The sequence below is a fragment of the Stegodyphus dumicola genome, chromosome X1, assembly GCF_044657685.1.
Source record: "Stegodyphus dumicola isolate Sdum_Otavi_A_Nest chromosome X1, ASM4465768v1".
NCBI lineage: Eukaryota > Metazoa > Arthropoda > Arachnida > Araneae > Eresidae > Stegodyphus > Stegodyphus dumicola.
Genome location: NC_140780.1, coordinates 54,940,620 through 55,517,335, shown reverse-complemented (window position 1 = coordinate 55,517,335; position 576,716 = coordinate 54,940,620). Strand labels below are relative to the sequence as shown.

The window sequence follows — 576,716 nt, the reverse complement described above, 5'->3', positions numbered from 1 at the left end:
TTCTACAAGAAACTTTAGGTAATTAAAATTTTTCATGTGTGTTCTTATTATCTAGTTGTTTCTGAATATTCTCTTTCTGCCTCTCGTACTAGTAACGCCCCTTTGGGCGGGTGATAACGCCCAAATTTGGAAGCTAAACTTTAAAGCGACATTAGTTTAATAATTTAAAAAGATAATTGTCATTAAAATAAAATATAAGGTATTTCCATCACTTGATTTAAATGAAAAAGAAATGAACACAAAAATGATTCATTTCCATTGCCTGATAGTGAGCTAACCTGTTCTTTCTACGAACCTTGGGTGCGATTAGCCACTGCGGTAAAATGCTGGTACCTGGGCTGCTTGTGCGCATGCGCGAAAGTAGGTGGTGTGAATAGCCTGTTAGCTATTAGCACCTTCGGTGCAATTAGCCACTGCGGTAATTATTCATGCTCGTTCTGGATGAATATCTTTAGTGCGCGTCATTGCAATCTTGAGCCTGGAGTCGGGGTTAGAAGCCTGCTTGTATTGCTGGTAAATTTGGTAAATTTCAGTAATGAACTCAGTGAATTCTTCAAAGGATTGTTTTTCTATGTCTCTGTTTACTGATTTTCGTTTATTTTTGGAGGATTGGTCTTCTTTATCGTTATTATAGATTTCTTATTCATAGATTTCTTGAGGAATTTCCTGTCGTTAACCGTGTTTGGATTGCTCTTGGTAATCGCCCCATATGATTGGTTGTACGGGGCAGTGCCCAAATTACGTGATTGGCTGAGAGTAGAGTGAGTCTGTTGATTTTGCATATTTGGGGAATTGTTTGGTGTATCTTCATTAATTTTTCAATATCTATATTTCCTCGTGTTTTGGGGCATTCCTTACTACAAGATGCATGTCCTCCTCCACAGAGGACACATTTCGCAGAAATTCTTTACCTGTTTGATGGCACTGGAAGGATTTGAGATTCTCGGCGCATCTGACGTTTTGTCAACGAACGTTTCTTCTTAATACGTGACATAGCTAAAGCCTTTGACAGGGTTTGGCATGACGGACTTATTTACAAGCTCATGCGACTTGGGTTTCCGGCTCACATCATTAAAATTATTAGCTCGTACTTAGCCGGACGAATCTTCCGCGTACGAGTTAACCACGAACTCTTCACTCCCCGCCCGATCCATGCTGGATGTCCTCAGGGCAGTCTTGTCTCACCTCTGCTCTTCAATATCTATATCAACGCCGTGCCTTAGGCACCTAGTATCGATTTAGCTTTATATGCAGACGATACGGCCATCCTAACTCAACATAACAACATCACCACGGTAATCTCTACATTACAGAGTTACCTTTCAGCCTTAGAACTCTGGCTCGGACTGTATAAAATCAAAATTAATGTCGCTAAATTTGATGCCACTTTATTCATCCGAAGAAACATCCCTCGTTTAGATAATCTAATTTTCTTCGGTGAACCTATTCCCTGGGTTACTACTTACAAATACCTTGGTGTTTTACTAGACTCAAAATTAACTTGGCAACTTCACATTCAAAAAATTATTGCGAATGCGGAAGCTGTCAAAGCCAACCTGCGCCCCTTTTTCGCTAAAAATAGCGACCTGTCACTTGATAACAAGATCTTGCTTTATAAATCTATCATAAGGCCTATTCTCACTTACGCGAGTCCCATCTGGGGCTCAGCTGCTCTGACTAACCGTAAACACGTCCAAATTTTTCAATCAAAATTTTTACGGCAGATATTAAACGCTCCATGGTTCATAAGGAACGGTGACATTCATAACTACCTCAAAATTATGCCCATTAATCGCTTTATACAGCGACTTTCGGAAAGATTTTTCAAAAACATCCATCTTGTTGGAAATCCAGTATTACATACCCTGCCGTTATATGATCCTGCGGTTGCCTCTTCTAAAAAGCGACCCAGAGCAATCTTACAAGCTGATTATGCTCAACTACCTTTTAAACGGCGTCGGTATTGGAACACAGACGCCCAAGTGGATGCTTTCCTCTAGTTCCTAAACCCCAACCGCCCCCGCGTTAACAATGCGTAAGGGCATTGACCGGGGGAACCCTGTTCTTTAACTCTTTAAGAAGAGTCTTCTAACGTTTCTTTAACAAGGGACAACTTATCTCCGCAGCCGCACGTGACTGCACTTAATTTCTCAATAGCTTCTTAAAAGCTTCTTTTCCACCCGCTAAACGGGTTGCTTTCGACCCCCTAAGGGGACCTTTTAACGTCGCACTAAATAGCGACCAATAATTTTCTTCTCCTGCTTCAGTGTATCACACTGAACTGCTACCAGAACCCGCCCAACGGGTTTCGCCCCCAGCCCGTTTTGCCCAACTCTCCGGATTGTCCTAAGGATTTTATTTTGCTGTTGATATCAAGAATCAAGGAAATGTATTGCACCTTTTTATTCTTTTCAAAACTTTTTGAATGTTGACTCCTCTTTCAAAATTTATTCCTGGCCCTTTTTAAACACAAAATTTAATTTAAAGACTTTCTAAGAGTTTTCCTTTTTTCTCATGCGGAAGGCATTATCTGAAAAGCTTTTATTTTTATAATTAGGCTTCAAAATTTTCTCTTATTAGATGAATCCCTCTTTTGATGTAATTATTCTATCTCTGATGATGCGGAGTTAAAGGCCTAGCCTAGCGCACTCCGTAAATTAACTTCCTTGATCCTTGATTACGTGATTGGCTGAGAGTAGAGTGAGTCTGGTGATTTTGCATATTTGAGGAATTGTTTGGTGTTTCTTCATTAATTTTTTCAATATCTATATTTCCTGGTCTTTTGGGGCATTCCTTACTACAAGATGCATGTCCTCCTCCACAGAGGACACATTTCGCAGGAAATTCTTTACCTGTTTGAGGGCACTGGAAGGATTTAAGATTCTCGGCGCATCTGACGTTTTGTCAACGAACGTTTCTTCTTAACACGTGTTCCTCAATTTCCTGTACAGGCGGTCACAAAAGTATTCGATTACCGGTACCCTATCAGAAAATGACAAGATGGCGTTTTTTCTCTCTATCTCTCTCGTATTATTCCATCCTAGGTTTTCTTCTTTCCCCATCTTGGAAAAGACTGAAAAATGGTCACTATCTCTCTTTGAATTGGGACGCCATTTTGAGAAAAGCGGACGACATCACCTTGGAGAACGGATATGACCCAAGGAGGTTAGAATATAAGGAGGAGGGTTCGCAGTTTCCTCCACTATCGGGAAATGAAACTCCACCGAACAAGCGGCGTCCATATTTGTAACTCCAAAACATTGCATTACGTCAGTGAAACGTACGTGTTTTTAAGCTGTTCCGTGCATGTATTTTCCACTAAATATATGTAAAATTTATAATGAAATTTTACATATTTTATATATGTTATCTTATAAAGATGATAATAGCCGTAATTTACTAGGTACAGAAAATCATTAAGAAATAGTTCGAAATCTAAATGCATATGCATAACATTAAAGCCTTTAAAAATAGAATTTGTTTAGGTTTTATTAGCAACCTGTTGGGTGTACTTTCCAGTTTTTCCTTTAAGAAGTGATATTTCTGATTTATTCACAGTATTGTAAAATTTTAAAGAATCATTTAAAATATATTTAACCTGAAATTAATAGCAGATAATTATCTAAAAAAATAGTCACAGGTTGCATTTTTTTAAATGAAAGTTTTAAACTCTTTTCACAACTAACAACCTTATAACAACAAGAATATAAATATTAATAAAATAAAACAGATTTATGTGAATTCAGTGATTTCAGTTTATGCGCGTTTCATATTTAAGAATCTGAAAGAAATTGCCTTGAATTAAGCTAAATTAGAGAAATATACCTATATTTTTGGATACATCTTTACACATGTTCAGTTGTGTAAATATTTTACTTACTTTTATTGCTATACTGCCAACAAATTTGTAAATTTATGCAAAAACATTTTAACAACAGAAAAGTTAGTTTATCTTGATCAAATGCACAAATTATATTCTTAACAGTTCAAAAATTTTAAATTGAATAATAATTAATACATAAAGAAAAGCATTACTTTATTTAATACCTTTAAAAACCATAAATATAGTAACAATTGGTGTCTAATTTTTCATGAAAATTATCAAACGAATTACCTAAAACGCTCAAATTATACAGTTTAAATCCTAGCATACATCATTGTGTGTTAAGGAACAAAGATTCCAGCTATAAACAGAAACATTAAAATGTATTTAACATATTTTGATTATTATTAAGTCCCTTTTTTACATCTGGAAAAAAAACAACATGACATTGTGATATTTTTTTTACCATAGTTATCAAATTACATAAAAAAAAAGAAAATCAATACTTACGCGTGAAAAGTAATCCCAGGAATCTTTTTCAAAAATCTTTTTGTGCATCCATATACAACACAAGATGACATGCTTCAAAAAGAAAAGAAAAAAAAAATATTCCAATTACAGACTTCCTTGCACAAGTCACAGCGATAACAGGAACATGGCCGCCAAGCCTCACCGTTTGAGTTGAACCTTCCCTCCTTCTATTCTAACTTCCTTGATATGACCAAAGAATATATATTGTTGTTGCATAGACATTCTTTGATAGTGCTGTAGAAGTAACGAGAAATTGTGTACCCGTATGTATTCGTTACTCGGTGAACCAGTACTCGTTACTATCGTATCGTTACTCGTTACTTTCGGTAAAATCCATCGGTATCCGTATCCTGAGCCTATTTTATCGGTCTACGGCCCTAAAAAGGGCCTTGAAACGTCGCATCGCATTGAATCACATGAGCTTTTCTACCCCGCGGGAACTGGGTAGTGCTGCGATAGGGAGTTTTGCGTCGCATTTTTGAGTAGAAATAATTCACTTTATTCTGGCTATTATTTTTTGGTGCACTGGATATGATTCATTATTAAATTTTCTATTGCTGTCAGGGCTTAGTTTCTAAAGTCAGAAGCGCCTACGGAAGGCCGTCAGGAAAATAGGAAAATATAAAGAAAGAAAGGAAATAAATATTACAATAATAACATTAATTAATAATTAAAATAACAAAAAATTACTTATTAAAAAACTTAATAATTAAAATAATAAAAATAGTGATTAAAATAATGAATAATTAAAGTAACATAATAATTAGCAACTGAAGTATAAAATACTTATAAGTAAAATTTAATAAAAATGTATAAACAAATAAAAATTAAAATAATTTTTAAGTTTATGATGATTAATTAAATAATAAAGTAAAATACCAGATCTTGTCTTATTGGCTTAGTATCGTTTCGTCCTTTCTCATTTCATCCCCAGCTCGAAAAAGTGTTATTTCGTTCGCTGCCTTCCCCCACCAATTCCCTCTTTCCCGTTTCATCCGCTGTTTGAAAAATAAGTGTTTACTTTACGATAAGGCGAACTGTTTACTTCAATTAAAATGGTTTAGAAGAGATGACTCAGGACTTAGAAGACTTCAGGACTTATTTATCCTTGGAGATGACTGTTTCTACTTCGACTTAGCTTTTGATTTTTTAATAATATTTAATATTTTATGCAGACAAATTATGTTGAGCAGAATAATGAATTTCAGACGTGTTCAAAAGGTGTGTATCTGAATATAATAACATTTTTGTTGTATAGTATCCATTTTTTTAATTTCACACATTTCAAAAGCAACGGAAGTACGGTATCACTTTTTGGCACACATATCAAAAACATGTATAATTAAGATTAATGTTACATTCCTTATTAAAAGTAATGGGTCTTCATTAAATGCAACCATTCATGCTTTTAGAGGATTTTACATGTGGTGGTCTTAAAAAGATGATGTTCACTACCAATGTTTGTTTATGTTCCCCAAAATAGAGATCTCTTAAAAGATGACCTTTTAGAGATGCTGGAAATAGATGATTTGCTATAATTATTTTCCAATAGATAATGGAATTAATGTAATTTAATGTCAATAACTCGAGGAAGCAAGTTTAAATACGGTGCGACAAAAATACAGAAGTATTTTAAATGACGAAAATATTCATATTTTGTCAATATCAAATTTAAAAAAGAATTAATTTTGGACAAATTATGAAATCTAACTTTTAATGTCGTCTTCTAGTTTCTATATTTATATCTGGCAAAGTTTTATACTTGTTATGAAAAAATAAAAATGCAAGAAGTTTGAGTCCCGTAGGACAAAGATTGACCGGGAAATTTAGTTTCAAAATTTGCAATGTTTGGTGCCATTTGTAACTTGCCTTCGGGTATCGCTTAATTGAGTTAGAATAATTCGAGGAAATAAGTTTAAATGAAGTGCAGCAAAAATAAGCATAATTTAAATAGTCGTAGAAGGAAGTCATGCGGAATCCATATCAAATTTTCACTTTTTCATAATGACCATAAAACTTTCCCAAATAAAAATACAGAAACTGGGAGACCGCATTAAAGATTAGCTTTCGTTATTTGTCCGTTATTCGTTATTTCGTTTGCTGCTTCCCCCATTCCCTTCATCAGAACCGCTAATGGCGAAAGGGTGAAATTTCCCCGATTCATCCCCTTTCCAAAAACTCCTAGTTGAGACTGTTATTTGTTGAGACAAGGAATGCTATGTTATAAATGTCAACTTGCTTTTTACACTTAACAATATAATCGTTAAAAACATTCGCACATGCATAGGTTAAGTACGAATTAAGAAAGATCTTAAAAGAAATTTAGAAATCTATAAAAGGTAAGGACATTTTTATGTTACTTTATTAGAGATAATAGTGAAGCACTAAATATTTCAATCAATGTTATTTCATAATGCTATGAGTATACCTTTATTCATTTAAAAAATGGCTCATCAGCGGTCGAGCGGTAAAATCGCTGAACACTGGTAGTTCCGACCTGAGTTCGATCTCAGGCAAACGGGCTGGCTTCATAAGCGTTTTGTGGTTTTTTCCCGTACCAGCTTACAAGCCAGCTTACCACGTACCATACGAGCCAGCTTACCACGTACCATACGAGCCAGCATACCACGTACCATACGAGCCAGCTTTCCTAAGAAAGTGGTCTACGAAGGCATTTTTCCTCTTAGGCACATAGCCCCAGTGTGTTTTGTCATAATCAACTAAACCAAATCATTTAAGAAATATATCAGTTGATCACTGCTCAGTGTACATCTGCTGTTTGCTTATAAAAACACTTTGTAAAGACATTTCCACTATTTTGCTAATAATTCTGGAAGGCTCATAGAATCCGAAATTATGTTACACTAGCTAACAGAGAACTTAAGTCTGCTTAATCTGCTTGACTTGCTTTCGTGTCTTTGGGAAACGTAAGTATATGCAGAAATAAATATTAAAATCTATCACGTATATTTGTAAAGATGTAAAGCATACTGTTTTGGTACACAATAATGATAAATATGCATCACGTTACGACAGTTTTAAAAGATCACAAATAACTATACATATGCTAGACTTCTAACAAAATTTCTGTTACAATATGAATATGCATTTATTATTATATGAGTTGTAAAACGGCCCACCAGCGGCCGAGCGGTAAAGTCGCTGAACACTGGTAGTTCGGTCCGAGGCTCAAATCCCGCGAACGATCCGGCTACGTGGGTGTTTTCGTGGTTTTCCCCATGTGTAACGTGTATACAAGCCAGTTTCCCTTAGAAAGTCCTCCACGAAAGCATCCATCCCTTAGGCAGATAGCCATAGTGTGCTTTGCCATAATTAAACACACGCATACACACATGAGGCGTAAAATTCAGTATTCGTCAATTTTAGATTCTAGGTATATGACAAAATTTTTTTTTTAATTTTCGTTTTGTTTTTAAAAATTAATTCACTTTATAGCTTTTCTCCAATTTATTATAAAGGTATAGGAGTTAAATTTTGATTTATATATAATATGATATAAATTCATCATTCATTAATAATATTTTATGTATAACAAAAAAATTATTATTAATGTTCCAAATTTTAATTTTTTTAATGATTTGTCTTCCATTTGTTGTATATTTGTTGAATGCATAGCTAAATATTTCAATTATACACAATAAGATTCTGCAGAAAACAATTCAGCTGGCATGACAGCTAATTGCGAAAGAAAAATTAGAGTCTTATTGCTCTTAACTCTTAGTACAAGCAGCCATTTTAAAATTGACGTTAAAATAAATTTATTCTATGGTCTATTAGAAAATAACTATACTGAATTATTTATTGACGACTTCTAAGAGGTCGCTTTCTGAAAGAAACCTGTATTTTTGAGAACATAAACATACGTTGATATTGAACATCACTTTTTTAAGATGCCAGAGCAAATGCACAGAGCTCCAAAAATCATCTAAAAGCATAGACGGTCACGTTTTAAAAGGCTGACTACTTTTAATAAAGCTTGTATATTAATGTTCATTATACATTTCTCACATTTTTACTTTCTTTCAAAACAGCGATACTGTGGTCAATTACTTTAGAACTATGTGAAACTAATAAAATGGGCCCTATGTTATAAAAACCTAATTATATTCAGATACACACCTTTTGAACATGTTTGATATCCATTATTCTAATCAGAATACTTTGTCTACAGAAAACATTGAATCAATGTTAGAAATCAAAAGCTAAGTGAGATTAAAGTAGGAAGAGTCATATCGTCTCACACATTTTAATTGAAGTAAACAGGTGCTTACTTTATCGTAAAGTGAACACCCGTTTTTCAAACAGCGAATGAAAAGAAAAAAAGAGCCCACCAGAGCTCGAGCGGTAAAGTCGCTGAGCACTAATAGTTCGGTCCGGGGTTCAATTCCCGGCTAACGGCTAACTGCACGGGCGTTTTCATGGTTTTCCCCGTGTGTAACTTGCATATGAGTCAGTTCCCTTTAAAAAATCCTCCACGAAGGCCTCCCTCCCCGTAGGGGCAATAGCCCTAGTGTGCTTTGCTGTAACCGAATAAACCGAAACCGAAAAAAAAAAAAAGAGAATTGGTGGTGGAAGGCAGCGACGAAACGTCGTTTTAGAAGAATGGGCTACATAACCAAATTTCTATCTATACTCTGGTAAACAGTACATTATTTTCTCATCAAAAGCCTAAATTTAACTAATGCTCGGCTTAGTTCTTAAATTGCAATTTTAGCCTCAGCCCCCAAACAAGACGATGTCTGGTATTTTATTTCATTATTTAGTTATTCATCATTAATTTAAGAATTAACTAAATTTTCATTTGTCTTTAAATTTTTATTGAATTATAATAATAATAATTTAATATTCTAGTTGCTAATTATTGTATTATTGTAATAGTTATTTTATTTATTTTTATTTATTTATTTATTTATTCATCTTTCCTGATGGCCTTCCGTAGAGCTCCAGCACAAGTCCGTTACAATTATGCGACTACAAACGCTGACGGTTTACGGAAGTTAGCGGGTCTCACGTGACTGGTGACAACAAAACGTCACAAACTATTTGTCTGGGTTACTATAATTGGCTGTTTTGCACATTTTTATGTGAATTTCGAGAAGTTTAGTTTATAGAAAATCCTTAATATCATGATGTAAACAAACACCGATGGCAAAAAATTATTTTGTAAATACATCCATTACGTATTGATAAATGTTTCGACATGATTACATATAACATGATTACATATAGCATTAATAACCAAATAAAACAAACTTAGATTACAAATGCGTTATGTAATGGAGCATGTAACTAAAACTTCAGAATTGTAGAATCCGGAAGATTTTTTTTTTTTTTTCCGAGTTAGAAGTATAACAAAATACGAGCAGTGTTCTAATAATTTTTAAATATGAATAGAATTTTAAATAATATGAAGATTTAAAAATTATTAGATCTTCATATTCTTTAATATTACTGCTGTTTTTGATAACATGATCATAACATAACTGATGATCATAACATCATTTAAAATAAAATCTAATTTAAAATAAAATCATTTAAAATAAAATCTAGTAATTCTGCTGAATACTGCTTTTCATGAAAGCACGAGAATATTTTAATGGGATTATTAAAGTATCTGTAATAAAGAAAAAAAAAAGTAGGTTAGGAATAAACAGTAAGTAAAAGGAAGATTACTAATAATATATATTAACTATTGTATGTATGTGTAATTTTGTGAATTGTGAAATAATGATATTTGTTCATTTTATAATTTAATAAATAAAAGTTGTAAAAAAATTATATTTCTTCATTTTATAATTTAATAAATATGAAAAAGCTACGTACTTTTTAAAAAATTATTTGCACTTGTTTTTCATTATTGCATTTAAGTTTTATTCATTATTTGAATCAATATATATAAGAATATAAGAGAATCGTATACATTTTACGAGTAAAATATTATACGCAGTATGAATGGAGATATGTTACTGTAAGATCCTAAAGTCTGGTAAATCCTAGGTTTTTACCAGTAAAACCTAGCTTTTACCAAAGTAGCTTGTTAAAAGCTCGAAGTATGCTTTAATATGATTTTACTTCAGCCTTTGAGGTAAAACCGAAGAGTTACCAATGCCTTCTGGTAAAATCCTGAAACGAGGGATTTAAATCAACCTTGAATAAGCCTCTGCACACAAATTCAGTCATGACACTTTTTTGTTCCTGCCTCTCCTTATTTGCACCATTCGCAGTCTAACTTGGACATAATTTAAACAAGTGTAAGCAGCTACGATCTAAAAAAGAAGAAGTTTGGGCGCAAGTGCAGAATCGTCCACTTATCGATGTTCACATGGACAAAGTCAAGGGAGTGCGTAGTGCCAAGTTTGTGTAATTCTCTGATGTTATTTTAAGCAAAAATAGGTCGTTGTGTACATGGACACTGAGTTTGTGCAATTCTTAGACTTGTTATTTTCAAGTTGGCGATTTTGAAAAATGCACTAAGCAGGGGTGATTCTGCACTTTCCCTGAAGTTTGTGTCCATTTTTTCATACTTTGCTTTTTTTATTTTGCTGATGGGAAATGAGTGATGTTATGCGGAAAAAGATTATGACATTTTGTCTGAATTTGTAAAAAATAAGCCTGATAACTGCTTTTATTTAACAAGTGAGAAATATGTGATGGAGAAGTTCATTACAGAAGGTGTTGAAACGCTGTCATATTCTAATTGGAGGAAAGGACAAACTTATAATATCACTATTTGCAAAAATCCTATATTATGTTACAACTGATGAAGTCTTCAACACAGCACTCATATTGCAATTGGCCATGGTGAAAGAACTTGCATGAACTGAATCGTAAGTACAAGAATGTAACAGTAGAACCTATTTTCACATATTTAAGACTATGCGAACCATGTCAGAAGAAACAAAAAACTGTGAAAGATGGGATTGTAATTAAATCAGTTGTGCATAGTGAAATGAATTCTCGATGCCAAGTCAACCTAATAGATATGCAGTCCAATACTGATCATGATATGAAATTCATTTGAGTGCATCAAGATCATCTTACACAATTTGTCCTACTCCGATGTTTACACAGTAAAAGAATTGTTGAAGTAGCATATCACTTTCTGGATATTTTCATAGCTTTTGGAGCCCTGAGCATTCTTCACTCTGATAATAGGAGGGAATTTTGCAACCAAATCAAATCATAAACAGTTTATGTGAAATGTGGAGTGATATAAAAATAGCTCACCGAAAACCGAGACACAGTCAGTCACAAAGTTCTGTCAAACGGGTGAACCAAGATGTTGAGAACATGTTGGAAACAAATAAGATAGGAAATTGGTCAGAAGGATTAAAATTTGTTCAAAAATAAAAAACAAAGCATATCAGGAAGGATTCAAATGTTCATCTTAATGAAGCTATCCTGTGATGTCCTGCAAAGTTGTCTTATGAAGCTAGGACTTGCTAACTCAGTTTTGCCACATAATTTGATTAGTAACATGACCACTGAACAGGATTTAGAAAAAAGTTATAAGTATGTATTACTAATGAATGTGTGATTAATACAGAAAATGGGAAAACTAATCTCGAATCAACAGTTGATTTAGAATTGCAAGATAATAATAATGCATATGAAAAATAATCAGACATAACAATGGAAGCAGATACTAAAGTTTGAATTGAAATGAAAGAACCAGATATATGCTCTGACACAACGGGTGCAATTATCAAGAAAACTCACAATGTGAAAGTGTTTCGAGAGACAGTTAAGGAAGGACTTCAGAAGCAGGCAAAAAAGATGAAGACTGTGTCTACTAAAAACTTTCCGAAACCTACATTTGGACAAATACTTTTGGAAAAATGTTAAAATAAAAGTACCTGATATTGATAGATCAAAAATGGATCCAAAATCAATAATAACTGTTATTAGAGATATTTAAGATGATGAGTTTTTATGTTTTTGATAGTAAGTTCGGTAAATTAAAATCGTTGTAAACAGGAAAGCAGTTGTGCAAATCAGCTGATCTACTTTGTAAATCCAAATGCCATAACAATCAAACTTGTTGTAACAGGTAGTAAAGTGTATTAAAGTAGTAGTACTAAAGAAAAACATGCTACAGTTTTCTTATTTTTTTAGTTACGTGCTTATTTAACTCTACCTTATATGTTGTGGTATTTCAATTCCTAGGTTTTTAATCTTTTTTTTTTTTTTTTTTTTTTTTTTTCCTCGTTTTCAATCTTAGAACTTTGTATTTATCAAGTAATAAAACAGAAGCTGCTTACAGTATCATCTGTATTCAGGCTTACAGTACTGGATATTAAGATCCTTCAAGATTCAGTGTTATTCAAGTTTGGCATGTTTGATAGTGAATACAAGTAAAATATGTTACGAATAAGAAATATTTGAATTTCAGTTATTATACTTGATACTCAAGTCATAAAAATGTTATTTATTCCTTGTTAGTTGAAATCATATTTTAGGATATTATGAGTTAAATTTCGTAAACTATATACTTAAAAAGAAAAACCTTTGAAAATTTGTCCTTAGGTGATAAAACAATATTAAAATATAGCATACAAGCATAAAATTAGAATTCAATATCCAAGCCAGAATTTAAATTACTAAAGTTTAAAATGCTAAATTTAAATTACTAAAGTTTAAAATAGTGTGAAAAAAGTCTCATGTTATTTCGAGCTTCCCAATTATGTTTAAGTAGAGAATTCTTTGTTAGAGCAGGACAAAGAAGGAAGTGATCACTATCCATAAAGCCAGAATGGCAGAGATAATCAAGACTATTAAAAATTCCAGTCTTACTCATGTGGACAGCCCAGCAATGATATTCCACTGCTAATCAAAACACAACTATTGTATCTTCACAAGGGCACCAGTCTAGTAAATCATCAAAATCCTTGAGTTTTTCCCTCAATGTAAATTAAACAAAACCCTGCTGAATTTTAAGCTTTGTGGCTCAAAGTTTATCTGAGACATCTATGAAAGTCTAAGAATGTTGTTGAAACTTGAGTTGGAAATTTGTATCTCATGAGACATGCACAGTTGTCCAGTTCAGTATAAAAGTAACTCTTAGGGTTGTTTTTTTCAATGCCAGTCAAGGTGAAGAATCTGATTTTGCATTTGTTCCAATTTGTTCTTCAAATCCTCAAAGGCAGTTATTAATTGAGTGCTGGAATATTTCATAACAGTAAGTAGGTTTGTAAGTTGTAAATAAAGTGGAAGTCGCAAATCCCCACCTTACTCCTGTTGTTTAATGACATTGAAAAAATTATTTATCTTTAACATTAATTCCTACACCCATTAATTCCAAGACCAATTCCTATTTAAGACAATTACCATGTAGTTAAAAGTTTAGAAACAATTATTTCAATGATAATTCATCCAATCCATTAATTCCAAGACAAATTTCTATTTAAGACAATTCCCATTTAGTTAAAAGTTTAGTATTGAGGCACATGGATATTATTATATAAAACTCCAAGTCAAAAGGCTTGTGACACAATACAAAAGTTATACAGGCAGGCTTTTCTGTTTCTATGCATGTTATTTAATTGGCACCAAGTACTCAAGTCTTCATGACATCATTTAATTAACTATTTCTGTGTACCTTTTTTGAGGATGGAAGACCATGTCACCAAATTTTCAGCATACATCAATACATTTACATCCCTATCTTCTAACATAAATATAAGGTTGTTGACATGTATATTACAAAGAAACAGCTGAACATAGTATCCTAGGGAAGACGGGACTGAAGTTGCTTGTGATGAGATATGAGTAAAGTGTAATGCAATATGTTGTGTTATTCATAACACAGTGCATTTATTATAAGACAGATCATTTAAAAAAATCATTATTTGAGTTTTGCATTTCTATTTTTTATTTTATTTTCTATTACTTGATTCTCCCTTTAAAACAACTGTAATAATAGAGATACAAGACTGAAATAATGATTTTGTTTCTTACCTGCTTTAAAATGAACACACTGTATGTCAGTGTTAGACTAATATCAAATTATATGGAACTAGAAGCATGTCTTCTGTCCTTCATTTCTTTCCAAATTCAGTACCAAGCATCATTTCATCATGTGGTGGAATATGCGAATTAAACTGTTGGTCATACAGGTATAATTCCACTGCGTTAATGCTGCAGCCATCCAAATTTTGATAGAGAACACCCCTGGGGATACATCTGAGTGTCTTCCGTTCCTTCTTTCCAACAAGCTACTCTAATAATTTTGTGGTTCAAATGTTTGTTAAGTTCATAAAAACGTTATTGATGCTTCTTCTAGCTTTTCCACCAAAATTTGCATTAGTGTTATCCTCATAATAGGCAATGATTTTATAGTTCAAATTATTATTTTTTAAAATAGTACTTATTGAATCAAAAATTATTTCTGAAGTTTCACCCGGCAGTGAAATAAAATCTAATATTCTAATTTTAATTTCTGTTTCTAGATCAAAAAGTTTAACAATTGTGGAAAATAATTTTAAATTTTTGTGGTAGGAAGCATCATAATATATGGATATAAATGTGCATTTAAAATCTAATTGTTTCTGCAATTGTGAAAACGAATATAGTCAAAAAACATTACAAATAATTGCTTCAGTTTTTGTCGTTGCTTCTGCAAATTTTTTGTCGTACAATGTTTTGATCATTTACGATGTACAATCAATTGATCTGAAACTTTGATTGTGGTTTATAGTGTGGAAAGCAAATAGCCCTTGAGCTAATGCTAGCTGTTCCTCCATTAACAATAGATATTCCTTGACGAGACGTAACGACAATGATCAAACACCACCGAGTAAGTCTAACTCGTTACATCGCCTATTTTAGTGTACTCTGCATACATTTTATGTGTTTTTTTTATTTATGTATTTTTTATTTCTTTATATTTACTATAATAATTAATAAATAATAGGTAATATATTTTAACAGTACATTTAAAATAAGAAATGCAGATGTTTTCTAAAAAAGCGGGACATTTTTAAAAATCTGTGGGGCATGGGATAGTCCTCCAAAAAGCAGGATTGTCCCACCAAAATCAGGACATGTTATCCTAGTAATTTTGACATTAGTAATAATGAGAGCAATAATTGCATTGCTTTAGCATTTTTCTCTTCATAAAAGAAATTGAGTAATGTACTTCAACATTGATGTGATAAGATAGAATTCTTCTGTAAGTGATGCCAAAGAACTGAAAGATCTGCTAGAGAAAGGGGATAATTATTTTATTTTAGAAAATATTCACCAAATCATTGCATCAGGGACTTGAACAATGGAGATCATAATTAATTAATCATAGTGAAGAAAAAGACCATGCATTTTGCTTCTGTTTTAGCTGTTTTTCAGTAATAAAAAATCACTCTCTTATGATGCATATAAGGACTTGGAGCATTTACATCTGCCTCTGAAAGGAAATAAAAGACGTCTAAAAACCACCTGAAACCTCATGAGAGCTGGCACTAGAATCTGTACGGTCACACCAGATGACATTATTTAGAAATAGGGGCCCACCAGCGGCCGAGCGGTAAAGTCGCTGAACACTGGTAGTTCGGTCCAAGGTTCGAATCCCGCAAATGGGTTGGCTGCATGGCCGTTTTCATGGTTTTACCCATGTGTAGAGTGTATACAAGCCAGTTTTCCTTAGAAAGTCCTCCACAAAGGCATCCCTCCCCTTAGGCAGATAGCCCTCAAGGCTTTGCCATAGTTAAATAACCTAACCTAACATGTAGAAATAGTTGAGATTACAACAAGTGGGAAAAAAATCTAGTGTTGAAAAGGCCTAATCGTGAATCCCATAAGAAATGATTCACTTGTAATCTAAAATAAGAGACAGTAGATTCGATGCAATAAAATTATTAAATGTAGGCTTTAGTGTACAAAAGCATAGCAAAACATGTAATGGCCACTTCCCAAAGTTCAGCTGAACTTTTATATCCAAATTGTTACTGAAAATATCTAAAAGACTACTTTAAATAATTTCAGAAAAAAACATTAAAGTAAGTTGGTTTATTTTATTTCTGGGACTAAATAAAAGAAAATAATTTATGCAGAAAAGCAGTAAAATATAATGATTTATTTTGTTTCTGAGAAGATAAAACAGAAGAAAAGTTATGCAGTCAGGAATGCTAAATAATGCGACATATTTTTAGATAATAGTCATTAAATGATATAAGCAAAATACATTATAAGGTTTCTTAATGTGGATGAAGGTATGTTCCATGTATAAAAATTTCTGAAAATTTCACATATGAAAATATATTCTGAAAATTCAATTTAAACTGAATATTTATATTAACAAACATTTATCAGATGCAAATATTCTTGTTCCAAACATGTGTGCTCAAAGTCATGACAATAGATACCACATGAAAAGAATACATTTAGGAGTTCCATAAATAATGCATTAGGGATTTGAAGCACAGAGCTGATTTTTATATTATCTCTTTACGTTCTCTGAATCATAAGAACTGATTGAATTGGAAATAATGCCTCAACGTTTTCTGGTGAGAGGTCTAGAAATTATGTGTTTTTATAATTATAAATATCAATACATATTTTTGAGGTTACACTGAGGAATTTTTAAAACATATATCGCAATGCTGACTCTAACTAAGTAGAGCATTACGTAGATATTTTTTTGCCTTACGCAGAGGCATACCCCTATGTTTATTGAAATTAATGATATTTATACGCTTTCATATTCATTGAAGATAAATATTTCAAATCACAACATTCTAACACTTATAATATGTTCAATCATAGCTTTATATATTCAGAAAAATTATGTTACAATTAATGATCTATATTTATAAACTGAGAAATGTTTAAAAAATAGCAAATATCAAAGAAACAGAATAGATAGCAATGTAAAAAATGCTGTACTAATTATGTAATTTTATATGCAGTCAAAAGTCGTTAATTCGGACACCCATAATCCGGAATGATCTGTAATCCGGACCTCAAATCTACAAACTTTCTGCGCATGCGCGTAAGATTCTTACGGCTGCGAATATGCGTGTGCGCATGCGCATAATACGTTTACGCAAGCGCGTTTAATGTATAACGGACGGTATAAGCTAAGCTGAAATTATCTAATTCAGGTAATGTTGCAGATTGCGTTGTTCCTTAATCTTCGAATTGGATCCGGCTTATTATTTTTTGCAGACTGTTACAGCAATTTTATAAAAGTAAGCTTGAACTTTCGATTATGTCAAATAGAATTTCCGATATATATTTACTAATATGTAAAGGATCTACAAAGCGAAAGTATGTTTCGAAGTCCATTAAACGAAAAGTGGAATTGCTGCAAAAAATGGATAAAGGCATATCCTTTGATTATCTAATCATTCCGAAATATGTTTATCAATTTCACGCTGCTCTGCGGGGGAAGGGAAACGACACGACGCGCAATGAATTGGAAGTTAATCTGTCAGCACTATCCTTATCTTCAGGGCAGATGTTTTTATTTTATTTGTCTTATAATTCCTTACTAAATGAGTATTTTATCTCGATGTACTCCGTCTTTGATATGATTTAAATCAAATTCCTCCTCATTATAATTCGCTTCCGATAGTGAGGAAAGTGACACAGTTATTGAAAACGAAAAAATTTCGATTGACAAATTAGTCGGTATTCTCGACACAGCAATTATAGGACTTGACCAGCGGAACTTTGTAACTGAAGAAGAAATTATGTCTATTTATAGAATTAAAGAGAAAGTATTATTACATAAAACGAAGCAACTTAAACAACTTACATTGAAAGAAATGTTTAATAAAAAACAAATAAATATTAAGCTTTTTTTTTTTTTTTTTTTTTGTCAATTTTGATTTCCTTTAGATCATAATTGTTCTTTATTTCATAAATTACCGTTTCATATTTTTAATTTTATAACTTCTGCATGCCATCTTACCAGATTTAAACTGATGATCTATAATCTGGAAAAATCGATAATTCGGAATCGCCGAAGTCCCGACGAGTCCGGATTAAAGACTTTTGATTGTATATAATTTAATTCTCCTTACCTTTATAGAACAAAATCATCAATATTTTTTCCAGAAGGAATTTGATAGCTTAATTCATATTCTATACAGAGAATAGATGAAGATGTTTCATAATTTTTTCTTATTTTAAGATTATAGAAGCTTCTCTTACCATCAGCAACAGTAACTGGGAATATTAGCCTTATTTCAGCTTCAAATTTCATTATGATTGAACTAGGCTGTAATTAGAGAATTATCTTCAAAAGATTTAAAGCAGTCTTACTGTTCAAATAACTGGTTTTTAAAGCTAGAAAGTTGTGATGAAATTTTTATTTGTATATCATTTATGTATTTAAATACTAAATTATAAGCTTCTTCATTTGGATAGCTTAAATTTTATTAATGTTAATTTTTCACTGATTAGAAAATGAAAGTCAAAAGATAACTCGTTAAATTTACATATCTCAGTTTGTTTTTTTTTTTTTTTTTTGTTGTTGTTGTTGTAAGATTAAAACGTATATTACTTCTTTCATTTCTACTACGAGAATTCCCCCCCCCTACAAAATTAGTTCTTTTATCAATTTATTACATTTTCACCTTCTCTTCAGATTAGGTTACTTATATTTAAAGCTAAATATCAAATTTCTAAAAAATGTTTTCAGAAATAATTTTATGTCTTCATTCTAATCAATGACAATCCCTCTTTTTTATATTTATATAAATAATTCAATTCAGTTGTAGATTGTCAGGATTTCTTTGATATGGGAGATGTGAAAAATTAGCAATGCCTTCGCCGGGACTCGAACCTAGACCTCTCGAATACGCACCGAGTGTACTACCATTACACCACGAAAGCATGCAGAAAGGAGGGGGGAAAATACCTTAGGGAACCCAATCGCCAAATCCTGATCGAAGAATCTTCATCCACCATCTTTTAAGTCGGGGCCACTGTAGAGTCATTAGGTTATTTTCGAGCAAGAGGATATGGGAAATGAGAAATACCCTCGTCCTTTCGAATACGAAACGAGTGTGCTAACCGTTACATCACGAAGGCATGCTGAAAGGAGGGAGAATAACAAAGCAAAATAAAGGAAATTTTCTCCTGGGAAATTCGAAATGAAATTTAGAATGCAAAAGTGGGCTATTGTGGTAATAATTGGCAATTAAGAAAGCATTTTTAGATTTGAATATGAGCTACCAGATTATAAATAAAGGTACAGCAGTGTAAATAAAAACTAAATAGTAGAGTAAAGCAGAAGAATTATTGCTGATTCCATGGACAGATCCCGACTTTTTAAGGGGAATCATAATAACATACATATATATTGGGTTTTAACGAAACTTTCCCGCCACCGCAAATAACGTCTTCGCAAACATAATACGCTGGCGTGTTTAATCATATTTTTTCAAATGATTTTTGGCATTTGAAAAAAAAAAGAGATTTGTTTTAGAACACTCATAGAGATATTAGGTATTTTTGGAAGCAGAACAAGGGAAAAATTAGCAAACACCTTGTCCGGGAATCGAACCACAGACCTCTAGAATACTCGCCGAGTGTGCTGACCACTACACTACGAAGGCACGAGAAATTCTTTATATACTCTCCCTTTTAAAGGGCGTCTGGGGTTTTAGGGGACCCAATCGCCAAATCCTGGGTGTGGAGAATCATCATCAACCACCCTTTTAGTTCGGGCGCCACTGTAGAGATATTAGGTATGTTTTGGGAGCAGGAGAAGTTAAAAATGAGCAACACCTTCGCCGGTAATCGAACCACGGACCTATGGAATAAGCACCCAGCGTGCTGACCACTAAACTGCGAATGCATGCTAATAAGGCGGGAGAACTAGCTTATACACTGCGTTGTGAAATTTGTAAAAAATTATCGTAACTATTAAGTACAAGGTGTCTGAAATAGAACTATCACGCTACCAGATTAGAACCATCATTTACTTCCAATTCTGTTTCAAAAAATCAGCTACAAAATGTCACCAAATCATGTGTTACAGCTTTAGGTACTAATGTCGTAACATATGACACTGTGAAGGTTTGGAACCGAAAGTTCAAAAACAAGGATTGGGCTCAAAAGCAGAGCGCTCTGGCCGGCCTACTGACGTTGATGAGGCCCGCTTGCGAGAACTTGTAGAAGAAAATCAGTATAGAACTCATCGAGAGCTTGCTAAAGAGTTAGACGTTAGTCCCATATCTATTAGCCGCGCTATACGTCGCATAAACTTGACGTATAAGTTCAATCGCTGGGTGCCACATGAACTGTCTAAAAAAGATAAGGATATACGTGTTCGGGCCTGCACTAATCTGCTCGAATATCAACGCAAGGACAAAATTCTGGACCGGATCGTCACTTGTGATGAAAAGTGGATTTACTTCAATAACACAGGCCGAAAAGAGGGTTGTTCTGTGGCCTGTGAGCCCGTTGGCAGCGTCGCAAAGCGCAATTTGACTAACAAAAAGATACCTTCCAGAATACGTTGGCTCATGCGAGCAGTGTGTGGTCGGGCGTTGTACTGCTGATAGAGGGCATTGGCCACTCCCTGAAGGTACAGAAGTGTCAGCAGCCGCAGCACATGATCCACGTATCATTGGGCCGTCATAGTGCTTTGAATACGAACTAGAGGTGACCTGGAATCGTAAGCAGTTGGCACCCAAACCATGATGTCGCGCAGTGGAGCGTTCCACAATTGCTGCCGGGATTGAACCTGTCTCCACATCGACGCCACACTCGTACGCGGAGACTATCATTGGAGAAACAGAAGCTTGTCTCATCCTGAGAACACGACCTTTGTGCCATTCCGTCGTCCACATCGCTCGAGCACGGCACCATTGCAGACGTTGGAGTGTATGATGTGGGGTCAATTGCAGTTTCTTAGCGGACGCCACGAATGCAGGCCACTAGCCACCAATCGACGGCAAATAGCTCTGGTCGATATTGGAGCATGCAGGTTGTCTTGAACATGCTGCAGAATGGAGGTAGAAGTGACTTGCGAGTGCACCACCTCCTGTCGTCGAATGCGTCGGTCCATACGTGCTGACGTCACTCTGGCTGCACCGGCACCCGTCGAACTTGGCACATTTCCTTGTTCCAACCATCGTTGCCACAGCTGGTACTATGGACGCATCAAGGTGTGTGTCAGCTGAGATTTGCCCTATGGACCAACCTGCCTTTCTCAGTCCGATCACCATGCCCCTCTTAAATTCTGCTGTAACTGCCTCCGTTGACGGCCTGGCATTCTCTGCTATTAGACGCGTCCTCTAAGATAAGAACAGATTTTGTACGATGATTTCCCTAGCAGAAATAACGGCACTAAAGTTGAACATTCTGCAGGTTCCTTCCCTTATATCTTTTTCAACGTGCGTTGGAGAGCTGCACATCTCACATCATTCGCATAATTCGGTGAGGTGCGTCTACCCTGAAATTTGCGTAATTTTTAGGCCTGTCCTGCTTGGTGCTGCATTTTCCAATGTTGGGTAATGTATTTTCTCTCATATCCATGTTTTAAACAGTGCAGAATTTCGATTTTTGTACCGTTAGATAGAACGAAAAATAATATTCCAAATCAAGAGTTTTTGGAACTTCTAAAGTAATTTACCAAATTTGTACTTTAAAAAAAAATCATTCAGTTTTATTATTATTATTATTATTATTATTATTATTATTATTATTATTATTATTATTATTATTATGGCGTTATTCTTGATTGTGACGAATTTATGATTCGAAATATTTGATCCTTCGTTTTTAGCAACGTACAGTTTCAAGTGATGGGCATTTAATTTGTACACACATGTAGATTTCAGCAGGTAAATTAGGTACTAATTATGTTAACAGATGCGGGCTTGGAAGACTTTGCCGCGTTTTAAAATATTTTGAATTTTTGGTGAGAGATTATGTTGCAATAAGACATTTTTAATCATCAAAGCGTTCCCTCAAAGCTATCGGCAAATAATGTTTACTTCTTAAATTTTATTTGAAATAAAACAGAGCCTGGTATATAACGCAATTCAAAAAGGAAGAATTTCCATATTAAAAATTAAAGGGCCTGAAATAAAAATAGAATTTTTATCTTATACAAACATACACATATACAAAGTGATTAAAAAATATCAGCCAAAAATGAAAGGCAGATAGAGGGCATGAAATAAAGAGATTTTGTAATGGAATATGTGTGCTTTGAGGGGATACAGGCCGTTGTTGAGCAGTAAGTAAAAGCGTTTAGCTGGCGAAAATCATCGTTACTCTTGCAGATTTGGAGCGGCATGCATCCCTAAAAAAACACGAAATTCGGCGGTAAAGCTCAGAACCAAGGATACTGCCTTGCGGGATACTGGATCTTATAGGTCTTGGAGTTGACTTTTCATTTCCTTGTGCAACGAAGAATGTACAGTTTTGCAAAAAGGAGAAGATCAGAAGAATAAGTTCTCTAGGAAGTCCTAGTTTGATAAGCTTGAAGATGAGCCTCTCATGGCAGAGGCGGTCAAATGCTTTTGCCACGTCCAGCATAAGGAGCGCAACACTTATTGTGAAATGCAGATCAGACGAATTCAACAATTCTCACGAGTTGGCAAGTCATGCTAAGATTTCTTCTGAAGCCTTATTGATCGTTAGGTAAAAGATGAAAATATGGCTCGATTCTTGTAAGTATAATTCGTTCCTAAATTTTTCCTAGGCTGGATAACAGACTGATAGGTCGATATCCGTCAGGTTTGGGGAGAAGAAAGGTCTTTGCTTGATAACAGAGATCAGGAAAGTAATTTAGTGTGAAACAGGCGTTAAGTATGCTGGCAAATTTACTGATAATATTTCTGGGCAAGTTACGAAGCATTTTGTTGGTATCTTATAATGTCGTGAAAGAAAGGAGTGGCACTTAAAAATAAAGGCCATAAATTATTGATGGGTAATTTCTTTTCATCCCCCAAACTTTTTTTAAAATTTATTAAATGATAATAAAACAAATGCATATTGAACTATTATTCTGTATAGGAAGCATATCCAAAATGATATAAGGGAAAAAATATCTGAATAGAGGAGAAACGAACAGTGCGTTTCACAAATGGGATGACAACTCTACGCTGGAAAAATAAGCTTGACATTTTCATGTTGATTCATATGCATAATCTAGTGGTTATACTCTGACTACCAATAAGTATTTGGACACCTATGGAAATGATGATATCTGCGGTCCTAAGGTACGTCACGGACTCCGCAGGTATATATAGTGTAGGAAACAGCATCGGCTTTAGTCGCGTGCAAGGTGCCTCGCAGTTCGGAGCTCTCTTATTTCGAGAAAGGTATAATTATCGGGTATCACAAATGTGGCCGATCCTTAAGGGACATATCTAATGATCTGAAGTACATCGACAGTGGCCTATGTGATTAAGAAGTGCAAGGTGTGCGATGATTGTCGGAATGTGCCCCGAGTCGGCAGACCAACGAAACTGGAAGATAGAGACCGACGAGTGCTGTCCAGAGAAATTCGGAAGAACCACACCCAACCAATGTCCCTCATCCGCGAGGAGTTTCTACAGGCATCCGGGAGTATTGTTTCAATGAATACCATCCGTAAGGAAGCACATTTGCTTGGTTTTAATGGTCGTGATGCTGCCCATAAGCCTTTGATCACAAAGTCCAACTGCGCTGTTCGGTTAATGTGGTGCAAAGCACATCGAAATTGGACCGTAGATCAGTGGAAACGGGTTCTTTGGAGTGACGAATCAAGGTTCACCCTTTACCGTTCGGATGGCAGAGTCTGGGTCTGGCGTCTACCTGGAGAACGTCTCCTGCCAGAATGCATTGTGCCAACAATCAAGTTCGGCGGAGGTGGAATTATGGTCTGGGGGTGTTTCTCCTGGTATGGGCTGGGACCCTTGGTCCCCATTCATGGTAAGCTCAACTCCGACGCCTACTGCACTATTTTGGATGATAATGTGCTTCCTACGTTGTGGCAGTTTTACGGGTTGGACCCCCTGTTACTTTCAGGACGACAATGCCAGTTGTCATGTTTCGACGTTAACCAAGGCTTGGTATGGTGCCAATGGAGTTCATCGAATGAACTGGCCTGCCAAGAGTCCAGACCTGAACCCTATCGAAAACCTCTGGGACGAGTTGCATCGCCGAATTTAGGGGTGCAATACCCGTGCAAAATTGGCGAAGGAACTTCTATGTCTTCTCCAAGCCGAGTGGAAGAATATACCACTAGCTGTCATACAAAGACTTGTGAAAAGTATGCCCTGGAGGGTCCACGCTGTAATTACCTCTCGTGGAGGCTCTACCAATTATTGCTTTTGAATAAAATTATTTTTTCTTTTCTATCACAGGTGTCCAAATACTTATTGGTAGTCAGTGTAGCTGCTGGGAAGTCAAAACTCGAAATTGCAGCTTGTTGCTTTTCCCTCGTGTCTAACGTGATTTATAAGCCGCTTTCTCTCGAAGTCTTCGACGAACTTAAAAGTTAAATTAATTAATTAAAGAAATTCGAGGACTATCTGTGTGGGAAGAGATGCCATCGTAGAAGACTTCCTAAGGAAAGCAGGCACACATTCACGTTTTATATGAGGAAAGCCATGAAACCTTTCATGTTCGCCTGAATTTTAACCCCGGTTGACCTACCAGTGTTCAGCGATCTTACCACTCTTTCGCTGGTGGGTTCCTCCACAAAAGTATCCATATTTTAGGCAACTAGCAATGAACTTCTGAAAACTAATGAGCAGATTTTAACGAAATTTGCTATGAATATACATTTATAACAGAGAAAGAGATGTACTATTCAAAAATCATATCATATATGCGCGATTGTCAATAAAGTTCACGATGCAAGGATGTCGAAAATCCACGTTGTGATATCGAACTAAAAATAAGTGTAATATGGGCTATGTGTCCCTCTCACAGCCAGACAGGTCGCGCAAGGTGACGCCATACTGGACATGAGGCAGTTAAGGAATCCCTGTGTCAGGCGATCCCACTTCTACAGCAAGGCAGTTTTCAACTTCACTTTAGTTCTTGGAGGGGGAAATGGCGAGATTAAACTGGACTACCAAAAGCGTCGTCGAAGACATGTTTTATAGGATTAAGGTGAGGACATCTAGCTGGCCAGTCTATGTTGACAAATATACTTTACTTTACAAGTAATGGTTGACTAGCTGAGCCCTTTATAGACGACCGTTATCGTTTATTAACAGGAACCCACCACCAACTTCGCTCCTGGAAAGTCGAAAAGAGAGCTCTAAGGTCTCTCTGTACCTTGTAATAGTCTGGAAGCATTTGTCAAACACATGCAGGGTGTGTGGCTATTCAACATAATGCCTGTTCAAACCATTACACTTCCACAACCATAATGATCTTTTTTCTGATGAAGAAGGGGTGGTATCTTGTTGCATACTCTCTCCAGATAAAGATACACTAAGAATCAGTGCCCCAGGATGAATCGCGGCTCACCTGTGAAAAAGCACGCTGCTCCGCTGAAATCTGGCTCAAGGCACGTGTCATCTATACTATGCTAAACATGCTCTCTTCCGTGCTGCAGTGAGCAGAACGCAACCAAAGATTTTCCTGGCATACAGCCCTATGTCACGAAGCTTTGAGGCAACTGTAGACCGTAAACCTCGAGTTACATTGACAGCACACATCTCACGTAACAGCTGTAGCGGTCCTGTGTCGCCACCCTGAATGTGCTAAATTATGATTCTTTCATCGTTTTAAATGTTTGTGGACCTTGTCCAGGTCTTCTTGATATAGATCCATTGTGTACTTTTCGGAAGTGCATATAAAATAGGAACGATATAGATCCATTGTACTGAAACTACTTCCGGAAATTGCAAATGACACTGGACTTTACATTGCGCTTTTGACTGTCCTATCTCCAATCTACTGATAATCCCCCCCCTTATTCCATCATCTATACATTCTTGGCTACTAATTTTACCTGATACGTCATAAAATTTACCCCCACTCTTGCGAGAAACACAGCAAATGTTGTGAAGAAGTACAAGTACACAAATCGCCGAAAACCCTTCGTGCGGCCTAGATACCCTCCGCAGATATGCGTACGCTTTATATTCGACATGTTTCATCATAATTCTTTAGAGCCATAATTAGTATCTTTGGTTCAATACTTTTTGTAAAAATAGACATAATTTGCAAATTTTCTTAATTTTGCACTTCAGTGTAGTTATGCCAAGGCCGTCTTAACGCATGTGTCCGCTGAGGAACACATGCGTAACCTCAAGTGCATACGCCCTATAGCCCCAAGTGCGTACGGGCCCTATGCTTATGCGTTTATATTTCACTTACATTTCATTTTTCTGAGCAGTGGCTAGCTACATATCTCTTTAGGTGTCAAACTGATGTTACGAAATTTTAGAATTTTTTTCATTCTGTAAATTTTACTACTTTCATGGAGAGGGCAAAAATAACCACTATAATGGTTTGGTTTATTAGATTACGGCAAAGCACTCGAAGGCTATCTGCCTTAAGGGAGCCTTCATGGAGGACTTTTTATGGGAAACTAGCTCGTATACACGTTATACATGGGGAAAACCACGAAAACGCCCATGCAGCCAGCCCGTTCGCGGGATTCGAACCTCGGACCGAACTACCAGTGTTCAGCGGCGTTAGCGCTTGGCCGCTGGTGGGCCCCTATAATGACTCTTCTCATTAGGGAACAGTAATAAAGGAGGGCAGAAAAGTGATTTGGATCGTGCCTTTCTAAAGGGCTTTACAACCTTATTTTCGCTGTTCTAAAGGATGTTTTCCACGAAAAAGCGCGAATTAGGGAACTCAACAACATGTTTCAGCTGTTTTTAGAATGATGTCTGTTTGTGTGTGAAAATTTTTTCATCAACAATAACGCTTGCTGGAACTTCCAAAAATTCCCATTTTCCATATTTAAGCTTTCTACATTCGTACATAAAGAGTTGATTAGATTTTGGGCAAAATTGGACAACTAGAAGTGGTACTTTGCTTGAAGCTCATAAGGCCTGTTTACACTACATATACTCCAACCAAGAGCAAAACTTGTCAGCAGTCAATGTGTGAATGACATTTTTACAAATTTGAAAATGTGCATATAAAGCATATTTTTATTACCCATTTATTAATTTTTAATTAAATCATTAATTGTAATCCATTTAATTAGATTAGCTTAAAATATCTCTATATATAAAATTGAATAAATAAAAATCTTATAAATTATATGCATATTTCATTAGAAATTTTCCTTTTATTAAAGCAGAAATATCAAAATTTACTAAAACATTATTGATGCAAATATTTTAAATCACAAATAATCATAGAGAAAATTAGAATCCATAAATCATATATATTTAGGTTTCTGAATTCTGATTTCTACAGAAAAATAAAATTTAAAAAAAAATTGAAATTTAGATACAGAAGAATAGTACATATAATGATCATAAAATTACTTATAATTTCTTTACAAATAATGAATATAAATATTTATAGGTAGCATGCTTAGTAAGATTAAGCTCTAAATTATGGAATTTTTTAAATAAAGTTTCTTTTCCCATTATATTTAACTTTTCAATTAGAACTGCTTCAAGAGTTTTATGCCTAAATATGGTTAAAATCCGGTTTTATCTTTTTTTTCTTTTAATGGAAAAAAATTCTTTTGCAAGCTGTATTGGAACTTAGTATAAAAAAAGATATGAATGGGTGCATTAAATACAAAGTAATGCTTTTTGCTTTAATAATAAGCAAAAACCACTACTTTGTATTTAATGCACCCATTCATATCTTTTTTAATTTTACAGTTTTTCTCCATACTATATCAAATCTGCATCTTCTTACTTTCCAGTTTTGGCATTTAAGACTTTTATATCAATGGGAACAACTAGATTTTTCTTAATATTAATACACTGGAAGTGATACTTTTAACACTTGGAACAAGCTTTTGTAAAAAGACAAGAGAAACTTCTGAAATTTGGTATTTAAAATAGGTACGTGATTGAGAACAACATACAGTCAAAAGTCGTTAATTCGGACACCCATAATTCGGAATGATCTATAATCCGGACCTCAAAACTAAAAATTTTCTGCGCATGCGCCACGTTGACACATGCACATAGGCGTTTACGCGTGCGCGTAAGACCTTTTACGACTGCGCATATGAGTGTGCGCAAGTGCAGAATACGTTTTCGCGTGCGCGTTTTATGTATAATGGACGTATAAGCTAAAATTATCTAATTATCTATTTCAGTTAATGTTGATGATTGCGTTGTTCCTTAATTTTCGAATTGGATCCGGCTTATTATTTTTTGCAGATTGTAAGAGCAATTTTATAAAAGTAAGCTTAAACTTTCGATTATATCAAATAGAATTTTCGATATATATTTGTTAATATGTAAAGGATCTAAAGCGAAAGTATGTTTTGAAATCCGAAATCTGTTTATCAATTTCACGCTGCTCGGCGGGGGGAACGCCACGCGGCGGGCGCGTAATGAATTGGAAGTTGATCTATCAGCACTATCCTTATCTTCAGGGCAGATGTTTTTATTTTATTTGGCTTATAATTGAAGATCAGATGTTTTTATTTTATTTGGCTTATAATTCCTTACCAAATGTAGTATTTCATCTCGATATGCTCCGTCTTTGATATGATTTAAAACAAGTTCCTCGTCATTATAATTCGCTTCCGATAGCGAAGAAAAGTAACAGAGGTTATTGAAAACGAAAAAATTTCGATTGACAAATTAGTCGGTGTTCTTGACACAGCAATTATAGAACTTGAACAGCGGAACATTGTAACTGAACAAGAAATTATGTCTGTTTAATAGAATTAAAGAGAAAGTATTATTATATGAAACGAAGCAAAACTTAAACAACTTACATTGAAAAAAATGTTTATTTAAGTAAACAAATAAATATTAAGCTTTTTCTTTTTTCAAATTTTGATATTCTTTAGATCATAATTGTTCTTTATTTCATAAATTACGGTTTCATATTTTTAATTTTAGAATTTCTGCATGCCATCTTACAAGATTTAAACTGATGATCTATAATCCGGAATCGCCGAAGTCCCGACGAGTCCGGATTAACGACTTTTGACTGTATTATATTTATAAGCGTTAAATGTATTTTGGAATTGTGCTAAATGCTATGAGAATAAATTCATTATGAAGCAATTAAATGTATTAGCCTTAGTCTATAATTTCATATTTATTTCACTTTTCCAATAAAAATGCTTCCACCAAATGTTACTGTTATGTGTTATTTTTAAGGATACAATTTAGCAACTACACAAAGAAATGGACTGACATAGTTGACACTATATTGAGAATTCTAAAGATTTAAAAAAATATATGATTAAGTCATTGATTTGTGAATCCGGAACCATATATGACCACAGGATGACTTCATGTATCATTATTTTATTTTTTATATTTGATGGGAGGAATGAATACTAAAAAATGACTAGTGTTTATAATTAAGACTCAGCCATAAAGTTAACAAATTAATTAGATTTCATTTATAAATGATCAACTAGACACTGATAGTTCACTTAAAGCTCGTTATTATTCTGTCAATTCCACGTCTCAAAATAGTTAGAGATGTGCTGGCCACATTTCTTAAATCTGAGGAATATTTATAGTTGCAATATTTGAAAATAACAGAAATCTGGAATAAAAACAAGTGAAACATATCATCCATCTTCTGTGAAATATACCATCTGCTTTTTTAACAATTAACAAGAATTCAAATGTAACTTTACCAGATGTTCTTTAAATTCTATATGGGGAACATATTTTTATATGTCCTAAAAGCAATTATTTTCTGAAAGCTTTACAAATATATTGCACAGTCAATCACAAAAACAATTGCCATTGGGACTTAATCTCTTCTTATACTGGCATGGCATCCATCCATATAAGAGATCATTCAGCTACCATGCAACTAAAAAAAAAATTATTTCAACAAAAAAGTGTTTTAAAGCATAAAAAAATATGTTACATAAAGACAATAAAACTTAAATTTATAATTTCACTTTTAATGTTACACAAAATTTAAATCCTTAATAACAGCACAATCAAGATTAAATATCCTGTTACATTAAAAACTTCATTAATATCTAATTCATCAATCATCTGTATATTTTGTATGTAATCAGCCTTTATGAAACCAAATTAAAAACTTCATTAATATCTAATTCATCAATCATCTGTATATGTTGTATGTAATCAGCCTTTATGAAACCAGTCATACAAGAAGAAATTCCCAATAAGTTACCGAAAAATAGAAATCTGGTTTTCATATAAAAAGCAGGAAATTATGCTTAATTCTTTTCAGTCATTTCCTAAAATATATTTGAAAATTCCAGAACAAGTTAAAATAGGTTCCCGGATAAAAGACCACTGGACATTGTGATACTTGCCCGTGCAACAAATACCTATGTTGATAGCAGCCAGTGACACACTTATGAATATAATTTACTGAAATAATTATTAAATACAGCAATATTATATATCCATAACACTTAAATGTTAAAATACAGTAAAAGCTGGACTATCAACTAACTGGAAAATTTTTAATTTCAGAAAATTTAAGTGACATATAAAGCAGGGACAGGCCTCCAGAAACCCTGCTGATAACTTCTAAATTGTGAACAGATTTACATTTACACACCTTTCTTACATTCCCTCTTCCCCACTGTTATCATCCATCTGTTCATACATCATACTGTTCTAAGAATTCCTCCAGAGAATAGGCCTCACCCAAGGCTAACAGTAACTATAATAGTCCTTATTGTTGGCTCTGATTCTTCTCACCAGTTGTGGGAAGTTACACAGTTCAGTTCCCATTAGAAGTCCTTTGTTACTACTAGAGGGGAACATAGATTTCTTGTGGTGAGCAAAAAGGACCAAGGTCACTGCATAGAGTGGAATTTGGAAGTGCACTTGAACACAGGTGTTCTATCAGAAATTGTTTTCACCTGTTTTACTAACAGATTTTTCATTAAATTGGTCCTCAAGTTGAATAGGCTATAGGTAACAATTTCTAAACATCTTTTAGTGTGACAGGAAATTAATATTGTATCTATTTTGATTAATTATCCATATACTGACTGAAAATCTTTGCCAGAACTTGACTGCAAAAACGGAAAATTCTTTAACATATAAAAAACAAAATAATTAAGTTTTGAAAAGGTGAAAACAAGCAAAATTTAATGAAAGACTTTAGCATCGGATTAATTATAATTTATGACATTAAACTGGGAAAGGATGAATGAACAATGGTGATACAAAGTGCAAAATTATCATACAAAATTTAAGTTTTTGATATGCTATATCCTTAACTTGAATCATGATATTAAATAAAAATTGGCCATTTTCTTTAAGCTCCCACTGGAATGAATGGTGCAAATTTGGCAACATCTCCTTTAATTTTCATGATGACATTTAATAAGAAGATATTTTAATTTCATATGCCAAAAGCATAGCAAATACATACAAATTTATGTGTGAAGTTTTTTTTAAACATTACATGATTAATTGTAGGCTTTTGATTAGAAGCTGATAACAAATAAGAAGACAGTTTTTATAGTATTAGACCTGAAATTTCTTTCTCCATTAACAGGACTTTTTGCCAATTGCATTTTATATATTATTATCCGGAAATTTTATTTATCAAGAATTTGCATATCCCAAGCATTTCATAGTCCATCTCTTACTGTGTAATATATACGAGAGTCAAAATATGTATTATTATAGTAGCAAATGTGCTAATGAAATAGCAATAAAATCATAAACTTAATTACTGCAGTTAAACCGATTTTTACCATTTCATTGAAATTTTATTATCATTTTCACATATTCCTTTAGTTAGGGATAGATAAAAGAGAAATCTTAAAAATTGCATCCCTGATGCTTAGTGAATATACAAATTTTTAGTAAATGTGCAAATAAAATAGCAATAAAATCATACAAACTTAATTACTGCAGTTAAATCAAATTTTACCATTTCACTGAAATTTAATTATTTTCACATATTCCTTTAGTTAGGGATAGATTTTTTTTTGTTGCCTACATAAAAGAGAAAGCTTAAAAATTACATCCCTGATGCTTACTGAATATACCAATTTTATTTCATTTATGTACTGAATTTTTTGATATTTCAATCTTCACTTAAGTTACATGCTCAGATTTATTTTGAAAGGAAGAATGCCTGGAAGTAAATAATTTTACATTTTACTCAAGTTGGCTCAATCTTGAAGGAAATAATTCTTAATATTTCTTCTTTATTACCTATTGCTATGTAACACTTCAAGAAGCGTTTTTTTTGCGATTCTTATTTTAAAGTTATTGGGAAAATGCTTTCAGTTTACTTACACAGAGCATATTTCTTTATACCCTATGCATACATGAACTGATTTATTAGCTTAAAAACTGATCCAATATACATTCTTCCACTTATGGAATTTTTCAAAATAAGATGAAGACTGACTCCAAGACATTGAGGATTTTGATTAAAAAAATAACTTTTTCTATAGCTCCCAGAGAGAAAAATCTCCAATCAGCAAAATATGCACTGATCTGTTAAAAAAAATTCTATCTATGTTAGAACTTTGCAAAAGTTAATGTTTAATTGATTAACAGAACAGGGCATTGTAACGGCTTAAGCTATTGTATCGACCACCACAACATTCTGAGAAAAAGAATGGCGGCTTTGAAAGTTCCCATGGACAGAGCATTTCTTAACGAATTCTCAGAAAGAAAGTGACCAGCAGCCACAAAACAAACTCAAGTTTTTGTTCCTCTTATAGTTGTCGGAAGGGAGACATTGTTCTGTTCCCTTTCATCAGTTTATAGGTGCGTTGTCTCAGACCACCTGGTTTGAGTCTCCAGGCTGTCTTCATTATATCCGGTTTTTAATCAAGGTTCTCTTGCCAGTCAAGAGGCACTTTTAAAATTACGAACAAATGAGGATCCTCAATATTTTTTCAACATGCCCAGGACAACTGGAACAAAATCACGGAACACAGTTTTAGAGAAGGAGTGAGAGTGAGTTACAGTAAGTGAAGAGAGAAACATTATCTTGGTTTTTCCAGCTTGGCCATGCGCAAATTTTATTTCGCTCTGCGTAGAGTGACATTAGTATCTCTGCCAAGAGTTTACAGTGAGGTAGCAGGGGTCGCGTTACCTTACCAGACAGCATCCAACTCAGTCCAAGAACCACTGACTTGGAGAGACGATTAATTCTAAACAGCCTCGTCTTGAATTATTTTGAAACAGGAGCTTTTATCTAGAATCAGTGCTAAATGGAAACTATTCACAATGTCTGGTTGTTATATTTCTCCCCCCTCACCCTACAGTGAGTTTATTTATTTTTGCATATAGCCTAGAAAGAACCCCAATAAATTTATTTACACTACCTATTGCCTTCTGAATTCGTCACAGCATGGAGGACTTCATAAAGACTGGCTCATATTTACATACACAGTATGAGCAAAGCTATAAAAGCAATGTGAAACTAACCTCTTTGCCAGCATTCAAACCTTTGTTAAGTGATAAAAGTTTAGAGCTGTTTTATTCACTTAGCCACAGGTAAAACTGATAGGGTCAACTACCCTCAGGATGTTTGTGACAGCAGTCGTATGCTTTTTTTTTAATCAATTAACTGAATATTAAGAAGTTTTTATTGTGAAAATAGTACTTATTACAAACTAAGAGTCATCTTTTTTGAAAGTCGAATTCCTTGAACTAAAATTTTTGGTAAGCTGGCCCTTTCTTGAATTGCTTTATAACTGTTTTCTTACCTTCCTTTCTTGCTAAGTCAAAATCAGACAATATCCTTTTGCATTAGAGGTCACATAATGTCCTTTGTGAAATTTTGAAATACGAAATAGTTTATCTTGTGATCTTTTAAGAGAAGCTGCATGCCTTCTTGTGGCAATTCAAAAACGTATTAAAAGGTAGTTTTATAAATACAATCTACATTTCCTCCATTTGGAACACCATGAAAATTAACTGTTTTAAATCTGCATTTTTATCCTAAGCTCTAAAACATTAATGCCCTAATTGCCAAATTTTTTATCTTGATGATAATCCCCAACTCTATGCAAATACAAATACCTTATTGTATTTTATTAAAATTAAAACATTTAAAAGTTGTGTTTTAGCTTCACACTGCTGGCAGTTACTGTTTCACTCTACAGATAGCTACTGATAAACATATATTCGATTACCTGCTGGGTTTTAATGGTTCATTTAAAAAAAAACAGAAAATTTAAAACTAGTATATGCACTTTTGATATATAGCTATAAATAATAGATTTGATTAACAACTTGTCTTAATTTAAAAATGTCAACGAAATAACATCTGCTAATGAGTTAAGAAAGTATATCTGACAAGTCAAAAATTAAGACTACTCAGTCAGTTTAGGACCACCGCCGACTCTCCCAATATTAGTAATAATAAAAATTAAATTGAGATATTACGAATTTTCTCAGGGGGATTATTGAATACATTTTCTTCTTTGAAAAATAAAAATAGAATTCTATTAAAAGGAATGAATTTACTCATTAACATATTTAAAATGGAATTAAAAGCGAAGTGCAATCAACAAACCAAGTAATTATTGTCCTGACCAGAAATTAGTTGACTTTTATAATTAATAGATGCGAAAGAGTTTCATCTTTTTCTCCAGTAAAAATCAAGATTTAAAAAGCTGTTTAGTAAAATTATTCAAATTGCTCATGAAAAAACAGAAACTGGTCATTCTATCAAACTTGAAATGCAATCTTCAAATCAGAATATATAATTCTTATAAGAGCAAGTTTTATTTTCTCACCTGAAAAAATTGCTCTATGACACTTCTGCCTTTGATTATTTAAAAACAATGCAAACTTCGTAAAAACAAGTGTACAAAAACATATTCTCATAAGACAAAAATGAAAATTTAACATTAAGAATGTATGAAAAAGAAATTTTACATGTACATTAAATATATTTATGTAAATAAAATTTAAAAAGTAAATTCTTCTAGCTATTGCCTATGAGCTAAAGTGATACTTTGGTTCTTTTGCTAAGTAGTATAAACACAAAGTAAAGATTCAATTGTAATTCAAAAAGTAAAAACATAAAATATATGAAATAATAGTTAAGAAAATTAGAAAGCTTAACTTGATTTAAACTTAAAAGTTAATACGAGGGCTATCCAGAAAGTAGATTACGTTTTGGAATAAAAAAATAAACAAAGTATAGGAAACAAATTTTATTATATACAGATGAAAGCCACACTCAAATACTATTTTTCTACATAGTCACCGTACAAATTAAGGCATTTATCGTAGCGATGTACGAGCTTGGAAATTCCTTCGTCGAAAAATTCGGCCGCCTGCGCCTTCAACCACTTCGTTACCTCTTCTTGCAGCTGTGCGTCGTTTGAAGTCGCTCGGTGCCAGGTCGGGACTGTACGGCGGATGAGGAAACAACTCCCACTTAAAAGATTCAAGAACTTTACGAGTGACATTTGCCGTGTGGGGCCGGGCGTTGTCATGAATCAACAAGATCTTAGAGCTCAACATTCCTCTGCGCTTGTTTTGAATTGCTCTTCTGAGTTTTTGGAGAGTTTGGCAATACCTTTGAGAGTTTATTGCAGTGCCTCTTTCCAGTAAGTCCACCAAAATTACACCTTTTCTGTCCCAAAAAACAGTCGCCATCATCTTCCTTGCCGACATTGTTTGCATGCATTTCTTGGGTTTTTGGGGAGAACTTGTGTGCCCCCACTGCATTGATTGCAATTTCGTTTCACAGTTCACATGTTTCACCCATGTTTCGTCACCAGTAACGATGGGATCGAGTAAAGAGTCACCATCCTTATGGTAAGCGTCCAAAAAGTTCAACGCTGCAGCCATTCGCTGATTTTTGTGGTCCTCTGTCAAGATTTTTGGAATCCATCTTGCACAAAACTTGTGGTAACCAAGCTTTTCGCTGATGATTTCGTGCAACAAACTTCGCGAAATTTGTGGAAAACTCAAAGAAAGTTCCGTTATTGTGAAATTTCGATTTTCACGGACTTTAGCATCGACTTTTTCGAGAAGTTCGGCGGTCACTATGCTGGGTCTCCCACTTCGATCTTCGTCGTGAACATTGGTTCGGCCATTTTGAAATCTTATGACCCACTGACGCACTCCACCTTCAGTGATAATGTTGTCCCCATACACTTCACGAAGCTGCCGATAGATTTCTATCGGTTTACAGTTTTTTGCAGTCAGAAACCTTATTACTGAGCGCACCTCGCAGGATTTTCAATTAACGCAGACATTTCAAACCGTCACAGTATCTGAACGGAGCACAACACGAACCTCTCACTAGCACGGCTAGATGCAGACTGAGCTGCGCAACGCTCTGACCCCAAGATGGCCGCGCTAGCTCCGCCCCTAGCGGACACAGACGGAAACGTAATCTACTTCCTGGATGGCCCTCGTATGTAGAATAAAGTTTAAGCTATCTCAAAACACATTAGAAAAAATACTACCCCCCCAAAAAAAAACTACAGCTAAGCAGCGTCGCCTTGCATTTTCCCATTTACCGCTGCTTAGTAGTAGTTTTTGTTTTTTAACATTTTTTATACTATTTTTTCTAATATGTTTTGAGATAGCTTAAACTTTATTCTACATGCATATAAACTTTTAACTTTGAATCAAATTAAGCTTTCACCATTTTCTAATTTTCTTAATTAGTATTTCATATATTTTGAGTTTTTACTTTTTGAATTACAATTGGATCTTTACTTTGTGTTTATACTACTTTGCAAAGGAACCGAAGTATCACTTTAGATCATAGGCAATAGCTAGAAGAATTTACTTTTGTCGCATAGGCAATAACCACAGTGGGTTTATTTTTGGTGCTTTTATCCTCCTGTCACTGTTAAAAGGTTATAGTACTAGAAAAGCATAAAAACAGTATTTTAACACATAACACATTGTGAAAATCTAACTTAAGCATTAACTATAAAGAATACTTAAATTTTTTTTTTTTCAAATCCATTGAGACAATATAAAAATACACAGGTTTCCATGCCACCCAAGAGGTACTGTGCAAGCTCGTTACCATGCTGGTTCCCCTAAACTAACATTTTTACATAGCTGCTCTTTTGGTAACGTCAATTCTGAACATTCAAAGAAAATTATATCAGCTAGTTGAAAGAAAAATGATAATTTAAGGCCTATATAAAAACTATGTTACAAGGCTTTAAACAGACAATTTTGAAGCTAAGTACCATCAAGTGTTACTAAAAATAACAAGACAAGACCAATTTAATACGGGAAATACATTTCGGAATTAAATTTTACAAACACTGAATTTAAGGTTTAAAGCAAGAAAAAAGAAAATTCATACTAAATGCAGTCTTTGAATTTACAAGTTACGACAGTAAAATATATAAAAAAGCTTAGGGCACAGGAAACACAAGATAAAATACTACCTACGTGAGTTTAATGCTATATCAATAGGTCAGAAAACAAAAATTAAATAATATTTAAAACAAATGAATTATATATTTAACATCTACATTTTCACAATCTCTCCACCTAATTGTGTAAAAATAAACTTCCTAAATTCATATGAATTTAAAGCCTGTTTAGCATCTAAATTTCTGCTAATCTGATAGGCATAATAACAAATGAATACTCCACAACTCATGCCATCATTCTGAATAGCGTGATTGGGAAACGAACAATACCAATTATCACATGTATCTAAAACATTATTAAGGATACTTTGCCACAAATGAATTAATGAATACACAGAATTTTGAACGGCATTAAAACCAAGTGGATCATAAAACTGAAACATTCTATCTTTAATCTTTGCAACAAGTAAAACCCAATGATTATTATTGATAAGAGCTGGAATAAAAAAGAAATCAACAGATGCAAAATCAGCTTTTTTCCATACATTTTGAGTTTTATTACCTGACTGAAAAAATGGTGTATGGTAACATTTGGCAGCTATGGAAGAAGTATTATGAAGAATGGTAAAAAAAAAAGCATCAATAATATTGTCACCAAGCCAGCCAAGCTGAAAATTATTATTTACAGCCTTCAGGGCTAAAATTTCTTCATTTGAAATATAAGGATCAAGAGATTTTATATCGAGAAATGTTAGAAGTGTTTCCCCAGCTCGCAGAACACATTTTGAAATATCGGATACATTAAGCTCAGAGGTAAAAGAATTATATTTAAGTAAATTGCTACCCTTAATTGTGGTATCCTGTGATGATTTATGATCATTCACATTAATAGTATTTGATAACCCTAACAAACCTTTCTTGACATTTTTTTTATTATAAGTATCGGGATAATCTAGAATTTTACGTTTTATACCTTTCACAGATGTTGTACGAAACAGAGTTTGACGTGATAATTTTAAATTTGGAGCAACCTGAATAAATAGCATTTTATCAAAAAAATCTTTCAAATGGTTTGATTTTATTGCACCTTTACAATTAGAAACTATATCTTTTAAATTCTTTGTTATACTAGGTATTAATATCTTTTGGATTGTCGGATGCGGCAACATAACTAATAATTCAGACATTAAAGTCTTACAAGTGTTAATTTTAGGTTCAGTGTTACACACAACAGTATCTGAAATAGCATTAGATTTTTTAATCAATTCTAGAGGGGAGGAGTTTTCTGCTTTAAGGATATCTGTTGCAATTACAGAAGGACTTGGTTGCCTGCATGTAATTGAGTGTATTTTATGTACGTGTTTACATAGTGTACTGAAATCTGGACAATTACAATTATAAAAATGATGACACAGATTTAGACAGGAGAGGTTAATACACTTTGAATAACAATGATCTGTTTCTGAACATATTTCATGCAACCACTTAACTGTATATTGAATATTTTTACGTGTCTGTGATTTTATAGACCACAAACAAGGATGTGTTTCTGTTACATCACTATCAGGTATTTTCATTCCAGATTCATGTCATTTATTATAAGTTGGCAGGTAGATGCTCTCTTTACAGTTAATTTCAACTTTATACTTATAAGCCATGTAAATATCTTCTTCAATTTTTAAAAGCACATTAATTAAATTATCGAGGCGTCTGTTAAATTTACGTTTTAAGTACATAGTTTTCAATTTATTGTGAAATGACTCGCAATACATGTTAGTATCTGTGAATGTTTCTGTATGCCATTGACCACAGATAATAATACTCCTCAAAATAATTTACAAACGATGGTGCAACAGCTCGAAACTTTTGAAGGAAATTATCCATCATAGAAATAAATAAAGAAGAATTAGTTTCTTCAAGCAATATAACTAAATTAAAATTAATTTCATCCCTAAGTTTTTGACTTGAAACCATTCGAAATAAACTACGTTGCCATGCACGATGTACATGCCATTTACATAGTATATGTTTAATACCTGGACCAAATGGTTTTTCAAATGCAGGATGTGTAGTTTTATCATCATCTGTCATTAAACAATTAATATTAAACTCGGGTATTACACATTTGATACTAAGAAATAAATTGTACATCGTATCCTGATCCAACTGATTTGAAATAAAATGTGCTACGGGGTAACCACTACCAAATTCATCTGGGACAATTAAATTTAGCAAATAAAAATAATACTGATTTGTTTTGTGAGTAGAATCTATACATAAAATCCTGCTACAACCTTTAATCATCATTTCTTTTTGTCTGCAATCCTAGTGCAAAAGACAGTGTGTCACGGCCTTTCGGACCATACAATGTTGGTTTTCCTTGAGGTTTGTAAATAAGAATAGGGTCATACGATTCCTGCCTAAGTTTCTCAACTATGGCAGCAACAGAAAGTGAATCATCACTAAGAGAAGAAATCATTACACGCTTTACATAGTAATTTATAGTCCTACATGTTACAAAATTATCTTTAATACTTAAGATCTCTCTATTATCATGTGATCCACTTCCATCTCAGATAAATTCTTGAATTTGATCGGTGGAAACACCTAACTGAGCATAAGTTTTGATTTGATCACGACAATTCTGACTAAGCTTTTGAAATTTGGTATTTTCAAATGACAGCTCATGATTGTGACCTGAATAAAAAATAGCTGTCGCAAGATCTTGTTCCTCAGAAACTAAAATTCTGGATGGACATCTGAAGCCTAATGGTAAAAAACCTTTAAGATTTTTTCTACTTGAAATTGGCACTGGTTTTTTTTTTTTTTTTGTTACAGTGAAGTGACAACAATAATAATGGTATGCTTTATTAACTTTATGTTTACTCCCAGAACACTTCTTAAAAGAACTGAATGTTTCCTTAGAATGACATTCTAATCACAGCTGAAACTCCACCATTGATGAAAATGTAAGCTCCTTCACATCCATCTCAGAATTGTGAAATTCAGCCAAATGTTTATTATGATCACTAATAAACTGGAAGGATGCCTTGCAATCAGGAAAAACACACGGTTTATGAATATTTAAATTATTTTTAGAACAGCAAAACTTCTTTGATGAAAAAGGTTACTGCGGATTTTACAGTCTATTTCACAGTTGTCACAAATATATGATTTTGAATCAATTTTAGAAGACACAGATTTACACCTTTTTTTATGATTAAAAAATGACCGTCTTGAAGCATATGACTTCATGCATACCTCGCACGTTCTTGGATATTTATTTTCTATTTCATCATTCTTTATGGTAGTACATAAATTATCCTTATTTAAAATTTTACAGTTACGTTTGTGTCTTGATAAAGTTTCTTTAAAAGAGAAATCTTTCTTACAACATGGACAAATTATAGTCTTTTTATGTATCACGTGAGTGTCATTCGGGTAGCTGGCATAGAGCCAATTTTCGCAGCTCCAATTTGATTGTCTTTTAGAAAGGCAAAGCAACTTTCCCGCAACTTTTGGTTTCCACTATTCTCGAGAATCGCATGTGCAGTGCATGAACTAAAGAAAGTACCTGTTCTCGCATAAAACAAAATGGGTTTAATCCTAGTATACAGTACCATGGAGGTTAGCATCAAAGAATATGTATTGTAAAGAAGGAAAACCTCTCTGCAACAGACGTGGCTCCGTTCCATCAAAGAGGGAAACAGCTGTGCATGTCTGATATATCTGTCGTCGAAGTTCGAAGGTCACGTTATGAAGAGTTCATAAAATGAATATCGTTTAAAATTTCTTGAACGACTTGCGCTAAAAAGACGTGCCACGCACGTCGAGATGCTTTTGTCTCAAACCGTGAGCGACGTGAACACCACGTCGATAAGCATTTATCGCAAAAATGAAAATAACGTGGTGCACACGTCGCCTAACAATGAGATTGTTTATTTCTCGAGTTACAGCTCTGGATTGCACTCGCAGATGCGGAGCGGCGTAAATGAGACACTTTACCGCTTGTTATATTGTAGCGTACTGCACCCCAACCGTGAAGTTTAGTCTTAGCGCAAGTGGTTAAACTCTAAAGGAAAAGAAAATATTTTTTGGCGCAAGTAAATTAATTCATGGATTAGTTATTTTCAGGGGAAAAAAAAACTACGAAAATCCGTTTTTAAAATTATTGCGTGGATTTTTCGCAATAATTTTAAAAACGGATTTTCGTAGTTTTTGTCAAAGAGCGTTTCTTCTTAACACGTGTTTCTCAATTTCCTGTACACATCGCGAAGAGAGAAATTCTGGCCGCCAGGTTCCATCGCCAAATCCCTTGGCAAATTTTCCCTCCGCATTCTAACGGCGTAATAGCATTTTACTTGTATGGAACCTTTTCTTCTTTACATAGACTTTCTTGGTTTAGAATAATAATGAGATTTGGCGACATCATGATGCGCAGTAAACGGGTCATTTTGGTCTTGGCGACAATTTTCAAAATCGTGCCAAAGCCTTACCGTATACTAGAATTTTACCGCAAAATCTTTTTAAACCTTTTTTTTTTCTTTTTAATAAATACCTTGCCATTTTGCAGTAAAATAAAAAAATAGTAATCAGTCATCTAGGCTAGCCATGTAATATAACTATATTCGCTAAAATATCGTTGATTATTCTAATTCAATTTTTAAGTAATTATTTTTATGTTATTCATATAATTCAATGTTGCTTCTTCCCTCTAAATTTATTTATTATTAGTAAATAATATTTCCAAATTTCAGGAAATTTTCTCTGGCATAATCCTAAAATTAATTATAGCAGTATGATGACATACCATCACGAAATTTAATGCACATATTTTTTCCTTATGTATGCTGCAAAATAAATATAAAATACCTCAATTTATTAAAATAGATTTCTTTCTTTCGTTTAGCTGCAGAATGTCTGCAAAAAAAGCCTTATTTTATTCCAGATTGGGAAGATTCTAATCTCAATCTTCAGTGGAGAAAACAACAACTATTATAATTATATTTGTGTTTTCAAGTGTTAAGGTGCCTTTTAAGAACATACCTCACGCAAATTAAATTTACCTAAAATCTAACCTAACTATTTAGCATTGCGTTGTGATTTATAAGGACCGGATTAGCCTCGTGTTGAACTGGTGATGATCATGAGTAATAATTAAATAAAACATACATTTGTTATCCAATGTATATATCTTAAATTTTAAGTGGAAAACTAAACAAAATTATCAAACAAAGTATACCAAGAATAATTAAGAATAAATGTCCTCTAGGATTTATTAAATAATTGGTTGATCTTTACATTACGGTAACTTGGCGATCAACTCCCCTACAGCAACCCTCTATTTTTTTTTTCCCCGCCGCCATTTTGTCTTCACGAAGTAAAGACATGTTTCTTTTCTTCTTATCTACTGAACACTTCTTCCAACAATCTACTAGCCGAATTACACTTATGCTAGAAATTTTATCAAACAAAACTGCTTAATCATGACAAATATTCACTGCAAAATTCGGAAAAAGTGCACAATACCATACACCTTACGCGTTTTTCAAAATAACACATACACATAAACCATGTACACGCTGACTTATTTTTACTTAAAAAAACATCCCAGAATTGCACAAAAATGGCATTGCGCACACTCTTCACTATATCCATGTACACTGCTTTTTTCTCATAAATTCGAAAAATTTCACGAAAATACATGACAATTTTCTCAATCTTTAAACCCGGTAAAAAGAACATATATGAAATTACATGATCGCGAAAAAGTATTTACCCTTTACAAATATGAACATTTCCACATATAAAATAAATAAAATATCCAAAAACTTTTACCTCTAAATCATCTATTACATTATACACGTCACCAAGGAATTCATACATGAAGCATTACAAATATTTAAATTATTTCCATGCACGTTTATTTCAACTTAAACGTAAACCAAATTCCTACAAGCATAAAATTCACAAAATAACTATCATTTCATTAAAATATCACTGAACCATGTACACGTCGACTTATTTTTACTTAAAAAACATCCTAGAATTGCACAAAAATGGCATTGCGCACACTCTTCACTATATCCATGTACACTGCTTTTATCTCATAAATTAAAAAAATTTCACGAAAATACATGACAATTTTCTCAATCTTTAAACCCGGTAAAAAGAACATATATGAAATTACATGATCGCGAAAAAGTATTTACCCTTTACAAATATGAACATTTCCACATATAAAATAAATAAAATATCCAAAAACTTTTACCTCTAAATCATCTATTACATTATACACGTCACCAACGAATTCATACATGAATCATTACAAATATTTATTATCAAATATTTAAATTATTTCCATGCACATTTATTTCAACTTAAACATACACCAAATTCCTACAAGTATAAAATTCACAAAATAACTATCATTTCATTAAAATATAATTAAATTCAAAAACACCACTTAAAATATACATGAGCACATACATTCAATTAATAAAAATTACCTTACAATCCTAATTACTTTAAACTAAATCATTGCTAATAACAATTTTCCCAATAATACCAAATTCCTTTCCACCTTACATTTCCAACAATGCATAAAAATAATTAAAAATACTAACTTACCTAATCTCCTTCAGAATCTTCATTACGTGGCGGATACACTTTTCTTCATTCTCTTTCAGAATCTTTAAAATCATACTTATCTTTCAAAGCAAGATACCCGGTAAAATAAATAACATAATAAAACATGTTTATTTCTCTCTCACACAACCTTAAAAAACATTTCTTACTATCCTTTTCAATACCACTAAATACCCATTTCGAATTCACTTTACTTACGGCCATGGGATCCAAAAATTCACAAACACTATTTCACACAACACAGAATAAAGCCAAATACAAAATTTCCAGATTTTTTCCCGATTAAAGAACCGTAATTCGTCCATTAATATCACATGACATATCCCCTGATCTCTCATTTCCCCCACACAAAATAATGCGTAATCGGAACTCAGTACTGCTCACATTATTGCCAAAGTCCCAGGTAGTAACCTTTATCGCCTCCAAAATGTCGCCAAACTACCAGTTACCGTAATGTAAAGATCAACCAAATAATTAAGTGAATTTGCTACACAATACAAGTAATACCATAATTAATTTACCTCTTAGCACAGCCAACGTACATTACGCGGGTAGACTGGAATTTTCTTGAAACACACCTGGAAAACCTGGAAAAGTCAGGGAATTTCATTCTCCTGTTTGAGTGGCAACCCTGAGAAGGAATACTGGTTAATGCTGGGAAACTGCTAAGGGATGTAGAACAAAATGAACATCCCTTACCTCTGCAACAGTCAAACTTATCCTGATATCTTTTACAAAAATTTTCCCCAGCTGCTGATTACCTCTCCGATTTAGGTGTAAACCGTCTCTGGATAAACAAGTACTCCAAGAATAGTCAAAAGAGCTGCAAAAGAAAAACCCATCTTTACCTTCGTATGTTGCGAGAAATCTTGAATTTATGTTTAGTATCTTCCTATTAAGTTCTTGTAGGCGATACGTGTTACAATCTCGATATAAATCCGGGCATCGTGGGAGAACAATTGAAAACAGAATGACCTTCGGGTTTAATCGTTCAATTTCCTTATATAGACAAACATATTTACGATGAATTTCATCTAAATCGTCATTTGAATTATTGGTACCAACGTGGACAAAAACTAAATGAAAATGGTTGTTCATAAAGGCAATCTCACGTGTCAACCTTTCAATCCTAGCTCCTGAAAAGCAACGAAAATCAACTTCGTAATCAGGTAAATTCGCAGACAAATATTCTTGTAAATATTTAATCATAGAATCCCCTATTATGAGTATTTTCATCTTTTCAGATTGCTTAGACAAACACATAACTAAAATAAGATAATTAAAACACAAAATATCAGCGCTAATACTACGAACCTTGCTTCCCTCACAGCAGCACGTGCAAGCAAAATGGCGAAAACGTGTATTGCTTACTTCGAAAAATTACATTTGGCTTCATTTTTCAATTTTGGCGCAAATTACGGTAACCTCTTAGTGTTGCCATCGGTCACGTGAGACCCGCTAACTTCCGTAAACTCTCAGCGTTTGTCGTCGCGCAAACCTCCTCCAGCACTTCTAATTTTAAAAATTAAGTCCTGACTACAACCAATGATTGCGAAAATAAAAGTCAAGTAACTTATTTAGTGATAATTAAATAAAATAAAAGCCAAAGCTTTTATTATATATATATATATATATATGTTTGTGTGTGTGTACTTTAAATTTAATTATAAGGACATATATATATGTACTTTACATTTAATTATAATTTATTTGATATATATATACATATTTACGTTTGGTAGCATTACCAATTGCAATAAAAAGGGAGGTGCACATCTAGATGTTATAACGGACCCATATACAAAATTTCAACGTTCTATAACTAATCGTTTTTGAGTTATGCAAAATGCATACATACGTACTTGCACATCACAAAAAAAATCCCTTTCAAGTATCAACTTAGAGTCATAATCATTAGTCATAAGTATCAGCTTAGAGTAAATGGGATTACATTTAACAATAAGTTTTTTTTTGAAAAAAAAAAAGAGAGAGAGTCCTTCATTGTGTTCGTACGTACAGACGTCACCCCAAAAAATAATTCACATGGATTCCGTAATCGTCAAAAACGGATATTTCCGTTAAAATATGATACCCAAAGTTTTCTCGATTACAATAATTACTACCATTTTATTTGATACAAGGAAGTAAAGAACCTATATTAACCTACATATTCTTATATAAACAATACCTAAGTGCAGTATATAAATATTTCAAATCAATAAAATCTCACTATGGCACGTTCAAGAAAATAAATAAATAAATAATCATCTAAATTTTCAAATTACAAACATAAATAGCAATAGTAAAAAGCAAATACAAAATAACGCTTCCCGCTATCAAAATTGCTCATCTTCTTAAATATCAACAACGAAACTAAATAGATTTCAACTAAAGCACATAATGTAAACAAGAATTTGCCCGATGCCCAAAAAAATTCAAAATTATCTATGAAAAATATGAGCACATTGTAACGCAACCGCATCATTCTCATTCGCATAGAAACCGCATCATTCGTATTCGCATAGAAATCGCATCATTCGTATTCGTATAGCAACCGCATCGTTCGTACTCGAACAAACCGCATCGTACGACAGATGCGAGTAAGGAAATGAATTTGTGAGTACCGAATCGGTACTTCGAGTCAACTGATGTACCCGTTACTCAGTAACGAATACATGCGGTTTGCTCCAGCTCTAATAAACAGTACTTGACAAGCGCCTGGTCCCAGCCACCACCCCTGTTCTTATTGGTTGCCGTTTATGACGTCAGGCTGAAAAGATTCCATTATCTGTTTCGTTTGAGTTATGTCAAGGGGAACTTATAACTACTTTGGTTTTGATTCTTTCCTGTGTTAATGTGAATTTGTGCAATGTAACAGAATATTTGCAATTAAAACGAACCTAACAGTATAAGAAACTATATCGGCACTTTTTATATAAATTGTTTAATCATGTTAATGGAATAGATAAAACTTTATAATGCGTAAATAGTGTTTGGCTATGCAACCTGTATTCAATGCAATTCATAGCGCTATACTGATATTTAAGAAATGTATTTTATAATTTCATATAAAAGGAGACCATTAACAAGATTTGCTTCGTCAGCAATGTCAAGAAATAGCACTTAACTCTTACTGTGTAAATAATGTCTGCCGCAGTTTTCATGAATTAGCGGTTTATTTTACAGAAAAGTGTTTTTAAAAGTGATATAAATGTAAAATTTAGTTCTTTCTTTATAAAAATGAACTGTTTGATAAATAAATAACCTTCCTTTCATTTATTGCTTGTTATATAGAGATTGTGTTTGGTATCAAAATTGTTCGTTAGTCAGATTAATTTTTTACTTTCTAATCCTAGGCATTAATTTCTCCTCATTTATGGTTAAAAATAAGATAAAGTGATAAGATACTTTTAAATCGAAAAATACTTATAATATCGTTTAGACTTCGATATTCGTCTAATGACCAAAATACTGCTAAACGGTTATCGACTGCACATCGAATTGCACCTTTTTTCTAATATTATGTATATTAACAATATATTTCTGAAGCTGCTTTTTATTTTTGTAATTTTTTCGCAAATATGGCAAATTATTCCATTGCTTCGTCTGTTTCAGCGCTAAAATGATCTCGAGCTCAAGCTTTTGGCGCACAAAAATGCTGCAGAGAATTCTTTTCATCACTGTATGACATCAGAAGTCGTGTCCAATAAGAGCTAGGGGTGGTGGCTGGGGCCAGGCGCTTGTCAGAACTTGTGGCTTGCACTTGTGAACTGTATGAAGTATGTTGTCTGAAAGTTTGACTGTTTCTGTAATAAGAAAACTTCATTCAGATAAAATTAATTTTAATATTATTATTATCTGGTTATAGGATTATACGATATGCTGAATACTCTAGGTACTATCGTAATCTTTCACATTGGAGTTTGCCTTATCATTGTAAAATATATTGTATTATAAAGATTAAATCAATCCAAATTACTGTTAGAGATGTGAATGTTCTAACTGAATTTTCTTTTTACAACTCATTATTTATTTCCGCTTGAAAACACATTCATATCTGACAAGTAATTATCTCCGCAGAAAATTTTTTGATTGTTTAAAAACTATATTTGTCAATAATGCAATAAAAACTCACTAATCTAGTGCTTCATAGATCAGTATGACAACGAATTCAAAATGTTTTAAAAACAGTTCTTTAATCTTTAGTTTGTAGTAGATGCAACTAATGTCACAGAGAAAAAAATATTTCAATAAAAAAGTTCTCCATGTTGATCCAGTAGAAAAATTATTTCTATTTCAGTGAGAAAACCACTTTCAATGCTTATATAACAGAAAGATGTAACATAAGCATTTTAGAAGTTTTATGTAAAAAACGTAATAATTTACTTTCATTCCTTTTAAATCGGCATATTCGTTTCCAGTAGATAGCTAAAATTTTTGGCAAGTTAGAGACTTAACTTGAACACACAGTATTCTGTCACTTAAAATATCAATTAATTGTTCTTTTTCATTTAGAGATACATTGGAATTGAAAATACCAAAGGCAAAATGGGTCACAGATCCAACCTAATTCCTTATTTGGAAATTTTTCAAAAAATTTTCTGTCAGTTTTATCATATGTTGTTTTAAACAAGAAATCTGTATTATTTTCTGTAGTAAATTCTGAAGAACATGTTTCTGTCGTTTTTGTTCAATTCTCCTTGCCAAAGTATTAGCTTAACCCTTGATTTTGCCTTTTCTATATTTTCGCCTTTGAGTGAGTGGTGTGATTGCATTCTAATTGACTTAATTACCATGAATGGTCTTACGGCATAAAATTTAACTATCTTGTAAAAATTCTATGTAATTGTATGCCAGTATTGAAAGAAACAATCAATCTGATAAGAAATGGCTGCGACATGTTTTGAAAATGAGGCGGAAAAGGTTGCCAGCGAAGATATTTCATTTGGCATCAGTTGTACCATTGTTGGCGACTTTATCGTTTGCGCTTGCAAAACGGAAAAGTACCGTTTCTGAATGTGTTTTTAATTTTGCAGGTTTCAAGCTTTCCATATGCCAAGTTTTTACTGCATTTAACACACAATGGCTATTCATTTTCCATTAATAATGCAACATGTAAAACAGTATAAAATAAACTCTTCTTGATATTTACTCAATTTTTTTTAGAAGCAGAAAGAGAACCAGTGGATTCATTTTTGTTTTCATTTTCATTAATAGTTTTTCTCTAAGTTTTTTTGATGTTGGTACATCCATCCTTTTTCTCTTGTGAACATTGGGTATCTATTTTGGGCCATTTAACCATCAGGAACAAAATTGCAACTAAAACAAAATTGTTTTTATTATCCTTAGACACTACTGAATTTTCCAATACTTAGGAAATGTTAAGTGCTTACTTGACAACAAATTTGATTAGAAATAAGAAACATAGTTTATAAATGATGCGTATTACAATTACAAATTGCATGCAAGACACTACTAAGATAGTAAAAAAAAACTACATCTTAGCTGCGCGTATGCAATTGCTTTGAAATTTGATTCGAGCTGTTTGGAAATCATCAAGCATAACACACAAATCAAGTGGAAAGCAATAAAATCAAAATTAAAATATGGAAATGTTAAAAAACATCAAAAATTCTCTTCAAATTCTGTATATCTTTTATTATCAAATAAATTTCTTTGAATTTGGTGACCCCCACAAATTTGTTCATGACTCCCAGGTTTAAATTTTGTAAAAAAAAAAACAATACAAGTTATCAATTGCATTTTGAAAAGAAAAAAAAAAAAAAAAAAAAACATTGGCTGTCCAATGTGAAAAGTGAATTATGGTTTAATATGTTATGTCCATAGCTTGTGTATTTTGATTATCTAATTAAATACAGAATGATCAGTTCCTTCAAACTTCTGCTGGAATAACTGCTAGAAAATCTATCCGATTTCAGATGAACAGAAAGCAAGTGTTGTATTCTTATTCAACAATTAAAGTACTCTCGCATAATACTTACAAGGAACAAGTTAGGTTATTTAACTAAAGTGCAATCAATTTTATTCCTTATTTGCATGAATGACATATCACACAATGCTGTGTAGGCTGGTGACCTAGCGATGATGACTCAAAATGCATCTCTGCATTCAGGCATACACTCCTTACAAGAATATTACCATGCACTGGAGTCCTAGCTTCAGCAGGTACATTTTGTTGTGCTATGCAATCTCTGTGGATCCTAAATTCTAAAAACTTTTTCACTTTTTTTTTTTTTTTAATTTCAAAAATTTTGCTACTTGATATTTCTGTGAATTCCAAAATTTTGCACACCTGCCATAACCACACTGGCTGTGGCCTCAGTTATCCAATGTTCTAGCAAGATCAAATATTGTAACGTTATTTTAGACCAGACTTTCTTAAACTGTAGATCGCAACCCCCATCTACAGCAGGGGGTCGCAAAAATTTTTAGTAGTTTTGTTATTTCTTAAACTCAATATAATAATTTTCAATTACCCAATATGTTTACACAATGTATCTGAAAATAGATAAAGATAAGACAATACAGACAAAGAGAAAGACAAAAATGTTTCAATGCATTCTTTTTATAATATAAATGTTCATTTTACTTGCTTTGCACATGACGCTGTCATTTCATCTGTTACTTAATTAAAATTTTAACATTGTCTTAAAATGAGATATTAAAGATAATAACCTAAAACTGCAATACTATCTTACAGTACAAATGAAAAAATTGACAGTTTCACTCGCGCATTTCGGATTTTTGCAATGCTTATGGGGTCCCACAAAATTTTCGTAAATATTTTGGGGTCATGAAAAAAATCTGTGATAAAAAAGGGTCACGACTAAAAAAAAGTTTTAAGAAGCCCTGTTTAGACCAGTTTCCTGACGGGAACCCATTTTTGGCCTGTTTTGTTTCTCAGCCGAATTATGTTTCTGTGGGAATTTTTCTATATTTTTACTGTTTCAGCTGAATGGAAAAACACGCTGAAATGACTATAAGGGGAAGAGGATCAAATACCTCACATTATTATCATCTCTATTTATCTCCTGTTTCGGTTGAGTTGAATTATGTTTTTTGATAGAATTTTTCCATATTACATATTTCAGTTAACAAAAAATCAACTTTTAAAATATTGAGGAAAAGCATGTACTAAAATGTTTCAAAATGAAAATGTGGGATAAATAAATATATGAATTCGTTTTTTCTAGTTCTTAGAGATATATATGTATAAAGAAATTTAGAACCAACTTTTCACAAAGACTAAAAAACTGAAGTTCAAATGATCTTCATAAAATCCTATCTAAATGTAGAATAAGAATACTTTAAAATGTAAAAATTAATACGTTGACTGCCGCGCGCATTTTACGTGATTTGCCCATGATGCCAACTTGAAATTTTTATTATGCGATATATATTATGTTGAAATATTAGCTACAGAACATAATGTTATATATAATCGTGCTTAATGCATTTTTCATGCTGGCCGTCACCGGCGACCCCCAAACATATGTAGACCATTTTTGTGATTTATAATTTAAATTTTTACGATTTATTATTCTTCAAACCATTATAGTAACAATGGTACTATTTAAAAATTTATCAGTATCAATATTTATTTTAAGTTTGTATTTTACTATTGGTCGCATTGCCGGTGGCACCTGGGGCACTGTAGCCAAATCGAGTGCTGGTCACCGGTGATCCCCACAGCAGTCAACATGTTAAAATAAACTATCACAAGAAAAACAAAAAAGAAGTATAAAAGAACAAGAAAGGTGAGGAATCCAACCAACTTTAACATAATATCGTCAAGAGGAGGTATGTCGAATTTAATTAATTTCCCCTTTTAAAACAAAATCCTTGCTTCTATGTATCCAGAATCAGCTGACGAACCATTTCAATATATTTTTTATCTTAATAGTTCACCAAAAAATTCTAGTCCTCCTCAAAGCGAAGGAAAATCATTGAAAATATCTTCCGATTTAAAAATATTTTTCTAATCTAAAAAAAAAGAAAGAAAGAAAGAAAGAAAACATGCCCTTAAAAATGTAGAAAAAATTAAAATCCTGCAGTGGAAAATCTTTTAAAGTTCAAAATAATCTTAACACAAAACTTTACTAGAACCTCTTATCAAACAGCAGTAGCAAAGGAAAATAAGGGGGTGGGAGAAAGTAAAATCATTAAAATATCTTTTAAAAAGATTTTACTAGTCTAAAAAGAATATTTGATATTCTACATTTACAGGATTTTATCAAGTTAATTTGAATTTCAATTTTTATTCTTTCTGAAAAATTGGTTCTAAATTTCTTTATTTGTATATTTACTGATCAAATTTTAGCAGCATAATGCAAGAAAATTTGTGGAAGGATTATAAATTTTCCTTTAAAAAAAATATTTGTATATACATAGTCCAAACACATCTGTATACAGTGGAATACGTTTAACGTGAAAACGCTTAAGGCGAAATATTGGTTAACACGAAATAATGCAACGGTCCCGACAAACAAAAACTACAGTCAAAAGTCGTTAATCCGGACTCGTCGGGACTTCGGCGATTCCGGATTATCGATTTTTCCGGATTATAGATCATCAGTTTAAATCTCGTAAGATGGCATGCAGAAATTCTAAAATTAAAAATATGAAACCGTAATTTATGAAATAAAGAACAATTATGATCTAAAGGGTATCAAAATTTGCAAAAAGAAAAAGCTTAATATTTATTTGTTTACTTTATTAAACATTTCTTTTAATGTAAGTTGTTTAAGTTTTGCTTCGTTTCATGTGATAATACTTTCTCTTTAATTCTATTAAACAGACATAATTTCTTGTTCAGTTACAAAGTTCCGCTGTTCAAGTCCTATAATTGCTGTGTCGAGAACACCGACTAATTTGTCAATCGAAAGTTTTTCGTTTTCATTAACCTCTGTTACTTTCTTCGCTATCGGAAGCGAATTATAATGACGAGGAACTTGTTTTAAATCATATCAAAGAGAGCACATCGAGATGAAATACTAATTTGGAAAGGAATTATAAGCCAAATAAAATAAAAACATCTGCCCTGAAGATAAGGATAGTGCTGACAGATCAACTTCCAATTCATTACGCGCCCGCTGCGGCGTTCCCCCCGCCGAGCAGCGTGAAATTGATAAACAAATTTCGGATTTCAAAACATACTTTCGCTTTAGATCCTTTACATATTAACAAATATATATCGGAAATTCTATTTGATATAATCGAAAGTTTAAGCTTACTTTTATAAAATTGCTCTTACAGTCTGCAAAAAATAATAAGCCGGATCCAATTCGAAAATTAAGGAACAACGCAATCATCAACATTAACTGAAATAGATAATTAGATAATTTTAGCTTATATAAAATTATACATAAAACGCGCACGCGAAAACGTATTCTGCACTTGCGCACACTCATATGCGCAGTCGTAAATGGTCTTACGCGCACGCGTATGCGCATGTGTCAACGCGGCACATGCGCAGAAAGTTTTTAGTTTTGAGGTCCGGATTATAGATCATTCCGAATTATAGGTGTCCGAATTAACGACTTTTGACTGTACTATGTATTTTCATGCATTTTGTTTCTCTTACAACAAAAATTGTTTAACATGAAAAGGTATCCTTTCTGGAAATGAACAAAATACAGAAAACACTGGCATCGCAGGGGAGATTTAAGCGGAGTGTGAAATGAAAGAGAGGTGGTTTCACGTTTCCTTAGAAAAGAGGCTAATTTGGCTTTGAAATACCCTCGAAATAGCCTGTGATACTAGCCAGTTTTGTTTATCTATGCTACTTTTGCCTTCCACCTCTACAAACATCTCATCTCTCATCAGTTAGCTTTGGAATTTGGTGACGAGTACATGGTAGTATGAGTAAAAATTAGTGAGTTTTGTGCATATGATGCATTGCATGGAATTCAGCGATTCTAAGCATTAATGAAAATTCTTTTCATTACACACGATTCTCAAAAGTATCGTTCTCTGGCGCCAAAAAAATGGAGAAGTAGGATATTGAAACTGAGCTGACGCTTAATGAAATGTTTGAGAAAGTTTCTGTATTAATGAACTGTCTTACTGTCTATCGGAAGAATTTGTTGCAGCAGTTTACGATAATGTGTGTACAGCCCCAATTATGGCAGACAAAGTTATTTTAGAGTTTGTTCAAAGGTAAAAAAATATCATTGATGCAGATTCTGATGACGAAAATAAATGAATAATGCAGTTCCTGTTCCCACATCATCTTAAATGAGGAACATCATAAAAAGTATGGACAATTATACAGGTGCACATTCCAATGGTGAAATGAATAGCAAAATGTTCGACATTGAACAATTTGATGCTAAAAAAGACAATGCAAAGAAAAATATCAGATTATTTTCCCCAAACTCAATAAATGTTTTTTTTTTTCAAAAAACTTGAAAATTTTGTATTAAATTCCATTAAGTTCTTGTGGATGTTTTTGTTTCATTGATTTTTATTAAAAATATGCATATATACATATCTATGTAAATAATATGTACTCTAATAAGCTTAATTTTGTTGAATATATGTTTTTTTTTTTTTTTTTCAATATTCTTTAACACGAAAAAATATTTCAGTCCCCTCTGTTTTGTGTGATGATGATTTTTGCTGTATATCTATTGCACATAAATCCCTTTCTTACATAAAATATAAATGTACGTATAAAATAACTAAATAAATTGTAAAGGAAGTTTAATTAGCAACAATGAAATCTTAAAAATGTAGTATGAAATTTATAATGGCAAACATTAAAATAGATGAAAGTAAATAAAATTTAAATTATAGAATTTACTTTATACAATTAATAACAAGTGGTTAAAAATATGTATTTTAATTGCTTAAAACATGGAAGTTATTTGGCAGAGATTGTTGGATATAAAATTACAATTTCAAATTTTCAGATTACTATTGTTCATATTTAAAGTCTCAATTTGCAGTCTTAACAACCATTGTAAAAATAACCCGTTATCATATTCCAAAGATCAGCAGCATACATTTTTTTCAAAATCGTGCATAATATTAAATATTGGCTTTTGATAGTCAAGTTGATACAAATAAGATGAACTGTTTTTATGATTTTAGACTAGTAGTTTATTCTTCCATTCACTTATTACAGTATTTCATTTTTTATATGCTTGACTATCCAAAATTTCAAGAGCTTTCCGAATATTTTTTAGTTGAATTTTTACTGTACACACATTTCAGTATTTATATCGTCAAAATTGCACAGACACACACTTGAACTTTCTTTTTCATTCATTACACAAACATGCAATCACACTGCACAAGCATGTATGGAAATTCTTAACACATTTAGTAATCCTGATAATTGATTACACATTTAGTAAATAAAACAAAATATTTTAATGTATAACAAATGAATAAAGTTATAAAACAGAGCATAATACTACAGTTACGAAGATACTTAATGTTATAAAAGTTAAGTAATTTTAGTTTTTCACCAAAGCAATGAAATATTTTGATAATTATGAAGTTCCTTGTATATCTTTATAAATGAACTTTATTGCTGTTTTAAGCAATTAAACAACTGTCCAAGTTATTTTAATACTTTTGAAATATATACACTAAAAGAAACATTAAAATTTATTAATCTATTTGTCAACCTTGATTTTGGTATAGTCTGCAGAATGCTTCGTAGTTTTTAAGCACACAGAGGCACTGCAATTCTTTCTTATTCCTTGATCTAAAGTTTTCTGCAAGTTTGTTTTTTTTTTTTTTTTTTTAATTTATTTATTTATTAAAATATCTGGGTTGGCACACATACAATTTTTGTATAGTGACTTCAGATGTGGATAAGTTTTGCGAACACTCGTTTGTTTTACTGGCTTCGCTGAATTTTGCGATGAATGCATCACATTTCCAAATTTTTCATACTGTTAATGCATCAGCAGTGAATTATTCAGCTCTTTCCTCAAGTACACTACGGCGATAAACAACTATTCACTAAAGATTTTGCTTAAATTTCCACTCATAATAATTTAAATTGCGAAAATCTCACAATTAGCACCCAAACACACTAATCAACACCACAATTCTTTCGAAAACGCGCCGTAGTAGTCAAAAGTGGGGTACGCCGTCTTGCCAGGTGAAACTAGACGATATTTCCGTGACGTCAAAAATTCGAAAAATGGGGTAGGGTTTGGAAATACGCGTCCCGTTCAGGGTTTTCTTAGTTATACTAAATTACAGACTGTCAGATTGAGACAAATTACTAAAAGCAGAGGGTTGGTGCCATAAGATGTCGTGTACCAAGGAGATTAGAATAGAAGGTATCACGGAGTATCCGTGGGAGGTATTCTAACCTCTTTGTCGTGTACTTTCTTAAAAAAGCCAACTGTCGCCACCAAAGCCATTCTCTCTAATCATATAGTGGTTTAAAATTTGTGAAATATAAAATATTGGCTAAAGCAAAAAGCTGCTAAATACTCATTACACAAAATGTTCCATGCGTCGTCCCTTCTTAATCATTTATCTTCCGCACACCAGTTTAAAAGTCAAGGTTGAGGAATGCTTCATTTAAGATTAAGCATTTCCTTCCTTCTACTACTAAGAACATATAGTGAATATGAGTTTCAGAAAGCAGCGCCTCCTTTTTCTCTGTATCAGGTGAAGATCTTCCATCTGAATTTGCGTAATTTAAATTAGAGCTTGCTTGGCCACTGTATCAAAAATGAGCGGGGAGTAAAACAGTCATTTTGAGCCGGATAATTATTAAAATGTGAATTGTAAAATAGTGATCTTATAGCTAGGAAATGAATTCTGCAATCAAAAAACTATATTATGTTTGTGGCTGTAATGAGAAACTGCCATTTGCAAGACATTGATCCTTTTTAACTGACTCTGTGATCTGTCACCCGCTGCTACATCTTGTAACGACACTGTCCTCACCCCCCTTTCGCCGCCGCTAGCGCGGACCTGACTCTCTTTTTCTTCCCTCCCACACCTCCTACCACACTTCTCCTCTTCCTTCTCCTTCCAGATTCTTATCAGAAGTCGAGTGAAAGATGTTTCAACATCTTTTGATACTCGAAAATAAAATACGATCTGTAGATGTAGTATTACTCTGGCCGATGCTATTCGCACCACCGGTGCAAATAGCCGCTTAAGCTATTCACACCAACATTAACTACGCATGCGCATTGAGTTGTCAAACGCGGGTTTCTACCTTGGCGTAGTTTATCATTTTTTAAGCGTTGGAGACTTTCAAAAGTTTAGAAAGGAAAATGGGTTCCTTTTCTTATAAAAAGAAGGAACACATTTCCTTTCATTAAAGCATATATAAAAAAAGGGAGATTTTTATGTTCGCAATGTTTATCCTTTTCCTGAACGGTTTGAATAGTTTAAATAACTGATTTGAAGGGGAGGCAAAATCGTGTTGACATTTTTTGTACTTCATAGAATACATTTAGCTTTAAAGATGTGTTTTGCTCAATCAAGCCTTTAATTCATTCCTCTTTGAAAAATTTCGTCCGATAAAAGACACTCACAATTAGACAGCGGATTTCTGTGTAGAAAATTGGACATGAAATAAGTTAAAAGCGATTATAGGGATTATTCTGTATGCCTGCTTATTATTTTTTTTTTTATGGAAATACTTGGCATTTTCAGGACACAAAAGGTGCTTCAAAGAACTTTGAAATAATAGTGCAAACACATTAATCAATTAAATTGAAATAAATAATGGGATGTAATTTAAAAGACAGAAATAATTTAATGTAAGAGATTTAGATTTAAAAATTTGCACACACAAATGATTTATCAGATTTAATATGGTTTTTATTTTATAAATAACTTTGATATTGTATCCACTCATGTTAACCTATAAACATGAGTGGATACTGAAAACGTGATGAATATATAAGAATATTATAATTTTCACTAAGTTTTCTTATTGAATAATAAATTCTGACAGTCCAATGCTACAAGACTAGGGTCTAAGTTTGCATAAAAATTCCTCTGTTAAATAAAAGAACTTAAGTAATTTTTTTAACTAATTACTCGTCCTCGCTTGCAATTAAAACCATCATTAAATTCCTATTTTATCTAATCATTTCCTGAACATTATCATGTATATAGATTGAATTCGTCTTAGTAACTGATAATTATTACTTGCAAATTATTCTCTTGCTGGTGAACTATTAACAACCCCTTCTATTGCTGAGTTAGGGTTAACAACTATCGCTCTCACTACCGCCCAAGGAGGTTAGAATATTCTAACCTCCTTGCTACCGCCTGCCTTACAGAAATCGGCATGAAACCGCTGGTACCTGCGCTGATTGTGCGCATGCGCGAACGTAGGTGGCGTGAATAGCCTGTTAGCTATTGGTACCGTCGGTGCGATTAGCCACTGCGTTCACTCTCAGTACTGCCTGCCGTGTACCTCGGCTGCTTGTGCGCATGCGCGAACGTAGGTCGCGTGAATAGCTTGTTACACTTGTCGTGTGAATAGCTTGTTATACCGTCGGTGCGATTAGCCACTGCGTATTACTATATGGTCGCTTCGTGATAGCTAAGGGCTTTGAGTATTTGATTCAAAGAAAGAACGACGAAAGAAAATTCCGTCGGGCAGAAAGACTGGGATTTAGATACATGTTTGAAGCGTTTGTTTAGTCAAAGTGAACAGATCTTCGTGTTTCTGAGTTGTGCTTTTAATTTATAATATAACATCTTGTTTGTCTTGAAGAATATAATATATGCATTATAGGTATAGCATATCCGGATCAAGAAATGTAATTTAAACTTTCGTAGAAACAATTAGAAGAAATTAATTTAGAAACAATTAGGAAATACAGCGAAGCAAAATGTTTAACTGTGTCCTTTAAACTAGAATTTTCGGATTTGATTTTAAGTGGTTAAAGTATGATATAGTGATTAATCTTTGTATTTGCTATGGCATCTTAGGAGAATATCGAATGATCGTAGAGGGAGTAAGTACATTCCTATGATTTTTATTTTAATTCCTGTAATTTCACTCGTAACCGGTTAGGTGCTATTAATTAGACACTCATTTCACTTCTAGTAATTTCAAAATAAGCACCCTCTCTCTGTTATGAGTCCATCTAATTCTAACCCATAGGTGCGCAGAGAACCCGTTGGCGCCAATGCAATTTTTACTCGCCAAGGGATGAGCAGAGCCGTAAACGTGATTTTAAGTGCATGTAAATTCAAGTTAGCAGACAAAACAATATATTAAGCATATGGTAGTAAAAATTCACAGATAATAAGCATGCAGATGTAAAACTAACCGGTTAAACGTGATATACGAAAATAAACCTGTCTTTTTTATAATATATTTCACAATACTGATAACCTTCAACAGTAATCAAATTTTCTTTAGTAGCATTGTTAACAAAACTAGAACTTATTACATTTTATTATTTTTCAAGAGTTATTTGAACTGTTTTCCTTACATTAACAGTGTTTTGCTAATTTTGATGACCATGGGGATGCATCAAACTACTCTGTCATCTTAGATAATCAATAATATTTTTTATTTCAATTTAATCAGTTATTTATGTTACACCTGCCATCCTCGGAAAGGTTATTGTTAGAAAAGCATTAACAATATAGTATCTTGTTGAAATTTTACGCCATAAAAATTGGAGTCGAGAACCGGCATCTATTGACGGAAACTTCTTTAATTATACGAAAATATGGTTAATCTTTGAATTATGGTAATTTGGCGATTTTTTTTGCGAAAGTTTGGCGACCAACTCTGCTACAGCAACACTCTGTTTTTTTTTTTTTTCGCCATCATTTTCTCTTCATGAAGTAAAGACATGTTTCTTTTCTTTTTATTTACTCAAAACTTTTTCCAAGTTTTGCCTAATCTGCTAGCCGAATTACACTTATGCTAGAAATTTTATGGAACAAAACTGCTTAACTGTGACAAATATTAACTGCAAAATTGGGATTGGAGGCGATAAAGGTTTCTACCTAGGACTTTGGTAATAATGTGTACTCATTCATTAATATATTAATATTCATAATGTGTACATTCCAAGTACTCAGTTCCGATTATGTATTATTTTGTGTGAGGGAAATGAGAGATCATGAGATATGTCATGTGACATTAATGGACGAATTACAGTTCTTTAATCGGAAAAGGGGGGAAATTTGGAAAAATATCTGCAGTACTATAGTATTTTGTATTAAGCTTCATTGTGTGTTGTGTGAAATAGTGTTGATTAATTTTCGGATTGCATGGCGCTATATAAAGTGAATTCTAAATTTTTAATGCGTTTATCTGATAATAATAATAAGTTGAGATTGTGTGAAAGGAAGGATATTACAGATAAGTTTGAATGGTGGTGCAAGAAATCTGGTGAAAATGGACATTTTGTGAAACGGACTGTAAGGAAGGGTACGTGGTTTGCTGAAAGTAGTTTGAGTATGGGTGAAATTTTATTAATTTCTTATTACTGGGTGAATAGACTGCCAGTTGACTACTGGATTTCAGATTTAGAAATTAGCAGTAGTACTGCAGCCCATTGGAACTCTTCCTGTAGGGAAGTGTGCATGCCACGTAATGAAGATTCTGAAGATTAGGTAAGTTAGTATTTTTAATCATTTGAGGATATTATTTTTATGCATTGTTCTAAATGTAAGGAGTAAATAAATTAATATGGTATTATTGGAAAATTGTTATTAGAAATGATTTAGTTTAAAGTAATTAGGATTGTAATCTAATTTTTATTAATTTAATGTATGTGCTTATTTATATTTTAAGTAGTGTTTTTTAATTTAATGATCGTGATTTTGTGAGTTATATGTTTGTAGTATTTTGGAATACGTTTGAGTAGAATACGTTGAGTATTTTCATGCATTTTCGTGAAATTTTTCTGATTTATGAGAAAAAAGCAGTGTACATGGATATAGTGAAGAGTGTGCGCAATGCCATTTTTGTGCAATTCTGGGATTTTTTTTAAGTAAAAATAAGTCAACGTGGGTAAAATCCTAGTATACGGTGCAGCCTTGGCGCGATTTTGAAAATTATCGCCAACACCAAAAATGACCCAAAGAACGTCTATGTATATACTATACACTATTTACTATCACTATATACATAGTATATACTGTGTATAACTATATATATTCTTTGAATGACCCGTTTACTAATCGTATATGTCCCGTTTTTACTGCTCATCATAAAGTCGCCAAATCCCGTGTGCACCGGATACTAGGATTAAACCTCAACGTGTACATGGTTTAGTTATATTTTAATTAAATGATAGTTATTTTGTGAATTTTATGTTTGTAGCAATTTGGTATACGTTTCAGTTGAAGTAAACATGCATGGAAATAATTTAAATATTTGACACTAAGTATTTGTAAACATTTTTAATGTTTGCGGTAGAAATTCGTTGGCAACATTTATAATATAATAGATAGTTTAGAGGTAAAAGTTTTTGGATATTTTATTTATTTTATACGTGGAAATGTTCATCCTTGGAAAGGGTGTATACTTTTTCGCGATCAGGTAATTTCATATATGTTCTTTTTATCGGATTTAAAGATTCACAAAATTTTCATGCATTTGCGTGAAATTTTTCTAATTTACGACAAAAAAGCAGTGTACATGGATATAGTGAAGAGTGTGCGCAATGCCATTTTTGTGCAATTCTGGGATGTTTTTTTAAGCAAAAATAAGTCGACGTGTACATGGTTTAGTGATATTTTAATTAAATGATAGTTATTTTGTGAATTTTATGTTTGTAGCAATTTGGTATACGTTTCAGTTGAAGTAAACGTGTATGGAAATAATTTAAATATTTGACACTAAGTATTTGTAACTATTTTTAATATTTGTGGTAAAAATTCGTTGGTGACGTTTATAATATAATAGATAATTTAGAGGTAAAAGTTTTTGGATATTTTATTTATTTTATACGTGGAAATGTTCATCCTTGGAAAGGGTATATACTTTTTCGCGATCAGGTAATTTCATATATGTGCTTTTTACCGAGTTTAAAGATTCAGAAAATTTTCCTGCATTTTCGTGCAAATTTTTTTAATTTATGAGAAAATAGCAGTGTAGATGGATAAAGTTAAGAGTGTGTGCAATTCTGGGATTTTTTTTAAGTAAAAATAAGTCGACGTGTAAATGGTTTATGTGTATGTGCTATTCTGAAAAACGCGCAAGGAGTTTGCGATTGTGCACTTTTTCCCAATTTTGCAGTTAATATTTGTCATGATTAAGCAGTTTTGTTACATAAAATTTCTAGCATAAGTGTAATTCGGCTAGTAGATTGTTGGAAAACGTGTTGAGTAAATAAAAAGAAAAGAAACATGTCTTTACTTCGTGAAGACAAAATGGCGGCGAAAAAAATAGAGGGTTGCTGTAGCAGAGTTAATCGCCAAAAAATCACCAAGTTACCATAATCCAAAGATCAACCCCACATATAAAATAAATAAAATATCCAAAAACGTTTACCTCTAAATTATCTATTATAAATGTCACCAACGAATTTATAACGCAAACATTAAAAATGGTTGCAAATACTTAGTGTCAAATATTTAAATTATTTCCATACACGTTTACTTCCACTGAAACATATACCAAACTGCTACAAGCATATAATTCACAAAATAACTATCATTTAATTAAAATATAATTAAACCATGTACACATCGACTTATTTTTACTTAAAAGAAATCCCAGAATTGCACAAAAATGGCATTGCGCACACTCTTCACTGTATCCACGTGCACTGCTTTTTTCTCATAAATTAGAAAAATTTCACGAAAATGCATGAAAATTTTGTGAATCTTTAAATTCGGTAAAAAGGACATATATGAAATTACCTGATCGCGGAAAAGTATATACCCTTTCCAAAGATGAACATTTGCATGTATAAAATAAATAAAATATCCAAAAACTTTTCCCTCTAAATTATCTATTATAAACCTCACCTGTCAATTTATAACGCAAACATTAAAAATGGTTCCAAATACTTAGTGTCAAATATTTAAATTCTTTCCATGCATATTTATTTCTACTCAAACGTATTCCAAAATACTACAAACATATAACTCACAAAATCACGATCATTAAATTAAAATATAATTAAATTAAAAAACACTACTTAAAATATAAATAAGCATATACATTAAATTAATAAAAATTCGCTTACAATCCTAATTTAAACTAAATCATTGCTAATAACAATTTTCCAATAATACCATATTAATTTATTTACTCCTTACATTTAGAACAGTGCATAAAAATAATATCCTCAAATGATTAAAAATACTAACTTACCTAATCTTCTACAGAATCTTAAGTGTATGGCGGATCACAAAATGTCCATTTTCAACAGATTTCTTGCACCGCCATTCAAACTTATCTGTAATATCCTTCCTTTCACGCAATCTCATTTCATTCCCACATGTTGGACATTCATACTTATCTGCAATTAATCCTACACCATTCAACCAATTCTTTTGGATTTTCAGATAAACGCATTAAAAATTTAGAATTCACTTTAGATAGTGCTATGCGATCCAAAAATTAATCAACACTCATTCACACAACACACGATGAAGCTTAATACAAAAGACAAAATAGTACTGCAGATATTTTTCCAAATTTCTCCCCTTTTCCGATTAAAGAACTGTAATTCGTCCATTAATGTCACATGACATAGCTCATGATCTCTCATTTCCCTCACACAAAATAATGCGTAATCGGAACTGAGTACTTCTCACATTATTCCCAAAGTCCTAGGTAGTAACCTTTATCGCCTCCAAAATGTCGCCAAACTATTTGTTACCATATTCCAAGCCCACCAGCGGCCGAGCGGTAAAGTTGCTGAACACTGGTAGTTCGGTCCGAGGTTCGAATCCCGCGAACGGGCTGGCTGCATGGGTGTTTTCGTGGTTTTCCCCATGTGTAACGTGTATACGAGCCAGTTTTCCTTAGAAAGTCCTCCACGAAAGGCATCCCTCCTCTTAGGCAGATAACCCTAGTGTGCTTTGCCATAATTAAATACACACACACACACACCATATTCCAAAGATTAGCTGAAAATGGTTCTATCTATTCGTTGTTAAAAAATTCAGAAAAAATAATAATAAATAAGAGAAGAAGAATATAAATCTCCAAATGCGAACAACGACAGTGATAATTCAAGAAAATGAACTCAAGGGGAATGGTTGCAATCTTCAAACAAGCGAATAGGATGTATCCGATAGGTTACCAGGTTTGAACTATTATCGCTAAAGTTGGCGATGTTTACATTTACCGGGTTCTCTGCGGAAGTGCTTTCCCTGCCTTCTTTTCAGTGCATACGCAGTATAAATATTTTAAAGAAGGAAAAAAAAAAAAAACTTTTTATCACAACGTATACAGATAGTGAGTTTATGCTACAAGTTCTGATAGCCATCTACATGGGCGCATCGTCGTCAAAGTAATGTGCATCATAGCCATAAAGTCTTTGAATAAATTCTGGTGTATACATAATAGCAGTTTGGGCAATATTGGGGGAAAAAAAATCTTGACTTGCAATTGCAAAAAATTATTTTTTATGCAGGTACATATTTTGTGTCTTAATTAGGCATTTATCTGAAAATCTATCAATAAACCGGGTTTTCATCCGCAGAGAACCCGTTGGCGCCTTGCATTTTTAATCGCCAAGCTCGTGGTTCATCGACGATGAGCCGAGCCGTAAATGTGATATTTTGTAAACGTGATTTTTAGTGCATATAAATTCAAGTTAGCAGACAAAACAATATATTAAGCGTATGGTAATAAAAATTCACAGATAATAAGCATGTAGATGTAAAACTAACCGTTTAAACATGATATACGAAAATAAATTTGTATTAAATTCAAGTTAGCACAGAAAAGAATATATTAAGCATTTATAACGGAAATAAAAATTCATTAAAAAAATATAAATTAGTATTACTGAAATTAACCGGTTAAACGTGATATACGAAAAAAATTTGTCTTAAATTCCAGTTAACACAGAAAACAATATATTCCTTACACCAGCAGTGGTTTGCTAATTTTGATGACCATGGTGATGCATCAAACTATTCTGTCATCTTAGATAATCAATAATATTTTTATTTCAATTTAATCATCTATTTATGTCGCACTTGCCATCCTCTGAAAGGTTATTACTAGAAAAGCATTAACAATATATTATCTTGTTAAAATTTTACGCCATAAAAATTGATTTTTTCTCATAATTTTAGATGACAATAACCAGTAATAAAAATAAAAGCATTAGTTAATTATTTAAAATGCACATGCACATTTTTGCGGTCTATGAAAACAAATTATTTTAGAGGTTGAAAACCTCATGGTTCTTAGAGCTGTTAATAATTAAGAACACAACGTGAACAGCCGTGATACAAATTAGCATTCACCCCTCTTTTCATCCCGAACCGAGATACGGCATCAATCTACGAAAATATTTCTATCTATATGTTGTTAAAAAATTCAGAAAAAATAATAATAAATAAGAGAAGAATAATATATATCTGCAAATGCGAACAATGACAGTGATAATTCAACAAAATGAACGCAAGAGGAATGGTTGCAAACTTCGAACAAACGAATAGGATAAATCTGATGGGTTACTCATGCGTAACATGTATACGAGCCATTTTCCCTTAGAAAGTCCTCCACAAAGGCACCCCTCCCCTTAGGCAGATAGCCCTCTTTTGCATAATTAAATACACCCCAACACACACCCCGATGGGTTACTAGGTTTGAACTATTATCGCCAAAGTTGGCAATGTTTACATTTACCGAGTTCTCTGCGGAAGTGCTTCCAATAAACCTACTTAAAAATGCATTTTTAGTCTCCAGTGTAGAATTGGGTTCCCCATCTATTAGTGACAAATTTTGTTCAATTTTGGTGATGAAACCCCATTTCTGGTTACCACGATAGTTTTATCTTTGTTTTAGCTTCTGGATTTTTTTTTAAGTGAAAATAGATCGATGTATACATGGACACCGGTTTGTGCAATTTTTTTACTTCTTATTTTGGTTTTGTGTAGCAACCATCTTGGAATTGTGCCTTGCTGTCACTGATCTTGGCAAAAAAAAAAAAAAAAAAAAAAAAAAAAAAAAAAAAAAAACAAGGGGTACCCAATTGTAAACTTTTACCCGGTTTTTAGTATCTTAATTAGCCCTGTATACAGTAAGTAACCTCTTAAGACCAATGTTTGTTTGTAGTAAATGTTACACATATTGGTTTACTTTTGTTGGCTAAACCAGGAAAAGGCTGCAGTGATGATGCCCCATCATAATTCAGTTAGCGGATGGTGACATATAATACTGTATTAGATCTAGAAAATATTGCCCAGTTGTGATGAATGGGACAAGGAGATTATTGAGAATGAAAATATTTCAACTGATTACTTAATGGGAATATTCGATGTGACAGTTACAGGACTTGAGCAGTTAAACTTTATAATTGAGAAAGAAATTATGTATCTCTATAAAATTATAATGAACATATAAATACATAAATGAAACTGCTTAAACAATTTTTAATGAAACAAAACAAATGTTAACATGGAGATAAATTTTAGTTTCCATGAGATTATAAATACTTCATTATTTCACAAACAGTCTTTGATATTTTTAATTTCATAGTTTTCACATGTAAATTCACTAGTTTTAAATTGATGATTTGAAAACTGGAAATCTCCAAAATCCAGAATCTCGTAAATCCTGGTGAATTCCGGATCTCTGATTTTGTACTGTATTATTTGTTATGCTTATATGTAATAACTTTCCTTTCAAAAAGAGTTATTAAATTATTTCATTCAATTTTATGCATTTGTAATTCTTAAACATTTCTCTTAAATTCTGTAATTAAAAAGTTATACAAAGTGTGAAATTTTCTGATGTAGTGATTAATTTTTCTAAAAGTTTTACTTTTTTTCATAGTATTTGTGAGCTTTGTGCATCCTGTTTATAAAACACAGGCATTTTCCATGGTATTTCTGTCCTAAAGTGAAAGTATTGTAGGATCTTAAACCCATGAAACATATTTTCCCGAGTTTAAGATCTTCTGAGTTAAGGCTTCTTTAATTTTTGAACACTTTTTTAGGTGTTTATGCTAAAAATATTAATTAATGATGTAACAAAGTTATAACCATATAAAAAAATTTTTGTCATTTTGGAACATTGATAAAAAAAGTTAATGGTATTTGTTAATACATGATCATTTATGAAAAATCCTGCCAACCTCTATCTCTAAATCCTACAATAGACTTAGATGTATTAGCTTCTGGTTATATTGGCTTATGATTTTCTCATGTACTGGTTTTATAAAATTTGAACCATTTTTGTTACATTAGCTTGGTAAAAATATATTTATAGGTGTCCCTTGACAATGCGATAATTTGTAGTACATGGACACCGAGCTTGTGCAGTTCTTTGACTTGTTATTTTAGCTTTGTGTTGCAGTGATTTTTGCATCAAAAATCTCCTCTACACAAATCCAAAATAACAAGTCAAAGCATTGCACAAACTCGGTATCCATGTACACATCGATCTATTTTCGCTTAATAAAAATCAGGGAATTGCACAAACTTGGCATTGTGCACTTCTTTGACTTTGTCCATGTACGCATCAATCTATATTCACTTGAAAAGTCAAAGAAGCAGCGAACAAAAAATATATAATGTCAATAAATTACATTTTAAACCGAATGATGAAATAACATAAAATAGGAAATTCATCTTAGCACACAAAGGAAATATCCGCTTACCTTATTTACAAATTTCCGTGTCTTCAGTCAAACAAAATTCTTTAACAGCATCCAAAAACTTCCTAAAATTATCTGAACTAGAGTATGTATATTGGTGTCCTCACATAAATTTACAAAAATAAGAGTAAAAAATATCCTCCAACGTTTGACGATATAATATTTCCTTACAAACAGGGCACTTAATGTTGGATACTAAGTAAACCTTCATTTACACACCAGTCAATTAATGCTTTTTTCCCTTTCGTTCTAAATCCTAGATAAACTTCAAATTAATCTTACCACATTCTGCCAATTATGTAAACCACAAATCAAGCAATGTATTTCCTAACCAACACACACCACAAGCCCTTACAAATCTTTCCCATCATTCAAAATTTACCGCAACTGGTTACATCATAATAAAGTTTTCATACTAAGCACTTTAGCTCTGGAAGCTACTAAGTACACTTTCATTTATACACCAGTCAATTAACGCTTTTTTCCTTTTGTTTCAAATCATACAGAAATTTGGAATCTTACCACATTCAGCCATTCAAATCACAAAATAACAGCGTACTTCTCATTCAAAATCTGACACACAAACAAGCCTTTTGAAATCTTTTCCCATCATTCAAATTCACCTCAATTACGTCATTATAGAGTTTCCATAACATTCAACTACTCAGGTTACCATAAATGAAACAACAACTCGGCGATAATCCAAGGGGCACCCTTAAATCTACTCTAACCCATTAGCTCTTTTTCTTATTTTTAATTGGACATTTGTAATCAAAGACAAAATACTTAACTCTATCATCAGAGTCGCATGTATATTTAAAAATAGTGTGGCACCTCAATGTATGTATTAACTCATTCCAAATCCTTGGCTATGTACCACACTAGGCATATAATAAGCAAATATTTCCTATAAAAAATAAAGAGAAAATAATTAATTCATTTTTATAAAAAAGTCCAATTGTTATTAGTGTAACACCATTTAATACTAAAATACAGATGCATTGAAAGAAATACTTACTGTATATAAATGAAGCACTTCTCATGATCCTGTACGTAAATGTTTTTGTGCTATCTAGATAAAAAGCAATTTTTTTCACATGTTGTAACAATTCTGGTCTTCGTCCCTTTTGACAATGTTAGCCAGTTTAATAATGTCTTTGTTTTTCACATTCACAGATACCATGTAGGCATGGTATACAATAGGTAAGTTCTGGATACCCATGCTATATTCATACTTTCTAACAATCTTTCCCCCCCCCCCATCTGCATAGTGATCAACAGTTTTCTTTGTTGCTTAACTTTCCTGAAACTCTTGAAATTACAAAACATTTACTTGAAAAACACGAAATCACCTGAAAACTCAGAGTTATATGCAGATTGTTTACTGAATAATAACAACAGGTGTACTGAATTTTATGGGCCGTCATAGCATTATCTCAAAAGAGGTAAACAATTGTAGTTCCCACTGTAGTGACTCATCAAACATGAGTCATATACCAAACAAAAACTTTCTTGTTTAAACAAGATGAGTATCAAGTTCGATGTATTTCAAGGCAAACATATTACAAGGTACCATTGGATCAATGAATAATTTATCTTTAGACCCGGATTGAAATCTCGGATATTTGTATCTGTGGAGTAAGTGTACCAGTAGTTGTCAATTTAAGTGCATTCATTGAAATTTTAAAGGCTTCTAACATAACTATATTTTTATCATTTAATATCAAATCAGTCATAATAACCCCATCAAATCACAAACAAAATGATCAATATTTAAAGACTTTAAAAAAAAAATTCACGCTCTAGTAGTGGACGTTAATTTTTTTCACATCAGACCTGCTTGAAATGAACTGCTTAGATGTGTAAGATTTGAAGAGAAAGAAGTTAAATTTTTCTTTGTATTGTTACCAGTGTAATGGCTTAAATAGCAACTGATGACAAAATGTAAAATTTGTTTTACAACCAATTTTACTGTAACATGTGTACACAATATTTTTTTATTCCAAGTAGGTTCTTGAGAATAATTCACTGTCTATTATTATGAGCGAGTTCTGGTTAAGAGATGAACTTATCAACAAAAAAAATTCATTGCAGAAATGAACTTCTAGTGTACTAGTTATGAGCTATCTGGTACTTGTCTGGAATATCTTAAAGCAGACTGAATTAAAAAGAGGCTTATTAGAAATAAAATTAAATGCTGAGCTTTCTAATTTAGAATGACTATGCTTTAATAGGGGTAAGGCGAAATCTATGACACTTGTCAAGCAACTTAGGCATGAGTTCTCCTTTCTGTTCATCTTTTCTACCTGGCTATGCACTGCTGCATTTTTACAACTGACTATGCACTGCTGGTGCATGCTTGCTAAGTGTTAATTTCAGTACACAGTGCTACTAGTGTTTAATTATTGTTGCGAGCTAATTTCCCCAACTCTGAATAGCATTCGTGAGCTGATTAATGACTAACTTTTTGCTGAGCCATTAAGAATTCTATCCAATCAATAAAATAATAATAATAATGAATCAATAAAATTCAGAGAGCAAGAAAAATTGGTAATGAAACGCAGTACATTCTGATTATTCACAAACCCTCATCCCCCCCCCCGCACAACAAAAAGCCACGGAAAGGTATTCATGAAACAAAGCAGTATGTCACCAAAATGTTATTGTTGTGAGCTAATTTGGCCAACTCTGAATAACATTCTTGAGCTGATTAATGACTAACTTTTTGCTGAGCCATTAAGAATTCCATCCAAGAATAATAAATCAATAAAATTCAGAGAACAAGAAAAATTGGTAATGAAACACAGTACATTCTGATTATTCGCAAACGCCCCCCCCCCACCGAAAAGCCACGAAAAGGTATTCATGAAGCAAAGCAGTATGTCACTAAAATGGTTATGTAACAACTCGCAGTATCAAAAGTATTTATGCGGCAACCCACACATATGCATGTAGTGTCTGGTGCTCACTGCTGTGTTTGTGCAATTCATTAATTTTTTGTGTGTACATGGGGAGGACAACATCAAAAAATTACAGAAAGATCTCTTAAAAAAGGTTTATCCAATCTGATTTATTACTATTGTTTCTTGCTTTTAAAATTTTTTTGATCAATTGCTCTTGTAAGGAATTCTTAGTGTATCACCATTTTGAAAATGGTTGCTGCCTTTTGTACAACAGCTTTACCAAAATTAGTTGCCACAGAGTTCACGAATGCTCTCCAAAGTAAGTAACAACTTCTCAACTTTTTGGTGAGGAGTGAATAATCAGAAAGGGCAAAAAGGTGTACCACAAAAAACATATAAACGTCTTTAATTAAAAATAACAGGTGAGTAATTGTTACTCATTAATATGATTCGTTGTTATTGGGAGTAGTTCTTTAAATATGAAAATTGGTTAACATTGTCTCTCACTTGCCCCCTTCCCAAATATCTTGTGATAGTCTCCGACAGCTTCTTGAATTTGCATTTTTCAACTTTCGTGAAAGGGTAAGTGTTTTGAACCATATTTTGGAGTGTCACAATTTAATATAGAAAATACTTCAAGTAATCATTTTGTAGTAAATTGTTTCAACATTTTCTTTTTTTTTCATTTTCATCATTATTCTTTCCTTGTACAACTATTTCATTTTGGAAATTAATCAGATTGTCACAGTCAGTAAAATCTTCACAACCCATCAATTCTTCTACACCCTCCATTCTAGTGTCTAGATACAGTGTAAAACCAACAATTTCTTCATCAGTTTGTTTCAGGATATCTTCTTATTATAGTTTTCCAGTTACCCCTGCAGCACCAACTTATTTCAAATTCCTCACATGCATTGTTTTGAAATTTCTTTACATAAAGTTCCAGTGTTCATGATATATAAGCCGATATACTTTTTTCAAAACGTGATATTAAGTGTCATTTTCAGCTACTGTCATTGCTTCAAAGAAAATGTAGTATTGTGAATTTTGTATAATGTAACATGACTTGCATGAAGGAAGCAAAGCTTTGCTGGGAAAATAAGAAGTCTATTTGACATTGAGATAAGTGGCAATCTCACTAAATTGGTGATGGTTTTGGCAAATATTTTTTTTGGCCAAATTTGGCAAACAATTGCGAGTAGTCTCCAAACTTGGCAACCATTTAACAACATTTGTGTCCAGTCCCTGTCTGACTATAATTAGTACTGTATTTGATCACTACATGTAACTGTGACCAGCCCTTAGATGCAACTTTATATGCTTTTCAGTGGTTTTGAGAAATGGAAAGTACTGGAAAGTGCTCGGCGGCCTTGGGAGAACTATATAAGACCGGAGAGAGCATTAGTTCTCAGTTTTTAGTTCGGCATCAATTTTGGAGTATTAAGATGTGTGAGCTTTGCTGTTTAGGATGATTTGCATTGCATCGTGTTTAACATCCTTAATAGTTTGAAGTGGTAACTACTAATTGTGTTCTGTCGTACTGGAAAGAGCTGTACAAGTATTTTTGTGGAAAGTTTCAGAACTGTAAAGTGTTTCTTTCGGTAAAATAAATTTTATGAAGCTGTCATCAATTCTGTGTGCACTCAATCCAAACCCATGTGCACATAATAATAGTTTGTAAACAACATCATTTGAATGTAACCATTAAACCTTGATCCATAATTTTAATCATAACTGTTGTGCTCATACATATATCACATTTATATTTTTGTTTAAATTGCCAATACAAAGTGAATTTCTTGGAATGGAGCTACAAAAGAATTTTGAAAGGAATGTTTCAAGACCGTATGCACATACGTCTAGAATAAAATGATTAAAAAATCAGTTCTCATAAACAACTGTCATCCAAGCTTCGGGATAGACTGGCAATTTTATTCTTGCCAGTGCTTTAAATACTTTATAACTGGGCACAGATGCAGCTGCTTTCTAGGTGAAAGTTTCTTGTGACAATTTCTTAGAGCAGTCCAGTTTTAAGTATGTTTGACATATGACCTTCATCTTTTATCACTTTATATAGACTTTTCCTAAAATTTTCAGTAGCTTTAGAATCAGCAACGTTTTCTGTTATAAGTGTATTATGTAAACTATATTGATTTTTAAACTGATAAAACCAACTTTTGCTATAGTAGATACCGTTTAATGTAAATTGCAGTTAAAATTGTTATTTGGATACGGTTATTGAATTCCTGATGTCCTGCCAGTTTGCATAAGAAAACATGGAAAATAAATCGCATTTTATGATCAATAATTTGGTTATTATTATTAAATTGTTTTCAAATGAATTTTTCAGACCAAAGTAAATTCTCCAGATAAGGTCAAAATAAATTTTAAAAATTGCCAAATGGCTGAAAAATGTCATGGAGTAAGAGCTTAATTCAACAAACTTTCTGGATTTTATTTTAGCCAACCTTTTAAAAAATTAAGCAAAAAAGCAGCCTTTTGTTTGTTTTGAAGTAGAGTTTTAATAACTTTGTTGATTTTCAGAAGATAAAGTACAGATCTTTCTTTTTTAGATAGAAGATACCTACCAGGTACTTTCCAAAAGAAATTTAGGTATATGATGTAATAAACTGTCTGAAGAATGCAAAGATGAAATCAGTGAATTTTCTACAAATACTGATACAAGAAATGCCGTACGAGTATTAATATTAGAAGTACAACATTGGTTAAATAATTTCCCAAAACATTAGACACAGTTCATAAATGAACTTCGGCATAACATTAATTAAATTCTGTAGCTGATTTGAAGGATATTTTCTCATCGTTTACTGTTCTCAAATGTGGACTAGCTGTGGGCAAATATGATCACATTAACCAGCTCCTGCTGTACCATTAAATGTTTGTTTTCTCTATTTATTGCTTGTAAGCTTTTTAATTTATTAACTAGGTTGGGGTGTTTTTATATGGTCAATGAACTCAGAATATCCTTGCTAATATTATCATGTGTCCACATAATTTACAGGTTTTCCATTTCATGAATGGCATCTTCTCCCCTTACCCCTTTTTTGTAAGTGTGTCATCACTGCATTTTTAAATATCTTTTTTATTCAGATCGCACCTTTTATTACCACTAAAATGGTTGAATATCATACTTTTTCTTCACAGGCTATTTCTGAAACTTTTTCTCCATTCTTTTAAGCTCTGATAGTCTTTTAATCTGAATTTGCAGCCTCCCTTGTCTTCTATACTATAATGGAATTTGCATTAGTATTAATTCATTTACTAGATATTATGATGAGATAAAATAATTGCAACAATACTGACATACTCTTTGAATTCAGAGAATATGCTAAAGTATCAAAGATAGGAAAACATTTCAAGTGGATAGGTTTTTAGCAACTGCTAATAGGCTTTATGTAACAAGTTGATTTGAATTTATTTTGCTGTTAATTTGTGTTAGCCGTTCAGTAGGTATAATGGTTAATGACATGTACTAACATACCAATAGGCTGATTTTGAATATCAGAGAAGGCATGGATGCTTGTAAGCATGTACTGTCTGTGTGGCTAAAATGCACAGCAAACTGAAAGTCCATTTGATAGGTTGGTGGTAGGGGAAGAGGAATAAGAGACTCTGGGACTGCTCGTATGGGTATTTTCTTCAAAATTGGGATAGAACTTCTTAGTTAGTGTGCAGAACTATAACTGTATGACCAATGATGGACTTCTGATATCTCGTCCACTTCTGCCTATACATGTATGTATTAATTTTTATTATCCTGCTGACAGTGTCGTCGCAAGGTTATCCGGCATCCGCCTACAAAATAGCTGAAGTCACCCCCCCTTTTTTTATTTTTGTATAGGAAAAGGAAGTTTTGAAGAAAGCATTTATTGAAATTTTTTTAACAATTTATCGAGAATAGTTATTTTTCTGCATTTTATATTTATAAATTTTTCTATAATTTCTTTTGCATCTATCTCTTGACAGATTTTGTTTTCAGTGGCAATCCAAGCTAGATTTATGAATCTTTCCTGTGATATACTTGACCGTAAATATGTCTTGATCAATTTTAATTTGGAAAATGATCTTTTGCTACTAGCAACTCTAACAGGAATGCTATGTAATATTGTCAATATGATCTTCCAAGTTCGGGAAACACAAATTGTTTGACACAGTTAAGTTCAGAATATCGAATGGGTTATTCATACCGGCTGTAAAAATATATCTTTCGAAGCTACTATTTTGTTATGGAGTACTTCTGCATCCTGTCTTTTATTTCTTCATGTTTTCGTTCTTTTTCTTTAACTCCGTTAGATGTTTCCTCCATCATTTCTTGATCTTTCTCAGGCAATTCATTAGCTACTTCCTTCTTTTTTTCATCCTTTGATTCTTCAGATGCCACTTCTCTCATTTCCACATCGTCTTTTATGCCTCCAGTTTCTTCTGTAAGCTCTACTTTTAGCTTTTGGAGTTGCTCTCACACATTTTCTTGGCCGCCATTTATCTCTTCTCTTTGGCCTTTCTTCTCTTTTAGTCCGGCTTTGATCTCAGCTGTTATCTCTTTATGTCCAGCTTTTATCTCTTTATATCCAGCTTTTATCTCATCATATCCGGCTTTTATCTCAGCTTATCCGGCTTCTATCTCAGCATATCCAGCTTTCAACTTCTCCTGTCCAGCTTCCATCTTTTCATGGAATTCAGCAAAGGCAGTCACGAGCTGTCTTAATAGATCTTCCATTGGTCTTGTCACTGGCATTCACCCTCAAATCCCACTTCTGACACCAGTTGTTACGTTTTTCCTTTTCTGAGACCAGTTGTTGTGTTATGTGTTATTTTCTTCGTTCACGTTCGTATGGGGTTCGTGGATTTGGAGTGAATAACGATGATACTTGATGAAGTATCGAAACACACTTTATTTAGCCAATGTTAATAAGGACAGTAATAACACTTTTTACAGTTGTCGGAGATCTACTATAAACACGTTGGAACAATCAGTGACACAGCCTTCACACTGTCAGGCAATAACGATGGAGACAGCTTCACTGCAAAGCAGCCGAGTACAGCTCCCAACTCTGCTTGGTTGTTCTCGGAACTCCACGTACTCTCGAGACTCTCCACACGATGCACTCGACGATACACAAGAGTATAGCTCTCGACTCAGCACAGTTTAAGACAAAACTCGACGATGCAGTAATTTGCGATGCACTAAAAGACTCTCCTGATGCACTCGACGACGACCTCGGCGCTAGACTTCAAGACACTCGCTCAATGACTATCAGCTCGCTAGACAAGGCACACACACTAACTGACTGCAGGCCAACAGGGTTTATATAGCTTTCGGCTTGTGTTCGGGAACATTCTGGGCTAAACCGGTAAGAGTTCGTTCCAGAAGGTTCTCCAACCGTTCATGTTATATCGCCAAATGTGCAATTTCTCGCCAAATGTGGCAACCCTAAAACTGCTTTGCAGGAAAGCCATCTTACTGCTCCTGTACATTTCATAACAATATTTATTGTCGCCACATTGTAACAATTTTTCTAATTTACTGCATTTTATTTTCAAATTTACATTATCGATTTCTGATAAATTACTCAGGAAGCTAAAATTATCGCATTGATTTTTCATTGCATCATATCTTTCATTTAACAATGCCCAGTCAATATCCAAAATTCTAAAAAAGACATTTGCAATAACTTCTTTCCTGGACATTAAGTAGATTTGTCTGCATTTTTGTAATCGATGTGACATTGCTTTCTCCTTCGTTGGACTTCTTCAACAGTTTTAAACTTATTGCCTTTAAGGCTACTGTAACACTCACACCCTTTTCTTGCAATTCTGCTGACAGGATTAATCCTGTTAAGCAAATCATGCCAAAGTGTCAAGGAACAAATAAATTTATAATCCTTGATTTTGGCACACAGAATTTGTGCTTCATGTTGCACTTCTTTTGAAAAGCATTCACGTTTGGATATTTAAAAAAGAGCTTCATAGATTTCTCTTTGCTGATATCTTAATGGCTTCAATTTTGCTTTCCCATCGAGTGTCTGAGAGGGGTTTTAAGGTTGAAAAGGAAATATTTATCAAAAGAACTGCCCATCATTTAGGAGGAGAAGGAAATAAAGTGTATAATTCTTGAATTGTCAAAAAAGAACTAACTGTATCTGCACTCACCTTTACAGCATCATTAATCATTAAATTTAAACTATGAGGGGCATGAGGAACACAAAATGCAGTAAAATTTATTTTTAAGATACAGTACAAAGTCCGTAATCCGGACGTCCATTATCTGGAATGATCTGTAATCCAGACCTCAAAGCCACAAACGTTTTCTTTTTTTTTTCTTTTTTTCTTTTTTTTGTATGCTTTACACATGCAGGTTTAATGTATAACAGACAGCATAAGCTAACTTATTCCACTTCGTAGTAACTGCAGGTCGGATATTCATTCAGTAGTATAAGCTAGGCTCCAATTATCTTTTCTGATTCTAAGGCATTTCAATTAATGTTGCAGATTGCACTGTTCCTTAATCTTCTGATTGGATCCGGGTTATTATTTTTTGTGGACTGTTAGAGCAATTTTATAAAAATTAATCTTGAACTTGCGATAATGTCAAAAAGAGTTTCCAATTCTGGCGCTGCCAAAGGATCTACAAAGCGAATGCATGTTTCGATGTCCAACAAACAAAAAGTGGAATTGCTGCAAAAAATGGATAAAGGTATATCCATCTCAAAATTATGCAAGGAGTGTGACATTGGAAAGTCAACTGTATATGACATAAGGAAAAAAAAAAAGGAACTTTTTGAATTTTTTTGTGGATTCCAACACCCCACTTGCGATGAATAACAGAAAAGAGGTTCCTTATACTAAAAGTGACGATCATGATAAAGTGATGGTTGAATGGTCAGACAGCATCACAGCGAGGGCGTGCCATTGATGGGTCCAATGCTAATGGCTCAAGCCAAAATATTTCATGAAGAAATGAACTTAAACATTGAGTGCTATTCGACAGGTTGGTTAACCAAATTTTAAAATCGCCATGGTGTAAGACAATTAAAAATTTCAGGTGAAAAAGCTTCAGCTCATACTGAAGCTCCTGAACAATTTGCAGATGAATTCATTGAACTCATTACTAGTGAACAATTATCTCCAGAACAAATTTACAACGCTGATGAAACTGGTCTTTTCTGGCAATATGTACCGCAAAATATCTTGGCAACCTCTACAGAAAAGGCTCCAACTGGTGTCAAAGATTCCAAAGCGAGACTAACAATTGTAGCGTGCGCAAATGCTGCAGGAACGCACAAGTGCAAACTTTTCGTAATCGGAAAACATGCACGACCTCGAGTATTTAAAGGAGTAACGATTTTCCCCGTTATATATGGCGCAAATAAAAAAGCATGGATGACACAAGCGTTGATGAATTATTGGTTTGAAAATAATTTTAGACCCGAGGCTCGGCGACATTTGAATTCGGTTGGTTTACCTGTTGACTCAAAAATAGTCCTGATTGTTGACAACTGTTCGGTGCATACTTCACTTAAAGTTTTAGTGAAAGATAATGTATCCGTATTATTCTTCCCTCCAAATCTTACGTCTATCATTCAGCCTATGCATATGGGAATAGTGCACATGCTGAAATGCAAATATAAAGTAGCATTTTTAAAATCTGTGTTAAATTTCTTGAACAATGGCAAGACTATTCAAGACTTTTTGAAATTTTTTAGCATAAAATCTGCTGTGTGGAGCATCGCAAGATCGTGGGAGGATGTGTCTCCAGATATGTTAAAAAATGCTTGGCATAATTTATGGCCAGCTACCATAGTTCATGGTGAGGACGATGAAGATGATAACAGTGAATTTGAAGGTTTTCGGGCATCGCAAACTAAAGGTGAAATTTTCCAGTTTTTGGATTTTGTAAAGAAATGTCGAGAAGCGGTAATAAATGAAGATGATATAACAGAAGTTTTTCATTGTGACGACAATGCCCCAATCATCAATCTAGTAACGGACGGCAAAATCTGTAGTATGATTGTAGATCCAGAAAATACCGCTTCCGATAGTGAAGAAAGTGACAGAGAGGTTATTGAAAACGAAAAAATTTCGATTGACAAGTATTTGGTATTCTCGACACAGCAATTACAGGACTTGAACAATAGAACTTTGTAACTGAACCAGAAATTATGTCTGTTTATAGAATTAAAGAGTAAGTATTAGCACAAAAAACGAAGCAATTTAAACAACTTACATTAAAAGAAATGTTTAATAAAGTAAACAAATAAATATTAAGCTTTTTTTTGTACATTTTGATACCCTTTAGATCATAATTGCTTTTTATTTCATAAATTAAATATTTTTAATTGTATAATTTCTGTATGCCCTCTTAGCAGATTTAAATTGAGGATCTATAATCCGGAATCGCCGAAGTCCCGACTAGTCCAGATTACGGACTTTGTACTGTATTATTTTGAAGATAATTTTTTATCCCTTTCATACAGGGTGTGATTCAAAAGTTTCAAGACATCAACACAGTGCGTCTTCGACTTTTTGTAGCCCTTCTGGAAGGCCTCGAGTGTCATGCTGTCAAGGGCTCTTGTCGAAGCCTGCTGGATGGCTTCGATGGAGTCAAATTGCTTCCCTTTTAGGCCTGTCTTGATTTGGGGGAAGAGGAAAAAGTCACTTGGAGCCAAGTCGAGGCTGTAGGGTGGCTGCAACAGTGTTGTCACGTTGAACTTGACCAAAACTTTAAAGGTCGCGTTGTCGTGGTAGAGAATCCAATCGCCCTTGATCGCCGTGTAGATGCGGCGGACTCGATCCCTCAAGAGGCGGAGCACTCCAGCATAAAAGTCACCTGTGACAGTCTGTCCATGCAACAAGCAACAACAAACTCCTTGTGAATCACTCCTTTACCATAAAAAAAAATCAGCATGCACTTAACACGTGGCTTGCTCATGCGAGCTTTCTTGGGCTTTGGCCAGAAAACAGTGTGCCATTCTGAGCTTTGACGCTTCAACTCAGGATCGTACTCGTAGACCCAGGTCTCATCACCAGTAACCACTTTCTCCAGAAGGTTCGGATCAACATTCAACCATTGGAGCATTTCCTAGGAAACAGACATGCACCATTTCTTCTGATCCACCGACAAAACTTTTGGCACCAGTTTGGCACACACTTCGCATCATCAAATTCTCTGTCACAATCCTCCACACCATACTCTGATTGAGTCCCAGTTCATCGGCAGTTAATCTAATACTAAGACAATGGTCATTGTTTAAAAGTTCCCGCACTCTCTCCACATTTTCATCCGTTCGGCTTGATGATGGCCTTCCAGAGCAGTAGTCATCTTCAACATTCCCGTGGCCATCTTTGAAATGTTTGTGCCACATGAAAACCATTGCGCGGGACATGGCTTCTTCCTTAAAGGCCTCTTGAATCATACCGAGAGTCTCCATTTCAGTTTTGTTCAGTCGCACGCAAAACTTAATCACATAACATTGCTTCATGTGCTGCTGCATTTTCGCCTCTCCCAATTTTTGACCGATGTCAATGACACACACTCACGCTGCAAGCGATGCCCACTTTCCAGGGTTCTGGAGGAAACTGCCACAGCGTCAATTCGTTCCCTGAGACCCCCCACTACTTTCCCTACCCGACGGAACCGGTCCCCTACTCACAAACGGTGCTCCCCTACTCACAAATGAACCAGTCTTGAAACTTCTGATTCACACCCTGTATTTGCATCGTTTTCATATCCCTGGCCTCTCATATCATCAAGGGGAATGTTCCACATTTTCAACATTTCCATTATTGTCTCACATAGGCCGTTACCTGTCGGAGCATCAACCTTAATAAAGCCTAAAAAATGCTCCTTGATTTCTGCCGCTCGATCACTGCAGAGGACAAAACGTATGAGGACACTCATTTATTCAGTTTTGCTAATATCTGGAGTTAAAATTATAGAATAATATTTGGCTTTTCGAAGAGATAGTACAATTTTCTCTCTTATACTATCAATAGTTTGCAGTATTTCATTTTGACTATCAAATGCAGCATTTCCCAGCGGAGTATGGGCAAAGCCCGTGAAGCCAACTTAATGTTCAAAATGTAATAAAGATTCTTAAATGAAAATAACTGATTATAAAACTTCAGTTCTTTACCTCTGGCACCCCTGCATGTCTAATGGGTAAGTTCTTCAAGTGGCTTTTTATATGCTTTTTGTCTTTCTGTACAAACGCATGAACGAACACACCAAGATGCTTAATTGGGGAGTCTAGTCATTAAATAAATTGTATAAACGTTGAGACTTTGGACTTAGAATATAAACCCCTGTGATGTCGTCCCCCACCAAAGAGAAAATAAATCCTTTATACGACTTTGAATTTTCGTCCATGCAAATCTTGCCTCCCTTTCCATCTCCCGCTTTTGCTGGCCCTGCTGATTATAATGCAGGAAGAATTTAAGGGTTGCCACACTACCTGGAAAACCTGAAGAATCGGGCAAAGTTAGGGAATTTCATATGGCGGTTCTCCCAAAAAACGATTTTTTAGCAGATTCTAATCAAGAATTTTCAGCGGAGAAAACAACTATTATAGTTATGATAGTAATGCTTTGGGGTTAAGTCAATATGTAATTGCCAAACTTTTGTATTTTCAAATGGCACCATAATTAATTTACCTCTCAGTACATCCAACGTGCACTACGTGGATAGACTGGAATTTTCTGAAAACATACCTAGAAAAGTTGGGGAATTTCATTTTCCTGTTTGGGTGGCAACCCTGTTTAAAGCACTTTGACTGTGATGCTTCGTACCAGTATACATTAAAACAAAAAGCAGTTATGCAAGAAATGTCGAGCTCATCCATCTCATTAATTCCAATCAATATTTATTTAATTTTTAGTAACTAAGATAAAGATTCTCCAAACTCTTATAACCTTGAACTATTAAAAACGGATATAAATTTTCTTCTGTTAACAAAATTATTTAATAGCATTATAAAATTAAACGTATTTTGAAAATGTATGCATACGGGTATAGTAGAAGTCCAGAAATCCAAAAAGCTTCGGACCAGAGGTTGTGCAGATTTCAAGGCAGAAAAGATAATATTCAGACTAAAAGTGCAAAATAAATAAGGCATATTAGATACATTTAATTAAATTATTATATGCATTAATACATTAATTTATTATATGCATTAAATTATTATTATATATATAAACAGATTATATTATTAATTTACATTAGGCTCCTCTATTTTTGGAACTACTCTTATATACGCCCTCGCTTGGTTACATTTTGGTGAGAAACACCACGGTTTCATATTACTATCTAAATTTTTTGTGTACATTTCGAAATTTAAGCTTAAAATGTGTCTAAAAACGCGGCACCTGCAAAAACCATGTTTTGAACACACAATTTAAGCTAAAAATGCAAAACAAAAACAAAAAAATTAGATAGCGGAAACGTAAAGTTTAACCAAAAATATTTGACAAGAATCCATGTACACAGCGATATGTTTTAGCTTAAAAAAATACACAGAATTGCACAATCGGTGCAGTGAAGGAGTCTATGAACTACGCACACCTCACTTAAATAAATTAACATAACAACAATGAATTTCAAAGAATGCCATGTACACAGCATTTTGTTTAAAGTTAAAAAAAATCCACGAAATGCACAATCTAGGCAGCAAAGGAATCTACGAACTATGCACACCTCGCTTAAATAAATTAATATAACAACAACAAATTTCAAAGAATACCTTGTATACAGGTTTTTGTTTAAATTTTAAAAAAAATCTACGAATTGAGCACTAATCAACAAAATAAACCAAAATAACTAAAATAGATTACAAACAAAAACAACAGAAAGTCATACTTAAAAACAATGAACATAACATTCTACAAAATAAAAACAATAAAATGCACTTACCATAATGAATGCGTCTTCGAACAGCAGAAATATCAAGAACATACAAAATCCAGCATACATTCGTGAATAAAATTTCGCCAGTCACACAATGTCTGTGAACAAAAGTTCCATGATTTTGTGATATCACACGTCTTTCTGTAATTCAAAATTCCAAAGGTAACGATAAAAAACTTCTTCTAAAGTTAACTTACTACACAAAAACCACACTTCAAATCTTAAACTCCGCTGACAGCCACATACTTTACCAGCAACTATATGCCTGCAAACCCACACAAGTCTATCAGAAACGCCCCTCTTCGTACAACTGCTCATATCAGCTCCGCACTTTTTACACGCCAAACTTGGTTTCAGAAGTCCTGACTCCCACAGGAAATCCAAAAATACACTTTGATCCACATAAACACACCCGTGAACAAAAGACTCATTAACAACTCCAACATCGTACCTTTTAATACTAAATTTACTTAGCACACAATCTAAAATACATGACTGAAATTTTCCCACCACATCTTCATTGCAACATTCCATGTCAAAACCCGCATGACACGAACCAACGTGCAAATAAAAGCACTGCAGTGAAAGAGTAAATTTCAGCATCAAAAGGGTTGCCATACAAACAACATCATCCCCAAACCATCGCAGAACATGCAGTCGTGCCAAAAACCAGCGCAGGACACATATCACCACAATTGGCAACGTGAGGGTGCACATAAGAGTAGAGCCCTATTTTTAAATCAGCATGAATCTGATTCCCCTTTTCTCTTAGGATTAGTCCTGAAATTGGTATCCCATCACTCCGCCACTGCTGGAACCACTCGTACAAGACAGCATCGAGGTTTGCCGATTTCGCCTCGTGTAAAGATTTCCGGTTTCGGATTCGGGTGTTAGAATCACTGTTGCTGTAAAATTTCAACAGCTTTTCTTTATTTTTCCATATATCGTATACAGTCCGTGTCGCAATTCCGTATGATTCTGCTATAAACTGAGGAGTAGCGCCTGCCTCCATCTTTTGCAGAATTTCCACTTTTTGCATAACTGTCAATGCAACGTGTTTACATTTTTCAACGTTGCAAGCAGTAAAATCACAAGTGCGTTTCTTATCTGTCGTATTAAAACGCACTGTAATTTAAAATATTCTTAATTTACCCACAAAATTTCCGGATAAAAAAAGGGCAACACTAAACAATCTCGTGAAATAACAAAGCTCAGAAAGTAAAACAACGTGAATCGTGAACTTGAAAGAAGAGTAGAGTTAATCATCATCTTTTTTACCTCAATGCAGATTGGAGGGGGAAAAAACTTTTATCATGATGTCAATAATTTGGTATTTCCGTTATGACTCATTATTATTCGATAAATATGATTGTTGAGATATTTGTAGTCGCATTCTTACTGGTTAAAAGGAAGTATAGCTTTCTGTCACGTCCGATACATTCATTAGCTTTCAGTCAGGTCCAAATTATTCTGAAACTTAAATCTCATTCTGTATGTTACTTTTGATTGGTTATTTATTGTGTCTTGTTTATGATTTGTTAAACCATGATCTGTTGTAAAGTTATATATATGACCTCTGTAACCGCTTATCCTTGCTTGTATTACTCTGCTTGTATTATTCTGCTTGCTTGTATTTCTTTGCATGTAACTCTGCGTCTGCATATCTCAGTAATAAATATTTGTTTTGCGAAGCACGGCATTTTCTATGTTTAACAATGATGTCATTATCCGGTAAGTTTTTTTTAGTCGATATTTCATACTCCATGCTGCGGTTTCCGGAACCCATAAACTAAATATTTATATTTTGAGAGGCAACGCTGATTTCAGGTTTGCGGACTTTCAGTGTTTGACTGTAGTAACATATGTTAAAAAAATTACTTTCGAAGGGGACAAGAGTAAGGCGGTCTGCAGAACATTCTATTTTATAAAAGTATTGCCAACTAAAAAAAGTGGGAGGGATACTGTTGTAATGGTAAATTTATTCCTGTTATATGGCTAGATTTGGGCTAACTGTCTGTTGGCAAATCTGCATCTGACTGATTTAAGTCAACAAAAGTTCAGAAAGCAATTGATGTTGACATAGCATTAGACAAAATAATGCAAGTTTTCCTGTGTGTAATTTGTGAATGCATGTAACATGTATTTTAACTAGCTTACGATTTCATTATTTATTAAATACTAGCTGCTATGCGACCAGCCTTCATCTGGCTTTTAAATGTACTGGGGAAATACCTAAAGGGAACCCCAAAAATTAAATTTAAAAACTGCACAGAATTTTACTTTGCAAAATATATTTTATCAAAAATAGGAAAAAAAAGAAAAAAAAATTGTATTACATATAAAAAAATTTACAGTGAAATAAGCAATGTCCCTTAATACAAATATTAACCCTTTGTGGTCGGATTAAATTTGGAGATGGGTATTGTGCTGGTTGGAATTAATTTCCGTCGATAGAGCAGGGATACATAACACGCAAGTTTACAATGCATAAACAAGATTTAGTAATTCTTTTGTGAACTTTAGATATATCTTTATTCAATACACTCATCTATTGATATGTTTTTATATAAAAATTATGTTTTTTATAATTCTCCGTGTGATATTTTTCTTCTGTCCCGTCGAAAATTAGTTTTTGATTGTGGCTGATCTGTGTACGTAACGTCTCTCCAAGTAGTAAATTCGTTTATATTACTATTCTCATTTTCTTCTTGTTTCCCTGTCGCTAGATATTATTAACTGCCTTACTTGTCGCTTCACAGGAACTATGTCACTATCAGAGTCACTGCAATCGTTATCACTTTCTCTATCAGAGTCAGTATTCAAGAGGCCAAAATAAAACTCTTCATCACTATTGTCAATTTCATCGAACACTTCTTGCGGTAACTTTCTTTTTGCCATTTTGGGGAATTATTTTGGAATATTTTAAGAAGAGAGAATGTCTAATTACTGTTAAATACAATTTATAAAATATTCTTTGGAATTCTACATGGTATCGTCGAATGTTGTTGATTTCATTACGTTCAAAAGACGACTCACTCGCCACTACGTCTTGCATGGTGAGCGCTGGGTCACAATTTTTGTTTAGATTAGATTACGTTATCTCCAAGTCGATGCAAACGATTATTTATCTCCAATCGATGGATCGTTTTCTCCAATAGAACTGTATTGGTTCGTGAATAGATTCTTTAGGCATTGAGGTTTGTATAGGAAAAGTGTAAACTGATACACGAATGCATACAGTATACGATTCGTATAGTTCCTTGCTGTGGTGGCTGAGAGCAGCTATACGACCGGAATGGTAAAAAGGCTATGGTGGCTGAGAGCAGACATACGACCGGAACGGTAAAAGGCTTTGGTGGCTGAGAGTGGACATACGGCCACAAAGGGTTAATTATCGTAATAAATACACTGCTGGCCATTAAAATTGCAACACCATGAGGGAAAGCAAATACAAACAAGATATTTATTGCACGTAAACAGTTATGGCGTGAAGACAAAATGATTAAATTTGTAAGCAATTTGGAGGTTTACAGGGGTGCGAAAATAATAGAAACAGCTGCCATTCCTTGGCAGCTAAAATGGCCCTTACCCCATTAGGCATGGAGTCGAACTGAGCTTGGATGACAGAAACGGGCAATTCATACTGCTTCATGTCTATTCCACACTTTATCAACCATATTAGTTGGAGAGGGTTGGTGGGTCAGTCCCTCAGCAGTCCATGACCAGATGTTTTCAGTGAGTGACAGATCTGGAGACTATGCAGGCCAGGGCAGCAATCGAATACCCTGTGTATCGAGAAAGATCAGAACACAATGTGCAACATGTGGTCTTGCATTATCTTGTTGGGATACGGGATTTGGAGGCATCGAACATGGGCCACAACCACTGGACGTAAGATGTCAGAAATGTACCCATCTGCGTTCAAGTTACCATCCATCCAAACTAGAGATGTGCATGTCATCTACCCTATGGCTGTCCCAAATCTTCACACTAGGAGCAGGGCCTCTATTTTGATATCGAAGGCAAGCAGGCGACTTTCGGTCTCCTCGGACACTCCAGACACTCATACGACCATCAGAATACTGCACGTAGAACCGGGACTCATTTGAAAAGGCAACATTTTGCCACTCCTGTACCCAGCTTTGTCGTTTGGAGCACCAGAGTCGCCGCCTCTGTCTATGCTGCATTGCCAAGGAAAGCTGAAGTAATGGTCACCCTGTTGATAGTCCACGTTGCTGCAAACGTCGACGCACCATACGAGCTGATACTGGGCATGCTGCAATAATGCTCATTTCCTGATTAATGGTCCGTGATGTTGTTGTACGTTTTGCAGGGCATACCTCACAATATATCTGCCTTTTCTGGCATTAGTCATGGGAGGGCGTTGAAATCCTGTATGCCGCTCAGTATGACCCTCAGCAATCCATTGATTCCATATTTGCATGACAATGGTTGGATATTGACCAGTGCGACAGGTGATATCATGGAACGATAATCTACACTTTTGATAAGCAACAATCCTGCCTCTATCTAATTTTGAAACTTGCTGGTAAGCATTTCCTCTTCTTATTTGAGGCATACCATGATATTGTGAGCAAATTCCAACCTCACAAAGTGCTTTCCAAAAGAAAAATTCACTACACAACTTTTCATTTATGCAGTGCTTCAGATGTCGTTTCTTCCTCCAGCTTTGTCTAAATACGCTGAAAAAATAATCATTTGCATATCCCAAATTCTTCTTCCTTTCATGTGATTTTGACATTCGTCAGATCATTCGTTATTGGTGTTGCAATTTTAATGGCCAGCAGTGTAAATTAACGAACTTCCCATTGCCTTCTCTCCACAAACCTTTAGTATCCAAGAGAAACATTAAATTTAAAAACTGTGCAGAATTATCACTCTTATTTTCTGAGTGGCAACAGTGCTGATATAAACATCAATGTCAACAGTGATATATCATCAACAACGTGAGCATTTGTTGCTGATATAATGAGAGAGAATTATCAATTTGATGCAATTTCATCAAAAAACATAAAATTTAAAAAACTCATTAGAATTTTGAAAAAAAAATTGCTTCAAGGAGCACTGGCTCTTGTCTAGATGCACCTGTGTACCAAATTTTGTAGCCCTGGGTCTATTAACTTATACACAGCACAAACGAAAGACACACACAGACAGACTCTTCCCTCTATTATTATATGCAGAGATTTCTTTCAGGGAATGTTATAAAACTGTCTGACCTTTGGGCCCATAATGCTGTTTAAATGCAAACTACACTGGTGTGCAAAAATTAAGGACGAGACGATTTTTTCAATATAACTTTGTACAAAAGCTTTCCAAATCAACACATTTAATACCGTAAGATCCCCAATACATAAGGACATGAATAATGTAAGCAACACTTACTAAAAGAGAAATCAGAGGGATAAAAAGAAGCTTTATTGAAAAAGTAGCATGGAGCGCAATGCGATTGAAGGCCGAAACATCCATGTGGTGGGTGTCCAGCAAGAAACATCCGGTCTTTAATAGGGGATATGATCTCCCCTGACTGCTAGGCAGGTTTCACAGCATCTGCCCATGCTGAGAATGAGGGTGTCAATGAGTTGTTATGGCATTGTTGCCCTTTCATCTTGCAGCGCCAATCGAAGCTCCGGAATCGTTACTGGTGGTAAGGTACGAGCTGCCAAGCGTCTGCCTAGAAAATCCCATACATGCTCCATGGGATTGAGATCCGGAGATCGTGCCGACCAATCCATACGTTCAATATCCTCACTCTCTAAGAGCTGTTCGGCAGCTACTGTGCGATGACATGGTTCATTGTCGTCCATGAAAAGGAACTGCGGACCCATAGCGCCTCTAAAAAGATGCACATATGGAAGAAGAATCTCGTTAGAATAGCGGGTCTCGTTGACTGAACCTGCGTCGAAGATGTGAAGGTCTGTACGACTACCAAGCATGATGCCTTCCCAAACGAGAACACCGCCACCTCCATACCTGTCCCTTTCAATGATGTTCGAGGGATGATTGCTGCATCCCCGCTCTCTCCAGATGAGTATGCGATGAGAATCGCTACTCAGACTGAATCTGCTCTCATCTGTAAAGAGTACTCGTCCCCATTCATTGTCTCTCCAATTCCGGTGTTCCCGGCACCACAGAGAACGCCATACCGTACAGGGCATCGTGCAAACAGACCACCACCGTGCAGTCTTCTGGCCACGGTAAAATGCGATATCGGTCGTCTAGTCGCCTGTGTCGTGTGTCTAGCGATTTCTCCCGCTGTCTGCCGCCTGTTTCTTCTGGCCTGTAAGGCAATATACCGGTCATCTGTGGGTGTGGTTCCTCGTGGACGACCACTACTAACCCCCCGGATAGCTGTTCCTGTAGTTTGAAATTGTCTCCAAAGTCGTGAAACGATGCTGTGAGCAATTCCGAACTCTGCAGCCATACTTGTCACACTGCGGCCTTCCTCCAACTTCCCAATGATTCGACCTCGGGCAAAAGCATCCAGATGGCGTCTAACAGAATGATTATTCGCCATTTCTCGCTGAGGCAGCAACTCGGTGTGATTTTAACTGCTATATGGCGTGCAATCTCTTTGCCAGAAATACTGATCTTACACCGACAACATGATTTATACTACTCAGACACTCCCCCATTACGTCTACCTGCATATTTGTGCATGTGCTACCGTACATCACCTTACTTAATCTCCTGATTGGTCTTTCTGTCCGCTCTGCCTCTTCGTTCATCTGATATGCTAATTTTTCGACTTCGTCCTTAATTTTTGCACACCAGTGTATGTTTACTCATGTAATTTGATTGCTGGGAGCTAAAAAAAGTATCTAAGAATTTAAGTTGTTATAATGTTGTTTTCTGAATTGCTTACTTTATGCAATTCAGTGGATCAATATAATCAGTTAAAGTTGTTTGAAAGTGACCAGACCATACATGCTACCATAAAGTTGGATTTCTAATTCATTTTTGAGTTTTTAAATTTCTAAATTAAAAATACAGAGGTGATGGATTAATTTTATCCTTATTCAGATGTCACTGAGTATGTCTTCATTTATAATTTCTAAAAATACTATTTTCTTAAAGTGATTTATTGTATCACTTAACTTGGAGCACTTAGGTTTCTCAAATTTTTTGTCAGCAGTTTTGAAATCTCCTTTTGTTTCTGATACAGTTCACAGAGTGCTTAACAGTATCTAGATTTCGGTTTGGTAATTTTTAGGCAGAAAATTTTAATCTGTAAACTGTGAACTTAAAAGAGCATTGTTTGTTAAATGTAGAGCATTGTTTAAGCATGAAAATAAATTACTGGAAAAACATAGTGGCACACTTTGCCATTATGCTGAAGAAACCACTGCTAACAATTTTGATTGTTATTTCTTTTCAATTAGAAAAGTCATATTATAAGTTTTAATAGCCATCTAGACAGTATAATGACTAGTAACGTTGATTTCCATACTGTAGGACCCAGGTTCAAATCCCAGAGAAGATGTAAGTGTATAGAGTTTACTAAGGCAACTTACCAGTTACTAATACAACCAGTTGTATCCTATTTAAGCGAAAACATATTGCTCCGTACATGTGATACTGACAGCGTGCACAGTCCCAAGGTGAGTGCGATGCTGGGTTTCTGCAATTATCTAATGATTAGGCTAAAACAGTTTTCTGTGTACATGGGTAGAACAGCAGTTTATGGATATTTCTTGCATTTTGAATTTTTTTAATTACTTACTGTTTTGTGTAATTTTTAAAATGCTATAATTTTTTTTTAAATGGCTGTTGTCTTTCGCATCTTAGCTTGGCGAAAAATTAGTCATCAATGTTTTGAAGATTTTGGGAATGTGGTGCAGATAATAAGAAAGTACTAGAGTGTACAATACGGAATAATGCTTTTTTTTAAGTTTTATGGTTCTTCTGGGCATAAAGTTTTAAATTAATTATAAGTGTTATGATATCCATCAGATTAAATAAGTGTTTATTATCACATGAAAATTTTGTCCAGTCTTTATGCAGTGGACAAGAATCCATCATTTAACATAGTAGTCTTCATGCTCAGAATGTGATAACCCCCGTCATGATGACTGTTTTCTTAAAGTCATTATTTCTGGAAGTGATTAATATATCTGAGAAAACAAACACTAGAACTGAATTTCACCTCTCTAAGACCACTACCACTGATCATGAACAGATTGGTGTCTTACAGAGGATTATAATTTTTTTTTTTTTCCATGCTTAGTCAATTTGAATGAAAACCTAGACAGGTCACTGATATATATAGTATGCAAATTTTGCAATTATCACATATACGTAACTTACGCAAATTGTACACTGGTACAGTATGTAGCACCAAATGTGATTTCAGCGCATTGTTAATAATTATGATGGTCAAATGAGAAGAAAAACAAGCCAGTGTAAACCCAAGACAGCAACCTTATGTTTGGCGTAGATTTTAATCAAATCTCTCGATTTCAAGGGCAAACAGGCACAGGTCTGTCTTCGTCAGGAGAAGGGGAAAAAACTCTTTTCCTTTTCAAATTATGATGGTATTTATTTGTATTACTTAAAATAGATTTATTAATTTTTTAAAGTTTGTTATTATTTTTATTTATTTGTTATTGTTCCGTGTTCTGAAGATGGGCCCTTCTGCTTATGATCCTCTTATTTGTGTATTCATTAATCTGGCAGTACTTGAAAACTATGTATTCTCTTTACAGAGGTAGGATCAATTATGTAAAAAATGTGTAATATTAATGCAATGTAATAGTGTGTGTAATGTTTATTTTCTTTTAGGTGCTGTCAAAATGCATAAATTTTCTAGATTACGGAATTTATTGCTGCATCAGATGTCATCTTTTCCTACTACCAAAAAAATTGATCCTCGATTTAAGAACCCATGTAGTGAACTTCAGCAATTTATAGAAGTCCCTTTATTTAAAGATAATGAGATTCCATTTAATCCAAGCATTCAAGATATGAAAATGGCTCAGAAGCTTTTCATTCCCGACAAGGATCATGAAATCAAATTTTTAGCATGTATATCTGAGACTGAAAAATTTCCTGAACATAATTTACCAGAGGTTAGTATTTTTTATTAAATGCCTTTTACTTCAAGGACTTGTTTAAAGTCAAACACAAGATTTTAGTAATATTTTTCTGTGTTAAATATGTGCCTGACAGAGAGAATGCAATACCATAAAGATCTTGCCATAGCATTAGGTAAATTATAAGAAATATGTAACTCCATGTTCTATGCAAAGGGTCTAAATTGCAAGTTGGTTTCATGATTATTGAACAAGATGAAAGAAATAAAAAAAAAGTCCGATGGGCACACATTTGTCATTTTTTTCCTGTTTGCAGAAGTCTCTTTGTACTCTGTTTTTCTTATCAGTATAAATACCAAGTTAAATACATGCTTGTGACATTGTGCAAAAATTTTCTGATGATTTAGCAAAAAGTTTCAGTGTAGTCTAACATACTGCTGATTAGTTATACTGTTATCACATCTGAAGTGCATCAAACTCTTTATATTAACTCAAGTTTGGAGATGACGGATTAAGGAAAAGAATGGGATTTGTTATAAATGTGCAAATGCATTTAGATAGAATGCTTGGAGCAATGCATCTGAAAAATGTTGTCATGGCCCCACAGTCTATTACTGTCAGTATTCTGCAGTAAGTACAGAGAGTTTCAGATGCTGTAATAGCGACAAGAAAAATTTCCAAAATATTAGTTATAAGTAGCTGACACGCGTCATCTTCTGCAAACATTATACTTGCATTGCAACATTGTACTTTAACAAACAAACACATTATTTTGTACTTTAACATTTAACTATAACATTATACTGCAAACTTTAGTAATATTGAGACCAAAACTCTTGATGTAATGATGACAAAGGGGTATGTTTAATGATGAATCTCTTTCTGCTGGCTAATGATAGTTACAGAATGGGAGTCTCCTGGCAATATAGAAACTGAATACTACTGCAGTTATTAAATCCATATTGTGATTCAATGTAGCATCATGGTTTGATATGCCATCATCATCATCAGTCAAATTGCATTCATATAAAAGTTACTCATTAAGATATGGAATACCATTATCTGTACATTAATTTTTTATAACATTCGGCCTACTTTTTCATGATGTTGCATTTCCTCTATCAGGTAATGTAATCGAGCTCTTGGAAAGTAAAGGAAAAATTTTATTGTTTTTATAGATTTGCAGATTTTTGTTTTCATTATGGAAGGTCTCCCAGAATAAAGTTGGTAAATGCCAAGAGTATATTCTACTGCCAAAGTTATGCAAAACATATCGTGTGAGCTTATGGGGGATTCATAGTTTATGAGTTAATGTAATATTGAAAATCTGTGAAAAGAGGGTGTGAAAACTAGCTGCAGTCAGTTTTATAATGATGCCCTTATCAGAATGTTACATATGCCTTTATGCAAGCCAGCCACTCTGAAAAGGCAGAAATTTTCATAAGGGTGTCCTGGCATAAAGGCCCAGATACCTTAATGCTGGGGCATCACTACACTAGTCTAATTTTCTTTGTTTTGCTGATAAATTAATTAAACAGTATGAAATAAATCTTTATTACCTTTATCAAAATTAATTTCACTTGCACAAAGGTGTGGGCACCTTTATGTAAAAGGGCTTTGCATAAGTGTGCCTGTATCTTTATGGAAAATGCTGAATTAGCATGAATGTTCTTGTGCTTTAACAGAGAAGCCAGGGTCTTATTTTAGAGGTGCTGATGTTTTTGTGTTGGTTGAATTGAACCCAAAATAAAATAATGTTGTTGTTTATACTTGTTGGACGGGAACTTATGTATTGGAATAAATATGTTACTATTTAATGTGATAATGTAACTAAACCTTATTTTTGACCAAATAATAACTGTTATGCATGTTAAGGGTGGAAGGGCTTTATTTAATTTTTTCTTTAATTATCTTTCTTCTTTGGATCTGAAATAAATGTGGTGTACAAATTTAGTACAATGATTTATATCTTATCTTTGGTACTCTAAGGTAGAGGTCCTTTTAACTCATCTTAAAATAAGTCACTGTTGAGCTATGCATACCTTCTGAAAGCCAAGAGTGAACCTACTTATTCAAAGTATAATACTCTTTTATCAGTTTGCCATATTTTAATAGAATGCTCATATTTTAAGGAAGTTTGTTTTAAGTTTTTTAGTACATATGACATCCCTCTTCACTGCTTGATTGGGAAAGGGGTGAATGTTAACCTTTTTTCATATCTGCAAAAGATTAGATTTTATAATTTAATTTGACTTGCTTACAGCTTTTAGATTTTTAGATATTCTGTATATTTTAAAATGTATTACATGGCTAGATTTTAGTTAGTTTTCATGTATGCATTCATCTTTCATGCCTCAGTCATTCAGCTTTTAAGTTTTTATCATTGTGATGTGCATATTTTATTTTAATAGATTTTATGTGTATATATTCAAAATTGAAATCCTTCATCATCCGTCTTGCGCATTATATCCTTTAAGGTTATGTGCCATGGAAAAAACTAATCTAACCTAACCTTTGGTATTCTATCTAATGTTCAGATTTTTTTTTTTTTTTTTTTTTTGTATTCTTTGTATCTGATTTTCTCTCAGCTTTCAACCTGGATCTTGATTTCAAATATAAAAATGCACTTTTGCTGTTAATAGCAGAATGTTTAACTCCCTAGCCCTTAGTATTTTTTCTGGTTTAATGTTTCTTAATTTTTTTTAACATTGGCACCTACAAGCACATATTTTTTCTTCAAAGAGAGAGGAAGAAAATTATGTAAATAATGAACTAATAATAAATATAATTAATTAAAATTTTGAATTATTGGCAACTTTTCTGCTTTCCTTGAGAAGCCAGTTAAAAAATTAGAATAACTTAAAGTTGATTTTCTTTTTCTTTGATTTCATTCAATGGTATTCTTTTGTAATTTGCTAGCGTGTCACATCCTGGTATTTATATTTTTATTACATATGATGTGCCAACAATATTTGCATGTGTATAGGAAAAACTCGTTAAACTAGAAGTATTTTTAATTTATGCAAATAATGTTAAAAGTTAGACTGATATTGAAGCTTGCTATTGATTTTTGGAATAAAAATTTTATATAAGATTCAGTGAATAAGATCTTAATTTTGACGAAAAATATATTGAGCTATACTTGTCACATAATCTGTTAACCTAAGAAGCTTCTTTTAAAACTGATATTTCATTTTTTGTTAAGTACAAACACAAACATTTTAATCTTCAATTTGTGTATGACCCCTGAATATGATATCAAGCTTTAGTCAGTTTTTATCATACAAGAGTCAAACATTTTTTGTTTTATTTTTAGAAGTATGAACTTTAATGAATATAACTGTAGGGACAAGAAATTTCACACAAAAAGTTATGTTTCATAATTTTTACCAATTTTTTTTTAATTTAGAAAATGAAATAACATAAATATTTTTCTCAATTTAAGCATTTTCTGTAATTAGGAGGGTACTTACATATTAATGCAACCACCTTGGCGATTTTTTACAGATGAAAATGGAAAAGTTATTTATCAAGTGCAAGTTGGTCATTTCCGCAAATTTTCTCAGAGCTTCCCAAACTATTGATATTTATCATAGGTTGGCAGACATTATCAACATATGGAAATGAAATTACCTTTAGCAATATAAAACACAGATTTTAAATATTAAATTAGTATTACATGATTTATTAAAAAAAATAAACCATTTACATTCTTCACCAAATATTTACGTAATTTTCTTGCGCTCTTCTTTTCTCCAAGGGCACAGTAATGTGTTTTCACTTAAAAATGCATCAAAGATGCACAGATCTGGCATCGTGCAGATCTCAGGAGTACTGACTGTGTACTAAACTTACCTCCTTGTTACTTCCTTTAGACATTTTGCTCCAAAATTCTCCATTCCTGCAGCTTCTTCCATTGCTTGAAAATTCCGCAAGCATATATTTTAAAATTAAGTGGTAAGCAAAAAAGGTCATGATTTGTTTACAAAAACCGTTGGTATTTGGAATTCAACAAAACGAACGCATACAAAAATGGTGATACGGCTTAACTGAAGGATTGTTATCAGCATGATTTCCAGAAGAATGGTTATGCGCATGGTTGCCAGAGTTTGCCACATTCTGAAATTCTTCTACTATACTGGTACTGATAACTCATATGTACCATTAGAAGTAATACAAGTATGTCTGTAACCAGTGGTTGTGGACATAATGATCTCATAATGCTCAGTACTGTTATGGATACAGTGTCCCTCTCTCTCTCTCTCTCTCTATATATATATATATATGTACAAGTGAGAGACACTGTAATATATGATTTATTTAATTGTTGATAACTTAATATTATAAAAGAGCTTGATTAGGGAAGGCACCAATTCATGTTTTAATTACAGCCAAGATAACTTTGCAGGTGATATCTGTGATAGACAAATGTTTTGTTGCATAGATGAAATGACAGACTTATAGACAGATGGGACTGAGCTCAACATAATTTTATTATAGGATGAAACATTTCTGGAAACACAGTATTTGCTTCACACAAGATATCCCCACAATTTTGAAAACTTAGCCTGTCTTTAGACAACAGACAATACAGCGAACTGAGCACTGCATGCAAACTAAAGCAAAGTGACAAAAGAAAATGCGCAGAAAGCAGCTGAAGTATTTATAACTAGGAAATTCTTTCTTTGGGTTCTGGATAGCAATTGGGAAAATTTAAAGATCTATTGGCAATTAAGTATCTTTCAAGTTTTATATTTTACACACACACATATATATACACACACAGAGAGAGAGATGCATATACTGTATGTGTATATATGTACTGGGTAACTGTAAATGTCAGGCATGTTTGGCATCTGTTGTAACATTCAAGCTGCTGTACACCATTTGTATTCATGTCCAATAAACGTTTCAAATTAATGGTTCTTGTTTCTTTTACCATCTTTTACTTCTGTTACCAGTATACCACTGACATTTCCGGGCATGGGTTCCTATGAAATTCTTATGATGTGCCCTACCTCCCCTAGAAGTTTGTCGAAATATTTACGGTACACCGTGTATCTATAGAGAGAGACAAATATATTTGTAAGGCAAAATATTCAAAATTGGGGCTATGGGCTTTATTTCCATAATTCCTGACTGAGTACTTCTAGTTAGTAAGTTTCTGAAAACAAAATACAACCTTATCCAAACATTTTTTGCATCTGGCACTAAGAGATTTTTGTTGACATTTTCTCTCTTTTCTGACCATAAAATCTTATCAAGCCTAGAAACTTTATTTTGAATTTTATTTACTTGTTATTTATGGGTAACGGTCAATGCCTGTCATTTGTTTAGGCCTTAAACATCTTATTCATATGACAGTATGAATGTTCTCACTTCTGTCCCTATTTTGAAGGAGAATCCATGGAGGAATGGATCCAATGGTCTCCTTCCCTTTTTACCAGCCTCTCAAGAAGACTTTTTTTGCTTGACAGTATTATGAGTGCTCCCTATGCTCAACTTTTTTTTACCCATGTACTCCTTTCACCATTACTGGAAGGCTATTCTCTGTCTTCTTTACAAACCTTGAAAAATACTTATGTATACATAAAGTATTTTTAAAATGTAAATTAAACAACAAAAAATGTACAAAATGTTGGTAAATACCGAAACATTAATAAAGGGATTTTTTTATTTTCATGTATACTTTAGCAGAAAAATAATATGCTGCGCCATTGCTCCCCCCCCAAAAAAAAACTGTCAAATTCCTTCCTAGTGGACAACCCAAAACTTTGGCAACCAACTTCATTACCACTATGCTAGAGCTGCAAACTTTAATTTTCACATTGCCCATGTACACTGCGCAAAAAAAGGGGGCCAAAATACCATTCTTGTAGGCCAAGTGACGAAATTCAGATTGCATTTTTCATGTCTCGAAAGTGCGATTTAGGATATATATTAGATTTATATATAGCATTGTTCTAACGTAGGTATTTTGACATAAAATCGGACTGTTTCTGAAATAACTTGCCAATATTTTTCCATATTTCGAGTTTATGATTCAAATTTTGCCTCGATATTAAATTTTGTAAAATTTGTTGCGAAATTTAGGGAGAAATTCACAAATTTGTCTTGGCATAATTTTTTCAGTTTCTACCATGGATTCATTAGGCGAACTTCTTGATTTTCCTTCAACCTATTTTCCTTTCCCTTCCATTGTGCAGGACCAGAAAAAAAGTGACATCGTTCCTATCGTTTTATATTGTGTATGAGCGGAAAAAATGTCACATCGTTCTTTTAAATAATTTTAACGAAGTTTTTACCACATTTGATGTTATTATCGCTTTCAACAAATATGCCAAATTTAAAAGTGCGCCAATATATAAATTCACGTATATCTACGGAAATTTTGAATAAAAAATTGTAATTTTTTGCAGGTATGCTTAGAAATACATATACTTTAAGATGATGGTAAAAATTTTATAGATTATAATTCAAAATTTGTTTCAAAAAATTTATAAAAATAATTTTAAAATACAAGTTTTAAAAACAAATCGTAAAAAATGGGCGAATTTTATTTGAAATGAAGCTAAATTTCGAAATGTAAAAAGAAGAATCAAATAAGTTTAATAAAAAAGAGATATTAATAAATATATATATATATATATACCAAACTCAATTAACAATGAGGAGCTAATTGTTTAAAAGCTACTTGTGCGATTTTTACAAAACTTGGCAGTTTGGCATAATTTGAGTGGTAGAATCGAAATATGGAAAAAAATTAGCATGGCGTTTCAGAAAAAGTCCAATTTTGTGTCAAAATACCTATCTTAGAACAATGCTATATACACTGCTCGACATTGAAAATGCAACACCAAGAAGGAATGGTCAGAAAGTGATGAAATTTGGAAAAAAGACAGAGACAGCAAGCAGCAATAAGTGATCTTTATTTCAAAATGATAGTCAGAATACAGAGCGAGAACAGCGTCGGCTATGTAGGATGTAGGACCACCACAGACGGTGATGCATGAAGAAAGACGTCTAGGCATAGAATCAATAAGAATGCGGATGGCTCTCCATTCCCTTTCAAGCATTTGCCACAGTTCGTGTTCTGAACGAGGCAGGGGCAGAGTCTGCAAACGGCGTCCAATCACATCCCACACATGTTTGATTGGTGACAAGAAAGGAGAGTACAGTGGCCAGGGAAGCATTTGTATACCTTGCAGAGCATGTTGGCAGATGCAAGCACTATGTGGTCGGGCGTTATCCTGCTGAAAAATTGCATTAGGCAGTCCCTGAAGGTAGGGGATTGCCACCGGCCGCAGTATTGTTGGGCCGTCATAGTGCCCTGAATACGAACTAGAGGTGATTTGGAATCATAGGCAGTAGCACCCCAAACCATTATGCCACGTTGTCGTGCGGTGGGACGTTCTACACTTACTGCCAGATTAGATCTGTCTCCACGTCGACACCACACACGTATGCGGCGACTGTCACTGGATAAACAGAAGTGTGACTCATCTGAGAACACGACGTTTCGCCATTCTGTCATCCACATCCCTCCATTCCGGCACCATTCTAAACGCTGGCGTCTATGCTGTGAGGTCAATGGCAGTCTTCTTAACGGACGCCGTGAGTGCAGGTCATGTTCAACCAATCGACGGGTAATGGTTCTGGTCGGCACGGGAACATCCAGGGTATCTTGCACATGCTGCAGAATCGCAGTACAAGTGACTTGCGGGACCACCACAGCTTGTCGGCGGATGCGTCGATCCACACATGCTGACATCAGTCTGGCTGCACCTGCACCCCTCCTTCTTCCCACATTTCCTTGTTCCAACCATGTTCGCCATAGCCGATTCACCGTGCTTGCTGTGATTTGACGTAAGGACCAACCCGCCCTTCTCAGTCAGATCACCATACCCCTCGTAAAATCGTGTGTCTGCTAGAAGTGCCTTCGTTGACGGCGGCCTGGCATTCCCTCCTATTGCACGTATCCTCAGGGACAAAAACCAACTTTCTTCGATAATTCATCTGGCAGAAATAACGACACGAATATTGCCCATTCTACACATTCCTTCCCTTATATCTTACTTCACGTGCGTCGGAGAGCTGCACATTTCTGATGCTAAAGCAAAGTTTAAAGTTTAAAGATATTAAACATTTAGCAGTATTAGCAATGATAGCTCCCTGAGTTATGCTGTGCAGACATTGAAGACAATAAAAGATTTTGAACTTAACCAATTTATTAACAATATAATAAAAAAATAAAAACACATAAAATAAGTTTCAACAATATTAGAGTATTAGGCAAAACATAACATAATCATCATTCATCAAATATTTTTACCTGTACTCCAAAACACTGGCATTCTATACAAAAAAAAAAAAAAAATAAATAAATAAAAAAAAATAAAATAAAATGAAAAAGTCCTAAATAGTGACTATGCCACCTAAAAATAAAGCAGGCTATCCATTCCATAAGTTCATAATCAATGGTCAAGAAAACACCTGAAAAATTTAAATGTGAAACCACTTAAAACCGGCCTAACGCCGTTTGCACTTAATTCCACCCTCCTTGAAGAAACATGGACGTTGCCTACGGCAGTCACTCACAGGACAGCCCCCGGAACTGAAGAACTTCAATCTGGAACCATCATCTTGTAAACCGGAATCAAGGCATCCTTTCACCGGACTGCAGGCATCCTTTGGAAGGGGCTGGAAACCGCTCACACACACCAGCCGGTAAACCAGGAACTAGAAGCAGGGTTGAGCCAGAGCGACGCGAGATACTTATAGCAGAAGTAGGAATGACGTCATCTCACGGCAACCAATCAGCTATCGGCACGAATCGGCTTTTCAGATGACGTAACATTGTTTCGTTTTTGCATCTCAATTAGGTTGAGACAGTCCGTTTTCAATGCAAACAGTGGCAGCAAGAAAAAGAAGTAGAAGTAACTACTATGTTATATTAAAATAAGGACTAAACTAAATAAACATTTCAAGGAGGAGAGATGATGCATTAAAAAATTTAAAAATAAGCTATATTTTCCAACAAATGCATCCCACATCATCATCTCCGACCTGAAATAAAAACCGAATGCCAGTATCTTTACAAAATTCAAAACAAGAATAAATAAATATCACAATTTCATTCAGAAATTTTTAAGAACATTTTTCTTTGGGAAAATCTTATCCCATTATTCAAAAATTTTACCGTAGCAAGAAAGTCCAACATGTTACAAAACAATACAAAGTCATATATATGATCATACGCTCAATACATTTACCCAGGGCCCTGGTCACTCATACAACATTTTACACTATACAATTTTACATTTACCTAATATCCATCATATATGACTTATAACATATTTTTCAAATTAACAAAACTCTTAATTTAAATACACACTTAAACAAATTTCATAGGAAAATTGTTCCACAAAATTTTACCAAATTATGCTTAGTCAGCGGTTTTGTCATGGGATCAGCCAGATTATCTTTACTTGGGACATATTTTAAATCAAAAATTTCCCTGTTCAATAGATCACGAATGAAAAATAGTTTCACATCTATATGTTTTGTCCTTGAGTTTTCAATGGGTGATTTTGTAAAACATATAGCAGCCATGTTATCAGCAAACAATGTTGGCCTCGAAACATAGTTACTTGCAATTTTAAACTGAATGCATTCATCCAAAATGTTTTTAAACCAAACTAATTCTTTTGCTGATTCAGTCATGGAGATAAATTCAGCCTCCATAGTAGATAAACTCACTCCCCTTTCATTAAACGTACGCCAAGATACAGGTGATTCTCCCAACAAAGCTATTTGTCCACCAATAGGCACCATATCATCCCTGCTTGAAGCAAAATCCGAATCTGAATATATATTGAGCTTCAGTTCCTTGCATACCAGCTTGAGTTTGTGCTGTCTGGTATTGGAAACGTACCCTAAAAGTTTAAGTAATCCTTCCCAGTGAAACTTACCAGGATTGCTTTGGAACTGAGAAAATATATTAACAGCATAAGCTATATCCGGACGAGTACGATTGCAAAGAAACGATAGACATCCCAAAACATTTCTATAAGGATAATTCATCATTTCAATTGTTTCTTCTTGTGTACTGGGACTTTGAGACTTTGAGTATTTCACACCTTTAACTATTGGAAGGGAAGTAATTTGTATTTTAAAAGACTTAAATCGATTAACTATGTCTTCTATATATAATTGCTGATGAATTAAAACACTATTTTTCTCATATTCAAATTCCACACCCAGAAGCTTTCTTGTTTTACCTAAAATTTTCAAATCAAAATGTGAACTCAGGACTTTTAATATCCTTTTGGCCTGAACTTCACTTTTCCCAAACACAACTATATCATCAACATAAACCAACAGAATGACAAAATCTTTAAAACGATAGACACAATTACACCACTCAAACTTGATGAACCCTAGGTTACATAGTGTTCTATCCAACTCGTAGTACCATAATCGGCCACTCTGATGTAAACCATACAAGGCTCTATCTAATCGACACACAAAAGTTTCTTTATCTCGCTCTACAAAACCCTGTGGTTGGGACATGTAAATTTCCTCTGATAAAGGAGCGTAGAGATAGGCACTTTTCACGTCACATTGTATATTTGCCCATCCTAGGTGTGCAACTAAAAGGGAGAAAAAGAGCCTTATTACTGAAAAGTTGACTACAGGAGAGTAGGTTTCATCATAGGTGTCGTATTTAATTTGCCGATAACCCTGAGCCACTAAACGAGCTTTAAAACGAACAATGTTTCCAAATTCGTCACGTTTAATGTTAAAAATCCACCTGCAACCAAGTGGAGTCTTGTCTTTAGGAAGTGGAACCAGATGCCATACCTTATGCTTTCGCATGTTGGCCATTTCCTCTTCCATTGCCTCTATCCATTTAAGCTTTTCTGTGGATTTCATTGCCTGGTTATAAGTGTTTGGAATTGAAACATCTAGTCAGCTATCTCGGGTATACGACGTTGAAGGAGTACCAGTTGGGTCGATTTCACCACTATAAGTATTGCTTCCCTTGAAATCAAACAAGGTAGGATCATACTGAATGTTATGTTCAGTGCAATACCTTTCTACATCATTTGGTGATCGTAGTCTTTGATTACACCCCCTCTCAAAATAATACACATCCGTACGAGTGCCGTCTGGCCTTGGAACAGGTTTACGAAGCCAAGTTACTTGTCTCAATGTAGATTGAGTGTCAATGCCAATTGTAGAAGAAGGTACATTGGTATCGGTTCTTTCCTCTATTTCAGGAAAATAGCCAACTGGAATGTCAGTAGATTGGAACTCTACCCTTTCTTCAGATTCCAAATCAGGTAGGGTGCCCAGTGCAGCTCCACTGCCACTTTTCTGCATTCCAATCGACTCTTTAAAAGTAGCATTTAGGGTTTCTACTACCTTTTGCTCATTTTCCAACCAAATCGTGTACCCTTTTCTTCGTACACTGTACCCAATCAATCGGCCCTTTGTTGCCTTTGGATCGAGTTTAGAATTTCTTTTAGCCTTTGGAATTCCCACATAGGCAATCGTTCCAAATGCCTTAAGATGACGTACTGATGGTTTCCGCTTAGTGTATAATTCAAATGGGGTTCTATCTTGGCCCTTATGACAAATTCTATTAAATGAATATGCAAAATACATTACTGCATCTGACCAAAATTCAGAACTCATTCCACTATCGTGTAAGATTGCACGTACATTATTTAGAGCTGTTTGATTAAATCTCTCACAAACTCCATTCTGTTCTGGAGTATAGACATCTGTAAATTCGTGCTTTACACCATTTTTATTACAATATGACCTGAATTAATCATTATCATATTCTCGCCCATTGTCAGTCCTAAAGTATTTCAACTTAAGGTTCAAAGATCTTTCTGCACGTGCTATATGCCTTTCAAATACTTCAAACACCTGACTTTTCTCCACAATGGGGTACACTACCACATAACGAGAATATTCGTCAATAAAGGAAACGAAATAACGTTCACCATTCCTACCTGGAATGTTAATAGGTCCCCATACATCAGGGAAAATACTTGAATACCTTCTAAAGGTCTATAGGAGATTCGTCTTTGCTTATTGATTTGGCAATGTTCACAAAACAAATTAGGTGAGTGCTTTAACACAGGAAGACCTCGAACTGAATGTCTCTTACTAGTCCTGACAATAGTATCATAATTTAGATGACCAAACCGACCATGCCATAATTCACTGTTATTATTCTGAACTGCGGATGCCTCAAATTTTACAGATTTGCCCCCCTTTTTGATTATTTTCGGGAACACATGATAGTTACTTCCTATCAACTTAGCCTTGTACAAAGTTGAATTCTCATCATCAGTAACTTTAATTTGCCCATTTTTACCATAAAATCTTGCTCCATTGATATCCACCCTAGGTCCAGATATTAAATTTCCTCTTAGTTCAGGTGAATATAACACATCTTTAAGCAAAATAACCGTATCCCCAAATTTCATTTTAACAGTACCCTTCCCATGAATTGGAAAAGTTACCCCATCAATAGCTACTAGCATATTCTCATTTTTCACAGGAGAAAAAGTATCAAACAATTCACGATTTTTACAAAAATGATGAGATGCAGCCGTATCAAAGATCCAACTATCATCATTTTCTTCCAAATTGTTAACATTGGCTTGAGCTATAAAATGGGACTGTGCATGGGAATTATTACTTTTACTCAACTTGGGTTTATTCTTACACTTAGAAGATGTTTTATTACTACTAGATACAGCTGAGGAAACAGAAGAAGCAGGTGAGGGTGATCTGGAAAAATTACCTCTCATTCTACAGTATTTTTTAATATGACCTGGACGGCCACAGTTATAACACTTGAGCCCTTTAATCTGCTTAAATTTGGGTTCACAGTGAGTACTTTTAACTTCTATAGTCTTATTGGAGTTTTCTCTATCCATCTCTCTTAAATTAAGACGCGTTTCCTCTGCTAGAATTTCAAGTTCAACATTTTTAAAAATGAACTTTTCATCTGGCCACCTCAAAATATTCTGAACTACTTGATCAAATTTATCTGGAAGAAACCTAAGAAACTGGAAACATATATATGAGTCTCTTACAGCCTGATTAATATCAGCTAACTGTTCAGTTACTCGTTTTAATCTAGAAGAAAAGAAACTAATACTTTCATTTGGCTTGATTTTACAATTTAAGAACTCTGAAAACAGGGACATATGTCTTGACTTATAATCTGGCTGGAAATATTTGGCAAGCGTATTCCATGCCACTACTGGGTCATCAATTTCACATATCAAGTTTCTATATTCAGGGCTTACATTCATATAAATTAACGATAATGCCAATCGACTTCTATTTTGAAAGTCGGCAATAATTTCTTTTGCAATACCCTTAACATCATCTAAATCAGGACATTTCTCAACACCTTTGACCAAAAGCCATGCATTTTTTTCATTCAAGACAAACTTCATATCTTTGGACCATGTAAAATAATTACATGCATCAAGTTTAGCAATATTATGCATGACACAAACAGTAGCCATATTTGAATTTTAACAAAAACCGCCCCCCAATCTCTTAAGTCCTAAATTAACTTTAAACTTCAAAAGTCTGCACTAAAAAATAACTCAGGAGCTACTGGGCCCATAACCAAAATGATGCTAAAGCAAAGTTTAAAGATATTAAACATTTAGCAGTATTAGCAATGATAGCTCCCTGAGTTATGCTGTGCAGACATTGAAGACAATAAAAGATTTTGAACTTAACCAATTTATTAACAATATAATAAAAAAATAAAAACACATAAAATAAATTTCAACAATATTAGAGTATTAGGCAAAACATAACATAATCATCATTCATCAAATATTTTTACCTGTACACCAAAACACTGGCATTCTATACAAAAAAATAAAAATAAAATGAAAAAGTCCTAAATAGTGACTATGCCACCTAAAAATAAAGCAGGCTACCCATTCCATAAGTTCATAATCAATGGTCAAGAAAACACCTGAAAAATTTAAATGTGAAACCACTTAAAACCGGCATAACGCCATTTGCACTTAATTCCACCCTCCTTGAAGAAACATGGACGTTGCCTACGGCAGTCACTCACAGGACAGCCCCCGGAACTGAAGAACTTCAATCTGGAACCATCATCTTGTAAACCGGAATCAAGGCATCCTTTGGAAGGGGCTGGAAACCGCTCACACACCAGCCGGTAAACCAGGAACTAGAAGCAGGGTTGAGCCAGAGCGACGCGAGATACTTATAGCAGAAGTAGGAATGACGTCATCTCACGGCAACCAATCAGCTATCGGCACGAATCGGCTTTTCAGATGACGTAACATTGTTTCGTTTTTGCATCTCAATTAGGTTGAGACAGTCCGTTTTCAATGCAAACAGTGGCAGCAAGAAAAAGAAGTAGAAGTAACTACTATGTTATATTAAAATAAGGACTAAACTAAATAAACATTTCAAGGAGGAGAGATGATGCATTAAAAAATTTAAAAATAAGCTATATTTTCCAACAATTTCACATCATTCGCATAACTCAGTGACGTGCGTCTACTCTAAAATTTGCATAAATTTTTGACCACTCCTTCTTGGTGTTGTATTTTCAATGTCGAGCAGTGTATAAATCTAATACATATCCTAAGTTGTGCTTTCGAGACATGAAAAGAGCAAGTTGAATTTCGTCAATCGGCCCAATAGAACAGGAGATATAGAACTGTCCCATATTTTTTTTTCATGCAATGTACAACAGAAAATGCTGTTAGTGTGTGCTCATCACATGTTATTTAAATCTATTGTGAAGTTCCACACTTTTTGCATGCAAAATCTGTTGAGGCAATTGTAATACTTTCATGTGGCCAGCTGCATATTCATTCACCCTGCTGTTTTACTCAGTATGGAATCATTAATTGCCTGGTGAGCAGTATTTGTTTGTAACTTTCCTTAAAACTAAATGAAGCTCTGAAAGACAATCTCATTTAGTAAATTCCTTCTTCAGCATTTTCTCAGATTTTTCATCTAAAACTATGAAAACTTTGCATATTTAATTTAAAAGAATAATATGTGTTTAATTACCTGGAATTTTTACTGCAAAACATTCTTTAAAAAAGTTAGCATTTTGTATTTTCGAAAACCTTCTACCTTCAACTTTGAGTTCGTTTTTATAAAATTCTCTGTTTTATTTTGTGAAACCTTGGAAGTATGAAGTGAATTGGAAGTATGTTTTGTATGAGCATTTAACAAAATGAAACCTCTCTCTTTTTTTTTTCCAACACTCTGTTTGCTGACAGTATTGTTTATAACTATTGTATGAAGTTATATCAATTATATGCATTTTTGAAACTTTTTTATAATCATTTTGGATTAGAGCCTTGCATTTATTTTTTACATGTGTTGGACTTTCTGTTGTGTTTTATTGAATTTTCAATATTTTAATTTTTCTAAACCTTAAGGTGACTTTTATTGGCCGTAGTAATGTTGGGAAATCCTCTTTATTACGAGCTTTATTTGTAAAAGTGCCTGGCTTGGTTGTAAGAACTACTAAAAAACTGGTAAGTATATATTTTCTAAATTAATTTTCAAGCATTTTTAATAGTCTGATGAATTTGTGTATTATGGATGGTTAATTTTTGTAAGCCTTACTAAAGAAAAATGGTGGTTATTCATATTCTAAGATCATACTTTTCAAACTGCTGAATAAAATCTAAATAAGAAAGGGTAGGCCAAGAATAATTTAAGTTAAATGCATAAGAATAATCCAATGAATAAATTATTATTTTTTGTGAGAGATATTGAGGAAATTTTCTATCTGCTTCAAGATAACACAAAATAAAATCTGCACACAACTCAAGAAGATGATCTTAAAAAACTTAAGTGTACATGGACAAAATGTGACTGTATATGCTTCCTACTTAAATATGCTTAAAATATGTTTTTTTAACATGATAAAACAAACTCTAATATTAAGAGAAAAAGATTTTGTTTGTATTAAAAATTTCAGGAAACATTATTTCAAAATTTGAATAAAAGAAGCCACCTGGGTAAAAGTATAGTTTAGGGTACCCCTTGGCGATTTTTGACGGTACATGGATACCGATTTTGTGCGATTCTTTGACTCGTTATTTTGGCTTGCGAAGAGGCGATTTTTGCACCAAAAATCGCCGCTGCACAAAGTGAAAATAAGAAGACAAACAATTGCAAAAACTCGATATCCATGTACACATCGACTTATTTTCACTTTAAAAAAAAAACCCCGAATTGCACAAAAGTGGCATTGCGCACTCCTTTGACTTTATCCATGTACATGTCGACCTATTTTCACTTAAAAAAAAATCCCCGAATTGCACAAAAATGGCATTGCGCACTCTTTTAACTTTATCCATGTACACGTTGACCTATTTTCACTTACAAAAATCCCAGAATTGCACAAACTTGCATTGCGCACTCCCTTTACTCTGTCCATGTATACATTGATATATTTTCACTTAAAAAGTCAAAGGAGCACCAAATTCTACAATATAGGCAACCAAAAATACATAATCTCAATGAAATACATTTTAAACCAAACAATAAAATAACATAAAAAAGGAGAAACATGTTATACATTTAAGAACTACCAAAAGCAAATATTCACTTACCATGAATTACGAATTCGCTTCGTACACCCAGAGCCACGTAAAAATCAAAATATCAATCATACTCAAACGACTTTTTTCAAACCAGATACTCTTTCTGATCAAACGCTTTACATAGTGACCATCTGAACCTTCCTTCCTACAAACCCATTCAAATCCATCTAAATGGTTTTAACACACACCACAAAAACGCTTACAAAACACCCCATGATTCAGAATTTCCCAGAATCATGCACCCGATTATGTCACAATAGGGTTTCCATAAAATTCAACTACTCAGGCTACCATAAATGAAACAACAACTTGGCGATAAATCAAACAACTTCGCCATAATACAAGGGGTACCTTAAAGTACCCCTTGTACCACTACTCTACCTGCCACCTGAATTATGAAATCAAAGAAATATAGTTACATTATATCAGATAGAAAAATTGTCCATTAATTCTATACAATATACCTAAAGTTTCTAATATTGTTAATTCATCTTTAATTTCAGTATTTAATAATAAATGGTCAGTTTGAATCTAGTCTGAAGGTCATTGATTTTGCAGGTTATCTGAATCCATCCTGCATGTGTAAAGTTTTGTGTGCCATCAGAACCATAAAATTTTGTATGTTGTAGTTTAGGAAAACTTTTTGGATGAAACAACAAAGAACATTTTCATATTAATTAATCTTGTCAAAGTATTATGGTGCTGATCTGTGATAGTGTTCATGCTTGTACAGAATTCAGTGAAAGTAAAAAGAGTAGTAAGTTTTAAAGTTAATTTTAAATTAAAATTATGAATGAACTATAAAATCCTACTAGAAAAAGGTGTGATAAGTGTCAAATCTTCCTGGAAGAGTTAAAATATGAAAGTCTGTTTGAGAACTACATCAGACTTTCAGAGGGAGAATTAAAGTGAGTAAAACAGCATGTGTAATGGTGAGACATCAATGATAGATTGATAACAGTGTTGTAATAGAGCAGTAATATAAGGCCAAAAGCTAAAAATATGTGAATGAAATGAATACAAGGAAATTAGCTAAAGAGAATGGTAAAAATAAATTTATTTTCAGCTAAATGTCAGTGTGTAATTAGATTTTTCCTGTATTTAAATAATTTGTTGAAAAATATTTTCTTACTTTAATTTGAAACAAAAAATATTAACAAACCTTTAAACAAGTTTGACAGATTTCGAAACCGGTAAATTATGAAATTACATCCAGATGATTACTGATGCTATTTCAAACAAGTAAATTTATTTGTGAAGTATGCATTTGAAATCTCTCTCAAGGAGGCATTAATAAATGCTCGTTTTTTTTATGCTAGTGTTATCTCTGCTTTTAGAAATGCAAATGTCCAGAATGCTATATTCTAAAAAATAGACCACACTGAACTTTTTAAAATGATTCAGATTGCTATATTTATTAAAATTCTACATATTAATAAGTCTAGCCATAAAGACAGTAAACCATTGCTGAGTAGAGACTTGTGGAATGCGATTTTGCTTATACATTGGTATATTAATTGTATCTATTTGACATGTCCAATTGCTAGAATTTCATTCATATATGATTCAGCGTTTATTCATCGATACTGAATATTTAGTTTAATCAGCTCTGGCCAGAACTTAACAGTTTTAAAGGATTTCCATTGACTGAAAATGAAGCCTAAGAAATCATACAAACTGCAAAACCAAAAGCGATGCAAAAGTCCCAGATATGGAAGAAGGAGAAGGTCAAAGAATTAACCCCTTAACTGTTGCGAGTTTATATATACGCCTTGCTCAGCCGATGCGTTAACTGCCCCGGACGTATATGTACGCCCTTCCAAACTACTATCATTTGCTTTGCGCTGCTACCCGTAAAATTATTTGCAAAGCTTTGGAATGCAACACCACAATGATCTTGACAAAGTATGCAAAGAAAGATACAATTTCAGAAAAGTTGGGGGAGAAATTGGAGAGAGGGGTGTGTCTAAAGCGGTGAAAGTAATGACTGTGCGGTATTGGCTAGTGTTGTTGGAGTAGAACGTATTTTTTTTTAATTCTGTGTCCTCCGTTTTTGTTTAGTTTTTGTAGTAGGTTCCAGGAATAAAGAAAGATATAACGGATGTTTCAAATCCATTTATCTTTTTTGAATTATTTTTTGATGAACTGCTCATGCTTCACATTGTTACTGAAACTAACCGTTTTGTAGACGAGTATATGAACCAACACCTTGCAAACGAAAAATTAAGAACAAAATCGTGGCATTCAACCAGTTCAGAAGAAATGTATGTTTTTTTAGCCGTACTGATTTCACAAGGTATGACACTGAAACATGAAATTCCACTTTACTGGTCTAAAAAGGAATTGATCAAAACTCCATTTTATGGATAATTTTTATTATACTTACATCTTTTTATTATACTTTTACTCAAAACATTAAATTTTGTGCATTCATTTTTCTCTTTTACTTTTTATTTTGTGAAAGTAAACAGTTTTTAGAATGTAAAACTTGCACTTATTTTCCTCCTAATACATCACATAACTATGCGTGCCTGTGTGAAAAACCGTGGCACTGGGAAATGAATCTTGTACATTTTCCGTGGCAGTTAAGGGGTTAATAGAGAAATGATGAATGAAGAATTGGGTTATCTTACCACTCTGGCTGACAGTGAAAGCAGTGATAATGAAAAAGTTAAAACACTTTAAATGACTTGTTAAAAGAGGCATGTGAAGTGCCTGATTTTGCTATGGAGATTGAATTAAATGAAAAAAGAAGCATACATTCTAGGAGGGACATTGAAGAACTCTGCATTCTTTACTGCGAACCTTTTAAAGACTTGCATCACGTATCCCAAACATCCATTGTGTTCCTAACAAAATTCACCAGTTTTTAATACATTTCATATAGTTATTAAACAGCAATAAAAATTCTTTTAATGAACATTCTATTCACATTTTTCCCTTTTAAGTACAGTAATTGATTGTTTAAACTACACATAATTTCTTAATCTGAATTATATCTAACACATCTTTTCCATAGAAAGTTAACTTTTCAGAATGAAATTTTTCTGTATCCGCAATATATTAATGATATAGCTCCCATGTTTGGCAAGTTTATGTTACTTTTGGGGATCATACCATTGTTATATTTAAATTGCATGAAATTATGGTGGCAGATATTCTTTGCAGGAAATCTAAACTGCGATTTTTTTGGCGGGGTCTGTGATATTCAGTAAAAATTATGCATTAAAGCTGCATGTCTGCAAATTAAGAGCATTGTACCCCCCCTTTTTGTGTAACAGTGATATTTGAAATTTTCGGTTCCGTGTAAATACTGACGTACTTTTTCCCTTGGCGTGTATGCTATTATATATGCGGCCGTTTTTATTTGTATAAAGTATTTCGGAAGTTTTATTCCAAAAATTTGTTGCAGTCTGTGAATTAGATGAAAATTTACAAGTAATAAATTCCTAAAAATTGTATTGAAATTCGATTTGTATTGTAAGCGTAGTCAGACCATTTATTTTAATGGAAAAACTTTTAGTTTGAAAACTTATTGATTCATGATGCTTCACAAGATAATCAGAGGAGTCAGTTAAGAAAGAATTGAATGCCCACTTGAATCTGTTCCGAATCTGTCCACCAGAATTTGATTCATCTCTAAGAAATAATATAAGATAGCATATTTTATACCAGAGTTTCTAGGTAATATTTTATTAGTGAACAGAATGACAGCATTAGAAGCTTTGCAGAAATAATGTAAGGAAGAAGTGCTTTCTTATCTCATGGCTCCCATCATAATGGTTCCAAGATTATAGCATACTTCTCACATACAGTTCCTGGTATTAAAGTGTTTTCTCATCCCAATTACTTTCACCACTTGAATTCTGCGATGTAGGGCTCAAGATGATGAAGAACATGCTTTTTTGCTTCTTAGTGCAAACCCGCAGTTTTTCAACATTATGTTGTACAAGCAGAAATTTTCGGATCCTGGAAATGGAATTTATAATTCATATTAAAGTGAGCATGCCCTTCTTTTTACAGTTCTGTTTTGTATACTTGCCAGTAGTCTGAAGAAATCACCAGCCCTCTTGTACCTAATCCATGATTTTTGCCATGAATGTGGTTGCCTTTTTATTTGGAAACTCAGCAAGAAAATATGTAGCAGTTTCTCAGCATAACCTACCAAATATTGACTGTTGTGGAAGAAACCTGCCACTTAAAAAAAATTTTTTTTTATGAATAACAGACTTTTATCTATTTCGACAATTTTCCCAAAACCATTTATTTGCTTATTAATTGGTTGTTGCATTAAATAAATTTTTATGAAGCTATTCCACTTAACAGTTATATTTTTAGAATGTTTTCTCACACTACTTCATTGATGTCACGTCCTCTGACCAAGAGTAAATAAATACCAGCGGTGTTACAAATATATTCTGGAACCAGTTGCCAAAATGTATGCTTTTCTTTCACTTGTGACTTTTTACATTGTACCTCCGAATGCTTTCATTGATATATAGTTTCATTTCATGGCCATTTTCACATACTTGAATATGTGGTAAAATGCATCCATCTTGGAAGAATGATAGATCTTCCTCAGTTGTTAGTAAATAAAAAATTATTATCATTAAAAAGAAGAGAAAATGCATTTAAATGTGGCCTACTGCTTATCTTTCTCAGTCATCAATAAGTCAAATATTATTATAATATTTTTGAAGAAAGAAGATATGCTAGCATGCTGTCTATTTGCAGCTCTTCTCATAACAAATAAATGAATAATTAACGTAAGCATTGGTCCAGCTTTCATATGTAATAATCATAAATAATGGTGATTCCGGTAAGAATTATTAAAGTTGCATTGCAGAATAAACAATCTCACACACAACAGAAATCATTTTACAAAATTAATTTATCACCAATCTGTTCTTATCTTTTGTGTTTGTGATCAAAAGCTTATTCATGCAGTGACTAAACAGCACATACACTTTTATCTTGTCAAATTTAAGTAGTATATACTATGACTGTTTTTGGTGATTTATTGCTATTCTTGGCAGCACTTTAAATTTTGAGGTTGCTGAAAGGAACGAGTACCTAAAATTATATCACCAGTTCATTTAAACTCAAATAGAGTCTACCACAGCTCGGCTCCGGTTCTTCTGCATTTTTAAGTGAAATTTTAGCTTCAGTTGGAGCAGACCAGTGCCTCAAGTCATGGACCTTATAAGAAATAGACCAATCCCCTTGACCACATCCAGAGGGGTAGGGACGACTTGCAGAAACTTAAAAATGGTTGGCTATTGTAGTGCATATAATTGTCAAGGAAAAGCTCATTGTAGCGCCTCTGTTCACAAATTAGATTTTTTATTTTTGAAACAGAGATTAATTTCTAAAAATTTAGCATATTTATCAAGCATAATTAATGTTCCAAAAAGTTATAAGGCTGTTGCATGCTTTCAGACCTGGATATACACTCTTGCAAAAAAATCGAAGCATCAAGAAGGACTTTTGCGATCGTGATGAAATTTGCTATACAAAAACATCTTGTTCGAACTTGCAAATGAACAGGAATTGCGATCACAGCACGCATTTTTAATGCGCAATTCGAAAAGTATAAAACCAGTAACAGAGGTGGCAAATTTCTTTTCCATTGTAATTTCATAAAGAAGCAACTAAAGATGCCATTATGACGATATTGAAGACCTTACAGACAACTAAATGACTTTGAACGTTGTCGCATTGTAGGGTTGCCTGAAGCTGGGTGGTCATACCAAGCAATAGGCCGCCACCTGCACTGCTGTGCAAAGATAGTGCCAGCAAAGATTGCTATAAGGAAATTGCCGACGAAATGAAGGCTCTGGAAGGCTAAGGATCACAAATGTGAGGCAAGATAGGATGATTGTTTGCCGGGCCCGAACCGCCCAAACGGTATCACTGTCGCCTATTCAACGCACTACAGCCACGTCTATATCTCCCGTGGTTCCGTCCACCATTTCACGGCGCTTGTCTGAGGCGGGGTTACGCTCCCAGAGGCCTTTAAGACGTTTGCCTTTGACACCACAACATCGGCGGAGTCGTCTGTAGTGGTGTCGCAGCCAATCATCATGGCTGCCATCAGCCTGGCATCGTATAGTGTTCAGTGATGAATCCTGCTTCACTCTTGAAGCAGATGACCACCGTGTTCGTGTCTGGAGAGGACGGGACCAACGGTCCCAATCAGCCTTTGTTTTACAAAGACATACAGTTATAACCCTTGGTGTGATAGTGTGGAGTGCTATTTCTTATGACAGCAGGTCGTCTTTAGTCATCCTTCGTACATCTTTGACAGCTCAACAATATGTTGATATCATACTGCGGCCAGTCACATTACCCTTCAGGGTACGTCATTCTGGGGCCATATTCCAACAAGATAATGCCAGGCCACATACCGCTTGCATATCTCTGGACTGTCTCCGTGCATTTGATACTTTTCTTTGGCCAGCAAAGTTACCAGACCTTTCACCAATGGAGCATGTCGGGGGCATGGTAGGCTGCCAGACGGGCACCACAAAATATCGCAGATCTGCAGTGACAATTGATGAATGCCTGGCAGAATGTGTTGCAGGATGACATTAGGAACCTCTACCACTCTTTGCCTCGACGAATTCAAGCATGCATTGCCGCCAGGGACAGTTCAACCAACTACTAATTGGAACACTCAATGGGTGATTGTGAGCCGTGAACAGATGCTATGACCTTGACATTTTAATCATTTTATTATCTGTGTATGAGCTATACACATATTCAGTTTCATCAAAAACAACCACTTCCTTCATGGTGCTTCGATTTTTTTATTTTTATTTTTATTTATTTATTTAATTTTATTTTTATTTATTTATTTATTTATATTTTTTATTTATTTTTTTTTTTTTTTTTGCGAAAGAGTGTATTTTAGTTTTTCCTATGCTGTAAGGAATTTGTAACTACTTCTTGTAGAAAATAATATTTTAAATCTGAACTAATAGAAAATTTCATACAAGCAATTTTCTCTTACAATTTTTATGTTTTTATTAGTGTAAATAAGCAAAAAATACTAAAATACCTGAAGATGAATTTTCAATTGTTTAAAATTTTAAAGTGTATTGCTTTTTTAAAACTATAGGTGGATATTATAGTATAATTTCTATAAAGGAGTTTTATTTCAATTATATTTCATAATACATCATAGTGATATACACTTTTAACACCTTAATAATATTTTTACATTTATTCTAATGTTAAAATAGTACAGTCAAAAGTTGTTAATTCGGACACCCATAATTCGGAATGATCTATAATCCGGACCTCAAAACTAAAAACTTTCTGCACATGGGCCGTGTTGACACATGCGCATAGGCGTTTACGCGTGCGCGTAAGACCTTTTACGACTGCGCATATGAGTGTGCGCAAGTGCAGAATACGTTTTCGCGTGCGCGTTTTATGTATAATGGACATATAAGCTAAAATTATCTATTTCAGTTAATGTTGATGATTGCGTTGTTCCTTAATTTTCGAATTGGATCCGGCTTATTATTTTTTGCAGACTGTAAAAGCAATTTTATAAAAGTAAGTTTAAACTTTCGATTATATCAAATAGAATTTCCGATATATATTTGTTAATATGTAAAGGATCTAAAGCGAAAGTATGTTTTGAAATCCGAAATCTGTTTATCAATTTCACGCTGCTCGGCACGTAATGAATTGGAAGTTGATCTGTCAGCACTATCCTTATCTTCAGCGCAGATGTTTTTATTTTATTTGGCTTATAATTCCTTACCAAATGTAGTATTTCATCTCGATATGCTCCTTCTTTGATATGATTTAAAACAAGTTCCTCGTCATTTTAATTCGCTTCCGATAGCGAAGAAAGTGACAGAGGTTATTGAAAACGAAAAAATTTCGAATGACAAATTAGTCGGTGTTCTTGACACAGCAATTATAGGGCTTGAACAGCGGAACTTTGTAACTGAATAAGAAATTATGTCTGTTTAATAGAATTAAAGAGAAAGTATTATCACATGAAACGAAGCAAAACTTAAACAACTTACATTGAAAGAAATGTTTAATAAAGTAAACAAATAAATATTAAGCTTTTTCTTTTTGCAAATTTTGATACCCTTTAGATCATAATTGTTCTTTATTTCATAAATTACGGTTTCATATTTTTAATTTTAGAATTTCTGTATGCCATCTTACGAGATTTAAACTGATGATCTATAATCCGGAAAAATCGATAATCCGGAATCACCGAAGTCCCGACGAGTCTGGATTAACGACTTTAGACTGTATTTAACATTAATAATTAATTGTGCTAATATTTTGTACTGATTATTTTTTAAATTTATTTCTAGTTCTGCTTAAGATTTTTTTATTTACTGTGAATTTAATTTAGTAGCCCAGAAAGGCTATTAGTTTTGAAACGGCATATGCGCTGTTTCACTATAAATGTCCATTTCACTTCGCAAATTGTTGCCACCAAATATTATCGCCTGTGTTTTATATTTAAATAAATTAAATAATGAAGAATCTGCATGAATACAAGTATGTTTCTCACACTGGGAAGAAACGCCAGTATCTAGAGCCATAAAATTTTGAATAACGTAATCCTCCACCAGAACATGGCACCTGGATGACCGAATTTCAAATTTGTTTTTATCCATTTCATATTTTGTAAAACTTTAACGAATTTTTGATTAACAAACTCAACAAGTTCAAAGCAAGTAATGCAACACTGTACGGAAAATAACATTTTTATTACCATCCTGGAAGTTCTAAAGATGCTGTTTTCATATATTTTGTGATATTGCTGTTGAACTGAATTTTATATGTGTGTATTTTATTTATTTATGAATTTTATTTTATGTGCGAAGAACACGGTATTCAATAAATAAAGGTAACACACAAAACATTAAAAAAAAGTCCCTTTGGGCATAATGTAAAATTTGAGTGCTTTCAGATTTTATTTTATTTTATCTTCCCCCCCCCATTACACTCAGAAAAGTTTATGCTCCAAATTTTATGAATTATTAAAATAAGTAATCATCTTATGGTCATCTTATAATGTTAATAATTAATGATCATATAATCAAATAAATGATCGTCTTGTAATGTTATAATAATTTTAAAAACCATTGCCTGAAAATGCTCATAAAAATTTTAAAAAATTATCAGATCTTGTTAAATTTTACCTTATTTGTTTCAAAGCATCATGTACTGTCAATCTTGTTTAATATTACTTTATTTGTACGCAAAAGTAAGTTCATAAATTTTGTGTTTGGAGTTTTTACTGTTTTACCAAAGTAAAGATGTTGTTTATACAAGAATTACATGTGGGAAAAAAAATGTGTGAAATGCAGTAAAAAGTGCTTTAATGAGATATATTTGAAAAAAACTGTGGCTTTCATTTTCTCATCACTGTACAATGTATCGCATTTAATAATTAAAAACAGTTATGTGGTACAAACTCCATAGGGTTCAGTGTTAAAGTAAACCAGATCATCCCTGCTCCTTCTTGTGGGCATGTGGGGGACACTCGCTCTGCCCACTGGGTTGGTCTATCTCTTATAAGGTCCATGCCTCAAGTAAGATGAACTCAGGCAATTTATTGTATGATGGAATTAAAATACTTCTAGAAAATTCTGTTATTATACCATTTTATTTATCAGTTACTAAAACTGATAATGACTCTAGATATTAAAGGTATGCCCCTTTTTTCTTAGAATAGCAAAAATACTTTAAAACATTAAACCTTGAACAATTGAAGAAGAAATTATCCATGTCAGAATTTGATGACATTAGGAAGAAATTTTATGGACTTTACACACTTGATGAAGAAAACTTTAAATGGATTAGAAACCAAAATAAGGAAGCAGTTTCTGTGACCACAAAAAGAATATTGTTTAAAATATTTATCTTTCTTTTCTCCTCAATATCATATCTTTTTACGATTAAACTACCCGTTACATTTGTTTTATTATTTTGTTTGATTTTTATGATAATTTTTAAGCTTGTTAATTTACTCACTTTTCATTTGTTATTTTATTTAATTCTCATATATTTATCATTCATTTATTAATATCTTTATTTTTCTACATGTTATGAAGTTTTAATTATAGAATACTTATTGTTTTATTATTTATTATTTTTATTCTTTGCTCCTGACAGCCTTCCTTATGGCTCCCCCATTCCTAAGTTCAGAAATTAAGCCCTCTCTATCACATGTGCTACTGAACCTTATCAGAAGATCTCTGAAGAGCATAGTCATTTGGAGATGCAAATGCTTAGATGACTTCAATTAATTAAAAGGGTACATACACAGCAGCAATGTCTGCATCAAGTTAGCAAGCTTAAGTGAAATTTGCTTACTCTTATGCCCTGAGGAAATCCTTTGGTGCTAGAAAAATGAAACTGGAACTAAGAGCAGTGTAGTTGCTGAAAGAATATTCTATTACTGATTGCTGTCATTAGCTTGGTATGCACATTCAGATTTACTGTACAGAATGTTTTTTAATCTTTCACTTCATTCGCATAAATTTTTGGTGATATATAAATACAAACCAAAACAAGTCATAATGCATGCTCTAAACCAGTGGTCTTCAAAGAAGTAGGTTCACAATCACTTTCGAGTATATGATCATGTATCATGTGAGTGTAAGGTTCTCTAATTGGCCACTGTGTCTAGTTTCACTAGTGTAGCAACATCATAATTGCAGCAGCTTTTAAAGTGCATGCATGTTACATTATATTATGTTATGTTGCATTATATTGCACTGCATTATCTTGTATTATATTGCATTACAATATACCATGTTATATTATATTATATGGGGTACAACTTATAATTATTTTCATCTGAGGGATATGGGATCAAAAAGTTTGAAGATCATTGCTTTAAACTCTATGCTTTGTATAAGCAGTGCAACATTTTTATACCTCAGATCACTGTAACACCGAGGGTGCTTATGCAAATGCACCCTCGGTTAAACTTTAACGAATTTTGTGAATAATTTGTGGCATTCAGATATACACAGGAATGCATCACTATGATCATGGCATTTGCATATGGAGCATTATATGTATTACTTTTTTTTTATTTAAATTGTTAACATATGTTTAATAATTTTTTTCATTTCGTTAAATCTTACATAATGCTTAAAAAACCGAAATGAGCAAGTTAAGATTCACATGCTTTGTTTATTGTACAATGATACATTAACATTTTTTATGTTTCTGTAATAGATTCAGGCAATTGAATGCTGAAATTATTGTAAGTTAAATACTTTTAAATAGAAGGGCAATTTCTGATTGTATAATTTAGTCATGCAACGATAAATTTATATTATTTTTATTTTTAAATATAAATCTGTTGTGTGCACTTGCTGCGTGTAATGTTGTTGTTCACATATTTATTCATTCACATATTTGACTCAAAATTCATTTATAAATAAATTCAGTTTCATGTCTTTTCAATTACATCCTTTACTAACATTAAAGTTTATGCAAATCTTTTGGAAAATATTTTGCTTTTTTTCAAAATACATCTTTCGTTTGTTTATTTTCTGAGTTTGAAGAAAACACTGGTGGTTGCTCAGAGTGGAAAGATTGAAACTGCTAGAGGACTTTCTATTTCTTCATATTTTGTACAGTGTATAATTCATGTTATCTTTCTCACTACAGTACAGTGCATGATTTCTTGAATTTTTCTTTGTAATTATTGCACTGAAAGTTGCAATCCAAAAATTTTCCAAATTTTCTGCTATTAAACTTATTTACCTTTGAGCCCCAAGCTCCACAAAGGCTTTAATAAAGAAACATCACCCATTAAAGATTCTCAAATAAAGATGTTTTTATTTGCAGCATATCAGGCAAGTTGAGAGCACCCCACATTTTAGTACATAACTTTTTAAAGCATACCCTTTTTAGAACAGCAGTAAACTGAAATTCAATTCTGTTGCCATTCACAAGTTGTATTAATAACATATCTTTGGCAATTATGTAAAGCTAACTTGTTTATATTGAAATGAATAAATACTTAACAAGCAGGCGATAACAGCACGATCTTTGGTGCTTCAAAGTGCAGAAACATTTACCTCTTTCTTTCTGTCAGAAACTGAAGTGATTGTTTCATGTGATGTGGACAGAGAAAGCTCCCTCTTTTCTGCTTGGAAATGTTAACTCATACAACTGTTTCATATGAGTTGTTGTTCATCTACTCATGTTAAAGTGATGCTACATCATTCATCATGAATGAATATAGTGTAGCTTCACTGATTCCTTTGAGACCTGTATTGTTCTTAGAACTTGCCCAAGAACTGATTCGAAGACTTCACCTGTGTTATTTGATCCTTCTGTGTGAGTAAGTTGAAAGAAATGTGCTAACTTATTATTTATTATTATTATTTACATGCAGTTATTATTTATTATTATTATTTACACGCAGAATTTGACATCCAGCTCACATTGCATCACACATAAATGTCTGATAGAAATATTAGGGGAACATAGACTTATCAATCTTCTTTGCAAGATTTCTTAGCCTCTCTAGATTTGGCATCATTTGATTTCAGGATGTAATATTTAGAGATTGGAATTCATCAGTCATCCTGTTCCATGTTATTGGAACTCAATGATGCTATTCACCATAAAATTTGGACTGCACTTTGAAGTTATCTCTACATATAATAAAAGGAAGAGTCTGTGTGTCTCTTTCGGTCATTCTGCACATAAGCTAATAGACCCAGAACTATGAAATTTAGTACATAGGTGCATCTGCACAAGAGCCAGTGCACCTCAAAGCGATTTTTTTTCAGAACTCGAATGAGTTATTTTTTTTTATTTTTTTAATTATTATTATTATTATTTTTTATTTTATGTTTTTTGATGAAATCGCATCAAATTGGTAATTCTCTCTCATTTTATCAGCAACAATGGCACACAGCCATTGTTGCTAATATAATGAGATTGCTGATATAGCACTGTTGCCACTTGGGAAAAAAAATGAGGGCGATAATTCTGTGCAGTTTTTAAATTTAATGTTTCTCTTGGATACTGGACATTAGACTATTCTTGGATATTGGAAATCTGTGCAGTTTTTAAGTTTAATGTTTCTCTTCAATACGACGTTTGTTTTCCTATACATTTAAAAGCCTAGCGGAGGCTGGCCGCATAACAGCTGGTTTGTAATATATATTTCATGAATTATGCTACACCTTGAGGTTGATGTGAAAAGTGTTTTCTTACTCTCACTTGTAAGAGTGCACTTGTACAGTAATTCTGTATTATTAATTTAGCTACTTTTACAAAAAGAGGATTTGGAATTTGGTGATTTCCATTCTTTCACAGAAATATAATGACTTTCTAAAGGATTAGGAACTTTATTTATTTTTCAATTTCTTACTTCAAAGAAAAGTTGTATTATGGTCAGAAATAAATTTTGCTTATAATAAGAAGTCAAAATGTAGTAAATTGTATTTCTTACTACTTTGATTGCAAAATTTAATGAATTTGATTGAAATCACTATATTGCTCAAATGATAAGTGCAGTGAATTCATTCAGTGCCAGATCTGTACTATAGAAGTTGCATCTAATAAGAAACTTTTTAATCACATTTTGGGAGGTTTGAAATCTAAAATAATGACTAATTTTTTTATTTGGTTTCACATTCGCACTGCATACAGAAAAGCTCTTGAAAGAATTTAAATTATATATTTTTTCGAATTTCCTGACTTTAGTTCTTTTAGTCTTCTTGTAGTTTTCGCTGATCCTTACATCAATCATTCCCTTTATTTCACGCTTTTGCATATCTGATGAAACAGTAATTTGTTTTCAAATCACTATTGTGAAAGATTTGGAAATTCTAACTATAGATGCTGACATTTTTTTTAACAAAATCAGAACAATGAGACCTTGTGTAAAGTAATGAAAATAACTATTTTTATGTAGATAAAAAGGAGTTTTTGCAAGTATACTGTACTGTATTTCTTGATTTAAAATAGAACTTAAAAAAAATTCAGTTATGGAGCAGCGTTGTCAAATCATGCAATATTTGGCAAATTTGTTACCCTTGACAAGCTTGTGCTATTAAAATTCGTATATATATGATTTGTGAATTTTCTGCTACTCTATCATTTCCTTGTGCTACTTTGCACTACTTTAAATTTTTTAATGCATCTTAAAATATATGTATGTTAAAAATAGAATGTTTTAATTTGTAATTAAAAATATTAATTTATGTAGGCTCAAATAATGGTAGTCTTGTGATTGTAGCCCATGAACGCAAATACATTCAGTTTTCAACACTAGTTTCCGTTGTTTTCACATGTTTCACTGTTTATTTTATTTATTTATGTTTTCCTTTTTTTAACATTTCACTCATCTGTGAGTAGGACTACAAAGATTATTGCTACTTTGTAATTTACAAGTACTGCAAAAAAAATTGGCATCACCTTTCAAAATGTTTGGCTTAAAATTTCCATGTTTGAGAATTGGCTAGAAAAACTGAAAACAGAAAAGACAAAAACTTATTGCAAGTATGTAAATGTAAGTTGAGGTTGAATAACATTGATTTATTGAATCATAGAATGGAAATAAGGCTTATGTTTGAAAATGGGTGGTTGTTTTAGAGAGTCTTCACTGTGTTTGTTCTGTAATATATTTTCTTTCAAATGCTACTTAATTAAATTGAAAAATGTTTTACAATAATTGATGTGTACTGTCTAAATAAAACAGTGGCAAAATTATAGAAGCTAAGCTATCAATGTTTGTTTGTAACTGAAATAGCTATCTTATTGTAAAAATATAAAAGTGTCTCATTGATGAAACAAATAAACCAAACTCAAAAGAATTAGTACAGCAATGTTAACAATCTGGATGTGACAAAGAATCTAACAATAAATATGAATAAATTAACAAAAGCTAATCTAAATTTACTGAGAATCAATTCGAAGAAGAAATGGAGCTTCAAACAGTGTTAAATTAGCTATTTGGTTTTCATCAAAACTAGACCAAGAATCGAATTACAAAGCCCACAGAGACTCTGAATTTGTAATGATGTCAGAAGTCATGCAGGCAAAATACTTTTGCCATCATGTGCTGCTTTTTGCTCCTTTTTATTCTTATCTTGCTATTTTAGCTTAAAGATTTCTGGTCATACTGGCATGGAGCATGTGTAATTTGCTGAATGCAGATCACTGCTTAAGAGTTGGAAATTTGTTTTCATTAGAGGTGGCTATAACCACTCTTTTATGGGATCAGATCAGAACCATTCACTCATTTAACTGAATCAGTTCTTTATTGATATTTACCACTCATTAACAATAACCTTGATGGATAACATTGGGAACAGGAAGTGAATCAAGTGTGGTGTCCAAGGATGGAGCAAAGAATGAAAAGAATCAAGCCAGAAGTGGGACTGGGAAAATCAGCTCTACTAAAGAACTAATGCATTAGAGTGATTTCTTGAGATTCCCTAAAACCTTTCTACGTAGAATTAAATGAAATTTGGGAATAAAAAGTGTGTAGAAAAAGAAGTGTAAAAGTTAGTACATAAATATTGATTCAAGTATTTAAATTTTATAAGCAGGAATTTGAATTCATAAATCCAATTGTGTGTATAGGATATACATGACTAAAATGGGATGTAAATGAAGTGACTTCCCCATGCTTAAAAAATTTTAAGATATTTAATACTGATCACTGCTTCCTGTATCAGAAGACTTGACTTATTGCTTTAAAAAAAAAAAAGAAAAAAATGTGTCTGAGTTTGTATGTTATTTTTATCTTCCTGTAATCTCTGCTATACTTTTTGACTGATTACTTTAACCCCTTTGACGTGCGGTGGTCGCGCCCTGAAACCACCATTTTCCAAATTTTTTTTCTGAAATTTATGAGTGAAAATGAATTGATTACTGATCTTTTACATCTAAATAACACAAAATGACTGTGGAATCATATATGTTTTAGGTATTAATACTTCAGATCGGATGACTTTTAAAATTCATTTTCGATGAGACAAAATAACTTCCTTTTATTAATATAAACAACTTCAAATTTCAAAAGTTAGTCATCGCACATCATGATTTCTATCATAAACAATAAAAAAATTGCAGCAATTAAACTGCATATATAAAAAAAAACCTCTATATGTATGGCATTTGCTATGTGGTTTCAGGGTGCGACCACTGCCCCAATAGAGCATTGTGTCACAATGCTTACAATCCTCCAGAGGCTCGGTGGTCACGCCTTGAAACCACTGGCGTTTGCTTGCTTTTCAAATAGGAATGTTTATTTTTACCCGGATATAGATAAAGGGCTTTGAAACCACAGAGTTATTTTATTTCTAAACAATACATGCACCTGCCCAGTAAAAAGGTCTTTCTTTTCCAAATACTTGAACTCTGACATCAACACACTTGCTCCCCAAGCTAGTATTGTGATTTTATAAATTATTTCCTGTGGTTTAAATTTAATGTAAATATACTTTGCTATAATTAAAAATAGGAATTGCGTAAAAGTTTTATTTAAATTAAAAATATTTTCTGAATATTTAGGGATGAAATACGAATAAAATAAGTATGAATGGGAAACGAACGATCCGTACAAAGCCAAAAAGACTAAGACCCCCCCCCCATTAACATAAAAAACCACAAATTTCATCTGCCAGATGAAAAGAAACTAAATAACGCTGGACATATACCAGTGAAATTTAAATCCAGGCAGTGTACATTTTGTATCACAAGGAAGAAACCTCAAAGAACAAGATGTATGTGCAAAACGTGCAATGTGGGTCTATGCATGTACCAAAAAGACAAAACATGCTTTGAACAGTGTCACAAAAAAAAAAAAAGTTCTTTGAAATAAAAAAAAATGTTCTTTGAAATAAAAAAAACACCGAGTTCTTTTTTATCCTTATTTTATTGAATTTTTTAATCCATTTATCCAAATGTCCTTATTATGTAGGTACTTATATTTTCACTGCTATAGAAAAATTACATAAATGTTTATTTTTTAATTTTTTCTGATGATTTACTTTGTAAAATAATGTAAAAAATTACATATAATGCAATTCTCACATACATTTTTTTTAAATCCGTAAATTTCGTCATATATTGGAAACGTGCGCGGAAAATGGTAAGTTTTTTCCCCTACTACATCAGTAAGTTTCATCTGCCATTACATCAGTAAGTCCTAGATGCGCAGTGGTTTCACAGTGCAACCACCACCCACAGAACAATGGGAAAGAGTAGATTTTTTTTAATTCATATATTATTTGTGTCTAGGATCATAATATTCAATTTCTAGAGTTTTTAGTTAAAAAAATTGTAAAAATAATGTTGCGCGCGTCAAAGGGTTAAATGATCGATGTCAAAGAAAGTATGCTTTAAAAAAAAAAAAAACTGCTCGTATATAGTTAAAATATTACTTGCATTTTATTGTTCAAGTTTTTGTAAATACTTTATAGTAGTAGCTTAAATAAATAACAATTCTCAGAGTGATCAATAAAGCAGCAATGCCTGTTAAAGTATGACTTTAAGAAGCTTGCATTCAATAGGATCAACACTGCACAGAAACAGAACTACTCAAGATCGACACTAGTTACTAGCATACGAAAAAAATTAAAAAGTAATTAAAACAAGTGATAAAAGGGAGGATTTTGATCATGTTGTAATAATTAGCAACAAGATTAATGTGCATTTTTCACTTACACAGAGTTGTTGCAGGGATACACTTGACAGTGAGATACCATCAACATGGGATCATTTCAGACACAGGGTTAATGCATAAGATCAGCACCAATGCAGATTTGATAGTGGCATACAATTTGCATTGGCATAGCAAAGATAACGCTTGTAGTGTATAATCAAGAAAGGCATTGGTTGCTTGGGATTGATACTGTGTAGGATATAAAATGATTTTTATATGCCATGTTGACCATATGGCTCTGGGTATTGTCTCTGTGCTCTTTACAGAACCAGGCATAAAGCCAAATCTTAATGATTATGCTCCTATTGTTGAGTAAGTCATTACAGTCAAAAGTCGTTAATCCGGACTCGTCGGGACTTCGGCGATTCCGGATTATAGATCATCAGTTTAAATCTGGTAAGATGGCATGCAGAAATTATAAAATTAAAAATATGAAACCGTAATTTATGAAATAAAGAACAATTATGATCTAAAGGGTATCAAAATTTACAAAAAAAAAGACCTTAATATTTATTTGTTTACTTTATTAAACATTTCTTTCAATGTAAGTTGTTTAAGTTGCTTCGTTTTTTATGTGATAATACTTTCTCTTTAATTCTTTAAACAGACATAATTTCTTGTTCAGTTACAAAGTTCCGCTGTTCAAGTCCTATAATTGCTGTGTCGAGAATACCGACTAATTTGTCAATCGAAACTTTTTCGTTTTCAATAACCTCTGCGTTATTTTCTTCACTATCGGAAGCGAATTAGAATGACTAGGAATTTGATTTAAATCATATCAAAGACGGAGTACATCTAGATGAAATACTACATTTAGTAAGGAATCATAAGCCAAATAAAATAAAAACATCTGCCCTGAAGATAAGGATAGTGCTGACAAATCAACTTCCAATTCAACTTCCAAACGCGCCGCGGCATCCCCCCCCCCAAGAGCAGTGTGAAATTGATAAACAGGTTTCGGAATGGTTAGAGAAACAAACCTTTATCCATTTTTTGCAGCAATTCCACTTTTGGTTTAATGGACTTCGAAACATATGTTCGCTTTGTAGATCCTTTACATATTAGTAAATGTATATCGGAAATTTTATTTGACATAATCGAAAGTTCAAGCTTACTTTTATAAAATTGCTCTAACAGTCTGCAAAAAATAATAAGCCGGATCCAATTCAAAGATTAAGGAACAACGCAATCTGCAACATTAACTGATTTAGATAATTTTAGCTTAGCTTATACCGTCCATTATACATTAAACACGCATGCGTAAACATATTATGCACATACGCACATGCATATTCGCAGCTGTAAAGGTCTTACGCACATGCGTCAACACGACGCATGCGCAGAAAGTTTGTAGCTTTGAGGTCCGGATTATGGGTGTCCGTCCGAATTAACGACTTTTGACTGTGTTTGTAATTTTTTTAAGTTAATGTAATCTTGCAATTTTTTAATTTTTGAAATTCCAGATTAAATGTAAAAATGGCATAAATTAAGTAGTATAGTTTCATTAGTAATTCAGATAAAACCTAATATGTAGGTGTATTAATGATGTTGCAACTGATGTTAACTGCACGTAATTGTTGTTTTTCAGGGGCAAGAACAAACTGTGAATTTTTTCCAAGTTGGAAATTGTCTTTGCCTTGTTGATATGCCTGGATATGGATTTAGGCATCCAGAGAGCTTTCTTAAAGCAGTGGAAAATTATCTAAAAACTAGGAAAAAGTAAAGTTTAAGATATTTTATGCATTTTGTACCCCTTAATTATACTGTAAAATGCTGTTTAACCTCACTACTTACTACAGATTTTTGATAACACGTAATCATTACATGCTAAAGTATATTGAAATTTACCACATATGTCTTTTCAGTTTTGAACACAAATTTTTTATTCAACAACCCTTATATGAAGAATTGCTTTCAATAATGAGGATCGCTTTTTGAGGATTTAGTGAATTTGAAATTTAATTCTCAGAGAGATTTAATTCTTCAAATAAGTTCCCTACATGCTGAATATTTTTATTACTTGTTTCCTAATCCTTAAAGGTGAAATTTTATTGGGTGTTCATGGGTTCTGTTACCTTTTGAAAAAGTATTCCTCACATTTTTCATTTGTATCAGTACTCAAAGAGGTGACAAGTAATATTTCATTGATGTCAGAAAACTCTTGAATGGATTTTTCATTACTAAGTGTGCCAACAATGTGCAGTGCAGTTATCAGGGAATAATGAAATGTTTTCCTTTAACTTTTTATTTTCTAGTCAAGGATTTTCACCCATTTTGAAAAATGTTGCTTTTTTTTTGTCTATTTTATGGAGTATATGCAAAGGTAAAAAATCTTTAAATGAGAATGGATGCTGGGATTCCGTATGTCAAAAGGAGACTCTGCTCCAGACTTTTGGCAGCCAATAATACTCATGTTTTTCTTAAGGTGTTTACTTTATCTCTTCTTTAAAAGTAAATAATCCACAGTAATTCTTTTTAACATTATGTCTGCATTAAATATATTATTTGTATTAAATTCATGAAAGAAATTCTTGCTTCTGGTCAGTGTTGAATTTTTTCAGTATTTACAGAAATGCTTAACAGATGATTCTGTTGATTATGTTTTAAATACATTTTTTGGTTTATTCTTGCTTGATAAATTGTATAATTTATAGTTTGATATTGTGTGGCAAGTCAGCAACTAACTAAATCTTCAAACTGATATTTGTACTATGGAATTATGTATAATAACGATGAATTATTGCAACACAATGCATTATCTTATGATTCGTACAAAGTACAAAGTCTGAAGTCTAATATGATCTAATATCCAAACCTCCAGTTCAATAAATAAATAAAATAAGCAGTCCCCCAAGTCAACAAAAGTGATACTCATCAAAAAGAAGCAGGTGTGCCACCAATGTGATTTTTCTCACAAGATTCCTCCTTATAATTTTCAAACGCTGTCTACAGAGTTACACTGTGCTCAGTAACAATAGATTGATTGACTCTGCATTGATGTTGGCCCTTTAATAGCTCTAGGGAGGTGACATTATACATTTTCCCACCCGCTGCAGTCTCCCCAGGTTCTAATTCCACTGTCTGGCACCTTTATTAGATTCTAAAAATTTTGCCATCCCTAGTTTTTGCTGCTTGTTGCTCCTGTAAATTAAAAAATTGTTTGTCTACCTTTTTTGGGGGGGCAGTTTGCACTGGCTCCATTGGCAGCCTTGTGTGGGGGTTAGCATTTTTCTTTCTACATGACCTAAACAATAAGTAAAGCCTCAAAACTGCCATGTGTGCATGTCATCTTACTAGACTTAAACTGTTGAACTAGACTAAAACCAGGGAACTTGCAAAATCCTGACGATACAATAAAAATGTTGGCACAGTGCGTATCACTCTAATAACAGATGCATCTAATTCTGCTGTTAGCCCAGTGATCTATCTCAACTATATAATGGTGGAAATGTTGATCACTATCATCAGCTCAGAGAAACTGCACTCATACTTACACTTATGATTGAGAATTACGTGCAGTCTACCTAGCCATAAGGCAGCTTAACACATTCTGGGAGGACGATCACTATCTTCACTGATCATAAACCTATCACCTTTGCCTTCCAACAGAACTTAGATAAAACCTCTCCAAGACAAGTACAGCAACTGAACTACACTGCTGAATTCACTACAGACATATTCCGGAGAATAAAACATCGTAGCAGACACAATAACTACATAGAATTGAAACTCTTTCTACTCCAGCTCCAATTGATTATACAATTATTGCAGGTTGTCAGGAGGATGAAGACCTTTAGCTTTTAAATTCAAATTCCAGTTTCAGGGATAGTACAAATTCCTATTCCAGACAGCAATAAGAAAATTTACTGTGATACATACACTAATTTTAACTGGCCATACATTCCGAAAGAATTTTGTTATAGAATATTTTTCTCTATACATAATTTATCCAATCGTGAAAGTCATGCAACAATGAAGCTAGTGACAAAAAGATTCATTTGGCCTGGCATAAACAATGACTGTCAACTGCAGACTAGAGAATGCTTGGCATGCCAATGAGCCAAAGTTCACAAACATACCCAATCTCTAGCTGCTGAACTCAAAATTCCAAATGAACATTTCAAGCACCTTAACATTGATATCGTTGTCCCTTTACAATCTTGCAGAGGTTTTGGTATTTGCTAACTATCATTAATAGATTCACTCAGTGGATCTATTACACGTAGTGATTTTCTCGGCCAACTTATCTGGCCGACAATATCTGAGATAGCTCGCCCTTCCACACGGAACAATTTTCTCGTTAGTACAGGAATTCACTCAGCCACTCACTATGAAAGGAAGTGTTCTCGCCCTCTACAGCATCACACTGTCTACGATTTGTAAACAAAGTTTATGGTATTGTCAAAGAGTCAAAATAATGGATGAGTATTTTAAATTGCTACTATAGATACAGCTACAATTTTGAACTTAGCTACTGCTACAGAAGGGGAAAAAATGCATTTGAACCAGAAATTGGGTCAAACGATGAGAAATTCATAGTGCCTTCGTAATTCCCTGCTCCGGGAGTTACGTATTGAAGACACAGTACAATTCAGAAAGTATTTATGGATGATGCCGCATGATTTTGATTTTTTGCTAAATTTAGTTTGCAGAATTTTTTTTTTTAATGCTTTTCTTTTGTGTATCGAGTACACAGATTACTCCTTTTTTAGTTTATTTATTTATTTTTAAATTTCACTTTCTGGCACTCCTATTTGTGCATTTAAATCTTGAAATAATAAAATAGCCATGTTTCAGAAAAAATAAGTAACTACTGTGCTTTAAATCAAAACCTATATTAATGAATAAATAGACAATATATCATGAATATCAACCCAATATGAGTAAAAAGTATTAATAAAGAATAAAGATTACTACATTACAAAGCAACAGTGTAATTTCAGTGCAAAATTTTAAATTAGAAATATCATAAAGGTGCAAAGTCTTAAGTAGTATATTTATTGAACATTAAAAAACTAATATCAGCATAATTAAATAACTAATACAGTCTGAAAATTATGATTCTATCAGTTAATCAGCAAATAAAATTTAGCAATATTGAATTAAATTGGGCTGTAATTTGCTTTCGCAAAATTCAATTAACACAAAACTGAGTTTGTGACTTTTGACTTTCTTTTAACCGGTAGATCCAAAACACGTGCCAACGGCCATTCGAAAAATAAAAAGACGTTAAAATTCAATAAACACCCCACCCGTATGCGAAAAAATAAAACTTTACTTTTAAGTCATGCAGTTCGAATTTAGTGATAGATAAACTAAATTAAAAAGTTCTTCCAGGTGCAGAAAGTCCAAAATTAAGGTGGGGAGTCGAACCCACGATCTCGACGTACGAAGAAAACATAGTCTGCTCTTTACCACTAGGCTATGATCGCTCATGTAGGAGCTGTTGGAAAAGCTATGTACATCTTCACCTGATTAACTCCCATTTTCGGCGAAGTCAATTGAGTCACTGCGCTGCTTTATTCTCGACTGGAGATTTTGCTTTTTGAATTTTTTCAATAAGTGCGACCACAGTTTCAAGTAGTTTCTGAATATTTTCATTTAGTACCCATGACGTGGCATCACTAATAGTTTTTGGAACTTTTCTTGGGGGAGTTAAAATCATTTTCACCCGGAATTAGAAAACATTTGAATATATAAAGTAATGGTGAAGACAAATCTTATCAAAATAAGAGAATCCCTTAATTTTTTATTTTTAAAATTTACATTACTCGTGTGCCACAACACAACATTTTCTTTATAGAAATCTATTAGTTGAGTTTCGCTCCAACGAAATGCAGCCATGTTCATTATTCCAAATGAGGAGAAAAGCACGTGATCACTCAAAGCAATCTTATTGGCTAGAGACTCCGATTCTATCGTACGCTAGTGAGCAGTGAACACCAGGTCTGAAATCGTGGCAGAGAACATGACCGATTTTTGGCGCATACGCAGATCCTTAAAATTTTTGCTCTACGAGAAAGTCGGCCAAGAAAATCACTTTGTGTAGACGGGCCTTTAGTTTTACTCCCAGTTTCCAGAAATGTTTTCTATGAGAACAGCTTTCTTGAGAATGAAAAAAATCTTCAATCTTCGTTGTCGTTTTAATGTGATATACTTTGCTTTTATAGCTCAGAGTTTTGGATGTTAAAAGCAATTTCCAATAAATATATTACATGAAAGCTTTGAAGTGGAGTCTCACTGGGGAAATATTAAGATAAGGTAGTGTAAAAAAGGGAAAACTTACTAGGCAAACATCCAATGGTGGGATTCACCTATCTCGAAGGAAAAATCAATCCTGATAGCTTGTGCCATCTAACTTCCATCCAAATCATCGTGACAGAAAAATAAATCAATTAACATTTTTCACTTAGCTTTTCCATAAGCTCATATCTTCATTGTTCAGTCTGTTAGTCTGTTTTATGATTGTAACACAATGAGTGTGCACAAGCTGAGCTCATGATATTATGCTGGATGTGTCGATTCATCTCTGAGTTCCTAAGGGAGCTGGCTTGCTGGAAGGAAAATTCCTAAATCTCTGCCATGTGAAGTCTAAACCTAATGGCCCACATGCACATAAGCATCAGAGCAGCTTGAAATCGTGCTTGTAATTTTTCTGTTGCTGATTAGTCTTCTCTAATTTTACTATATGGAAGACAATCTTCCCGAGAAATTTCAGAAGTTTTTCAAGCAGCCAGTTAAAGGCATCATTTGGATCTTGAGGGGTGTGTGTGTGTGTGTTAATTTTATCTTTTAGTTTTTCGCTGTAAAGAGGTTTCTTTTGTGTCTTTTCAAGTTTTTCTACTATTCTATTGAAGGCTGGAAATTCTTTCATCTTGGGAACTATTGGTTGTTTTGGAATTTGCTTTCTTTCAAATTTCTTTTTGTATGCTTTTCATCCACGATAACTACTTACATGTTCCTCACTGTAGAAAATGTAGGAAGTTTTTTTTTTTTTTCCTCAGGTTTTTCAGACCAAGTCCACTTCGATGTCTTGATGGCCACATTTACAGCATTGTTCTTGTCTGTTACATAAGTGCCCATACTATTAGCATCTAAAGTATTGAGTAGATTTTTTTTTCCCTTGGGGCTAACCATTAATAAACAAAGTTACGCTGAACATAAGTATTTTTTTACACGTAGCTTGAGTTACCGCTGTATTTTCCTTCCAATCAAGAAAGAAGATGGAGAGCTTCTCAGTAGTGCCATTTTTGTTTTTGAAAATTGTTTTACCTTTACAGTGGGGAATTTCCTTCTTTCTAGATCATTAAAAATTGCTTTTTCATGAATGCTGGTAAGTTCTTCAGTACAGCTCTGAGATGTTTTTCCCTTTGCACTTGGTATGTGTGGAAATTGATTTTCCTTTCTTGGAAACCCTTGTCATTTTTCTAAAGTCCTTAGTATTTTTTACATAAACAAAAACTGATTGTATTTTTGTATGCGCTTATGTTCTTTGTCAGTGAATTCCAGAAAAGTTCATCAATTTTTAGCTTTTTAATTGAGTTATGAGCTAAAACAACTGGCAGAATCTTGTGTTTCTTCATTTTTCTGTTCTTGTTCTTTTAGGTTGTCTAATCTGTGGAATAAATTTTTCTGGTAACTTTCACCAGCTCTGAATTTTTGGGAGCTCTAACATGAATTTTTTTTGGGGGGGGAGGGGTCTTTCATTCATGCTCTTTTTCAGTGTATGCTTCTGCATCATCTATTCGGGGATTTTTCGGTCTTGATTTTGCATCATCTATTTGGGACTTTTTCGGTCGGGATTTATATTCCTTTTCGTCAGGCTAACTGATATCACTCCTTATTGTAGAACGTCATCAGCTCCATGAAACTCTACCATTACCATCAGTTAATTGATCCTTTTGTCTGCTTCAAGTTGGGCCTTGTAGTCCTTCATTTTCTGCTTGGCTGAGGCTTTATAGTATAACCCTAAAGCTAAACTGCTGCAAATCTGCAAATAAAATAAAGTTGTCGATTCAAGAGAACTGAGCTGCGTTTAACATTGACAAGTTACCTGTTCGAAGTGGCCTTAAGAGTAGGCATCACATTTCTTTTATCTGTGCAATGGAAAGAAAAAAAAAAAAAAAAAACTTTTTGTAGTTTGGTGGCAGCAAAAATAATCACAAGACAAATTTGGAGAATACGTGCGATGACTGACTATACAAACTTATTTTTTTACAGAAGCAGCTCTATATGATTGTTAATCACTGGAAAGGTACATATCATGCAATACCGCAGATTTGGAAAGTAGTGCTTTGAACTGAATAACATAAGATTAAAAATCATCTGTTTAAGTCATTTACTCAACCAAACATTGAAAATTTGCAGAATTGTTTTGGCCCCTTGCAGTGTAAGATAAGCTAATAGCTAATGTAAAAGACTTCTTTTTAATCTTCTCAGAATGCAGAGAAATCATCCTCTGATCTGTAGCTTAGATTCCAAGAACAAGTAAAGGAATATAATAACAGCAAATGTAACTGAAAATTCATTTGCCGTATGGCATGATAGTTTACAAAGCAATGCATTAACAAAACTTAAACTGAGATTTTTGTGTCTGAGAATATACACTGCTGGCCACCCAAATTGAAACACCAAGAAAGACAAGAGATATCACAACAAAATTTATCTAGTAGATAACATGTTGATCAAGTATCAAATGATTAAATTTATAAACTTCTGTGAAGTGTAATTCCTTCCAGCATCAGTAACCAGAGCAGCCGCCATTGTTGGAGATCACCGCTGCCACATGCCTCGGCATTGATTCAAAGAGATTTTGGATGTATTCTTGGGGTACAGCAGACCAAGCAGCTTTCACATGTTGCCAAAGTTGATCTGGTGTAGCAGCTTGGGATGTAATCTGGGTCAATTGTTCAGCAACTATGGACCACATGCTTTCTATCGGCAAAAGATCCGGAGAGCGAGCCGGCCAGGGAAGCAATTTAATCTGGTGATTGACGAAGAACCCTTGGACAATGCGTGCCACGTGTGGTCGCGCATTATCCTGTTGAAATAGGGCTGTGGGCAAGCTCTGAAGGTAAGGAAGGACAACTGGCTCCAACACCTCAGAGATGTAGCAATAGCTGTTTAAAGTACAGGCAATGCGTACTAGAGAAGAGCGAGAGTGATATCCAATACTGCCCCATACCATAATACTCAGTGCAGGACCAGTATGGTGGTACATAACGCAGCTCTTCAGCATCCTCTCTCCACGGCGTCTCCAAACTCGAATCCAACCATCGTGGTGTTGCAGACGGAAGCATGACTCGTCAGTAAAGATAATTTCATTCCATTCTGCCGTCTACATCCTTCTTTCATCTCACCATTGGGGGCGGAGACGTCTGTGGTTCTGCGTCAAGGGTAGGCGAAGCAATGGACGTCTTGCAGACAGACCACTCTGCTGCAAACGGTGTCGAATGGTACGTGCAGACACTGCATGATGTTGTTACAAACTGAATGTACTGTGCTGTGGTTCGTGATGTGACTGAGCGATCCATCACTGCCATGCACACAATGTTCCTGTCATCACGTGAGGTGATTCACTGAGGTGGGTGCGATCGAACACATCGGTCCATTGTATATCCAACAGTCACACATCCACATTACAGTTGTTTGGTTTCGTCCAACATGACTACCGATTTCCCTGAAAGATAATCCAGACTCTCGGTAGGCCATTATCCTTCCTCTGTCGAACTCAGATACTTGATCAGATGATGATCGCTGTTTACAATGAGGCATAATTCATCGTGTTTTTTTTTTGAAAAAGAAAACAAGAAAAGCACAATTTCCGATAGCGCTTTGAAGTGGCACCACAGACGTGCGGGATGTGTGTCTGCACTGAAATTCTAATCATTTGCATATCTCACCTCCGCTAATGCATGTTTAAATTTCATGTTATTTGCATGCTTCCTTCAGGGTGTTGCATTTACGGTGGCCAGCAGTGTATTTTAAGTAAATTAATTACTAAATTAATTTAAGCAGCTTCTATTTCTAATTTAGGAGGGCCCCATCAATTACTGACCGCGGCCCACCAGTGGCTGAGCAGTAAAGTCGCTGAACACTGGTAGTTTGGTCCGAGGTTCGAATCCCGCAAACGGGCTGGCTGCATGGGCGTTTTCAGGGTTTTCCCCATGTGTAACGTGTATACGAGTCAGTTTCTCTTAGAAAGTCCTCCACGAAAGCATCCCTATCCTTAGGCAGATAGCCCTAGTGTGCTTTGCCATAATTAAACAAACCAAACCAAACCAGACCAATTACTGACCGCATAAATACTACTGAATATTGAAATTTCATCCTGGGTTCAAACCCAGGTGAACAGCCTGGCTGCAGTTTTGTAGTTACCCTATGTGTAATATGAATGGGAACCAGTTTCCCTTAGAAAGACCCTCCATAAAAGCATCCCTTTCATTAGGCTGATAGCTTTTGTGTGCTTTGCCATATTCAAATAACCTAACCTAGAAAAAGAGAAATTTTGAAAATTTAATTTAACCCAGTTTAAAATCAAAACACTGTTGAGTTTTTTTTAATGATGAATAGTCTTTGATTTTAAAATAGTGCAGATATGAATATTATTAATTCATGTATTTATCAAGTGCCTATACATACGTAATAACGAATCTTAAGTTCTTTGAATAATTCCCTGCTGTATTTGTTTGGATATAGCCATGAAAAGTATATTCAAATGTGTGACTTTTTACATGGACTTGCATGTAGTGCTACAATCTATATTCATATTCTGACTTTCTTTCTAGAGTAATTTAGGAACTGATACTAGTATTAAAAAAGTTACACAATGTGGAATATCTACTGTTACAAATTGTTTCATATGTAGTATGTGTACAAGCCAATTTACCTTAGAAAGTCATCCACAAAATCATCTCTTTACTTAGGCAGATAGCCCTCAAAAGCTTTGCCAGATTAAAATAAACCAACCCAGACCTTTCATATGTAGCATTTTGAGATAGCAATAGTAATTGGTTATGTATTTTAAATTTTATTTTAATTGTAGAATAAAGCTCTTTAAATACATAATAAAACAAATTTAATTTACTTACCATTAATCAATATAATTTTTTTCAGAAATTACTAAAGTAGTACTGAATTAGTATAGTTTTGGTACAACAAGTTACGTATTTTAAGAAACTGAATCATTTTAATTAATCAATTACTTTTTAAAATTTTGTTTTCAAACCAACTTTCTGAGTTTTAGAAAATTAAATTTAAATGAAGTTAAAGTAAAAATAGCAGAAAATATTCACCATGTTTACTTTAACAAACATGGAAATAAAAAAAAAAAAATTAAAAAATTATTAATTATACATTCATTAATATTCTTTATAATTAAAAAAATTGCTTTCCATGCATTATTAATAAATATATATTTTGTATCATTAGTAAAAATGAGAATAGATTCCATATGAATAATTCTCAGTAAAAATTTATTTTGAAATTTGTGGGAAGTTCAAAATAATTGTGGCAATTTATTGAAGATTGTAACAAAGTGCATAACTCACATTTGGGGTTTTTATCGCTTATAACAAAGATGCCAAATTTTGAAAGCCATGAATTTATAAATTCGCATTTATCTTCGGATTTTTTTAATAAAATCTCTGATGTTCTGCATATTTGCCTAGAAATACATCTACTTTAAGCGGATGTAACAATTATCAGTTTTAATTCAAAGATATTTTTTTTTTGAAAAACTTATAAAAGTTATTTAGAAGTACAGATCTTTCAAATAAATCAGAAAAAAAAAAATGTGTACAACCTGTCTTCTATTTCTGTCTTTTCTTCCCCTTCCCCCCCAGAATTCTTTTTCATTATTTTTATATGCAAAACTAGTTTATCAAATGTAAAAAAATTGCATTAATCAGTCAGTCTACTGTGTACAACTGATATAGCTTGATCAGTATGTGTGACTGGTGAATCTAGGATTTTTGGCTGGCCCAATTAGTATAATTTTTTTTTTTTTTTTCCTTTATCTGAGCATGTGCTTTGATTCTAAAATGAAAGTTTAATTTTTAAATGGTTATTATAAGTGATAATTGTGCTTTAAATTAGAATATATGTAATCAAATATTTTTTAAAAAGACATAATCAGCATTTTCTGAGCTATGAGAGTGATTATTTATATGCTTAGTGATTACTTGTATTATGAATCAGGTTCCTAAAAAGTGTGTATATCAGGTAAAATGTATGAAATAATAAATAGACCTGTAATAAGATGAACATTTGTGTGAGAGACATGACAAGTATCGTAAGTGTGAAATTAAGTATCTTTTTCCTATCATATTGAGGAAAGTTGAATATTAAATAATAATAAAAAAATACATAGCTTGTTTAATGTTACAAAAATTTTGCTTCAAAGTTTAAATTGTTATGATTTACTTTCAAAGAATGTTAAATTGTGTTTGAATTAATAATGTTTATTCCAGAATGTTATAAGAATATATTCTGTTAAAAGAAGGTAGAATTAAATTTTTCTGATTTATTTAATTATATTTCTGATTTATTTGCTTTGCTTAAATATTAAGATTCCATTATTTTGATTCTGCTTTAATCTCTAGTTTAAAAAGGACATTTTTGCTAGTTGATGGTAAAGTTGGTTTCCAGAAATGGGATGAAGTGGCATTAGATATACTGGAAGACTTTAAAATTCCATATGGAGTAAGTGTTTTTATTTGTTTTTGGAAAAGCAAAAATTATTACTTTTTTGTTGAGAACATTAGTTACTGTGTTCAGCTCATGATTAATCAGGCTGTGGATGAAGTGGGCAAAAAAAGTTTCTTTATTAACCGATAATGGAAAATTTTCTATCACAAATCATTAGCATAAAACAAAACTGTCTATATAAAAATTTTTTTAAAAGTTGCATGTGAAAGCAGGTGATGTCATAGAATATAAGGTTTTTTTTTTTTTTAATCTACAGTAGTACTTAATTTAATTATGCACAATCAGTAATATGTAGACATTGTTAAATCATCTATTAAAAACAGCGCTCATTCACAAAAATAAATAGAGTATTTAATCTTCCATTTCACTGATGCCTATCAGAATGCAAGAGTAATGTAAATGACTACAAGTGGTGAGGAAGAAGCAGAGAAAGAAAGCTCAAGAGATAGAAACTTTGAATATTGTTTCATGTAGCTAAATAAACTTATTTCTGCTGATTAAATTTCTTGAAAATGCAAAATAATTTCTGATAATATTTTTTTGTTAATTATAATATGGGTTATTCTTTTGCCCTGCACCTTTAACTGCCTTCAGACTAATCATAATTTTCAAGTAACATACATATTATTCCTGATATTATCACAATTAAATGGAAGTTGAATGTTCTCAAAATATGCTGTAACATTTAAATATATAATAAATGTGCCACTGATATGCAGTTGATTTTTAAATTTTTGTGTTTAGCTTATCATTCATTATTTATTTCAGCTTATTATGACTAAAATTGACAAAGCTATACCATCTCAAAGATTAAGGAACATGTTATTCCTTCAACAAATAAGAAACAAATATACATCAGTTCATTGTTTTCCACAACCTTTTATGATCAGGTATTCTTTATTATTATGCATCATTTTTAATTCTTATTCTTGTTTTTGGAACAAAATTGTAAAATTTTATTATTATCTTGATTAGTTTATTTCATTTTTCTGTAAGTTCACACATAAATTGATCATGTATGCAAAAGGTATTTTAAAATGTATTTTTCTGAAGAAGGCTCAACCTTTAAAAAGCCACTGAAAATACTGTATCGTAATTAATCAATGAATTACCTGTATTTTGTTTTAAACATAAATATTTAGTTTATAATTAAACTGTCCACTTTTGTAGGGGTATAATGTTTCCATCTGTTGAATGGAATTTCAAGTTTTATTATGGCATTAAAATTAAAATAAGGTTACATGTTTTTTCAGACTTGATACTAATATCAAAATAACTTAGATTTCTTGGATTTAATGGTAAATATTTCTGGATAGTCAAGTAATCTTGTTTTGTGATATTAATTTTATACTTCAAATAATGTGTCACTTTATCTTCATTTGGTTATTAAAAAATAGTATTTTTTTACCTTTACTCAAGAATTTTAATGTGTAATATTTTACAGTATAAAGTAAGCATGTTCTGTATCATGTAGAGTAATCTGTATGCTTTTTGAAAAATTTAAGTATTAATTTATATAATTTTACATGCATTTTCACATTTTTTCCCTCTCTAATTTTAGCTCTATAACTGGCGAAGGTGTAGCATATCTGCAAGCCTATATTGCTCATATAACAGGCAATTTATCTCTTCAAACTGAATAGCAAAATGTTATTGAGGATGATTCCTTTTTATGTTTTGTGCATGGATAAACTAAACTGGGAGTACTAAATTTTTTCCCTCAAACTTTTGAATGCAACATAAACTATATAAGTGTATAATAATACATTTTGTTGCTAAAATACATATAACTGTATTACATTTTGTTGCTAAAACATAAAATGCACTTTGCTTGAATTTGTTTCTCTTAATATTCCTGAAATACAGAATGTGACTTTACTCAGCAGCATGATTGTATAAGTAGTAAAGAAAAATTTTAATATGTATATGCAGTAGCTTGAAAACTGTTGGAAGCTTCTTATTTCTGGTCTTTGAAATAAGTTAAGCTATTTAGTTATCTTTAGTGCGATGAACTACCTGTATGCACTGAATATCTGTAATTTTAGAACGTAACAAAAAATGTTCTGTTTGATGTTCGTGATTCAGTTTTTTTTGGGGGGGGGTAATATTTCAGTGGGGCTTTAAACCATAGAAACAACCATTTTGAATCTCCTTTATTCTTTCTAGATTGTATTGAATATTTTCGGCACTTGATTACTTTTATTCTTTTTCTGTGTAACTGTATGATATAAATTATTTAGTAAGAAAATTTTGTACCACAATCTTTTAAAACCTTTAAGGCTTAGATTAGATGTTTTCAAATCTGGAAACAGTTTTGATTTATCACCTGAAACATACTGTAATAAAAGTCATTCTTAATCATTCATTGTAAATGGAGTAATGTGGTAATGCCATGTTTCTTATGTATTGTAAAATATATTTGATAATCTACATTCATTATGCATAAAATATATTTATTTACTCTGTAATTTGTCATATTTTATAAATATCTTTTAATAGTTTAAAACAATATCTGCATATTTGTCTTCCATGTCTATACATTAAAGCTCATCTCTATATTATAATATGTATTTCCTGTGAACTGTGATATGAATATATTTTGTGAAAATATTTATTAATGTATAGTTATTTAAAATGCAATTTTATATTGATAAATATACGTAGATAAATTATTTATAGAGATTAACATGTTATATCAATTTATCTTTGCAGAAATTTTAATTCTTGTGTCATAAGCATTGCTAAAGAACACTATCCATTATCACCATGATGTACAACTTGCATATTAAAAATGTATTCTCATTCCATATAAAATACTTATCCTGCTAATATGAGTTTCAAATAGTACTTTAAGGCTAGTTGTGTTAAAAACTAAAAAAAAAAAAAAAAAAAAATTTTTAGAAAACCATATAGTTAATTGAACAAAACTTCAGGATGTATGTGTGGAAAGGGGCAGAAAACAAAGCTACACCTATATACGTTGAAATCTCTCTAATTCACTATCTACAGTTCCAGATGATTTAAGGTTTCTTAGGAGCTGATGTTTAATACCGCTATTTCATTGCATTCTCAGAAATACTGATCGATGTTAAAGGTAGTCATTATAAAAGCTTTACTGTTGTAACTTAAAGAAAAAATACTGAGAATCATTGAATATACCATTTGAAATATACATTTAAAACACTTGTGGGATTTGAATTAATATAATGCATTGTGGATAGTGGAATTTTTTAATTTTTAATTATTTTTAATAGCCATGTTCTTAAATAAATATGCTTATTTATATGGTTATCAGATTAAACTTTTAAAAGTATTCCATAAAATCTGTAATAAAGTGTAGTGTCAACATATAAAACATATATGCATTCATTAAAGGTACTAGTTCTTAGCAATACTAACATGCACACTGGAGATTTCAAGCATATAAAATAATTTGTCGACTTGTGAACATGGAAAAAAATGTAAGAAATAAAAATATTTGAATTAAATGTGGATTAGTTCTAATAAGTATATAATGTTAGCATATAATTTGCATAGTGGTAAAAACATTCAATATCAGCATTGGACTAAAAAATGTTCTAATAGTAGATTTTTTTTAAAACAATCTGGTTTAGATTAGTTTAAATTCTGTATGAGAAATTCTTTTCATGTATGAAAATATTATATGCAATATACATTTTTTAATGCATCCGAATGAATAGTTCTGACAAGAAAAATCCCACAAAATAATCCACAGGAAAAGTCCTCCAATCATGTTTACCTGCACAGATATATCCTGAATGCACAAGAAAATTTTCGAATTAATTTTAATTTCTATAAAGCCAAGTCTTACTTCAAAATTTCATCACTTTTTGTGTGCCTTAAAATAGAAATAAAATCTTTAAATTATGCATTTTGTTTTTATTAATATAAACTATATGTATATGTAACTTTTTATTATATTTAAATGCTGAATAAGTTTGTTAAAGAACAAGTAAAAGAAATGAGTTTTGTCTCCATTTTCCGCAAGGCCTATAAAATTTTTAAGGAATAAAATTGCATATAAATATGTATCATATCTGGAGAATCATTATTACTACATTATAAAAAAATTCAGAAAATTGAATGTATACTAAATTTAATGCTCCAAAATTAAAACTCAAACTTTTTTTCAGTGAAAGTGATAGTGTCCTAGTTTAATGATGATAATATTTGTTTGCACAGTTAGAAATATTCTTGTAACAATGAATTTAAAAGTAAGGTTTAAAATAATTTAGCTAATTGGTATGCTTTTACATAATTTAACATCATTCCCACTTCATATTTTATTGATAAAATAATTATGTGTAAAGTTTTCAGTAGTACTAACATTATTTTGCAGGGTTTTTTTCTTTGTGGGGATTTGATCATGGGGCCTTTTCTCGTGTAATCCTTTAAGTATGTACCAACTATGCATTGTTCACACTGCTACAGTGTATGTCTGTGTTGTGCAGGGATTTGATTATGTAGGCTTTTCTCATGTAGTCCTGTAAGTATCTACTGACTATGCATTGTTCACTGTGCTACAGCCAATGTCTGTTTTATGTTTTCTTTCATTTCCACTGAGTGGAAGAAGCAATTAAAGTAAGGAGAGTTTTGTTTAATTGCTTTAAGTCCATTCAAAACTATGAAAAAAATGGAGGTTATTTTGTACGCCTTGACCATTATTAGCCTTTAAATCAATCGTTTGAAAGTAATCAATACCTATTCTCAAGGGAGAGGTTCAGTTAGAAGAATTGCTGGGAGTAAGTAAGAGCTAAATTTATCCTTAGGAGGATTTTGGAAATTTGAATAAAAAACAGTCAAATCCGAAATTTCACTTGTAATCCATTTTCTATTTTCATTTAATATAGTTTGGGAATTATTGTATCTTAGGATTTTCTTGTATATCAAATATTGTATAAATTGTCAACAACTAAGAAAAGAAAGAATAAAAATATTGTTGTAAATAATGTGGAAATTTTGGCTAGCCATTTAAAAGGGAAAGCACTAGACTTCTAGGCCTGCAAAATAGGCTTGATTGGATTGTATCTTGTTTTGATTGTTATATAAATTGAAACATAATACAGAATTAATCTTTAATGAACCTAATTATATTAATGCAAAATTGTTGTTCAAAAATAAGATTATTAGATTATTTTGAAGAAATGAAATAATAATATAGGAAGAAGAAAAAAAGTGTTTTTAAAATTTATGTAATTTTTTAGAAGGAAGACCTATGATTTCTTGCCATAAGTATCTAATCCAATTTAAAATAGTAATAATAATTAAATAAAGGCAGTATTTTTTAGTTATCATGCGGAAGCTCTTGCTGTACATTGTTGTTCAAAAATTCTGTTATACATGCAAAAATAATTGATCCAATTTTTTTATTAATAACATATAACATATGTCTGTCACATTTCTTGATATTAAAGAAAGTAATTCTGACTACATACCCAAATGAAAAGAAAAATAAAAATTAATGAAAAGTATTTCTGAGTAAAACGGGAAATTTGCGGATTTTGTGAAATTTGGGTTCCAGCTTAGTGAGACAGGTACAAAACATCATTAAAATATACATAAAATAATTATGTGACTTTCAAAACTGATATTTTCTTATTCAGCATTTAAAAAAGTCAGATTTCTGAGTTGATATCAGTGGTTAGTAAATTAAAAATGAGAATTTACTACAGCAGTTTTTCTCACATTCTGTTTAACAGTTGCACCTAATAAAAATAATAAACATATGTATGCATATATATGCGTGGTGTCCTTTTGATTTGGAAATAAGAAATCCAGTATTCTAGACTCGCTTATTTATTTAACGATACAATAAATACAATTAGAGTTGGTTTAAAATATGTAGAAGTTTATGTGAAGACCTTTACTGTGATGGCAGGTACATCTATTGATGGAGAAAGGAGTACGCTCCCATATATATATATAGGATTGGATTGAATTCATTAGATTATGGCAAAACACACTAAGGCTATCTGCATACAAATAGGAGTATCTTCTTGGAGGACCTCTCTAATGGAAACTGGCTCATATTCATGTTACACATGCAGCCAGCCCATTTGCTGGGATTTGAACTCATGTTTAGTTATCTTTTATGTATACATAAGTATGTATCTCTTTCTGCATCTGTATATATATAACAAGAGTGGCCAAACTTCAAGAGAGTAGGAGCCACATGTTAGGATTGAGGATTCAAGAGCCACAACTAGATTTTATAAATGTCGCAATTTCTTTTTACATTGTTTTATAAGTAATGAAGTAGATTTTCATGAAAAGAAACATTTCAGGTAAATTAATGAGAATTTCACATTTTTTTGAGTAATTAATGTGGATGCATATAAATATAAACAAGGAATTTTATTTTTCCTGCTGTATTCAGTAAAATAACTTTCTATGATATATAGATTTCAAACTGTGGTGGTTTAGAACTGGTCTTTTTTTTTTTTTTTTTTTTTTTTTTTAGACAGAAAGCCAAGCATTTCTCTCATCTTTTCTGCCTCTGTTTATAATTTTTGAATTGTTTAAACAAAAATAAAATGAAATTGAAGGAAAGTATTAGAGTGGTTTTTGCGAGTACAGCAATGTAAGAAAGCTGTTCTTATGAGTGAAGAGTAAAGCACCAATTTTAAAAATATATCCGATGATTTTTCTTTAGTTTTAACTTACATGCTCTTCTCTGGAAGGAATAAATAATTGAAATGGGACAGCATGAGAAACTGCAATTCGAGAAAAGTTTGAGCTTGACAAAGCCAACAAGGATTAGCTGCCGAAGGGGAGCGATGCCTTCGTGAAGAATTTTCTAAAGGAAATTGGTTCATATATATGCTTATCGAGGAAGGAATATTATTTTAAAGTGTTAGCTTTTTTAAAGAATTCTACATAAAAATAATAATTTAGTTTTTCCAATATATAATTGACATGATGAGGAGCAACATACTGAGATAAACTCTAGCCCTAAATATACATGTGATTTAATTATATAGAGGCGAGTTGGATTATCAGTTACCTTTTACTAAGGTTAAGACATTCAAGCCCTCTGAGACTACAAATCTTTGAAAAGATCTGTATTTCTAAAACTCGAATTAGCAGTTATTAGTATTATTATTTTGAATCCTAGCCTAAGATATCGCCGAACTTTTTTAACTCAAAATTTTGGGAGGACTAGTTTTATTGGTTAATTAAAATATATGTGTGATTGTTGCAGTTTCAGTGGTATCTGAATCACTATCATTTACCTCATGACTGTCCTGATGGCATCCGACGAAGTTTGCCAATAATCGGTGCATTACTCTTTTTTGAAAATTCTCAAATTATCTCGATAATTATGGACATAGGAAACTTGGCTCTCAGATGTTTCTAAGATCCTATGTTATATAAACTTGTAGTCACGAAGAGGGTAGGTGATACAGCCTGAAGGTGCTCTGTCTCCTTGCTCGTGTTACTGTGCTTTCTCTGTCTTGTGATTTTGTTCTTGTAAAAGTCACAAAACGTTGGCAAGCAGAACCTGTGTTTAACAAACAATAAAACAGCCTTCGACTTTGCTTATTTTCCTGGCTGCGTTATGGAGCAGATTTTTGAAAACCTGTTCAACGTCATACGGCAAGCTCTTACTGCCTTGGAATTTCAACACGATGGAAACAACCCTGATGTAGAACCTGCAATTCAGATGCTGCAGCAGTTCAATAGTAGACTCTGTAAAAAGCTTTCTTCTCTCCCTCAAACGTTTCAGGAACTTGCAGACTTCCTTTCACTACCTAGCTCTGATGAAACCTCCATGCAAGTTGATGGCTAGAGCTTAAAGCACTAGAAGAGGTCGCTGTTCTTAATTTTCTGAAGGAATCCTCTCACTCAAAACTCTGATGATGACTTATCTGGTGTCAAAACAGTTAAAAAGCATAAAAACAAGGCTAAACAGCGCATTCAACACAACTTAAGGACGTCCCTAGCCAGCCAAGCTCCACCCATACGGCTGAAGATTCGACCGCTAATGCTTACCCAATGACTGGAAGCCATGCATAACGAATCGGATATTTCACCCGGAAATGCCAAAGCCTCCCAGCACAAGCCAACAGAAACGACCTGTAGAAAGCCACGGGTACCTTTAATTTTCATCAAAAAACCCAGATTCCTGTGGAAAGATCTTGAAAAAATGATGGCTAAATATGGTCTGAACGCCGATGATTACAGAGGCGAAGACACTAGAGAAGGAATAAAAATACACATCAGGCAGTCTTTCCTCTACAAAAAAGTGACGAAAGCCTTCCTTGAAGACGGAATCAGATATAGTTTTAAGCTAGAAGACAATTAGAACGTGAAGGTTGTAATCAAAAACCTACCGTCCTATTTTCTACTGGAAGACATCTAAGCGAACTTGCAAGACAAAGACACCATTATCAGTGTGCTTCAACTTAAATGACGTAAGAATGGAGATATCACTAATCTACCTCTGTTCTTAGTCACCGTACCGAAAACAGAGTGCAGCAAGCAAATTTATGATGAAACATTTATTTTATGAATAAAAGAGAATGTGAAACAATACAAAAAAATGTGCGACCCTCGCAGTGCTATCGTTGTCAAGGGTTCTACTGTACGCAAAGCTACTGCATCACCAGCCGCGTTGTGTCCATTGTAGAGATAATCATGAGACTTTAGAAGATAGAATACAAGAGTTTGAAGCCATGAGGCCATCACGGGGGAGGGGAATTTACAGAGGAACACGTGGGGTTGCTACGTCATCAAGCACGGATGCGTTGCATCCTGTTCCTGATTTCATCATGCATTATCACCGGATTATCTTGCTACATCTGCCACATGCTTCATCCCATTTGTGTTGTAATTCGGTTTCATGTCCGCGCTTATCGATTGACTTAGAACTCCCCACTGCTCTGATGTCATACTAAATCCGCATCCTGATTGCAGCATGTACATACATGTTAGGATTTCTAGAACATTCTGTTTAGTTCAGCAACGACCGCTAGAGAATGAAGAATTTTCTTCTCTCATTTCTTTTTTTTATTTTCCTCTTAAGGTTTTCCTTAATGTTTAAAATACTTATTGATGTTACACCTCCATTTCTTGAAGCGTAAAGTTACATATAGTATATTTCTCTGTCTATGAAATTTAAGCTGGAACTTACACGCATATAATTTCCCTCTCGAGGCTTATATTTTCTGTAAATTTAAACCAATAAGTACGATGTTCCTTCCATATAACTTACTTAGCATATTATATTTCTTATTATTTTTTACGCTACTAATACTTAAGATATACAAAACTTTCTCTTCTAATGTATTACACCATACTACTAACACTTAACAGGTGATACTCCGAACTTTCTCATCTAATGTATTATACTCATTTTTTGAAATATTATACAAAACGTCGCGGATTCTCTTTTACACATCTCATTTTTGTTCAAAGGATTCATGAAACGTGTCAAACAAATGTAAATTTTAAACTTTCTATTTTCCATTTAGACATTTTGCCTTGCATTTAACCTTTATCAGGTTTTTAAAACATATCCCTGTTAATATTCCGATTCTTTTTTTTCCTAAAAATAAATGCATACCTATACGGATTTTTTAAAGATCTACTGTGAATTAAACCTTCTAATTCAGAAATAATAAATTTTCACAACATAAAATCTACTTGAACTAATATATGGACATCTATAGCCAGTTTAGTTCAAATATATACGAAACAATATGAAATTTTTTATTATTGTCTACCCCAGTTTAATATGTACCAACAGCATTTCATTTCATGTTATTTTACACTATAGACATTTACATGAATATATTCTGAACACTCCTTTTTATTGAGCAGGAAGTTTCAGATATGTTACTAACACAGATTGACTCTTTGAAATATTTCACAAAAATATCTTGGATTTTCTTGTACACATTCTATTTAAATCACCGAACATACGTTAAATTTTGATTTCTATCATGTGAAAACTTCACCCGGATTCTTAATGTGATCCCACTATTTACCACAGACCTTCATAAACACTGCTATATTTGTTAATGTTGCTATATTAATTAACCAAGAGTACAACGGAGTACATGTTTAAACTATTTTGCTAACCAGTTATGAACGTTTAAGTAGGATATATCCAGAATCTTGAAAATTAGTAATGAAACGTTCAGATTTTACTAAAGAAGTATCTGTAATAGTAAAATGCTCGTTCAAATTGTGCTGACAGAAGGAAAAAATGTGCCTTTTTTATAATATTCGCATGATATGTAATAAAAGTGAAAGCATGGCCCCGGTTCAGCAATGCAATGCGTTAAGTAAGAAAAGGTTGTTGTTTTTGTCACATACGAAAGGCACTGAAAAAGCGAAAATTAGCAATATATTAGCACTGGACTAGGAAACAAATTTTCAAAGATAATGAAGTGGTATGAAAATTAATTAAAAAGTACAACGTGTGCAAAATTTTCTTCACAATAACTTATGAATGTTTCCGTTTCAGTAGAATGAAGTCGGAAAGTACAAATTCGGTAATGAAGCACTCATTTTAGCCTTTGAGATTTTATCAAAAAGTGCAATTGTAGAGACATTAGGTATTTTTTGAAAGCAGACAAGATGAAAAATTAGCAATCGCCTTCGCCGGGAATCGAACCACGGACCTCTGGAATACTAGCCCAGCGTGCTACCGTTACACCATGAAGGACTCTAGGGAAGTGGGAGAAATACTTTATGTACTCCTCTTTTTAAAGGGCGACTAGAGTTTTAGGGGACCTAGTCGCCAAATCTTGGGTGCGGAGAATCATCATCCCAACCCTTTTTTAGTTCGGGCGCAACTGTAGAGACATTAGGTATTTTTTTGAAAGCAGACAAGATGAAAAATTAGCAGTCGCCTCCGCCGGGAATCGAACCACGGACCTCTGGAATACCGGCCCAGCTTGCTACCGTTACATCACGAAGGACGCTAGGGAAGTGGCAGAAATACCTTTTACAATAAACACATGTGTGTGTTAGTAAAATTCTACTTGAAAAATGAGCATTTAGGGGAAAACATGACTTTCTTCTCATAGTCACTTAATATGTACTACAATAAGTTAAAATATAACACTGGTTCATCAGTACAATATATCACTTATGTATGGTTAGTTGTTCATTTAGAATATGATAAAGAAGAAACTTTTGAGTCAAAGAGAAATATATTTACAAAACAATGATTCTTAGTTTCCTAGTAATTTAAATCAAGGTGCTGATGTTTCTCATGAATGTTAGATATTTTCTTAGACATGTTTCTAATGAAATTAGTATATAAGCTTCTTTTGAGAAAGAAATAGACTTCATGAGAAAAATGTATGATAGTGCAAGTCAGTGATTCTAGGTAACTTCGAGAAAATATTCTGTATGAGCTGGGTTAACATTCTCTATTCCCATAGCTAAGATAAAAAATTCCATTGCTTTTCTTAATTTTCTGATTCACCGTGGTAGTGTTATTAAAGTTAAATCTTCCAAATGTGCAAAACGTTATTAAATGAAACAATATAACTATTTAATAAAAGTTTATTCTCAAATCTTTACAAGGCAATGTAAAAGATAAATAAGAAAATATATAAAAATTCAATGATTTGCATTGGCCGTAACGTTAAAAATTGGTAATACTCAAAGTTTTCAAAAGGTTTATGGAAACACGATAACATAGTCATCCGGAAATAACTTCTATCAAAACTGAAAACTTTATGCACAAAATTTACTTGGAATGCAGGAAACAAAACATTAGAGGATTCAAAATGAAGATACATTCCGGAGTGAAATGTACAGTATTTCAGGAAGTATTTACTTAACTTCTAACTTGGTTGTAATGAGCATATGTGAGACACGAAATGCATTTTGGATGCGAAAAAAAATAACAAACATTTAACTATCTGGCAATGAATCAAATTTTATTGGAAATGTAATGGCATGAAAAGCAGAAAAATATATCTGAGTAGAATACCTTGATGATAATATCTGAATATTTTTTTTTTTTTTTTTTTTTTTAAGGCGAAAAATGTTCACTGCAGTTTCCGTTAGGGCTCAAAAGAAACAGTTCGCTTTTTTGAGTTGGAAAAATTTTCACTTTAATATTTTAAAACGAAAAATCTCCACTGTTATTTCGTCTATGGGAAAACCCATGTTAATTTCAAAATGTAGTTAGAAAAATTACACTTTGAGTTTAAAAACATGAAAAAAAAAAATTCGTTTAGATTCTTTTAGGTCAAAAAAGTTTCACTTTAATTTTTTTAGGGAGAAAAATCCCCACTTTTATTTTGTCTATGGGAAAACCCATGTTAAATTGAAAATGTAAGGGGGAAAATTTACACTTTGATTTTGAAAAGTCAAAAAAAATTCAGTTAGATTATTTTAGGTCGAAAAAATTTCACTTTAATTTTTTAGGGGGAAAAATCTCCACTTTGATTTTGAAAAGTCAAAAATAATTCATTTAGATTTTTTTTTTTTTTTTTTTTTTTGTGGAAAAAGTTTCACTTTAATTTTTTTAGGAGGAAAAACATTTTTTATTGATTACGGTATGCTTCATTCTCGCTCTAACCTTTTTTCTTTTGAGTTGCAATATTTCTGAACCTGAATCTTCAGTAAACGAAATGTAGAATATAGTCTTCAAACAGAATATTTTAGTATAAATAAATGAGTTTAGACAAAAATAAGATTAAAAATACTTCATTATTTTTCAGGCCCTATTCCTGAAATTGGTTCAGGTTCTTACCCCTGACTTATCCCATTCGGAACATTTTCAGAAAAGATATTCATTCCTTGTTCATGTTTTCCATACTCAGACATTTTTTCCCCTTCTTATATGTTATATTTCACTATTGCTCTTTGGCTTGGTAGGAAGTTTTTTCATGGATATTGCATACCTCTCCTATACGTCTGAGGCTGTTCTAATAAATTACATTACCAGCTGGTGTAAATAATATCTCTAGATATATAGGTATTCTCTTGAATGTTTGCTTAATATGTAAATTTGTGAAGCATTTCTGTTTGAATACTTGCATTTGCATTTTTCTTTTTAAAATTAATTCATACTAAAATGTATTAAAAGTTCCTTTAAGTTATCGATGTTGGACCCATGATATGGAGTTCATGTCAGTATTATATGTCTTGTATGGTATTTATGCAAAATGATTTGATATCTGTGAAAAATTAATTATTAGATGCACTCAAAGATCTGTAAGAACTCTTAAGTAAAGTAATGTCAGTTTGATATGCACATCTTCAATTAAATTGAATATATTAAAGTTAAGTTGGATTATTATTTGGAATTCATGTGAATATTTCCTGTTGTACAGGATTTTATTTGCTATATCTAATAACTTAAAAATCCTTCTCAAAAAGCTGTAAGAGTAATTTGAAATGCATATCTTAAGTTAGAAGGAATGTATTAAAAAGCTTCTAGATTTGTAAAAATAATTATAATACTCTTTGAAAAAAATATTTCGAGTTGAGAAATTTTTATATTCTAAGATGGCAAAAAGATGACAAAGTTTCACTTCCGTGACTGAACATTAATTCCATGTGTATTATAGACATCCTTTCTTTTTAGATGTTTTATACAAATATGGCTCTATAGCGAATTTAAAATATTACATTACAATGTGGATATTCTTCTCTGTAGTTAAAAATTCTGTAGCTTGTTAAAAAATTATGGCTGTGTTAAGTTCAAATATAGCAGTGTTTATGAAGGTCTGCGGTAAATAGTGGGATCACATTAAGAATCCGGGTGAAGTTTTCACATGATAGAAATCAAAATTTAACGTATGTTCGGTGATTTAAATAGAATGTGTACAAGAAAATCCAAGATATTTTTGTGAAATATTTCAAAGAGTCAGTCTGTGTTAGTAACATATCTGAAACCTCCTGCTCAATAAAAAGGAGTGTTCTGAATATATTCATGTAAATGTCTATAGCGTAAAATAATATGAAATGAAATGCTGTTGGGATATGTTTTAAAAACCGGATAAAGGTTAAATGCAAGGCAAAATGTCTAAATGAAAAATAGAAAGTTTAAAATTTACATTTGTTTGACACGTTTCATGAATCCTTTGAACAAAAATGAGATGTGTAAAAGAGAATCCGCGACGTTTTGTATAATGTTTCAAAAAGTGAGTATAATACATTAGAAGAGAAAGTTTTGTATATCTTAAGTATTAGTAGCGTAAAAAATAATAAGAAATATAATATGCTAAGTAAGTTATATGGAAGGAACATCGTACTTATTGGTTTAAATTTACAGAAAATATAAGCCTCGAGAGGGAAATTATATGCGTGTAAGTTCCAGCTTAAATTTCATAGACAGAGAAATATACTATATGTAACTTTACGCTTCAAGAAATGGAGGTGTAACATCAATTAGTATTTTAAACATTAAGGAAAACCTTAAGAGGAAAATAAATGAAAGAAATGAGAGAAGAAAATTCTTCATTCTCTAGCGGTCGTTGCTGAACTAAACAGAATGTTCTAGAAATCCTAACATGTATCTACATGCTGCAATCAGGATGCGGATTTAGTATGACATCAGAGCAGTGGGGAGTTCTACGTGAATGGATAAGCGCGGACATGAAACCGGATTACAACACAAACGGGATGAAGCATGTGGCTGACGTAGCAAGATAATCCGAGGTGATAATGCGTGATGACGTCAGGAATAGGATGCAACGCATCCGTGCTTGAGCCGCGTGGTTGATGACGTAGCAACCCCACGTGTTCCTCTGTAAATCCCCCTTGTGAACGCATCATGGCTCCAACTCTCGTATTCTATCTACTGACGTTCATGTGTCTGGAGAACAATTCTGAACCTCCCAAACGCGCTAATTGCCAACAAACAGGAAACACAGCCAATTTTCGCGGAAGCGAAAACTTTCCAAAGCAAAATAATTGCTCCTAAATTTAAGAACTTTCCTGGTCCCCTATGTAACCAACAAAACATCTAACGAAACAAATCTGTGCGCACGTAAACGCTGAATACTTCTCTCACCACAATCAATCATGGATAATCACATCAAATATTGCAGTATACAGGATGATAAAACTGTATGTCAGAAATGTAGAGGAGACCTGAATAACCAAATTTCGTATAGGAATGTGTGTGTGGTAATGCTGCATTAAAGCACTAGCACGTAAAGCAGTATGAATCGCAGGAAACTGAAAAGACAAAAGAAAAAATATTAGCAATTTACAATAGGTGCTCGAAAGAGCCACCACCACCAGCAATACAAGGTTGACAGAGGCGGCGCATCGATCGGCGTACATTAAAAAAGACGTCGGGCACTTGTCCAGTAGCAACAGACAAGCGGCTAACACGGTCTTCTGCAGGTGTGACGGGACTCTCGTACACGAGGCCTTTAATATGACCCCAAACGAAGAAATCCAAGCCAGGGAACTGGTCTGCCCCGTCCTATCCAATGCTGGCTGTAGACGGTTCCAGCTGAAGTGAGCTAGGGCTGCACTGAGGTTTAAGCACATTCGCCTGCGAACAGCTGGAGGAACATCAACGAAAAGTTCAGATAAGACCTATAAGAAGATGCTGCACGTGTGGCCAGTGGGCACAATGCGTGCCTAAACATTAATGGAAAACGTTTCTTGGTAGGCGTATGTTATTGTGCCATGTGGGTTATCATGAGCCCACAGGTGAGAATTATAGATGTTAAACATACCCGATCGCGTAAACGTAGCCTCATTAGTGAATAAAACATCTGCAGGGAACGTTTGATTGCCTGCAGTCTGCTGTAGGTACCAAAAGGAAAATTTGAGACATGGAAGATAATCGTCACGGGTCATTGCCTGCACTCTGATACGGATGCATTCCATCTTCAGGTAAAGTCCTCAAAACAGTTGCCCACACCCAAAGCACGTCCTACAGAAATCCAAAGGAAAGGACTCGGCAGCACTTTTAAGCCTCCCTATATAGTTTTATCGTCCAGCCTTCGGAGGGGCGCCACTCCCTCCAATCAATTCACGGGGAATTTACATGTCGCCATCACCCATCGCCGAGCCTTGACCGGGGCCCAACCCTTCCCCGGACAGCCCTTAATATCTACATGTAGCGTCCCCGCAACCAAGGTCACAGACACAACAGTACCAATACGGTCCCTGCCAAGCCTGAACCTACCACCGATTATACGATGGCTCTACTCCTATGAAGACTAATTATTTACTCTGCAGGCCGAAGCTGTCTAGCCAGTTGTCTAGAAGAACCCCGGGCCTCCTCCCATTAAATGGTCGGTTCCGAAAATTCCGCCCAGTTGGACCACAGCGATATTTGTCCGCCGGTCTGGTTGGTTCCAGCGAGGGCCACGAGGAAGCCGATTGCTGGAGCATGTCTTACAGCTCTCGAGCTTGAGGAACGATTATTCCCTACTGTGTTTAGCAGGAATTCTGCGATATCTTCCAATGCCAGTATCACGTCTGGACGCATAAAGTGATCCACTTGTGCTTATTTCCCGATGAAGATGTTCGAATGTTCTATCATCCGGCAGATTTCTATCCGGAAATCGCTCCCTGTACATCCTTTGAGCAGCTAATCAATTTCCTTGTGCAGCCCTATGCATGAAATACATGTCGGCAAGCTCCGCATTGGTGTAACGACGCATGCTGCTCGAGATCCGTGCGAGAAATAAAGAATACTTTGATTCTGCAATGTTTATACTAGCCTCTACCACATTAAAGAGGTACTTCCCAGTAAGCTAAACGAATCCCCGTGGGGGCATGACGGTGTAGTTACTTGAGATAAATCCTAAGAAGAGGAGGACTTCATTAGTAAACAAGGGAAGCAGCCTTAGCTCCGTGAAACAGCAAACGAAGAATCCTTTCCTTTTCCCACTATTGTTCTGTGTAAGCTTGCCAACCTATGACACTCAAAAATCAGGAGATTTTTTTTTTAAGAAATCGGGAGAGTTTTCACATTGTTAAAAAGACTTTTTAAATGATGAAAATGTAGTTTTTAATAATGAATTAACTTTAAATAATAACTAATTCTTAAATGCTAGCAACACAAAAATACCTTACACATAAAAAACATTTTTATTACTTGCATCGTTTAAGAAAACAAACAAACAAACAAACAAAAAAAAAAAAAAAAAAAAAAAAAAAAACCACTTTAATCAGTTTTCGTACAAATGTTATAAACACGGCAGATTTTGCTTTCTTTAAGAAGGAAACTTCATAATTTTGTTCATAGCAATTGCCACGTAGGCCTGCTTTCGCTAATAAAAGTTTTTCTAATGTGTCATCACTAATATTAGATCTAAATTTAGTCCTCGTTTTCGCAACAACACTGAAAATTTTCTCACACTCTGCATTACTATGGAGAACTGTCAAGATGGCCAACATAATTCTAGACATTTCACTATATTTTAAAATTCCATCAGCATCTTTCAGTTTTCCAATTAAACTCCACTGGGTGTCAATCCTAGCTGATTTTATAACTTCATCCAAGTTTTCTAATTGTAAACTGCTGTTATGCAGCTGTTGGAACTGTTTCAATATTTCCTTCCTTTTAGAACTCCTTTCAAGATAATAATAAATATCAACAATATATGCATCCACATTTATTGGTAAAGAAGCTGCCCCTTTTTCAGCTGCTAAATTTAAGAGGTGACAGGTGCACCTCATAATCTGTAAATCTGAATTTTCCTTTCTTAAGATGCCTGCAACACCAGTCTTCCAAGCCTACCAATACTCGTGCATTATCGGCACCAAGTGCTAAGCAATTATCCAGAGGGACTGCATTTTCTTTTAAAGTTTTAATAATTAGCTGTGTTATATTAAAGCCTGTCAAATGTCCTTCTAAAGTGGTGACAGAAAGTAAACTGCACTCAATATCTGAAGACTCTGGATTAAAAAAAGAAACAATAATTGGATACAGTTTTGAATCGGTATTTTTGCTTCCATCCGTAGATAGACAGAACGGAGCTGTTTTAATGCAATCAATAACTGAAGATTTATTTTTCAAATCCATTTCTTTAACAATTGCACTTGTTTTGGTTCTTGCACTTGAGTATTTCTTAGCGATTTCACTATCGGGAAACATTTTTCTAAATAAAGCTGCAGCGTGATCCTATGCATTCAGTGGCAGGTTGTGCTCCAGTAAAAAGGCAGAGAACAGACATTCTGCATTAATAACTTTTTAGTCCTCTGTTTCCGAAGAAAAATTTGATTTTTTTTTTTCTTTTTCTTTTTTTTTTTTTTTTTCAAAACAACTCATGTTGTCCTTGTGTTTTTGTGTACGCACATGTTTGAGAACATCCGCCCTTCCACCATGCGAAATCGAAAAATCGCAACGACAGGCGGTACACATCGCAAATTTATTACATTTCCTTGAGGAAATAATGGAAGGACAATCAACTGTGTACGATTTTTGAAACGTACACGAGTATTTCACCTTTCTCGCAGACATAACAAAAGATGATAATTTCTAAAACTATTTCCCGAAGGCACGTATACTCAGACGTCCAAAATCACTTTTTTTTTTGTTCATATGACAAAGTATTAAGCCAAGTTCCATAAAAATCGTGAGAAATTTTAAGAATAAGAAAAAGTCGGGAGAAATATATTGTAAATCGGGTTGGCGGAAGAGCGGTCGAAAATCGGGAGTCTCCCGCCTAGATCGGGAGGGTTGACAACTCTGAAGCTGTATACCGGTTGTTATGAATTAATAAGTACACTGCAGGTATAGCAAATGCGTGAGTGTGGCCGGAGGGCAGGATGCAAGGTGAGAGACCGTGACTACTTTTAACCTGAGGCTGTCGCGGCATCTGGTAGGCTGGAGAGATGCTAGTCCAAGTTTCAGGAACAGTGTGCATTTTTACAAATATTCAGTGCATAAACTCATCAAAGTGCACTTTTCTCACAATTGGAAAGACTATATACAAAAATAAAATAAGTATTTATAAGTTAAAAGGAGTCCAGCAGAAGCAGTCAAAGATATATCACAGTAGAGATCTTCTGATTGGCTGTTGTGACGAGTAAGCGAAAATCATGGAAAATTTGCTATTTACAAAAAAAATTTCAAATGCAGAGACATAAAAACATATTTCTCCAGTAAACTAGAAGAAACGAAGAATCCAGCTAGCGCATGACTTTTATACGGCGTAATCATCAGTGCTCTCTACCGGCTCCATGCGGCATTACCGCACACACATTCCTATACGAATTCTGCTTATTTAGGCCTCCCCCATCTGCCTTTACATTTTTGGCACATAGTTTTGAACCACCCTGTTACACTAAACCCAACAATATTTGAAGATTATCCTAAATACATGCAACCAAACTTTCAGACAATTAGAAGGCAAGTTAACAAAGTTCAAAGATTCAGATGAGACACTGACTTGCAAATCAAGTTAAGTATTATTTACTTGTAAATTAAGTTTTGTTTTTATAGGCTTATCTACATATTATCAGTTGCCAGTAAGTAAGCTGTTTCTTCGCTACAGAATTAAAAGGGGCTGAATTATGTAAAATTACTTTGAATGTTATGAAAAAGCTGGAATATTTAGATTTTAAAGTTATTCACTTAGTGGCTGACAGCAGCAAAGTTAATGTATGTTGAATTCAGTATGTTATCTAATGGTCTTGTTACTCATCCTTTCAATGCAGAAAGGCCATTGTTTTTGAGTTATGATAATTGTCATATAATAAAAAAATATTCATGCTTTATTTTTCTAGAAAATTCAAGATGTGTGGAAATATTCTTTCAGCTAAATGTGTCAGAAAACTTTATGAATTACAAAATAAAGATGTAATTTAAATTGTTAATGTTTACCCAAGTAATTTTGAAGAAAATGAACGTTTGTTGTACATTTGAGCTCTTTTCGACAGCTGGACTGCGTGTTTTGCAAAAATATGGCCCTGAGTTTGGTATTGAAGGATTTTTCCCCCAGATGCTGTACCGACAATTGAATTTATGGAAAGAATGTATAAATGGTTTACTCTTCACAATATTCAAAATGCACAGTATTATATACTTTCTAAGAGAGAAGATTGTAAACCATATTTTTCCATAGCTGATGACCGCTTGAATTGTCTTAAGACTATATTTTTACCTTTTTTTAAGAGGACTGGAAAATGTTTTGTTCAGAACCAACAGAATTTTTCAATATGTAAACTTAAAACGCCTTATCTATAACTACCTCGTCAGCTGTCAAATGTGTTAGTTACTTGCTTGAAAATGGTTTTCAATATGTATTACCAAAAAAATTTTCAAGTGATTCTGCTGAATCATTTTCCAGCAGTTTGAAACAATTAAATGGATCAAATGACCAAACAACAGCGGTTAAAGAGATTCATAATTTAAAAATGAACTATGGTAACCGATATCTTTTCTGCATCTAAATATGCGAATGTGGATTCTGATAAACTGTGTTCACCAAGTCATCAAAAGAATCTAATTAGGAAGGAAAATTTTGGAAAATCCTGTTATTGAAAGTAATGTGAGAAAACTAGAGGAGATGTAAATATATAGAATATATAATATGTATCACAATATAAAAGTAATTAAAATTAATTCAACAGATAAATTCTAAAAATGTGAGTTTTAAATACTGTCATGGAAATGAAAAAGTCACTACATGTAAAAGTTTATTTTCATATAGTAATATTAATTGTTAAAGTATGAGCTATTTTTTCAAAATTTGTTAATTATTAAAATCTAACCTCGTTGGGCAATTCATATATAGCTGACAATTAAAATTACAGGATGGTTCAAATATCACCAGAATTGATTTTTTCCCCAAAAAACCTTTATCGTTAATGAAAGAGTTTGATTGGAACAGGTATCGCCGCGATGTTTCCGGCTTGATAAAATAGGGCCGCATGGGCACATAACGTAAAGCTGTCATGAACGTGGCATCCCAAAGGAAGCGCATAAAGTATGAGGGGGGTGTGATAGACATGCAAGAGGTAACTAAGGAGACCAACAAAAAGGCATAACAGGACGGTGCGGTGAGATAATTAAGTACAAAATAAATCAATTTTGTTAGACAGCAAATATAACTGAAAAAAGCATATTTCCTACATTTCGAATAAATGTGAGAGACTTCAGCGTAGAGGTAACCAAGGAGACCAACAAAAAGGCATAACAGGACGGTGCGGTGAGATAATTAAGTACAAAATAAATCAATTTTGTTAGACAGCAAATTAAACTGGAAAAAGCATATTTCCTACATTTCGAATAAATGTGAGAGACTTCAGCGTAGAGGTAACCAAGGAGACCAACAAAAAGGCATAACAGGACGGTGCGGTGAGATAATTAAGTACAAAATAAATCAATTTTGTTAGACAGCAAATTAAACTGGAAAAAGCATATTTCCTACATTTCGAATAAATGTGAGAGACTTCAGCGTGGGCTGAATCGAATTGCATGTAATAGTTTTGGTGTTAAAGTTAGCGCGATTATTTATAAACAAGGCATTGTACCCTTTATTTCATATGGGATGTAGAGCTTGGGGATTGCCTCTAAAAAAAATTAACTCTAAATCGCCTACTTTGAGTTCAAAGAGGAATTTTACTGCGAGTTATAAGGGGTTACCAAACTGCTGTTTTTTCTCTTGCCGGATTTCCACCGCTAGATTTGTGTATTCTGATCTGCATAGATTACAGGAATAGTCTTGCAAACTGCTCCAGTTCTCATTTTGATTGTTTATTGCCCTTGTCTGTTCTTCCACCTCCTTCTGTAAGACAACCAGTAGAGATTCTGGATAGTATGGACACTGATGTAAATCCATTCTCACTTGTGTTCTATACGGATGATAGTAGGATTGATGATAAAGTTGGTTTTGCTTATGTTATTTTTGAAGATTATTTTGAAATTGAGCACCACCAATTTCACATTAGAAATGAATGTACTATATATATTTCTGAGTTTCTGTGTATTAATTTTGCAATTAAATGGATAAATAGCCAGGATGGACGTGGTTCCAGCTACTTAATCTGTACGGATTCACTCTCTTCCCTGGAATCCCTTAAAAATACCTCTTTATGTAATGATATTATTGTTAATATACAGCAGTGTCTCGGAGATCTGGAGAAGAAGGGTATTTCAGTGTTTTTTACATTTGTTTGTGGTCACTCGGGTAATTATGGAAACGAGGGAGCTGATTTGGCTTGCAAAAAATGCAACTAAAAATTATATTAATGTTAATGTAAATATTCCAAAATCTTATTTCAAAAAAACATTCAAAGCTAAAATGACTGAGCAGTGGAAATGTGATTATATCTCTTCTGATAAGGGATCTGTTACAAACGCATTCTTCCCAACTATTTTTGAAAAACTGAAAAGTAAGGATTTGTTGCTCAATTTTAAAGTTATGCGATTTTTTTCTGGACATGGTAAGTTTAAAGTTTATCTTGAATAGTTTAAGCTGATGTCTTCCAATTTGTGTTATTGCAATCTTAGCGTTCAGCAGAGTGTTTTCCACCTGCTTTTTGACTGCCCATTGCTTGATAAAGTAAGAAATCTATTAAAATGCATATTAAAATTAATTGGAATTCATTGGCCGCCGAAATGTAATGATTTTGTGTCTTCAGCTTCGGTCTACAAAGCTATCAACGATTTTGTTGACTTTTATTTTAAGCATTGTAAATGATTTCCTTATACATTTTTATACTTTTGTATTTACTTCTTTTTTTCTTTGTGTATGATTTCGTTGTATTGATAATGTTATTATTTATAATTTTGCCTTTTTTATTTCGTGCACCACGAAGTATCACACGATTTGTAAGTCTCGTGTGATACTTCGTGGTGCACGAGGATTTTTTTTTCTTTAAATAATAATAAAAAAAAACATAATGGCCACGTAAAATACACTCATGTCCATAAATTAAAGATAATTCGGAGTCACGCGGAAATCGAACTCTAAAATAAATATATCACCTGTAAAATCACTACACACATCTTCAAGAATCATATGCAAATTTCAGGAAGTAACCAGATGACACCGATCGTACGTCACAATGACGAGAGTGTAAGAGAGTGATATATAAGGAATACAGGCAAAGAAGTAAAATTGTTCGCAGGCGCTTTATAAGCATTTCAGTGCAATAACCGAATAGTTATGACACAAAGGATGCATTGGGATGATTTGTTACGTGGTAGAATTATCGGCCGTCTGGAATGTGGGCGTACCCAACTGAAAGTATCAGACGAACTTGGAATTGCCCAGAGTGTCATCTCCAGGCTTTGGCAACGATTCCAAAATGATGGTAATGTGAGCAGACGTTACAGCACAGGTCGCCCCAGAGTTACAACGACGAATGAGGACCGGTATTTGGCAGTTACTGCCAAAAGAAACAGTCGGATCACAGCCTCAGACCTGTCTCGTCAGCTCTTCAGCCAGTGGTACGACAATTTCAAGGCAGACCGTGTACAGACGCTTAGGGCAGATTGGTCTTTATGCTCGTAGACCTGTCAGATGCGTTCCACTTACTGCAACTCATGTCGCCTGCAGTTAGCCTGGAGTAGAGGGCATGCATTGTGGACACCATAACAGTGGGCTTGTGTGAGGTTTTCCGACGAGTCCAGGTTTAGCTTGCAGTCTGATTCTCGCCGGACTTTCATACGGAGAGCTCCAGGTACCCGTTACCACCAAGAAAACCTCATTGAACGACACCGTTACGGTGGTGCAGGAGTGCTCTTTTGGGGTGGAATTATTCTGGGTTTCAGAACTGACCTGCATGTTCAAATTGGAACCATGACAAGCCAAATCTATCGGGACGTCATTCTGGAACAACATGTACGTTTGTTTCGGGGCGCCATGGGCGCACAATTTGTGTTTATGGATGACAACGCCCGTCCTCACCGTGCAAACATCGTAAGCGAATGACTTCAATCGGAGGATATCACCCGTATGGACTGGCCAGCATTATCACCGGACTTGAATCCAGTAGAGTTGCAGCCCGTCCTCCGGCCGACGAGTTGCAGCCCGTCATCCTCCTCCCACATGTCTACCGGAACTTCGGAGAGCATTGCTTTTTGAGTGGTGTGATATCCCCCAAGATCAGATCGATAATTTGATACTCAGCATGCCTAGGCGTTGTAAGGACTGTATTGCATTGTCTGGGAGAGATACAATGTATTAACAATCATACCAACCATGTAATATTGGTTTTTTGTAAATAGTTTTTTTTTTTAAATTTGCTCCAGGGAGAAAAAATCCCTAATTTTTTTAATAATATCAAACATATAGCATCTTTTTTGCTCTTTACCTTTTGTTTAATAAATAAGCTTTACAAATAAGTCAAATTTGTTTTGCTTCTAACTCTTCCTTTGCCTGATTTTGCATTATCCTTAATTTATGGACATGAGTGTATATAAGGAGATAAAAGTACTATTAGAGTGCCTGTAAATAACATTGAAGCATATTAGCTGTGCAATTCAAGAAGTAAATACTTAATATCTAATAATGTAAACGTAAGGCATGCTAGTAACATTAGGAATAGGAATGTTAGGTGGTAAAGTTAGAGCGTCGAGTGAGGTGAGCTGCGAGAGGACGAAAATGTTATTATTAAAGAAATTCTCGTTCATTCGGTTTAGATAATCCGTCACTCTTTCAATTTTTAGATCTTTATGTAACGTATCATTACTGACAAAGAAATGGGCGTCAGTAATTATTCTGAGTAAATCGAAGTTTCGCAATGTCTTTGTGAGAGGCTGCCGATGCGTATAAGAATATCGGTTTGATCATGGCCGTGTACGTACGAATTTTTTTTTGTGCAGGTTTAACTTCTAGAAGTTTCCAATGAGCGCTATCAGACTATTAATAGAAGCTACATTCTTTATCCTAGCATTCTTAATATGATTTGACCGCGTCAGCTTATCATTACCAAGATACGTTGCCTTCTTCACGAGGGGAACTTCTTCATTGCGTAGAAATAACTTCTTTTTAATCGGATCATTTCTGCGAGGTTCTTCGGATAATTAATAGCTGTGATCTCTGCCTGTTGGTATCAATTCTCCAACGACAACACCATTCCTCTAATCTAGGCATTATTTCTGAAGCTTAAAAACTACATGATTTGGAGTGCTCGACTTGACAGCCAGTGCCGAATCGACACCTGAGGAACACTAGCACGCAGCTTCTTCTTGTTCGAATTGTCACTTCAAATACAGACGTAGAACGCCCTGTCCTTAAAACATGAGCGCAAAAGTAGAAGCAGTTCTCTGGAGAAGTTTAACTCAACGAGCTTTGAAGATTAGCCCCTTATGCCAGACGTGGTCGAAAGCTTTCGCCATTAGCTCATTAGCATGAGTAAGGCAACATTTAACATGTTATGGAAGGCGCTTCCAATAAACTCAGACAGGCGGACAAGTTGCTTCGTAGTAGACAAATTCTTCCAAAATCCGAACTGTTTTACGGGGAGTTTGTCGAAAAGGGTTGCATTCTGGCCATGATAACCTTTTCAAATATTTTTCCCATACCGGAGGAGACTGGTGGGTCCATATCAGCGGTACTCAACCTGCGGCCCGCTGAGCTGTGTTGAGTGGTCCGGCAAGCTATTCCCCGTATTCAAAATTTCGCTATAAAAATCTCAAATGATTGGCTTATAAAAATAGGCGAGATGCGGACAGGGATAAAGACGAAACCAATGCCCTGAATTTAAGCAGCACGTTCTGCACAAGGCATGCCATTTATTGTGCAGTCCGTCTCAGTAATTGTGTGGCATGAGAAGGTATGCCTAGAATGAATGTAGTCGGGTTGCTGTGGTTGGAAGTATTTTAATACTAGACGTGACAGCCACGAAGACTACAGATTTCTTCCAGTGTTTAACAATGAGAACTAGTCCAAAGCGACACGTCAACAATTATCGTTTGCAAATTGGTGAGCGAGCACGAGTGTCCCCACTTTTACTACCGTTGCACGTCACTAGACCTCTGTGCCACAAGCTCACTTTTAAATTCTTCACGGCAATAAATCATAAAGCAAACGCAATGTTGACGCCAGTGTTACCTGTTAGTAAACTGCTTAAGTTGCAAATCAAACATATATGCAATTACAGCAAAAACAATAACACTACCGGTTTCGTTAAATTTTCCACTGTTGACTGTTAATTCCAAGGGGAAGAACTCAAGTATTCTACCAAATACGGGTTTCTATTTATTACACACGCAACGCGAACTAGCTTCCACCATTTATGTTGGCGCGGCCGCATTAGTGCGCCGTTCCATCCCCTGACTAAGGTCGCTGACAAGTCAGTACGCTTGTTTTGCTTGTGTCGTGCGGGTGTTGTATTTCTGTGTCTGTAGTGAGGGTGAACACTGAGAAAATAGTTATTCATCATGTCAGGAGTGGCTTCTAAGAAAAGGAAAATATCCGATGAAAGAAGACTGTTCAAGATCAGTGGGAAATTGACTATTTTGTAGTGCAAAATAAACATGGGTCAGCAACTTGTTTAATTTGGAAATTAAAGAAATATAATATTGATCGCCATTTTACAACAAAACACGGATCGTTTAGTGAAACCTTTCCTCGAGGATTTACCGTAAGACGGGAGAAACTGGCAGCTTTGAAAAGTTCTTTAGTGTAACAACAAAACGTTATGTCGGCGGTGATGTCACAAGATGCAGCGTTATGTCGGCGGTGATGTCACAAGATGCAGCGTTATGTCGGCGGTGATGTCACAAGATGCAGGCATCATATGAAATTTGTTATATACTTGGTAACCGATGCAAAAATAGTAAAAGAGTGTTTTTTAAATGCTTAAAGTGTACTATTTGATAAATTCAACAACAAAAATCAAGTAATTGGAGAAATTAATAAACTCCAGCTCTCAGATTCAACCTGCATTAGACGTATTGAAGACATAGCACACTATATTCGCGATCGCATAGTTCTTAAAAAACTGCAAGTTCTTCAGCGTTCTTGGCGTGGCAACATCACAATATTCAGTTTTTGTTAGATATTATACTGAAGATAACTCAGTTCAAGAAGATTTTTTAAAATTTCTCCCAATGAAGGGCCAAACCAGAGGCATAGACTATATTGATATTATTTGCGATTTCTTTGAACAGAACAATATAGATATGAGAAAATTTGTTTCTCTGTGCACCGATGGCTGTCCTTCAATGACAGGCTCGGAAAATGGGTTTATTTCTCTGTTAAAAAAAGAAATATGGTTTAACAAATCTAATAACATTTCATTGCATTATTCACCAGGAAAACTTGGCTGCGCGTATTAAATGTCCTGAAATAGACTCTTTGATGAAAACTGTCGTAAGTACAGTGAATTACATCCGAGCAGGAGAACTGAGCCACAGAAAATTCAAAAGCCTTTTGGAGGAAGTGGGCAGTAAATACAGCGATGTTCTTTTACATACTTCAGTTCGTTGGCTTAGCAGAGGCAAGGTGTTGGAAAGGTTTTTTTTCTTTGCGGCAAGAAATTATGCTGTATTTACAGCAAAACAATAAAATGTGCAGTGAATTGCAACATGATGGATAGTGGTGTATTTTAGTATTTCTGTGTGACATTACAGATAAACTTAACTTCTTCAATTTGGACTTACAAGTTGACAATAAAATAATTTCACAGATGGCAAATAAAATATTTGCATTCGAAGAGAAGCTTAATGTGTATAAAGAAGAGATTCAGAACCAATTACTGCAAAATTTTCCAACAATGACTAAAGTTAAAAAGGATGGTATTAATATTTCTTCAGATAACTGTATGAAGATCTCAAATTACTTAATGGCATTATCGGAAGAATTTAAAAGTAGATTCAGCGATTTAAGGAAAATTAAAAGCATGTTGTTAATTCACGAAAATCATTGGCACTTACATCCAACAGTCATATCAGAACTGGCAGGCATATTGGGATGTAGTTACGTACAGCTGTTTGACGAATTTATAGAGTTCAAGAACAACACACATTTGGAAGCTTTATTTAAAGAAAAGAGGGCGGAAATGGATTACGCCGATTTTTGGAAAACTGTGCCTGGACAATACAGAACTGTACAAAAATGTGCTCAAATTTTTCGCATCAACTTATCTTTGTGAATCGTCATACTCTAAAATGAAGTATGCAAAAAATGTATACAGAAACCGGCTCACTGATTATCATTTAGATGATGTCTTACGAGTAGCTTTCAGTAATTGTAAGCCTGATATAGAAAAGATTGTTAAAAAGCGTGCACAATTTCAACGATCTCATTAGTCTTTGTGTAATAAATACATTAATTATGTAATTTATGTTTCTTTTTTATTTTAATTGTATTACTTGTCGTAATTTAGTAAACTGAAATAAAGTGAACATTTTTTTAACAAAAACTAAGAAAATTTTAATTAACAATACGTTCGACGATATTTTAAAAGCTAAGCAGTCAAAAACATACTCTTCTCTAACAATTATGTATTAAAATACATTTTCATGATAAAACAAATGGATGTGGTTATTTTGCATTGTTATCTTGGCCTGTGATAATGTTGCTGCCCACCTGAAATAGCGCTTCCGAGAATGTGGCCCGCTGACGAAAAAGGTTGAGTATGGCTGGCCTATATCCTTCAAGTTTCGTAAGATCCTTCCGAGGTTTTGGTATCAATATCACCTTGGCTTTCTTCCAGATTGACGGAAAGTAAGTATTCTCTAAGCAGGCATTTAAGATGCTAGTATATTAAATAATAATGTTCATAGAGAGGTGTTTTATAGCCACGTTACATATGACATTATGGCGGAGGGCTTTCCGATTTTCTGATATATCCACAAACTTTGTTGGGTGATGTAAACTCAGCTTTATTTTAAACTTAGGGCGCTTAAAGCCATTCCGAAACCAAGTTGTGTACATATTCCATGAGGTCATGATCACAAGGTTTTCCGTTTGACTTGAACTGATTTTCAAGATGGTCTGCAAGTACCGTGACCTTGTCCTTATGTGTAAGAGCAGTTCTATGCTCGACAAAAAATTGGTAGTGTGGTGGTGTATTTAATTATGGCAAAGCATACTAGGGCTATCTGCCTAAGAGGAGGGATGCCTTTCGTGGAGGACTTTCTAAGGGAAACTGGCTCGTATACACGTTACACATGGGGAAAACCACGAAAACACCCACGCAGCCAGCCCGTTCGCGGGATTCGAACCTCGGACCGAACTACCAGTGTTCAGCGACTTTACCGCTCGGCCGCTGGTGGACCGACAAAAAATTGGTCTATTTACAGTGTAATTTTGCTTGTCTTTCGGGAAAAGCCCAGAAGGATTCGTCTTACTCATTAAAGCTACGAATTTTCTCCTCTCATTTTTCTTGTCTAAATTGACTAATATTGTTTTTAATTTTTCTGTTAAGTTCGTTCAGCTCCTTTTTAAAATTCGGGTCCCATGTTAAGCTCCACCTTTCCCTGAGCCATGCACGTTCTTTAATTTGATCCCAAATAAATATCGGGAGTCGGTCTACGTTGTGTTTGGCTGGGATTGTGAGAGTGACAGTATTAATTGAAGTAATGATAGTACATTCAGTGAGAGTATCGGATCGCAAGATCAATATCTTCCGGGGTCTTTAGACAGCTGAACTTAGGAGGGTTACTGGAGAGAAAATTCTTGAAAAGCTTCCATTCCGTGAGCTTCTCCTCATTCCTTATCAATATTTTTAATAGCGCCTACGGTGACAATGATGGGAACATGGTCAAATTCCTGTTTAACACCAAGTGACATTGGGATGTCTCACGAAGTCAGGATAATATCTAATATATCCGCAAATTGCAGGTTTTCTGGATAATAGGTGACCTCCTCAGGGGCGTATAAAGTAACATGATGATTAGTAATGAAATTTTCAAGTTTGTCTCTTTTCCTATTAGATTTTCTGCAGTTCCACATACTATTATTAGCATTTAAATCTCCTGCTAAGATGATTGGCTTGTCTTGTGGGAGAAGTTCGGCGAGTATGTTGTCGTCCAATAGAACTTGCGGCGGGTTGTACATTGCGCAGAAATACAGTCCCATATTTCGGGAGCAGAACTGAAACTGTAACCGATTCGTGTCCGTTTCTACGATCGTTCTGAATGAAGCACAAATGAAGAGAGTTCATAAATTGCGGCTTCTCCAACCCTATGACTCCCTTTATCACACCTGTAACATCTATATAATTAGTAATTTTAATGCTACTGCTGGCCGTAGGATACGTCTCGATGATAAATGCTATATCAATCTCATAGTTTTGAAATAAATTTTGAAGCTTCTGGACTTTGTTGTGAGCGCTGTGTGCGTTCCAAACCATTAATTTGATGGGAGCTTTATTTATGTTGTGTTTCCCCATTAACAATATTATAGGCAGGGGCTTTATCTCGACTAATTTGTTCTTGCAGGAAAAAGCCAGCGCTTTTAGTGACGAGTTCAGCTAAGTCGAGGAAAATTTTCTTAGCTTCATTGAGCGTGCCAGAGTATATTCTAGTTGAGAGTGCTTGAGCATAGGATTTGTTCTCAACCACTCGACTAGAGAACGTTTTAGGTTTGTCATTTTTATTTTTAGGAAACTTCTTACCCCCCTCCTAAAACTGGAGGTATGAGAAGAACCGCATTTTGCACAGCAAAGTGTTAAATCTTTATACGGGCAATCTCTGGAAAAGTGTTCCTGTGCAAATGTCACGCATTTAGGGGTATAGTTGCATACAGTTTGGATGTGATGAAACCCCTGGTACCTGGAGCATTATATGGGGGTCTTGGCGTCTTTTGTATTGTTCGACTTTAAAAGTTAAATCACAGAGTTATTTAACCTGAACTTTGGGAGTGTTATCAGAAAAAGTGGGAATTTTATAACTTCCCCATTGCCTCGTCTTGATAGTTGTTCGATGTCCTCAATAGTGTAATTTAAGAGCCTCTAGTTCCTCCGTGATATCCTCCATTTGTGCATTTAAGGTAAGACCTCGATTAACTGCTTTGAAGTTTTTGTCTTGCGGTAGTACACATGAATGAGGTTTGTTGTCAAGTTCTCTTGTAGAGTCATTAGGTTAATTGGAAGCAGAAAAAATGAAAAATTAGCAACGCCTTCGCCGGGAATCGAACCACGGACCTCTGGAATACCGGCCCAGCGTGCTGAACCACTACACCACGAACGCTCGCTAGGGAAGTGGGAGAAATACTTTATATACTCCCCTTTTTAAAGGGCGACTAGGATTTTAGGGGACCTAGTCGCCAAATCCTGGGTGCGGAGAATCATCATCCACAACCCTTTTTAGTTCGGGCGCCACTTGTAGAGACATTAGGATTTTTTTGGAAGCAGAAAAGAGGAAAAATATGCAACCGCCTTCGCCGGCAATCGAACCACGGACCTCTGGAATACCGGCCCAGCGTGCTGAACCACTACACCACGAAGGTTTCCTAGGAAAGTGCGAGAAATACTTTATACTCTAAATAATCGAACAATGGCTTTGTAATCATCAGCATTTTCCGGAAAAACGTTTATGAAATTTCTAGTGTGCTGTCTTCGAAAACTTATTCTTTTCTGATGCAAGAATTGTTTAATTTGTTTTCGTGTGTATTTATTTTCTTTATGTTTGATTGGGGGAAATGTAGAACCATTTTGGATAGCTTTCATCCTTGCCTTTCTTATCATTACTGTTTTCTATATTAGTGTTTTGATTTTCAACAATAATACTGGTGTCCATATCCTCATTTTTATTTTGGGTGTTCACATATTGTTCACTATAATTACCAGTCGTATGCTTAGTAATAATTGCAGGGAAAATAGCTTGTGTAAAATTGTGTCAAGCTTAACTTTTTTCGCAATATCGCGCTAGTTTATGGTTCGTACTGTTTGATCGCCCCTCGTTTTCAAGGGGGTTCGTCATCCGAACTAGTATCTTTATCTAGCGTAGTTTCATTTTTTTCGGTACTCAGCCCGTCATCGAGTAAAATAATAGGGCTTCTTGCTCTACCGTTCTCATCAAAAGACTTATTACTACACTGTGCGGGTTTCCTGTATCTGGTTTAAGGAAGAGGAAGTCTGACAAGTCTCAGAATTTTGTGTATCTAAAACCTTAATCATATCCAACAGGCTTAATAAAAAGTTGTGCAATTTCTCCTCAGTAACTGTAAACGCGCCATTTTTAACACGCAGTTGTCCCAGTTCACCAATTTGTATTCGCGCCGCTCCTATAAGCTTCTACTTGGCCAGCTAAGAAAACAATCCAAATTCAGAGCCCAAAAGATCGCATAAAAACCTGCGCCCCGGAATAGAGTCTGCACACGACGGTGCCCCTCCTACAGACGGATGGGCACGTTGAAGCTTTCAAGGCCCCTGTCTCAATCACATGACAGTGAAAGCATGGGAGTAACTGTGTAAGTAAAGAAATCCTGCGCAGTTAAGACAATAAAATAAAAGTAAAGAAATTAAAATATAGGAAATTATAGGCATCAAAATAATGGCATAAAAATCGATAAGTAAAATCATCCAGCAATTATTCAGAATGAAGAAACAGACCTACAGAAAGTCTCAAAAGCGCGTGGTCGTGCTCAGTCATGCGTAATACCGCAGCTTTGGGATTGTACAGCAGGTGTTTAGAGAGCGACGAAAGCAATCTTTAAGCATCGCGTCCCCACTCTGAATGAGTTGAACATGTCATCCTTCAACATATTCCCTTCCAGAGTCACTACATTGTTGCCAATGTTATAGAAGCATTTTCATAGACGTTTTGTGGTTGGCTGCGATTCAACCTCTGAACACTGATGACTTCTATTATTCTGAGGTTACGGCCGTCTCTCCCAGGGGGGGCCCAAGAGCGATGCGCAGTGCAGGGAGAAAGTTATGCCACATACGCATGACGTCATGTTGGTGACAGCGTTAGTTCTTGGCGTTTGTTTACTTTCGTTGCATCAACAGTTTGATTTGATTTGTGTTGTTAATTTGCTATTATACCTAGGCGGAAGTGTCAAATTGTGCTATAGCGTTGTGTCAGAATTATACACGTTAATACGTTTCTTGGCGGAAAACACTCTTTACAACCAGATAAAATAACTATTTTTTTAATGAATTTATGTAGTTTTCATGCATAACTGTGATGTAATTTTACATTTATTTTTCATTTTACTGCTATTTTACCTTTAAATTGAAAAATTTCTCATTTTAAATAATTTTTTATCATAATCTTCATTTTGTGTATGAGACATCGTAGTGAGATATTTAAACTCAGTGTCATGTTTACCAATACTGAGTACCTGAATGATTAGTTAATAAATTCGAGTATCCAACTTCATTCACATGTTTTGGTTACTTTCTTTACATCCCAAACGTAATTCTATGTATTGAAGCAGCGTCTGGGTTAAGCTTTGCGAACTAAGTAAACTGATACATGCCTCACCGTGAGGAAAGAACAATTTCTCGACCACACTATGATGCAAACATCGAATGAGTGAGTGACATATTTCCTTCAGTGTTATTTAACTGATGCATACAGGTATGTGTGATGTAATTTAATTGATATAACTTACACATGCTTGAATCTGAAGGAAAACAAATCTGTGTATAATGCTAGCGAAAAAATAGCGAAAGTGTAAGTAAGATATTCTGTTCAGTGTTATTTAACTGCTGCATATGTTTTAATTTTGATTTCATATAACTTGTTTTTAATTATAAGAGAAAGAAAAATAATTCAATATTGAACACATACTTCGAGTATAACAAAAGTATTTTAAGAAACAACCTGATAAAAATACATTAGTAATTAAAAATATTTAATTTGTGTACAGGCTGAATTGAAATTAAGATGTGGTGGTGTATTTAATTATGGCAAAGCACACTAGGGCTATCTGCGCAATAGGTGTGATGCCTTCGTGGAGGACTTTCTCAGGGAAACTGGCTCGTATACACGTTACACATGAGGAAAACCACGAAAACGCCCATGCAGCCAGTCCGTTCGCGGGATTCGAACCGAACTACCAGTGTTCAGCGACTTTACCGCTCAGCCGCTGGTGGGCCGAAACTAAGATGTAGGGCAAGTTTATTATTATTATTATTGTGCGTATATGTGAAAGAAAATGTATTTTAATTTTTCCATTTTTAATGTATGGAAGGAAGAATAGGATGCCAATATCGAAGATTATTTACTATAGCAAATAATCACGTCAGGATAAATGTTATATAGAAATCTTGGGAGTGTAAGGGATTATAAGAGTACTTTTAGATTATACTGAAAATATATGCACTTCTGCTAAAATCTGAAGTGAATCAGTATGAAGTGACTTTTCGCTTTAAAAAGAATGTGATAAGTATACTATTTAAAAGTATAATGACGGATATTAAGAAATTTGTAGAATTTTATGGTATTTAAATATGAATTTGTTAAGTCAAATCTTTTTATATATATTTTTGCTTTAGATATGTAAACTTAAAATCACGATCATATATTTCTCATGGAATGTCAAAGTTCATTTGTGTTAAAAAAAGTGCATGAGCAATGAAAATAAATAGAATAATACTTTTTGATTATGTTTTTACCATGGTCTTAGCAGTTATGCCATCATGTGTTCTGTTCAACAAGATTTATTTAGTGCAAACAATACTACGAAAAAATATTGAAAAATACCTTGTTTTACAATATTTATTTCCCATAATTAACTTAAATATCGTTTTTCATTTTCTAATGCTTTCCTTTACGAAAAGAATTTAATGTTTACAATTATTTTCAGCATTCGTACGAATTCTGTGCATAAAATAAACATTTTCTTTAACAAAATACTTAATCGGAAAGTATATACCCGGTATTTCTGGTGTATCTACCACATATAAAATGATCATTTTGCTTTAGTTTACATTTTTTCCATTACCAAAATCATGTAGCAGACGCGTCGGCCGATGCGTTTTGTCTCCCGGGTGACGTCACTACCAGCAACCAATGGCACGCTTTTTCCGTTCCTGGCCTAACCTTAGTATATTAAAGAAGTAGCGGTTGGCTACTAATTGCCGCCTAGCCATTGACTCGATTTCGATTTCCTGCCCTCTTAAGTGGTACGCTTCTCGGCCAAGAGGATACGAGATCTTAGGTCACAGGAGTTTTACGTCCGATACGACCAACCTCCTTCGGCAAGTCTCATCCACAAACAGGATGCCTTTCAAGCAGTATTTGTACCTGAATTCGGGATTGAAGTACTGGACCCTATTCCACTGACGGTCAGTATGAACAACTAAACATATCCCCTTTATCTTCAAACTGCCATAGGAAAGAACTAGTGGTTTACATGTGCATAACTTTGTTCTTATCTGCTAACCTATTTAAAATCGATCATGGATACATCTTGCCATACTGCAAATGTTTTTTCTCAATGGTTTCTACACTGTCAACACTCAGTGAAACCATCAACACAAATTCTTTGATAGTGATGTGCTGTTTCTAACGAAGAATCGTATTCACACAATCAATGTTTGTCAGGGTGACAAATGTTCTTCACGCACTGTTATCAACAGTGACAACAACAGTCCTGGTCATACTTGGATCCCCTTGTATTTACTTTTAAATTTAACATTGATCTTCCTATTAAATCTATTATAAACAACCACCTTGCTATAATAATATCATATTTTGCTAAGGCAGTTATTATTTATTTGAGGACTGACTGTGTATACATTTGCATATTTTAGTTTAAGTTGTCCAGTAACTAGTATGTCAACCACTAGCATGACTTATATAGCGGGATACTTAATATGCAGCTTTCTTAAATACAGCATTATTATATAGGTACAACATCAGTTGACCATTTTTACTATTTAAGGCATGAGGAAAGGATGCGTGTTATGGAGTCCAAAGCATTTGTTTTCATACGTTTTGTATCAGTGACAGATTTCAGTTATTGAAAAAATTAAATTAAGACTGATTGAAACTGATCTGTTACAACGTAAAACACTGTTACGCAGATGTTCGATTTCATTTATAAGGTATTTCTCGCGCCTTCGTGTAGTGGTGTGCAGGATCAAGGCGTAATTGAGTGGTCCACGGTTCGATTCCCGTCGAAGGCGTTGCATATTTTTCATCTTGCCTGCTTCCAAAAAATACCTGTCGTCTCTACAGTGGCGCCCGAACTAAAAAGGGTGTTGGATGATGATTCCCCTCACCCAAGATTTGGCGATTGGGTCCCCTAAAAACCCGAGTCGCCCTTTAAAAGGGGGAGTATATAAGGTATCTCCCGCCGTCTTAGCGAGCCTTCGTGGTGTAGTGGTTTGCACGCTCAGCGCGTAATTGAGAGGTCCGCGGTTAGATTCCCGGCGAAGGCACTGCATATTTTGCATCTTGCCTGCTTCCAAAAAATACCTAATGTTTCTACATATTACTTACTTTACTTTTTCCTTTCACAGAGCTCCACTACTAAAGACCTACAATTACTTTAGAATTACAGCTATACAAATTGCACCAGTTGTAGAAATACCAAACCATCTTGTACCAAATTACTTTAGAATTACAGTTATCAGGATCTGAAACGAAATCAAGATGTAAATTAGATGATATAAACACAGCTAAATCACTGGTTTCAGATCCATGGAACGCTTGTTTATAAGAACTATATCCCGAAGAGCCACCAAATCCCCACCTTATTGACTGAAGAAAGTTTTCCCTATTATTTTGACTAAGTGAAGTCATAACTCTTTCCTGAACAAAAATAAAACATTCAGCAATGTGTTGAAAAAATGAAATGACCTGTTTCTGTGATAAATATTTATTATCATCATATGACTAAAAGTGCCCGAGCTGATGCGTAAACGATAAAAGATTTTGTTTTTCTTTGTTCTCACTCTTTAAGAAAATCGATTTTAAAATGTCAAATTTTAGTCACTATAATTCAAATGCTTTATTAAGATATACAAAATGGTAAATATATATGAAAACATACATCAATGAGAAAAGTAAAATTAGTTAAAATAAAATGTACGTATATATATATATATATATAAATCAGATCAAACATTATCTTACGAAAACTATAATTTAAGAGTACTCGCGCAGGTACAATCTCCCTTCATTGTGCTAAAATAATAAATTTAAATTTTGAGAGTTTTTAATTTAATGTTTATCTTTTAATACATACTCTTAAAATATTTACTGAAAAAAAAAAAAAAAAAAAAAAAAAACTATGCTAAAGAAGCCACAAAATGCGTTTTCATATGAAAGTACTCACAACCTGCATCCAGAATAGTAATACTATGTTAATTAGAATGAAGGTGCCCACTAAAGTCCGGTACGCGTAATGGCAAACTGCACATTCAGTTGATCAATACTAAACGAATTTCGCATATTGCGCATGCCCAGAAGAGAAGTTGGCGCAATTATGGCTTTGGTATGATTTTAAAAGAAGAAAAAAACGGTGTGTGGTTGATATTCTGTTATCTGGGCGTAAACACTTCGGAGTTTTAAAACTTGCTAGGTTGTAAGTTGCTTCATTACTTATAGTGTAAATATCGATTGTAAAATAAGCAAATTTTGGTTTAAGAATGATTACAAAATAGGAAACATGATAGGATATTATTAGTTGAATCTTTATTGATCATACTTCTGAAGAATAAAAGCAATTGCGTATTTACCAAATGTTCCATTCGAATATACTTCAACAAATTAATGAATAAATTCAGTGTAAATTATTGAATTAAAGTCAAGGAAATTATTATAAATAACTCATACTAAATATAACGTTTATAAGCAAAATAAACCAAAATGAAATGAAACAGAAGCAAATGCATTGAGCACAAACAAATTTCGGTGGTCAATAAGATTTACATGATGAACAGGCTTGTGTAGGGTTGCTTATGCTTAGTTGCCAGCATTTCTTCCCACGCCGACGGTAGACCATTGAACACGTGCAGTAAGCGAAACTCGTTAACATTGATCAACTCAATGTGCGGTTTGCCATTACGCGTCCGGTCCGCCCGCTTAACTGCTGCATCTATATTCATAAAACTGGTGTCTAGGTATAGTAAAGTGACTATGCGATACTTGATGAGAAAGTTTACAACACCACCTGGTGAAAAATGGCGGAGATAGCTTCCCTAGCTCGAAAACAATACGAGACAGGAAGAAAAAGTAAATTACAAAGTTGTAGAGCATCGTTGATTTAGTAAGAATAAACACCTTGAGGATATGAATACTGGAAACGCACATTTGTTTCTTCTAAATTTCCGAAACAGTGACGTCACAAAACTTGAACGAAAGGAGATAAAATTATTTTTCGGATGAAAAACATGCCCATATCGAGGCACAATGATGTTGCTTGTAATTAATTCACAATCGAGAGGACTACGGTTTAAACCCCGAGAGGTGCATCCTTGTAGTGATTCTTTTTACAAACAGAGTAGACAACATACAGATCGTGCACAATTGTGTCGCAAAATACATCAACTCAACGGAACTTGAGCTTGGTGTGCGAATTTGTGCATTTTGCAAATAGTGTATGAAACGTCACACCTGTTCACCGTAGACAGCTATAAAAGAGATATCTCCTCGTGGTTGTATGTTGAAGCTCACGGTCATGGAGGGACTTTCAAAAAGTGATTGTTGTGTGAGTTCTACTTACGGTGAATGTGAGTGCAAGGTATGACCGGCAGGGCGGTTGCATTGGCAGCGTTTTCTTGCAGTCCTGCATCCTTCATACAAAACCATTCTACAGGTTGCGAGACGTTCGGCAGACCAGCTAAGGTAGGGTGGAAAATGTAACCGGAAGATGTCTTATGCGACCTCACATATCCAAACAGCAGCACAAGAGAGATAAGTGAAAACTGTGGCCTCTCAAAATGACGCTGTTGGAAAATCCTAAATGAATTAGGTGCTCATCCATACCGACCAACACATAATCAGGCATTATTGGGCGGGGATGCTGAGAGACGTTTCGTATGGTGCAACTTCGTTTTGAACCAGCCAAGATTCTTGGCAGGTATACCGTGGACGGATGAGGCATGCTTTTCGCGAAATGAAATGTACAATAGGCAGAACTTCCATTACTGGGCATTGGAAAATCCATCATGCTCTGCCGACATTTGACATCAATTACGGTTTTCGATTAATGTTTTGTGTGGAATTTATAATAACAGGCTAATCGGCTCAATATTTTACCAGGGTACGTTAACGGCCGCACAATATTTAGAACTTCTGCAAGACATAGTACGTGATAGAGGAATTCGGAGAACAAATAATCGGGTACTGTGGTTTCGGTCTGCATATTCTTCTGACCTGACTCCAATGGACTTATTCCTGTGCGGATACCTCAAAACAGCAGGTGTGTGCTACCCCTCCACAAACATCGCAGGACCTTCAAGGACGTATTACAGATGCTTATGCAAACCTGTTCCTCATTATGCTAAAACGTGCAACATGAAATTCTAACAAGGGTCCAGATGGGCATTTCAGCTTATGCAGAGAAGTTTAAAATATCGAAAATAAAGGTAGTTTGTGATAACTAGTTTTTTTCTTTCTAAGATCGTTTCGTGACGTCCTGGTTTTGGAAATCGCGAATAAACAGATGCACGTTTAAAACGCTCTATTCTTAACATTCATGTCCGCGAGGTATCTTTTCGTACTAAATCGACGATGCTCTACAACTTTGTAATTCACTTTTTCTTCCTAGCTTATATCGTCTTCGAGATAGGGAAGCTAATTCCGCTATTTTCCACCAGGCGGCGCTGAAACCTATCTCATTTAGTAGCGCATAGCCACTTTACTATACCTGGACAGCATATAGTCTTTTATGACTATAGCCACAGCCGTTCGGCAGTTAAACGGGTGGTACCGGAGTTTAGTGGGCACCCTTTATATGTATCATGGTGGTGTGGTATTTGGTGTTAGTAGAGTTAATGGCAGATAACCAGAATAGTTATAAGTGCCAAACAAACGGTAAGTTACACTGGGATAGCTTTCATACCAACAAAAGTTAATATGAAACACAAATTTAAAACAACCAATTTATAAAATCCAAATGAAATAATAAAATGAATATTAAGATGAATAAGTATTAAAAACTCAGCAAATGATATGCCTCAAGCAATGAAACACATTAAAAATACTCTATAATAAAAACCAAATCAAATTAAATAATAAAAACCTGTTTCTTTCAGGTACTGAAATAAATTACTATTGGCCTCTTTCCCGATTAAACGGTCAAGAGGAAAGTCACACTCGTTAAAATGCTTTAATCCAAGTCTATTAAAATTTGGACACTCTATTAAAAATGACGCACAGATAGAATTCTATCATAGTTGGGAAAAATTGGCTCACTCTCCGCTTTGAGAAGATATATATATATGATGGAAACTATTATATAAATTCTATATTACAGCACACCAAAAATATATAATTAAAGAACTTAAGTGATTAAATTAAAGAAAGTATTTTAGTTTTCTTAAATTAATTAAACCAATTTTAGGTTTGAAAACTAATTTTTTACAAAGGTGTGAACTTAGATATCTTAATTCCACTGACAGATTCATATAATTCAAAATGATAAAAAATTAGCTTTATTTGAAGAAATTATGCTTTGATAAATGCAACCCTGTCTCCCCAAATTCAGAGCTGACTATGCTTCTATACTTCAAAGTGTGTCTTTCAAAGCTATCATATATTCTTGAAACAGCAAGTTCACTGGTTAGTTATTAATATATTATTCATAAGTCATTTTAAGAGTGTAATCAGATGGTATGGTTTGTATACTGTTGAAGGGGAAAGGTATGGATTGCAGTTACTCTCAAAGTGGAGATCACATATCAGCAATAAATAGCCATCTAGTGCATATTTACATATGCACCACCTTTTTAGAATGTACTGATAACATATTATGTTAAAATTTATTTAAATATGGCTGTTATATTTTTTCTACTTTCAGGACTCTTTAAAGAATATAATAGATCTTTATAATACAAAGGAAAAACATTTGTTTAAAATGTTTCCAATACACACATTATCTCTATTTTTTAAAAAAAATATTTATTTAATACACTATTACATTAAAACATTTCTCCTTCTCAAAAAATATATATTAAAAACATTTTTCAGCAATTCAACTAAAATCATCATAGGGAAAGGCCAAATCCAAGGCGAAAAGCAATTTCTACTATATCTTGTTGTACTGAGTCATGGTAACAAACGTATACTTCTCGAGGTTCAGGATTAAAGAACAACCTTCTGAAACCAGAAAAAGTAGAGAAATTAATATAAGCATAAATAAATCTCATTTATAGGTTGAAAAGATGGGATTCTAAAAATACACTGGACTTAAAAAATAAAAGGTAATAAGAAAAAATGAAAATCATGTTCTACAGGATGTTTTTTCATAATAATTTGTCTAAAATACTTTAAAAGCTTTTATCCTATCAGACCTAAACCAGTGATATTGTTAGAGAGGGACGGGCAGCCTTAGGTATCACATTTTTACAAGCAATATTTTTCATATGAAACATACAGGATTAATCATATGGATTTTTGGAGCACAAAGAAAAATTGGGATTTTTATAATCATAGCAGAGTAAACTATAGTTATCTGTTTAAGGGAGGGGAATGAAGAGCTAAAATTCTTCAGAGAGCTTAAAAACTGGGAATTGGCTCATTTCATCACTGAATAGCTATAGCAAATTTGCATTTTTTCAGTTTCCTATTCACATTTACTTAGAATGCAATTTTTATAATACTTTATACTTCTAAATGAGAAATGTATTTTAAGTTTTTTGTATATTGCTGCATGTTCAATAACTTCAATGTTTTATCATAAATGCTTAATCTGCTTGCCAATGAAGCTACAATCTGTATTTATTGGGAAAGTGGGATATATACAGAGGGTGCTTACACATTTCACGATTTTGATAGAATTAAAAAGAAAAAAAGAATCTTTTAAAATAAAAATTTCTGGCAACAGCTTATTACTTAAAATGACAAATATCGTCAGCCACTTTTGAATTTATTCTTCTTTCAAAATATCTCATGTAAATAAGCTGTGTATTGAAAGATATGTTTTCGGAGAAAAATATTTCCATTCTATAATTCAAAAACATTATGAAATACATAATTTGTAAGGTGCAAAATAAGCAACATTATAAATTGGAAACAGAAAAACCGTCAATTGTTACTTCTACACGAAAAGAAGCCTCCAAACGAATACCTGAAAAGAGTATGTACTGCTTCAAATGTTTATAAAGTTAAATCGTTGGCAATAAGAGAAAATCTGCGAACTCAGAAATCAATTGCAAAATTTTTAAATATACTTGTAGCAATAATAAATAAAATAATAAACCGCAATTCACAACTTAAAGAAGCTAAAAAGCATAATGATCAACAGCTTTGGAGAGGCATGTGACTCAATGAACAGTAATTTATAAAATCCCATATGAAATTTATTTAGCAAGCGATAGATGGGAATATACTGACCCTTGATGAAGCACAGGTTTACCTAAATGATTGAAACAAAAAAGATCTATTTATTATCAATTATAAACAGGAAAAAAAAATGTATAAACCTGCTACCATTAATACAAGGAGTTTCAGTAAGGAGTTTATGACTGTCGCAGTATTCTTTTAAAACGGGAAATTAAAAATAAAAAGAGTGGAAAAAATGTTAAAATCAACTTGATGAACTATCAACAGAAAGTTTACATCTGATATTTACAGAATAAATTCCACTACTTTATCCCAATGACTTTTAAAGAGTGCAAATTTTTCAAGACAAAGCAACAAGTCAAAAAGTACCAGTGCATTCCTTGAAAAAATTTTAAAAAGATATTGCATACATATCTGTTCAATGTATTCGTACAAAGTCCCTGATGTTTCACCTATGAATTAATCCTATTGTGCTTTTGGTGTCTCGAAGAAAATAACTCTTTCTTAGCACAAAACCACCATGAGTGATGGGCTCTGGAAAGTAGTGGAAGAGGAATGGAACTGATAACCCCCCTCAAAATTTTATGAAAAGCCCTTCTATTATGGAAATCATGATGCACACTTATAGTCCAGGAAAAAGGCTATCAGATCGAAAATTTTAAAATCGAACATCAGAACTCTTTACATTTTAAACATCAATCAAATGTCCCTGAAACATTCTAAAAATATAATACACATCCTCTTTATTTGATCCTGTACCAGAAGTGGGCAAACTTTTCACCATAGGCCAAAGGTCTTTTTTAATGCATCATGCGGGCAATGCTGTGATGATCTTTTGCAATGTCTCTATTGTTAGCAAGGTATGATGGGGAGAAAGGAACAAAAACATCCCTTCATGGTAGAACATTTTATAAAAATTACATTCACGACTAAAAAATTACAAATATGTCAAAAATGGGATCTGTTCCTATTGATCATCAAATGACTGATATGTATACTGTTTCATTTTCAAATAAAAAGTAAGAGGTGAAAAGTTCAAATTCCCTTTTCTGACCAGTTTTTTATCTTCAGAATATTCATTATCACCATTTAATTCCTAAATTAGGCTGGTAAAAATGATAGCAATTATTCTTTGGCAGATGCACATGCATTCTAACATATCTAGTATTCTCAACTTAGCTCGATCGCTAGTATATTCATGCCTATATATGTGCATATAGATTGCAATAACAGATGCACACTCATGCTGATGATTTGAGTAGTTTGTGCACAAATTTGGGTGGAAAAGAGATGAGCCTATAACTACACAGGTTTTCATAACAAGCCAAATTAAACAATTAAAATGGGCACATTCAGCTCTTAGGCTTGTCTTTTGTCCAGCTCTGTTTGACACTCTCAGAAGGAAAGCTATAAAATTAACTGAGAAATCCCTATAGAGGTGGAAAAAATTGGCTTTGCTGTGAAAAATATAAAAATATGTTCTTTTCATCTTTTGAAAAGTTTTCTTTCTGTATAATAATACCTTTTCAAATATTCCAGATATAAACTGAGAACATAGCTTTGTTACTGAAACTTATTAATTAGGTATTTTATTTTACATTTAGCCATTACATTAACTTGACAGATTCATCATACCTATTTAGTGACAAATTTTGTTTTAGTTTTTTAAGATTTAATTGTTTTTGATTTTTATTCTTAATTTCTGCAAGAAATATATTGTGTTGCAAGAAAAAAATTCATTTTTAATATATAAAACTTGGGGGGGGGGTAGGAGCGAAATTTTTTAACAAAAAATTCCTTAACTAAATTTTAAATTTACCAAATATTTATCTCAATATACATAAACAGTAACAATAATTAAGCAAAGGGGAAAAACTCCAGTTTATATTTATCTGTCTGATATAAAGAGATTTTATCTGCAAAAAACTTCTGTTGGATATGCTTTCTAATTCAAATGTAACGACAGCTAAATATTAAATTTTCAGAATGACATTTAGTTCTAATAATTTTAATCTGCTTAATTAAGTACTAAATAACTTAAACAAATTATGAAAACCTTCCAACTGGGACAAAACGCGAGAAAAAATACTGACTAGCTATTCTCATTCTTTTATGTACAGTAAACTCTTTCCGAATGTGGACTTGCAGAATGTTATTTTGCATTATTTTAATTGTCTCCATTCAATTTGTCTAATGCGAGGATTTCAATTATACACTATATGCTGCAGAGCATTGGCTGCATTGCAATAGTCCTCTTTAATGACTGATTTGAAAATCCAACATTAAAGATGTCAAACCACAGCAAAACCTGAATTTTATAGTTCTCCTTATTCTTGATAATGCTCCAGGACACGATATTGAAGCCCTCAAAACATTGCATCCAAAGGTAGACAAAAGTAGAAGTTTTGTTCCTTACACTGAATGCCACTTCCTTAATCCATACAATGGACCAAGCAATCATAAAAACATTCAAAACTTATTATGCCAGGCATGTTTACATTTCTGAAAATGCAGCACTAGATGTAGAAAAGCACAACGCACTAATGGCACCTAGGAAGCAATTCAACATAAGACACTACATAGAAATGAATAAACTCTCACGGCAGTAAGTTAATTTATCAATATTGAATGCTTACTGGCATCAATGCTGCCCAGATGGTGTCAACAATTTTATAGAATTTTCACTGATTGAAAATGGAGCCAAGAAAACCATACAAATTGCAAAAGCAATTGGTGGTGAAGGACTTTTCAGATAAGGAGGAAGGAGAAATTAAAGAATTAGGCAAGAATGATGATTGTGAAATGATAAATGAAGAACTGGATGACCTCGTAACATGAGGTGATGGTGAACTCAGCAATACTGAAGAAGATCAAGAAGTTATTAATTTGGAAACCTCTTTATCATGAAGCATTTAATCAATTGCATCAGACATTGTGCCAAGCAAAAATGACCAGATATTTAAAAAATAATTCTACCATGTACCTACTTATTAAGCAATAACAGACATCCTTTCAATTAACATTTGTGTCATTTTCCCCTTTTAATAACAATAATATCTAAGTTTGTATAAATTACATATACTTTCTTCATCCAAACTATACTTAACTCATTTTTTCCATAGAAAGTTAATTTTAAAAAACCCCATTTTGCCATACACACTATGTTTTAATAATGTAAAACCCCAGCGTTCGGCAAGGGTTTACTGTAGTAAATTTTTCTTCGATGCATACAGAAAAAAAGACACACAATTATATGTAAATATTTATAAACTTCTTTATTTCCTACTACATTTTTCAGCAACAACACTTCACAGTGTTTCGGTTTTGATAAAGTTTGTAACCTTAAAGAAAAATTATTAGAAACTACTTTCCTCACAAATTGCGGATGCTCATCCGTCACTTTGGTTCTCTTTTTAGACTTATTAATTTTCAAATACTGGAAAAAATGTTCAGAAATAAACGAAATTTTTATTAATCAAAATTTATAATTCAAATGAAATGACAGCTAAATATTAAAATTTTCAGGCTGACATTTATTTAAATAATTGTAATATATTGAAGTAACCACTAAATAATTTTTTTTTTATGTAAACTACAAAAAAATATATGGAAATTTCCCAAGAGAGACAAAACATGAGAATAAATAGTAATAACTTTTTCTCTTTGTTATTCATTACATTTTTCTAGGAAGCATACAGAAAAGAATACATATTTGTATGCAAATAATTGTAAACTTCTTTGATTCATACATCTTTCAGCTACAACATTTCATGGAATTTCAATTTTCATATAATTTGCAAGATTGGAGGAAAATCACTCTAAAGTAACTTCTTTACCCATTTGTAGATACTCATCAGCAGTCTGATTCTCTTTGTAGATTTATTAATTTTTAACTACGGGAAAAAATTGTTCAGATGTATACATACTCCCAAGCAAAGCAAATATTATTGCTGGAAAAATTCGTAACCGGGGATATTTATCTTTGCAAACAAAGGATAATCAAATTCAAATCTTTGAATATGATTTATATCACAGAATAAATTAATCAGCTCTATTTATAGATTTTCTGGAGCAATATTACTCATATTTGTTTCCAGTAGCAATAAAAATAATGTATAGTCTGAGTTCAGATCGTTATAATCTTAAAATTTTTCCTAAAACTTTTGTCATAACACTGCTAATTAATGTATGGAAAATGTGTGTACAGGCCAGGTAAAACTGCTCCGCGGGTAACGAGTTTGAGATTACTGAAGGAATGAATCGTGGGAACAAAGCCTAAATCATGCATTACCAGATTATTAAGAAAATGAGCCACAATTGTAGTGTAATATAAGAAACTATTAAAAAAATCAAAATTAAACTTAAATGCGTTCAAAATGAAACTAAGCAGATGAAAAATTTACTGTATTTTTATTTTAAAAGAAAGGAAGGTCTTTTCATAGGAAATGGATGGTATTTACATTAACCATGGGGAAAACTAAGGTTAATGTGCAGCAACGTTTGCTATTCCCAGTGAGAAATCTTTTAGCGTGTAACATCACCAACTCATATCTGCTGCAAATCAACTATTCTCTACTCCCTTGGTCTCTGGCCCACCAGCGGCCAAGCAGTAAAGTCGCTGAACACTGGTAGTTCGGTCCTGAGGTTCGAATCCCACAAACGGGCTGCCTGCATGGGCGTTTTCGTGGTTTTCCCCATGTGTAATGTGTATACGAGCCAGTTTCCCTTAGAAAGTCCTCCCGTTAGGCAGATAGCCCTAGTGTGCTTTGCCACAATCTCAATAAACCAAACCAAACAAAACCCTTGGTCTCTTCATTTCTCTCACTTCTGTAAGTCAAATGACACTGCTGAGCTTGATTACTGGAAAGAACATAATCCAGTTAGTCTACTGATACTGGAGAACACCACCAAAAATCCTTATCATACCAGTCCATTCAATCATGATTTGAACCCATGATAAACTAGCTGTGTTCAGCACTTTTACTTCTCTGCCACTAGTGGCCTTGGAGATCGAATTCGCTAATTGCTCTGGTGAAAAACAAATGATTACTTTGGTCATTTTTACTGCACTTTTTATTTGTACCATAATTTAATCCATAATCAGCCTATTTATAAAATCATTTCCAACATATCTTGCATCCTAACCTAATTTTTCAAGGATTAAATTTCCATCACTTCTAGTCAACCTTTCATTTCAAATTACTGTCAAAATATGTTTCTTTCATTTTTTACCCCTTTATTAATGAGTTTATATTTTCGTTGGGTGAATTCATCAGTTTGTAACTTTCCACATTTTTAAACCTGCATTTTGAAAAATTTTCAAAGCTAAAAAGTGCTGTATCACTAAATCTCATTATTTCTCATAATTTTATTAACTTCCTATCTATAGAATATTAACAGCTAATTTTTTTGTATTACATATTTCTAGCTCAGTAGATTCATATATATATAGTATATATATAATTTAAGAAAGGAGAACAAACTAAAAAAGACCTTTGTGGTCAAGTGTTTTGTGCATTGAGCTGCAAAAATTAGAAAACAAGGTAAAAAAAAATATTCTTCATGCTTTTGCTTTAAAGCAGATGTGATACTGCGGTTCCGGTGAATAATTTTAACACTAAGTTAAAATAAATTGCAATTAAATTTGTAAATACAAGATAAATTAAATTATCTCAAGAATACTTATAAATAAAAAGCAAATTATTTAAAACTGAAATAAAATTGGAAGTAATATGTTGATTAAAGTTAAAACTAAAACTATCTTAAAACATCTGAACGGAAATACAAAAGTTATTTAAGACATAAGCAAAAATACAAAGATACAAAAAAAGCGGTAAATGGAAAATTAGCCTACTTCGAATCTCATTATGGACTCTTCAAGGAAAATGCACGATGGTTTTCGAATCCAGCTAATTCCATATCGCGTTTTGTCAAAACAGAAGAATTGAGACTGTACATGAAACTTTTTGATTATTTAACTGATAAAATAACCTAGATAAAAACTAAAGTCTCAGTTTCTCTGCTTCATTTCCCTATAGTATACATATGTATATTCAAGAAAACTGAGATTTCAAAGATTTGAAGACTTTATATAAGTGATATTATTACTATTTTTGCAGTACTATATCTAGATTACTATATCCAGCGTTTAAAACAACTCTGTACGGCCTTTACTTCTGCTACCGCATATCGTAGACATATACTTCCAATTACAAAAATGTTTCTAATGATGATTTATATTAAAATAGTTTTAAAGACAAAAGTTAATTTTGTAGGAATTTCAAACTCTAACTTTTATACAGTCTCCCAGTATCTATAGTTATATATAGCAAAAGTTCATACTCATTTTAAAAATTAAAATCCAGACCGTCTAACACACATACAAGAAAAATTGACCACAATATTTAATTTTAAAATTTCAGATTGTATTTCTTTAAAAGTCAAGGATTAAAAAAATTGAAGAACAAAATATTTAAATTTGCACATGACTAAAAATGAAACATCAGTTTAGAAAGGCTTCTGATGTTATTAAGTTAAGTGATAGTGATATGAAGATGGTGTGAAAAGTTTTGAATAATGAAAATTTTGTCAAAATGCAGATTTCATACTCAGAGCTGTATAGAATTCAAATTCCAGAACGTGGTGATAGACCACTATTAGCACATAGCCAGCTCATAATATTACTTGCATAAATGAAAAATAAAGACTATTTCTAGACAAGTGAATCTCTTTTTTTTTTTTTTTTTTTGGTTCAATTATAGACTATGATCCTGTATAAATAGTTAGATACCATAATTTATTTTTTAGTATAAGTATATCAAATTTTACTAAATAACTCTATGGACTGGAGAATCGTATATAATGTTAGATAGCATAATTTTGAGAAAACTGTCTTTTTTAAAGTTAAAAATACTATAACATGAATATTTACATCTCTTAACAATTTTTGTAACTAGTAGTACATCTCTACAGCTAGTTGTTGCAAAATTAAGGGCTGCATAAGGACTTTTATGGACATGCTGCATAACTGCTCTAAGGGTACCACTTTGCAATATCCCAGGGGAGAGAAATAAGGAAAGACACCTGGGAGCACATGATATTAATGGGAATGAGAACTAAACTAAATTATTTTCAGTGTATGGCTGGAAAGCTTAACTTTTTGTTCTCACTGTTTCGTTATAATGTTCCTGTAACAGCATCAGCAATGTATTACATTTCCATAGTGAAATAATACAAGGAAAGTAAGCTAGATATGATTTTCAAAAGTACATGAGTAGTTTATGTACACTGGAAAAAAAAAAAAAAAAAAAAAAAAAAGGGGGGGGGACAGTTCAATATCTCCCATTCTACTGGGCCTCTTGACGAAATTCAAATTGCATTTTTCATGTCTCAAAAGCGCGACTTAGGATAGATGTTAGATTTATATTAAGCACTATTCTAACATAGGTATTTTGACACAAAATCAGACTTTTTCAGAAATAACATATCAATTTTTTCTCGCATTTCAATTCTAAGACTCAAATTATGCCTAAGTATTAAATTTTGTAAAATTTGGTGCAAAATTTATGGAAAATTTCAAAATTTATGTTTGCTCCAAGAATAGTTCACTTGGCAAACTTCTTAATATATGGCAACCTATTTTCCTTTCCCTTTTTACATTGTGTGTAAAAGGAAAAAAAGTCACTTCGTTCCTTCTTTAAATAATGTTCTTTATATTATATTTTTAATCATAGTTTTTATTTTAAGTAATTTTCCCTTTTTCGAATTTTATTTTAATTGTTTAAGTTGCATGGTTTCTTTTCAATAACTGTTTTAAAAATTTCTATTTACTCATTCGAACTGCATAGTTTATTTATTTTTTTTCAAATAATTTTCTTTATACTATATTTTTTAGTCATAGTTAACACTTTGTGACCCAGACTACGATGCATTTGAAAACTACATATATTAAAAGAGAAAATACAGTAAAGCACAATTAACACGCCTTTCAATGTTCCGTTCAGAAAAGATATATAAATAAAAGAGATGTATATCCAACATTTTAACTTAGGATGACTTGCATACATTGCTTTAGACACTTTTACCACCCTAAATTAAATTTCTTAAAATGTCATTCATATTTTAGTGAAATATTTTATTTTTGAAATCGCACGCATCAAATATCATAAAATTTAAGCAAAACACTAAATTTTATGCAAAAATTATTTTTTTCTTTGTAATGGGTCGTTCTTTTTCTTCAGACCTTCTGCAAGTATATTAAAAAGCATCCAGCTTTTTGAAACATTTTGGTATTTCTGACATTAATTTTAAATATAGTTATCGCCTTCCATTTCAAAAGGGCCCACAAATGGCTGAGGGGTAAAGTTGCTAAACATTGGTAGTTCGCTCTGGGATTCAAATCCAGGCGAATGGGCTAGTTGAATGGATGTTTTCATGGTTTTTCTCATGTGTAACATGTATACGAGCTGGTTTCCGTTAGAAAGTTATTCACGAAGGCATCCCTCCTTTTAGGCAGATAGCCCTGCTTTGCCGAAACTTAATAATCCAATTCAATCCATTTCATCAGTATTTAGTCACAGCCTTTATCAGTCTTTAGAGGCTAGGCATTTTGAAGACATGAGATGAAAGGTGTGGTGTATTTAATTATGGCAAAGCACACTAGGGCTATTTGCCTAAGGGAATGGATGCCTTCATGGAGGACTTTCTAAGAGAAACTGGCTTATATACATGTTACACATGAGAAAAACCACGAAAATGCCCATGCAGCCAGCCCGTTTGTGGGATTCGAACCTTGGATGGAAACTACCAGTGTTCAGCCACTTTACCGCTCAGCCGCTGGTGGGCCCCATGAGATGAAAGGAAAGACTGGTTTCATCAAGCAAGAAAGTTGATATCCATATATGTCACAGGATAAATTTCTGAATCTTCAAATAATTCGGCTGAGAAATCATGGGACGCTCCGTTTATGATATGATATGACGTTCTATGAAAAAATCTAAATTTATACAACCATATAATCAAAAATCAGTCGCTCTTAACTTTAATCTGCAATGATATCGTTTTTATCTTTTCCGTTAGCACAAACTCAGTTGCTGCTATTTGCTGGTGTACACGTCCAAGAGTTTTCTTTTTGAACATCCAACTTCCCTGAAGTTAGATTCTCCTTTAGATTTATACTTCCCCCTAATTTACTTCTACATTTGTTTTCAGTGTTGACACAAGATCATTAAGATTTTTCGGTTGTTACACTTCTATAAATTTTGCATTTTTATCAAACTTTTTAAAATAATAGTTGTATCAAATGCGTTTCAGTTGAAGACAGCTTTTCATTTTCTAGATATTTTAACTATAAATAAAGTTCAAAGAATAAATATTTGAATCAAAAGATGTTTGTTAAATGAGGAAGAAATAAATTACTCCAGCAGCACTTATTCTGTATCACCAATTCTTATATCAGGTGCAAACAATCTAAATAATATTATTTAGAGTTTTTAAGCTTAATAATTTCTATATTAAAGAAGATATTTTTATATAATCTACAACATGAGAGAAAATTACTACTTAAAACATACTTTTTAAGAGAATTAATGTAAAAATTTATATTTATATATATATTTTTAAAGCTGGTACATGACCCAAACTGTCAATGTTCTATTTGCTTTAAAACATTGTGAAAATAAACACCAAACTTTCTCAGTTTTAGACAGTTCAATTTAAATGAAGTAAAGTAGCAGACACAATGAAGGTAAAAATTTACTCATACAAATATATTTAAAAAGAAAGAAAGAAATTAAAAATTTGAATAATATCCATAATTTTTAAAAAATAGCTTTTCATATAGGATTAATAAATATTTATTATGCATCATTGAGGGGAAAAAATTTGTATTATTAATTCTCCATAAAACCTTATTTCAAATTTAAGGTTAAAAATAGTTGTGGCAATTCACTGTAACAAATGCATAAACCACATTTGGCAATAAGATTCTTGATCGAAACACATTCTTGATCGATAAGATCAAGAAAAAGATGCCAAATTTCAAAACGCGCCAATATGTAAATTCTTGTATATCTTAGAAATACACCTACTTTAAGATGATTGTAAAAATTTTATAGATTATAATTCAAAATTTTTTTAGAAAAATTATTTAAAAATACAAATTTTAAAAATAAATCATAAAAAATGCATGAATTTTATTTGGAAGGAACCTGAATTTTGAAATGTGAAAGGAAGAATCAAATAAGCTTGATAAAAAAAGAGAGATTAATAAATATATACCAAACTCAATTAGCATTAAGAAGCTAAAATTTTGAGAGCTAATTTTTTAAAAACTACTCGTGCGATTTTTACAAAACTTGGTAGTTTGGCGTAATTTGAGTCAAAGAATTGAAATATGGGAAAAAATTGGTATATTATTTCAGAAAAATGTCAGATGCTTTGTCGAAATACCTACCTATATTAGAATAATGCTATATATAAATCTAATACATGTCCGTGCTTTCGAGACAAGAAAAATGCAGGTTGAATTTTGTCAATCGGCCCAGTAGAACGGGAGATATAGAACTGTCACTTTTTTTTTCGCAGTGTACATACTAAAAACTTTTCTCTAAAAATTTATAAAAATTATTTAAAAATACAAATTTTAAAAATAAATCATAAAAAATGGGTGAATGTTATTTGGAATGAAACTGAATTTTGAAATGTGAAAGGAAGAATCAAATAAGCTTGATAAAAAAAGAGAGATTAATAAACATATACCAAACTCAATTAACATTGAGAAGCTAAAATTTTGAGAGTTTATTTTTTAAAAACTACTCGTGCAATTTTTACAAAACTTAGTAGTCTGGCATAATTTTAAAAATAGAATCAAAATATGGGAAAAAAACGGCATATCATTTCAGAAAAAGTCCAATTTTATGTCAAAATACCTATGTTAGAATGATGCTATATATAAATTTAATACATATCCTAAGTCGCGCTTTCGAGGCATGAAAAACGCAATTTGAATTTCATCAATTGGCCCAGTAGAAGGAGAGATACTGAACTGACCCCCCCTTTTTTTTTGCACAGTGTACCTCAGACAAAAGATTACAAACTTTTAAACTACTTCTCAAAGCATGTGAAATTCACTCTGTTTAGCAACAGTAGGAATGCTAAGAGCAGACTCGATTTTTCTCTGTGCTTACTGGCTGATGCATACTCATAATGACACAACTGCCACTGATGAAAGCCCCCCTTTTTCAAGTAGGCAGTCTAAAGGAGGGATCAAGCATTTTCAGAAAGGAAATCATGTTTCTTTGTGAAAATAACAAAATATTAAGCCAAATTACCTGAAATAGCAAGAAACATCACAAATATGAAAAAGTCAGAAGAAATATGTCGTAAATAGGATTTTGGGAGGACAGTCCAAAATTGGAAAACTGGCATGTCTAAAAATCACAAGGTAAATAAACAAATACATCATATTTACTAAACAAACCCTCGCATCAAAAATGACGTGCCACCCTAGATGGTAGACTAGTTAACAGAGAATGAATGTTCCTTTCCTGACTTCTATTCTTTTCCCCCTCTTCATGATGTAATCCCCTGTGGTGACACACTGGGGACTAGGTCATTCTTCCCTGTGATAAGATGGTTAAAATGCCTATAGGGTGGACCATTCCTGATGGATTCTTGACAAGTGTCCAGCCCTTTGGGAAAGACAAAAATCTGAGAGAGAAGCTTCAACAGAATGTTTAACATAAAATAACTAAAGCAAAATATCGTAGAAAAATTACCCTTTTCATCATAAAACTTAAAAGACTGACACATGCTTTTAGGCTTTGGAAGTTCCTTTTAAATTTGTTTCTTTTTGTTAATTCAGAAGCTGAGCACAGACAATGGGTATTTATTAAAAACAATTACGTAAAAGAACAAGAAAAGTGAATAGTTTTCAGATTCAAAATTTATTAACTTCTCAAAACTTCATGACATGAAAATAACTTTTTTAAACAGGTAGGAAGACATGACACATAAAGCAATCCCTTTTGGGATTATCCTCACAAATTCCCTCTCATGGAGCCCACATATTACGCCAATTATCCAGAAGTTTTGAGTGCATAAAGCTGAACTCTACAACTTAATCGCTCGAAACACTATTCTATTTATAGATCATAAGCTATTCATTTATTCAACATCACATGCTTTAGTATGCCTACCCAGTTTGGGCTTATTCCTGCAAAAGAAATTGTAAACAACTTCAAGCTGCCCAGAACAGCATTCTTCGCAGATTACAGACCCTCCCTGGTATATTCCCAACAGCAGATTAGATGCTAAAAATTGTTCAGCAAAGGTAACATCATTATCATATGGCAAAAGTCACCACAGAAAGATCTAGTCATCCTGCAATTAGAATCTGTTACTACAACTTCAACAACCCAGATAACATCAAAAAGCCCATGGTCGTATTAAACGATCAACTGGTTTATATAAAATGCACATTCTTCGTTCTTTGTTTCATGAATCCTGTTTCTAATTTTCAGATGTATTATGGTACCATCTGGTTAGGACTTACTCATATTTTATTTTCCTGTTTCTGCTCATGTGAACTATATACATGGTTTCGGTCGTGACACTTTTTTTCATCACAAATGACTAAATTATTTTGCAGCAATCTATTTCAAAATTCTAGAGGTTTTTTTTTTTTTTTTTTTTTTTTTTTTTTTTTTTTTTTTTTTTGGAGGGGAAGAGGGTTAGGGCCTAGCAAACTAAGCACCCTAGTGTCTAACACTATTATTAAGCAACATAATAAAGCAATTCAAAATTTTCAATAAAGATTGAAAAATTAGAATAATAAATGAAAATTATATTTGTTGATATATACCTTTAGTACAAGAAATAACTTTTTTCCATGATAACATTTTTTTTTCTTATCATTATCCTATCTTTGAACTAAGCACTGACGTTTTGTCATCCATTACTGAGAAAATTCAGCATAGACAACTTTCCTTTTTAATGCCAGGAAAGTGACAGATCATTTACTCAATTTGCAGCATAAAATTAAAAATTAAACCTTACCTTAGTTTAAACTGCATTTAAATATTTTATTTTAACATTTAACAAATCTAATTTTTCTTAAATAACGGAATATCGAGAAATATTTCCATGCATGCACTTACCCAACAATCCAGAAACTCAACGAATTTTTTTGCTTTGTAGGTTCTTTCAGATTGCAATGAAAAAGAATACCCTGTTCGTAAGTAGTATGAATGAAATTATTGACCCCATATCTTTTAGTTATATTTGCTTTAGTGATTTTCTGTAAGAATAAAATAATTTATATTTCTAACATATTTTGAATATTTTATTTATTTATTTATTTATTTGCATAAAATTACATTATCTTAAAATTACCTCATTCCTTAAAGAATGTGCAAATACAGTCCGCATATTCAGACAAGATCTGTGAAAAGTGTCCAAAATATTCTTCATAACTGATCCTTGAAACAAGTCAGCATCATCACGTACAGGAGCTAAGAAAATACCCTCTACTGGATCCATATGCAAATAATGGAATAAAGTATTTTCACATCCAGCTACAACGCTGAAATTATAAAATAATTATCATATTCAAAATAAAATATTTATTAAACTGCAATATGCTTAAACAATTGACAAACTTTCACAATGGAATGTATTTTGAATGTTCAGCGATATCCAGCAATATAGATAGGCTAGAAGATACAAAATGATGGAACAATGCATTAATTATCTAGATGTTTTCGAATTGAAAGCTTAATTAGCATACATATAAATTGAGGTTGCCAAGTGCTTTTAAACACCTTCAGAAAGATAAATTTTGAAACATAACAAAATTTTTTTGTATGTACCTTACTGCATTTTCACTGAAAAGGTTTTCACATCCAAGAAGTCCAGTTGCATCCGATGCAGTACCGTGTTTAGGTAACTGTACCTGCAAAAGCAAAAGAGATATTCTTATTTCATTTTTAAAAACCAAATAAATATTTTGGTTTCATGTGTTTTAGATTTCTTGAAGCCTCAAAACTTTTGTAACATTAAATATGAAAAATAATACAAAATGAGAGTAATATGGAAGTTTGTGTAAAAGTTTCATATGAAAATACACAGTAACTTCAATAATATGAAATTTTCATTCAGTAAAACTGAATGCTTCATATGTAGAAAGCCACAGCAATACTAATGTTAATTTTCCTCACTACATTCCTTAATTACAACATTTTTGAAGATGCTGAAATTATTTCCTTCCCTATTTTTCAATAAGCTGAGATCGCATATTATTTTCAAACGCAAAATCTTTAAAATGCAAATTAATTAGCTCCTCGTAGATTCTCTGAGCCTTTTAATTAGCCATACAATCTCTTAATTTTTGAGCATTTAAGCTTCATAAAAGGGAATGCAATTTATTTAACGAACACAAACTATGTAATTAAGTATAAGTGAAACATGAATTGTTTCAGAGAACTCATTTATATGCTGCATTTTTAAACTTTTAATACACTTATTTAAGAAATTAAAAAATAAAGCCTTTAAAATAAAATATTGCTTTTATTATACTGTTTATGTCAATATTAACAAGTAATATTTCTGCTGATGCCTGAAATATTACCAAACACAAAGAAAACGTTTCATTAGCTTCCCTTCATGTAGAGACATTCTATCTAATTCTCCTTCAGAACAATATAATTTCAGTGTCATTTTCTTCAGAAGCACTTCCATTATTGTCATCTGTTATAAAATCTTTGACATAATTTAAAATATTGTCATCAGTTGTAATTTTCTAAATAACACCTCCTTCTCAAACAAATGCCTGTGACTTTTTGCTTTAAAATAATTTACTGATTTATTTATTGTTAAATGACTTGGCAACTGTTGCCTAGCAATCGGCCAAATCAATCAGATATTTAATCATTGCATCCCATGAAACATTGAGCAGGATGCACTACAAAGAGTGATCCATATTTCACCAGCAAGGAAATGAGAAAAAAAGCTCACAAGCATGCTTCACATTGGAGTTAGCCTTTGTCCTAGCTTTCCAAGTGGCAGTCAGCCTCAACTAATACTGATAGTGTCCAAGGTAGCATTATTGTAAATAGTTTGTAATGATTTTTTTCAATTATTTTCACTAATACTTTAGATCTTCTTTTCCTTTTAAAATCCCTTCAGCATTATTTTCTCTAATGAAACATTTTAAGTCTGCTCATGCTACTTTAACAAAGATCAGATGACTAGTGAGATCAGCAAATCTCTGCTGTATAAACAATAAAAGTAACAATAATAATAATAACTCATCTTACAAGGATAATTATCATATACCTCTGCATATAAGCCGATCCATCAGAGAGCACTAATAGCAGAATACGTCATGCATATCTGACCAATGATCCATAAATGAAGACATTTTGTGACTAAATAGAATGTTTTCAGTATTCCAATGTCGACACAGACAATTTTGCAACGATTTGTGGATGCAGATTTTGTGTTCAGTCATTCTTTACGGTCTCCATTGACAGCCAGGCGTTATCGTGAAGGTCTGCAGTGTTGTCCTATCAAAGTTGCGTGTAGTTTCGAGAGGATAGTATATTCTTCAGGAATGAAGCTTGCTTATGAATATCAGTTATTGATTGGCAGGTGAATGTAAAGAGTTGATGTGGCCCCCAGGAGAATGAATGTACAATTTTCGAGCGATAACTAGCTTGTCAACGTTCATCTCTAGAATGCTAGCATTACAGGAACATTAATAGGATGCTGCAACTCTATATTCTTGCCTATCTTCAGAGTATCCCCTGAAGCCATTTGTTCAATAACTCCCAGCCACATACTGCTCGACTCAACCTGAATATACTGCAAGATATGGAAGTGGTTCCTTGGCCAGTCAGTCTCTTGATCTCTCCCTAATTGAGCATGGTTTGGTATCAGTTGACTACATCCTTTCTGCCAAGAAATGAAAATAAATTATAAGGCCACATCAACAATGTATGATGCATGACAACCTATGATTCGTACACGCTTTGGTTTGACTGCATGGTTTTCCATTTTTGTAATATTAATACGAGCCAATTTCCTTCAGAAAATCCTTAACGAAGGCATCCCTCTTAGACAGTTAGTAATATTCACACAATATTCAATAATAGTTTATATTAATAATTATAATATAATAATAGTTTGCATGTAATATTCAATTACGTGCAAGATCAAAACTCTTCCTTGCCAAATCTAGATTTTGAAAGCTCTATATCTTTTCCATAATTTTCTTTAAACGGGGAAAACTAACAATTTATAAGCTAGTGAATTTGGTTTGAGATTGATGAGCTCAATGAGGGTCTGCATGTTAAACACAAAACATTTTCACATTTAATCATAAAACTATTAAAAACTCATTAAAATTTACAGCAAAGCTATGTATCAACATTTTATTTCCTTTTTTCTTAGAAAATTTTGCAAGAAGATGAATTTGAGCTTCTTGATTCTATTGTCATCAATATTTTCCTTTCCCTCCATGGCAAGACACGTTCTCGTATAGGATTCATGAGGGGTGGGTGAAGCCCTTGTTCATTTAATCATCTCATTATCAAAAATACTGCTCAGGGTGGAACACAGGAGACAACTAATACTGTTATCAGTTTAAAATAGCATTATCTGGGTCTGATTGACCATCTTCTCAGAATTTAAACTTGATGTTCCAGATATAAGTTCCCTTTCCAAACAGCAGAAATTCTTGTTTAGAAGATTTCTTCTTGATGAGAAAATGAGAAGTTATAAATTGCCCTGGAATTAAACTCTCAAAAGTGGGTTCAAGGAAAATGCCTCAGAGATGTTTGGTTCCAATTAAAGAACACACCGTCATTGAATTAATTCCTGATGAAGGTTTAACATTCAGTTGCACCATTATCAGAATTATATAAAATTGATTTGCCAACTGATGCTTCTGCAGTAAAATGTTTTTGATAAATACACATGTGCAGTCAATTGATTAAAGCTGAAGTCTGCAGCTTTAATCAATCGACAACTGGTGGGCTTGATAACTTCTGAATTTTGAATTTTTAGTAAAATGTTCTTCATATGAAAATTATTTTGAATTGAGTTTTACCTTTTGATGCATGCATCAAACTATGCAGAAGCATGTAAAGAAAATTATTAAAAGCATCATTATTAACATAACTGAATTGTATGCTACATGCAAATTTACAATTGAATTAACACAAAAATTATGATTACATTTACATATTCACTGCTTCCTTGAGAACCATTAGTAGAACCAGTTGAAGTACTGTAGCTCCTAGATCTTTTATCTTGAGACTGTGAATTGTCATTTGAGTCATCTGAATAGTTTGATTCTACATCAGATTCACCATCCGCTGGACCTAAATATACAACATTCAAAGCTTAGAATACAGAGGTTAATAATAAGATATTAAATATATCTAGCTAACTGGAAAACTGAATAACAAATCATTTATGAAATGTGTTGCATGAATACATTGACCAAAGTGTCATGCAAAACTTAAATTTTACACATACACAAAGAGAAAATTCTACAGATCTTGCTTTATCAACAAAAGTAAGAATACAGTACAAAGTCTGAGATCTGGACATATAACATCCGGAATGATCTAAAATCCGAACTTTAAAGTCACCAACAAAAAATTTTTTTAGGATATATTTTTTTATGCTTTAGGCACATGCATTTGATTTTTCCCCCCTGTAAGAACACGTGTGGAAAATTCCGATTTTTAATTTCCCCTAGGAACTAAATAAAACACCTTGTTATTGAAGAAATAATCATTTTAGCATAAATTTGTTTGGTGTGATAAATAATTTGGCTCCAGAGCTGCATATCTGCTTGGTATATATCTCAAATATATTATCTAATATTTTATATACCTGATGCCAACCTGGCGAATCTTTATTTATGATATTTTCCTTTCATCACTGTATGTTTGACAACCTAAGTCATGTAGTGATCCCTAAACAATTTTTTTTTTTTACATTAGTGATTGAATAACAAAGAGTATGGAAAACATTTATGTTGACATGGCTCTTGGTGATGATTACAGATTGAAGTTAAATGTGCTAAATGTTGACAAGGAAAAATTAAACAAAAACTTCTTTCCATATGCTAAAAATAGATTTTGTTAATGATACTCATAGGCCCAAACATTACATTTAGTGCTTTTTGAATTAAAAATAACTTTTTTTATTCACATAAACCCAGAACCGGTGCCAGAGCTCATATAGCCGCACCAGGTGGCAGAATTTAGGGAAGAAAAATTTAGAAAGGAACCGAGCAACAAAATTAAGGGATGATAAAACTAGAATTTAGGGAAAGAACTGGGACCCAAAATTAAGGGATAGCAAAAATTTAGAACTTAGGGAGGCACTTGGTAGAAGAATTTAGGACCCACAAAGACTGCATCAAGCGGCAAAATATCTAGTGCCAACCCTGAGTAAGCTTAAGTATATGTAGGAATTTATTTATTCAGGACTCAGATAAGCCTTAAGTATGTGAAAGAATTAGATGTGAGTATAATATATAACTAAATTAATGCAATTCAGGCTTAACTGTCTCAGTGCACGATAGAAGCAAAGCAAAGTTTAAGGGAACATTTCGTCGCCATGCTACATAGCCAATCATGTATAGCGGACACTGTTAAGCTAGGCTAAAATAGTACCTTACTGATTCCAAAGAAGTTAATACAGCAGATTGTGCTGTTCCTTAACTTTCTGATTTGATCTAGCTCAATGTTTCTTAACTGCCGGTCCGCAAACCGCCACCGGTCTGCAAGAATTACTTGCTGGTCCGTGAAATATCTGTCCAAAACCCAAAGTGTCATCGGCCGACAACCAATATTACAAAAGCACCTACATTACAATAACAATAGTTCACTAGTTTATAAAATAATATGATCAATGATAAAAAATATAACCAACTGGTAACTATGTACCTAATTCGCCTTTCATAAATTGCCGTGCCGTACACTCAGTACATCTGTTAGTGTGACCCTGTCTGCCTTGAGTATCACCAACTATATGAACGCTGAATATCTATCATAGTGTTTAAGGCATCTTAGGTTAGGTTTCACTTTTTATCTTGCTTACATTCTTCTGCAAGCTTGGACAACTGAAAATTATGCATGAGCGTAAGTTTTTAATAACCACTGAATTTAATACTGTGCTATAACTACTATTTCTCTAACTTTAGGTAGATTAAAAATCAATAACCAGGATGAGTAAGAAGGAAATGAAAGGCACATTACTAAATTTCGTGCAAAGAAAGGATTCACCCAAACCAAGCAGGTCGTCCGCCCCTTCGAATACAGCTGAAGGCGAATATAGTCTTTAATCTGCCAAAAAAAGAAAAAGCTTTGAAAGACACTGTATCACAGACTATTTGAAATATGGTTTTGTCCTTTGGCCACAATCAGAATAAGATTGTTCAAAATCTGAATGTGTTATTTGTAGAGATGTTCTTCCCAACGAAAGCTTGAAACCTTCCAAGCGTTCGCGGCATTTACAAATGAAGCACCCACAACTAGAAAACAAACCCCTGGAATTTTTCCAGAGAAAAAGTTTGAAGATGAAAATTCAAAAGGCTGCTTTTAAAAAATGTTTCTCAGTTGATAAATTGCTTTTAAAAGCATCATATTTAGTTGCTCTGTGTATTGCCAAATCTAAGAAACCTTACTCAGTTGCTGAAGAATTCTTGTCAAACCTTGTTTGATAGAGGTCTGTTGTGAAGTGTTGGGCCAATCTACTGCAGATAACATGAAAACTCTGCCTCTGTCCAATGATACTAATGAACGAAGAATATGTGAGTTTCATATGACATAGAAAGTCAATTACTGCAAGATATTCGTAAATTGAAAAGGTTTGCTGTCCAAATGGATGAGTTAATTGACATCTCAAATAGTACCATATTATTATATTATGTTTGTTATATTGACTATGCAATCAATGATGTTGTAGAATAATTGATGTGCTGTATCGAACTGCCATCCCAAACAACCAGTGCTGAAATATTTAAGGCAGTTAACAATTACAGTGAAAATAACTCCATTGACTGGAAAAAATGCATCGGTTTGTGTACTGATGGCACTGCTGCTATGAATAGAAGACATGCAGGTCTTACAAAAAGAATAACAGATGTAGCATCAGAAGAATTAGTAGTCACTCACAGCATTATTCATTGTGAACATTTAGCAGCAAAGGAATTGTCCCCAAAATTGAATGACATTCTTCTAGCATCAGTAAAAATGGTAAATTTTATCAGACGTAACCCCCCTTAATTCAAGATTGTTTACAACTTTATGTCAAGAAATGGGATCGAATAATGTACAATTATTGTTGCACGCCGAAATACGCGGGCTATCCAGAAGAAAAGTCCTTAACCGGTTATGAGTTGAGAAATGAGGTACAATTGTTTTTAAATCAGAAGGGATCATTATTGAGCAGACATTTTTAGAACAAAGAATGGGTAGCCTTGCTTTTACACCTATCAGACATATTTTCACTGACAAACGAACTAAATTTAAATCTTCAAGGTAAAAATAATACTGTTTTCAACTTCTACAATAAGATTGATGCTTTCAAGAAGAAACTGAAACTCTGGTACAAATGTGCGGAAGAAAACACTTCCGATATGTTTGCTTCTTTCTTTGATTACATGTTATGTGTTATTTGCAAAGATGTTCTTTCCAACGAAAGCATGAAACCTTCCAAGCGTTCGCGGCATTTACAAATGAAGCACCCACAACTAGAAAACAAACCCCTGGAATTATTGAACTACCTTCAGATATAGGACTTAAATCAAAGTTCAATTCAGTAAATATATATCAGTTCTGGATAACGACTGCAAAAGAATACCCCAATCTTCATGCAATGGCATTGAAGATTTTATTGCCTTTTCCCTCAATTTATTTGTGTGAAATTACATTTTCGGCTATGACTGTTATTGAGACGAAACATCGAAATTGACTTGCTCTTGCGCCTGCTTTATGTATTGCTGTAACTGGTTTAATGCCTAGGATTGACACTTTAGTCAGCAACAGAGACCAGCAGCAATCTCCTTGATTTTAGTTTTTATTTCCTTTAATTTGGTAAATTATTTTTTGCTTACTTCGTATCTACCTACGCTGTTTACATTTCAATTCATTGTTGTTTTTGCTAATACAGTCAAAAGTCGTTAATCCGGACTCGTCGGGACTTCGGCGAACCCGGATTATCAATATTTCCGGATTATAGATCATCAGTTTAAATCTGGTAAGATGGCATGCAGAAATTATAAAATTAAAAATATGAAACCGTAATTAATGAAATAAAGAACAATTATGATCTAAAGGGTATCAAAATTTACAAAAAAAAAAAAAAAAAAAAAAAAAAAAGCTTAACATTTATTTTTTTACTTTATTAAACATTTCTTTCAATGTAAGTTGTTTCGGTTTATGTGATAATACTTTCTCTTTAATTCTATAAACAGACATAATTTCTTGTTCAGTTACAAAGTTCCGCTGTTCAAGTCCTATAATTGCTGTGTTGAGAATACCGACTAATTTGTCAATCGAAATTTTTTCGTTTTCAATAACCTCTGTGTCACATTCTTCACTATTGGAAGCAAATTATAATGACGAGGAATTTGATTTAAATCATATCAAAGACGGAATACATCGAGATGAAATACTACATTTAGTAAGGAATTAGCCAAATAAAATGAAAACATCTGCCCTGAAGATAAGGATAGTGCTGACAAATCAACTTCCAATTCATTGCGTGCCACGGCGTACCCCCCAGCCGCAGAGCAGCGTGAAATTGATAAACATATTTCGGAGTGGTTAGGTCATTTTTTGCAGCAATTCCACTTTTGTTTAATGGACTTCGAAACATACTTTCGCTTTGTAGATCCTTTACATATTAGTAAATATAGATCGGAAATTCTATTTGACATAATCGAAAGTTCAAGCTTACTTTTATAAAATTGCTCTAACAGTCTGCAAAAAATAATAAGCCAGATCCAATTCGAAAATTAAGGAACAATGCAATCTGCAACATTAACTGAATTAGATAATTTTAGCTTAGCTTATACCATCCGTTATACATTAAACGCGCATGCGTAAATGTATTTTGCACATGCGCACACGCATATTCGCAGCCGTAAAGGTTTAGCGCATGCGCAGAAAGTTTGTAGCTTTGAGGCCCGGATTATGGGTGTCCGAATTAACGACTTTTGACTGTATATTAATTAAAAAAATATCACTGATATTGGAATTTTCTTGAAGTTTTAGTAGTTTTATTATCGATGCAATATTTTAAGTAAGTTGAAAGTACATATGTAAATTATAACAAATAAAATACGTTAAAATTATTTTTGTCTTCATGACTTATTTATGCGAAAAAATTCTGCCAATGGGTCGAATTATTAAACTTACCGGTCCGCGAGAACGTACTGAAATATTTTACCGGTTCTTGGAGTAAATCCAATTGAGAAATACTGATCTAGCTTATTATTTTTTGCAGGCTGTTATAATTTACAGCAATTTTATGAAAACTACAGTTTGAACTTTCAATTATGTCAAAAAGAGATTCTAATTCTGGAAGCTGCAACAGGATATACAAAGTGAAAGCATGTTTGAATGTGCATTAAACAAAAAGTAGAACTGCTGCAAAAAAAAAAAAAAAAAAAAAAAAAAAAAAAAAAAAAAATATGGATATAGAAATATCTGTCTCAAAATTATGCGAAGAGTATGGCATTGGAAAGACGACTGTATATGACATAACAGAAAAAGGAACCTTATGAATTTTTGTGGATTCTGGCTCCTCACTCGCAATGAATAACAGAAAATGTATTTGTTTGCTAAAAGTGATGATCATGACAAAGTAATGACTGAATGGATCAGACAGCATTGCAATGAAGGTGTGCCATTGATGGGTCCAATGCTAATGGCTCAAGCCAAAATATTTCATGAACAAATTGACTTAAAAACTGAGTTCACATATTGGTTAACCACATTTAAAAGTTTCAGGTGAAAAAGCTTCAGCTTATACTGAAGCTGCTGAACTACTTGCAGAGGAATTCATTGAACTCATTAATAGTGAAACGCTATCTCCAGGACAAATTTACAATGCTCGTGAAACTGTGCTTTCCCGGCAAAATGTACCGTGAAATACCTTAACAACCTCTACAAGAAAGGCTCCAACTGCTATCAAAGATTCCAAAGCTAGATTAACAATTTTAGCAGGCACAAATGCTGCAGGAATGCACAAGTGTAATGTTTTCATAATCAGAAAAAATATACAATCTCCAGCATTTAAAAGAGTAATGATTTTTCCATTATATATGATGCAAATAAAACAGCACACATGAGACAAGCATTAATTCATTTCATACCCAAGACTCGGCAAAATTTGAATTTGGTTGGTTAACCTGATGACGTAAAAACTATCCTGATTGTAGATATTTGTTCGGCTCATATTTCACTTAAAATTTTAATGAAAGAAAATGCATCTGTGTTATTCTTTCTTCCAAGTTGGTATCTCCTAATACGGCTATAATATTCAGCCTATGGATATCGGAATATTGTGTGCACTGATGTGCAAATATAAAATCACATTTTTAAAATCCATGTTAAATTTCCAAGTATTGGCAAGATGTTTCAAGAATTTTTGAAATATTTTAGCATAAAATCTGCTGTGTGGAGCATCGTAAGATCGTAGGAGGATGGGTCTTCAGATATTTAAAAATATGCTCGGCATAATTTATAGCCAGTTACCATATTTCATGGTGAGGATAATGATGATGATAACCATGAATTTGAAGGCTTTTGGTTATTGCAAACCACAGGTGAAATTTTCCAGTTAACGGATTTTGTAAAGAAATGTGGAGAAGCGGTAATAAATAAAGATGATAGGAAAAAGTTTTTCATTGCGATCACAATGCTCCAATCATCAATCTATTAAAGGATGGTGAAATCTGAAGTATTGCTCTAGTGGTATTTTCTTGAAGAAATAGAACTTCCAGAACCGATGAAGAAAGTGACTGACAGGTTATTGAAAAAAAAAAAAAAAAAAAAAAAAATTCATGATGCAGCAACTACAGAACTACTTGAACAGTGGAACTTTGTAACTGAACAAGAGATCATGTCTATCTATAGAATTGTTATGTATTAATTGTTATTATTTCCAAGCTTTAAGTTTGCTTACTTAATTCTGTTTTGATCAGTAATTGAAGTTATTAATTTTTGGTTTTGTAGTTAAAGTTGGTTGTAAGTTTAATCTGTAACTTTTGTAAACTTTAGGTTTGTTTGCTTTAAAAGTTTTTTTATGTTGAAGTTGTTTAATTTTTAATTTGAGTTTAGAGACTTGACTTTACTTGGTTTTTGTACTTTTGTTTTGATTCCTAAGGTAGTTTAACTTTTAACTGTAATTATTTTAAAGCTTTGTTGCTGCACATTTGGTGTGTTAATTTTTTACCCCTCTTTCTATTAAAGTTATCGAATACATATTTTCTGACTGGTGGTAAGGTAAATCAAAAGTAATTGAAACTCGATCTGGATAACGAGTGTGTATACTTAATTTCTGCTGAAGAAACAATTTATGTTGTGCTGACATTTTTTAATGAATTTAATTGTTATGTAATAGTTTAATTTTTAATGTTCTAAATTCGTTTATTGTGTTGAATAACTATTCACTGGTTCTAAAAAAATTTTCTCATCCAAACCGTCGGCTTGGAATTCATTCTCAGAATCCCTTATCTGGGGATTACTGTACCCCAAAATTCTTTCGCCCAAGTGTTTGAACACATGTTGGATGTCTTTACGACATGTTCTAAAAGACTGTGCCACGTGCAGTATTTTGCATAAATGGGACCCTGGTTGCTGTGACATCTCTAGCGGGGAAAGGTTCTGTGGAGAGTTTATTTATGAGAGTGAAAAGTCGTTGGATAGGAAGCTCGCAATGTTGGAGTTGCACCTCGAGACGAGGCTAGTTCTCCCCCTTTTCCATCAGCAGAGTGGCCTTGGAGGCCAAATGGTTGAACCACGATAGTTGGCTTTTTCTGGTAGTCGGGAAACCCCTTCCCGTGAAGATTTTTCAGCTTGGGTTGCTGTGCTTGGCATCCTTCCGATCATCTTACTTCGCCAATTTTTTCAAAAGAACGCCAGTTACAAAAGTGGCTGCGCAGTGGATGACGAAAGACAGAGACGGAGTAAAGAAATTTCATGAGACATTCAAAGCACAACAAAAGATGTCAACTTTACCGTTCAGCGTGGAGGGCAACCAGAGATGAGGAGAACAACGTTTAAATAACCTGCGCCGCTGAAGGTTTAATTTTCGCCAAAATTAGAATGACGGGGGGATCAGCAGCCCAGGAGTCTGCCTGAAGAAAATTGCAGAATGGCAGAGTTCCAGGTCACCGCCTCTGGATCAGCATTTGACTAATAGCCTCTTAAGTTTTTTCTTTTGTTTTACAGATTTTCCTTAATGGTTTTGCACCCTACAACTGCAGTATAAAAAATTTGAATGTAAGAAGTGTAATATAGGAGGGCCCTCTCTCATAATTTTAGAATGTTAAATCATTATAAGGTATGTGCCTGTTTATTTTGATATATCAGCCAAAAGTTTTAATGTTGATGATCGCCACCACCCAAATTAAACAAATTGTAATTGTAAACCTTTAATATCTTCAATAAATGTTAGTTTGATTTTACTTACCTTGTATTGTAATTAATTTTACACTGGACCTTAGTCATAGAATGGTTTTTTTTTTTTTTTTTTTTAATGGACACAACACAAACACTTATCTATAATTTAGAGTTGTTTTATTGTTTATGTTCCACTCTGATAATTACATGTATTGCTATTTCTTGTGATTGATACAGTATTGGTTAAAAAAATGTTTTCTTATGTATGCACATATTCACACATTTACCTATTACAATATAGGTATTAACATGAAATTTCAATTGCACAGTAATGATTTTTGGTAGTATCCACTGTAATATCTTACGTTATATTGTTCTATACTTAACATAGAACAGAATTTAAGAGAAAGTATTAGCATAAATAACGAATTTACATTCAAAGAAACGTTTAATCAAGTAAACAAATAAATATTAAGCTTTTTTTTTTGTATATTCTGAGACTCTTTAGGTCATAAATGCTTAATTATTTCATAAATCAGGATTTCATATTTTCAATTTTATAATTTCTACATGCCATCTTACTAGATTTAAACTGATGATCTAATACAATGGTACCTCGACATATGAGTTTAATTCCTTCTGTAACTTTGCTCGTATATCAAATTGCTTGTATCTCAAAGCAATTTTCCCCATTGAAATTAATTGAAATGCCACTAATCCGTTCCAGCTACCAAAACACCACCTCAGTTGTTTTTGTTAAGTTTTTTTGAATAAGAAAAATGTATTTACAAAAAGAAAATTTTTTTTATAAATAACGAACACATATTCCATAAAAACATAATTAAAAGAAAAGGTGAAGTGCTTAAGGAGGCACTTAATTTTCGTCACTGGTTTTCGCTTTTTTTGTCACCTTTGCTCATTTTCACCTGCAGATGGTTTAAAAAAAACTTTCCAAGGAGGTTTGTTTCTTCCTCCCTTTCAGGATATTGCAGAAATGAGTTAGGCAAGTTTCGTTGAACAACTCCGATGCACGACGAGGTGCAACTTTTTCGGGGTGATTATTATCCATGAACTCTACAACTTTCTCCCACATTCCCAAGATCTCCTTTATATCTCTTGTAGGGATAATCTCCTCCATCTCTGGCTCCCCTTCAAAACTAATTTTTTGTTGAGCCACTGTATGCTGCTGTGAATGTAGATTGTGTAACTCCTTGGTTGTCAGCTCCTGAGACTGTTCGTCGGCAAGTTCGTTCACATCTCTTTCATCCACTGCCAGACCCATGGATTTTCCAAGAGAAACAAGTCTAGTCTGAGGTGGGAGAAACTGTTAGACGCCGCACACAACACCAACATGCACGCGCATATTACGGTCGTGTGCAGCAGTGTAGTGTGCGATTCCTCGTATCTCAAATCTTGCTCTCATCTCAAAGAAAAATATCACTCGCTCGGCGGCTCGTATCTCAAAGCACTCGTATATCGAGGTACAACTGTATCTGGAAAAATCCCCAAACCGGATTCACCGAAGTCCGGATTTCGGACTTTGTATTGTATTTTCATAAAATTTAAGGACATCTACACAGTAATATACATGGCATTAGAATGGTGGTGGAAACATTGCTTCAAATCCAAACACCATTTACAAATGAAACAATCATAAAAATATCAAATTATGCTAAAAAAGGCACTAAAATATTCACAAGAAACAAAACATAATATGAAATTACGAAAACGGAACAAAATCGTTCTCAAAACAGATACGTAGAAGCCTTGATACAATTCAGGAATTTAGTTATATTGAAAGCAAAGTACAAAGTCATAATGTTTTGCGAAAATAATTAAGCATTGATAGGCAAAACTCCAAGTTTGTGAATTAGCCTTTTGAAAACTCCATTTGCTCTTTTGAGTACATACAATATTATCTGTGCTAGGAAAAACTTCCACAACTCTTCCAAATTTCCACCACAGAGCGGGGAAATTGTCTTACTTTATGATAACCAAATCCTTGATCTTTAAATTAGGTTACACTTTAAACCATTTTGAATGTCATTGTAAATTTGAAATGTATTCATAGGAGCTACTTTTCCAAAAACTTTGAAGCATTTTCTGAGCAAGCTTCTAACATTGTAAAAACGGGTATTTTTTGATTGTGTTAACTTTCATCAGGCAATGCTTTTAGAGAGGTGCCAATTAAGAAATGACCGGGTGTAAGTGCAGAAAATTCTGATGGATCTTCAGACACTGGACACAAAGGTCGCGAATTTAAACAAGTTTCAATTTGAGCTATCAATGTCATAAATTCTTTTTGCACCAGAAGTTGTTCTCCTATGGTTTGCTTGAGATGTAACTTCATAGATTTGATAGCAACTTCCCATAATCCTCCAAAATGAGGCATTGCAGGAGGATTAAATATCCACTTAATACTCTCACTTGAGCAGCATTTAGAAACCAATTCATTTCCATCAAAGAATTTATAACTCTTTTCATTTCCTTATTTACAGCAATAAAATCCATGCCACAATCACTATGCACTTCTATTGGTTTTCCTCTTTGATATACAAAGCACTTCTAAGTGGCAATGATTCTGATTTTAAATTACCTAGTAACTCAATATATACAGTTCTTGTAGTAAAATACACGAATACACAAACATAGTATTTCATTGGTTTTACCCCTTGACCTCACCTGGGCTTAACCTGAAAGGATACAGTGTACCCAATTCCAACTTTGGAGAAAACCTTCGATGGAACAATTCTACACGACGGTAACATTATCTGGGTAGATGTTTTAAGACGTACACAATGGCATTTCACACATTTCCAAATCAGCTGTCTCATAACGATCTGACATGTATTATCCAATATCCTCTTCTAATCACTGATAGGGGTCCAGGATGAAGATGAGACTCATGAAAATAATTCACTATAACTTCCATTATATGATGTTTCTTCGTCAACAAAATAGGATATTTCGTGTCTTGCATGATGTTGGCTTGTCTTAATATTCCGACATATACAAGACACATTCTTATCGATAAAGGAGTTCAAAGAAAGTATTTTGCTATTTGTGTTTAGCAGTTGGTTCTCCTTCAAAAAATGATATTCATTCAAAATCTCATCCTTTTGAACTATTCTAGGAACTGTATTTCTAGAGTGTTGCAATTCTTTGATTTGATTTTTGATTGGATTCTTTAATCCTTGTTGATATTGATGTACATTTAGCTGAATTTTTAGAAAAATGCAAACATCAAACAATGATTCTTTTTAAGTTTCAAGAATGATGAAACCTCATTAAGGATTGGAATCAGAGAAGCGATTGTTCCAATTGAACAAGAAACACTTTTGCGTTGTTTTTTTTTAAGGACTTTTCTGAAAATAGCTGATAGAGAACGGAATATTTGAACTGAGCCACTGAGGTCCTGTTCACCATAAATGATTAAGCAGAGAGTTCCAAAGGCAAAAGACCTCTTGATGCACAATCAACAGCATTCTCTTTTCCTCTTATGTTAGTCCAATGCAATGAAGGTAGAACAGATTGAATTTCTGAAACACAGTTTGCCACAAAGGTTTGCGAGCACACGAATTCTGATTGTATCCATGACAAAACAATCATTCTATGCATAAATATCATCAACATGAATTAGTAAAGAATTCTGTACAGCTTGAACGAAATGCACTAATAGAATAGCAGAGCAGAGTTCTAAACGAGGAACAGAAATTACTTGTAGGGAAGCTACCCATGTCTTTGATGTTAGCAGCTGCACTAAAACTGAAGAATTATTTGAAGATTTTAAATAAATTATTACGGTGTAAGCTTGCTCTGATGCATTACAGAAGGAATGAAGTTCTACGTCTGTAACTTTGGACAAAGCTCTAGGAATGTGAATGTGTTTAAGATTTGGGATATCTTCACTTTATCTTTTGATTGATTGCATCTCATAAGGGATCATCCCACAAGATTGTAATTTCCATACATTTTGAAGTTTTTTTTTTTTTTTTTTTAGCAAGGCGCTAACTAACCAAGTGGATAGAAGATTTTTGAAATAGAAGACAAGATCATTCTTTTAGTAGAATGCTAATTGTTCTCAAAGACACAAGTAAACTCCATTTGCATTAGATAACACTCCAAACAGAATAATTTTATTGATTTCATATCAACAATTGTACACAAATTAGTGTTCTGAACATTCAATGCAATTTCTAAAATTGAGCGATCATTTGTACACCATTTATGCAATTGAAAACTACTCTTTTGTAAAAGTTCACTCAATTGTGAAATTAAATCTACTGCATTATCTACTGTGTCTGAACCAAATAAGGCATCATCAATTTATGCAATATTATCTCAGCTGCCTTTAGCACCTTTGTCAATTGTTAGTTGTTCGGTACGTCAGTGGTCAAGTAAGAAGCTGTAGCAGGGCCAAATGTAGCTTGTAAGGCAACCTTTAATTCTAAAGGGTTTCAATGGAGCATCTCTCTACAATATTTTTTGTAATTGCGATCTTCATCATGAATTTGAAGTTGTTGATACATTTTCAGTAAATCACTAGCAATGGCTATGGAATAGCATCTAAACCTCAAAATAATAGTTAATATGTCATCTTGTATCTTGGGGCCATTCATAAATGTTACATTAAGTGATATACCAGATGTAATTTTGGCCCTAGCAATTGAAAACAACGCATAGTTTTGTGGTTGATATGATTGATTCCTTTAGCACGTGATGATGAAGTATATAAAAATTTTCATTTACTTTATCTAGATTATGATCTGATAATTCTTATGTGTGTCCAAGTGATAAATATTCAGACAGGAAGTCTGTATTAATATACTTCAAGAGTTTTTGTTCCAGAATTTGCGAAAGGCTGATGGTCTGGAATGGCCTGAAACAGTGGTGGTGAACCTATGGCATGCGTGCCACAGTCGGCACACAGAGCCTCATCAGCCAGCATGAGACTAAAATATTACTTTCTTAATCAATAATCACAATAAAATGATACTATATAATTTAAATAGTCTTATATAGTATAAATGATACTATATAATTTAAATAGTCTATATAATTTAAATAGTCTTATATAGTCTTATATCTATATAATTTAAATAGTCGTGGTCTAAATTATTATTTAATAAAATATTCTCCCTCTGCCTTCTTTGAGCAATTACACGCATAAGTTGTGATAAATTACTATTATACATGCATATGGAATGCAATACTACAGAATTCAAGAAAGAGTGCACTAATGTATCTATACAGATTGCATGGAAAAGTCTGATGGACCAGACTTAGCATTGACTCAGGTCAAAGTAGATAATGCATATTAGAATGCCAAGTTTTTTACTCTTCAGGTTCTGTTACATTAATTAAACAAAAACGTGCCTTTTAAAAGTCAAGATATTAAATGGGTAGTTGGTATTACATTCACAGATATGTATATTACATATAATTGATGAAATTATTATATGAAATGAAAAATTTTACATTTTTTCTGAAATTAATTAATTAATTTATTATTTTAATCTTACATGATTAAAATTTCAATTAATTTTAACCTGTATGCATTGTTTTCATGTTTATTATTATTTTTTTACTTCTAGCATTTAAATACCAAACAAAAGTGAATTCATTCAAGAGAATGAGCTAGATGAATTCCTTTTTTGTTTTATGGGCTAAACTTCACTGAAATCACTTTAAAAACCTTACACACAAATTATTAATTTAAAGCTTAACCCTATGCATAATGAGTTATTATACACATATGAAATCGGTCCCCCCCCCAAAAAAAACTGTTGTGTAAAAAAATTTAAATCACATCTTCCTATTTTTAAATGCATAGCTCCTGAACATTTTATTTTTCTCTTTCATTGTCGCCCCTTTTTAGAGTCAAAAGTTTTTTGCCTTCTAACACCTCTAACCTTGCAATAATGATATATAAGATATCCCTTAACCTAAAGGCAATGGCCGGATATGCATGAACATTTTTAGGTGCCTATTTATTGCACTACAATAAATTTTCAATTAAAGACAGATCATAAAATCCTAAGACATTTTGGTAGTGATTAAAGATAGAGCCAAATTTGGTAGTGATTAAAGGTAGAGCCTCTTCAGCCAAATGTGCTTTTCTCAGGTAATGGTTATGTTGGGCAAAATGCATAGATTCTGCAACTGCATGAATACTAACTTATAAGAATATGCACAAGATAAACTACACATTCTACAAGTAGAAACACTTGGTATTGTTTTTCAAAAAAGATCTAGACTAAAGTTATAATTTGTATGTTCGTCTGAAATGAAAATCAAACCTAGCACAGATGCAGCTGGGACTAACATGCACACAGGACAAATTGGCATGATTTTCTGTAGTCACTTTAAAGAAGCATGACTCCGATGCTTGTGCAATGAAAGGAATATTTATGTGATCGCTTCAAAGACATCCAGGCAATAAAAATGTTCAAGCATGTTCTTATTGTCCACTGGTGGCTCAGCATCTCTTTATTGCCTCTTCAGCCAAATGTGGATTTATAAAATGAGGTACCTACATCACTTGAACTTTTTGACACCCCTTGAAACACAGGACCTCTCACAACTGCATCTTGCATGATCTTATAAATCTACTGCACCCTTTAGAATGCTTTTCTTTTTCATTTTTTTTATATTACTTTAGCAATGTTACAAGTCATTAATAATGACTTTGATAAAATTTTAGAACTATACAGAAAATAAGCATTCATTCTCAAAAGTAATTAATTTATAAAAAACTTGTTTGGAGAATGAATTACATCATAAATTTATCTAAATAAACTTTTATTCTGTTTCCAGCTAAACTGTTTCAAAATGGTTTATAATATAATCAAATTATTTTATATAAAAATGCAAGATTGCAGTTCGTAGTAAAATAGATGTATTTAAATAATACTACAAACAGGAATTAAAAAGGATGCACTGTGCATGTTAAATAGTAGTTTAACAAGCTGACGGCAGCGTGGATATTTATTGTCCTTTTCGTGTGGCGGTGCTTGGATTAGCGGTTCGTTTCGTGGGGCGAATAGAGCAATAAAACTGACAACATATTGTGATAATTATATGGGCAAGTCAGCACTTTGTTTAGCCTGCTTTAAAAAATTGCATAGATAAAATTAATAATTATATTTAATTTATAAGTTACTTGTTTTGTATTGAATGTTTGATTATAATGTTGAAATGTTAATGTATACTGTTGAATAATTAAAATAAAATTTTGTACTCCGTATTTTTTGATATACAAGCATGACCCATTGGTGAGTCATGGCGGCCCGGGGAACAATCAAGCATGACCCACCGGTGGGTCATGCTGTCCCATGGAAAAGACAGGTATGACCCACCCGTGGGTCAGGCTGGTGTCAATGTGTTAAGCAACATTTTTTACTTTATCAATAGAAATAAAGTAATAATAGTAATTTCAGAAAGGGAAACTGAGTTTTAATAATAGTAATAAATTATCTGCACTGTCATTTGAAACACGGATGTTTTAATTACATATGTATATAGTATGTTCTTAATCACATTCAGCTTTTTATTTTACCCTTCCTGTTTGTATCTGATCTACAGTAAGGGCTCTTCCCCTTGTACCTTTCATTTGCCTTCGTCATAATTTTCCTGAATACATATTAACTTTCCTTCCATAATAGCTACTAATTAACTTTCATTGCACTTTCGAGTTTTCTTTTGCATTTTCATAACAGCATTAACACCGAAAAAATTACATACAGATAACACCCCCATAACATACATTAAACTACTTCTTGTAGAAGAGGTGCATTATTTTAAAACATAAAGCTCTTTATCTGATTTGACACATAATTTAGAGTCTCAAAGAGAGAGAGATCTAAATTATTATAAAAGTGCAGAACACAAAAACAGAAACAGCCTATAGAAATGCAGTTTGCAGACGAAAAGATTCAAAAATCACTTTTTTAGCACAGTTTGATAAAAGTGTTGAATAGGTTCTACTAATGGTTCAATAATTATGCAAGAAAATGCAAACTGTATATTACAGTTAGCTGAAACAAAACTTCCCATAACTGTTCAAAGAAAACTCTACAGACGCAATGATAATTTCAAGTGCACTTGCAATTCTCCTTGAGTGCACAAGTTTAAATATTCAAGAAGTGTTTAGCATTCAACAGCTTACAGTTGTCCATGAAAAAGGACGAATCTGTCAATCAGAAAATATTATATTCAAATAGGACATTGAGGAAACCAGTGAACACTATTACACACAAATTTAAATCATCAAAGTTTAGAAAATCTTCATGCAACTTAATACTCAAATCTACTGAATATACACTAAACAGTTTTAGCTTTAGTGCAATGAAGTTTTGTAATAAAATAATAGCAATGTAATCATAATTTGTAATATTTTTTCTTTTGTTCCAAAGTGCATTTCAATACACTGTTTTGTTTTTGCATTATGAATTTACATAACAATAATGATGTTTCTTGGACATACTATATATATTTTTTTGTACAGTACTAGTTAATGAGTGAAGCATCCAGTTTTTTTACGTGATTTCGCATATATCAAAGATTTAATCACAATAATTTATACAATTTCAGGTGAGTATAATTCTTTACCTAGTAAGAAGGCACTCAGTTGATATATATCAAACAAAAAGAAAATTTCTGAAATTTAGAATACTTTGGTCCACAAAATAAATTTTTGTTCATAAGATTGTCATTTCACAAGGTCATACTTTATTACTGGAGTGCTTCTTTGGCCTATATGCATTTTAGATAAGTCACAGTAGGTCTGATAATTTAGTGTTCCACAGCTGGCTTTTCAGCTATCTTAAGCTGTGAAGATATTCAGTCATTTAATGCATTATGGGTGTTGCAATCATACAATTTTCACTTAAATGCCTAAATTATCCCCAAAAGTGCTACCACTAAATCTGTTGAGATAGCAACAAAGGGTATGAAGCATGTACAGCATGAATATGATTATTGTCTTAATACTGTTCATGTCACCGAAGAAAGTTTCAGGGACAAGTAAGGACAGCTTTCCTATAATTTGATGCAATATGTGTCATTCAATGTTAGTAAATTAAAAAAATAAAAGCATTTGAAACTCAGTCATTTTGAATCTCTGTAACATAAAGAAATAACAGACAAAGAATTAATTTACATGCAGTGTAAAGGGAGTTACATAACACTTCTAATGCTAGATTTTTTAATACGAGTATATTTGTATAAAATATTATATATATAAAAAAGCATGGAATAAATTACTTTATTTTATATATAACCTAACAAATAAATTACATTATCTTATGCATCAATATTTATGTATAATCATAGACTTTTTGAAAGCCTTTAGCAGAAAATAATTTAATAAAATTAAGAATTTTGAAACCAACCTCCTTTCTCTAATAAGGCACTAGAATGACCACCGAGATTTCCCACACTGTTAATGTTAGAGTTAGACAAATGTGCATTTCCGGTACTGGTAAAAATGGAAGATAATGGATTCCATGTTGATGCACAATCCTTAAAAAACAGATCAGGGGTAGCAACAGGAGGGAGGCAAATACTAAGTCTTTAAAACACAAAGTTATTTTAATGGTTGGTTAAATGCTACAAATTTAATACAAATGCAATACAGTCAAAAGTCGTTAATCCGGACTCGTCGGGACTTCGGCGATTCCGGATTATAGATCATCAGTTTAAATCTCGTACGATGGCATGCAGAAATTCTAAAATTAAAAATATGAAACCGTAATTTATGAAATAAAGAACAATTATGATCTAAAGGGTATCAAAATTTGCAAAAAGAAAAAGCTTAATATTTATTTGTTTACTTTATTAAACATTTCTTTCAATGTAAGTTGTTTAAGTTTTGCTTTGTTTCATGTGATAATACTTTCTCTTTAATTCTATTGAACAGACATAATTTCTTGTTCAGTTACAAAGTTCCGCTGTTCAAGTCCTATAATTGCTGTGTCGAGAACACCGACTAATTTGTCAATCGAAATTTTTTCGTTTTCAATAACCTCTGTCACTTTTCTTCGCTATCGGAAGCGAATTATAATGACGAGGAACTTGTTTTAAATCATATCAAAGAGGGAGCATATCGAGATGAAATACTACATTTGGTAAGGAATTATAAGCCAAATAAAATAAAAACATCTGCGCTGAAGATAAGGATAGTGCTGACAGATCAACTTCCAATTCATTACGCGGCCCACCGCGGCGTTCCCCCCGCCAAGCAGCGTGAAATTGATAAACAGATTTCGGATTTCAAAACATACTTTCGCTTTAGATTCTTTACATATTAACAAATATATATCGGAAATTCTATTTGATATAATCGAAAGTTTAAACTTACTTTTATAAAATTGCTCTTACAGTCTGCAAAAAATAATAAGCCGGAACCAATTCGAAAATTAAGGAACAATGCAATCATCAACATTAACTGAAATAGATAATTATGTAATTTTAGCTTATACGTCCATTATACATAAAACGCGCACGCGAAAACGTATTCTGCACTTGCGCACACTCACATGCGCAGTCGTAAAAGGTCTTACGCGCACGCGTAAACGCCTGTGCGCATGTGTCAACGCGGCGCATGTGCAGAAAGTTTTTAGTTTTGAGGTCCGGATTATAGATCATTCCGAATTATGGGTGTTCGAATTAACGACTTTTGACTGTACTTGCTACATTTGACAATAAAATATTCCTCAATCATTATAAAATACAACAAATATAGATTGTAAATATACACAAAGAAATTTTAAATGATATTGAACATATTAATTTTTAATACAAATATATACTAATAGAAAACCTTTCCTTATATAATGAAATAGCCAGACAGCTGATGTGTTTCACCTTAATATAACTAAGACATATCTACTTGATACATCTACATGATAAAAGTAGTCAATGGAATTTAAACATTTCAAAAATCACACAAAAAAGTAGTGGATACTTTCCCATTAAGTAAGCAGAAAATGCTGTGTTGCCAAGCATGAAAAGCTGCCAAATGGTTTCACTAATTTTGTAATTAGTTAAAATGAGGAAACCATTTACCCTTAATTATATAGTACAAAGTCTTTAATCTGGACTTGTTGGGACTTCGGCAATTCCGGATTAGGGGTTTTTCCGGATTATAGATCATGAATTTAAGTCTGGTAAGATGGCATGCAGAAATTATAAAATTAAAAATATGAAACCGTAATTTATGAAATAAAGAGCAATTATGATCTAAAAGGTATCAAAATTAAAAAAAAAAAAAAAAAAAAAAAAAAAAAAAAAAAAAAAAAGCTTAATATTTATTTGTTTACTTTATTAAACTTACTTTCAATGTAAGTTGCTTCATTTTTTGTGATAATACCTTCTCTTTAATTCTATAAACAGACATAATTTCTTGTTCAGTTACAAAGTTCCACTATTCAAGTTCTGTAATTGCTGTGTCGAGAATAGCGACTGACTTGTCAATCGAAATTTTTTCGTTTTCAATAACCTCTCTGTCACTTTCTTCACTATCGGAAGCGGTATATCATATATTTTTGACTTTCCAATGTCATACTCTTCGCATAATTTTGAGGCGGATATGCCTTTATCCATTTTTTACAGCAATTCCACTTTTTGTTTGATGGACATCGAAACATGCTTTTGCTGTATATATCCTTTGGCAGCTCCAGAATCGGAAATTTTTTTTACCTAATCGAAACTTCAAGCTCACTTTTTAGAAAATTGCTCTAACAGTCTGCAAAAAATAATAAGCCAAATCCAATTAGAAGATTAAGGAACGGCGCAATCTGCAACATTAACTGAAATAGGTAATTAGATAATTTTAGCCTAGCTATATCGTCCATTATACATTAAATGCACATGCGTAAACATATTATGCACATTCGTAAAAGTATTATGAGCCTGCGTAAACGCATGTGCAGAAAGTTTGTAGCTTTGAGGTTCGGATTATAGATCATTCTGGGTTATGGACGTCCGGATTAAAGACTTTGTACTGTTATATATATAAGAGTATTGCCATCTGCAGAAAAAAAAAATGTATTGCAAGCAAAATTATTATTTTAATAAAGCAATTCTGCAAATTTAAGTTCAAGAATAGTAGAATAACATTTCTGTTAGTAGAATTATTTAGTTTCTAACAAGTTAAAACACAAAACTTGCATTCCATTACATATAAATACAAAACCTACATTCCAATATAATCATATTTAGAAAATAGATCAATTATCTATATTTTGGTTTTTCCCGATATTATAATGGATTAGAAAGAAGCTGTACTTACACAAAATTCAGATTGGGGAAGGTTCTACATATTACGAACCAAAAATAAATTACAGTCATCAGAAAAACAAAATTATTAAAAATAACACTTATACTAAAAGATAGCAAATGATTTATCTTTTGTTAACTCAATTAAAAATAAAAGGTGTAAGGAATACCATTTATCAATTCAACTATAGGTGCAAATGTTTATAAAAATTATGAATTACATACAATATAAATTATATCAAACACAGATTTTATTAAAAATCAAAACAATAAAGAGATAAAATTAATAGCACACATATATGTGCAACAATGCACTAGTATGCAAACAAAAAATAAAAAAATCTCCTCTTTCAATTTACTTTAATGGCAATTTGTGAATGTGGGTATTGAAAAGAAAAGCTTTCTCCAAAATACTGCATCTTGCCTACTGCATCATTTTTGCACTCCTTTCAAGATTTAATTATTGAATGCAATTACTGATGACTGAATTAAGGCAATTATTTTTAATCAATATTGGCACTTTTGTTTTACTCGTGCTTAATCTTCTTAGTGCATTTTAAGAAAAGGCAATCATACTATATTTCCGTATGTTTCTTTTTTGCTTTATTTTTTTATATACACAGATTATGTATGTCCTTCATATATTTGCATTACGTACGGTTTTACTGCTTACACATTTTATAACTAAAAACGTAGAAAAAGAATTATGCACGCATAAGATATACAGTTTCGATTGCTTGTCCTGAAGAAAAACACAACTTTTTTCCCCTATAGATAGAAGCCACATGGTCTCTCTGATTTTGTTATATACATGTAAGATAAAAAAATACGTATACCAAAATTATAATTTAAACTAATGGGTAAATCTTTACTTCCTCTTTTTTAATTTGGTTATTTTCTCTTTTTTCTAAATATAATATTTCTGGACACCGCCATTTGTACATTTGATTGGTTGGTACATTAATTGATTGATTGGTACATTAATTTGGTTATTTTCCCTTTTTTCTAAATATAATATTTCTGGACACTGCCATTTGTACATTAATCTATGCCACAAAGTTTGCATAATGCTGATGACATAGTTATTTCGAAACCTAAACTCTGAGAACTGAAACATTTCTAACATAAACTTCCTCTTTGGTGAGCTGCCATATCAGACAATCTTTCTCTTTGGTGAGCTGCCATATCAGACAAATGCACACTTCACTTGCATCTCCATTGCTGCTTGGATGACATTTCAATTCGTTGTGTTTTCTTCCTATCGTAATAGTATTCAAAAATGTAAATGTTCTGAAAACAGGCACAATTAAAGTGCCAAGTGAACTATGGCTACAAACGGAATTTAAATAAAAGTGAAATTTAATCTGCCTTGACTCCCAGGATTCCTATTCATTATGAATTAGCATTCTACACAATCAGAATTCTTCCTCTTCAATATGCCATCTACATGCTTCACCAAACAACACTGCTATGTGTTTTCCTCTATTTCGTCACACAGACACACACACAAATAGCTTCACCAGTAGCCATATGGTTAAGATTGCTGAATACTGGGAGTTTGACTCAGGTTTGATCCCAGGCAGATAGGCTGGCTGCAAGGTTGGTTGCCATTTTCTTCCCTGTGCGTAACATGAATGCTAGCCAATCTTACCCAGAAAGCCCTCTACAAAGGTATCTGTCCCCTTAGGCAAATAGCACTTGTATGCTTTGCCATATTCAAGTAACCTAACCTAGACTATATACAGGGTGACCTAAAGCCCATTAACATTGGAAAATTCAATAATTCACAGACTAATGTAGGTAAAGAGGTAAAAATTGACACACACACTTGAAATCACATGGGGTTTACTGAAAAAAAAAAAAAAAAAAAAAAAAAAAAAAAAAAGAGGGGTAGCAAAAAATGGACAACCTATGGCACTGGGCTGCAAAATGTCAGTGTTGCTGCATGAGAATCATGTATGAAATGAGCTGTAGTAAGATAGGGAATCAGTTCCTTCAAGACTTTGTCACTTTTTTATCCTTGCTTCATCGTATTGGTCATTATATGATGTGGATTTATCACATCAATCGTAATCGGACTCTTTTTCTTCAAGGAAACGCATGGTTCAGCTATTCAAACTGTCAGTGTGGCAGGTGCAAAGTGCACTGAGTGTACAGAGCTGCATCATTCCTAGTCTGACTGATAAACATCTGTTGGAAGGTATGATGTTTATGCAGGATGGCGCTCCATCCCATATTGCTACGCATGTGAATTATCTCTTGCATACATCGTTTGGAGAGGATCATGTGCTGAGCTGCCACTTGTCTCATGCTTGGCCTCTCAGGTCCCCAGATCTCAATCCATGTGATTATTTGTTGTGGGGTTACCTGAAATCGCAAGTCTACTGCGATTATCTGACATCATTATGGATGCTAAAAGATAATATCCAACAGCAATTTCTTAAACCATATGCTGTACAGTGCTGTTCCCAACTTTGTCACTCAACTACAAGTGTTGTTGATAAATGACGGCCCACATGTTGAACATCTGTTATAAAGAACATAGTCGTTGGTAAAAGTCAATTGTTATGCTAATTATTGCATTCGATATCATACGAAGCGTCATCTGTTGGCCGTTTTAAGAACTTTTCTTGCTTTCAATAAAAACCCATGACATTTCACACATGTGTGTCAGTTTTTACTTTCTACCTGCATTATTCAGTGAATTATTGAATTTTAAATGTTAGCGGACTTTTCGGTCACCCTGTACATACATACATACAAATTGTTACATGTCTATAACATTATAAATACAAAACACAGCTTAAAAATATCCACAATCACTGAATTTTCAGAAAGCTTCTGCTTCAGTGCAACTATTCTGCTGGCCTATTGCATTTTGACACAGCATGAATGAAGTGCACAAAAACTTAAAATTTGCATGAAAGATGAAACATGCTGGGATATGCAAATAGCTAGCATTTCACAACATGCATACACTAAGCACCTCAAAAGAGAAAAAAAAGCGAATTAGAATGCGATTTTTCATTTGGAAATCATGTTCACTTGCCTTTTGTGTTGGAGGTCATGTCATGCCTTATGGAAGATGAACAAACTCTTATCACCCTGTCTTAAAAATTAAATCAAGGAAGAGTTGTAGACAATAGGATTATCATAGCATGGAAATGCTCATTGAGATATAATACCCATTAGTTAAAATTCAATGGCTGTTAGGAGCATTTGCAATCCGTAAGTCCAGGAGGGCTGAACAGATTCACATACAAGATCTCAATGGTCCCCACTCATCAATGCTCAAGATAACAGATATCTTGTTATCTTGTTCACATATCTGTCTGGGATTGTACAACCACACAGTGTATCCTGGGTCAAAAACTGGGTATATATCAGAGCACCAAGTATCTGCATTGCAGTGAAGCAACATCTGAGATGCCAGGGATTGTCAGCAGGGCAATCAATTGCTTCAGTGCTACAGTACAGGGATCAGTGCCTAGAGTTGTGCATTCAACAATACACATAGAGGCATCAATAGCATAACATGTTTTCTGACAAATCACAATTTTGCTTTTATAATAAAGACGTTACATCTGTATATAAATACAAAGAAGGAAACAAATTTGGAAGCTTAAAATTGCTATAATGGCCCAATGCATGGACTAGAATCACTGCCACTGCGTGTACAATCACTTTTCCCTCTAATGTGCATTTCCAGTGCTTTGACCAGACCCAATTAATTTCTGATACTTTAATTCTTTTGCAGCTGAAGCCCCCAAATTGTCTTTACATCCAGTCATCAGGTAGTCGTTGGGCCAGCTGGGTCATTGGTCTTCGTGACATTAACATACTAGTCTCGCAGATTTATCAAATGAAATGCCAGTCTTTCTTTTGTCATTATTGTTTTCCTCACACTAGATGTGGGGTGAAATGGGTTTGCACGATATACCATAATAGGTTAGCTCTAAATCCTTTGGAACGCTTCAGTTCAAAGGAGCTCCTCAACCTTCCTTCGTAAATTCTTATAAAGCTTGCAAATTTTCTTATAGTTTGTATGGGAAGGCATTTACTAGTTGATCCATGGTACAAAGTCCCCCATACTTTTGCCTGTAGCTGTACTGTTGTTATCTGAGCATCTATCTTAAACAGCACTTTGTTTACTTGTTACTTAGCATCCTTAGCATTAATGCTTCCCTTTTTTGTTGCAAATATGTATCATACTCTAATTGCTTCTTGCATTGGTCCACCTTTGCTGCCCACCTGAAGGTCTGAACTGAAAAGTGGCAATACATAACAAAACACTTAATAAGAAAAAACCACTACACTTATGTTGGTAATTGTTCAAATTCACGGCAATTGTCCTTGGAACACCCGCAATATTGCATGTTGCTCAATCATTCCCATTTCCTCAAATCACATGATGTTGGGACTTTTTGCTAAGTTGATGTTTTCATCATAGCTGTACTAGCTGAAAATGTCTGGCCAGTGATTGCAAAGAGAATGGCATCTGCCAGCCAGTATGAGCGATGAACTCTGACATAGTATTAAAGAGGCAGCAGCTGTTATTGTTGCAAGAGTCTAGAGAACCTGCCTTTGTTATCCTGAGCAAGGAAGATTTCTATATATTCTAACCCCTTTTCTCCTTCACTTAATGTAATTTTAAAATATGCATGATTCTTTTGTCTACTGTTGTTCAAGGTGTACAAATTTTAATAGCCAATAATGTATAATTGGATTTCTGTATAACTTTGTTCAGATTAAATTACTTGGTGGACAATGTCTAATCTAGTGTACTAGACAATATCTAATCCAGTGTACTTCCCTCACTTGGTTTTCACGTATTGGGGAGGAAATGTTCAGATTTATAAATATTACTTAAATTGCTTTAAAGCATTACTAACTTCACATGCATAACATATGTCCTTTGCAGTTCTGATTGCTAATTCTGAGACTAATTCAAAATTTTATATGTTTAACGTCATATTATACATTTATGAAATAATTATATTACTTTGGCAACAGAAAATAAAAAAGTACTCTTTATTTTAGATTTTCATTACAGCTGCTTTCATATAACTTTAGAAGCATCTAAAAATATATACACTTAATTCGAGATGAAATTTTCTATGTATTTTTTAGGGTATTTATAGGGTAATCTACCGAAGTATGAATGCCATCTACATGCTTATAACTTTAAGGAATACCTTTTCATGCAAGCCGTTTTCAAAAATTTTCCCTTGTTCTTGGAAAAAAATGGGATTATAATTAGAAAAAATATGCATTAATTTTTTTACAGATATATAAATAAATGGGATATTATATTTTTTGCAAGCTTTACTACCTTTCTATCTACTCTATTTATTACAAGAATTAGGTGAAATTGACTGCACCTAAAAGCAAATATTCCTCTAAATGTAAGAAACTACTAACTGTTTTTGCATGTGTGTGTGTGGGGGGGGAATTCAAAATGCAATTTCATTCTAACTAATTTTCCTCCTCACAAAACCCTAACTGGATTATTAATATTACAGAACATCAGGACTTCGGATATTCTGGATTTTTCTGGATATTAATATCACCATTTTAAATCTAGTAAGATCTCATGTAGAAATTATACAATATGAAATTGTGATTTACAAAATAATGAAGTATTTATGATCTAAAGGGTAAATTTACAAAAAGAAGCTTAATATTTACTACATGTTAACTTTAAACATACTTTTATTAAACATTTCTTTCAATGTAATAGTTGTTTAAATCACTTAATTTTTGTGCTAATACTTTCTCTTTAATTCTACAGACAGATATAATTTCATGTTCAGTTACAAAGTTCCATTGTTCAAATCCTGTAATTGCTGTGTCGAGAATTCTGACTAACTCGTCAATCAAAAGTATTTCGTTTTCAGTAACCTCTCTGCAAAATTCTTCACTATCAGTAGGGGTATAGAACCATTCTACAGATTTTGCCGTCCCTGAATTGGTTGATGACTGGGGCATTGTAATCGTGATGAAAAACTTGTTATAGCATCTTCAATTGATTCCGCTTCTCCACATTTCTTTACAAAATGCATTAATTGGAAACTTTCACCTTTGGTTTGCAATATCCGAAAACCTTCAAATTCCCAGCTCTCATCTTCATCATCCTAACCATGAAATATGGTAGCTGGGCATAAATTATGCCAAGCATTTTTGAAAGCATCTGGCGATGCTCCACACAGCAGATTTTATGCTAAAATATTTCAAAAATTCTTGAATAGTCTTGCCATTATTCAAGAAATTTAAAATGGACTTCAAATATACTACATTATATTTGCATTTTAGAATGCACTATTCCAATATCCATAGGTTGAATGATGGATATATAATTGGAAAAAAGTATAATATGGATATTATCTTTTAAATAAAACTTCAAGTGAAGTATGAGCAGTACAGTTGTCTACAATCAGGACAATTTCTGCATCATTCAGTAAACCAACCGAATTCAAGTGTTGCTGAGCCTCGCTTTGGAATCTTTGACCCCAGTTGGAGCCTTTTGTGTAGAGGTTGCCAAGGTATATCATGGTACATATTGCTGGGAAAGCACAGTTTCATGAGCACTGTAAATTAGATCTGGACATAACTTTTCACTATTAATGAGTTCAATGAATTCCTCTTGAAACAGTTCAGCAGCTTCAGTATCAGCTGAAGCTTTTTCACCTGAAATTTTTAATTGGCGATTTTTAAATGTGGTTAACCAACCTGTTGAATATGTGAACTCAGTTTTTAAGGTAATTTATTCATGAAATATTTTGGCTTGAGCCATTAGCATTGGACCCATCAATGGTACACCTTCGCTGCAACGCTGTCTGATCCCTTCAATCATAACTTTGTCATGATCATCACTTTTAGCAAAACGAATAATTTTTCTGTTATTCACTGTAGGGTGTTGGAATCGACAAAATCTCTAAAATGGTCCTTTTTCCATACTTTTGCCTGTAGCTGTACTGTTGTTATCTGAGCATGTTGCCTTATGTCATATACTCATATACAGTTGACTTTCTAGTGCCATAATACTTGCATAATTTTGAGACAGACATACCTTTATCCATTTTTTGCATTAATGCAAATTCCATTTTTTTTAAAAAATGACATCGAAACATGCTTTGGCTTTGTAGATCCTATACTCTTTTTGACATAATCGAAAGTTCAAACTTTAATTTTTGTGAAATTGCTGTAATAATAACAGCCGCAAAAAATAATAAACTGGGTGAAATCAGAAAATCAACATTTTGACATAATCGAAAGTTCAAACTTTAATTTTTGTGAAATTGCTGTAATAATAACAGCTGCAAAAAATAATAAACTGGGTCAAATCAGAAAATCAAGGAATAGCGTAATCTACTATAATAACTGAAATTCCTTGGAATCAGTAAAGTATAATTTTAGCCTTGCTATACATTATTGGCTAGATATTATTGGCTTATTATTAGATATTATCATGCTATACATTATTGGCTTATCATGAGATTGGCGACGAAAGACAAGTTGTTCCACTAAATTTTGTCTTTTATCTGTCATGCACTGAAACTGAATTGTATTAGTTTAGTTATTTATTACATTTATGTCTATTCCTTGCACATACGTAGGCTTATCTGAGTCTAAATAAATAAATTCCCACATTTAAGGCTTATCAAAGGCCAATGCTAGGCATCTTACTGGCTGATGCAGTCTCTGCGAGTCCTAAATTCTGCTACAATGCCCCTTCATGAGTTTTAAAATCTTGCCGCTCTTACAATTTTGGGTTCCAGTGTTTTCTCTAAATTAAAAAAATTTTGTCACCCTTAATTTTGTTATTCCGTGCTTCTTTAAATTCCAAAAATGTTGTCTTCCCTAAATTCTGCGGTCATACAAGCCTTGGCACCAGGTCTGGGTTTACGTGAATGACAATTCATTTACTCTTAATTCAAACAGCACTAAATGTAATCTTTTGGCCTATGAGTATCATTAACAAAATCCACTTTTTAGCATATGGAAAGAAATTTGTGTTAAATTTTTTCTCATCAACATTTCTTAGCACATTTAACTTATATCTGTAACCATCGCCAAACGCAATGTCAACATAAAAGGTTACACTCTTCGTTATTCAATTACTAATATAAAAAAAAAAAATTGTTGAGGCATCGCTGCATGAGTCATTACTTAAGTTGTCATTTGTGATAAACATGTGGTGATGAAAGCAAAATATAATAAATAATGATTTGCGAGGTCGGCTTTTCAGGGATATAAAACATTAGTAGGTGTAAAATAAAAAATGTTTCTAAGTAGAATGTTTCAGTTTGAGATGTGTGCCAAGCAGATACGCAGCCAATTTATTGATCACACAAATTTATGCTAAAGTGTTGTTTCTTCAATAACGAGGTATTTTATTTAGTGCCGAAAGGAAATTAAGAATTGGGACACTCCGCATGTTTTATGATGGGTTGGGGGAAATATCAGACGCTCATGCATAAAGTATACAAAAAAGGGGGCGTTGTTAGTGGCTTTGAGGTCAGGATTTTAGATAATTCCGGTTATTGGATGTCTCGATCTTGACTTTGTACTGTACAATTACAATGGTACTACAGAAGATTTTGTATCAGATTAAATTTTCTCATATAAAATGTACAGTATTATACTCTAATGAATAGTTTTAAAATAAAAGTCTCAGCCAAAACTTGTGAGCCTGAGCTAGAGCACAAACAATTATTTTGCTGTAAATATCAGAAAAATGAACAGTAAATTTAAGAATTAGACACATTTTACTGAAAAATATACAAATAATTTCTTCTTTGCTAAATGAAAGACATCTAACAGCTATAATGACATGAAATTCCAGAATTACTTACATATTATCAACAGCAGATGCTATTCCACAATCATGCAAAATAATTAAAGTATTTTCAACTTCTTCCACATAGAAGGGTTCAGGAGGTGGAAAGCCTTCAACTCTTATAAAAAAAAAAAAAGTCCAGTGCTAGTGGATAGCAACACTATGAATTAATCAAATTCTCAGAGAAAGAAAAATGAATTCTTAAGAATGTTGTCACTATTTAAGAATCTTTTAAACTTCTGCAATAATAAATTTCAACTAACTGCCTAAAATGATAAATAGCATATTTAGGAAAATTTAATAGAAATAAAACTAAATTTAGATTTTATGATTAAAACTTATAATAAAAAAATAATTTCAGATGTAAAATTAAGCTCTTCGGCAAAAGCATTTTTGAAGTATTTCTAAAAGATTCCTTTATCAATAGCAGAAATCATGTAATTTTTTATGATTCTTGGTTTGGTTTAATTGATCATAGCAAAGCACTCCACAGCTATTTGCCTAAGGGAGGGGATGCCTTTGTTTTTTATTCTTACTATTGGTCAAAAATGCTGTCTGAGATTTCAAAATAAATACAAAAATTTCCTTTAGGCGGGGGAATCATGAAAACTTCATACACATTTAACACATTTTTAAATAATCTTACGTTTTTGGGTACGACTCTTAGTGCGAAATTCAGTTTGGCACACAATTATTGTGGTGAGAGTTTTATATATTTAAACATCTTAAAAACTTCATGCTGATTGGATAAGCATAAGATTTTTACGAAAAATTAATTAAATCGAGAGACATGAAATTTTACAAAGAATGTATGTTTTAAATACAGTCAAAAATCGTTAATCCGGACTTCGACGATTCCGGATTATAGATCATCAGTTTAAATCTGGTAAGATGGCATGCAGAAATTACAAAATTAAAAATATGAAACCGTAATTTATGAAATGAACAATTATGATCTAAAGGGTATCAAAATTTACAAAAAGAAAAAGCTTAATATTTATTTGTTTACTTTATTAAACATTTCTTTCAATGTAAGTTGTTTTAAGTTGCTTCGTTTTATGTGATAATACTTTCTCTTTAATTCTATTAAACAGACATAATTTCTTGTTTAGTTACAAAGTTCTGCTGTTCAAGTCCTATAATTGCTGTGTCAAGAATACCGACTAATTTGTCAGTCGAAATGTTTTTGTTTTCAATAACCTCTCTGTCACTTTCTTCACTATTGGAAGCGAATTATAATGACGAGGAACTTGATTTAAATCATATCAAAGACGGAGTACATCAAGATGAAATAATAAATTTAGTAAAAAATTATAAGCCAAATAAAATAAAAACATCTGCCCTGAAGATAAGGATAGTGCTGACAGATCAACTCCAATTCATTGTGTGCCGCGGCGTTTCTCCCCCCCTGCCGCAGAGCAGCGTGAAATTGATAAAGAGATTTCGGATTTCAAAACATACTTTTGCTTTGTAGATCCTTTACATATTAGTAAATATATATCGGAAATTCTATTTGACATAATCGAAAGTTCAAGCTTACTTTTATAAAATAGCTCTAACAGTCTGCAAAAAATAATAAGCCGGATCCAATTCGAAGATTAAGGAACAACGCAATCTGCAACATTAACTGAATTAGATAATTTTAGCTTAGCTTATACCATCCGTTATACATTAAATACGCATGCGTAAACGTATTATGCGCTTGTGCACACTCATATTTGCAGCTGTAAAGGTCTTACGCGCAAGCGTAAATGCCTATGCGTATGCGTCGATAGATCATTCTGGATTATGGGTGTCCGAATTATCGACTTTTGACTGTAATAACTTAAGTGAACACATTTTGAAAATCAAATCGTACTTTAATATATCTGAAAATTTGTACTACAGATATGACTACACGTGATCAGAGATAATAATAATAAATGGAAGAGAAATTTATACTGCCTATAGTAAAGATACAATTACATATATGTGCGTAAACAATAGAGTAGAAGCAAAAGCAACATTACAATAAATTAATTATTATTCTGTGTAATATCGTGATCTAAAATTCCTTTATATCTGCAATTTCTTAGAAATCTGTAATATCCTGACCTAAAATATCTTATTACCTTAAAAATATCTGACCTAAAATTATGTAATACATTCACATATATTCAGTTTAAAAAATCTAAATACAAGTAATTCAAGCTTTAATTTTGTATCACGATAATAAAATTGGGGAAAATTTTTAACAATTTATTTGTACAAAGAAAAGCAAAGGGCTAATACATTAATTTCCTTTTATTTTAAAATGCAATTCATATTTTATATCTGTAAACAACACATACTTCATAGCGCATCCACCTGCTTCCAATAAGACCGCAAGAACACAATGATTCTAGATAAATTTTCAAAATTAGAAAAAAGAAAAAATATGCCACAAAACTATAAAAAATAAAAATTTATACATAACTAATATCTTGTCTAGCTGATAGACTATTCACTTACATTATCAAAAAGAGCATTTCAAGCAGATATTTTTTACAGAACTATTGAACAATAGTTATATATGTAAAATAAATTATTAATAATCTAAGCCAATTTTCCAGATTTTTTTATGCCCCACACCCCTAAGATAAGATTAGTGGCTGCAATACCCTACAAAAATAACATCAATTTTACAATGTAATCCAGGCCTAACCTCTACAGAGTGTGGCTCATTACTCATCATTTAAGGTAATGCATTATGAACGAACAGACAAATAAGACAAATATCTAAAGCTTGTAATTCAGAAGCGCTGGCTTCAGTATGGAAAAAATAAAAGCAAACAAAAAATATAAAATAAATTTATGAAAATTTTAAAAATATGCTTCAATAAATCTTTAATAAAAATATAAAGTATTTATATTATTTTAAATTAATGTGAAAATAATAATGCATAAGGTAATTGGACTTAGTGTTATCTATTGTACCAGTATGTACTGTTAAGTATATGTACCAATGTATGGTAACTCCAAACATGCATACCCTGAGTATTTTGGACCAGCTCTTACACTATTGTTTGTTTATGATAGTAGTTTTTTGCATTAGCAATTTTGATTTTTTTTGTGCCAATTCATTATTCCCAAACTGAACATGACAGAAAATGCAGTACCTTGGATGACCGGATAGAATTTTGGAAGCACAACTAGTTTAGGTGTTAAAAATAATTTATTTTTGGATGACGAATTTCTTAGCACAAATCCTCTTCACTGGTAGAACACTATGGATAATAAATGCACCCCACAATTTAAAGATATACAGTTCACATTTTACATAAAGGAGAATAGTTAGCAGATACTAAGCGATACGTTGCCAGCAGGAAGGAGAAGTGGTGAAAGAGAATGAGTAGTTAGTTGTAGTACTTACTACTAATAACCTTCGAAAGTCTTTTATTTTAATCCTCAGCAGTGATTAAGACTGCAATATGCAGTCTTGAAGAGGGGATGTGTACAATTAAAATTAAGAATTTAAAGGACTGTTCCAATTAAATTTAATTTGGTAATACATTTTTCTTCATATTTTGATATCTTATAAATTCCTCTTCCCCTGCCTTCAAAGAGAAAAAGGCTTTAAGAGAGAAAAACCTTTTGAGAAGAAAGCATTGAAAGCAAAAAGGAAGGTGTTAGCAAAGGAAGAGAAATTTTGTAGAATATTTATAATTTCAATGAGAAAACATATAAATCGCTTCAAGAAGTAATTTAGGAATTATAACGAAATATTATTTAGAGTCCAATTTGAAAATCTCTAAAATACAAATTAGTAACTTTCCTGATGTGGCTCGAGGATCATATAAGAAATACTTTCAGTCTTGTGAAAATCTTTAAAAATAAGATCTTAATTTTATTTTCTTATTGCAGACTGTAGAGGAATGTAATAATTAATACACAGATGCGAAAAGCACAGCATAATATAATAGTAATCTCTGATTAAAATGGGCAGGTCCTCATGAAGCTAATGAGTGTTACGAGTTGCCTCATGGCTGTGGAATGCATAAATACAACTGACTTTAAAACCTCCATTCCTTAAAAGGAAATGAGAGTTTGCGCTTACTTTTTATGGCCATAAAATTTTTTTATAGAATGTATTTGTAATAAAAAATAACTACAGAAAAATTACAATTCAAGTTAAGATGAATAACTTGTACAATCAAGTTAAGTCTTAGAAATTTAGTAAACATAATTTTAAATTAAACCACATTAATAATTTTAAGAAATGCTTTTAGTTATAAAGAAGTGAGATTGTGGGAAAAAAAATCAACTTTGGAAGTAAAATTCTCATAGTTAATTTTAGAATCTTTATAATGATACTTGCTTAGGGAAGGCTTTTTAAAAGTTTCTGCACAATATTATAAATATAAAAATTATAAATTCATCCATTAATTATTGTACATAATCAAAATTTATAATTAACTTTCATTGTATTTAATATAATTTGATAGAGTTTTATCGACATTATGCTTATTATTAATATTAAGATATTTCATATTAAAACTGGAAAACCCAACAGCTTACTCTTAATGCTAACATGTAAATCTTATGGGCAAATCCATTAAAACAAACTGATGTTATGCACCAGTAACCAAGGGGTGCTACTCAATTATTTCTAAAAGGTTTCTTCCTGCTTTAGAGGCAACTCGCCTTTTTGAACTGCGCTAAAACTTTCCATTACATATTAAAAAAATAAAAACAAAAATAATTCTATTTAAAAAATTCCATTTTTTTATAAAGTGGGAACCTTCAAAATTTATATTCACTTCATTCTTCAAATAATTTAAAAATTTCGAATTCTGATTTTTTAACAATAATTTCATAGTGAAAATAATTCAAACATTCAAAATATTAATTCAAAGGAATTTTACACAATAATGCAAAAAATATATTAATCTTGTTAAACCAAATTAGTAAAATTCAAATTTCTAATACCATATAATTTTTAATCTTCCATTTTTCAAAAAATAATGCTATACTTTTAATCCAATATAAGAAGAAACAGCATTATTTACTCCAGATTTTCAATATACAGTGATAAAAAATTTATATTTTTAGTTGCACTATTAAGACTGTACCTTTTTTAAAATTAACAGCCCAAAACTCAGAAATCAAAAGTACATGAATAAATTGTGCAAGAAAAATCAATCACATTTTCCAAATAAGCTTAAAGAGGGAAAAAAAAATAGAACTTCCTTTTAATGAAGAAAATTGTTGACACATAGTTTATATGATGCAACTGCTGTAGTAATAAATTATTCATAGAAAGAGTGATAACCTTGATATACACTAGACTATGCAGTTGAAAATCGAAATGCGCATATACATTAATTCACTTTTATTACGCTAGATTAATTTTCGAAGATTTTTCTTTTCACTTTAAATATTTACACTTGTTTTACAAACAAATAAACAAAAACAGTCATGCTAGCAAGTTCTGAGTTTGACAGGAGAAGAACTGAAGCTTATGGAGACTGTGAATTATCCTTCCGAGGAATAGGTTTTCGTGTTAGATGAAGTCAAGTTTCAGTGATGCAAATACGGAATCGGTGAGTACAAAAGGCAAGGACTGATCAACAAGAATGACTGCAGTAGCCTTGTTGCTCTACCTAATGAAAAACAAGCATCTTATGTGCAGGGAAATGGTGGATTGCAGAGCAATATCAAGAATCCTAGCACATGAATTCACATCTGTTGCACAGCAGTATGTGTCAGCACGTATCATTCAGCATTGTTTGCAAAGGAAAGGAATCTTTTCAAGTCATCTATTGCTGTGATTACCATTGACTTTCCACCACATGCCTATGCAGCTACAATGGAATGTCCCAGATAGATACAAATGAATGGCACAACATTGTCTTTTTAAACAAATTTCATGCCTACCATTGGCCATGTGGTTAAGTTGCTGAATACTGGTAGTTCCAACTTGGGTTTGATTTCATGCGAACGGTGTAGCTGCATGGGTGTTTTTTTGGTTTTCCCCATGTGTAATGTATATATGAGCCAGTTTTTATTAGAAAGTCCTACACGAAGGCATCCCTTCCCTTAGGCAGATAACCCTAGTGTGCTTTGCTGTAATCAGATAAACCAAATCCAAACCTTTAAACAAATTTCAACTCAGCTGACATTTCCATGTTAGTTAGTTTGATTCTGACAGCACCAATGTGACAGATATCATGATCCTTGCATTATGCATCACTGTACTGATTTGTCACCTGGAGTTTACTGATTTGTCACCTGGAGTTATGGTCTGGAGTGACATTGGAATTTATTTCTGTGCATACCTAACATCACTGTTACATCTCTAAAGTTTTAAAGCTTGTTATGTTCCCTTACCTTCAAAGTCTTGCCCATGACCATTTTTCAACAAACTTTGGCTGGTCAGCTTTCACAGTTTTTTACTTATCGAACATGTCTAGTTGATAACTCGCATCAGATCAAAAATAATACATTATCTAAACTTCACGTGATATGAAGGAGCTTCTGACTCTTTGTGCTTCCCTGCTGTACAGCCTCATAAATATCAACATCCCAGGTTGCATTATGGGACCTTATTTTCAGCTATCTGTGCAATCACAGCATGCAAATCGCCACCGACAAAGTAGTACTGCTTAAAAAAGGGAATGGAGGCTGCTTACATGGTTCATGCCTGGGACTCACAATGTGGAATCTAGTGGCCAACTGTGCATTCTAGATCTTCAGTTATAACCCTGATGTAAATACCTTATCATACACAGATAACTTGACTGTAGTGATTAAAGGAAAATCGAAAAAAACGGACTGAAGATCTGGCCAAAACTAGTCTCAGAGCTTTTGATAAAAGGATGAAGGCTCAAAAACTCATAATATCAGCTAACAAAATGCAGGTAATTGAAATCAGACATGATCACAGACTCCAAAAAAATTCATGCTTTCATCTCAGTGGAACTCTGGTTAAAATCATCTAATTAAAATATCTAGACATCATGGTCAATCGTAGTCTTTCATAGTTGCCTCTTCAGCTTTAATATTTTAGACAATTGCATGATAAGGACAGTTACTCTTAGTCATGGCATCTCCACTAACATATTATGCATTTGGTATACAAGGGTTGCCAAGCACATTGCTCTGTTTGGGCCTGAGGCTTTAACCTTATTATACAATTGAAAAACACTTGCTGTCGACTCAGAAGCCATTACTGTACAGGATCTATAGGGTATATAGAACATTACCTACTGCTGCACTTTTAAGTCCTGGCTGGTCTTCCTTCATTAAATCTGGCTGTAGAGAGGGAAGCTAATTGTCAGCATCACAAGACTTGCAAGTACTACCATGCTATGGGGTTATGTCTTCACTGCTTATGAGAAATGTATCTCACTGATTATGAGAAATGTTGCCTGCTCTCTCTATACTCATATATCTTCTCTAACTATGAGAAATGCTGCTCGATCTTTCTATGCTATTTTGACAAAAATGACTTACACCTGATGCTGAACAATTCTTCGTCTGACACGACCCAAATTACAGTTTGCACTGATGGTTCTAAAGGAGATGCTGAAACAGGTTGGGGCACTGTGGGATGAATATAGCTATACATTTTTGCTATTGTAGATTATCCAATAACAGTTCCATCTTTCAGGCAGGTTCCCATTAGTGCAGCTTTTACTCATGCCACATCCCTCTCCTCAGCTTACTCATTTTCTCCCACTTGGCTTCCAGCCTAGCAAATATTGCAAGGAACAAAAACAACTTTTTTCATTTACTATCTCCAAAAGGCCATACTTGAGTAGAGCACTGGCTCACATAGGAATAGAAGGGAACAAAAAGGCTGACAAGATAGACAAGCTTGCAGTCACATTCCCAGATGCTTCTACAGAGACCATCCTACCCATCTCCCATCTAAAATAAATCTGATGTGGACACCACATGATTTCCTTGTACGGAGCATTGAATTATACACATTATTTTGCTGCACTTATTTCTTTGAATAAATGTATTTCTTCTTAAACTTATTTCTTCGAATTATTCTACCTTAATTAACTGAACCCTTAATGCAAAGTTTAAAGTGACACAAAAAATTACAAATCTTGAAATTAAATATCCCAGTCATCTTTGTCATATGGGGGTCAAACGTCGTACAATTTTATTCTTCCATGACGAGTATAAAACTTTCCTAAATATAAGTATAGGTACTGGGAAACTGCATTAGAAGTTAGATTTTGCTATTTCTTGAAAATTAATTATGTTTTTACATTTGACATTTCTAAAACACGAAAATTTTCATCATTTTAAACAATTCTGTAAGTGGAAGTATATGACTAACGATTGTGAAAACAAAGGATGTGTTCAATTAATAATTTTTATTCATGAGTATTTCCCAGGAAATAAAGAATAAAGCTACTGTAATTGATTCTTTTCAAATTTAAAGTTAATTCTTCTGAATAATTTATATCAAACTATTAAACATGTAATATCCCTAGAAAAAGTTTAAAATTGTAAAGTTAATCATAAAAAATTCAAAGTACAATATATATGTCAATTTATATTAAAATATTAAAGAAACAAGAAAATTAAGATTAAATTAAAATAATTATAATCACTGTTGATTTCATGGAAGAAAGCTGACTTTTCAAGTGGAATAAGCTTTTAAGTTTTTGCTTATTTACTTTTTGAGTTTCATATATATATGTGTGTGTGTGTGTAAAAATATATATACCTTTCTAATAATAAATTAACAATAACTCTTTAACTCCCCTCTTCATTATAAAAATAACAAATAAATAATTTTTCTAACATAATCTTTACTCCCTGCAATTCTGAAAACAATCTGTCACCTAATCCGTATTATGCAATTATTTCTGGAATGCAATGAAATCTTAACCCAGCATCCAGATGATAATCTGTTACATGTTTCGAATTGTAATCTAGTATAAAAGGTCTTTGCTGTGCACAGTGGCGTTGCGCAGGTAAGACAATGAACATCTGTTCCCAAGCACAGCCTCCAGGGGACGCCAAATTGATGTTTTGAAGTTTTACAATAAAATGAGTCACAAATTCAAAATTTTAGAATAAAATGGCACACAGAAGGGAATGCAAAATATTTAGCTGCCCTGGGCACTGAAAACTTTAGCTGTGGCTCTGGCTGCTTGATCTCTTTTATTCTGATTCTTCCAGGCCACTCGTTGGTTCATTGCTCTCTGTGCTTTGTCTTGCTGCTAACTACGTCATTATCCAAAATGTGATACATTATATAAAACTGTGGGGTGTATATTGTGACTATGATGATGTGTGAAGAACAATATGTTTTGATAATTAGTTCATTGTACAGCAATAAAAATTATGTCAGTTCGGTCACGTCTGTCTACAAGTTTCTCCTTTGTTATGCATCATTCAAACTACACAACAAAAGAAGTGTCCAGATCTGTTACAATTTTCACCCAGTCAAGATAATTACAGTTATTATTATTACACACACATATATAAATGCACATGCACACATATACACACAGGGTCTGCTTGTTATAACAATGAATGCCATCATTTTAACAGAGAGAGATCTCTTGACAAGCAAGCAGTCAAGGATATAGTCTCTTCATAAACATCAGGATAGATTATTTGAATCGCTTAAATTATGGTAAAACATATGAGAGCTAACTGTCTAGGTGGAGGGATGCCTTTAAGGGGGACTCTTCAATGAAAGCTTGCTTGTATTCATGTTACACATGTGTTAAACATGCAACAATTCGATGCAGCAGCTGTTTGCCGGGATTTGAACTACTGGTGCTCAGCTCTTTCATCACTTAGCTGCTCTGGACAGAACTATTGTTAGGATCATTAATACTACCAGCACAGTTATATAGAAATTGATCAACAATTTTTCATGGATAAATTGCTAGAAGTGTTACATATTTATACTTTAAAAATAATAATAATCATATTATAAACCTTTTTTCAGTAAGCACACTTAAAAAGCATAATATTTAAAAGAAATTCCCAGGACTCAGATATTTTATTAAAACCAAAAACGGGCTGAATGGGAACCACAGATTATTGACAACAAAGCAACATGCAATACTTTGTGATTGACAACATATCTTAAGAGCTGAATAAGTTCTCTCAGTTGTTCATCACAAAACAATATATATTACTTCCACTCTGTTAAATTTTCTTCAACTTGTCTCTACTCTACCTTTTGCAACATATCTGAATAACTGAATACACTTTAAAAGTGTACTGTTATACAAAGAACTTACATATAACATTACTATAAATTCTATTAATGTTAACGAATTTATTCAATAGCATCTCTTCACAAAATTCTGAGCTTCTCCTCCCACCAATGTTGCAAAAAATAAAATTACTTCCATTTTATTGCACACATCAAAGCAAATAACTGTTCTGTCCATAATGTACAACCTTACACAATCAGATTTCAAAATAATATAAAACTTCTGAACATCGTATATCTACATCTGCTTGCCAGATTACTATGATTGCTTGACTACAAAAAACCTAACATTTAAAAGCATACACTTTTTCTATACTATAGCAGCTAAAACTAGGATTAAAGTATAAGCTTCTTCTGCACAAAAATATTAATAGTAATAGACATTTTGCATAGTTACCATTGCCACTATTAGCATGAAATATCTACCAGATGTTTCCTGGAAGTCTGGGTTCACTACAGAAGGTTCTTGGTGCCTTGAAGGGAATACTTCATGCCAAATGATGATCTTAGATACAGGCTGCATTCTTGTTAATTTTAGTATATGATGGTGATGGAGGAATAAGTGAAAATCTAGCAAATCACTTTTAGGAAGGTGATTGCTCAGCAAATATCCCTGAGCAGAATGAAAAATATTTCAGTGAACAAATAATTAAAAATCAATAACAAATAATAAAACTGTAAAAAAAGCGAATGAAAATTGAAAACTACATATACTTAAAAATAAAAGGTTTAAGGAAAATGATCAGGAAACAGGAATTAAGTCGAAACAGATAAAACAGTTCTAATTTGGTACATAAATTATGATCAGGGTGTCTTAGAAAGGACTGACTGTTTTTTAAATAGACTAACTGTTTTTTAAATAGACTAACAAGTGAACAATAACAGTTATTATTGTTATTCAATTATAATGTCTAAGGTCATGAATTTTTCTAACATGCTTTATGTGTTAGTACCAAATTTTATTAACAGAAAGCCTGGAAACTTTTCCACACAAAATCTAAATGGCATCAAAGAAGAAAAGACTCATTTTTACAAAACTTATTAATGAGGGCAATATTGATGGAAATTGCATATGGTTTTCCTGACGAAGCACTTTTTTATATGGATTAAGTTTATTAACAAATAGAAGTCGCAGATCCAGGGAAGGGAGATCATATATTCATTCCATGATCACCGAATGCATAAAAATGATTGTACTGGTAACTTTATCTAGCAAAAGTATCACTGGGCTCAGTTTCTTACAGGAGAGAGCAAATTCAAATCTTTACATTCAATCTTACACAAATTTAAGTACAGTCTAAATGCTTTGCATAACTGACCCTAAAGTCTGGTTCATGCAAGATGATACGAGACTTCATTAGTATGAAGTTTCTAGGAAGGAATGAAACTTTCCTGGAAGAATATTTCGATAGTTGTGTCAATGAATTTTATGTACTACTCCATGCAATCAAAAAGGGTGATTGGCCATCACATTCAGCGGCTCTTAATCTGTGCAACTTCTTTGAGGTAACTTGAAAGATATGACGCACTGATAGACTTTCTCCTCAGTTGCAGAAATGGAACAAACCATCTGTCATGAATGTGAGAAGCCATTCAAGTAGCAATGTTGCAGAATCAATCACTTAAATTCACTCTTTGTTTATGATAAATGTTTGGTGAATGGTGCACATTTTGAGATAATTTTGATGTTACTTCCAAAAGTAAAATGATTAATAATTTCAGAAACTGAAGTGTCACCTCTTGGTGACATTTGGCACTGTACAATGAAGCACACGAAATTTCCTGATCTTACCATTAATCTCTTGTAAAAATTCTTTTGATGCCTATCATCAACTGCTCATTATTACATTTAAGCAACCATCAGTCCTTTTTGGACACACTATAATTATTCCATAAACCATGCAGTTCAATAGTTTCAAGAACACAACATTTACAGTAATAAACTTCATTCAATAGCTTCTCAGCAATTCAAAATCATAAGAACTGGAAAACTGCTCAAATTACCTAAAGTATTCTCAAAATTCAGTTCTGAAGGTGTGAAAAAATAAATAAGAAAAACAGCTTAAAAAGGGAAATAAAAATAAATATACAGTTTTAATTTACACTTCTTTTGTAGAAAGCTTTATCAATTTGTACATTTCTATGAAAAGAATTCATTAAAATTATTTCATCCCTATTTATTTTAAATATTTTAATGAATTTTTCAATTTGTAACAAGCCTTGTAGTCCTTTGACTAATGAAGGCTACAAAGGAATGAATGTAAGCAAATACTTGATTGGCTATATACAAGACTTTTCTGTGGCAGTAATCAGGCCTCAGAAGTACGGACCAATTCTTCAGTTATCAAGTTCTTTGTTTTGATTTCACATTTCATGAATAGCTTCAAGAATTTTATTGAATCACATGGTTATTCAAAATCCAATATCAATTACAATATAATACATGTAAATTACACTACCACATTTGAATGTTTCATAAAAGTTAGGGAATGACTTTATCATTCATGTAATCCATTGAATGAGATTGGTAGGATGGAAACTGACAGTTATTACTGCAAGTCTCACAGCACCCCATGCAGCATACAAATCACTGATAGCTTGCACTAATTTTAAGCCATAACTTTCATTATAATCCATTGCTAATAAAATCTGTTCCAAGAGTATCTTTGATATGATTTTGATTTTTAATTATATCTTGATCCATGAGATTTAGTTTAATAATGATATTAGATGGCAGATATTCAATATTGTTAACATTCTGATCAATTAATTTTGTCAATTGACACATTACTTAATTCGTATGATAATTTTCCTGCTTCAGAGGGAAAACTGTTTCTCCGCTTCTTTTAAGAAGTTAGAAAACGAACTTCTATTTGCCATAGAATATTATGCTTGGTCTTCAGAAGAACAAAGAAAAAAATCTGGATACATGTTATCTAACATAATGATTGCACATCAGAGTCACAAGGTTGTCACACTGAAACATTAGATCCTTTATGTACGGTATCCATTACCGAAGCCTCAGGAGGAAGTTTCACGATCTGCAGTTGTTTTTGTTGACTTGTCTACACAAGACTATATTTTCTTTTCCAGTGACAGCCTTTATAGCATTGGCCACTACAAAGACCAGAAGTGGTGGTCACTTTATTAAGGAGGCCCCTAATAGGTGTGCCACTATTGCCTCCTATGAAGGAAACAATATACATCCATGCCTTCTCTGGGATTCGAAACCAGACCCTTCGGTAAGGTGAAGTCAGTCACTAACCCCTTTTCTGTCTGAGGGGCTCACTCAGGAATATTCTGCAGTAAAAAAAAAATGAAGTCAGCTGAGCATCTCAGGTTATCCAATGACTGTCTTATTCCATCACTGGCCATTTCCTGCTCTGATGTAGTGGTGTATACCTGAATGATGATGTTATGATTCATCAAGCTCGAATTATGACAAAACTGGTTTGAAGTGCATGAGACACTATTTCAATGTATGGTATATGGATCTGCCATGCTAAAGTTCTGAACTATATCCAGTGGAAGATACGTAGGATAAACTTCAGAAGAATCTAAGGAGTGCTTCAATTCTTTCTTTATTCACTGAGCCCCTTGTAGAATTGATGCAAATTTGATCAGAAATAACTAAAGGAACTGTGTATAAACCCACTGAAACAGCCCAACAATTTATGCCCACTGTAATTCATGCTAAAGATGCTCAAGTGAAATATTTATGTGTATGACCATTTTTTCCCTCATTAACCAAACAGTATATTAATCCATAATTTATTTTTGATATGTTCATTACAGCAACACCATTACAACAACCAGAGCAAAATGTCACAATCTGATGATAATATATTGATCTCTTATTACAATGTCCACTTCTTTGTGAACAAAAGGATTGTTACAATGAGTTTCAACTATATTAAGCACATTTAAAAGATTCTAGTTTAATAAAATTTCTCAGTATACCATAGATTCTAGTCTTAAAGTTGATAACAAAGATACATATAAGCGGAATATAAGGGATCTAACCTTGTAAAATATGCAGGATCCCAAAATGCCATAAATTCTTTGATTGCCATAAAAACCATGACACTGAAATAAAACAATTTTAATTATATGGCTTATAAAAACGGGAAAACATATTCTTACACAGTAAGTTAAATTAGTTATGTTACAAGAACAGGGAAAAAAAAAAAAAAAAAAAAAAAAAAAAAAAAAAAAAAAAAAACTTTTTTTCAGCAACTTCATTACAAAATACACTAATATCTAAATCATAGTAAATATATTCTATAGTTATTTACAAAATTCATCTTAAAATGCAGTTTTTTTTAACATACAGTTTTGTTAAAGCATAAAAAGTTATTTTTATGAGCTACACTAAAAGTGTTTTAATAGTTTTGTTTATTTTCACTAGTGAGAAAAATAAAAGGAACATCTACAGAAAAGGTGCTTTATGTTAATTCTATTAAATGAAGCCAATTGAAAGGCAGATGGCTGCCAGCTCGAGGACAATGTAGTCCAATTGGTTTCATCTTCACTACACAGAAATCTTCAAATTTTTTGGCCCTTTTTTCAGTTCATGTGGAAAGGGGTGCAAGAGGGTGCTTCAAATTCTAATTTCAAGGACCAAACGAGTAGTTGGATAAAATTTTCTCATATGGATGGTGAAACAGGTTGTGAAGAAGGCAAATGGCTTGTGATTCAGAAACTGAAAGCAGCACAGACACTGCCACAGATCAGTAAAGAGCCAAACATTGCAAAAAACATTACGTCAAGAATCTGGAAGTGGTTTAAAGGCACTGGTGTTGCATGCAGATGATCAGGTCATGGCAAAAAATGTTCCATAATAAGATTTGCAAAACTGTTATTTGACGAGTGTTAAAAAAAAATAGACAACTGACGCTGGTCCAGAATGGAAGAAATTCGCTGCAGCTGTAGGAAAAGACTAGTCAGATATACCCTAACAGACAGGCTGCATAATATGGGGTTTTATACAAGGAAAGCTATGATAAGTGTGTCATTAATTCATGCTGCAAAATGTTAATCGATAAGGAAGAATTGATAACTTTCTCCTAATGGATGATAATGCTCATTTTTATTGCGGAGAAAAGAACGCAACAAAAAGAGTGGCCATATATTCTCTGAATTTCAATCCGTCAGAACATGTGAGACTTACTACGATGCCAGCATTATTTCAGCAGCCAAACTTAGTACTCCCCAGAAGCTTCAAGGTGCTATTTACAGTGAATTATTTTGTTACTGTAGAAATTCCTGTACAAGGTAACACACAACATGGAAAATTGCAGTAAAGTTTACATTTTGGTAAGGGGTGACCATGTACCTTATTAAGTTGTCTCTACATATCCCTGAAAAGTTGTAACATAGACTTTTCCCTACCACACTTTATATTACATTTTTCTGTATTCTTATTCAAATTCACTTTTACAGAAATAGGAAATTCTGCATTTTGAACATATGCCAGGAATGAGAAAATAAAGATTTTATGCAAGATCCATGTTCATAGCTGCAAAACCATTTAAATTACATGAATTTTTACAATTATTCTTTCAATTTTTCCTGCAGTGTAAGTGTTAGTTTAAAAGATTGCTTATTAACAATGATTCGAATTAACATGAACTAAAGAAAGAGCACAGAACACTATTAAGGAAATACCGTCTGCTTTTGCGAAACTGTTCTCTAATTTCTTTCTTTTTTTAAAGTGCAATTGTTTAAAAAATATATTGCACAAAAAGCATCTTTTCACATTCATATTTTGAAGCATGTATCGCTGATCTTAAAAAAATCAAGAAACGAGAACAACATTGATTTAAGAAAATTATACCACAAAGACAGTTTCTATTCTTAACTCTTATAGAACTATGACTAAAAAAGATTATTATGCCATAAGTACCTACAGTACAAAGTCCGTAATTCGGACGTCCATTATCCAGAATGATCTATAATCCGGATCTCAAAGCCACAAACTTTACGCATGCACGTAAATAATGCGCATACATTACGCATGCACGTAATGTATGCTTTATGCATGCATGTGTTAAAAGAAATGTTTAATAAAGTAAACAAATAAATATTAAGCTTTTTTTTGTAAAATTTAATACCCTTTAGATCATAATTGCTCTTTATTTCATAAATTACGGTTTCATATTTTTTTAATTGTATAATTTCTGCATGCCATCTTACCAGATTTAAATTGATGATCTATAATCCGGAAAAATCCCTAATCCGGAATCGCCGAAGCCCCGACGAGTCTGAATTACAGACTTTGTACTGTATATTATAAAGAAGTACAAAAACTTCAGCTATATAGACCTGGAAAAATTTAAGAAAAATATACACAGCATGTTACACGTGATATTAACTGAATCTAGAAAACATATGGCACAAAATTGGAATCATTTATGATAATTAGATTATGATCCTCAAGTATAAAACTGCAGGTCAAGAGCAGTTACATATTTTTAGCATTTGGAAACTTAAAAATTCTTGAGTAAAAGTTCTCCTGGCATACTAAATTGAACAAAATTTTAAATTAAAGAATGATACACTGCAGCAAAGAAAAAAAAGGGAGGAGCATTTTTATATCTTCCGTTCTACAGGGCCGATTGACAAAATTCAAATTGCGTTTTTCATGTCTCGAAAGCGCGACTTAGGATATATATTAGATTTATATATAGCATTGTTCTAACATAGATATTTTGACACAAAATCGGACTTTTTCTGAAATAACATACCAATTGTTTTCCATATTTCGATTCTACAAATTAAATTATGTGTAGATATTAAATTTTGTAAAATCTGGTGTGAAATTTACGGAGAAATTCAAGAATTTATCTTGGCTAAATTTTTTTAGTTTGAGCCAAGAATAATTCACTTGTTGAACATCTTAATATATGGCAACAAATTTTCCTTTCCCTTCCATTATGGCAAAGTGGAAAAAAAGGCACCTTATTCCTACCTTTTTACATTGTGCATAAACAGAAAAAAGTCACATCGTTTCTACTTCCAAATAATTGTAGCAAATTTTAGCAAATCTGATGTTTTATCGCTTTCAACAAACATGCCAAATTTCAAAACGTGCCAATCTATAAATTCCCGTATATCTTCGGAAATTTTGAATAAAAATTGTAACTTTTCGCAGGTATGTTTAGATATACATCTACTTTAAGATGATGGTAAAAATTTTATAAATTATAATTCAATATGTTTTTAGAAAAATTATTTAAAAATACAAATTTTAAAAATAAATCATAAAAAAATGCATGAATTTTATTTGAAATGAACCTGAATTTTGAAATGTGAAAGGAAGAATAAAATAAGCTTGATAAAAAAAAAAAAAGATTAATAAATAAATACCAAACTCAATTAAGATTGAGAAGCTAAAACTTTGAGAGTTAATTTTTTAAAAACTACTCGTGCGATTTTTATGAAACATGGTAGTTTGGTGTAATTTGAGTCAAAGAATTGAAATATGGAAAAAAATTGGTATGTTATTTCAGAAAAAGTCAGATTTTTTGTCAAAATACCTACCTATATTAGAACAATGCTATCTATAAATTTAATATATATCCTAAGTTGCGTTTTCGAGACAAGAAAAACACAGGTTGAATTTTGTCAATCGGCCCAGTAGAATGGGAGATATAGAACTGCCACTTTTTTTTGAGCAGTGTACATACTAATAAATAAAAAAAGGAATATTACTGAATGATATTAAATGGGAAAAAATCCACCTTAAAATATCCTAATTCACTTTTTAACCAACCCCTAAAGGAAAACAATAGAAATATTTTTTTCCCACACTCGAAAATAGGCAAATATTCCAAACTTTGAAAGTAAATATCCTTGTGTAGTCAAACCTTTCATGCTTCACTTTTCAAATGATGAAGTCTAGCGTTAGGAATGGAGACAAATAAATAAGCAGAGATTCATCTGGATTAACATATATTGAAATACAAAATCATTATAGGCACAGCAAATGTTACATGGTACGCATAGTAAGTAAAACAAGTGACAACAACTGAAAATGTTGCCAAAAACAAGAAATAAAAATCGTGTTGCCACACATGTTGCAAAATACAAATGGAAAATATAATCATAAATTAGTTATGATTATATTTCTATATTATTAAGTAAGTTATTTGCAACAAAAATCCACCTTAAAATATCCTAATTCACTTTTTAACCAATCCCTAAAGGAAAGCAATAAAAATACTTTTTTCCCACATTCGAAAATAGGCAAAAATTTCAAACTTTGAAAGTAAATATCCTTGTGGAGTCAAACCTTTCATGCTTCACTTTTAAAAGGGAGTATAAACATGTATTAAATATAACTTATAGGGATTGAGAAAGCCGTAAAAATATTAGATTTTGCAATTTTTACAAAATTGACTTTGTAAACTTAAATATTATAACATAAATATTTATGTTGATCAAAAAGTTTTTGTACTTGAAAGTACATGTCTATGACTAAAGTTTAAGAAAATAAAATGCACATAAGGACTTTTACGGATATGGTGCGTAGCCTAAAAAGTCATACCTTATATTTTCAAAATAAGTATAATCACACTGAATGAGCAAGAAATAGGCAATTCTCACACTGGAACTGGTGTAAGAACTGGGATGAAAGTAATTAATTTTACCAGATTCATAGCACATGTATATCAAATATACAGGCCAAGTAGAATAATGATTATGTAATGTAAAAGAAAATTTCATGAAGATTGCATCACACCAGTGTTAATAAGCATCCCAGATTTATTTATTTATTATTATTATTTTAAGATTATTTGTGGTTCTATGACTTGTATTGGTTTGATAAAATTTGTTTTTATAGTCTATAAACAGTGGAGCTTAGAAAAATATTTTACAGCACCTCTTGCATGATTATTAAGAACAGTTTCAAACAACACATTTGTGTTTCGAATGATAGTGCTCCATTATAGATCTCAAACCGTTACAAGCACAATTATCGGTATGGGAGTTAACAGTGCCAGTTGCTCTACTGTTGGGCCTGGGTTCAAATTAGAGACGGGCAAAACTGCTTCTTTAAGAGATCAGATCAGAACTGTCCTTTCACTGAAGTAATTCAATTCTTTTTAAAGATTCATCGCTCACTAACAATGATCTTGATGAATGTGTTTGGAACAAGCATGGATCAAGAGTGGTTTGCAAAGATGGGGGAAAAGCAAAAAGCACTGAACTCAGAAATCAACTCAACCAAAATGCTCACTCCCTGGACTGATTTCTTTCAACTGTACTAGTGAGATTCCCTAAAAAACTTTCTACATGGAACAACAATACAGTTTTGGAATTAAAAAAATTCTAAAAGTTAAAAAATAATGAAAACTAAACTCACTTTTGTTAAAGAGTATATTATTTTATTACGATAATTGATATTTTATTGCTACTACAAAATCTAATGTAAATATAAATTTTTAAATTGGAGGCAGATTCCAAAAACAGGAAATTGTCTGCTGATAATACTGGCATTTTCTTGTTATCTAATTTGATAAAATGATACCAAATATTTCTCAAGGTTCTTCTATTTGGTAGGTTCTACATTTTGTTCTGAAGCCTGAAAAAAATACATTAGATGGGAAAATTTATGTGTATAAATATATACTAATTCTAAAGAAGATCAAAGAGAAATGCACAGCTTTTGATTACAAGATGTTAGTAAAATAAGTAAATAAATACTACAGCAATATTGTATAAAATAGGTAATACCTAATATAAATAGCTATATTATTACAAAGTATTTAAAGAATTGAAATGAAACCAAAAGAACAGCCCCGAGGAAGCGAAAAGGGCAAATACCATCAAGACTATGCAGGAGCCAGATTTGAAAGAGTGAATAATGAAGACTCTGTCAGAATCAGATCGGCAGCTAGAGCAGGAACATGCTAATAATCACGACTCTGAAGGAACAAGATCTGTGACTAGTGTCACAGGGCCAGAGCACTGACAACTAGTCCCTACAATCTAGCCGCCCAGTCGGTATAGTGGTCAGGGAAGCTGACTGCAACACCAAAGGGCCTGGGTTCGAATCCCGGAGATGGTATGGTTGTAACTGTCCGTCCCTCCATAGGAAAGGCAATGGTGACTACCTATTAGGTGCCTCCATAATTAAGAGACCACCACATCTGGCCAGCATCTATAGATTAATGGACTGAGTTACATTTTGTAATTGTTCACAATCTGCCATTGAAAAAAAAAAGTTCCAACAATCTACGTAATTTAAACAGATCCTTGCACTGTCAGATGGAAAAAAAAAAAAACAAACAGGGGTAATCAGTTTTGCTGAGATGCATCAGTTTATTTAATGTTTTATTTTCTAAAAACTAGATGGAACACAAAGATGCCAAAAGCACACACATATACATACATAACACACATAAAAAAAGATCAGAGATGTTTCTGATAAAATAATAAAGGAAAGACTTCTAGTGTTTACATAAGGAGGCATCAAATTTTTGGCACACTTTCCAACAACAGCTTTCAGTGAACTGTTAAAGAACTGCCGTTCCATTTTCGCTGGAGCACTGATCATTGGTTCAGTAAACTGAATTGGTCCTAGCGAAGATTGTTCATCTCTATTTCAAATCCTGGAGAGGGCATGGGTATTTATAAATGTATAATATGTTTTAATTTATAAATGTAAATGGGCATGGGGGGCACTTAAAATACCATCAAGCTGAAATTACCCTAGAGAAGTTGGCAGTAAAAGAAGTGGTAGGATACCCTTAGATTCTGTCCCATGGCATGTTTTCCATCAAAACTGGGGCAAAGATGCCAAAATCAGACTGTCACCTAAGGTTGGTGATGAAGAAAAGGGCCATCTGAAAACTGATGAAACTCCCGTATCTGAGCCAAGTTATGTGATGATGACACAAGTGGTCTGAAAACTTCGTGTTGAGCCCTATGTCTGAACGGACATGAGTTTCACTTGTGGCTCACGTTACTTTTTGGTGAAACGCTACATTCGTGCAGCTATTCCACTAAAGGGACACCCCTTTCGATTGAAGGGTTATAATGGCCCGTCACTTGGTGACGTTGGCCGATTAAGGTAGCTTTATCAGTGGTTCGTCATATTAATGACACAAAAGCCGATTCTGAGAACTCCTAAGCATTAACTACATCTGTTCCGAGACGGGGATATTATGGTCTTGACCACACAATGAATAAAAAGCTTGCTTGAGCTCCATGCGTTAGGATGCGTTTTATCCGAAGGAATTACCGCTAAGAGTACTCAGGGACCCTCGTATGGCCTGCTCCTTGCTTATTTGTACAGTGTCAATAGAGTCAGTGGCAATAGCTATAAGACTCGGCCACGGATCTGTCGAGCTCCCGGCCTCACGGTCGTGATGGTAGTAGTGAATACTACCTAGAATACACCGCAAATCCCTAATAAACAAGTAATTTTGCACAATGGGGGTGTAGTTCTAGTCCTAGTTGTCACCTAAGGTGTCCAAAGCTTTGGTCAATGAAAGGCACTCTCTTCCTTTCGGTCACAACACATTCATGAACCTGATCGAGATCCTCCGAGATCTAGAAGATAAGTAACAAAAACCAAGAATAACAGAAAATCAAATGTAGACATTGTTAAATAACCTCAAAAGTGGCTACATTTCAATTTTAAAGAACAATATTAGAATATTTGTAAAGGAAATGGGGCCTCAGAATAGGTATCAAAGGCACTTATATTTCGACACTAAGATTCTTATCCATCAGGGATAAGAAAAGTTAATACAGTCAAAAAGTCTTTAATCCGGACTCGTTGGGACTTCGTCGATTCTGAATTATCTTGTAAGATGGCATGCAGAAATTATAAAATTAAAAATATGAAACTGTAATTTATGAAAAAAAGAGCAATTATGATCTAAAGGGTTTCAAAATTTACAAAAAAAAGCTTAATATTTAGTTGTTTACTTATTAAACATTTCTTTCAACGCGCCCATGCGTAAAGCATACATTACGTATAGTCGAAATTAGAAAATTGCAACCAGAAAACTATTTGATGTGTACTCGTGATATTTATAATGACGAGGAATTTGATTTAAATCGTATCAAAGACGGAATACATCGAGATGAAATACTGCATTTAGTAAGGAATTATAAGCTGAATAAAATAAAAACATCTGCCCTGAAGATAAGGATAGTGCTGACAGATCAACTTCCAGTTCATAGTGCACCGTGAAGTCCCCCCCCCCGCAGAGCAGCGTGAAATTGATAAACAGATTTTGGAATGGTTACAGAAACAAAGGATATGCCTTTATCCATTTTTTGCAGCAATTCCACTTTTTGTTTAATGGACATCGAAACATACTTTCGTTTTGTAGATCCTTTGGCAGCTCCAGCATCGGAAATTCTATTTGACATAATCGAAAGTTCAAGCTTACTTTTATAAAATTGCTCTAACAGTCTGCAAAAAATAATAAGCCAGATCCAATTCGAAGATTAAGGTACAACGCAATCTGCAACATTAACTGAAATAGATCATTTTAGCTTATACCGTCCGTTATACATTAAACGCGCATGCGTAAACGTATTATGTGCATGCGTAAACGCCTATGCGCATGTGTGAATGCATTACGCGTTGATGCATGTGCAGAAATTTTGTAGCTTTGAGGTCCGGATTAACGACGTTTGACTGTACTTTCAATTCAAAATTTATGTTTACTGTCTTGAAAGATTATGTGTTATAATGAAACATTAAAAATGCAACGGTATAGTATTTATGTCTTATTAGGAGAACATATTTTGTATTTTGTTTGTAAATAACTGCATTCATTAAGTATTCCTTAATAATTTATTCAACACATTTCCTATTCATGGACTGTTTTACTGCTTCTGAATGATATAAATATCTGATACCTTTTAAATATTTCTAAATTCTAATATGTGGCTTTTGCAGAAAGAGATTTGCCACCTCTGGCTTAGAGTGATGTGCTACTGAATTTACTATTCAGTGTTTTGCCTTTGACCTGTGCATGATTTTGTAACTTGCAGTATTCACGTGTTAATTTCAGCATTATCTCTCAATTCTCTATGAACTATTTTTAACTCTTTCTTTATCTGTGAAAGAGTTCTTGTTTCAAAAGGAAATACAAGTGCTAATCTGTGACATTTTATTTTAACTTAGAGTTAAAACATTGATTTGCCTTTTTTGTACACATCTTTCCATCATGTACTCACTCAGTCCAGATAGATCATTCAGATCTGATTAGAGAGCAGTTTAGTATAAAGTGAGGAAAAGAATTTGTAACCGTTTGGAGCTGTAAGAGCAAAATGTTTGGTTGAGGACACAGCTGTCACACTTGTCTGCTCTTCAGAGAAGGCTCTGGGAAACCTGATTACTAGACATTATCCAGGTGGTAAATTTAATCTTCATTTAGATTTTAGTTTGTCCAATCCAGAGTGTTGCAGCCTTAATAGGAAATACTTGGATTATATCGAAGATAATTTTATGTTCCAGCATTTTTCTCAAGACTGATAATTTGCTTTGCACTGTTTTAATTTGCTCTCACAAAACAAGTGAATTAGAATTACGTTCAGTTCAATTTTATTTATTTGTTTATTTGCGTTTCCACAGATACGTCAAGCTACAGGAAAAAATCCCATAACAGTTTTAAGATAACAATGAGGTGGAAATTTGGTTTCATGAAATTAATTGGTAGTTATAAGTTTTCCTCCTCATATAGTCTGGTTGTACAGTTCCCCACTACTCTAAACATTAACTTTTAGAGCCGTAAATAATGATAGACGACTTATTATCCCAACTTACTTCTAAAATACAGTGAATACAGCTCAGAATGAAGGTTTAACTTTTTTGACCCGACATTTGCATGACTAAAATTTAACTATGAAAAGCAGTTTAATTGAAAGTTAACATACTAAAAGAAGTGTAATATGAGTTTAAAATTGTTTACTTTTTCTGTTTCCTGGAAATCTCCTGAGACAATATATTCCAATTGTATTGTCAACTGGGACTATTTACACCAATCGTCTAGGATATTGTGATAATAACCTTACACTGCATCTGAATAAATAATAAAGTTAAATGAAATGTACTGAATATTTTATTCTTACAGTACAAATTAAGTACGCTATGGTGTAAAGTACAACCTAACCTTTACAAAGTACAACCTGACAAATTTGGAAAATAGGCCACATTTTTTTAATCATATATTTGTTCCCTAATTCCTTAAAAACACTGCAAGCTTAAAAATCCATTTAAAAGTGGGTTTTATTTACCCAATAGGGAGTGAAATCTAATCTCTGGGATATATGTGCTCATTAGGAATGAAAGGGCTAAATCAAACCTTTTATATACTTGTTAGCTTGACAGTTACACAAGCTGCCCAATAATACAGATGATACTACTAGCAGAAAAATACTGAATAAGTATTCAAGCCAAATTAAAATATTAAATGCAAAGTTATACATGTCTAAAAGACTTTGGTACAGACCTCAATATTATCACAAAGCAGTACCAGATGGCAAAGCCAACTAAGCAATTCAAGATAGTAACAGGAAGTTGTCACAGAGTAAACTGACCAGTGATGGCTGCCAACACTCTCTCTTGAACTCAAGAACTTGGAGCTATAACCAATATGCAACCTAGTGGGTGTTGATGGAAGCAGAAGTGAAAGTAAAGGGAAGAAAATAATATAATAAAAATTAACATAAAACCCTACATGATATTTAAGAATATTTTGATGATCCCATAGCATGTAACAAAATAAATAGCCTTTATATTTCCACAGAAAAGGAGAATAAAACTTAATCTTGGCTTACTTAGCTGTCATAAACGAATTGACACTAATTCTCACTAAAATAATTTTTGCTCCAAAATTTTAATCATTTGCATATCTCCTCAAACATTACATACATGCTGAATATTAGGGCTGCAGCTCAATTTCATATGGTTGCTTTATTTTGGTAATACAGTATATTAAACTCAAGTAACAGAATATGCAGAATACAAATATAATATCGAGCACAGATACAGAACACTCGAAACAATAATATTTACCATGCCCAAAAAAGTCTTAAAAAATTACCAAGTGGTGCATGTGTGAATAGATGATTAAAAAAATGAATGAACTGAATAGATGATAAAAAATCTCTTTTCCCGAAAAAGGACAGAACAAGTAATTAAGGCTTTTTTTTTACATTTCTTCAAACAAAATAAATAAATAAATAAAACAATAAACATTGACAGCACAAAATAATAAAGACTATGCAAAAATATACATAACTTACTGAACTCTCAAAATCTGATGATTCTAGTTCACTTAGAATGTCATCGATTTCAGTCTGAAAAATAGTTAAATGCATTGATACATTATCTTTATTCTTCTTTTCACAAGACTTTTAGCACAAATTAAACAGTTTTAATTTTTAAAACGACAGAAAACTCACAAAAAGAAACTTGGAACATTATGCTAGAGAAACTATGCTTACTAACAGCTATAAGTTTTGCATTGTTAAATCTGCAAAAATTAAAAATGTAGAATAGATTTTCTTTTCTGATGAAAGAATATACATCCGAAGCTTAGCTTGTTTCTAAGGTCTTGGTAGTTTCCTTTACTGCCAAGCCAACAAGATAACAGACATATGGCACTACATTTTGTTTTCATTTTCTTTGCCCATTGCTTACAGTATAAAAGGATTATCACTATTACAACCTAAGCACATTTTTTTTTTTTTCTGTTTAAGGACCTATGTTTAATCACCCTTGAAATCGACAGTTCTATTAAAAAAATCTATGCGAAAGCAAGGTTTTTACCCCCTTTCTTTGTGTATGTGTGTGTGATTTTAAAGGCTAATAAATATCAGTTAGATCTTAACGCAAAATAAGATTCACTCTGATTGAAGCCACACAGCCTCATCAAATGAGTGACCATGAATGCTTACATTTTTGCTTTTCCTCTGAGAGAAGATCTCTATCTTTCCTGTACTCATGCACATACAAATGCATATTGGTATTTTTCATTCCATCTAAACGTTCTTTATTTCTTCCTTATTGTTTGTAGTTTCTCTTGAATTATGGTTACTAGAAGATGGAACTATGAGAGTGAAGAGTGCTTCTGAAATATATGAGTGTAGGAAGCATGTATCACATTGGTTATCTATGATAGTTGTAGCTGAATGTAATGTTTTGTAAAGAGTATGCATTTTGAATAACTTAATATATTGTGGCTGGGATAAAAGTATATTAAAGTTTAAGTCAATTTTTTTTTTTTTTTTTTTTTTGAATACCACCAATAAACAACTCTCTTATGTTTATGGCCGTGCAAGCCTGGAGTCTTTGAGGAAGAAAGATGTTAAAGTCCCAAATAACAAAATGTAAGGATAAATTTAATACAGAAAATGTTGGCTTACATGCATGAGAAGTATGTGGGAAAAGCGTAACTCATTCTCTAATGAACTGAAAGAAATACATGATTAGCTGACTGCTACGTGTAATGAGAAAAAATCTTTGAAATTTTTTTGATGAGCAGTTTAACATTAGAGACAATTTAGATGAAATTACGCTAAAATTAAACAGGAAATCTGAAGCGCAAGAATCAGTATTTGAAATCTGAGATAAAAGCTGAAGGAACTTCTTTAAAAAGCGCTGAGCTCTCAAAATTAAATTTGCGAACATTTAGTGAGAATTTACAAAAGCGAATAGCTTTCAATCAATATTTCAAAGTTTGCATGCATAATAATCCCAGTTTGTCAGACGCTAAAAACTACAATATTTAAAAACCTTCATTAACCTTCCAGCACGTGCGTATGCGCAAAATTTATGACAAATCCAGTTTTTAATGCCCATTTTTTGCATATCAAAGTTGAGACGTCTGAATGTCATTTCTATTCCTCCTTTCTACACTTCCCCACATCATGGAATGTGCCCACAGGAAGTCATTTGACTTTTTTTTTTAACTGGGCATTTGTGCTATGTGGCAGCTTTTTCCGTAAAAGTTAAGACACGTGCGTGTTCGTGGGTGAAAATTCGGAAAATATTTTTTCTCAAATATTTTATAATTTTGTGTTATTATTCGCCGTGTATTATTTTAATTCGAATACATTTGGCTCTGTAAATTTTATATCAGGTTTCATGGCAAAAAAATACGTGCAACCAGCTGATTTTGCTCGCATTCTTCAAGAATTATCTGATGAAGAAAAGGAAGACAAGGAAACCTTTGGATGGGAGAAAAATAGCGATTTCCATTCCTTATTTTCTTTTATTTCTATTTTTTTATAAATAAATAAAAATATTAAAGCTTGTTTAAAGTGCGTTTTTTGTAACCATTAAGAAGTAAATTTCCTTGCAGAAGTGAGTAATGCTAAACTTACTTTTTTTCCCACCAAGGTGTCTTCCTTTTTTATTTGTCTATACTTGCCTTTGATGAATATTAAAATTAGCTCCGATTTTAAAATATAATTATTAAATAATAAATTTAAAATGTTCAATAATGAAATACATCATTGCATTTCCATCTCCCTAACATAATAACTTAAAAACAATTTACTTATATTTGAATGCGATATCATTTGTATTTTGCTAATAAGATCAATATTTTATTTCTTACCAAATTTATTATTAATATTCACTCATTTCTGTCGTTTTTTATGCCAAAAACGGTAAAGTAACGGATGTAAAAAAAATACGACACGCGCATACTCATGTAAAATTGCTAAGCGCGCGTGCTAGAAAGTTAAAAAGCGATGTTTAGTGTACTGTGTAATCATTAACAACACCAGATAATAATTATACTACAGCATGAGAGTTGTATTGCTATTCTACTAAGTACAAGTTAATATTCACAAAAGATAGAAGATTCATGACGTTAAACTCAATTTAAAATGAACTGGCTTTTACAATTATGAGTTCAGTTGATACAAGAATGAAGTTATTCATAACTTAGAGTGTATGCAACAAAGATAAATAACTTTAGTGTCGTGTTATTGGTTTATGCAATTTTGCAAAAATTAGATTCAATGAGTTCTAGTGGGAAAGACAGTTGATGGGATGAAACTCCAAGGTTATATGAAATGACCGATTTTTTTTTAAAGAATTATGCAAAGACATCATCAAATAATAAAGTGCCAGCTAGAAAATGTTATAAAAGACAACAAAGTAAATATGTTTCCAGCAAATTCCAAATGTACCTACTATCAAGAGGATTGTTAAATATTTGCATAATCGCCTGTGGTAACGGCAACCGCCGTCAATAAAAGGAGGTGCTTTCCTTAGTGGCACCGCAGTTCATTTTAGTTCGAGCCAGAATAGACCTACCCGGGGAAGAAGCCAGGGGATGAGCGATTCCAGTTCCCGTCTTGTTCCGGATCCAGTCCTGTTCCAGTGCTATTCCAGTTCCAGTCCAAAACACGTAGGAGCTGAAGTCTGAATCCAGCGAATGGAGATATATGCCGAAAGGGCTATATGGATTTTGTCTTTTAAAAGAAAGTGTTCTTCACCGTTCCGGCATAGCTGTTACTTTAAAGCATTATGAATATTTCCACCTAAGATGTTAAGTTTTCGTTTATGATGTTAAGTTTTCATCATTGTTGAAGTTCCAGTTAAATAAACCTTTAAGTTTTAGACAAGGTTTTTGTGTTCTTCAGAAAATTTTAGATTCGAAGTCAGATATATCACATAGGATTTAATGGAAAAATCAACATTTGGCGCCAAGCGACAGGACATTGTCTGCAAAGTAAGCGATTTTTTTATTTTTGAATCATGGAAGCCTTAAAGTTAGCACAAACTCAATACGGAAGATTATTTAGCAAAGCGTGTAATGAATTTGACAATGAAGAAACTAAATTTAATCAGGAAGAAAAATTAATTAAAATAAAAGTTATTGCCGAGAAAGCTAAAGTTTTGTTTGATACTGAAATGAAAATACGAGAATTAATGTTTAAAGAAATTACAGATGAGACTTTACTTATTAAGGAAATAGATGAATCTGAATTATATTTTGATAGGTGGAGACTTACCGAAAGTAAACTAAAAGATCTTACTTCTGGTACCCCAAATGTAACTTTAATTGATCCATCCTTTGTTCAGAATAAAATGTTACATTGTCCGAAGATTAAATTGCCTATCTTTGATGGCAACGTGAAGAAATGGCTAGGATTTTGGGGGCAATTCCAAAAGATTGATAAAGATCCTACATTAGATAATAATGATAAATTTGCTTATTTGGCACAGGCTATGGAGAAGAATTCTCCCGCAGAGGAAATAGTTAAAAGCTTTCCGCCAATTGGCGATAGTTACAAGAGCGCAATTGAAGCATTGTAAACGCGTTTTGGTAACAAAGAATTACTAACGGAGATTTATATTCGTGATTTGTTAACCCTTGTTATTCAAAAACAAGGTACACACTCTTTGCGGAAACTATACGATGAACTCGAATCTAATCTAAGAGCCTTGGAGATATTGGGAATAAATAGACGCAAATATTGCACGATATTATATCCATTGGTAGAATCAGCATTGCCGAATGAAGTCTTAAAAACGTGGGAGAGACTTAGGTTTTCGCGTAAAGGATCAGAAAGTTTAACCGGCGAAATCGCCGAGTTAAGAGAAAGGGAATCTGACCTTGAGCGCCTTTTATGTTTCTTGCGCGGTGAAGTTGAAAGTGAGGAAAGAATTTCTTTAGCAGCTAAATCTTTCAATGTTTTCGATCGATTGGCTCATGGTAATAAGAAAGGAAATTTGGGTTTGAAGATAAGAGAACCTCACTTAAAACCTACGGCAGCTGAACTGTTTACTTCTTCTCATGAAGCTAGAAAAGGCTGCATAGTTTGTTCCAGTATAAATCATGGTTCTGCGGAATGTTTTCAAGCTCGTAACTTATTGTTGTCGGAAAGAGAAGTTTTGGTCCAAAGGACACGCTCTTGTTATCTGTGTCTGAAATCTGGACATTCTGTCAGGAGGTGTAGATTAAAAACAGTTTGTTTTACTTGCGGCAAAAGGCATCATATTTTTTTATGTAAGGGCCATTCACAAATGAGTGAGACAAGGGCAACGGAACAGCCTCCAAATCAGGCTGAAACACTCGCCAACATTTCTTCAAGGTCCCCTAAAGTTTTGCTGCAAACAATAAGAGTAATAATTAAAGGAGATAAAAAATCTCGTTCGGCTCGAGCTATAATTGATACTAGTTCTCAAAGGTCATATATTCTGCAAAGCGCAGCTCAAGATATGGGTTATAAGTATACGGTAAAGGAATACCTTAGCCACGCGTTATTTGGCGGTACGACGACCAGTTTGTGTGAACATCAAGTTTACAAAATTCATTTATCTAATACGTCTGGCTCGTACAGTTGTAATTTTGATACGTTAAGTCAGCCTGTTATTTGTAATAATATACCTTCTATTGGACAAGGAATATGGCTTAAAGAGCTTGCTGACTGTGGAATAAGTTTAACAGATCATTTAGAAGGACCTATAGAAATTTTAATAGGAGCCGATGTTGCAGGACGATTATTAATGGGGAATCGTAAACAAATTTCAAACGGTCTTGTAGCTATTGAGACAAAGTTAGGATGGACGGTTATGGGAAAAACCGGGGAGTTGAATAGTGAAGGTTCAACATTCTTAGTTACTTCAATGTTGAATAAAGAGGCTTGTATTTCTGATTTATGGGCCCTTGACTCGCTTGGTATTATGGACCCATCCGAGCAAAAGAGTAAATTGGAATTGTATGAGGCTACCAGGCAACATTTTCTTGATACTGTAAAAATAGAAGATAACCGCTTTGTAGTGTCTTTGCCTTGGTTGGAAGGGCACCCTCCCCTGTCGGATAATTTTGAGTTATCGCTTAAAAGGTTGCACGGTACGATTAGGCAACTTGAACTGGATAATCTTCGCCAAGTGTATGAAAATATATTCCAAGAATGGCTCAAAGAGGGCATAATAGAGGAAGTACCCGTAAATGAATTACTAGATTTACCCCATCATTATTTGCCACATAGACATGTTGTTAAGGAACATAGTACTATGAAGTTACGGCCAGTATTTGACGCTTCGTCTAAAGCAAAGGGTTCTCCGAGTCTCAACGATTGTCTTAAAAAAGGATTAAACCTTATTGCATTTATTCCTACAATCTTAAATAGATTTCGCCAAGAAAAAATAGGGGTGATTTCTGATATTCGTAAGGCCTTTCTACAAATTGGCCTGAATTCTAGTGACAGAAACTTCCTCCAATTTCTTTGGATAAAGGGTGAAGATGGCTTGAAGTATTTTCGTCATTGTCAAGTGATATTTGGTGTAACCAGTAGTCCATTTTTACTTGGAGCTGTTATTCAATATCACTTAAATTCAATTTTAGAGAAAAATGATGCAGATTTAAAATATCCTTCCAACATTATTGTTAAATTAATGAATAGTTTCTATGTTGATAACTGTGCAACAAGTGTCATAAGTGAAAATGAATTGCAGCGCTTCATGAAAGCATCTTCAGATGTTATGGCAGAACGAAACTTTGAATTACGGGGTTGGGAATATACTGACTGTAGTTTAGACACCGAAACTATTGCGAATGTATTAGGTTTGTTATGGGAAAGACAAGGCGATACTCTTCCGGCATAGCTGTTACTTTAAAGCATTCCGAATATTTCCACCTAAGATGTTAAGTTTTCATTTATGATGTTAAGTTTTCATCATTGTTGAAGTTCCAGTTAAATAAACCTTTAAGTTTTAGACAAGGTTTTTGTGTTCTTCAGAAAATTTTAGATTCGAAGTCAGATATATCACATAGGATTTAACGGAAAAATCAACAAGGATAATTATTTGTCAAAATGTTCAAAATTCTTTCATTTCGATATACAAATGACAGCAAAAATTCCGAAAGGTAATAATTTGTGTTTTAATTGCTTTTTGGAGACATATCAGTTGAAACATTATAAGAGTATACACTGATATAAGCATTATGGAAAAATGTATTGGTTTCATACTATTGTACTCGTAGTAATTGCGGATACGGAGAAAATGTGCAGACAAATTAAAACTGAATTTAAACATAACATAATTTCATCAATTATATCACAGAACCGATTCTAGGCAAAACGTACTGCTAATGATTTAAACATTGTTATTTACAGAGCTGCCTCTTCACCATATGAGGTTTAAAGCAACTAGCAGTTGAGAAAAGTGGGAATTTCCAGAGAACTTCAAATGTTGTGTTAAAGGACATCTTCATGAATGACATATTCTAACTGCTGCTGATAATGTTCAAGAAGGTTTTGAATTAGTGACTGAAATGAAATATGTGCTTAAGAAAAAAAGGATTTGAACTCCACAAATGAGCTACAAATGTAAAAGCAGTGCTAAGGAAAGCACATATAAAATGTTTAACTAGTGATAAATCTCATACTGGTATAGAAAACCAAACCATACAATTTTTTATCTTCGATGGGACCTTGTGAAAGTTGAATGTTTTTGCAATTTTATTATGTTAAATAATTGAGACATTGTGATAAAATGTACTATGTTATATTAGCAACAAAATTATTTGATCCTTTGGGTGATTTCCCCTTTTATGACATCAAATAGAATTTTTCAAGATTTCTAAAAATGTAAGCTGCCATAAGATGATCCAGTTCAATTCATGTTTCTAGATAAGTTTTTTGTTATTTTTTTGGTGGACCTGAAAATTACACAGTTATTTATGTTAGTTCAGCTGATTATTTAACCATCTGTATGAAACTCATAATATAAAAGCTTGGGTTGCTTTCATAAAATCAATATCTATTCTGTAGTTGAAAATACACAATGTTGTTTTGTTAGTACACTTCATATGAACATTTAAAGATGCATCACAAATGAACATTTATTCTACAAATGCATGGAGTGATCCAAACTATGTGCTGTCTTGGTTAATGTGAGAACTGAAGCGATGGCAAAATTTTGTCACCAACAGGGTTTCAAAGATTCAATCTATTTATCCAATAAAAATTAGAATCGCATTCCAGGAAAACAAAACGAAGTAGATTGTGTTTCATGTGGACTTTGGCTGTTTGATTTGCCAGTTCACAAACTTTGGGGGACATGTCCAGTTTGGTTAATACCAAGTGAAAATCTATTTTAAGTTGCAAAGAATTGAAAGAAAAGCATAAACACTCTTCATGTGCTGTTGGAATAAGTATAGAAGAGTTGCCTGCAATTTCACACATAATTTTTTGTAAAACTTCAAAAGGCGTTTTAAATAAATATTAAAGTCATATTTATTTAAAGTGTGAGGGGGGTAATGTTACCCGCGTCCATGATTATCCTTAAGTCACATGTGCCCCCTGGGTAACTGTAATGGGTAACTGTCACAAAGTCCTGTGGCATACTGGGGTTTAGTGGGATGAGGTTCGGTCTGATGTTGAGTAATCTTATGACGACCCAACGGACCGCTCTTCCCTGGGAAAACCGGCGATTGTGGGGAGGATTTGAAATTCCGAGGACCTTTGATCTGGAGAGGAGGGGTCTTGGAGGAAGCAGCCATGTAGAGGATACAGGAGAAAAGCTGAGTTTTGCGTCTCAGGCCGCCAGATAGTACAGGAGCCCGGGGCAGCCTAACCAGCATGTCCTGGCTGCTCTATCAGCTGGTGTATAATCTCGCCTGCCTTGTAGTTCCAGGTGATGCCTGGGTGGGATCCTGCATGGCAGAGCGGGGGGCTCTTCCGAGGTCACTACTGGCTGCTGAATCTGGGGCTAGCCTCTCCAAACTGGCTCTTAGAAAATCGGAAGGAATTTTTCTCCCCCTTCTTTCAATCTTATACCAAAATGGATGCTTGCAATACAAAATTAGATAAAAACGCATCTTCTGAAATCCCCACTATAACCACTGTAGTTCCTTCTGAGGGAGTGAATGTGCCCTCGGGTGCGGACGCTCTTCTCTTGAGGACTACAGAAACCAGAACCGCTGGTGAAAGGGTGAATGTGCCTTCGGACATGGACGCCTTGAACCCAGTGGGGATGGATACTGACTCCTCTGTCAGTAGTACTGTGCCAGATGCGCAAGCGGATGACCAGTCACCAATCACGGAGGTTGTAAATAAAAGAAGAGAAAAAGGCAATGCCAGAAAGAGCGGAAACGGCTGGAGAGGGCCATGGAAGGGATCTCGATCTCTGGGGAGAAGGGAGCGAAGGAGAAAACAGATAAAGCTGGGACCTCTGGAACGACCTCCAAACTGGTGAGGAAGAACCATCCAAGCAATGAAGAGTCTCGTAAGAGAAAACGTATTGCTGGTGACACCCCGGAAATGGCCCTCAAGAAACGACGGCTATATAGTCAAGCTGCAAGAAAGGCAATCACTCTGCGAATCGTCTGCAAGGATGACTCCAGAGACATAAAATCGGTGGATTCAGATTTCATCACCTCTATAATTGATGACCGAATTATCAATGGCTCTATCACTACCTGCAGGGTCCACAAGACAGTCCTGCAGCCGAATGGCCTCAACATTGCATGTGAGGACCAGGAGACTGTGGACGTCCTAAAGACTAATTAATGATCTACCTGGCCCTGAAGAAAACCATCCAGGTTATCATGCCATGGCTCCTGGGGACAGACCCCCCATGAAGAGGTTTTTCGCTTGGTTTCCTGGTAACAGGTCACCAAAAGATAACATCAAGCTCCTTGATGCCTGTAACAAGGGCCTGGATGTTAAGAAGATCGCCATCAAGGCAATTATCCCTGGAGACGGAGGTAATACCTTGGTGCTGGGAGTGGAACATGAGCTTATGGATTATCTGGAGGCCCAGAATTTCAAACTTTTTTGTGGTGCCCGTTGCTGTGTACAGCTGAAGGAACCAAGGCAACAGGATAAATCAATTCTTCCGCCCAAGGATCCTCCGAAGAAACAGTTGACAGAAGAAAGGGAGACCGAAAAGGAGTCGGAACCAGAGCTTTCTTTGGAGGCTCTGGAGAAGACATCTGAATAGTTTTCCCCTGTCACTACTTCCTTTGAAGTAGTATGCTAAGGATGCGGCTTTTAACTAAGTCTCTCCTAAAATCCTTCAGGGTAAGTTCTTTTCTCTCATTTAACCTGTTTTAATGGTTAAGGTTAGTCAGTTAAACCTGCAACATAGCAGAGCAGCTTCATACAATTTAGCTGATCAATTAGGTAAGCAAGGCACTTTTGTTGCTTTAATTCAAGAACCTTGGGTGTACAAGGGTAAAATCCTTGGTAGGCCCATGAACGTGCACTTCTTTTCCACAGAGGGACCTGATAAAAGACCTAGAACTAGCATTTACACTTCTAAAAATATAAAGGCTATGAAATTATCCCAATTTACATCAGAGGACTTAACTGCTATTTTAATTAAGGACATAAACAGTTCACTGAGAGAAAACATTTGTTTTCGCTCGGTTTACATGGCTTACGACCTTAACATTCCGCAAGAATTTATAGATCTTGTGAGTTTCTGTGAAATAAACAATATTCCTATGGTTATTGGTGGTGATGTTAACACTCACCACCTGTCATGGGGCAGTTCTGATACTAATCCTAGAGGAGAAAAATTCATGGAACTTATAATGAATACCAACCTAACTTGGGTAAACAGGGGAAATCGCTCCACCTTTGTTAACAGAAGAAGAGAAGAAGTCATTGACCTCACATTAACTTCTTCTGATATTTATAACCTTATTGAGAATTGGCATGTAAGTGACAATCCCTCATTTTCTGACCATCGCCTTATACAATTTTGTATTAGAGATGAAATTCCAGCTGAATATTTCAGAAACATTAAAAACACAAATTGGAACCTTTATAAGGACTTCCTAGTTTCTAATGTCATTAACCTTCAGGTTTTAGACAATAATTGTACAGTCGAGGAGCTTGATACTCAAGCAAACAATTTGACAAATATCATTATTGAATCTTATCATGCATCATGCCCTCTCAAACGAAGGAAGTACTCTCCTAGCAAGAGAGTTTGGTGGACCAAGGAGCTTGAAAGCCTCCGCCTAGAGGTTCGGAGAGCTCACAGGAAAGCAGTCAGAAATAAATCTGAAGTTAACTGGTCTAACTTCAAAATTCTACAAAGGAAATTTAAAAGTGAAATCAGGAAAACTAAATACAACTCATGGAGATCGTTCTGCACAGATATTCTGTCCTACCATGAGACTGCCAGAGTATATAAGATTCTTAAAAGATCTCAGGAGTCTCAACTCTCATCGGTTATGCGGCCTGATGGCAGTTATACTATAAATCCTTTGGATACACTTTCGACCATGTTGAATTTTCACCAGGGGGACAAAAGTGTCACCTCTGACCCCCAGGAAAATCCATTGGAACTACTTCATAATCCATTAGATCTGGATTTTGCTAAGACAATTGTGAATTTTGAAAAGGCTAAAGCAGCCCTTGATGTATTTCTTCCCTTTAAATCTCCAAGGAACGATGGCATTTACCCAATTCTGCTTCAGAAGGGCTGGGATATTTTTGGTCACATTCTCGTGGACATATTCGAATCCAGTTTGATTTTAGGATATGTTCCTAAGGTTTGGAGAACTTCACGAGGTGTGTTTCTTCCTAAACCAGGAAAAGATAGATATGAGATACCAAACTCTTTTAGAATGATCACGCTAACATCCTTCCAGCTTAAGCTGTTGGAGCAATTGATTTTCTGGCACCTCCAGTCAGATAATAATCTGAACCATACCTTTGGCTTAGACCAACACGGTTTTAGGCCTGGCTTCTCCATTGAGTCGGCCTTACACCAACTCGTGTGAAGAATAGAAAAAACAATTATAGACGGACACTTTGCCATTGGGATTCTACTGGATATTGTAGGAGCCTTTGATAACATCGGTTTCGAGAAAATACATAAGGCCCTTACTGGAAGTCATATTCACCCTATGATAACTAGATGGGTCATCTTCATGATTAAAAACAGGAATATCTGTGTTAGTCTTGCTGACTATGAAGTAAAGAGAGATATTACTAAAGGGTGTCCGCAGGGTGATATTCTTTCTCCGTTCCTGTGGAACCTGGTATTCAACTCACTCTTAGTACTTCTATGGGAGGAACCTGGCATGTCACAGGCTTATGCAGATGACCTTATTGTGTTATTACAGGGTTTCGATATCGGAACCCTACATAATCAAGCTCAGCAGATCTTAAATAAAGTTTCACACTGGGGTGATACAAATGGCCTTTCTTTCTCTGCTGAAAAATCTGAGGTCATAGTTTTCACGTGGAGAAGGAAATGGAAACTGGCAGATTTATAGCTGGGTTACCAGACTATTAGGTGTAAGGAATGCGTTAAATACCTAGGATGTTACCTGGATAGTAAACTTACATGGATCACCCATATAAAAGAAAAGGCACAAACAGCCACAAATGTTCTAGTACTTTGTAGGCGAATCGTTGGTAAACAATGGGGCCTTAATACAAAATCTACTCTATGGATTTATACTGCCATAGTCCGGCCAATGCTTTCTTACGGATGCGTGGTCTGGATTAATGTTATTAACAAAAGCACATATTTAAACATTTTACAAAAGGTGCAAAGACTTGCTTGCCTAAGCATTAGTGGGGCTTTAAATAGTACCCCTACTGCTGCATTAGAATTTTTACTGCAAATTCCACCCTTGAAATTATTCTTGAGCGGAGAAGCAATTAAAGCCATGTATAGATTGAATAAAAATGGCACATGGTGCCAAAGGACAGGTTTTGGTCATAAAAGCCACCTGAAAAGCAACATTGACATATGTCTGGACTTGGGCAATGAGATCCCTATAATCTATATCCCCAAAGATGCAATTACTAAAACAATAGTTCCAGACAAACTATTCTCAACTCATATACCAAAAAGGAATGAGATAGAATCTCTAATTGACCTAATTCCAACAGGATCAATTGAATGTTACACAGATGGATCAAAATCCAACTTCACTGGGAGCTGGAGCTATTATAAGAACCAAGGGATTTGAAGAAGATTTCATTAGATTTCATCTATACCTTGGTAAATTAACAACTGTTTTCCAAGCCGAGGTTCTGGTGATCAATATGGTCGCCAGGGAGCTCTTAGCTAAAAATACAGTTGATAAGTATATATATATTCTCTCTGACAGCCAATCAGCCATCCTTGCCCTGGCTAATCGTGTCAAGTTACAAAACTGCGTTTTGAACTGTACTCAAGATCTCAATTCTCTGGCTCAGGCCCATAATACCATTAGTTTAGTCTGGGTCCCAGGTCATTGTGATTTTGCTGGAAATGAACTAGCTGATAAAGTAGCTAAAGATGCTTCGCAACTACCCATGTCTGCCCCAGAACCATTTTACCCAGTTTCATATCAAACGGTTAAAAAAGAAGTAAGAAGCTGGATAAAGAACAAACATGATGATATATGGTCTAAACTACCAGACTGTGCTCATTCTAAATTGGTGCTCAGTACACTTAACTTTTCAGGTAAACTCATACACCTCAGTAGAACTAACTTACGCCAGGTAATTCAAATTGTTACTGGACATTCTTATCTAGCTAAGCATCTCCACAAATGTGGTCTTGTCGAATCTCCTCTCTGCCCAGCTTGTGGAGAAGAAGAGGAAACACCTTTTCACTTTCTGGGACGATGTCCGGTGTTTTCTGTCCCTAGAAACAAATTCCTTGGGTTTCCCTATATTACCTTTGATCAAGCCCTTCCATACAAAGGGCTCTCTGGCATAATAGGGTTTCTGATGTATACTAAATACCTACAGGTAAGGTGAATTTGAAACCACAAGAAACAAGCATTGAGACGCCCTATGAGTTTTTTTTTTTTTTTTTTTTGGAAAAGAAACTATGCAGGGATTTCCCTCTCATAGCTGTGTTTTGGAATATAATTTGAAAATAGATATCAAATCTTTATACACTACCTGGCCATTTGGCTTGAGAATGCACCTCTGCCCTCCTTATTTATTTATTTATTTATTTGACTCTCCATCGCACTCTTGTTTGGTCAAGAATTTGTGTTTGGTGGTTTGGGAGGGATTGAATCGGTTTTCCATCCAATAGGGAAGTTTTCACGATCCAGCCGACACCTTGAACTTAGAGATGGGATCTTTTGCTGATACTATAGATTTGGTGTCAGTTTGGGATCTTATCTATTTATTTATTACTTACCTTTTAAGGAAGTTACCATTTAAATCCTTGATTTAAATGATCAAATGGCGGAAGAGTAATGGGCAATTTTGCCTAAACTCTTTTCCTTCTTTTCATAAGAAAGAAGCGCCCCTATTGTTATGTTATGTTATTTAAAGTGTGAAACTGCCGTTTTCTGAAAGGGATCTGGTATTTTTGACTATGAAGAAACTGGAAAATAGCATAGTGCTGCATTAAACAAGCCCAAGCAATAAACTTTGCTCTTGAACTTAAATGTATTCAAGCTGGGAAATCATTACATACAAAATCTTTTTACTCCTAATTTTTATCCATTTTTTTTTTTTTTGGATGATGGTGGTTACAGCAAGTTAGTGGTAGATTAGAAAATGCTAGTTTAAAATTCTCTCAGAAACATACTGCTATTTTACCTGATAAACATCATTTAACAAAGAGTAATTTATTATATTTTCATTAGAACTATTTACACTACGGTGTTCAATTATTACTGTCATGTTCAGCATATCTTTTGGCTGTTACATGGCAAATCACTTTGTATAATAGTTGCTCACGAATTTATTTCAGGGCCAAAATATCTGGAAAATCAACTTTTTGGAAATTTGGTTTGTGACAAAGTAAATCAGAATTATGCTTTTAATTTCATGGGAACTGATTTTTGTGACCCTGACCTTAGTTAGTCATTGTCTTACATCAGATTCTTTTACTGCTACCTTAAAAAGATGTCTTGCCAGACATGATAAAAGCAAACTATTTAGAGATAATGCAAAAACCTTTATAGGAGCCCAAAATGAAATAAAAAAATGCTTTTTCATACCATTAAAAGGCAAGATGAGATATTAACTAAATATCTATTTATGGAAGGTGTTGAATGAAATTTTGATCCTCCTTTCCCTACTTTTAGAAGATTCTGGAAGGCTGTCATGAAGGCTTTCAGATACCATTTAAAGAATTCCGTGGATAATGCAAAATTTACTTTAAAAGTTTGTTACTGAAGCTTAACATATCCTACTTTCCCTCTGTCAGTAGATCCCAATGATTATGCTCATTTTTTATATGTATATATACAGAGAGAGCCTACAAAAAAAAAATTGGCCATTTCAAAAAAGGGGTTGTATACAACCACTTTAACTAATAATCTACAATAGAGAAGTGAGTGGATATTTACAAGGAATGATGTGAAATTAAGTACTTTAGTTATTATTAAAGAATTTCAGTTCTGCTACCCAGAGTGGTGGGTGTGTTTTCAGAAACAGACAGAAAAAGACACGTAGCAAATAAAAAGATAAAACATGCTACATTGAAAAGAGGTATTTCAAAGTTGCGTATTTTGCCATTTGAGGAAAATGTTGGAAAATCTCAATTACAGCTATTAAATTTAACGCTTATCATCTACTTACAAATTGTACCATTTTTGTATGACTAATAATAACACCTCTCTCTCTCTTTTTAATGAACCTGGAAGGTTCAAGGAAGAGCAGGTTAAGTCATCACTGGTGACCTCACAGCATTTCAGCCCATACACTGTAGTGAGGCTCTGAAAGCCTCACTCCAGTCTAAAGCTAAGGAGTTATCAGAGCTAGGAATGCTCACTAAATACAAGTGTAGTAAGCACATGCTATATTGAACACCTGTGATAGTTCCACTGTAATGACTTGTAAATAGTGTGCTCTCTGACTAATTAGTGTATTGGGGCCGAAATACACTAATGCATTACAGTTACTTAGTGCACAACAGTTAATTTGTTTACAGTGTTTTGGAGGGTACCAGCCCAAACAACAGAAATGTCCACACAGAATGTATGGTTGTATTAGGCAATTTAATTATTCAGCTTCAGTGCTTTTGAGGTCATGCGAGCTAAAGTTAGAATAAGCATGGGAACTAACTTCATCTTGATCCTCTAGTAACACAAATTTTAATCAGAAATTTCGGATTTTTTTTTTCTTCTGGTGTTAAAAGAAGCTCAAACTCTAAAATCCAACCTTGAGAAAAACTGAGTGCATTATCTCAAGGTTTCAGCAATAACTTTTCATACTGGTTATTTTTAGAATAAAGGCTTTCTTTAGAGAAGCTTCCACTAACAGATCATACAAACATAAATTTCCACCTGCTAACAGCCTGTTTAAAACTGTGAATATCTTTCGATTAAATGTAGCAATATTTTTTGCAGGTCACTGAATGAACGGTAAAGGTAGTGAGAAAGGCACATGCCATTTACTCAGCTTTTCTAACAAATTTTTTCAGTTTCAATATTTTTTGCATGGAGTGAAGAGGCATATTAAAGAGGGGAAAAATTGCCCCCTAGCAGCCTCATCCTTACGAAAATGATTTATTGAGGCTGATACAGGAATGCGAAAGATTTTACGCAGCATTCTTGGCAGGGTCCAAGTAAATGGATCATGGAGAAGATCTAATTTAGAACTCTATAAAATTTATATGCAACCTCATATTGTAAAATTCATCAAAGCACAGAGACTTAAGTGGGCTGGTTATCTGGTTAATGGGAAATAGACCTCGTGGCAGACCCCCGCTAAGATGGATTGATAGTGTTGAAAAATATCTTAATATTTTAAAGGTTAAAAACTGAAAAACAGTAGCCAAAAGTAGAGATGCCTGGAGAAGACTTCTGGGGATGGCCAGGGCCCACACAGGGTTGCTGAGCTATTGAAGAAGCAGATACAGGAATAAAGGAATCTCTACAAAAGCTCATAATTTTTTATTTTTTATAGAGGCTTTGAGAGCTCTAGAAATTTTCATAGAGCCTTATCTGCCACTATTAAAATTTTAGCTAAGGACACCTACCATGAAGCCCACCAAGTGGACACATAATTCTGAACCAGGGTTAACCAGCACTCCCCATTCCTGTAGCTTCCATTATGAGCACTTTCCCTCTGTTTATCCTTAAGCCACCAACAGAGGTCATGCGACCAGCTCATTGAGGGAATCAGGGACAGCTATGTGCCTTTCATTTAACTAAAGCAAAGACCACAGCAGTAGCAGTATACTGGGAACACTGCCAAGCCCTTAACTACTGGGATTCTCCTTTCCAGTGACACAGATCTCGATGCACGGTGAATCCATGGAGAGTGACATGGTCATGAGATGCTAGAAAGAATTTCAAAAGCATTTCAAGGAGAACCCATCAAATCCAAAGAGACAACACTATCAAGAGAAAAGCAAATACAATGAAAAGATAGCTAAGAAGAGCAAAAGGCAGAGAAAAAAATTGACAGGATATATTTGGTTTGCCACATCCATTCTTACAAGAAAATGAGCCCATGATGGCATCATTTATTTGACCTGAGCATTACAGTGAATCCAGTTCTGTTTTTATACACATATACAAGGGCTAGAGAATGAAACTGAAGTTCTTGCAAAATATAGCACCCTGAATTTCAAGACAACATATGCACTTCTGCTTCAAAAATCAGAAATATCCATTTTGACCACTATCGAATGAGTGAGTGAGTGAGTCAGAGATTATGGCGCAAAACCAAAGATGATTTTAGCCCGCCAAACACGAGATGGGATGATTACAATTGATGAAATTAAAATACAATAAATAAAAACAAGTAGACAAATGTACCAAATCTAGAGGATGAAGTCATATAAAAACAAGTTAAAAGCACACATTAAAATTCAAGACACAGTCTTCAAAACAAATTACATTAGATAATAAAAGCCAGTCTCTTTTAAATAATAAAATAAATTACAATTGACCTCTCTTCCGATTAAACGGTCGAGAGGTAAGTCACAGCTACTAAAATATTTCTGGCAAAGACTATTAAAACATGGACACTCAATTAAAATATGACGAACAGATAAACAAACATTACAATTAAAACAAACAGGCTCATTTTCAGCTTTGAGAAGATAGTTATGTGTCACTCTAGTGTGACCAATTCTGAGGCGAGTCAAAAGAACTTCCTCCTTATGATTTCCAGCAAAATCCCAATGCTCAATTCTAGGCTTTACATTTCTCAACTTGTTGTCAAGCTGAACGTCCCAAATTTGCTGCCATATTTTCCGGATCTTCCCCTTGATGACACAACAGATGTCTCTAAAAGGGATAAGGCAACTGGACAGTTCAACAGCAGATTTTGCCGCGATGTCTGCAAGCTCGTTTCCCTTTATTCCCGTATGCCCGGGAACCCAGCAGTACAGAATTTCATATCCTCGAATCTTTAAGTTTATATGAATTTTGAGAACATCCATTACAACAGGATTTTGAGTGTTGGGAAAAGCTTCCAAAGATTTAAGAGCACTATACGAGTCTGTATAAATTATGAACTTTTTGTGACTGAGCTTTGAGATGTACAAAAGACCATAATATATTGCAGTTAGTTCAGATGTTAGGACTGAGAAAGCATGGTGCAGGCATCTGCCCTCTATGTAATCTTCAAATACAAATGCCATCCCGACATGATCATTTGACTTTGATCCATCTGTATATATCGGATAATAACTGCTATATTTGTGCCTGTGCTCAGCGAAGAATTGTCTGTAAATGATCTCGTTAGTGATTGCCTTCACGTGATGTTTGAAAACATCAAGAAGCTGAATCCGTGAATTTTCTCATGGTGGAATTTCAAAATTCTGTACTACTTGGGGGCGCATATCAGAGAGGGAAAGTTGCTCAATGACAGGGCGAACTCTTAAAGGAAAAGTAGGAACACAGGATGGACGTGTTTCAAATAAAGTGTTACACACACTATCAAGTATACACAGCTTATTGGAATGTTCAGGTTGAGATAGAATATTAAAATATTGCAAAAGGGACAATTGCTCACGCCTCTGATAAAGTGATGGTTCATTAGAGTCAACATACAGGCTCTGGACAGGAGAAGTCCTGAAAGCTCCTGAACAAATCCACAGAGCTTGATGAACAGGATCCAGTTTTAACAATACTGATGACCGAGCGGATCCGTAAACAATTGAGCCATAGTCCAGTTTAGAGTGGACAAGTGCTCTGTAAATGCGAAGCATAGAGCAACGCTCTGCACCCCAGGAGGTGTTCGCCAACACTTTTAAAATATTTAGTGTTTTTAAACACTTCTTTCTCAGGTTTAAAACATGAGAAAGGTTTTAAATGATTCTCAGGTTTTAAATCCCCTATTATTATAAAGGGCTCATGCAGCTGCTGTACGAGATCACTTAAATGCTGTTGATCAACGTGCTCATTTGGAGGCAAGTAAAGAGAAATAACTGAAACCACAATATGTAAATATACCTGTATAGTGACAACTTGGAGGGATGTTGTCAAAGGATGTGTATCTGATGGATAGTCAAGTGAGGTGAGGAGACCTACACCTCCACTGGCACGTTCACATGCAAGATTGTCTTTCCTTACAAACGAAAACCTCCGAAGTTTTGCTTCTTGTTCCCGTTTCAAGTTTGTTTACTGTAACGCCAAGCACACAGGGTGATGAACATTGACTACACTTTTGATGTCAAGAAAATTTCGGTGGAATCCGTGACAGTTCCATGAGATCAGGGTGGCCATTATGATTTATGTTTGTTTTTTCAGTGCTGCTTTTTTGTTTTTCGTGGAAGTAGATGCTCGGGAACATCTAGCCTCTCCTCTACTTCCATACTATCTAAATATAAAGATTCAGATATCATACCTTCAAATGAACTATTACTATTGCTTCTATTTTTGGTTACTATTTTTGGAGGCTCATTTTTGGGTTTGCTCTGGATTGCTATTTCTTTTCTTTGTACGACATGAGTCGGAGTTTCCTTTTTATGGCTAGCAGGCTGCTGGGTTTTTTTGGAGGAGTCTGCGTATTTATCAAAGTTTGAGTGGCAACGATCCGTGTTGCTTTGACGGCACTAGCATATGATCTATTTAGTTGAAGCTGCGTCTGGCTTCTGCATAGGAAATATATAGTCATATAAAAACAAGTTAAAAGCACACATTAAAATTCAAGACACAGTCTTCAAAACAAATTACATTAGATAATAAAAGCCAGTCTCTTTTAAATAATAAAATAAATTACAATTGACCTCTCTTCCGATTAAACGGTCGAGAGGTAAGTCACAGCTACTAAAATATTTCTGGCAAAGACTATTAAAACATGGACACTCAATTAAAATATGACGAACAGATAAACAAACATTACAATTAAAACAAACAGGCTCATTTTCAGCTTTGAGAAGATAGTTATGTGTCACTCTAGTGTGACCAATTCTGAGGCGAGTCAAAAGTTTCTAGTGACTTTTGCCGTCTGTACTTCCTTTTCTGTTTTCCATTTTGGACAGGAACGAGAAAATGCTGGATGATCGCCCTTGCAATTTACACACAATGCTGCAGCAGTGCAATTATCACTATCGTGACCAACCGACACGCATCGAGCACACGTCAGGTTGCCACGACAGGATGTTTTAGAGTGACCAAACCGCTGACATTGGAAGCATCGCATTGGGTTGGGAATATACGGTCTTACGGGGCAGTTCAGATACCCAGCCTTTATATTCTTTAGCAGATCAGGCTTTTTGAAGGTCAGGATCACCTGTTTTGTGTCGAACAACTGACTTTCCTTATGCATCTTGATCCGCTTAGAAGCACAAACCTTTTGGTCAGCTAACTTGGAAACAAACTCTTCTTCTGAAACGAGCATAAGGTCGATTTCCGATATCATGCCTTTATATCATATATCATGCCTTTATAGAGTGTTTTGTGTGCTGACACAGTTATAGGTACTTGTCCAAGTCTGGTTTGATGCAAAAGTGAAACAGACTGGGTGGCCGAAACAGTATCAATAAGCAGGTATTCAGAACGGAGACGCTTAATGTTCTTTGTCTCACCTATGCATGAGTGAATGTATTTGCTTACTAGAAAAGGAGACATCTTTTGCAGTTCACCAGAAGGACTAGAGACAACAAGGAAGCATGGATTTTCAGTAGTTTCCTTGGCATTTACATCGATACAGATCTTCTTGGTAATGGATTTGTCAATAATTTCTATTTCTTGGTTAGTTTCGTTTGAGTCAGGTTTTTTTTTTTTTTTTAAGATGAAAAGTGAAGCCATGTTTGAAAGAGAAAAGATTCGGGTCCGACAGCCCCGCCCATCACGGAGCCCAACAAGGGAACACAGATTCCTGTGTTAGGGCTAGCTGGACCTATACGCAAACTGATCCCCAAGCCACTGACACAAGGACTAGTGACCAGCCGATTGACACCCGTGAGGACGACTAAGGTGCCTCCCGTTTAGCTGAAGCAGAGGCCAAAGCAGTGTGTTGGGGACAGTACCTCGCCCCTCAACTACCAGGACCCTCCTTTCCAGCGACACGGGTTTCCACGCATGGCAAACACGTGGGCAGTTTTCTCGCCACTCGAAAACTAGAGACAAGGGCTGACCAGTCTCTCGTGACGAGCCCCAAACTCCGAAGAGAAAAACCACAAGCGAGAAGGGAAGGGAAAAAGTTCCAGCCAAGAAGAGAGGAGACGGAAAACAGGCTAGATCACTGGGGCTCCAGGATTGTGACACCCGTCTCACCAAGATGATCCCCTGAAGGGCTAGGGTACCTCGGGATTGCCACACCCGTACTCACAAAAGTGAGCCCCTGAGAGGCCCGTCTCACCAAGATGATCCCCTGAAGGGCTAGGGTACCTCGGGATTGCCACACCCGTACTCACAAAAGTGAGCCCCTGAGAGGCCACTATCAAACGCAATTTAATAATGTTTTTGCGTGATATCTGTACATAAGGACAGAATAAAAGACTCTTTTCCTTCAAAAAAATTATAAAACTGCTTTAAAATGAATTCTGAAGAGAATTTTTCATGGCATCTGTACAAACGTATGTACGTACATATCTCGCATAACTCAAAAATGAGTAGCCTCAGAACGTTTAAATTTTGCATATAGGACTGCTATAACATGTAGATGTGCACCTCGTATTTTGGTTGCAATCGGCCGCACCAAACGTATATAAATATATTTATATATATATATCCACTCTGTTACCCGACTCAGTGATATCAGTTTCTTTACTCTTATATGTTTGTAAATTGTACATTTTATGCTTTAAAAATGATTGAATTATGTTGTTCTTATCTTCCGATTAAGGTTTTTATGTCTTTAGTAAATCTGTATGCAATATTTTTAGAATTATCAACAATTTTAAAGTTGTTTAAGTGCAGCTATGCCTCATAATGTTTTGATGGCGGCCTTTGCTTGTTTACATTTGAAACAGCAGAATAGTGGATTTGTTGCCAATCTACAGAAACTTAGCTTCGCAACAACAAAGATAACGCCTTCATTTATTTTTGCGAATTAAATCATGCTTAATCCTTTCTGGAATTTTTTCGAGGAAATAAGTGTTTAAGATTTATTTCGTAATTTTTAATAGAAATATTTTGAGTTTTTATTTATTTTTGCCTTGTTGTGAAGTGAGAACTGAATTAATTGAATGAGAAGTACTCAATCATCTGTGAAAACTGTGTTTTTTGTTTTGTTTGCTTAATTTCTTTTATACATTGTTTGAGCTTTATTTTAGTATTTGAATAGAACATGTGGCAACAATTAGTAATTCTTTAAATGATATAAATTTTGTGCATTCTGAGTTACAATATGAATGAAATATAATACTGTTAAGTGAACCTAGCGCCAGATTGTCGCTATGGTAAACAAATAGAGTGAATTTTAAAGAATGCATTTATTCTATTGTGGCTTATGTGCTGTCGGCGAAGTAGTTTTAATTCAATCCAATAAGTTTAAAAGAAATGCAAGAAAAAATGCATATAATTTAATATTCCGTACAAGGAAGTCATGTGGTGTACACATCAGATTTTTTATTTATGTATAAATAGCCACATAATCCTGGCTCACATCTGTATAACCTAAAAATGTAAAAGACTTAATCCAGTCAGCCAAATACATAAAACAAATACTACTTAAATTACAGCAGAACATTATTTCTTCTAAATTTACCATATTTTACAAAATCTGCTTATCGGAACTTCAGAAGATTAACGTTCATGGCCAGACAGCTATACCAAAGCCATTGATATCCAGCACTCAAACTAAACCCAGGTAACAATGAGCATATAGCTTGGACAATGAATGATGCAAAATGAGTAAAGTTCAGTAATAGGTTCTTCCTCACTGCCTTTTCTCATTTCTAGGACAGTTTATGCATACAGAAGCTTTCTCAAAGGCACATGATCTCATTTGTCTCACATTCAGAGGAGGAGATGGATTTATGACAAAGTGAATTGGAAAACAGAGAAAGCTGCTGGGAATCAGGTCTTGATGTTAAATTGCTATCAAGGACTATCGTTGTACCAGATCTATTGAATTATTCAAACTTTGTATTTTGGACATGCTCTATATAGGATGACAATGGACCACTTCACACTGTAGAACTGTCATTCAATAGTTTGACAAACATTAAAGTGAGCTGGAACATCTTCCATATCCCAGAAAATTATATGATCTCAGCATGATTGAGAAATGTATATATATACAAAACTAGAACTAAATATTGCTTTCAATATTTCACTGCTTTAGCAGAAGTTGACTATGGAAGTCACTGATGCTCCTTTTAATAATGTTGATCATATATATCAATAAAAAGTTTAATATATGCTTTTATTTGTTGCTATTTTAACAACTGAAACATAACATATGAAAAAATATACCTTATTTTAAAGAAATCTAATAACATACTCATTGCTCTCCCCCAAATTTTCCCCTTTCCTCTTCTGTTATACACCACCTCTTCTTTAAGAAATGAAGCATATGCAGGTTGTGAATAAAATAGATTTCTCTGTTGTAGAAAAATTATTTATACATATTTCTGTTATTATATTGGTGCTCAGCACATTTGCTTTAGAATTATTCCTGACACTACTGCATACATTAACAAAATTAACGTAAATGCTTTCTGATTCATTGTCAGATCAAGAGTGGCCTTCCTTATGAGATTTCTCCCCTAAGGCTTTCAAGCCTCTTAACTGATTATTTACATGCAAAATATGATACGAAAATATATAAACTAACTTTCCTCAATGGCCCATTAAATGATTTTCTGAATACAAAATCAATAAGTGGACAGATAGTCTTCTGTCCAAGTAATATACTTAAAATTTTTACAGAAAAACTGAAATATTCTAACTCTACAAATTCAAACATTATAGTTTATAGGCAAGTTAGAACTTATCAGAATACTTTGATAAAACGTTGGTTAACAAATTAGACACAAGTTTATGGTAAAATCAATGTAATAAGATGAGCATATTTCATGAATAAAATCATATGTCAGTAGTTGATAGCGGTACAAGAAAAATGACGCCGTGTAAAAGCTATAAAGGTGAAAAGAAGGTTCTAGAAAATGCACAATTGCTATTTCTAAAAAATGCATAACTGCTATTTGCAACTAAAGTTAACAACAAATGTTACCTAACAAAGAAGAGAAATTAAAGAAACTAAGCAGAAAAGGATTTGGAAATCACTGGGGAAAATAGCTAATTAAAACTATAAACCAATTCGGAACACCTCTATGGTTGTGGAAAGCTTTAAAGAAATGAAGTACACAAACTGAAATTGTTTTTTTTTTTTTTTTTTGAAAATATTTAAAAAAAAAAAAAAAAAAAAAGGCTTGAATATGATACAACATGCATAGTTTTCTTTTACAGCATTCTAGGTTTTTGGTATTTCTGGTAACAGAACTTGGTATAAACCAAGGGTATGAAATTAAATTTTTTTTTGTCTCAGTCCTTGTAAATATGATGAGCAATTTCCATTTAAAGCAAACAATAATAAAGCAGTTTGATATAACTTATCTGAAAATCTAAATCTTAGAATATAAAATTCTTAACACACATACAAGTTTTAATAAAAAATACAAATTTTACCTTCAGATCTACTGGAAGGGGAACCCAGTGAACACTTGGCAGAATTTCCAAAGTATGAGAACATGAAACACCTTTTTGCCCAGAATATACTGAGCCTAAGAAATACTCAAAGAAATCTGCAAAGTAAATTTCTATGCGATTTCTGTATTCTTCAGTCATAAAGGCACTGAAACGAAATAAACAGCAATCATAAGAAAACACTACTATAATTACTATGTTACCATTTCATGTCATTTCTACTAAAAAGCCCTTTTTATAAACTTAAAAGTTACATGAGGGTACATGAGGGAAAAAACTAAATTTTATTTTCAAGTTCATGCATGAGCAAATACCATGGCTTTCAAAATCTTTTAATCTTATTCCAATAGAAAACTTATTGGTCTACCTTGGAAAAGCAGTTGCAGGAAGAGATCCTTCTCTTAGAAATGTGTAAAGGTCCTAAAGAGTACTGTAGAAGTGGAACTTAATTCCCCAATATATGGTTAACAGTGTTCTTGCCAGAACGAAAACACATTGTTATATATGTGTTCAAATCAGGAAAGATCCCATTTCATATTAAATTCATAAGCTTTAATTTTTTTCTGAAATCTCCTTGTAATATATTACCATTTTTATTGTTTCATGCTGGAGTATTATATCATATGCAGTGCTCTTAATTTGTTTTTCTTTTATTTATGTGTTATAATGTTATGTATCATTCTACACAAATTCATAAAATTACAGTTCACAGTTTCTGAGAAATCCATGGTTTCATGCATGTAAAGATAATTTTGGATATGAGTGCATTTTCCATAATATTCTGGAATGAAGGTTAATGTATACTGAAATTAAAAGAGATTAAAGAGATAAAAGTCCTACAAGAAGGTCAAACTTAGGGAAAACTTGTTCAGAACTTAATATAAATGTTGTACACCTATACAGAACTAAAGGAGATACAGATTAAAAGATCTGCAACTCAGTATAAATATCATTCATTATAGTATTTATTGTTTTTAGCATTCACAATGATGCACACATCAGTAACTATATTGCTGGACATTAAAATTCCAACACCAGGAAGGGCATATTTGATAGGCCTGAAATATGCATAATGCATAGATAATGCAAGGCCAAGTAAATGCTCAGCATATGTGAAATATGTGCTTGAAGCAGTATGAGAGGAGAGAAAAAACAACCAATGCAAAGTATTGGAAACGTAACATTTTCTCTGTCCTTGGGCACAGGCATGCCTTGCTCAAGTTATGCCTCATTCAAGAAAACAGTATCAAGTTTTCTTTCTTTTGCTGTAAGAGAATTGTTGCATATTTAGCCTGCAGATTATCCTTCATAAAACTGGTACCTATGCTGCCGTAACGCGGACACGCTGATGTGGATATAAATCAAGGATTTAAGGTGGGAAGATAAAATAATGTGACAGATCCTAATAGTCCTCTCTCACCAGTGAGTGAAAGGAGAGACATATTGTACACATGAATATTATGGATTGTGAAGCCATATCATAAACCCTAGCTCAAGAATTAAGTTGTATTATACAGCAACCGCTATTAAGTTGATATTAAGTACACCATGGTATTAGCCATTAATTATATAATTTTTATTTAAGTGAATTCACGAGGAGACCCGAAATGAACAAACAAAATCTAAAAGCTTTCAGATTTTACATTATGCCCAAAGGAGCATTTTTTTTCATTTACATACATATCACATCTCGAGAGCATTTGGGCTAAAATATTTAAAAACAGCCTATCTTTAGAATTTCTGATAGACAGTCTCACGTGCTGGAGATAAATGTTTTTCTTTTTTCCATACAGTGTTGGCATAGCTCGCTTTTAAAATCATCCAAGTTTGTTAATCAAAAATTCATTAGTCTTACAAAATATGAAATACAGAATACAACAAATTCAAAATTCAGGCTTCCAGGTCTCCATATTGAGGTGAAGGGCTATGTTATTCAAAATTTGATGGCTCTAGGTAACATTGTTTTTTACAATGCATAAAACATGCATACATTCATGCAAATTATTGATTATTTAATTTCTTTAAATATAATACAGGGTGACAGTATTTGGTGGCAATTATTTGAAAAGTGAGTCAAACTTTCATAGTGTTTCAACACAAAATCCCGTTTTGAGAATTATAGCCCTTCTGGGCTAATGCTCCTTTGGGTTAAAAATTTTAACATATCTTTAGGGATATTATAGCCTTTTGGCTATCTTTAAATTAAATGTATCCCTCCTAACTTTTATAACTATGTTCTTGTTTTCAGAGTATTGCTACTGAAAAGTTTGTAAAGTGTATCTGTTTTATTTTTTTTCTTGAAATTTCGTAAGACACATATATCATATGCCTTTTATTTTACAATTATGTTGTCCCATAAAAGAAAAACTACAATTCCATTTTTTAAAAGAAACATGCCAAGTATGTAAAATAATGCAATAATATTCATTTTTATCCATCTGGATGGGAATGATCTAATTTTAAAGACTTCTACAGTTTTCTCTATATATAACATGTATATCAGTTTGCATATACTCTATGAAAGGAAATCTATTTATTAAAATAGCATTTGAAGTTCCCCCTCAAATCAATTCCACTAATCTAAGCCTAGATAATCATTTTAATATAAGATCACAAATATGAAAAAATATTTTAAAAACTTACTTTTCTAGAGTTGAGTATTGAAACTTAAGTAGTTTAACTATGTTAGCTGTAAAGTACTGAACTTCTCTAACTGTTGCACTGTAAAAAATATGCACCAATTTAATTAGCTCTATAAGAAACTTAATTTAATTTTTCCTGATAATTAAAAGATAAATAAAATGAAAATTCTCACCTAGATGATGGAAGAGCAAGAACTAATAGTTCATTTTCTTCTTTGCTAAAGCCAATATGCACCACTTCATTTTGAACAATAATATTACAACTGTAATGGAAGAAATGAAACTCATGACAACATATTTATCAAAGAATTTGACAATTCAAAATTTTGTAATTATTTAGAATAAGAAAAGCATTTATGGAATATAAATTCTTATGAGATGAATAGAACAAATACTACATCAGAATCCATGACTATGCTAGAAACTCTTAATCAAACTTAATATATTTTATAGAAAGTTAACAACTTGGAGAAAAAAGTTGATTTTTATGATATAGAAATTTGATTTAATAGAAAATCCTTTTAGGGAAAACTAAAAAAACAAAACAAAAAAAAAAAAAAAAAACCCATAGGCATTATTATTAAAGTTTTGCTAGTTAGATTTTTTTATGCATCGCACCTGTAATAAAATTACACTTTAATTCATATAAATGCATGCCCTTTATAGCTCCATATTATATGCCAAACATTTAATGACGAAGAGCAACTAAACTAAAACAACTCAATACAAGCATATTATTTGTGTTTGTTCCACTATCAAACATGAAAGTGATATAGGTTCACATAAAAAAAAAATATATATTTCACCACAAGCAGTTTGTAAAAGAAATATGTATTACATTTTTTACATGAAAATCAGAAAAATAAATGTTGTGCAGTATTTTCAAAAATTAATCAAATAAATATTTTGCCGGTTTCATTTGATTTCAAAGTTCACTCATAAGCTAGCTACTATATACAAGCTTTTTTTTCACTTATTTACATTCCAGTGAAATTCCTTTTTAATCAGTAAATTTTACAAATTCATAGGCAATTTTCACCTTCCAAATTTCCATGTAAAAATACATGTGTGGAAAAAATATTCTTTCATATTACAGCAGATGAAAACATTTCAGATAAAGAGATTGCGCATGCAACGAAGCCACTATATAGAATCATCATTTCAAATTATTTTTAGCACTCCATTTATTTCTTTCTAGTGAATATCACTTAATTATCACACTTAATAAGCAGCTAATGCTGTTACTAATGAACAAGGGAAAAAAAAACACACACACACACACAACAAACACACACAATTTTGTGCGCACTGGGTTTTTAGAAAACTTGAGACAAAGTCAAATTAGAGTGCCAAAGAACTCATTCTGAATGTAGCATTTTCACTAAGACAATAGATTCGTTTACAAATTTTGAGTGAATAGCCAAATTATGTAATAAAAATTACATGATACTTAAGTAAAGTGCCTCCCGACACCCTCGCTTTCATGCATGCTAATTCAAACATTATAAAAATAATAAACAGTAGTAATCTTAACTGGATTTATGAAATAGAACTCAAAGAAATTGAAACAAACACGAGAAACAAGAAACATAATAATAAATTATAAACATAGCTGCACAAAGATGTTGGTAGCAATGGTTGCTACAAGGAAACTGCCGACTAAATGAAGGCTCTGGAAGGCCAAGGAGCACAAATGTGAGGCAAGATAGGATGATTGTTTGCTAGGCCCGAACTGCCAAAACGGCATCATTATCGACTATTCAACACACTACAGCCACGTCTATACCTCCACTGGTACCGTTCACCATCTCATGGTGCTTGTCTGAGGTGGGGTTATGCTCACAGAGGCCTTTAAGACATTTGTCTTTGACCTGACAACATTGATGGAGTCATCTGGGTATTGCAGCCGATCATCATGGCTGCCATCAGACTGGCATCGTATAGCATTCAGCGATGAATCCCTCTTCACTCTTGAAGCAGATGAAGACCGTGTTCGTGTCTGGAGAGGAAGGGGCCAGCAGTCCAAATCAGCTTTTGTTTTACAAAGGCATACAGCCATAACCACTGGTGTAATGGTGGGGGGCACTATTTCTTATGACAGCAGGTCATCTTCCATACATTTTTAACAGCTCAACAATATGTTGATACCATCCAGCAGCCAGTTGCATTACCCTTCATGGCATGTCATCCTGGGTCCATTTTCCAACAAGATAAGCCAGGCCACATACCGCTTGCATATCTCTGGACTGTCTCCGTGCGGTTGATACTCTTCCTTGGCCAGCAAGGTCACAAGACCTTTCACCAATCGAGCATGTCTTGGGGCATGGTAGGCCACCGGATTCAGGCACCACAAAATATCACAGATCTGTAGCGACAACTGATGAATGCCTGGCAGGATGACATTAGGTACCTTACCATTTCTTGCCTCGATGAATTCAAGCATGCTTTGCCACCAGGGGCGGTTCGACCAACTACTAATTTGAACCCTCAATGGGTGATTGTGAGCCGTGAACAAGTACTATGATGTTTTAATAACATTATTATCTGTATATGAGCTATACACATATTAAATTTTATCAAAAACAACCACTTCCTTAATGGTGCTTCGATTTTTTTGCAAAAGAGTGTATAATAAGCTATAATGAAATGTATAATGTTGAAATGTTCAGGAAATACAAAAGGCCAGAATATGAATTAAGTACGTTCTTTCTTCTAGTGGGATGTCAGTAATGTGTTTTGGTCTGTTTCTTACTCAGAAGGGGTGTTGTAGGCTATACTGTCCAAAATTCTATTATCAGCAGTGGGGACACTTTGAATTATTACAGGCGGTGAACCTTTGAGAAGCTATTTTTGTTAATGGGAGTTATTTTTGTTTCTTAATCAGTGAGAGGGACATGGTACATTCCATTATATCTTATTATATATATTTCAATTTTTTAACTTTTATTCCATTTGTTTTGCAAAGATAGCATAGTTTATTATGTTTCTTATGTTTATTTCAATTACTCTGAGTTCTATTTCATAAATCCAGTTAAGATTACTGCTGCTTATTATTTTTATAAAAATAGTTTTGAATTAACATGCATGAAAGCGAGGGTGTCGGGAGACATTTTACTCAAGTATCATGTAATTTTTACTACATAATTTGGCTATTCGCTCAAAACTTCTAAAGAATCTATTGTCTTAGCAAAAAGGCTACATTCAGAATGAGTACTTTGGTACTCTAATTTGGTTTTAATGTCTCAAGTTTTCTAAAAATCCAATACCTTAACGGAGCTACAATTTTGGCCTTAACTAAATTTGCCAGTTTCGCATCATACTTGAGTAAAAGATGAAACCCCTTTGCATTTATTAATTATTGTTCATTGAACAGGAATTGGTTTTTTTCCACTTGAAAAGTCAACTAATTTCCGATCAATGACGATAATTACTTGGTTTATTAATTTTCGTTTTCAAAGTTTGAAATTTCAGTATTCATGATTTAAATTCAAATACCTTTCAAAATCTTTTTCATGATTTAAATTCAAGTCCCCTTAAATTTTTTTTAGGGTATACATTCAAGTTCATTTTAAAAAACAATTTTGGGAATTAAATTTCTCATACTTTTGGGTTACCTCATTTTGATACATTCTACTAAATTTATATTAGGAGATAATATAATCAATATTCCTTTAGTAAATAAATTATTATTATCTTACTTTGCAGCTATTGTGCAAATATTAGAAAAACTTCTTTTCAATTTCTATGAATTTCACTTCATTCAATATATATATGTTACTGTGAAAGATCGAAATTCGAGAATGTTGACTTTCACCGTAGAATGTCAACATTCACCAAATACGTCAGTAAAAGATCGAATATTGCATTACATTCTTGTACATTCGGATCATCACCGGTGTACGTTGACAATCAGAGATATGCTCTGGTGTAGGTCGAAAAGAGAGATTATAAAGTGTCATAGCAGTTTAAGTTGTTGCAATAAATAAGATTTGGATCACATAATTTAGTAAGTTTTTTATTAATATTATTTTAGTTTCTCATTTTCACATATTGTACAATTAAGTAAGTTTTTAACTTCTATTATTTTCCTTTCTCATTTTGAATGTACTGTGTGTTTTAAGTTCTTATTTTAAGTGTCAAGTGCGTTTTTTCGCAAGTGAATTATAGAGAAGAAAATATAATATTCTTATATGTTCAACATTCACCATTAGTACTTTGTGAATGCTGACATTTAGCGGTGTAAGTCAGAAATAAGAGTATTTGGAAAATATTTTGGACATGCACCAAGTGACTGGCAAATGTTAATATTCACCAGTGAAAGTCGACATTATTGAGATTTCAGTGTTTCACCGTAACATATGTATAGATATATTCCTTTGATATTTCATATATATATATTACATACATTATATATATACATAGAATATATATAGATTTGCTTACACATACAGCACACATACATTCATATTACACATATGTTCATATTAGCAATAAATAGCAATAATATAGGCAGATAGCCTCAAGTGCTTTGTCATAATCAAATAAACCAAACCAAACCATATTGGACTTGCTTACTCCAGAAAATTGCACTGTTGTGCATAATAATTTGATGGTAATTACCAGTCTTTTCCTTTTTTATAAGTAAGATAACCTCAGATTTATGGCCATTGATTTTAATTTTCCAGACTTAGAGCCAAGACTCCACTGAATGGATTTGTGTGTTTTTAAGGCTAGTTTGGCTGAAGTAAGAGTTGCATTTTGGATCAAAATTGCAGTGTGCTATGCCTGCATGGCAAGTGTTGTGTTTTCTGCTTGGGGAATGTTGTTCGTGTAAATGTCGATTAGGACAGGCTCGAGTAATGACCCTTAGGGAATGCCATTTTTGCAGATAAGAATACCTAACATACAAATGATGTAAATTGAGAAACCCCAGATGATAAATTTGCTTATGATGCTCTCAGTGAAACACAATCAAAAGCCTTAGCAACTATTGTGCCCATTATAAGCTTCTTTTTTCATCAATAGGAAATCATCTTAGTGACCTGGTATAGTTGGCGAGTAGTTGAACGTTTGCTTTTGAAGCAATATTGCTTCACGATCAGGATTTTCTTCTCCTTCAGAAATAGGAGCAGAAAAGCAGGATCATGTGCTTCACAATTTTATTCAGGGCTGAAAGCATTGAATAAAGCATTGAAATTGGTCAGTATGAAACTGGGTTGCTGACAGATATTTTTTACCTTTAGGATCAGCAAGATTATGGTGATCTTTCCAATAGCAAGGAAATATCCTCATTTCAGAATATGTTGATAATCATTAAAAGTTTGAAGATCATGATGATTTCCATATTTGACATCAATTCTAGGACTCTTCCTCATCTTGATTTGGCAATGTGCATAAGAACTTTTGATGGCCAGACTGGAGGAATGTTGTCAGAGTTTATGTGATTGAAATAAACTTTGTATCAATGACAAATTTTTCATTTGGAGGGTGGGAGATGTTATTGAGAAACTGAACCACAGTGATAAGCAGATGACTCAGCTTTCTCAATTTCAGTGTCTGCAATTCCTTGGGGGCCACTAAGGTACAGAATGATCTCGTAGAATTGCTTGAATTTAGAAGAAGCTTCCTAGACAGAATTATCTTCAGAGAAGAACAAGTCTAAATAATTAGTCTAATCAAGTTTGCTTGCTTTTCATCCTACAGCCTGTATTCACGATTTAATTTATTTAAAATGAGTTCATCAGCAAAATAAAAATTTTCTACCTTTCTTTTCTGCATTTTGTCTCTTGATTAGGTTGTAGACCATAGCATTTCTGCATTTAATTCTATCAGTAATAGGCTTACTATTATTATTCAGGGCTGTATGCATCTCAGTGATGACGTCTGCAATGAAAGCATCTAACTCATTTTCATCATGTAATGAGCATATTGAAAATTGTGCATTATTTAGGACATTAGCATATGCTGACCAAATTTTTATGAAAGCCTTTCTCTGTGGTGTGTTATGAGATGAAAATTTGAAATAATTGCAGATGACATTTCACTTAAGATTTCAACATCAGTGTAAATCACACCACATAAAAAAAGGGGTCGAGAGCTGAAAAGAATTATCACCATAACATGTTGGAGTTTGATGAACTGCAATTGTAATTCTGGCAAAAGGTAAAATTGAAATTGGTCAGTATGAAACTGAGTTACTTACAGATATTTTTTACCTTTAGGATCAGCAAGATTATGGTGATCTTTCCAATAGCAGGGAAATATCCTCATAAGTTATCTATCTAAAACAGTACTCCTCATGGTGATGTGCACTGAAGTCTTCATCTAGAGTAATTTGATCATTGAGTTGGGCTAGTAAAAGTAAATGTGAAGCCACAGCCTTGAGTACTCTTTTGCTGCGTAGAATACAGGTAGAAACAATTATGATTAGTCGAAAATTGTGTGGTGTGATTGGGACTGCTAAAGCTTCTACAGCTAAAAGCTGTGTAATTGTATCAGGGTTATGAGAGACAGACCACTTAATTAAAATAACCAATCTGTCCTCTGTATGCCTCATTGCTAATACATGATCCAGCCATCACAAGGAATTATTGCAGCTACTGAAAGTGAAATTAGGAACAAGCATGTGCTTTTGTAGGTGAATAACACTGAAAGCAGTACACATCTATCTATAAACTCCAGTAATTAATGAATTTTATGGAAGAGAACATTAGCATTCTACAATGTACTCTCAATTATATAGGTGCAAATTATCTGCCTGTGGCAGTGCCCATGCACACTCAGTGCTGTGCACGGGAATGTGTGAAAAACAATGGTCAGTCTAATGATAGGTATATTTTTACTGCCAAATGTTACCAGACTAATTCAGCCATTTAACCATAGTGTAATAACATCAGTGAAACAATTTTACTGTTCTGGGCTTCTCATAACTCTTGCTGAGGAAGGTAATCGTTTAATACAGTTCTGGGAAAAATTGACTGTACTTGATGCTACATAAGGAGTACCGAAAGCTTGGTCAAAAGCAAAACCACTAGTATTAATTTGATGATGGAGAAAAATTCTTTGTAATATAGAAAGTGGAGATTTGTCTGATTGTGAAGAAGTTGGGCAGTAACTGAAGCTGTATGCCAAAAAATTGAAAATGTAAAATTCTTCAAAAATGTCAATCAGAAAAACACAAAGAACGGATTGATGGTGATTCAACTGAGCCATTCTTTCAATGCTTGAGTGAAGTATATATCATTTCAAATGTCACAAGAGCAGGACAGGCAAAGAGAGGTACTAACAGTACAAATGAAGAAGATACTGACAATTACATTAGTCTCAAGACAGCTATTACTTCTGTTGAAACTATATTGGATATTGTCGACCAAAGGGGATTTGAATACAGTGATCAAATAGCATTTAAAAAAGTATGTACAGAAATTCAACAAATAGTTATATGTTCTCAAAAAACAAACAAAAAAAAATTACTGATTCTTTTAAAGAAGTACACAAATATGCAGGAAAATGTATGGGTTAGATTATCCATGTTTTTCAATTATTGGTGATCTGCTTCCCTAATATTAGTCTGGATAATTGAGAGTACAGCGAATTTTAATGCTTTTTGATAAATTTGATTCTCATTATCTAGTTTTCTGAAATCAGACATAATTTTTACTACAATCAAAGCCCGCTAATGTACCCAGGGATATCTTCATTGAAATTCTTTCTGTATTCTTCCCATTCTTTCCATAATTTCTGCAAGTTTTAATGAAAAATTACTACTCAAATAATCCAGGTTTAGAATATAAGGATCAACATTCCATCTGTACATAAAAAAATTCTTTGTTATTTTTCTTTTATCTTCATCACTTTTCTATGTTTTCTAAGCAAAAGCTATTTTAGACAGGTGTGACAATGGCCATTTCTAGGAGAAGAATGATACAATAGACATATCTTAGAACATCATGTGATGTACATGATCACTGAACTAAAAAACAGGAATGTGTTTGCTGAGTACATTAAAATTCTCTAACTGAACTACCAGACAGAACTCTAATCAAGGATGATGCTATGATAGAAATTCTGAAATGTTCACTATTCAGGGAGCAGTTGATTCTTCTCTTAGGGAATAAAACCTTTTCATCAATATTGGTTTGTTTTGCTTGAGTATAAATGCTCTCCAAGATCTATCTTCCGAATAGTGGTTCTGGATTCATAAGGTCTTTTTCAAGACATAGAATATTCTTCACAAATGTTACTGAATTGTTGTGTTGCAACTATACTTACCTCAGAAGAAAGGATTGTGTTTTCATTGGACATTCGATACAATATGTAGGTAATGAAGTTACCTTCCTGCTTATCTTTTCCACAGGAGTAAAACTCTTACACGTTCTTTGACTAAATTCTGCACTCTGAATCAAAAATTCATCAGCACGACAAGCTGTAAATGTAAAGCTTCTGCAATAAAGATAAGGTCAGCATTATTCGAAAAATACAAATTGGATGCAGGCAAATTTACATCGGCCAAAAATACAGTTTATCCAAATCTGCAGTTGGCATCATATAAAAAATCTTGAAACTATAATTTCTGCTAATGAAAAAAATTTGGATATGAGGAAAAAGTTGAGAAAGGTGGAGCAAAGGAATGTTGAAGAAGCATTGCTGAAATCATTTGCCATTTAAAGAAGCCATAATCTGCCAACATGCTTCAGACAAAGGTCAACGGATTTGCTAGACACTGAGAGTGGAAAAGGGTGAACATTAAATTTAATAATTGCAATAAAACCTTAATATGATTTTTTAGATACAATTTATCAATCACTTCTTTTGCTGGGCAAGTTTAATCAGATTTTTTCTTTATTTGGCACTTAATTTTTACAGGTTTTGTAAAATAATCCATTTCTTCTTATCACATCAGATACAATGGACCAAACTTCTGGTTTCTTGAAACTCCATTATAGCAGGGTTTAACTGTAATTCCAAAGGCTTGTCAGAGTTGATAGAATGAATTTTTAAGCTATTTATATTATTATCACTAGTGCAAGTTTTAGATTTGGCAGAATTACCTTTTGCAGCAGTAACAGATAGCCTGGCCGGGACATGCTCCATTTCAAGAGAATTCTCCTTATTGTTAGGTTTACAAAGTTGGGTTAACAGCCTGTGTATAACTGAAGCCAGGTCGAGATTTTGATTTGAGGATGAGAGTTTGACAGCCAGATGGAAAATTTGGATATCCATGATAACTTGCTGGGTGACTGCCTAAGCAGTTTATGCGCTTGTGATCTTCTATACATTCTTGTTTATCACAATTCATTTTTTATACTCTCCAGGAAATTTGACACAGCATGGAGCGAAGTGGCAAACATCAGAGTTACAGTGCCATTTTTTGCAGTAAAAGAACTGCAGAACTTGAAATTTTGATGCATATTTTTTCACCTGAATGTTTAAGCAGAATGGGTATTTCATCTAATGAATTTCTTCAAAGATTTCCTACACAAATTGGCCCTGGAACAGCAGCATAGGTGCCTTGGTCCTACATATGGTTAGTTATACAACTTTATGAATGCTGTACTCATGTTCAGCTCGGGTGACTTGAATTTTAGTCTTCTCCCAACTAGACAGTAAAACTTTAATTGTTTTCTGGTAGTCAGGGTTAGTCACAAAGTATTCTATTGAACTGTTAAGTAAAAAACTACTAATTTGTCTGTGGTTGAGTTGGGGCCTTCCAACAAAATTTTTAGAGATTAACACTTATGTGGGCAAGAAATTTCAAATTATGCAGTTGTGCAAAATGAAAGTCGCGGAAAGTCATATCATTCTTGGGCCTGACAACATAAGTGGGGAAACTGAGAGACTGACACAGGAGTAATCCTGCGGCGGCTGTTAAACATTGCCTGCCTGGAGCATATTGTCCTGACTTCTAAATCTGGCAACTGCTTTCGTCTGAATTGCATCATAATTATCGTTTTCATGAGCATTATTATCACTTATGATATTAAACTTATTTTAGTTTAAATATCATTGTATGGATTAATAAATCTAAGACCATTTGCTGGTTTAAAAGGTTTTTAAAAGTTATCCAATCAGGGGAATCAGAAACAGTAACTAATTTTCCTAATAGCACAAGACTTAGCCTTCTTGTTAATCCTAGCACTACAATTAGTCTTAACACTTTCCCTAACATTAGCATTTCTAACACTGACAGTACTAGCATTAACATCACAAACACCGCTGTTCAGCTGGTATAGTGGTTAGTGACTCTGACTACTGTCGTGATAGGCCTGGGTTCGAATTCCGGAGAAGGCAGGATTGTAACTGTTTGCCCATTCATGGGAGGCAACGGTGGCTACCTATCAGGTGCTTTCATAATGAAATGGCAACCACTTCTGGCCCTTGTATTGGACAAGGCTAATGGCTATTAAATGAAATGCCTGGCCATTAAAAACACCATCAACATAGTAACAGCTTGCCAAAGTTTTGCATTTACTTCCAAAGTTATAAATAATTCTTCCACTTAAGGCTGTATAATTTTCCTAGTATCATCCAATGGCTCTGTGAAGAAATGCCTTACATCAATGATAATAATAATGTTCATGAGGAAATGTGCAGTTGTGAATAGCAAATAAGTCATGTTGAAACCAAAAAAAAAAAAAAAAAAAAAAAAAAAAAAAAAAAAAAATTCTCTTCCTTTATCGAAAAATCAAAGTTCAGATTAGTATTATTATTAGCTGTAAAACTGAAGCTGTTATTGCTGGAATTGAAGCTGAATTATTAGCTGTAAAATTGAAACTAAATTCATTTTCCATAACTCAGTCAGTCGCAGAGTCATTCATTGATAGCAGTGCAAACTCATCAGCTACCACTGAATATGCAATGAATTGAATGAATATTCAATCCCTCAAGATGTTGCATTTTTTATCAGAGGAAATGTAAGAGTGAGCACTTAGAATACTGCCAGCATTTGCAATCCTGTAGTGTTATAAAAGTGCCCAAGAGAGAAAGGATCGTCATTTGTATGTCTTGAGTGGAGATACTGTGATGAAGTCTAACGTTAGGAATGGAGACAAATAAATAAGCAGAGATTCATCTAAATTAACATATATTGAAACACAAAATGGCACAAGTACAGTAAATTCTACATGGTAAAGTAAAACAGTGACAACAACTAAAGAAAATGTTGCCAAGAGAAAAATATAAAAAGCATGTTGCCACACATGTTGTAAAATACAAATGGGAAATATAATCACAAATAAAAGTTATTTGCAACACTCCCGTTGATTAAATTTCCCTCAGTCCTACACAGAACCTTTGATTGAACAAGGCTTTCTTTTGCACATTCTTTGTGAACATGTCTGCTGCATTTGAACTGGAAGGCACATACACAACTTCTCTTTAACCTTTTCTCTCAAGAAAAAATGCCTGAGTTCAATATGTTTGTTACGCTCTGAAGTGACATGGTTTTTGGCTAAAGAAATGGCACCCTGATTATCAACAAATATGCTTTGTGGAAAGTTTAAAAAATGTTCTCCCACAATTTCTTAAAAATTTTTTGGAACCACAGTACTTCCTTGGCTGTGTGGCACATTGAGAGGTACTCAGCTTCAACTGTTGACAATGCAGTCGTCTGTTGTTTCTTACTGCTTCATGAGACAGCTCCACCTGCTAGTAGCACCACATAGCCACTAAATGATCGTCTGGTCAATCTTATCACCAGCCCAATCAGAATCACAAAACACTTCCAAATTCTTTCCTGTCTTTTGGAAAGTCAGCTTTAATTCCTTGGTCTGTTTTAGGTAACGAAGGATATGTTGTACACCAGCCCAATGTTCCTTGCTTGGGCAATTATTAAATAAGTAGTAGCAAAAGCTAAATCTGGCCTTGTTCCTCCTGCTAGGTATAAGAGCCCTCCAACAGCCTGCCTATATTTTAATGCTCCTTCAGCATTCAACATGTTATCCTTAGTGGCTGTTGTATATTTCATACCTGGATCTAATGGTGTTGATGCTCCTTTAGCATCTTGCATATTGGTTGTTTCCAAGAGTTCACTAGCAAAGACACTGGTCAAGAGTCACACAGCTATCTTCTGCTTATCCTAACTGAAAGAAGGTGATGTATTTCTCCCAAGTCCTTGATTTTAAATGTAGCTGCAATATTATCATTAAATTCCTGAATGATTAATTCTTTGCTGGACATTACAAGAAGATCATCCACATACACACCTACAATTAACTCCTTTTCTTTATTGAAGTAAACACAAGGATCTGCTCTGGATCTTGTTAGGCTCGTTGATTTCAGAAATTTATCAAGGCACATATTCCATTCTCTCCCAGACTGATGAAGTCTATAAAGGCTTCTCTTTAGCAAGCAAACTTCTCTGTGTGTTTTCTCATGCTGACTCACGGGTGGCTGTTCCATGAAAATTGTCTCACTCAGTCTTCCATTTAAATAGGCTGCAGTAATATCAAGTTGATGAACCTGCCAGTCTTGCTCAACTGAGAATGCTAATAAAGTTCTAATTGAGTTTGTTTTTATTACAGGAGAAAACGTCTCTTTGTAGTCAATTCCTTTGACTTGGGTGTAGCTACGAGCAACTAAACGAGCTTTATATCTTTCCACTTGTCCATCTTTGTTAAGTTTTCTCTTGAAGACCCACTTACATTTCACAACTTTCCTTCCCTCTGGCCTAGGCACTATGTCCCAAGTTTCATTTCGTTTTAAATTTTCCAACTCTTCTTCCATGGCTAACTTCCATTTTTCTGCATCTGGACTAGTTAATACCTCTTCTAAAGTTTCAGGATCATTCTTGAAAGCTATCTTGGGTGTTGAGCCTTCATATTTCTGTTTCTCAGATTGTCAGCTGCACTGCATTCCACTTGTAATTCCATTTATTTCTGGAGGATTTTCTTCATAAATCTCTGAATTTTCGATGATATAATCCTTTGTCCACTTAGGCGCTGAAATTTGTCTTCTGGGTCGAGTCTCCTTTTCTGGTATATCCTCCACCTCCTTCTTTTCCTGTTGAGGGCCTTCGTCTATTACTTTATTTTCAACTTCATCATCTTGAGATGAATTTCTTCCAGAAACTTGTTGTGGGTGCAATGTTATAATGTTTCCAGTCATGGAAAGTTTCTCTTCAAATATGACATCTCGGGAACAGATTACTGTACTGGTTTCTTTGATGTAAATGCGGTACCTTTGATCTCCATCATACCCAAGGAGATAGCCTTTAGTTGCCTTTTTTTCTCCTCTTCTGAACTGGGATATGAGTATAGCAAGTCGATCCAATGATGCGCATGTGTTTTATTCTGGGTTTCTTTCCCATCCATAATTCATAAGGGCTTGAATTAGGAACTGAAGACTTGCCTGTCCTATTCAATATATAAATTGAAGTACTGACGAACTCTGCCCATAGGAAGGCTGGAAAGTCCACTTCCTCATTCGAGTATTTGAGAGTTCTGACCATTTCTAGGCTGTTCTCTCGTTCAGCACTGCCATTTTGTTCTGGTGTATATGGAGCTGTGAGCCTCTGGGAGATTCCCTGCTTGTTCAAGATCTTGCGAACGGCTTGGTTGTCAAATTCTCCACCATTGTCACTGAGCATTTCTTTAACCGTATGCCCTAAGTTCTTAGCGTGAGCTATGAAATTTTCAAGCACATCTTTTACTTCTGATTTGTGCTTTAAGAAAAAACAGTATCGAAATTTGGCGTAGGCATCTTTGAAGACTGCAAAGTAATGGTATTTCCTAAATGACTGATCAAATGGCCCACAAATATCTCTCGAGAACAATTCTCCAGCTTTTGTAACCGCTTTCCTGGTTCCAAACTTTAAACGGTGTGATTTTCCATATACACAAACTTCACAAAGTGTTCGAAGATTCGTCCGATAACCAACTTTATAACATATGTTTACAGTTCTTCAAATTCAGTTGGTCAAATGATTATATGGCAGCTCATTTATCAAAATTGAAAAATCTATGGAATGAACTGAACAGTGGGCTTGAAAATAAGGAAGAAAACAGACTGCCAGAAATGCTGTTGATTTGTAAAATATTGGATACTCTTTCTCCCAGTTATCGTACTTTCAAATCGAGTTGGTTACTTCTTAGTGATGAAAAGAGAACTTTAGATGAATTAACCACACAATTGTGCACCCATGAAAGAGAATTAAGGAAAGATCCAAATTTTTTAGAAACTTTAGATCAGGAAGCATTGATAGCAAATCCGGAATTTAAGCGGAAATCATCTATTAACAAGAAAAACAATGGCAAGTGTAATTATTGCCACCAGAGAGGACATTGGGTCAGAACATGCAAGAAATGGATAGCTGAGGGAAAACCGCCGAAACCCAGTCCACATATAGGCCCAAACAAGGGAAGTAAAAACAGTGTTGCTGCAAATATGACACTTCTAGCTGTAGATGATACAATATTTTCTGCAGAAACAAATTCTGATGATTGCAAAGTCATTTGCAACATACTGAGATGACTTCCTTTGTGCAGCTAACTCCGAGTAAGAAAAGTTCTAAGCAGACATTGTTTGCTGAAAGGTTTTCTACACTTGCAATATCTAAAAAAATCAGTTACAATAAATCCAGTGTCTTGTTTGCTGACAAAATTCTGTCAAACTGATTCAGTAACAGGAAAGCTAAGAGCGGACAGCAAAATAAATCTACTGCAGCACAGAAGGGATATCTTATTCATCTATCACTTAGAAAAGCAACCTCAATTGAACTCACGGTTACAGGGGTATCATAGGGTTTCATGAATGTACGCAGTATTATTGCTCACAGACATTTGATTTCAAAAGGGCTTATGGGACATCACCCAAAAAGAAATTCCCTATTTACTGAAAATATGAGCTCAAATCACCTAAAGTGAGACATACAATATGTGAAATGGATTTCTGAGCAATGGAAAACAATCATAATCTAAGATGAATCAAAAATCAACCTTGACGATCAGGATGGCCAACAGATAGCTATCTGTCTTTGAGTGTATTTTCTAGGCCGATTCAGAGCTATGTCAAGCAGCCAAAGTTTACTGTTCTTATCTTTGTATGCATTTTCCAATTATATAGGCAATAAAATGGCTGTAAGGCCATAATTTAATTACCTTGTAACAGCTTGGTAATATAACAGATTCAACTCTAATTGAAAAACCTATGGAATAAGCTTAGCTGGGTCAGAAAGTGTCTTGCAAGAAAAGTGGATCACCGAGACAGCTAAGACAAGCATTTAGACAAATCTAGTACCATGAAATATCCATTGAACATATCTGAAAATTAATTTTATCAATGCCCAGATGTTGAGTTGCTCTCATTAATGTGAGGCATGGACACATTAAGGTCAGTATTGTTACAGTTCATATTTCACTTGTGGTAATTAAATGCCACTATTTATTTTCCTAAGCTATCACTAAGGTGAGGCATGGACTTACTAAGGCCAATATTGTTACAGTTCCTATTTCACTTGTGGTAATTAAATCACACCACAATCAAAAGTCTTTAGTCCGGACGTCCATACCCAGAATGATCTGTAATCTGGACCTCAAAGCTACAAACTTTTTGCGCATATGCATTTACGCATGTGCATAATATGTTTACACATGCCCATATCAAGTAACGGATGGCGAAATCTGTAGTATGGTTCTAGATCCAGAAAATACCACTTCCGATAGTTAAGAAAGTGACAGAGAGGTTATTGGAAACGAAAAAATTTCGATTGACAAGTATTCGGTATTCTCGACACAGCAATTACAGGACTTGAACAGTGGAACTTTGTACCTGAACAAGAAATTATGTCTGATTATAGAATTCATGAGAAAGTATTAGCACAAAAAATGAAGTAACTTAAACAACTTACATTGAAAGTAATGTTTAATAAAGTAAACAAATAAATATTAAGCTTTTATTTGTAAATTTTGATTTCCTTTAGATCATAATTGCTCTTTATTTCATAAATTACGCTTTCATATTTTTAATTTTATAATTTCTGCATGCCATCTTACCAGATTTAAATTGATGATCTATAATCCGGAAAAACCGATAATCCGGAATTGCAGAAGTCCCGACGAGTACGAATTAAAAACTTTTGACTGTATTTATTTTAATAATATCCAGTTTGGTTACCCACATGTACCTTTTGGTCACAATTTGGCTAAAAGTTTTTTGGGAGGGGGTTCACTTCATAAAGTGCAACAAATATGTTTTGTTTGTAGTCCTAACTGTGCATAATTTTCCCCCTTCATCTGCAGCAGTTGATGACAGTTACAAGTAGCAAATTATTATTTTCTGTGACAAATACTGATTGCAGTACATGAGAGAACGTTTTTCAAACAACTGTAGCTCCATGCTTGGTGGCTCATCACAGCAAGGTCACAGACAATCCAGTTTTGTAATTTAAGTTCACTTTTATATGCTTTAATATATTTTTTGTATTTTTAATGGCCATATCCAAGTAAATATTGCTGAAAAATGTTTCATTTATCAGATAATATTGTGTAAACAATACACACACACATATATATATATTTAAAAACATAATATTACATCTTCATACAAAGTTAATATTTAAACAATTCACCAAGTCAACTTATATAAAATCTAAGTTATGTAATGGTTTGCACAATGCTTTACTTATGTAAATGAGAGGATTACTGTAAATATAAAGCTATCTCTTTAAACCAGCTACCTAAAACGTGGATTAATATAATCATATAATCAGTCCTTGTCAGCAGTTTACATTTCAAGAAATATGAATACCTCTCTCACACACACCACACATAAAATACAATCCTCAATTGAATGGTTAGAGTTTAAAACATATTGTTACTTTAACGACCCCCCCCAAAAGAAGACTCATTAAGCCATTTAAAATACTATACACTAATATGTTAGCACCTTCCAATTTAGAAAAAAAATTGGATTAAAAGACTGTGTACTTAAAGGATTGAGGGGTACTTTCTCCCCTGTAATATGATGCTTTTGATATCAGATGCACTTTTTCACATTTTTTTTTATTAAAAAAAATTATTTATCCTTCATACATTTTAATAATTACATTAACATATGTTGTTAGCCTAAAAGGGCTATTTGTCTCAAACCTGACTTTTTTGTCAAAACATTTCTGGTGTCCGTATCACTTTTCAAAACACAGATGCCATGATGCCGTTTAATACTAAATGAAAATTGATGTTCTGAATCAGTCACACTGGTCAGTGTTGCCAAAGTTTACTTGAAGTGCTTTTCAGAATATCACATGACTAGAAGTTTCATAGATCTTGAAGCAAACAATGATAAACTTTTGTTTCCCATTATATGAGAGAATAGATTAGTTAAAAAAAAAAAGGAATAGTCAACAAAAGTTCAAAATGATCTGATCTACACTGATATTAGCAAAAGCATATAAAACTATACAAAGTTTGTTTTTCTTTGGTAACATAAATCAGTATCAAACTCCTAACAGACTTGCAGCAAATTACAGCTTGGTCTGAAGTAACAATAGAGTTTTGAAAAGGTTTAAAACAGCCTCTTTATTACATCAGAACTTGAACAAAATTCAATAATTTAGTATATGTCTCATGCTAACAAATCAAACATCATTTGTGATGATGTAACTTGAAGTAACAGTCAAACCCAAATTTAAACTACGCCTAGTAGTCAAAGATTACATAAATGATCTAATGCAGAGTTGGCTCAAAACTTCTGGAATAAAATTTAAAAGTTAGCAGAAATAATAAAAAGCTGAAGAATCAAAATCTTATCAGAGCTAGTGAAACCTAGTAACTTGGCCTCAAGAAGCAGAAACATGCTCTGTCTTAAGATACAAAACTCTCGACATAAATACTCTATAAACTTATTTGAATTCTGGCGAGAAAACGTGATAGTAGAGCTAAAATTATAAATAACTGGTTACATAAAATAATAATAACCCTACAACTATATAAAAATGCCCTTTTCAGATTTTATTTTATTTTACTTAGCACTTGATTTGATGATTAAGAGTTAAATTCAATAATTTAGTATTGTCTGCAGTTATTCCACTGTATTACTCAAGCAATCTGCAATAACTCGTTTTTGGGATCTTAAATAACAATTTAGTGACTGAACGAATTATAACAAAAAATTCCTAAAAAGATGCAAAATTATGAAAATGTAAAAAATTTGCAATCATCAATAAATTCATAAAATCAAGTAAATATTTGTATATTTAATATATAATTAGTAATGATCTTAGGTGACATTATGGCCTTTTGGTCACTTGTAAATTAAGCTTCTTGCTCTTTTCTCTTAAATATTGTTTCAAAGTAAGTGTTGTCAATAAAAAGAATAAAAAGTTTGTAGTATAAAGTACAAGATCCGGATTAGTTGGGACGTCGGCGATTCCGGATTGGGAATTTTTTTGGATATTAGATCATCAGTTTCAAACTAGTAAGATGGCATGCAGAAATTATACAATTCAAAATATGAAATTGTAATTTATAAAATAAAGAGCATTTATGATCTAAAGAGCATCAAAATTTACAAAAAAGCTTAATATATATTTGTTTACTTTATTAAATATTTCTTTCAATGTAAGTTGTTTATGTTGCTTCGTTTTTTGTGCTGAAACATCCTCCCATGATCTTGCAATGCTCCACACAGCAGATTTTATGCTAAAATATTTCAAAACTTCTTGAATAGTCTTGCCATTGTTCAAGAAATTTAACATGGATTTTAAAATTGCTAATTTTTATCTGCATTTCAGTGCACGAACTATTCCGATATCCATAGGCTGAATGATGAAAGTACAATTTGAAGAGAAGAATAATAAGGATACATGATATTTCACTCAAACTTTGAGTGAAGTAGGAGCAGAACAGTTGTTTGCAATCAGTACTATTTTTTAGTCATCAGGATAAACCAACCGAATTCAAATGTTGCTGAGACTCGGGCATGAAATGATTTTCAAACCAATCACTCATTAACACTTGTGTCATCCATGCTGTTTTATTTGTATGATATATAATGGGAAAATCATTACTCCTTTAAATGCTCGAGGTTGCCTATTTTTTCCTGAATACGAAAACTTTGCACTTGGACGTTCCTGCAGCATTTGCACATGGTAAAATTATTAGTCTCGCTTTGGAATCTTTGACACCAGTTGAAGCCTTTTCTGTAGAGGTTGCCAGTTTGTGGTACATATTGCCAGATAAGACCAGTTTCATCAGCTCTGTAAGTTTGTTCTGGAGATATTTGTTCACTAGTAGTTCAATGAATTCATCTGCAAATTGTTCAGTAGCTTTAGCATCAGCTGAAGCTTTTCCACCTGAAATATTTAATTGCCTTATACCATGGCGATTTTGAAATTTGGTTAACCAACCTGTCGAATTCAGTTTTTAAGTTCATTTCTGCTTGAAATATATTGGCTTGAACCATCAGCATTAGACCCATCAATGGCACATTGTCGCTGCTACTCTGTCTGACCCATTTAGTCATCACTTTAGCATAACGAACAGTTTTTCTGTTATTCATTGGGAGTGTGGTGTCGGAATCGACAAAAAATCAAAATATTCTTCTTTATGTCATATGCAGTTGACTTTCCAATGCCATACTCCTTGCATAATTTCAAGACAAATATGCCTTTCTTGTAGCAATTCCATTTTTTGTTTAATAGACACTGAAACGTACTTTTGCTTTCTAGATCTCTTTTTGACATAATCAATAGTTCAAGCTTAATTTTTTATAAAATTGTTATAATAATAACAATCTTCAAAAAATAATAAGCTGGATCAAATTAGAAGATTAAGGAGCAGCACAGTCTGCTACATTTGAAATGCCTTTGAATCAGTAAAGATAATTTTAGCCTAGCTTAATAGCGTCTGCTACATATTATTGGCTATGTATCATAAGATTGGCAACGAAAGATAAGTTGTTCCGCTAAATTTTGTCTTGCTTCTGTTGCGTACTGAATTAAGCCTGAATAGTATTAGTTTAGTTATTTACTAAAACCTATATCTATTTTTTGCACATGCTTAAAACTAATCTGAGTCCTGAATAAATAAGCACCCACATATACTTACACCAGATATGCTTTATCTAGGGCCGGCGCTAGATACCGCCTGGTGCAGTCTCTGCGAGTCCTAAATTCTGCTACAAAGCACCTTCCTAACTTCTAAATTTTGGATCCCAGTGCTTTCCCTAAATTATAAAATATTTCTCATTCCTTAATTTTGCCACTCGGTGCTTCCCCAGATTCCAAAAATTTTGTCTTTGTCCAGTATGGCCTCTTCTGGGTTTATGTGACTAACATATCAGTTATTATTAATTAAAATAGCACTAAATGTAATCTTTTGGCCTATGATTTTCATTAATAAAATCTATTTTTAGCATATGAAAAGAAATTTTTGTTAAATTTATCCTCGTCACTATTAGAGCATTTAAAAATGTATAATCATCGCCAAGTGTAACGTTAGCATGAAAGGTTGCCATACTCTTGTTATTCAATTACTAATATATATAAAAAAATATGTTTAGACATCGCTGCATGAGTCATTACTGAAGCTGTCACGTACTGTTAAACATGCGGTGATGAAAACAAAATATCATAAATAATGACTCACCAGGTTGGCGTCAGGGGTATAAAATACTAGTAGGTGAATGTTTCGGTTTGAGATGTATGCCAAGCAGATACTCAGCTATGGAGCCAAATTATTAATCTCACAAATTTATGCTTACATGATTGTTTCTTCATAATGAGGTATTTTATTTAATGAAGTTAAGATTCTGAATTTTTAAGTGAAAATCTCCACATGTTTTATTATGGAAGGAAAAATCAAGTGCACATGAGTAAAACATACAAAAAAAAAAGTTTGTGGCTTTGAGGTCCAGATTTTGGATCATTCCGGATATTGAACGTCCAGATCTCGAACTTTGTACTATATATATATACAAAAACATTTTTTATAACTTTTATTATACAAATTTTATATATATTTGGTGGTCGTGTGTGCTTAATGCATGATATAATTAAAGAAAATAAGAGTAGACAATCTCCTATAACAAAAGAATATATTAAATACTAAATTACAATTTAAATTACATTGCAGAGATCAACACAGAGCTCGGAACACAGTTCATGCCAGCGCCGCGTACCCTTGTCCGACGAGAAGTCTGAGTGAGTAAAGATGTCGCTTTGCTGCTCCGATTAAGAACTGGATTTTACACGTGGCGCCATCTCATGAATAGAAGTTGAAGTATCTGTCGGAATGCCACAGTACTCCCCCCCAAGTACCATCGGTACGTTATAAGTACTTTGGGTTAAATTTAACCTTTCTTCCAGATCTGGTAGTTTTAGGTTGCTCTTTAACGGGATGTAAGCTTTCTTCCGGGAGTGATGTTGATGAGGAAGTTGTTGGATCTTGCATTAGAAATGCTGGTTTGAGACGATCGATTCCAATCACTGATTGTTTGCCATTGCAGTTGATGGTGAAATGTTTCGGTGTTCGTTTGACAACTTTGAATGGACCATCATATGAAGGTGTGAAAGTTGGCTTAATTGCATCGTTGCGCACGAATACGTGCGAAGATGTCTCAAGCGCAGGATGTACAAAATAACTTGGCTGGTTATGCGAAGATGCTGGGGTTGGCGAGATATTGCTCATGGTCTCACGTAAACGTTGAAGGAATGTTGGAGGGTCGATTACTGGAGTAGATTCCGGGTGAAAGAATTCACCTGGCAGACGGAGGGTTGCACCATATAACATTTCGGCACAAGTGCTACCAATGTCTTCTTTGAATGCTGCGCGAAGACCAAGCAAGACTAGGGGTAAGGCTTCTGTCCAGTGTGTGCTACTGTGGCAGTTCAGACCTTGTTTGAGAGATCGGTGAAAGCGTTCCACCATCCCATTTCCAGATGGATGGTATGGTGTTGTGCGAATATGGCGAATGCCAAGAAGAGAGGTGAGGGATGCGAACAAGTGACATTGAAATTGTCGGCCTTGGTCAGTAGTGATGGTGGTAGGCATGCCAAATCTTGAAAGCCACTGGGAGATGAATGCTCGAGCTACAGTTTCAGCGGATATATTTTCAATAGGAATGGCTTCAGGCCATCTTGTGTACCGATCAATACAAGTGAGGAGGTAAGTGTAACCATTTGAAGGAGGCAATGGGCCAACCAAGTCTAAGTGTACATGATCAAAGCGTCTTGCTGGAAGGTTAAATTGTTGAATGGGACTGTGAGTGTGACGGGATACTTTACACCGTTGACATCTAATACATGAATGAGTCCATTCTGTGATGTCTTGATTCATCGCTGGCCAGACAAATCTGTCTGCGATCAGCTTTTTGGTGGCACGGATTCCAGGATGTGCCAAATTGTGCAAGGCATTAAACACTTCACGTCTAAAATTGACAGGAATATAGGGACGTATTCTATTGTTCTCTATGTCACAGTAAATTTTAAGCGTTGGATCAATGTGCAGCGGTTGTAACTGAAGGGAGGTTTGTGGATTTGAGATTAGGTTCTTGAGTTCCTCATCATGCAATTGAGCTTTTGCAATTTCAGAGAAATCTGGGGTAGTGAGGTTGATATTGTTTACCCGAGACAAGGCATCAGCGACACAATTATCAGTACCAGAGACATATCTGATATCTGTACTAAACTGGGCGATGAAATCCAGATGTCGAAGCTGACGAGGAGAACATGAGTCAGAGTTTTTTCTAAAAGCGAAGGTTAATGGTCGATGATCGGTGAAAATGATGAAGTCGTGTCCTTCCAAGTTGTGCCGGAAGTATTTAACAGCACAGTACACAGCAAGTAGCTCTCTGTCATATGTGCTGTATTTCCTTTCTGCAGTAGTAAGTTTTCTGGAAAAGAATGCCATTGGGGAAAGTCCTTTAGTGGTATGGGCTTGAAGCACTGCTCCTATGGCCGTGTCAGATGCATCTACCATTATAGAGAGCTGATCACTAGGTGAGTGATAAGAAAGTGTGGCTGCATTTGCCAGATCGTGTTTGCATTGCACGAATGCTGCAGATGCAGATTCAGTCCAAGGGACAGCTCGTTGATCGTTTTTTTTGCTATTCTTCAGAAACTCATGTAGGCAGGCTTGTGTTTTTGCGGCATTTGACAGAAAGCGTCGGTAGAAATTTAACATTGCTAGAAAACGCTTCAGTTCAGAGATGGTTTTGGGCTGAGGTAGGTCGTTAATTACTTTGACTCTTTCCGGTAAAGGTTTGACTCCATTCTGGGTGATAAGACATCCAAGAAAGGAAACTGAGGGTTGACCAAGTACACATTTGGATGGATTTAGTTTTAATCCATGATCTTTAAGGCGAGTGAAAATCTGACGCAGATGTTGAAAATGTTCTTCCGCATCTGTAGATGCAACCAGGATATCATCAAAATATGGGATGCAGAAATCGAGACCAGACAGTACTTGGTGTATGAAACGCTGAAATGCTTGGCCAGCATTGCGAAGGCCAAATGGCATATATAAGTACTCAAAGAGACCAAATGGTGTAGTCACTGCGGTCTTAGGCACATCAGCATGCACTGGGATCTGATGATATGCTCTGGCAAGATCGAGGGTAGAAAATATGTTTGTTCCATGAAAAAGATGGGTACAGTCTTGGATATGTGGGACTGGATATCTGTCAGGGACTGTGACGGCATTAAGTCGACGATAATCTCCACAAGGCCGCCAGTCACCATTAGACTTTTTAACCATGTGAAGTGGACTGGCCCATGGACTTTTAGATGGGCGAATGGTTCCCTGTGCTAGCATGAATTCAAATTCTTTACGAGCAGCTTTTAGCATCTCTGGAGAAAGACGACGAGGCTTGGAAAATACAGGTGGGCCATGTGTTTCAATGTGATGATACACTTCTGGCTGATGAGTATGCTGCCCTGATTTGGATGGGTTTAAAATGTCAGGGAATTCTGCTAATAACCGATGAAACCGTGTGCTGCCCGATAAAACACTTATGTTGGTAGGTACGTTTGATACGTGAGAAGCTTGGCCCTGTGATGTCAGCTGAGTTGTAGCATCAATTAAACAATTATTCTTGACATCCACTAGAAGGTGGAAATGTGTCAAGAAGTCGACACCAATAATTGCTTGAGTTACATCCGCAATAATAAAAGGCCAGTTGAAAGTCCGGCGCAAGTTTAAATCAAGTGTCAATAGTTTGGTGCCGTAGGTTGCAATTTGGGTACCATTGGCTGCATACAGTACAAGTTTATTAAGTTGGTGAGCATTTGTTTTAGTTCTCGGGAGCACTGATATGTCAGCTCCAGTATCTACTAGAAAACATAACTGAGTTGAACGATCAGCCAGTACTATTCTGTCAATGTGGCGGACATTCTGTTGGCCAGCAGAAGACCGCCCATTTAGTTTCCCGCTTGTACAAAAGTGCATGGAGGGGCACACTTGCGAGCCAAAATTCATATGATAAAAACATATGCCTTGTGGGATCCACTTGTGGGATCTTTGTACTGCGTTCGAGTATTGTGACGAGATCGATTCCTGCTTGGAGCACGAAATTTATTACGTGGGCCCTGATTTGATCGATTGTATCTCCGTGAAGCATGAAGACCTGTAGAGAGTTCAGATACTTTTTTGGTCAATTCAGCCACTTGTTGTTCGAGGGATGAACTGGAAGGTGCAGCATTAGCAGCACTGACATAAGCTGGAGTAACAAGTTCATTAATTTTGTCAGCCATTGCTGCTAAACGGGTTAGATCTTCATTGGAAGCAGCAAGAATTATTTGTATGTTATTAGGGAGACGCGAAAGCCATAGTGACTTCAACAAGTCGTCACTAAAATGGCTTCCTGCCAGATCACGCATTCGTGACAGCAAGTATGAAGGTCGCTGATCTCCAAGTTCAAGTCGTTGTAGTAAAGTACGTATTTTTGAAGATTCACTTTCTGAATAGATTTCAATGAGCCGCTGTTTCAGTTTGGAGTATTTATCACAATCAGGTGGTTTGAGAATTAAGTCATGCACTGAATTCAGAATATCAGACTCAATTGCTGCAACTACGTGGTTGAATTTTGTAGAATCCTCACTAATGCGAGCAATAGAAAATTGTGCTTCGATCTGAGCGAACCACAATGAAGGATTATTTTTCCAGAAAGGCGGTGGCTTCACCGCAACGCGTGTGATTTGTGGCTCTGGTGGAATATCGTCGGGCATACTGATAGATAATTTTCACTTTAATTAATACACACTTAACAGCACAAATATTGTAGCATGAAGATACACTATTGATATTTTACCATGATAACAATAAATATTTTAACCATGCAGAAAAAATTTACATAACGATACACACACAAATAAGACAGGGTCAGCAATTACACACACAAATAATATTTTACCGAAATGCATTTGAAAAGAAACCCTTATTTGAGAAAAAAAAATGATGCGTTCATTTTGTATTGCGCGCGCACAATATCACCACTTCACAATGAAAGGCACTTTCGAAGGAAAAATGAAATCACTCCTGTAGCACATGGGAAAAAAATTCGCTACTTTCGAACACTGAGGGAAGAATTTTGCCGTAGCACGTTGCAGAAAAATTACTGATGTAGCACATTTAGCGAAAATCACTATTGTATCACATTTGTCACAAAAGTTGAATGATCGAAGAATTATTGCACGACTGGCGAAGTCAGCGGAACGGAACAGATCACATTAATGATTTGCTGAAGCTCCTTGCGATGATATGCACGACTTTGAAAAAACACAAGCAATATATATCAATACTTCTAGAAATAACTGAAGGGGTACGTTGTAGCATACGTTTAATGTCCATATTCGTTGTTATTTTTAGTCAGTTCTTCAGAATGCCTTGGATGCACGTGGCTTAGGGTCGTTGAAAATCCATTGTCAGTAGCGTGCTCAGTCAAAAGGTCACCACTTTTGGTGGTCGTGTGTGCTTAATGCATGATATAATTAAAGAAAATAAGAGTAGACAATCTCCTATAACAAAAGAATATATTAAATACTAAATTACAATTTAAATTACATTGCAGAGATCAACACAGAGCTCGGAACACAGTTCATGCCAGCGTCGCGTACCCTTGTCCGACGAGAAGTCTGAGTGAGTAAAGATGTCGCTTTGCTGCTCCGATTAAGAACTTGATTTTACACGTGGCGCCATCTCATGAATAGAAGTTGAAGTATCTGTCGGAACGCCACATATATATATATTACAATTATAGAATGAAAGATTAAACTTAAAAATAATAAGTTAATGAAAGATTAAAAGAACTTTAATATTATAAGTTCTTTAAGTACTGCATATTCCAGCATATAATGCACACTTTTGACACAAAAAATAAGACTGTAACTTATGGGTGCACATTACATGCCAGATATAAAAATTATCAATTTAAAAATAAGGAAAAGCACAAGAAAATTGAATTTCTAGATGTTCCTAAATACTGTCTATTTCAAAGAAATGACATATATAGCAAACTTAAAAATTTCCATTATCAGATAAACAGTTACTCATATTTGTCTTAGATTATATCTTCAGGGTCATCATTGAATTCTGTTTCATCTTCACTATCACTGATCTGTGATCCATAAATAAATATACATCTTTCCTTCCATCTAAATTGTTAAATACACTAAATTTTTAAATGACTTTTGAATTATATCAGGTTTAATTTCACTTCATGCTTTTATTATCCACTCAGGCACTATTTGTATCCACTCAGGCACTATTCCATTATTTGTCTTAGATTATATCTTCAGGGTCATCATTGAATTCTGTTTCATCTTCACCATCACTGTCCTGTGATCCACAAATAAATACTATCTTTCCTTCAATCTAAATTGTTAAATATACTAAAATTTTTAAATGACTTTTGAATTATGTCAGGTTTAATTTCATTTCATGCTTTTATTATCCACTCATGCACTATTTCTAGACTGGCATGATGCATTTGGCTTCTTTTTGTAAATGTTTTTCTTCACCTTCTAACATCCATGCATTCCACTATCACTTTCAATTGTTTTCGAATGGTTTATTGATATACACATCTAAAGGCTGAACCAATGGCTTTAATCCGCCTGGAATGACTGCCATGGCTGTATTACACTCTTTCAACAACATCTCCATGTTTTCCATTAGACGAATGAAAACACCATTCGGGAAAATAAATCTTTCTTTTAAAAATAACCATGTGTTTTAATTTTGTACCGTCCACTAAGCAGGAAAGCACTAATTGAAAAGTGAGAATTTTCTTACCTGTTATTTTAATGTGAAACATTTTTGTCTCTTTCACATCAATTGTTTTATTTTCTATCATATGAAACATTACTAAAGTTTCACAAATATATCCAATATGTGACAGTAATTTTTTTTTTTTTTTTTTTTTTTTTTTTTTTTTTTTGTCGTCTTTATAGGTTAATAACATATTTCTGGGGAACTTGTTAATTTGTTGTCCAAATCTTTCAGAAGCCTTCGTGAAATTTTTGTTTTTCTCATAGATCTAAATTATTCCCTGCTATAAATCGACTACACCAACACAAAATTGCCAAAAAGAAATGACATATATAGCAAACTTAAAAAAATTCTATTATCAGATAAAATAAACAGTTACTCATATTTGTCTTCAGGGACTATATCTTCAGGGACATCATTGAATTCTGTTTTATCTTCACTATCACTGATCTGTGATCCACAAATAAATATACATCTTTCCTTCCATCTAAATTGTTAAATACACTAAATTTTTAAATGACTTTTGAATTATATCAGGTTTAATTTCACTTCATGCTTTTATTATCCACTCAGGCACTATTTGTATCCACTCAGGCACTATTCCATTATTTGTCTTAGATTATATCTTCAGGGTCATCATTGAATTCTGTTTCATCTTCACCATCACTGTCCTGTGATCCACAAATAAATACTATCTTTCCTTCAATCTAAATTGTTAAATATACTAAAATTTTTAAATGACTTTTGAATTATGTCAGGTTTAATTTCATTTCATGCTTTTATTATCCACTCATGCACTATTTCTAGACTGGCATGATGCATTTGGCTTCTTTTTGTAAATGTTTTTCTTCACCTTCTAACATCCATGCATTCCACTATCACTTTCAATTGTTTTCGAATGGTTTATTGATATACACATCTAAAGGCTGAACCAATGGCTTTAATCCGCCTGGAATGACTGCCATGGCTGTATTACACTCTTTCAACAACATCTCCATGTTTTCCATTAGACGAATGAAAACACCATTCGGGAAAATAAATCTTTCTTTTAAAAATAACCATGTGTTTTAATTTTGTACCGTCCACTAAGCAGGAAAGCACTAATTGAAAAGTGAGAATTTTCTTACCTGTTATTTTAATGTGAAACATTTTTGTCTCTTTCACATCAATTGTTTTATTTTCTATCATATGAAACATTACTAAAGTTTCACAAATATATCCAATATGTGACAGTAATTTTTTTTTTTTTTTTTTTTTTTTTTTTTTTTTTTTTTTTGTCGTCTTTATAGGTTAATAACATATTTCTGGGGAACTTGTTAATTTGTTGTCCAAATCTTTCAGAAGCCTTCGTGAAATTTTTGTTTTTCTCATAGATCTAAATTATTCCCTGCTATAAATCGACTACACCAACACAAAATTGCCAAAAAGAAATGACATATATAGCAAACTTAAAAAAATTCTATTATCAGATAAAATAAACAGTTACTCATATTTGTCTTCAGGGACTATATCTTCAGGGACATCATTGAATTCTGTTTTATCTTCACTATCACTGATCTGTGATCCACAAATAAATATACATCTTTCCTTCCATCTAAATTGTTAAATACACTAAATTTTTAAATGACTTTTGAATTATATCAGGTTTAATTTCACTTCATGCTTTTATTATCCACTCAGGCACTATTTCTAGACTGGCATGATGCATTTGGCTTCTTTTTGTAAATGTTTTTTTTTTCACCTACTAACATCGACACATTCCACAATCATGTTGAATTGTCTTTGAATGGTTTTTTGATATACACATCTAAAGGCTGAACAGTGGCGGCTCATGGCTAAAATTAGTGGGGGTGCTATTCCAAAAAAAAAATTAACCTTTGCTTTAAAATTGTCTAAAATGAAACAAACATGTATAAAAAGAAAATTTATTTTGAAACTTCATGAAATCTTACAAGAAAAAAATTAAACATTTCTTAATTACTTTAACCAAAATTGTTACAATTCAATCTTTCTCTATTGATTTAAAAATGAAATCCATTCTTCTTGTTTTAATTTATGCGAGAAAAGATCAATAATTTTCTCCTTGATCTCTGGATGACAACTGAGGAAATTTTTCTTTATTGAAAGCAATGCAAGCGCATTTAGTCTTTCCGAATTCCTAGTGCTTCTTAGAAAAATTTTCATTTTTTTCAATGCTGAAAAGCAGCCTTCTGCCTCTGATGTAGTTACGGGAACTCTCAAGAGAATTTTTATCAGTTTCATAATTTCACTAAGAACATCATCTAGATTATTTTCGAAGATAAATTTCAGTAGCTCAATTAATTTGCAAGTATACGTTTAGTTCAGTTTCAAGCTTTTCTTTGTCAATTATTGGATATGCTACAGTGGTCAGTACTATTTCTTCTTTCTTCTGTAGAATGTTCATTCCTAAAACTAGCGAAGCATTTCTTGTTTAACAAATTAGCAGCTGCTAAGTGTTTAATGGAAGAATATCAGTGCATTATATCAATATATAGTATAAAGTCACATATTTCCTTAGCTTCTGCCATCAGTGTTTTTGAAAAGTTCTCACAGTACTTTGAGTTTCTTAATTCTAAAATAACAGTTTTGAAATTTGTTATATATTCATTAACTTTAAATTTTCTGGATTGCATTTAGTTGTATATTATTTCAACATGAGGCATCTGATAAAAAAGCTTTAACCAAAATTTGAAATTATCATCATTTAGATATTTTAAAATTTCTGTTGTTTTTGCAATAGCTTGATATGCATTTGATGTTGATTGAATTTTAGTAAGGCAATTCTTTAAAAGGTTGCAAATTCTCATGAACTCTGTTTATGGCCCGTATGCTGAAGTTCCACCTTGTGCAGGAATACCACACGCGCGGAGTAAAAAGAAATCATGTTTTCAACAACATGCCAGAATTTCAACACTGCAAGAGCGACAGTGCTCTTCTATCTACCCATCTCGCGTGCTGTTTCCTGTGTGCGCATGCGCAGAACAGCCAAACACCACATCGCTGGAACTGTGAAGCACGCAGTTCCAAACAAAGACTTTCGTACCTTTTTCATAAAGTGGGCGATGGCTACTGAAATTAAGCTTGGATTATGTATCGCAAAAGTATAAAGAAAGAATTAAAGACTAAAGGGCACACTATATTGAATATTGAAAACAATAATAATTGGAAATAGGTGCTGCAGTTCTGCAGTGCTTATTACGAGCCGCCACTGAGGCTGAACCAATGGCATTAATCTGCTTGTAATGACTGTCATGGCTGTATTACACTCTTTCAACAGCTGAACCAATGGCATTAATCTGCTTGTAATGACTGTCATGGCTGTATTACACTCAACAATATCTTTGTGTTTTCCATTAGACGAATGAAAACACTATTTGGGAAAATAAATCTTTCTCTTAGAAATAACCATGTGCTTTAATTTTGTACCATACAAGCAGGAAAGCACTACAGTGAAGTGAGACTTTTCTTACCTGTTGTTTTTATGTGAAACGTTTTTGTCCCTTTTATATCAATTGGCTTATTTTCTAGATGAAACATTGCCGAAGTTTCACCCATGTATCCAATATGTGGCAGTAAATTTTCTTTTTGCCTTTGTTTTTCCTCATAGATCAAAATTATTCCCTGCCATAAATCGACTACACCAACTCAAAATTGCTTAAAAGTTTTTACTTTCATTTGCATTCTTTTTTGCCCATTTTAAGGCATATATACCTATGCTGTTTATTGTTATAATCAATCAATTCTAGTGATTTTCTAGAACCCAGTTTCGCAACACTTTCTTCTACGATAGGATATTTTGTTACTTCTTTATGCAAAGCACATTTATTTGTTGGCATACTAATTTTTGTGACTGCATTTTTCTTTACTTGCGACACCAAACATCCTTGCTGCAGCACTGCATTACGTTTTCTTTCGAAAACGGAATGACTTTGCTTTTGAAATTAGCACTATGTTTGTTTCATTTGGCAGGAATCATATTTACTACTAAAAGAAACATTAGATCAACCATATTTTAACTAAGGCAAATGCGATTTACTAAAGCCTTCAGTGTTCACTTCAGAATCACAGATTTAAATGACTGGAAAATGAAAAAACATCTGACTCATATTTCAGAGAATTCATTTAAGTTGAAAATGCATTATCACCTCAAATTGTGTCCCCCTTTACTCAAAAATCTAGAACAACAATTTTGTGTACACCAACATTAAACATAACCCACCCTGTTTACAGAATTATTTTACTCCCTCAAGCACATATTTTTCCTCTTATCCCTTGTCAATTCAGTGTGCGACTGTTTTGAAAGCCTTGGAAAAATCTTCAACTGAATGACTTTCAAAAGATAAAAGCATCACACGTGTACATTTTGGGTTTCTTCATAAAGAAAAGGGTGCATGTTTGCACACACCCTTTTCTTTATGAGTTAAATGTAGTGTAGGTACAAATTATATGACGGAATATACAGTACTTGCATTTGCTAGAAAATGCACGAACACATGCACAGATACACACAAACAAACAAATAAAAAAAAAATTAACAAATAAAATGAAGTTAAGCATACCTAAGAAGTGGGGTACTTAAATCAATGTCAGGAATCATGTGTCCTATTGTCATAAACATACTTGTAAGATTCAAAAGAGGTGTATTTTCTGGAGGATATTTATACAAGACAGGATCCTAATAAGTATATATAATTGTCACTTTCACAATTATGAAAAAATTGCATATAAAATACATAATTATTCCAAATTTGGCCGGAAAGTACACTAGAAATATTATTTCATCCTGGAAGAAAGGAAAATTTTCAAAAGAAAATATAGTAAATAGAATATATAAAAGAAAATATAGTGTTGCTTAGTTGCTATACAAATAACCACTGAATTTTCCGCATTGCAAAAGCTCTTACTTTTGCTTTTGCTTAAATATAGTTTTAGCTTGCCATTCTAAGATATTTTGTTTCATTTTAATAACATGTGTCAATTTATTCTCCAAGTATAATGTAACTTGTGAGGAAACTAGTAATATTAATTTTGCATTAAGCATAAAAAAAATCTGATGATTTAATAGGCCATACTAGGAAGCCATGTGCCTATTAAATTATGCACATTTTCTGCTGCACTTAATTTAAACTTATTTCATAAAAATTCATTATAGATATATTTCTTATCCAGTCAATTGAGTTCTCACTTCATGTAAAGGCAAAAATACATAAACACTCAAAACATTTTCATAACAAACTGTAAAATGCAAAAAACATAAACCACTGAATACAGTAAAAAAAAAGTTAAAATCAATTTTTGCAATTAAAATTAGAGTTTCGATACAAAAACAAACAATTCTTCCAACATGCAGAAACATAAAATGTTCAGTGCACCAAAATATAGTGAACTTCCCACCATTTCGCAGAAAGATCCTAAAATTGTTCCACCAACTGTCTTGATTCACTAGACTACTAAGAGTTTCATATTTAAACAAATTCTGCCTCATTAGGCTTAGGTCCACTTACACTTTTAAATTATTGATAATTCTATAACTATTGCATACAGATTAACGAAAGGCATAAAAACCTAAACTGGAACATAAGAACAACATACTTCAATCACTTTTAAAGCAAAAGATGCACAATTTAGGCTTAATCCCATTAAATTGTTGATAATTCTACTATTGCAGGCAGATTAACAAAAGGCATAAAAATTTTAACAATGTAAGAACAATATACTTCAATCACTTTTGAAGAAAAAAATATAATTTACAAACATATAAGAATAAAAAAACAGCTCACAAAGCCACGTAAGGGTGTGATTTTTATTGCAGTTTTCTTGCATTTTTAAACTCATATTTGGGTTTTAATTTGGAAGTATTTAATACATTTTACAATTAGGAATAATTTTTTGTCCTCTTTTTAGTTTACATTTCAAGTGTCAGTTTTTTATTTGAATTAAATTTTTTTTCTGAACTCTGAAATTCTTTGCTCCATAAATTTAAATCGCCTTTCAAGGGATACCTTTCTCAACTATGGTTTTTAGTTTTGCCAAAGAGGCACAAGTGGCAACCCTTGGGCATCTTGGAATCTAATGGCTTCTTCATTCTTTCAAACTTATGTTTGAAAGGAGGTTCTCGCACAATTTGTGTTTTATAATTTTTGCTTAGTTATGGATTATTTTTGGTTTAAAAAAATTATTAAATTTTAATTCTTCTACGTATTTTGGATAAGTTTTGATTTTAGGAAAGATCTTTTTAATTTGAAAAAATTTTCATCAATGATTTTACTTTGTATTTTTGCAATTTTTCTTGCTTTAAAAAGGGCCGGAATTTTTGGGTAAACTATTAAGATTTAAAAAATATATAAAAATAGTACATCAGCTAATTCCGAAAGCTTAAAATTTCTTATGGAGAAAAATCTTAATTAACTTCAATGTATCTCCTCCTGATGATGTTATGTTGGAGTTGATTGAATTCCTCTTCTTTCATTATTTCCCCTTTATTATTTGTTATACGTATGCACAGATGTCACGAAAAAAAAATCTTTACTAAATCTATTTTACAACCCTATTTGGAAACAAATATCCTTTATTCTGTCCACATGCACAGATGTCACGTCAAAAAAAATTGTCCAAATGGGTTCTGAAGTGGTTAAAATGGATATTTCTACCGAATTATGATATCCGAAATTATTCACAATTACAATACTTCCTTTACCTCATACAAGGAAGTAAAAAATAATATCAAATTTTTTACTCAGTTTATTATGACTTGAATTTAAATGCCAGTGTGAGCGATCTATGTATTAATCAGCTCAAAGAGAAAATGGGCAAATTAATTTAAACAGTTCAGGCATGTAATGAAACATTTAAAGTGTATTTCACCATGAACGACTTTTTCTTAAATTATATGTAAGTTATGTAATATGTGAGATGATGTAAAAAAAAATCTAAGGATAAAGAAATTATTGGGAAAGAAATATGCATAAAAATTTCAGTATTTAGTTTTTCATTAAAAATCTTAATCTGTCTTTTGAAAAAAGATAGCATATTATGTAACATTATTTCATGTACATTACTAAAAAAATTATGAATATGCAATATTTTTAACTATTGCAAAATGAAACAAATTACTCTCTCCTCAGATTGCTTCAATTAATTCCATCCTGTGCTGCTGTTACAATGCATAGTAATATCTCCATGATATAGCGGCACAGCGGTCAAACAGATTTATATTATATTATGTCTATGGAAATAGTCACTGCCACAAAGTAAGAGCAAAACTTAAAAAAATAATCTCGTTGCCACAAAGAAATAATGAGAATTCCATGTTCCATCAACCATAATGGCGGTGCATACATAATTTCAGGGTATCACATGATTCCAAAATGACAGCATCATAGACAAAGAAAGGCCCCCTTTCTGTGACATCTCTTCCACCTACTACAGTGGGGTTTACCACTTGCATAGCTTCTGTGTAGAAAATGTCTTGAAATGCACATTAAAGTATTTTCTTTTCCAGCTTTTGCTGTAAGGAAATCTTGAGCCTCCAATGAAATGTTACAGTGTAAAATTGCAAGATATTTAGAAACTTTACTTTGTTTAGATTTTGCTGTTCTTTTCCAATGTCATTAAGACATTTGTTTCAAAATTATTTTAATTCTGGTAGGAGCGACTGTAAGGTTTTATGTTAATTAATCCAGTTATCTTATTAGTTTGCCTCTGTTATTACTTCTACTTTTGTGAACTTTCACCAGGCTGCAAATTAGTTAATGTACAAGTATACAAACACAGAGTTTGTGAGTTCGAGGAAGAGCTTTTGGCAGGCTTGCTGACCTGTTAATTCTGTTTACACCTCCCTGCTATCTGAACTGAATGATTTAGCTTCATGAAACCACATTTCACAAAAACATGAGCTCTCATTACTCATTATGGAGGCATCTTGTGTGAGAGGGAAGGCTACAATTTGTTCTCTAACACAAGGCAGTCCTGGTTTTTACTTTTGAAGTATAAATGAGACATATTTCAGAAGAAAAGACGGATCTTTTAATGATAGCTTTGGAGAAATAAAAAGAATCGAATTTAAACAGATTAATTTATGTGGAGCTGAGCATTAAAATGTAAATAAATTTTCAACAGATAAAATAAAGTTTTCATATACTTACATCTCTGGAACTACCTGCTTCATTGACAAGATAAAAAAGTCCATATGGTATATGTTGAAAAAGTGATTTTGATTCTCTCACAACATCTGATTCATCAAGAAGTTGCCTCAGAATAGCACTCTAATTTTATAAATACCACACTTAATACATTCTAAGAAATGCACTAAAAATTTGAAAATGGGAAAAAAAAAAAAAAAAAAAAAAAACTTTTAAGATCTGATATTAAATGTATTTTAATATTGTATGCTTACATATCTAGGATGAAAATTCGATAACAGTGCTCCATTAGATGCAGAAGAAACGGTGAGTTTCACCTGCAGAAATACGATAAATCCATTAACTATTATTGATTATGCACTTGGGGGGGGGCAAATTAAAAAATAAAGCATAACTATACATGCATACATAATTTAATACATAATGCATATATAACTTCTAACAAACAAATTATATTTAATTTGTTCAAAAATGATTTAATTTGTTCACATAAATGTTTTAGCACTATTATATGCACTTATTATTAACAAATAAAAGTTTACTTCAATACAAATATATAACATGTCATCAGAGATATTACTTTAATGCCAGATCCTGACATATTGAAATATTACATTTTATGCTTTGTGCAATGTACAATAATAAAAAAATTTAAAAAAATGATAAAATGCAAAGAAAATTTTAATTTGAAATGTTTACCAACAATATATTGATGAATGTGCTGCCTTGTAAGTTTCATAGTATTGATATTCCTGTACAGCATTAGTTTTACAAGCCAGCACATTTGCATAATATTTGATTCACTAAACTGTCAATGCTTTCAGACCCTTAATATGCATTGATTTTTAAGTCATAGACTGTTATATGGATACAATACTCCACTCCCAGTTTACCATACTCCTTCCTTTTCACAGAATAAATGGCGGATAGATTGCAACTTAATTAACATTTGGTCTGCATCAGTTGGCTTTGCAACATGCTACATGATATGAAAAGCATATGAAACACAAATAATGAAGGAGTTCTATTTTTTCCTATTCTTTTACTCTTTCTTACTTATCAAGCAATTTATCAGAAGTCAATTATACCAGTAAGATTTCATTTATCAAGACAGTATGTTTATTAATTGCAGCTGATAAACTCAAAAAAAAAAAAAAAAAAAAAAAAAAAAAAACTGCTAGAAGTTAAATAAGCACTGAACCTGTAGTTAAAACAAATCACAGACGCAGAAGTAATTCAACAAGTAAGATGCAGAAAATCCGCTTATTCAAAAAGCAATTCCATCAAAATTTAGTATCTTTTATTGGCTTGAATTTATCAATAAATGATTCTGAATAAATTCTGTGCTGCACATACTGATACAGAAAAGCCCACATTAATCCTCTTTTGCAATTAAAAATTAAATGACTGCATCATTTTCTGGAATCATGTACAATTTGCACTAAAGTGGAAAATATTTTCCACACAAGCTGGTGGTAAATTTCATATATTTTCCTGAAATCAACTGTCATGAAAACAGACCCTTAAAAACGTACTCATAAACTCAAAAATGAAAAAAAAAAAAAAAAAATTAGTCTCACAAATGCCAAATTATTGAATGAATGCAATATTCTGTAATATGAGTGCAAAGAGTTAAAATGAGGAACAATTCCAGCTCAATATGCATTTTTAATATTTAACTTTGCCACCTATAAATATAAAGCTTAATCCAATTAATTCTTAAACATAAAATTAACAGTAGCTGAAAAATTAACAAATGGTAGAAGAGGGTAAACGAAGCAGATTTAAACAATGAAACAAAACTGAGCAGTAACAATATTCACAAATTCTTAGTGCTATATGAATTTAGTTTCATAAATAAAACTGAATTTAACTTCTTCCTTTAATTTAGCTTAATTAATAAATAGACAACGAAACATAACATACACAGCTTCATGAGTGAAAGTAAAGTCTGTAAAGAATACTGGCCTTTAATGTGTGAAACATAAGATGGCAATAAAAAATATTCGTATTTCACAAGGTTGCTTGGCTGTAGTGTTTGGATTTTTACATTCAGCGGATTTTGGATCTACATCTTTGTTATAGCACAGCTGTTCGTAGTTGGTGAAAATATATTTTGTGTAGCAAGTTTTCATTTATTAGCCCTCATATTAAAAAATATACATACACTGCTGACCATTAAAACTGCTACACCATGATGAACTCTGCAATAGAAGTCAAATTTGCATCAAAGCTAATACATGCTGGGAAATACAAATGATTAGAATTCTAGGGTACACGCACAAAGCTATGCCATCTAAATTCAGTATTGACAGGATGATTGCACAGTTGGTTTAATACTGGCAGGAACAGACAGAGGATAAGGTTGACGTCGCTGGCGTGCAAATAGTTACGTACCCCCCGGTTACCTATTTTTCACATAGCCAATAATGCAGACAGCCGCCGTTACATTTCTTACATGTTAAGGCTCATAGCTTCATAGCTGTGCTCTATCTTTGAAGCCAGCCTGAAGCCGTGTTTCAACAAGATAATGCACGATTGCATGCTGCCTGTGCTATCCTGACCTTCCTCGTTACAGAGTGTTCAACTGACAAGCATGTTCTCCAGATCTCTCACCCAGTCAGAACACCTGATCATGGATTGCCATGAGAACGGAACACCACCACTTCGCAGCCACTATGATTGATGAACTCTGACATAGAACTGAAGCCACATGGAATGAAGCACCAGTATATGTAATCCAACTTCAGTTCGATTCGATATTCAGCCAGATTACAGCCGTTGTTGCTGCCAAAGGTGACAGCTCTGTGCACCGAATACTACGCCATCTGAAAATTCAATAATGTCTTCCTCCCATTATACTTATAAGTACAATAAATATCGATTGCTTTCCTTCTTGGTGTAGTAATTTTAATTGCCAACAATGTCTCTTTTTCTGTGTATATATATATATAGTTTTGTAGTAAAAAATCCTACAAAATAATCCTACAAAACATACATAAAATACTACAAAATTATATGGGACTTAACTTTCGTAAAATAAGGATACAAAGTCTGTAACCCTGATGTCCATTATCCGGAATGATCTATAATCCGGACCTCAAAGCCACAAACTTTTTTTTGTACGCTTTATGCATGTGCGTAATGCATTTACGCATGCGCATTTAGCGCAAAAACGAAGTAACTTAAACAACTTGCATTGAAAGTGATGTTTAATAAAATAAACAAATAAATATTAGGCTTTTATTTGTAAATTTTGATTTCCTTTAGATCATAATTGCTCTTTATTTTATAAATTACGGTTTCATATTTTTAATTGTATAATTTCTGCATGCCATCTTACCAGATTTAAATTGATGATCTATAATCCGGAAAAACCCTTAATCCGGAATCGCCGAAGTCATACTTATGGGGATCAGAGAAACATGTAAAAAGTTAGATTTCGTAATTTTTACAAAATTAATATCTTTAAATTTAAAAATACGAAAACCGAAGTCTCGACAAGTCCGGATTACGGACTTTGTACTGTATTTTGTTCATAAAATCAAAAATATTTATTTTCACAGATAAAAACAAGACGTCTTTATACACTTAATTTTTTAGTTTTGTGCCATTAAATAATAGCTTGCTCGCCTTTAAAATAAAGGAATTGTAGACATTTTCACTATTAGTCAGCAAGATGAACACGAATAAGCACTGATGAACTTATGAGAACACAAGACACACAAATGTCTATTAATATTGTTTTGAAGTAAAGGTTGAGCAGTGTGTGGATATTTTTTTCATTTGAGGCCTTTATAGAAACAAAGTAAACTATATTTCTGCACTTCGATATTCATCAAATATATATTCATCTCTCTTATATTTTATAGTCATAGCTCTCTATATATGCAGAAATATAATACTGTATGGTTTCCCTTAGTTTGAGCAACCAACTATTTTAATTTTGGTTTCTGAACTTCTTATTTCCCCTTGCATCCTCGCCTAGATGTAAATTAAGTGAAGAGAGTATTTAAACAGATGGAAACGACAACGTTCGACAGAGCGTGATTTCGCTAGTGTAGTGCACATTTGCTATTTTGTCCTCCAGCTATTAATCTTAGTTGCAGCTATGCACTCTAGCCGTTTATTAAGTCTATCGCCAATGTAGGTTGCCGAGTCAACCTGTTAGCTTCAAGTAAATTGTGTAGTCTAGCAATACTATTTACCTTTCTCAATTTATTGTAAAATTATCCTTAAGTTCTCACCGCGAGTAGTCGGTGTTATTGTGAGCACGAAGGACATGCCTTTTGTTAAAGAGTTTGAGAATAAAAAATCTATTTACACACTTTCTCCAGTGCTGTTATTCTTCATGCCGGTGCAAGAATTAGCCAAGCTTACTATAAAGATCGAATTACTTGGATGATAGCAAAACGAATCAGATCTTACAATATATGTAATGATTTATAGCTTTTAAATGAAAACATTAAAAAACTATCTTTCTGATAGACAGCAAATAACACTTGAAATAATACATACAGAAATAATTTACACCATGACCACAAAAGTATTTACTTGCCTTTGTTTTCAGAACTGTTTGTTGCAGACATACATTTGCAGTTACAGAAATGTTTTAAATGACAAAAAAGTTCATGTTTTCGTATTTTTAAATTTAAAGATATTAATTTTGTAAAAATTACAAAATCTAACTTTTTACAGGTTTCTCTGATCCCCATAATTATATTTAGGAAAGCATTACACTCAGTATAAAAGGTAAAACACAAAAGGTTTGACTCCCATAAGACACAAATTAACCTAGATATTTAATATTAATTCGGAGATCATATTCAACAGGCGTAAACAAACCAAACCCAATACATATTCTTTGCAAAAGTGAAGAGAGAAATGCTTGCCCGTACATGTAATTAAAAATAAAATATCAGTTTAGAAAAAAAAAAAAAAAAAAAGAAAGTTTCCCATAACAACAGATTACGTGAAGAATATTTCTATGTAGATTATTGTGAAAAGTATTGACCAATATCAGTCTTCTCAAAATGGAGATCTTACAGAAAGCGTGTTCTAAAGCGTTGGCAGACTTCAATAATAGCACACAGCCAACTAATAAAATAATTTGCATCAATTAAAAATGAAACCTATTTGTAATTTATTGAATTTTTTGTACCACTGCCAGATTGTTACTAAAATTATAAAATTTCATGAAAATATTAATAACATATTTTTAGACTAAAAACTTATGAATTACTCGCGTGAAAATTCTTTTGGTGTACCAAATGCAAGAAAATTATAAATTAAACACATTAGAAAATCACAAAACAATATCACTGAATGGCATTTAATGGGGAAAAATGAACATTGGATTGTTCTAACTTACATATTAACTGATCCCTCAATGAAATTTGAATAGAAGTGAAAAATCTCATACTTTGGAATTAAATATCTCAGATAATTTTTGTCATACAGGAGTCAAACTTTTTGCATTTAATTTCCGATAACGAATAGAGGTCCACTGGCGGCCGAGCAGTGAAGTCCCTGAACACTGGTAGTTCGGTCAGAGGTTTGAATCCCACGAACGTTCTGGCTGTATGGGCGTTTTTGCAGTTTTTCTAAGTGTAATGTGTTAATACGAGGCCAGTTTACCTTGGAAAGCCCTCCACGAAGGCATCTTTCCCTTTTGTGTAGTGCCTCAGGGCGGCAAAGGTAAATAATAACATAACAAATAGAGTAACATATGTAGCAGCATTTTTTTTTTTTTTTTTTAATTTTCAATGTACCAAAAGCTTTTGGAAACTTGTCCTTAGGTGATAAGATACAAATAAAATACACGTATAAACATGCAGATAAAATTAAACAGCAGAATCAGAATTCCGGCCGGGAAATGCCGGATTGTGGATAATTCGCCATACAAAAAATGCAGTTCATGGTAGAAAAGCCAAATGAATGGAAGAAAAAAATTTCCAGGCTAAAATTTAAAGAAAATTCATTTCACTTGTTATCAACTCGAATATGAAATGGTTACATCGAAATTATGTGAGATTTCGAATGAAAAAAGGATATTCAGGACATAAACGCTAAAGGGAAATATAATATTTGATTAGGAAACTCTGTAGACCACGAAAATTGGGGAACAAATCACCAAACTTGCATCAGTCATTCCAACAAAAGTTTGAAATTTGATTTATTTAGGTATGGCAAAGCACTCGAGGGCTATCTGCCTAAGGGAAGAGATACCTTTCTATGGGAAACTGGTTCGTATACACACAGAAGTCTGAAGGCACAGATCGCTGTTTGTTTAGTTAGATAATTAACATATTTATGTTACGAGAATAACACATTAAACCTCAAACCGCTTGTTATAATTTTTCACGTTGCAGAGCCAGTGTTTATCCATTTCCTCACAAGTCGCACTTTTTTTAATGCTAGAATCCCATACTTTTGAAAATACTCTAAAGCATGCTGTTAAGTTGAAGACAAGTCGCAAACTTTAATCATTTTTTTCAAAATGTGATTGTAAAATAGTAAAAGTTAACTTATATCGTTTTTTTTTTTTTTTTTTTTTTTTTTTTAAATGCAACCGTCTGATCTAGAATTAATCGGGTTAACACAGAGTATTACGTCACGCTTATTCATTACTAGCACCAAATTGCACTGTTTGTAGCCAGTTTTTGTTTGATTCAAACAGTAATCCTATTCAAGTTTTTTTTTTTTTTTTTTTTTTTTTCTTGTTTTGAGCGGAGTTACAAATTTCTTATTTTCTAAATTTTAAGTTAAAGAAAAAAAAAAAGTTTTTTTTTTAAGTTAAAAAATATGCTGGTTACTTGTACTTTCTGGTTAGTTTAAAGCCGGATGCTTGGGCTTTTACTTTACTATGAAAAAAGCTTCATGTGATCTTCAACTTCCCAGTAATGTTTAAATAATTAAAGCAGAACAAAGGATGAGGTGATCACCATTCTTGAAGCTGGACCTGCAGAAGAGGCCCTCAAGAATAGTATCGAAAATTCCAACACTGTTCGAATGGGCAACCAAGCAGTCATGTTCAACTGTTATTCGGAAAGCTGTTACTGCATTCTCTAGACATCAATCTGGTAAATTTTCAAAATCTTTATTTTTAATGAGATTTTGAAGATTACAAATGAAACTTTCAGCCTGGTTGTCTATGATCTTACCAGCTGTTTTAAATATTTCATCGGAAGTACTCTGTGTTATTTTGGTACCTTTTCTTACTAAATCATCCGCTGTTTTATTTCCAAGTATGCCACAGTGATGTTATATATGGCTTGTAGAACGATCACCTTTTGGAAATCAGATAAATATTTGAATAATAATTAGCACTCTTGAACTTTTAAAAATACAGCTGATTTATATTGACTAGCTCTGCCCTGTAAAGTGGAATCTGAAAGGACAACAACAATTCACATACCTAAAAGTCTATGTTTATAGTCAAAAATGATGTCTGAATGATCTTAGAATTATTAGGAAAAAGTGGTACAATACAAAGTCCATAATCCGGACTCGTCGGGACTTCGGCGATTCCGGATTAGGGTTTTTTTCCGGATTATAGATCATCAATTTAAATCTGGTAAGATGGCATGCAGAAATTATACAATTAAAAGCATGAAATCGTAATTTATGAAATAAAGAACAATTATGATCTAAAGGGTATCAAAATTTACAAAAAAAAGCTTAATATTTATTTGTTTACTTTATTAAACATTTCTTTCAATGTAAGTTGTTTAAGATGCTTCCACAAAAAATTCAAAAAGTTCCTTTTTCTTGTGTCATATATAGTGGGCTTTCTAATGCCATACTTCTCGCATAATTTTGAGACGGATAGGCCTTTATACATTTTTTGCAGTAATTCCACTTTTTCTTTAATGGACATCGAAACATGCTTTCGCTTTGTAGATCCTTTGGCAATTCCAGAATTGAAAACTCTTTTTGACACAATCAAAAGTTCAAGCTTAATTTTTATAAAATTGTTCTAACAGTCTGCAAAAAATAATAAGCCGGATCCAATTAGAAGATTAAGAAACAGCGCAATCTGCAACATTAACTGAAATGGCTTAGATAATTTTAGCCTAGCATATACTGTCCCTTATACATTAAACACGCATGCGCATAAAGTTTGTAGCTTTGAGGTCCGGATTATAGATAATTCCAGATTATGGACATCCAAATTACAGACTTTGTACTGTATATGATGGCTTTCGATTAACTTTTTTTTTTTAGGTCATCATTAAGGTCAGAGGATTTAATCAAAATCTTAGGCCAGAACTTATTCATTTTTATGGTTGCCATTTATGTGTTAGCTTGGTGAAATTTCACCGTGCCACAGATATCATCCAGCGGCTGCTGTTGGGCAAAACATATTTCATCTACTTCGATGAAATCTACCTAGAGCTGTGTCGTGGGAGTTGTTAGGGAAACATACAGAGAATGTCAGCAAAAGGTTTTCATCATTAAAGGACAAGGAACTGAAGGTTAATATCGACAAATGTAAGTCTACATGTAAAGAATTAAAATACTTAGGATTTAAAACAAAGTAGGGAGAGATTAAAACATATGAGAAGCAATAAAAAATTTTCTCGTAAATAAATAGTAAAAAAAGAGCTATCATCGCTCTTAGGATTATGTTAATATTATCAGAGTTTTATAAGGAATTTTTCAGAGACTAATAAGGTGAAGATTGAGGGCCGTGTGCCGAGAATCGTTATCCTAATATAAAAATTAAGTTGTTTTCAATATCCAAATTTTCGGCAGACAATTTTATATTATCTTTTAAAATATCTAAATAAAGAGCATGGTTCATTATGCCATCAATAAATACTAAATTACCTAATCCTAATGCTGATATGCACCCCCACACAAGGACGGCTCCACTGTTCCATGCCAATGTGTTACTGATCCAACCAAGGTATTGGGATTAAATTCCTCATTTTTTCTTCTCTATATAATCAATTACATGCCCATCAGAACTAAAAATGTTAAATTTGCTTTCATCTACAAATAAGACATGGTTCCGATACACTTTGGGCTTATTTACCACTGATTTTGTGAACGAAAGCCTAAGTTTCATATTTTTTCACTATAAAATAGCCTTACAGCAGAGTACCTATGTAATCTAACTGATCTGAGTACTTGTCGAACAGTTTCAGGTGAAGCTGAAAGAGAAAATTCTTCAGTAAATTCTTTAGAAATCTGTAGAGCACTCCAATATGGAGTTTTCACAAATTTTCTAACTATAAATCTCTTATCACATTGAGTTAACTCTGCTGGACAGCCTCTTCTTATTTTATTTTCGATCCGATTTTCTTCTTCAAAGCGTTTTATTATACAGTCAAAAGTCGTTAATTCGGACACCCATAATTCGGAATGATCTATAATCCGGACCTCAAAACTGAAAACTTTCTGCGCATGCTCCGCGTTGACACATGCGCATAGGCGTTTACGCATGCGCGTAAGACCTTTTACGACTGCGCATATGAGTGTGGGCAAGTGCAGAATACGTTTTCGCGTGCGCGTTTTATGTATAATGGACGTATAAGCTAAATAATTATCTATTTCAGTTAATGTTGTTGATTGCGTTGTTCCTTAATTTTCGAATTGGATCTGGCTTATTATTTTTTGCAGACTGTAAGAGCAATTTTATAAAAGTAAGTTTAAACTTGATTATATCAAATAGAATTTCCGATATATATTTGTTAACATGTAAAGGATCTAAAGCGAAAGTATGTTTTGAAATCCGAAATCTGTTTATCAATTTCACGCTGCTCGGCGGGGGGAACGCGGCGGCGTGCGCGTAATGAATTGGAAGTTGATCTGTCAACACTATCCTTATCTTCAGAGCAGATGTTTTTATTTTATTTGGCTTATAATTCCTTATCAAATGTAGTATTTCATCTCGATGTGCTCCGTCTTTGATATGATTTAAAACAAGTTCCTCGTCATTATAATTCGCTTCCGATAGCGAAGAAAGTGACAGAGGTTATTGAAAACGAAAAAATTTCGATTGACAAATTAGTCAGTATTCTCGACACAGCAATTATAGGACTTGAACAGCGGAACTTTGTAACTGAACAAGAAATTATGTCTGTTTAATAGAATTAAAGAGAAAGTATTATCACATGAAACGAAGCAAAACTTAAACAACTTACATTGAAAGAAATGTTTAATAAAGTAAACAAATAAATATTAAGCTTTTTCTTTTTGCAAATTTTGATACCCTTTAGATCATAATTGTTCTTTATTTCATAAATTACGGTTTCATATTTTTAATTGTATAATTTCTGCATGCCATCTTACCAGATTTAAACTGATGATCTATAATCCGGAATCGCCGAAGTCTCGACGAGTCCGGATTAACGACTTTTGACTGTATTGCATTTGTATTAAATTTGTACCATTTAACCAACCATTAAAATAACCTTGTGTTTTAAAGACTTAGTATTTGCCTCCCTCCTGTTGCTACCCCTGATCTGTTTTTTAAGGATTGTGCATCAACATGGAATCCATTATCTTCCATTTTTACCAGTACCGGAAATGCACATTTGTCTAACTCTAACATTAACAGTGTGGGAAATCTCGGTGGTCATTCTAGTGCCTTATTAGAGTACTCTAATAATTCTAGTGCCTTATTAGAGATTTCAGGCATGGGAAAAGGCTGCTATGAACTCAAGAAAGAAATATATTTAACATATTGAACAATCAGTCTTTAATTATGATCCATATCTGCTGAAAATCTTAATACCACGGAAATAATCATACAGATAAATTTTTACTAAATGCTATTCTGTATCATTGAAATTATTTTTTATGCTATCGAAGATGTGCTTTATAAATGAACTGCTGATTTATAAAGGATAAAGAAAACATAAAATCACTGCTTCTTTTCGTATTTACTTTTTTTTAATTTTTCAAAACTAAACCTATCCATGCATTGGATATTAGAAAGTCTATTTATAATAATGTTTTACATTAAGTTACCTAAAATGACCAAAATTTAATTGAACAGAAATGTAAATGCATAGTAAATTTTACAAATAAGTTTTCACCTTGCTTCACCATTTTTTTTTTTTTTTTTTTTCTTTTTTTGGGTTGATTGATAATGGGCTAAAAAGAGAATTTATTCTCCAAGTTCAAAATGATGAAGTACCATGTCCAAGATACATTTCAGTTCTTGTTGAATGACATTTAAATTGCACTGGCTTTCCTCTGAATAATAAAATTAAGAGTTTTTTCAAGCACACACCTAGTTCTTATTTATGTATCCATTGCTATTATTGATTTATATTTTCTGTTCAATTTACATGAGACACATCAAACAAAGTATTAAATCCTGCTAGATACATTATATCAATTAGAATACATTATTTTTCCAGTGGGCAAAATACTTAGAGCATTAAGGCATTAGCTCAACAAATGCACTTTTAAAATGGCTGGGAAAAAATAAAATTTTTGTACATTTCTGGCAGGTTTCACTATATCTGAAAAATACAGGCATTGTGAAACATTAATTAACTAAACAATAAATTTATTCAAATAAAATGGCCATTAAGTGGAAATGTTATACCTGAGATAGATGCATAGACAGATTATGTATGAAGAAAACTACAAGTATAATTTATGGACATGCATTAAATATCAGTTGTAGAGTGTATGTGTGTGTGGGGGGGGGAGCTGGAAAATTTCAAAACATGCACAGAAAAAATCAGTCGACAGTGTTTTTAAATACTGTAGAAGTATAACTATGTCCGATACATAGTGTGTTTTGTTGATATAGTATTAACAAAAAGTGCCAGTCTATGAAAATATACATTTAAAACAGAACTTTTATATCTGTAATATTAAAGTTATATTCATAATGTAAAATTTATAGAAAAAATATGGTACTAAATATATGTACGCATAGCTGTGAAAATAAACATAGATTTGAAAAAAATGTGGATAGGAACATGTTAGTAGATAAGTAAAAAACTATGCAGGTTTATGTAAAATTTCATTAAAAATATACAAAGTAAAGAATTGGGAAGATTTATGCCTATGCAACAAATACGATTTATGTGTATGCAAAGCACATATACGTGCATTTTCCGAATAAAATATTGAAATTTAAGCATAATATACGCAAAAGCTACAAATAAAGAGTGATAATTCACATAAATGTGCATAAGTTTTATGTATATTGTAATTTTAAAATATACATAAATATGTAAAATTTTTTCCAGACACATTTTATATTTTTATGTTCAAGTTTTACATTTTTTACACAAAGGGGCATTTGTAAATTGCACATATTTTTCGAGTACATTTTACGAATGCGTGTGTTGCCTAGGCCACTGCAGATTTACACTCATGCTTCAGATTATTCAAAAAGAGCTACTTTAATGCAGCATTGTCATGCAATAGCTCACTTTAAGTGGAAAACGAGCCTCATGGAAAAAATTACTCTGTCATAGAAGGCAATACACTAGAGTGATGCAATTTCAATGAATAATTAATGGTGTATTTTGAGGAAAAGCCAGTCACGGTTTTTACGGATCATGCAGCATTTATTCGATACTGCATGGCAAAGATTCACCATGCATAATTAAGTTGACTTTTAGAACTTCATAAATATAACTTAAAATCTAAAAATCGCCCAGAGAAGGAAAATCAAGTAGCAGATTCATTGTCAAAAATCATGATTGATAAAGGAAGGAATAAAATCAGTTGTCATATGTTAATTTCAGTCCTATTTCACTTAAGGGAAGCACTCACAGTTAAAAATCCAAAGTTTGAAAAAACTTACAAGTACTTAAAAGACGCACTGAATTCTGAAGAAATATATGCGAAAACAATTAAACGAAGGGCAAAAGAGAATGACGTGAACAATAATATTTTGTTTGACAACAAAAGCACAATTGGTAATTTTGAATTAAGGCTTGTTATCCCAGCTGTTTTAAGACTAAAGTAATGAGTGAGTTAGATGATAAACCAACAATGGTGCACAAAAATTAAGGATAAGATGGCTTTTTCAATATAACGTTGCGCGAAAGTTTTCCAAATTAACGCAAACTATACCAAAGATCCCCAAGACATAAAAAAATTGGTAACATATTTAAGAAGATAAAAAGGAACTTTATTGAAAAAGTAGCATAGAGCACAATGCAACAGAAAGCCGAAATATCCACAGGTGATTGACAAGGTGTCTGATAAGAAGCATCCAGCCTTCAGTAAGGGTATGATCTCCCCTGACTGCTGTGCAGGTTTTACATCGTCTGTCCAGGCTGAGTATGAGGTTGTCAATGAGTTGAGTCACTGCTGCCCATTCCTCTTGTAGTGCCAGTCGCAGCTCTAGAATCGTTACTGACAATAAGTTACATGCTGCCACGCATCTCCCTAGAAAGTGCTATACATGTTCAATGGGATTTATATTTGGGGACCCTTCTGGCCAATCCCTGCATTCATTATAATCACTCCCCAACACCTCTTTGACAACAACCGTGCAATGAGGTGGATTCATGAAGAGGAACTGAGGACACATAGCACCTCTGAAAAGACGCACATAAGGAAGGAGAACCTCATTATAATAGCTGGCCCTGGAAATTGAACCTCCTTGGAAGATGTGAAGGTCATACGGCTAGCAAACATGACGCCTCTCCAAATGAGAACTCCGCGACTTCCAAATCAGTCCCTTTCGATGATGTTGGAGGGGATATTGCATGTTCCCCGCTCTCTCTAGATATGTATATGCCTAGAATCACTACTTAGACTAAATCTGCTGCCATCCTTAATAGGTACTCGGCCTCCATTGATTATCTGTCCAATTTTGGTGTTCTCTGCACCACAGAAAACACCTCTGATGAGTAGGCCTTAATGGTATACATCATGTGTCATTACGCAGCCTCCATTCAGTGGTAAAACATGATATTTGCCATCCAATCATTCTTAAGATTTCTGCTGTCTGGCATCTGTTGCTTCTTGCTTGTAGATCAATATACCAGTCGTCTATTGCCGTGGTTGCTCTTGGACAACGACTGCTGAACCATCAGACAGTTGATCCTGCAGTTTGAAATGCTCTTCAAAGTCATGAAACAATCCTGTGAGCAATCCAGAACCCCGCAGTCACACTTGTCACATTTCAACCTTCCTCAATCTTTCCAATTATTCAACCTTAGGTAAAATCATCCAGATGCCATCTAACAGACTGGTTGTCTGACATTTCACACAGAGACAGCAACTCGACATCATTTAAACTCATATGCGACGTGCAATAACTTCCCAGGAAATGCTGAGCTCACACTGCTGGCAATCTTTATACCTCTCCGACGCTCCCCAATTATGTCTAGCTGCATCTATGCACATGTGCTATTGTACCTGACCATAGTCAATCTTCTGATTGGTGTCTCAATCCACTTTGCCTCTTTGTTCCACTGATAAGCTAATTTTCCCACACCAGTGTAGTTTCAGCACATTTGAAGGTGTGAAAAACAATACAGAGAATTATGAAAGATGTTTCTTCCCAAAGATACAAGAAATAATGAGTATTTCCAGAAATGTGATATTTGCCAAAAGTTTAAGTAAGCAAATTTTTTGCCAGTCCCGTACTTAAACAATCTAGGTTCTCAAATTAATCTCTCAGAACAGATTTACTAGCCCCTGACCTTAGAAGTGAGATTAATAAATCATCTCTTTTGTTTATAATTGTAGATTTTTCCCAGTGCTTTGAATTAATAACACTAAGCCGCGTATCCACGAAATCAGTTGTTGACGAATTTTTAAATAAATACACATTAACCTCTTAAGTGGTACACCCAGAAAAATGCTTGGCTTTGCTCTAATGCCCAAAATGTCCTATCCTAAAAGGTAGGTCACAACTGAAGGGTGGCCAATGGCTCATGCAATAATACACAGCATTTAAATGGCACACAAAAAAAAGTTCTGACATGAATAAAGTGTATTTGCTTTTTATATCCCTATGTTGCCGTGCTAATATACAAAATACAAACCTATGAAATTCATTAGTAGCATACTGATGGCTAGTTTCACCATCACCAAAGGGTTAACCACTTGTTCAAAAGAAGCTTAATCGTGCAATTCTTCTGATGCAAAGTGGTTTAAGAATGGTATAATAGAAACAAGAACAAAATGTGAAGAACAACAATTCTTAATATTGTCCCACTATAGAATCGGACACACAGAACAGAAAATGAATTGCTCTATTTCAGAATTCAAACAGCAATAATAAAAAATACAACACCAACCGTTGATGGCAAGGCAATATTTCTGAGAACATCATCTATGTTGTTGAAATTGACAGGTATATCATTTACAGATTTCAGCCAATCACCTACAAAACATTTTACACACAAAATGAATGGAAAGTGAAATAAGTGATACACAATTGATTTAATGCACAGAAGACATACTGTTTATTTTACAGGTAAACCTATACTCACCAATTTTCACATCAGCTATTTCTTTACCTGAAGGAAATGACAGTACTTTTAACCTGTTATCCTCAACAATAGAACTTTTTTCATCTTCTCTGCCCAGTTCAAGACCGAATAATTCTTCAGCTAGTGTAGCTTTATGGCCTATAGTTTGTCTTGAAGAACCAATATCAACATATATATCCCTGAAAGGTATAGGCAGTGAATCGAATGAAATATCGTCAGAGGAATTTGTACGAAATTTGTTTGACTTCAGAAGAGAAATTGAATTTTGTACAATTTTCTTCCTTCTTTTCATCAATTTTTTGAATTTTTCAGTGGTATTTAATCTAGATTTTACTTTATGAGCTGCCTTTGCATCAGCTGCCTCTAATGGAGTATTACTTAGGTTAGAGCTAAATGAGTTCACAGAGCACTGCAATTCGACATAAAACAAATCTCCTTTCGCCCCTACTCTTTCTAGCCATGGAAGTTCATGTTCCCTGAAATATCAATAAAAGAAAATCAGCAATGAATTGAAATGAACAATACGAAATAATAAACTCTACTATTAACTTCAAAACATACATATACATCCACAAAAAAGGCTTCTCTGAATTGGGAGTAACAGAAATGCAAAGCTCCTTTTATTTGACTGATTATGCTCAAAATTTAACGAGTCCCAACATAGTTTCCAATAGATTAAAAAAATTGCAATCTGGCTTTGTTTTTCAAAAGGAATTTGAGTTTTCAAATCATCATAAATTCTATGAGACGAATATTTTGCAAACTTTCGACAATTATAAGGAGGTAAAAAGTATCGGTGAAGCTGATTTGACATTTATACTCCTATTTGTGAAAATTGCAACACCATGAAAGAATCAACTGAATTTAATGAAATTTATTCCCTATACCAGTAGAAGTGATAAAAGGAAAATATTAAATTTACAGACCAAGAACATTATGTGCCAAAAATCTGTATTTGGTTAAGTTGCCAGGCACTGCAGTAAGAGCTTGCACTCACAGTGGCCTTGAATCAAACAGATTTTGAAAGCATTTCAATCCACACTGCTTCTATCCTAGTCCACAGTTGATCCATTTTGGCTGTGCGATGAGCGTCATGAGAAAGTTGCCAGCCTATAAAATCCCCGACATATTTGGTGAATGTGCAGCCCAAGTAAGAAGCAGTACCTGATGTGCTGAGAAGATGACTTGAGCATTTCTAGCAATATGTACATGGACATTGTCCTGTTGAAATACACCCCCAAAAATGCACTGAATGAAGGGTATGTCTTCAGGCTCTATAACCTTTCTGATGCAACCTTCAATTCTTAGCAGATGAGATCATCCACCATATACATCATCACGCTTGGCAACCAGTATAATCATCACATCCAGTATAACACTGGATGGCACTCACCTATATAGCATTTAAATGCGTACTCGACCCATTATTGTATCCCAAACACACTAGTGTGTAAAACTTATGCAGCTTTTCCGATTCTGGTCATAATCCCATAAAAAATCAACTGAGACACATGAAATTCTTACTACAAAGGCACAATATAGTAATTAAAAGATGAGAAAAGTATAGTAGGAAAAAAAACTAATAGGATACATATAGTATGGAACAAATAGAAAAAGACTTTATTGGCAACATGACACTGGCCAAGGAGAACAAACCAAAGAGCCTTAGTAACGAATTGTACCACCCCTAACTGCAATGGTTGCATTACAGCATCTGTCAGTCACCAAATTATTTAACAGTTCTTGAAATAAGATCTTCCATTCTTCAAGCAGCATCTACTTCAGTTGTCTGGTACTCTACAGGGGATAAGATCCTGCTGCCATGTGTTTCATTAAAGTATTCCATACATGTTCAATGGGATTTAATCAGGGGAGCACATTAGAAAATCTAGTTTGTGGATATCTTCATTTTCCATGAGCTCCTCAACAGCATGAGTCCTGTGGCTGTGCATTCCCATCAATAAAAACATAGTCGAGATCAATGGCACATTGGAAAAGACACATGTGGGATAGGATAACTTCATCACAGTAACAATCTCCAGTAAGTGAACTTCTGTTGAATGCACCTTGCATCCATTTATAATGTCTCCCCATGAAATCCTGTAAGGTTTCTTTTGCTGACGTTAATGGGATAAAAACATGTATTTACCTTTCTTCATATCAAGTGGTGTGGAAAATCATTTGTCAAACTGAAATAACTTTCATCAATACAGAGGACATGCCTCCATTGATGAGGTATCTAGCCTTTCTGTTCTCTACGCCACTGTAAACGGTGACGCGATGGGCTGCTGTCAGTGGTATGCTACGTCCAAGATGATGGGCAAATAAGCCACCTTTATGAGGTCATCTTGTAAAGACCTTATTTTATACTAATCAATTCTTTTTATTTTAAGAAACTTTCCTTTCCCTTCTGATTTCAAGTTCCTGTCAGAATGCAAATTCAAATGATGTATATGCAAAATATAAATGAGTTCAGAAATAGTATTTAAATAGCGGATTTGAAGAGTTTATAGTAGAACAGTTACAAGTAGAGCGGGTTTATACTGAGAAAAAATTCATGCTGCAAGCGAGATTTATGCCATGAGTTGCAAGTAGTTCTGTGGTTAAATATTTGTGCCAGCCACTTAATTTTTTAGATTATGTGATATTTTAGACTCGGCTTTGCTGTGTGCAGTCAATAAATCTGATTTAGATTGAAGTGCAGCTGAAATTTGATTCATTCTGATTGTACATACTATTTTATGTTTAAGTTACTTAGCCACAAGTGGTGGTTAGTTTGTGAACACCGAGTGTGCGCACCTAGAGGTGCGACTGCATGTTGTATGGCAACCCTATTGACGTTGAAAAAATCTTTTGCTGGAGTGATTTAATTGCTCGTTGGTTCGTGTCGTGCGTGATTTGAAATGGCCTATGTTGCAAATGCCTATGTTGAAATGGCAAGATTTCAGTTGCGTATTTTAGATTGTGAGGAAAGTAAATTTGGTATTAAAAGGTACGATGTTGGAGTTGTTAACGAGTCTTTTGTTCTCGGGTGTGTTTATGAGGATTGAAGTGTATTTTTGGAATTTCTGTGCGACTTTTAAAACGGAGTCCGAAATGCGGAGCTGCTATGAGAACTCGGACGAAGAAGGGCGCTTCTGATAGTTCTTGTGTGGATTTGCAATTAAATGGCTGCTGGTAAAGTATGTGGCTATCAGCAGAGTTTAAGATTTGGATTGCCGTTTTTCTGTAGTATGTTAACTTTGGGGGAAGTTTTTATTGTTACTTTCGAAAATTTTGAATCTCAGAAAGACATGTGATACAGCAAAATCGTGGCACTTTTGTTCAAAGATGTTGTGTGACTGGCGAAATTTTATTCAGGAATGTATTATGGTAAGTGCATTTTATTTTACTGTTTTTATTTTGTAAAATGTTATATTCATTGTTTTTTTACTATGAATTTCTGTTGTTATTGTTGTTTTTTGAATTGTATGTAATTTAGTTTAGTTTATTTGATTGATTTGTGCACAATGCCTCAATTTGTAGATTTTTTTTTAAGTTTAAACAGAATGCTGTGTACATGGTATTCTTTGAAATTTATTGTTGTTCGCTGCCTAGAATGTGCAATTCGTAGATGTTTTTTGAAGTTAAAACGTATCGCTGTGTTCATGGATTCTTGTAAACTATTTTTGGTTAGGTTATTTAATTACAGCAAAACCTCGAGGGCTATCTGCCTAAGGAAAAGGATGCCTTTGTGGAGGATTTTCTAAAGGCAACTGGCTCGTATACATGTTACACATGGGGAAAACCATGAAAAAACCCATGCAGCCAGCCTGTTCGCGGGATTCGAATCTTGGACCGAACTACCAGTGTTCATCGACCGGCCGCTGGTGGGCTATTTTTGGTTAGAAACTTTACGTTTTTGCAATCTAAATTTTCTGTTTTTGTTTTGGATTTTTAGCTTAAATTGTGTCTTCAAAACGTGGTTTTTGCAAGTGCGAAAAAGGCGTTTTTGAAGACACTTTAGGCTTAAAATTCGAAATGTAGACAAAACATTTAGGTAGTAATATGGCGGTGTGGATTTTGGCAAGAAATTTAGCAACCTGAGGGTGCATATAAGAGTAGTTCCAAGGATTTATGCCTCGTAGAAACTGCAGTTTCATAATAAGAAAATCTTCCTTCTTATAGATAGATCACTTGCTCGAGTTCAATGGCACAGCATGCTAATACTGGACCCTTTGTTTGCCAATGAGACATAGTGACTTCTTCTGAAATGTGTCAAATAATGAATCATTACTTTTAACCTCCTGCTACAACCCTTTTTTTATACACCTCACATGACTGTTCACAGAAAGTTGCTCAAACCATGAATATGCTAACACTCTGAAACTAGTTATTTACACATCGTATTCTGTTTATATAAGTCTCAATTGATTCACGTGATTCCTTCATAGTATTGCAATTTTCACAATCAAAAGTATATTAATCATCTCAAAAAGTTATCCTATGATTCTAGCATTAGATTTGCAGGTTTTTAAATATAAATTCCTGACTGGATTTTTTTTTTAAAATTCTTTCAAAAAGTAAATTACAACACAAAAAAAGTCAAGAAAGTTTATGAACTGAGATGTCCCTATTGATATTGGAGTAAAAGCATTTTTAAAAAACAGAAAATTATTATGAGAAAATGAAATAGTTAATACTAGACATCTGAACATTTTTATAACAGTGCTAACTTTTATTTCAGCATCATATATTACAGCTGAAGTTGGATTTAGCTATCTTAACGCACTTCAAATTAAGGAGCAAAATATGATGAAACTAGGAGGAAAAAAGATGATTAATCCTTAAAAATTATTAGCTCAGTATAGGCGGTTCAGAAATAAAACAAGCCCATCTTTGACAATAAAAATAAATTTTAGTTCAATAAGAAAATGTAATGCTGCTTGATTAATTGTAATTAAAAAAAAAAAAATATTAGTTACTCTTCTGTTATTGGGACCGAATTTAAAAATGTATGTCTGTACGCATGCATGAATGGATGGATGTGTTCATGTATGCATGTAGCTTAGTAGCTTATGTATGTGAGTATCTATATGTATACACACACATACATGCACATGCTTACATACACGCATTTCTTAATCTGGTCCCGATAACAGAAGAATACCAAATATTGTAGAGGAAAGTGCAGAATCACCCACTGCTTGGCACATTTTTAAGAATTGCACAAATGTGGTACCCATGTACACATCGACATATTTTCACATTCATCAGAGAATTGCACAAATTCAGCATCGCACACTCCTTTGACTTTGTCCATGTACACATCAATGTATTTTCACTTAAAAAGTCAAAGGAAATTGACAAAAATCCAATTCCTCTTACTCTTATAAAAAGCACCGAACATAATGCACCAAACAAGTGAGCGATTCTGCACTTACTGTTTATCATACACAAAGTAAGTATTCTTTATTCTTCTTCAACGCCTTACTGTGAGAGATATTTAAAAAGTGTCAAGGAGCACCAAAAAGCAGCATAGAGTAAATTTACAGGAATGTAGTTCTAAAGTTTAAATGGAACCTTCTTTTTCGGCTGTAGGAGTGAAAATAATGAATGGGAAAAATGTGAACGTGATAACACATAATAAATTCAAAAAATTATTGACCATATGGTTAAAAAATTTTCTCTCAGCACAATAAAATGCATTCTCTCATTTTGAGCAATTGTAAAAAAATCAGTAGTTATTCTTTTCATCGCATTACCGAACTATAAAATTACACATGTTTTAGAGAAGTTTAACTTTTGTGTTGTTTTTTCTCCTACCAATTACAATTTGCAGTTCCATACTTAAAGCCATTCTGAATATAAACTCCTCTGGGATATATACAGTACAGTACAAAGTCTGTAATACGGAATGATCTGTGATCCGGACCTCAAAGCTACAAACTTTATGTGCATAATGCGTTTATGCATGAACGTTTAATGTATAACGGACGGTATAAGCTAGGCTAAAATTATCTAAGGCATTTCAGTTAATGTTGCAGATTGCGCTGTTTCTTAATCTTCTAATTGGATCCGGCTTATTATTTTTTGCAGACTGTTAGAACAATTTTATAAAAATTAAGCTTGAACTTTTGATTGTGTCAAAAAGACTTTTAAATTCTGGAATTGCCAAAGGATCTACAAAACGAAAGCATGTTTCGATGTCCATTAAACAAAAAGTGGAATTACTGCAAAAAATGTATAAAGGCCTATCCGTCTCAAAATTATGCGAGAAGTATGGCATTAGAAATCCCACTATATATGACACAAGAAAAAGGAACTTTTTGAATTTTTTGTGGAAGCATCTTAAACAACTTACATTGAAAGAAATGTTTAATAAAGTAAACAAATAAATATTAAGCTTTTTTTTGTAAATTTTGATACACTTTAGATCATAATTGTTATTTATTTCATAAATTACGATTTCATATTTTTAAATGTATCATTTCTGCATGCCATCTTACCAGATTTAAATTGACGATCTATAATCCGGAAAAAACCCCGGTTGATCTTTGGATTATGGTAACTTGGCGATTTTTTGGCGAAAATTTGGCTACCAACTAATGCTACAGCAACCCTCTATTTTTCTTCCCGCCATTTTGTCTTCATGAAGTAAAGACATGTTTCTTTTCTTTTTATTTACTGAACATATTTTTCAACAATCTACTAGCCGAATTACACTTATGTTAGAAATTTTATGTAACAAAACTGCTTAATCATGACAAATATTAACTGCAAAATTGGGAAAAAGTGCACAATCGCAAACTCCTTGCGCGTTTTTCAGAATAGCACATACACATAAACCATTTACACGTCGACTTATTTTTACTTAAAAAAACATCCCAGAATTGCACAAAAATGGCACTGCGCACACTCTTCACTATATCCATGTAGAATGCTTTTTTCTCATAAATTAGAAAAATTTCACGAAAATGCATGAAAATACTCAACGTAACTACTCAAACATATTCCAAAATACTACAAACATATAACTCACAAAATCACGATCATTAAATTAAAATATAATTAAATTAAAAAACACTACTTCAAATATAAATAAGCACATACATTAAATTAATAAAAATTAGATTACAATCCTAATTACTTTAAACTAAATCATTGCTAATAACAATTTTCAAATAATACCATTTTAATTTATTTACCCCTTAGGCTGATCTTTAGAATATGGTAACTGGTAGTTTGGCAACATTTTGGAGGCGATAAAGGTTACTATCTGGGACTTTGGTAATAAAGTGAGCAGTACTCAGTTCCGATTACACATTATTTTGTGTGAGGGAAATGAGAGATCATGGGATATGTCATGTGATATTAATAGACGAATTACGGTTCTTTACTCGGAAAAGGGGGGAAATCGGTAAAACATCTGGAAATTTTGTATTTGGCTTTATTCTGCGTTGTGTGAAACAGTGTTCGTTAATTTTTGGATCCCATGGCCCTAACTAAAGTGAATTCGAAATGGGTATTTAGTGGGATTGAAAGGGGTAGTAATAAGTGTATCTTTAAGGTTGTGCGAGATAGAAGTAAAGATGTTTAATTAAGTTATTTATTTTACCTGGTACCTTGGTGTGAAATATAAGTATGATTTTAAAGATCCTGAAACAGAAATAAGAAAAGTTTATCGGACACGTAATCAAGATTCTGAAGAAGAATACGTAAGTTAGTATTTTTAATTATTTGAGGATATTATTTTTATGCATTGTTCTAAATGTAAGGTGGAAGTAAAGTAATTTGTGTAAACGTGCATGGAAATAATTTAAATATTTGACGCTAAGTATTTGTAACCATTTGTAATGTTCGCGGTATGAATTAGTTAGTGACGTTTGTTATATAATAGATAATGTAGAGGTAAAAGTTTTTGGATATTTTATTTATTTTATACGGGGAAATGTTCATATTTGGAAAGGGTATATACTTTTTCGTGATCAGGTAATTTCATATATGTTCTTTTTACCGGGTTTAAAGATTCAGAAAATTGTTATGCATTTTCGTGAAATTTTTCTAATTTATGAGAAAAAAGCAGTGTACATGGATATAGTGAAGAGTGTGCGCAATGCCATTTTTGTGCAATTCTAGGATGTTTTTTTAAGTAAAAATAAGCCGACCTGTACATGGTTTTGTGATATTTTAATTAAATGATAGTTATTTTGTGAATTTTATATTTGTAGGAATTTGGCATACATTTAAGTTGAAGTAAACATGCATGGAAATAATTTAAATATTTGACACTAAGTATTTGTAATGCTTGCGGTATGAATTCGTTGGTGACGTGTATAATATAATAGATGATTTAGAGGTAAAAGTTTGTGGATATTTTATTTATTTTATATGTGGAAATGTTCATATTTGGAAAGGGTATAAACTTTTTCGCGATCAGGTGGTTTCATATATGTTCTTTTTACCGGGTTTAAAGATTCAGAAAATTGTCATGTATTTTCGTGAAATTTTTCTAATTTATGAGAAAAAAGCAGTGTACATGGATATAGTGAAGAGTGTGCGCAATGCCAATTTTTTGTAATTCTGGGATGTTTTTTTAAGTAAAAATAAGTCTGCGTGTACATGGTTAACGTGTATGTGTTATTTTGAAAAACGCGTAAGGAGTATGGTATTGTGCACTTTTCCCAATTTTGCAGTGAATATTTGTCATGATTAAGCAGTTTTGTTAGATAAAATTTCTAGCATAAGTGTAATTCGGCTAGTAGATTGTTGGAAGAAGTGTTCAGTAGATAAAAAGAAAAGAAACATGTCTTTATTTCATGAAGACAAAATGGCGGCGGGGAAAAAAAAATAGAGGGTTGCTGTAGGAGAGTTGGTAGCCAAATTTTCGCCAAAAAAACGCCAAGTTACCATAATGTAAAGATCAACCACTCCTTACTATAATATCCTCAAATGATTAAAAATACTAACTTACCTAATCTTCTTCAGAATCTTCATTATGTCACTGCAGTACTACTGCTAATTTCTAAATCCTAAATCCAGTAGTCAACTGGAAGTCTATTCACCAAATAATAAGAAATTAATAAAATTTCACCTATACTCAAACTACTTTCAGCAAACCACGTACCCTTCCTTACACTCCTTTTCACAAAATATCCATTTTCACCATATTTCTTGCACCGCCATTTAAACTTGTAATATCCTTCCTTTCACACAATCTCAACTTATTATTATTATCAGATAAACACATTAAAAATTTACAATTCACTTTACATAGCGCCATGCAATCCGAAAATTAATCAACACTATTTCACACAACACACAATGAAGCTTTTCCAAATTAACCCCCTTTTACGATTAAAGAACTGTAATTCGTCCATTAATGTCACGTTTCACACAACACAGAATATAGCTAAATATGAAATTTCCAGATTTCCCCCCTTTTCCGATTAAACAACTGTAATTCGTCCATTAATGTCACATGACATATCTCATGATCTCTCATTTCCCTCACACAAAATAATGCGTAATCGGAACTGAGTGCTTCTCACATTATTACCAAAGTCCTAGGTAGTAACCTTCATCACCTCCAAAATGTCACCAAACTACCAGTTACCATATTCCAAAGATCAGCCAAAAGCACATACATGAAATTACCTGATCGCGAAAAAGTATATACCCTTTCCAAGGATGATATAAAATAAGTAAAATATCCAAAAACTTTTACCTCTAAATTATCTATTATATTATAAACGTCACCAACGAATTCATTCCGCAAACATTACAAATACTTAGTGTCAAATATTTAAATTATTTCCATGCACGTTTACTTCAACTCAAACGTATACCAAATTCCTACAAACATAAAATTCACAAAATAACTATCACTTAATTAAAATATCACTAAACCATGTACACGTCGACTTATTTTTACTTAAAAAAACATCCCAGAATTGCACAAAAATGGCATTGCGCACACTCTTCACTATATCCATGTACACTGCTTTTTTCTCATAAATTAGAAAAATTTCACGAAAATGCATGACAATTTTCTGAATCTTTAAATCCGGTAAAAAGAACATATATGAAATTACCTGATCGCGAAAAAGTATATACCCTTTCCAAAGATGAACATTTCCACGTATAAAATAAATAAAATATCCAAAAACTTTTACCTCTAAATTATCTATTATATTATAAACGTCACCAACGAATTCATACCTCAAACATTACAAATGGTTACAAATACTTAGTGTCAAATATTTAAATTATTTCCATGCACGTTTACTTCCACTGAAATGTATACCAAATTCCTACAAACATACAATTCACAAAATAACTATCATTTAATTAAAATATAATTAAATTCAAAAACACTACTTAAAATATAAATAAGCACATATATTAAATTAATAAAAATTAGCTTACAATCCTAATTACTTTAAACTAAATCATTGCTAATAACAATTTTCCAATAATACCATATTACTTTATTTACTCCTTACATTTAGAACAATGCATAAAAATAATATCCTCAAATAATTAAAAATACTAATTTACCTAATCTTCTTCAGAATCTTGATTACGTGGCCGATACACTTTTCTTATTTCCTCCGCTAAATAAAAAGCAAGCGTATGTGCGCCTGTTTCACGATCTTTAAAATCATACTTATAGTTCACAGCAAAGTACCACGTAAAATAAATAACTTAATAAAACATCTTTACTTCTATCTCGCACAACCTTAAAAAAACACTTATTACTACCCCTTTCAATCCCACTAAATACCCATTTCCAATTCACTTTAGTTAGGGCCATGGGATCCAAAAATTAACCAACACTGTTTCACACAACACAAAATAAAGCTAAATACAAAATTTCCAGATTTCCCCCCTTTTCCGATTAAAGAACTGTAATTCGTCCATTAATGTCACATGACATATCTCACGATCTCTCATTTCCCTCGCACAACACAAAATAAAGCTAAATACAAAATTTCCAGATTTCCCCCCTTTTCCGATTAAAGAACTGTAATTCGTCCATTAATGTCACATGACATATCTCACGATCTCTCATTTCCCTCGCACAAAATAATGCGTAATCAGAACTGAGTACTTCTCACATTATTACCAAAGTCCTAGGTAGTAACCTTTATCACCTCCAAAATGTCGCCAAACTACCAGTTACCATATTCGAAAGATCAGACAAAACCCCTAATCCGGAATCGGCGAATTCCCGACAAGTCCGGATTACGGACTTTGTACTGCATTCCACTGCAGTATGGCTTAATATAAATTGTGCAATCTAAAAAGGTTTTGAAATTTCGCACTATGGAGCATGAGAAATATGTTACAAAAAACATAGGAATCCTTTATCGACCAATACTGCCGGTCAAAGAATCACATTTTCCATTTCTCTGCAGCCAAAATTACTTAAAAAACATATTTAGTTAGGAAAACGATTTTGTACAAGGATTTCATATTTATAAAAGTGTTTCAGTTCTTGTTAATGATCCTAAGTCTAATCCCTTTTTACCTACAGCTTTTAAAGAAGTTATTTCACAGTTATTTTGAAGTTTTGTCAGTGCTCTTCTGTTATTGGGACCGAATTCAGAAATGTATGCATGTACACACGTGCATATATATGTGTGTGTGTGTATACATACGTACATACTTACTTATATACTTGCATACATGAATGCATACATCCATACACACATGCCTACAAACATACATTTCTAAATTCGGGTCCTGATAATAGAAGAGTATCATTTTGTCAACAGATAATGTCAATGGCTTTGCTACCACTTCCTTAGATGAATCTTTCTGAAATTCTTTATACTTCTCCTTAATCGTTTTCACTTCTGCAGCTGAAAGTAGATGAATTTAATCTTTGAAACTACAGCCCAACAAATTTATGCAACTTTTAAAATCCAAATTTTCACTGTAGAGCTCCGGACTTCTATCGCCTTATCATGAAATATAAAACTCCTACAATAATGAAATATCCAGGGATCTATGGATAGTGTTATTCATGTTTATTACAAACAAAAAATAATAATGATAATACAGTGTACAGTACAATAAAGCAGTAAAAAAAATAGTATAAATACATTATGGTGTCAAACTGAAAAAAAAAAAAAAAAAAAAAAAGCCAAAGTAAAAAAAAAATTAAAAACTACGCAAAAAAGTAACCTTAAATTGGTTAGATTTTGAATAAAACTATCAATTTCAAGAATGATCCGACGTAGGTCTCTCTTTCTCAGCAGCAAAACACTTTGCCAATTTATATATACAACTAATTATATCAGGTGTCTCAGTACCATTTTTCAGAACTTCTGGGATGGGTATGGTGTATTCCAATGACTAAGAATCATATAGCAATGTAAGGTCGGAAATGTTTCCTGGCACTGCGGTGTACAAAGAAACATCAGAAATATAAAGGCATCACACATGTTAATATTCACTTATCAACACTGGTCATAAGCCACTGGCCATTAGCTTGAAATGTGATCCTGATTTCAATGCCATTTCAACTGTTTCATGTGACTTAGAAAAATTATTTTAATTTAAGAAACGTTCTGAATGCATACTGCAACAAGAATTTTTTTTTAAATATCGAAACAATAGTATATGGGCAAAATTATATGAATTCTTAATATTCAGTAGCTCTATTTCGCAAATGAATTTCACAAACACAAGTGACAAAAATAAATAACAGACACTGTTTTATATGCATTAGAAACAACATTAAAAATTATATTCTAAAGATTAAAACTATCATAACAATTTAGTTTGAATAAATACGTAATTTTAAATACATGAATACATACAAACAATATTAAATATACCTACCCATCACTTCTAGAGCAACAGGATGAACTGCAAGTTTCTGAGTCAGAATAGTCAGAAACACAATCAATTTCAGGTATTCCTTCTGCCATATCTCAAATTAATTTCTATTATTATTTACTATTAAATTGGCACTAACACAGTTCCACTGCATAATAATTATCAGTCTCCAATCATAAAAATTATAAAGATTCAGTTGCTCCATTATTTAATAATTTCTCACCTTCACATTTTCTTTCGCGGTCTCAGGTTGCCTAGGGAACAGTGTGCTACAAGAGATAGTGAGACGCTTCATTGACACCATATTAAAACAGAGTAATTTTTTGTTTGTTTCCTACAGGGCGCTGTTAACGCATGTGTCCACATCGTAGAGCTACTAGAGATACCCTTTATAGGAGCTTTGCCCCATCGAAATCACTGCTAAGAACATATAATAGTGATATATTAGAGTTTCAAAAAGCATTGCCTCCTTTTACTCTGCATCTGTTGAACACCATCGGTAAAACAAAGTGAGCAGTATGGACAAAATAAGACGAAAGCACAAGTATGGTAGATCAGACTGTCTCCCTGATACTTTTCCCCGCTAAGGGACTTTTCGTAGTAACATATCGGGGTACGTATTCACAAAATATCGTGGTATTTACTGTTTTCCTGTTAACGCATCATAGCAAAGAGTGTTAAATTAAAATAGTGCAAAATTGAATAAAATATAATTCCAGCAGAATTCTTAAAGAAAATTTTCTGTTGGGTGGTTTAGATTTTAACATGTATCGTTCTTATTTTTTTCAGCTCTGTACATGTACCTCAGAGCATAAATTTTTTTCTTTCCTGTGAAACAATATATCAAGAGAGACAATTTTTTCCCATTCTACAATATAGTTCTTATGGTAATTGGAAAAGGCGGTTTTGTACTGCTTGGTATCGAATACCGATAAAGCTTGAAGTTTTGTTTTTCGGTACGGTTTTGAATACGTTACGTAAAATCTGTTGTTCGAAGTCTTATCATATTGCAACTAGTGACAGGATTCACTGATGGTAATAAGAGATGACGAGTTGACTCTTGGATACCAACCTCTGGGGGCTCGCTAACCAAATTTGTCTAACTCTGTCTGTCAAATTTGGATTTATAGAGGTGAAATCATGGCTGATCGCTGAAGCAATAAGTCTAAAATTCTCTTTCTGAACAAATCAAATGAATTTTTTTGAATCAAATGAAATGAATTTTATATATTGTATATAACGTTGTACTTTTGGCGGAAGATAAAAACAATTCACGTACTAGTCATGACCAAAAATACTGCTGCGTAGATGATTGGAAATTGCGTCACAGTGGAATGATCCGATGGAATTTTAGAAGAAGCACGACTAGCTTGATAGTTAAACATAATTTATTTTTGAATGAGGAATTTCTTAGCTTATTTGGTGGAAGATTATTTGAGGTAATCGAGCCAATTACATTTTAAATAATGGGAAAAAGCTAGCAAAGGCTGAGCGACACACTGTCAGCAGGCAGGCGAACGAGAGAGACTACGCATTTAATAGCTATTTTACACTAGATCTACTAGAGACCCTTTATAGTAGCCTTATTTTACACTAGGTAGGTGCATACGTACAGCTAAGCTGCGATTGGTTAATTTTAGGTTTTAGTTCCCTTTCTCAAGTAGCGTAATGTAACATGAATGATCCCGAATTTGATAGAACAGATGAACTTAGGGGGAAAACATAAAATCTAGAATAGTCAATTTTGAGGTCGCTAATCATTTCTTAGCACTGCCATCGTATTTTATTATATCTTACGCGCGCACACATATATGCGTATAATATATTACTGTTAAGAGTGAAATGTAACATATTAATCCTTTAAGATACAGAGCATATATGTCAACTCTCTTAGATATTCTCCATGTCCCAGAGAATAACGCAAATATCCATCTGACATTCTCCATTTTTAACATTTTTTACGCATAATAAACTCTTCAGTTACTTGATTTGAACTTTCGCGAAACCCACCTTCTTAGGCGACTGATGGCGTCCACTTGACTTAATACTTTCGTCTTATTTTGTCCAAATTACTCATTTTATTTTAAAGATGGTCTTCACCAGATGCAGAGTGAAAGGAAGCACTGCTTACTGCTTCACCGTTCTTAGTAATAGTACAAGACGCATTTTGAGGTCTTGACGGCTGCGCATCGGCACCGAGGCGAGAAATGCTGATTTTGACAAAATAATTATCTCAGTAGCTATACTTTATAGATAGATCTGATTTTCTAAAGCAAATGTATTTAATTATTTTGGCTAATAGGGTAATTTCCAAACTAAAACTCTGTTTTCCAGTAAATTTCGTGAACCGTGTAATGTGTGATTAGGTGTGCGCCTAGACGTTAAGTAAATGAGCCTTTGGTGACTTTTTAGATCAGCTGCGTGACTGAATGTTGATGATTGTGTTCAAGCATGATAGTTAAATATAACAAATCTTTTATGTATTAATGCTTGTAGAATCAAACGTAGAATGGCTGGAAGACCTAAAATTTGCCTTAGCAGTTTTGTATTGTCAACACTTATGTTTGAAAATGCAAATAGTGAAGAGGAACTGGTAAGTTACATTGTACAGAAGTGCACATAAACAATTTTTATTATGATCCGAGCATCAGTTTTGTTAGGTATTGATATTTTAATTATCATAATCATGACATCAATCGTTTTTATATGTTATAAAATTTTAATGTAGGTCGTTGCCTGAGTAATAGTACTACACAAGTTTCGACTTTCGGTTTCAACTCCTGTTGAGATTCATGCTGTATAAAGCTTCATGTAAAATTTTTCCTGAGTAGATCTTGATTTCAGTAATCATTAGAGCTTGATAAAAGGAAGATGTTTTTTTAGTTAAAAATTCTGTATTTTACATCGCATTCTGTGTCATATAATATTAAATCGGGGAAAATTTTCATGTGATTAAGGACAGTCTCGATTGTATAAGACCATAACACAATAGTGTAATTATTATATAAGATTGTAATGAAACTGATATCTCGATTATAATCAATAATAAAAAATTATATGATCGACCTTTAATGCATAAAAGGCTGCAGCAAGGTAAAAGTATTAGTATGTAAATTTATGTTTGTTTTTCTAAAAGCAGGAAATAAGTATTTAAGAAATTTTGATTTTTCCTTATTTAAATCTTATGGGACAATTGACTTAAATGAGTAAACATAAAATTAAATTAATGAAACAGCAAACTGAGAACAAATTACATGGGAATTGCTAGTTGTATAAAAGATGAAGCAAAACGCTTGTACCATATAGTAATGAACTACTAAAATTTAAAAATTCCTCCTGATTTAAGCCCAGAAGACAAGCACTATGAAAATTAGTAGAGAAAAATGAATACAAGTAATGGAAAGTGAAATTATGTATATTCTATTAGGGAATGGCATATATATATTTCCATTGGTTGTATTTCTGACTGTGCAGCCATATTTGTGAATTTTTTAAAAAAATTTAATTTTATAATTAATTAGAAACCAAAAGTAATTGTGAGGGAGCAAGTAACTCTATCCTTATGCAATTCTAAAGTGATGGCAAAAATATACCATATTACCATTTAGTTCCATCATTATCACTCTCCTTGACTGCCATAATACATGCTCTAATTACCTTATGCATAATTAACATTGGTTTGCTAGAATTATGAAACTTATCACAGTGAAAAAAACTATTTATTTAATTTCCCCCTCCCTTTTCTGCTGCTATCTGACATGCATATTTTCTGGCTAAAATGTTAAGTTTGATTTGTCAAAGAAAATATTTAAGTTATAATCTAGGTTAATTGACTAATTATGAGAAAGTTTTAGGTGCAGTTTGTCTAGAATGAGATGTCAATATGATAGGCTTTCAAAGAAAAACTTAATTGTGTTATACATGGAAGATAATCCTGAAAATGCTTATATTGCAAGCTGATTCTGCCACCAGGAACTGAGTACAGAATATAATTAATACCAGTATTCTATAGTTTTAGCCTATGAAGTTAACTTTCTGTAATACAGAGTAGTTACGGTCCAACTTAATGGACTTAATACCTTAGTTGAAAGAACTTAATACCATATTTCCTTGAAGATAACACCTTCCTTTTTTTCGTTCTAAAATTTGGAAGGGTCTTATAAAGATGTATCTTGATACCTGCATTCATTAGTACTGACTAGTATACTTTGAAAGTAAATAGGTAACAATGTACCACTAACTTTTGCCAAAGGAAAGTTTGGTAAAAGTTATGGCATGAGTCATGGCAACTATTTTTTTCTTGTAGATATGTGAACGGATCACAAAACGTATATGTGTCGTGTGGAAGAAACACACCATCCACAGGATATTGCGTAATGAGCTAGCATCAGAATCTAGGTGATGTGAAATTGATGGTGATCGTCGCATATGACGTTAGGGGTGTCATTGTTTGCCACTTTGTTCCTCATAGCAGGACAGTGACCTCACAGTTCTACAGGGACTTCCTGGTGATGTGACAGGTACGACGTGGCATTCGGGATAAACTTCCGGATCTTGTGGATAGTGCACGACAATGTAAGACCACATAAAGCTGAGTATGTACGGTAGGTACTCCGACGTTGGGGATGAGAAGAATTGGAACACCCACCGTACTCTCCTGACCTTTCGCCCTGTGACTTTGATCTCATTCCCAAGATTAACAAACCAATACGTGGTAGGTGGTTTGCAACACGAGAAGACATTGCTCATGCTGTGTGCCAACAGATGACCCAATTCACACATGGTGCGGCAAATTCTGAGGCTTATGGTATTCAGCGCCTCCCACGTCGTTGGCAGCGTGTGGTGACAGTAGCAGGAGACAACATTGAGGGTCTTTAGTCCCAGGTTTGTCATTTCAACTTTATGTGTATTGTGTTATCATTCTTTTGCACGATGAAGGCTATATTGCCCTGTATACTACCATAATAAATTCGTGTGTTACGATATTTCAGTGCTATTCATTGTCCACACATGTAGTTAAGACCCTGTCCTTTCGTATGTATATGTCACATTTTTCAACCGGACTGGTATCTTCAAGAAAGAAAATAGTTGTCATGACTTTTGCCCCAACCTACGTATTTACGGGTACCTCGTGGTGAAAATTGGCGATACATGGATAACGAGTTTGTGCAATTCTTTAACTTGTTATTTTGGTTTCTGTAGCGGCAACTTTTTTGCCAAAAATCTGCACGGCACAAAGACAAAATAACAAGACAAAGAATTGCACAAACTTGATATCCATGTACACATTGATCTATTTTCACTTGAAAAAAATCGGAGAATTGCACGAGCTAGGCATCGCGCACTCTCTTGACTTTGTCCATGTACAATTTCTGAATTTTAATAAAGGTATACTAAAATGGTATTAATGTTTTTAATGAATGAAGTAGTTTATTTGTTAAAAATAATAATTATAACATACATATATATATTAACATTTCAGGAGGGATTTTTGATCGGCAAAGTTCAAAAAATTGTGAAAAGGGAAATAAGTGATCAGTCCATGTACAACACTCAAGAAGAAATAGTAATAAGTAAGTTGCTTTTAGTTTTACCTTTAGTATTTTGTAAAATATTGGTAGTGTGCATGGTAATCTTCTACTTTCTGTATGTGTATTGAAATTATTTATTCTCTTCATGCATAAATTATTCACATAATGTTATTTGCAGTCTGAGATTTGCAGTGCATCTGAAGATAAAATAATCATCTTTCTTTTCAATATTTCAGAATCTATAGCAAGCAGAGTTAAGCTGTGGGTAGTATTGTAGCAAACAATTAATTTTTGAGGCAAATTTACTGTGTAAAGCAGATTCTGCTGTATTATATTTATCATTCATTAAGTTAATATTTTTTCATTATTTTAGATGATCGATAATTTCAAGAGAATTTAGGATCATTTCAAAAACAATATATTCTGCACAGATCATCAAAGTAGTAAAGGCAAATAGTTCCCTGTCAGTGACTTTTTACCTTAGCGATGCTGCATTTATAGGGCAGCAGAAAAAGACAAATACAGTTACATGTTATTGAATATGTTTCTAATCCGCCTGAGGTAGCACTATAAAATATATATGTAGCTGTAATTTATTTGCATTAAGAAAACAAAGTATGTATGAACCAATTATGTAATGAATTATTTAAGTGGCTTAAGGTTAGATTTGTTTTGTATATATTGGCCTTTATATTAGTTGTATGAGAAAAGGTAAACTATTGCTTTTTATGCAAAATTCCTCATAATTTAGCAGTTTATTTTAAAGTAGTTTTTGTACCATGATTGTAATTTTTCAGGAGCCTGTGCTGTTCTATCTCACTTATTTTTATTTTTTTTCAAATTGACACAGGAGTTACGAATAAAGAAAACTGCTCTCTCTAGTTTTTGAATTATTATGTTATTCTTATATCAAATAAAAAGCTTTGTACTGTATTTTAAAGATCTGTTTTTCTTTTGATTTCAGTTTACTCGTATTAAAACTATTCAACAATTATATTTAAGAAAAGTATTAGAATTTGGAAGACAATCCCTAGTTTCCTATTTGGGCAGGGGAAAATTAATAAAATATCATAGAAACATTTAAAAATAGGACATACATTCCTGGGAGCAGGGAAAGAGCAACAAGAGCTGTTTATTCATGTTTATAAATAATCGCATTAAAAAGTGAAATCCGTGCTTGTATATTTGAGATGTTTATTTCTATTCATATAATTTTACTGCCTTTAAAATGGCATAACTATCTAGTTGTCTATCATGAATATCTTTAAATTTTAGCATATCTTTCTTAATGAATGAAATTTGGCCATCTCTTGTTCCAGACTTTTGAAAAGTCCAAACTTTTTGGAGAGCATTTGTCAACTTATTTCGAGATAATTTTTTACCTAGCTAACGTGCTAGTGCAACAGCACAAAAAAATTTAAGGACTTGGCGAAAAGTTTTATCTTTTAATATACCATATAATCTTTAATAATAAAAAATTTTATTTTAAAATATTTTTTTTGATGTGTTGCTAAAGTTTGCTTGCTTATAATAAATGTAGATAGTTTGGAAACATTTTTAAAAATCTCAAAAATCACCAACTTGCACCCGATATATAGTGTTTAGCCTTTTGTTTGTATAAGACCGTCCATTTGAACCAAGATGGTTGCATTAATATGCAAGTACCTGTTTTTGTTCAAGTGTTGCTCCTTTTTGAGGAAGGAATCGGTATTGATTTCACGATTTTGTAGTTGTCAAGTGATTAGTCTGCAGTTTAATTTATACTGAATTTACTCTGGTTGTTGGAAAGGGTATAAAAAATGGCTTGACAAGCTGTCAGATATGAACACCTGCAAGTTAACCATAAATACAATTTTATCGATCCTGATTCTGGTTATCGTATGCCAACTGTTGAAAGTTTCTGTAGCTGTGCAAAGTAGTGATATCAAAGTCAATATGGCACTGCCTCCTATTATATAGATTCCCATCTAATAAAATACATGTGGCATTTATTGCTCAAAAGAACACACATATTTTCAGAAATGTTAAATGTAATGGGGGTTTTGTGCCTTCTGTGTAATCTGAAACTATTCTGGATTTAATAAAAAGGTCCTTCGTTTCATGAAGCTGCATGCATCATTAGGGTTGCCATCTTTTGTTTGGTTTAAGTGCCATTCCATTAACTTAAAATAACCTGATTTATTAATATAAAAAAGTAATAATAAATAAATATAAATACTTGCAATTCATAACATATAAATATAAAAGATGCTATTAATTTAAATAAAATGTATTGTAAATTGGTGGATAGAGAATTTATATGGAGGTAATCAAGGCAATTTGTCTTGGGAGTTAGCTTTCGAAAAGTAAAACATGCTTTGTCAATATTTTCTAAGAGTTTTAGGCTAACAAATCAAGGTTCTAATTTTATGTTGTGATAGACATAAGAATTTTTCAAGTGCTTATGTGCGTTGTCCAGATTTCTTACTCCTGGATATTCAGAATCAAGCGGATTAGTTTATTGTTGAAATGGCATATTGAAAAAAGTGACTGATCATGCTATGAGAGGATATTCAAGAGTCTGGAATAAGCGTATACCATTCATACAGGGTGTCCATAACTTAATCACTGGATAACAAAATTAAATTGAAATGTAACGTTATGTAACAGGAAGTAATTTATATTGATATAAGCTTTAGTTCAAGGAATTGCGCTTGTTCTAATGTTTGGGAATGACAACAGAAAACTTCCTTGTGTGCTGACAAAATGGCATAATGCATTGAAAGAGAAATGTCCAGTTTCTGGTCTTGGGAAACGAAATCTCTTACAGACGTTTACAGATGAGAAACAGTTTACAGACAATTCCAAGATGAATTTAATGAACCTCCTACAACAGAAGAATCAATTAAAAGATGGTTAAAATAATGTCAAGAAACCAGACATGTTTGCATAATGGAAGAGCAAGTTGGCCAAGTGTCAATGATGAAAGTGTTTCCGCCATTCAAGATGCATTTGCGAGCAGTCCCAATGAATCCATTCGCCATTCCAGCCTGCAAACAGAAATTCCCAGGTTGACTGTTCATAAAGTTGTTCAGGACGTTTGAAACTGAATGCATATAAATTGTAGGTTTGTCAGCAAATCTAATGATTGAGCCGTTCATAAGGAGTTTTCTGTAGACGTTCTTTATCATATCAGTAATGATGCTCAGTTTCTTGAGAAAATCATATTCAGTGATGAAGCAGCTTCTCATGTTTGAGGAGAGTTTAATAGATATAACTGCAGGATTTGGGTATCATAAAATCTGAATTTGGAAGGGAAATTGAGTGACGTAACCTTTAATGTTTGATGCATGCTAACTCGTAACAAAATGACTGATTGCTTCTTTTCTCAAAGTCATCATTTAATTCAGATGATTGCTTTGATATGCTGAAATTGTTTTCAATACCACAATTAGGACAAATGTAGCCAAATTCTTTTTTCAAACAGGATGGAGCACCCTGCTATTAGGCTACGCATGTGCATGTTCCTTGAAGCTTCCTTCAGACAATGGTTTTGTCATAAAGCTTTGTAGTTTAAGGCAAAAAAGTCATTAAAACCATTCACACCTGTTTAGCACCTGAAGCAATAACCAATCAGAGAAGGGAAAGTTGCACATTTGTAAATGTATAGCTGCCTCAGCAAAACTGTTGACTGATGTTTGCATCATTGTGATTGGTTGGCTGTTATACCAAGTGGCATAAAGTTGAAAAGTTAGAACATTTAGGTGACATCCTAAACCAGTTTTTCTGATGCAGCAAGGTCTAGTTTTCTAGTAATGAAGCTTGGCATTGAACACTTATGATTTTAAAACTACTAGGGAAACGAAGTTTGATGAAACATTCCCATATTTTTAGATTGGTAGAGGTGAATACATTTCACGTTCTCCGAATGTCACACCACTTCTTTTTCTGAGGATACTTGAAGAACCAAGTTTATGCTGCAGATATTCGCAGCATCAAAAAATTAAAAAATGGAATCATGACAAAAATAGCTATTCTGACTTTGCAAATAATAATCTCTGGAAGAAAATTGGGAGCAGAATTTATAATTTCCAAGCAACTGATGGTGCTCATGTTGAAGTATATTAATATAGCTCATGTTGAAGTATATTAATATAGAATTCTTTGAAGTGCTAAATAAAATTCAATCAGTCTTTTTTCCGTATCTTTTATTCTGTATTATTTGAAACTTATCTTAATCCGGTGAATAAACCAGAATGTCTGTGCTGCCAGACGGATCAAGATGCGCAAAGAAGGTCAGTTGATTGATACAAAGCATATAATCCTGACCTTCAAGTCGCCTGATCTGCCAAAGAGTATTAAGGCTGGGTACTTACACTGCCCAGCTTACATACCGAACCCTTTGTGATGTTTCCAGTGCCAGCACTTTGGTCATTCGAAACTGTCCTGTCATGGCAAAATCACATGTGCACGCTGCTCTGTGGAAGGCCATGACAGCGAAAATTGCAATGCTGAGCCACTATGCATAAATTGCAAAGGAAACCATACAGCATTCTCATTACAATGTCCCAGGGGGAAATCAGAAAAGGAGGTGCAGACAATCAAAGTAATGAAAAGCATATCTTATGCTGAAGCAAGAAAATTGGTAACAGGCGCACAGCCCTGAAAATATTTGTCCTATGCCGGTGCATTAAAATCCTTTAAGTCAGTAAGTTCGCAAATAGCAATAGGCTTACCAAATAAACAGCCAATCTAGAATATATACAAAAAAAAAAAAAAAAAAAACCAGAAATCAGTAGCATCAACAATTAAAGCTCAACAGAATAAAGAAACAAAAGATAACCAAAGTAAAAACAGTAAAGAAACAAAGAAAACTTTAAAACTTCTCAGAGATCCCAGTTTGAGCTCCCTTGGGAGCATCAGCTTCGATAGTATAATAGTATAAATTCTGAGATGGGTGTGGAAGAGGGATTATATGTCCCAAAACACTAACTTCCACGAAAATCTAAAAAACAGCACCGAAAGAACAAACAACAAGCATAATGGCCACCTTCATTTCATGGAATTGTCGCAACTTCCACCAAAATCTCGAAAATATTAAAAATTTGATAGGTTTACCTCATCCTGTGTGCTTGGCAGTTCAAGAGATTTTACTAAAATCCGTTCAACAAGCTAAGCTTCGGAGGTAGTGTTTCACAAGGAAAGATAATATTGCAGGTGAGCATGTGAGCGGGGGTGTCGGCCTCCTAACTTCACTTGACCATCCCTCTAGTCCGATATCTTTGAGCACAGGTCTCCAAGCTGTTGCCATCCAAGTAAATATATGGAGCTTACTTTCAGTCTGTTCTGTTTATTTGTCCCCAAATCATCATATCGCTCGATGAGAATTAGATGACCTAATTGAACAGCTGGCTAAACCGTTTATCATCATAGGGGACTTAAATGGACATTGTCCACTCTGGGGAAGTAGAAATAGAAACCTCTGAGGCAGACAAATTGAACAAATGATTGAAGACCACTGCCTTTGTCTCCTCAATAACGGACGGAACACCTACTTCCATGAGCCTACTAAGACATAGATCTGGCTATCTGTTTACCATCTCTCCTGCCTTTGTGTACATTTAGTGTTGAAAATGACCTTTATGATAGTGATCATTTTCCCATTTTGGTATCAATAACGCGAGATGGAGTAAATCCCATATCAAGATCTCCTCGTTTCATACTTACTAGGGCAGACTGGGAACTCTTCTCGTCTCTCACAGAGATTACAGAAGAGATGGTAAAAGATGTGCCAATCAACGAAGCTGTCAAAGTAGTCACAGATGACATCATTCAAGCAGCTACAATTTCTATTCCAAAAATATCAACAAAGCTTCCTAAGTATGCAAAACCATGGTGGAACCATGAATGTCAAGATACACAGAAACAACAGAGAAAAGCTTGGCAAGTTTTTCATAAACACCCCACTTTGTCAAACCTTACTACCTTCGAGAAAGCTAAAGCAAACGCAAGAAGAGTGAGGCGTAAAAGCCAGAGGCTTTCGTGGATGTCCTACGTGTCTGGAATAACAACCTTTACGTCTAGTAAACGAGTATGGGAAAGAGAAAAGCATGTGGACTGTACAAAGACCACTCACTTTCCTTTCTGGAAAAAGATGGGCGAGTGATCAGTACAACACAAGAAATTGCGAACGTACTTGGTGAGAATTTTGCTGCCGTTTGTAGTGGCAGCAACTACCCACCAGCATTTCTTTCTGTTAAGCGAAGCTGTGAAAAAGCTCCCATTCGTTTCAACTCTTCCATCTGTGAGACATATAATAGCGAATTTTCCATGTTTGAACTAAGTAGAGAATTGATGCAGACACAAGCCGGGTCTGGATGGTATCAGTTATGATATGCTGAAGCATCTGTCCTATAAGTCATTGGTTGCCCTTCTCACCCTTTTTAATCAAGTGTGGGGGGAGCACTCCTTTCCAGTGCATGGCAGAGAGCTGTTGCCATGCCCATAGCTAAACCTGGGAAAGACCCAAAAAATCCCACCAACTACCGACCAATCGCTCTTACAAGTTGCATTTGCAAACTATTTAAAAAAATGGTACGCTGCCGCCTAGTCCATTATTTAGAAAAATACAAAGTAATCTCACTATATCAGAGTGGTTTTCGTAAAGGTAGAACAACTATGGATAGTACATTTTGAAAACCTCCATCCGTAAAGCCTTTGTCAAAAGGAAAATTTAGTGTCAATATTTTTTGATATTCAAGAAGCTTATGACAAAGCATGGAGATATGGCATATTATGTGATCTTTACAACAGTGGCTTGCATGGTAACCTGCCAATTTTCATAAGGAATTTCTTGAAGGCTAGATTTTTTCAAGTAAGAATTGGCTCAGTGTTATCAGATCTGTTTTGTCAAGAAGAGGGTGTGCCTCAAGGCTGTGTTCTTAGTTTACTCTTTTTAGCTTAAGAATAAATTCTGTTTTAAAGGAACTTCCTCCTTCCATTTCAGGTTCACTGTATGTTGATAACCTGCAGATAAGTTGTCAGGGGGCAGATATGAGATACGTCGAGAGACGGTTGCAGATCCCTCTGAATAGAATTCAGAAGTGGTCAGATTGTGAGGGCTTTATATTTTCAAAAGAGAAGACTGTATGCGTGCACTTTTGTAAAATGCCAGGGGTGTTTGTGCTCCGGGGAAACCCCGGAATTCCGGGGATTTTGAACTTCGATCCCCGGAATTCCGGGGATCGTCGTTCAAAAGGAAGTAGGAATAATAATGAATAATTTATTTTGATCTGGGTAATTTTGTTTGCTTTGAAAGCAGAAAACGCAAGGTCAGTGTGTGTGGTGAAAACTTTTCCTTTCTTTCTCCAAAGGCAGTGATAATGCGTGAAAAGGGGGAAAAACTTCTTTTTTGTTCTTTCCTTATTGCGAGTTATTACTCATTCCCCCGGTTCTCGGACATTCTCTTCTGGATTCTTTTCGGCAAGTAGGCGTGGCAGAAAAAAAAAGGGAGAGACTTCGTTCGACCAGATGTGCGATCACGTGACTCTGGGTTCAAAGGTCTTATCTCTCCTGCGTGGCACCAATAAGTAGAGAAGGGGGATTTTTTGCCACATTAGCTATTTGTCATTGATCACTTCTCAACGTTTTCCCCTCCACTGTGTAAAATTTTCGTTTCATTTATTGATGCACGTGTAAATTTTTCGTTTCGTTTATTGAAATATTTTTTTTATTTATGTACGCAAGAGAATTTCACTATGAAATTTCTCGATATAAATAGTGATATTATACAATTAGAAGAAGGTGTTCGGAATGCATTTAGGTGGAATTGGATTGAATGGAGAGATGGTAATGGAGATACCATCGGCACATGGTGCAAGAAAATAAATGTTGCTGGACAAGCATATTGTGTTTTTTGTAACTCACTGCTGAAGTATGGTGGGGAAGGATTCAAGGTTTTCACAAATCATTCTAAAACTGTGACGCGCATAAAATATTCAAAGTGCATTAGACATTCAATGACTTTAAGTAATTATGCTAATTAAAAAAATACTGATGACTTACTGGAGACTGATGCTCGGCCATTGGATATAGTGACAAGAAAAGCACGCCAAGAATTCGTTTATCACCGAGAATTCTCTTTCTTTCAATGTAGCTCCCAATTTAATTGAACTCTGCAAACAGTTGAGCCGCGATCAGACGGCACTAAACTCGTTGGAAATGTCCAGGACTACTGCATGTTATAAGATGAAATATGGGCTCGCAAAAACTATTAAGGAAAATATCATTAAAACTTTAAAGGAGACTCCATTTTCTCTAAATTTGGATGAAAGTACTAGCAATGCCCAAGAAAGTATACTGGCAATATTGGTGCAGTTTTATGACAACAATCATGATGAAAGTACTAGCAATGCTCAATTTGGATGAAAGTACTAGCAATGCTCAAGGAAGTATACTGGCAATATTGGTGCAGTTTTATGACAACAATCAAAATGAAGTTGTAGTTCATCATTTTGCATCTCTAAAGATGGAATCTTGCAATTCAGAAGCTGTTTTTAAATCAGTTGTTAATACTGTTGAAGATAATAATATTCCATGGGCAAACTTAATTAGTGTATTAATGGACTCATGTAACACCATGCCTGGAAAAAAAAAGGGTGTTGAAACCAGACTACGATCAAACAAAGCACCCCACTTATTAGATATTGATGGTGACACATGTCACACAGCTAATAACTGTGCAAAAAAATTTGCTTCATGTTTTGATAGATACTTAGAAGATTTGTTTGATGACATCTATTTTGATATGAAAAGCTGCAGTAAAAGAGAAAATTTTTTCAAAATCTGTGAATCCCTTGCCATTAAAAAACTTAAGCCCTTGAAGAGACCAGACCATAGGTGGGTGTACATTTTATGTGTTTTAGAAAGAATCAAAGACCTGTGGGATGCTCTTATTGCATTTTATTGTCACTACTTGGATAAAACTGATAAATGGGATTATTTTTCTTATGTTGAAACTGTACACAATAAAAGAAATATTTCTGCAGCTCAGAAAAAAATTGTTGAAGGGGGTGTATTCTTGCTTGCATTCCCAACAACTCACAAAGGATGCTTTAGTTCGGAAAAAAAGAATACTAAATGGGTTATTTGTTATGCAAAACAAAACTTTATTGCATATGGCATTATATTCAGCAGTATTACCAGAGTTCAACACATATATTAAATTATTTGAAACAAAAAAACCAATGCTTCATTTAATACATTCCAGTATTTATAAATTGATGGCAAAATTTTTCTCTTTTTTTTTTTTATGAAGCCAGAAAATATAGAGTGCACATCTAATAATGATTTATTAAAGGTTGATGTCACAAATCCAGAATTCCATCTACCTAGCAAAGTAATATTTACTGGTGCAAAAGCTTCCACTCTCCTGAAGAAATTATCAAAAAATCATCCAATAGCAAAAGAATTCCAAATTTCTCTGATGATAGCTTATACTAATACAGCACAGCATATGAAACAGAAATTACCATTTAAAAATTCATATCTAATTAGTTTTACAGCATTAGATCCAGAGCTAAGAGGTAAAACCAGTACAATATTAGCTTTTAAAAAATTATCATCTTTTATGTCCCATATTTTTAGTGATAATGAAAAGTCAAAAGTAGAAGCTGAAATAAGGTTATACCAGAGTGATATTGATATCACCAAAGAAATGCTCTACACATCTGATGAAAGTGGAAATCAAGTCAAGTGTACAATTGATAAATATTGGTCTAAAGTTTTTAATTTAAAAGATGATTTCACAAATGATTATAAGTATCCTACATTGGCTAAATTGGTCAAAGCCTGCCTTAGCTGCTTCCATGGCCCATTAGTGGAAAGTCCGTTCAACTTAATGGATACACTTGTCACTGACTATAGAACCTCTCTTAAGATTGATTCCCTAGATGCAGTGCAGACTATTAAATATGATTTAATGGCTTCTAAAGAAAAATATGGCTCAAAAAATCTAGTGACTGATCCAATTCACAAAGATCTCTAACTGAATATGAACAGAAGTTGGAAAACATATCAAGAGGACTTAAAAACATGTATTTCAGTTGAGTCACCTATAAAAGTCTCTGAAAAACCTTCTACATTAGCAGAAAAGCAAACTGCTTCTACCTCTGCACGTGCAGTTCTTGAGGAAATTTCTTCAACTGTAAATGAGGAAAATAAAAGTCAACCTTCCTGCAATTATGAAGTTCACCACAAAAGAAAGACAAGCCCACAAACATCAGAAAATAAAATAAAAAAAAAAAGCAGCAGAAATTAGATAATTTTTTTAAAAGAATTAATTCAGGTAATTTAAAATATTTACATAAAATGTAGTAGTTTATATGTTTGAAAATTTATGGTTATTAATTTTGCAAAAAAAGTAATTCATTGAACTTTTATAATCAGGTCATTCAATACTTCATAATTGTAATTTTTCATTTCTCTCCCCCCTTCTCGAAACTCCAAAATGTCGGTAAAAAGTAAGTCCGTAAAAGTTTCAGGGGATTTTTTGGGGTCCCACAAACACCCCTGAAAAAGCGGAACCTTCATCCTGAGCCTGAGCTTTACCTTCATGACTCGTTGATTCCAGTTCTGTCCGAGTAAAATTTTTAGGTGTGGTGTTTGACCGTAAGCTTACCTTTCTTCCTCATATGTTATATTTAAGGAAAAAGTGTTTCGCCAGTACTTTTAGTAAGTCCACTAAAAGTCTCTGAAATTTTTTCTATCAGCATTATATATATCAGCATTATATTATATAAAAGCAAAATTTTTCTATCAGCATTTCTGTTCTTTCTAAGAAAGGAAGTGCGTTAAGGGGTCATGCAGAAAATAGAAGTTTGTGACAGTCATCAAACCTGCAGACCGGGAGGGGATGACCATTTTGTAACATAATATTGAAATACTGGTAAGTAACACGCCGTAGCTGAAGCACCAGCTCATAGCAATCAACATATAGGCTCTAGACAGGAGACATTCTGAAAACTCCCAAAATAATCCTCAGGGCCTGATGATGTATGGGATCAAGTTTCACTAAAACTAACCCCAGGAACCTCCTCGGGTGCGGAACGGGACTCTTTACTTTGTTTTTACAAATCGCTTGTACGCACCAGATTAGACTATGGCTCAAATGTATATGGATCCGCACCGCCTTCTGTTTTAGTGAAACTTGATCCCACACATCATCAGGCCCTGAGGATTATTTCGGGAGTTTTCAGAATGTCTCCTGTCTAGAGCCTATATGTTGATTGCTATGAGCTGGCGCTTCAGCTACGGCGTGTTACTTACCAGTATTTCAATATTATGTTACAAAATGGTCATCCCCTCCCGGTCTGCAGGTTTGATGACTGTCACAAACTTCTATTTTCTGCACGACCCGTTAACGCACTTCCTTTCTTAGAAAGAACAGAAATGCTGATAGAAAAATTTTGCTTGTCTGATATTGAGGTCCAGGCAGTGAAGTATCTAGAGTTCCCACCTTGGTGTAATCCTAAAATTGAGCTACTGGATGTTTTTCAAGATCTTAATAAGAATGACACTAATGAGGTAATTATACAGGCAAGTTTTTCTTAAGCATAGAGATGAATATTACACTTATTGATGAATATTACTCCCATCTATACACACGATTCAAAATCTGCCGGTCATGTAGAAGTGTCCTTTGTATCTCAGAACCACACTAAAAGCAAATGATTGCAAAATGCACGTTCTGTATTTACTGCTGAATTAATTGCTGTGTATATCGCTCTTACATTCATCTGTAAACAAATCCAGAAAAAGTTTATAATTTACACAGACTCTTTAAGTACTCTAAAAGCTTTAAGTAATTTTTCTGAGATTCGAAATCCTCTGCTAGTAGACATTCTAATAATGCATACAAATCTAAAGAGCCAAGGGTATGATATTCTTTACTTCTGAGTCCCTGGACACGTTGGCATAAAAGGTAACGAGCTGGCAGACACAACTGCAAAGTCTGCAATTGCTTTGTTGAATTCGCTTGTTCCTTTTAGTGATATCAAAATAGCCATCAAGCAGAGAATCTAAACTAAATGGCAGTTATTCTGGTACGATCAGGTTTTGAATAAATTGAAAAGTCTCAAACCTAAATTAGAGTACTGGGAGACAAACAGAAACCAGAGGGAGGAGGTAATATTAACCCGCCTTCGCATTGGTCACACTCGAGCCACGCACGGTTATCTGTTGAAGGCCGAGATTCAACTTGTATGTTCAAATTGTAATGATGTTTTAACCGTTCATCACTTTTTAATAGAATGTCCACATTTTAACAGACTTCGAATGAAATACTTTAATGACTCTGACTTGCCTCTGGACCTTATAATTGGAAAAAAGGCCAATACAAATTTATTCGAGTACCTGAGAAAGAGGCAGGTCTGTATAATTTAATTTGATTTTATCTTGTTGTTACACCTTAGTAATTTAATGAAATGTATTTTAAATTATTTCGTGTTTTAGAATTTTACACCCAATTTCATCTGAGCATTGATTATTTAATCAGTTTTGGATTTTATACTTTTTGTTTGATTTTAACCCTGTCTGTCTATTTGTATATATGTTTTATCCATCATATAGCTGTGTTTTAAGTGTCTGACATGTGGTTCGGTGCGCATAACCTCTAAGGTTTTGCGCCAGAATATAGACAAACCAACCAATCCGGTGAATAAATTATAAACATCCTGTAATTTGGGCTTATAGAGATCTTCCAAATGTTATCGTTGATATCACTGACATAAGGATTTATCAAGCGTTTGCATGCGTTATCTAGCTTCTCCACACCTGGACATCCAGAATCAAATGGATTAGTTGAATGCTGAAATGAGATACTGGAAAAGATAACTGATCACACTATGAGAGAATATTCAAAAGTCTGGGAAAAGCGCATACTATTTTTATTATGGGCGTACAGAGAAGTTCTTACAGGGCTTACAGAAATGCTACAAATGGGGTTTGCCCATTGCAGATTGTTATATAATCACAATCCAGGTGATTTGTTATTTATTTTAAAGAACTCTTAGGCAAATGAAATCTCTCTTTTAGTTGATCAGAGTCATTGAACACTTAAGTAAATGACCTTAAGGCTAAACTAGAAGTAGTTATTAAGCAGCTGGAATTATTGGAGAAGAAAAACAGAAAGCTATGCTGAATATTATAATCACAAGACATGGCACAAATGCTTTAATGAGGGAGAAAGGCCGTTGCTTAAATTCTGGACAGCACTAACAAAATACATGCTTATAGTTAAGACGTTGTTCCCATACAACTATAATTTTTTTTTTTTTTTTTTTTTTCTGTTAACAGGCTTGCCAGCAGCCAAGTGGTGAAGTTGCAGAACCTTGTTCAACCTGGGTTCGATTTCTGGGAAACAGGAATAAGCATTTTCAGGGTTTTCCCCATGCATAATGTGGCTATGAGCCAGTTTCCCTTAGCAACTCTTCCACAAAGGCATTCTTCCCATTATGCAAATAATTCTTGCATTCGTTGCCATAATCAAGTAAACCAGAGCAAACAAAACTTTTCTGCTAGCAAGGTGCTATTTAGCCTCGAACATAAATATTGCCATGAAGTCTATAGTTTCCAAAGACCACTCACTTTCCTTTCTGGAAAAAGATGGTGGCAACCCTAACTACACATAAAGCTTCATGAAAAGAATGGCTATTTTATGTAAATAATTTTATATATAAGGTTAATGTGTGCATTGCTAAGGCTGAACATGATGCCAAATTTGTGCAATTCTGTGATTTTTTTTAAGTGAAAAGATGACTGTGTACGTAAGAGGAATGAAACTTGTTCAAATGTATAGGTTATATATTTAAACACTCAGACAGAACCTGACGCATTTCCTATGACAAATGTTACTGATCACTACAAACAGGGTTCATAAGTCCTTAATTTCAGCCAAAATTAGCAGAAAGTCCTTAATTTTAATCATCTGAAATTTCTGTTTCTTTTTGTGACTGCCATTTTGAATGTGAATTAGCATTTTGGAGGAATATTTTTTGGCAATTCACTGAATATAGTTATCTTTTGAATTTGTTCATGGGTTATAATTTGTTCCTATTTCTAATATAAATGGTGGAATACTCGAGTTTCTTAGCAAAAAGCGAAACATAAGCATTTTAGAATTATTTCATTTTTTTTTATAATGAAGAGCACTTAAACAACTTTTCGCTTTTGGGGGGGGGTAATTCTTTTATTAAACGGTTCTAAATTTGGCGACTTAATGATTACTTTTGCGGTCTTAAAATCAGTTTCTATAGAAAACTTTTAATTCTGAGATCTGGGAATAAATTTCAGTGATTTGTTTTTAAACATTGTAACATTAGTAAATTTCAATAAAATAATGGTAATATATTTAAAATAGAACATTTTTATTTTTCACTGTCACATTATAAAAATCCATTTTGGCCACTTATACAATATATTGAATCTGAAAAATAAACAAGGTGTAAATTGTAATTGCACATGCATGCACTTAGCAACAAGACGCGAGAGATAATACAGTCAAAAGTCTTTAATCCGGACTCGTCGGGACTTCGGTGATTCCGGATTATAGATAATCAGTTTAAATCTGGTAAGATGGCATGCAGAAATTATACAATTAAAAATATGAAACCGTAATTTATGAAATAAAGAACAATTATGATCTAAAGGGTATCAAAATGTACAAAGAAAAGAGCTTAATATTTATTTATTTACTTTATTAAACATCTCTTTCAATGTAAGTTGTTTAAGTTGCTTCGTTTTATGTGATAATACTTTCTCTTTAATTCTATTAGCAGACATAATTTCTTGTTCAGTTACAAAGTTCCGCTGTTCAAGTCCTATAATTGCTGTGTCGAGAATACCGACTAATTTCTCAGTCGAAATTTTTTCGTTTCCAATAACTTCTGTGTCACTTTCTTCACTATCGGAAGCGAATTATAATGACAAGGAATTTGATTTAAATCATATCAAAGACGGGGTACATCGAGATGAAATACTACATTTAGTAAGGAATTATAAGCCAAATAAAATAAAAACATGTGCCCTGAAGATAAGGATAGTGCTGACAAATCAATTTCCAGTTCATTGCGCGCCGGGAAGTCCCCCCCCCCTGCGCTGAGCAGCGTGAAATTGATAAACAGATTTCGGAATGGTTAGAGAGACAAAGGATATGCCTTTATCCATTATTTGCAGCAATTTCACTTTTTGTTTGATGGACATCGAAACATACTTTCGCTTTGTAGATCCTTTGGCAGCTCCAGCATCGGAAATTCTATTTGACATAATCGAAAGTTCAAGCTTCCTTTTATAAAATTGCTCTAACAGTCTGCAAAAAATAATAAGCAGGATCCAATTCGAAGATTAAGAAACAACGCAATCTGCAACATTAACTGAAATAGATAATTAGATAATTTTTAGCTTAGCTTATACCGTCCATTATACATTAAATGCGCATGCATAAACGTATAATGCGCACACACATATGCGCATGTATGAACGCATTATGTGTCAAAGTTTGTAGCTTTGAGGTCCGGATTATAGATCATTGCAGATTATGGGTGTCCGGATTAACGACTTTTGACTGTATTAAAGTTTGAGTTGGATTGCATAGGGTTAGGCAAGGAGATGGTGAATTTAAAATATGACTGTAAGCCATTCTGTGTGTTAGAATAAGTGTGCATTATGTGATGTATTTGTGTAATAAAATACCCTGTCTATAAGTGGACCTTGTTTTCTTTAACCTTGTTGTGTAAGCAAGAAACCTGCTGTATACGTAATGCCGGCATCAAGCTATCTGTGCACGTAAACTTCACAGTTCTCAGACAACTATGTCATATTGTTGATAGGAAAGATGATTATTTACCATCAGGTATTTTTAATGTGTTAATCTTCATGACGATGATATAATTTCAGAATACCAGATATTCTTCTCATAATTCTGATTTACATCCAATCTTGGCACAAAACCAGACTCCATTCGAGTAGAGGATTCTGTCTGATAAATGCATATATGTATATTAAAATTATTTTGCTAGGAAGATGAATAGGATGTGTTCAAAAAATGAATCTGGCATTTGAGGCCTTTCTGCCAGAACTTAAAAAAGATTTAAAAGAGAATTTTGGGTAAAGTACAGAATTGCCCACTTATTTGTTTGGTGCTTTTTACAAGAGTAAGAAGAATTGGATTTTTGTCAATTTTCTCTGACTTTTAAAGTGAAAATAGGTCGATGTGTACATGGATAAAGTCAAGGGTGTGCACAATGCCATTTTTGTGCAATTCTGGGATGTTTTAAGTGAAAATAGGTCGATGTGTACATGGATACCGAGTTTGTGCAGTTTTAAAAACGCACCAAGCAGTGGGTGATTCTGCACTTTCCGCAGAATTTTTTCCGTTTAAAGTAATTTTCATTTGTAAGTTGCAAATTGTAATCTCTATCCTGTGTAAAGTATAAACTAGAACCCTACAGATAAAAGTAATGGAATTACTGAAAAAAATCAAAGCATATGTAAAGATTTTTGTATTATATTGAAATTAAAAACTAAGGTAGTTTTATAAGAAAATGAGTACAGTAATTATATGAAGATTTTCTATGTGTGTAACTTATTGAAATTAAATCCAGGCTGAGACAGCCTAAGTTTTTTTATGAATGTTGATTAGGTTAACATTAATGAGACTTTTTTATGTGTATGTAAATCTGAGTACAATGTGTAGACCCTTTAAATTAAAATATGCAGTGATACCTTGAGATAAGAGTTTTATTTGTTCCGTGACTTGGCTCGTAAGTTTTAAATTCTCGTATCTCAAATCAGTTTTCTCAATTTTCCTTATAAAAATTAATTGAAATGTGATTAGTTCATGTCATCCTCCAAAAGAAATTCCAGTTTTTGTTTAATGATTTCAATATAAAAAAATTATGTTTATAATGAACAAATAGTGTATGTAAAGAAAATAAAACCTAAAATTTTTTTAATAAAAGGTAATTTAAAAAAATATACAGATACATACATATCAGATTAGTGTATAACATACATATTAAATTCTTTTCACTCTCATTTTTGTTTAACTTTATTTAAAACCTTCGGTAGTTATTTTCTTTTGTGCCATGCCTTCATAACTTTTGTCTGAAGGGTGTTTCAATAGAAACCTGTCCAAAGATCTTTGTTTCTTTCTCCCTTTTAGAATATTTCTAAAATGAGTTAGGCAAATGTCATTAAATAGTTTTTCTGTATGAACAATTGCAACCTTTTCAGGGTGTTTCTTTTCAGCAAAGTCTGAAATTTTTTACCACATTGCCAAAACATCCTCGATCTCAGTTGAAGAGATAAGCCTTCTCTGCTTTTGGCTCTTCCGCAGTCTCCTGCATAAATTCCATTTGTTGCTACATCTGTACTTCCATCAACTCCTCCATCGTCAGTTCTTCGGATTTTGCGGTCACAAGCTTTTTAATATTTCCCTTATCTGCCCATGGACTTTCCAAGACACATAATCTCCTCCAGTACTTCCTGTTTGGGTCTAAATCCTATGAAGTCCCTTTTAGTTACAACATCAGATCGCAGCTTTTTCCATGGAGAGGTCAACCTCCTTTTTGCAACAACCTGCAATCAATAATTTTGAGGCATATTACAGTTTTAGGATGATCCTTCCAGAACTCTCAAAGGGTGAGGTTTGCGCTCCTCTTAACCTCAAAGCAGTGTTGAAATATGTGTTTGGTAAGAAGTTTCTTGAAATTGAAGATCATCTATTGGTCCATGGGCTGTAGGGTAGGAATGTAGTGTTAGGTGGAAGGAAGAGAATCTTTACAAAGCTGAACTTCTTAAGGATGTCATTCTCAAGGTTTAGTAAGTGGCAAGCAGTATTGCCAAGGACGAGAAGGACTTTCACGCATAAGTTATAGACCTTGAGGTATTTTTTAATGTCGGACTAAAGACCAGGTTGATCCACTCCACAGAAAACTTTCTGTGACCCATACCTTTGAGTTTGCCTTCCACATAACATGTAGCTTCTCTGTTAGAACTTTATGCATCTTGAAAGCTCTGGGGTTGTCTGAGTGGTATATAAGCAACAACTTGATCTTGCAGTCGCCACTTGTATTTGCACACAGTGCGAGAATCATCTTATCTTTCATGGGCATCTCTTATCTTTCATGGGATTTTCTTCTGCCATTATGTAAGTTTTGCTTGGCATTTTCTTCCAGAAGAGCCCTGTCTTGTCACAGTTGAACACTTGTTGGGAGTATATCCTTTGGCTTCAACCAATCCAGCAAATGATTTTACAAACTCAGTTGATTTACAATTACTGCTTACTGCCTCACCATGCCTGACAGTGGAGTGAATGCCATTCCTTTTTTGAAAGTTTTCGAACCACCCTCAACTGGCTTTGAATTACTCTTTTTAAGCTTCCTGTACCTGGGCTGTGCTGCAGAAAATCTGCGTAAATGACTCATGCCTTCTCCCAAATTATAATTTCTATCATAGTGTCTTCAGCGAGTTGCTTCTCTGTTAACCACAAGAACAGCTGATACTCCATCTTTTCATGGACAGAGTTGTGAAGCTTTGAAATAATTTTAATGCACTTATCTTGAGCTTCTTTATCAGAAGCCTTTATTATATGAGCTTCTGAATAGTATATACGTAGGTTGGGGCAAAAGTCATGGCAGCAATTTTTTTTCTTGAAAATACCAGTCCGGTTGTAAAATGGGACATATACATACGAAAGGACAAGGTCTTAACTGCATGTGTGGACAATGAATAGAACTAAAATATCGTAACACACAAATTTATTATGGTAGTATACAGGGTAATATGGCCTTCACCGTGCAAAAGAATGATAACACTATACACATAAAGTTGAAATGACAAACCTGGGACTAAAGACCCTCAATGTTGTCTCCTGCTACTGTCACCACACGCTGCCAACGACGTGGGAGGCGCTGAATACCATAAGCCTCAGCATTTGCCGCACCATGTGTGAATTGGGTCATCTGTTGGCGCACAGCAGCGTATTGGTTCATTAATCTTGGGAATGAGATCAAAGTCACAGGGCAAAAGGTCAGGAGAGTACGGTGGGTGCTCCAATTCTTCCCATCCCCAACATCGGTGTAGCTGCCATACATACACACTCTGCTTTATGTGGTCTTGCATTGTTGTTCAGAGTTATTGCACTGTCCACAAGATCTGGATGTTTATCCCGAACGCCACGTCGTATGAGGAAGTCCCTGTAGTATACTGTACGTTCACTGTTCTGCCATGAGGAACAAAGTGGCAAACAGTGACACCCCTGACGTCATACGCGACAATCACCATCAAGTTGACTGGAGAAGGATTCTGATGGGCCTTCTGCTGCCTTGGTGATCCAGTATGTCTCCACTCCGCAGACTGATGTTTCAGTTCTGGTTCGTATGCCCTAGCCCAAAATTCATCGATGGCGATTATTCGTGACAAGAACTGATCGCTGTCCTGTTGCCAGCGTGCAAAGTGCTCGGAGCATATTGCATAGCGCACCCACCTTTGAACTTCCGTCAGTGCATGCGGTACCCACCGTGAAGCGATTTTGCATAGGTGTAGCTCATTACGCAATATCCTGTGGACGGTGCGTTTCTCGATGCCACTTGCCCTCTCTAACTCCAGTAACGTACATCGTCTGTCTTCATCCATGAGGTGCTCGATGACGGCACGTGCCAAATACGCACACTCACTGGTTGTCCTGAATGTTGCTCATCACTGGTTAACACACGTCCTTGCTGAAACTTTCCTACCTACCGTGTTACTGTACGATATGGTAGGGCATTATTCCCAAGGGCTTCTACTAATTCACTGTGACATTCCATAGCATTTCTCCATTGGAGAACGGCTATTTTGATGTAAGCGCGCTGCTCAACACAGGTTACTTCCATCTCGCACGACACTCACTAACTGACTGATTTCAGAGCCCTCGCTACCACAGAGCCAGCTATCACAGAGCCATGTGTTGTTCTGCATACACACTATGCCTGCAGAACTTCCCCACGACACATATACGTTTTGTGATCCGCTTACCTATCTACAAGAAAAAAATAGTTGCCATGACTTTGGCCCCAACCCTCGTATCATATAAGTTCTATGGTCATACTGCATTACAAAGTCTTTAATAAGCCTTGCTGATATTTGTCTGTTATTTCAGCTTTAATTCCATAGATATCACTTCCCCCCATTATTCTTTACACTCTTCTTCATGGGACGTGTGGTTATATGACAGATAAATCAGCTAAATTATTGTCTGTGCCAATAAGAAAACAAAATGATAGAAATGCTTCTGCGACAAGGTGAGTTGAAATAGCGGGTGAGTCTGGGTAGTGGTGACATCTCAGCATGTGGAAGGCTTGCAAATCTGTTTGATAGTCATATTTGTGAGTCTTGAGCTCGCCAACTGCTATGATATCATTGCCAATAGCTTGTATTTTGACTCGTAACTCAGGTAAAAAACTAGATCTAGTGACTGCTTGTACCTCAAACAACTCGTTGGGCACTCGTATCTCAAGGTACCACTGTATTTCTTTCTTGGAAGTAAACATTATATATTTTCTTCCTTAGGTATTTACTCTTCTGTGCCTTGTGGTAATTTTTTATCCTTCTATAACTCCAGTGGAAAAGTGCGAGAATCTGATTTAGAATCTTGCCTTGGTGAACGAAAAAAGGTATATATGGAAAGTTTATATTGCATGTACTAAAGCATGTACATTGTTAAAAAATTTCAAAACTATAAATTTATAAAAAAAATTAGATTTAAGTTAATCATAGGAATCTGCTTCATTTTAATATAAACCTAATTTAGTTAAATATAATAGTTTTTTCATAGGTATTATCTCGTTGACTTTATTACAAGCAGATGTTGTTTGTTATTTAAAGTAGAACATTAGTCATACACAGTCTTATAATTTATATATGACTGCCTAAAATAGTGTTTTTTGAGACTTTAAAAAGTAATATGTGTTGTTTATTTTTAGGCAGTAGTTGGTTGGTATCGATTCAGGCGACATGTTCCTGTATATCCTTCAATGCGGGAGACTGCTGTTCATAGAAATTTAAAAAATATTTTTTCTAGTAATCTTCCTCATGGGCATGAATGCTTTATCTATGGAGTGCTTAGTTCATCATGTCTTCAGAATTTTGCTACACACTCCTTTGACTATGCCTTTTACATACAAATTTCCAATGCGTAAGTATATTTTAGAAAGTTATGTTTTGACGGTAGATATCTATCTGTTATTTGCATAAGTATTTAATTGTTGCAGTTTTCAAAATTAGGAGACAAAACTGGTGAAGAAATTAGATTTTTTTTTCACATTTTTATACAAAAATGGATTGCACAGTAAAATTTTGGATGTTAAAAATTACCTTAACTGTTTCATTTTCCTGCCATATTGTTTCCAAAAATAAGCGCATTTTTTATAAACAATTTTATATTTTAATCGGTTATATGAATTCAAATCAGCAGTCAAAACTGTTACAAGTATTGCATTTATTAATATAAGATAATTTTTAATTACAACAAAATTAAGACATTTTTACTTAAAGTTGGCTTTTTTCTGACAAAACTGCAGAACTGGAAACAACACTTTACAGGAGATAAATGTGAAAGAAGTGACTTTGCTGTGACAGGAAAATGTGGCAGTGGTGGAGGAGGATTACTAGTATCCATTTCAAAAAAGTTCCAAACCTGAATTGGATCATCAAAACTTTCCATTTCTTCATCAACTTTCAGGACTACCAGGATCATTTATAGAAAATTAAGATTCACTATCTGATCCAATATCAGAATTGTATTTTCTTGTGAGCCGTTTACTGTTACCCATCGTTCTTTTATTTCATGGCAAAATTGGGAAGAAATACCATTCGCAAAGCCTAATACACTGAACAGTGCAAATAAACTCGTTGAGTTTCTTTGTATACCACTTGAAATGAAAAACAGTAAAATATATCCTTAAACTGATTTTACAATCCAGTCTCTCCTGAACTGCTAGAGACATCTAATAGAAACACTGCAAAGTAAAAAATGTGAGAAAACAGTGGATTGGTGTAGGAAAATGCACTGCCCGAGTGGTATACAGGCAAATAAATGTGAAAGAAGTGAATTTGCTGTGAAAGGATAAATAAACAAAGTCCCTTTTCGCGGCACCCGAACAGTGTTCGGGCAAAACAGTTGAGTAGTTAAAAGCTTCATATTTTAAAAGTTAGAAATCATATATTATTTTAACTTCACTATATAGTCTCATGCTTTATGCTGTATCATAAAGGGAGAGAGAATGTTTGAAACCTCAAAACTGGAAGATTACATGAAGTTTATATTCTGTATGGATGGGAACTTGGATTGAAATGTTCTCAATTTTCTTATGTAATGGGAATTTTGCCTGAAGATAAAGAATGATTTTCGTATTGAAGATGTATTGTGACTTGGTGTCTGATAAAGAAGTCTGCTGTTGTATGATAATTAAAGGTGATATTACTATCCTTTAACAAAAGTATGCTTTAATTTAAAGCATAGCAAAAACATACAACTTTCAAATAATCCTATTGTTTTACATACCTCTAATCGGGGATTTAAAAGAAAGCTGATAGTTGCACTACATGTAGGTTGATAGTACCTGTCCAAACAAGTGAACAGGTATTTGGAAAGGAAGTATGAAAGTCTATCACATACCTATCACCAATATTACCTGAGTGTTTTTAGAGAAAATTGATTAAAAACAGTCTTAGAGTCTGTGAATGCCTGTAGCAGTAGACTAAATGCTGCAGAAACTTTTATAAAGGATTTTAAAATGTCTTTTCAAATTCATCCACAGTTATGGGCTGCATGAGATTTAAGAAGCAGCAAATAAGTTCAGGAAGAACCGACTGATTAAATTATATGTTGGTCCAACTTTTCCAAGCAAGAGGTTAAAAAGCTTCTGCAAGAAATGTAAGCTTGTGTCATCTCTCCACTGTCTTCTAGTTCAGTGTTATAAATTGTATTATGTGGAAAAAAGGTGCCTTTTCATAACTTCTAGATTACATATATCAGTCTGCTTGTAGATGAAATAGATTCCACAGCATCTTGGTTAATGTTACAAAGAAGGACAGCTATCTCTTGTTTAGGATTGAGCCACACTACTGATACTCTGAAGGCGTGGATACTCTGGTTGAATGTAGTTTTCCACATTACATCTGTAGAGTTAGCAATGGAAAATTAAGATACATTCTAATGAATTTGAAATGACATGGGCACTAAAGCAAGGCTATTGAAGTTTTAAATGATGATTTTTGTTCGGGTTTTGTTAAAGAACAAAGTCATGTCTTTCGACCATGTAACATTTCAGTCACATTCAAACATGTAATTCTAATGTGTCTGTGAAGCCTGTTTCATATATCTGAAGAATATCATAGGGTTATGGACTTTTGAACAACACCCAAGTGGGCTTTAAAAACTGAGCTAATTTAATCCATTTCAAATGGCTGCTGCATATGCATGGTAAATCAGCTATACAATCACATGAGTAAGATTTTATTTCTTGTCTGGAGAGGGTTAAATCTGAGCTAGAAATGGAAATACTTTTTGTATGGAGTTGTTTATCTGTGTCATGTGATATCTCTATCATTCTGCTTCACATTGTTGTTCCTTCTGAGTGTCATCTTGTTAGCAAGCTTGTACACCTGAGTACAGAAACAATCTTCCGAGACTGCAAAGGTTTTCCCCATGGTGTTCTGAGATTGGTATTTGTACTCTGTTTCTTTGAATTCTGTAAAATATATCAATGCACCTTCTCTCTGTGTTGTCATTGGTCCTTTATAGTGATCTTCTTTGCAAATGTTTTACACCTGCAATTTTCATCTTACATGTAAAATTCTAATGATGTTTATAGTTTTTTCATACGCTAATCAATTTGTGCAAGGGAAAAGTGGGTGTTGCCTTTTGTACATTTTGAAATATTTTTCACCGTAACTGTAACCTAAGAGCTATATTGTTTTGAAGCATCACAATCTCAGTGCATACTTTCAAATAACAATGTCCGAAATTTCATTTTGATTGGTTCAGCAGAGAGGTTGCTGCTTTTTTTATGACCACCATGTATTTGTTTGTAAACTAGCTTTAAAAACTAGTTTAAATAAGTATAAATATTTAGGGTTAAATAGAAATCTTTCTACAGTCTGAGGTACACTGCTGGCCACCGTAAATGCAGCATCCTGAAGGAAGCATGCAAATAACATGAAATTTACAGCATGCATTAGCGGAAGCGAGATATGTACATGATTAGATTTTCAGTACAGTCACACATCACACGTGCCTCTGGCGCCACTTCAAAGCGCTTAAGGCTTGGAGTTTTCAAGTTCGATTTCAAGTTTGGCAGTTGTGTTTTTCTTGTGGTTTTTTCAAAAAAAAAAAAAAAAAAAAAAAAAAAAAATCAGTTATACCTTATAGTAAACAGCGATCATCATTTGATCAAGTATCTGGGTTCGACAGAGGAAGCATAGTGGCCTACTAAGAGTGTGGATTATCTTTCAGGGAAATCAGTATTTGTGTTGAACAAAACCAAGCAATTGTAATGCAGATATGTGACCGTTGGATGCAGGAGGGTACCACTGATCGACGTGTTTGATCGCATCCACCTCAGTGCACCACTTCACGTGATGACAGGAAGATTGTACGCATGGCAGTGACGGATCGCTCAGTCACATCACAAAGCATAGCACAGCACATTCAGTCTGTAACGCATCATCCAGCGTCTGCCCGTACCATTCTATGCTGTTTACAGCAGAGTGGTCTGACCGCTAGTCTACTCTTGACGCAGACGTCTCCGCCGCCAATGGTGTGATGAAAGAAGGATGTGTACAGTAGAATGGAATGAAATTGTCTTTACTGACGAGTCGCACTTCTAACTGCAACACCACGTTGGTCGTATTCGAGTCTGGAGACACCGTGGAGAGAGGGTTTTGGACAGCTGCGTTATGCACCACCACACTGGTCCTGCACCGGTTATCATGGTATGGGATGGTATTGGATAACACTCGCACTCCTCTAGTACGCATTGCCGGTACTTTAAACAGCCAGCGCTGCATCTCCGAGGTGTTGGAGCCAGTTGTCCTTTCTTACCAATAGGGCTTGCCCACAGCCATATTTCAACAGGATAATGCACGACCACACGTTACATGCATTGTCCAAAGGTTCTTTGTCAATCACCAGATTGAATTGCTTACGTGGCCGGCTCGCTCTCTGGATCTTTCACCGAAAGAAAACATGTGGTCCATGGTTACTGAACGATTGACCCAGATTACATCCCAAGCTGCCACACCAGATCAACTTTGGAAACGTGTGGAAGCTGCTTGGTTTGCTGTACCCCAAGAACACATCCAAAGTCTCTTGACCACACTTCAGAGAAGTCTATAAATTTAATCATTTGATACTTTGTCAACATGTTATCTACTAAATAAATTTTGTTGTGATATCGCTTGTCTTTCTTGGTGTGGCAATTTGGGTGGCCAGCAGTGTATATAAGTGATCTCTTGCATGTGTAGTTTGTACCTGAATTATGCATATTCAGTTTTAGGTGCAATAATATAATGTATGCAAGGTTTTGCGTGCCTAGTAATAACATAAATTTAGTTATTTAATAATGTACAAAATATTATTATAAGGTCACATAATATATCCCAAAATATTACATATAATAGGAATTTTCAACAAAAGTAAATATTCCTAAAATAGTTTTACTGATGTAATTAGAATAATGTGTATTTCAATTATGCATAGAGTGCTAAATAATGTGTATGTTTAAAAAGGTAATCATCTACAGTTACATTTTATGCATTACAGATGCATAGTTGTGTTTACAAGAGTATCTTCATGTTAATATTTTCTGAGTGATAGTTAAAATGATTTGAAATTAACATTTGAAAAGTTTCTTGTTGAAATTCATATATCATGCTAAAGCAGTATTAGCTTTATCAGATGTGGCCAGTTAAAATATGTGTTAATAAGTATCATTATATTTTCTTGCATGGCCCATTGGGCTTATGTCAGTTTCAAGAGTAATTTTTCAGTACTTTTGAAATGGTATTTTTGTTTCTTGGAGTTTTGGAGCAAGGAAGTGGTACAGGATGTCACAATAAGCATCAAATGTGTTCTCTTTCATGAAACTACGCACTGCTCTTTTCTGATAATTGACTTAATTTGCTTTCAGTTGACAGAACCATTCAGAACAACTGATATCTCTTTTTCTTTTGTTCTATACCCAGTGTTCCTATGCCTTTTGGAAAATCCTTATCCTGGAAAAATTGCAACACATTTCCTTGCTGTTTTTTAAGGTCACCATTAATTGGTCAAATTGCTTCATTACCTATCTGTGCATTGAATATTCTAATGGTGAGGATGATTTACAAATATGCAGTGCATAATCTCATATAATTGATAAGCCTTTTGTCCCAAAGAACTTTGAGTTAATTTTTGGTTAGATCGGACCATACAGATATGACTTTTTTGTCTCATAGTTTGTTTTCTAATATTTGATTTGACATAAAAAATATTGGTATTCCTTCAAGATTTCTTTATGTAGTAAATTTTTGACTCATTTGAGACCAGTATACCGGGGTTGTAGTCAAGTTTATTTTAGGTTTCCTTTAAGTGTTATAACAAGCTGCTTTATTTCCTTTGAAGCCAGTGTCGGTTTTTTACTCAAGGTAGCAAATTTATGAGAATGGTAATACTTTTACTTCCTTCGGGTCTTCAGCATACAGGACGGTGCAGTATTTTTACCGAGCTCTGGTCTTTAGCATACTGAAGAAACCTCACAGCATTCCTGCTTGTGACCTTTTCAGTGCTGTAATTGGCAGGCACACTGTGAATTAGAGAAGTTTTTCTGCCCAGACAATGCTAAAGCAAATGTAGGAAAGACTGTGATTCATATGGAACAAACTGTGATTCCTTGCGTGAGGAATCCCAAAAGGAATTTATTCAGCGTCAGACTAATAAATTATAAATCTCATGTCAAAGAACAGCTTGTGTTTGAAAACATGACCAAAAATTATTAAAAGATTTAAAATTAGTTAAAAGTAAAATGAAATCAGAAGCAACTTCTTATTTTTGTAAATATGATGATAATTATTATATTAATATGTATGTATCTGATAACTGTTTCTTACATTTAGAAAAATCTTAAATTTATAAATGCATTTATAACACATCTGTATAATATATTTTATTTTAGTTTTTAGCATAACGTACAATTTAGAATGTACTATTTAAGAACAAATTGGAAAATGACATTAACTGATGATGTTAATGGAAGAATATAGCAACAAGTGTTTAGAATCATTGATATCATGAATAATGCCATATACACATGCATGAAGAAGTTTACTGCAGTATGATGTTGGGACATTGTTTGAAAGTATCCATTTTGTTATAATGAAGTTAGTTTTCTCCTGAAAATAGTGGGGCCGTCGTACCTGAATCTTTTCTCTTTCAAATTCTAACTCTCACGTATTTTTAAGCAAAGAGTTTGAAGTCAGTTCCGTCACTCCAAGCACCAATTCTGAAAAATCTACTGCTAAAAAAGCATGAACCGATGCAAATGCAAATGACCCTAACAATTGCCCTCGTTTCGTTGTAGTCTCAAGTCCTTCCGGCGAAATTCAAATGATATCTCCATTTGTAATTCAGAAATATGTTCATTCCTCCATTGGTCAGCCAAGAAATATAAACCGTCTCCGATCTGGAGATTTGCTTATCGATACAATTTCGGCTGTACAGTCTGCTTCCCTCCTACGACTAACCAAACTAGGACAAATTGCTATAACAGTATCTGCACATAAAACACTTAACATTTGTAGAGGCATAATCTCGGAAGTCGACCTTCTGTCTGTTTCTGAAGTAGAGTTCATTTCCAAGCTAGCCGATCAAAATGTGAGTGCTGCCAGGCGGATCAAGATGCATAAGGAAAGTAAGTTGATTGACACGAAACACGTGATGACCTTCAAATCGCCTGATCTGCCTAAGAATATTAAGGCTGGATACCTTAATTGTCCTGTACGACCATACATTCCAAACCCTATGCGATGCTTCCAATGCCAGCGTTACAGCCATTCCAAGATGTCCTGTCGTGGCAACTGACATGCACTCGATGCTCATCAGTTGGTCACGATAGCGATAATTGCACTGCTGCCGCATTGTGTATAAATTGCAAGGGTGATCGTCCAGCATTTTCTCGTTCCTGTTCGAAATGGAAATTAGAAAAGGAAGTGCAGACCATAAAAGTTTCTAGGAACATTTCATATGCCGAAGCCAGAAGACAAGTTCAAAGCACACAGCCTCAATCAATCAAATCATATGCCAATGCCCTTAAATCAACACGCATTATAGCCACCCAAATTTCCATAAGTACACAGACTCCACCAAATAAAACCCAGCAACCTGCAAGCAAGAAAAAGGAAAATACAGCACACGTCGTACAAAATAAAGAAATAGTTATTCAAAGCAAACCAAAACATGTCCCTCCAAAAGTAGTCACCAAAAATAGAAGCCCCAGCAATAGTTCTGTAGATGGTATTATTTCTGAATCTCTAGATTCAGATAGTATGGAAGTGGAGGAGGGATTGGAAGTTTCTGAACATCTGCTTCCGCGGAAAACTAAAAAGCAACACAGAAAGAACAAACATCAGTCATAATGGCCACCCTCCTCTCGTGGAACTGTCGCGGCTTCCACTGAAATTTCCTTGACATCAAAGCTATGATCAATGCTTATCATCCTGTGTGCTTGGCAATACACGAGACAAATCTGAAACCAGATCAACATGCAAAACTTCGGAGGTTTTATCTCGTCAGGAAGGATAACCTTGCAGGTGAGCGTGCCAGTGGAGGTGTATGTCTCCTCACCTCACTGGACTATCCCTCAAGTTCCTTTCCTTTGACATCTCTCCAAGTTGTCGCTGTACAAGTAAATTTTCATATTGTAGTTTCAGTCGTTTCTCTTTATTTGCCTCCTAACGAACACATCTCAAAGCTCTGCCACAAAAAGTTTATAGTTTATACAGACTCGAATAGTGCTCTTAAATCTTTGGAAGCTTTTCCCAACACTCAAAATCCTGTATTAGTGAATGTTCTCAAAATTCATATAAACTTAAAGGTTCGAGGATATGAAATCCTGTACTGCTGGGTTCCCGCGTATTCGGGAATAAAGGGAAACGAGCTTGCAGACATCGCGACAAAATCTGCTGTTGAACTGTCCAGTCACCTTATCCCATTTAGAGACATCTGCTGTGTCATCAAGACGAAGATCCAGAAAAAATGGCAGCAAATTTGGGACGTTCAGCATCACAAGTTGAGAAAAGTCAAGTCTAGAATTGAGCATTGGGATTTTGCTGGAAATCGTAAGGAGGAAGTTCTTTTGACTAGCCTCAGAATTGGTCACACTAGAGTGACACATAACTATCTTCTCAAAGCTGAAAATGAACCTGTTTGTTTTAATTGTAATGTTTGTTTATCTGTTCATCATATTTTAATTGAGTGTTCGTGTTTTAATAGTCTTCACCAGAAATATTTTAATAGCTGTGACTTACCTCTCGACCGTTTAATCGGAAAAGAGGTCAATTGTAATTAATTTTATTATTTAAAAGAGACTGGCTTTTATTACCTAATGTAATTTGTTTTGAAGACTGTGTCTTGAATTTTACTGTGTGCTTTTAACTTCTTTTTATATATGACTTCATCCTGTGGATTTGGTACATTTGTCTACTTGTTTTTATTTATTGTATTTTAATTTCATCAATTGTAATTATCCCATCTCGTGTTTGGTGTGCTATAATCATCTTTGGTTTTGCGCCATAATCTTCACTCAAATGTCTTGATAGGGGATTTATTCATGTGAACTTGTATTAGCTGTATTTTTATTTTATTGTCAGAAAGATATAAGTGGGAAACTATTTTATTTTTGCTGTCAATCCAGAAAGCTGTTCTTGAAAGTACTGGAGTTACTAAAACAAAAGTGGTATCTCACCTTAAAAGCAAGGCATATAGTTTACATTATGACGTAAAATAATTATTCTAAATTTAATGCCTTATTGGTTATCCTTCATTTGTCTCCCAGTGTTGAACATGTAACGATCTCGAGAGCCACTTAGCGCTCGCAAATTTTAAAGAGTTGGAATTCCTGAACCTCGGTGCATAGGCGCTCTTTTGCGCTAGTGGTAGAGAATTAGACTCACATTAAACAGACCCAGTGTCGAATACCAAGGTAAGTTGTGAACAGTTTTATGGTAATTTAGCATTTTTCAATAAAGATGCGGTCACCTTAATGTAAAGTCCCCGTTTTTCATAAAGGTGCCAAAGATTTATTTGATCCCCTTTGTAATTAATTAGTAATGCAAGTGAAAAGTAGATTGCATAAAGGTGCTTGCACTTTTTTGAAAATTGCATCTTATAAGTTAGAAATTGATCTTTACAAAGATGCTTACACCCCCATGAAAGCATCTCTTGTTGAACACCAACCAACCATTCTAGTACCATTATCAAGTGATTCCAAATTCAATGTATGACTGATGTGGCTACATGGAATTTCATGTTTTTCTTTTGTGTATGCTAATATTAGCCATTTTCTCTCATACAACTCTCAAGGCAGCAAGTATCTCCTGAGAACTTTTACATAATAAATTACCTGCTAACATTTCAAGCTGTTATTCATTGTGTATAAATCTAACCATAAATCTAACTACATCATACACTCGTTTATGAGCCCAATAGTCTCAAATGCATTGAATCATTTTAAATGTCCTAATAATCACTTTCCAAATTGTTGCCACCAGATATCATGACCCTGTATTATATTTAAGGAAACTAAATAACGAGGAATCTACAGTTTCGCACACTCACAAAAACAGCAGGACCTAGAATCATCAAATTTTGAATAACATAGTCCTCCACCCGAACATGGGCACCTGGAAGCCCAACTATGGAATTTGTTTTATTGTCCATTTCATATTTCGTAAACTTTAACAACTTTTTGATTAAAAAATAATTTAAAAACAAGCTATGGTAACACTGTAGGAAGTAAAACATTTTAATCTCCGGCGCACGGGACTGTCTATTGGAAATTTTAATGATATTCTTTTTTTTTAAATATTTTTAGCACAATGTGGCATTAGCCCAAATACTTTTGAATCATGTATGTGAGTGCAAATGAAAGAAAAAAATACCCATTTGGGTATAATATGAAATCTGAAAGCTTCAGATTTTACATTTTTGTAATTTTCTTTCCAATTTTATGTGGCAAGAGAACCAACTCTTCTCTGACTGAAACCGTTTTAACGCTAATTTATAGGTCTATAGAAATTGAAACCTCTTTGGTCCTTTTGGAAACTGAAACCGTTTTAATGCTAATTTATAGGTCTATAGAAATTGAAACCTCTTTGGTCCTTTTGGAAACTGAAACCTCTTTGCTATGCAGTATGTGGATAATGATATTTGTGCTTTACACCTCCTTTTTATATGCATATATCATTAGATTGAACGTCAGCTTTTTCTGCAGATTTCCTTAAATCATTCCAGCAGCATTTTGTGGCGTTGGAGTTTTAATATCAAATACATGTTACAGTACAAAGTCCGAGATCTGGACATCCAATATCCGGAATGATCTAAAATTCAGACAGTCTCGATTCCTAATTTCACTTTGGCACTAAATAAATACCTCTTTGTTGAAGAAACAATAATTTAGCATAAATTTGTGTCATTAATAATTTTGCTGCGTATTTGCTTGGCATGTATCTCAAGCTGAAACATTCTACATACAGACATCATTCATTTTTCACCTGCTACTGTTTTATATTCCTGATGCCACAACCTGGCAAATCATTATTTATTATATTTTGCCTTCATCACGGCAGGTTTATGAACGCATAACATCTTGAGTAATGTCTCATGCAGCGATGCCCAAACAATTTTTTTATATTAGTAATTTAATAGCAAGGAATATGGTAACCTTTTTATGTTGACATATGCTTGGCAATGATTACATACTTAAATTAAATGCGCTAAGAAGTATTGGCGAGGAAAAATTTAACAAACATTTATTTCCATATGCTAAAAATAGATTTTCTTAATGATACCCATAGGTCAAGAGATGAGATTATATTTAGTGCTATTTGAATTAAGAATAACTGATTTGTTTTTCACATAAACAAAGTACTGGCGCCGCAGCTTGTATTTCTAAACTGAGTAGCAGAATTTAGAAAAGACAGATTTTTGGAATTAAGAGAAGCACCAAGCAACAAAATTAAGGGACGAAAATATTTTTAGAATAGAGGGAAAGCACTGGGATCCATAATTTAGGAGCAGCAAAAATTTAGAACTTAGGGAGGCGCTTGGTAGCAGAATTTAGGACTCTCCAGAGACTGTATCAAGCAGTAAGATATTTAGCGTCGACCCTCAAAAATCCTTAAGTACGAGGGCTATTTTTTTTTCAACCTCCAATGGACTAGAAAGAAAAAATGGGTGAATATACAAAAAAGATTTTATTACCAAAAGTAATGTACAGTACAAGTTATTTCTCTACATAATCACCTTGACGATTTAGGCATTTGTCATATCTGTGAACAAGCTTTGCACTACCCTCTTCATAAAATGTCCCCGCCAATGATTGGAAGTGAGTTGTGACGGTTTTTTCAGCTCCACGTCATCTTAGAAGCGCTTCCCACCAAGCGACTTCTTCAGTTCAGGGAACAGATGAAAGTCACTTGCCGCGAGGTCGGGACTATATGGTGGATGTTCAAAAATGTCCCATTGAAATTGCTGAAGGAGCCGTTGGGTTACACGAGCGCTGTGAGGACGGGCATTGTCGTGGATCAGAACAATTCCAGAAGTCAACATGCCTCTTCGTTTGTTTTGAATAGCTCTCCGTAAGCGTCACAAAGTTTCACAATATGAATCTGCATTAATTGTTGTTCCAGGCTGCATAAACTCCACAAGCAACACACTTTTTTGGTCCCAAAAAACAGTTGCCATAACCTAACGGTTGTTAAAGGTTCGTTTGAATTTTGTGGGTCTCTTTGGAGAATTTGTGTGCATCCATAGTTATGATTGTCGTTTCGTTTAGGGCGTGTCATATTGAACCCATGTCTCATCACCTGTCACAATGGATTTCAAAAACCCTTCTCCGTCAGTATTGTAACGGTCAAGAAACTCAAACGCTGCAACCATTCGGCGAGTTTTGTGGTCGTCAGTCAACATCTGTGGGACCGAGCGAGCGCAAACTTTTCTGTAGTGCAACTGTTCAGTAACGATAGAGTACAGGGAAGATCTTGAAACTTCCGGAAATTTCATCGATAATTCACTTATGGTGAACCTTCGATTTTGCTTGACCGCTTGGTCAACTCGTTCAACGTCGTCTGTAGCGACAGACTTGCGTTCTTGACCCCCTTCATCATGCGCATCAGTTCGGCCATCTTTAAACTTTCCACACCATTCACGAACAACACCATCACTCACAAAGCTGTTTCCATACACTCGACTCATTCTTCGATAGATTTCCGCTGCACTGTTCCCTTATGTCTGCAAGAAACGAATAACAGCTCGCAATTCACACTTGGTGGGAGAATCAATAGCGACAGTCATGTTTACGTGACTGCAACTCAAAAGAAAATGTCATGTTGAATACGCCAGTGACATTGCATGTGGAGGGGGAGATGCGCAGTTGCCTACTATGCACACCAACCACCTACCGCATACCTGGCCATCATACTGTGCGGTCAAAGGTTAAAAAAAAACAACCTACGTATATGTGGGAATTTATTTATTCGGGACTCAGATAAGCCTTAAGCATGTCCAAGAAATAGACGTAAGTATAATAAATAACTAAATGCAATTAGCCTTAATTGTCTCAATGCACAATAGAAGCAAGACAAAATTTAGCAGAACAACTTGTCTTTCGATTGCCAATCTCATGCTACATAGCCAGTAATGTGTAGTGGATGCTATTAAGCTAGGCTAAAATTATACTTTACTGATTCCAAGGAATTTCAGTTAATATAGCAGATTGCACTATTCCTTAACTTTCTGATTTAATCCAGCTTAATTATTTTTTGCAGGCAGTTTTTATTACAGCTATTTTACGAAAATTAAAGTTTCAACTTTCGATTATGTTGAAAAGAGTTTTTCATTCTGGAGCTGCATCAGGATTTACAGAGTGAAATGATATTTTGATGTCCCTTAAACAAAATGTGGAATTGCTGGAAAAAATGATTAAAGGTATATCCATTTCAAAATTATGCGAGGAGTATGGCAGAGGAAAGTCAACTGTATACGACATAAGAAAACAGAAAAAATAATTTTTTGAATTTTTTCTGGATTCCGACACCCAACTCGCAATGAATAACAGAAAAATTATTCGTTGTGCTAAAAGTGAAGATCATAACAAAGTGATAACTGAATGGGTCTGACAGTATTGCAGCGAGGGCGTGCCATTGACGGGTCAAATGCTAATGGCTCAAGCTAAAATATTTCACTAAGAGATGAACTTAAAAATGCAGTGCATGTATCCGACAGGTTGGGTAGCCAAATTAAAAAAACGCCATGGTATAAAGCAATTAAGTATTTCAGGTGAAAAAGCTTCAGCTGATACGAATGCTGCTGAACCATTTGTAGATGAATTCATTGAACTCATTAAAAGTTATATCCAGAACAAATTTACAATGCTCATGAAATTGGTCTTTTCTGACAATATGTTCCTCTATAGGAAAGGCTCCAACTTGTGCCAAAGATTTCAAAGTGAGACTAACAATTTTAGCATGCGCAAATGCTGTAGGAACACACAAGTGTAAACTTTTCGTAATCGTAAAAAATACACAACCTCGAGCATTTAAATGAGTTGTAGAGACATTAGGTATGTTTTGGAAGCAGGCAAGATGAAAAATGAGCGATTGCCTTCGTCAGGAATCGAACCACGGATCTCTGGAATGCCGGCCCATCATGCAGAACCACTACACCGTGAAGGCACGCTATTAAGGTGGGAGAAATACCTTATATAGTCCCCCTTTTAAAGGGGGATTGGGGGTTTTTTTAGGGGACCCAATTACCAAATCCTGGGTGAGAAGAATCGTTATCCAACACTCTTTTAGTTTGGGCACCACTGTAGAGACATTTTTTTGGAAGTAGGCAAGATGAAAAATGAGCGATTGCCTTTGCCAGGAATTGAACCATGGATCTCTGGAATACCGGCCTAGCGTGCAGAACCACTACACTAGGAAGGTGGGATAAATACCTTATATACTCCCTCTTTTAAAGGGTGACTGGGGTTTTTTTTTTTAGGGGACCCAATTGCCAAATCCTCGGTGAGGAGAATTGTCATCCTACATTCTTTTAGTTCGGCCGCCGCTGTAGAGACATTAGGTATTTTTTGGAAGCAGGCAAGATGAAAAATGAGCAATCGCCTATGCCGGGAATCGAACCACGGACCTCTGGAATACTGGCCCAACGTGCAGAACCACTACACCACGAAGGCACACTAGGAAGGCAGAAGAAATACTTTATAGAGTAGAGAGTTTTCCCTTATATATCATGCAAATAAAAGTACATGGATGACACAAGTGTTAATGGTTGGTTTGAAAATCATTTCATACCTGAGGCTCGACAGAATTTGCTTGTTTTACCAAGGCATATGTGATATTGTACATAGTGATACATAGGCCTTGGGTGATTTACCTGATAATGCAAAATTTGTCCTGATTGTAGACAACTGTTTGGCTCATCCTTCACTTAAAATTTTAGTGAAAGATGATGTATCTGTATTATTTTTTTCTCCAAATTGTACATCCATCATTTAGCCTATAGATATTGGAATAGTGCGCATGCTGAAAATGCAAATATAAAGTAGAATTTTTTAAATCCTTGTTATATTTCTTGAATAATGGCAAGACTATTCAAGAACGTAAAAAATATTTTTGAATAAAATTTGCTTAGTGGAGCATCGCAAGATCGTGGGAGGATGCATCTCCACATACTTTAAAAACTGCTTGGCATAATTTATGGCCACCTAGCATATTTCATGGTGAGGATGATGAAGATGATAGCCATGAATATGAAGGTTTTTGGATATTGGAAACCAAAGATTAAATTTTCCAATTAATGGATTTTTTAAAGAAATGGGGAGAAGTGGTAATAAAAGAAGATTATATAACAGAAGTTTTACATTGCAATGACAATGCCCGAATTGTCAATAAATTAATTGACTGCAAAATCTGTAGTATAGTTCTAGATCCAGAAAATACCACTACTGATAGTGAAAATAGTGATAGAGAAGTTATTGAAAACAAAAAAATTTCGATTAAAATGTTAGTACACAGCGATTAGGACTTGAACAATGGAACTTTGTGATTGAACAAGAAATTATATCTGTCTATAGAATTAAAGATAAAGTATTAGCACAAAAATCGAAGAAACTTAAACAACTTACATTGAAAGAAATCTTTAATAAAGTAAACAAATAAATTTCAAGCTTTGTTTGTAAATTTTGTTACCCTTTAAATCATAAATACTTCATTATTTTATAAAACATTATTTCATATTTTTAATTTTATAATTTCTACATGCCATCTTTCAAGTTTCAAACTGATGATCTAATATTCGGAAAAATCTCAAATCCAGAATCGCTGAAGTCCCAACGAGTTCGGAGCTTGGACTTTGTACTGTATAGTAAAAAACTTATAGATAATGTTATTTTCCATTTAATTTTTATTATGTCATTTCTATAGTACTTGAATGTATTTGATATTTTTTTAGGTTTTTTAGACCTTTAGCCGTAAAACTTTTGAATCTTGGGGACACAAAGAGTCATTATCGAACAGGGTCTGTTGCTTCTGCTTACATGGAATCATCAAGTTTTCATTCTGTTCTGAGCTCTTTATGGTATGTAATTTTATATTGTGATATGTGGCTCATAAACACAGATTTACTAAAGTAATAATATCCTCAAAATTTATTTTTAGGGATTTTTCTAGCTGTTGGAAAACAGAAGACCTTATTGTTCATTTCCATAATAAATTGCGATCAAAATTTGATGTAAGTTTTAAACTGTTTTCTGCACTGTTAAAAGTAATATTTAGTGAACATAGTTTACACTTGCTTAAATTGATGCTAAGTAAATAGATGTATGTTTAAAATATGTATAAAATCCATCTGTTATTTTAATTAAAATTGCTTTTAATACCCTAGTGGAAAAAATTAAAAAGGAAAGCAATAAAAATTAGTATGACTAGTTTTATTTAAAAGATCTCAAAAATGAAAATTACTTAAGATGCTTACATGACATACATAGTTTCAAAGCATTATTGCTTAGATATATTAGCTTAGTTATATTAGCTTAGATATATTAGTAGGATATTTTATATCCTGCTTAGAAATATTTTGCTCATATATTAATGGGATATTTTAACACATTTGGCCAAAATTCAAATTTTGCATTGATTTTCCTGCTTTTGACTATATTTTATAATTGTGTTTAACACTTTACCTTTAAGTTATGCCAACTGTGTAGTATTAAGGAAAATATTCCCAGCAGTGAAGTGACAATAAACTAAAAAAAATGCTGTAATTAAACAAATATGTTCAGAAGAAGTATACAGCCCACCAGCAGCCAAGTGGCAAAATCGTTAACACTGGTAGTTTCAAACTGGGTTCGATTCCAGGCGAATGGGCTGGCTGCAGGGACATTTGTGCGTCTTTCCCTATTTGTAACATGTATATGAGCCAGTTCCCTTTAGCAAGTCCTCTAGGAAGGCATCCCTCCTCTTAGGCAGATAGCCCTAGTGTTCTTTGCCATAAACTACTAAACCAAACCAAAACAATCAGAAGATGTATAATAAGTAAATTTTTGCAATCCAAGCCCTTCAGAATTTTTACTAATTGGGGTAATGATACAGATAACCGTATGGATCCTCTGGCAATTACTTTCTTTGAGGACTGTTTGATATATACTTGGCTTTAGTCTTTCAATAGTAAAAGGTGGTACAACAGGATTAAGTACAATAATGAATGATATGATTTTATATGATTTTAAAAATCAAAAGGCATACCAATTACAAATTCTATTGCTTTTGTTTGTGCTAATCCCTCTGTTGTGGATAGAACAGAAAATAGTTGTAGTCTTCCCCCCCCCTCCTAAACAAGTAAAACCTGAATTTTTTGTGATTTGTTGTTCTGCCATCTCATTAGTCTAGCTGCTAGAATAAGAGTGAATTCACTGCCAATAAAGGTAGATTTGAAAAAAAATCTTCTGTTGACTCGCTGGCATCGTGTTAACCCAAAGAAAATGAAGATGGAGGAGAATTCAGTTAAAAATATTTCACCTAAAGCTATTAAATCTACAAATAATTATCATAAAGTTCAGGTCATTAAATTATCTCCCATAATGTCAAATTGTAAGCAAAAATCTCTTAAGATAAAATCCATTCAAAACTTGCAGTAGCTGAGAAGAAAGAATTAACAAATTTTTGCCTTTTAAACTGAACAAGATATTCTGCTAATTTTTATTGAACATTTTTTCCTGTTCTAGACAAAGTAAATATGCTCTTGCAAACCAGATACCGATTGATTTACAATCTAATTCTTTTCTTTTGGAATTACTAAAAGAAATGCTCGAAGGAAAGGTCTCCCACTGAAGTGTTCTATAATAACCAGTTTAATAAGAAAATTGATTTTGATCTGATTTGGCTGTACAACCAAAGAACATGTTTGTAAACTCTGTGAAATGAGAAAAAAATTTCTATATGACATTAAGAAGATATTTATTCTCAATTTGAAACTATGTAATTCATATGTTTACTTTTAAAAATGTTCTTGACCATGTTACAGTAGTTAATATTTTGTCTTTTACAAAAGCCTCATTTTCAAATATCCAGTTTTTCAATGAAAAGTTTCCAGTCACGTCATATAGAGGTGAAAATGAAACTACTGCTAGTGTCGTTAAGTTCCCAGCAGAATTTCGTGTGTTCCATATTACAGAACCTTCTTGTGAAATATTGCAAGAGAAAATGTGTTATTAAGCAGTGGCTTTTGATCTCAAAATTCCGAAATGGTTGCGGTAAGAAAAAGAAAAAGTGTTCTTGGCTTTCAATTTTGACTGTTTTTTCCAGTAATGGTTCCAGTAATGGTAAGGCCCACCAGCGGCCGAGCGGTAAAGTCACTGAACACTGGTAGTTCGGTTCGAGGTTCGAATCCCGTGAACGGGCTGGCTGCATGGGTGTTTTCGTGGTTTTCCCCATGTGTAACGTGTATACGAGCCAGTTTCCCTTAGAAAGTCCTCCACGAAGGCATCCCTCCCTTTAGGCAGATAGCCCTCGAGGCTTTGCCATAATCACACACACCAGTAATGGTGAATGTGAATAACTATTAAGTTAAATGAGGAAGGTAAAGACAGAATTTAGATCATATCTTTCAAATGCAGTCCTAAAAAAATGTATCATTAAGCATTGGGGAAAAAGAAAATGGTATGAAGGACGTTATGGGGACATATCTTTACAGAAAGCTAAAGCAGCAACATTGCCATGTTTCATTAAAATTTACATTGTGTAAATTCCATCTTCCACACCTTTTGATGTCCAGCATAATTTTTCTAATTAATTTTTATTTCATCTGAATTCTTTTAATCTGCTGCAGATGTTTGTAGAAATTTTTATAAAGACTGAATAAGTGTTGAATTAGATAATATTTGAATTTAATTTTGCTGTACATTAATAAATGGTGGAAGATGTAGCAAAAGGAATTCCCAATTTTGGAAGCTAATAAAATCCTAACCAAATAAGATATGAACATTTTATTCTTGGAAAGTACATATAATGCCATTTTGCATCAACATGTTTATTGTTTTAAATAAATTATCACTCAAGTTTGAGCCTCCAGTATTTATGTACTGAGCCTTTTTCGAGACTTGTCCAGGACTTTGAGAGTGATTTAAGGTGTAATGACAGCATCTTCCTGCCTTTTTCAGACCTTTTGAATTTGGGTAGGCAATGGTTATTATTATTATTATTTTGGTCAGGAACAGAGTCCTGTCAACTGAACATGAAGTGTGTGTGAAAGGTAAGCTGCATTGCTTTTGGCAACTCACCATTGTGAATAAACTTCTCTACAACAAAAGTGCAATGTTCTGACCAAGTTATGGTTTATTCTAAAATGGCAAGTTATCCTTCCTGAAGTATAGCTACGCCACTCCTAAATTGAGGAGTTTTCTCTGCTTTACCCTATATATTACTAAGTTTAACTGTATAACTGTGTGTACATTAATTGCTAATTTCATTTTCATCATGTTTAAACTACTTTGATTATTAAAAGCGTTTAAGATTTTGTTAGTATAAAAGTTTAAGAAAATTGCAGAGTTAAATGAAATTAGCTAAAAACATTAAATTTGGTGTTTCTAATTAAATAATATATTTTATATCAGAACCTCATTATAAATAGTTCAGTGACTTGAATCATGCTTTATAAAGTGAATTTTAGTCAAAATGCCATTCTTTTGAAATCATATTACTGCACAGCATGAAAACCTACCACTTTCCCTTTGTTTTTCCTCGAAAATCTCCCAGTTTGTCAAATTTTCAGTTTTCCATCTATGCCCTGGCTATTTGCATTCCAAAATTAAGAAATCCAAGTTTTGATAAATCTTTCAAGCGAACTTGATATTTTCATTTAGCCAAATTACTTTTCTGACTTCTTTCTTTCATTAAGCCAAATTACTTTCTTGAAAAAGGTGAGTTAAAAACACAGTTCTTTATATTTACTGCTATCCCTGTGGCCCTGTTCAGGTGCCATGCAAAAAAACTTATGCTAGTGTGTTCACTCAGTAGCTTTTTTAGCAAAGGATAATCAAGGTAATAGATTTTACCTTGATTATCCTTGACTTGTTTATTTGCTGAGACTGTCTGCTCTTCTGTGGGTGAATCCAAATTACACTTGGTAACTTTACTTTATTAATTAATTAATTAATGTTGCCCAAGGCGATAGTGATTAATGACTCTGACTGCCATACCAAAGGGCCTGGGTTCGAATCCTGGAGAAGGTGCGAATGTTGTAAATGTAAAGTGTCTTTGCAGCAGGGGGGCACTCTAAATGTATGGGGAGCAGAAAGTCTTCTCATGTGGTTTGTTGATAGGGGAAAAGGGCTGAGAGACCCTTGTATTTCCCAGGATGCTCTCTTTCACAGTTGGGGTGGAACTAGGTAAAATCATTACCTGTATGGTGGCCAAGGCACTTGCCAATGACAAATGAAGTCTTGTACTCCTTGCCATGATAAAATTCATGAGCTTGTTTTGATAGGTCATACAAGTGAGATTAGTCACAACTAATTAACACATCTGAATCTATGAATAGATGTAGTTTTATGAAATTTAATTGGAGAAGTTTTTGCATAAATTATAAGAACAATAAACAAGCATGTACAATGCATGTGCACTATTCAGTGTTATCCAAGTAACTGGTTGTAGGCATGGGATGCCAGCTTCCAAGCAATCCTAACAGGAGTTCATAAAAACGAATGCCAGAATCTGCAAAAGTTACTGTTCTTACTTCTAATCAAGAGAAGACAAAGAAAAGTTTAGTTTCTATTAAACTTGAAATCTTATCTTGTTTTCAGCCATTGATAAACTCATAAAAGATATCTTGCTTTTTTTTTTTGGTTTGTTTACAACAATAAATATTTGCACTATTTTTGGATTAATAGAACAACTATTCTTTAATGTAATTCTTTAATCAGGGTTGCCACGCTACCTGGAAAACCGGAAAAAGTCAAGGAATTCGGAAATTGACCAAAAAATTCAGGGAAAAGTCAGGGAATTTAAGTGTTTTAGTCAAAATCGGGAATTTCATACAATGATCCCGCCAAAAAAGGCGAGTTTTGCGCCGACGTTGGAAGAGATCACTTTTTTGCCGAATTATGTATCACGTGAGTGTCATTCGGGCAGCTGGCATAGAGCCAATTTTCGCAGCTCCAATTTGTTTGTCTTTTTAGAAAGGCAAGCAAGTTTCCCACAACTTTTTGTTTCCAGTAACCTCGAGAATCGCATGTGCAGTAAAGAAAGTACCTGTTCTCGTATAAAACAAAATGGGTTTAATCCTAGTATACGGTACCATGAAGGTTAGAATTAAAAAAATATGTATTGTAAAGAAGGAAAACCTCTCTGCAACAGACGTGGCTCGGTTCCATCATAGCGGGAAATGGCTGTGCATGCGCGATATATCTGTCGCCAAAGCTCGAAACCGGTGTGGAAGTTAGAAGGTCGCGTTATCAAGAGTTCATAAAATGAATATCGTTTAAAATGTCTTTAAACTCTAAAGGAAAAGAAAATATTTTTGGCGCAAGTAAATTAATTCATGGATTAGTTATTTTGACGGGTTGGGGGGGGGGAATTTACGAAAATCCGTTTTAAAATTATTGCGAAAAATCCAAGAAAAAATGTTCTTTGATAAAACGTTTCTTCTTGGATTTTTCACAATAATTTAAAAATGGATTTTCGTAGTTTTCTTTTTTGTCAAAGAACGTTTCTTCTTAACACGTTTCTCAATTTCCTGTACTCATTGCGGAGAGGGAAATTCTGGCCGTTCCATCGTCAAATCCCTTGGCAAATTTTCCCTCCGCTTTTTACATAGACGTTCTTTGGTCAGAATAATCTCCATGTATGGTACAGCGTGATTTGGCGACATGATGATGAGCAGTAAACGGGTCATTTTGTTCTTGGCGACAATTTTCAAAATCATGCGAAGGCCATATCGTATACTAGGATTTTACCGCAAAATCTTTCTTTTCTTTTCTTTTCTTTTTAATAAATACCTTGTCATTTTGCAGTAAAATAAAAAAATAGTAATCAATCATCTAGGATAACCATATATAACTATATTCGCTAAAATATCGTTGATTATTCTAAATAAATTTTTAAGTAATTATCTTTATTTTTATGTTATTCATATCATTTAATGTTGCTTCTTCCCTCTAAATTTATTTATCATTAGTAAATAATATTTCCAAATTTCAGGACATTTTCTGGCATAATCCTAAAATTAATTCTAGCAGTATGATGACATCACGAAATTTAATGCACATATTTTTTCCTTATGTATGCTGCGAAATAAATATAAAATACCTCAATTTAGTAAAAAAATATCATTAAATAGATTTCTTTCTTTCGTTTAGCTGCAGAATGTCTGCAAAAGCCTTATTTTATTCCAGATTGGGCAGATTCAAATTTCAATCTTCAGTGGAGAAAACAACTCCTATTATAATTATATTTGTGTTTTCAAGTGTTAACGTGCCTTTTAAGAATACACCTCACACAAATTAAATTTACCTAAAATCTAACCTAACTTTTAGCATAGCGTTGTGATTTATAAGAACCAGATTAGCCTCATGTTGAACTGGGGATGATCATGAGTAATAATTAAATAAAATGTACAGTTGTTATCCAATGTATATATCTTAAATTTTATTAAGTTTTTTAAGCGGAAAAGTAAACAAAATTATCAAACAAAGTGTATCAAGAATAATTAAGAATAAATGTCCTCTGGGATTTATTGAATAATTAAGTGAATTTGCTACACAGTACAAGTAATACCATAATTAATTTACCTCTTAGCACAGCCAACGTGCATTACGTGGATAAACTGGAATTTTCTCAAAACATACCTGGAAAACCTGGAAGAGTCAGGGAATTTCATTCTCCTCTTTGAGTGGCAACCCTGTTTAATGTAATATAATTAAAATGTCTGGCAACATTATAAACAGGTAGAAGGGACTGAAACCATTGTATTTTGTAATGGAATATGTGTGGAAACAGCATGTTGAGAAGGTATAGGACACTGTTTAGCCGCGGGTAAAAGCCTTCTGATGTTGTAAACTGTTATTCTTCTTGAACATTTAAAGCGTTATAGGGATTCAGAACTTTCTGACATGCATTTTATGTAAATTTTATCTATGAATTCTAAACGGCACAGCTATTGAAAAATGAGTACAGTAGAGTCCCCAAAACTCGGCCTAATGTGGACCGAAGGGTGGCCAAGTTTGTGAAAATGCCGGGTTATTGGGAAAAGTTTTAAAATATAAAGTACAAGTGTTTCCTCAGAAAATACAGTACTTGTATGCATTGGTTGCTTGAGAATACAACAGTTTACAAAGAATTCAATATTGTAACTCAAGCTACCAAAATACCCTTAAACAAAGGAAAAGTACATACACTGGTATGCAAAAATTAAGGGACGAGAGGGTTTTTTTCAATATAACTTTGTACAAAAGCTTTCCAAATCAACACATTTAATACCGTAAGATCCCTAATACGTAAGGACATGAGTAATGTAAGCAACACTTACTAAAAGAGAAATCAGAGGGATAAAAAGAAGCTTTATTGAAAAAGTAGCATGGAGCGCAATGCGACTGAAGGCCAAAACATCCCTGTGATGGGTGTCCAGCAAGAAATATCCGGTCTTTAATAGGGGATATGATCTCCCCTGACTGCTAGGCAGGTTTCACAGCGTCTGCCCATGCTGAGAATGAGGGTGTCAATGAGTTGTTGAGGCATTGCTGCCCATTCGTCTTGCAGCGCCAATCGAAGCTCCGGATTACTGGTGATAAGGTACGAGCTGCTAAGCGTCTGCCTAGAAAATCCCATACATGCTCGATGGGATTGAGATCCGGAGATCGTGCCTGCTAATCCATACGTTCAATATCCTCACTCTCTAAGAGCTGTTCGGCAGCTACTGTGCAATGACATGGTGCATTGTCGTCCATGAAAAGGAACTGTGGACCCATAGTGCCTCTAAAAAGACGCACATATGGAAGAAGAATCTCGTTACAATAACGGGTCCCGTTGACTGAACCTGCGTCGAAGATGTGAAGGTCTGCACGACTACCAAGCATGATGCCTCCCCAAACGAGAACACCGCCACCTCCATACCTGTCCCTTTCAATGATGTTCGAGGGATGATTGCAGCTTCCCCGCTCTCTCCAGATGAGTATGCGATGAGAATCGCTATTTAGACTGAATCTGCTCTCATCTGTAAAGAGTACTCGTCCCCATTCATTGTCTCTCCAATTCCGGTGTTCCCGGCACCACAGAGAACGCCATACCGTACAGGGCATCGTGCAAACAGACCACCACCGTGCAGTCTTCTGGCCACGGTAAAATGCGATATCGGTCGTCTAGTCGCCTGTGTCGTGTGTCTAGCGATTTCTCCCGCTCTCTGCCGCCTGTTTCTTCTGGCCTGTAAGGCAATATACCGGTCATCTGTGGGTGTGGTTCCTCGTGGACGACCACTACTAACCCCCCGGATAGCTGTTCCTGTAGTTTGAAATTGTCTCCAAAGTCGTGAAACGATGCTGTGAGCAATTCCGAACTCTGCAGCCACACTTGTCACACTGCGGCCTTCCTCCAACTTCCCAATGATTCGACCTCGGGTAAAAGCATCCAGATGTCGTCTAACAGACTGATTATTCACCATTTCTCGCTGAGGCAGCAACTCGGTGTGATTTTAACTGCTATACGGCGTGCAATCTCTTTGCCGGAAATACTGATCTTACACCGACAACATGCTTTATACTACTCAGACACTCCCCCATTACGTGTACCTGCATATCTGCGCATGTGCTACCGTACATCACCTTGCTTAATCTCCTGATTGGTCTTTCTGTCCGCTCTGCCTCTTCGTTCAGCTGATATGCTAATTTTTGGACTTCGTCCTTAATTTTTGCTCACCAGTGTACTTTATGAAGCCATAGATCCTTTACTATTTAAAATTAATGAATACATACTGTACAGTAATTTACGTGATAAGACAGACCTCAGAAAAATAATTTATGAAGGCACAAAGCTGTCTATAATAAAAACTAACTTGCCAACTTTCCAAAAACTGGTTACTTTTTTTAAAGAAATACATAATGTCCTGTTGTTTTCCGCACTGAAATCCGCTTTTTGCTGCTTCATCACAAAAGGCAACGGAGGAATAGTAAGTCTATTACGTATTCACCTTGTTGTTCAAGATATTGTAGGGAGGTTTCAACACTGTGTAATATTTAAGAAGCTTCTATGGTAAAGTACTCAAAGTCAACGTCATCATTTTCTGGCATTTCCTCAGTAACTGTGATAGCAGCAATAATTTCTGCACTGGACACAATGTCTTAATAATAATGGAAACACTGTTCAACGTCATTTTCATCATCTTCTGTACATCCAGGAACTCTTTTCAAGAGGTCGAGTAAGTTTACATTTCCTGCATTGTCATCTCATTTCCTTCATGATCAAGGAGTTTTTGCCAGGAATAAACCAGTGTTAATGATTAACTCGTTCCAGGCGTCGACCACCCATCCAATTACATATAATAGGTTAATTTTTTTAAAGTTCTGAATAAGACCTTGGCCACCATCATTTGCAGAAAGAAAAGAGGATTACAGCTTGGGCCTATATCTTTTCCAAAACTCCTTGGTCCATTGGCTGGCATAACTCTGTGATATTAGATGGTTAAAAACATTGCTCATATGTCCCCATCTTTTAACTCTTGGCAAGTTTTTAGATTTTAAAAGCTGCTCAACTGATGGAACGGATACTTCATGGAACCATTTTTTGAAAACTGCACACCTCATCCATTCATTTGACTAGTTGGACCAAATGGGCCAAACGGAAGTTTTGACCAAACGGAAAGTTTATCTGTTTCAATGTGCTTAAACGCATGTGGTTTCTTTGATTTTCCTATGACACCAAGTTTGAATATGTGGTCACCTGTTACATTACTTCATGTTAAGATTGTTACCCTCTTCTTGCCCCTTTTAAAGCCAGGGCTGACAGTTCTTCCTTGAAAGCAAGCCTCTTTGCTGATAACAATTTATAATTTAACCCTGTGTCATCACAACTGTACAAATTGCTCTACGGTCAAACCTTCAACTTAAATAAATTTCTGAAAGTTTTCCTTAAATTGAAGCATACCCTTTGTGTCCCCAGATTAGTTTTTCAACAAATGCTAAGCTGTTGCGCACTCTAGTTTTTCAACAAATACTAAGCTGTTGTGCACACTAGTTTTTCAACAAATACTAAGCTGTTGCGCACTCCATATCGTTTCATCCAGCGATCAAACCAGCCAGTGCTTGCGACAAATTTAGGATCGTCGTCTTTTTTTAATTCTTCACAAAATGTCAAGGTCTTCTGTTGCAAGATTGGGCCCACTAATCGACATGCTCTTCTTGTTTGGCAAAACCTAATGTAAAGCGCCTCATTAAACTCACTTTCTTTCAATGTTTCTGTACACATTCTTTTAACACCACGATTCAATTTCCATCCACTTCTTCCAGTCTCCAATTGTACTTTTGCCGACTCCTTAGTTCTTAGCACTATTTCTCTCTTATCCAGTCCCTTTAATGTCCCCAACTTTTGTTCCATTGACAAGTTTACTTGTTTTCTTTTAATGGAAGATGTCATCTCAGAGTACTGTCCAGCATCCACAGAGTTTGAAACAGCTTTCAACAATACAGTACAGTCACCCACATCAAATTGTACAACGCAGCTAAGAAATTGACTAACCCTGGCAGAGGCTGCAGGTAGACTGAACAGCTGAATGCGCCCCGGCGGCAGTAACATGATGGAGGAGTGGGAATGTGACGTGAGACAAAGGATTGCAGGAAGAAGGGGACACATTCATGTGGGCAATGACCTTAAATGGGTCTCTGCGCAGGGTTTTTTTCGACTTGCCAGTGGTGCCAAGTTATCTGGACTGACTGACGGGTTATTCAGTATCGAGTTTTCAGAACTCTACTGTACCTCCTTAAAGCAGCAGCTTTTTCCTTAACAGCCTCATAGATAAAATGCATGTCAGTGAGCCTTACATTCATCTAGTGATACATAATTTCTTGAAATTACATTGAGAATGAAGATTTACACTAGAAGAATGCTTTATTTATCACTCGACAGCATCTTGTACCACCTCAGTGTGCCTTTTCTATGCATGCATTCCATTACAAAATCTGCTTTTTTCTGTCCCCTCTACCTGCCTTTACCTTTTTGTCAAATATTTTGGAATAACTCTGTGGATATTTAACCTTTTCAGAAGCAGTTTATAAAATAATTTAAATTGTGGTTGAATTTTGCATGAATTGTAACATGAACCTGAAGACTATAAAATTGATGCTTTTAAAGAATCAGAAGTGAAATTTTAAATTTTGAATTTTGAGAACCTGTGCTTATTTTATAACACTGCCTCTGTAAGACATTTTTTCCACGTAGCTGCTTATTATTAAATTTTTTATTTTTGAAATCTATTTTTGTGTACTTTAAATGCATATCTGTAAAAATAGATGCTTGAATGCAATTCCTTAAGTTTGAAGTAAGAAATTTCTAAAATTTCTTTAGAAATTTAAAATTTTAGAAAAAATTGTTATATTTTTAGCCGCTGATAATGCCACACACTTGAACATACTTATGTAAAGTATGTGAAAAATGCTCTTGAAAGTAATTCAAATTCCATATTAAGAGTCTATAAAAATTTAATAAATATAACACTTCAAGCACAAACCATATCATGCTATAATAGCATAATATTGAAGAAATGCAACAGCTAAAAGAATGACAGTTTATTACATTTATGCTTTAGATAATTTATAAAAAGAGTATGCCTCTTGCTATGATCCCAGTTCTCAGGACTCGCCACCCACTTACATTTTCGATTATCAAGCCTTACGAGGGCCCCTTTGTAATTTTTTGTAAGTGTAGGATATAGCATATTTTGTTAAGGTCATTAAACGATCAAATGTTATAAAGTCGTTAAACAGTTTTATATCTGATACATCTTGAAACAACTTTTCCAGTTTTTAGTCCCTTTTGGGCCTCTTTTAAATTTTTCTATAAATATGATAGTATAAGTAACATTTTATTCAGGAAGATTACCTCTTTACTAGAGGTAATATATTGACACACCTCAAAGCCCTTTTTTCTATCATAAGGCCCGTGGACCTTGTAAAAGCCCCTTTCATAAGCAACTGCAATATAAATAACCACTTAATTATGCACAAAATAGAGAAGAAAGACAAGCTCGGTGGCAAATAATGGCATGCCGCACGCATATGGGCAGTGGTGTATTTTATATGTTTTTTTAATGAATTGTTAAACGGTCTACTTTAAATCATCAATTTTAATTGAAATGATATAAATATATAAAATTAAGCCTGTGAGTCCTACATTTGTAGATTTTGAAATTTTTCTTTCCCTCCAATACAGTTTATTAATCTTGAAACATGAGATATGTTAATTTAATAGCTGCACAATATTGAGCGTTGATAATGTAGTTCCGCCATCTAATATTGATAAAAAAACACTAGAAACTCAAGATTTTTAGTAAAAAAATTATAATATTTTAGGGAATTAAAGAATTAACAAATATTCAATGTATTTAATGTCCCAGTGCTCTTTAAAGGGTTTGCAAACATCATATTCGTGTGCTTTGAAAAGTGTTCTGTCTCAGTTTCTCTCATACTGCTTTGTTCTTATCCCTAAATGTGGTAGAAGTTCTTTTGTTTACATTTATTTTTATTATTATTTTAATATTCCATGAATTTTTCATGCATGTATTAATTCATTTATAATGTTGTACAGGTTTGTATATATTCAAAGTTAGGTCTGTAATCTAAGCTTTCATGCAAAATCCAATTATTTTTTTTTTTAGCAGAGAAAGAGTTTACAGATGCTCTTTATAATAAAATTTGACCAAATATAAAATTTTCCACCAAATTGAATTGTCTTTTGACATACTGTCTACCATTAAAAGACGCGTTGGTGGCTGATTGTTAAACTATGAATGGCTGATAGTCTTGTCCTGTGTTTATTTTCTTATAGCTGAACCGGCTTTGGAAACAGGATATTTCATGGCTTTCCCCACTGATTATAATACATATTTATCAGTTTCTTTTATCTTCTATGATGGCATATCCTCCATTTGTGGCAGCGAACTCTCATATGTTAATCCTTGAACCTTTTTTTAATTAGTTAAAGAGGAATTTATATATAAAGCCTTCTTAAGGTGCATACTGCAGGATATTTTTTTTTAAACATCGAGATCTGTTAGGAACTTTGGAGTGATCTGCATAGATATCAAATGGAGTAATCCACATATACAGTAGAACCATAACTGAGTTCTCAGGTAGTAATTCATATGGCATTGATCTTAAAAAACATTAATTGATGAAAGCATTCATTTTGCCTTTCTCTTCTCACATTAATAAACATTTTCTTTTCATTTCTTTGTTTTCCCATTTAAAAATAATTAAAACAGTTCCCTAGAAAGGATTAAGGGAGCATTTGACTACAAGAAAAGACATAACTATTCTAAAGGCTATTTCATACTCGGCATCTTTTTGAAACAGCTCACTGCTGTGAGAAATTAAGCATGACAATTTACACATAGACTGTTATCAGACAGTTTTGTTTTTGCTTTTGTTTCCAGTTATTAGTCTGTCCTATGCCTCAAATTCCTATGATCTTTTACCTATCATGGATTTTAATGAATGGAGTTAAATGTATGTCATCACTACAAGCAACTCCCTGGGTGAAGGAGTAAAGTAATGATTCCAACCAGTACTTCCTATGTTAGCACCAGAGATGCACATACCAATTGTGATGTTGCCTTTAGAATTCTTGCTTACGCTACATGTCTAGTCAAAAGTCAAACAAGCTAGGAGAAAGCATGATTCGGTAAAGAAAACTGACCCTTTTTTCTTTCTTTTCTTTTTTTTTTCTTTTTTTTTTTTTACACTGATTATAGATGGCATTATAAGCATCAATTTGCATATGCACAACATAGCATATAATTTTAGTCCAGTACTCTTCATGTTAATTGACTGCTTTCATGGTATTTCAGTTTGAAAGCCAGCAATATATAACTTATGTTACTCTCTGGAAAAAAGATGCAGACATTGAAAGAATATATTGTTTTTGGCAGAATGTATGTGGAGCATTGTTATTTTTGTGGTTTACTGTGTATAACTGTAAAATGTTAATGAGATTTCCTTAGCACTTTCAGAATCAGTTAGGCATTTCTGCTGTAACATCAAAAGTTTTCCCTTTTAAATATGAATTTATATTCGAATATTTGTTTAAGAACTTTCATTAGCACTTGTAGGTCAGATCTGAGAAAGTGACTTGCAATTTTGATGGATTATATAAGTTTGTAGCTTTTACCTTAATATTAAGTCATGATTATGATATCTTCACTATTTATTGATTCATATGAAATGTGTGTTATGCAGCAATGTGCTAAAATTTCTTAACTTTTATTTTAAAGAATCTAATTGAAGAATTGGCTGCCTCAGATTCTGTCAATGCTTCTTTGGAATGTCAGATTGCTGAACTAGAAAATGAAATGAATAATTTATTAACACTGCGAGGTAATATTTATCTTCTACTTGTAGTTTTTCATGCACATTATTTCTTTTATTTCAAAGTTATGATTTTGTTTTGCAAATATCATTGTTACATAGCTGTGGGCAGAGATTTTGAAAGTAGTAAGTTCGGTGCAAATTGTTGTCTGAGCATTCTGTCAATTTTCTTCCCTGTTCTAGATGAAAGACTTCTTCTCTATCAACATTTTTTAGAATTTTCATCAGTGTTTAAATAAAATACTCGGATAAAAAATTAGTTATAAATATAGAGACACTGGGAACTGAAATGAATGAAATTTACATAATTACTTTAAGTTTGTTATAAAGTAATAAAAGGGAAGTAATTCTTGTTTTATTTGCATTTTGTTAACCATATTTTCACTAAAAATTGTCTTTATGGTTTGTGAATTTTGTACTGACTTTTTATCCATGTCCGGAGAGTCAAAATGCTGCAGTTTCGATATTAAGCTATCTTTTTCAAATCACGCAGAAAAGCTTTAAAGTATACTTTTCACTGGTAAAAAACAAAGTCTTTTTTGCAGGAAGAAGCAGGTGTAGGGAAAAGTTATTTTTTTGGAGAAACCGTAATTTCATCACTTAGAAATGTTAATATTTTGGTCCATGTTTTTGCATATAAATATTTTTAAATTTAACATCTAGGAAAAGTTTCTTAAATTAGTTATTTGATGTAAAAAGGGGAATGATAGATTTCTAATTTTTTTAGACATAAGATAATTATTTGGGTATGCAACAATTAAAATGTACAAATATACATTACATAAAAGGCAGTTTAATGTGAATTCTTGTTAATTCAAAATAAAAAAAAATTCCACACTTTTGTTGTTAATTTGTAAAAAAGCCCCAAAAGTTGTAATTAAGAAGTTATGTTAATAAATTTGACTTCATATTACTTCTCCTTTAACTTCAGACTGTTTGAACAAGGTTTGCATATGTTGAACTGTTTTTGCTTTGTCAGTTTTTGATTATTTAAAACATGACTGTTGTCTAATTTTCATCAGTAACCATCTGTGCATGCCTTGTGCTTTGATAAGCGCCTAGTAATGTCTGGTCCATTGTCTGCAGCTCCCTGGTATTAAAATCATTCAGTGTAGTAAAGCAAAAGTTTGTGCAGCTTGTTACCTGAGATAGTGTAGATTTTACAGTTTGGCAGAGTTTGGGGCTAAAACAATATATAAATGAAAAGTAATTTAATCTAAAAGCACATTAATTGCCTTTGAAAGCAATTTCTCTGACTTTTTTTTTGTGAAATATGTGTGTATACATATATACATATTATTTTATTTTATATAAAAGAAAAATAATGATAGAAAATGTGCAAAAAAATCTTTTTTACAAATATTCTAAAAATATCTGTTTATAGTAGTTTGTTTTAAAACTTAATGGTTGTTCTACTGTGGATGCCTATTTGGAGTTGTTATGTTCTGATTAGCTGAACCTTTGGTTTCACAGTTACTTGCAGGAAAATTGTGAGGTTTTCAAAATGTTTTTATTATGATTATATGAAAAAAGTACTTTTAGTTTTGATCACAATAATAGTTAAAACTATCTGCTATAATCTTGTATAGAGTTCAGTGAAATTGTGTGGTTTCTAGCAAAATATTTATTTGTTAACTTTATAAAACCAAATGTGGTAGCTTGTTTCAATAATGAACAAGGAAATTTATCATCACCAATCAGAAAATCATTGAATAGAGTAAAATATCCGAGTTTGATATATATTTGAGTTCTGTTAAGTGAATAATTCCGTAGAACCACTTTGGGGTTTACAGTAATTTCTGCTCTTGGCTGGATCATGCATCATTTTGTGCTGCATTAACACTGAAACATAGCTTCATATTGTGCTCATTTAAATAAGTCTTTCAATATGAATGATTCCATTTCTTTCAAAGAATTTAATGGCAGAACCTTCATGATTTGGTAGTTGCTAACCCTTAAAATCTATTTTAGTTCCTCTGCCCACATTTCACATTTCACATGCACACACACACACACACACACAGAAAAAAAAAAAAAAAGAGAGAGAGAGAGAGAGTCTGGATCAAAACATAATAAGTCACAATGTTCGGACATTAGCAGCTGTTGTGGATTAAGGTTGTTGTCATTTGTACACTTGTGCTCATTTTGACTGCTGTTGTTTTAATAGAAGAAAAGCAAAAATCTAACTGTTGTGAACTTATTTAGTTAAAGTAACACAGGGTTAATCTTCAGTTAGCAATTTAGTGACTTTTGGAAAATATTTACTTGGCACTATTCATAGAACAGACAATCAGTTGAAATGGTATTTTGCTTCATTAGTGAATGAGAATGTGGAAGTTTAATGGTGAGGCAGAAGACAAATTTATAAAAGTAAACCTTCATAATCATAACCAATCACAACTCTTTGATGAAAAGCAAACTGCTGCATTTCTCTGCATACTCTGCAATATCTAATGGAACACATAAAGTAAAATTGCAACTCAGTTCTGCAAAACAAAAATTTTGCATGTTGTTTCCATGCCAACACCGAAGAGTATCTCCCTGTAGAAAGACTGAACAATACAACAAACATAATTAAAATTATACACTAGTAACTGTGGTGGTAGAAGTTACAGAAATAAAACACATGACATTAAATTGCATAATAAAAATATTGAATGAACAAGAATGTATACAGCTTATATTTAGTAAGTGGTAGACATATGTTGAGGGAATCTGACATGTCATTTCAATTTTGTAACAGTTGTAGGAATAGTTAACATGGTATTCTTCAATGTCTCCATCTTACTGCATGGTGTTAGTACTGTGCAGTTTTATCACATATAAAATGCAGGTTTGAGTTGATCAACAGAAACAGTTAGATTCTTATTGTGCACATAGATGATAAAAGTTTTGTCATGTCACTCAATGACGGGATGAGGACCTGTGTATGGTTGTTGAAGACCAGGCTGGATAGAGTCATTTCTCAGGTATGCGTGAGAACACAATTTCAAAGGTGGATGAATGTGGACAGGTTTTGATGTTGCAATGGGATTCAGAGATTTCATTATAGATCATAAATGATTAACATTTGTTGGTGTCAGGGATGGTAGAGTAAGCTGATCTGAGCTCAAGATATTTCAAGGCAACCTTAAATTAGTATTGTATGCTAGCTCAGGACAAGTTGCTTGAATGTCGTCTCTGATAAAAGATCGAATACCCGAAAGTATAAGATGTAATAGTTCTGTCCAGCAAGCGTTTTCTCGCACTTTTGTTTCTTTTTCAGCTGGGGATGGAACAATTCAATGATTCCATTTACGTGAATTCTATATTCAGTGGCATGAAAACAATGAATGCCCAACGGGTTCGCCCTGAAAAGATGCAACTCAATGTTTCAAACCTTGTCGGTGGGGATAGTAGAAGGCCATCCAAATTGAGCTGTCCATCCACTAATTAAAGCTTCATAAGTTGTGTCACTTGACATATGAGACTTGGGAATAACTTCAGGCCATCGTGTGATGGGATCAATTATGGTCAATCAATACTGATAACCTTAAGAAATTAGTAATGGCCCAAATATCAATGGCACTATGAAAAAATGTGGCATCAGGAAGTAAAAACGTTGCAATGGGTGATTTCGAATGCCTATGTATCTTTGAGCATTGATATTTCTCTTAAGCTTTCAGAGTTCTTGATAAAAGTATACATGGTAGTCAAATGTAATATTTGCATATCAATTTTGAAGTTTCAGATGTACCTATATGTGAAAGGATTTGAAAAATTTGGAAGATGATAGGTCTATATGAAAAGGGAATGAAACAAGGAACATTAGTTGTGGAGTCATAGTAGAGATAAATAGCTTCAAGAAGTAAATACTGTTAAGATATCCTCAGTGGTTTGGAATTGTAATTGTCTGTAAGTTGTGCTAAAGCTAACTGTTTGAAATCTAGAATAGGTGAGCGAGAAATAGAATCTACTTCTATTCGGGAGAGTGTGTCTGCAGTAACAATTTTCTGTACTGTTATCGCATTGTATGTCAGCAGAAAACTGAGAGATGTAATCTAGGTATATCGTCAGTGAAAGCGAGTGAAGTAACGTGGGGAAAAAAAGTGAATTTAAGAGGCTTTTGGTTGGTAAATACAAAGAAGTTGCAACCTTCTAATGTGTACCAAAAATTCCTGATAGATTCATATATTTCCAAAAGTTAGTGGTAATATGTAGCTCATTTCCATTGACTCTTACTCAGTTATAAAGGAAGAAATGCTTTTGGCTCCTATTGACCATTTTGGAGTTGTATGAGAGTGCTGCCAATAGCAGGGTCAGTTGATCATTCCAAAAACTGAGCTGAGAACCTGGTATTGAATGTTATCAGAGCTTTGATAGAGCTTCTTTAGCTGCTAAAAATACGTTATCAACTTCTTGACATAACTGGAAAGGATTTCAGTCATTTTAATGGGCAGAATCTTTTTTTTTTGTTTTTTTTTTTGTTTAGTACTATAGAGATATTAGGTATTTTTTGGAAGCAGGCAAGATGAAAAATGAGCAATAGGCTTCGCCGGGAATCGAACCGCGGACCTCTGGAATACCGGCCCAGTGTGCAGAAAAACTACACCATGAAGGCATGCCAAGAAGGTGGGAGAAATACCTTTAAAAGGCGACTCCTTTTAAAGGGCGACTGAGGTTTTTAGGGGACCCAATTGCCAAATCCAGGGTGAGAAGCATCATCATCCAATACCCTTTTAGTTTGGGCACTACTATAGAGACATTAGGCTAATTGGAAGCAGGCAAGATGAAAAATGAGCACTCGTTTTCGCCGGGAATCGAACTGCGGACCTCTAGAATATCGGCCCAGTGTGCAGAACCACTACACCATGAAGGCATGCCAAGAAGGTAGGAGAAATATCGTTGAGAAACTTAATGAAGGGGACAAAGTATATCCTGCATGCATTGGCATAACTAGAACTCTTTGGTCCCTATGTAAAAAAAAATTTCGGCCCCCCAATAAATTTACAATACGCACCCTCCTTCCAAAGAAAATTTATGTTTCCATTAGCTAACGTTTTGATGATGATTTTTATCAATCTGGATTAATAGTTAAAAAATCTAATATGAAGTTTGCATGGCTTCCTTCTACTGCCTATTTCATTATACATATTTTTTGTTGTGCTTCGTTTTAAATTTATTCCCTTCGATGATTCTAACTTAATTAACCGTTCTCTCAAGGCAAATTAAAATGACATTAGGAATCGCATATATATATACTGCAATAAAATTCCAAAAACATTTTCTTTTAATTGCAATAAAAGAGAAAAGTGCACAACTGGATGTTATAGTAGTCTCATATACAAAATTTCGATGTTCTTCAGCTAATCGTTTTTGAGTTATGTAAGATAAAAAATAGGTAAATCATAATTATAATTTAAACTAATGGTAACCCCTTAATTCTCCTTCTCTATTTTAAAAATCTTAATAACTCTTCTGGACTGTGTCATTTCTAGATCAGTCCATTTTGCATGGCTTGCGTAACTCTGATGACAGCTAATTCGGAATTTGAACTCAAAATTTTGAGTAATGAAACCTTTCTAACCTAAACCAAAACTTTCTCTTAGTGAGACTCCATGCTGCATAATTGCACACTTTAGCTTCAAGTCTCTTGCTGTAAAGATGCTGTTTCACTCCCTTTGCTTTGTCGTGCTGCTACCTACGTTATATAAAATGTGATATTTTGTATAAAACTGGGGGGTGCAGATTGAGCTTTTGATCGATCATGTGTGATGAAAAATATGTTTTCAAGAGTTAGTTTATATCCACTAATAAAAATCATATTCAATTCAGCCATCTGTCTACAAGTCTGAGTGTCATCTTTCTAACTACACAGTAAAGTCTTCCCAGGTAAACATGAAATGATGAGAAGGATGCACGTTGATGCATGCAGATACTCTATCTGTATGATGCGTGTATCATCAGTAGACAGTTACTAAGCTCGAGTTGTATATATCTCTCTACCCATGTATTACATGGCTATGAAGATTGAAAATTCTATAAAAAATTGAAAAAAATAAATTCATAAATTATTGTAAAAAAAATCAAATGTGATAAAGTAACATTTTAAGAATATATCTCAGTTGGTAATGATTTGAAGTTAGTGGGCGGGCGAGTATTGAAGAAAATATTAAGACTATTGATGGAATATGGTAAAACAATGTAAAATCGAAGAATTAATTTGCACTTCTGAAGCAGCTGTTGTGTGACTGAAATGTTGGCTGTGCAGTTGATTTAGGTTATGCATTTATTCTTATTCAGCATTTATCAAAGACTTACAATAGGTATTACAAATTAAAAACAACTACCTGAATATCTAAAATTAATAGGAGTATGCAGACAGCTATAGATTACTTCTTTTTTGATAATCTTTGCTATTAAAAATATTATCTGTGTTGCATTTAAAAGTATACTGTACAACTTTTGGAGATGCAGTATTAAATATATAAAACTTTTACTTTTTTTTCTTTCTGAATTGCTAATTCACCAGCAGCTGAATGGTAATACTGGTGAACACTGCTAGTTTGAATCCTTACAGATTAGCAGGCTGCATGGGTGTTTTTGTGGTTTTAATATGAATTCAGTTTCCTGGGCAAAGTCTTCTACAAAGGCATCTTTATGCGTAGACAGTAGCTATAATGTGGTTGGACAATAGCTATTGTGCATCCAAGTAATTCAGTCCAGTCTTTTGAGTTTTGGAGTTTCTCAATTTGTTTTCATTGGTTTTCAGTTTTTGTTTAGTTTCTTTTTCCATTTTTTAAAGTTAACTTTGTATGATAGTTTCAATAATTTGAATTTCAGGTAACTGAAACAGTTAGTCTTTATGCCTTAGAATTAATGAAGAGTCTAGCTCAGGGGTCGGCAACCTTGTAGCTGTGGTGTGCCAAACCAGTCTACCAGTGTGATTCAGGATGGTGCACAGTAGGAAATGTTTGAAACAATTCGAATCTGACTGCAATGCATGCAGAGTTAGGGAATAGACAACAAGAATACAGATTTAGAACTATTATGTTTAGAATACAGATTTTGTTATATATTAATTATGCATCAATTAAAAATATTTATTTACATAAAAATAAACAACATATAATATAACTATTCCTTCAACGTAAATAAAAAAATTTAAATTGTACGTACATTATGTATTTATATATCTTTTAAACGTATTTATTAAAATAAAAATAAGTGACATAAAATATAAGTATTTTTTTTAGTATAGTTAAATAAAAAATTTTAATTTTAATGGAAACCTTGTCCCTGTAACTGTTTAATATTGCAGTATCAAGTATAATTTGTAGCTTTCAATTTGGAGCATAATTCTGAATATTCAGTTATAAAACAACTTCTTTGGGGAATCAAAAGTGGAAAAAGAAGCACATGCTTTTCTTCAAACAGCTAAATCTGGCATCGACATCCAGCAATTTAAAATAGCTGTCGATTTATCATTAGAGTTATCTTCCAAATTTTTTTTGTAATTCCATAAATTTTTCTTCACTTAATTCTGAAGATGTTAGCTCTTTAAGTTCCGTTTGAAAAGAAAACAGATTTCAACTTCCATTCGCTCAAAAATTGACAAACTGGTTCGGATTATTATTGGGTCTATTAAATCTAGTTCAATTAGGAAGGAAAATATAGACACACAAGCTTCAAAGGTCTTTGCAATTTTTGGAAAATTCCTCCTTAAGTACTTCAACATAGATTTCAAGTTCATCTTTGTCCAAGGTCAATGCATTTGTGCGGACCTCTAGAATATCGGCCCAGTGTGCAGAACCACTACACCATGAAGGCATGCCAAGAAGGTAGGAGAAATATCTTTGAAAAACTTAGTGAAGGGGACAAAGTATATCCTGCATGCATTGGCATAACTAGAACTCTTTGGTCCCTATGTAAAAAAAATTTTCGCCCCCCAATAAATTTACAATACGCACCCTCCTCCCAAAGAAAATTTATGTTTCCATTAGCTAACATTTTGATGATGATTTTTATCAATCTGGATTAATAGTTAAAAAATCTAATATGAAGTTTGCATGGCTTCCTTCTACTGCCTATTTCATTATACATATTTTTCGTTGTGCTTCATTTTAAATTTATTCCCTTCGATGATTCTAACTTAATTAACCGTTCTCTCAAGGCAAATTAAAATGACATTAGGAATCGCATATATATATATACTGCAATAAAATTGCAAAAACATGTTCTTTTAATTGCAATAAAAGAGAAAAGTGCACAACTGGATGTTATAGTAGTCTCATATACAAAATTTCGATGTTCTTCAGCTAATCGTTTTTGAGTTATGTAAGATAAAAAATAGGTAAATCATAATTATAATTTAAACTAATGGTAACCCCTTAATTCTCCTTCTCTATTTTAAAAATCTTAATAACTTTTCTGGACTGTGTCATTTCTAGATCAGTCCATTTTGCATGGCTTGCGTAACTCTGATGACATAGCTAATTTGGAATTTGGACTCAAAATTTTGAGTAATGAAACCTTTCTAACCTAAACCAAAACTTTCTCTTAGTGAGACTCCATGCTGCATAATTGCACACTTTAGCTTCAAGTCTCTTGCTGTAAAGATGCTGTTTCACTCCCTTTGCTTTGTCGTGCTGCTACCTACGTTATATAAAATGTGATATTTTGTATAAAACTGGGGGATGCATATTGAGCTTTTGATCGATCATGTGTGATGAAAAATATGTTTTCAAGAGTTAGTTTATATCCACTAATAAAAATCATATTCAATTCAGCCATCTGTCTACAAGTCTGAGTGTCATCTTTCTAATTACACAGTAAAGTCTTCCCAGGTAAAATGCAGAAAACCATCGTCAATCTGTTGCAGCTTTTCTCCAAGTCATCATGTAACACACATATATACATGCATACTTATGTACATACATGCAATCGTAGAGATATCATGAGAAAATTCCTTGTGAATCCATTTTAAACCCATTTTACAATCCTGTTCGGAAAAGAGTTCTTTATTCTCTCCAAACGTACAGATTCAGGGGGGGACTGAAAGCATTAAGATTTTATGCGATTTTTTTTTAACATTTTGTGTGTGACCTTTATTTATTAAATGTTATGTTCTTTACACTGAAACCACATAAAATTCAATTCAACAGCAATATCAAAGTATTTAAAAACAGCATATCTTTAGAATTTCCGATAGACAGCCTCGCACGCTGGAGGTTAAAATGTTTTTGTCCATACAGTGTTGCCATTGCTCACTTTGAAATTGTAAAGTTTGCTATTTAAAAATTCGTTAAAGTTTTACAAAATATGAAATAGAAAATAAAACAAATTCAAAATTCAGGCTTCGAGTTCCCCATTTTCAGGTGGAGAGAATTACGTTATTCAAAATTTTATGGCTCTAGCCACCAATGTTTTTCCACAGTGCAAGAAACATACATACATTCATGTGGAATCTTCATTATTTAATTTCTTTAAATATAAAACAATATTTGGTGGCGGCAATTTAAAAAGTGATTCGTCGTTTATATTTAAACGAGGTGAAATGCCAATTTGAAATGAATGGCCCTTCTGGGCTAATGCTTCTGTGGGCTAAAAAATCATCGAAATGGATTCAGGAATGGTAAAATGGATAATTTTGTTGAAAGTGCAGAGAAAATTATGGGTTGATTACAATTCTTCCTTTACTTTATACAAAGAAGAAAAAAAAGAAAAAAATCTAATTTGACCCAAAAGCTTTGTTTTCAAACAACTACTTAAACAATCAATCAGCTCATTCTGTATTGCAGGACTCGAATATTTAACAGTGCCTGAGGGCATTTTTATAACCTCACCATCACAGTGTCATATTCTGCCAATAATTTGGCATCAGATAAAAAATTACCATTGCATGTATGTGAGGTACTTTCTCTGTGTCCGTGAAACAAATGTTTTTTGTTGCTAATATTAGTTATCTTAATTTAGTCTCTCTAAAACTAATATAAATTGACTTCATCAGACTTTTCCAATATGTGAGCCATACAATTATTTTTTACTCAGTTTTTCTTTTCAATACAAACAGCTCATGATATGATGAGACTTCCCTCATCCTTTTTTGTTCATATGGATAACGTTTGCCAGTTCTGTATTCCCATCGACTACATTATGTCCTTATTTGAAATTAAGCAACATGGTTCACAATAGTCTTTGTTAAATGAAAAACAAAGCCAAAATCAGTCTGTCTCTAAAACCGAGTTATTAATCATTGTGTAATAAACAGAAGAAATGATCTGCAGTCTTGATTTTTGGGAAAGTCTGTATCTTTTGGTCTACAAGACCAAAATTTAAAATAAATCTCATCCCTTGTAAGAATTTCTAGATAATGACCAAAATCGGATGCATATCTTTCATTTTTTACATCTCTAAGAGCAGTTAGGACATTTCCTCACTTTTCATCACCATGTGTGACTGTAGTTGAAATATTTTCAGATAATTTGTCATCTTTAACGATTTCAATCGAAATAGTTTCTGGTACATTTTTAATTTTTTAAAGCTGTATTTGAACTGTCTGACGTTACATCTAAATGTTCACTAATTTCTGATGACTATTCCTGTGAGCTCTAAGTTGATGCTTGATTTTCTTCTTAACTAGAATTTTTACCCTGGAGATACTGATCAGAAGATTTGATTTTCGTCATGGCTTGTTATAAAGCATCGCATAATTAGTTTTTCTTCTTTTTTGCACACTTTTCAAATCTGTCTTCTCCATATCATAAAATTTTTTTAAAATGTTATAGTTTATAAATAAAAAGGCATATAAGAAGGTCAAACCATTTAATGAATCAAGAAGAAAATTTTACTAATATCATTCAGTGTTTTATGCCTATTGAAAACAGTATGTTCTGTATTGTTTCTTAAAATTATAAGCAATTTATTTCAGATTTTTCTTTATGATGCAATATAAACTTTAGCTTTAATAATTTTACTCTTAACATTCCATTACCTCTCATCCACACGAGCTAAAATCAAGGCAGTGTCATCAATATGCCAAATTCCAACCAGTGGCCGAATGATTAAAACTGCTGAACAGTAGTAATACATTCTAGGTGCGAAACCTAGAGAATAGTCTAATTGCATAAACTTTTTTTTTTTGTGTGTGTGTGTAAGTACCAGTTACTTTCTCTTACATAACATGCTTTCCAGTATGCAGACAGTGCTCTTGTCCTTTGGTATAATCGACTTTATGAACAAACAGTATGTCAACTGCACTAGACAAGGAACAATATCTAGAGTAGAAATGGTTGTTTTCATCTTTCACAGCTTTTAAAAATGTAAATAAGAAATTTAGCAAGCTGTAAATTAACGTACAATTAACAATTAATTAAATCACTCTTCATGTTTTTGTTTAAATAAACGCACAAATAATTTTGTTTCATAAAACAAAATTTGATGTTAATGTACTCCAGGACTAACTCTACTGGACTAAATTTTGTATTGCAGTTTTTAACTTTTGCTAGAAATATTTTAAGCTGTCAGTTTAATCTGTTATTGGATCAGAGAAGAGATAATTATATAAATTTAATATATAATTTATATTAGTTTCTAGTTAAATGAGTTTTACAATTCTTTTATGTTAGTTAACCTGTTATTTTATGTAGACCTTTACTGTCATTTCTTTCTTCCGTTTGCATGCCAGAAGGCAAATTAGCTTCCACGTATTTAAGATGAAGTCTTTAGATTGTAAGACAGAGTGTGTTCTGCCTCCCAAAGTCACATTATCATGTTGCTAGCTTAGGTAAGATTTGTTATCTTTGGTCTTGCATTGTAATCTGCAATACTGAATCTCTACACAGTGTCATTTTTTAATATTCTTACACCTTCATGCTGAGGAAGTCATGAGTAGGGAAGAAAAGCTTTAATATAATCAAACTGCTTTTAAAATGGTAAAAAAACATTAATAATTAATGTACATATTATTTGTACAGATAAATTTTATAATGTACATTATTATATTGAAGTAAAACAATATTAAACATAAATGTTAACTGATTAAATATTCGAATAAGATTTCACTATCATAAAATCAGTAATACTAGAGATTGAATACTTGTCCAATTTGGTCTGAGCATTAAGGGTTCTAAAAATCACTTACAGGGCTTGAATCATTCATATCCTTTTTAGGGACTATGTGCAGTGATGAAGCATAGTTGCTGTTGGATGGGCGAATGTGACCTAAATCCAACATACACTGAAATTCCACTTTTTCAATTTTCAAACAATCGGGTGCAAGCTGACATTGTTTGGCCAAAACGAAAGGGCCAGGAGTTTTAGTATAATGCTGAACTGATTGTTTGACAGTTTGGTTTTCACATGGAGCTTGAATACTATTAGAAAATTCATTTAACAGCTTAGAATAATTATTATCACTAAATACAGATTTCACAGAATATATACTAGCAGTTTTAAAAATACCACCAGAATTTAATTTGCTGCAGGTGTCATTTAAATAAGTTTCTAAGATCAGGTTGTAGGTTGAAATAATGTAGGAAATCTGCACAAATTATAGCAGTTTGGACATTGCATAAAAAAAAATAATAATAAAGAACACATTGTTTTCCTAAACCTAAATCTAAAGATAATAGCTTTTGTTTATGTACATTTATCATTGTATAATTTACTACACTAGCTACCAATTAGTATTTGGACACCTGTTATGGAAAAGAAAAACTAACTTTAAACTCTAAACCTAAATCTAAAGATAATAGCTTTTGTTTATGTACATTTATCATTGTATAATTTACTACACTAGCTACCAATTAGTATTTGGACACCTGTTATAGAAAAGAAAAACTAACTTTATTCAAAGTCAATAGTTGGTAGAGCCTCCACGAGAGGTAATTACAGTGTGGACTCTCCGGGGCATACTTTCCACAAGTCTTTGTATGACAGCTAGTGGTATTTTCTTCCACTCGGCTTGGGGAAGACATAGAAATTCCTTCACCGATTTTGCACGGGTAGTGCACCCCTGAATTCGGCGATGCGACTCGTCCCAGAGATTCTCGATGGGGTTCAGGTCTGGGCTCGGGACGATGGGGCAGGCCAGTCCATTCGATGAACTCCATTGGCAGCATACCAAGCCTTTGTTAATGTCGAAACATGACAACTGGCATTGTCATTCTGAAAGTAACAGGTGCAACCCGTAAAACTGCCGCAACGTAGGAAGCACATCGTCATCCAAAATAGTGCAGTAGGCATCGGAGTTGAGCTTACCATGAATGGGGACCAAGGGTCCCAGCCCATACCAGGAGAAACACCCCCAGACCATAATTCCACCTCCGCCAAACTTGACTGTTGGCACAATGCATTCTGGCAAGAGACATTCTCCAGGTAGACGCCAGACCCAGACCCTGCCATCTGAACGGTAAAGGGTGAACCTTGATTCCTCACTCCAAAGAACCCGTTTCCACTGATCTACGGTCCAATTTCGATGTGCTTTGCACCACATTAACCAAGCAGCGCGGTTGGACTTTGTGATCAAAGGCTTATAGGCAGCAGCACGACCATGAAAACCAACCAGATGTGCTTCCTTACGGATGGTATTCATTGAAACAATACTCCTGGATGCCTGTTGAAACTCCTCGCGGATGAGGGCCATTGGCTGGGTGCGGTTGTTCCGAATTTCTCTGGACAGCACTCATCGGTCTCTATCTCCCAGTTTCGTTGGTCTGCCGACTCGGGGCACATTCCGACAATCACCGCTCACCTTCCACTCCTTAATCGCATAGGCCACTGTCGATTTTGGGTACTTCAGATCGCTAGATATGTCCCTTAAGGATCGGCCACATTTGTGATACCCGATAATTATACCTTTCTCGAAATCAGAGAGCTCCAAACTGCAAGGCATCTTGCATGCGACTAAAGCCGATGCTGTTTCCTACACGATATACACTGGGAGTCCATGATGTACCTTAGGACCGCAGATATCGTCATTTGCATAGGTTTCCAAATACTTATTGGTAGTCAGTGTACTAGAAAAGTTTGAGACGAGTAGTTAGTTTATCAGATCTGTAGGCTGAGATTAAGGAACAATCACTATCTATATCAATTAAAAAGTTAACGCTGATTTTGTGATCACAAACAAATAGGTGACAAATATTAGAAGGCAAGGTGTGTGTTGCTGCTACTCCTTACCCTGGAAATTTACCTGAAAACTGCAGGGTGGAATATACTTCTTGGCTTTAGAAGTAAATTTGTGGTGGTACCAGCATAAATCACATTTCTCGGATGATTTCTCACAGTTATTGGTATGGCCAAAATTATGATTATGAGAATGACTTCTCGAACAGTGTAAAAGTGCAACTGCCTTTCAAAGTGATTTTATTTGTTTAAGTAGATCAGAGCTTGGCATAATACTGGTTGATGCATAATAATCAAAAACTGTGCTTACCTGGGCGCATGACACTTCCTATATTTTATCCACTGTTTCAACACCCTTTTGTGTGCTTAGAGGGGTGATTGATGCCAAAATAGACTGCACATTCTTAGGTAATTTTTGTAGAAATAATTTCAAGTTAAATATGCCTGCCACATTATGATTCTGTGAACCTCACTGCTTAATCCATAAGAGTCATATTTCCTGACTTAATTTAACCACATCAAGCGATGACTTCATTTTTCAGTTTCTCACGTATATGTCTTTTATCAGGTGAAATGGTGATATAACTTAAGGTCATAGTGATGTTGGGAGGTAGATTCGCCATACAATGATTTTATAATGTTATGAATTTTGTTATAGCTTTGGAATTGCTAGTTTGAAAGTGGGTATTTTCACCTCTGATACTTCGTACTGTCCAAATTACATGAAATGATGAGAAGGATGAACGTTGATGCATGCAGATCTATCTGTATGATGCATGTATTATCAGTAGACAGTTACTAAGCTCAAGTTGTATATATCTCTCTACCCATGTATTACATGGCTATGAAGATTGAAAATTCTATAAAAAATTGAAAAAAATAAATTCATAAATTATTGTAAAAAAAATCAAATGTGATAAAGTAACATTTTAAGAATATATCTCAGTTGGTAATGATTTGAAGTTAGTGGGCGGGCGAGTATTGAAGAAAATATTAAGACTATTGATGGAATATGGTAAAACAATGTAAAATCGAAGAATTACTTTGCACTTCTGAAGCAGCTGTTGTGTGACTGAAATGTTGGCTGTGCAGTTGATTTAGGTTATGCATTTATTCTTATTCAACCTTTATCAAAGACTTACAATAGATATTAGAAATTAAAAACAACTACCTGAATATCTAAAATTAATAGGAGTATGCAGACAGCTATAGATTACTTCTTTTTTGATAATCTTTGCTATTAAAAATATTATCTGTGTTGCATTTAAAAGTATACTGTACAACTTTTGGAGATACAGTATTAAATATATAAAACTTTTACTTTTTTTTCTTTCTGAATTGCTAATTCGCCAGCAGCTGAATGGTAATACTGGTGAACACTGCTAGTTTGAATCCTTACAGATTAGCTGGCTGCATGGGTGTTTTTTGTGGTTTTAATATGAATTCAGTTTCCTGGGCAAAGTCATCTACAAAGGCATCTTTATGCGTAGACAGTAGCTATAATGTGGTTGGACAATAGCTATTGTGCATCCAAGTAATTCAGTCCAGTCTTTTGAGTTTTGGAGTTTCTCAATTTGTTTTCATTGGTTTTCAGTTTTTGTTTAGTTTCTTTTTCCATTTTTTAAAGTTAACTTTGTATGATAGTTTCAATAATTTGAATTTCAGGTAACTGAAACAGTTAGTCTTTATGCCTTAGAATTAATGAAGAGTCTAGCTCGGGTCGGCAACCTTGTAGCTGTGGTGTGCCAAACCAGTTTACCAGTGTGATTCAGGATGGTGCACAGTAGGAAATGTTTGAAACAATTCGAATCTGACTGCAATGCATGCAGAGTTAGGGAATAGACAACAAGAATACAGATTTAGAACTATTAGGTTTAGAATACAGATTTTGTTATATATTAATTATGCATCAATTAAAAATATTTATTTACATAAAAATAAACAACATATAATATAACTATTCCTTCAACGTAAATAAAAAAATTTAAATTGTACATACATTATGTATTTATATATCTTTTAAACGTATTTATTAAAATAAAAATAAGTGACATAAAATATAAGTATTTTTTTAGTATAGTTAAATAAAAAATTTTAATTTTAATGCAAACCTTGTCCCTGTAACTGCTTAATATTGCAGTATCAGAAGTATAATTTGTGGCTTTCAATTTGGAGCATAATTCTGAATATTCAGTTATAAAACAACTTCTTTGGGGAATCAAAAGTGGAAAAAGAAGCACATGCTTTTCTTCAAACAGCTAAATCTGGCATCGACATCCAGCAATTTAAAATAGCTGTCGATTTATCATTAGAGTTATCTTCCAAATTTTTTTGTAATTCCATAAAGTTTGCTTCACTTAATTCTGAAGATGTTAGCTCTTTAAGTTCCGTTTGAAAAGAATACAGATTTCAACTTCCATTCGCTCAAAAATTGACAAACTGGATCGGATTATTATTGGGTCTATTAAATCTAGTTCAATTAGGAAGGAAAATATAGACACACAAGCTTCAAAGGTCTTTGCAATTTTTGGAAAATTCCTCCTTAAGTACTTCAACATAGATTTGAAGTTCATCTTTGTCCAAGGTCAATGCATTTGCAAACGCTTTACATTTGGGAAGTACATATAGATACTGGTGTTAATATCATGAAAAAATATATTTAATTTTATAGTAAAGCTTTTCCAGTATTAAAAAAGTTTGAACAGTGTTTGCCCTTTCCTTGCAATCCTTAGTTCACTGAGATGTTTATTTATATTTGTCAGATACATCAATTTCCATAACTATGTTTTATCGTTCAATTTGGGGAAATGTTGATTCTTCTCATTAAGAAAAACTTTAATGTGTTCCATGCATAACACTAACTTATATAAGACATTAACTTAAGTATGAAAGTGGACATGGCTGTATAAGAGATCCACACATTTGCTTTCCATTTCTTCTAAAAGAGATTTAAATTGCCTGTGTACCAATAAAGATTGAGTCACTATGAAACTAACTATTTAGACAACAGTGTTCATTGTAAAAATTAGGCACTGTGATGAAATTTGGCTACTAAACTTTCCTGACGATGCAGAGATGAGAAACAGGGCAATTTACCTTTGCCTGATAACCTTGTAGATTGACATAAAGTGCCATTGAGAATTGTGCTGCATGCCATAGGTTGTCAATGTCTGGTTTAGCTTATTTAAATAAAATAAATAATGATCATTGCAGAGTTCTGTTAGTAGAAGTAGAATATGGCGGTAAAGTAATTTTTTGACATCAGCAAGTTTAATAGTGAAGTTTGTCAAATAATTCACCTGATAAAAACAATGAATTTATTATAATACTCTGGCTATATTGTTTTAAATTTAAGACTAGAATGAGGTAATGTAGAAAATCTAAATTTTGTCAAGTAGATTTTAAAAGTCGAAATTAATTGTACATGCTTTTCTGGGAGCATCTAGAAAATTTTTATAAAAGCTGAAAAATTATACATATGTAAAATACAATTCTAATGTCTGCCAAACATCAGATGGCAGGTGACTTATTTATGCTATTTACCAAAGCCTATTTTCAGTGAGTGTTTGCGTAAAACTGCAGTGATTTAGATTTGATTCTTCAAATTCTTGTAATATTACATACTTTCAATTTCTTGAAATTTTATATAGTATAAATACAGTGCTGCCATTGCTTTTATGTTAGTTGTATTCTCTCAATAAGGCAAAACCATCCATTAGTGAGCATATCTGAAAGTGACCTGTTGTATTTATTGAAATTTGCCACTGAAATGAATCTCGCCTGCATACATTATCATCACTAAACTTTTTTAAATATTTGAAAGTGCTATAAATTTCTTTTAATAAAAATTGAAATATTTGAGTTTTATTTTGTAATAACTCTATACACAAATTTGCACTGTCTGGCATTGAAGTAATTTAACAAGACAAAGATGTTCTCATGCATTCAGATGAAGTCATTATTATATTATATAATGTAACATAATGAGTTAATTATTTAAATTTTTATTCTATTTTAGAAACACTTTCATCTCCAGCTGGCAGTCAAACTAAAAGTGAAACTACTGAGGAAGTGAATCTCGGTACTGTTAAGAAAACTGATGATAAACAGGCTTCTAGTAATAATGATGTTCATACTTCAGACAATTCAGAGGATCCATTACCAAGTTCTCCTGATCATTGTGTGGATAAGGCAGTTTCTGAGCACAGTGGCGATAAATTTGAAACTGCCTCGGAAGCATCTGAGGAATCTGGTGATAAAATGCTAAAGAGTAATGAAGATTCTACAAATAGTCCAACTGAAGCTCTTAGTGATTCACCTAGCCATTCTGAAGATAATCTGGTAGTTAGAATTCCTTTGAAGAATATTGGAGATTTTGTAGAGAATACTTCTTGTGTTTCCTCTGATTCAAATCAACAAAGCAGAGAGAAAACATTTTCTCAGACCTATTCAGATCATCCTGAAAGTTCTATTCCACCTGAGGGTAAATCCTTTTCTTTTCATGCTGGTGGGGATACACCGAAGAAGCCTTCTCTAATGCTTTCACAGTCATCTCAGCTGCCTAAACATAAGAGATTATCCTCTTCCAAAAGAAATGGAGATTCATCAGACATGTCTGAATCTGCCAAAAAGAGATTGTGTTACGGAAAATGTGAGTATTTTTAAATTTAATTGATATAAATAAAACTTTAGTATTTACGTATTTGCTATTACTTAAAGCATGATAATAAAAAGCAGTTGTCTTTCTGGATCTTCTTCTTATTACTTTTTTAATTGGAGAAATTTTATGGGAAGTTAAATTATTTTAAAGTTTGAATACACAATGCACAAGTGGAACACAGTAAAAAAAGTCAGTATTCTTTTTAGGCATTGTAATTAAACCTACATGACATATTAAAAATACCTTCTCCTGCTTCTAGCATCTTTTTTGTATTTTTAAGTCACACTGAGTAATTTCTGTTTTAAGTCAAATTGAGTCATTTCTATTTGAGGTAGGTATTTTTATATCCTATACAGTTTGCAATTTGGGATAAGTTAGTAAATGCATCTGGTTGTTTAAGGTGGATTTGTTTCAGTATAGCAGTTTTGCAAATTTTGTAGTCAGATTCAAGTTGAAAATCTTGTGTGACGTTTTAAAAAAAATAAGATACATTTATGTATTTAAAGGAAAAAAAAGAGTAATATGAAATTAGTTATATTTTATTTCTTTATAGTGTTAATATAAATGTTTATGAAATATCTAATCATCTCACATATCAGTTATAATAATGATGAATTTGAGAATAATTATGATAATGCTATATAAAAAGTGTGGTTTGAACAGGAAATGTAGTACAAGAATGAAAATGTGTAGACCTAAAATCCACAGACGTAAACCCCACAGACATGAACAGTAGAGTTCACAATTATGAAGATGACAAAATTTCCTAAATTTTGAATTAAAAATGAGATGTGCATCAGGATAAAACAAAATAATTTTTGTGGGAGGTATTTTCATGTATTATACTGGAGGGGCTGAATTAAAATAATGGTATTACATGATTGTGGAAAAAGTTTGGTTTGGTTTTATTAGATTGCGGCAAAGCACTTGAGGGCTATCTGCCTGAAGGAAGGGATGCCTTCGTGGAGGACTTTTTAAGGGAAACTGGCTCGTATACACGTTACACATGGGGAAGTAAACGAAAACGCACATGCAGCCAGCCCGTTCGCGGGACTTGAACCTCGGACCGAACTACCAGTGTTCAGCAAAGTTACAGCTCGTCCGCTGGTGGGCCTGTGGGAAAAGTGTGTTTCATTTGGGGTTATGGAGTTGGCTTTAATGATTGTGGGAATAAATTTCATTTCAAACTACCATACACTGGTGTGCAAAAATTAAGGACGAGATGGCTTTTTTTCAATTCAGTGTTGTGCAAAAGCTTTTCAAATCAACACAAATAATATTGTAAGATCCACAAGACATAAGAACATCAGTAACGCAAGTGAAACTTCCCAGCAAAAGAAATAAAAAAGATTAAAAAGGAACTTTATTGAATGAGGCAATGCTGCCCATTTCTCTTGTAGTGCCAATCACAGCTCTAGCTTCACTGCTGGCAATAAGTTACGTGCTACCATGCATCTCCATAGAAAGTCCGATATATGCAGGATGGCATTTAGATCCGGAAACCTTTCCGGCTAATCCATGTGTTCAGTATCCACTCTGCAATAGCTGTTCAACAGCATGTGTGCATTGAGGTGGAGGGTTATCATCCATAAAGAGGAACTGAGGTCCCATAGCACCTCTGAAAAATGCAAGTAAGAAAGGGGAATCTTGTTGCAATAGCAGGTCTCTTTGGCTGAACCTACTTGGAAGATGTGAAGGTTGGTATGGCTATCAAGCATGATGCTTCCCCAAACGAGAACTCTCTCTTCAAACTGGTCCCTTTTGATGATGTTGGAGGAGTTATTGCATGCTCCCCGCTCTCTCTAGATGTGTATTCATATAGAATCACTACTTAGACTAAATTTGCTGTCATTCGGAAAGGGTACCTGACCCCCATTGATTATCTATCCAATTCTGCTGTTTCCTACACCACAGAAAACACCTTCGATAAGCAGGCCTTAATGGTATACACCGTGCATGTCGTCATGCAAACAGATCACCAGTGTGCATCCTCCTGGCAGTGGTAAAACACAATATCGATCATCCAATCATTTGTTCCATGGTTCTTGAGATTTCTCCTGCTGTCTGCCACCTGTTGCTTCTTGCCTGTAGATCAATATACCGGTCATCCATTGCCGTGGTTACTCTTGGACAACCACTGCTGAACCATCAGATTGATCCTATAGTTTGAAATGATCTCCAGAGTCATGAAACAATGCTGCAAGCAATCTCAAACTCCGCAGCCACTCTTGTCACACTTCAACCTTCCACAATCTTTCCAATTATTTGACCTCAGTAAAATCATCCAGATATCATCGAACAGATTGATTGTTCACATTTCGCACTGAGACTGCAACTCAATTTCATTTAAACTGATGTATGCCATGCAATAGCTTCTCAGAAATGCTGAGCTCACGCAGCCAGTGATCTTTATACCCCTCTGACACTGCCCCATTACATCTAGCTGCATATATGCACACGTGCTACCGTACCTGACTCTACTCGATCTCCGGGTTGGTCTTTCAGTCTACTCTGGCTCTTTGTTCCACTAATAAGCAAATTTTTCAACTTCATCCTTAATTTTTGCACACCATTGTATTTGATTTTATAACAACTGCCAAATAAATAATTTCCTTGAAGTCATCCAACGTGACCAATTGCTATTTTCATTGAAGATTGCAGTAGTTGTAATTTGAAACATTTATTATGATCTGAACGAAATTCTTTTTTATCGTATCAGAATAGTGAGTTCTAAATAAGCTTACAATTTTCCTTTTAGGAATAATGATGAAAATAAAAATGAATTTAGATCAACAAAAATGCTGCAAGTAATTAGAAAGTAAACATTTTGTTTTGGGTTAACCCCTTGAAACCCCTTCAAAACAAAGGCATTGTAAAATTTTAAAACAAAACTGCTATAAAACAGATGCTTGAAAAGAGTGGAAAATAATTTTTATATGCTTTTATCTTTCTTTTTATATATTCATACGGTAACTGTACCTAGCACAGGGTTTCACTAAGAAAGCCTAAATTTCCAAAAATTGCCACAAGAAAGATGTATTTTCATAATTTTAATGTATTAATACGAGGGCAATCCCAAAAAAAAAAGGTCTCCTAGATTTTTAGATATACAAAGAACCGTTTATTTTCTATAATTGCTACATCACTTTAAAGATTGCAGAATGATTTATTTTTCAACATGATCGCCATTTCGGTCGATGCATTTTTGTAGACGCTGTGGCAGTTTTACAATGCCCATGTCATACCAGCTTGCCGCCATGCCCTTCAGGATGTGTTGAGGAGCTTCAGGAGCATCCAGATGATCCTCCGATCTTTACGCATTTTACGAACTCAACAATCGCGAAACTCAATGAATACGAACTCAACATGTCTCGTCGGCAATTGACGGCCTCCCGCTCCTTTCTTCGTCATGAATTTCAGTACGACCGGCTGTAAACTCTCTATACCACTTGTGAACGTTTTTGACATCCATGCACGACTGTCCATACACTTCTGTCAATAGGTGGTGAATTTCAACCGGTTTAACGCCTTTTGCGTTCAAAAATTGAATAACTGCGCGCACTTTGCACTTGGCGGTAATGTTTATCGGGAGCTCCATTTCGAATGGCTGCCAAGCCAAGACTGAGCATCCGAGCGAAGCGCCTGCGTGCTTATGTGGTAGCGGAGAAGGCACCACTCACAACAGTGTTGCCAACAACTGTATTAAAACTTTCTCTACGTCCCCAAAAAGTAGGAGACCTTTTTTTTGGGATTGCCCTCGTACCCTTTGTAGTAGCTGTAGATATAAGTGTGTACGCAAGTGATAATATATTTTGTACATATAATAAAGTAGCATATAGAGTAAAAGAGTGTGCCTTGTGAAATAATTACCCAGGAAAGGATACACGGCAGCTGGCGATGATGGATGTTGGGTTTTATGGTAATAATAAAGTGCATAATGCAGTCGGAATAAGGATTAAGGGATTGCCCGAAGACTGCACAAGGTAAAGCTTTTACGATCAATTTTCCTTTGGAAGATCATGGAGCAGCTTGTTACTTCAGTTATTACTCCACAAATGGACAATTCGAAACTTTTGGTTCAGTTTGAAAAGTACAATGAACATGAAGAACAATTTAATTTGTTTCTAGAGTGATTCGAAAGTTATTTAAATATACAAAATGTTTCACAGGACAAGCGTGGGAAAGTACTGATTTCTAGTTTGTCCGGAAAAATGTATAGTCTCTTAAAAACTTTCTGGCTTCTGATAATCCTTTCGATAAAGATTATGAATTGTTAAAAACAACGTTGAGAAATTGTTTAAATCTTAAGCCACTTATAATTACTAGCAGATATGTATTTTTAAATTTAAAGAAGCACGAGGGGGAAACAATTAGTGGGTATATGTCAGAAGTAAGGTCATTTACCATACTGTGCGCTTACGATCAGAATATGTTAAATACAATGTTGCGGGATGTATTTGTTAGTGGGCTAAGAGATAGGGCTATTCTGGATAGAATTTTTTAGCAGGATATCAGTTTAGATGATGCTTTAAAAATAGCTTTGGCAATGGAAAAGGGCATTAAAAGGTGCAAATGAAATAATTGGGAAAGAAGTTGAAATTAAGGAATATAGTGCCAGGAATAAACGTAAATCTAACTCAGTCGCTCCAGAACAAAAGTTTGAAAAACAAAACTTCTCAGCTTAGAGTGCTAAAGGCAAAATGTGTTCGCGATGTACGGGGACTGACCATGATAGAAATTCTTGTAAATTTAAGACAAGTATCTGCAGATTTTGTAAGAAAATCGGGCACATTGAAAGAGCATGCTCCAACACTAAAAATGCTGAAAAAATGAAAGCGAAACAAAAACAATTAGATGTAGGAAATGAAAACACAGTTCCTACAAACAGCATACATTCCAGTGAGGTGAAAAATAGAAAACCACCCATAATGGTCCAAGTGAACATGGAAGGAAAACCGGTAGCTATGGAACTGGATACAGGGGGTGCAGTATCGGTAGAGTTTATAAAAAATTTCCAGCAAATTTCGAAAAAAATTAAAAATACAAGTCTGGTATTTATTTAAAACATATAATGTATAAAAACTTTAGGATTTACTACAGTTAAGGTAAAATATAAAGGTCAAAATAAAAACTTAAACCTTTACATTGTTAAAGAAAACCTGGATACAATATTTGGTAGAAAATGACTTTGATCTAAATGAAATAAATTTAGATCGGTCCTCAATAAAATTAATTTCTGTCTCTCAAAAGAGTAATTTAAATAATAAATTATTGGAACAATATAACAGGGTTCTTAAGAGTCCTTAAAAGTGCTTAGATTTTTTTGAATCGATTTTTGGTCCTTAAAAGTCCTTAAATTTTGGCCAATATCAGCAGAAGGTCCTTAATTTTAATCATCGGAAATTTCTGTCTGTTTTTACGATTGCCATTTTGAGTGTGAATTAGCATTTTTAAGGAATATTTTCGGCGATTTACTGCCATATATATGGTTATCTTTTGAATGGGTTCATGAGTTATAATTTGTTTTTATTTCTAATATAAATGGTGGTATACTTTCTAATATAAATGATGGTTTCTTAGCAAGAACATAAGCATTTTCAAATTCATTTTTTCTAATAAAGAGCTCTTAAACAACTTTTCACTTTTGGGGATGTGAATTCTTTTATTAAATGGTTCTAAATTTGGCGACTTTTCAACATTTTGTTGATTTTAAGATTGGTTTCTATCAAAACCTTTTAATTCCGAGATCTGAGAAATTTTCAACGATTTTTTTTTTAAAAACATCGGAACATTGATAAACTCTATTAAAATAATGGAAATATATTGAAATTATATTTAAAAAATAACATTAAAATAAAACATTTTTCGCTGTCATATTATAAGGTTTCATTTTGGCAACTTATTACACAATATTTTGAATCTGAAAAATAAACAAGGTATAATGCTATAAAGCACAATTTATGAAACAGCCCTTAGCAAAAGCAAAATTAGCTATGTAATTAATTCAAAAATGTCTTGTTTTAATTTTTTCATAGTAAGAGTTTTCCCCATGTAGTTGTCTCAGAATGTGCATCAGTTTTCTCTATAAAGTTAATTTTATACTTTTTTTCCTCTCTCTTTTTTTTTTTTTTTTTTTTTTTTTTTTTCCCTCCTGCAAAATATTTCTGCCTTTTTGCTGTTACAGAAATGGTAGGGATAATTTTTCTTTAGGATTTCAGACATTGCAGCTTTGAAAGTTTAGAAGGATTTGAAGGCAAGCTTTATAGACCTATGATTCTAGAAGATTCGAGAAATATGTGACAAAACGAAAAATGTCTCAATGGTATCAACACGTAATGGATGTATTTTACAGAAAGTTTGCAATGAATTTCTTACTTTTTAGAGAATATCTGGAAGAACAATGAAATCATAATATTTGAATGTTTTACCCCTGATACTAGAATCTTAACATGTTTATTTTCTCTACTTTTATCTAGACACAAGCTTGGAAAATATCAAAAATGCTTCTATGCCACAAAAATGCCATCTGATGCAATCTCTGTGGATCCTAAATTCCGCTGCCTAGTGCCTTTCTAAATTCTGCTTCCAATGCCTGCTCTAAATTCTAAAAGTTTTGCCATTTCTAGATTTTGTTATTCGGTGTGTCACTAAATTCTAGAAATTCTGCCACATCATTTCTGTACCCGGCCTTTACTGTATATATTTCATATTTCTTCTGAATGTTCATATTACTAAAGAAACAAAATTAGCCACTTTTTCTGTACATTGTAAATGCACTTAGCGTTTTTGAGAATAAGAGATATCCTTAATTAAATCCAAAAATTCTAAAATGTAAAAGAAATGTGTTTAAGAAAGAAACTGAATACATAAAGAAAATTATTTTTCAAAGATATGTGCAGTTAATTTAGGATTTCAGCCTTTACTATAATTTCCCATTTCTATTTCCTCATGTGAGAGTTATTGAGCCAGATTAAATTTTAATTAAATTGTATAATCTTTGACCACTAGTCCACATTATTAGGTTGAATTTGACTGTTCTTGTTTAATTACATCACCGTGAGCTGTAATTGAGTTTGTTAGCATTAGAAAATGCCTTTATGTTCTAAGTTCTTTTTAAATAAGAACCGTATTTAAACCTTTGTCTGATATTCTAGTTAATTTCAGACATAGCGATAATATGCTTCACGTCTGTCGGCGGGTTTTGGACTTTTACCAGATCAGTTAAACCCTCATAGGTACATTGTGGAGAGGTTGACAACTTAGGAGATAAAGCACGCAGAAGCTAGCGAGAGCACTGGTTTGCATATTGAGACAAATCTCTAATTGTTAGAAAAGAGGCTTAAAGAGAAGGAAATCGATATAAACTAGCCAAAATGTCTGGGAAGGCTTCAAAAAGGGGGGTAATACATTTGCATTTTTTTTGTATTAGAAAATTGTTTAATTCAGCATTCTGAAAATATTCCATTATAAACTTTTTATTTTTTAATTCTCTTAAATGACTTATATTCTGAAAAGTTGCTACATTAGATTCCTAGGTTAACCACTTCACTGATTAATTAATATTTGGTACTTAGATAAGTGATACATCATGTACATATGAAGATAGATCATATACATATAAAATATATATACAAAAGATAATCAAATAAACGTTTTTGATATTTTCACTATGTTTAATTACAAGACTTTTAATTCAAGCAGTTTTTTTTGGGGGGGGAGGTTAAATTTTGTGTATTGTGGTTTTCTTTTCAAATCAGTTTTGAGTCTGTTTTTAAATAAAAATCTTTGGCTTATCTATTCTACGTATTCAAATTAATAATGACTGAAGGAATTGAATATTGAAACAAAGAGGAGGGGCAGTTCAGACTCTAGGAATTTCTCTTTTGCATAGAGTAATTTTAGCTTTTTAAAAGTTGAATTAAGGAATTAATTTCCATGAAACCTGTGAAATTTTGATATCAAATTCTTTGTGATTTTGTGTAATTCTTTTAAAAATCAAAATACTTTTAAATTTCAGGAAGTTTAATTTCAGGTGATGTAATTATGTTTTCTAGATTTCTATCATGAGCATGGAATCAAATACCGTGCTATTAATACTTCAAAAGCTTCAGTTGGTAAACGTGTAAGACTAGTTCGTCGATATCGTCTGCCTCCGAATTCTGGCACAGATAATAAGGATGGTTCTACATCTAATGAGCATCATTCTGTTAATTCAGAAACAGATGTAGTTCAGAGTTTTGATGAGAAAGCTGATATACATTCTAATCTTAGTTCAAATGAGAAAGAGGGACAACAAAGGCAATATTCAAGCAGTATAGGAACATCTTTTGATACAGGTAAATGACTTACTTCAACTACTTACTGTAATATATTGTTGGTTTAAAGATATTAGTACTTTTTCTGAATCCATTCTTACGAGGAGTTTTGTTAATTAAAATCTAGTTAATTCAGTAATTATGAGCTGAAACTGTTATACATAGCAGAAAACCAACTTGAAAATATAGCAAAAGATACAAAAACAAATATATATGTTAAATAATTATAATGTATTCCAAAAATATTCCAAAAAAGCTTGAATCATTAGAAATAATAAAAAGGCTATTTATGAAAGAAAGCAACAGAATCAGTAAAGTTTATTTCAGTTTTATATAATTTCTTTATCTTTGTAAATATGTTTCAAGAATATTTTCACTCATTCTTTAAAGAATGCTTAACCCTTAGCACTCTGCACACTTTTGTACCACTGCCTACCAGCAACTCCGGCACATTTTTGCAGCAGAATGAGTGAAATGGAGTCTTATTTTAAATGAGAAGAATTACACATGCTTGTGAATGTTTTTAATTTTATTCATATGCACTTTCTACTTGCAAATGAAAGTTAAATTTTAAATTTTGTAAGTAATAATGGTGTGATATCTTTGGAAAAAATCTCCCATTTTCATCCTGGCTTTATTTGGGTAAGTGTCACAGCAATCACTTGTTTGACGTCTGTCATCATTTTGTTTCCTCATTCAGAGCACACAACAGTCCCATTCTGGACGTTTCCTCATTATATGAAGTTTTCCTTTTAGTCTGATTTCAGAAATTGATGTAAAACTCTTGTTCTCTCCTGACGAAAATCTCCTAGTAGTTGATCGACTAAAATTTTTCGATACTGTAAATGCATCAGTGCTTTCTCATTTTTATTGTGCTGTACAGTTTTATACAGAATGTATGTATCAGGCATACAATATTTCTAGGAACTTGTGGTCCAATGATTTTAGCGATACACTAAAATGTATTAAATCTAGAATATCTAATTCTTCCGTGACATCGCGCCATTCATTGAAGTCTTCCTGCAAATCTTCATCTTCACTTTCAATAATTCTCATTTGTTGTCTCTTTGGTAGTATAATTTGGAACCTCTACTTGAAGTGTCAGAATTATAATCAACATTGTCTTTCACAATATCTTTTAACACTTGAAAATCAAACACATCTTCACTACCACTCAGAGACTGAGCATGTTTAAACTACAGATAACAATTGCCAACACCGGTAATACCACAGCATCTTTAGCGTAATCATACTAAAAACATTTGGCTCTGTAGCGGAGCCTACAGAGCTGCGGAACAAAGGCCGGATGGCCCCGTAGTGGAGCCAACGGAGTGGTAAGGGTTAAACCAGATGCAAATATTAGCAATTGCAGACTTTTGTCTTTGGCAGTGGTGCATTATGCCATCATTGGTTAAAAATTGAAACACCTACATCAAGTGTCAAATTACAAACACATTTGAAGAAGTTAAAGTATTCAATTATTTCATTTAAGATACAGAAATGAAACCACTCTCTTAATGAGAAATAATATCATATATTAAACATCAAAGCAGTGTTTTTAATATAAGGAACAAAAGCTATTGTTTTTTACTTCAACTCGGGGAGGAGGACAGAAAACTTTTAGTATCATTTACATTGTTTTAAAACAGTTTTGTTTCTCTTCTCAGCATGAATTCAACCAGGTAAGATTCCATGTGATGACTTGCTGGTGTCCAGTGTTTCTCATTGTGCCTTCTCGACTTTCCTTAAAACCACTCAGTTGTTTGGATGTGTAGCCCATATTCTGGGTCTGCAAAATGATACTTGTGATTTACTTGTAAAATGTAGAACCCCCCTTTGTGATAGGTTTTGAAAGAATTGTAATATTTAACAGGTCTTTTTTCAGTCTTATCTTTGATGGCTTTTCATATTACACTCCTAGATCTTTGGTACCTGAAGAAAACTCTTATTTTTCTGCCAGCAGATCCGACATATGCTGCTCAGACAGGGTAGTGGTCACTGATGCAGATTGCCTTACTTAAGAGCTCATGTTCATATCCCAGAGAAGTCATAGATACATGTAAACTAAATGAATATTGGCTCTACAGCAAGAGGGCACTCAAAATACATGACCAGCCCAAATCCTTTTGAGCTTAGTGGTAGGGGGAAGATGGGTGGAAGACCCTCAAACCATCACCTCTCAGCTGTTCTGCCTAAGAATTCAGTACTGGGGTGGAAGCTTATCGGTTAGTTAGGTTCAGCAATACCTTAATTACCTATAGTACTACAGAGGTACTGGCATAACCATTCAGGAAGGATGAATCCTGCATTATTATTTTTTTTTTTTTTTTTGCCTTCTAAAACATCCTTTTGTGAATTTTAAGAGTTACATTGGGCTCTTCCCCCTTTTTTTAAGGGGGGGGGGCTGATGTTCCACCAAAAAACTGATACTGATTTGTCTCTGGTAATTGCTTCAGACCACAACAGTTCTAATGCAGCCTGTTCCATTACTTATACTATTTCTTTGCTCTAACCATGAAATATTCTCAGAGATGTTAAAAAATCACTCTTTGATAGTTCAATATATGTTCCTTTATGCATACTGTTTTTGCCATGACTGCTAGAAATATTGCTTTACCATCAAATGCTGTCCCTACAATTGAACTCTATATTTCAAGATGTTTTTGCATTAATTGCGTAAGTAGGCAGAATGCATATTTCTTGAATAGTCCCAAATTTTAACCTTAATTAAGTGTATTGAAGGCCTTATAAAATACTCAAACTTTGGGTGACAGAAGTCTGTGCAGAAAATTATGGGAAATGGTACTGTGTCAGTGATGTTCAGTGAAACAATATTTGGTGTCTTATCACTTATATCTGGCCAAAGTACCTCTTTAAGTATGTACACTGCTAAAAAAATGGGACAGTTCTATATCTCCTATTCTACTGGGGTACTACTATGATTCACGAAATTCAAATTCCATTCTTCATGTGTCGAAAGTGCGACTTAAGATATATATTAGATTTATATATAACATTATTCTAACATAGGTATTTTGACACGAAATCATACTTTTTCTGAAATAACATACCATTTTTTTTTTTTTAAATATTTCGATTCTATGACTCAAATTATGCCTAGATACTGAATTTTGTAAAATTTGGTGTGAAATTTATGGAGGAATTCAACAGGTAATGTTTGCTCTTTCTTTTCAGATTGCGCCAAGAATAGTTCACTTGGCGAACTTCTTAATATATGACAACTTATTTTCCTTTCCCTTTCAAACTCGTGCGTGAGGGGGGAAGTCACGATTGTTCCTTTTTTTCAGATAATGGTCTTTATATTACATTTTTAATTATAATTGTTATTATTTTAAATATTTTTTCTTTTTCGAATTTCATTTTAATTGTTTAAGTTGCATGGTTTCTTTCGAATAACTGTTTTAAAAATTTCTATTTACTCATTCGAACTGCATAGTTTAAATCAAAGGTGCATTGTTTATTTTTTTTTAAATAGCTTTCTTTATACTATATTTTTAGTCATAGTTACTATTTTAGGTAATTTTTAAATTTTTAGAATTTTATTTTAATTGTTAGTGTTGCATTGTCTATTCAGATAATTATTTTAAAATTTTCTATTTATTCATTCGAACTGAGCATTTTAAATATATTTATTAATATAAATTTTCCAGAATTTGATTTTATTTATTTGAATTGCGTTTCTTTCAGAAGAATACTTTATAACCCAGACTACGATGCATTTGAAAACTGCATATATTAAAAGAGAAAATACAGTAAAGCGTACTTAACACGGCTTTCAATGTTCTGTTCAGAAAAGATATATAAATAAGAGCAATGTATAACTGACATTTTAACTTTAAGATGACTTGCATACACTGCTTTAAACAGTTTTATCATTGTGCCCATTGCTTTACATAATTTTATCATCCTACATTTCGTTTCTTAAAATGTTATTCATATTTTAGTCAAATATTTTATTTTTGAAATCGCAAGAATCAAATATCATAAGATTAAAAAAGTTTTAAATTTAAAAAAAAAATACAAATACTAAATTTTACGAAAAATTTAGTTTTTCTTCAGGCATTCTGCTTTATTCTTGCTCTTTTTCTTCAGGCATTCTGCAAGTATATTAAAAAGCATCCAACTTTTCGAAACATCTTGGTATTTCTGACAATCATTTTAAATAAAGTTATTACCTTCCATTTCATAAAGGCCCACAAACGGCTGAGTGGTAAAGCCGCTGAACACTGGTAGTTCACTCTGGGGATCAAATCCCGGTAAACGGGCTGGTTGTATGGGTGTTTTCGTGGATTTTCTCATGTGTAACGTGTATGCCAGCTGGTTTCCCTTAGAAAGTTCTTCACGAAGGCATCCTTCCTTTTAGGCAGATAGCCCTGCTTTGCCATAACTTTAATAATCCAATTCAATCCATTTCATCAGTATTTGGTCAGAGCCTTCATCAGTCTTTAGAGGCTAAGCATTTTGAAAGTGTGAGATGAAAGGAAAGACTGGTTTCATCAAGAGGTTTTGGCGTATTGAATTATGACAAAGCATAATAGGGCTATCTGCCTAAGGGAAGGGATGCCTTTGTGAGGAAATAAAACAGTCCAGCAACGTTTATTCTGTACCACCGTGTGACCCGATTCGTATATCAGCTGAAACAATGTAAATCTTATTAAAGATCATGTTATTTTATACAATCTATAACGCAAGAGAAAATTTTGCTTCTTAAAACATTCTTTCTGAGAGAATTAATATAAAAATTTATATATATATATATATATATATTTAAAGCTGGGACTTGAACCAAACTGTCAAACTTTTAAAGTTTATATAATTAAAGTTCCACTTTGAAATGGTTATAAAAGGTAAACTACCAGACCAAAAAATGTTATTAAACTTGGGAATCGTGTAAATGAGGTTACGGGAATTTATTTTCCGCGGGAAAATAAAGAGTTCAAAACCTCACCACCAGGAGAAGATAGCACTGTATGTAATATTGTTAAATGAAATAAGACATGAAAACATCGATTTAAAATGTGTTTGTTTCTGAAACGTGTTACAAAGCATGTTTAATGTAGTGTTCAGCATTTTCCGAAAGCAAGTTGAATCCTGTAACTGCATTCTCAACAGCAGCTCTTAGCATATCAGGAGGAATGTTATGGACATGTCAGTGTATCACATATTTCATTTCTGCCAAATTGTTTAGATTATCACCATAAACAGTGCTTTTGAGATAACCCCATAGCCAAAAGTCACAGAGGTTGAATTCTGGTGGGAAGTGGGGAAGTGTCGGCCTATAAGGTGTCTATTCGTGAAATGCTGCCTAAGTAACTGTGTGACACATGTGAGGTGGGACCCAGCCCTTCATAAAAATCCTAGTATCTAAAATGCCACGTTACTGCAGCTCATGTATCACGAAACATTTTAACATTGACTCTTAAGCGAGCTGCAATCACAGTGGTCCAGCTGTCAACTGCTCTTCAGAGAAAAACGGTTCAGTTATGAAACTAGCTCCAAACGGTGTCCAAATCCCACTCCAAACGGTGTGGAATGACTGCTATGCAATGGAATGAAGTAGGAAAATCCAATGGAACTAGGGAGGGATTTCTTTGGCCCAAATTGATTAAAAGCATTTCGAATCAGTATCTTCATGTTTTAGGGCCGAATTCAGGCTTTAAAAATTACAAATTAGCGATCTGTAAGAAAACAATTTCCAGACTGTAGGCACTTTTGCGAGTGATTTACGATCTCACATTTTCTAATCGCTAATTCGTGGTTTTCACGGACGAATTTCTCCCTTACACGGATGGCGCACTCGACTTTTATCGACTTTAACGCCTTTAAATGATAATTTGCTTACTTCAAAGTTTCTTAAGGGTACATAACATATTAAATCTGCGTAACAAAAGGTTAAATTAGATTCCGACCCATATTTCTTTTAACACTATTGCATATGGTGCCATTTCGCCCCCTGGTGGTGAGGTTTCAAACTTTCTTTTTTTTCACAGAAAATAAATTCCCATAATCTCCTTTACACGGTTACCGAGTTTGATAATATTTGATCCAGTAGTTTTCCTTTTATGACCATTTCAAAGTGGAACTTTAATTATAACCACCCTGTATGTTATTAAATTTTAATTTGAAGCTATGTGTATACCATGCATAAGATTTCTGCTTTTATGGGGAAAATAAAGAATCAAAGCAAATATACTTAGGATAATTGACCAAAACTGAAAAAAAATTCCCGTCCCTCCGAAAATAAAATATTGAAAATTCGACCTTGAATTTATTGGGTTATCAAAATATTCAATTTGACTTATCTTCTAAGTCCTAGTTCCGATAACAATTTCTTCAAAAATTCCAAATTACTGAAGCTGAAGTAAAAGGTTTAGTATATATTCACTGTACGTTAATAAAGTAGTCAGAGTGTAATAAAAATAAATTATAGAACTTACGCTGATGCAACTTTTTGTCTGAATGCACAACATGTAATGGAAGATAAGGCTTGTAGAGATCTGTTTTTGACATGCCTCTAAAAGTAGATGTCATACTCCTTTTGTCTCTTCAATGTCAAAAACTTTCCTTTGAGAGGCAACTTTAGTTTTGGGGAAAGAAAAAAATCACAAGTTCTCCGATTGGTTATTGAATAATGAAAAGATGCATTGCCATGCAATGCAAAACATTTGGAATATTTTTTCTGACTGAATAACCTAACATTAAAAGTCATCTGCTTAATTCACAGCCATTTACAAGTCAACTACTCGGGCAATTGCAGAATCGTTTTGATACCTGAGCTTGTAAGACAAACCTAATATGACTGGATTGAAACACTTAATCTTCCGAGAATATTCCTTCTTTAGCTCATATTCCAAGAATATTAAGTGAATACAATTATTGCAAAAGAAATTGAATAGTCATTTACACTATGGCTTCGTAGTTTACTAACGAGTTAACAAAACTTAAATTCTGCTTTTTGTGTCTAAGAATACGACAATATCTTAAATATTTACAAATAAAATATTAAATTGGAGATTTAATTGGAGCCTTACCAGTTGCCTAGCATTTGAAGTTTGTTAAATACTAATTGTTGCAAAGTCTAACCCAGGCTGCATGGTTGGTTTTCGTAGTTTTCTAGGTTCTCTTTACGAAGGTCCTCTATGAAAGCATCTTAACAAATAGCTCTCATGTTCTTTCTATGTTCAAATAACCAACCAACGTAGTTTAAGTGTGATTTCCAAGTGAAGTTACTAACAACCAGTTGTTGCGTTTTTCTCTTCTCTGACACCAGTTGTTGCGTTCGTACGGGGCTCAAGTGGATTTAGAGTGAATAATGACAACACTTGATGAAGTATCGAAACACACTTTATTTGCCAGTATTGTCAGCACAGCTCCAAAATCTCGTTTACAGTCGTTGAATTGTTATAAACGCGCTGACGCAATCAGCAACACAGCCTTCACACTGTCAGGCTCTTAACGGTGGAAATAGCTTCACTGCAAAGCACCGGAGTACAGTTCCCGACTCTGCGTGGTCGTTCTCGGAACTCCATGTACTCTCGACACTCTCCACGCTACAACCCGTGATGCACTCGACAATGCACAAGCACAGCTCCTGACTCTTTGGTTCAGTCGTTCCCGGAGCTCAACACGCTTTCTCGACGATGCACTAACCGCGATACACTAACAGACTCCTTCGGTGCACTTGAGGACCCATTCGGCATTCGCTGCCCAGCTGTCAACTCGATCGACTCCGCACGGACTGACTCGCTAGACGAGACACACACACTCGCCCTCTCGACGAGGCACTCCAAGTTGTCCTCTCTATGAAGCCCACTCTCAATACTAACTGGCTGACTGCGGACCAGCAGGGTTTATATATTTTTCGGTTTGTGTTCGAGAACATTCTGGGCTAAAATGGTAAGAATTCGTTCCAGAAGGTTCTCCATCAGTCCATGGAACATCGCCAAATGTTGCCAAATGGGCGATTTCTCGTCAAATGTGGCAACCCTTCCTTCCCTGCCTGGCAGGGTTTTTAAAACTGCTTTGCGGGGAAGCCATCTCGCCGCGCCTTGATATTTCGTAACAGTAGCAAAACACAAACACTCATTAAAAATCATGTAGCTTGCCAATCGTGAGTAACATGAAAGATACAGTGTCAGTAATTGAATTGCTGTTACGGTACACTGTTTCTAAACTTAGATGGTCATTCCTTCTACTAGAGCTGATGGTAAGAATTGAAGAAAGTGCGAATAAATAATATCTTGTGCAATCTTGATTAATATAAAATTAGAAATATCTGCATAGAAAAATATTTGTATTCAGACAAAGTTTTTTGAAATATTTGCATCTACTTTATAAGAAGGATTTATTAATAACCATAATAATTACTTATTATATCGCTGATGATTAGAATTCAGTTCTTGACAATTACATTCAAAATTAGAATTTGAAGGATATAATGAAAATACGCTACACAGAAAAATACATTTTAGGATAAAAAAATTAGTCGATTTTTTATGTTTAAAAACTTCTTAAATTCATTTAATCCATATACTGTGCTTTAAAAACATGGATGATAGTATCAGCCGCTCTTTCAGCCACTTCATAAGCAACAGCTTGTTTAGAAATAAATTATGCAGTTAATGTCATAAAATATTTTCATAAAATTCAAATAAACATCAAACGAAAGTTCTCAGTTTTAGACAATTCGATTTAAATGAAGTTAAAGTAGCAAACGATAAAATGCCGAACATAAAAATTTACTCTTACAAATATTTTTTTTTTTTAAAAAAAAGGAGAAAGCAAGAAATTTTTTTAAAAAGTTAAAAATTTGAATAATATCATCTATAATTTAAAAAATAATAATTTTTCACATAGTATTAATAAATATTTATTACGTATCATTGAGGGAAAAAATTTCATATAATTAATTCTCCGTAAAAATTTATTTGAAATTTAAGGTTAAAAATAGCTGTGGCAATTCACTGTAACAAAAATCCATAAACCACATTTGGCGTTATTATCGCTCAAAAAAAAGATGCCAAATTCCAAAACGCGAAAATATGTAAATTCGTATATATCTTAGAAAATTTTGAATAAAAAAGTCTAATTTTTTCGAGGTATGCTTAGAAATACACCTACTTTAAGGTGATGGTAAACATTTTATAGGTTATAATTCAAAAGTTTTTTGAAAAATTTATAAAAATTATTTAAAAACAGAAATTTAAAAAATAAAATACAAAAAATAGGAAAATTTTATTTGGAATGAACCTAAATTTCGAAATGTGAAAGGGAAAATAAAAAAAAATTAATATAAAAGGAGATATTAATAAATATTTGCCAAATTCAATTAACATTGAGGAGCTAATATTTAAAAAACTACTCTTACGATTTTTACAAAACTTAGCATTCTGGCATAATTTGCATCGTAGAATCAAAATAGGGAAAAAAATTGGCATGTTATTTCAGAAAAAGTCCGATTTTATGTCAAAATATCTATGTTAGAATAGTGCTATATATAAATCTAATATGTATCTTAAGTCGCGCTTTCGAAACATGAAAAACGCATTTTGAATTTTGTTAATCGACCCAGTAGAACGGGAGATATAGAACTGTCTCATTTTTTTTTTTTGGAGCAGTGTACATGCATCTTAAAATATGTCTAAACAGCAAACTTCAGTATTGGAATGTAGTCAACTCATATTATTATTTGTATTAATTAAAAATGAAAAATATTTGTACCACAATGAATTTTTTTATATAATGAGACTTATGATTCTGAAGTAATAAAGCTACGTAAAAATATTAATAATGTGAGTATGTTAGGTATTTCTTCCACCTTCTTGGCATGCGTTCATGGTGTGGTGGTCTGCATGCTGGGTTGGGTGCGTATTTCAGAGGTCCGATTCTCGGCGAAGGCATTGCTAATTTTTCTCCAATTAACCTGATGTCTCTACTACTTTAGACTTGTACACAAATACCCCAAAATTATAGACACTTGCAAATCGTAAAATATCGTTGAATAGCATTAAAGGAGGAAATATTAATCTTGATTTATCCTAATTTACTTATTAACTAACTCCTCGACACAAAATTGAAAATGATGTCAAAAATAGGAAATTTTAAGATTAAATATCTCAGTCAATCTGGGACATATGGGAATAAGTTTTTTTTTTTTTTTTTTTTTTTTTTTTTTTTTTTTTTTTTTTAAGAACACACTCTTTTAGGGTAAAAAAAAAAAGAGGAAGTTTATTATTAAAAATACTCGATACAGGTAATGGAATGATTAAAACTTTATGGCTTTAGAACTCATCGATGGCTAACAGTTGCACATTGAATGTTCAAACCAGTAATTGTTGAAACCTCTTTAGTGGTGATGCATGCTTGAAAACATTGAGGTAAGCAGTGATATAGATTCTTATTCTTATCCTGCAATACATTCTGCCAGGTATTCCTCAATTGTTGCTTCAGATCTGTGACATTTTGGCTACTCAAATCTGGTAGTGTATCCTTACATGTTTGATCGGTGAAAGGTCTGGTGACCTTGTTGGCCAAGGAAAAGTATCAACATCTTGAAAACAAACCGGAGATATACGAGCAATATGGGGTCTAACTTTATCGTATTAGAAAATGGCTCCAAGTTAGCATGTCATGGAGGGTAATTGTAAACAGCTGCTGGCTGTCATCAATATATCCTTGAGCTGTTAAAGTTATGCAGGCTGACTAGGATCGGCCTGCTGTCATAAGCAATAACACCCCACATCATCAAACCTGGGATAATGGATGTGTGCCTGTGTGAAACAAGGCTGATTGGACCCCTTGCGCCTCCACACGTGGACCTGATGGTCATCGCTGAACACTATGCGATGGCAGCTGGTTGGCAGCCGTGATGATTGGCTGTGACAACATTCCAGACAACTCTGTTGATATTGTGGGGTTTAAGGCCACTATGAGCGCAATGCTACCTCAGCCAAGGGTTACAGAGAAAGCAATGCTAGGTGAAAACGTCATTGTACATAACATCATCAAAGAAAAGAGAAAACATCATTGTTGATAATAAAGCAGTTCTAAAACGTTGTAAAAATATTCTCGCAAAAATAAAGCACTATCAATTCATGGCATTGATGATAACATTGCAGACTTTAAAGGTTGTAAATCTTCGCTTAATGATTTGTGAACACAAGAAGGAATGAAGAATATTTTTACCTTTACATTTCATTTTTTTAAATCAACTAATAAATTTTTCCTAAATAAGAAGGAAATTTATCATTCAAAAACTAAAAATGAGCAGAAAATTTGGTCCACATATAGCAGTTCATATAATTTTAAATTTATGCACTTTACTAATGAAAGTCATTACATAATTCATCTGTTTTATAAAGGAGTATTAGTAGTTTTTCTTGAATGTAGTCTAAAAATTATTAGGAAAGGGAGGATAAGTGACTATATGAGGTTGCCTGAATTAAAATTCTTTAATTAATGTATTTTCATAGTTTAGTACACAAATTTAAAACTACTAATTGCTATATGTAGCATCAATTTTCTACTCAGCTTCTGAATGCTTCTTCTTTCTTGCTTTTTTTTCGAAAAAGAAATATATTAATAAAAATATATGAAAGCTAGAGGTAAAAATATTCCTCATTCCTACTTGTGCCCACAAATTATTATGCAAATTTGCATTTGCAGCTTTTAAAACCTAAAAAATGTCTGCGATATTATTGCCATGTGATGATTTGTAAGTGCTTTGTTTTGTACCATGATGCAACATTTTTGAACTGCTTTATTTTTTATGATGCTTTACAGGGTTCGTATGGTCCTTAAAAGCACTTAAAAGGTCCTCAGATTTTTTTGGAAATTATTTTAGTCCTTAACTTTGGCCAAAATTGGCAAAAGGTCTTTAATTTTACTCATCTGACATTTCTGTCTTTTTTTTTAGGACTGCCATTTTGGATGTGAATTAACATTTTGGAGGAATATTTTTTTGGTGGTACATTAACAGATATGTTTTTAATGGGTTAATGTTTGAATACTTTCCTACATATTAACATAAATGGTGGATACTCAAGTTTTAAATACGAAGCCCTGCTTCAACTGAAACATAAACATTTTGATTTGGGGGGGGTGAATGAAGTTTGATATAATAAAATAGTGCATCAAAAACCCTTTTGGAGAAATGAGGTCTTTTATTATGTAGTGCTAAATTTGGTGACTTATCAATATTTTGATGATTTCAAAATCAGTTTGTGTACAACCTCGAACATTTGCGAAATTTGACAATTTTTTTTTTACAAACACAACACTGATAAGTATAAAAATAATGATAATAAATTAAAATTATATTTAAGAAATAATATTAAAACATTTTTATTTTCTCTTGCTGTATTTTAAAGTGACATTACTTTCCATTTGGTGACTTAGAAATATTTTGATTCTGAAAAGTAAACAAGTTAACTGTTACAAAGCACATTTTCTGAAACAGTTGTTAGAAAAAACAAAAATGCTTCTCTAATTATGTATAAATTAATTTCATTTGTATTTCTATATTTATGTTTTTCACATTAAGAGTTTTTTCCCCATGTAATTGTTTCAGAATATATATATATGCGTGTATCTATTTTCTCTTGAAAATTCAGTTTACCCTTCTCTTTTCTGAATTTTTGTTCAAAAATCTTATGGCATTTTGCTCTTACAGAGTTGGTAGGAGTAATTTTTCTTTTGGATTTTAGATTTTGCACCTCGGGAAGGTCTAAAGACAAGATTTATAGATTATTATTTTGAAGACAATATTTATAGATCTACAGTTTCCAGAAAATTATGACAAAATGAAATGCCTTCATGGTTTTTAACATGTAATGGATTTGCTTTATAAGAATTTTGTAATGAATTACTTATTACAGAATTTTTGGAAGAACAGTGAAAAGAAAATTTATTCTTCCCCTTTTATTTTCTTATCTTTTCACTAGACACATTCATCAAAGCGATTAAAGAAAGAAAAAAAAATTAAAACACACTGAATTAAAAGATTTGTCATATATGTATCTGTGCACTATACATACCTGAGTGCCTGCCCTAAATTTTGTTACTTGGTGCTTCACTAAATTCTAAATATTCTAGCACATTGGCTTTGGTGCTGGTCTTGACCTTCTACCATTTAATATTTATTTTCAATACTCATATTTTTAAAGAGGTGAAATTAGCAATTTCTTCTATGCATTCTAAGTACAAGCGGTTACAAAGAACATTTTTATAGTTTTAATTTGCTTATGCAGAAGTACTGGGAAGCAAGTCAGCTAATGGCTAATAAGTAAAAGTCATATATTTGTAAATAAATAAATTATTTATTTAATTTAATTAAAATTTTCACAAAATTTCTGAGGGCTGTCTGTAAGGCTGTGACAGTTCTGATTTTAGAAATAAAATCCATCCGTAGTACTTTGTTGTTCAAAATTGCAGCTCAAAACATTGACACAGAGTTGCAACTTTAGAAAAGCAACAACCTCATTCAAATCCTGCAACATCTACAATTGATGAATTTAACAAAAGTTCTCTGATATTTTTTAAGGAAGGATTTCCCAGCGGTAATTTATCTTTATTTACTTTGCGATTATTGTACACTGTATTTATGTTAACAGATATCATTTGAAGAATGTAGGAAAAAAAAAAAAAAAGCAGAGTGATTTTTATGATTTGAAAAACTTTGGTAGTGAGATAGAACTCTGGAACCATCTTTTGGAGAATGAAGAGAGGAAAGAGTGATAATATGAAGAAATTAACATCTGAAGTCTTGATAAAATAACTAACGATTTTCATTAAAAATAATAGAGCAGGATTTAGATGATTAGAATGATGGTCACGTGGCCTGGCATGCATAGAAAAAGACAGACCCAGCCTATTTCATTCAATTTCTCTTACTTTGTTTAGTAGTCGTGCACATAAATTCAGTCCATAGCTGTATATCTTTAAAACTATAAGCTCTGTATTTACAACAAATACAAAACTAAAATGTATTCAAGTGCCATGTATTATTGGTTCAGGGGTGAGACAGGGCCCATAGGTTGCCAGTTTAACTTCTAGGAGGCTACTGTTGAAATGTTAGGTTTTGTTATGTTTCTAAAACATTGCTGTTTGTCTTCAGGTCAGGTAAGTCTTATAATTACTAATAATTTACTATTAAAATGAGTCACCTGTGCACCAGTTTAGCCATTTTGGTTTATGCTTTTAGGAGGCTGCTGTCGAAATGATAGATTTTATTAATCTTCTAAAGCAAACTCTTTTCATTTTTTAATTGCTGTTTGTCTTCAAATCAAGTAAGTCTTATATTAACTGATAATTTACTATTTGAGAAAAGTTGTTAGCATTAGAAAATTTTATGAATTTTTGCTCAGATATACTATTTTTCCCCTCCTTTTTTTTTTACTGATTTTATTGTCCAAAAATTGAGAGGACAAAATTATGTGAATGATTTAATTTTTGAAGGATGCAGTTACAGAAGGACTATAATAAATGGAAAGTAGTCATGATAAAATATAGGTAACTATCATAATATTATTTCCTCCAAAGTAAACTACACTTCAGTAAGAATACATTTAGTGTGTATTAAGATAGCATCATGTCTACTTTACTTAACTTGAAACTTGCTTGTTCTTATTGTTGTCTCTGCTAGTCCTTAGACCTGAAATCATTCATACATACATAGAGAAGGAGAATGTGCAACTGACTGAGTGAAATCGTAGACTTAATGTCAGTTCATGTTTGCTTTGCTGTAATTGGTCAGTTCTTATATTATTAGGCTGGCATAAATTTCAACAATTAGAAGGGACAGGTTTATTGTGTCTTTCATGGATAGCTTGCTAGGGTTTATCTTTGTTTGTAATAAGAAAATAATCACTACATCGAGAAATCTATTTTAAAAATTAGGGGAGTTCTCTAAACGCATTGAGGAAGGGTAAAATGTGAATATATTTTAAAATTTTCAAAAATCTTTCACTAAGAACTAGGGAGAAAATATGGAAGAAAATGTGGTATATTCTCAGTATATTGTTTCTTGTTGTAATCTTTTGATGTTTAATTTGTATTTAGATTCATCACAGCAAACTACAAGTCCTCAAGAAAAAAGACCTAGCAGACCTGTCATAGTTTTTGCTTGTCCATGTAATGAGACAACTAGAATAGATGAAAGAGAAAGTGACACACTGAGTCAGGATAGTTCTTCAACTCATAGTGTCAAAAGCTCTGAGAAAGAAGATAGTGTTCCAACATCTGAAAGTTCAACCAAAGAATTATAATTTTTTGTATATGCATAAGATGAAGTGCCATTTAAAAGATTTTTTTTGTATGTATTTTGTATTACATTAGAAAATTTTCCCATCTGAATATTGTGTAGTATATATCATCTTTCCTTGTGTATTATTTTGAGGTGCATTATATGGTTCCTTTTCTTTCAAATTGCTGTCTGTATTTTATTGAGAAGTCATTTGTTTCAAGAACTATGTAATTCATTGTTATTTTTTATTTGTATATGGAGAGTCACTTTAAGTAACCATTTTTATTTAAAATTCTCTGCAGAATTGCCTGTGATCAGATTTCATTAGTTAAAAAAAAAAAAAAAAAGAAAATAAAGTTTTCTATTTTTAGGAAATTTGTGCATTTTTTACTGTTATATTTGGTTAATTTTAATATGAACATTTAGTATAATTTATTTTTCAGATTTATCTATCAGACACAAGTCTATGTTTTGTCTTCCCAAAAAGTGTTTTTTTGATCATTACTTTATTATTAATGAATATCGTGCATGTAAATAAATATACGTTTTTGAATATTTTTGTATATCTTTACTCTTATAGATGGTACGGGATATAATTGTCACTGTTTAACCTTAAGACTCATCTGAGTAGAATTATATGAACTCAGATTCAACAACTTCCTTTTAACACATTGCAGTATTAACCCACATCAAAAGTTCTGGCCCTATCACCAACATAAGGGTGCTGGTTTAGTTGACTAATTACGAAAACATTATTAGGTATTTAGAAACAAACTCGGCAGGCTATAAGACTTAAATTTTAAAATTTTTTGGTGTGTTGAATATGTTTACAAGCAGATATTAAAATAATCTTTTGTAATCAGGCTGTATAACAGGTAGCCTGACATGGGTGATTGTGGCTTCTTCATTGCTTTTGGTGTCACCTGAATTTGGGTCAAATGACAGTCAGTGTTAACCTGCACTGAATTTTTGAATTATAAACAGAATTAACATGTTACATTTCTTTCTATGATTTCTCATGATCTCTACATTTTTGAAGTTAAATTACAAAAAGAGCACAAGCTCTAAACTTTTTTTCATATGTAAGCGTGTTTTAGACATATAGAAAACATGGGCCAAATATCTGAAAATATAAAGTACAAGAATAGTATGTTTCATTAAATCTCAAAATATTGGTAGTTTCCACTGTGTTTAGGTTTAAATATCATAAATAAGTAAAAGGTTCATGTAATAAATTTCTTACATAATCGAAATTACTTTTATATTATAAATCAGCTTACATTTCTTGCTGTAAGTATGAATGAGTGTGGTCATGGGTAATTCATTGTATGGCTTACAGTTATTATTCAACAGCATTATAAGAGTTAAGATTCAAAAGTTCCCGAGCTGAGTCTATAATATAAAACATATTCTGAATTAAATTGCAGAAACACATCCTCCTTTGAAATAACACCCTTGTGCCACAACACACTTTTGCCAATGCCTGTAAAGTTCATCGAAGCATGTCTGAAATCCGTTTTTAGCCATGTCCTTAAATTCAGCCTACGATGCACATCTGAAGATTGAAATCTACAACCTTGCAAGCATCTTGTCAGTTCAGGAAATAGGAAGAAATTGCACGGTGCGAGATCTGGTGAATAAGGAAGATGAGGCAAAACAGTTGTTTTTGTAAGAAAGTCATTGACGAGTAGCGATCGGTGAGCAGGAGCATTGTCATGCAACAGCAAACATGCCTGCTCAGCCCACGTTTTTTGTCTCTTCTTCCAGATAGACTCATACAAATGCTGCAGGATTTCAACATAGACTTCATTTTCAGAGTGTGTCCTTCAGGGATAAATTCCAAATGCACATTATGGTCTCTTCTTCCAGATAGACTCATGCAAATGCTGCAGGATTTCAACATAGACTTCTTTTTCAGAGTGCGTCCTTCAGGGATAAATTCCAAATGCACATTGCCCTGGGTATCAAAGAATACTTCTAGCATGACCTTTCCTTTAGAGTGATCTTGGCGGAATTTCTGCTTCTGTGAAGATTGTGCTGTTTTCCACGTTGCCGATGCTCTCTTGGTTTGCGGGTCATACAAAAAATGCCATTTCTCATTTCCAGAAACAATTCTGCCAGTTTAAGTCTCCCGCCATTTCTGTTTGATTTCCCTTTTGGTTTACGTTTTAACATGTGTGGAACGATGCGTTCACACACCCTGTGCATGTTAAGATCCTTAGTCAGTATCCACTGACATGTGGCCTCTGATATCCCAACTGATTGTGCTATTTGACAAATTATTTGCCGCGTGTTCGCATGTACCACTGCAGATACCTTTCTGATGTTTTCATCAGTGCACGAAGTCACGGGACGGCCGCAGCATGCGTCATCTTCGGCGTTTTCCCTGCCTTCTCTGAGACTATGATGCCACTCAAAAGTTTGCGTTCTCGATAATGTTTCACTTCCGTACACTTGCTTCAACATTCCGAATGTCTCTGTAGCACTCTTTCCCAAGTGAACACTAAATTTGGTATTGATTCTCTGCTCAACTGACGCCATTTCTTTCTATCACCAGGCACTAAATGCACCTGCCTACAAAAAAGCTGTCGCCGTGAGCTTTCGACCTCGTGATTTGGGACAAACCACTTTTAGAAAAGGAGGTGAACATAGTAACAAAAACGTTCTCGTAGTCCCACTACTGCAAAAAATTTTTACGTTATAGACTCAGTCTGGGAACTTTTGAATCCTACAACCTGTTACTGTCCTTAAAAGTATATGCATTATTTTATCTATGTTGTATATTTTACAGACTGAGCTTTGTGATCCTCATATTCTGCAATATTGTTGTGTGTGTCAGTGTTTGGCAGTTTTGCTGTTTTATTAATGTATATTGTATGCTTTTACTAAAATTTAGCTGTATATAGACAAAAACTTCACAAGTTGTGAATTTACTTATACAGTGTGTCTTGTTTCATGTTGATCCAAGAATATTTTTGTATAACTCTTTAAAGGAGATGAGTACAGAATAAAAAATCAGGAGAGACAAATAGGTGAGAGTGTGTAGTGCCATAAGCAGCAAGAGCACTGATAAATGATGCTATAGCTGCAGCATGTGGTAGCAGATGCAAGGAGGTTAGCTTATGAGCAAGATCACTAATGAGCTTATGAACGAGATGTCATGTGTGCAGAGTGTAATTGTTGTGCTGTATTATCTTGTTTCACTGTGTTAGCGAAGAATCTGAATTAGTAAGTAATTTAACTGTATATTGTTTTGGTCTGTACTAACTAGTGAACTAACTACATTGGCTTTCTAAAGTTTAGCACTTAGTACAAATTAGCAATTTTAGAAAGTGTTGAATTTTAATGGCTGAAATTCATTGCATACACAGATGGCATAGGCTAATAATGTATGATACTGCCAGTCATCGTTGATTGCCCGAACATGTGCTTACTAGGCAGTCGTTGAAGATGCCAGCATTCTCAGAGGTTTGGAAGAGGTTCATTTAAATGCTGATATGTAATATAGCTGTCGCAGGATAATTTTTGATAATATTCTTAGGGCTGGAAAAAGGTGGATGGCAGATAATGTGCAGTGGCATGCTTTCAGATGCATTGAAAGCAGGGCAGTCAATCACAGATATCTAGCTCACTTTTCTTTGATGGTGATTATTTTTTTTTTAAATTTTCCTGAGTGTGTTGTATTTCAAATGAATGTAGTTTGTATTTTATATGTGCTTTAATTTTATTTTATTTACTTAATGTGTTTTGGCCACTGATAATTATTGTTAGTTTATTTTCTGGGAAGTGGTCCCCCCAAAAAAAACAATTTTATAGAATTAGCAAAAATATATGTTTGTGTAGTTAAGTAGGCTTATTAAAAAAGAATGGCTTGTTATTTACATGAGTGATATTTTATTTATGTTCCAAACATCTTTTCAACAAATAAATGAATAGTTTAGAATATTTTTACTAGTCTCTAGAGTCCATTATACACTGGTAGCATAATAGTTTATTTTGACGCACAAACGAACATTTTGGTCATACCCTCGGCAGAACATAAGAGGCATAGTTTGGAATTCTAGCATATAAAATAGAAGGTAAAGAAGCTGTTAAACTTGAAAGGAAGATTCATAGAGCTGCATTTACAAAATCCTTCAAAGTTTTAAAAGAAAATTATAAAGAAGAGCGAGATGGATTCTTCTGAATTACAGTTGGAGCTTAATGTTTTTCTTTCGAAAGCTCAACGTACGTTTTCTTAGCACACTGACAAAAAACGAAATTGAAGCAGAATTTGATGCTATTAAAGATTATCGTGACAATGCCGTCAGAATCGAAACTAAAGTGAAAAGTGTTCTTCAAAATCTAGAAAACGTAAGTACTTCAAGTGTAATTTTGAATGAATCTGTTAATTAGAATGCATGCAAACGTACGTTTAAACTTCCAAATCTTGAAATACGAAAAATGTGATGGTGAAAGTGGTTATTTTTTATTTATTTATTAATTTTTGAGTCAGTTTGAAAAAATTGACAAAGATACTACGATTTCTAATAGTGATAAATTTCAATATTTATTACAAACGACTGTTGAGGGTTCGGTTATAGAAAGTTTTGATTCCTACAGCTGCTAATTATCACTAGGCCGTAGAATGTTTGAAGGCTTTTTTTGGCCGATATGACTTGCAAGTGGAAGGTTTATGTGAGAAATGCAAATTCTAGTAATTCCTCTAATAACTTATGTGCATTATATGATAACTTGGAACAACAAATTGGGGCTTTGGAAACCCTTGGAGTCAGTACAGATAAAAGTGCTGCACTTATGTAGCCTTTAATTGAATCTTGCTTACCTGAGGATGTTTTAAAAGCCTATCAAAGAAGTACAAATGCTGACCTTGTTCCAGACTCAAAATGTAGACTGGACAGTTTAGTAAATTTTTGAAATCGGAAGTGGAATCCGAAGAACGCATACTTTAGCTATGGCTGGTTTTGGTTTGAAGAACGAAGTGACCTGTGGAATTAAAACTATTCACGAACGACTATCAACGGTAGCAAGTTTGTTGAGTGCTGATTTTCCCGCTAAAAAGTGCGTGTTTTGCAGCTGAAAACATGAGTCATTTGTTTTAAGGCTTAAAAAGTGCCATTTTCAGAAAGGCAAAAATTTTAAAAGGGCACTGCTTTCGCTGTTTAAAGGCGTCACTGTTCAAATAAATGCAAGAGTTCTATTAAATGTGCAATTTGCCATAAAAATCACAGCGTAGTTATGCGATTAGAATTGCTTAAAAATAAAACAAATGTTAAGAAACTTATGTTAAACAGCATTGGAAAAGAAACTAGCAAGGGAGAATGTTCTGTTTTTCTAGTGTTAGTAACACACCACAAGTACTTTTGCAAACCCTGAAAGTAAAATTGATTGGAAAGAATTGTGCACTTTGTGTTCGAGCTTCATATGACACAGGATGGCAAAAAATTGTATTTAAGGAAGGACTTTATTTCTACTTTATGCCTGATACCTTCTAGACAACAGATTTTGAGACACTCCCTTTTTTGGAGCAAAACGAACACCTGAAAATTTACGTAATGTCTACAAAATTAAGCAAAAGCGTTTATGACCCTGAAGATTCATCAGGGCCGATTGATCTTTTAATTGGTGCAGATGTGGCTGGTCGACTTTTCACCGAGAGAAAAAGAGTACTTTCTATGGTATTGTAGCCATAGAAATTTACCTGCGCTGGACACTGTTCGGAAAAACACCACTGAATGCCGAAAGGGAATGAAAATACAGCAATGACGATTGTAACCATGTTTGTGAAAAAGATGCCAATATTTCTGAGCTTTTTTTTTTTTAGGAATATCCGATCCAGTCGAAGTAAAATCAGGAAAAGGAAGGGAATTTCTTACGAAGTATCAAGATACTCTAAGAATTAAGGATGATGGGCGGTACGAAGTGGAAAAATGATCATTTGCCTCTCCTTACCGACACAGATCTAGCGATAGGAAGACTTGAAGCCTCAACTAAAAGGCTGAATTCAGAAAAATTATTTGATACATATGATGATGTCTTTAAACGATGGACTGAATTGGGAATAATAGATGATGTCACGGATGGCGCATGTTTCACAACTGCAATTTCTTCATCACCGACCTATAATCAAGGAACATGGCACTACCAAAGTACGTCCAGTGTTTCGATGTGTCTGCTAGGCAAATCGGATCTCCATCTTTGAACCAGTGTCTAGAATCCGGTCCCAATTTATTAGAACTCATTCCAAGTCTCCTTCTGAGATTTAGAGAATTTAGAAATTGTGTTATTATAGATATTGAAAAGGCATTTTTGCAAGTGAGCGTTCATCCGGAAGAACGAAACTATTTGAGGTTCTGGTGGAATAATAGCGACTGTAAAGAAATTAAGGTAATGCAACACAACAGATTGGTCTTTGGTGTAAAAAGCAGACCTTTTCTTTTGGGATCAGTCTTGTATTATTATTTTGGAAAATATTTAAGTGATGCCAGATATAATCAAGATTATGTTAAGATTCTTCTTTGGAGTTTCCACGTTGATAATTTAGTAACGAGCTTAAATGAAACATGTGATATATTACCCTTCGTTGAGATGTCTCAAGCCATATTGAGTGTAGGAAAATTCAATTTGAGAGGTTGACAGTACACCAATGATAATGTTCCTCAACCATTTACTTCTGTATTAGGACTTTTATGGGACAGAAAAGAGGATACTCTGATGATAAATCTGGACTATTATAAATTTAAAACTTTGTCCAAAAGAATAATTCTTTCGGTCTTTCATAACGTATTCGATCCTGTTGGTTTATTATGTCGTATTTTGCTAATACCCAAATTGTTATTGGAAAATATGTGGAAAGAAAACGTACCTTGGAACTCTGAAGTCAACGCTAATGCAAAAGAAGAATTTATGATCTGGTTTTCAGAACTTCATTTGCTGGAGGAAGTGACCGTATCAGGATGTTTGTCAATTGATCCAAGTAAACAAAACATTTCTCTGCATACGTTTTGTGATGCTAGTCATTCAGCCTTCGCAGCAGCTATTTACATTCGTGTGGAAACATCGGAGAATGGCCAAGTTCATCTCTTAGCGGCCAAAGCTAAAGTGGCATTTGTGAAACCCATGACTATCCCTCGATTGGAGCTGATGGCTGCTATGTTGGGAGCTCGTTTGTGTGCATCTGTTGTGGAAGGGCTTCAATGGAAAGATGTTGAACAGCATTGTTGGACTTACTCTACTGTTTTAGGGTGGTTTCAGCGTAAAGAATCTTGGACAGTATTTGTGAAGAACAGAGTGAATGAAATAAATAGTTTAACGGATCCTCTTGTTTAGGAACACTTTCCTGGAATCCAGGATCCAGCTGATTTGCCTTTTAGGGGATGTTCCGCTAGACAACTGTTATGAAGTAAATGGTGGGAGGGACCACTTGATTATTAGAACCTTCATCTAACTGGGCCACCACCGAACAAAATTTTGATGAACATTCTATAGCTAAGAAAAAGAGAAAAACAAAATTTGATGGGCATTCTTCTATCTGTTCTGTAAGTTACTCATATACTACTTGTAGCTGCAAAACCGATGAAAAGAAAATAGATGCAGACATTAGGGATCGAGTTGGTACTATTATTATTTTTCAAGCTATAACAAAGTGATACGGTTGATTGCTTGGATAAAAAGATTTATCTATATTTGTCAAAATGCAAAGTCTTCGCGAATTATTGCAGAGTTATCCTACGAAGAAATCAGAAATGCAGAAAAGAAAGTCATATTATTGATACAAATTATTTTTATTTTATTACAATATTTTTATGATCACTTAAACAAAAGAAAATTAGAATCTTTGGCAACGTACAAGAACAAAGAAGGAATGATTAGACCGCGAACAAAAATTAAATTTCGGAAGGTTACAGAGAACTTTAAACATCCATTTGTTTTACCGGGAGAAAATCAGGCTGTCAAACGGTTAATTATGACAGACAAGAAGAACTTTCATGCTGATTCTCAAATATTGTTGAGTATTCTAAGAGAACATTATTGGATTTTAAATGCCAAAAAAGTCATTAGATCTCTTTTCTCCAAATTTTTTGCTTGTTTAAGATATGCGAAGTGGAATTTAACAGTACCGATTTCTGCATTACCAGAAAATCGCGTAAGGGTTGCATCCATTTTGAGCTCAGTTCCTGGCTGTCTACAGAGGTTTTTCTTTAGAGTTTCCGTCGGTGTAGATCCCGCAGAAGTCGACCTTCTGTATTTTATTGTGGCAACGAAAGCAACTTTGTTGGAGCATCAAATTGTTTGAAACTCACTGATTGGAATGTTGTCTCTCAGTACACCACCACTAGGAAAATTCATTGGTTTTTCAAGGTGGGGCGGTTTTGGGGAGTTTTGGGCTTGATGAGAGTTCCGGAGAAATCTTTACTGTCTTTTGAAGAAATGACAGCGGTGTTGTTGTGATGCGGAATTTGCTATTAATTCTCGTCCACTTACCCTATGTTTCAGAAAAGGATTCGGAAACTTGTTCCTTTATCTCCCAACTCATTTTTACAAGATTTTCGAAAGTCAGGAGTTCCTAATTTGGATGCAATCGATCAGTTTCCTTCAACAAGAGAGTAAAATGTCAACATCTAATCACGGATACACGAAAACGATTTAGATCTGAATATCTAGGACTTTTGATTCAGAGACATTAGCCATTGTTATTGAATTCTTACCTGGAAGAGACAACGTCATTAGACTGGTACAGTTGAAAACTACAAATGGACAACTTTTACATCCCGTACAAAGAATTTTTTTTATTAGAACCTTCATGCAGTTGGTTCGAAGATCTAAAAAACGAAAGATTTGAACAAGCTAGAATTGAAGGGTATTCAGGGCAAATAGCCAAAAAGATGTAAAATGTGTAAAAACCAGGAGTGGAAGAGAAGTCAGGCCTATCCAAAGACTAAAGTTTATGAATGTTTGGACTTTAATTTAGTTCTTTTATATTTTTCCTTTTAATTTTAAGTTTTGTGCTTATTTTCAAAGTTTTACTCTTTAACTTTTCTAGCAAGTTATTTCCCAGCAACTTAACATGTTGGATTTCAAATGAATATAGTTTGTATTTTATATGTGCTTTAATTTTATTTTATTTACTTAATGTGTTTTGGCCACTGATAATTATTGTTAGTTTAGTTTCTGGGAAGTGGCAAAAAACAATTTTATGAAAATACCAAAAATATATTTCTTTGTAGTTAAGTAGGCTTATTAAAAGAGAATGACTTGTTATTTACATGAGTGATATTTTATTTAAGTTCTAAACATCTTTTCAGCAAATAAATGAATGCTTTAGAATATTTTTATTAGTCTCTGGAGTCAGAGGCGTAGCTAGAGTTTCCAGCGCCCGGGGACAAATGAAGAATTTGCGCCCCTTTCTGTATGCCAAGAATGGAAAACATTTCATTAAAAAATTTCGTAGCATCAGTTTAGCGCCCCTTGGATCCTGCGCCCGGGGGCAGATATCCCCCCTTGCCCCACCCTAGCTACGGCATTGTCTAGAGTCCGTGATATGCTGGTAGCGAAATAGTTTATTTTGAAGCGTAAACGAACAGAGTGTGTAAGCAAATCAAACAGTAGTCCAGAGATCTGTGTCCGTCAACCAAGAGTAATCACCACTTCTAAAGATTATTATATTGTTAACGTAATCTAATCTAAACAAAAGTTGTGACCCAGCACTCGCCATGCAAGACGCAGTGGCGAGTCAGTCGTCTTTTGAACGTAATGGAATCGACAACGTTCGACGATGCCTTGTAGAATTCCAAAGAATATTTTATAAATTGTTAACAGTAATGAGATATTCTCTCTTCTTAAAATATTCCAAAATAATTCCCCAAAATTCAGCTAGAAGAGAGAACAGGACACATATGCCACATTTTATGTTCGTCCGAAAATTGGTGGCACAACTAGTAGGTGATTTTTGTGACAGAGCAGATTCAAAACCAAGAAGACCATCGACCTCCGATAAGGAAGAAAGAATGGAAAACTGCATATATTGCGGCATTGTGAAAATGTAAAAAGTAAAGATTGTAGTGTATGTTCAAACAGAAAGATTAAGGGTGGAAGGCACCAAACCAATTATTTTTGCGATACATGCACTCGGAAACCTGGCCTGCATGTTGGAGAGTGTTTTGAAAAATATCACACGAAGGAGAATTATAAAACATAATATTTATACAAAAACATATCACTAGATTAGTGTATTGAATAAAGATATATCTAAAGTTCACAAAAGAATTACTAAATCTTGTTTATCCATCGTAAACTTGCGTGTTATGTATCCCTGCTCTATCGACGGAAATTAATTCCGACCAGTACGATACCCATCTCCAAATTTAATCCGACCGCAAAGAGTTAATGTGAACCTGGAGAGAGACAAAGAGAGGGCATTTTCGTATCGAGTGGCCACCGTATTTTCTACGACCTTAACCCCATTAAAAACCTTTGGGATACGCTCGGACATGCTATCTGTGCGAGTTTATCTCCTCCAGCCAGTGTCAGATAGTTGAAGAATGCTGTAATGTGCTTCAATAATGCAATGCGCTTCAATTTACTTGGAAAAAATACACCCACTGCCAAAACTTATATACACAAAATAGATAGTGGTCTCTCCATTCATTTCTGTGTCGTAAAACCAACTCTGAATAAACGTTATCGTGTTTACGATATTTTCGTTTCTTCACAATCGTGCCACTGGTTGAAGACATATTTATACTGTCTGCACTGTTACATTTATTATTCTCTAATAACATGTCCATCATCAAAGGTACAAGAACAGAAAGTCACAAAACTATTTATTAGATGCAATAAATAAGAGGTAATATAACACTAGGTATATGCTACATGATTTATATCACTGTTTATTTAATATGAAGTGCTGAGTTTAATTTCACTAGACTTGGATTATAAGCCGACTATCTGAATTGAGCGGGCAACGCTTGCTTACGTACTTTCCGCAAAATCTTCCAAAACAGTCCAAATTTATTGCAAACGGTCGATGAAAAAAAATGTCGCTAGACAGTGTGATTTAATGTCAAAAATGGATAAGCGCGACGTCACCAACTATCATATAAATTTCATCATAAGATTATGGTTGAGTTTATTTGATTATGGCAAAGGACTCTAGAGGCTGTATGCCTAAGGTAGGAATGCTTCTGTAGAGTGCTTTCTAAGGGAAAATTTGTTCGAATCCATGTTACATATAGTGGAAATCATGAAAACACCCATGCGGCCAGCCCATTTGCCCGGAATAGTACACAGATCGAAATACCAGTGTTCAGCGACTACCGCTTGGTTGCTTTTGGGCACCCGTAGTTATATATAACCCCGATTAATCCTCGATCAGCGGACTTACATTTTCCGTAGAAGAAAATAATTTAGTGCTGTTTGTGTCTTTTTCTCGGATTTTGTAAAAAGACTTAAAATTTGAGACATGCTCTCTGTAGAAAAGCATGCAGTTAAGTGTTTTCAAAATTATGCGATGCGTCACGGAAAGTTCCGCGAATGGGCATGATATGCGACTTTATTTAAGAATATCTAAAGAATGGGGACGCAACGGGAAAGACTGTAGCAAGCGACTGAAGCTCTTTTTATGCTATATCTGTGACTTAAATCCGTTAATTAACTAATTAATAGTAAACATAATAGTAATAGTAACCTTCAAATTTCTGCTGGTATGATTGGCGCAAGTAGATGTAAAGTGGGAGTTCACCTGCGTGCGGTATGGTGACATCACAACAGAGGACGTGACCATTTTATACTTGATGTCAAGAGAGGAATTTTATCCATGACGACACAAGTGGAGGAGAGTTGTTTCAGGTTGCTGGTTCCTGCTCATTTTAGTTCCACATTTCAACTTAGTTTTTCAAAATTGGAAACAGATAGAAGACTAATAGGATTTTTGCCACTTGTGCATCTTAACATTGGGAGAAATGCTCATGGTGCTCTTCGTTGATGAAAATTGAAGTTATATATTTTGGACTTGAAATTTCTATTTAAATTCCTACATGTAAGCCATTCAGTCTTCATCTTTGGAAACACTATTAATTTTTATCGTTTTATTTCATTTTGCACTGATTTTTTTTTCTTTCCTTGTTAGTAATTTTCAACATATTCTTATTTTTAACTTATTTCATATAGTTTCTGAGTATATGCATGACCTTTATTTACTTTTACAGGTAATTTTTTAATTTCTTTCATACTTCTTAACATTTGTAATTTTCAGCATATTATAATTTTAAATTTATTTATTATATTTTACGAGCGTAATTATTCAAATAAGTGTAGAATTCTTTTTTAAAATCAGATCATGAGAGCACGAATATTTAAATATGGTTTATTTAATAGAAAGAAATAAAAAGTAATTAAGATAAATTAAGTAAAGATGAAGTTAACGGTATGCAGGATTAACATAATGATGCACAGACAGTCCTTTACACAGAGTTCCTCCAGCGTTGATAGGATATGTGAATTCCAACTAGTTTAAAATAGTATAATCATCTAAAGTCATCACAGCTAAAGGCGAAAATGAGCATTAGACCGTGTGTCTAATGCAACCCTTGAAGACGAGTGAGCCGTCTGCTCACATCTACGTCTGAAAGCGATCTCCCGCTGTCTCGGATAATTCTTACTGCTCTGAGCGGTGCTGATGACGTCATAATCCTGGTATCCTAATTCAGCATTGGTTGTTGATGACTCCCACAGCTTCGGCCAGCCTGAAGAGGCATCGTCCTCGATGTCTGTTGAATGGACATCATTATCATGTACCTGCAAAGAGAATGAAAAAAAAAAAAAAAAGAGTATCAGGTCCTTAGGTTTTTAGCTGATACAAACATCAAATCAATTTGACCATGGCTTCATATGGTCAGCCGCAGTAGATGTCAAATTCGGTCCTTCATGGCATCGTACTTTTTCGACTTCATATCTGTCATTTGGTCTTACAGCTATGATTTTATACGGTCCATGAAATTTTGGTCGTAGTTTCAAGCCAGTCCCATATTGAGTTCTCTGTATGGCTACCAAGTCGCCAATCTTTTACATTTTCGGTTTCTTACGTTTTTTGTTGAATTGCTTTCGATTTTCTTCTTGAATCTTCAAAATGTTGTTTTTCGCATCTTCTCTCATTTCATCACGTTCTTGTATCAATTGTTTTAGATATTCTTCATTCAATATCTCACTAATTCTCAAATCTTCTTTGGTCTTCATTTTCGTGCCTATGAGAAGCTCAAACGATGAATATTTCGTACTTCTCGTAGTTGTACTGTTGATTATCCTCTGGACATCTGGAACGTACTTAAACCATTTCGTTGAATCTTCATGTGATAATTTTGACAAAACAGGAATCAAAATTCTATGGATTCGCTCAATCTGTCCGTTACCTCTTGGAATACCGGTAGTAATTTTGACATGTTCTATACCTTCTTCAGTACAATACGCTGAAAATTCTTTCGATGTAAAGGCACTACCTCGATCTGAAATGATTCTGGTTGGATTTCCAAATACAGTCTGTTGTTGCTTCAATTTTGAAATAACTTCTTGCGTAGTTGGTGATTTCACTGGATAGAACGAAGTAAATTTCGTAAAAGCGTCGACAACAGTTAGAATGTGTTGGTATCTCTTGTTCGTTGATGGAAGAGGTCCAATAAAGTCGATATGATACGTACTCAAGGGAACGTTTTCTTTCGGTACAGGATGAAGAAATCCTTCTGCTTTTCCTTGCTTCTTGTTGTACAGTATACATTCTATACAGTTAGCAATTACTTTTTCAACTTTACATTTCAATCTGGGAATATAGAATTCTTGCTCTACAGCATTCACAGTTTTGTCTACAGCAAAGTGACCCTTTTTATGTACCTTCTGTATGATTTCAGTCTGTAAGGATTCTGGCACTACTAGCAGATCTTTACCATTTTCAAATTTGTACAAAATATCATTTCTCACGAAGAATCCATTTTCTTCTCCCTTCTCAACTAAATTCTTGATTAATTTCACATGTTCATCTTCATTCTGTTGTTGTACTAACCGAATCTTCTCAGTTACATCGGATGTGTATGATGTTAAAATTAGAGCATTTCTACTTAAAGCATCAGCATGTTTCATTTGGCTTCCTGAACGATGTACAATTTCATTTGGAGTAGTACCGCACCAAAGCCTTGACTATTAGCATCAGTATGAAGTTCTAATGGATATCCTTGCCTAAATATGTATAGAACAGGTGCTTGAAAGAGAATTTCTTTTAATCTGCAAAATGCTTCCTGTTGTTCGGAATCGAACTTTAAACCAATACCTTTTCTGAGCAAGTCACTAAGAGGTTTAGCTATTTTAGCATACTGAGGAATGAATTTACGAAAATATCCCGTTAGTCCTAAAAAGCTTTGTAGTTGTTTACAGTTACGCGGTTGTGGAAAGTTTCGAACAGCAACAGTTTTGGAAGGCGATGGTCGAATAGTTCCGTTTTCAATTACATGTCTCAAAAATTCAATTTTTCGCTTTAAGAATTGGCACTTTTTGAAATTTATTTGTAACCCATATTCCGAAGCAGTTTTGAATACTCTTTCTAATTTATCGAAACATTCAACTTCATCATTAGCCGGTATGACTATATCATCCATATAAATAATTAGTATACCTTCATTTAATAAGTCACGAAATACTGAATAAATATACCTTTGAAAAACATTTGGACTAATACATAAACCAAAAGGAGCTTCAAGAAATTCGTAGATACCATTATGTGTTACAAATGCGATATATTTGGTGCAATTTTCGTCTATGTCTACATGGAAAAAGCCATTTTTCAAATCTAGTGTCGTGAAGACTTTTGACTGTTCTAAACGATCAAGTACTTCCGGAATTAAAGGCAGTGGAAATTTGTCTTTAATAATCTTTTTATTTAATTTCCTATAGTCTATGAGTAATTTTTTAGAACCGTCTCGCTTGTTACACAAAACAATAGGGGGCCGCATAGTTAGAATTGCTAGGTTTTATTATGCCCTCTTTCAACCATTCCTTAATTTGATCGTCAACAATTTTTTGCTCCGCGAAAGACATGTATCTTCTATTTTGACAGACAGGAATATCATCGCATAAATTTATTTGCATCTTGAAGTCAGATTGTCTATTTTTCCGAGGCTGGTACTAATTAATTAAATTACACAGTTTTTCTTTATGTTCTTGTTAAATAAATCGATATCATATGAAGAAGCAAGTCGAAAAATAAGAAACGTATCTTTTCACATTTTTTATTGAAACTTAACAACACGTGCACAACATTACATCGGCATCCATAGCTCGCACACAGAGAAGAGAGAACTTGGTGTTGCCAATACGGTAAATATAAATGTACCAAACTAACAGTTCTGCATTCGAAATATGCGATAAATCAATCTCGTTGACAGAAATAGCATTCACCAGATGTAAAAGGTAATTAAACGTCGAGCTACTTCCGCTTTCGGGGCTTTTGTTTACATTAACAGAGACGTCAGACGACTGAGAAAGATCATAAACATTCTTCAATGACACAGCAATATTCAAATTTCCCATAACGCAACGAACGTTAGAATTTCGAGATGACTCAGCAGTTATCAAGTTTACATTACTTTTATTCCGATGAGAAATTATTTGAAGGCCATTCTCGGTAAAAGAGAAGTTAAACTGATTCAATACATCCACACCTAATACAATTTGATTACATAACGAATTAACAACATAAAATTTCGTACGAAGTAAAAAACTATCAATTGAAATATCAGAAATAAAAAAAGCCGATGGGATACGTTTGCTTTGATTCAATTCCGTTTAATGTGATATCGCTACAATTTAAATTAGGAGAACCAATCTGCTTGTGTAACTCTACGCTGCATATCGTAACATCTGAACCAGTATCAACTAGACTATCAACTAAATAATTATTTATCTCTACAGTCTTCATAATTCTATCCTTGTCACAAATTCGTTGAATTAAAGCTTGTTTCTCGGGGGTCTGCTCTGGACAGTTAGTTGAATAATGCCCAAACTTTTTACATTTTATACCCTTCGATTTGTTTACACAATGCTTTGATAGATGCCCAAATTCCTGGCAATTAAAACATTTGACCTTATTAACGTTAGATTGATTTCGGTTTAATGACGAAATCTTACTTCTGTCTTTAACTTGAGTGTTTACTTTCGGTTTCGGATTTTTAAACTTATCATTGTCCGATCTCATTTTATCATAAATTTTAAGCCTTTGTTTAAATTCAGTTATTGTTTCGCAACCATATAGTATAGTTTTCCTCACTACAGAATCGGGAATACCATCAATAACATATATTAATTTATATATTTAATTAATGAATATATTTAATTAATGAAGCATTTTCAATGTTACCTCGCGAACACATTTCTTTCATTTTCAAAAAATACTCATCTAAAGATTCATTAGGCATTAATTTACGCTTACATAACATTTCATGCAACTCAGCAGAATTAAAAGCTTTACCATATTCAGATTTCAAAAGCTTTTTTAACTTACACTAGTCATTAACTTTAGGTTCACTCTGAATAAATAGTTTCGCTTTACCTTTTAATGATCTTTTAGCAAAAACTAATTTATGCAAATCACTTAATTTCAAAGAATTTATAACATCTTCAAATTCTTCAATCCATTTATCAACATTTTCATATGCATTACCAGAAAAAGGATTAACAATACTTTCAATATCAGAAAAACTAAGATGAGGTTTAAAATGATCTTGAATTGGAAGCTGCATACTGTTATTTACTTGAGACTCATTAAAACCAGGATTGTCTCTTTGATTATCATCAAGCATTACTTCAGAAATTTTATTAATAGTTTCATCTTCAATATCACTATTTTCTTCATGCAAAATATTTTCAAATAATACAGATAAATCACATAGGAAAGAGACAATTCGGGTTACAACTTCCGTTTTTAAACCTTCTGAATTTATGCACAATACATTGCAAACTTTAATTAACTCATTCAAAGTAAAACTATTCTGCACTGTATCTATTTTCTTATTAAATTCTTCAGAATCTGGTTTAAATATAAAGCCAAAAAATTCACGTAATCTTTTCCGGTTATTTCGATCTCCATCAGTATTAAAAATAAGCTTATGCAAACTATTGATTTCAGAACTTTTACTGTTCTTTAAAGCTGCTTCCAATTCTGGAATTTCTACTAACTTCATATTGGAAAGAAAGTTTTGTACTCACCTGACAGATGATCGTCGTCAATAAGGGTAATCCACACTTTATACGAGTAATCCAATGAATCGAATAACTTGTGAGAACAGTTCACTCAGTCAGTTCAAAGCACAGTTCTACTACTCGCACCCTTTCCAGTTCGAGGCCGCACAGTTGGTCGCGAAGTTTTTGTAGAATTCTTTTTTAAAATCAGATCATGAGAAAACGAATATTTAAATATGGTTTATTTAATAGAAAGAAATAAAAAGTAATTAAGATAAATTAAGTAAAGATGAAGTTAACGGTATGCAGGATTAACATAATGATGCACAGACAGTCCTTTACACAGAGTTCCTCCGGCGTTGATAGGATATGTAAATTCCAGCTAGTTTAAAATAGTATAATCATCTAAAGTCATCACAGCTAAAGGCGAAAATGAGCATTAGACCGTGTGTCTAATGCAACCCTTGAAGACGAGTGAGCCGTCTGCTCACATCATGGAGGTAGGAAAGGGAGGAGGGGCCATTCCGCGCTAGAAGTGAAGCACTGCTTTGAAGCTTGGGTCACCAGACGGGGTGTTTTTCGTTTACATTCAGAAGCTCGCTTGACAAGATTCTGATAGTATTTCGACACACGACAGTTCCATAGAAATCGAAAAAGGGACACTCTCGCATGAAAGAAACATTCATAGTGTGATGGAAAATAGCAATTTGTATAGTTTACTGACATTTACGCAAAAATCACATCTTGGTTATTTTTCGATAACCAACAGCGATTTTGAGTATGAATTTGTTTCATAAAATTCTAAGCTGTTGCACTACAAAAATATAGATTTTAAGAAAATTGCTAAAAGAGATCTGCCAAAATTTATTTTCTAGAAGATTTGAAAAGTTTGAAACTTGATGGCTAAATGTAAATATAAAATTATGTATGTTAAAATATTTGTAACTAGGCATATAGGTCAGATTAAGTTTTTATTAAATAGAGTAACGCATGCAAGGGCTATCTGCCTATAGAGAGAGATGCCATCGTGGTGGAATTTTGAAGAAAAACTGACCTTTGAGTGGGTATTAAAAATAATACTTATAATTTTCATTCAAATTATATTCATATATATTTTTTATGTAAAACTTTCGGGTGTATGCTAAATTAGTGTAAATTACTTTACACGAAAAATATAGTGAATGCACAGAAATTAAAGATTTGCACATGCCGGAAATGATAAATAGGAAATATGTATGGGTATTTATGCATGTGCTTGCAAAAAGCATGTATCTGCCTTTGACAAAATACTTAAATATTCATTAAATTATTTATAAATGTACTTGAAATGAAGAATTTATTCACTTATAAACAACTCTGAAAGTACTGTTAAGAAATCTAATGATTAAATGTATCTAATTTATAATGATTATAAATGTTATCTAAATTTATAATAACCTTAATATTGAATTGTAAACATAAATTGAAATCCTGTTGACAAATACGTTATAAAACTATTTAAGCAAGAATTGTTCGTATTGGAAAGCAATGTGTTAAAAGGTATAGTAAAGCAAATGCTATGAGATGCGCACTTAAGAACGTAATAAAGAGTTTTGGAATACGTATTGTTGAAATGAAGGGTAAAAAAAAAATCTGATAAGTATAATTAGAAGAACTATTCCCTTTACATTTTATAATAACTCAGTTTCAGTTACAAGTTTTAAATAATACTTAAAAAAAAAAAAAAAAAAAAAAAAAAAAAAAAACTTATTTTATTCCCTTTCAGAAATGTTCAGAGAAAGTCAAATAATATTAATACCTATTTAATTATTAGTTAGGAATTAGCGAAATACTTATTTAAAGTATTTCGCTAATTCCTAATAATTCTCTAATTTAAAATGAACCGAATAGAGCATTAATTATAAATTGACTTACATTTTTCGATTTAAAAGAAGCCAAAAAATCATGTCATATTTAAGAAAGTATTTTAGGAAGAAGCTCTATAAATAGAAAAGAAATAATACATAATTTTAATATTAATAATACAATAAACTTTGATCTTAATTTTTGTACCTTAACTGAATAAAATCGAATTACCTTAATTTTTTTTCTAATGTAATTAACGAAAACTTGTGAAAATATTTCATTCAAATTAAACCATTCTGAGAAAACTGTCCTGTGAAAAGTATAGCATTTAATTCCGCTCAGAATGAAATGTTGTCTAAAAATATGTTGTTTTCACATACTTAGGACTCTGAAGTGTTGTAGAAAAAGAAAGTATATACATTTATATGTATATTTGCGACGTAATTACAAAATATTTACACCCGAACGCGTCAAATCCCATAGAACTCAATGGTAAATGACCCAATGTTTTGGTCACCACGTAGGGATCGCCGGTGCTTCAGAGCAGGGTACGGAGAAACTTGTTTAGGGCGACTCCATCTTACTTCCTACCTCCATGGCTCACATCTACGTCTGAAAGCGATCTCCCGCTGTCTCGGATTATTCTTACTGCGCTGAGCGGTGCTGATGACGTCATAATCCTGGTATCCTAATTCAGCATTGGTTGTTGATGACTCCTACATAAGTGCTTTTTATTTATCATATTATTTAATTTTAAACATTATTTTAACTTTGTCATTTTTTTCCTTTCTAGTTTCCGACATACTCTGAATTTTAATTTATTTCTTACGTCTTTTGAATTTTAACTTATTTCTTATATCTTTTATTCGCAACGGCATTTTCTACATTTGTAACGCTTTATATTTGACTTATTTTGATATTTCTCTTAATTTTACAAGATTTATTCACATGTTTAAATTTCTTAAACATAAAGAGATTTTTAAATTAAACATTTCATTTCAGAACTGCTGTTATTTCACTTAAATTTATATGATTTTTTGAAAAATGTTTAAACTTCTTAACCATGTCTGGATTTTAAATTAAGCATTTTAATTTACGACTGTTAAGATTATTCATAAGTTATAGAGTGAATAGTCCTTACTTTAGCTCTATTTTATAGTTATATTTTAATTTACTTCTTCGGCAATTTTTCCTTCTGTAATAGTCTTAACATTACTAATTCTAGTATTTTACTTCATTATTAGATCTTTCGCATTATCAACCTTTATAATTTACTGTATATTCGGATATTTTGTTATAATTTTTAATATCATTTGCATTTGAATATATGTTTCTAAGCTTTTTGATGTTACCAATCTTTAGTTTCGTTTTTCGATCATTTTTTACACCACCTTAATATATTCTTAATTTTTAGAATAAAGTCTCAACTTTCATCCCTAAAATTAATTAATCCTATTAATTGTTTCACGTGCGCATATACAATTTTTCGTACTACTAACATTTATCTTAATTCAATACTTTTTAATTTTCAGCATTCATACAATTACATTTATTAGTGCTTATTTCACAAGTTTTTCAAAATCTTTAGAAAATGCATTTACATTTTTACTCTGTGTAGAGGCGATATACTTCTATAACGAAGATTTTTTTAATTAGGTTATTATGTTAATGACAATATTCTGCGCTAAATATGCTTAAACGCCTATCAGAATATTCTTTCATTTGAAAAAGGTTATGATTTTTATTCATGAGTATCACTTTTCAATAATATATTTAACCGAATAATCATGTTGAAGACATGCATAACTTTATGCAACATGAGCATTTCTAATATACATGCATTTATAGAAGGAAACAAAGAAACAGCAAAAGAGGTTTTGCTCCAAACTAATACATTATATTTTCGAAATTTAACTTTCATGCAAGATGAATACATAAGTATGGCGAAATTCCACTTTGCTGTTTTTAAAATACTACAGTGTTAGGCTATAAATTAAATATAAAACGGAGCTAGAACAGGCTAGGAGGAACAGGAGCTAGAACAGGCTATTTCTTCTTTTTCTACCTTGTGAAGCGTGGCTTGCTTTCGGTGCCTTGTGCTCTTACATATGCGCAATGCTACTTCCAGAAGTAAAAATGAGGATGCACACCCTCCGCTCCAGAGAGCACTTCAATCCAGAATAGTCCCTATCTCTTAATTAAACCCTTTGGGAATTCTTCAAAATGTAGATGGTGATAACATTTCTCAAGATTTGGTATATCCAGGGATTCTTATTACAGTGAACAAGAGATCAGTCATTAGATCGATATCTTCCAGTTTCATCTTCTTTAGCATAGTGCCTCTGTCCTTGTCGTATTTTTACAATGAATGATTGCAATCTCAGTGTCATCAATCACAAGACACTTATTCCAGTAAGGTGAGTCCAAACTTCGATATATATACCGGAGCTGATTCTATCTAGCATTTGGAGTCTCACTTTACTAATCGTAACTTCCATTACTCTACTGATGTTTAAGCCTTTCCTTCACTCTTTATAAACATCACAGTAATTGAATCTGCCTCCTATATGGCAATTAAGCCAGCTGTTAACTTGCTCATCCCTGATGGTCTCAGTGAGGTAACGACAAACATCTTCTGCTGAAAGATAATTAGCCTCTTTCACGTTTTCTTTTCTTGCAACTATGTCAGCTTTTTCATTCAGTCCTATGCCCTTACGGCGCGGGACCCAGATGATGGTAAGAAAGCAAAACGTTTTCATCACTCCATAAAGCTTAGGCTGAAAGAATCTTAATTTCTACGAACACAGTCAATAGCGTTAGTTACTGATAAACTATCCGTGAGCATGATGCGTTTATCGTCCATGTTAAGATTTTCCAAGAGCTTATAAAGGCCCAAGCCTTGGCAGAAAAATAGAGTTCCTGCTATCAATTCGCTCGTAACAATCACGTCGTACCCACTTACTTCTGCTATTCCGACTCTGGTGCCGGACTCGGAAGCATCTGTAGCAAAAGCTTTGTAACCTCATTTCATGCAGTCTTCAATTAAGAGATTAGAACTCTGCTGCAACTCTTTGTCTGCGATGTATTTGTTCAGGAACTGATGCTCATTAATTTTTATACTGAAATTTACATCTTCAGAAAAATCTTGCTCATTCGTGAAAATCATACTACTGTTTGGATCCAAATTAAGTTTGAAGAGCTCATCTTTGGCATCTTGATTAATGGGCTTACGTAACTTTCACCACTGATATTTACACTTTTATACACAATTTTCCAAGTTGCCAACGGTAGGGAAGCCTTAGAGAAAGCGATATTCTTGATTAAGAATTTTGTTGCTTCTATTCGTATTCTAATTTGCAGTGTTAACGCTCCTGCTTCTATGTAAAGAACCGACAGAGGGGTGCTGATCGAGCCCCAACAGCTAGACTTAAAGCATGATTATAAACTGTACTCAGTTTTTTCAATGTTGCTTTTTGTGGTGGACATGAGAAGAAGACTGCCGTATTCTATCCTCCCTCTTATGGTGGCATTCGCGATTTTGACTAATTTTCCTCACGCCTCACTTCTGGCTAGCATACGTGAGTATTCCATCTAATCATGCTGTCAAATTACATCCCTAAGAATTTTATTTCATTTCCTATTGGGATGTCGACACTGTTTAACTTCAAAATACCTCGTTCACTACACTTCCTTCTCCCTAAGATGATAGATTTGCTGTTGTCTGGTGACAAACATAAATTACATTCGTAGCCCAGAATCGCATCTTAATCAAGGCCGCAATTTACCAATCACCTTGGAGTGAGCCAATCTGCAAAATAGAGAAAGATATCGTTCACGTACAAGAAGCAGTTAACATCATTTAGAATGAGATCAGAGATACCATGCATGAAGGTAGTGAAAAGTACCGGGGATAAGATACAACCCTGCGGAAGTCCACAGGACAACTCATAGCTTTTCGACCGAACTCCCCTCCACTTTACTCTCACAATTCTCTGATTTAAGAAATTCTTAATCTATAAGATACTGTTCCTTTAACTTCGAATTGCATGATTTTATAAATCATACCATCAATCCACATCGAGTCAAACGCAGCTCTGAGGTCAAGTGCTACTAGCTGAATAACTTTAATTTGCCTTTTGTGATGCAAAATACTGCTAAATATTTTGTTTAGCAAAACCATGAAACTTCTATTAGAGAGGAATCCGTAGTGCTTCTCTGAGAGTCTTCCGCTTTTCTGAATCCTTGGAGCAACCTATTCAGCACCATTTTTTTCCATGATCTTAGCCCTAATTTGTGTCACACAAATTTGCCTGCACACTGATATCTTGGAGTTGTCTCTTCCAAGTTTAAAAAAAAAACTACAACTGCCTCTTTACATTTTTTAGGTGTCTTTCCTGAGATTCACGAGTTGTTACAGGCCTCCAGCAACGCGCGCTTGCTATCATCATCTAACACCATAATGGCTGATCTTGTGAGTCTATCCTTCGCTGCAGCTGAGTTTTTGAGATTTATGATGGCCTTATCGAGTTGAGCTCTGGTGAAAAGTCTATGAAAGCTGCTGCAATCATCCTTACTTAAATCCAAGGATAGGAATTTGCAATTATAGGTCTTGGTATAATGCTTAGCAAACATATGAACATTGCTCTTCAGCGATCGAAACAGGGCCTTCAGGACGTTTTAGAATGTTGTGCGAAGTCTGATTTTGATTATCCTGTTTGCGAAGGTTTCTTGGTATCTTAAAGGTATTGCCATCTTTACTGGCATGCATACGAATATACTTCCAATGCTGCCTTTTTTTAACTTTAATGACTCCCTTTAAATCTGCATTCCACTTCTTACAAGAAATCCAAAGTTTCTTAGAGAAGTAGTTTTTAGCAACTCTGAGATGTTTACGCTTTTGCCCTAAAATAAAACTGCATTCAGCGTTCCACCAAGGGCAGTTACCGCTTTGTTTTACAGCCCTAGTCAGGTTCCAGTTTTCCCTTTACTCAGAATATTATAAATGTTTTTCAAATTCCTTTCCTGTGGTAGCAGAAAACTGATACTATTACTTGTATCATCTTGAACTCATTACCAGGTGTTTATTAAGGTTGTTATTTTCCGTTGTGTTAACTTTTTCCCCTTTGTTATACTTTGTGGCTTGGCCTGTCTCCTCATAGCCATATGGCAGGTTTTGCCTGCTAGGTGGGCTGGGGGCCAAGTGCTGTGCGCTCGTGCAATATGATGCCTGCCTCGTGCAATATGATGCCTGCTCGTGCAATATGATGCTCATGCAATATGACCATCACACGTCAGCTACCACATTGGCCGCTTCTTGGATGCTGGGGGTCACGTAGATTCTTTCTTGAAGCTCTTTTGAAGATACTCCAGTATTCAGGGATTCTATCGCATAGCCGCTGGTGAACTCGGAAATCATAAAGATTATGCGACTATACATTGTTTATTGTGTCTTAACCCATTAACGAGCCCGCCCCTCTGAACGAAATGCTTTGAAAATGGCCGTGTTGTCAGTTAACAAACCCCTCCAAAAATCGCTTTCGTTTTCTGAAATCTCTCTAAGATGGCCCAGCGTAGGCCAGTATGTTTGCTTCCCCTTAGTGTGATGGATAAGCCATAAAATTGCCTCCCCGCTATTGAATGGCAAGAAGTACGTGTTGCGCTAGTTTCGTCTTCTTTGTACTTGTAGCTTGTAGACTTGTTTCTTTTAATATGTGACGTCCGAATTTTCCGAAATCTTTTTAGAATTTTAGCTTCCAAGCTTGTAAATTTTCGATTATTTGACATGTTTTATTGGGCAGTATTTTAAGAAAGATCATTATTTATTTTGTTACACAATTTTTTTTACTATTTACTTATCTATTTTATTTAGTTTTAGTAGGCCAATTTATTTCGGGAAATTAAATTTTAATCCATTTTTTTTACCGACGCAGTTTTTTTCACATTATAAGTCCATGTATATTTACGATGAGAGTACAATATTGTTAAATATTTGCATAATCGCCTGTAGTAACGGCAACCGCCGGCAATAAAAGGAGGTGCTTTCCTTAGTAACACCGCAGTTCATTTTAGTTCGAGCCAGAATAGACCTGCCCGGGGGAGAAGCCAGGGGATGAGAGATTCCGGTTCCCGCCCTGTTCCGGTTCCCGTCTTGTTCCAGTCCTGTTCCGGTTCCCGTCTTGTTCCAGTCCTGTTCCGGTCCTGATCCAGTCCTATTCCAGTTCCAGTCTGGCCGTTTAAGTCCAAAACACGTAGGAGCGGAAGTCTGAATCCAGCGAATGGAGATATATGCCGAAAGGGCTAGATGGATTCTGTCTTTTAAAGGAAAGTGTTCTTCACCGTGCCGGCATAGCTGTTACTTTAAAGCACTTTGAATGTTTTCCGCCCAAGATGTTAAGTTTTCGTTTATGATGTTAAGTTTTCATCAGTGTTGAAGTTCCAGTTAAATAAACCTTTAAGTTTTAGACAAGGTTTTTGTGTTCTCCAGAAAATTTTAGATTCGAAGTCAGATATATCACATAGGATTATTAGCGGAAAAATCAACATTTGGCGTCAAGCGACAGGACATTGTCTGCAAGGTAAGCGACTTTTTTATTTTTGAATCATGGAAGCCTTAAAGTTAGCACGAACTCAATATAGAAGACTATTCAGTAAAGCGTGTAATGAATTTGACAATGAAGAAACTAAATTTAATCAGGAAGAAAAATTAATTAAAATAAAAGTTATTGCCGAGAAAGCTAAAATTTTGTTTGATACTGAAATGAAAATACGAGAATTAATGTTTAAAGAAATTACAGATGAGACTTTACTTATTAAGGAAATGGATGAATCTGAATTATATTTTGATAGGTGGAGACTTATGGAAAGTAAAGTAAAAGATCTTACTTCTGGAACCCCGAATGTAACTTTAATTGATCCATCCTTTATTCAGAATAAAATGTTACATTATCCGAAGATTAAATTGCCTATCTTTGACGGCAACGTGAAGAAATGGTTAGGATTTTGGGGGCAATTCCAAAAGATTGATAAAGATCCTACATTAGATAATAATGATAAATTTGCTTATTTGGCACAGGCTATGGAGAAGAATTCTCCCGCAGAGGAAATAGTTAAAAGCTTTCCGCCAACTGGCGATAGTTACAAGAGCGCAATCGAAGCATTGCAAACGCGTTTTGGTAACAAAGAATTATTAACGGAGATTTATATTCGTGATTTGCTAACCCTTGTTATTCAAAAACAAGGTACACACTCTTTGCGGAAAATATACGATGAACTCTTAGTCCATTTTATGATGCGGGAATTCTAAAAATTAAAACTGGTGCGTTTCGAAGAGATGACACGTTAGAGTTTAGAACACTTATAATATTACCAGGAGAACATCCATTAGTTAGGAATTTAATTATGGAAGAACATAAAAAGAAAGGACATGCAGGTGTACAATATATACTGAATACCTTAAGGGAAAGGTTTTGGTTGTTATCTGGCAGAAGAACTGTGCGTCTGTTTTGAGTAAATGCATTACTTGCAAGAGATATTCTGCTGTACCTGTTGACCACATATCAGCCCCACCGCCAATAGAGCGAGTAAATGATTCAGCAGTATTTCAAGTAACGGGTATAGACCTTTGTGGTCTTTTATTGCTGAGAAACAAAGAAAAGGCATGGATTTGTGTTTTTACATGCGCCGTTTATAGAGCGGTCCATTTGGAGTTGCTGACTTCTCTATCTACAGAAGTGTTTCTTCAGGCTTTTCATCGGTTCGTGTCGCGAAGAGGTAAACCCACAACTGTGTACAGTGATAATGGAACTAATTTTGTAGGAGCTTCAAATGCATTCAAATTAATAGATTTTGAACAAATTAATCTGCAGGCAGCCAATGAGCGAATAACATGGAAATTTATTCCCCCTGGTGCTCCATAGTGGGGTGGTTGGTGGGAACGTATGATCGGAATGATGAAGCAAGTCCTTAAAAAAGTTCTTAAACATGCTTGTTTAAATTATGAAGAAATGTACACGATACTGTGTGACTGTGAAGCGATTCTTAATGACCGACCGTTGACAGTAATTCCTTCCGATCCCGAATTTAAAGCTTTAACTCCTGCCGACTTTTTAAAAGAAATTAGAACTAGTAGTTTGCGGGATATAAAATACGGTATTAAATCAAGTAATTTACAAAGAAGATTTCAGTATATTCAAACTGTACGAGAAGCATTTAAAAATAGATTTCGTAAAGAATATTTGGGAATTCTCAAGGTTTCGCATAAAAAAGCTGAAAGGAAAGTTACTATTAAATTGGATGATATTGTTTTGATCGGTAGTAGTGACAAAAGACTTTTTTGGCAACTTGGTCATGTCATAGAACTACTTCCAGGACCTGATGGAATAAATCGGCTTGCAAGAGTAAAGACCCGAAATGGAATTTTGCTTAGAGCGGTTCGAACTCTGTATCCTTTAGAGGTAGCGCAAAATGATATACCCGTGAAGCTGCAGAATGAAAAACAAGATTCTTTGTCTGAACTTAAACTCAACATAGATGATAAATCTGTCAGGCCTGTAACACGATCTGGTAGAACTGTAACTCCGCCGGACAGACTGGCATATTAAGGCTCTTTGGCATTGTTTTACTTTGATGTGAAAGTTCACTTTTTTTTTTCCTTAGGTGGAAGGATGTTAAATATTTACATAATCGCCTGTAGTAACGGCAACCGCCGGCAATAAAAGGAGGTGCTTTCCTTAGTGGCACCGCAGTTCATTTTAGTTCGAGCCAGAATAGACCTGCCCGGGGGAGAAGCCAGGGGATGAGAGATTCCGGTTCCCGTCTTGTTCCAGTCCTGTTCCGGTCCTATTCCAGTTCCAGTCTGGCCGTTTAAGTCCAAAACACGTAGGAGCGGAAGTCTGAATCCAGCGAATGGAGATATATGCCGAAAGGGCTGATGGATTCTGTCTTTTAAAGGAAAGTGTTCTTCACCGTGCCGGCATAGCTGTTACTTTAAAGCACTTTGAATGTTTTCCGCCCAAGATGTTAAGTTTTCGTTTATGATGTTAAGTTTTCATCAGTGTTGAAGTTCCAGTTAAATAAACCTTTAAGTTTTAGACAAGGTTTTTGTGTTCTCCAGAAAATTTTAGATTCGAAGTCAGATATATCACATAGGATTATTAGCGGAAAAATCAACAATATTTATCAGGAATTTTTGGAAAATTTGACATATGTATTTATATTTTAGCCGCTAATTTTTTCCACAAGTTGTTCGTTAACAGTCGAGCTCATCCTCATAAACGCTTGATCTTTTCAGCATGAAATTGGCAAGTAATAATTTTCCTAATGTTTTTCGGGATTTTATAGCAATTTATAGAATTTTGGCGGTTTTCTACAAATATTTTGGTAAGTTTAGCTATTATACAGTTGCAACTAATGTGGAATTTAAAGCCAAAAATGTATTCCTTCGTTGATTTGAGAGATCGCATTTCGAATTTAAACGGAAGTTTAAATGAATTTGATACAATCTTACCGCAGACTAGAAAGAATTATTTCTCTGTGTTGGATGGATTTTCTCGCTTTTCTGCATTTTATACATTAAATTCATAAAGCAGACGGGCACAAAAATCCCAAATCCCTTTTGATTCTTACGGTTTCAGTTAAATGAATTGTAATATATATATATATATTTTAACTTTCAAAATATTTTTGCACGTTTATGCATAAATTTAAAATCGTGGGACTCCCACTTACAAATTATATGACTAATTGCAGTATTTAAGCTAATAACTGAAATTATAGTACAGAAATGACATAGAATATAAGAATGATTGTAGTCAATTTAAATAAATTTCTATTCTATTGTAGTCTATTTAAATAAATTTCTATTTTCATTTAAAATTTGCCATTATTAGCACCTCCCGCAGTTTTATGCAATCATAGGATTTTCCGAATTCTATTAGGTCCTTATCAAGGCTTAATAGAAAAGTGATAATATGGAAAGACTATGTCTTAAGTACCAATAGCCAAGTATTTGTAAGTAAATAATTAAATAAGAATAAATATTGAATACCAGCTGCTCTTTTATTTATTTTTAGTCATATAACAAAAGATAAACAAGAATACTATTACATCTAAGAATTATTTAGTAAATTATTTTGCTAATTTTATATGAGTGAGGAAACACGGTAAAAACGTTTTAATGATTGAATTCACCGTTAAAAATCAAACAAACCCCAAAATTCCTTTTTCCCAAAACTGCGTAAAATGTTTTGATTACATATGATTTGAATGAGTTTTCCAATTCTGTTTTGAGTGATATAAATTAGGATATAAATATTAGGATATAAATTATTATTAGTAATAATTTTTATATTATAACTTAGCAGAATATCGTTTACCGTTAAAAATTATATCTAAAAGAATTAAATTTTGTAAAAGAATAAAAAATGAAATTAACTGTTCCATTTTGTCCTTTATGCATCTATTTATATAAAAATGGAATCTGGCTAGGGAATTTACGACTTGTATATGAACTAAAAATTAGTATCTTGACAAAACTTGTCAGAGCATAACAAGCGTATATTCTGTGATATTAGTGTATTAATCAGATTTCTGTATACGTAAATGCAGTTTATAATTACCAGAATAAGTGTCATAATGGATTTTATTCAAACGGCGAAAACTGAATGCATGATCCTAAGCATTATCAAACCACGGCTCTTTATCCCGTTAAGTATTGCTTGGGTCCTAACTACCACGAGTTTTACTTTTGAAATATTATTCCAAATAAAACAGGAAGCGTTAAACGATATGCATTTTAAACAGTTTTACTTTTTTATATGCATAGAAATGTTAAGTAGTTTTAAATTGTACTTCATTTCTGAAACTTCTGCGGTACTATTTTTAAAACAGATCAAGGACTTTAAAGAACAAGTACATTTTAGCAATAAGCAACGTTAATGATATAGTTCAAATGTTATTGAGCAGCTGTACGATTTGTAACTGGCACTGGAAGAAGCAAAATTTATCTGATGATCCAATCTTCATTTAATGAATTAATAGAGAATGATACAGGGTGAGCTCTGTATGCTGGTCAGCATGTTAGTTACATACGAAAGCTAAACTACTTTATTTTTTTCTACCGACAGTGAGGCAGCCAATCCACTGGGACAGTTAGCATAGGCAAACTACTATTTGCGTGGACAAAACTGTACTGAAAGCTTACAGCTTATTTTAAGTAAATTTCGTATACTGAATACAGCTCCTCCGAAAAGCGCTCTTTTCTATCTTATCTGTTTTAGATTTCAGATTAAAGGAAAATAATCAGTTCTGTTTCTCAGAGACGGGATTCCTGCCTGTTTGTTTTTCGTGGTTTTCTACATGTGTAGCCCAGTTTCCCACTGAAAGGGCTCCACGAAGGCCCATAGCTCTCGTATGCTTTGTTATATTTAAATAACTCTAACCCTCATACTACGACAGCTATCACACTAAATTAGGGTAGAAGATTTCGAAACAAGATTTTAAACAAGATTCCGGATCTCCACTGGCAGAGCATCTAAAATCGCTGAGCACAGCTAGCTCGACACGGGTTCAAATCCTGGCCAACGAGCTGGTTGCATGGAAGTTTTCTTGGCTTTTTTACGAGTGGAACGAAAATATAAGTCAGATCCTCTTAGAAAGTTTCCTTCCTCTTGGGCAGATAAACAGCTGCGTGCTTCGCCGTAATCCAAATACATTAAACTCGTCTGTATTGAGAGCTATCATTCTATCTTTGTAAAGAAATATTAAGGTAAAAACATGTAAATATCAAATTTGCTTGAGACTGCAAATATTTTTAAGGAATTGACATTTTAAGCAGCAGAGCTTTTTAGTGGACTCATGAACAACTGAAAATTGCAGCCCAGCTGGTATAGTGGTTAGCGTCGCTGACTGCCGTATCGAAGGGTCCGGCTCGAATCCCGGAGAAGGATGAATGTTTGTAAATGAATAATGTCCGTGCAGCATGGGGGCACTCTAAATATGCAGCGAGCCGAAAGTCCTCTCGAGAGGTTGATGGTAGGGCAACAGCAACTGAAAATTAAGAAAAAAAGAACCTAAAATCAGTATTGAATTCTACCGATTACTAAAGCAATCTAGCAAAACCTTTCCATCGAGCGATAAATTGTACTCATACAAGAACAGTTGTCTTATTATAGTATTTATCAAGTTAAATTTATGAGAACCTACTCAACAATTGGTTTTTCAGAGCATTCGAGATTTATCAGAATGGTGATAAGATCATTAAGTGTGGGAGAGGCAAAAAAATGTTTTAAATGAAGTAATTGCTGCAAAATGCACGAAGTATGATTGTTATATAAATAATTAAAAATATGCGAAATTTCTTCTGATGACCTCTTTCAAACAGCATAATATTTTTGCTAAGAAGTAGCATATATTTAGTTCACTCATGCTATTTGGGACTATGAACAGAAGGTCGTCAAAGATTTTTATACTACTTCCTGAAAGCTATCGAGTTCAAATTTTGTAAACATTTTGATTGCGGATGATAATACAATATGGTTAAACAAGTTTTATAAAATTACATTAAATTTAAAAAAAATTTAATGTTGACACGAATTTTGCACATATTTTCATTTCCAAGACAAAATACTAAAGTCAAAACGTTAACGTTTGCACTGACGTAAAATATTCTTTTAATTAAAATTTGTATATTATTAACGTAACTTCTGATTTCTGAGTGAAAAGTCAGAAAATGATTTCGATTTTTTAAGGCATTTATTGGAAGTAAGAAAAAATATTATTCATTGTCATTCATTTACTTTATTGGAAGTAACAAATTTGTATTGATTTTTGAAAAATGATTTTTCAATTGAAAATTTTTATTGAAAATGAATTATTAAGATTAAGAAGATAAAAATTTTTAAAAAATTAAAAAGTTTTATAACATAAGCTTTTATTCAAAACTTATAAAGTTCTTAATAAGCCAAAGACAAAAAATAATTTGTGGCGTATTTTAATGGGAACAAGGGATTAATTAAATTTCTTTACAATATTCATGTGCAATTTATATCAAGGATTATAAAAGTGCAGACACTTAAATAACGATATCAAACACTCGATTTCCAATGTCAAAAATATATATAGGGCGCAACTTTTTTTATTATTCAAGATATAAATTTGTAAATGAATTTTGTAAAGAATATTATTTAATTCGTATTCCTATTAATCTGTATAGTAAATTACGGTACTCTTCTGTTATCGGGATCGGATTAAAAAATGCATGTATGTATGCATGTATATACGGATGTATGTGTTCATGTATGCGCATATATATACATACGAACGTATACATGTGTTTACACACATATAAATACACAAACACATGCCCATGACGTGCATGCACACGTTACTGAATACCTTCCGATAGCAGAACAATAGCTAAATTACTTTTCTTTTTTAATTTATTAATCATTTGAGTTATAAATAAAAGCTTATTCTATAAAAATCTCCTTTTATTTATTTATTTTTTTTATTTCTTAAACAACGTCTAAAACAGAAATTCTTATTTCCTGTTCCGTTAACTTTCTAACTGGTAACAAATTTCTTATTTCTTTAGAACCAATGTAAGGTCGCCGTTATCGTAAAACTTCAAGAAGAGTTCTTGATCGTAAAACTTCCCGCGCTATTGAGGGTCATTCATTAACTATTGTCATCAGGCTTGGAGGGACGCTTGTCCCCTTAGGGTGAAAGTGAGACAAAAATCCGAGCTATCCGTTTTTCACGTTTCTTTTAAGTCTAACAAAATCACGGGTTTGTCCGTTTTCAGCGAGAGATTTAAAATGACAATATTACGGGAGAAACCGTTAAGGAGCTTGCATAAAAGAACGAGAAAATCCAGGGTCAAACCGTTAAAGGGTTAAGGGTAAAATGAAATCACGAAACGTGTAAACGTCTAAAATGCTATTATCTAAATTTAGTCCCTCTGAGGAGTAGCTCTTTATATCCCACATATTATCCTTAATTATTTAAATCCCTAATAATGGGATTTGATGCGTTTATTTATTCATGAAAAAAGAGCATTTATCATACTCGAAGCGCGTTTAACCATTTGATTTTTAAATCAAAAACAAATAAAAAATTATTTTTTAAAGATCTATGATGTGAATAGGCCTATTCAGTCTAAAATACAGTCTTGTATCAGTTTGGATACATGAGATATAAAAATTAAAATCTTAGGGAATCCTGAAATTATATCTTTTAAACAACAAGAAGTAAAAGAATAATGAAAACATCGAGCTAGATAGACAGAAAATTGTAAGCTAATTAATATGCAAAGAAAAGAATGAAATGCGTAATCGTGAAGGACAGGGCACTAGGTGTATGTGTATAAATATACTTTGAAATATATAATGCAAAGGGGGGCAATGTACGTACATTTGTAAATGATTCTATCTATCATGATTGCACTTTCCTGAAAATTATTGTGATCAGAATGCCGCACTTTACGCTTTGCTTGCAGAACATTGAGCACTTTTCTCAGAAATACTATAATCAATTTAGAATTCAAATAACGCGGAATACTGTAGATGTCGCTTCAAGAGTGCTTAAAGTGTTTAGTTCATTTGCAGATAAGGGAAATTTAATTCTTAATAAATCCTTTAAAAATTACTTGTTAAAGTAAAATGTAATATAGTAAATAATTGTTTTTGGTTTCCATTTCAGAGTATCTTTCCTTTCTCTCTCTTTTTTGTTTGTTTGTTTGTTCGTGTGTGTGTATAACGAGGCTGAACGTCATCATGGAGCTCCTTTGAAGGCATCTGAATTCTATGTTTCTCTTGTTCCATATTCATTAATACGGAATCTTTTTCAAAAAAAATATAAACTGATGAAAATAAAATGAGGTAACCTATTTAAAACTGTTTTATTCAACAAAGCATGAAAAGATACCTCGAATCGAAAATAAAAACGATGTCTTTACGATGTTATTTTAAACCGTCAGCCATAATACTACGTATATCAGTTACATAGTGGCAGTTCAACGTAATACAGTGTATCTAGTGTATTTGCGAACGGAATAACTTCGGCGTAATTGACTCACATGGAGATAGCAAACCATCAGGCTAAACATTTTGGCAAACTGTTTTATTAGTAGCAGAGAAATAAAATTTAATCTTCAGTCGTTAATAGGAAGTGGCCATCAACCATAAATAATTAGTTTTATGGGCAAAAAATACTCTTAAGATTGTGCATTATTTTCTGCTTCCGGACGAAGGCGGTAGAGCAAAGTCTAATCCCTGCAAGTATATAATATTCCTTTTTGCCTGCCAAGCAAATCTGTCGTTTAGCATTTTTAATTAGTGTCAAAAAGTGAATTTTTAAAGGAAAATCGTCAATATCTTTTCGTCCACTGGGAATAGAGAAGCGATGCAACAACAGCAAGGTAGGCCTCCTAATAACTGTAGCTCTATTAGTTGTAATATTATTATGCAATAATTGCTTTATACGTGTCTGAATTCATTTTTCGCCCTACCTAACTCCCTTCTTCGTCCTTGAGGACGTAGCGAGGCAGGTCACGACCAACTGACCAGCCCCCCCCGCAACAATACCCTTATCCTCAAAGGTCACCTTGGAGCTTTTACACAAGGGAACTCTGCACAGCACTGCCATCTAAAGGACTTTGCAAGAACTATTTTCCCCATGTGCTTCTGTTTACATTAAGGATTTAACGTTTTCTGGTAGCACAACATTGCTAATTTTTGACATGCTATCTTCTCAAGAATTTGAACTTTTTCCTGCAGCAATTTATTGCTGTTTTTGAACATAGTATTTTCTTTTCGATTTTGGTTTAATTTATTTATATAATTACTTCCTTATTATTTATGTATATAATATTTGTCTGCTCTCAATATTATTTTTAAAGCACATTGCGTAGTATATTAGTTGAATTTTGTGCTTCTCAGATAATAAAATCTCACTTATATATATTTTTTATTTATAATCATTATAACCATCAAGTAAGTCTTCGATACTTTACAGCTTCCACATTTTATTGTTTGTATGCTTTAGTTATTATTTGTATGCTTGTATTATTAATGTATAAGAGTATGTTTTGCTAGTTGCACCTTACTGTATTTTGCTTCCTCATATTTTTTAATTAATTTTACCAATCACAATTAAGTACAGTATGCTGAAATTCAAATTGTACTCAGTGTCTTCTTAGCACATCAATATTCCTCTTGTACTTTATTACTTCTCAATAATACTGACAGTTTTGGCTAAGAATCCCAGGAGTTCAGTAATTAGCAACAACCATCGCATCATTCATCTGCCCTTTCTTTATTATTATTTTTTTAATCTTTAATTTATTTTTTTAATTGTTTATTTTATTTTATTTGTTGTTGTTGTACTATGGCAAGTAATGAAACTTCACCTGCGAATTCCACTTCTCCAATTCAAACACCACCAGCTCCTTCCACTCGTTCTTTTACTAACGAGCCAGCATCCTCAAGATTGCAGACACTGAACACAGAGTGTGATAAGATAATAGATTTAGTTTTCTCCAGCACACCAAAGAACAGGTTTAGTAAATCGGATAGAGAATTATTAAAGCAATTTGTCTTTGGCGTGAGAAGCATCCTCACAGAACAAGAACTGCATATCTCCCGCTTACAGGGTCAAATTGAAGAACAATTGCAGTCCCAAAAGGGAACTCTCAGAAAGCTCCAAGAGCTGCTACCTCAGCAAGTCCAGTGCACTCCCGCTCAGATAGATTTTGATCCTTTAAGCGCACCTGAAATTCAGCCCAATGACACACCGTTCATCGAAGTCACACCACGTAAGAAAAATTGTCCGTCAACATCAGCATCAAAGAATATCCCCACTGCAGTAATTCCGAGTGAACATTTCTCTCACGTATTGTTAATAAGCGCTAAAGACTATAGGTTTTGGCTTCCCTGTTCCGAGAACTAGCTCACTACAGGTCGACTCTGCCTTCGGGCACGTCGTGGAGGTTCAACCTCCACTATTACCCTCCAGCAGAGCCGCGCACCACCTGGATACGTCACCAGGCAGCACCGGTCGTCAATTGCTCCTGCCAGTCGCTCGGGCGAGCCCGTCGCAGCGGGACATTACCCAGCGACCCCGGGGGAAATCCCCACGGGTTACTAGCACCACGCCGCGCTAGGACGTGCCAGACTCCGAGGCCGGCCAATAAGTGACCTTTCCCAGAGCCTTCAGAACCACCAAGTTCATAAATTTTATACCCCCGTGGCCGAGACTGCCTAGGTACAGATCCTAGCCAGTAGCTTCGCAGAGTTCTCTACGTCGACCCCCGGGGGGAAAGCGCTAAAGACTGAAGCGCTAAAGACTGTAGCCCCACCCCTGAGAATATTAAATCCCAATTAGTTGTAGAACTGCGCCCCTCACAACTAGGGGTCACAATAGTTCAAATTCGGCCAAGGAGCTCAAAGGAATTGCTGATCAGGTGCAGAGAGAGCACACATATCTCTAGACTTCGTAAGGCAATTGAAGAACACCCACAATTAAGTGACTGCGTCATATTACGGGAACCCAAACCACCAGGAGAATCCATCATTTTCTTTGGCGTTCCACCAGAAGCGACTGAGGAAAATATAGTCCAAGCGCTTAAAGACCCCTTGCCACCGTCATCAACAAGTAAAATCTCTCCCAAGAGGTCATTGTCTGGAAGGGACGGCAACATAAACTGGATCTTAGACATAGAATCTGGTATCAAGGAAAAGCTGCTAGCAAAGGGCAAGGTTTTCATAGATTTCGTGTCTTGTCCTTTTCGCTCTTACATTCGAGTAGCACGTTGTTATTATTGTCAACAATTTGGCCATATTAGTAAAAGTTGCCGAGCCGCACCTTCTTGCTCCAAGTGTGGAAAAAGTCACTTAGTGCAAGACTGTCAGTCAGATGAAGTGAACTGTATCAACTGCCATATTTCTAATTCCACAAAAGGCACAGAGTTCTCAAAAGATCACATAGCAAGTTCTTCAAGATATCCAATATACAGAGCAGTTCTCGACAGCAAGTCGAAAAGCCTTGAACAAACAATAGATCCCACATCTCCGCTTCTAAATTCCAGTCCATAAGAAAACTACAGATCGAGTCAGTTGCAACCTCACTTGAAATAACGTCTGTCTACTTTCTGCCCAGAGCTGATATGGCATCATCACTAGCAGAATTAGAAACCGGGCTAACAACTCAACCCACACATAGAATAATAGGAGGGGACTTTAATGCAACCAGCACACAATTGGGAGCACACTTGGAAACTCCACAAGCAAGAATAATGCAAGAATTTGTAATGTCTTATAACCTGACTATTCTCAATGACCCAATGTCAAAGCCAGCGTTCTGGACCACACGGGCACAAGGCTGGCCCGATCTAACAATTGCATCAGCTAATACAGCAGCTTTAATACAGAACTGGGAAGTCAGCGACCTACCTTCTGCCCGTGACCACCGCATTATCACATTTCACCTGGGAACCTCGCATACCGACTTCATAAAACGTCGCTACAAAACATGCTATGGTGGGCACGAAGCATTCAGAATTCAACTCCAACTGCACATAGCAACTCTTGAAACAAACTTAGATAATCGTCAAAGCCCAGAGCAACTTGATTATCATTACAATCAACTTGTGCAACACTTAATGAAAGTTTGCGATAATACCTTTCGCAAGAAGGCCATATTTGCAACCAAAAGCCTTTCTTGGTGGACTCCTACACTAAATGCAGAACGTAGCAAAATCCGGGCTTTGCGCAGAAGAGCACAAGAAACAACAGAGCAGCCACTTAGAAGTCAACGCATGCTGGAATTTCGCAAGGCCAGGGCGCAATACAAACGCAACATTACGGCTGAAAAACTCTCTTCTTGGATGCACTACTTCACAGCGACGAAATTCATTCACAGCGGATTCACAGCGACGAAAACTTATGGTGTAGTGCAGAAAATAGCCTGCGAAGTATTTCGACCAACAATGCTGACAGCCTCACTCCTACCTTCTGCTAAGTCAGGTTCAGACGTGACGTGACGAATTATGGACTGCAAATTTCACACAGATAACAATGAAGGTAGTTCGGCAGCACAAAGGCATGCAAGGCAGCTCTTCAACAAACGCAGGTGGTTAACAAAGCAAAGAAAAGAGCCACTTCCCACAACATATGAGCTTAACCACATAATAAAATACCTAGCTCCTGAGAAAGCCCCTGGCTCAGATGGGTTAGATAATATGATTATCAAAATCATCTGCCAGCACTTCCCTTCCCTACTACACTCCCCCTTCAATGCATGTTGGAGGCAACGTCATTTTCCACAAGGAATGAAAGTGGCAGAAGTATCCCTCTTCTGCAAAAAAGGAAAGGATCCGGCTATACCAAGATAATACCGGCTCATCTGTTTATTTCCAGCCCTTGGAAAAGTGCTAGAACGTACCATCCTTACGAGGTTCAACCACCACCTTGCAACTACTCATGCTTTGTATCCTAACCAGTATGGTTTTTGGGCCGGACTGTCAACTAAAAATGCATTGGATGATCTAATGACAACGCTTTCAAATAGTAAGAGCGCAGACATGCACTCCCTCATTAATTCCATTGATATACAGGGAGCATTTGACACCATTTGGTGGCCAGACATTATCAGCAGCTTGTCCTCTCTTTCCTACCATAGTGTGATAATAGATCTCATTAGAAGTTACCTGTACAACAGAGAAGTCCAGATCACGATGAATAATGACATCAACACCAAAAAAATTACTCGTCCTCAGGGTTCGTGCTTAGGTCTGACCCTGTGGAACTTAGTAGCAAACACTGCATTCCAGCGTTTCAGCAACCTTCACCAAGTCAAGATTCTGGCATATGCTGATGATTTCCTCATTATTGTAGCGGGTCGCAGCGATATCCAACAAAGATCGCAGGATTGTCTAGATATCTTTGCTCAATGGGCCAAGGAGCATAAACTTGAAATAAGTGCAAAAAAAAAACGCAAGCCATGATAATAGGACGTCGTCATCCCCTTAGGAGAAGAACCTATCTAAAACTACAGCGACATTCATTAAAAACAGTCTCAGAAATGACATACCTAGGTCTCTCCTTTGATAATAAACTTTCATGGACTCCTCATCTTAAAATTCTCAGGCAATCTCACTAACAGTATGAAACGTACTTCAGGTATGAAATGGGGCATACCGGCAAATCTCCTGAAATCTTGGTATGAAACCATTTCAGAACGCATTATTTTGTACGGAGCCTCCATCTGGGCCCAGAACCTCACTTTTACCATGAGGAAAACCTTGCTTTCTATACAAAGAAGTCAACTTTTGCTCATTTGTCGGGCCTATCGGTCTTCTCCAACATCTGCTCTACAAGTCACATTGCGGATCTTCCCCCCCTCTTGATCTTGCAGTCGAGAGGGAAGCCGCAGTGATAAAAGTTACAAGGTTTAATAAAAATACATCACTTTGGGGACAGAGCATAATCCACACAGACTATGAAAAATACAAATCTCGTTATCTTTGTCACCCAGCACAATTTGACCTAATAGACATCATCCATATAAACTCAGATTCTCCGGCGTAAAATGATCATGCATTATACACTGATGGATCTAAGACAAAGGCTGGCACAGGATGTGGATTCTGCGAATTGGATAAGGGCAACATTATCTTCTCCTGGAAACGAAGACTGAACGAAGGTAATTCAGTATTTCAGGCAGAACTCATAGCCTTACTCGCAGCAATCATCCACAGTCGTAGGAAGGGTCTTAATCAAGTTCATATTTATACGGACTCCGCCTCAAGCCTCCAAGCACTTTCAAGCATGCACAGCAGAAGCCCTCTGGTTAACAAAATACAGAGAACTCTCCTTAGTATCCCTATACCTTTTCGCCCTGTACTCTGTTGGGTGCTAGCGCACGTAGGAATACTAGGAAATGAAAGTGCAGACGTTGTGGCTAAAAAAGGCTGCCTATAGTGCATCCTTACTTGAGTGCCCAACAACACTTCCAACCTCGCTGCTAAAGCATTCCACATGCAAACGTCTTATAAGACAGTGGCAAACCCGCTGGAATGATGCTACAACGGGTCGACGTACACATGCAATGCTCCCAAGTGTAAGCATGGATCTGCAGAGCAAAACTGGAAGCATGTCACATTTCCTAACAGGATATGGACCGTACAAAGCCTATATGCATAGGTTTGGTCTACCCAACACAGACATCTGCGACTGTGGGAAAGTGGACAGTCCAGACCACTATTACTTTGAATGCCGCTTGACGGCGAAGTTCCATCTAGGAAAACCAGCACCCATGTTTCGCGCAGCGTGGTGGAATAATATTCAAAATAACAATGTTGCTCTATCGAAACTACATGCTATCACTACCTACTGCGCTGCAGAAACGCAGTAACCTGGAACAGCTCTTATCACAGTCATTCCCCAAATAGCTAAATTACTGTTTCAGCTCCTGTAATATAAGTATTTAATTTTTTGATATATATATATATTTTATTAATCTTTTTTTTACATATATGTAGTTATTTAACTCTTTTGTTATAAAAATCTTTGTTCCATCGAATCAAGTTCTTGACATATACAAATATTTGTACTCATCCGGTGTAATACATTGTTCATACAGTTATCTAACTTTCGTAATATAAGTGTTCATTCCAATATAGTAAATATGCCAACCTAACACATGAAATACCAATAACAATGTTGCATAATGTCTATATATTTCTGTAGTATAAAAATATTTCTTCCCCATTGATTGTCACCACTTAAATGCATCCTATTTGACTTATTTATACACTGGTGTGCAAAAATTAAGGACGAGATGGTTTTTTCAATATAACTTTGTACAAAAGCTTTCCAAATCAACACATTTAATACCGTAAGATCCCCAATGCGTAAGGACATAAGTAATGTAAGCAACACTTACTAAAAGAGAAATCAGAGGGATAAAAAAAGCTTTATTGAAAACGTAGCATGGAGCGCAATGCGACTGAAGGCCGAAACATCCCTGTGATGGGTGTCCAGCAAGAAACATCCGGTCTTTAATAGGGGATATGATCTTCCCTGACTGCTAGGCAGGTTTCACAGCGTCTGCCCATGCTGAGAATGAGGGTGTCAATGAGTTGTTGAGGCATTGCTGCCCATTCGTTTTGCAGCGCCAATTGAAGCTCCGGAATCGTTACTAGTGGTAAGGTACGAGCTGCCAAGCATCTGCCTAGAAAATCCCATACATGCTCTATGGGATTGAGATCCGGAGATCGTGCCGGCCAATCCATACGTTCAATATCCTCACTCTCTAAGAGCTGTTCGGCAGCTACTGTGCGATGACATGGTGCATTGTCGTCCATGAAAAGGAACTGCGGACCCATAGCGCCTCTAAAAAGACGCACATATGGAAGAAGAATCTCGTTACAATAACGGGTCCCGTTGACTGAACCTGCGTCGAAGATGTGAAGGTCTGTACGACCAAGCATGATGCCTTCCCAAACGAGAACACCGCCACCTCCATACCTGTCCCTTTCAATGATGTTCGAGGGATGATTGCTGCTTCCCCGCTCTCTCCAGATGAGTATGCGATGAGAATCGCTACTCAGACTGAATCTGCTCTCATCTGTAAAGAGTACTCGTCCCCATTCATTGTCTCTCCAATTCCGGTGTTCCCGGAACCACAAAGAACGCCTTCTCCGCTGGGCAGGCGTTAGAGGTACACACCGTACAGGGCGTCGTGCAAACAGACCACCACCGTGCAGTCTTCTGGCCACGGTAAAACGCGATATTGGTCGTCAAGTCGCCTGTGTCGTGTGTCTAGCGATTTCTCCCGCTGTCTGCCGCCTGTTTCTTCTGGCCTGTAAGGCAATATACCGATCATCTGCGGGTGTGGTTCCTCGTGGACGGCCACTACTAAACCCCCGGATAGCTGTTCCTGTAGTTTGAAATTGTCTCCAAAGTCGTGAAACGATGCTGTGAGCAATTCCGAACTCTGCAGCCACACTTGTCACACTGCGGCCTTCCTCCAACTTCCCAATGATTCGACCTCGGGTAAAAGCATCCAGATGTCGTCTAACAGATTGATTATTCGCCATTTCTCGCTGAGGAAGCAACTCGGTGTGATTTTAACTGCTATACGGCGTGCAATCTCTTTCCCAGAAATACTGATCTTACACCGACAACATGCTTTATACTACTCAGACACTCTCCCATTACGTCTACCTGCATATCTGCGCATGTGCTACCGTACATCACCTTACTTAATCTCCTGATTAGTCTTTCTGTCCTCTCTGCCTCTTCGTTCAGCTGATATGCTAATTTTTCGACCAGTTTTTAATTTTTGCACACCAGTGTACACCAAATATAGTATTCATTTAATGCACTGCCAAATGCATATATGTGTATACGTACAATATAATTTCACTTATATATAGCATTGATTTATGTTATAAGAGTGTTCATATGTAATACTGTGCTATTCAAAATATCTTATAACAAAAGAAAATAATATGTACTGAACAACAGGCCTTGTATGCCAATTTAAGTGATTTCCGCAGAAATGACGTTCAATTCCGTACGGCAAGAGCTAGGACGGATGTCACTTTCGCGGTGTATATTGTATTGTATCAGCACAGTTATCGAAGGGATAAATAATTATGTTAGCCATAACACTATCGAATTGAGTGTCACTGCTTCTCACACTTTAACCGCGTTCCTTTTATAGTTTTAATGACATTTGAAGCCCATTGCAAGTATTCACTACGATCCTTTTTCGACAATATAGGAAAAGTAAATGACAGTTATCTCCGGAAGGGAAAAAAAAAAAAAATACGTATTCTTACGCGGATTACTCTTTGCTCTATTATTTTGTTCGCAAACAGAAAACAGTGCTCTATACTGCGAATTACTTTTCGCCTTTAAAATTAAATGTCTAAGTTTGAAAGAAACCTCACATTACAATTAATGATCAAGTTTTATTTTTATGCTTCTAATGAATAGCTCATTAAAATTTTTAACTCAGTGGTTAGTCATACTTTTGTCAGTTGCTGATCAAATTAATTTAGAGTTCCTCATCTTTGTTTGAGGAAAAATGGTTTACATGTCAAGAGTGTCGAAAATTACATTTCACATTAAAAACATAGATTTTTATTTATGTATAATTATTAGAAGTCTGACTTAATAAATGATCTATTTAATTGTACCCTACTGAAACAATGTTTTCTGTTCTTATGCTTTATACAAATATTTAAGGCTTTCGTATAGCATTCAGTATGATTCGGCGGATATTAAGACATTAATCAAATCAATAAAAAAATCCCGTTTCTTTGATAAAGAAATTTCGTACCATTTGTTGTCTTTATAATCTCTTTCTATCTACATCGTAATATATTTCTGATTTATAAATAAAATACAGTATTTACAATCAAGTGGCTTCAAAACTATTTTCCTCTTTTGAACTTGTCCTGGTACTAGAGTGATTAAATTTAGCGTTTCGAAGTAGATTATGAATTCATTCGATTTTCCAGTGATACATTTTATTTCTTTTAGAGATATGTTACATTTCAACTACATTCTATATTCGACTGAAGCAACCATAGAGTTTCATCTGTATTTAATGTAGAACACCATAGTTTTCAGCATAAAACATGAGACACGGATGAATAAACTTCTGAGGAGTTACCTTACCTGTAAAATAAAGTATTATTATAGCATTTATTAGTTAAAGATATTATATTCAAAAGAAAGAACAAGTATTTTGCTCATATTTTTTTTTTTTTTTCATTTTCCTTCACAGTTTACACGTTTTACTCTACATGAATGATGTTTAGCACTTTTAAATAGTATTGCTTTTAATCAATGAATTTGTATTATTATTTGTAACAGCACAATATGATATAAGTGTACGGCGGCTTTCTTTAATTACGTATATTATAACTTAAGGATTAATGCTTATTGGAATTCTTTTACACAGGGTGTTTTTTTTTTTTTTTTAAATTGAGACTATTCACAGAGCCATCTGTAGCTTGATAAGCTGGAATGCCGCCAAATTTGGATAAATTAGTTTCAAAAGTTGCTGATGGGGAAAAATGTGGCACTGTTCAGGGTTTCCAGATCGTGCGATTTTTCGCAAATTTGCGACTTTTGATAAACTTGTGCTACTAAAATTTTAGAATTTGCGATTTTGCGAAATTTTTGCGACACCATCATTTCCTTATGCTATTTTTTGCGACTTCAGTTTTTTAATATATCGTAAAATGCTTTCATGTTAAAATAATGTATCAATTAAAAATAATTTACATAAGAAAAAACAGTTAATTTAGGCTCAAATAGAAGTTGGCATCTAGCAATCCAACTTACATGTGGGCTTTCCTTTAAGGCTGCCCAGCCTGATCCTGGTATAACGAGAAGGGGGAAAGGGAAAAAGTAGAAAAAGAAAGAATGGAAAAAAAAAAAAAAAAAAAAAAACCCTGCTTCGAAACCTCTACCTTCCCCCCTCACCTCCCGTATGTTTTGTTTTTAAGTCAGTTCAGTTTAAGTTTTAAGTCAGTGTTGTTTTTAAGTCCAGTTCTATGGTAATAACGAATCGAACAAAAGAACTTGCAGCTTGAGTCCCAAACAGAGAAAGAAATGAAACACATATTGGGTATCGAAACAGAGAAAGAAAAGCAACATATATTGGGTACCCAAACAGAGAAAGAAATGAAACATATATTGGGTGCACAAATACAGAAAGAAATGAAGTTAATTCTTCTGATTATAATATTGCTAAGAACTAAGCAAGAAATGACTTAAAAATCAAAGCAACGGCATTTTTCTAAGTAACAAAACAAGTAAATTTAACCGTGAAAGAACAGGGCTTTCTTTAGTAATCAGAATCTGAAATTAATCCACCAGGCAGAACGGAAAACTCACTGAAAAACAATCCTCGATTAAAATGTTCACAATTAAAAAACCAATTAATTAAAAAACTTAACTGCCAACTCAAAAAATTTAGTACAAAAGCGCTAACAATCTAAAAGTGAGGAATTTCTTAAGAATGGATATGATAAATTAATTAAAAAATATAACCTAAATTAAATGAGAATTAATTAAAAAAGAAATGAATATTTAAATAATTGAAAATGAGCACTATAGTTTTAAAATTTTCGTTAAAGCTAAGATATGTAATTAAAACGGCTAAGAATCGAATACATTCTATAACTTACGGAACCCAATAGATAGTAAATTTGTGATGACGTCAGAGGTCATGTGAGCATGGGAAACTATGACGTCACAAACATCACGTGATCTATGACGTCATTTCCGATTTTTTGCTACTTTTTGAGTCTGTTTTTACTACTTTAGATGAAAATTTTCTGGCAACACTGGCACTGTTCTAGTCTACACAATAATGCAGCAAATGAGCTACCTTAAAAGGGTCTTACAATAGGACCACCTTCTCGTAGATCACAAACTGCATTCCGTAGATTACATTATTGACAGCCGAACGTAACATGTCATCTGGCATACTCAGCGCAGCCCGAGATATACTGTCATTTAAGGACGTCGAAGTCAGGACACACCAAAATAGACTTTGAACTTCAAATAATTCCACAGGGAAAAGTCACATGGAGTTAGATCTGGGAAGCGATGCCGCTATGAAAGTGGAAAAAAACGACTTATGGCCCTTGCTTGTGCAAAGTGATGGCGCAGTTGCCGCTGTAACCGATGGATCAATGTGAGGCGATGCTCTATCCTGCATAAAAGTTATCTGATATAGCAACCGCCTCTGTTGAAGTTAGGGAATAAGAAAACTAATCAGTATATCATGATACCTTTACGTGATTAACGGTATAGGTTTGTGTTTCTGTTAAGGTAATATTCTAAAAATGAATGGTTCACTGATGAATTTGTTGTGAAGCCATACCAAACAGTGATTTCTGTTGAATGTAATAGGATTTCTTGAACTGCATGGAATTGCTCGGATGCCTAAATTCGAAAATTGTGAGTGTTAATAGTCCCATTTAGGTGAAAATAGGTCTTATTTTCCTATATAATTCTCCACGGCGAAACCTTGTCGACTTCCACTCTGGCAAGAAATGTCAGAACAAAGGCCACTCTTTTATCATAATCATTGTGATTTAATTCCTGCATGCGGCTTATCTTGTATGGATAGAAGAGAAGAACTTTCCACAAAACTTGCTATGCTGTTGAAGGATTCAAATCCAAGATTAGCGCTATACCGCGGTACTGCTATTACCAGCAATGATCCCGTGGTGCAGTCAACGACTACAGTTGCAACATCAGTAACTGTCTCTTCTGACACTGGTCTCCGCAGTATACCAAACTGAGCTGCTAAGGATCTTGGGTTTTTTTTAAACTTCTGAATCGCCCCTTCTAATGCATCATTTGATAGAGGGCCTTTACATAGATTTTTAAGTCTTCTAAACTCATAAAGAACGGCGTTTGCGTTTGATTGAGGAAGATAAAATAACTTCATAAGTAATGCGTCCTGAGGTAAAGTGAGACGCATGTTGAGCCCAGCTAACAATCGGGATGTCTTTCGGTGTTTTCCATTATCTTTACAGACTGAACTACTAACGTTGCTGTCGCTTACGTAACGGATCAATTTCAAATTTTACCTGCCCTTCGTGCAAATTTTCAGATGTATAGTCTAGAACAGCGCTACATTTTCCCCTATCGGCAACTTTCAGAACTATTTCTTTCATAGAATCTTTCTTCCCAAGCCGTCATTTGTCCCTCGACCACATTTGGTGGAATTCCACCTTATAGATCGAGCTGCAGATGCCTCTGAGTAGTCTCAGTTTAGAAATAAACATCCTGTATAAAAGTGTGCAGGTTAAAAAAATAAAATTAAAGTATCAGATATGGCAGTTGAGTAATATACAATCCGATTTAAAGTTCTTATTAAGGAAATCTGCATTAACTCACTTAGTATGAGTAACGAAGTTCAAGGTATGCGATTAAAAAAAGAACCTAAGAAGAAAAGTAAATATGGGGAGAGAACTGTATTTCTTACAAGAACAACAACAACAACAACAAAAAAAAATAATAATAACGTCTGGCATTTTTATTCTCAGATCGGAATATGACCTTTATACCGAATGCATGGGAAGAAGAGCAATGGTAATATTTTATTTCATATTTAAAAGCATTAGAGAATGTCTTACTTCAGCAGCTTATAATAATATTGCATTTTCCGTTTTAGATCTTTCGAATAAACGACTCATATAACAAGGAAAACCTGAGCTCGATTCAACCTAATATACTGTAAACCTAAATAACCAGTAGTCAGTGTAGAAAGCTATATTTTTCTAGAAGATGTTACAACTAATTTCCTGCAAATCTTTCGAAACGGAAATAAATTTTCCGCTGTTTGCTGTTAAACATTTTGACGAAGTCAAAAGCATTCCAAAACGTTTTTTGAAAATAAACCAACGCATTCTTCGAAAAGTAGCTTTCAATGAACTTTCGATTAACGGAACTCACAGTGAAGACCGAACAAGCTCTAAATTTTGAACCTGTGTTCGGAGGGTTAAAGCTTGAAGATCTGATATATACACACACACACCTTTTTTTCTTCTTTTCTGCAAAACTGATTGCCATTAAAATCACTGTTTCTGTCAAAGGATAAGGAAGTTCAAAGATACCGCAATCAAAGAGTTAAGTCTACGCAATGTAGTAGAAGAAAGTAGTAAAAGTAACTTGACGGACGGCTTTCTTTTCAAAGAATGATAGAATCTAACTTCCTTGTCTTCGCACCATTGCGCGGAAAGGTTTTAAGCCATCAGTCAATAGGATGCTTTCTTCTCCTGTAATCCTGACTTTTCCCTTCAACCTATCTGGTGGTGATATTAGGTGGATCTTAGAACTGATATTTGACTTCGATTCTTATGCACTTGGTATAAGGAGTGAGGAGCAATTCGAAACCTTATGTAGCTTCGAAGCAAATTCTTTTAGTGTATTTTGATTACTATTAAATCTACGAAAAAGCTTAAGAATTAGTTAGAAAGAAGTCTCTAAATGTAAACTTTTAATTCGAAAGATAATGTTACTCAATAAAATAAATTATGCAATTTTTCATAAATGTTTGCCTTAAACACAATGTGTTTAATTTAACCTTTAATGCAGCATTAAAGCGGCTGTATATAAATTGTATTTTGAGCTTAATCAGCTCAGTTATTTTCGGAATAATAGGATCTTGAGGTTTGGTGCAATATGGAGAAATGTGATTAAACTGGCGACTTTTAAAATGGAGCCTTTAGTCACTTTCACATTGTTTCCATATTGGTTCCATTCGCCCATGGGCGTACCCAGGATTTAGATTAGGATGATGCAAGTAACCTTTGATTTCCTTAGATGTTGCGTACAGTAAAAAAAATCATATTCAATATTTAAATATGCAAGTTTATGACATTATTTAGCATCAATTATAAAAGGTTACATCTAAGAAATCAGGCCTCTAAATTTCATGGACTATGTGATCTTTCAATTATTTGTTACATGGCTGCTTCAACAAAGCAAGTGAAATATGAATAAAAATACATAAATTAATGATTAATATGCAACTGTAAAAAACAGACTTTTTTAAAGGTGCTGATATAGTTAATTTAAAAGATTTACTTGTTTTTGATACAATAAAAGTGATGCTTAAAGTGTAATTTTGAAAACCATCAGGACTGTCCTGTATAACACTATGCAATATTGGCAAATATATTAAAATAATCAAACAGTGAATGACAGAAAGTCGTAGCGTAACTTTTTGTGGAGAAAATGTGAATTAAAAAAACATTAAAATAATAATCTTGTACACTGGATACAATACCCTTTAAATGAGTATTTAAATTCTAACTTTCAAACTGTAAACTATAATTTAAGTTTCTAATCAATTATTTTATGTTAATATCCTTTCCTATCAATCTTGTTTCTATTTCCTCGCCGGAACGTAAATTTTTAGCTCGCGCGATATTGAAATGAGGTAAAGAGTATTTAAATGAAGGTTTTAGAGGATAAAATCAGAGCGTGTACTGCCTGCTAGGTTATTTCATCAAGCATTAAATTATAATATAATAGCTATGATAAAAAGTCTTCAAGCTAAATATCACCTGGTTGTAATTACATTTGTTTTAAAATCAAACATTTTTATTGCATAAACTGGAACTTTGAAAGAAACTGAATTATACATGTATATATTTCCGACAGCGTTTTGCATCTGTTAAACTTACAGCTACAACCATGTCGGTGTCCTCCAGATATCGATGTACTTCGTCAGCAGCAACACCATAATTTTAATAATAAAATATTAAGAGAACAACTGAAAAGTCATTACCCAGCTGTTATGATGTATCAGACACAATGCCTGTTCAAAATGATAATTTAGCAAGTACACGGCATTCTGTTCGAGGGCAGTGAACGTAACATATAATACTTTATTGACACCTTATGCATAAGAGAGTGTTCTAATGCCCACACTATTTTTTTAAGATTCCTTGTATAAAACAAAGATTATTTAATATATTGTAAGAATTATGACTGTAGCTGAGTTAATTAATCCTAAAGCGCCATCTAGATGAGCGCGCGGGTAGCGATGGGGAGCATAGGACGTGTACAAAATGTTGTAACGATTATTCTTCTTACTTTTCTTTTTATTCTAATGTATATAAATAAATACTATTTTAACAATAATTTGAAAAGTTAAAGTGGTGATTACAGTGATGCTTATTCATGATGTCTTCCGATGCTTATTCATGATATCTTTATACAGTACTGAATACTGAGATCGCATAGTAAAATTATACGAAAAGTGTTGTAACTACAGTATGGCAATGCAGATAAATCAAATAAGTTTTTCAAAGCTACTTTATTTGTGGTTTAAACACGAGGACTACTAGATTTTATGCTTTTTTCATTATCGGAGGGAAGAACCTAAAAGCTGTAAAATAGCAAGTAATCGCAGAAAGAAACAGACAAATTAGTACAATTTTATAAAAGTACTCTTGTGGATTCTAAATATGTTTGGGTTTGAAAGTTCCTGCATTAGAATATAAAATGTGTCATTCTTTACGAATTCAACTGTTTTTACCTTGTTTTGGTGAAAACCTGAAGTAACGGAAAAAAAAAAAAAAAAAAAAAAAAAAGAAGGAAAGAAAGAGAACAGTTTATTCTCGTATGTGTGGTGAGGATATTGCTCCTTTCATGCGTGGAATTGAGTTTAAATGAACTAAAAAGACAACTCATAAAGGTCCTGCACTTCAAACAATTTTGAAAGAATAATTAAATAAAATTTAAATTAAAAGAAATACTTTTCTTACATGCCTCTTCTTAGAAATAAACAAAATAGAAAAATAAATTTAAAATAACGTCAAATAAATATTATATCATATATTTCTTGTATACAAGGGTAATGGTAAAAAAATGCATTAGGGCATATACAGGGTGTTTCAGAAAATCGGTTACAGACTTTCAGGAGAGATAGAGTACACCTAGACAATGCGAAAACTCATAGCAATGCATGGTCGGAAACGCTTTTTTGGCGCGATAGTAATGACACGAAACACAAGAAAGAAAGGACACAGACAGGATGAGAATAATGTTTACTATGTTTAGTGCAGCGGAAATAAAAAATAAAAACAGAAAAACAGACGATTGTTGTCAAAGAAGGTGTTCGAAATTACGACCGGGATCGTGATGCGGGAACCGTGCGTCATGCATCGTTCATGGAGATGTGAGGCCTGCATCACGGTCCGGGGTCGTAACTTCGAACACCTTCATTAATGACGATCGTTACCTGCTTTCATTCATATTTGTTGGTTTCTGCTGTACTAAACAAAATAAAACGTGTTTTATCACACTGTTCGTGTCCTTCCTTTTTTGTGTTTTGTGTCTTTACTGCCGCAGCGTTTCCGACCATGTATTGCTATATGATTTCCCATTATCTAGCTGTACTCAATCTTTTCTCAAAGCTTGTAACCGATTTGCTGAAACACCTTGTGTGTACAACGTATCTACTTACAAGGCCTTTATTTTCGCAACCAGTTGGCCGTAGGCATATATATTTCCAATCACAGAAATGCTTTTAATGACTCAAATATTTATGTTTTGGTGTTTTCAAATTTAAAGAAATCAGTTTTATAAAAATTACGAAATCTAATGTATAAAATGTAACATATCAAATGTTAGACTGAATAAATTTTACAAAGTTTATCTTTTAAAATTAAAAAACATCAAGACTGGAATTTTTACCTCCATTGGAGCATTTTTGTATTTGGAAGTATATAGTTGATAACTGGTTGGTACGACAAACGGCTGCTTTGGTGCTTTTCAGAACAGGTCTTATCGAATTGTAATCATGCCCTTCAGTTCACATTAATGAGGAATGACCTTCTTCTAGTCATTCGGCTATGAAATTTATATTTTTTAAAAAATACCCCAAACAGTTTAGATACTAGTAGGCTTCCTAAACACTTATTTGACTTTTAAAATCAGGTTTACTGAATTGATTTTGAGATTACAAATAATATTTCTAATGATCAACTTTTATTTGAGTTCAGTGAAACGCCTCGGAAACCCTATTCTCAGTTTGTTTTCAATCAAATTTGTTTTAAGGTGTTCCGAAACTATATTATGAACAGTAAATTTGCTTTGCATTCACTGGTTTATCTATACTTCTCTCACAATTTATCCAATTCCAATGAAAAAATTTAAGTCTTCTCATGTGAAAAGAAATCTCAAACCTTTCCGACCCCGTTAAAGTACTTCTTCAACTTTAAGCTTTATCTTTTCTAGCTTTAAAATGCTTCTTATATGCGTTTTACAAGAAAAATCTGCCATAACCGGTCTTTTATTACGTTTGTTCCCGCAGTGGCACAATACCTATTTTTTAAGGATCTGTTTCCTATTTAAAAGACAAGATATTTAAGACAGCTGGTTTATTTATTAGATTTATATAATTTTATTCACCACAATAGACTTATTATGGCATTTAGAAACCGAAAACAATTAACAAAATATATAATTATCGAAAAATAGCTCAACTTACATCACCGAGTGTTTGAAAGTTTCGTGCACTTTAATACTATTTTGAGTCACTTGAGTGGCCAGGTGTTTGCTTTCTTTGTTTCGATCGACTTCGGAAATCTTGCGTTGAGATACTACTATTTTACTTTGACACTGATAACGAGGCAACCAATCCATTGGGTTGAAGCTACTACTGAATAATTTCTAGTTTATCCGTCACCAGTAAGCAGACCGGAAGATCTGATTGCAAATTTTAACGCGACAGTTGACCAATTTGACTGCAGAGCATTTCAAAAAGTGTGGCTTAATATTGGGAGATGAGCATTGTTTTACCATATGGAAGAAGAAAATTTTGAAGAATTTCTTTAATTCCGTTAAAATTAAGTTTACAAAAAGTGTAATTTCTTTCCCTACATTTATTTTGCTTTTAAATCGCAAATCAATTCTGTTTTATATGTTATTTGCCCCTTATTTATGTATTCAGAAAAATCCTCATAGCAGTTGGGCATAATATCCTTGTGGGGTTTCTACTTAGCTGGAAGCTAGAGTTAAATGTCCTGCAGACCCTCCTAGACTAATAGCGAGCTATCGCTATGTCTTAAATAGCTCCCAAAATACCGAAGAAGGTTAAAATAACCTTTCTATTTAGTCTTTACTATAACAAAATGAGCACATCTTGTGTTACAGACGAAACTTCCACTACTTTGGAGTTTTAAATTAACACAATAAAGTTAAATTCAAACTTAGAAATGTAGACTACACACCAAATAAACTAATTTGACATGGCTCAGATATTTTACCGACGCGTATTTTAAAACATCGGCTAACGAGATGCTAAAGTCGGAATATAACTTTTAAGCATAGCTGGCGAGATAATAACAGCATGACATGATTGCCAAAAGCTCTACTACAAAAACATTCAAAACCTCCAGTTTAAATACACGAAAACCTAATTTGCATTCTGCTGAGGAATATGGAAAGAAGAAGTTATATTAAAGACTTAATTAATGGTTAATTAATGTAAGATATCTTACATCCTGTTTACTATGGGCATCTCTTCTTTTCTGTACTTCAGATTTTTAATGGAAAAATAGTTATTGAAAGAATAAAAGAGTTTTTAACAAAACACAATATGTTTAGTGCACAAGTGATTTCGGAAGAACTTTGACACACAAAAAAATTAATTTACAAAATTGCAGCAATGTTTACTCCATCTCTTCAGTTATGAGTTCTTTTCTGTCATTTAAGAACTTACCTCGAATAAAATGAAAACCATTTACAGACTGATTTAAAGTATCATATAAAGTGGATTTCATAAAGCTGAGTTCATGAAGCTGATCTGTTAAACTTTTAACTGCAGTCTCTTTTATTGAATTTTAATTTATGACTCTTACTTCATGTCCTGAATAAAGATTATTTTGAACAGAAATTTTACAAATGTAGACTTCAGCGGTGAGGAAACTTCAACAAAATGAGTTCTGTCAGAACTAAAAGGTATACTTAGTTTCGTTTTTACATTTTACATGGGAAATAGTTAAACAGTTTACGACATGGATAAACTTGTCCAGCAAAAGATTTTTTTTTTTCATTTCTAACGAGACCTTGAAAATCTTTTGATAATTATTGCACAAGTATCAGAGAAATTTTCTGTATTTAAAATTTCATATAGGTATTAGTATTACAGTTTTCACACACAGTTATAATGAGTTTAGATTTTTATAATCTGAGTCATTTGATAAATAAAAAAAATGTACTAAATTAATTGAAATTTTATGAAATTTTACAGCTTAATTTAAAATGCTACTGCTCAACAGCTCAGTTCTACTCTTTTACATCATAAAGATTTTAACTTGCATCTGTTCACTTAAGAATTTTATTAACTTACTTGCTAAATGAAAATTTCTACACTCACATTTGTTTCCTGAAAAGGCCTTTTTGTTCTAATGTCTCCATTGCGGATTTTACTCGATTACCTCTTTCATCAGCATCACGAAATGCATTTAATTCATCATTCAAACGACTTTTTCCAAGCTCATCAGTGTATTCGTATTTCTGAAAATTAGATGTGCCAGGCTCATCCTCCTGTACAGTTTGTCTAATGCCTATATGACTATTAGTATCTCTGTCAATTTCATCAAAATTCCGTTTATTATTGAATCCAAAATCGTATTTGCCGAATTCATCGAACTTTCTTTTACCTATATTGCTGAAACCAGATCGATCGATTTCATCAAAGTTTCTTTTACCAATGTCACCAAATCCTGATCTATCTATTTCATCGAAATTTCGTTTTCTAATATTTCCAAAACCAGACCGGTCGATTTCATCAAAGTTCCTTTTATCAAACATGCGGAAACCAGCTCGATCTATTTCATCAAAGTTCCTTTTATCAAACATGCGAAAACCAGCTCGATCTATTTCATCAAAATTCCTTTTTCCCATGTTTTGAAAACCAAATCTGTCGATTTCATCAAAATTCCTTTTCCCCATGTTTCGAAAGCCAGCTCGGTCGATCTCATCGAAATTTCTCTTGCCCATGTTTCGAAAACCAGCTCTGTCTATTTCATCAAAATTTCTTTTGCCCATATCTCGAAAACCAGCTCTGTCTATTTCATCGAAATTTCTTTTCCCCATTGTGCTAAAACCTGACCTATCGATTTCATCAAAATTTCTTTTACCCATGTTTCGAAAGCCAGCTCGATCGATTTCATCGAAATTTCTTTTGCCTATTGTGTCAAAACCTGATCTATCTATCTCGTCAAAATTTCTTTTTCCCATATATCGGAAACCAGCCCGATCAATTTCGTCAAAATTACGCTTTCCCATACTTCGAAAACCAGCTCGATCAATTTCATCAAAATTTCTTTTTCCCACATTTCGGAAACCAGCTCTATCGATCTCATCGAAATTTCGCTTTCTAATGCTTAATTTAGATACATTAATTTCACTAGGACTCGGATTGCCATCATTGGGAAATTTAAATTTGTCGATTTCTTCTTTGGTTTTTACACTAGCATTATCGTAGCTGAACTTTGCAGACTCTCTAGATTTCCTTTTTACATTAAATAAATTATTCTGAACGTTTGGGGAATCTCTCTGGTTCTCAGTTGATTCTTCTTCAGCTTCTTTTTGCTCTCGAGCCCGAAGAACCATTCCTCCGCCTATTTTGTCAAGTGGTACTCCAACAAAACTTTTTTGTACCCTAATTTGCTTTTTTGGGTTGATTTTAAGTCGATTAATTCCACCGAGATTGAGTTCTTCATTCTTTCTTCCAAGAGTAGCCTAAAAACGAAAAAAAAAAAAAAAAAAAAAAAAAAAAAAAAAAAAAAAACCATTTACACTTGTATTACAAAATACTTCTTATATTCAAACAGTTTTAAATACATATCACAATATAGTAACTAATACTGCGTTATGCATTTCGAAAAATTCATAAATTTAAATAGTTTTGAAACGTATGTGATGAAATATTCCATATATAAAAATATCCCTGAAATTATAAGACTGAGTTCAAAAACTCTTTCGCCGAAAATAATTGAGAAGTAAATAATATAACTTTCTTAGTTTTTATACATAAAAAAGGGATTCCTTTCTTGAAGAAACATTTGGCAATAGGAGTAAAAAGATAAACAATGAGATATCGGGATGAACTGTTATTTCTGTAGTCGTAGAACAGCACTTCTGACATAAAGCCGTATATTCTCAAATTGAAAAATCAGGGACGACTAGTAAATATTCAATAAAATGTTATCCGTGACTACCCTATTTACAACCAGACATTCCTAACACTTCCGCTAGAAAAACCACAAAAATCCTTTTACGTAAAACTGCAACTGCAGTATAGAGATAAATGGAAAATTCTAATTGTGGAATACGGATTATTTGATGCTTTCGTATAGACAATGCTTCATGGAAAATAAAATCGTGTGTATACATGTATGTATGTTACTGTATTTCAGAACAGATAAATTTTAGTCTTTAATAATCATTCCTAACGTTTATTAATATAAAGCGATAAATCCGATGTAGGTAATTAATCAAATAAATAAATTTTGTGCTTTAATCAAGATATAACGGTAAATTTCTAGATTTATCGATGAGAGTTAGTAACAAATACACTTCCGTCTAGAAGTTAAGAAACAAATATTTTTTTTCCGCTACATTATTACAAAAACAAACGATAATGATATAAAATAAAATTTAAATAAGTAGTAAAGGATAAAAGTAATAAAAATATGACAAAGGAAAAATTAGGAAACTTTCGTATTTAAATCTAAACGCAGGAAACTCTGACGATGTTTCATATATGAAAAGAGACTGATTTGGGTAAGGCATTTATTTGCATTTGTTAAAAATTTCTCTGAGAGGCCCGTTAAAGCAATATCCCAAAAAATCATTTGCTTGATTACTGGTTATCATTTGTATCTAGCTGAAACTGCAAGGCGGCTAAATGCCAACTTTTGTGTTGTCCATAGATTTTGTAATCAGTTTCTCAAGGAATGTATAGTGCTGATTCAGTTTTCAAGCGCCCACTGGTGACAATTCCTTCTGAAGATCTTTTCCTGGCTCTTTCGGATTTCAAAGCATAACGGTGTTTCAGCTTATATTAGATCATTTTGTAACTATCAGAAGAAGAATATTTCTATTATGAAAGGAATTCTGAATATACTTGAACTATTTGCCAGTACAGACTCTATTCTCAGTCAAATTACTCATTCACAGTGAACACAGCGACTGAGATGAACAAGGGAGCAAAGCGCCTAGTACTCTTCATAGACGAGTTTAGATACTTTACAATGTGTCTCACATCTTAGTATGATCTGGAGAGAGTAAGGAGTAGAACACAATGACTGGAACATCGTTGGACGAAACACTGCTAGAAGTCACAGTAGCCTCATTTGAACAGGAATGAGGTTTAGGCTGTCACACTAGCCTAAAACTGATTCCTGTTCAAAGAAGGCTACTGTAACTTCTAGCAGTGTCTCTTCCAACGACGTTCCAGTGATTAAATACCGCGAAGGCCTATTCTTTCATTTTAATGGCTGATAATAATTGACCACATAGGCCACATATAATCGACTAGTAACTTTGTAAGAATTATGTTAATTTTATTAACAGTTAAATTTTAAGTTAAAGTTCCTTTCCTGTCAAATTCTTAACTTCAACTTACTACTTCCGGCCAGAACGTAGGTTTGGAATCTTGCTGAATATTTAATGAGAAGGAGCGGTATTTAAACCACGAAGTTACTTATTGAGTCAGAGAGAATCAGAGTTTCTGATTTTCTGCCTTTTTGGCCACTCTCTCTCTCTCAAAGCTGTTATTACGCTCGGCCGTACTCAGGCCCTTGCTAAGCTTCGTAGTCAAATAAGTTAAGGGGCCAACTCAATTTAAACCTTGATAGCTTCGGCTATACTTCTTTAGTTAATCTTAGTTTTAGTTTAATTCTTAGTCTTTTAAGTTCAAGCCCAAGTGCGGGCTTTGTTTGTACACTCTCAGGCGGAGTTTGTTAAATCTTATTGGAATAATAAAGGGTTGGTTACCCTTCTATCTTGTTGTTTCTTGTCGCCGAACTTAAGCGATTATTCGCTTGTTAGTTCTTAGATTCTTCACTTCCAACATTAACTTAGAATTTCGAAGTAAATGTAGAGTTCCTCACTTCTAAATGTAAGCCAAATGCAAGGTTGTTGCTTTGCTAATTTTATTGGCCCGTTTGTTACTAAAAAGGAAAGAAAAGGGAATATTTATAAATTTAAAAAATGTTATCCATCTAGCTGTAACGTCTCGTTGACGTGTAAGTTAATTCTTTTACCTGAAACATTATTTTAGCTTGGACTTAATGCGCATTTTATGGAATTAATTTTCAATGTTATTTTCCTTAAATTATTTAATAATCGGATTAATTCCTTTTACATTCGTTTTACACATTTCGGTTCAATTATTTTTAATTCTGTTGATTTGGTTTATGATAATATTTGTAATTACCCATCAGTAAGAGATCTAGAGATCTCGGTGGCCAAGGAAGCATCTGAGACCATCAACCAATAAAAGCATCTGAAAGATTTTTCTCTTGCTTCGAAGAAATAAATTATTCATATAAATCAGTGCTATTTTTATTTTTCACTTCTATATCATATTTTTCATGAATTTCTCTGCACTTTTGGTATTAGTGTGTAAACTTCTTTCTACTGTTATGGGTTACTACCTTAGAAATTTGTTTCCGTTACTCACTGATATAATCCTAAATTTTTACATAATTTATAATTTCATTTCCATTTTAATTTGCACACATGAGGCTTTCGAATTACGAAGTATTTATTGTAGGTATGAACATTTTAAATTTCGAACATTGGGAAAAAGACTTCAAAGTGACATCATGACTGTTAGCACGTTTCTTCTTTAATCGAGTTAGTTGGAGAGAGATTATCTAATATAAAATAATTCTTTTTAGCTTCTTCTTATCCTTCATTTTATTTTGAGTATTTTCCCTTTCTGTCCTAAAAATAGTAACTATTTACGACATATCAATCTAAATAGTGTCACTTCAAAATTAATCCGCATCGTAAGATCTTATGTAACGTGGCAATGCAGACACCTTTTGGCCAATTCCTAAATGAAATTTTTTAGTTGAGAACTAAAAATTTTCTCTCACCTTTTCTCTGAATGCGTCGGCACTTTTCTCGCTTGCTTGGCCTTCTCTATCATCCATTGTATGTTTTAAGATGTAAGCTTCCAAAAAATTGGGGGTGCATATTGTGCCCATAATGACGTGTGAATCAGATTATACGCTTAAAAATTTATGTTAGCCAGTAATAAAATTGCGTTGAATCTACAACTGAATCTGTCTGAAAGTGCCATCATTCAATTTACGGAGGAAAATCTCTCCAGGTGATTAAAGCGCAATAAACCATTGCCAAATCCATTACAGATATCTCCAAATTCTATATATATATATATATATATATATATATATATACACGCAAGCATATGAACGCAGGCTGTACGTGTATTTACTGAAAAGATCTTTACTTTAATAACACGTCAGGTTTTTAAGTGTTTATATTTAGAGTAACTAACACGTCAAGCTTTAAATACTGTCATTTAAATGAGAGCAGTTTACATCAAAATATCTACACAAAGTGCATTCCTTAATGCTCAATTAGACGTTTAAATATTTTGCATTAAATGCAGTCTTGAACAGTAAAATGCCTTTTGTGTCGAAACTGGAATTGAATATTAAATGACGGGGATTTATTATAGATATCCTTATCAACTAAGAAGCTATATTCCTATTACACCCAGCAATTATTGTTAAAGATATTGGTTCTGTAAATTGAATAGTTCCTGTAAAGCTTTGAGATAGGAATTCGAAATTCTGGGGCCTTCTGCGTTTAATTCTGATTCTCAAACATTAGTCAAAAGAGGTATATCTTCTATTCGATGGTGGAATCTGCAGCCCAAGGATCTTCACCGCGTTATAGACTTGAATTTTCAGGTTATCAGAAGATTAATTTTATAAAATGCTTAAGCGAAGCTTGCATTCTAAAGATAAATATAAAGGATTTCAGTTAGCACTTAGGTAGCACTTATAGGAAGGATACATATATATTTATTTTTAAATTACCTTTTAATTGTCTTTTGAATATATATATACATAGCTGCTTAGAATATAAGCTTATTGAAGCAAGCTAAATAAAATGTAAGCTAAATGATATAAATAAATTTATAGGATAAAAAGTTTTTCAGTAATATTTCATAATATTCGCTAAAACGTAAAATGCTAAAAAAGTTATTATTAGAGTTGTTATCTGTTTAGCAATTACTAATATGCTAGCAGTAGTAAATGCTAATGCAAATAAAGCCAGAAATGCTACAGTTATAACACATTTTGGCTGCAGTTTTAACGCAACATTACTTTGGAAAAATGTTCAGTCATTAGAAAGCTATTTTCAGTATAATGTCTTGCTAGAAAAATATTAATTTAGATTTTAAGAAATATTTGTTAACATCGTTGCCACGATTGCATTTTTTTTCAGTTTTTCAGAATGAGCTGAATGACGCACTAGATTGCGTAAACTGAGAATTTAACAATCAAGGTTAGGTTATATGAACATGCCGAAGCACACGAGGGCTAACTTCTTAGATAAAGGGATGCCTTTGCGGAGAACTTTCGGAAGGGATTTGGCTCGTATGTACGTAAAACTTGGGAAAAACTACAAAAGACTAGCTTTGGAACTAGTTCCTTTGACTGGTTTCCAACTCGGCTTGAAGGCATGTTTAACTTGGAAGGAATTATTTTATTTCTGCGTGAGTCTTCTCATAACGTGAGTGAATGCTCTCACGTCCAGTAAGCAAACGGAAGATTAATTACTCGAATACCGGTTGATTGTTTTCATTTCCTGTTCCGAAACTTCTATTGGTCTCTAGAACTTTAGTTGGTTAAAAGCTTTTTAATTCATAATGTAACTGCTTAATTGGAAAATATTGCCTTATTTTAATAAGAAAAAAAAATGAGAAATTACCAAGAACACTGGTATTTTCATTTTAAAAAGGTTTAAATTTAGTTGAAGAATTATGCTGTTAATAAATCGAAGTGCGATAATAAATATCAGCTTATATTTAATTTTTATAGTCCAGCGTAATTTTTCTGAAAGGTAAAGCCTATTTAAACTTAATTTATTTAATTTTATTTACATTTTATTTTATGCAAAGTTTATATCTTGAATTTGTTCCATAAAATTTAATTACGTAGAGAGGATTACAAGAGGAAAAAATAGAAAAAGGATCCTACAAAGTTGTTAAATTTTGATCTTACTCTCTAGAAATACCCTTTCCTCTTTAATGAAAGTGGTCTTAGTAACAGGACAGAATGAAATACTTATTTGATCCATTAAATACTAAATATTAAAGAAGAGCTTTCTGAGAGCTTAAATTATGTTCGGTTCTGAAGTCATTATTGCAAAGTTCTTTGGGATAAGCTTAAAAATTTCATAGAATCTTTCTATTGCTTTTAATTCCTTGCTTTTTAAGCTCTAAAGGAAATAATTTTAAAGAAAAAACTTTAGTTATCGTATAACATAACAAACAGATGTGGAAAAGATTTCTTCTACATGAAATTTATTATTTTCATGTCTAACTTCTTCCCTCTTAGTTTTACATAACATATTTTATAACATGCATACAATCATATTACTCATTTTAAATAAAAATATTACTAATTTCCTGCATAATGGTATGGTGTTAAATATTTGATGAAAATGATTAAAAAATATAGAAACAAAAATAAAAGTTAATAAGAAGATGAAGCACAATTAAATTAAAAATTCACAAAGCATGAAAAAATAACAAATTTCACAAAATTTTACAGAATATTAAAAAAGGAATGAAAGGGAAACAAAAAGCAACTACATAGAAATAATGACTCTGATACATAGATAGTTGAAGTAGGTAAGCTTCAAATACTCTTGAAACAGGAAGCAACTTTTCTCAGCTGCATAAAAGTATGACTAATGTATTAAAAAACTACACAACATTTTGTAGTTTAAAAACTGCCCCCTTCATACACAATCATAATGGGTAAGTGAATTCGTGTGTCACAATAAAATAATAAAAATTTAATACTGAAATGCTTTTCAAGGCAAAAAGATCTATTTTTGTTTAATTTAACAAAATTCAATTCTTATTGATCCAAAGCGGGATTTATCAGTTATTTATGTTCTGCATAGTATATAAAGGTACATAGGTATATGAATAAAATTACGTATAAAAATCCGAAAATTAATAAATACAGCTCAAGATCGAAAAATAGAAATGCTAAAATGTTTTATAAGTATATTCAAGTCCACGAAAGAAAGAGAATCGCTTTTTGGACTATGGAAAATATCTTGTAAAATAATAAAATTCAAAAGGATATAACTTAGCTGCGATAGGAAACTGGTTATGTGTAAAAATAAAATTCTCGGATTTGGTATTTTTAAAATACAGAAGGTAAAACAGATTGCTGTTCAATCGTTATCTTTTGAGAGGAACATTTTCAGCAAGTCCGCAGATTTTTGAGAGGTGGATGTGATACGATATAAATTTCGAAACTGTTGGACAATTTTACTTCATTTTATTATTTATAGTCTGTAAATATTTTGATTCATGGTTGAAAACATAATCTTTTGAGAATATATATAGAGCGTTTTTACAGAGGAAAACATTACATTCTAAGGAAAATGGTGGCAAACCTATGTGTTATGAAAGCTCTATGAGTGAGGTAAACCTATAGAAAGCACAGTTTTACAAATGCGAATCTGTTTTCATCCATTTTGTATGCTGAAATCTCTTTTAATTACTTTTCTCCAGGTAGAATGGATCATACTCCCAATGCACTTAGATACGTTAATTTTGAACACAGCACCTATCTAAAATCTATACAAATGCATTTAGCAATAACACATCTTAATGAGAAAGGAAGAGATTTTTTTCAAAATCTTTTGAAATTAATTTTAGATATTATGGAACAAAGTATCGCGCAAAGAATTTCTTAGTTTTTGTTTAAATTGTTTAACTCCTAATACTACTGCAGAACATCTTTCATTTTTAATAGGATAATGCATTAGGGAATTAATATTTGGAAGCTAAAAGAAATTCTAAATAACTTTAAGTTATATTTAACATGTTGCTAAGGTATCTATTTTACACCTGAAATGTTTATGCATTTTGACTTTAAACTGTTTTCAGTTTCGATTTGTCTTTTCCACTGTGGATTTTGATAATTTTATATTGCAAACTGAAGGTAAAATTTAAAATTAGAGAAGAAAAGCAGTTTAGTATGACATAGTTTTTGAATAAAATTCTATCGCTTTTGAAGGCGGTCAAGACCCTCTTGTTAAGGAGCAAAATAATTTTTCAAAATTAAACATAAACAAATAAATAGTTTTCAAAGCCGTTGGGCATAGAATCGCTTTACAATTGCCAAAATTTCATAAATTTGTACTTTCGACTCCTAATCTACGCTTGATAATCAATTTTAGTGCGAAAATGGTTTATGTTTAAATTAATGTACTTTACGCAAATATGTCTGGCCTGTTTTATTTTTTGGGCATATTATTTTACAGACTTATCATAATTTAAAATATCGGTAACCCCCTTCATTGACCCTCTCTATTTTAAAAAACATAATAATAGCTTTTCTGAACTGCGTCATTTCTAGATCAATCCATCTTACATGGCTTGCGTAACACTGATGACGTAGCTACGTAGCTAACTCGGAACCTAAACTCAAAATCTCGAGAACTGAAGCCTTTCTAATCTAAACCAAAATCTTCTCTTGATGAGCCTCCATATTGGATAATTGCGGACTTTTTATCTTCAGCTCTCCTGCAGCCAAGAGGCTACTTAGCCTCGTTAGCTTGGTCGGGCTATTAACTATGCCATTATCTAAAATGTGATACTCTACATAAAACTGTGGGGGTGGGTATTGCGCTCATGATCATACATTTTCGATAATTAGTTCTTACACAGGGATAAAAATTATATTAAATTCGTCCACGCCTGTCTATTAAGTCTCTCCTTCGAGTTTCATTTTTCTAACTACGCAGTAAAGTCCCCCCCCCCCCAAGATAACAACTCAAGAGAACCATCGCAGCTTTCTAGAAGTCATCTTATTACATACACATACACACATATATACTATATGATATGAATGATTTGGAGATTGGCGGATGAGTAATAGATGCGTAGCGAAGAAACTTGGCAAGGTAAACACGGCCGGATTCAAGATAGTTTTATTATTGAGAAAAGCAATGCAGGATTCGCATTATTTGGTTCACATACAAACGATCGTCTTATGCGCCTTACATTTTTGTTAGCTTAGCACATATTCAGTGAACAAAGAACTTAGTAGCAAAGTGCTTGTCAAGAGGAAAGCGTAAGCGAAAAGTGAGGAAGAAATTTCAGATGAAGAAGGGAGAGAATCAAAAGTTTCAGTTCGAGTTAAAAAAGTTTAGGTTTACAATTTGATGATTGGTCAAGAGATATCTGCATCAAGCGTAACGTAGGATCGCATGATTAATTTGAATGACGCAGGTTAGACTTATAGAGCTTTTTTTAAGATAGACAGAGGAAGTCCCCAAATTAAATAAAAAATAAAAGAGGTTATAGTCAATTAAAATTAGAAACTTGTTTTCATATTTTGTACCTTACATATTCCCCCTCTGCCAACACAGCGCTGCTTTACCGTGCTTAAATGCTTAGGTCTTAGTTTTAAAACCAGTGTACATAAAAATATCGTATTTCATTATGATTGTATAAATGTCTACTAAGATGTTTTTATTATGCATGAAAATAAAAATTGGAACTTCTTCAAAATTCATTTATGTCAGCGACATCTTTTCGTCTTTCCACTCAGCCATCTAAGACTGCAAGCAGTTAAAGATTCGATTCCTCTTACGCATTAAATTATGACATATACATATATACTATAAACATAAACAAACGAACAAATGCAAGGAAGGACTATTAAGAATCCTACGCCTAGGCTGCAATGATTTAACTGCAATGATTTAACTAAACATAATTATAATTAAAGGGCAATGCTCCTATTAAAATTCCTATACTTCAATTTAAAATTAAGAAAGCCAATAAAGTAAACGAATTATAATTTATTTGAAGTTTAAATAAATTCCAATTTACAAATTCATAGCTTTTAAGTAATATTTAAACATTATTTAAAATTTTAAAAAGTTTTAGAAAATGTTTTAAAAGTATTAAATAGTAAAAGAGAAATTCGGATGAAAAAACTGCTTTATAAGCAATGGCTAATAGTAGTGTATATGCATAAAATTGTGAAGCAAAAATTGCTAATTATAATAATAGCTGTATAAAGAAAATTACCTAAAAATGAACAATTGAAAAGATAATGAAACAATATCGACTCTTCAGGGGAAATTAGATTATTTCACTCTCCTTTCAACCGTTCGGACATCGTGTTTCGTACTTGTATATGCATATGCAAATCAAATGTAGAAATGAAATTAAAAGTAAATATTGAATTCCCCAAATTTAGCAAACTAATATGCATATCAAGAATTCCTCTATACGATATAAATTAATTTAAAATTACTTAAAATAAAAAAAACTTTATTTAAATGAAAAAAAAAGCTGTTATTAGAAAAACGGAAGGATCAAATTAATGATATGAGTATAGCATGTAAAAATGTTAATATAAAACATTATAATGCAGATGTAAATAAAATTAGTACACGTAATATTACAAAAATATTCAATTAAATGAAATGTCTAATTTAAAAAATGAATTAGGCCAGAATAATTTTAAAAGCCAAAACCTTACTCTGCACATCGGGCTAGTAACAACAATGAACAGGGTATTATTATACTACCCCAAGGAGGCAGGTGTTTTGCTTGCAGTTGCCAAGTTTATGAGAACTGCAGAAAATAGATTGGTGAAAATATATAGTGTGATCACATAATCGTTTCCTCGTTGGCTTTGTTGAATGGTCATTTCAGGATATCTGCACTAATGTAAGCTTTCAATTTCGTATACCAAGTGTATAAAAATAAGTTCGAATAATAAAGGACTTCATTATACTTTATGCCTACTTTTACAGTAAAGAGGCAAAAAGTAATGCGAATTTTAACTTGTTTTCATTTGTTTCGTTCCAAATGCAGTTTAGTGAAGAATTACTATTTTCCTGCATAACTTTTACCAAAAGGAGAAATCAAAGTAGTTTCCCTTCATTTTATTCTTTTTCTGGAAGGATAGGTCTGCGGAGTGAATGTTGTACTGTCGCAAATATGCTGAAGTAGCAGCAATCAGACTTCCTAACCGCAATAAAAAGCAAAGAAGAAGATCAGCAGTTTACTGTTCAAAGCTATGTTTGGTCTGCTTTTAACCTCACGTTCAGCAGATGAAAGCAGAAATAAAATAGATATTCAAAGCACGAAGGTAACAGAAATGAAACTAGAGTAAAAGAAGCTTAAGACTATGCATTTATTTTTAGTCTGTTTCTCATGTTAAGAAAATACTCTGATAAGTAAACCTTAAAACATAAAATTATGCAGTTTTCTAAGAGTTGAATAAAGTAAGATCACAATTGAACGAAATTAGTTCAGGAAAAAGGAACTAGAGAAACAATCTACTCATTATTTAGCGATGGAAAAAGGAAGAGGTTAAAATAATAAAATTAAAACCTGTAATTAAAGAAAAAGGCTGATTTTACAGTCAGTTTCCAGAACTGGTATAACTCCAAATTATTGTTTGTAAATGTTTTTATGAATGAAATTTCCTGATGTGGGGAATTCACATAAATAACATCATCATAAAGGAATGTTATATAAAGGAATATTGAGATTCAGAAAAGACTAATTATCTGTCATGTATCCATTTTAAGTACTGTTTTTGAAATTAAAATAGTTCAGCTTTAACTTCCTAAAATTATCGATTTTACAAGTAGTATTGGTGAATGACCTAATTGAAGAAGTTTGTTACATCTCTTTAAGAAACAACAAAATCTGGGTGTCTAATCAAAGGGTTTTAAGTGCATAAAAAATTCAGATGCTAATAAATGGGTCTGTTTTCTACTTATTAAAATATGCACTGGAGTGAAGAGTAAAAGAATAACTTGTAAAAATGTATATTACTCCCGTTTCTTTCCAGACAGAAGCATGAAAATATGTATAATTTTTGCAGTTTATAAAAGAAGAAACAATAGATAATCTACAAGTTTTAAATTAAATTTTTAACTCAAGAACAAATCTTGGAAACTTAAAATCATTCTGGTTGTGTCCTCGAAATTATCTATTTTGGAACGACGGTAGATAAATGAATTATCGAAAACAGTTTTTTACAGCGGTCATAAAATAAGAAGTTTCGGATTTCTAATCAAAAGTCATGAGAAAAATTTTAGTTAAATGAATCTGTTTCCTACTTATAAACATATACACTGGAATTAAAATATATTTGATAAAATTTGACACAACTCTCGCTTCTTTCCTGACAAAAACATGATATTTTCGAGAAATTATTATAAATTTGTTACTCATGAAATGAAAAATAATAAACACTACACAGGTCCGAACTTAGTTATTGAGTTCCGAAAATTCCATTCCTATAAAATGAGCAGACATTTAATGATTAGGTAGTTATAATAAGAAGAAGATGCTTATTTTCCTGTCTGTGAAGAAGGAAAAAATGTATATTATACTAAAGTTTAAAAATTATACAGCTTAGCGATATATTTCTTGAAAACAAAAAGCAACAAACATTTATTTTTCTTTGTAAATAACTATATTAGCTAAAAATGTGAACTCTTTTAAAATTTACTTGAAATGCTTTTTTCAGTTCCGAAATTATATTAGTATTTTTAAAACGATATAACTATCTTATTGCAACTCTTAATAACTCTAAACTCTATCACACAGCTCGAACTGACATGAAAATTTGTCCACCACTGTAAAAATATTTAGGTATGCAATGTGCAAAAAGTAAAGCATGGGAATTTGCTTTGTGATCTTCCCACAGTAAGTTAAATAAAGATAATTAAAATGTTTATTTTTTTATTCATAGTTATCAAAATTTAGAAAATCGCGGTTATAGTTTAATACTAAAAATTTTTATATTGAGATCGCAGCTTATTTGAAACATAAGTGTGCTGTTATAACGATATATTTTTGGTTCCTTTATATTATTTGATTATGACAAAGCACTAGAGGGTTATCTGCCTAAGAGGAGAAATGCCTTCGTGGAGAACTTTCTAAGGGAAACTGGCTCGTATACACGTTACACATAGAGAGAATCACGAAAATTCTAAATACTACATAAATAACATTCTGAGAACACGAAAATTCTTACATAAATAACATTTCGAATTCTGAGAACGGGCTGCTTGCATGAGCAGCCCGTTCTCAGAATTCGAAATGTTATTTGGGCCTCGGACCGAACTATCAGCTATCAGCGAATTAACCGCTCTGCTGCTGGCGGCCTTCACTGTTAAGATACAGCACAAGGATGAAATATCCTCTCCTGAATATATTTTACAATCACATGAAAATATTTCGAGTTTCGAATCAAATTTCCATGATAGATTAAAATATATTTAAATATTTAGACAGGGCTACTTATAAATTTGGTAAGATAATTTTATAAGGTATTTCTCCCACATTCCCATCGTGCCTTCGTGGTGTAGTGCCGGTAAGCTGGGCCGGTATTCCAGAGGTCCGTGGTTCGATTCCCGGCGAAGGCGGTTGCTGTTTTTCATCTTTCCTGCTTCCAAAAATATACCTAATGTTTCTACAATTTTTCTATTTAATTTTAAATTTTATTTCTATTCTATTTTTCTATTTGTCACAATAAACAGTAAATATGATTAAATATAGCATACTCTTATTGTAACTGCGCATTTGTTTTATAAATGATGTAAACTTAAATTATTATTATCAGCGTTTTGAATTATAAATAATGTACTTTAAACACAGTCGATCTTAAAAAATGCTGCTACGCGAAAATTATAGTTTATTCGTAATTCACAACAATAAACATTAAATGCAAGGAACGCATTAAAACGACGAGTATTATTAAATACAAACCTTCCTGACAATACTTTTCACATCTTCACATAAACTAGCATTTTAAATAACATACAATTGTCTTTTTTTGTTCATAATCTCAGAAACAGATCATAAATATTAAGAAAATAATGAAATTCAAATGCAGGTTATATATTTCGAATAAAATTTATTGGATTAAGAGAACTGCTACGAAAACAATGATACATCTGATGCATTTTGATGCCAAAGCATACAAAATAAATTCTTTACTTAAGAAATATATTGTATAAAAGCAAAATTTTCATAATGGATGAAGAGAGAGAATCTTGATCTAGAAAAAAATGCTGTTCCGATTAATTTCCTTCTTTACTTGGAAAGAAAAGCATTATTTCCATATCAAAGAGCTTGAAACTATTGATATTGGAATAATGCATATTAAGGTAAGTACTTCAGAATAAATTCCAAGTCTTTTATTGTGCACGATTATAAAAAATACATGTAATAGTACAGTATTATTTTGGTTAAACAGAATGCTTCGCGAGATTAAGATTCAGGATGAAAGCATCCAACAAGTTTTTAAATTTGCTTTGCATTCAATGTGAATGTTAAACAGGTATAGTAATTACATATTTTGTTTTCTCTGTAGTTTTAACTGCTGTGAGTAGACTTTTCTTAGTATGATGAAAAGGTTGTTTGTTAAATACAACCAAGTTTTTCTCTCGTTATCTTGTATTGCATCATACATCATACATCATTGGCGTCTCTTATTTAATGTGCACTATATATGATTTTGTGCACTATATATGACATGCTGCCATAAATTTATATCTCTTATTAAATTTATGGCAGCATGTCATATATAGTGCACAAAGATATTTTATGCTGCTTCTGAGAAAGCGTTTTTGCATCAGCGAGCAGTTCATCGCAAAGCTGGAAATCTTTACTGGGGTGAAAAGTGGGAAACGATTACAAAACACCGCAGGAAATCGTTCTTTAGACACCTATCATTACATATCTGGATTTCTTATGAATAATTTCACTAGCTGTTTTATATCTCAATAGGTTATCAAAAAGACATTTTTCCTCACTGGTCGAGGTTAAGACCGCTTCATTATACGTAATTCTAACCACGTGAGTATTGCATGGTTAGTTTTCTAGAAGAAGCATTCCAAAATAAAAAAACATCGTTCAGGTCAGTAATATATCATGTTGTTTCTAGCATAAAGATCGTAAAATCTTATTCAAAACTCTACCATTACATCATTTAACTGCGTTAACAGTTTACTTGCGCAGTGGCTAACAAATAGCTCGCTCATTTTATTTGATAAATTTATATTGTTTATATTATTACACTTTATGTTAACGTGAATACAAACCAATTTTCCTCAGAACGTTCTCCACAAAGGCACCCATTCCCTTAGACATATAACTCTCTCGTGTTTTTCCGTATTCAAGCACCATGATTTAACCTAATCCATCTTTTACATACAACTGTGTATTTGGTTCTGCTTAGTTAGGAGGAAACAGGTTCCAGTTACGTAAGCAGCAGTGGATTTGGTAAAGCTTTAGGTTATTTGAATATGGAAAAGCAAACAAATGCCTTAGGCCTAAGGAGAGGAATTAGGACTTTCTAAAGTAGGGGACTTCTTAGAGGACTTTATGAAAGGAAATTGGCTCGTCTTTATGTTACACATGGTGAAAAATATGAAACCGAATCATGCAGCAGCCCATTCGCCTAGGATTGTACACAGGTCGAACTCTTAGTATTCAGCCGTAGAACTGGGTAAACAGTCTGTTTTTTTTTTTTTTTTTTTTTTTTTTTTGGCTAAATTATACGAGATTTAAGATTAGAGCAGCCGATGATTACGTTACATCTGTTTTCAGGGGCTGGGGAACTCTCATTTTACGAATTCATATTTCCGATGTTAAGAATACTTATGAGACGCTTTATTAAATTTGCAGATATTTCTTCACAGCTTTTGTTTTTAACTCATCGATTAACATTCATAATTTCAAATACTTCCATTTCGGGATATATTAGTTCTTTATCTACACATACAGTTTATTGGCAGAATGCCAAGTAATACCTAGAGTTAAGTGTTAACAAATATAATTTGCAAAATTTTGGCTTTTCAGAAAAACGTAAGAATTGTTTTAAATGCATTTTGCTTTTCAACAGTCTAATAAACGTTATGAAGTCTAATACATCGAAAAGTACTAATTAGAAAATTAGAGCTTTATACTAAAAAATACCAGAAGTTTTCTTTTTATTAAAATTAAAACTCTGTTTTTTTCCCTCACTCAAATAAACGGGAGAATTATTTTAAAATATGAAAATGAGACTCAATATGTCTACGCAGAAGCATTTAAAACTGGATATTAGTTATATGACAAACACAGGTATTGTTGAAGATTGTTCTTTTGCTTACTTGAGATTCACGGATGGAAATTACCAGGATTCTTTCCAAAGGCTTTAAAGTATACTGGGATTCAATTTTTCAGGTCTATCTAAAGAAGTCTTGTCCTACCAAGACTGAAAACTTCTGAATGAGGCAAGGTCCAGGCGATGGTACAGATGTCACTATTCCCATTGTCACAATGCTTAACAAGTAGCTTCTTCCACACAGGAGGCACGAGGTTTAAGCAATAGCCAGTCAGGAAATTTGCCGCATGCGTAGATTTGCAGCTGACACAGTGAAATCATAGACTGAATACTAGTTTCTATTTGATTCGCTTTGATTGATTGTTTTTTATGCTATATTAGCTTGTAAGATCTAGTGTTCTTGGCTAAAATATACTGCTACTAGACCTACTTGAAAGTCTGTTAGCGATGCTAAAGTGTGTTAGTTATCGCTTCTAGTCTTAGCGATAAGTTAGCGACTTACCGCTAAGACTAGGAGATGAACACAACAGAGAAAGGGTGTAAAAGTGTGTGTATGTGATTATGGCAAAACCTCGAGGGCTATCTGCCTAAGGGAAGGGATGCCTTCGTGGAGGACATTCTAAAGGAAACTGGCTCGTACACACGTTACACATGAGGAAAACCACAAAAACGCCCATGCAGCCAGCCCGTTTGCGGGATTCTAACATCGGACCGAATTACCAGTGTTCAGCGACTTTACCGCTCGGCCGCTGGTGGGCCTAGGGTGTAAAAGACCTCTTTATTCAACTCAGTTATTTACAGGCGGATCAATCTTTGCGCTTACAAATCCATCATCCACTTGTGGCAATATAACTAAAGATAATGATAAACTAAACTAAATTTAAAGATAAACTAGCACTTCAAGACTACATAATTTAATTTAACCCAGCAGGCTGATTCAGAAACCTACACCGGCGTGATATTAAACTTTGGCTGCAAGAATGTTAAGTCGAGATTCAGAATTCAAACAGCTTCTAGAAATAACAAAGTGCCCACTCAACAGCGAAGCACACTCTGACTAACCTTTTCACTACTTCAGTTTAAATACACTCTCAGTCACCCTAACTCAATCCTGGCGAGGAAACGAGAGAGTAAAAAGAGATTATAGAACAGGCTAACAAATTAAAATAACTATTAGTAAAAATAACGTAAACCTCATAGGCTTAACATTTAGACAAAATCTTTATACCAGCTTCCGTGACGTAGCAAGGTTTGGTTGCCTAAAAATGAAAGTTCGACTAATGCCTTAAAACCCTCGTCTGAACTCTCTGTTATTTGACTAATCAGTTCTCTGCATTGTTACTTATAAGCTTCATAATCTAAGGAAGGATTAAACCTTGTAAGGAAAGATTTAAGCCCGGTTGGCGGTTAGGAGATCCTGAGTTCGATTCCTGAATAGATAAAAAAATACTAGTCATTTACACCTACGCTCTGTAGGTGTAAATGACTAGTATTTTTTTTTTATTTATTATGTGCTCCACCCTTAGGCACTATACGGAAAGGGGGGACAACCCATGAAAGTCTTTTTAAGGACTCGAACACCGGACCGAACTACCAGTGTTCAGCAGCTTTTACTGCTCCACCGCTGGTGGGCCCAGATGGCTATTATTAAAATCAGTTTTCGTTACCAAAGAAGATTTACGTGGAAAGTGTACTGATTCACATTCAAATCTTACGGTGAAATTCGCTAAGTCAGTACGATCAGTTATCAGTAACACTAACTTAAATTCGCAAATTTGAATGACATATCGCATAAAGAACTTTGGTCTTATTATTTTTTCCTAAATAAAGGAAGTGTATTAAATTATTCTTGATTCAACAAGTTTAGTTTGCATATTTTAAATTGAGTTCTTTTTTATTTTACATATTTTAAACTAGATAAAGAAATTTAAGATTTTTACATTTGTTGAATAAAAGTTGTTTTTCTAATAAAAGACTCACTATATGTGGCTCATCAAGGATAATAATTTAACTTGAAACTTTTATTATGGTCTAAATAGTGAATATGTGATTTAATTTCAGGATATATAAATGAAAAAAAAAATGTTTTCTAAAAACATTTTGTATATTTAGCGTTCTGTATCTTTAGAAAACCGTTTCGATTCAAATTTTGCACAATAGTACATTTTGAAATATATATTAATGATTTCAACTTCATATTGTTGTAGACATGTAGCGATTCAAAATTATAGCATACTACAAGATATAAACTATACCTTTGCTGTTTTTACATAATATTCTATAGCAACATTCTTCAGATAAAATATGCTATTAATGTATAATGTGAATTTTGGGTAAAGATTAAGTAAAAAAATTAAAAGATGGAGGAAATTCATTTTTGTTAACAAGTTAATACTGGGTCCAATTTAAAAGCGTAAGGTATAGGCGATTTCTCCAACCAAGTTCGCGTGAAACAAACTTTTAGAAAACGTTTGAGTATAATTGCTTCATACTTTGCTTTAAGCATAATCGTTATCCTTTGTATTATCATTCGAGCATATTTTGTCACGAGAAAGAAATTTTAGATGTTTCTCTTGAACGGATATAAGAAAAATAAAAAATGAATCGAAAAAACAATTACCAGACACCACCCCAGATGACAAAGAGCCGCTTAGCAATTACATTTTCTCGCTCTCAGTTGTATTTCATTCTACTACTTCCAATTATTTATCAAAGTATTTGCGGAATAACTTAAAATTCATTCCAGTGAAAAAGAAGTTTACAAAAAATAAAAGATATGATAGTATACAATACATTAAAGCCAATTTTTGTTTACAGAAACGTTTTTTATTTTAATACAGAAAAGTTTGCCATGAATGAGGGATTCCACCCACGAGTAATTTTTGAGCATTTTTCTTAATATCAAGATGCATTTTATGCTTTTTCTTTACCACAAAATAGTAGTTTTAAACAAATAGAAAAATTTTCTTTATTAATTAATTTCAACTATGTCAATTATAATTAAGTAAAAAGGATTACTTGAAGCTTCTTTTAGACACCAAGTAATTGGACATATAAATTTAGATTATTACATTCTTATCTGTGATAATTCAGTCATGTAAGTCAGTCTGTAGAGACATTAGAATATTTTCGGAAGCAGGCAAAAAAATGAGCAAACGCCTTTGCCTGGAATCAAACCGCGGACCTCTGGAATACCGGCCCAGTGTGCAGACCACGACACCACGAAGGCACTCCAAGAAAGTGGCAGAAATATCTTAAAAGTCATATCCTAAAGATAGCCGTTAACTCAATTTATGAATTAATATGAAAATCTGAACTGATGTAAATACTAATGATACTTCAATGACCTTTCTATAGAGGATACATTAAGCTTTATATATGCGTAAGAATTATAAAAATAACAGAAATAAAGTACACATAGTTTTAATTAGGAATTTAGGTAGATGAGTAAATGTTACATTTAACGTTTTAATGAAACTACTTACGTTACTTCACACATCTCTTACACTATCAGTAACATTTAGAAATGAAGGGAAGATTATTGCATCTTGGGTCACTTTATCACCCAAATTTTATTTGTAACTAAATTGTTTATTTAAAGAAACTATTTTTTCAATAAAAGTTCAAGTTTCTTTCAATGAATGAACCATAATTTAAAGTGACATTTATACCTCATGGTTCTAATTATTTTATTTTTTAAAGTTCTAGCCATCAGATACATGAGCGTTGTGAACTTTAGAACAAAGGATGTATCTTGAATCGCTCATATGAGTGTGAACTAAAGTTCCATTGCAATACAAAAGGCATTTATTAAGAAAAACAGTTTGCTAAGACCTGTTTCGATAAACAAAAGGGCGTGCCTACATATTTTTTACCTGAGGCAAAGATGTAAATGAGCGCCTCAGTATAAACATTTTGCTAACATCTGTTTGATATACACAGAGCCTTGACTAGATATTTTGTTACCAGAGAAAAAGAGGTAAAAGTGTGCCTCTATATGCAATGCATGGTATTCAGCCTTTTAAAATACACGCTCACACGTACTATATATATATATATATATATATATATAATATATAAGCGTGTGTGTGTTTTACATAAACAATATATATGTGTGTGTGTAAATTTTAGATGCACAGTTCATTCATTGATTCATTGTTATATTTCAAGTCATAATAAAATTCAACCGTAGCTTATTATAAATATTAAAAAAATGACATTTATGAAGATTAACGGTTTTGAAATGAAAAGCATTAAAAAATTCCTTTATGATAAATCGCAAATAACATTGAAACTGTACAAAGAGTAATAGAGCTAATATAAAAAGTACCGCACACATTTTTCACGAATTTTTCATATTTTTATTTTCCTTGCTTTTAACGAAGCAGATTCATCAATAATTGTTTTCAAAACCTACTTGTTCATTTGATTCCCTAATTCAATAGAATTTCCATATTTGAAATAGAATAACTCCGCTTAAATGAATAGCCATGTTGCCATAAAACAGCAATGTTTGAAAAACAGTGCGCATAAAACGACCATGTTTGAAAATGGAACTAATTTTAAATGATCTACGCTTGTAGCTGCTTGAATGTCAAGAATTATAGTAATAAGCAAGGTTTTCAAAACTGGATATTTCTGACTTAAATTTACTTAGATTTTTGACTGATTTTTACTAAAATTCTGACTTAAATTTTTGACTTAACTAGATATTTCAGTTGATATTTTTACTCACAAGTAATTTAAGTGTAATTCTGTGACATTGGAAGTATGAATTCTTGCTATGTTCCGGTAATGCAGAAGTTTTACATCTACTGTAAAGTCATGATTGTGCCCAAGTGGAAAGTTTCTGTACTATAATTTTCTTTCGGCCTTTCTGTTTCTTGGCATTGCTTCCTTTTCATGCGAAATCCCAGGCAAATGGGCTGGCTGCATTGATGGGTTTCTTGGTTTTCTCCATGTGCAAAGTAAATACTGGCCAGTTTCCCTCAGAAAGTCCTCCACGTAGGCATCCCTCCTCTTAGGCAAACGTAGCTTTGCCATATTCAAATAACCTAATCAAAACATTTCATGCGAATCTATTGCATGATTTTAGTTCTGCAAACTTTGCTGTTCCCTTCAGTTTTTTTGGGGGAAAGAGCCTTAAAACTAACATGGAATACAATATTTCCAATAGTAGTTGGAATTGTTGGATGTTATACATACTGTAATATTTAATATTTCATTCAGTAAAACGCAAACAATTCTATTTGAATGAAAATAGTGTTTCTGTTTTCTTAAAATTAGAAAGGAAAGGTAAGACTGAAATTTAGACAACATTTTATTTGATAAGCTTGTTAAAAGTAATAGCGTAAACTTTCATGTCGAGGTATTTTCAAACATTTTTTCGAGATTTAATTCGGAAGATTTACAAAGTAAAACTAAGTATACAGCGACGAAAATTTTTGATTCCTTTTAACGTGTTTACTTTGCCGGTACAACTACTTTAAGAATATTCGAAGAAACTACTCTTTTTTTTGCTATACTTTTAAACAAAAGCGGACTAATGACTGTTGGAAAAATATAACAGATATTTTTTATAAAGAGATTTGTTATTATAATGTTATGGATATAAAAGAGGTGAAGATGAAGAATTTTGAAAAATAAAAATTGACATTCGTATTAACAAGGATTTGGTAGAGACCAAAGGAATAAAGTCTGCAGACCAATGGTTCTGAACCTTTTTTGCCCCATACATCTCTTTTCTATTGCTAAAAGATCACTCCCCATCTTCCTTTCCAAAACATGAATTTTTTTTTCCAATGGCAGATTGTGAACAATTACAAATGTAACCCAGTTCATTTAATCTATACAAGGCCGGATGTGGTTGTCTCTTTATTAAGGAGGCACCTAATAGGTGGGCCACCATCGCCTTTCCTATGAAGGGACGGACAGTTACAACCATGACTTCTCCGGGATTCGATCCCAGGTCCTTCGGCAGCTTCCCTGACCACCATACCGACTGGGCGGCCCAAAACTCGAAATAAAAATATTCATTTATTTAAATTTAGATTACTTTTAATACGTTTTATAAATTGGCCCACCAGCGGCCGAGCGGTAAAATCGCTGAACGCTGGTAGTTCGGTCCGAGGTTCGAATCCCGCGAACGGGCTGGCTGTATGGGCGTTTTCGTGGTTTTCGCCATGTGTAACGTGTATACGAGCCAGTTTCCCTTAGAAAGTCCTCCACGAAGGCATCCCTTCCCTTAGGCAGATAGCCCTAGTGTGCTTTGCCGTATTCTCAATACTCCAACACACCACCGTTTTATAAATTAAAGAAGAAAAAGTATAGAAAATGTTGATAAGCACCAAAATTTGAGTAAAAGTAGTTTTTTATATCCATAAACTAAAACTAAATATTTTACGAGTAAATTAAAGGCTGCCTGCATTCGCCCCCCTGAAACTATGAAATTCTTTCCTGAGTTAAGAACCTCGCTATAGCATTTTCATAGTTGTTTTCGAATCAGTTCTTATAATGTAACAACGAATCGAGTAATAAACAAAAACCAAGAAACGTTAGCAGTCATTACTTAATTATTTGCTCCAGTTATATTTTAAATAACTCTGTAATAATATTTATTCATAATAGGGGTTAAAACATGTTATAAAAGTTTTGTCTCAAGAAGAAATACCAACTAATGCATTTAAGAGTATAGTTGTTTTGATAAATGAACACTAACTTGATAAGGGAAATGTGCATAAAATTATTAAATTTTGCTAAAAATGAAAAAAAAAGGATTGATTTGTTGTTAACCAACATTTAAAAAGTATAATGTGCAGTATTTATCATAATAAATATTTAGCACATGAATTCGTTCTATTTATATCATCCACTCTAGTGTGACGTAAAATATCATTTTCGAAACTGAGACATATTTTAAATTACTCTAATAATTTAACCCAGCGCCGTTTTGAATCATCTGTTATTGAGGAATAGAATGTATTGATTAGAAGAGAATTACGGACGAAATGAGTAAAAATTAATCGCTTATGTTAATAAAAGCGCTCATTTACCGATGAACAAATTATATATTTACAGCCTACATATATCACGCACTAAATATAAGAGTTTTAAATTATGAACCTTTTTAATGCACGTAGATATACATATATTACAATAGCCCACAGGCCTAATTTTTGCTCTTATGGCTCTTACGAAACTGCACCAACAGAAAGAAGAAAAGCAGATTGCTCCAATAGAAGTTTTTATTAGAAAATTTAAGGAAAGATTTAAAAATTAATGTTATTTTTTGTTGGTCTGATTCTGAAAAAAAAAAAACCCATGAATTATTTTCTGCTCTAAAAAAGTAATGACTGTAAAAAGTTCAAATAACTGTATTTTCACCCAAGGAAATGAGTCTAAGAAATTCCAAGGATGATATTAATGGAAAAAAGAGGAAAATCCTCCGAAATATGCCACCATTAGACAATCACAAGATAAAAGTCTTTGCATCACATTGGGTAGTGAAAACATTTTGCTTTATTAGGTATTTTATTTTCTTACATAGGAAGTAAAAGGCAAAAAATTCTAATGAATTCATTACAGAAAGGAAGAAGAAAACCGCTGGAAACATCATAGCTACGTAAGGAATGTAATCATAAGATAAAAGTTTGAAGAAATGAAATCGAGTTTCTTAAGTATAAGGATGCGCTGCACTTCGTCATTGCCAGGCCTGACTTATCTTTCTCAGTCAAGCCAGGAAGAAGATAATCTCCTAACAAAGAAAGGAAATGTGCTATTTTTGGGTATAGTCTTCCGCTTTGATATAACCATGTTTCAGGAATATGAAATTTGTGATTACGTATTTAGAATTAAAGAAACCGATAAAACACTTTGCTATCACAAATAAATTTTTCTAAAAATAAGAAATTAAGAAGTAAACAATCCTATACGCGAATTAACAAAATACATTCTTTTGTTGCTTGAAAATATGAATGCTACTAGCTAACTTGCATAATAATAATATTTACTCGAACAATTTCTAAAACATCAAGCTGTGCTGCTCTGCAGACATTGAATCATGCCTATTTTCGCTATCTACAAGAAAACGTATTTTTTATTAACGAATCAACTAAACAAGTTTGCGAATAAACATAACAACTGTATTAAGTAACTTAATTTTTTAAAGAGTAAATGACTGATTGGTATTTGTACCGAGTTAGAAGAGAGAATTTAGCGTGTGTGCAATATGTAGAAAAATAAACTTGATAATAATTGAAAGCCTAGCAAGTAAGCAGGAAATGTAATACGTAATTTGATTCTACAGAAGTTTTTAACTGCGTAAATATTACTACAGCAAAACACCTGAAGACTATCTGCTTAGAAGGATGCGTTGATAAAAGAGAAGGCAAAGGATTCAGAAGTATGCATTTATGCATTGATATAGCTTGAAGTCGCCCAGCGGCGATAGTGGTTAACGACGCTGACTGCCGTATCGAAGATCCCGAGTTCGGATCCCGGAGAAAGCATGGATATTTGTAAATGTATAGTGTCTGTGCGGCATGGGGGAACATGCGGCGAAAGTCCTCTCGAAAGGTTGGTGGTTGGGGAAGACGAGTAGGAGATCCTCGGACCCGTCCGCCCCAGGATGCTTGCTCTTCATCAAAATTGAGAGCGGAACTAAGCAAAGCCATACTGTCACCTGTATGGTGCTTAAGGCTCTTGTCAACGAATCATACTGTCATCTGTATGGTGCCTAAGGCTCTTGTCAACAAGTGGCGCAATCGTGCACTCCTTGCTATGATTAATTTCGTATGCTTGATCTGATAATACTGTCAGACAAGTGAGATAGGTTGCAACAACAATATAGCTTTATCTTAATTCATACAGATAATATGTGTTGTCGTAAGTCATATATTCATATAACTCGCGTATTCGTATGCTTGTATATGTGTATATGTATTCACTTATTTATTCATATGTTATAACATATTTATTCCTGTGTTCATATGCGTTGATATAATTAACATAAATATACTATAATTCATATATTCATATAAGATTTAGAAAGGATGCATTCATATAATTCGTACAGCCAATAACAGTTCCATAATTATTATGGAAATGAAAATTGACTTTTTGACGGTAGGAAAGCAAAAGAGTTTTAGATGGGAAGTGCTGTATATGTATTTTGTATTAACGAATCAACTAAACAAGTTTGCGAATAAACATAACAACTGTATTAAATAACTTAATTTTTTAAAGAGTAAATGACTGATTGGTATTTGTACCGAGTTAGAAGAGAGAATTTAGCGTATTAGAATAAAGAATCTAATATGAATCTAATATTAGATTCTTTAGACGTCAAATTCTTTATCATTCTTATCAACCCTTCACATCTTTCACATTCTTTGTAACCATCATATTGTTTATCATCACTTCAAGAAAACATATCCGAAGTTGGTTGTCCGTTTCGTTAACTCAGAATACTTTTATGATCGGAGTTGACATCCTGAGTTTATGTTACAGTTAAAAGCCAAGTGTTTACAATTTCAAGTAAAATATTTAATTAAATGATGATAAAAGTCCTCATTAAAATGTTTTATTTTTTAAGAGAAGAATAGTGGTTTTTTAGTTTAATTTTTTAATTAACGAATATTTCGTTGATTTCATACTTTCATCAAACTGAAATTCTGAACAAATGAAGAGAAAAAAGAAAAATAACCTAAGAGCTTTTTGAAAAAATTGGAATAAATTAATATTTAAAAATATGGGTGGATTTCTTCCTTGTTTGAAGCTCGAAGCTGTACCAAGGCGAATTTTTTAATGGAATATACACATGAATTTTATCACAATGTAATTGCAAAAAAGGAGAAACGCTGTATCAAAAGAAAATGCTTTATATCAGGAAGACTGTCAAATGAATTATACTCAAAATGCTTTAGATTAGATAATGTGATGAAAAGCTTTCGGGATCTAAGCAAAAATTTTAATAAAATGCTTTCCTACCTTTAGCTTGCATAAAAAGGACTGCACTTAAGGGGCTGGAAATTTTTTTTCGTTCTTTAGCTATCTTAAAACTTATTTTTCTGGATAATAACTGTCAGATAACTGACTGAGTGCCAATACTACGATACTAGGAAACACTGTTCTTTTCAACGTGCGTAACATTTTGGAAAATTTTTGAGGGATAACTTCATTATTATGTATTAAAAATTTTGTTTGCCATAATGGTTTGATGCATATCTTACTTTAAAGTTAGGATAATGTATAATTTATGCAGAATTTACTTTGAGGTAAAGTGCTTCTAATTTCTTTATAAGACCGTTAACTACTTCGCAGTATAATGCGATGAGAACAATATTATTCCATCTAATGTTAAATCATAGTTAAAAATTGAGCCGCAAACGCGAATAACTGGCTATTGGTAATATGTCTAATATCTGCCAAAGTATTTTAGTTTTCAATATGAAATTATGTGCAGCTGTTTTTGCTTCGAAAATAACTTTCCATAAAATTACTCATATATAACGTTTAATATATATGTATCATGCCTAAAGCATCATTCTTAAGTTTCGAATGGAATAATGTTTTAGGATTAAGTTTATACACATGTTTACAGCGGTTAGTTTGACGATTGTAACTAAACAGAATTTGAATCCCACAGAAATGAATTGTTATATACACAACTATACATAGCTTCCGTAATAATTAAGAAAATAAAATTTGCGTAAGTATGATATTCCATCTTTCTAAACAGCCAAGAACATAGCCATACTTTCTAAAACTTACATTTATTCAAATGACATTTATATTATTAAAGAAAATAAGAAAGCAAAATATCTTAAATTATAAGCTAATATATCAAGTGACAAAAAATCTCATGAACGGATAAAGTCGGGCATGTGAGTTTTTGCCACTTGGTATATATTAGCTTATAATTTATGATTTCTTACTTTGTTTAATAATATAAATGTCATCTTAATAAATGTAAGTTTAGGAAAATAGACCTCAAGTAAGTAAATATACAAATTTAGCTAACAAAAGCTCTCTAAATACAGGTCTTCATGACCTATGAATGTTTATCTCATTGTTTATTTAGCAGCATAGATATGTCTGAGTGTCCGTTAGCTAGCTAACTAAAGGATCGTTGGCTGTTCGACACTGAGTGGCAGGCAGTAGTATCTAATAATAAGTTTCTAGACACTGCCTGCATGGGTAATTGGAATTCTACCTGTCATATAAAAAGCTTTGAATTTAGCATTAATTATTGTTCAATAATTATATTTTCTAACTTCAGTTTTAAAAATTCTGATAAATGTTTTTCGAAACACATAGGTTTAATGATATTTTATCATTTTTTTATATAAACATTTATAAAACAGTACAGTCACATATTACAAATATCTTCTTAAGCATTTTGTTAAAATTTATACAATTAATTAAGCATACTATATTTTTCTAAATAATATGATCTATTTTTCTTGCATTTTTACATTTTAAGTTAAAATTTAATAAAATAATTAAAACAAATTATGAATAATTTTAAACATTTGATTATACTCAGCTCTTTGTGTTAGAGTGTAGAAAACTTTTGTAAATGACATTGTTTACGTTTTCATTATGTATTTATTTTGCACTCAGTTGATCAGGGGGTGTCGAGGCGTGTATTCAATGCTGCTTAATTATTCAGTTTCGATCTTTTAGATAGTTGCTCCCTGATGAGTTTATTTGGAACATTAAAATATTGTTACGGATTTGGTATTTAAATAGTTAATGTTAGTAGAATTATAAATAAAACTGTTTTATTCCTCGTGCAGTGCAGCGCGTGACGAATATCAAAAAGCCGGAAAATTAAAAATGCAACAGCACGTGCAATTTAACATTTAATAAATAAATATTTCTTTTTGATTTCGAGAAATTGCTAGAACAATGTCGCGAGTGATTTAAAAAGCTTATAAAAAGGAGGAAAACCTCTCAATTCAGTTAGTTAGTTGTTGTTTTAAGAGTTTGTTTAGCAATTGATGTTGTTAATGTTGAACATTTGACTAGTTAAAAGATAACTACTGTGAGATATTGTAATACTGTACGAATATCTGAGAAAATGTAAGCATTTTGTTTTATTTGTTGTGATAATAATAAATTTTGTTCATTTTTCATCTGACTTGTGCATTCAATTCATAACGAACCCGTACGCACGCAACAAATTTTGGTGTCAGAAGTGGGATTTGAATGCCAATAACAAGAGCGCTGGAAGAACAATTAAGACAATTGATATCATCCTTTACGTCGTTTAAAGAAGAAATGGAGTCGGGAGAGGAATCTGTTAAAGAGGAGATGAAAGTAAAGATGGATGCTGGTCAAGAAGAGATGAAAGATTCTGTTAAAGAGATGAAAGCGGGACAGGAATCTGTTAAGGAAATGATGGATGCGATTTCTTTATCTAATTTTACAGTTTAAATGTTTTTAAAAATTTCCAAGATACTATAATTTAACTTCGAAATTTTTCATGGGTTCAATTATATGTGTAGACAATATATAGATATATTGTGTATAATATATAATATTGTACATATGACTATATATATATATATATATATATATATATACGACATAATAAACGCAAGGAAAATGTCGGAGCAGTGTTGATGCGGACTTAGAACCATATTGAAGAATTTTGATTGCGTATTATGCTAATATGTTGATTTCGTAATATCTAAGAAACTTGGGAGTGGAGGCGACTATAATTCCATTTTTATTTTACAGTTAACGTTTGTAACAATTCCTTGGCACTCTAATCGTGCCTATTCAAGAACATTTACATTTTTATATTATTTCAGTAGAAAGCAGCATAGCGAAATTACGTCCAAGCAACGCACAGAGAAAAGCTGAAGTGCGTAGTTATGCAAGATGGAGAAAAACGTTTTGTTTTGAGTTGAAAGTTTCAGTTCACAATTATTACGTCATCAGCGCTGCGCAGGCCATGAAAAATCAAATGATCTAGAAATGAAGCAATCCAGAGAAGTTATTATGATTTTTAAATCAGAGAGGAAGAATTAAAGAGTTTATCTTTAGTTTAAATTATAATTTTGATTCAATATTATCTATCTTACATATTTATGACTACATATATATAATATAATAAGTAAGAGGAATGTTTAAAAGCTAATGCTAAAATTTTTGCAGCTCAATGTGCAAAATTCTTGACCACTAAAGTCTCTCTAATTCAAGTTGTCTTGTTACTTTCGTATTTATATTATAATATAGATATAGATATAAATATATATATTTATGCATTACAAATGTTTCAACGTTTCAATATCATTCTGAATAACTGGTATCAACGAGGCGTATTTATTTAATTTTTTTTAATCTTCAGATAAAAAATATTTGAAGATAAGTAGTAGATAAATTACATTTAGTTAATTTTTTTTTGTAAAGAAGAAATTGATGCCAGTGAAAGTATAAAAATTTATTGACTCACTCCAAAAAGCCCCACATAGTATTCACGCAAATTTTAGCATACAATACCTTTTTTAGCTCAGATTGAATAGAGCTTATTCGCTATCTGTCACCACTTTGTGCTTTGCTAAGGTATTAAGAAATACAGAATTTAGAAAAAACGATTAGAAAAATTTATTTTAAGAAATCTAACAGAGGAAGATTGCTAAATGAATTAATAGATACGTTAGTCCAGTTCAAAGTACAAATTTCAAATGAAGTATGGTTGTTGTAAAAATAAAAGGATTATATAAAGAAATCCTCATTGAGAGAAACAAATGAAAAAACAGCGCTGTATCTAATAACACACACACATACACGCAGAGAGAGAGAGAAAAAATAAGTGTCCAAGATACAAATGCGATAACGTATTATATCCAATAACTGCCAATACTTAGGTGAAAATTTTAAATCCGTTAGAACGAAGGTAAAACCATTTGCTAACAGAGAAATGTGAAACTGCAAGTTTGAAAGAGACAAAATTGCAATGAGATGGTTAAAAGAGTAAAAAATGTCGCTTTCCTCGTAGATGAGCTCAAATTCAATATAAGCTTACCTGATTAACATCTGATTAACATCTTACCTGATTAACATCTGTTACCTACGGTAACAGATGTTACTTGCATGACTGCACTCGAAGTCTAAGAAATGTTTCAGAAGATAAGTAGAAGGAGGGGCAGGGATGATATTGGCACAAAACATTTAATATAAAAACATAATGTAATATTTCTACTAGTAAAGTTTTAGATATGGAGACAAATCTGATAAGCTCATAATTGATCAACTTGACACATCACATACGAGTACTACCAATTTTATGCTTCGGAAACTTGTAACTGCATTTAGGGTTTCATTAGAGGTATAACTAGACTTTTCCACACGACAGTAGTCCATGAAATGGTTTCGAAGTGAAACTTTTAAAGTCATGGCTGAACATCAAGCAACCTAATCCGACTGAAAATATCTGAGACAATCTACAAACTTCGTTCATAGCAATACTATACAATCTCTAAAATGATTACAGTCAGCGATATGTCCTTGCTGGGATAATATAGAAATTAAACATGCACCAAAATCATTCAAAAATGATATGTCAAATGGAATTCATTTGCTAATTAATAAGCTTTCCATACACTAATTGAATTTATTACTAATTCACTTTTTTAATTTATGTATTAATTAATGAAAATTTGTTTAATAATTGATAGATGATAGAACCATCTAATCAAAGGGATATACACTTAGTTATTAAACCTTGAACAGATAGCATTTTATGTACCAAAAATGCGAAAGTATTTATAATTTCTTTAGAATCAAGCTTGTTGATACTATTATACATTTATTAGTCCTATTTTACAGAAGGCAAAGCTAACAACTTTTAGTGAATGATTTTCGTTTTAAACTGTAAATTAAAATCTTGAGAAACTACTTAGTGCATTGCCATTTTATCCTCCAATAGTATTCTTAAGAAATGGTGGGTGCATTAATAATTTTGTATAGGCTATATACGATCAAAGCTTTCTTCCACAGGAAAGGAAAATATGATAGAGTTACGATCTCGGCGTGGTGAACTGGTAGCATAAATGCAATTCGAACCTTTCGCGAAGCTTAAAAAGTATATAGATTTTTAATTCTGTAATATTCGGTTTGATGTCGTAACGTCTAGCCGCTAAAATCCAGTGGTATGCACCGTGCCTACAAAACTTTGTACCTGACTTTTATTTTCACAACTGTTGGTCATAGCTTACAAAAATGTTTAAAATGACGTAAAGATCCATGCTGTGATATTTTAAATAAAAATAAACAGTCTTACGAAATTACGAAACCTATCTTTTTATACGGTTTTCTGATCCCTGTACTTATAGCTAGGAAAATTTTAGACTGATTATAAAAAAAAGTAAAATACAAAACGTTTGCCTTCATAAGTCAAAAATTGATTGAGATGTTTAATTTCAAATTTAGAATACTTGACATAATTTCCGGCTTCCTTTGAGGGTTGGTTAATAAATAAATTAGATTAGTTGGAGGCTAATTTTTCTCTTAAAAGCCATTTAGTGATATTCTTTTGTGATTTACCAGTTTTTATTATTTTCTAATTTACAATTTTATTGCAACTGGTGCGACGACATAATTTTTAACAAGGAAGCTATAAGTTTTCAAACGCAATACGCTATTAACGCTAATACGCTATTAACATTCTCATGAACTTTTATTATAGAATAATTATCTAATAATCATACAAAAATTCATGAAATTTAAAACATTTACAATTTTTAATTCATGCAAATAATTGTTAAAAATTGTCTATGTGCCAATCAATACTGAAAACTGTCAGTGTTTTCTAGAATTCGAATTATATGGGATTCTGTGAAAAAGATAACGGTTTGGAAAAACTGATATTGACCTTTATTTTTCATGAAATTCTCCATAAAAAAATTTTTCACTTAATGCATTAATAGCAGAAACGTTTTTCTGAACTGATATTTTATTTTCAGTTGCTTGAAAATGCAAATATTTCGCTCTTTAAGTTGTGTATGGTCTTTAAATAGGATTTCCAATTTTAAAATGAAATATCTGTCACTTGTGTTGTACGGAAGTCATACTTTCGTGTTTTTAACTAATGAATATAAAAGTTTTTCTAAATATAAGTATAGGAACCGGGTTACGTATAAAAGTTAGATTTCGTAATTTTTACAAAACTGATTTTTTTCAAATTAAAAAAACGACGAAACATGAATATTTGTGTCATTTGAAGCACATTTGTAATTGGATGTCTATGATCAAAAGTTACGAAAATAAAGACCGGTTGAGGACTTTTGTGGACACGTAGTAGGCATCTTTTATTGCTTATTTTAGTAACTGTTGGCAGTTACCTTCCTATTTGTTTAGTAATAAGGAGTACCAGCCATCAAAAAATTATTATTCATGCGTTTCTTCGGATTATGAGAATTTTAGATTCATGTTCTACGGTTTCATCTTCGAATTTTGGATTCATCTTCGAAAATCCGGATACACGTCATCCGTAATTGATGCCTGAATATTCGAAGTTAAAATCTGTTACAGTTAATTCTACTTTCAATTTATTATATTTGTATTCAACTTATGGGCTTTTCCTAGATCATATTCATGTATGAAATTAAAAGCCATTTCTCTAATTCTTTTATGTAGCCATAGAATTGTATTTCAATTTGAAATATCATAGGAATAATTATTTAAACGTCATTTCTTAGAAATAACTATTAAATATTGTTTTCTTTTATCTATGAAACTTTCTTTAGTGCAAAATAGCATCAATCTGAGCATAAAATATTATAAAAATGTGGTATAAATTGGAAATATGGAAAATATGGAGTATAAAATATAAAAATAAGGAATAAAGCTGTTTACTACCTTATTTCTGCTTTCAGCTAAGTAGGTAAAATAATGTTTTGGTTTTTATACATGCTTCTTGGTCTTCAACTGTATTAAGAGGGATATATGAAGCATAGGAAAGGTATAAAATATTAGCATACCAAGCTGGTAAGTATTGACAGGTTTCAGAAGAGATATTGCTTAATATACATGCAAATGCTTTTCTGAAATTGAAAGTAACTATTCGTAAATGCAAAATCTCCAGATTTAATTTAAGACCAAAATAATTGCTTCAATTTAAATTATTTATCCATATAATTCAATTTTCATTTTACTTTAGGACGGAATAGGTTGCTCAAGGTCTAAAGAGAAAATGATGGGTATTAAAGTACAAAATTATACAGATACATATGAAACGATTCGAGACATTACGCATTTATCGAGTATAATATGTATGCTTTGCTATTTATTTAGAATTTTCATAAGATAAACGGAATTTCATAAAAATAGATGGAAATCGTGGTCTTTAAGAATACAGATCTGATTGAGTTCATTGAAGTGATTATATAATATTACTAATGCGTTATAAAATATATATGAAGTACCTTATGTTTAAACTATAATTTAAAGTTTTTAATATTCATAATAAATCCCCATTAAGTGGTTAAAGTACTTTCGAGTATTTCACAGGATAAAGTCTCACAGGATCTTGTTATAGCTTACTGAGCTTGTAGAAGAATCATGCAGTCTGTACCCTAACACTGGGAAAGTAGAAATTGGAGGCATTATAAAACTTAAAGTGAATTTTTGTAGTTTTTGAAAAATATTTCTAACTTAAACAAAAATTTTCAATGCAGACTTTATTGCATATTTACTGTGCTGCAGTAACGCTTAAAAATGCATCATTAATAGGTAGTGATAACAGCATGATCATAAACTGAGCAAAATTATTTATTTTCAAATTATTTAAAATACATTCATGGGCAAGTAACCACTAAATTGATATAAGTGCTCAGAAATGATCTTTGGTTATGCATAACTTAAAGAAAAGCATTTGAGCTTATAATAAAGCGCTTGGCAATATCTACTTGGAGGACAACGCTTTTTGTAGGTGCCTTTTAAAAACAGATTTGATTTCATTTACTACTGAGAAATATTATAGTTACTTTAGGTAAATAATAGTCATTCTCCAGGCAATTATGAACAGATTGAAACTAACAGTTTCAGGGATTTAAAAAACTTTATTGCTAATCAGTTACAGTTTATTCTAATTTCACTTCCGTTCAGCTGCTTCCGAAGAGTAATTGAAATTAACTATCTGTTTGAGAAATCAAATACCTGTCTATATCTAAATACGTTATAATCTCCGACCAAAAATTATATTAAAAAACAGTAAACGATATTTTAAAAATAGTGCGATAAATAAAAAAAAAATAAAATAATATTCATGAGTTAAACAATGCTTCAAAAACATTCTTACTTTATTCTGAAAAGCAAAGCACATCTTTGAACAGGATATATTTTAGTACCTTTTTTGTAATTATTTAGACTTTAGAGTTAAAATGAATATCATTTGTAAATTAAAATATGTAAAGTAAAAATAAAAAGTATAATATTAAAATCTGATTGTAAGTTATCTCAGATAATATTTAATAAAGCCTTAGCATAGCAAAATATATTTAAAAACCAAACAGAGGTGTTACAAATATGCTCTAGACAAAATTTACGGAACTATTATTTGTAAACACCTTTCCCTTAAACTATATCAAATTACTGTAAAAAATCATATTATAATACTATTCATAAACTTTCAAACGATAGTTTTATATGCTTGATTAGTAAAGCGATTTCACGTTTCACTGCTATCACAGCAGACACAATCATTCTTACAAAAATTTTTGGAGTGAAAAATCATTGCTCGATTATTTTCTAACTGCCCCATTTTAAGTGGAGTTTTTATTCTTAGTATTCTAAGATTACAGCCGCAGGATTTGATGCATTGAAATAAAACTCTTCCTCAAGATCTTATCAACTATTCCAGAAAAGTGAATACTTTTATTTACTACTACTTGCCCTCCGGGCTACGGAACGCTTCTTTTTGGAAGTAAATTGGGAACTTTTCAAGTGCAAATCCTTTTCATTGCATAGTGGAGGGAATTTCGAAGATCACAGAATAAGTACGAGATTGACCACTAAGAGTAAATAAAGGGGCAGATCTTCCAGCAGTATAAGCAGTTTTAAACAAGCTATATAAAATTCAAACTTTATTCAAACAGAGCTTAAACGTCGATTTCCTTATATGACTACTTTGTGAATGAAAACACTGTTTAAGAGTTAAATAAATGCAAAATGAATACATGGATCTCAGACCTGACTGAGTGTCATAATTTTCTTTTAACTTGGAATCAAAAATCAAAGGACTGTGTCCACACACATTTTGATCTTTCGTTCACCTGCGTGGGATTATTTCATCTATATCTTGAAAGAGTGAGAAAGGCGAAGGCAAAGATAAAAATACAAAAATAAGACAGAAACAAATCAAGATATGATATGAACACTTATCAGAACACAAGTATTAAAAATACTGTTAGTATATTATTAAGGCAACGTTAGTAATTATGCAGAACGAGACGCTGAGAGAAATGTTCACGTTAAACGCACATAATTCACCACGTGTAACGTGTATATGAATTATTTAGAAACCCAATTAGGCACGTCTTCATATGCAGATAACCATCGGATGCTTTTTCCTAAAAACAACCCAGCCTAACCAACGTAACGTAAGGCTAAGACTAGGCTAAGGCTAGGGAAACAAATATTACCACGTGATTCCTAGAACATGGACTATTGCGATTTCTTAAAACACGCAAAGAAACTAAAAGCTTATTTTAGGTTTTAATCAAAACCTTTAAACACATAAAAATACAGAAAAAATTTATCAAAAGTCAGAACAAATTTTATTATTACAAATTTAATGAAAGTAAGAAATAAAAAACATCATGACTATACGTATTGTTTACAGAATTTGCCAAAAACGCTTATGATAAAACGTTTAAAGTAGTTCATAAACAGTATTTGTTAAATAACCGCTTAACACATGTATGTTTATTCCATCAGACACTTCCAACAGAAACCACTAGAAAGTTGCCAGATGTCGTTTTCAGAAGATTTTTCTTCGCTATTAATGCTAATTGCTTTTCGGCATTTCAGATAGAATAATTTCTGTTATAAAATGATAGACACTTTAGTCTTATATTTAAGAAAACACGAGAAATTATTTCTAATACTACTTTGCCTAAGTTTTAGATGGTGTTTAGAAAGCATAAAGAATGCAAGTTAATTGAAAGTTACTGGACTGACTGAAATTTGTGACTTCTGAGAGCTTTGATCCAATATTCAGCATTGGCAAGTACTTCAATCTGCAGCAGCACTGGAATAATTTCCAGTACTTTTCAGTTCGCTATGAATGGATCAAAAAAGTTTCTGGGGAAAAAAAAGGAAATAACGAATAGCTAAGTAAAACCTGCTCTTTTAATCATTATTTTTATTTAAAACTAATACCACATTAATATAAATTACTCATTCTCTCCTAAAAAACAAAAATTTTAAGTAAATTTTTCTATTCGCATACTTGCCTAAAGAGAGTATGCTAATTATTACCGTTCCTTTATTCGAATGGTTTGTATAATTAAGAATTGGCCGTGACTGTGACCTTGAAGCGAAGACTGCTGCACTCTTGCTGCAGCCACCGGTCATAAGGAGCGATTTATACCCCAATCATACCGAAGTCTGGGATTATTCAAGTAATGGCGATTACCTGTTAAGTCGTATTTAGTATGCTCAAATAAGTACGTAAAAGACATCGCCCTTTAACCTTGGAAAGATGACGTTCTCCTTATTGCTTCGATATTTTGAGCCAGTAACCAAGATTTCAAAGCCTAATCTCGTAGACACAATAGTTGCACGTCGATATGAGCACAAATAATTCTAATATTTAAAATTTTGTTTAAGATAATTTTAAGATTTTAGATAAGAAGTTTAGTACACTTAAGGAGATGAACAAGCAATTAAAAATTTTCAGAAGCAAGTTACTGTGTAAAATAGATTCAAAGCACATTATAATAAGCATGAAGCTTCAAGAATGATTTTACGTCTCTTATATGTTTAACTTCATTCTAGCCTCATTCTTAATATTACGGAGCCAGAAGAAGAAAAATCGTCATTAAAAATTTTAGTTTCTCTCCCCCCCAATGATAGGCAGTAGTAAGCGTTGGCTACTACTAAGGCTGCCGGAAGTGGTAATCACTTTATTATGGAGGCATCTAATAGGTAGGCTACCTTTGCCTTTTATGAAAGGAAAGAGAGTTTGCGTCCATGCCTTCTCCGAGATTCGGACCTCAGCCCTTTGGTACGGCAGTCAGATTCACTAAGTACTTTCGTGTCCGGGCTGCCAGTGTCTGTAATCAGGGGAACCTGATATAAAATGCAGGGTTCGAATGCATTTAACTCATTACTTAAAATTTATATTATTACTCGAGAGATTTTATCTTTCCATAAAACAAAGGTTGTGTTACTTAATGTGATGCTTTATGCCACTTAAATTTATCGAGAAGAAGGGAAAATTGAATAGGAAAACTTTTTTAAAGAGGAAGACGTAATGCAGAATTTACGGTTACTTAAAGTCGAGAAAATGTATAAAGTACTTCTTTTCAGTACAACGTTAAGTACGTTACCAAATTTCAGCATTTGATGCTATATCTGACCTTTTCTTAATACAAGACCTGTCATGTTTCAAAATAAGTTTCTGTCTGCTGTGAAACGTATATTTAAAAGTATGCATGACGAATATTTATCCATTCCTCTCTACGCAAACCTTGAATAATTTATTTAAAATACAATTGTCGAACATTTCTAAAATACAGAAAACGTAAAATTCTCATTCTGTAGAAGCACGTAGAGACCTTATAACATTTGTAGAAAGTGAGCCATCTAATTAATATTGGTATTCTGCTTATAGATGGCCAAAAGGTAAAGTCGCTGAATACTGGAAGTTTGGTTCGGGATTCGAATCCCGGCAAATGGGCCGGCTGCATGGGGCTTTCGTGGTTTTTCCTGAGTATAACGTACATACGAGCCATTGTCTCTTAGAAAGTCCTTCAGGAAAGCATGCTTTCCCTTAGACAAAGAGTCACCGAGTGCTTTGTCATATTCAAATATACCTTGCTTAAATTCAAATATACCTTCTGCTTAGTTTTTTATAGCGATTGCCAACATACGGACTGCTCTAGTTATAAAAAGTCTCCAAACATTAGTCATTTGGTTAATTGGAAGCGGGAGAAAGGAAAAATGAGCAACACCTTCGCCGGGAATCGAACCACGGACCTCTGGAATACGCGCCCAGTGTGCAGAACACTATATCACGAAGGCACGCCAAGAAGGCGGGAGAACTACCTTAAAAGCTTCCTGTCTGCACTAAAGATTAAATAATTAATATTAAAAATCTTTCTTAGGGTTTTAAAATTAAATATAAGACATACTAAAAGTCTTATAAGTTGTATTACGAAATATTTCTTAGGAATATTTAACCATAATGGATTTTTTCCAGTCAGAGAGAAATGAAGCAAGCAAAATGAAGTGTTAATAAAATAAAAAAATGGGTTCCGTAAGGTGAGAAAAGCATTTGTGTGTATTATCTAGAAAGGTGACTCAGTAGCTTTACTTTTTAAAATCGCTTTTGAAAAAGATATTTCGAAAAAATCGTACTATTGTTTTATCTATTTATTTTAAAAAAATGATGAAATTTTATAAATGCTATGGTTATATTATATTCCTCAATCTCATAAAAATGTGCGTATGGCATATACTAAAAGGATAGAAAATCGAGATTTGATACCAATAGATGATTAATTATTTAATGCATTTCAAACTTTCAAATAATAGCTTTCAGATTTACAAAACTGATGTTACTTAAATTGAAGATAATTCTTATGATTTATTGTTTATATTCTGTTTCCGATTTTCTAAAAATTTGCTGAAGTCCTTAAAAATGGTCTTAAGCGCTTAGGGTATTTTTCTTTCATTATAAGAATAGGCGAACACAGTAGAAATTTAAAGTCCGATTTTTCTGAAACATATTTTAACCAGGAAATATCTTTGATGTAATGTGCAAAACGTTTTCACAAAGTACGAAAATTTTACTGATGAAATTTTACTGAAGAACGAAAATTTTACTGAAACATTTTGTTTAATAAATAAGCTTTACAAATAAGTCAAATTTATTTTGCTTCTAACTCTTCCTTTGCCTGATTTTGCATTATCCTTAATTTATGGACATGACTGTATTTTACTTCAGTTGTTGAAAGCTAGCAAGAGAAAAGCTTCGTTCGGAAATTTCAATAGAAAAAAACTTTCACAGCTTAAAACATTCTTTGCCACGGTGGTTATATAATAGTTACCATTTCTGGTTGCTGGACTCTGGGCTCGAATCTCGGAGAGGACTTGCGTTTGTTGTAAGTGTACAGTGCCTTTGCAGTACGGTATTACTTAAAATACACTAAGAGCCGAAAGTCCTTTCGAGTGGTTTGGTAGCAGTGAAAGAGGGATATGAGAACTTTGGACCCGTACACCGAGGGGTTCTTCTTTAAAACTGGACCGGAACTGGGCAAAGTCGTGATGCTAACTATCAATGCTCAAGGCCCTTGTCATCGACAAGATGCAATCCTGCCCTCCTGGCCTCGATAAAATTTGTGAACTTTTTCCGGTGTTAATGCCGAACAAGTGAGATAAGTCACAACAACAAACATTCTTAAATTCAGTACTGATTAAATACAAAATTTCGTTTCAGTGCTTTTCCTCCATACTCAGAAGAAGAGAAACGCTAAAATCTAGGATAAGAAGGACTATGTTTTTCATTGGTATATCCCAGCAGGCACACTCCGAATTATCCTTAATTTATGGAAATGGGTGTAGTTTCATAAACTGTTGCCTTCACAGAAGTGGAAAACAAACTAGAAATACACTCATGTCCATAAATTAAGGATAATTCAGAGTCACGCGGAAATCGAACTCTAATATAAATATATCACCTGTAAAATCACTACACACATCTTCAAGAATCATATGCAAATTTCAGGAAGTAACCAGATGACACCGATGGTACGTCACAATGACGAGAGTGTAAGAGAGTGATATATAAGGAATACAGGCAAAGAAGTAAAATTGTTCGCAGGCACTTTATAAGCATTTCAGTGCAATAACCGAAAGGACGCATTTGGATGATTTTTTACGTGGTAGAATTATCGGCCGTCTGGAATGTGGGCATACCCAACTGGAAGTATCAGATGAACTTGGAATTGCCCAGAGTTTCATCTCCAGGCTTTGGCAACGATTCCAAGATGATGATAATGTGAGTAAACGTCACAGCACAGGTCGCCCCAAAGTTACAACGCCGAATGAGGACCGGTATTTGGCAGTTACTGCCAAAAGAAACAGGCGGAGCACAGCCTCAGACCTGTCTCGTCAACTCTCTTCAGCCACTGGTATGACAATTTCAAGGCAGACCGTGTGCAGATGCTTAGGGCAGATTGGTCTATAGGTTCGTAGACCTGTCAGATGCGTTCCACTTACTGCAACTCACTGTCGCCTGCGGTTAGCCTGGAGTAGGGAGCATGCATTGTGGACACCGCAACAGGGGGCTTGTGTGATGTTTTCCGACGAGTCCGGGTTTAGCTTGGAGTCTGATTCTCCTCGGACTTTCATATGGAGAGCTCCAGGAACCCGTTACCACCAAGAAAACATCATTGAACGACACCGTTATGGTGATGCAGGAGTGCTCGTTTGGGGTGGAATTATTCTGGGTTCCAGAACTGACCTGCATGTTCAAATTGGAACCATGACACGTCAAATCTATCGGGACGTCATTCTGGAACAACATGTACGTTTGTTTCGGGGCGCCATGGGCGCACAATTTGTGTTTATAGATGACAACGCCCGTCCTCACCGTGCAAACATCGTAATCGAATGCCTTCAATCGGAGGATATAACACGTATGGACTGGCCAGCATTCTCACTGGATTTGAATCCAGTAGAGCACGTGTGGGACATGCTTGGCCGACGGGTTGCAGCCCGTCAACCTCCTCCTACATGTCTACCGGAGCTTTGGAGAGCATTGCCTTTTTGAGTGGTGTAGTATCCCCGAAGATCAGATCGATAATTTGATACTCAGCATGCCTAGGTGTTGTACGGATTGTATTGCATCGTCTGGGAGACATACAATGTATTAACAATCATACCAACCATGTAATATTGGTTTTTTGTAAATAGGTTTTTCTTTGTAATTTGCTCCAGGGAGAAAAAATCGCTAATTTTTTTAATAATATCATACATATAGCATCTTTTTTGCTCGTTACCTTTTGTTTAATAAATAAGCTTTACAAATAAGTCAAATTTGTTTTGCTTCTAACTCTTCCTTTGCCTGATTTTGCATTATGCTTAATTTATGGACATGAGTGTATTTTAAAAGGATGATTTTGATAATGTAAATGTAAAACGAAAAGAAAACCCTTTCAGATTAAGAGATGTTAAAAATTTTATTTGTAATATTCGCAAAAATTTCTGCTTCAAAGCAGTTGCCCAGTATTTCCAACTTTGAAGTATCAGAAATTAAATTAATGTTTAATTTATTCCCCATTTGGTAACATTTTCTGTGCTTTTAAATTGGCTCATTGATGAATACGATTTTAGAATCAGATTTTAAAATATTTAGATAAGATTGAGGGAAAGTACTATATTCTATTATGCAGAAAGGGTAGTATTAATTACATACAATTTAGTTTCTGTCGAGAATGAGGTTCTGTGAGTTTACGTAGTTTGAAATAAGGGGAATATAAGTCTTTTAGGTGACTAAGCTAGAGGCACCTAATGCATAGGAGGATTACGAGAGGGTACTTTCACCAAACTGAAACCGCCTCTGGCAGCTGGGATTTAAATGAGTTGGGGAATTTTAATTCCCAATACATCTGTACATTTATTGAAATAACGGAGAAGGGAAGTGCTTTTGAAAGCAATTCGGGGCAGCTTTCTAGTGTCGATGATAAGTCTACTACAGGATATGCAACTCATATTAAATGTTAGAGTCTGATCAGACTTGGTTCAGAGTATTATGTGACATGGTATTTAGGAAACAGTGATTACAATGCTTTCTGAACCGGGAATGAATCTTTTAACAAAGTGTTTCGTCTTTCTCATAAGATTGTTTACTTGAGAAGGAAGCAATAACATCAAATAAATTTGATACTGCTTCATACCAAGATAGCAATATTTTAAAGCACATACTTCAGAAAAAATATATGAAAGATTTTGAAAACCGCTCCTCATACATATCTATTAATTCAGGAACTGAAGTGACAGGTCAGTATATGGTCTTTAATAGTTAAAAATGGAGGCAGAAAGCATCGATACTTGCGCATTTTTCCTGTAGACCGTGAAATTTAGTGGAGATCCCGCCAATACTGCGCCAACGATTCCGGTGAAAGTCTGAAGGAACAGATTCCTCTTTATTTAATTAGATAATCAACAAATACAAGTTACAGATATGGCATATTAAAACTTAAATAACAAAGAGTACAAACTTTGAGATTATCTCATTAACAAATTTATTAAAAGTAGTTAACTCATTCCGGCGATCAATAATCCAGAATGGAATGTAATATGAGGACAAAACTGTCACCTTGTTTGCGACCTCAAAGCCATATAATTCACTTTTAAATACGTATCCAAGTGGAGTCGCTTTGTTCCGTGGTGTCTTTTATTGCGTCATTTTAACGAATTACACTGTTTTTTAATGCGTTGAGTACGCAAATTAGTGTAACCAGTCTCGAAACTTTAAAAAATATTTAATTGACAGTAGTTGTTTAGAAGGCAGAAGCCAAAGGTTAGTATTTTTTCAAAATGAAAGAGAAAAATTGAGAAATAACAATTAATGTGTAACTTCTTTACAAAACCCAGCTTAGATTATTGAAGATAAGGCTTACATATGGCTACAGATTAATTAAGTTGCTCATGTGGCCTCAGAGAGGACTTTAATAAGCTAGATCAGAAAATTAAACCTCTGAGGGCACAAGACTTTGAGGAGCTAACAGGTGAAACTCAAAGAACATAGAATGATCAAGAAAGTGAGGTAAAAGTGTGGAGACCATCGTCCTCCTGTACTGAAAGCGTGTTAATCAGATGGAAGGAGAGGAAAGATATATATCACTCAAAGTAAGGAAGGAAGTAAATCAGATTCCAAGCTAGGTTATGAAATTGTGGTCTTTAAAAAGCGTATGGATAACAAATGGTCTGATCAAATTATCTTCTAGAATGACTCGGCAATCGAGGACTTCTGAAAATAATGCAGAGTTGAAGCAGCAGTCCAGCGTTGAAGAAACGCTCATTAAGTTTAGAAATGTGGTCTTCTATAGAGTCGATTTTCAAATCATTATGGATCTGTTTGTTTCAGATCACGAAATTAACATTTAGAATCCTTTTTTGAATCGTATTCTTTACTACCTAAAGTTTGTGAAAGTCCGCAGTCGCTGAGACCCAGGCTGGAGATTCATATCATAGAATTGGCTTTATAATGTGTAGATAAATTCTTTCCTTTTTGTTGAGAGACAATCTAGAGTAGTTTCTGAGGAGTATAGAAAGTTGGCTGGTGATATTACAGGCATTTCCTATGACGGATTTAATATGTAAAGTTAATATCAGCTTATGGTCAATGATAACCTCCAAGGGTTACATAAAATCGAAGCGAAATTCTTATGAGTATATTGTGACCACATTTATTCATTATTGACGATAAATTGCAATGTTTGCCAACATTAAGTGAGTTTAAGGGAACGCACATGCTATGCCACTGATCGTGCTATCTTAGTCAAGGTACTTGTATCTTGAATTAGCATTACTCTGCAGCTTACTCAGCAGCTTACTGCAGCTTACTCTGCATTAGCATTCTCTTACTTAATTACTCTGCAGCATTTCTGTATCTTGAAATTACCCCAGCATCTCCAAAGTGAGCATAAAGCCGTTACTTTACTTGTCGAGCAATATAGGGTGTTGCAACATCTTGCAGTAGAGTAGTTTCTGAGCATTTTCATTCTTGTTACGGAGTAATGACTTGCTACTGCAAAAATTCACACTAAGCGGCACTTGTGGCGGTACACTTTTTAAGGCCTTGAGGCTTACTTTCCTCAAACAAAAAGAGGCTAAGAATGAAAGCAGTAAAACCACACCATTTAGCCACGTGATGAGAATGCACAGGCTCTTCATGCACAGCACTGGAACTTGTCGCACCCCATAGGCGACTCTTCTGACTACTCAGTGCTCAGCACAAAACAAAATGCTCCTCATCTGGCGACACAGTTTTAAAAGGGCATGTGCTCCCAACGATTATCCTAATAAAAAAATGGCAAGAAAAGTCAGTGAGTTGTTACGGGTCTTGAGGGTTCAGTTGTTTCACCGTGTGGTTCTTGTATGGATACCCTCTAAAATGAATCGCAAAATTTCGTAGCGCAGATCAAGATAGACAAATCACGTGACACCTCTGAAGCATTTATTGAACAGAGAACTCTATCAACCACAGTAGAAATAACTTCTTCAGAGTTTCATTCAAAATTTGTTTCTATCTATTTTTCTGGCAACACACTAACTTCCCAGTCTCTACAGATTTAGTAATTTTTTTTTCAAACCTTCTTACACGTACGACCTTTTCGCAAGAATTACAAAAAGGTATTTTATTATTGCATCAGCTCCTACATTTTTGATATTTTGATTACACGCATTCTCGCTGGCAGGAATGCACTCCAACCCTCAATCAATTTTGAACGAAATAAAATTTTGATTTCATAATCTTTTCTGCTTTCAGATTATGCTAATAGTATGAGTAAGAATTTGGTATATTCATAAAATTTTTCTTGTATCTCCATATGATTTCTGCTCATTGGTTTCTTCAGTCTGATCACGGGTACCTATAATCAGTTTCTTATTGGACAGCTTTAAATGGTTTATATGCTAGCTGGTTTCCAGGCAAATTTCACGCATTTTACACATTTTGTTGCCCGAAAGTACATCTGATGGTGATTTTTCAGGAAGTAGATTCAGATCTGTTTGTACATATTGGTACGAAGACCTCTTTCTGAAATCTTTCGTTCCGATACATTGTTGATGCTAAAAGATAAAAACTTACTTGAACCTAGTTTTTATTTAAGAGTTCTTATAATACTGTTAAAATCACTTTAAAATTCATTAATAACTGATTTTACAGAAACTTTTAAAAATTTCAATAAAGCATTAATTTCTTTATTATTATTCGAGGCGTGGCAATCAAAGAAGAGATTATATCTCTCTTTAAATGACTTTTCTGCAAAAAGGAAGTGAATACTTTTAAAAACAAATTGCATATTTTGAAAACTTTAAATCTTTATTAAAATATTTATTCTTTGTCTTATTTTTATAAATGTATGAGAGATTAGCATTTTTAAGCAACTTTTTCAGTGACCAAAAATATGAAACACAGATTAAGCAAATGTCATATGAAATATGCGTACTTGTGACCAGTCATAAATTATCAAAATTATAAATAACAACACTCCAGTGCCTACAATTTTCTAGTTTGGATTAACAAAACAAAAGAACTTTATATTTTGGATTTTTTCAATGTCCTGTTGAATATAGTCTCATGTATTTTCATTAAAAAATATTGAATTTGAATGCATTTACATTTTTTATCAGTTTTCGCAGCTTGTTTCTATTAGCTCGCATGAAATACACTATTATAATATAATCGAAAATTTTGGTACATATATTTTATGGTAAACTTTAAATACAAAGTGTCCAACATAAGGTTAAAATTGTACAAACTCATTAGACTTTCGAAGGGGAAAACGTAAAAATTCAACTGTGGAAACGTAGGCATTTACGCCGCAAAATCACGCTCGGGAATATGAGATAATTCTGTTTATTCTTTCCCAGTTAGAAGGCATCTGGGTACAGGCACGAGATCCAGTCAATCAAAGGGATTTTGTACAAAAGCCCATTTGTGTTCATGTGGATAATTTTTCTACGGATAATAGGTTAAGAATAATTACCTCTTTCTATTTGTTCAGATATATTACGTTTTTCGGAGCATATTTTTATGTCCTTTTTCTAGAACACTATTTCTCTATTCTTCGCTTATAAAAGTAAAAATTAATATATAAAAACTACATCATTAAAAAAAATTTCCTCCCTTTTTCTGTAAAATTTGTTTCATTCAAAAGTTTCTTAATCAAAACCATCTTTTGAATCCAGTTCTTCAAAATGCATGGATACGATTAATTGCACTCAAACTGAAGTTAAAGCAAAAGCTTATTCAGTCAGCAGTTGAAGTAATCGTAATAGTTTTCTGAACATATATTTGTAATGCTTTGGACACCTATAAAAGGTCAAAGTCTGAAATCAAGTACTAAATCTAATTAGCGAATAATGCCTCCGTTTGAGTATTCAGAGAACATTCACGTGGTTAATACCATCCGCATAGTACAACGAGTACTTTATATTCAGCTACCGAAATCCCAGCCAATAGTTTATTCCGAACATACATAAGCCATATAATGCTAGTGAATACTTCAGACATTTGCTGAAATATTAACTAAGGCATCCCGTCACATGTATATAATCATTTTAGTATGGAATCAATATATTCTTTTCTGGAGTGCTTTCTTCATGCAAATTAGAGATTAGTGCAGAGTGTACTGAGTCTAGGGTGATTCAGCAGAGTATACTGATTGTAAATGCAGTTACTAAAATATTTAGATATTTTATTTGCTTTTATTAGTTGGAGAAAATGATTTTGGAATGGGGAATAACTGAATATAAGAGCATATCTACTCTGTAAGTAATAATGCAAAAGCAAAAACTCTTAATAAAATCTTAGGTTGTAATAGACTTCTTCACTTGAAAATCAAGTCACAGATAGGAATTATGCCGAAAGCATTGGTAATTCGTGATAGTTCGAGACCTCGGTTTTCGGAAAATCTGCACAATTAAAAATAATTTATAAAACATTTCATATAAAAAGGCTTAAGTCTTTCCTTCCCAAAATAATGAAAAAAAGAATTAAGCCAAAGGGTTGCCAAATAAATAACTTAAACATGTGAGTTTGTTACCTGACAAACCTTAGGGTGGCTTAGCTTGCGCATAAATGAGTTATAGACCTAATTCCTGAAATCTACAACAGTTTTTCTTCTACCTTATTTATCAACTTTTATATTCTTTTTTTGCATATATTTTGGAAGAAAATTCAGTCGTAAAAATTATGTGACAATAAGCTTCAAAGGCAGTAAACTTTTCACTCATTTTTTTTTCGAACTTACTGTGCCTAACGATGCATTAGTTTGTAATTAATAAGATGGTATTAATCACAAAAATACTGGAAATCCAAAATATTTTGGTTTCATTCTAATTGAGTAATCGATTCTCAGTAGAATTTTAATTCTTTTGGGAAACATTTTCCTGTAACCTTCAAGTGAAAAGCCTTCTGTTAGCATTGTTAAATATTTCTCTATCTTTTAATAATCCTAGAATTAACAAGACAAGCTTCAGTTCTCCTGATGATATTCAAAAAAGGATTTTCAAGGGAGCTTTTGATGAAACAATTTACTAATTAAAAATGATAATTTTGTACACTTTGACGAAGTTTAAAACTTATCTACAAAAATATATTTTAGTTAAAAAAATCTACTACAAAAATAAATTCTGTGTTTCAGTTCTTCCGTGAAACCAAAGAAAATTAATGAATTCCAATCTTGGCTTTAATCTTTAAAATAATTTTTAAGAATACAGTTACTTATAAAAGTGAAATAAATAAAAAAAATGCATTTGTATATATATTATACGATTCTCGTGTAAAACATTTTATGACTTCACCAGTAAGTGCAAAACGCTTCATAAGTTTACACGCAAAATTGACAAAGATGTTAGAAACAGATTATTTCATGATATCAAACACAAATTCAATAACTTGTACCGTACTGTTAAAACCAATAGTGGTCAGTAAGGAGCAATTCCATTTTGTAGCTCCTCTCTTAATGCAGTCAAAATCTCACTGGAAAAGTATATTAATGGGCACTCAAATGTTATCGACGCCATCAAATTCGTTCTTAAATAACTCTGCGAATTTTTACGGAACTATATACGAACATTTTATTCGGACGCAGGTGACGATGTACTGAAGTTGAGCTAGGAATTTTGCAGTCGCATGTTGTAGGGTGGTAGAAAAACACTCATGGAGGGTATTAAAATAAAAATATTGTTGTACAGAAAAATATCTTATTTTTGACACTCATAATATAATAAAAAATGCTCAAAAATGCTAAGACGAGCAGACAAAATGATTTTTTAAGGGATAAGAACAACGAAGTATGCTGCAAAGTTTAAGGTACCCTTTTTATTTTCGTCTTATTGTTAAGAACGAGATTTGAATTAAATTATTCTTGTTTTTAGTTTCCCGGAAATCTCCACATGTTTAGAAGAAATGAAATGCTAAAAGAGGTAGAGAATAGTATTTTGATTGAATGCTCCAGAATAATATTTTAATTGAATGCTCCAGAGTAGTATTTTGATTGAATGTTCCAGTGTTTAAAGTAATCTGCGAGTTAGAAAATTCTGTGGTGTCTTACAGCCACCTTTCTAGAATTGAAATTTAAGAGTGATCTTATTGCAGCTTGTCTATTCCAAGTGTTTGAGAACTGATTAAATCTTTTGAAGGCTCTACTAGAAAGGTATGGTAAGAGTTAAATACAAATCCTTCAAGCGCTTTATAAAGAAATACTTGCTGGCAGTTAATACAATTGCGTATTTGCCTACTTGCAAGTTTCCGGTCTTTTAGTTTGTGGATTGCAGGCTGTGGTTTATCGATAAGGATTTCAGCTACTGTTTACTTTTTAATATAAGCTTACTCCAAGTTCTGTTAAAGCGAAACCTTGTCCTAAGTAGTGCAAATATAACAAGATTATGTTAAGTTACATATTGCAATCACTCTATCCTCAGAGCATTAGTTTAATATTAACAGAACTATCCGGAAACTAGAGTTTTCAATTAATTTAAATTAATGAATTTCAAAGTAAAAGAATTTTGAAAGTCATTAGTTTAAATAAGTTAATAAAATTGACATAAATACAATAATTAACTAAATAAGAAAAGCCCCGTTTAATTTTTTTTTTTCGAACCACGGAAAGAAACTGTATTTTCATCTGACAATTCATTTTAAGCTATAAGGAACTTTTGTCTCCCTTCGCATATGACTTCGTGGTATAACTGAAAGCTCATCCGGATAGTAATCGGGAGGTTCAGTGTTCGAATCTCGGCGACATCAGTGCTAATGTTTCACGTTTCTTGCTCGGAATCAAACCTAATCACACTACAGAGTGACTAAGAATAAATACATGCTCCATGAGCAGATTAATCCATTGCCTAAATGTAAGAGTGATTTCACTGGGAAAAATTTAAAAGGGTGTTTTATTTAAATTGGTCCGAAATCCGAATATGATATGAATTCCGAAATCCGCCTAGTAATTTTCCAAAATTAATTTTCGTTGCTTATTCTGGGCTGAATTCACTTCAGTTTTACAGGATATCTATCTAAAATGAATAAAAGGACAATTAGCCAATGTTTTATTTTGCCATAAGCAAAACGAGTTGTTAATGTAATTACTACTGATTTACTCTTTAAAACTCTTCATAAAATGGGATTCTAAATTAAAAAATTTGAAACAAGTAGGTAAAAGTAGAAATTTAGTTTTGGAACAGAAGATGTGCTTCAAAGCATATTTTCCTAAAAATTCATGCTTGGTATAGAAATCTCTAGAGTCCAACAGCGAATAAATCTTCTTCGCAACATATAAAGAACAAAATGATTCCTTAGGGATACAAAACAAATAAAAAGAAATAAACGAGTATCTTAATGGTCTAGCTGCTAATACGCATTTGTCACTTGCAGGAAGGCGGTTCACATTCCCAGCTGAAGGAAACATTACGTAGGCTGCGAAAAAACTGGAGCACTATAGGCCAAAAGTAATATATTTTGCGTAAGAATATTGCGCAAGGAGTGGGAATTGCCTTTTCCTGTTTGAGGATGGGATTAAAGAAACTTCTCTTTGAAGAATGGAGGAGAAAGGGGGCTGGACTACCGCAAACATTCATTCCTTGTCTGAAATTTGAATCTGAACCTAACGGTATGGCAGCCTACACCACTTCCTGCCATGTAGAACAAAGCTCCGCTTTTTATGAATGCAAACGAATTGAGGAGAAAATCGCATCATTCGTTTAAGTATAGGCTAAGATTCTCATGTGCAGAATAGTAGGGTTCTAGGTGGACAATTGATAAAGACTAAATTTTACAGAAAAAGCAGTTCTAGCGTTTCAAAAGGATAAGAGAGCATCACATAGCATTCATAAAAACAAAAACGGCGATTCATGAAGCAGAAAGAGAAAGAAAACCAAAACAACTGTCTCAAACGCATCAAATGTTCAAATAACAATATACACGTGGAATTATATTAAGGTCATAATTAGTACTAAGGGTATATAATAAGCATAGTTATGTTTCATGCTGATGGTTATCTTCTTCTTGTTAAGATTTACTAAATTTTTGACTGAAACTTAAAAACTTTGTGGATTAAATACGACTTTTGTCTTAGTGTTGCTTTAACTTTTCATTAGTCATCTTGTAGAGACATTAGGTATTTTTTGAAAGCAGGCGGGATGAAAAATTAGCAACATCTTCCCCGGGAATCGAACCGCGGACCTCTGGATACGCTCTCATTGTGCAGACCACCACACCACGAAGGCATGCCAGGAAGGCGGGAGAAATACCTTATATACTCCCTCTTTTAAAGGGCGAATAGGATTTTTAAGGGACCCAATCGCTAAATCCTGGGTGTGGAGAATCATCATCCACCACCCTTTTAGTTCGGGCGTTACTGTAGAGACACTAGGTTATTCGGAAGCAGGAGTCATGAAAAATGTGCAACACCTTCGCCGGGAATTGAACCACGGACCTCTGGAATACGCGCCCAGCGGGCAGACCACCACACCACGAAGGCATGCTAAGAAGGTGGGAGAAATACCTTATGTACTCCCCCTTTTAAAGGACCACTGTGGTTTTATTGGACTCTGTCGCCAAATCCTGGGTGTGGAGAATCATCATCCACCACCCTTTTAGTTCGGGCGCCACTGTAGAGATATTAGGTATTTTTTGAAAGTAGGCAAGATGAAGAATTAGCAACGCCTTCGCAGGGAATCGAACCTCGGACCTCTGGATACGCGCCCAGTGTGCAGACCACCACACCATCACACCACGAACGCATGCGAAGAAGGTGGTGAAATACTTTATAATCTTTAATGACTAATGTCTTAATGATGAATAGTATAAATTTTAGAGCTATCGGATATATTCCTTATTCAATGGATGTTGATAACCAACAAAAATTATAATTTTCCTTAATAATTCCAATATGTTATAGAGATTGGCATAATGTATCTCCTTTAGATACCTCTTTCATTTTATTTATTGCAGTGACTCAAAAGACAACAGAAGCAACTCCCAAATCTAAAGTAGTGACAATTGGAAGAGGAAATGAACAGTTCCAAAAGTTATGTATACAAATTAATTCACTTTTTAATGCTACGAATTGCAAGTCAATATATTTAATTTTCTTAAAGCAGTTAAAAATATATCACTTTTGAGAATTCAAAAAGAAATTACTTTATATTTTAGAAGAATTTTTATGAATACAATATAAGCCTTATGTAGTAATTAAAAAATCTAAAAAATAACTGGAAAACCAACAAAATAGTATTTTTAAGACATTGAAGAATTGAATGCTGAATATTTATTCAAGTTTTTAGTTTCAGCGTTTAAAGAAAATATCTTGGTAAAAGCTAATGACATATTCAGTAGATAGCCAACAGATAACCTCTGTGAGCAGTTTTGATCGTCAGCTCGTGCTACATGCATGTTGCGCTGCATAGAAAACTGTAAGTAATCGACCAATGTACTTTAATACGATTTTTTTTTTGTTGAGATTCAGGTATTGCATCATGTAGTATACATATCTAATTACCCAATTTTTAATAGTATACTACATTTCTTTGAAAATATGTAAGATTTGTTTATCTTAAATCTCAATAAATAAATAAATGTAAATAAATAAAAAAATAGTTATGGAAAAATTGTCTCAAGGACAGGAATTAAGAAATTAAAAATTTTAGGGTGAAATAATGTTATTAGTTTTCCATAAAAAGACGAAAATAACATTTGCCTGGGGTGGGGGGATTGGAATAGTTTACGCATACGACTAATACATTGTAGGGATTTATATTTATTTTAAATAACCAATTTTATTTGATTCGTTATTCTTTCCTAGAAGCCTTCATTCCCTTAATTGTCAATGCCAGAATATTTAAATTTGGTAGCGCGCGTGAAGGAATGCAAATTCTACCTTGAAGAAAGAGTTTAAATATCGAGGTTCAGTAGGAGAGAGAGAGTGTTAGGCTATTGCCGTCCCATCTGTTGCGTAAGCGTCTGCTCTCAGAGTTATTGCTGGTTTTCATGGCATAACTGCATTTACTTGCTGCCCCTAGTTCCGACACGGGTGTAAGAAACGGGAAATAGCTGGACCCTGTAATTTAGTTCTATAACTTGTACATATCTTCAAATCTTTAGGTAATTCTTTGATTTCAGTAACCGCCCAAACAGAGTAGTTTGTTAGCGTAGAGTTGACGCATTGTAAATTTTAAAGAGTTAATAAAGGGTACTTTTAACCTTTCTTCTGTGCAGTTACTACTCTTACAGTTTTCACACAGAAGCTAATCAAGTGGACTCTATAATATATTTAAAAAAAGTTACATATATTACCTTAATGTCACCATAACCTTTTTTAACGAAAGCTGAGTTATTCAAAAAACTAATTTCGAATACCTTAGGTGTGAAAACTTATCGATTTCTAAGGCGTCTAATCAGAGGTCCATTTCTTAAAAGAGCAAATACATTTTGCGCTATGGGCAAGCAAACTTAAAAAAAAAAAAAAAAAAAAAAAAAAAAAAAAAGACTTAGAAAAACTGGGTTGGAATTGATACTATTAACTATAACCATATAATTAGCAAACATTATTTATTACTCATCTTAGCAATGTTTCACTTGCCCACAGCTTAGAATGTCTTCGCTCGAAAGAAGATAGACACTTTTCGAAATAGAATATTCTATAAAACCAATGACAACCTAACGTTGATTTTTGCCTAATTTTGCATCTGATATTATCTTGCATTTCTTTAGCAAACTAATAATAGCATAATCCCATGTATAATCCCGTAAGCATAATAGTTATATGAGTGTGTGTGTGTGTGTGTGATTATGGCAAAGTCTCGAGGTTATCTGCCTAAGGGGAGGGATGCCTTCGTGGAGGACTTTCTAAGGGAAACTGGCTCGTATACACGTTACACATGGGAAAAACCACGAAAATGCCCATGCAGCCAGCCCGTTCGCGGGATTCAAACCTCGGACCGAACTACCAGTGTTCAGCGACTTTACCGCTCGGTCGCTGGTGGGCCCCCGTGTATTATAGAATAAACATAAAAATCATATCATATAACATCACGGAATAAGCGTAATTAGATTATAAAATAAACGTATGCATCATAAAATAAACATATCTCAGCTTCTAGGTAATATCATAGAACAAATGTAATTCCATGTATTATATATAGTTATGAGAAATATTTTGCTTAATATATTCACTTTTGCTAAGCACACGTTATTCAGTTTTTTTATTTGATTTATACGGCTTATATGCAATTATAATTAGTTATAATGGTTACAGTTATATTCTGCACTTCATTATTAATAATCTTTAGAATTTTATTGAATGTCGAAACTTAAATAAAATAAAAAAAAACCTAATAAAAAAGCTTCCACTTAACTATATCATCTACTTCCTTAATTTCTCTTATTGGTGCAGTAACTGTTATTAGAACGCCAAGCAAGAAAAAAAGGATGTTATTTAATTAGAAGACTATTAAATTTTAAATAAATATTCACAAATTTTCGTATACAAGGTTTCAAAGAAAATTGTTTCCTTCTTATAATTTGAAAACGACATTGTGCAAGACATTTTATAACTATTTTACGATTATAATTTCCATTCGTGTGCGCCCTCTTCGCGTTTCAGACGTATGTCGGTTATACAGAGCTGAGCAATTATTCAAGGGTATCTGTTGACTGCATTAGGTAAATTTGCTTTAAGAGTTTCAGTATTTCTTGAGTAATTTAGGGATCGCTTTGGGTTTCCTCGTATGAAGAGATCGGGGATCTTGTAGGTTGTACCGACTGGATATATTCGATTTGGGAAAAGCTGATGAAATAATGTTATAGATTTGATTTGTTATGATTACTTTATGGTAAAAAAATTTAAGGGATATTCGCGTTAGAATAGCGCTTTTCATAGAAAACTTTGCAAGGGAAAAGCCACATACCGTCAGCCTTTTCAGTCGCTGAGAGTGGACTTCAAGTCAAATTGTTAATATTGTCTTGGCTATGGTGAGCCGATATTCACAGTTAGTTTGGCAATAGCTATGGTATCTAAATTTTGTTAAAACAGTAAGTAAACTTAGGCAATATCGAGCTACCTTGTTGCTCCCACAAATTTTAATTATATGCAGTTAAAAACTCTTTTATTTTCCCCTCTGTCATGCAGTCTGCATACACTGTAATTCTTTCGAAGTTTCCTTTGCTTTTATTAACTCTTCTCTTCGCTGTTCAAGTACTGCAATTAACAGCATAATAAATAACTAATAATTAGCTAATTAATTCGAATAGGATAGCGAAACTAATAAAGAAAACAAAATTATGAAAGATCAAACACTCTTTAATCAAGCTTAGAAAAAATCAAATACTCTGATCGCTTGATCAAAAATTCTTTAAATAAGCTCTAAAATATTTTCAGAATTATATGAAATGATTTAAATTTTATAAGGTATTTCTGCCGCCTTCATAGCGTGCCTTCGTGGTGTAGTGGTTCTGCACGCTGGGCTGGTATTCCAGAGGTCCGTGGTTCGATTCCCGGCGAAGGCGATTGCTCATTTTTTCATCTTGCCTGCTTCCAAAAATTCTAATGTCTCTACAATTTAAGAAAAATAATGAAATACAGTGTTATTAAAATTAGCCGAAGAGAAAACAACTAAAGAGAAAAGATGAACCTCTATCGTCTTTCTTACTGTCATGAGAGTAATAGGAATACTATCGCTAAATGTAATACCATCATAAAATTTACTTCCCGTTCACATTTTTCCGAAACGTAATACATAGGGATTTCACATTTGAAAAGCTGTAAGAATATCCGAAACTAATATTGACCTGTATTGTTTTGACCTTTATTATTATTTATTATTTTGACCTATTAATTAAGACCTTTATTATTTATATATATTAAAGACCTTTATTATTTTGACCTTTATTAATGATAATCTCGTCGTCTTAGAGAATTTACAAGGAAATAAGAGTAATTAAGATTTTCATATCGGTTTACTTTATAAAACACCATAGAATGATTATAAGACGAGAAATTTTACATTAAAAATTTAGAATAATTTCATTTCAGATTATATTTAAGCCTCATGCTAGATTTTGTTTGAGAATTTTCTCTCATATTTGTGTTTAAATCCTTAATGTTTTAAGCTTGAAAATCATTTCGTTACCTTAGTAATTCTTCGAATTTCGGAAATTAATTTACATCATAAATGTATAAATGGCAATAATTAATTAATGGATCAATAAAATGATAGCTAGGAATAAGAAGCTTATTATTTTGATAATCTCTAGTTACCGAAAGCTTTTTGTTAACCTATAATTTTCATAATATGAAGGTGAAAAGGAAACATGCTATTATTCAGTAGTTAAAATCCATTAATTGTTTATTTTTAGCAAGTAAATCTGAAAGTTCTGAAGCTTATCAAAAGAATCAGTAGCCTTCACACGGCATTATTAATCTTTCATAAACAAGCTTATAATGTTATTGGTTTATTTTTACATCTACCAGTAGTAACTTTACATGATAATTAAATGCGAATAAATACTGCTGTCACGGAAGGTATGCCTTTGGGTATCACTTTCTAAGGAAAAGAAGTTTTAATTCGTTTTAAATTAATTAATTAAAGATACCCAAACTCTGGTGAAGTTGGACTGATTCCGCCGGGTTTTAATATATGTCAAAAAGACCAGAACGCGGTAATTTTATCTACTCAGCTACCGGTTTCCTTTTTTGGAACTGGAAGAGGGAGTTCGTAAATTTGGTTCGAAATGAATTTGGAACTCTATTTTCGTGTCAAGAATTTAGTATTTTGTGAAAGTTTTATTTGAACGACATTAATCTGAAGGTTAATAAATACATCTGCACTTACTATAACTAAAGACAAATAGGTTTTAAGTTATATTTCATGTTTATAGGTGGATATTCTGAGTGCTTCAAAAACCAGGTCAATCATTTATGAACATTAAAATTTTGTAAAAGGGCCTTTATACACTTTACTTTAAGGCTCGCTACATACTATTTAGAGTGCTCCGATGCAGCAAAGACACTATATATTTACAAACATCCATGACATCTCCGTGATTCAAACCCGGACTCTTCGTCATCGTAGTAGGCTCCCCTAACCACTATGCCGTCTGGGCGGAGATAACTTAATCTAAGGGCTCCATTATCCAAATTCTTCTAGAGTAATTAAAGGTCTAGCCGCTTGATTTACAAAATTATGTGAACTGCAAAGCGAGTAGCGCTTGTCCTCTCATTTACCTGAACTCAAATATTCCTATTTATCACAAAATTTCAGTTTAACAACATAAACAGGTAAGAGAAAATATGGGAGTTCATTAATACGAGTATTTAGTTTTTTCAAATATGTGCATTAATCGTATGTTTTAAATACTTTTTGTCACTCTTAGTTTCTTGGGATATCTGGGGCTTCTCTTGGGCATAAACAATATCTAAGAGGGAAACTAATGTTATTATCCAAATTATTATACATTATATATTGTTATATTATCGAAAACGTGCACTCTAATGCGCTTTAAATATTTAACGAGATTATAATGGATGTTTCTTGAATGCTAGCAATGGAGATAATAATGTAGAAAGAATATAATGATCAATATATTGTAAAATTAAAGAATTCCCTTTTTAGATTGGAACAGTTTCCATACGTAACTCAAATCTTTAAATTTCATTTAAGAATGTGCTTTATATTTATTATTATAATGCACTTTTGCCTAATTTTTTATTTTACTTTGGTATGTGTCTCTTTATACACGAGCAAAGTACTTCATACGTGAGTCGATATGATTTACAATCATTTTATAACAGCTGAATCACTCAAATATCATCGTTAAGATTCTAAAAAGCAGAATTTGTAATAACCTCTCATGAAATATTAATATAATAGCAATATTAAAATAATAGCTTACTAAAATAAGTAAAAGAGACAAAAGACATAAGTAATGCAAGTTGGAGATGGACTTCCTAAGTAGATGTAAAGTAGTCTATAATCCGAAGTGTTTAGAAACATTGATAATAATAGCTCTTTTTTCTGTTATTTAATTTTGAACTCGTCAGCATGTGTTGACAGGTGTTTAGTCTATCAAATAATCTGAGTGGGTTAAATGAATGAGTACGTTAAAGCTCTGTTGGCAAGTCAATAGTACGATTATTATTTTATAGATTAAATGAATTAAAGAAATAATTTCAATATTAAATGAACTTAATTTTACTTAAAAACCTGTTTAATTGATATTAATTATTTAATTTTAATTTTAAATGTTTTTAAACAGTGAACATTTTATTAGCCATAGTTCTCCAAACTACTTTTTAAATTTAAACATAGTATGGTTCACAGATTTTAATTACAGTATTATTAGTTTGTAGAATCATGACCTCGAACCTCGACCTCTCGTATACGCTCCGGTGTGCTACAGTACTACTACTACTACACTACGGTGTGTCTGCTAGTGTTACACCACGAAGGCATGCAGAAAGAAGGAAGAAAATATCTTATAAGTTTTTAAAGTCCAGAATTTGAAATATTAATTCATAATAATCAGCATTAAATTCACGTTAGAGGAAAATTTTTTTTCATTATACCAATAACTGAAATTTCAATTATCTCAGGTATTTTTTAAATCTGAATGAAAATTTTAATCTATTGATATTTGAGCTACCTCTTTGTTAAAACAGCTTCAAAGAAAAAAAAATTGAATGAAAATGAGATAAAGCTAAATACGGTTTTAAATTCGAGACCGAAATAACTAATATAACTAATGCTGATTACTTGGTTCAATATTTGTTCATCGAGATTTTGTGTTGAAATAAATGTAGAAAGATAGTTATCCATTTTAATAAAATTATGGTAGAACGCACCGCCGTTGTTGTATACTTGAAACAGTTTCAGCGGACTAAGAAAATTATAATCTGGGATTTTTTCATATGAGATTTTAATCAAAGAATTTCTTCTTTTGTGAAGACGAAATTTAAATACATTTACACATGGGCTTTTTTAGATTGTTCAACAAGCTAAAGGCTCTGTTAAGAATCAGTAAACGTTAAAATGCGAAATTAGTCTTCTTTAGCTCTTAAACCAATTTCTACAAATAAAAAATTTAAATAGCGAACTATATATTACTTGCGAATATGCAGAAGAAAGTTAAAATCTCCTTAGAGGGTAAAATAATATATAACGTTTTGGAAGTTCAGCAAAATGAACATGTGTTTAAATATACAAAATTACAGTACACAAGCAAAGAACATTTTTCGCCTAGTAGTATCTTTAAGTTTTTTATCTCTCTGTAAGTGGACTATGAACATATATTTGAATCATGATGATTTATTGAAAGAAATTCTGGAGGAGATTTTTTGAGCTTCAGTTCGTTACTCACGCCAATGAAAATGTGGCACTCAAATGTTTGAGGGAATGATTACGTAATCTGCATGACACCACAGTGCCGAAAGTTGCCACAGAATGGTAAGCATTTAATTTTGTTAAAGTTCACATTTACATAATATTTAGGAATATTGGTAAGCTATTGAGGCAGTAGAATTTGAGATTCCTCTGCTTTGATATACGCACTACGTGCTCCATATCTAATGACTGAAAATTAATGAAAGGCTGCAGTTAAGTAGCAATTCATTGAATACACTTTGAAATGATATATTTTACTAAATGCTCTCCTTATTTAAACGAACAATTTTAACTTTCATTAATTTGATTGATTTTGCATTGCGTTATTTTCGTTTAAGGGTTCTATTTCCAGGGAGATAACAGAGATCACCAAATTGGTACAGATTGCGAAACTCAAATAAAAGATAGGCATATTTCAGTTTTCTATTTATTGGATTAAACCTTTACATAATCAAACAATATGTAGACCATAACAATATGTAGACTTTACATAATCAAACAATATGTAACATGGGAATATGCCGAAATGTATCGAAAGAAATCATCAGATGTATGATGAACGCATACCTCATCAGACGTATGGGTTCAGATGTACATGTGTTACCGTGAAAGACCGAAATTGGAGAATGTCGACTTTCACCGGCGAATGTCAACATTCACCAAATACGTCGGTGAAAGATCGAATATTGCATTACATTCTTGTACATTCGGACCCTGACCGGTGTATGTCGACAATCACAGATATGCTCTGGTGTAGGTTGAAAAGACAGGGGTATATGTACACGCTGTCATTGCTAAAGGAAGTGTTCCACAAATAAATGCAGTTGTAAAAGCAAGGGCCTCTTGTGCAATTCAAAGTGTCATAATAGTTTAAGTTGTTGCAATAAATAAGATTTGAATCACATAATTTAGTAAGTTTTTAACCTCTATTATTTTCCTTTCTCATTTTGAATGTCCTGTGAGTTTTAAGCTCTTATTTTAAGTCTCAAGTGTGTTTTTTCGCGACTGAATTGCGGAGAAGAAAATATAATATTCTTATACGTTCAACATTCACCATTAGTACATGGTGAATGTCGACATTTACCTGTGTAAGTCAGAAATAAGAGTATTCGGAAAATATTTTGGACATAACACCAAGCGACTATGTGAATGTTGACATTCACCGGTGAAAGTCGACATTCTCCAGATTTCGGTGTTTCACCGTAACAAAAATATATTATATACGGTCACAAAATTATTATGTTATGTTATTATATTACGCATTATGATATATACGGGCACAAAATATTACGCTAGGTGAAGCTGTACATTTTCTTTTGCTTATCATCTGTTAAGGTTATCAATATATTTCCTCAAACTTTAAAGGTAATGTTTCATTTAAATATATATATATATTTTGTTTACCCTTCTTTTTTCAGCAGGCAATCAAGAACTCGGAATTCGGCTTTTATTAAGCTTATTTTATTTTTTTAATTTAAAAATAATTTCTTTATCGACCTCTAATATGCATGAATATTTTGATTCTTAAAAAATGTACAGGGTACGTTTACTCGTGTTTTTCATTCTGTTCATGAAAGCGCAAAATAAATATTGTTGGAAAGAAAATAAACGAAATTAATCTCTTTTTAATTTGAGTTCACAAGAAGTTTCAAATACTGTTTGATAGAATATAAAAAGAAAATGCGAAATGATTATTTTTTCGTACAAAAAAAAAAAAAAAAAAAAGGAAAGAAACAATTTTCCTTCCTTAAGAGGTATGTAAACATTTTTTCTATTCAGGTTTTTTAAGAAAAAATACGAGTAATTAAAAGATATCTCTACTTGTTCAAAAAATTGAACTTTTGACTACATATTGAGTTCAGTCCATTCGGTTTATCTATCTTAAACAAGAACTTATAACAAAAATGTCTCTTAATGGATTTAAAATGATTAAAAATTGAGAATAATGTGATGCATTCTTTTGCATTAATGAAAAATTAAGAGATTTGCATATTTCCAAGCGTATAATTGAAAGTAAAATTTATTTTATTAATATTTTCCAGGGGGTTGCGATATATATGTCCCGCACGTTCACTACTTTAAATGTGTCTAAAATATCAGTAAATTATCAAGTTTTAAAATGTATTTTTTAATATGGAGTAGGAAGTGATGGCCCTGCTGATTTGTCTTTCTTCTCCTTCCTGTTCAAGAGAGAAGTAGTGTATCTTGTTAGGTTGTGGGTAGAACGTATTGTTCTGAACATCATACTGTGAGATCTGAAGCAGTTAAATTTTCTCTTTTTGTTCGTAATTTTTTAATTTGCCACAAGCCGCAAATTAGCTCAGACAAATTAAATGTACGTGTTCTAAAAGCATATGCCGCTTATGCACGTTCCAGAAATGCGATTTATGATTCTGTAAACTTGTAATATCAGCTTCTTGAATTCAATGGAGCAAACTGCAAGGTTTGCTCCATTCACAATCGCTATTAACAGTTCTTATTATAAGTTCTTATGAGGCTAAAAAGCTATCATAGACTGAGCATGTATCAAAATATTTTTATGCCTTTATAAAAGACTTAAAAATCGAAATTTTGCAGATTTTATTAAAATGTTTAACACTAAAACTGTAATTGTTGAGACTTAAAACAGTACAGCATATTGAACAAAGCTCAGTAACTTGCTGGCGGCGAGTTTTAATAAAATGCTCTTCTGGAATATTTCAGCTTATAAAAGAGAACATGACATAAAAAAACCTTAACAATAAAAACAAGTTTTTACGCTTTAGTTTGTCTTTGTGAAGAAAACTGAAGGGACTCATAAATTGAAAACTGGGCTAAAATTAAATTTACATCCGAAAACAGGACCTTGCGAATCAAGTATTGTATAAAACAGCTGGAAGGGAAAATTTGCCTAAAAACATTTCATGCATTATATGAAATTACAAAATTCTTTAACCTTAGAAACCAATGAATAAGGCAATACGAGTGAAGAGAAAACCCAGGTAAAAAATATTTATTAGAGATTTTGAATTCCAATACATGTTGAGTTCATCTGATTTTATTGCCGGAGACAAATATTAGATTTATAATGAAAAATTGAAATCTGAATCACGGGGGAGGAGACGATTTTATTTTCACTTACAAAGCAACGTACTTTTCAGCTATCAGATATATCAATAAGTTAAACGAAAAAATCTAAAAAAAGAAGATTTCTGTTTTCTTATTACAAATTACTCTTTACCGCAAAGTATTGGTACACATTAATTATTTCATTTGCTTTTACTCACCACCCAAACGGTATAGTAGTTGGCGGAGCCTGACTGCGATACCGAAGGGCCCGGGTTCGAATCCCGGAGAAGGCATGGTCGTAAAATTGTCTGTCTCTTCATAGGAGGCAATGGTGGTTGCCTATTAGGTGCCTCCACAATAAAATGGCCACCACTTCTGGCCTCAGAAGAGGCTAATGCCATTATAGCATTGTCCGCCACTGGGCAGGAAAAAAAAAAAAAAAGAATACGCTTACATTCCATAAGAAGTGAAATATTATTTTTCAGTATTAATTTAATGGATTAATATCCATATAAGAATCACAGACACACATATACATGCGATTTTCTCTTTTAAATAGTGGAGCTGACGGATAACGGAACTATTATATTAATTCGCCTGCTCATACAAGAATTAAGAATAAAATATAAAAGATGACTCAACATGATGTTGTACGAATTATATGAGACACGCTGCTTAAACGCCTGACTCCATTTCTCTAATCGCTGCATATTGGAATACAAGAATTCCACGTAAGTTGGGATAAATGATTGATACTTAGCTTACTTAAGCTAGGATTCTTTTTGTGCCTTGCACTGTTTTCTTAGGCGCATATCTTATCGTATTATCTCTTAATCGCATATCGTATCTCTTAGGCACCTCCATTCGAGTTTAATTGAGAACACTCTAAAGAACTTATTTACCCTTCTTCTACTATCACCAACTTCTGAGAGGGGTTTTCATGTTTGTTTTAAATGCTTCCATGTCTCTAAAGACGGAATATGAATACGTTTACAAATATTCATGCTTTCTCTGAGATTCGAACCTGAGCTTCCATGTCTCTAAAGACGAATCTCCATGTCTAAAGTCTGAGCTTTCATGTCTCTAAAGATGGAATATGAATACATTTACAAATATTCATGCTTTCTCCGAGATTCGAACCTGAGCTCGAAGAGTCGTAGCTGGCTTTCTAACTACCATACAGTCCAAGGCGGTGGATTTATCAGTGAGAATAAAAAGTATTCCCGTCTGCGGTGTTATCAATTTCCGAAATATTGTATGGAGTTAAACCTTTGAGTGGCCGCCTGTTTTAGATTCACACATTAAGTGCTGCATTTTCATAGCATTTATTTCCTAGGCTTAAAGAATTATATAATTTATAGCTAATGCTGAATGTCCTCATTAAAATGCTAGTTCGAATGCAAATTAATTTTTAAATAAAGATTCTAAATGTTTTAAACAAGTCATTTTGTATTACTAATCTGCGAGATGTACTATTTTAGTTCAGCAATTTCATATTAGGTTATTCTAGGTTTTGAATTTAATTACTAACTTTCAGTAGCCGATGAAGGCAACAACTCATTCAATGATGCAAAGATTGTTTAGTGTATAAGTTAGAGGAAACAGCCAAACCTTTAGATACTATTGCGAATTTTTCACATTATAACTACTCATCAACAATCAAAGATAACAGAAATGTTAACTACTTTTTTTTTAAAGTAAAAGAGTTTCCAAATTAGAGAGCATACACTCAAATAATTCTCATTTTGTTTAAAATAATTAAAAACGCCCTTTTTCAATGAAATTAGTTTACTAAGCGTCATACAGTTTTAAATTTCGAATATCTTACAGCTTCAAAAGTTTTCTCACGCTTTTGACAAAGAGAAATGGAGAAGCTGAGTTTAAATATATCATGGCAAAATGTTTAAATATATCATGGCTTATGACGAAGAGAAGTGCAGAAGCTGAGTTTAAATATATCATGGCAACAATTTCTATAATCACCGTACTATTTGAACTAAATATTAAGTATCTATTTGAAATATATAAGTGCGAAAACAGAAAAAAAATCTTGAGTAACATGTCTTAAGCTCTTTTCTTTCCTTCACTTTATTTAAAAAAATTTTTAGACATTATCACTGAAGCAGAAGTAAGAATAAAGAGATGATGTTCATTCAAGACAATATCCAATATCTCATATGAGCCTCCAATATCTCATATGAGGCTCAATATCTCAATAAATTATCAAGGCCTCCAATATCTCATATGAGGCAAGAAAAGGAGGACGACGGATTAATGTTGAATGCGATGCCAGATGAAAAATAAATTCTTTTCTTGACAGTGTAAAAATGTTTAACATGAATCCCAAACATAGGGCGAGCTGCATTCATGCAAAATGTAACAGCTTTCAGGCATAAACTATTATTATTATTATTATTACTTTAATTTAATGATCAGACTTTAGCCCAGGAAGTGGGCTGACCCACCAGGGGTTTCGCCTTCTCTGCGTTAAGAAAGAATCTCCGGATGCGCAGAACACACGGACACATTTTGCTGTATCAAGAAAGATATTTAGTACTACCAACATCCATTCTTAGACACAGATTCGAAGAATGAGTCATCTGCCTACAGGCTGCTTGCTTTCTTAACCACCGTAACTACCGGACGGCAGGCAGTAAATTTTATATTTTACACAATAGAAACACCTCTTTCTAATTTTTATTTTAAAAATAACAATTTAAACATTTTTATTTTAAATACAAAAACCTCTATCTAATTTTTATTTAAAGTAATTGAAAATCTTTTATAAATAGTATATCATAGTATGTGATACAAAAATATTAACCATGTTATTATTTATTGCTCAATAGTATATCATAGTATGTGATACAAAAATATTAACCATGTTATTATTTATTGCTCATAAGTTGTGTATGCTTATAATTTTTTATAGAAGTATAAAGCTAAATTTGTTACTTTTCCTGTTTAATATATATTGCTTTTTGTATGTATTGCTTTATTTTAAAGTATTAGAATCTCAGTGCTAATACTTTAAAATTAAAGTATTAGCACTGAGATTGCATATTAAAACGAAGGCAATGCATTTTATTCACATTTATTGGTGTTGTTTCGTATTAATAAAATTTTGGTAAACTAAGTATGAAGACAGAGTGTATATGAAAAAAAAAAAAAAAAAAAGAAAGGTACTATGCTACAAATAACCTCTAATCAGAAACCGTGGAAATTTTTTTCTCAAAACTAATATCATCTTAGGAATTATATACGTAGCAGACATTTTTTTTTCACTGCAGATTTACAAAGTCTGCTGTTTCAAAAACTGGGCTTTATAAATGGCACGTAAAAGAAATTTTACGTCTAAGCATAATCATTTATATTGTGTAAAAAGATTGCATTAGGAAATAAATTTAAAGCAGTCCGGATTTTTAACACCAAATTATAACTTAAAAGTTCTTAACAATTTTATCAGTTTTTTTTCCTAAGAATCACATTCCCTTAAATAATACATTCTGATAACAGAGTTCGTAATAAAAATTAATTTATTAAATGCAACTTAAATAGCAGGTAATTTAAAAATTTTCTCTTCCATGACTAAAACTAAATGTATTTTATATTATTAACATTGAAAAAACAAGTTATTTAAATTTCTGAATAAAAATTTTGTAATAGCTTAAAAATAAGTGAAAAAATATTTCCATGGGTTACTTTTCTTTAGATCTAATAAAAACAAGTACAGATGTCTTTTCTATCACACGACAGGTAGGTTCCTAGAAAATACCGCGTTGTGTGAAGCCGTGTTATACGAGAGTAAGAATCAATACAAAACCTTTTAAAAACAGCATGTCTTTTTAATGGTTCTCACTGTTGCCTCATTTAAATTTAGACTTTTTGCAACGTAAGACGCTTTTAAAAAACGATTCAAAATATGTATTTTCCTCTCCAAAGAAATAAATTTTCTTTTAAAAGTTATTTTCTTGCTTTCAAACGTAGTTTAGGACTGAAACATAATTTTGCAATAATTGCTTCTAAAAACGGCAAAGCTAACACATACCCAAAAATGTTTTTAAAAGGAGTTTTTTCCAAAATCACAGCTACATAATTTATTCAATCTACAAATGAATACTTGGAGCACAAGACACATGCTATTTAAATGATGGGCACAATACAATTTCAAAAGAATTTCGAAGCGAGAAAATGTAAGTATTCCCGGCTATTTTTTTGAGTGTATGAATACATAGGTTGCTATTGTGTGCTGTACACGATGGCATAGTACGTAACTTTAAGACATGGTCTTCAATATCTCATATGAGGCAAAATACATAGTTTGCTATTGCTTGCTGTACACGATGGCATAGTACGTAACTTTAAGACATGGTCTGTTAAATGTTTGAAATAAAAATCGTGTTATCGAAATAAGTACGTACAGAAAGTTTTATAAGAGAGTTTAAGCAAATTCATTAACGTACTAGAATGAAACCGTGTTGCAGTGCTATATGATGGTTTCCGCAATTTTCTTGTCGTGTAAGAGCGAAACGGTGTTGTAGGAAATCGTATTATAAGAGGAATACTTGCATTTTTAAACTTTGGAAAGGTTGTAACTACGCTGAAATATCATTATAAATTTTTTCCGCAGAAGCGAAAATAAATTTTTGAAAATACGTATAACGTTAGAGATTTTGCATTCTATGACCAAGGTAGAATTGTACCAGAATGGCATAAAAAATTAAACATACCATTTCAGCTTCGACAAGTGATACCAGCAAGCTGACAACCACCACTAGTTGAACGAGCTCTCTTCCGGACATGGCTTTTCTGAAATTGGCCTGCGAAAGTTTCGTCTTCACAAGCCGCTCTCCTTTAAACTGAACTAACTCCGCCTCCGAAATCGATATTGGCCAATCGCGGAGAGCTCTCTACGTTTTCATCAGTCTTGCTCAAAAAATGAAGGAAATGATCAGATTTTGACCTTTCTACTGCCTCCAAATCAGTCACCTGAAATTTTAATTATTCATAGGCAGATGTTTAGTACATTTTTTCATCATATCATGAATTCATGAATACTCGAAAAAGCAGGTTCTGGAATGTTATAAATGTTCTCTCGTATGTTGTTGAATCAGAAATATGGAGAATAACATACAGTGGATCATCAGCAATTAATTTATCATGCAGTGTCGTAGTTACACAATTAATTTTTTGTGATGTCAAACTATGCTTTGCAGGAATGCTTTCATGCACATCTGATAGATGAAAGGCTTGATTCAATGGCATAATTTAGTGTTAATAAAATGGCATCAAAATCAGTACTTTTTCAGTATAATACGGAGCTATGCTAGTAGTAGGTAAATGATTATGGCAGAGGATTCGGTAGTTCCCGTGTGAACATATGGCAAGGAAAATCGCATTTACAGTATAAATGAGGAATATTACTAAATTTCTAATGCATCCATCCCGTTAATTGAAAAATCAAGTCTTAAATGAAACGACTAGTGCTCAATGATTTCCCCCATTTAGCCATTAGCAGATTAGGAAATAGGAAATCCCTCAGTGATATTATTTCAGTAAATCAAAAGTAATCCAGCAAGTCAATCTGAATCACTTGCTTTCACACTAATAATGACAAGCAACTTTTTATGCGGCAAATATTGCGTGCTTTTTTTTTTTGGAGCGGCACCTCTGTGTCGATGCTTTTTGTTCTCACATCCATCATTCATTTTTCTTTCGTAGGGTCCTTAGGTTAATTATTTTAACTTGGTACTCTTAAGATGCCTGAGCAGTTTATTGGAAATTTATAATTGCAATTTTGATATTTAAAGCAGCTATCATAATTAACTGATTTTTTCCCTAAATCTCCATGTTTTGCGTGAATATGAGCCAGACCTCTTGGAATGTTCTTTCTGTTTTCATCCATTCCCTCTCATACATATTCCTGTATAAGACAGAACAACCAAAAACTCATGGCTTTCATTTTATGATTATTTTGTAAATAATATCGCCGAGGATAACTTTTACGACTTGTCATAAAGTATTGATTCGAAATAAAAAGAAATCCAGTAATCCAACTTTGACTACAATGAATTAGTAGTATGGCTAAGGATCGAATAGTATAGCTACTGCTTATAGTGCATGTTTCCTGTGCAAAAGATACAGTTTTCGATATCCATTTTCACTAAAGATCTTTATTGTAAGAATAAGAACAATTATATTGTGAACGTCAAGGTTTTATTTTAAACCTATCCATTCTGGAATTAAAATGTGTTTAACTTTATAAAATGAATAAATATAGGAATGATCAACAATACCATAAATGACCATGGAACTGATAGCGTTGAGAGATAATCACTGAAGAAGTTTCAGCTATAACCACGAATCATGAGTTTAACCAGAATTTAAATTCTCCACATGTTTCGTTAGTATATTACAACATGTATGAATTATTATCAAGGTACCATTATGGTACGTTTTGTAACTGCTCTAATAGTTTCATAATTTGGAATGTATTCACAATCTGTTTGAGTTTTAAAGTTATGCTCCATAAAATGCACTCTACTGTACCATCTCTATGTATTAAACCGCAATCAGAGAGATATGCAATTATTGAATAAAACTGAAGAATACGTGAATATATAAATTTAACATTAAAAAAAGCAAACAAACAAGAAAAAAGGGCCCAAGAAATATTGAACATTATAGTAGGGCCAGAAGTTTATCTGAAATCCAAAATTAGAGCAGTCAGAACATGCATGAAAGAACACCTATGAATGCCGAAATAAATAATTAAGCATCAAATATTCAAGTATTATAGCTATACTAGTGTTTACAATTATCTTTACGTATATAAAAATAATGATATGAGCTTGGTTCTCAAATGCAGACAATGGCTTTGTGTCCCCTGCTGGAAATTAGCATACGCATTTCTTGTTTAGAAACGTCATACGCTGATGCTGATGAACCTTGTAAGAAACTCATTTCTTATAAGGTCCATGATTGTAGTTGCTAAAGAAGGAGAAGCAGTAGTAGAAAGTGATATTTCGGTCGTTTTCAATTTCTTGGTTCGGCTTCCTGCATGGTCGTTTTGCATGCTGCAGTGTGTGTCACTCCCCGACTTGAAGATTGCCAATATTCCAAATTTTTGGTTACCATAGCCTGGTCGTGTCCATTGTTAGACCGGGGATGTGCGCAGCAATATCGAAGATCTAGAGCAGTGCGTTCAACGATGTGAACTTCGTCCCTAGCATGCCTTCGAGGTGTAACAGTGGCACGCTGGGCCGGTATTCCAGAGGTCCGTGGTTCGATTCCCGGCGAAGGCGGTTGCATATTTTTCATCTTTTCTGCTTCCAATTAACCTTTTAGACTCTACAACCTTTTAGGCGTCGGAAATTTTGTCAATAAGTTGATACTTACTACAGGCTAATACGTCTACAAAAGGGTAAGTTAGATTTTTGCAATTGTTACATTGTTTTCATGGTAATGTTTTTATTCCCCTCTTTAAGCAAAATTTGCTCCAGAAATTACTATTTTATTTTTCCTTTGACAGAAATTTTTTTCTCAAAAAAGTTGGTTCTTTTTCTTCACTTAAATGAGCCAGCCCTAGTTTTAGGATATATATACTATACAATTTAATTTTCAATTTTGAAATTAAATTGATTATTAAATTCTGTAAACATAGTTTATTTTTATTTTTGTTTAGTATTTGAATCATATTTAGCCTTTTTAGAAAATGTTTTTGCAATTGTATATAATTTTTTTGTACTATATGAGTACAAAGGCATGTAGAGAAAAGAAATGAATTTTATGAGACTTTTAAATTAAATTCTGTTTGAAAAGAAAGTTGGATTAATTTAAAGCGGTTTAAAGTCTCAGGGAATTCATTGGAAAGAAACATGTTTTTCGTCAGTCGTTAATCAACTTGGTTTAAGGCTTCAAACACTTTTCCCTTGACAAGTTCTGTTTGAAGCGTTAAACAAAGAAGATTAAATTTTATTATTTTTTTAATTTTATTATTTTATTTTGGTTTTCATATGTAAAAATTTCCTTTTCTTTATATTTTTTTTTTCCTTTTTGAAGTGAACATTTTTATTAGATTTTTTGTGATTTTCTTTAATTTGCGTTTTACCAGTTTATTTTGCTACAGGGAGAAAATAGGATTAACCTTCACATATTTAGTACGGCATTTTCATTTGAGTTTCGATTTTCGAGATTTTGATTTATATGTACAGGTTTTCGAAAGACGATTTAGCAAAAAAGGAGGGCTGATAGTGCTAATGAAGACAGAAAATATTTACAAGGGAACCTAGGTCCTTATGCCACTTAGTGTTAGAAAAGCGTAAAGTTAAATGCGAGTTTGAATTTTCAGCGGTGAAATAAAAGAGAATTAACAAAATTATAAGTTGCATAATTCTATTTGGATCAGAGAATGAATCAAATTAAATTCTCAAATTGGGGTCCAAGAGGTCGTAGTACAGTTCACAAATGCGAATTAAAGACTGACGCAAATTCTCGAAAACTCCTGGATTCGCTTTTATCTTATGCACTGCAACAACGATTCTCGTAACGAGATCTTTCACGGAGTTCATCGTTGTCTGGACGTCAATGATTTCACTTGCTCCAGAAGAACATGTATAGCAGATTTCAACTTGGTAAATTTGGAGTCTAAGCCACAGGCCCATCATATTCAATCCGCCGTCCGGAATAGGCCGGGGGTATCTAGGAAGTGTGGGACCGCGATGATAAAGTCTGCTACAACTCTGTCACACATAAACCACATGTTACTCTGTGTGGTGAGCGGAGCAACCTATAACCAACCGAAAAGTAATACTTGTCTCAGGAAGAAACGATGCTCTGCGTTGGTGAAATGTTCTAGCAATAAGTAAAGACTCACCAAGAAATCAGCAAAGATTCTTGCCCAGACGATCACGGCAAATCTGTGTTGATGCTTACAAGGAACATTGACATGAAAATTGTTTTCAGCTCAGACATGCTCTTTGTGAGAAATGCTTGGCAGTGATATTCTGGAGAAAAGATACCTCTCAGATCGGAAATGAAATAAGAACTGATGACTTATTTGCTGAATGTTTTCTTAAATCGCATTGAGTAAAAATCAGCCGTAGGTTGCACTATATATATATTATTCCACTTGATGGATCTATCCTCCTGTGTATGTAATATGAGTATATTAAAAATAGGTAAAATAAGATTTTAATTTTAATTTGTAATAGCTGCTTAATTCACATTTTAGTTGTTTCTCCCCTCTAATCTAAAAACAGCAAAAGGCTTATAATAAATATCTCACTACAACTTCATTTCAAAATCAATCCCTGCCATATTGTTCTTCTCATGACGCATGTACTTTCATAATGGGAAAAGTAAAACTAAAGCCTTTTAGATTTGCAAAACAAAACTTACAACCAAAATGAAACTATAACTTTTGTAACCTAATCTAATTTTAGTATCAAAATGTAGGCATCCTTCTCCCGCTTGTCTCTCTGCTAATAACACTTCTGTTCTACAGCCGATTACATTTCAATAAATATGTGAAATCTGTGTGTGTCTTGCCTTACTGTATTATTATTTAACGAAATATACTTAAATAAACATTATGTATGGAGTACATAAAATTGAAATATATATTAAAGCTTCATTATGCATCTACTTTTAATGCAACATCTACTTCACCGTTTAAAAATTACTCTTATATATCTGTTATTTTACTTTAATGTAATTATATATCTGTTACTTTATTTTACTTTTTTATTTTTATTTTTACTTTGATGTATTGACAACAAATAACTTGTCACACTTAAGGTGCCTGTTCTAAAATATTTACATTTATGAGATCTTTGTGTAAGAAAAAAAGCAACAACAGTTTAGCTAGGCCGAGGAGCAGAGTCGAAGTACGTCGTAATCGAAGTAATCGAAGAGTGGAGGTTTAGTTCAACAGGAGAGAGAAGGAGTTTGGTTTGCAAATTTTGACTTTAAGTTCCGAGTTAGCTACAGAGTCATCGTTATATAATGGATGGAAAGGAAACGTATTCAAATTCAATTAGAGAATAAAAGGGGGTATTGTTAATTTAAGTTAGAATTTTGATTTAGATATTTTTATATTACATACACACACACACATATATGTATATATATATAATAATAATAATGTAAGATAAAAATATGTAAACCAGCTTTAGCAATAGGCTTTTATGTTCTCATTTTTAATTTGGGTATAACAACAATTTTATCGGCAAATACGTATTCCCAAATTGATGTATGATTTTCCCCCAATGCTTAAAGGGATTCCACGGCAGTTACTTTTAAAAGGCCTCCGTTCCTTGTTTAAGGCAAATGGCCTTTTTGAACTGAGCTGTAAGATTCCATTAAAAAAATTAACTACACTCCATTATATTAAAAAATAAAACTAATAATTATATACGAAACCCATGAAAGTGGCAGCCTTCAAAGTTTATCGGATATAATCATCTTTAAATTTTAAAATTAGTTTACATATTTCCATACTATTTATGATAATTACTCCGTTTTTAGAATTACTTACATCTTTATACGTTGTTACAATATTCTGCATCAAAACGTTGTTACAATTCTGCATTTAATATTTTCTATAGTAATACTCAAAAACAGTATTTGTTTATCATATTCTATTCTTTTTTTTTTTCAAAATTACTTCATGCACTTAAAAGTTTTTATCAACAATCCAAATCTTTCAATATAAATTCAAAAATATAGTTATTTATCTTAATATGTTTTCCTAAAAATAGTTTAAATATCTTAAAATTCGCTACTTAATTTTCTCACACATGATTATGAATAATTAAATCTGTTGATACTATGAAATTTTAATTCTATATTTACATCAAAGTGCTACAATTTTTAAAATAACCCAACATAATAATTTAAAAAAAACCGAAAGCTTTCAGATTTTAAATTATGTCCAAAGGGGCGTTTTTTTAACGTTTTGTGTGTTACCTTTATTTATTAAATATCATATTTTACGTACTCAAACTATAAAATTCAGTTCAACAGCAATATCGCAAATAAAATTTAAAATGAGCATATCTTTAGAATTTCCGATACAGAGTCTCGCGCGTTGGAGATAAAAATTTTCATTATTTCGTACAGTGTTCCCATTGCTCCCTATGAAAGAGTTTAGTTTTTTAATCAAAAATTCGTTGACGTGTTATAAAATGTGAAACTGATAATAAAAATAATTTCAAATTCAAATTTGGGCTTTCAGATGCCATATTTGCAGTAGGATTACGTCATTCAAAATTGGATGGCTCTAAGTACCTTTGTTTTATCGCAATGCGAGAAACATACCTACATTTATGCAGATTCTTCATTATTTAACTTCTTTAAATATAAAGACAGGGAGATAGTATTTCTACGCATCAGTATTCCTACAACAGTATTTCTAAATTTGTTTTACACACACACACACACACACACACACACACACACATACACACACACCTATATAGTATATATACTTGCATATATTAGGAAGACTTGGAGAAAGCTATAGCGGATTGGTGATGGTTCTCTGTGTTATAACATGGAGAAGCTTTACTGCGTAGTTAGAACATTCGAAGACCAAACGTAGCCGTAAACTGTATGGAGATGTAAATGTAGTTATGGATTCTCTCTTTAAATTCTTTGAAAATTTACAACTAAGTATTCTGAGGAAACGTATGAAAAGTACCCAAAATATTTCGCAAATCATCAGCGAAAAGGGAGAGAAACTACTAAGGAAAGTAAAAAAATTAGAGATTAGTGATAAAGAATGATCATCGATACTTTAAATTGCGAAATTTGATGAAATAAGTATTCTGATGAAACGTATGAAAAATACCCTAAATTAAGTATTCTGATGAAGTATTCTGATGAAACGTATGAAAAATACCCTAAACTAAGTATTCTGATGAAGTATTCTGATGAAACGTATATTTTGCTGTGCATAAACGTATATTTTTGGAATTACCTTAAACTAAGTATTCTGATGAAACGTATGAAAAATACCCTAAACTAAGTATTCTGATGAAACGTATGAAAAATACCCTAAACTAAGTATTCTGATGAACTAAGTATTCTGATGAAATGTATGAAAAATACCCAAAATATTTTGCAAATCATCAGCAAAAAGGGAGAGAAACTACTAAGGCAAGTAAAAAAATGAAAGATTAGTGATAAAGAATGATCATCGATACTTTAAATTGCGAAATTTGATGGAATAATTTGGTAACTAGTTGTAAGGTTTTCTGTGATTAAAAGCTGTGCTGGGAAGCATCTTATAGGTATAGAATTTGATAAATATTAACAAGTCATGAATTTACTTTAATGTTTGGTACAATTTTAGAGTTACAAAATATATAAAATTTACTGTTGAAGCTTATCGTTGTGAAATTGTCAATTTGCACTGCACAGGACTGATGTTATAGTGCAAATTAAAACCCTGTGTTGAGAAACGAATTAAAAATTATTTTATCTTGTAAAATAAAGCATAATTATTCTGATGAGTTGCAATATCTTTTGATCCTAATCTCGAATAACAGAATGGCAAAAATTACGGAAGCTACAATTACAGTGAAAATTCTAGAATTAATATAACGCATCTATAAGAACAAAATAAATGTTAATGGATAACCAGAAATAATATGATTTTGCTGTCGAAACTTTTTTCCTTCGACTAAATTTCCTTCAGTAATAAATCAATGAAGGAAAACTTCCTTTCTTAATAAAAAAACAAAATCGAAATATAATGAATGAACTTTGATAAAATGTAAAGTAAAAATTTCCATAACTTTGAATTGGAATGCTTTCAGCAGGAAGGAAATAAGGGAAGAAAAAATAAAGGAAAAGTGCATTCAAGTAGCATATGACTTCCTACTGTTTCTTAGACAAACAAGTGTAGAATCCGAGAAACCTTTCATAATGGCTGATTTACATTGGGGAAAAATTAGCTCGCAATTAAGAGAACAGAGCTTGGATAAATTAGAGTTTTATTACGCCTACTTTGTAAAAGATCTTTAAAATAAAAATATTTAATTGTACATGTAAGTGTGGATTCTTGGTATAATAATCTATAACATCAAAAGATATTTTGAAACATTATTTATGTTTATGTTTCGTCAAATTATACTTCATGTATGGAATATAGTTTATTTGTGTACAATTGTTGTAAAACATGTTGAGTTTGAATAAAGCATTTGTTTTTCGCATTGTTCACTTGGATATTTTAAAAATATTTTTGGAAAAAATACCAATAAATTTCACGAAAACCGCTTTTAATTGGCAGTTTTACCGAATTACAGGTAATTGAAAAACGTCAAAGCTACCCTGCACAGCAAAATATACAACCCTACAATCTACTACCCAGCATTTAAAAAGACAGTGTGATGGAGACAGTCAAGCCGTCAGTCGCAATAAATAAGTGAATTTTGAGTGTAGTAAATTAATTTTTGTCTCCATGTAAAATTTAAGTGCATTAGTTTTTATTAATGAATACGAAATGGTTTAAATTATTATTTCTTGTTAATTTATTATTAAGGAACTTTAATATTTTAATTGATTTTCACTTTTTTATCTAGTCATTTACTTGCATCATAACAAAATCTTGCACTAAAATCTAGTTCATATAAAAGTAAAAAGTGAAAAAAAAAACCATTGGTATTTACCGCTGCAATCATTTGATTGCATTTGACCTATTTAACAAGTAGATGCATTTTCTGTTGGTATTATACAAATCTTTTGGAGTATGCTTACAAAGCACAATAATTATAACCTTAGTTTAACAAGAATGCTTTTGGAAACGAGAAAAATACTCAATTCAGATATTCAGATTTAATTTCAAGTGGTATTATATTTAAATTTGTAAGACGACTGAGTATTGGACAGTGAAGAAATCTGTTGTGATGAATCAATGTGACTTCTACATAATTGTTTACTTTTGTAATGATTTCAAATTTGCAAAAGTAAACTCCCAGAAATTAAATTCCCAAGGTTGCCAATATGCGCTTTTGTCCATTCTAGGTTGATTTTTAAGGTCTTGTGAAAAGAGAGTTGTTCTTGAATTGCTGCAATTATGGGGGAGCCGTGCATAGGATTTAATATAGCATATAATGCTGACAGACTGTCTGTTATTATAAAACTGTTTTGATGTCGATATTGGGTAATAGTGTTTATTGCGTGATAAATGGCTGCGGCTTCGCTTTGAAAAACACTGTTTCTGGATTTCAAGTGTCCTTTCCATTGGCGTATTGGTTGCTGTTGCCGAAATGCGATGTATGCACAGCCAACATTCTCGTCAGTTTTTGAGCCATCTGTGTAGAATACGATATCATTGTCCGTAGCTCTTGTGTTTTGCTTAATATTAATGTGCACGCCTTGGCCTTGCGTCGACGGGTGTGTGTGGAGGCGATTGGACTCCCGTTCTAGGTTATCTGCCGTAAAAGTATGGTCACCAAACACCGCAGGGCGGCTAAGCTGCTTCACCAATTGGTAGGCTGCCTCTTTTTCCACATTTATGTAAAGAGGGGGCAATCCGGCCAGGACATTGAGTGCATTCGTTGGAGATGTTCTAAAAGCTTTAGTAATGTTGAGCAGAAACGGCCTTTGTATACTCTGTAGATATTTTATTTTGCGTCCTTGCATCGGAGAGGCCCATATTGCAGCTCCATATGTTACTATTTTCTCAGTGACAGGGTATATACAGGGTCTTGAGTAAATGGGGGTTAAGTCCCCATCTGTAACCATTCATCAACTTGAGCTTGATGGCAATCTGTGCTGTTCGTTTCCTAAGCTCCAGCACGTGAGGGATCCAATTTAGTTTATCATCAAAAGTTATGCCCAGGTACTTTAGTTCTCGCTTAATGCGGAGTCTTTGGCCGTTGAGCGTTATTCTTGGTTGGCGTGCGAGTGTGCCCCCTTTTTTAGGAATCAGCAGTATTTGAGATTTTGTTTCAGCTATTTGGAGTTTTATTGCTGTGCATCGCTCCTGGAAGAGGTTGCAGGATTCCTGGGAATTTGCTTGCAGCTGTTCCCTGGTGTTTCCTTTCACAATTAGAGCTGTATCGTCCGCGTATGCAATTAATTTTGTGTGTTCCGGCCACGGCTGTGTGAGTATGATGTTGTACGTTACGTTCCATAGAAACGGCCCTGCGCAGGAACCTTGCGGACATCCTTGGGTTTGGTCTTGCTGGATGACACCGCTGTTATGCGGTAGAATCAATTTTCGCTCTGAAAGGTAACTCTCCAGGGTGTGGTAAATATTCCGTAGACATTTTGCCTCTCTCAGGGCATGTTGTATGGCCGGCCACCACAGAGTGTCAAAGGCACTCTTTAGATCTAATGATATGAATGCTGTGTGGTGGCCGGTAAATTTGTTCTCTAAAATGCTCTCCTTGACTTCCATGAGTGCGTGGATTGTTGATCTTCCTGCTCTAAATCCGTATTGGTTTCCACTTAAGTATTTGGTAGTATGCAGGTGGTGTCGCAGTCTGTTCATGAGTAACTTTTCAAATGTCTTACCAAGCGCTGATAGTAGGCATATTGGACGATAGGAGTCCGCTCTTTTTGGGTCTTTATTCTTTTTGAGGAAAAGAATAACTTGACCAATTTTGAAGCACCTGGGGAATGTGCCAGTGGAAAGCAGTTTGTTGAAAAGGGTACGGAAGAGGTTGACGTGCGACCGTATTGCGATCTTAACTATTCGATAGTTTATTCCGTCTGGCCCCGGTGCTTTCTTTTGCGGTAGCTGTCGCAGGACATGTAGGATTTCTTGATTTGTGAAAAGAGCATCGTTCATGGCATCTGTAGCCAGGGTTTGGTTACGCATGGTTGCTTGTGTCGTTGTGTCATCTGTAGGATCGTCCTTCGTAAAGACCGTGTTGAGCACTTCTGTAAATGTAGCTTCAGTAAGG

General features: G+C 33.6%; 5 protein-coding genes and 1 pseudogene across 12 annotated transcripts; 2 read left to right on the top strand and 4 right to left on the bottom strand.

Moving 5' to 3' along the window:
- Positions 1 to 29,940: 29,940 nt before the first annotated feature.
- Positions 29,941 to 45,613, bottom strand: LOC146993152 (uncharacterized). Its single transcript, XM_085808023.1, has 2 exons — positions 45,081 to 45,613; positions 29,941 to 30,274 (listed from the first exon to the last, which is right to left on the bottom strand). The coding sequence occupies exons 1-2, from the start codon at positions 45,588 to 45,590 to the stop codon at positions 30,260 to 30,262; spliced, it is 525 nt and encodes a 174-aa protein (XP_085664149.1). The 5' UTR covers positions 45,591 to 45,613; the 3' UTR covers positions 29,941 to 30,259.
- A 2,454-nt stretch (positions 45,614 to 48,067) lies between these two features.
- LOC118189439 (GTP-binding protein 8-like) lies at positions 48,068 to 143,000 on the top strand. Of its 3 annotated transcripts, none has more exons than XM_035360042.2 (7): positions 48,068 to 48,160; positions 91,793 to 92,079; positions 107,529 to 107,627; positions 127,991 to 128,121; positions 139,005 to 139,104; positions 139,879 to 140,000; positions 140,672 to 143,000. In XM_035360042.2, exons 2-7 carry the CDS (start codon positions 91,804 to 91,806, stop codon positions 140,751 to 140,753), a joined length of 810 nt encoding a protein of 269 aa, XP_035215933.1. In that variant the 5' UTR covers positions 48,068 to 48,160; positions 91,793 to 91,803; the 3' UTR covers positions 140,754 to 143,000. The 3 variants fall into 3 exon arrangements, with proteins under 3 accessions (XP_035215933.1, XP_085664648.1, XP_035215931.1); XM_035360040.2 differs by lacking the exon at positions 48,068 to 48,160 and adding an exon at positions 58,932 to 59,362; XM_085808522.1 differs by lacking the exons at positions 48,068 to 48,160; positions 107,529 to 107,627 and adding an exon at positions 58,929 to 59,362.
- On the bottom strand, positions 80,145 to 80,582 carry LOC146993151 (protein GVQW3 pseudogene; annotated as a pseudogene).
- Positions 143,001 to 179,988: 36,988 nt separating the features above from the next.
- Positions 179,989 to 345,213, bottom strand: in (inturned planar cell polarity protein). Of its 4 annotated transcripts, none has more exons than XR_015038797.1 (21): positions 344,629 to 345,213; positions 331,798 to 332,273; positions 331,603 to 331,688; positions 316,618 to 316,680; positions 316,367 to 316,486; positions 312,782 to 312,897; positions 281,175 to 281,264; positions 281,003 to 281,080; positions 278,342 to 278,507; positions 253,653 to 253,706; positions 242,400 to 242,462; positions 238,774 to 238,989; positions 230,488 to 230,537; positions 228,174 to 228,275; positions 216,432 to 216,610; positions 198,626 to 198,771; positions 195,259 to 195,341; positions 194,783 to 194,972; positions 194,548 to 194,687; positions 192,861 to 193,080; positions 179,989 to 180,205 (listed from the first exon to the last, which is right to left on the bottom strand). XR_015038797.1 is itself a non-coding variant. In XM_085808689.1 (20 exons), exons 1-20 carry the CDS (start codon positions 344,715 to 344,717, stop codon positions 180,094 to 180,096), a joined length of 2,619 nt encoding a protein of 872 aa, XP_085664815.1. In that variant the 5' UTR covers positions 344,718 to 345,191; the 3' UTR covers positions 179,989 to 180,093. The 4 variants fall into 4 exon arrangements, 2 of the variants coding, with proteins under 2 accessions (XP_085664815.1, XP_085664817.1); XR_015038798.1 differs by having other exon boundaries at positions 192,870 to 193,080; XM_085808689.1 differs by lacking the exon at positions 192,861 to 193,080 and having other exon boundaries at positions 344,629 to 345,191.
- A 1,599-nt stretch (positions 345,214 to 346,812) lies between these two features.
- On the top strand, positions 346,813 to 447,841 carry LOC118189438 (uncharacterized). Of its 2 annotated transcripts, XM_035360037.2 has the most exons (10): positions 346,822 to 347,218; positions 350,108 to 350,198; positions 370,743 to 370,846; positions 371,156 to 371,367; positions 386,944 to 387,069; positions 387,150 to 387,222; positions 401,458 to 401,560; positions 419,676 to 420,308; positions 428,372 to 428,653; positions 443,711 to 447,841. In XM_035360037.2, exons 1-10 carry the CDS (start codon positions 347,135 to 347,137, stop codon positions 443,914 to 443,916), a joined length of 1,914 nt encoding a protein of 637 aa, XP_035215928.1. In that variant the 5' UTR covers positions 346,822 to 347,134; the 3' UTR covers positions 443,917 to 447,841. The 2 variants fall into 2 exon arrangements, with proteins under 2 accessions (XP_035215929.1, XP_035215928.1); XM_035360038.2 differs by lacking the exon at positions 428,372 to 428,653 and having other exon boundaries at positions 346,813 to 347,218.
- Positions 447,842 to 487,474: 39,633 nt separating this feature from the next.
- On the bottom strand, positions 487,475 to 565,678 carry LOC118201200 (uncharacterized). Of its 2 annotated transcripts, none has more exons than XM_035373259.2 (3): positions 565,530 to 565,678; positions 497,859 to 499,255; positions 487,475 to 487,642 (listed from the first exon to the last, which is right to left on the bottom strand). In XM_035373259.2, the coding sequence occupies exons 1-2, from the start codon at positions 565,599 to 565,601 to the stop codon at positions 497,882 to 497,884; spliced, it is 1,446 nt and encodes a 481-aa protein (XP_035229150.1). In that variant the 5' UTR covers positions 565,602 to 565,678; the 3' UTR covers positions 487,475 to 487,642; positions 497,859 to 497,881. The 2 variants fall into 2 exon arrangements, with proteins under 2 accessions (XP_035229150.1, XP_035229144.1); XM_035373253.2 differs by having other exon boundaries at positions 497,886 to 499,255.
- Between the last annotated feature and the right edge of the window lie 11,038 nt (positions 565,679 to 576,716).

Excerpts from the sequence above, each read along its gene's own strand:
- LOC146993152 (XM_085808023.1), bottom strand. The coding sequence starts at position 45,590 with ATGATTAAATATTTACAAGAATATTTGTCTGCGAATTTACCTGATTAC.
- LOC118189439 (XM_035360042.2), top strand. The coding sequence starts at position 91,804 with ATGCATAAATTTTCTAGATTACGGAATTTATTGCTGCATCAGATGTCA. Across the intron at positions 92,080-107,528 it reads CTGAACATAATTTACCAGAG|GTGACTTTTATTGGCCGTAG; the intron begins GTTAGTATTTTT and ends CTAAACCTTAAG. Across the intron at positions 128,122-139,004 it reads TATCTAAAAACTAGGAAAAA|TTTAAAAAGGACATTTTTGC; the intron begins GTAAAGTTTAAG and ends TTTAATCTCTAG.
- in (XM_085808689.1), bottom strand. The coding sequence starts at position 344,717 with ATGGCAGAAGGAATACCTGAAATTGATTGTGTTTCTGACTATTCTGAC. Across the intron at positions 281,081-281,174 it reads CTTGCTCTTCCATCATCTAG|TGCAACAGTTAGAGAAGTTC; the intron begins GTGAGAATTTTC and ends TATTTTTTACAG. Across the intron at positions 216,611-228,173 it reads GCATCTGCTGTTGATAATAT|ACTTAGTATTTGCCTCCCTC; the intron begins GTAAGTAATTCT and ends TGTGTTTTAAAG.
- LOC118189438 (XM_035360037.2), top strand. The coding sequence starts at position 347,135 with ATGGCTGGAAGACCTAAAATTTGCCTTAGCAGTTTTGTATTGTCAACA. Across the intron at positions 371,368-386,943 it reads TACATACAAATTTCCAATGC|GTTTTTTAGACCTTTAGCCG; the intron begins GTAAGTATATTT and ends ATATTTTTTTAG. Across the intron at positions 428,654-443,710 it reads AGGAACATCTTTTGATACAG|ATTCATCACAGCAAACTACA; the intron begins GTAAATGACTTA and ends ATTTGTATTTAG.
- LOC118201200 (XM_035373259.2), bottom strand. The coding sequence starts at position 565,601 with ATGTCCGGAAGAGAGCTCGTTCAACTAGTGGTGGTTGTCAGCTTGCTG. Across the intron at positions 499,256-565,529 it reads CACTTGTCGAAGCTGAAATG|GCTACTCTTGGAAGAAAGAA; the intron begins GTATGTTTAATT and ends TTTCGTTTTTAG.